The sequence below is a fragment of the Macaca nemestrina genome, chromosome X (assembly GCF_043159975.1).
Source record: "Macaca nemestrina isolate mMacNem1 chromosome X, mMacNem.hap1, whole genome shotgun sequence".
NCBI classification, from domain to species: domain Eukaryota; kingdom Metazoa; phylum Chordata; class Mammalia; order Primates; family Cercopithecidae; genus Macaca; species Macaca nemestrina.
In genome coordinates this window covers 107028524-107602236 of record NC_092145.1, presented here as the reverse complement: position 1 = coordinate 107602236, position 573713 = coordinate 107028524, and the positions used below count along the sequence as shown (strand labels likewise).

The following is a 573713-nucleotide window of genomic DNA, read 5'->3' as shown; positions in this document are numbered from 1 at the left end:
GCAGCTCTACAGAGAGAGAAAGGAGCTTACTGGTTGCCTGGGCGGGCCTGGAGGTAAAGTAATGGGGATTGACTGCTGCTAGTGGGTACCAGGGATCTTTCTGGGGTGATGGAAGTATTCTGAAACTGGATGGTGGTGAGGGCTGCAAAACTGTGTACATTTGCTCAATCTCGCCGTATTATTCCCTTTGGGTACGTGAAAGTTTGTGGCAAGCAAATTAAACCTTAGTAAAACCATTTAAAACATGTAGTGCAAACGTGACCGTAAGTCGTGGAGGAAAGGGTATGCAGTCATTTTTTCTACAACAGTAAGCAATATCCCCTTTCTTTTCCTATTCCACGTCCTGCCTACATGTCCTGCCTGGTCGCCTGGCTCCTCCACGTGCACCTGATGCTCCAGCCAGATAGACTGTGCACACCTGGGCAGAGGCAGTGCTGGTGAGTGCACGTCTACGTGTGTGTCTGTGTACGGTGTGCGCACGTTCCTGGTTCCTGCGCAGGCAGCCTGTGGGTGCGTGCACTAGTGACTGTCAATCCTCTGTCTGTGGGCAGGCTCCCATAATCCATGCTACATCCTGAATTCCACTGCCGGTTTTTCTGTTCACCAATCTCAAGGACCTGGCTTCAGTTTCCCTGGTAACCAACCTCAGCCCTTAGCTTCAACCTCTGAGCACAGGAAGACAGCCAGAGTGGGGAGGGGTGGTGTCTCACCCACAGGGCCCCTGCCGGAGCTGAGCACCCCAATGGGATGAGTGGCAGCACGGTTACCAAGACAACAGAACTCTCGACCCCTTTCCACCTGCAAGGCTCTTCTTTCTCCCTCTCCTGGGCCTGCCGAGTATCAGGTCAGAAAGGGAAAGCTGTGGCATAACCACCCTCCTAAGTCCTTGAAATTGCTCTGACGTGGCTGTAGAATAAATATGTGAAAAGATGCTCTTGAAGGCGAGGCAACCCCTACATTTTTTTCCAATTCATTAACTACAAACAAGGCTATGGAGTCCAAGGTTATATTAAAAAAAAACAGGGCAGGTGAAGGGCAGGTGAGCTTATGTCTCTCAACGTCAGCTGTGCATCAGGTCTCTCGTGGAGCATTTATCCACGAGCAGATGCCGGGCCCAATCCCCAGAGAGTCTGACTTAGCGGGTGTGGAATGTGGCCCCAGCGTGACTATCATTTTGTAACTCCTCTTATGAAAGCCGAGGTGGCAGCTGCAGAAACGGAACCATCCTCATAGGAAGTAAAGCATATCTGAAACACAAGGTCCCTCGTCAAAGGGAAAGCAGGATGTCTTTGTTCCCTGCTATGCTGGCAGTTTCTAGGGCTAATAGATTTCCCGGGCTAAGGAAAGGTCAAACACATTCAAAGTAGCTTGAGTGCTTGTTTTACAGCTGACACTGTGCTCGCTTTCCTCTATAGTCCTGAAATCAAAATTTTCATGTTAACATGCTGCATTTGCCAATGAAATATATTGTTGTTTCTGGTGAGGGTCTCCTATGCTCGAGTTATTTTTTTTTTAACTTTCCACACATCCTCTTTATTATTATTATTATTGTTATTATTATGTGTGTGTGTGATAAGAACACTTAGCCAAAGATCTACTCTTTTAGTAAATTTGAAGTATACAGTAGTGTATTTAGCTGTAGGCATTATGCTATATAGTAGATCTCTAAAACTTCTTTATCTTGCATAACTGAAACTTTGCAACTTTGACCATCAACCCTCCACTCCCTGCCCCAACCAGCCCCTGGCAACCACCATTCTACTCTCTGTTTATATAAGTTTAATTATTTTAGATTCCACATATAAGTGAGGTCGCACAGTATGTGTCTGGCATATTCACTTAGCATAATGTTCTCAAGGTCCATCCACGTTGTCACAAATGTCAGAATTTCCTTCTTTTTAAGGCTGAATAATATTCCATTGTATGTATATACCACATTTTCTTTATTCATCCATCAATGACCACTTAGGTTGTTTTTATATCCTGGTTATTACGAATAGTGCTGCAAAGAACATGGGGGAGTATCTGGACTATAAATACCCAGAGTGAGATTACTAGATCATATGGTAGTTATTTTCAAGGTGAGTAAAACACTGCATAGATACGTTCACGAGACGTTGCACAATCATTCCTTGAATCTGGAGATGGCTCAGATTTGTATTAGCTGATGTGGATGAATCAGCTCCCAGGCTTACTTATTAAGTGTGTTGAGATGCATTTTCACATTTTATTATAATTAGTGATATCAGATGAATCCTTCTGCTTAAAGGGCCATATACCACTAGGAAATGTACGATGAAAAATACAATTCAGCAGTCCCTTGTTTCATGTGCACCCGTGGAGACCCACCTCCGCAAACTTCTGGTTTTTTTCTTCAGCTATTTCTTCTGAATATTCACCTCTGTGTCTCTAAATGATGGGCTCCTACTGCTATGTCTCGATTTAGGGATTTGGAGGTTATCTGTTGAGTTCTCAGAGGAAATGAGCATTTCGGTCTCTGAGATACCTTACAGGGCCTGGGTCTGCTCTTTGGCCTTCCCTGTGGGGGCCACCCAAGCCCGGGCCTGGGCCTCCGCTCGGATGCCTGTAGAGAGTCTCTGCCAATAAGAAGCCTTCATGGGACACTCTTTGCTCATCTGTGGCAATGTGGAGGTCCTGGTTGGCTTTTTCCAGAGCCTTGCAGCAGAGTCACAGGGTGATCCTCAGCCAACCTGGCATTATTCCTAGGTTCTGGTGTTCAGGAACCGAGTGGATGGTGGTGCCAACCCGTGAGACACGAGACACAGTTGGGGGTTCACCCGCTGATTTCTTGGGCTTGTGGGATATCTGAGTGGACATGCTCCTTAAACCATGCCCTGTGGGGGCTCTGGGGCTCAGCTGGGGTTTTCCTGGTGGAGTTCGTGATGCAGGAATCCATCAGCACACAAGCGGAGAAGGACGGAACCAAGTCTGGGTGGCCACGTGGGCACCCAGGGTCACCTACAGAATGAGGAGTGTCCAGGGCAAAGGTCGCAAGCCAGGAAATAACATTTTTGAGATGCTCGAAGTAAAAGGACCAACGAGGAGACTCAGAAGTAATGGCCTCGGGGTAGGAGGAAAGCCAGGGGCGGCTTCACAGAATCTGAGAAGCAGAGTGTATTGGAAAAAGGAACGTGAACTGTGGCCAGGACAGCACTGGGTGCTTTGATTTAGCATTGCAGAACTAGTTGGAGATTTCAGCTGGGGAACGTTGCATGGCTGTGGGGCTCACTGAGGAGGAAGCAGGAAGAGGTAACCAGTAACTCTGCTGCTGTGGTCGACGGGTTCAAGAAGCTTGGCTTGAAAAGATTCAGTGACCTGGGCTAGGAGAAGCAGAGGGCTGAGGACTTGCCAGGATGTGCTATCTTCTCCTTCCCAAACACGTGAGAGGAAAATCGTGAGGTGCAGGTGCCAGAAATCCGTGACAAGAGTCTCGAGGCCCGGTAACAGATGGCCCAGGCAGACAGAGGTATATGAGCCTCGTGGTGTTTCTCTGAAGTTGAGGATAGAGGAGCAGCGGTTTCAAAGCAGCGGTGGGGTTGCAGGAAGGCTTCCACCACCACTCTCCTTCCTCCTCTTTCTTACCGCCGTGACCCATGGTGGTATGGCCCGTGAGATACCTCATCTTCCATGAAAACGGCCTAAATGGATGGTGTCCACAGAGATTGTAAGAGTACTTAAGTCGGTAGAGTGTGCAATCGGGCGGGCAGGCGTTGGGAATATGTGGAAGGTGGCATCAGAGGGAGGAGGAGTCCCGCTGGGGGAACACAGAGCAGTCTTGCGATGAGAGTGGTGGACCTATGGGGCTTGGAGTTGGGGTGATGGAAGGGGCTGGGTACATGGGGGCACTTGGTCTGGAGGTTCACACCAAATGCCTGGTGTGAGGAGGTTTCTTTGCTTGGGACCATAGAAGCATGAGGAGCCATCAGAAGCCAGAAGACGTTGTTTGTGTCTGTGGCCCTGGCTAGGATGGATTTCCAGCCTCTGTAAACCTAAGCCCTATCGTGAGAGTGGCTTCAAAGTGTTACGCCTCGTGGTGAGGAGGCTGTGCTTTTGGGCCCTTCCAGGGAGGATCAGAGAGACTTAGCCACAGGGTGACACAACAGAACTCCCCTGGGAGTTCTCCATGGGAACTGCGAGGGGCCCCGTGTTCCGGGATTTTTTGCAAACGCAAGGAGAGCCCCGAGTCTGGAGGTTTAGGTATCTCGCAGCGAGCTACCTGTACCAGGCCGCCATAAATAATGGTGGGGTATGTTCCCCAGTGAAGGAGCAGTGTGCAATCCAAGAAAGATTCCAGCCATCGCTACCTGGCCACAGCCTAGGTGCCATCGAGAACTGAAGATCTTTGTCAAGGACACCCGTCATTGCTCCCTAAACTCTCTTTGGGTGGTGGGGGGGTCTCCGGGTGTCTACCTGGGTGGTACCCCCTATAAGAAAAGGGGACCACATGGGGCGTGAATGTGACAAGAGGAGAAGCAAGCCCTTCCTCCAAATTGACCCCTTTAGAGATCCCAGGATGAGACACAAGGGCCCTGGGAGCCTCTCTGGGTCTGGTTCCTGGTGTGCATTTGCCAGACTCTTCGGCCTCAGAGCGCTGCTGGGGCGTGAAGAAGTGCTGTAGAACTCACGATTTTCTTAGCGTCAAGAGCCCAATCAGGATCTGGAAGTGGTGGCGTGGCCTCGGAGTTCCAGGTACTTGAGAGGCTGAGGTGGGAGGATGGCTTGAGCCGAGGAGTTCAAGGCTGTAGTGATCTATGTTTGCACCACTGCACTCCAGCCTGGGTGACAGAGCAAGACCTTATCTCAAAAAAACAAAAAGAACCGAATCAGGCAATGCGTATATAAATGTTTTGTAAATATTACAGCTCCATGTGAAGTAAGAGTGTTATTACTGATTTTGTTTTTGCTGCCTAACTGTGGTGGCTGCTTCTATTAGTAACCGAGTTCTGTTATTAAATGAAAACACTCAAAGGGGCCCAAGACAGCTGACTCACCCCGGGGTGGAGAAGCGAGACCTGCCGAAAGGGCCGTGCCAGTGCACGAGGGTGCGTGGCGTCTGTGAAAACTCAGGAGGTTCCGCCTTGGAGAATGAGTTTCTGCCAGGATACAACGATAGGAGACAATTCTTGGTCTGTCAGGAGCCACTGAAATTCTCCCCTGTACCTGTCAACTCTTGGGAGGAAACTGGCATGTACATTTGAAAGAAATAAGAAGGAAAAAAGCCCTCCTTCTTTTAATAAGAAATTTTGGCTTGCTACATCTCCTCCAGACGTCATTCTCTGGCTGTAGAAACATTTTTTCACTCCACCCTCCAGGGCTCAGGCCCTGGGAAGTGGGGTCTATCTTAATAAAGAACACTGGAGCCCGGCATGGCTGGGGATGTCAGTGATGGCCCCCAAGGAGGTCCTGCTCACCTCGGTGACACTCATTGGCTGTTCCACTGTATGTGTCTGTCTGGTTTTCTCCTCTTTCTGTACTCTGTTTGGGGAGGGTCTATTTATGGGGAGTTAATATCACCCCAGATGATTAAAGAAGAGGTGGCAGCCATGCACACTGGTGCACACCTGTAATCCCAATCATTTGGGAGGCTGAGGCTGGAGGATGCTTGAGCCCAGCAGTTTGAGACCAGCCTGGGCAACATAATGAGACCTCATCTCTACAAAGAATAAACACATTAGCCGGCTATGGTCGTGCAAGGTTGTACTCGCAGCTACTGGGGTGGTTGAGGTGGGAGGATCTCTTGAGCCCAGGAGTTTGAAGCTTCAGTGAGCTACTGTCGTGCTACTAGACTCCATCCTAGGTGACAGAAAAAAAAGACAAAGAAAAGAGAAAGAAAGAAAGAGAAGGGGGGGAAAAAAACCCTTCTTTTTATAAGAATCTTTGGCTTACTGCTTTTCCTCTAGGCGTCCTTTCCTGGCTCTGGAGAGTTTTTGACTCCAAGCTCCATGGCCCAGGCCCTGGGAAATGGGGTCTGTCCTAATAAAGGATAGTAGAGCCTGGCCTTGCATGGGGAGGGGAACGACAGCTTCTCTATTCTGTGTGTCTGTCAGATTCTCTGCTCTTTCTGTGTCCTGTTTAGGGAGTCTGCTTATGAGGGGTTAAAATTGTCCTGGGTTACAGTATGGAAGACAAGTACGTCCCATTCCCTTGCTACTGTGGACTGATAAGACGGTGTGCAGAGGAGGAGTCGGAGGGAATGGTATGCAGAGAGCACGAACTCACTCAAGTCCCTCACACCCCACAAGCACATTGGCTGATTTATTCTCTCTGACTGATGTGACGTTTATCTTGCTTGTCCACCCTCTGGACTGGATAGTAAGGGGAAACAAACCCACTGGATTTTCATCTAATCTGGTATCATCTGATGCTGTCATGTCACCGGTCCATTTGTATAAATGCTCAATCTGTTTTGGTGAAAAATGATCAGTCTCTTGGATTGCCACCCCACCTCCCTACTCCTGTCCAAGATGGGGAAGGGACATATATGGCTTTTGAGTCTCCATGGTGATGTGGGAAGGGGCCTTTGACACTGGATGTTGACTGCAGTGTCTTCGGTCGTTTTTGAGGGAGGGCTCACTCTTGTCCCCAAGTCCTGCTGGCGATGCTGCCCTGCTCATCCATGTGTGAGGCTGGTGTAGCTTGCATTTTTGTCTCTCTCATCTTGATCAGGACCTTGTGCTCCTTGGCTGACTTGACCTCAGCCCACCTGTGCTGGCATCTGCAGACCCTTCTGAGTCTGGGCCTCATCCTCTCCCTGACCCCTGGCCAGTGCTGTCCACTCCACAGCCTCAGCTGCAGGGTCTCCTAGCTCCTATCTGGCTTATGCTTGCTTCATGGTAACACCGCCGGGTTTTGAATCAGCCAGTTCCACATTCCCCTGTCAGAGAATGTCGAGCGCTGAGGTCTCCCAAAACAGCAGGAACCCAGATCAGCTCTACAAAGTGAAATTCCTGAACTCCAGACATCCCTCTGCCCGAAGAGGCTACTGGGCCATTCTGCAAAATGAGCCCCAAATTTGCATGAGGTAAAACCCTCTTTTACTCGAAGCTTCACTCCACTCCCTTGTCACACCTTCCTCCTCTGAGATGTCTGACTCTGTCACTGCCTCTGGGGACCTCCTACCGCCCCTGTGACCAGAACAGGACACGTTCTTTGGCTTGTCTTTCATGTTCACCTCAGGCTTGCCCTATTATATCCAGGTCAAGAAGGTCACACAGTTGGGAATTTGTCCTTTTTCAGAACAACAATAGAATGTGTTTCCAAGGGCCTGAGCCACGGAGCTTGGATTCAAAAAATGTGTCCAGAGCCAGGAAAGGACACCTAGGGAAAAAGCAGTAAGCCAAAGGTTTACTGCTTCTTTCTTATAAGAAGAAGGGGAGATTTTTCCCTCTTGTTTCTCTTTTCTCTTTTTTTTCCGAGACACCATCTCGCTCTGTCACCAAGGCTGGACTATAGTGGCACGATCATAGCTCACTGCAGCCTCAAAATCCTAGTTTCAAGAGATCCTTCCACCTCAGCCACCCCAAAATACAGATTAGGGACAAAGGCCCTATTGATGGGAGTTGAGGAGGCCGTGGCCTCTGAACTCCAGGCGGTTTTTGTTGAAGGGCAGCACATGCTGTGCCAGCAGCTGCTGAAGGACATGTGGGGAGAGGGTGGGTTTTTCCTCCTTTGCTTGTAGAGTGCTCCAACGTAGAGGGGGCAGTTGATGACTTCGAAGAGAGGAGGGATCACTGCAGGAGCAAAGCCCCTGAGAAGGTGGGAGGTATGGCATCCTGAGCTGAGGTGAGGGCTGGCTTGTTAGGAGCACTGTATGCTCAAGGGCGGCAGAGAATGCCAGGGCAGGCACGGGTAGAGCGGGCTTGGGAAGCTCTTAAGAGTTGCCAGTGGGTTGCTTCTGTCTTCTCAGTGAATCCTTAGGATAAGCCACTGAAATGGAAGAGGGTTCCTAGCATACTTGGGGAGTATGTTAGCATTAGAGGGAGGATGACAGTGAAAGTGAGAAGCAATCTCTCTTGGTCATGGAGAAAGGTACAGGAATTCATAAGGCGTTAAGGTTTTTCTCATCAGTGCTCAGCTCCTGTGAGGCAGGGCGCCCATCCTTAACTGCACATCATGGAGGGGCACAGTCTCTCCTGAGGACAAGGGCATGAAGGTGGGCAGGAGGAGACCCCTGAGGACGGATAGGTTCTGGCAGTGGCCTGGTCAGCCCCTGGGGTCGCTGAGATGGCTAGGGAGGATCGGTGGAGTAAGGGCTGCGGGGGTACAGGGGGTGTGTCACGTGGGAAGTGTGTGCAAAGGCTGGCTTGGGCACTTTGGGAGGCCGAGGCGGGAGGATCACAAGGTCAGGAGTTTCAGACCAGCCTGGCCAATATGGTGAAACCCCGCCTCTACTAAAAACAAAAACCGGGCGTGGTGGCGGGCGCCTGTAGTCCCAGCTACGCATGAGACTGAGGCAAGAGAATTGCTTGAACCCGGGAGGCGGAGGTTGCAGTGAGCCGAGATCGCGCCACTGCACACCAGCCTGGGCGATAGAGCGAGACTCCCTCTCAAAAAAAAAAAATAAAAGCCTGGCTTGGTTGGAGGAGAATGGCCCAGGGATTGACACAGATCTCGAATGTGGCGCTACTGGGGCAGTCACGTCCATCAACCGTCATCTCCCAACAGCAGGGAAGGCAGCCTGCGGCGAATCCCGTGAAGAAGACTGGAGCCGACCTCCCCGGGCTCCGATGTGCAGGCTCAGAGCCCATCAATCTTACGCCAGCAACGCCCCACGGGTTGCGTTTTCGGGCGCTACAGGAATTTTCTGCGCGGTTGCTGTGGTTGCGAGGGCGTGACAAGTGGGGGTTACCGACGCCGCGAGGACTTCCTGTTCGGCTGCTATGGTTGCGGGGGCGGGACTCGTGGGGCTTGTTGGGCGCCGCAGGAACTGCCAGCGCAGTTGCTATGGTTGCGAGGGCGTGACTGGGAGGGGGTTCCGGCGCCGCAGGAACCTCCTGCGCGGTTGCTGTGATTGCGAGGGCGGGGTTAGGGGAGGCTTTTGTGCAGGGGTGGGTCCCTCTTCCCTATTCGCCGGAGCAGTTGCGACCCTACTTGTGTCGTCGTTCTCCTTCCGCTTGCCTGCCCCAGCCAGGCTCGAGGCCGACAAGCAGAGGAGAAGATGGAATTTCATCTGCAGTTGGCGTTCGGTTTCTGCGGCCGGCAGGTGGCAAAGGTGCGCCATGGAGCAGCCCTGCTCGCCTCCCGCCCCGCCCTTCGTGAGCGAAAAGAGGCTGCCGAACCTTTTTCGAGAGAAGAGGCTTTTTTTTTGCCCCCACCCCGCCTTTCCTGGGGTCTGCGCCTGTAGATCCCGGAGGCTGAGATGCCGCCTTCTCGGGGACCCCTCGCTAAAACTCAGAGCTTGTGGACAAAGCCCTTTTGCTTTTCAAATCGGCCTGTCTCCCGCGAGGCTGCCCGCTTCCTTTAGCAACCCTCATTCTGCTGTGCTGAATGGTTTCGTCCTTCTTTTCCCCTACGCCGTCGTGGCGCCTGGTGGACCTTCATCAATGTTTGGTTTTTGTTTGTTTTTTTTTTTGAGACCCCAGGTTGGGGTGCAGTGTTGGCGAGGCTCACTGCAACCTCCGCCTCCTGGGTTCAAGTCATTCTCCTGCCTCAGCCTCTTCAGTAGCTGGAATTACAGGCATGTGCCACCACATCCGGCTAATTTTTGTATTTTTAGTACAGACGAGGTTTCACCATGTTGGCCAGGCCGGTTTTGAACTCCTGACCTCAGGTGATCCACCCACCTCAGCCTCCCACAGTGCTGGAGTTACAGGCGTGAGCCACCGCGACCGGCCCATCAATGTATTCTTTCATTAGGGACGGCGTTCAGCCTTATTGGAGAACACTGGGAGGCGAGATAATGCAGAATAAAGAAAACGGATATTAGCCACTGTCGCATCACACAAGGGTGACCATTCATTATGCTTTGTGATATTTCCTTAGAGGGTTTTTCATCCATAAAGGTGCATTTTCCACATACTGAGATTCCTACTTGCGTCGCGACTTCAACATCCTTTTTAAACTCGGTTTCACATTTTTGAAAAATTCTTTTTGTAACTTTCATGGTTTTAATTTAAATAATAATGCAAACGTTTTCTGGAATGTTGAAAGCTCCTGTAAAACTCGAGTGCACAATTCATTAACTCAATACCCAAAGACAGCTGTCACCGTGTTACGAGGGCAGGAGCTGTGGTATATGTGTGTTCCAGTCTTTTGTCCTCAGCATCTGGAAGACTACTTAGAACTTACTGGGTGCCTAATAAACATTGTGAATTAAACTTAGATTTACATTTCCCATCAGTTTTCCTTATACATGTAGAGTCAATCTTTCCATAGCCCTGCATTATAATATAGCACCGATTTTCTACATGATTTTTTCGTTTCACACTTTGTAGTGAGCATTTGCTTTTGTCATTAACATTTCTTAAATGTCTAATTGTCTTGCATCGGTCAGGTCAATTCACTTACAGAAGGTAATTTTACTTGTTTATGATATTCAGGAAAGAATTCAGGGCTTTGCATGTAAAACACTCTCCTTAATTCCATGAAAATCTCACTGAAACCGGCCAGCGCAGGGGCTCAGGCCTGTAATCCCAGCACTTTGGGAGGCTGAGGCGGGCAGATCACCTGAGGTCGAGAGTTTGAGACCAGCCTAACATGTTGAAAACCCATCTCTACTAAAAATACAAAATTAGCTTGGCATGGAGGTGCGCACCTATAATCCCAGCTACTCGGGAGGCTGAGGCAGGAGAATCACTTGAACCCAGGAGGTGGAGGTTGCCGTGAGCCAAGATCACACTACTGCACTCCTGCCTGGGCAACAGAGTGAGACTCCGTCTCCAAAAATAATAATAATCTCACTGAAGCTTAATTGAGTAAGTTGTAGCCTAGAATTGCCTTGATAGAGATGGATCTTTTATTCTGTATTTTAATTAGCTTTCAATATATTGGCTGTCTTCCACAGGACACTGCCCTAAATCAAGTCAATTCATAGAACTGAGATTCTGGATGGCATGCTAAGGTTATCTGGCCAAGTGGTAAGAAGCTGCAGTCAGCCTAGCTTGCTGCATTGATACAGTCATGTAATGACATACTGGGGGCATAAAGAAAAATACATTAAATATGAACTTAGGGGCCTAATTCCCAACGTGTCATTGGAGTCAGGGACACCATCACTTGACTGGAAGCACCATATGCGAGCCAAGGCTCATCTGACTGCAGTGGTCTTTCTCCGTGTCTAGCTAATACTTCTGAAGCTACTTTAGGCATGCCTCACATAACTGAAAAAAATCACATACTTCTTTCCAAAAAGCGGGAGGGGGCTCACTGTAAACACTACTGTACACAAATCAGAGTTAATTTATGCAGACAGCTTCTTTACCATAAAGCTGCGATTTGATTTGGACAAGCAGTTCTTCACTAATATTAACTTCCTCTCACAGGGCCTCATGCAGGGCCCTGGGCCAGGCCTCAAGAGAACTTCCTTTCTATTAATAGTTCCTGCCCTGCCAGCCTTACCTATTTGAGTCACTTTGCTTCTCTGGGCCTGCAGCAGCATCCAGGGAGGGGTGTGGTGAGAGTGCCCCTGTTCCCAGCATAACAGCTCCTCTTTTTTCTTTTATGCATTGGATTTTTTTTTTCAAGAAACATGCTTTTACTTTAACAAAAACTTTGAAATCCACTGGTCTACGTGATTTCTAAGATTTCCTCTGTGCTCAGTCACCCACACATGAAAGGAAGGAAGACTGGAGAGAAATGAAGTTATGAAAATGAGTAAGTACAGCCATCCATAGGAGTAGCAGCCACTACCAAGTAATCACTCTGCTTAGGTCTCCAGCACTGTCAAGTTACTGTACTGGCCTTTGGCTTAATCAAAAGACTCTTTGAAGATAAACTTCTATCTTTTGTTAAAGCTAGTATATTTTTGCTGCCTCATTAAATAGATTAGCCTGTGTCTTAACTAAATAGTTATATAAGGGCCGAGCACGGTGGCTCACGCCTGTAATCCTAGCACTTTGGGAGGCCGAAGCAGGTGGACCACATGGTCAGGAGTTCAAGACCAGCCTGGCCAAGATGGTGAAACCCCGTCTCAACTAAAACTACAAATAATTAGCTGGGCGCTGTGGCAGGCACCTGTAATCCCAGCTACTTGGGAGGCTGAGGCAGGAGAATCGCTTGAACTCGGGTGGCAGAGGTTGCAGTGAGCTGAGATCGCACCACTGCACTCCAGCCTGGGCGACAGAGACTCTGTCTCAAAAAATAATAATAATAATAGGTATATAAGTGCATAGACTGCAGCATCACTGAAAACCAAACTCGATAGAAATTTGAATCCGTTTTTTCAATTTAGTGAGTTTTTCAATATCTTTTCCAAATAGCAAAACACAGTTTGTCCTATATTTGTTTCCCAGTGGCATCTTAGGTTGTATTATTTTGGCACAGATACCCTTTGTTTGTATTTTAAAGATGTAGGGACCCCGTCTCTACAAAAAATTTTTTTTAATTAGCCAGGTGTGGTTCCAGCTACTCAAGAGGCTGAAGTGGGAGGATTGCTTGAACCCAGTAGTTTGAGGCTACAGTGAGCTGTGATCACACCATGGCACTCTAGCTTGGGCAACAGAGTGAGACCTTATCTCGAAAAAAAAAAGAAAAAAGATGTAAAGAAAGTCTTTATTCTCCCTAAAATTATGATTCCAGAGACTGTATTCTTATCTATTTCAAATCATGTGGATAAGATTTATTGAGCATATACTATGCGTTGGGTACTATGCTGAGTCCTTTACGTGTACTATTAGTCTCATTGATCCTCTGGAGTTGGTTACTGGTTAATATAATTATTCCTGTCTAACAGATGAGAAAACTGCTACTTAAAGAGACATCAATGCTCAGGTGTGTGATGCTAAAGATATTTGTATAATGTGAACCCTATGATGACTTAAGGGACAGATTTCCTCTTTTTTTTTTTTTTTTTTTTTTTGAGACAGAGTCTCACTCTGTCACCCAGGCTGGAGTGCAGTGGCGCGATCTCAGCTCACTGCAACCTCCGCCTCCTGGGTTCAAGCATTTCTCCTGCCTCAACCTCTCGAGTAGCTGGGATTACAGGCACACGCTACCACGCCCGGCTAATCTTTTGTATTTTAGTAGAGACGGGGTTTCACCATGTGGCCCAGGCTGGTCTCAAATGCCTGAGCTCAGGCAGTCCACCCACCTCGGCCTCCCAAAGTGCTAGGATTACAGGCATGAGCCACGGTATCTGGCCTTTTTTTTTTTTTTTTTTTTTTTTTTTTTTTTTTTTTGAGACAGGGTCTCTATCACCTAGGCTGGAGTGCAGTGGTGCAATCATGGCTCACTGCAGCCTCGATCTCCTGGGCTGAAGAGCTCCTCCCACCTCAGCCTCCCAAGTAGCTGGAATCATACCTGGCTTTTTTTTCTTTTTTTCTTTTTTTTTTTTTTTGAGACAGAGTCTTGGTCTGTCACCAGGCTGCAGTGCAGTGACAAGATCTCAGCTCACTGCAACCTCTGCCTCCCAGGTTCAAGCAATTCTACTCCGTCAGCCTCCCGAGTAGCTGGGATTACAGGTGCATGCCACCACACCTAGCTCATTTTTTTGTTTTTTTAGTAGAGACGGGTTTTTACCATATTGGCCAGGATAGTCTCCATCACCTAACCTCATAATCCGCCTGCCTCAGCCTCCCAAAGTGCTGGGATTACAGGCGAGAGCCACCACGCCCAGCCATACCTGGCTAATTTTTAAAAATTAAAAACAAATCCCAGCACTTTGGGAGGCCAAGGTGGGAGGATCACTTGAGGTCAAGAGTTTGAGACCAGCTGGGCCAACATGGTGAAACCCCATATCTACTACAAATACAAAAATTGGCCAGGTGTGGTGGCACGTGACTGTAGTCCCAGCTACTTGGGAGGCTGAGGCACGAGAATCACTTGAACCCAGGAGGCAGAGGTTGTAGTGAGCCGAGATTGCACCACTGCACTCCAGCCTGGGCAACAGAGTGAGACCCTAACTCAAAATAAATTAGTTTTCCAGTCTCTCCTCTTAGACAAGATGAATTCCTTTCATTGCCAGCATATTCTTTTTTGGAGAGAAAATTATAAAGATATATAATATTCAGGAATCAAGCCAAGAAGGCCTCCATAGTAGATCTGAGGAGCAGTTTGTTATTTGGTCTTCTGTTTCTTAGTCGTAGCATGGATCATCCATTTGGACAGGAGAATGCTGCTGGTCTTAACTAGATGTGATTGGATAGACTTCATGAGGAGTATTCCTATGAGAATAAAAAAAAAAATTATCAGTATTTCTTGGAAAAGCAGTGCATCCCCAGGACTGTATCCCTGTTGGGAATTCAAGGGAAAAAGTCATATTCTCAGCCACTCAATGATAACCCAGAGGTCCCAGAGATCAGGACTAGGTGGCGATTCATCAAAAAGACATCAGAAGGGTGTTGGGGGATATATGTACAGCAGTCGTCATTGACAACTGCACAAGTACATCCATCTCCTAGATCTGCCGGGATGAGGGCTAATGCTAGCTGATGATGGAAAACAGCCTCTGGAGTTCTGGTATTTCTTGAGTGATTGTGTTAATATTTTTCGTGACATCACTGGTGACTTGGTTGGCTTCGTGAATGAGAGCATGGAAAACTCAGGCATTGGGTTGAGCTTCTTCAGTAACCCACAGAGCTGCTTGGCCAGAAAAGCCTGCAAACTGAGACCTGTCCCTGTTGGGGGAGAATACATCTAAAATCATTCCAAGTCTTTTAGCTTCTTCAGACAGTTCCTGTTCATCTCCTGGAGAGAATGGCTGTTTTACAGAGGGATGTTCTCACTCCTGACAATGGACTGTTCTGTCCAGGAGTGAGAGTTTTACTCTACTTCTAAAATGGTGATAAGTTGTCAAAACTCTATCCAAATGTATAATCAGAAAGGGAGAAAGAGATGGATAAGATAACATGACTATTCAATTGGCTGGTTAAAAAATAAAAAAAATAAAATTAAAAAGCCAGTGAACCCACAACAAAGTATGAATCGCTTGGGTATTCTCCGGTTGGGGGGGGGGGGTGGGAAACAATTGTCACAATTTGTCATGTAGCTTTCCTGGGTGCAGCTGGTGTTGGGGCTAAACCCAAGATACCCACCACCTTCATTTGGGCTAAAACCTAGCCGGTTTCCTTTGCAGTAGCTTAGGCCCACAAATTTATGATTACAAACAAATACTTCCTTTGGATAAAAACAAGTTCATCTCCTTTGGTGCGTATCCTGGGTAGGGTGTGTTCATTTTGGAGAGTTGTCAGAGGTCCAGTTTGTATGGGAATGTGCCTCAAATGGCAGCAGTACTGGTGGAGAGATTTCTTCCAGGGTAGGAAATGGAGGAGTTGTAAAATACAATTGTCAGGAAAAGGTGAGCAGAGCCAATAGGTGACATTAGCTTCACAAGCCTGAGCAAGAAAATGAGAAAGATTTGGGGTATTGAGTAACGGCATAGGAGAAAGGGAGCAGGAAATGGGGAGAACAAGGAGAGAAAACAGAAATAGCAGAGTGAGGATACAAGTTGGTAGTGATAGTATAATTTTTGGCTAACAGGAAACACCTTACAAAGTTTCTTAATTATAATTTCAGTAAAATGAGTAAGTAGAGATTCTCCAGATAGGAAGTATAAATTCTAATTTTCTTAAAAGTCATAGCAAGAGCTGTTGCCTTAGAGCAAGGGAATTCAGGAGATTAAATGTGTTGTGATGCAGGGAGTTGTATGAAGTCCATCTGTAAATCTTCAAAAGGTCCCTGGAGCTGTGATTCCTGTCCATGTCCCACATTTACAGTTTGTCCAGGATTACAAAGTGTTGCAGGTGGAACATACCCTGGGGACGTCATCTGCTACTCAAATAAAATTCCCCACCAGTGTTGGCCCAGAGGAGTTTTCAAGTTTGTTTACTATAATGGATCATAGCCTACACGTTTTTCATCAAGCTCCAATTCAGACTGGAGAGGCCAAACAGCAGTCTTGGTATCTCCATTGCCCATCTGATAGGAGGGAACATTGGGTTTCTTCCAATATCTTATTTTACTGTAGTAAAATATACATAACATAAAATTTACTATTTTAACCATTTTTAAGTGTACAGTTCAGTTCTATTGAGTACATTAACATTGTTCTGCAGGCACCACCACCATCCATCTCCAGAACTCTTTTCATCTTGCAAAACTGAAACTCTGTCCCCACTGTACCATAGCTCCATATTCCCCCCTCCTTCCAGCCCCTGGCAACCACTGTTCTACTCCCTGTCTGTATGAATGTGACTACTCTAAATACCTCATATAAGTGAAATTATATAATGTTTGTCTTTGTGACTGCCTTATTTCACTTAGTATGACTTCAAGGTTTTTTAATGTTGTAGCATGTGTCAGAATGCCATTCCTTTTTAAGGCTGAATAATACTCCATTGTATTTATATACTACATTTTGTGTATCTATTCATCTGTCAATGGACACTTGGGTTGCTTCCACATTTTGGCTATTGAGAATAATGCTGCTATGAAAATGGGTGTACAAATATCTGGTCATGTCCCTGACTGCAGTTCTTTTGGGTATATACCAAGAAGTGGGATTGCTGGATTATATTGTAATTCTATGTTTAATTTTTTGAGGAACTGCCATTCTCCCTTATCTCTTTTATAGAATCGAATGCTTGTGACCGCAGTTTTCCCAAGATTTCATAGAAGTGGTCTGGAGGCTCTTCAAGGAGAACTACGAACCACTGCTCAAGGAAATAAGAGAGGACACAAACAAATGGAAAAAAATTCCATGCTCATGGATAGGAAGAATCAATACCGTGAAAATGGCCATACTGCCCAAAGTAATTTATATTCAATGCTATCGTCATCAAGCTACCACTGACTTTCTTCACAGAATTGGAAAAAAACTACTTTCAACTTCATATGGAATCAAAACAGAGCCTGCATAGCCAAGACAATCCTGGGCAAGAAGAACAAAGCTGGAGGCATCACGCTACCTGACTTCAAACTTTACTACAAGGCCACAATAACCAAAACAGCATGATACTGGTACCAGAACAGATATATAGACCAATGGAATAGAACGGAGGCCTCCCTTAGAAATAACACCACACATCTACCACCATTTGATCTTTGACAAACCTGACACAAGCAATGGGGAAAACATTCCCTCTTTAATAAATGACGTTGGGAAAACTGGCTAGCCATATGCAGAAAACTGAAACTGGATCCCTTCTTTACACCTTATACAAAAATTAACTCAAGATGGATCAAAGACTTAAACGTAAGAGCTAGGAGCATAAAAATCCTAGAAGAAAACCTGGGCAATACCATTCAGGATGTAGGCATGGGCAAAGGCATGATGTTTCATGTCTAAAACATCAAAAGCAATGGCAACAAAAGCCAAAATTGACAAATGAGATCTAATTAAACTAAAATGGCCATACTGCCCAAAGTAATTTATATTCAATGCTATCGTCATCAAAAGAAACTATCATCAGAGTGAACAGGCAACCTACAGAATGGGAGAAAATTTTTGCAATCTACTCATCTGACAAAGGGCTAATATCTAGAATCTACAAAGAACTCAAACAAATTTACAAGAAAAAAGCAACCCCATAAAAAAATGGGCAAAGGATATGAACAGACACTTCTCAAAAGAAGACATTTATGCAGCCAACAGACATATGAAAAAATGCTCATCATCACTGGTCATTAGAGAAATGCAAATCAAAACCACAATGAGACACCATTTCACACAAGTTAGAATGGCAATCATTAAAAAGTCAGGAAACAGATGCTGGAGAGGATGTGGAGAAATAGGAATGCTTTTACACTGTTGGTGGGACTGGAAACTAGTTCAACCATTGTGGAAGACAGTGTGGCGATTCCTCAAGGATCTAGAACTAGAAATACCATATGACCCAGTAATCCCATTACTGGGCATATACCCAAAGGATTATAAATCATTCTATGATAAAGACACATGCACACATATGTTTATTGTGGCACTATTCACAATAGCAAAGACTTGGAACCTACCCAAATGCCCATCAATGATAGACTGGATAAAGAAAATGTGGCACATATGGAATACTATGCAGCCATAAAAAAGGATGAGTTCCTGTCCTTTGCAGGGACATGGATGAAGCTGAAAACCATCATTCTCAGCAAACTATCACAAGATCAGGAAACCAAACACCGCATATTCTCACTCATAAGTGGGAGTTGAACAATGAGAACACATGGACACAGGGTGGGGAACATCACGCACCGGGGCCTGTCGGGGGGCAGGGGGCTGGGGGAGGGAGAGCATTAGGAGAAATACCTAATGTAGGTGATGGGTTGGTGGGTGCAGCAAACCACCATGGCACGTGTATACCTATGTAATAAAACTGCACATTCTACACATGTAACCCAGAACTTAAATTATAAATAAATAAATAAATAAGTGGTCTGGAGGAACCAGACCATCACTAGTTTGCTGAATTTGAATGAGAACAAATTGTTTAGCATACCAGCCAAGGACTTTCCTTTTGTTTCACAGGTTTATTTCCTAGTAGGAGCTTTGACTACACTTACAGCCAATTCCTGGAGCAAGGTTTCTAGTAAAGCTCAATCTTGCTCACCACACTTAATACCAGTACCAGCAGCAGGTATGAAACCCTGTTGTTTCCATAGAATACCGAAATTTTAAACCACAGCATTGGCACACATGCTTGTCTAGCTGTGTTGTATTTGTAGAGGCCCTTGTGTTTCCCTCAGGTGAAGTTGAGGACCATAAGACTGTGCGTGCAGTTTTCTCCTCATTTATCATACTTTCTTCAAAATACTGAGCTGAGTGTTGTAACTCATGGATGGGTATGACCTGCCCACCTATTTTCTGCTTCTGAACAGCAGCTGATATTTCAGGCTTAGGGCCATTAACAAAAAAGGTGGAGAACTCCCTGGCGGTATCAGCATTAATGCCCAACCTCTAGCATTCCTGATGGTAGTATCTAATTGGTCTCTATAGTTAGAGACAGGTTCATCCTGCCTTTGTCAACAGGATTGGGTTCTTCTCTAGTAATTGTAAGGGGGTAAACTTCAGGGATAGCCTTTAAAAGACACTATCCTATTTCTGGGACTTTTACATATCCTGAGCAGGTGTTATTTCTAGGAGCATTACCTAAATCCTCATTTATGGTGGCCTTGTCAAACCAGGCTCAGGGATCTCCTGGTCCTACCAAAAGGTGTGCTAAATGATACAGGTCAAGGAGCTCAGGGTGACCAGGTGCAGTGGCTCACGTCTGTAATCCCAGCACTTAGGGAGGCCGAGGCAGGTGGATCCACCTGAGGTCAGGAGTTCAAGACCAGCCTGGCCAACATGGTAAAACCCTGTCTCTACTAAAAATACAAAAATTAGCTGGGCGTGGTGGTGGGCACCTGTAATCCCAGGTACTCGGGAGGCTGCAGAGGAGAACTGCTTGAACCCAGGAGGCGGAGGTTGCAGTGAGCCGAGATTGCGCCATTGCACTCCAGCCTGGGTGACAAGAGTGAAACTCCATAAATAAAAATCAGAGATAGTGAAAAATAGATATGTACAAAAATATTCTTTACATTTTATGGAGGGAATGTCTTTGAGGAATGTATCAATATGCTTTCCTCCTACACATTTCCTTGCATGAATTTCCCTAGTGATTACTAGAGTGCATTTTCTACCAGAAGGCAAAAATGGGAAATGAAAGAACGCATAGCAGCTATAACTAAATTTCAAGACTAGATTTTACTACATGCACTCTAAAAAAAATCTGGCTTAAAAATCCGGTTGGGCGCTGTGGTTCATGCCTATAATCCCAACACTTTGGGAGGTTGAGGCAGGTGGATCATTTGACGCCAGGAGTTCGAGACAAGCCTGGCCAACATTGCAAAACCCTGTCTCTACTAAAAAGACAAAAATCAGCCACGCGTGGTAGCACACACCTGTAATCCCAGCTACTCGGGAGGGTAAGGCATGAGAATCGCTTGAACCTGGGAGGCAGAGGTTGCAGTGAGCCGAGATTGTGCCACTGCACCCCAGCCTGAGCGACAGAGGGAGACTCTGTCTCAAAAAAAAAAAAAAAAAAAAAAAAAAAAAAAAAAAAAAAACTTATTACATATGTAATAGAAAATATTAGAGATAACAACAGTAGTATGACATCTACAACTGCCAGGACCCAAGCCAAGAACCTGTTGGGCTATTTATGATGAACATCACCCCCTGAAGCAAATGCTGTTACCACCCTTAATCTACTCTTGTGGAAACAGGCACACAGAGGTGGAGTCTGTTGTCCCTGGTCTATCAGACTCTAGATTACACACTGGCTTGCAGAATGCTTTCCTGTCCCCAGTATAAGAATAAAAGACACACTGGGGAAGTGTGTAAAAGAGCCAGCAAAACATTTTTTAAAAATCATGGCAGTCACTGCTCACAGAAATAATGCAAAATGGAAAGAAAAAATAAACCATGTAGGAAATTGTTCAAAGAGTAGGATCTAAATATTATGAAATGATACCTTTTTTTTTTTTTTTTTTTGAGACAGGGTCTCTGTTCTGTCGCCCAGGTTGGAGTTCAGTGGTGCAATCAAGGCTCACTGCAGCCTTGACCTCCTGGGCTTAAACGACCCTCCCACTTCAGCCCCCTGTGGCTCCCAAAAGCTAGGACTATAGGTACACGCCACCACAGCCTGCCAATTTTATCGTTTATGTTTTGTGGAGACAGGGTTGCACTATGTTGCCCAGGCTGGCCTCCAACTCCTGGGATCAAGCAATCCTCCTGCCTTGGCCTCCCAAAGCGCTGGGATTACAGGCCTGAGCCACAACTCCTGGCCTATTTTTTTTTTTTTAAATCACCTGGAAGAAATTAGGCACTTGTCAACAGACACATGCAAAAATGCTCATCATCACTGGCCATCAGAGAAGTGCAAATCAAAACCACAATGAGATACCATCTCATGCCGGTTAGAATGGCGATCATTAAAAAGGAAACAACAGGTGCTGGAGAGGATGTGGAGAAATAGGAACACTTTTACACTGTTGGTGGGACTGTAAACTAGTTCAACCGCTGTGGAAGACAGTGTGGTGATTCCTCAAGGATCTAGAACTAGAAATACCATTTGACCCAGCCATCCCAATACTGAGTATATACCCAAAGGATTATAAATCATGCTGCTATAAAGACACATACACACGTATGTTTATTGTGACACTATTCACAATAGCAAAGACTTGGAACCAACCCACCAATGATAGACTGGATTAAGAAAATATGGCACATATACACCATGGAATACTATGCAGCCATAAAAAAAAGCATGAGTTCATGTCCTTTGTAGGGACACGGATGAAGCTGGAAACCATCATTCTCAGCAAACTATCGCAAGGAAAGAAAACCAAACACCACATGTTCACATTCATAGGTGAGAACTGAACAATGAGAACACTTGGACACAGGAAGGGGAACATCACACACTGGGGCCTGTCATGGGGTGGGAGGAGGGGGGAGGGATAGCATTAGGAGATATACCTAATGTAAATGATGAGTTAATGGGTGCAGCACACCAACATGGCACATGTATACATATGTAACAAACCTGCACGTTGTGCACATGTACCCTAGAACTTAAAAGTATAATAATAATAAAAAAACTAAAAAAAAAAAAGAAACTAGGCACTTGTATTTGTATTCAACAAATGTCTATATTGACAAGACAAAGCTAGACCTGTTCTGGTAATGTGCTGAAAATAAATTGGTGAGCAAAAACAAAGCAAAACAAATATAGTTCCTGTCCTTATAATGATCACGTTCTGATATTAACCTTTGAAATAGGGGGTCAGGGTTATTTCTGTTGTCCAGCTTAATTGTTAATTTTTTTTTGTTCTTCTTCTATAGTACACATTGTATTAGCAAAAGACATGAATAAAAAATTTTCAAGTATTTTTGAAATAATTTGTGGGACACCTTAATTCTAAATAGAATAGTTTAAACTGTTTTGAAAGAAATGATGCAAACATCAATCTCAGTATGTTTAAAATGTACCTTTATAGATGAAAAGCCGCTAAGGAAATAAAAAAATATGATTAGTGATGATGGCATGTTGATGGAACTGTGGATAGTTTTCTTCACTATATTTTATCTCTCCTCTACTGCTATGAAAAGATTGTTTCTACATGTATGAAGAAAAATGACGGGAAATATAAATATTATTTTATTTCACAATGTTTATTAGGCACCCAGTAATTTCTAAGTGCCCTTGCAAGTACTGAGGACAAAAGACTGGAACACACACAGACCACAGCTCCTGCCCTCATAAGAGAACACGGTGACAGCAGTCTTTGGATCACGAGTTAATGAATTGTGCACTGCAGTTTCACAGGAAAACTGAACATTCCAGAAAACGTTTGCATTATTTCAATCAAAAAGACGAAAATCACAAAAACCATTTTTCAAAAATGTGAAACCGAGTTATAAAATAAGGATGTTGAAGTCGTGACGTAAGTAGGAATGTCAGTATGTGGAAAATGTACCTTTATGGATGAAAAACCCTCTAAGGAAATTTCACAAAGCATAATGAATGGCCACCGCTCAGTGATAGGACGGTGGCTAAGATTTGTTCTCTTTATTCTGCGTTATCTCGCCTCGCATGTTCTCCAGCAAGGCTGAACACCCTCCCTAATGAAAGAATACATTGATGAAAGTCCACGTTTTCCAGAACGACGTGGGGGAAAGAATGACGAGACCATTCAGAGCAGCAGAATAAAGGTTGCTAAGGGACGCGGGCAGGCCCGCGGGAGACAGGCCGATTTGAAAAGCAAAAGGGCTTTGTTCACCAGTACTGAGTTTCAGCGAGGGACCCCCCCAGAAGGCAGCAACTCAGGCTCCAGGACCAGTGGGTTCAGACGCCAGGGAACCGAAAAAAAAAAAAAACAAAAAAGACCTCTTCCCTCGGAAAAAGCTGCGCAACGTTTTTTCGCTCGCGAAGGGCGGGGCAGAAGGCGAGCACAGCCACTCCACAGTGCAACACTGCCACCTGCCGGCCAAAGAAACCGAACGCCGCCAACCGGAGAGGAAATTTCATCATCTTCGCTGCTTTTCGGCACCAACCCGGGAGAGCTCCACGTGGGCGGAAAAGCAGGAGGAGACCGACGACCAGAGAGGGTACTGGAACGGGCCGCAATGGCTCCGGCGAACAAGGAAAAGGGACTCAACCCTGCACAAAAGCCTCCCCGACACCCGCCCTCGCAACCATAGCAACTGCCCAGTAACTTCCAGCGGCGACAAACACCACCCCACTAGTCCCGCCCTCGGAACCATAGCAACCGCGCAGAAAGTTCCTGCGCCGCCAGAAAAACGCAGTGCGGAGGGCGGGGCTGGCCTAGGATTGACGAGCTCTGCGCCTCCGCGTCGGAAGAGGGGGAGGTCGGCTCCAGTCTCCTCGGGTTTAGCCGCAGGCTTCCTTCGCTGCTGTTGGGAGCTGACGGCTGAGGGACACGACTGCGCAGCCGCCCCGCGTTCGAGACGTGTGACAGTCCCAGGCCCATTCTCCTCCCACCCAGCCAACATTTGAAAACGCTTCCCACGTGACACACCCCCTGTCCTCCCCGCAGCCCTTACTCCACCGATCCTCCCTAGCCATCTCAGCGACCCCAGGGGCTGACCAGGCCACTGCCAGAACCTATCCGTCCTCAGGGGTCTCCTCCTGCCCACCTTCATGCCCTTGTCCTCAGGAGAGACTGCGCCCCTCCATGATGTGCAGTAAAGGATGGGCGCCCTGCCTCACAGGAGCTGAGCACTGATGAGAAAAACCTTAACGCCTTACGAATTCCTGTACCTTTCTCCATGACCAAGAGAGATTGCTTCTCACTTTCACTGTCATCCTCCCTCTAATGCTAACATACTCCCCAAGTATGCTAGGAACCCTCTTCCATTTCAGTGGCTTATCCTAAGGATTCACTGAGAAGACAGAAGCAACCCACTGGCAACTCTTAGAGCTTCCCAAGCCCGCTCTACCCGTGCCTGCCCTGGCATTCTCTGCCGCCCTTGAGCATACAGTGCTCCTAACAAGCCAGCCCTCACCTCAGCTCAGGATGCCATACCTCCCACCTTCTCAGGGGCTTTGCTCCTGCAGTGATCCCTCCTCTCTTCGAAGTCATCAACTGCCCCCTCTACGTTGGAGCACTCTACAAGCAAAGGAGGAAAAACCCACCCTCTCCCCACATGTCCTTCAGCAGCTGCTGGCACAGCATGTGCTGCCCTTCAACAAAAACCGCCTGGAGTTCAGAGGCCACGGCCTCCTCAACTCCCATCAATAGGGCCTTTGTCCCTAATCTGTATTTTGGGGTGGCTGAGGTGGAAGGATCTCTTGAAACTAGGATTTTGAGGCTGCAGTGAGCTATGATCGTGCCACTATAGTCCAGCCTTGGTGACAGAGCGAGATGGTGTCTCGGAAAAAAAAGAGAAAAGAGAAACAAGAGGGAAAAATCTCCCCTTCTTCTTATAAGAAAGAAGCAGTAAACCTTTGGCTTACTGCTTTTTCCCTAGGTGTCCTTTCCTGGCTCTGGACACATTTTTTGAATCCAAGCTCCGTGGCTCAGGCCCTTGGAAACACATTCTATTGTTGTTCTGAAAAAGGACAAATTCCCAACTGTGTGACCTTCTTGACCTGGATATAATAGGGCAAGCCTGAGGTGAACATGAAAGACAAGCCAAAGAACGTGTCCTGTTCTGGTCACAGGGGCGGTAGGAGGTCCCCAGAGGCAGTGACAGAGTCAGACATCTCAGAGGAGGAAGGTGTGACAAGGGAGTGGAGTGAAGCTTCGAGTAAAAGAGGGTTTTACCTCATGCAAATTTGGGGCTCATTTTGCAGAATGGCCCAGTAGCCTCTTCGGGCAGAGGGATGTCTGGAGTTCAGGAATTTCACTTTGTAGAGCTGATCTGGGTTCCTGCTGTTTTGGGAGACCTCAGCGCTCGACATTCTCTGACAGGGGAATGTGGAACTGGCTGATTCAAAACCCGGCGGTGTTACCATGAAGCAAGCATAAGCCAGATAGGAGCTAGGAGACCCTGCAGCTGAGGCTGTGGAGTGGACAGCACTGGCCAGGGGTCAAGGAGAGGATGAGGCCCAGACTCAGAAGGGTCTGCAGATGCCAGCACGGGTGGGCTGAGGTCAAGTCAGCCAAGGAGCACAAGGTCCTGATCAAGATGAGAGAGACAAAAATGCAAGCTACACCAGCCTCACACATGGATGAGCAGGGCAGCATCGCCAGCAGGACTTGGGGACAAGAGTGAGCCCTCCCTCAAAAACGACCGAAGACACTGCAGTCAACCTCCAGTGTCAAAGGCCCCTTCCCACATCACCATGGAGACTCAAAAGCCATATATGCCCCTTCCCCATCTTGGACAGGAGTAGGGAGGTGGGGTGGCAATCCAAGAGACTGATCATTTTTCACCAAAACAGATTGAGCATTTATACAAATGGACCGGTGACATGACAGCATCAGATGATACCAGATTAGATGAAAATCCAGTGGGTTTGTTTCCCCTTACTATCCAGTCCAGAGGGTGGACAAGCAAGATAAACGTCACATCAGTCAGAGAGAATAAATCAGCCAATGTGCTTGTGGGGTGTGAGGGACTTGAGTGAGTTCGTGCTCTCTGCATACCGTTCCCTCCGACTCCTCCTCTGCACACCGTCTTATCAGTCCACAGTAGCAAGGGAATGGGACGTACTTGTCTTCCATACTGTAACCCAGGACAATTTTAACCCCTCATAAGCAGACTCCCTAAACAGGACACAGAAAGAGCAGAGAATCTGACAGACACACAGAATAGAGAAGCTGTCGTTCCCCTCCCCATGCAAGGCCAGGCTCTACTATCCTTTATTAGGACAGACCCCATTTCCCAGGGCCTGGGCCATGGAGCTTGGAGTCAAAAACTCTCCAGAGCCAGGAAAGGACGCCTAGAGGAAAAGCAGTAAGCCAAAGATTCTTATAAAAAGAAGGGTTTTTCCCCCCCTTCTCTTTCTTTCTTTCTCTTTTCTTTGTCTTTTTTTTCTGTCACCTAGGATGGAGTCTAGTAGCACGACAGTAGCTCACTGAAGCTTCAAACTCCTGGGCTCAAGAGATCCTCCCACCTCAACCACCCCAGTAGCTGCGAGTACAACCTTGCACGACCATAGCCGGCTAATGTGTTTATTCTTTGTAGAGATGAGGTCTCATTATGTTGCCCAGGCTGGTCGCAAACTGCTGGGCTCAAGCATCCTCCAGCCTCAACCTCCCAAATGATTGGGATTACAGGTGTGCACCAGTGTGCATGGCTGCCACCTCTTCTTTAATCATCTGGGGTGATATTAACTCCCCATAAATAGACCCTCCCCAAACAGAGTACAGAAAGAGGAGAAAACCAGACAGACACATACAGTGGAACAGCCAATGAGTGTCACCGAGGTGAGCAGGACCTCCTTGGGGGCCATCACTGACATCCCCAGCCATGCCGGGCTCCAGTGTTCTTTATTAAGATAGACCCCACTTCCCAGGGCCTGAGCCCTGGAGGGTGGAGTGAAAAAATGTTTCTACAGCCAGAGAATGACGTCTGGAGGAGATGTAGCAAGCCAAAATTTCTTATTAAAAGAAGGAGGGCTTTTTTCCTTCTTATTTCTTTCAAATGTACATGCCAGTTTCCTCCCAAGAGTTGACAGGTACAGGGGAGAATTTCAGTGGCTCCTGACAGACCAAGAATTGTCTCCTATCGTTGTATCCTGGCAGAAACTCATTCTGCAAGGCGGAACCTCCTGAGTTTTCACAGACGCCACGCACCCTCGTGCACTGGCACGGCCCTTTCGGCAGGTCTCGCTTCTCCACCCCGGGGTGAGTCAGCTGTCTTGGGCCCCTTTGAGTGTTTTCATTTAATAACAGAACTCGGTTACTAATAGAAGCAGCCACCACAGTTAGGCAGCAAAAACAAAATCAGTAATAACACTCTTACTTCACATGGAGCTGTAATATTTACAAAACATTTATATACGCATTGCCTGATTTGGTTCTTTTTGTTTTTTTGAGATAAGGTCTTGCTCTGTCACCCAGGCTGGAGTGCAGTGGTGCAAACATAGATCACTACAGCCTTGAACTCCTCGGCTCAAGCCATCCTCCCACCTCAGCCTCTCAAGTACCTGGAACTCCGAGGCCACGCCACCACTTCCAGATCCTGATTGGGCTCTTGACGCTAAGAAAATCGTGAGTTCTACAGCACTTCTTCTTCACGCCCCAGCAGCGCTCTGAGGCCGAAGAGTCTGGCAAATGCACACCAGGAACCAGACCCAGAGAGGCTCCCAGGGCCCTTGTGTCTCATCCTGGGATCTCTAAAGGGGTCAATTTGGAGGAAGGGCTTGCTTCTCCTCTTGTCACATTCACGCCCCATGTGGTCCCCTTTTCTTATAGGGGGTACCACCCAGGTAGACACCCGGAGACCCCCCCACCACCCAAAGAGAGTTTAGGGAGCAATGACGGGTGTCCTTGACAAAGATCTTCAGTTCTCGATGGCACCTAGGCTGTGGCCAGGTAGCGATGGCTGGAATCTTTCTTGGATTGCACACTGCTCCTTCACTGGGGAACATACCCCACCATTATTTATGGCGGCCTGGTACAGGTAGCTCGCTGCGAGATACCTAAACCTCCAGACTCGGGGCTCTCCTTGCGTTTGCAAAAAATCCCGGAACACGGGGCCCCTCGCAGTTCCCACGGAGAACTCCCAGGGGAGTTCTGTTGTGTCACCCTGTGGCTAAGTCTCTCTGATCCTCCCTGGAAGGGCCCAAAAGCACAGCCTCCTCACCACGAGGCGTAACACTTTGAAGCCACTCTCACGATAGGGCTTAGGTTTACAGAGGCTGGAAATCCATCCTAGCCAGGGCCACAGACACAAACAACGTCTTCTGGCTTCTGATGGCTCCTCATGCTTCTATGGTCCCAAGCAAAGAAACCTCCTCACACCAGGCATTTGGTGTGAACCTCCAGACCAAGTGCCCCCATGTACCCAGCCCCTTCCATCACCCCAACTCCAAGCCCCATAGGTCCACCACTCTCATCGCAAGACTGCTCTGTGTTCCCCCAGCGGGACTCCTCCTCCCTCTGATGCCACCTTCCACATATTCCCAACGCCTGCCCGCCCGATTGCACACTCTACCGACTTAAGTACTCTTACAATCTCTGTGGACACCATCCATTTAGGCCGTTTTCATGGAAGATGAGGTATCTCACGGGCCATACCACCATGGGTCACGGCGGTAAGAAAGAGGAGGAAGGAGAGTGGTGGTGGAAGCCTTCCTGCAACCCCACCGCTGCTTTGAAACCGCTGCTCCTCTATCCTCAACTTCAGAGAAACACCACGAGGCTCATATACCTGTCTGCCTGGGCCATCTGTTACCGGGCCTCGAGACTCTTGTCACGGATTTCTGGCACCTGCACCTCACGATTTTCCTCTCACGTGTTTGGGAAGGAGAAGATAGCACACCCTGGCAAGTCCTCAGCCCTCTGCTTCTCCTAGCCCGGGTCACTGAATCTTTTCAAGCCAAGCTTCTTGAACCCGTCGACCACAGCAGCAGAGTTGCTGGTTACCTCTTCCTGCTTCCTCCTCAGTGAGCCCCACAGCCACGCAACGTTCCCCAGCTGAAATCTCCAACTAGTTCTGCAATGCTAAATCAAAGCACCCAGTGCTGTCCTGGCCACAGTTCACGTTCCTTTTTCCAATACACTCTGCTTCTCAGATTCTGTGAAGCCGCCCCTGGCTTTCCTCCTACCCCGAGGCCATTACTTCTGAGTCTCCTCGTTGGTCCTTTTACTTCGAGCATCTCAAAAATGTTATTTCCTGGCTTGCGACCTTTGCCCTGGACACTCCTCATTCTGTAGGTGACCCTGGGTGCCCACGTGGCCACCCAGACTTGGTTCCGTCCTTCTCCGCTTGTGTGCTGATGGATTCCTGCATCACGAACTCCACCAGGAAAACCCCAGCTGAGCCCCAGAGCCCCCACAGGGCATGGTTTAAGGAGCATGTCCACTCAGATATCCCACAAGCCCAACAAATCAGCGGGTGAACCCCCAACTGTGTCTCGTGTCTCACGGGTTGGCACCACCATCCACTCGGTTCCTGAACACCAGAACCTAGGAATAATGCCAGGTTGGCTGAGGATCACCCTGTGACTCTGCTGCAAGGCTCTGGAAAAAGCCAACCAGGACCTCCACATTGCCACAGATGAGCAAAGAGTGTCCCATGAAGGCTTCTTATTGGCAGAGACTCTCTACAGGCATCCGAGCGGAGGCCCAGGCCCGGGCTTGGGTGGCCCCCACAGGGAAGGCCAAAGAGCAGACCCAGGCCCTGTAAGGTATCTCAGAGACCGAAATGCTCATTTCCTCTGAGAACTCAACAGATAACCTCCAAATCCCTAAATCGAGACACAGCAGTAGGAGCCCATCATTTAGAGACACAGAGGTGAATATTCAGAAGAAATAGCTGAAGAAAAAACCCAGAAGTTTGTGGAGGTGGGTCTCCACGGGTGCACATGAAACAAGGGACTGCTGAATTGTATTTTTCATCGTACATTTCCTAGTGGTATATGGCCCTTTAAGCAGAAGGATTCATCTGATATCACTAATTATAATAAAATGTGAAAATGCATCTCAACACACTTAATAAGTAAGCCTGGGAGCTGATTCATCCACATCAGCTAATACAAATCTGAGCCATCTCCAGATTCAAGGAATGATTGTGCAACGTCTCGTGAACGTATCTATGCAGTGTTTTACTCACCTTGAAAATAACTACCATATGATCTAGTAATCTCACTCTGGGTATTTATAGTCCAGATACTCCCCCATGTTCTTTGCAGCACTGTTCGTAATAACCAGGATATAAAAACAACCTAAGTGGTCATTGATGGATGAATAAAGAAAATGTGGTATATACATACAATGGAATATTATTCAGCCTTAAAAAGAAGGAAATTCTGACATTTGTGACAACGTGGATGGACCTTGAGAACATTATGCTAAGTGAATATGCCAGACACATACTGTGTGACCTCACTTATATGTGGAATCTAAAATAATTAAACTTATATAAACAGAGAGTAGAATGGTGGTTGCCAGGGGCTGGTTGGGGCAGGGAGTGGAGGGTTGATGGTCAAAGTTGCAAAGTTTCAGTTAGGCAAGATAAAGAAGTTTTAGAGATCTACTATATAGCATAATGCCTACAGCTAAATACACTACTGTATACTTCAAATTTACTAAAAGAGTAGATCTTTGGCTAAGTGTTCTTATCACACACACACATAATAATAACAATAATAATAAAGAGGATGTGTGGAAAGTTAAAAAAAAAATAACTCGAGCATAGGAGACCCTCACCAGAAACAACAATATATTTCATTGGCAAATGCAGCATGTTAACATGAAAATTTTGATTTCAGGACTATAGAGGAAAGCGAGCACAGTGTCAGCTGTAAAACAAGCACTCAAGCTACTTTGAATGTTTTTGACCTTTCCTTAGCCCAGGAAATCTATTAGCCCTAGAAACTGCCAGCATAGCAGGGAACAAAGACGTCCTGCTTTCCCTTTGACGAGGGACCTTGTGTTTCAGATATGCTTTACTTCCTATGAGGATGGTTCCGTTTCTGCAGCTGCCACCTCGGCTTTCATAAGAGGAGTTACAAAATGATAGTCACGCTGGGGCCACATTCCACACCCGCTAAGTCAGACTCTCTGGGGATTGGGCCCGGCATCCGCTCGTGGACAAATGCTCCACGAGAGACCTGATGCACAGCTGACGTTGAGAGACATAAGCTCACCTGCCCTTCACCTGCCCTGTTTTTTTTAATATAACCTTGGACTCCATAGCCTTGTTTATAGTTAATGAATTGGAAAAAAAATGTAGGAGTTGCCTCGCCTTCAAGAGCATCTTTTCACATATTTATTCTACAGCCACGTCAGACCAATTTCAAGGACTTAGGAGGGTGGTTATGCCACAGCTTTCCCTTTCTGACCTGATACTCGGCAGGCCCAGGAGAGGGAGAAAGAAGAGCCTTGCAGGTGGAAAGGGGTCGAGAGTTCTGTTGTCTTGGTAACCGTGCTGCCACTCATCCCATTGGGGTGCTCAGCTCCGGCAGGGGCCCTGTGGGTGAGACACCACCCCTCCCCACTCTGGCTGTCTTCCTGTGCTCAGAGGTTGAAGCTAAGGGCTGAGGTTGGTTACCAGGGAAACTGAAGCCAGGTCCTTGAGATTGGTGAACAGAAAAACCGGCAGTGGAATTCAGGATGTAGCATGGATTATGGGAGCCTGCCCACAGACAGAGGATTGACAGTCACTAGTGCACGCACCCACAGGCTGCCCGCGCAGGAACCAGGAACGTGCGCACACCGTACACAGACACACACGTAGACGTGCACTCACCAGCACTGCCTCTGCCCAGGTGTGCACAGTCTATCTGGCTGGAGCATCAGGTGCACGTGGAGGAGCCAGGCGACCAGGCAGGACATGTAGGCAGGACGTGGAATAGGAAAAGAAAGGGGATATTGCTTACTGTTGTAGAAAAAATGACTGCATACCCTTTCCTCCACGACTTACGGTCACGTTTGCACTACATGTTTTAAATGGTTTTACTAAGGTTTAATTTGCTTGCCACAAACTTTCACGTACCCAAAGGGAATAATACGGCGAGATTAAGCAAATGTACACAGTTTTGCAGCCCTCACCACCATCCAGTTTCAGAATACTTCCATCACCCCAGAAAGATCCCTGGTACCCACTAGCAGCAGTCAATCCCCATTACTTTACCTCCAGGCCCGCCCAGGCAACCAGTAAGCTCCTTTCTCTCTCTGTAGAGCTGCCTCTCTGGGCATTTCCTATAAACTGACTTGTGCAGTAAGTGGTCTTCTGTGTCTGACATTTGTCAGTTAGCATAATGTCTTGGAGGCACAAACACGCTGTAGCGTGCATCAGTAGCGTGTTCCTTGTCATGGCTCAGTAACGTTCGGCTGTATGGATATACCACTTCTTTATCCCTTTACTGATTGGTAGACGTTTGGCTTGTTTCCACTCTGGGGCCTTCCTGCAAAATGCTGCAGTGAACATCTGAGCATGTATCTTTGTGCAGACATGGTTTTATCAGATGCTGTCAAATATTTTTCTCTGTCTATGAAGATGATGATATAGTTCCTGTCCTCTATTATATTAACAGGGTGGATTACCTTAACTGAAATTTGAATGCATTCCTAGAATAAATGTCACTTGGTCATGTTGTGTAACCCACTGTATGTGTCGCTGGATTGGGGTTTGCTAATATTTTCTTGGGGATTTTCGCATGCATATTCATGATGGATATTGGTTTACGGTATTCTTCTGCTGTCTCTGTCTGGCATTGCTATTATTATTATTATTATTATTATTATTATTGCTTTTGAGAGAAATCTCGCCTGTTGCCCAAGCTGGAGTGCAGTGGTGCGATCTGGGCTCACTGCAACCTGTGCCTCCCAGGTTCAAGCAATTCTCCTGCCTCTGCCTCTGCCTCTGCCTCCCGAGTAGCTGGGAATACAGGTGCCCACCACTATACTCGGCTAATTTTTGTATTTTTAGTAGAGTCGGGGTTTCACCATGTTGGCCAGGCTGGTCACAAACTCCTGACCTCGGGTGGTCCGCCCGCCTCGGATTCCCAACATCTTGGGGTTACATGCGTGAGCCACCACGCCCAGCCTCTGTCTGCCTTTAGTTGCAGGGTAATACAATTTTCAGAGGATGAGTTGGGAAATGTTCCCTCCTCCTCTACATTCTGAAAGAATCTGTGAAGGGCTGGTATTATGTATTTTGTAAATGTTGGATAGACTTCACCAACGAGGCACTGGAGCCTAGACTGTCCCTAGTGGGAAAATTTTTAATGTAGTCTTTCTATTTCCTTACATTCTCTGGGTCTACTCCGATGTCCCACGTGATCACTGCATTTGCACCTTTCCCTGTCCCAATCTTTCTCGCCTGCTGGTGCTTTTGGTGTGGTCTCTACTCTGAAATGTCGCATGCTGGACACCTGTGGACATCACAGGACTGCAGATCCTAGTCTGTAACTTGGGATAGTATGGTGTCTCAGACATGACCCCCAAGTCCCATCCACCCCCAACACGCAGGTACAGGGACAAAGACCTGGAAGTGAGGATGTGGAGGGTGTGCCGAGTGCCTCAGTTACCGCCACCCACCCATTTTCCATGCCTGTTCCTGGAGACCCTGTGGCACTGTGCATCTGTGACCTCCCTGAGCAAGCCCCTGATGTCTGGTTTTTCCAACTCAGATCCTTCTCACTCCTTTCATCTCCTGGGACTGGGACCGCACAGGATCAAACACCCGTTCTCTGACACAACAATGCGTGCCTGCTAGCGTTTCAATATTTGTGTTCCCTCCAAAACTCACAGTGAAATTAATCCCCACTGCAACAGTGTTGGGAGGTGTGGAATAACAGCAGGTGTTTAGGCCATCACGGCAGAGCCCTCGTGAGTGAATGAATGCTGCTATGAAAAGAGCTTGCGGAAGTCGGCTTGCTCTCTCTTTTCCTCGTCTGCTATGTGAGGACATAACATTCTTCCCGGCTTGTCCTTCCACCTTTTGCCACGTGAGGAAATACCAAGAAGACTCTCACCAGATACCAGATACCGGTACCTTCGTTTTGGACTTCCCAGCATCCAGGGTCATGAGAAATAAATTTGTTTCCATTACAAATTGCCAGCTGTCTTGGTTCATTTTGCTTTGCTATAACAGAATACCTGAGACTGGCTCATTTCTAAAGAAAACCGGAAGCCAGGCACGGTGGCTCGTGCCTGTTAATCCCAGGACTCTGAGAGGCCAAGGTGGGAGGATCGCTTCAGGCCTGAAGTTCGAGATCTGCCTGGGCAACACGGCCAGACGCTATCTCTACAGAACATTTAAAGATTAGCCTGGCATGGCAGTACATCCTTGAGCTACTTGGCTCAGGTGGGAGCATCCCACCTGAGTTCAAGGCTGTAGTGAGCCATGATCGTGCCACTCCACTCTCGTCGGCAACAGAGCATCACCCTGTCTCTAAAAACAATTCATATAAATACACCTTTTAAATTAAAAGAAACAATTGGTTTATCTGGCTCACAATTCTGCTGGCTGAAACATTCATTTTTGGGCAACTGCATCTGGTGAGGGCCTCGGGCTGCTTCAACTCATGGTGGAAAGTGGAAGAGGAGCTGGCGTGTGCAACGAGATCACTTGGAAAGAAGGAAGGGAGAGAGAATCCAGGGAGGCCAGAATCTTGTGAACAATCCACTCTCCTGCGAACTAATTCATACCTGTGAGAGTAAGAACTCAGCCCAGCACGATGGCATCACAGGACACGGAATCATTCATGAGGGATCCCTGCCATGACCCAAACACCTCCCACTAGGACCCACCTCCCAACACTGCAGCACTGGGGATTCAACTTCAACCTGACTCTTGGTGGGGATAAACACACCATATCCAATCCAGAGCACCCAGCCCGTTGTATTTCATGATATAGCGGAAGGACACAGACTAAGATGGGGTCAGCTCTCTCTCCCTGATGAATCGCTCAATCCCCCGGAGCAGGGCTACCTCTGCAACTCCTCCTCACCTCCCCACCACGACAGTCGACGTAGCCCAGAAGGGAGAGAGGCAAGGTGAGAAAATGGAAACCCTGATGATTGCTGAAATGATGACTGTCACTGGCAGCACGGACCTGGCGTGCTTACTGGGCTGACTGAGAAGGTCCGCAGAGAGCATCTGAGTGGCTGGGGAGTCAGACAAATGCATGCATCTCTGGCCACCACCTTAGGACCTGCACAAACTCTCCGCAAGGTGGGGATGATTGTACCTGGCCCACGGCACTGTGTGGAGGATTCAGCAATGGATCTCACCAAGACCTGGTGCTACCAGCTATGAAATGAGCACCAAAGCCCGGCTCTAGGCACTTCACCCACAGCCTTCACAGAGGTGAACTGCTGAAGGGGGCCAGCTCCGATCCCAGCCTGCCTAGGTTCGGGTGCTGGTTCGGATGCTTGTTCTACCTCTTACTGCCTGTGCCACCGTGGGCTAGTTCCCTAACTTCTCTGGTGTTCTGCTTTCCAAATTCATAAAGCGGAACTGAAAATGTTGCTAGAGGATGGGTGTGTGGGAGTGGAGGAAGGCAGCTGACATACAGAAATGGGGAAAATACCGTCAGAACCCTAGGAAACATCAGCCAAAGGGCAACACCTTGAACCCCTTTGAAACCCGAACCCCTCTGAAGCCCTCCGAGATTTACCGGTCTGCATTTAGGCCTTTGTGTTTCAAGAAGGAATAGCCCTGCTGTTTTTTCCCTTCTCCCCTGGAGCTAGGTCAGTTCAACTGTCAACTCTCTCATGAGATCTCAGCATCAGAACCTAAGACACTTACCTGTTTTCAAGCCACTTCTGTCGGCAGGAGACGCATAGACTTTTGCAGCAAGACAGCTCTGGGGACTACCTAAAACAGACTGACACAAAGCAGAATTTGTTTTCAGTTCAGAGGAGTCACACGGGTACTGGCTGGGTTCACATCTCAGGATTCTGCAGAGGTTAAAAAAAAAGAGAGAGATTTAATCATTTGTGCCTCCTGAAATTAAAAGACACACATGTCTAAATCGCAATAAGATGTTGGAAGAACCCAAGGATGCTCTGGTTCTGACAAAGCAGGTGCAAACTGTTGCTCAGGTTCAGCCACCTGGGCCCACCACACAACAAGCAATGGCGCCGCAGCCCCTAAGCCAGGGCACCAGCACCAACATGCAGGGCTCTCACCGTGGGTGGTGGACTCTGCTTCCACGTCTCCTGTGCACAGGAAGCCTCTCTTCGAAGTCATGGCCCTGCCTCGCCGGTCTGGATGCTGGTCCCGCTGCAGGGCTCAAACAGTGACTGGGCTGTGTTCTCTGGTGCCCTCCCTCCCCCGTTCCCAGTCTCCACAGCGTAGAGCTTCCCTCAATAAACCCGGATCCCCTGCTTGGGGAGATTTCAAGGTAGTCAGCTCAGATCTAATGAGAAACCAACCAATAGTGAGGAACAAACCTGAATTCTACACCCATTTTCCATTCCTACATATATTTATTTGGTACTGATGATGAAGAACCCCGTCAGAAATTCCTGCAAGGGAGACTACTACTCGGCTGTTAGGGGTATTGCAATATTTACATACATGTAGCTTACCACATACATAAATGATTACACAAACAGTACAGCGGTGAACCACCAAGTTCTCATTCCACATCCCTTTCCCACACGGCGTTTAGCTGCCCATTCTTGAAACGGGATCTCAGGGCAGCACATGGCAATTCAACAGGCCTAGTGCTGCTTCTCAGAGGCAGTCAACTCAATGGTGCAAAAGCACAGGACAGCGACAAGGCATTCACACTACACAGACATGTGATCTCTCACTGACAGCAGGAAGGGAAGAGAGATGGAGATCCCGGGTGGGAAAGCAACAACATGCATCACGGGAGCCACGTGAGATGCGGCGAGGACCGCTGGTATGCAGCGTCCCTTGCCAAGGAATGCCTCACAGCCATCCGAGAATGACAGGCACGAAAGATGAGGACCTTCCTGGGGTCGGTCAAGCATCATGCTGGGAGGATTCCCACGTGTCCCGGCACACAGGTCCTGGCACTCATCCGACCACAGCTTGGTGTTTGGTCCCCAAAATGGGCCCACACCCAGGCGCTGCCAACACGGCAGTCCCTTTGGGTCTCCATCCCATGTGGGTGCACGTCTCAGTTTTCCTCTAACCACTGCTTCAGCAGCCTCTGAAACATTATTTTGCTCTCCTGCTGCCTCTCTCGCTGGCGCTTCTCCTCTGTCTCCTGTGGTTGGAGTGCTGCTTCGGGCAGAGGCCCGGGCTGGTTGGTGCCTAGGCTGAGGGTCAAGCCACTGAGGCCCTGCACCAGCGTCTCCCAGGAGGAGGGTTGTGGGGCCCTGTTACTCTCCCCAGGGATCCCAGAAAGATTTGGCCTGTGGCTCTGGCAGTATCGACATTCACATCGGAATCGATTCTGACCTCGGTCACCTAACGGGGAGACTCTGGCTTCCCTCCCAACAGCATAGGGGGCCATGTGATCACGGTGTCTCCTCCTCACGTGCCGCAGGAACGCTTTCTTCCTCTGAAGGAACTCCAGCCTCTCCCACTGCCGCTCTTCCAGCGTCTTCTCCTCTCTGTACCGCTGATGGAGCAGCCCCTCTGGGAGAGGCACGGCCTGGCTGGGGCCAGGACCGGGGCTCAGGTTACTGAGGCCCATCATCGGCTGTTCTGAGTAAGAAGGCTGAGAGGACGCTGGATCTTCCTGGGAAGTCTCTGCAGCTGTCATCAGGGAAGATTTGGAAGGTGATGCTGGATTCCGTTTCTGGAGTGGATCCATGGAGGTCTGGTCCCAGCTGGAAGCCCCGCCAGGCCCTTGGGTCCAGAAAAGGAGGTGAAGCTGGAGATTCTCAGACACGAAGAAGGTAGCGAGGAATGTGTGCGGGCAGAACCCAGACTGCAACACAAAGTGATAAGACCAGAAGAAAACACATGATTATTCATCTTACTCAACCTCTCTGTCCCTCCACTTCCTGTGTGTAGAATGGAGATTATACAGAGACCCTGTCCTAGGCTTCTTCTGAGGATGACGTGAGATCATACATGTCACCAGCTTAGAATATTAATGCCATCTAATAAAGGATTTAGAAATGATACCAACTAATGCATCCACGTGACACGGAGTGCAAAAGGCTGCGATGCAGTTCGACGATGTCAATTCCCTGCTGACACTCTCCAACCCCTTCCCAAGCATCATTTGTAGAATCATCAAGGCGTGACTCACAGATGCTCTGCCCATGAGCGTTCATTTTTCATCCATTCACAAGGGAGACTTTTACTCAACTGTAAGCGTTTGCACCATGGGGACACACCCTTTTGTATGTTCACCTTCCCGACCACTGGGTTTGCATCTAGTCAAAAGGGCTGCTCATGCCTATGGAAATCGTTTCCAAATTCCGAGTGTGGATAAGAATTTATTTTACTAAATAACAGAAGCAAAAACCCCCAGGAGACTTCAAAGAGAAAAACACATAGATGAATTCAACTAATCCAAAAGCTGGTTCTTTGAAGTGATCAATGAAATTGATACACCCGTGGCAGGACGGGCTGGGAAAAAAGAGGGCAAAGAAACAAGTTACCAGTTATCAGGAATGCAAGAAGAGACTGCACTCCAGACCCAGAAAACATAAAAGGGTCAATATGGTAAGAACACACACGACTCTACAGATTCATATTCCACAGGTCAGAGGAAATGTAGCACATACTTGAAAACCACAAGCTATGGAAACTCACACAGGATGGATTTCAAACACTGAACTGTGTCACAGTCCTGTATGTTTTAAAGAAGTCGAATTCACAGGCAAACACATTTGCAAAAAGATCTCCGGGCCGCAACAGTTTCACTGGCCAATTCTACCAAACGTTTAATGAACAAATATCACCAACTTACCCAACTTCTTCTAGGAAACAAAGCAGAGGCAATGTGCCCCGCTGATTTTATGAGGCCAGCACCGCAGGGATACCAAGAAAAGGACAGACCGGTATTCTTTCCTAATACAGGCACCAAAGTATTCAACAAAACTTAGTAATTGGAATTCAGCAGTATGTGAGAAGAAGAATAAGCCACCATCAAGTGGGTTTTATAGCAGGAATGCAAGGGTTGTTCTTCCCGCACCTGAAAATCAATCAATGTAATCCACAGATTGAGAGATCAGATGAAGAACAAAAATGACAGGATCACATCAAGCTACGCAGAAAAACCATTCAATAAGATTCCAAGTCCGCTGGTGATATAAAAGCTGTAGCACACTAGGAACACAAGACAACTTCTTCAACCTGAAAAAGGGCGTGTACAGTCAAACCTACAACTAACAAGCCACTTAATGGTCAACGACTGGATGCTTTCTGCCTAAGGATGCGAACCAGGCAAGGACGTCCACTCTCACCACAGCTATTCAACATCACGCTGGAGGCCTAGTCAGTGCTATAATGCCAGGAGAGTCATGGCACACGTCGGAGAAAGCAAGAAACCAAAGTACTCCTTTTCATATATCCTGTGATCGTCTACAAGAAACAACCAATGAATCTCCTCCAGACTCTCAGAGCTAATAAGAGCTTAGTGCTCATTAATGAGAGCTTAGCAGCGATACAGGAGAGAAACTCAACACACAGAAAACAATCCTATGAGTAACTGGAAACCTAAATTTAAGAAATAATACTGTTTTACAAAAGCTACAAACACAATGAAATGGCTATGTATAGAGCGAAAATACATGGAAGGGGTCTGCATGCCCAAAACTATTATATGGTGATGAAGAAATCAAAGAAGATTTAGTTAAATGGAGAGAAACAATGTGTTCCCATATTTAAAGACCCCAAAAGGTTAAAAGTCCATTGTCCCCAATTTGATCTGGAGAATGAATGCAGTCCCTGCCTATCAGAATCCTTGAGGGACATCTGCATATATAAACAAGCAGATTCTACAATTCACGTAGAATATTTGATGTCTCAAAAAGCAGAAGGGATTTAGAGAGATCATATTATCAGATTTTCAGATTTGCTCTAAAGCTGTAATAATCGAGATTGCTGGCTTACAGGGGTAGACGAGTAGATCCATGGAATAAAATAGAGTCCATGAATCAATCCATCCATAGAAATGTGTCCAATAAGTTTTGACATGGGTGTGAGAGGGAATCCAATGGAGAAGGGATAAGCTTTTCAATGCATCAGGTGGCCTATCCTTATGCAAAGAGAAGCACCTCAACCTCAACCTTTACATGCAATTAAGGAAAAAGGGTTCAGAGACCTACAAACCGAAGTTCAATACTAAGACTTTTGGGAGAAACCGTAGGAAGACATCTTTGTGAGGGGAGGCTAGGACATGACCTGAGATGCATGATCCATGGAAAGGAAAGACGGATGAATAGGAGTTTGGCAAAATTTAAAACTCTGGCTCTGGCCGGGCGCGGTGGCTCCCGCCTGTAATCCCAACACTTCGGGAGGCCAAGGTGGGCAGGTCACTTGAGTTCAGTTGTTCGAGGCCAGCCTGGCCAACATGGTGAAACCCCGTCTCTACCAAAAAATACAAAAATTAGCTGGCGTGGTGGCACATGCCTGTAGTCCCCAGCTACTGGGGAGGCTGAGGCAGGAGAATTGCTCGACCCAGGAGGCAGAGTTTGCAGTGAGCCGAGATCGAGCCACTGCCCTCCAGTCTGGGCGACATAGCGAGCCCCTGTCTCTAGATAAATAGAATAGAATAGAATAGAATAGAATAGAATAGAATAGAATAGAACAGAACAGAATAGAATAGAACACAACACAACACAACACAACACAACACAACACAACACAACACAACACAACTTTGGTTGTATAAGAGCCAGTGTGTTCAGAGAATGAAAATCGAAGTTGCACCACTAGGAGGAAATGTTTGAGAATCACCGACCTGACAGATCTTATATCCAAAATACATGGCGCATTTTCAAAACTCCACAATAAGAAAATCAACACCCCACTAGAAAATGGGGGAAAAACTTGAACGGGAGCACAAGAAACCATATTTAACATCATTCAGCATTAGGGGAATGCAAATTAACACCGTGAAGACTGGCAAGGCCAAGCAAGGAGAACATGTTGGGCGACTGGAACTCTCACACTTTGCAATTGGGAAGGCGAAATGGCATAGCAGCTTTGAGAAGGAGTTTGGCAGTTTCTTGTAAGTCAAACAGATGTTGACCATAGGACCCAGCCATCCCACTCCTTGGTATCTACCCTAGAGAAATGAAAACTTAGGTTCACAGAAAAGCCTGCACTGAATTGTAAAAGCAGCTCGACGCAAAACTGCCCCACACTGGAGTGAGGAAAATGTCATTCAGTAGAAGGATGGCTGAACACCTGTGGTCTTCCACACAGCGAAACTGCTTTCGTGAAAAAAGAACAGCCTAGGACAGAGGCATCTGACACTCATCCAAGTGTTCGTCGGGCCAAAAGAAGGAAGCCCGCCTCACAAGGCCACAAACTGTTTGGTGTCATTGACGTAACACTCTCCCCAAGGCAAACCTAGAGGGAAGGAAATAGATCACTTTACACCAGGGATGATGGATGAAGAAGGGGTAACCGCAGTGGGGCAGTTCCTGGGAGCACCCTGGGGTGATGGGACTGTTCTGGATCCTGACTGTGGTGGTGGCGGCGACAAGAATGTACGCCTGTGTCAAAGCTCACAGAACTGTACTCCTGAGGGAAAAAAGTCAATCTTGCTGTAGGTTAAGTGAAAAAACCCAATGGCATATTTTGCAGTAAGGGCATCTCTCTGTATTGTTTTGATAAATACATCTTGGATGAATGCAACCTAAAATTGACATTAAATGCTAAATGGAAACTTTAGATCAGCCTTCCAGGCTCTATTCTTTTGACAAACGTGGAAACCAAGAATTCACCAGTTTTCTTCAGAGGATACTGGTCCTCTGAATGTTTATTTACCAAATCGTGGCTCTCAGCACACACTGGGGTAAGAAAGACAGAACCATATCAGAAACAGTTCGAATATGTACTGAACACACACACACATACTCACAAACACACCCCTCTCAGTTTGGTATTGTTAGTATGAAAAATAAAAACCCACTTCACAGGTGAGGATGACAATTTTCTCAAGGTTATATGATTGCCATGGAGAGAACTGGGTTGGAAGCCTGCCTAGAATCAGAGCCAGTGTCCCTAACCACTACACTCTATTGGGCCCTCAAAAAACATTCCCACAACGTCACCAGATCAAGACGTCTCTTTCAGCTGTGAGTAAAGAAAAATCCCTCATCAGTCAGGCCTGATCAGAAAGGCAACTCACCACCTCAGCAGGTAGAATGGGATGACGATGGACAGTTGGGGACTGCAATGGCTCCTGGCAAGACTCTGACCTCTAATTCACCCTGCAGGACCCAGCTGAGATAGCATCTCCCCCAGGAGGCCTTCTTCAAGCTCCTAAAATGCCCTGTATTTCCCCTGTCCCAGCCCCAATCCCACTCAGCTGTCAACAGATGGTCATTTCTCTGTCAACCCACTAGCCCAGGGGCTGAGAGAAGCCGGGGACTTTGTCTTGTTCACCCATCATAGAGCCTTGAGCCCAGTGGACATTTACAAATATCAAATGCAACAAGGAGGATGTGGGGCATTTACTTCAGTTTAAAGACACAGATTTCATTTAATAATCCCAATTAAACATGGAATTTTTTCTAGAAGTGGCAAAATCCTACAGCAAAATGAGTAAGATCCGTGCAAGGTCGCTGGGTGCTGAAAACTGTGCTCCTAGTCTTGCGCCATGTCATGGCAAAGGAATCTAACTCCTAGCCACGCAACGCCACACAGATTGAGGAAAGAGTCTGTCCCACACACAACTTGCAGACGTTCTATATTTTTTATGTCTACACAGATTATCTCTATCCTACTGGGTCTGGAGTGGAGGAGATACAATTCTTAGCAGCTTTGTAAAAAAAAGAACAGGTAGTCAGTAAAGCCAGCAATGCCCATTTTTAAGAAACAAAGAAGAAAATGAAGACAGCAGTGAAGCGTGGTGCTGGTATCAGGGGTCTCCCAGCAGCTGAGTATATAGAGAAGCAGCGGGAGTACAACCAGGAGTCCAGGGAGGGGCACAGGGGAGGGACCAAGAGGAGTGGCCAGAGCAGCAAGAGGAAGACAAGGAGCAAGGTGGCTCTGGCGAGAATGGAGCTTACCTAGACTCACCCAAGGCAGTCAGGTCGCTGGGTTCACAAGGTCGATACTGTGGGTGTAGGCCGAGTGACTGTTACACCTTTCACCTAAAAAGAAAATAACCTCACTGGCCAGGTCACATTCCTCCAGGTATTTACTGAGGGTCCACTCCATTCAGTGGTGCCTTCAGTGAATTATCAAATGCAGCCCCATCCCAAGGACACATCTCAATCTGAGGAATAAAATATTGATCAAGGAGCCAGGAATGGTGGCTCACGCCTCTAATCCAAGCACTTTGGGAGGCTGAGGTGGGAGGACTGCTTCAGCCCAGGAGTTTGAGGTCAGCCTGAGCAACAGGGCGAGACCACCATCTCCACAAAAGTATTCTAAAAATTAGCCAGGCATGATGCTGCACACCTATGGTCCCAGCTACCAGGAAGGCTGAGGTGGGACGATCACTTGAACTCAGGAGGTTGAGGCCAATGCAGTCCAGCCAGGGTGACAGAGTAAGACCATCTGCAATCACAAAACAAAACAAAAAGACAACTATGGCAGGCATGAGACAGGGGTACTTCTGACACAGAGGAAGTCAAAACCACCATAGCCCAGGTGGTCAGGAACAGCTTCTCCCAGGGCATGCTATGATATATATTATCATCTCCAGTAGCAGATGAGGTAACAGGATCAGAGAGGTTAAGCAACTCACTCAAGGTCACACATCTAGGGAGTGGTGGTGACCATTTCTCACTGAGGTCTGCTGAAATACAAAAGTCACTTCACTATTTGTGACACCAATCTCTCTTTATATTGTCACCCATTTTAATTCGCATTAACTGACATCTACTTACCTGCGGCTCTCCTTAGTTTCATATTCTCATAAGTGGCTAAACACGGTATAGATTTCATTTTAGCACATCAGGCCCCTCCCTTAAAGAACCTAAGTTTCCCCTGCCAGGCACGAATGCCCAGCCCAGAACTGAACACTTATCTCAAATTAATCTTCCAACCACACACTAAGGAAAGGAAATGGATTACTGCCATGGAGAGATTTAATTTGGGTATTTCACAAATTCTGAACTACGATTTGAAATGTAACCACTGTCCAACCAGAAACAGTAAAAACAGTGCTTCCCTATGAAAAGTATTCACGGGAAATTTTATTAAATGCCAAAGCATTCCAGGTTAAGACACACTGCCCGTTTTACAGGGAGTTGTTGACATTCTGCTCCTAAGAATACAGTAGTCCTTTCCCTCTCCACTGCTAGTGCCCTGATAAGCTCAGCCAGCAAGGCCATTCGCTTTTCCTTTTGCGAGCAAACACACCAAACTACCCTCACACCCACGCACAAATCCAACGCACCCAACAGGGATACGTCAGCAGAGGGAAATGGTATTGGAGATGCAGATGGAAATCTGTGGCTACTCAGAGCACCACATTTCTGATGGCGCAGAGGGTTACCGCCCAGGGTCGCCTGTACTCCAGCAAGGTGGACGGCGGAGAGGCCCTCCTTCTCCAAACATGAGACCCTGCAGCTTGTGCGGCTACTGGACACAAATGGCCTGGACCATTCATTGCGCACGAATGCAGCAATCACAGCGCCCATTAAACGCATGTCTAGTCATATTTCACGTTACAACCGTCCCTCTGTCACACGTCGGAGAAAGGGTTTGTCGGACGGTGTGTTTCAATAGGGGCAATACAGTCCTCCTTGAAAACCCTCCAGTCTCCGTCTCCTGCTGTGCGGTGGGAGAGGAGGTGGGGAGGGAGGTGATGCCAAGGACACGGTGATTTCTGAACCCGCTGAACACTGATCCTAGCCCAAGTGTAGTCCCGCCGGCTACGAATGCCCGCGGCATCCTCTTTCTCCGCTGAAAAACGCCACCCCGAAGCTGGGAAAGAGAACGACGCCCCCCCCAGAGTGCACGACCGCCATTCCCACACCGGGGAGATATGGACGACGGGGAAAATCACCCGCTTCCTTCGAAATCCCCGCTCCCGGCCGGCCCAACCCAGGGATTCGAATCCCAAGACATCCTGGCCTGTGCTAGGGACAGTCTCAGTCTCGGCCTCTCGCTCTGTCTCTCTGGAAGTCTCTCTCCCACCCCACGCCCTCAGTTTCTCCCGCGCGCTCGCTCGCTCTCTGTCTCTCTCGGGCTCTCTCACGCGCGTTCTCGCTCCGGAGCCGCTTCCCGCCGTCCAGGCGCCAGCGCGGCGCCTCGTTTCCTCTACCCTGGAAACGCAGCGCCGCCCGCTAGTAATTGAAGGGTTAAGACCATCGAGAGGAGCCGCCCTCCGGCGGGCTAGAGGTGCCGCAACGCGGAAGGGGGCGTTGGAGAGGATGTGCTAACGTCACAAGGATGCGACGCCGCTGAGAAACTGGACCTTTGATTGGCTGCCGCGGACCGCCGGGGAGCCGGGAGAGGGAGCGAGTGGGTGTCTGCGCGAGAGCGGTTGGGTGGCTTCTTGCCACCCACGCCGCTCGGGTGGGCTGCGGGGGAGAAGGCGGGAATAGGTCATCCCTTCCGGAGGTGCGCGGCGGCGTTCCCGGAGCGGCCCTCTCTGAAGCGTGGCTCGTGGACGGGCCGAATGCTTCCGGAGGCCATGGGAAGAGACTCCCTGTAGCGGACGTGACTTCAAAGGCGAGGAACATGGGAACTGGGCTGGAGGGTTGGGAGGAGGCCGACTTCTCCTGTGATTGGCTGGGAGTTTTGAGCTAGGGCGAGCCCCTGAGAACCGACACCTGCTGTTTCTTTCCTTTTTTTTTTTTTTTACTGTTTTTGCATGAATGATACATGCACCTTGGTAAAGACAGAAACCAAACAATACAAGACATTGAAATTATTCAGGCTAGTGCCTTAGGGAGAGCGCCCCAGAAGTGGAAATCTCACTGTCGGGGTAACCGGGGCGGGGGGGGGGGGTCTTTTACTTTCATAGGAAGGAGTAGACCTGTTTTCGTGGGAATATTTATGGGGCAGGGTTTTTGTTGTAATCAGCAGAAGTCTCAGCCAGCTTAACAGGGAATGTTTCTCTATGTGCCTAGCTACTTCTAGGAGGACAGACTTCCCGTCCAAGTGAATTATTCATGAGACAAAAGAACAAGGACTGGTAGGGTCTGCTCTCTGAGAGTCATGGCACAGAGTGGACAGACAGCATCCCTTATCTAAGTCTCATGGAGAATAATTGGCCCTGTGTGGTCAATGACTTCCCAGAACACGAAAGTGTACAGAGATTTCTTTACCGTGGCGTACTTCAGGAGTCAAGTGACACGCAACAGTGTCTGTCCTAGCAGATACATGGATAGTAGATTCCTTTTTGACCCTGGAAGAAGCCACCTCGTGAACAGCTGTTTATGAAGGAAGGAAACATGAATCATTATCCCAGAATATTATTTCATTTTACAGATGAAGTAACTGAGCCACAAAGAGGTTAAGCAACCTCCCCAAAGTCGTACAAGAAATAAATGGTGGAGTCTCGATTTAAATCCAGGTGTCTGTGACTTCATCCTCTTCGTGCTGTGCAGCCATACACTGTCATTTCCAAATCCGCACGTGTGGCTCGATTCTCTCCCTGAATCTACAGATTTCTTCCGCCAACTGACAACCCCACAGGCCCGTTGGACTCACCTCCTCCCATCCAGTATCCTCAGCAGTTGGAGATGGCTCCCCAGAGAAGAGAGTGTTAGAGATCCTGGGTCCCAAAGGCTCTACCCAGCCCCTGGAGGGAGAGGTGGGCTTCAAGAGGAAGTTTAGAAGATTTGAAGGGAGAGTTTATTTGTCTGAGGGACAGGCTGATGGCCTATTACAGCACACACATGATAATAGACACCTGTTACTTTGAATTTATGTATTTACTTTTTTTTAGTATTGGCAATACATGCTGAATGGTGATGATGCCCAAAGCAGACAGGTAAGATCAAGCAGCCACTGTATGGGCAAGTTGAGACGTTCCCATTTTACTTGGGAAGACCTGACAAGAAAATACCACTCTGCAGTATAAAAGGAGAACCGTCTCCTAGACTCAACAAATGAAACAAATTAGTCATTCTTTTCTAGTTATTCTCCTATTACAGATGAGGCACGGTAAGCACAGGGAGGTTAGGTCAGCTCTGCGAAGTCATTCAAGTCATAAGTCGTTGAGTCCCATAGCAAGTAATACTCAGCATGTCCCAAAGTGAACCCACCCATCCCCACTCTCCTGTGCTGCCTGACTCAGTGACAGGCACCACCCTCTACCCAGCAGCTTGGGCCAAAGACCTTGAAAGCCATCTTTGATTGCTGCCTCTCACCACCCCCACAGTTGACCAAGCCTAGCCAGTTCGACCTCCCAAGTTTTTCTAAGTGAGATCTTGACACTGACTCCTCTCCATCACCACAGTAAGTTCCCTAGTTCAGTCACCCTCATCTCCCTCCTTGAGGACCACCAACAATTCATAGCTCATCTTGCTGCTAGTCTTGACCCCTTCCCACCCATTCTCTGTCCCAGTGAGTGGGGCACCTTTCTTAACTGCTATCTGGTCATGTCAAACCTTTTCAAATTCTATTAGGGCTGCCTGCTGCCCTTAGGATAAAGTCCAGCCTCCTGGATTAGGGATATCAGGCCCCGGCTACCACCAGGCCTCTCTCTTTCTAGCATGCATGCTCACTTTCTCGCTGTCTCTCTCTCATGTCCGCCGCCTCACACCCGCCCTTCCCTCTGTCTGGCCTGCACTTGCTCCATCACCCACTGCCTGATTCCTCCTTACCTTCAGCTCTCAAGTGAAGGAGAGCAAACTATATTTTGCCTAAGGAGCACGTAATCAAAAGGCATGCTTAGTGGGTTTGATATTTTTACTCAATAGCACATGATGGGGATTCATGAAAATTCCCCCAATGGGCCAACCAGTTAGAATGTCACCTGAGAGTAGGGTTTTTGGGAAAAGTTTACTTGCAAAGACTAGGATGCAGGAAGATAACTGAGGACGGTGACAGGTTCATTTGCCTGACTATAGCAGTTATTTCACTGTGTGTGTATAACAACATGTTGTATAAATACACATATAAATATATTGTATATATACAATAAAAACATAAAAAATAATAAAGATACACAACATAGATCTCTCCTTCATTCTTATAGACTCATCATGTGTGAATGTGGAGTTTGGAATTGTAGTCCCAGGTTCAGTACCATGAAGTGATGTGGGCTGAGGACCTGCCTCACAGCTAGTTCTTCCAGCCATAGAGTGAACTGTGAGGCTTAGCTTCGTTCACTACAGCCTGTTATTTCAGCTCCTAGCATTGCACACCTGAATATGAAGAGAAGTGTCTGCTTTGGACATGTGGACAATGAAAGAGAAAAGATGGAAATGGCCCTGGTCCTGCCACTATCAGCCCAAGCCCCAAGCCTGGCTGGAGGGTAGACTGGACTCCCACTGTCCCAGCACGCTGGCCTGCACACTGATGTACCCCTAACATGGCACAGTGTGAATGGCTCTTCCTGGAGCCTGGCTGTTGAGGACCTACTGTGTGCTACTCACGTACAGTGTTGATTTCCCAAAGACCCAGAGAGGTAAGTATTAAACTCCCATCTACAGATAAGGAACCAAGCTGAAAGAGGTCAGGGCACTGAGGCAGAAAAGGCTGGATCTGGGACTCACATGCGGGCTCTGTCAGACTCCAAAGCCAGGCATCTTTAAACTCACGACAACGTACTTTGCTTATGCTCCCCTTGCTGAGCTGCAGATATTATTCCGTGATGGGACAGTCAGCCTGGTCCCAACACCATGTCCACCTGTGAGATCCAGGCCCATGGCAGGGCAAAGCCACCCTGAAAAGTTCTAACACAGTCCACAGGACCTGCCCTGGAGTCCCTTGCCTCACAGCTACCAGTCAAGTTTAGCTTCTAGCTCTCACCCAGGAGGCGCTTTGCCCTATCACAGAGACACTTGGAATCCACCCCTGCCCTAAATTACATCTCCATCAGCCTCACTTTATTTAACAGATAAGAAGAATCTAGAGGCAAACAGAGCAGAGGCAGCGTTAGTGGCTGCAGCACAGCTGTGGAGTTGATCAGACTCCAAATGTGGTGTGGAAATCAACAGGCTGAGAATGGGAATCTGGGTCCTCCTGTTCTTCGGCTTTCTGGACTGTAAGCTGTGCAGAATCAAAGTGCCTGCCGCAAAACCTTCCCTCTTCTGAAGAGTCTGTCCTGACCCAACCCTTGCGCACACACATCCCTCAGGTGAGGGTAGCACACAGGTGTGCTCCTAGGAGACTGTGGGTTGAATTCTGCCATGACTCTCCTTACCATCCCCACCCCAGTGTGGGGGTCATCTGCCAGCAAGGATACAGTGGAAAGCATCCCCCTGTCCCCAGAGTGTCCGGTCAGCACTCAGAACAAGTTTATTCGGTTAATAAAGGAATTTCACCCAGAGTACTTGGTCAGTAATGGTTATGATTGTAGCAGCTCTGTGTGCATTAGAAATGCTCCAGGAGAATCGAGTGAACAGAGGACATCTGTGCAATGAGATTCTCTTCCCCTGGAGTCAGGGAGGAGGGTTGTAACTTTCCTCTCTTCCCTAATTCCAGAACTCCTAATAAAAGAGGCTACAAAATTATTTATTTATTTATTTGAGACAGAGACTCACTCTATTGCCCAGGCTGGAGTGCAGTGGCACAATCTCAGCTCACTGCAATCTCCACCTCCTGGGTTCAAGCGATTCTCCTGCCTCAGCCACCCAAGTAGCTGGGATTACAGGAACACGCCACTGCACCCGGAAAATTTTTTTGTATTTTTTGTAGAGACAGTGTTTCACCATGTTGGTCAGGCTGTTCTCGAACTCCTGACCTCAAGTGATCTGCCTGCCTCACCTTCCCAAACTGCTGGGATTGCAGGCGTGAGCCACTGCACCCTGCCAGAATTTTTAAATATGTCTCGGCCAGTATGTTACTCCATCAGGCTCAGTTGTGGCCTCCCAGTGGGACAGCAGCGATGGGTTCACCAAACTCTCAGAGTACCCTAGGGCAAGTGCATGTGGGCCTCCCCCAGGGTCTGTAGGGAAAGAGGATTGTTGACTGGGTTCAAGCCTCCTAATCGAGGATATGGTTCTGTTGCTACAACACAGATGTCCACGGCAACAAGGACATGAACACCCAGATTAGCACGTCAAGTCGGGGTGGGCTGCGCCAGCCCCCTTGCCTGTCCTAGCTCATTGCCCAAGTCATCCTGGTTCTGACTGCTCCTGCCCAGGTCCCTCTGTCGCCTGAACTCTACAGGCTGCACAGATACGCTTTTGGCATCTGTGGCCCTTCGTTGTCCCTTTCCATGTCACTGGCAGAGCAGAAGCATACCTGGCCCAACAGGATCAAGTCCCTGTCACCGTGGCACCTCCAGCCTTCTGTTCAGCTTCCTGCCGGTGCGCAGGTGTCCTTGTGGCATCTGTGCCGTGTCAGACCGATTCAGCCTCTGACTTTTTTCCAACTGTTCCTTCTGTCTGGAAGGCCTTCACCACAGATATCTACTTGACTGACTCCTCCCCCTTCACATCTTTGTCAAACTGTCACCTTCTCAACCCAGCCTACCGTGGTCACTCTGTGTTATAATTAACCTACAGCCCACCCAGTTCCTTCCCCTATTCCCAGTCCCTGTTCCATGATCTGTATATTTTTTTCCTTTTAACACAGCCCCCGTCACTTTTGTAAACTAAAAATAAAATTCTAAGCCCCACTCCCCAATCATCTGAATGGACCCTCTCAGCCAAAGCTACTCCAAAGCTAGCCTGAAAAAGTAGTTCAGGCCATGATGGGAAGGGTGGGTCAGACATGCGTCATTACACGCTTCTCCCTATGGAATTCAGGCACAACTGACCAGCATTTATGTTAAGGCAGAGATCTTAAGACTGTGGCAATAAGACACCAAGTTCCAGCCTGACTAGTATAGCATCACATGACAAATAGGCCCTGAAAGAAGTCAAAGTATTTCACCCAACAATATATTTCTTGGACACATTTTGAAATAGGCCTACAAAACCATCTCTTGTGAGGAAGCCTACATTCTGTAGAGAATCCCTTTCCCTTTCCAAGTCTTTTTCCTGGTCTAGGAGAGAATTAGCTAAGAGTCCAGCAACTTTTAAGGTCTGATAAGAAACATTTACAGTCTATTCCCTCTGAAGCCTGCTACCTCGGGACTTCATTGGCATAATAAGAACCTTGGTCTCCAAAACCCCTGATCTTAACCCAGACATTCCCTCCTATGGATTGGAGGTCTTTAGATAAACTCAAGCAATTGCCAATCAGAAAATCTTTGAATCCACTTATGACCTGTAAGACCCCACCCCCCCACGCCCACCAACTTGTAGTTGTCCCGCCTTTTCAGAATGAACCAGTGTACGCCGTACATGCATTGATTGATGTCTTATGTCTCCCTAAAGTGTATAAACCGAAGCTGTACCCTGACGACCTTGGGGATGTTTCATCAGGACCTCCTGAGGCTGTGTCAGGGGCACGTCCTTAACCTTAGCAAAATAAACTTCTAAATTGATTGAGACCTGTCTTGGGTTGGGTACGTTTTGGTTCATAACTTGTAACATTTCCTAGATTCCCTTGTGGAGGGTTTGCTGTCTGCCACCTACCACGTCTTCTTTGGGGAATGTCAGATCCAGGGCAGGGATTTCTGTTGATTTGATTCCCTGAGGTATCCCCACACCTCAAGAAGTACCTGGCACGTAGAAAACCTTCTTACATATTTATTGCCTGAAGGAACACATCTGCCTCCCCCACTAGACTGTGAGACCATTCAGGGTCTCATTCTTCCCCGTGTGACGGAGCCCTCTATGCATCCTTGCGTCATGGTGCAAAGAGCCTCACAAAATAACAGAATTAAACCATGCATGTCTTAGAGACAGAGGGGACATTCTGGGGGTAGTTTCTACTTTCTTCAGCACAACACACATTTCTCTTGAATGGTCTGTGCCCATTACTCCTACATTCCAGCTGAGACGGTCTCAGGCCCACGCCTCCTCCTGGCCACAGATGGCCTCTACCAGCATCCCCTCCCTTCCCTAGCCCCGAATTCTGCATTCAGAAGCTCTGTGTGTTTGCAGGAAAGGGCTGAGATGCCACTCTGTAGATCCTCATCATGTAAAGGTGAAGTTAAGCTCTGGAAAAAAGATCCAAACAGCTAGAGGCTCTTGCAATCCCACCAGGGCACAGCGGATCTCGGGTTTGACGCATGTGTTCTGGAGAGCTGCAAGAGGGACATTGTGTCCAGGTTATTTTCTGGGTGTCAGTGACATCTAGCAGGAGACAGACTACATGACCCAGGAACACATGGGCAGGTCCTGTTCATCCCCGAGAGAGAGGGTCCCTGCTCTGTGTCTTTTGTCAGAGACACAGAAGAAACTCCTCCCCACAGTGAGATCTCCACAAGTGGTGCTGATGGGGACCTGTGACTCTCAAAGCAGTTGCATGACTCCAACCCAGGGGTGGCTGTGAAGGAAGCTGGCCGTGTAAACTCAGGGGTCTAGATAAGTAAGCCTGGCTGTGGCAGGCTGGAGTGGACGAGTCTGAGAAAGTCAACTCGAGACAACCTCTCACTGACTGTACAGGGTGAGACCCAAATATCAGGAGAAGGCCACGAACATCTCATGTCTGAACTTTGCTGTGTGACAGTGTCTCTCATGCTGGAGATGATCTCCCAAACAGCTTAGACGTTTCAATCCCTGGAACACAGAACCAAAGACAGACCAGGCCTCCCTCCAAAACATACATCTCCTACCAGCTCTGAAACATCCTACCCTGGACACACTCAGATACCCAGGGGCCTCACAGGGTGGGTCACAAAGCCCAAGAGACCCCAACGACATAGAAAACCCAGATAACAACCCAGGATCGAGCAGCTCAGAGACCTCAACCCTGGACACACAACACTGAACAGTTCGCAGAACTCAGACCCCTCCGAGAACTCAGTGAAGGAGGACACAGACACTCAACCTGCTCAGAGATGTCAGATTCTAAAATTCATACCCACGTGCATGTGAGCAACTTTAGAACCTGTGATGTAGAAACCCGATTATCTCACGGATCTCACACCCTGGACCCAGAAGCCCACAAAACCATAGTGCGCACACCCTGAGATGCGGACACAGAAACAGTTGAGGGGACCAAGACAGGGAACACAGAGGCCTTGGGCACAATGTTCCCTGCAACAAACACCTAGGAGACCTCAGAGTGTGCACTCCCGCAGGACCACAGGACTCCAATGTCGCATCTCCAGCATTTCCTCCAGCACTCTGAACACAGTCCGGGTTTAATCAGTGCCTGGTGGGATGCTCTCTGACTGAAGAACCCAGCTCCTTAGCTACGCTCACCCAAACACCTGTCCCTGCTTAATGCCTAAAATCCCATATTTAGGCTGGGCACAATGGCTTACTCCTGTAATCCCAGCTTCTCAAAGGCTGAAGTGGGAGGATCAGTTGAGGCCAGGAGTTCAAGACCAGCCTGGGCGACATAGTGAGACCCTGTCTCCAGAAAAGAAAAGAAATAATAGTAAAACCACAACGAGTTATCATCTCACACAGTTCCAATACCTGTTATCAAAAAGACAAAACAAACAAACAAATAAATGCTGGTAATCTCACCCAGCTAGAATGCCTATTCTCAAAAAGACAGAAAATAACAAACACTGGCAAGAATGCAGAGAAAAAGGAACTGTCATACCCTATTGGTGAGAATTTAAACTAGTAGAGACACCATGGAGAACAAAAGGGAGGTTCCTCCAAAAACTACAATAGAACCACCATATGATCCAGCAATCCCACTACTGGGCATTTATTCAAGGGAAAGGAAATCAGCATATCAAACAGACGTCTGCACTCCCATATTGATTACAGCACTATGCACAATAGCCACACTATGGAATCAATCTAGATGAATGGATGAAGAAAATGTGGTACACATACACAATGCAATACTTTTCAGCCCTAAAAAAGAATAAAATTCCGTCATTCTCAGCAATCCTGGGTGGAAGTGGAGGACTTCATGTTAAGTGAAATAAGCCAGGAACAGACCTGAGCGTCAGCTCTTGGTCTCTGCCACGGAGCCTCAGCACAGCACAACCAGCTGCTTCAGCCTCCAATTTAGCTGCCTCTGCTTCACTCCCTTTCAAAGGATCTTAAACACCACATGCTGTCACTCATATGTGGAAGCTAAAAAATGCTAATCTCATAGCAATAAAAAGTAGAACAGAGGATACTAGAGGCTGGAAAGGGTAAGGGGTGGTGGGGATAGGGAGAGATTTGTTAAAGGATACAAAATTACAGCTTGATAGGAGAAGTAAGTTACAGTGTTCCACAGCATTGTAGGATGACTATAATTAACAACAATATATTATATAGGCCGGGCGTGGTGGCTCACACCTGTAATCCCCGCACTTTGGGAGTCTGAGGTGGGCGGATCATCTGAGGTCAGGAGTTTGAGACCAGCCTGGTCAACATGGCGAAACACCGTCTCTACTAAAAATACAAAAATTAGCCAGGCATGGTGGCGGTTGCCTGTGATCCCAGCTACTCAGGAGTCTGAGACAGGAGAATCGCTAGAGCCTGGGAAGTGGAGGTTGCAGTGAACTGAGATTGCGCCACTGCACTCCAACCTGGGTGACAGAGCAACACTGTCTAGAAAAGTTAAACAAATAATATATTGTATAGTTTCAAATAGCTAGGAGGACATTGAATATTCCCAACACAAAGAAATGATGAACGTTTGAGACAATCCATATGCTACTCTGCTTTGATCACTATACATTATACGTATGAAAATATCACTACTTATATATGTATATATATATGTACAATTATGCCAATTTATAAAACAAAAACAAAGAAGAAATACAATTGATTTTTGCATGCTGGTATCTTGTACCCTGAATCTGAAGTATTGTGTTATATTGAAAAGAACTACAGCAACAACACAACTGAAGGCCAGTTCAGCTACTGAAAAGATTGATTCAAACCCCAACACCAATGCCCTGGCAGAAAAAGAAAAGAAAAGAAGACACACTACATACAGAGGAACAAATTTAAAGTCATCCATTAGACTTCTCATCGAATCTGTGCGACCCAGAACTTTCTTTTTTTTTTTTTTTTTTTTTTTTTTTTTTTTTTTTTTTGAGATGGAGTCTCGCTCTGCCGCCCAGGCTGGAGTGCAGTGGCCGGATCTCAGCTCACTGCAAGCTCCGCCTCCCGGGTTCACGCCATTCTCCTGCCTCAGCCTCCCGAGTAGCTGGAACTACAGGCGCCCGCCACCGCGCCCGGCTAGTTTTTTGTATTTTTTAGTAGAGACGGGGTTTCACCGTGTTAGCCAGGATGGTCTCAATCTCCTGACCTCGTGATCCACCTGTCTCGGCCTCCCAGAGTATTGGGATTACAGGCTTGAGCCACCGCGCCCGGCCAACCCAGAACTTTCTAATCAGCACAAACAATTTTTTTAAATGAAGGTGACATAAACATGTTTACACAAACAGGTAAACAAACAAAAATGGGGGGAAAAGTCATTGTCAACAGATTTGTCCTACAAAACATGTTAAAGGAAGTTCTTGGGTCAGAAGGAAAATAGAAGGAAAGTTGGATCTATACACAGAACTTCACAGTGCTGGACATGGAACAATTGTGGGAAAGTACGAGATTTTTTTTTTTTCTTTTTTTTTTTGGAGATGGAGTTTCCCTCTGTCGCCCAGGCCAGAGTGCAGTGGCACGATCTCGGCTCACTGCAACCTCTGCCTTCCAGGTTCAAGGGATTCTCCTGCCTCAGCCTGCTGAGTAGCTGTTGACTACAGGCGCACGCCACCAAGCCTGGCTAATTTTTTTTGTATTTTAGTAGAGACGGGGTTTCACTATGTAACCCAGCCTGGTCATGAACTCCTTAGCTCAGGCAATCCACCTGCCTTGGCCTCCCAAAGTGCTGGGATTATAGGCGCGAGTGGCCGATTTTTTAAAAATGTTTTTAATTTTCTTATTTAGAAAAAAGGTCTCCCTATGTTGCCCAGGCTTCTCTCAAACCTCTGGGCTCAAGCAATCCTCCTGCCTCAGCCTCCCAAAGTGCCAGGATTAGCGCCATAAGCCACCATGCTCAGTCAAGATTTTTTTCTTGTAGCTAATCTCTTTAAAAGAAAATTGGCCGGGCGCGGTGGCTCAAGCCTGTAATCCCAGCACTTTGGGAGGCCGAGACGGGCGGATCACGAGGCCAGGAGATCGAGACCATCCTGGCTAACACGGTGAAACCCCGTCTCTACTAAAAAATACAAAAAACTAGCCGGGCGCGGTGGCAGGCGCCTGTAGTCCCAACTACTCGGGAGGCTGAGGCAGGAGAATGGCATGAACCCGGGAGGCGGAGCTTGCAGTGAGCTGAGATCCGGCCACTGCACTCCAGCCTGGGCGGCAGAGCGAGACTCCGTCTCAAAAAAAATAATAAAATAAAATAAAAGAAAATTGACTGTCAGATAGTAACAATGTATTATGGGGTTCTGACATAGGTAGAAATATAATGTAAGACAACAATAGCAGAAAGCTGGCGAGAAAGGAAATGGAAGTATACAGCTGTAAGAGTCTTACAGTGTACATGAAGTGGTAGGATATTACTTGAAGTCTGGCAGGAATTTTTGCATTTTATGTGTGGGATCAGTAGATTGACCATTATCCTACAATTTGACATAAACTCCACAAGGGCAGGGATGTGTCTTTTTTTATCGTATGCCCCAGACACTCAGCACAGTACCTAGAACATAGTTGGGGTTTGGTAAATGACTGTTCAACAAATTAAGTCTTTTTTTTTTTTTTTTTGAGACAGGGTCTCACTATATGGCCCAGGCTGGAGTGCAGTGCCCTGATCATGGCTCACTGCAACCTCCGCCTCCTGGGCAGAGGAAAGCAACTTTATTTCAGAGAGCCAGCAAGCTGAGACGATGATGGACTAATGTCCTGTGGAGCCATCTTAAGGGGCGTGAATTTCAGGCTTCTTTTTACATTGGGCAAGGGAGAATCAGGAAAGCATGAGGTCAGGAGAATGGTGACCACAGACATCTAGGTGTCAACGGGAGCCTGGGGAGGTTGCAAAACATCTTTGTCCTTGGTCAGGTCACAGTGCTCCCATAAACCTTTCACACAACATTGCCGCTTGCGTGTACACCCTTCTCATCTCCTCAGGGCTAGATTCTGAAAGGGACTATTATCCTTGCTTTGAGGTTAAACCCTACACTAAATTCCTCCCATAGCTAGCTTGGCCTACGTGCGGGAATGAGCAAAGGCAGTTACGTGCGGGAATGAGCAAAGGCAGTTACGTGGGGGAATGAGCAAAGGCAGTTACGTGGGGGAATGAGCAAAGGCAGTTACGTGGGGGAATGAGCAAAGGCAGTTAGCTTCTCAGGTCAGAAGCAAGACAGAGCAAGCTCTGGTCAATTTCTCTCACTGTTTCAGGTGCACCCTTCCTGTCTGCTAAACACACACACACACACACACACACACACACATATTCCCCTGGCACTGATTCAGATCAGTGGGCAGCTTCTGGGCAGCCACCCTGACCTGCATTAGGAGGCTGAAAGGCATGGGAACTTTAGCTCGAGGGTGGCCTCAAAGCTTCCTGAAGGTGCCACAGCATGACGCACAGCTGGGCTGAAGAGCTTTCTGGGTCTGTGGTTTGTAAGAGCCAGGGCCTTTGCCCCCTTGTCACAGCTTTTGGCGGATCTTCAGAATGCTCATCCATAGGTGCAGTCATTCCCGCAAACACCTCAGGCCAGGAAGGCTTCTCACCACAGTAATGGAGCACACCATCGTCTTAGCAGAAGAACAAACCTACGAAATAGAAGCTTACCCACTTGTGCAGTAGTAATGTAATAGATCACATTGGCATTCACTCCCGCAATTCTTTCAGGGAATGACCCAACCCGGCCCTGCTCATCCCAAACTAATAATCATAACAACCTATACGTGCCTCTCGCTTTGCACTGATGGCGTCATTGGGGGAGCATTGAGTCTAACTATTGCACTATGTGTTTTCTCCGTTTCCCTGATCTGAAACTGTAGGCTTCCGGATACCAAGACAGATGCCCCAGGCCACTCTCTGAAGTGATAATGCTGCAGGTGGGCCAGGCCTTGACCTCAGTACAGCTCACCAGCAGCAGCACCTTGCCAGGGCCAAGAGCCACCCAATTGTGTTGCTGGAGCTGAAGGAGAGGAAAGGTCTAAAGAGACGTCATAAAGATCTCCGTCTCGATAGCACAGCAGCCTCCTCTTACAGACATGCGGGTGTTTTGGTTTCTTTCAACATATACCAACTGTGGCATTTTTCAGGATGCCTGGGGTCTTCAGCTAACCTTCCACCCACACCACCCTGCCTCCCCCACTGCCCCTCTCTACCCTACCCCAAACCTTCCTTCTGTTTTAAATGCTGCCCCCGAGGATCACTGACTGGTTTTCCTCCTGATAAGGATATCAAAACACCTTTTACCCCTAATCCTCAAGATACTTAAAAGAATGAATCTTTGGAACATCTATTTTAAAAATTATTGGCCAGGCACGGTGGCTCATGCCTGTAATCCCAACACTTTGGGAGGCCGAGTCAGGTGGATCACAAGGTCAGGAGTTCAAGACCAGCCTGGCCAACATGGTGAAACCCAGTTTCTACTAAAAATACAAAAATTAGCCAGGCATAGTGGCACATACCTGTAATGCCAGCTACTCGGGAGGCTGAGGCAGGAAAACTGCTTGAACCCAGGAAGCAGAGGTTACAGTGAGCCAAGATCATGCCACTGCACTCCAGCCTGGGTGACAGATCAAGACTCCATCTCAAAAAGAAATTATTAGAGAAACAGTGGCTGAGTGATAATAAGGAGGAAAACACAAGTAAAACAGTGAAAGGAATGTTATTTCAAAATGATCGCGTTTCCCACTTAGAGAACAACACTTCATATGTGGTGCATTCCCTTACAGGCTTTTTTCTATGCATGTTTTTTAAAATTATGAGATTGGAGAACAAGTAGTGTGTTTATAATACTGCATCTGTTGTTTTATTTAATATTACACCAATGCTATTTCCCATAATGACAGTGACAAGGATGTTGCTGCTAACACCCATGGTAGCAAACACGTACAGAAAGCTTGATATGGAACAGAGGCCATCTTTGTGCTTTCCTGGTATTGACTCATCACCCTGTAATATCAAAATATGACTATATTTTTAAATTATATAAATAGGTATATATAATAACAGTCACTTAATGTGTTGTTAATGTTATCGTCCCTTATTACAGAATAGGAAACTGAAACACATAGGTTAAGAGACTAAGAAACTTGCCCAAAGTCACATTGCCTGCAAGGGCAGGGACAGTAGAGTTTTCCCAATGCCTGTGGCACTATGTGTATATATACACACATATGTATATATGTATATATATACACGATATATATGTACATATATGTATATATGTACATATGTGTATACGTATATGTATATATGATATGTATATATATATAAATGAAGAGAGAGAGTGCACTAAAAACATCTGCCCAGAGTAAGTATCCACAAGTATGAGTTTTTATTCTCACATCTCTGAACTTCTGCTTTCTGCTCTTCCCCATTATTCCTCGCCCCTGTCTGCCCCAGACCTCTCTCCCTGCTCCGCACACCTTCACCTCCCCTCCACACTGCACTCTCTTTCCCCATTTCCCATTTCCTCTGACTCTGGATCTGAATAAATTGACAACATCTTCTCATGATTTAGCTCAGAAAATATTAGTACCATCAGTCTTTCATTAGATCAAAAATGAATTTACCTTTTTGAGACAGGGTCTCACTCCCATTGCCCAGGTCAGAGTGTAGTGGTGTGATCATAGCTCACTGCAGCCTTGACTTCCTGGGCTCAAGTAATCCTCCCATCTCAGACCCCTGAGCAGCTGGGAATATAGGCATGAGCCACCATGCCCAGCTTATTTTTTTATTCTTGTAGAGACAAGGTCTCACCATATTGCTCAGGATGATCTCGAACTCCTGGGCCCAAGCAATCCTCCTGCCTCGGCCTCCCAAGATTCTGGGATTATAGGCGTGAGCCATCATGCCTAGCCAACAATAAACGGTAATGGTAGAAGTAATCAACACAAGATACAACAGACAAGGTGAATTCTATACAAAGAATAAAATGCCACTAATGAAAATTCAACTGCTAACAGCTTCGTATCTCCATCAGATTCAAATCTTCACAATTTGATGGAGGAGAGTTGGACTTAATAGAACTGATAGCAATAGAATAATCCATATAATAATTTTTGGCCTTTAAATTTTACCTTTAAAATATTTATAAAAGTTTATATGCTTTTGTGCTATCATTATCCAGTGACCACTTACTTGTCCAAGCATTATACAAGTTACATGAAGAGGCCACTAGAGTTCTAATTTCCTAGAGAAATTTCCATTCAAATTTTCCATACAAGCTCATGATGATGAAACTCCAGTATTGCATTTAGGCTCCACGATACCCTGTAAGGAGAGCTGAATATTCATTATGCTAATAAAATATGCCCTCCCCCTGCCCCACAGACTCAGACCTTGAGTCCCTGAAGAGCTGAAGAGATAATCTAAACATCATCCAAGGGGTCAAAGGTAGACTTGACATCTGTCTGTCCAGAACATGTCCCAGGGAAATGCGGGAACAGCGACAGCTTAGAATTGACTGGAAACTGACCGTATGCCAGGGACTGTCCAGATAACTGTACATGTCTTCACACAGTCAGAGCTCTAAACTGCCCCAAGAAGTAGATGACGTTACTAGTAGTATTTCCATGGTACTAATGGCGAAAGGAAGCACAGAGATGTTAAGGAACTTCCTCAGTGTCACCCAGCAGTGATTGGTGGAGCCAAGAGCCACAGGCATCGCGAAAACTCTGCTGTGCTGCATATTAGTGCAATCAAGAGTAAGATCCAAAGGCTACTGCAAAATATTTAGAATTTTATAGCATGGGACTGCACAGGCAATAGACATTTGATTTCTTCAGAAATCTTTAAGAGATGGAGACTTGAAAGGATTGGTCTGGGTATCATTTGGAAACGGTGCCCTGAGTATGTCATTACCATAACAGGCAGCATGTCAGTGTCGGTCTCCTCACCTGAAGGTCTTGGGTTTCTGCGTCAGAGAACACACCAAACTTATCCCTTCTATACCTTCACAAAGAAGAAAGAAGCTGTGTCACTGGGAAAGGAGACTATTCCCCTGCTCTAGTGTTGCTCAGACATGTTTCCATGAAAGTTAGAACCTAGGATCTTTTAAAAGTGCAGATTCCAGGAATCACACCCAGTGAGTCTCATGTAGTGTGGCCACAGTTGTGTCCTAGGAACTGGAAATTTGCTGCCCAGCCTAGGGAACTTTCAGAAACCTTATTAAATCCCTTTGGTAGCAAGACTGTCTGCAATATACCCAGAAAAATATTCCCAGGACAGGCATGAGGTTGAGAAGAGCAACCTCAGAGCAAAGAGTAACACAGGACAAGATGAGCGCAGGGAGAGATTCACAAGGGTAGGGCAGAAAGACTCTGAGAAGGCCTCACAACTCCTACTGGCCTTTCTCCTTGAAGGCCTCAGTTTATCTCAAATCCCTTCTCTCCATGGGCAGTGAATGAAGGGGTGCCAGGAAATGACCTTTTAGATCCCAAAATGGCATGGGCTCCTCTCAGGGACCACTGAACACATAGGATGGGAGGAGATGCAAGCTATTGTTCCCCTCCCACCAGCCTTGGTTTCCTTCTTGCACCATCATTTCCTTCCACGGGAGCCTAGAGCAATGTCAGGACTTAGGGCCAATGTCTTCCCTTCACCAACAGACACCTGCCCCTCACCTAAGGAGTTCGTCTCCCCTCTCCTCCCTTCAGCTGTCCTTCTCCTTCTCCCACAACACACACCTGTCCCTGGCAGCCTGACAACCCAGCCTGGCCTGTTCCTCCTATGTCACAGCGTGGAGAGGGCTGCCCTCACTGAGAAGAAGGACACCAGTCCCAGGATCCCAGAGCCATGACTACCACAGAACCATCCTGAGCATCAATGTCCCATGACAGTGGTTGACCTATGAAATGAAGCTTCACCATCCACCCCAGCTGGCCTTGAAACACTTTCTTATCACAAGAAAGCAACACAGAGGAACAAGGTTCCCGCAACCCCTCCCGGGGAACATTGTGTCCTTCTCCATGTTACTGTGCTCTTTCCTATGTACCGACTGCAACATTCCTATACTTTTGATGTTATTAAGAAGTTCTAGGATTCTTCTTTTAAATCCTAAACTTGTGGTTTGTAGTCAGAATATCATCGCCCATTTTGGGGCATTTTGGAAATTTCCAAGGGCAGCTTTGGGTGTTCAAATGATTGGAAGCGGCTACTGGCATTTGTGGGGTGAAGGTTACAGGGAGGCAAACAACTTTTTTCAGAGTCTTAAATAAACTGGATTTTTTTTCCATATATATCACTTCCCTGTAAACTGGGTGGCGGGAGCGGGGGGGTGCTTGTATGTTGCTTCACCTGGAAACTTACAAAGACTTATTGACTGCTTGAGAAATCACACCACTGCAGGGCATTCCATTCTTGGATTCCACTCTGACACAACATACCAATATGAATTTGCTTTGTAGTGCTGCATGCCTGGGGGAAACAATGAAGGGAATCCAACTTACCTACTAAAACGATTGTTTCCAGGATGAGCTGTTCGTTGATGGGGAAAATCAAGCGGGCGATGTTGGTAGTGTGATCTCTCATGAGTTGGTGAACACACTGGCTATGCCCGTTGCTGTTACTGCACTGAAGTTCTCTTTGCAGGTGTATCTCCCTCACCAGGCTCCGTGGTCTCTCCTGGAAGGTTGGAAACATACCCAGTAGATCCCTGTGTCCTCAGGATGGGATAGAGGACCTCACAGGCAGAAGGAGGGCAGGGAACATTTAGTGATCTCTACATGGTTGGATGACCATTAGGGCTCGTGTGTGTGTGTGGAGAGAGAGAGAGAGAGAGGCAGGCTGTGGGGGCTGGCAAGTCTAGATTGTGCAAAGCAGAATGTCAGACTGGAGACCCAGGGAAGAGGTGATGTAGCTCGAATCCAAGGGCAGTCTGGAGGCAGAATTTTTTCTTCACGGGGGGATCCCAGTCTTATTTTTTTTTCTTTAAGTCTTTCAAGTAATTGAATCAGGCCCAGCCACATCACAGTGTATAATTTGCATTACTCAAAGTCTACTGATTTTAATGTTAGTCTCATCTTATAAAACACCTTCACAGAGACACCTAGTCTGGTGTTTGAACAAATACCTGTGTATTGTGGCTGAGCCAAGTTGACACATCAAGTTTACCATCACAGCCGACTAATACAAATCCCAGTAACCATGAAGGTCTGTCTTAGAAAGGCAGCTGACTTCCTAACTAAGACTGTGTATGAACCTTTTTTTGTCCAGCCCAAGTCTCCATTTCAGGCTCAGCACCAATCTGGCCAGGAAGCTAAAGCTGACATGAATGACTTCCAGGGATGAGGCAGTGACGGAATAGTCAGGGCGCACATGCAAGTACAATCCCAGAAGGCACACGTGGTACCCCTGGACACCAAGACTTTACCCTTGTTAGGGCACTCCCAGCAGGACATACATTAGGCAGGAGCTGGCCAAGGCCCCCAGTGTGGCCTCCCACTGTGGGACCTTTCCCTCTAGGGTTCCTCATCCAGTCCGAACAACTCATTTGTGTCCTTGGTTTCTGAGGGACTGACAGAAGGCAGTCAGTCCAAGTTCTGTTAACCATTGACATCAGTTCCTCCTCTTCACAAGCATGGATGACATCTGTAGATGTTCTGCATGGGATGCTCAGGAGCTGGGTTGCCCTACTGTCCCCTAGTTGCAGCTCTGTCAGGTGCAGTTGTGCACTCAACAGTCAGTATGATTTCAACATACTCACAGGAATTTGGGAAGGCTGAATGGGGAGCATTTTTTTCAGGAAAAGGGGAAGGTTTTCATGAACCATTTGAAAACCAGAGATCACTAATGTTCCCTCTCTCTGGCTTGACTCTTTCCAGGTGTCAGGTTGTGTTTTCTTCATTGTTAGAAAACCAGTGTGTACTAATCTGAAATCAAAACTTTCCACTTCTTGCAAATCAAAACCACAATGAGATATCATCTCAGTGGATCATGCCTGTAATCCTAGCACTTTGGGAGGCCTAGGCAGAAGGATTGCTTGAGGCCAAGAGTTCAAGACCAACCTGGCCAACATAGCAAGACCCTATCTCAAAAAATAAATAAAAATTTTTAAAACTTATAAATATATTTTTTAAAAGGCTGGGCGTGGTGGCTCATGCCTGTAATCTCAGCACTTTGGAAGGCCGAGGTGGGTGGATCACTTGATGTCAGGAGTTCGAGACCAGCCTGGCCAACATGGTGAAACCCCATCTCTACTAAAAATTCAAAAAGTAGCTGGGCATGGTGGTGGGCACCTGTAATCCCAGCTACTCGAGAGGCTGAGGTGGGAGAATTGCTTGAGTCTGGGAGGCAGAGGTTATAGTGAGCCAAGATCAAGCCACTGCACTCTAGCCTGGGTGATAGAGTGAGACTCCATCTCAAAAATAAATAATTTTTTAAAAAGAAAGTCAATTAATGTAAGTAACGATATATTAATCAGTTAAAGGAAAAAATAATAATCTCAATAGGTATTATAAAGACACTCAATGAAATTTGATATATGCTTTAAATAAAACCAAGGATCTCTTTTAAAAAAAAAGAGCTTTCCATTTATTTAATGATCATCTACCGTCCTCTAGCTCTTTTCTCTGAAATGGTCATATGGTCATATGCAAGAGGGAAAAAAGAATTTTCAGAGAAAAAATTTTAATAAATCAACCAATAACACACATCATGTTCAGAAACTGATCAGGATGAAATTCCAGATTTAAAAACAAATTTAAATATGTTTGCATAACTTCTTATCCCTTTTGTCTCTATCATTTATTTAGCAAGCAGGCTGGAAAAGTTCAATGCTTTGCTGGTGACAGCTCTGCAATGAATGGTCAAAGTGCCTTACCAAGGTGTGTGCACCAGGAGAAAAGTTAGGGAAGCAAAGCCAGGCTTATTAGTCCTTTGTGGTGTAGGAGCCAAGGGCCTTGGCCCTTTACAGGTTCACTGGAAATGACTAACATAAGGCAGATTGAGCCCAGGAATTCAAGACCAGCCTAGACAACACAGGGAAACTCCATCTCTACAAAAAGATAAGAAAATTAGCCTGGCATCCTGGCACACGCCTGTGATCTCAGATACTCGTGAGGCTGAGATGGGAGGACTGCTTGAGCCCAGAAGGTCGAGGCTGCAGTGAGCCATGATCGCACCACTGCGCTGCAGCCTAGGCAACAGAGTGAGCCCCTGTCTCAAAATAAAAGAGAAAAAATATTTCCTCTTCAGCCAGAAGGGGATGGTCCCTCTAGCATTTACAACATTATAAGTATATAGCATTTCACATCAATTTTATCATACATCCAGATGCAGCAGCCATAAAACAAAAACGCCATTTTTAATTCCTTTTTTTTGGCTTTCATTGCAATTATAGGGTTAACATCATAGCTGCCAGGGGAGAGTCTGTCTGGAAGGCTGGGAGGGGCTGCAGGAGCAGCAGCAAAGCTGAAGAAAAGGCTGGAGGAATTTTTCTTTTTTGTTCCCTTTGGTTTATCTAAGCTTTGCTCCAGCTCAGGGAACTGATTTAATTTTTTCCTTCCCACTAGGAGGAGAGAGAAGCCCACATTTTTAACATTTTTCGTCCACCCCAACATTACTTTTGTGAATTCCCAGGCCCTTTCTTCTGTTTGAAAGAGAGGACAAAAACCAAAAACGACCTGGCTGTGCTCCCACCCGCCAATCTCTGGCATGGCAAAAGACGCCAAGGAATGCAGTGATCCAAGTCTCCCAGAGTTGGATGTGTTCTTTTTAAACTCTGTATGCAACATTTACATCTCACAAGAGACAACAGCTAGCTGCTGTTTCACAGCATGTGTGAGGCCATAATCACCTGAGCACAAAAGATTCATCACCCATTACTCCTTCATCCTTTCTTTACTCAAACAAGGCTGTCACCATATTTTAGCGAGTCAGGCTCATTCTGGCAAATCCCACCACTGTCACAACTGTGTCAAGGGTCCCCAAGACTACTCCCATTTTTCATTATTTGCTGGGAGGACTCACAGGACTCACAGTCAGCATATAGCTGGACTCATGTTGGTGAAGATTCATAACAATGAAAGTATACAGCAATATCAGCACACACAAAAAAAATGTATGGGCAATGTCCTGAGGAAACCAGCCCAAGTTTCCATGAGTCCTTTTTTAGGAAAGTCACAGAATTCATTCCTCCAGAAATCAATTGTGACATGTGTGATGTGACATATTTTCTACCAGAGCAGCTCACTAGAGATTCAGTGTCGAAGACTTTTACTGGGGGCTGGTCACACAAGCACCCTCTGCCTAGCATGTGCCAAGATTCCAGACTTCCAGAATGAAAGCACCTATGCAGGATAAACTATATTTTGTACAAACAGTTTAGGCAGAGTAAGGGAATTACGGGAATCCTGCCTCGGCTTCCCAAAGTTCAAAGTTATTTTGACTGTTGTAGCTCCTTTACCTTTCCATATAAATTTTAGAATCAGTCTGTATCTATAAAAGATCCTGCTGGGAATTTGATTGGAATTGCATGAAATCTGTACATCAATTTGGGGGCATCATTCCTATAATGAGTCTATTAATCCATGAGTACAGTACATCCCTCTCTTTATTTAGTTGTTCCTTTATTTCTTTCATTAGCTTCTGATGGTTTTCAGCATATGACTCCTGCACGTTTTGTTAGGTTTTGAGGGGCAGCTATTGTATTGTAAATGGTATTGTATAGTTTTAAAAATGTTTGTTCCAAGCAGTTCATTGCTAGTCTATAGAAGTGCTTTGCTTTTTGTTGTTGTTGAACATATATCCTATAATGTTGCTTAACTCCCTTGTTCATTTGAGAAGTATTTTTTATAAATTTGACAAGATTTTCTATGTAGATTATAATAACGTCTGTGAGTTGGAGTAGTTGTAGTCCCTCCTTTCCAATCTGTAAGCCATTTATTTCTTTTTCTTTCCTTTTTAAACTGGTTGGAACTTTCAGTACAATACTGAATAACAGGAGTGAGAGTGAGCAACCTTGTTTGGTTCCTGATGCTATGGAGAAAGCAATTAGTCTTTCTCTGTTAAGTATAATATAAGGTGTAGGATTTTTTTTTAGTTGCTCCATATCAAGTTAAGTAAGCTTCCTTCTACTTCTGGTTTGCTGTTTTTTTGTTTTTTTTTTTTAAATTATGAGTGACTGTTGAATTTTGTCAAAGGCTTTATCTGTATCAATTGTTGTTACCATGTGGTTGAAGTTTGCAGTTTTTTTTGGTACATTAATATGGTAGATTGCATTGACACATTTTTGAATATCGAACTAGCTTTGCATTCCCAAGATAAATCCCACTTGCTCTTGGTGCATTATCCTTTTTATATATTATTGGATTTAATATTAACCAAATATTTTCTTGATAATATTTTGTTGAGAATTTTCTGAATCTATGTTCATGAGGGAGATTACACTATAGTTGGTTTTTTCTCAATGCTGTCTTTGTCTGATTTTGGTGTCAGTGTAATGCTGATCTTATAACATGATTTGGTAAATATTTCAACCATCAATTCCATCTTTTAATAGGTATACATCTATATAGATGATCGGTTTATTTTATTTTTATTTTTATTTTTTTTTTTTTAGTAGAGATGGAGTTTTGCCATGTTGGACAGGCTGGTCTTGAACTCCTGACCTCACGTGATCCACCCACTTCGGCTTCCCAAGGTGCTGGGATTACAGGCATGAGCCACCATAGCTGGCCAGCGATCTACTTTTGAGTAAGTTTTGGTGGTTTTTGTCCTTCAAACAATTGTTCCATTTTCATCTAAGTTGCTGAATGTATATGCATTCATATACTTATGAATTAGTATTCATTAGTTATTCATAGTATCCTTTTCATTTTTGTGGGGTCTCTAACTTGTATTAAAGTTTTCAAAGAACGAGCTTTTGGGCCATTTTCTCTGTTCTTTTTGTTTGTTTGTTTTCAGTCTTATCGATTTCAGCTCCAATATTTATTCTGCTTTTTCCCTCATTCTGCTTACTTTGGGTTATTTTAATTTTCTTTTTCTAGTTTCTTAAGGTGAAAAGTTTCATAATGGATTTGGGTCCTTTATTTTTTCCAATATGAACATGTAATGGTATAAATTTACTTCCTAGCACTGATTTAGCTGCATCCTACACATTTTAATATGTTGTATTTTCATCTTCATTCAGTTTAAAATATTTTCTAATTTCTCTTATATTGCTCCTTGACCCGTGGATTATTTACAAGTGTATGGATGGCTTAATTTCTAAGTTTGGAGAGTTTCTTGTTTACTTTCTCTTATTCCTTGGTGTTTTTTTATTTTTCCTATTTTGGTCAGAGAACATGCTCTGTAGGATTTTAATTATTTTACATTTGGTAAGATTTATTTTGTGACCCAAGGTATGGGCTATTTTGGTGAAGTGTCCATATGTACTAGAAAAGAATGTATATCCTGATGTTGTTATGTAGATGATTCTATAAATGTAAATACGATTCAGTGGGTAAATGGTGTCATTCAGTTCTTCTATATCCTTGCTAATTTTCTTTCAACTATTTCTATATATTACTGAGAGAGTGTTGAAATCTCCAACTATAATTATAAATTTGCTCATCTTTTCCTCTATGTGTGATTTTGCTTTTGTGGTTTTTGTTTGGTTTTTGTTTTTTTGTTTTTTGAGACAGAGTCTCCCTCTGTCACCCAGGCTGGAGTGCAGTGACACGGTCTCAGCTCACTGCAACTTCTGCCTCCCAGGGTCAAGCGATTCTTCTGCCTCAGCCTCCTGAGTAGCTGGGATTATAGGCGTGTGCCACCACACCCAGCTAATTTTTGTATTTTTTAGTACAGACAGGGTTTCACCATGTTGGCCAGGCTGGTCTTGGGCTCCTGACCTCAGGTGATCTGCCTGCCTCGGCCTCCCAAAGTTCTGGGATTACAGGCGTGAACCACTGTGCCCAGCCTGCTGTTTATGGCAGCTCTGTTCACAATTACACCAAATTAGAAATAACCCAAATGTCCTTCAATGGGTGAATGGATAAAGAAAATCTGCTACACTCATACAATAGAATATTATTCTGAAAAAAAGAAAGAACTATTGATATATTCAACAACTTGAATGAAACTCAAAGGCACTATGCTGAGTGAAGAAGCCAGTCTCAAAAGATTACAGGCTGTATTATTCCATTTCTATGATACCCTGGAAAAGACAATAGTAGAGTGATAGAGAAGAGATCAGTGGGTGCCAGGGCTTAGGGGTGGGGGAAGGAAGTAACTATACAAGGGCAGCACAAAGAACCCAGGAAGTTCTTTGGGGTGATGCATATGTTCTGGATACTGACTGTGATGGTGGTTATATCAATCCATACATGTGTTCAGATTCATATAACTATACCTCAAGTGTCCATTTTACTGTATAATTTCAAAAATTAAGAAAATTTGCCCACCAGGCAAGTTAGAATCCTTGCTGTCTATAAAATTGTTATAATATAGGCATATGTATGCCTAAACACTATTGTTATTTGCTTTTGAGCCACGTAGAAAGGGAATCACATAGCATATCCTCTTTTGTATCTGGCTTCGTTCACCTAATGTTATGTCTCTGTATAGTCTAGGTCATTCCTTCTCATAGCTGTGCAGTAATTCATAGTGTGAATCTGGCAGAATGTATTTATGCAACTTCTTATTGGTGTGTAGTTGGGTTGTTTCCAGTTTTTAGCTATTACAAATAGGGTTACTCTATGAACATCACTGCATGTACAAGAATGCTCATCACAGGTCAGGATGGTCAAAAAGTAAATCAAACACTAACCAACCATCCATTAGGAGAATGACTGAATAAACTATGGCTACAATAAATGATGGCATATCATCCAAATCACATCAGAACAGGTGAGTCATTATTTGGATAAATTACCCAAGTGCTAACCTAGTGGCTGTTGTGATGACGCACGGCTCTAATGACTGCATGTGGGTCGCAGTAACTCACAGTGAGCTCACTGGGCTCATCTTGGGGCTCCCGTGGGCAGAGATGACGACAAACAGGAAGGAGCAGTGACAAAGCGGGTGGCCACCCAGAACACTATAGAGACAACCTCACCTGCTCCCCAGACCTTGGCTCTGCTCACAGCCTCAGAACTTCCCTTTTGCCTGATTGTCCTGAGAACTTCCAGGAAGACAGCCCCTGGCTGTCCCTGAGGTGGCCGCATCCATCCTTCCCCACCAATCCTGACCCACTCCTCCTCCTCCTCTTGGGCCAAATCTGCTTTCTCAATGCCTCAGCTCCCCTCTATTCATGAGCATCCCCTGCATGTTGGGGGTATGATGATGCTCACTGCGCAGGTGAGGAGACTGAGGCCCGTAGAGGGCAGCAGCTGGGCCTGCAGCTGCACAGCAGGTCAGTGGATCTGTGCTGGGTGGGCCGTGCCTCACCCCACAGCTGTGCACCCCCTCAAGCCGTGCGGAGATTGTCTGCTGCCTCCTCTTCTGAGGGATCCTCCTGGCCCCTGTCTCCCCCAGACCACCAGGCCTGGAGCTTCTAGCCCTGGAGTTCAGGCCCTGGGAGAGGACTGGGGGGAGGCACAGTCCGCAGCTGGCCAGGATCTGGCTGGGGGGTTGGTGGCCTTTTCCTGAGCCCCAGACTCTGTTGGGGCCTGCCCCCGGTGTCTTCAGGATCCAGGCCTGTGCCCTCAGGACTAGCCAACCTATAGCCTGACCTGCCTCAGAGCCAGTGCATCTTGTAAAAGAAAGCATATAATGCAATCATTAAATAAGAAAAGGAAGATAAAATTATATGAGAATTTTCCTTTAGCCATGAAAATGAGCTTCTGGCACAAGGAAAAGAAGTAGGAAGGAGTGAAAAGCCATCAGCAGATGACCCCAAACAGCACTAAAACCTGACCCTCGGCTGTCCCTACCTGTCCACATGCAGAGAGGGAGGCTCCAAGGGACACCTAGCCTGGAGCTCATGCACCCTGACGCCTGTGACCCCACCAGGAGTGAATGTTTAAGACTGTTCCTCTGTCTTCTCTGAGGCTTTCCCGGTCTTGGAGATGAGATGCTCCCTGCTGGCAAAGATGTGTATCACTGCAACGTGGCTGCACTGTGCCTGGAGACACCAAGACCTCACTGTGTGACCACAGGCTTCAGTCAGACTTCCTTGACTAAAAGGAAAAGGTCACTTTGACTTAGCAAGAAGCTCAGGTTTGGACTTGGTCCCACCCTGGACAATAAACACCGAGAAGAGGAAGTGGAGGGGTTGTAGGATGTGGGCAGGTGACAGCAAGACTGAGGGCTGAGGACAGTTTAAGCAGGGGCCACTGTGAGACTAAGATGCTAGCTCTGGCCAGGCATGGTGGCGGTGGCTCATGCCTGTAATCCCAACATTTTGGGAGGCCAAGGCGGGTGGATCACTTGAGGTCAGGAGTTCAAGACCAGCCCGGCCATCATGGCAAAACCCCATCTCTACTAAAAATTCAAAAATTAGCCAGGCATGGTGGTGTGCACCTGTAATCCCAGCTACTCTAGAGACTGAGGCAGGAGAATCGCTTGAACCTGGGAGATGCAGGTTGCAGTGAGCCCAGATCGCACCACTGCACTCCAGAGTGGGCGACAGAGTGAGACTGTCTCATAAAGAAAGAAAGAAAGATGCTGGCCCTGGTCAGAAGGAGGAGGAAGAGGAGGACCAGGAAGGCCTCTGCAAACGACTGTGCTCGGAGCTGGGGCTGATGAGAATACAGAAGGCCCTCACCTGTGAGTGGGTGATAGAAGTAGAGTTGACAGTCGCGGAGTTGGGTGAGAAAAGCATGATTCACATTAGGTGGTCAGCCAGTGTCTGGTACAGAATCACGGTGAGGGGAATGCTGATAGTATTGGTATGGATGGTTGTATTAGTCAGGGTTCTCCCAAGAAACAGAACCAAAGAGGGGACTTGTTATGGGAATTGGCTCACGTGACTGTAGAAGCTGAGAAGTCCCGCCATCTCCGTCTGCAAGCTGGAGAGCCAGGGAGGTGGGTGGTGTGATTCAGTCTGAGCCTAAAGGCCCGAGAACCAGCAGAGCCAGAGGCATAAGTCATGGAGTCTGAAGGCTTGAAAACTTGGAGTTCTGATGTCCAAAGGCAGAAGACAGGGTGTCCCAACTCCAGAAGACAGCAAATTCCCCTTTCCTCCGCCTTCTGGTTGTACCTGTGCCCTCGAGGGATCGGACAATGCCCACCCATGCCGATCTTCCTCCCTCGGTTCACTGATTCAAAGGCCAGCCTCTTCCGGAAACACCCTCACAGACACCACCAGACATAATGGTTTGCCAGCTATTTGGGTTTTTCTTAACCCCGTCAAGCAGACACCTAAAGCTAACAATCACAATAGTGATATAAAAGGCATCACTCTGTGAACTGCCTGCAACATGCCGTTCTCCTCTACAGGGTGGGCACTCACTCTCTTGGAGGCTAAAGTCCATCTGTCTACCTCTGTGGCCCCAGTATGGGGACAATGACAGTTACCATCAAGGCCTGCCAAGGAAGAGGGTATGTGGTAGGCAGAATAGTGGCCCCCCCAAACACATCCATGTCACTATCACTGGAACTTATTCCAGCCAGGGGGATGACAGTGGGCCTCTACTCAGCCTTGCCCTGTGCCCGGCACTGCTCTCGGTGACTGACCAGTCATCTCACCTCTCCTTCACAGAACCCTGTGAGGAGGGAAAGTTAGTACCCTGATGACAGACCAGCAAAGGGAGGCAGAGAGAAATGAAGCCACTTGCCCACCGTGTGACCCAGGGCAATTTAGTCCCTGCCAGTGTCACTTTAGCCCCTGCTCCTACCCTGCCTCGACTACTAGACCCGTCTAACATGGGCTCGGGAGGAGGGTAGTACACATGTTTTCCCCAAAACCCACACCTACCCTGCTTGGCGGGCATTGGTCTCCTTTATGAATGGGGGACCGAGGTTGGTCAAGGACATGTGACTTGCCCAAGGTCACACCATCAGGGCTTGGGGTTCCAGACTTTCATGAAGCCTGTCAGGCCCCAAAGCCCATGTGCCCTGGGCTATTGTGGGTGTGAATGAGGCCTGAGGGGAGATGGATCCCAACATCTAAGGACAAAATAGGCAGGTCCTGTCCATTCCCTGAGAGGCCCCGCTCTATGGCTGGTGTCAACAGCACAGGATAGAGGATTTTTCACCAGACAATCTCCGCAAACAGGCCTGAGGGAGCCTCTGGAGCCTGCAGGATAGAAGGCAAGACCTGGAGCCCAGGGGAGGTTCTGCAGGAAGGAGGCCGCCTACACTGCGTGGTCCACACCAGGAGGCCGGGGCGCTGCGAGCCTGTGTGCGGGAGTCGCAGACACTCACGCTACTCCCACTTCCCACTGCACTCTGCTTCACTTGTGAGGGTTTTTGTGTGTGTCTGTGTCTGAGAGTGTATAAAACATAAGTCTGTGTTTTAATGACAATAAGCTGTACATTCATGTAACAACTACACAGTTCAAGGTTGATCACCATCCCAGAAGTCGCCAGGGTCCCTTCTCAATCACTGTGTTTTTCCTCACTGTCCCCCACCTTCCCCTTCTGCCTCTCTCTTCCACCCCAGTTCCTTTCTCATTCCTAAAGTCCTGCCTTCCCATTGGAAGTAGAAATGTCATGCTGGTCGTGGTTTCCGTATTATCATTAATAATTTCTACTGGCTGGCTGGCTGACATTCAGTGTGGATGGCACCTTCCCTCTAGCTGTGGGCTCAAGCCCTGTGTCTCCCGTGGTGCAATAGAAACTCATCCCTCTTTTAGGAATTTCAAGAGTGCCCTGGGCCTGCTCAGGGCACTTCTCTGAGCCTCAGGTCCTTCATCTGTGACATGGGAGAACCCCACCTCCCTCTCAGGTTGTGGGAGAAATAGAGATGGGGACACCAGGCACCTGTCAATGAGTGCCGCATGTCAAAACCTGGGATGAGCCTTTCTTTACCATTACACATCCTTGAGATCCCGGACCCACCAGGTGCTTCCCCTGCTCCAGGGCAGTTGCACTTGCTGTTCCTTCTGCCCGGAATGCTCTTCCCTCAGGTAATCACAAGGCCTGCTTCTTACTGCTTCTAGGTCTCTGCTCAGTCATCACCTATGCAGGGATGCCTTCCCCGCACACCCTGAATAAAATAATATCCTGCCCACTTACCCATTTCCCTGACCCTGTCTTAACTTTCTTTTTTTCTTTCTTTCTTTTTTTTTTTTTTTTTTTTTTTTTTTGAGACAGAATCGCACTCTGTCACCCAGGCTGGAGTACAGTGGCGCGATTTCGGATCACTGCAACCTCCGCCTCCCAGGTTCAAGCAATTCTCATGCTTCACCCTCCCAAGTAGCTGGGATTACAGGTGCCTGCCACCATGTCTGGCTAATTTTTGTATTTTTAGTAGAGACGGGGTTTCATCATGTTGGCCAGGCTGGTCTCGAACTCCCAACCCCAGGTGATCTGCCCGCCTCGGCCTACCAAAGTGCTGGGATTACAGGCATGAGCCACTGTGCCCAGCCACTGTCTTAACTTTCTAGGTAGCACTTACTACCCTGTGATGTGCTACATATTTATTGACCAACTCTATGAAATCAGGGATGTTGTTGATTTTGGTCTCTGTTGTATCCACAGAACCTAGAACAGTACTCAGACATACAGCAGATGCTCAGGAAATTCTTGTTGAAGGATGGCTGGAGTGGGGCCCTTTACACACATCACTAAGATGCACAGATGCCCTCCAAGATGGATATTGGCCCCATTTTATTGATTATGATACATACTGAGATTCGAGGAGACAAGTGACTCGCCCAATGTCACACAATCAGGACTTGGGGGCTCCAGGCTTTGAAATCATGTCTGCCAGCCTCCAAAACCCACAGTTCCTGGACAGAGACCTCACAGCCAAAAAGGTAAGAAATTTCACTCCTGAGACACAGACTCCCAAACAGCTCAGATACTCAAAGACACCAAAAACAGCTCACTAATCTCACAACCTGAAACAGACTCCAAAATCCCTGCACAGAGACCCCACAACTTGACACAGACCCCCAAACAGAACAGAGACTACACATGCTGTGACAAAGACCCCCATGCACAACAGACCAAATTTCTCACTCCTGGGAAACAAATTAAAACCATTCAGATATCTCACACCCTAGAGAGAGCCCCCCCCCCAAAACCACTCAGACACTTCCTAACCTAATACAAAACAGAAACAGAAGTTCAAATAGCTCAGAAACATCACATAATCTTACGATAAAGTCCCCAAACAAATCAGATAACCTAATTCTGGGCGGAGACCTCTCCCTCCCCTAAACAGCTCGTATACTTTACATCTTAAGCAAAATTGTCCTAACCAACACCAGCTGGGAAACATCACAACTTGGGACCCAGAATTGCAAACAGCTCAGAGACTTTACATCCTGGGGTGCAGACACCTACATAGAGATCTCACACCCAGGGACACAAATGTCCAAAAAGCTCAGAAGATGCACACCCAGGCCAGGCGTGGTGGCTCATGTCTGTAATCCCAGTACTTTGGGAGACGGAGGTGGGAGGATCACTTGAGGCCAGGAGTTGAAAACCAGTCTGATCAACATAGCGAGACCCTGTATCTACAAAATAAAAAATAAAAATCTTAGCCGGGCATGGTGGTGAGCACCTATAGTCCCAGCTACTCGGGAGGCTGAGGCGGGAGGATCGCTTGAGCCCAGGAGTATGAGGCTGCAGTGAGCCATGATCAGCCACTGCACTCCAGCCTGGGCGACAGAGCGAGACTCTGAAAACAAACAAGAGAAAAGAAGAACAGAAGGCATATCCAGACACACAGGCACACAAAACCTAAGAAACCTAATACTGTGGCACACAAAATCCACTCAGATAAAATATCCCATTCAGACACAGTCTGGACCCCAAACGGCCCAGAGTGATCAAACATACCCAAACAGCATCTGAGATGTCATGCCTAAAGATACACATCCCCAAAACTGCCTCATCGGCATTACTTCCTAGGCAAACACCAAACAAGCTCAGAGACCGCTCCCTGGACATTAATTGAGTGTAGCGGGAGGAATGATGGTGCGGTGCCAAAAGCGCCAGACTAGGCTTGTGACCGAGTTAAGGGTAAACAAGACTGAAAGAGCTCACGTGAAGCAAATGACTAGGGCGAACTTTGCCGGGGTGGCATCTCCAGCCCTTTTGGGACTGTCAGTTGGTGAGTATTCCAAAGAACTCTGATGTGTCAAAAGCCACGCACCCTTCTCGCTCCGGCTGCCTGAACTCTAGCTCCGCAATCATCGTGCCTGTCACAAACTGAAGGCCAATGGGAACCACGGACGCGAAGAGGGAGGCAGGGCCTAGCCGGCCCATCCGGAGCCACTCCGCGCCCCGGAAAAGCTTAGTCGGGGCACTCTCGCAGTAACCAATCACCGCCCGGGATGGCCCTCGACCCCGCCCTTCACATCTTGGAGCCAATCGCTTGCCCCTTTGCGGTCCCCAGCGGGATTTGACTATGCAGAAACGAAGGGGTGGAGGTGAAGTGAAAATGATGCCTCGAACGGGCTGGGAGAACGGAATGGTGCGAGTAGGACGGACCTAACGGGGCGGGAACTGTGGTGGATGCTACACGTGGGTTTAAAGAGACCCTTAGTGCTGTCGCACACAAGGGATCATTCCAAAATGGACAGGCGGAGTGGACTGTCCTTCCTCTGCGCCCCTCAATGGTACGTCCCAGGACAGAACTGTTCCACCCCGCGCGCCCCTTGGTGGTGCCGACAAGGAACAACTAGGGGATACAGAGACCGTTCCGCGCTGGTCCCCAGAGGGTGAGAGGGCAAAGTCAGGACAAAAACTGACTGCATACTCACTGCAGTCTTGAACAGGAGAAGAGTGCTCCTAAGCAGCAGACGTCCATTACCTTCCTGCAGCGTCCACCATCAAACGTTTACCACGTGCTGGGCATTGTGCTCACTTGTCCCTCCCTGGGTAATGCAGAATAGGTCTAATGGGGGGCCTGCTGGCCTGGGAACCCAGCCACAGTCCCCCAAGTGGCAGGAGGGATGGAACTCCTGACGGCTCAGAAGGCGTGATGCGGACCCGGTGTCTGTCCTTGACTGTCAGTAATGGGTGAGAGGGACAGCAGGACCTTCAAGTTCTGTTAGGGAAAGGGCCATCTCTCAGGGGCCCCCAAGGAGAATGAGTAGGTCAAATAAATCCTGTCACCCCTGAATATGTTCCCTAGCAGAATCCTCAACCTGTCTAGCTATATCTCTCACCAGAATTTTGCATTGGTTTATTCATTTGCTAATTTATTCATTCTGTCCAAAGTTATAGGTGTTAAGAATACAACTGTGTGGAAAGAGACAAAAAATCCTGCCCTCATGAAGCTTACATTCTATTGGGATCATATGGCACAAAAATGTAAGCAAGTAATTTGTCAGGTGGTGGTAATTGCTGTAATGAACATTAAGTCAGGGTAGTGAAATAATAGAGGGGAGAATCCTATCTAGAAAGAGTGGCCAAGGAAGAGCTTTCTGAGAATGTGAAATTGACATTTCAATAGGAGATGAATATCAGGGAGAAGCATTCTGGGCAGAGGTAAGAACCAGTGCAAAAGTGCTGAGGTGGAACTCTGCCTAGCATGTGTGAGGCACAGTGAGGAGTCCAGTGTTGCTGGAAGAGGTGGGAGATGAGCTCAGAAAGGTAATGAGGACCAGATTATACAGGACCTTCTGGGCCATGGCAAGGACTTTGACTTACTCTGAGTGAGCCATGGGAAAGTTTTTAGCAGAGAAGCTCCTATGCTTCTTTCAGAGGTTGAGGCCCAGGTCACTCAAAGTATAGGGAGGAGCTCCTGGTTTTGCCCAGGGACTCCTCCAGCCCCTCTGCAGCTGAATATGCCTTTCCTGGACAATCCCTTAGACTCAGAAGGTATCCTCCCAACTGCTCCCCAGAAAGATCCATGTCAGAGGATGATACTCTTGGAAGAAGCTGATCGAGGGCCCTCATAGCATGAGTGAGGTCACACCCAGCCCCATGTCTGAGACAGAAAGTAACAGACATAGAGAAGACAGAGGGAAATAAAGAGAGTATTAGAGAGACAAGGGTAGAGAGATTACTTCTGGCAGCTGGCTGTCCCTACTAAATTAGATCTGCAGCTCTGCACCCCTATGCATGCTACTAGGTGCTGTGCCTGTGTCTACAGAGGAAAGGAAGCCTCTCCCCAGATACTGTGTCTAGGGACTGACTCAGCTGCCCTTGACCTGGGCCTCAGTCATGAGGGAAGACCCGCCCCACTTCCTTGACACACATTGGGACCCTCTACCCATCAGGATAAGGACACGTTCCAGTTATGGGGAGGCTCATGCTGTATACAGAATCTCCCATACCCTCTCCAGCCCTTGACTGCCCTCCTGCTGACTCTCAGTGCTGAAAAAATTCTTTTTTTTTTTTTTTTTTCGAGACAGGGTCTCACTCTGTCACCCAGGCTGTAGTGCAGTGGCACAATCACAGCTTACTGCAGCCTCAACCTCCTGGGCTCAAGCAATCCTCCTACCTCAGCCTCCCAAGTAGCTGGGACTATAGGTGCATGCCACCATGCCCAGCTGATTTTTTGGTTTTGGTTTTGGTTTCTTTGAGACAGAGTTTCCCTCTGTCACCCAGGCTGGAGTGCAGTGGTATGATCTCGGCTCACTGCAACCTCCACCTCCTGGGCTCAAGCGATTCTCATGCCTCAGCTTCCCAAGTAGCTAGGATTACAGGCATGCGCCACCACGCGCAGCTAATTTTTGTATTTTTAGTAGAAACAGGGTTTTGCCACATTGGCCAGGCTGGTCTGAAACTCCTGGCCTCAAGTGATCTGCCTGCCTTGGCCTCTCAAAGTGCTTGGATTACAGGCATGAGCCACCATGCCCGGCCTGATTTTTTTGTATGTTTTATAAAGACAGGGTTTTGCCATGTTGCCCAAGCTGGTTTTGAACTCCTGAGCTCAAGCCATCTGCCTGCATCGGCCTCCCAAAAGTGCTGGAATTACAGGCATGAGCCACCATGCCTGGCCTGAAAAAAATTGTTTCAAGGAGGAAGAAGAAGTAGGAATCTCTACATTTGCTGGTGGACCTCATGCCAATGGATGAATCTGTGGCATTTCCCCACTCTTTATCTCACGCCACTACTTCCACAGGTAACGTGAGGATTGCATTCTGGACATCCATTACCAAGCAGGGTGTACGACAGAGAGACAGAGAGGCAACATCCCACCAGTGAGTCAGTGATGGGGCCCTTGAGGCCCTGGGCAAACCTCTCCTTTTCCCCTTTCCTTGTCATCTCCCATTGACCCCGGCTGTGCCTGAGCCTTTCCCTGACTCCTCCAGTGAGTGCAAGCTTACGGCCAGTACCTCCCTCCTCATGAGGACTGTGAGCGCAGGCCCCACCCTCACTCGGCTTCAGCCTCCTCATCTGCAAATGGTGACCTCCTCATTGGCAATTTGGCAGATTGAGTTAACATGGGTTACATGGGTTCGTCACAGCAGTCAGCCCTGAGCAAGGATGGGGTTAATGTCTGCAGACATTGTGATTAGTATTTGTACCACTGGCTCCTACATGCTACACTGAGGACTTGCCCTTCCTAAGGATAAGGATCCTATGTTTCCATCTCTCTGATACCAGGGCACCTTGTTCTACCCCTGTGAGAGAAAGGACCGTCCTGCCTTCCTCACAAAAATATCCTAATATATGAGCAGCTCGGAGACCTAACTCTCTGGACAAAGGCCTCCCACAAATGTTCAAAGACCTCATGCCTTAGGACAGTGCCCACAAGCAGTTCGGAGACCTCTCACCCTAGACACCAACCACCAAACAGCTCAAAGATGCCACACCTCAGGACACAGACTCCCAACCAGCTCAGATAATTCCTACTTCGAGGTAACAGCTCACAACAACTCAAGGACCTCACACACCAACCCACAAAGAGCTTACCGGCTACACCCTGGTACACATACCCACAAAGAATCAGCTCAGGGCTGCTGTGTGATGCTGAATCTCTGTACCATCCAACCCTGTTATGGAGAGGCCTTGGATCTTATAGTTCCCCACAGTCTGCAGTCACCACCGTTGTTGTCATGAGGAAGGCAGGTTCACACCAGGGATAGGGAAGGACCCTCTGAGACTGAGGGGTTCGGAGAGTAAGCCCTCATATCTAGGTCCCAGGAATGGCCATCGCCTGACCAACCCTCATCACCTTTGGTCCTGGTGACTTTTGTATCTTGCCCCATGGGGGCTTCAGGGTAAATCCCAGAACACAGTAGGAGACCCCTAGACCCCGTCATCTTTGCCATCTCTCAGCACCCACTGTGGGGAACTGGATCTTGGAGAGAGAGTAGAGGCCTTCCCTTCACAATGTCGATGGCAACCCCCTTTGTGGCCCTTCTGAACATCCTGGTCCTTTCTCCCAAACTTCCTCTCCAATTGACAGCTGCCACATCTCCTCTCTCTCCCCAGCTCCCCACCCTTGTGGGCCACCAGGGCTCCCCTTCCACCACGGACCTCTTTACCTCCCTACCCCAGCACTAGTCATAGGGCCTCAGTTACACCCTCTCACGCCCGCTTCGGTCCTCTCACCTGGCACCTAGGCCTACCTCAGAGGACCCCCTCAAGACCCTCCCTGCACTGCCTGAAAGTGCAGACCATTTTGCAGGACAGATATCTCTCCTGCCCCCACACAGTGTTCTGTCCAACATCCCTGTTAGGGCAGAACTGGAAATGTCTCCCAGATCCAGATGAAACTCCGGACCCAGACTGAGAGTCCAGGGCAATTCGCCTAGGTCTGGAGGAGGTGGGGTGGGATTCCTGAAGGAGGCTCTGGGGTGAGTGTCACCTCAGGAGATGGGAGGACACTGCAGAGCTGGGTCTGTGAGAACAGAGAAGGGACCCTGGGAAGGACAGGGGCAGTATGAGCGCTGGGAGTGTCCCGACTGCGGTCCTCAGGAAGTTGGCATCTGGCCCCAGCTCTGCCCCACCCTGGCTGGAGGGCCCCAGCCGGGGATCTGCCTTCTTGGCGCTTCAGTGTCCTCATCAGCGACAGAGGTGACAGGGCTTTCTTCCAAGGGTGCTAGTGGGGATTAAATGAGATGGCACATAAGAAGAAGTACTTAGGACACTGCAAGTCAGATCTGTGATGACCTAAAACTTAGAGCCCCGCACACTGAGCGCCAGATGACCCCTTGCCAGTGGCCTCACTTAAGCCCTGCCTGTGACTTGGGAAGCATCTTTAACCTCATACTGAACAGCAGTCCAAGTCTTGAAAACTGGATCCCACTGGTCATCCAGTCCTTAAAGCCCAGGCTCCGCTTTACGAACTTCCGCCCATCAGCCACTGTGCCTGACCGTTATGCGAGCGCAGGCACCCAGGGACCCGGCTTTGCGAGTGCATCCAGCTATACCCTGTAAGAGCCAGACCGGGCGGTCTCCAGGTGAGCTTCCCAGAGCGGTCCTTGATGCCTTCCTCGTCCCACAACCGATCAACTGCCCCTTTGAAGGTTCCTAGTTTATTCAGATCTGTAGAACGGAGACGGGCATGGCCAAAAATGGGACTAGAGGGGTCTCCCAGAAGTCGGAGAATGGGTGTCAGCTTGGGGCTGGGTGGAAACCAGGAGGACGGATTGCCGCCTGGGGCTCTCGCCCCTGCGCCCTCCCTACTGTCAAAAGCTGGTGCTGATTTCGTTGGTGGGTGGGGGTGGGCTTTATTGTGCCTCCACACACAGCATTTGTATTTTTACAAAATAGAACCTCCCTTCCCCCGTGGTATCTCGCATAATGGTGTGTTCATTTCCGGCACCCGCAATGGTATGTTACATCCTCCATGCCTCATCCCTCTCTGCACACTCACAGGAGGTGAGATCCAAGAAGGGCCAGCTCTTTCACACTTAGGTCCCGTGGATTACTCTGATGGTTCTCAAACCTTAGTGTGCATCAAGAATCACCTAGAGAGCTTGTTAAAACAGATTGCTGGGCCTCACCTTTCAGAGTTTCTGATTCAGTGGGTCTGAGGAGGGGCCCAAGACTTTGCATTTCTTTTTGTTTGTTTGTTTGTGTTTTTGTTTTTGAGACAGAGTCTCGCTCTGTTACCCAGGCTGCAGTGCAGCGGCTGAACTCGGCTCACTGCAACCTCCACCTCCCAGGTTCAAGTGATTCTCATGCCCCAGCCTCCCGAGTAACTGAGACTACAGGCGTACACCACCACACCCGGCTAATTTCTGTATATTTAGTATTTTTAGTAGGGACGGGGTTTTACCATGTTGGCCAGGCTGGTCTAGAACTCCTGACCTCAGGTGATCCACTCGCCTCAGCCTCCCAAAGTGCTGGGATTACAGGTGTGAGCCACTGCACTCAGCCAAGACTGCATTTCTAACTGTACCCAGCCACCCTTCCACACAGCTAAGCTGACTTTTATTCCCACCTTCCTCCACTGTATTACTAGTAGACCAGCCCTTCCCCATCTTTTTCTCCCTCTCTCCCCAACAACACACCCAGATAAAGTCTTATCACCAGACCCTGAAGATACTAAAGGGAGCAAAGGTCTAAGCATCCAGTCCACTGCCACAGAGCTCCTGCCCCATGAGTGGTGTGACTATGCCAGTCAACAAACTTTTCTTCTCCTGCACCACTGATGAATAGCATCAGAACAGCACCTATCAAAATGAAAAATCCTTAGATGTAAGCCCTTGGAATATTACATCCATGAGGGCAGGGGCATTTTTCTGTCCAGTTTCCTCAGTCTCCCTGGTGCCCACCACACAGCAGGCACTCACTGCATGATTGTTGAATGACTGAACTGTTTTTCCCTAGCAATTCCACTTAAAAGAATGTATAATGAAGAAACATACACATAGCACAGAGCTTAGTATACAAGGAAGACAGTAGCAAACAATCGGGGAAAACCTCTAAATGTCCATTAATAGTCAATGATCATTGGATGGTAAATGAACAATGAGAGATTTGTATTATATCAGGGAGTACTCACTGGCCATGGAACAGAATGAGGGGACCAGACTATACTGGTCAAAGGAATCTTCTTCAGGGCATGCTCTTAATGGGGAAATGTGGGAAAGTTCATAGTGGGACCTGGGGTGGGTGTGTGTGTGTGTGTGTGTGTGTGTAAACACAAAGAAATGTATTTGAAGGAAACAAGGAAACACCCAGATCTCAGCCCAGTGGTAAGTTGGGAAGGGAGAAAATGTGGAGGAAGGGGATGGCCTATGTAGTCCGTGTACTGATGCACTAATGGAGTCTTTTTTTCTTATTTTTTTGAGACAGGGTCTCACTCTGTGTCACCCAGGCTGAGTGCAGTGGTGTGATCACAGCTCACTGCAGCCTCAATCTCCTGGGTTCTAGAGATCCTCCCACCACAGCCTCCCAAGTAGCCGAGGCTACAGGCATGCGCCACCACACCTAGCCATTTTTTAGTTTTTTTGTAGAGATAGGGTCTCACTATGTTGCCCAAGCTGGTCTTGAACTCCTGAGCTCAACTGATCCTCCCACCTTGGCCTCCCAAAGTTCTGGGATTACAGGTATGAGCCACTGTGCCCAGCCTAATGGAGTCTTTTTCACCAGGCCCATATTCGAGTATTATTTGAGTAACTATAAAGCAAAGTCATGTGATGAAAGCAATCCCTATACCACAGAGCAGTTTTGTGTAAGGGTATCTGGAGGCTGTCCAGGAATAGGGTTATCAAAGTTACATGCCCCGGGGGTCAGACAATGTGCATAAGAGAACCCAGCTCATCTCAACATAAGGAAGATCAGCGCAATGAGTATTTTAATGTTCCCTGCCAATCAGCTTCTGGAGTGAATACTAACAGAGAAGTTGGAGCTGGTGCAGATCCCAGCTTCTCCTCCTCTTATTAGCTGTGTGACTGGGGGTCATTCCCTTGCCCTCTATGTGTCTCAGTCTTCTCCACCGTGAAACAGAGTCAATCCCCATAGGTTGTAGTGAAAGAGTAAATAAGGTGATCCCAGTAAGAGTTATCTTGGCTGTGAAGTGAGTCCTTGGTTAAAATATGCATGTATGTATACACACACACACACACACACACACACACACACACGAGTTCTCACAAGACCTGGCACAAAATAAACGTGAGATAAACATTAGCCAGTATTATTGGTTTTGTCTTTTTTTTTTTTTTCCCAAGACGGAGTCTCCCTCTATTGCTCAAGCTGGACTGCAGTGGTGTGATCTCGGCTCACTGCAACCTCTGCCTCCTGGGTTCAAGAGATTCTCCTTCTTCAGCACCCCCCACCCCCACCCTGAGTAATTGGGACCACAGGCGTCTGCCACCACACCCGGCTAATTTTTGTATTTTTAGTAGAGACAGGGTTTCACCATGTTGGCCAGGCTGGCCTTGAACTCCTGACCTCAAGTGATTTGCCAGCCTCAGCCTCCCAAAATGCCGAGATTACAGGCATAAGCCACCGCACCCAGCTGCTTTTGTCATTATTTTTTCCAGAGATGTTCTATTTTAATGGTCAGTTAACTCCTTTAATACTGACAACATCCTTGGGTGGTGGTTATTATTATTAATCACTGTTTTACAGATGAGTAAACTGAGGCACTGTTCATCAGCTGACTTATTCAAGCTTACCAGGGCCAGAGGAGAAAAGCTAGTACTTATGCCCAGGTCTGTCTGGCCCCAGAGCTCCTGCCCATATGCCTGGCTGTGCCTTATTCCATAGCAGTATCAGTGACAGTGGTAGCCACTGTCATAAAGGCCATAAAGGTAGCCAAAGCTGAGCAAAGACCCCTGAAAGAAATTTGATCCTCACAACATGCTGAAGAAAGACTAGACATTTGAAGTGCTCTCAGTCTCAGTGAGTCACTCCTCCCTGTGCATGTCCTGGGAGCTGGGAGAATCCATCCTATGGGTTCTGTCTTCAAGGGACATCCCAGCTACCTACAGGATCATGTCCAAAGCTGACCTGAGCAACACCCATCTCTTTCCGCACCGCTGGGCAGGGCGTGCTGACGGCATCTGTTCTAGGAACTTTCTACCCCTGGGCCCAGCTGACCCTTCATGACATCCTTCCTGGCACTCTCCCCTTCGAGCGGCTGCAACAGCCCACATTCACCCCTGCTTCTATTAACAGACCAGTGAATAAGGAGACCTAGATACAAAGGGGTTAGACAGCTTGCCCAGGATCCCACCAAAGCCTGGATGTACACACGGCACTTTCTGATGCTAGGTGTCCTGTCCTAAAACAACATTGTATTCTGCCTCTAGTAGCAGGTGCTTTTTAAATGATGCTTTCATGTCATATACTTTACACATGATACATCCTCATCATCATAAATGGTAACTGTCATGATAGCAACAGTTGTTAAATTTTTACACTGACAGAACATGGGGAGTTTCCTTCAACCTCTTCATCACAGGTCACACACATACATATCATATAAGAAAGATTGCCAACCCTCTGAACACAACATTCCAAGCCTAATTCAAGACTTACCTAGGAATCACTTCTGGCTTGCTACTCCATGATAAAGTAATGGGGTCTAAATTTATCTTCCTACTCTAAATAACTAAAAAAGTGGAAGAAGCAGTTTTAGGATATGGTACAACAGGCAGTGCAGGCATTGATACACAAGAGAAGGGGGGAAATGAGGTAAGTACTAAAATAGTTCCCAATTTACCGCCTGGAGAGAGCTTCCAGACATCAGGGCAGGGAAAGGGAACCCAAACAGAGGCCAGCAGTCTCTCAGAGTTGAGGAAACAGGGCTGATTACTCTTGGAGGCCAAGACAGCTAGAATTCATAGAGCAGAGGTCCTGAGAAAGAGAGCTACATGGAGAGGAGAGAGCTGCAGAGAGAGAGAGTTTTGGAAATCTGTCAAGGGTCCTGTTGAGTCTTCAGCTGAATTTTGATCAGCATAAGTGTGTGAAGAAACCACCCAAGCCTGGAAAAACAGTCACCAAAAAGGAGTGGGTGGAACAACCCCAGAACTCACAAAGGGATGGAAATAGTTTATCTCCTCACCTGCCAGAGTGGGAAAAACTTCATAACATGCAGGCTTCTGGGTAGAGTACTCAAAAAGATACTACCTCATGTGTTAAGCCATTCTTGTGTTGCTATAAAGAAATACTTGAGGCTGGGGAAAAGAGGTTTAATTGGCTCACAGTTCCACAGGCATTACAGGAAGCATTGTGATGGCATCTGTTTCTGGTGAGGCCTCAGGAAGGCTTTCAATCATGGCAGAAGGCAATGGGGAGCCAGCATGTCACATGGTAAGAGTGGGAGCAAGAGAGAGAGGGACGAGGTGCCACACACTTTTAAATGACCAGATATCTTGGGAACTAGCTGAACAAGAACTCACTTATCACCAAGGGAGTGTTGCTAAACCATTCATGAGGGATCCACCCCCATTATCTAACTACCTCCCATCAGGCTCCACTTCCAACATTGTGAATCACACGTTGACATGAGATTTGGAGGACACAAACATCCAAACCATACTATTCTGCCCCTGGCCGCCCAAATCTCATGTCTTTCTCACACTTAAAAATACAATTATGCCTTTGCAATAATTCCCTAAACTCTTAACTTGTTTCAGCACTAAATCAAGTCTCAAGTCCCATCTGAGACTCAACTCCTTCCACCTATAAACCTGTAAAATCAAGTTATTTACCTCCAAGATACAATGGTGGTACGGGAATTGGGTAAACATTCCCATTCCAAAAGGGAGAAATCAGCCAAAAGAAAAGGGCAACAGGGGCTGGGCACGGTAGTGATGCCTGTAGTCCCAGCTACTCAGGAGGCTGAGACAGGAGAATCGCTTGAGCCCAGGAGTTTGAGGCTGCAGTGAGCCTTGACTGTGCCACTATACTTCAGCCTGGGCAACAGAGTAAGATCCTGCCTTAAAAAATTAAATTAAATTAAATTAAACAGGTAGTAGGCCCCAAGCAAGTCTAAAACCCAGCAGGGCAGTCATTAATCCTTAAATCTCCAACATAATCTTTGACTCTATGTCCTGCATCCAGGCACACTGGTGTGAGGAGTGGGCTCCCAAGGCTATGGGCAGCCCTGCCCCTGTAGCTTTGCAGGATAGAGCCCCTGTGGCCGCTCTCACAGGTTGAAGTTGAGTGTCTGCAACTTTTCCAGGCTCAGGGTACAAGCTGCCCATGGCTCTGCCATTCTGGGATCTGGATGACAGTTACCCATTCTCACAGCTCCACTAGGCAGTGCCCCAGTGGAGACTCTATGTGGGGGGCCTCTATGTAGGGGAGCTCTAAACCCACATTTCCCTCTGCACTGACCTAGTAGAGGTTCTCTGTGAGGGCTCTGCCTCAGGCTTTCTTATATATCCTTTAAAATCTAGATAGAAGCTGCCAAGCCTCCTTACTCTCACATTCCATGCACCAACAGACTTAACATTATATAGAACCCACCAAGGCTTATGGCTTGCACCCTTTGAAGCAGCAACACAAGCTGCACTTGGGGCCCTTTGAGACACAGCTGGATCTGGAGCTGGAGCAGCGAGTATGCAGGGAGTAGTATCCCAAGGCTGCACAGGGCAGCAGGGCCCTGGGCCTGGCCCCCCAAACCCTTTCCTTCTAGGCCTCTGGGTCTGTGATGGGATTGGCTGCCACAAAGATCTCTGAAATGCCTTCTTTTTCCCATGGCCTTAGATATTAATACTTGGCTCCCCTTTTTTTATGCTAAATCTCTCTAGCAAATGGTTACTCCACAGCCCTCTTATAATCCTCTACTGAGAAAACTTTTTCTTTGTCTGCCACATGACTAGGCTGCAAATTTTCCAAACTTTTACACTCTGCTTCCCTTTTAAATATAAATTCCAACTTCAACCCATTCCTTTGCTCCCATATCTGATCATATGTTGTTAGAAGCAGCCAGGCTGTTTTTGAATGCTTTACTGATTAGAAATTTCTTCTGCCAGCACTTGTAGTCCCAGCTACTTGAGAGGCAGGAGAATCACCTGAACCCAGGAGGTGGAGGTTGCAGTGAGCCAAGATCGCATCACTGCACTCCAGCCTGGCGACAGAGCAAGACTCCGTCTAAAAAAAAAAAAGAAAGAAAAGAAAAGAAAAGAAATTTCTTCTGCCAGACACCCTAAGTCGTCGCTCTTAAGTTCAACCCTCCACAGATATAGGACATGGACACAATGCAGCCAAGCTCTTTGCTAGGGCATAATACAGGTGACTTTACTCCAGTTCCCAATAACAGCATTCATTTCGAACTGAAACCTCTTCAACCTGGCCTTCCTGTCTACATTTCTTTCTTTCTTTTCTTTTCTTTTCTTTCCTTCTTCCTTTCCTTTCTTCCTTTCTTTCTTTCTTTTTTTTTTTTTTTTTTTTTTTTTTTTTTTTTTTTTTGAGACAGGGTCTTGCTATGTTATCCAGGCTGCTCTTGAACTCCTGACCTCAAGCAGTCCTCCCACCTCAGCCTCCTACAGTGCTAGGGTTATAGGTATGAGCCACTGTGCCTGACCTGTCCATATTTCTGTCAGCATATTGGACATGACTACTTAAGTCTTTAAGAAGTTCCAAGCTTTCCTTCATCTTCCTGTCTTCTTCTAAGCCATCCAAACTCTTCCAACCTGTGCCTGTTACCCAGTTCCAGAGCCATTTTCACATCTTCAGGTATGTTTCTAACAATGCCCCACTCTTTGGTACCAATTTACTGTGTTAGGCCATACTTACATTGCTATAAAGAAACATCTGAGGCTGAGTGATTTACACAGAAAAGAGGTTTAACTAGCTTGTGGTTATGCCAACCATACAGGAAGTATGGTGCTGGCATCTGCTTCTGGTGAGGCCTCAGGAAGCTTACGATCATGGCAGAAGGCAACAGGTAGCCAGCATGTCATATGGTGAGAATGGGAGCAAGAGAGAGAGAGACGATGCCACACAGTTTTCGGCAACCAGCTCTTGTGTGAACTAACTGAGCAAGAACTCACTTATCACCAAGGGGATAAACCATTCATGAGGAATCTTCCCCCATGATTCAACCACCTCCCACCAGGCCCCACTTCCAACATTGGGCATCACATTTCAACATGAGATTTGAAGGGAACAAACATCCGAATCATATCACCTCAGTAGTGAGGCAAATTGTCACTAAATACTGCTCTTGTTCCATCTAACAATGCTTGAAAGCAAGGCTCAAAAGGATTAAACTGTTTCCAAGTAGTTTAACTGCATCTGAGGACAAAGCCCGAAATCATGTAAAGGAATGATTATTATTTTAAAATATTTTTTTTTCTGGAGACAGAATCTCATTCTGTCACTCAAGCTGGAGTGCAGTGGCACATGCATAGCTCACTGTAACCTTGAGCTCCTTGGGCTCTGCTTTGGCTCAAGTGGTCTTCCCACCTTAGCCTCCCAAGAAGGCCATTTGGTGGAGGCTAAAGGGGGATCTCTTTAGCCCAGAAGTTCAAAGCTGAAGTGAGCTATGGTCATGCCATTGCACTCCAGGACTACAGGCATATCCCATCATGCCCAGCTAATTTTAAAAAAAAATTTTTTTTAGAGACAGGATCTCACTATATTGTCAAGTCTGGTCTCAAACTCCTAGTCTCAAGCAATCCTCCCACCTCAACCTCCTAAAGCACTGGGATTACAGGTGTGAGCTACCATGCCCAGCCTATTATTATTATTAAATCCAAACCCAACAAGGTAAAAGTCACAATGTCTGGCATTCAATGAAAATTATTAGGCAGGCACACAAGGAGGAAAATACAGCCAATAACAAGGAGAAACATCAATCAATAGAAACAGACACAGAAATACTACAGGTGATAAAGTTAACTGACAAGGACATTAAAACAACTATTATATTATTACACATTATATTGTTGTACAATACATAGATGTATTCTATGTATTGAAGAAGATAAAGGAAACAGCATGTTAAGAAGAGACAAAATTATAAAAAAGGACCAAATTGGACTTTTAGGGATGGAAAATACACGTTCTGAAATGAAAAATACACTGGATAAGATTAACAGTAGTTTAGACATAGCAGAAGAAAAGCTTAGTGAACTTGGTGACATAATGAAAAATTTTAAATATTCTAAACGAAACTTACAAAGTGGAACAAAAGCTGATAGAAATTGAATGACGTAACAATGTGATGAACTGTAGGACAACTTCCAGCAGCCTAACATACATATTATTGAAATTGCTGAAGAGAGGTGGACACAAAAAATATTTCGGGAAATAACAGCTGAAATTTTTCCAAGTTTGAGGCAAAGCATAAACTCACATGTCCAAGAAGCTCAATGAATCCCAAGCACAAGAAACAAAGAAAAGCACCTGTTGGACATGGTGGCTCATGCCTGTAATCCCAGTACTTTGGGAGGCCAAGGTGGGAGGAATGCTTGAGGCCAGGAGTTCAAGACCAGCCTGGGCAGCATAGCAAGACCCCATCTCTATAAAAAATAAAAAAATTATCTGGGCATGGTGGAACACACCTGTACTCCTAGCTACTTGGAAGACTGAGACAGGAGGATCCTTTTAGCCCAGAAGTTCAAAGCTGAAGTGAGCTATGGTCATGCCATTGCACTCCAGCTAGGTGGCAGAGTGAGACCCTATCTCTATTTTAAAAAGAAAAGCACACCAAGTCACATTATAATCAAAATGTTTGAAAGCAGTTTATTGCAGCACTATTCACAATAGCAAAGACTTGGAATCAACCCAAATGTCCATCAGTGACAGATTGGATTAAGAAAATGTGGCACATATACACCATGGAATACTATGCAGCCATCAAAAAGGATGAGTTTGTGTCCTTTGTAGGGACATGGATGCAGCTGGAAACCATCATTCTTAGCAATCTATCACAAGAACAGAAAACCAAACACCGCATGTTCTCACTCATAGGTGGGAACTGAACAATGAGATCACTTGGACTCAGGAAGGGGAACATCACACACAGGGGCCTGTCATGGGGAGGGGGGAGGGGGGAGGGATTGCATTGGGAGTTATACCTGATGTAAATGACAAGTTGATGGGTGCAGCACACCAACATGGCACAAGTATACATATGTAACAAACCTGCACGTTATGCACATGTACCCTACAACTTAAAGTATAATAATAATAAATAAATTTAAAAAAAAAAGAGGAAATCTTAAAAGCAGCCAGATTTTTTAAAACCTCATTAAATAAAGTAGAATAAAGATAAAAATGACAGCACATGTCTCTTCAGAAACAACAGAAACCAGAAAACAGTGGAGCAACATCATTAATGTAGTGAAAGAAAAGAATTGTCAAACTAAAATTGAAAGCAGAGATAAAATAATTTTCAATAACAAAGACAAAATGGTGACTTTTTTAGAGTTATAAAGCTAAAAGAATTTATCAGCAAACCTGCACCATTAAAAAAATAGTTTGAAAAGTCTGTCAGCTAGAGGGAAAATGATATTGTATCAGATGGAAATTAGGGCATACACAAAGAAATAAAAAGTGCCAGAAATGAGGCTGGGCATGGTGGCTCATGTCTGTAATACCAGCACTTTGGGAGGCCGACGCAGGCAGATTGCTTGAGGTCAGGCATTCAAGACCAGCCTGGCCAATATGGTGAAACCCCGTCTCTACTAAAGAATACAAAAGCTAGCTGGGAGTGGTAGTGCAGCTACTTAGGAGACCAAGGCAGGAGGATTGCTTGAACCCTGGAGGTAGAGGTTGCAGTGAGCTGAGATCATGCCACTGCACTCCAGCCTGGGCAATGGAGGGAGACTCCATCTCAAAAATAAATAAATAAATAAATATATGTGTGTGTGTGTGTGTGTGTATGTGTGTGTGTGTATATATATATGAAATGATGAATATGTGTGCAAATATAAAACACCCATTTTCTTATTTTTAAAATAACTTAAAATTAATTGACATTTTGAGTCAAAAAAATAATATAGTGTGGAGTTTATAACATAAGTAAAAGTAAAATGTATTCCAACAAAGGCAAAAACTAGAAGTGAAATAAAATTATACACTTATAAATTTCTTATACTCTATTTGAAGTGGTATACTATTACTTAAGAGTGATTAATTGTAAATGTATAGTATAAACCCTGAATCAACTACTCAAACATAAAAGTACAGCAAATAAGCCAACAAATCAGCAACGGAGATAAAATAGAATCATAAAAATACTACGTTAATCCAAAACAAAGCATAAAAAGAAGATAATAGGAACAAAAAGCAGATGGAACAAATAGAAAACAAATAGCAAAATGGAATATGTAAATCAAAATATATCAATAATCACATTAAATGTAAAGGTTCTAAATGCCCCTATTAATAGACAAAGATTGTCAGATGGGTTTAAAGAGCAAAATTCTACTACCGTATATGCTGCCTAGAAGAAACCCAATTTGAATATAAAGACACATATAGGTTGGACCACTCAGGGAATTCTGCTTGCAGGATGGCAACGCAAAGAGCTCTGTGGACCTGTTCACCAGTGAAACTAGTAAAAAGTATTTTCTCTTTTTTTTTTTTCTTTTTTTTTTTTTTTGACGGAGTCTCACTCTGTCACCCAGGCTGGAGTGCAGTGGTGCGATCTCAGCTCACTGCAAGCTCTACCTCCTAGGTTCACGCCATTCTCCTGCCTCAGCCTCCCGAGTAGCTAGGACTACAGGCGCCCACCACCATGCCTGGCTAATTTTTTGTATTTTTAGTGGAGATGGGGTTTCACCGTGTTAGCCAGGATGGTCTCGATCTCCTAACCTCGTGATCCACCCACCTCGGCTTCCCAAAGTGCTGGGATTATAGGCGTGAGCTACCATGCCTGGCCTAAAAATATTTTCTTAAAAAATAAAACATTTAAAGTTTACAGAAGATGTCTTAAGAACATATAATAAATAAACATGTGTTCAAGGAAATCTACTAAATTTCAGTAAAAGTAGTGAGAGTCTGTGGCATTTAAGCCATGACCCACTCTCCCAGCTCAGCTAGATGGAAGCTCCGCTCTAGGAGGATGTGATTAAAAATATGGGGCTCCCGCTCTCTTTAACTCTCAGTCTAGAGATACAGTATCTCACTGGAAGAGACAGGACACCAGCATTTCTCATCCCACCCAAATCCAAGTTGCAGAGACTAAATTCCTTGTGAGGGTGTCTGAGGATTCAGGAGCTGCCTTCTTCCACCCAACCCCCATTCATAAAGTGGAGGGCTTACCCCAGGCATAACAGGCTGAGAATACTAGAGCACCAACAGCCTTTGCCCCAGGTCACTCAAAAGAGGTGGTTTCAGTTGAGAAAAGCAGAGGCTACTACCCCCACCCAGTGTTTGGAGCAGATAGATCAGAGATTTTGTCCAGGGAGTGAGGCAGTCCATAGGAAAATAAAACTCCAAAGTTATCTTCAAAGGAACCAACTTTATTTGAAACAGTGTGAAACTTAACTCAAACTTAAGAGAACTCTAAAAAACTATAGATTTTGCTAGTAAACAACTAAAAGGAGGATGGTAACTCTATGAGACCAACAAACAAAATTGACTGAGGGTTCTAGACAGAGCAATTAGGCAAGAAAAAAGAAATAAAAACTACCTAGATTGGAAAAGAAGAATCAAAATGACTTCTATTTGCAAATAGCATGCTCTTATAAATAGAAAGTCCTAAGGAAGCCACTTAAAAACCATTAGAGCTTACAAATGACTTCAAAAATTTGCAGGATAAAAGGTCAACATACCAAAATGAAGTGTATTTCTATATACTAACAATAAACAACCCCAAAATTAAATCAAAGAAACGATTCAATTTACAATAGCATTAAAAATACTTAGGAGTAAATTTAACAAAATAATTGCAAGACCATACACTAAAAACTACAGAATATTATTGAAAAATTTAAAGAAGACCTACATAAATGGAAAGACATTCCATGTTCATGGAACAGAAGATTTAATGCTGTTAAAATGGAAATACTCCCCAAACTGATCTATTATTTCAATGCAATCTCTTTCAAAAAATTAACTGCATTTTTTTGGTAGAAATTGTCAAACTGATTATAAAATTCATATGAAGTTGAAAGGGAACTAGAATAACCAAAACAATATTTAAAAAGGTGAACACAGTCAAAGGATTCACACTTTTTTATATCAAAACTTATTACGAAGAAACCATAATCAGGAGAGTGTGGTACTGTTAGCAGTATCTGTATACAGCAACCTCAGTTCTTGCCTCCTCAGAAGCAAGAAGTTGACCAAGGGGTATAAGGCAGAGTGAGAGACTGAAGCAAGTTTTAGAGCAGGAATTAAAGTTTATTAAAAAGTTTTAGAGCAGGAATGAAAGTAAAGTACACTTGGAAGGAGGCCAAGCAGGTGACTTGAGAAATTAAAGTGCACTGTTTGACCTTTGGCTTGGGGCTTTATATGTTGGCATGCTTCTGGGGTGGGGCAGGGGGTTGCATCCCTTCTCCCCTGATTCTTCCCTTGGAGTGGGCTGTCCACATGTGCAGTGGCCTGCCAGCACTTGGGAGGGGCCGTATGCACAGTGTGTTTACTGAAGTTGTATGCATGCTCGCTTGAGGCATTTTTTCCTTACCAGTCCAGTGGTCCTAGAGGAAGGTCATATACCAGTTAAACTCCGCCATTTTGCCTCTTAGGGCGCATGCTTGAGCCCACTCATCCAACTCCTGAGATCTCATTGGGGAGCTGCTGATCACCAGTTTCAGGTATTTTCTATCTATTGGGAGACTGCCTTTCCCTGGCACTAGCTGCAACCAATTATTATTTTAGAGAGACAGTTTAACAACTCCCTGACCAGCAGCTTGATGGTCACCTGAAAGTCCTCGCTGTGGGGGAGGGGGGGCGGTCTCCTGCTCATGTCTGCCTGACTGCCTACTGTAACAATATTGGCATAAAGATAGATATGGAATAGAACTAAAAATCCAAAAATAAACACTCACATTTATGGTCAATTGATTTTGGACAAGGAGGCCAAAACAATTCAATGGCAAAGAATACTCTTTTCAACAAATGGTACTGGGACAACTGGATATCCACATGCAAAACAACGAAGTTAGACCTCTATCTCACATCTGTGAAGGCCAAGGCCCTTGGTCCCCTAAAGGCTCACTGGAAAAAAAAAAAAAAAAAAAAAAAAAAAAAAAAAAAAAAAAAAAAACCTCTGACATGAGGCAGATCAACTAAAAGGAGAAAAGGCATACACATTTATCTAATATACAGGAGCCTTCAGAATGAAGACCCAACCTCCCAATGAGGTTCAGAAGTTTATATACCATCTTCAGGTTACAGAAAGAATGCAGGCTCAGAGCATGGCCAAAAACAGATTTTACTAGCAAAACAGGTTATGAAAGGGAGAAAGGAAGAGGCCTGGCTAGCAAAGCGAATCTTGTTATGTAAATGAAACCTCACAGTAGTCCTCAGACAGAATAGATGGTGAATGTCTCTTTTAAGACATTTAGGCCAGGCGTGGTGGCTCATGCCTGTAATCCCAGCATTTTGGGAGGCTGAAACGGGCAGATTGCTTGAGCCCAGGAGTTCAAGACCAGCCTGGGCAATATAGTGAGACCTTGTCTGTACAAAAAATACAAAAAATTAACTGGGCGTGGTGGTGCACGTCTGTAGTTCCAGTTACTCAGGAAGCTGAGGTAGGAGAACCACCTGAGCCTGGGAAGTTGAGGCTACAGTGAGACAGGATCACACTGCTGCATTCCAACCTGAGTGATGGAGTGAGACCTTGCCAAAAAAGAAAAAAAAAAAGGAAGGAAAGAAAGAGAAAGAAAGAAAGAAAGAAAGAAAGAAAGAAAGAAAGAAAGAAAGAAAGAAAGAAAGAAAGAAAGAAAGAAAGAAAGAAAGAAAGAGAGAGAGAAAGAAAGAGGGAGGGAGGGAGGGAGGGAGGGAGGAAGGGAGGAAGGAAGGAACCTTTAAATGCGTCAGACCCTCAGTTAATCTCTCCTACATCCAAGAAAAGCCTACAAAGGGAAGGCCTGGCTACATTAATGGGGATTCTCTACAGATATAAATTCCTCACACAAAAGACTGCTTTGCAAGGCCATTTCAGTCTGTGGCAGCCACTTCAAATTATGCCAAAGAAATATAATTTTGGGGTAAAATATTTTTATTTCCTTCACACCATATACAAAAATTGGCTCAAAATGGATCAAAGATTAAAGAGCTAAAACTCTTAGAAGAAAACAGAGGCATGAAACTTTGTGACCATGGCTGATCATGATGTAATTACACGTCTATAATCCCAGCTCTTTGGGAGGCCAAGGCGGGAGAATCACTTGAGGCTAGGAGTTCAAGACTAGCCTGGGCAACATAGTGAGACCTCATTTCTAAAAAAAAAAAAAAAAAAAAAAAAAAATAGCTGGGTGTGGTGGCACTCACCCATGGTCCTAGCTACTCAGGAGGCTGAAGTAGGAGGATCGCTTGAACCCAGGAATTTGAGGCTGCAGTGAACTATGATAGTGCCTCTACACTCCAGCCTGGGTGACAAAGATAGACCCTATCTCAAACAAACAAGCAAGCAAACAAACAAAAAAAACCCTTTGTGATCATGGATTAGGCAATGGTCCCTTAAATGTGACAACAAAAAAGCATAAGTAATAAAAGGAAAAAAATAGATAGATTGGATGTCATCAAAATTAAAAGGACACCATCATGAACATGAAAAAGCAACACAGAATAGGATAAATTTTTTGCAAATTGTATACAGATGCTCCTTGACTTGCAATGAGGTTACATCACAATACATCCATTAAAAGTTAAAAATATCTTAAGTTGGGAATGCATTTAATACACCTAACCTACTGAACATCATAGCTTAGCCTTGCCCACCTTAAACATGCTCAGAACACTTACATTAGCCTATAGTTGGACAAAATCATCTAACACACAAAGCCTGTTTTATCATAAAGTGTTGAATATCTCATGTAATTTATGGAATACTGCACTGAAAGTAAAAAGCAGAATGATTGTATTCTACTGAATATGTATTGATTTTCCACAACTGTAAAATCAAAAAATCATAAGTTGAACCATTTTAAGTCAGGGACTGTCTGTACCTGATATCAATATTATAGAGAAAACACAACTCAATAATAAAAAGATAAATGACCCCATTTAAAAGTGGGCAAAATATATTAATAGACATTTCTCTAAAGAAAATATACAATCACCAATATGCACATGAAAAGACGCTCAACATCAACAGTCATCAAGGAAATGCAATACAAACCACATGAGGCTGGGAGTGGTGGTTCACACCTGTAATCCCAGCACTTTGGAAGGCCGAGGCATGCAGATCACCTGAGGTCAGGAGTTCGAGACCAGCCTGGCCAACATGGCAAAACCCCGTCTCTACTAAAAATATTTTAAATATTAGCCAGGTGTGGTGGTGTGTGCCTGTAATCCCAGCTACTTGGGAGGCTGAGGCACGAGAATCACTTGAACTCGGGAGGCGGAGGTTGCGGTGAGCCAAAATTGTGCCACTGGACTCCAGCCTGGGTGACAGAGTGAGACTCTGTCTAAAAAAAAACAAAAACAAAAACAAACAAACACCACATGAATTACCACTTCATACCCACTAGAACGATGATAATCCAAAGAGAGATTAAAAACCAGCAATGGCAGGGATGTGGATAAATTGGAACACTCATATACTGCTGGTGAGAATGTAAAATGGTATAGTTGTGCTATGATATGAATGCTTGCGTCCCTCCAAAATTTATATGTTGAAAACCTAATCCCAAAGGTGATGATGCTATTGGGGGGGGGTCTTTGGGAGGTGATTAGATCCTAAGGGTGGAGCCCTCATGAATGGGATTTGTGCCCCTATAAAAGAAACTCCAGAGAGCTGTCTTCCCCCTTCCACTATGTGAGGACAAATAGAAGATACCATCTATAAACCAGAAAGTGAAACTTCATCAGACCCAAATCTGCTGGCACCTTGATCTTGGACTTCCCAGCACCTAGGGCTATGAGAAATAAATTATTTGTTTATAAGTGATAAAGTTTGGATATTTGTCCCTCCAAATCTCATATTGAAATGTAATCCCCAATGTTGGAGGTGGGGCCTGGTGGGAGGTGATTGAATCATGGGGGCAGATTTCTCAGGAATGGTTTAGCACCATCCCCGTGGTGCTCTTCTGATAATAACGAGTGAGTTTTCATGAGATCTAGTTATTTAAGAGTGTGTAGCACCTCCCCTCCTTTCTCTTTCTTGCTTCCACTCTCACCATGTGAAATGTCTGCTCCCTCTTCACCTTCCACCATGATTGTAAGCTTCCTGAGGCCTCCCCAGAAGCTGAGTAGATGCCAGCACCATGCTTCCTGTAAAGTCTGCAGAACCGTGAGCCAATTAAACCTTTTTCCTTTAAAAATTATCCAGCCTCAGGTATTTCTTTATAGCAACGCAAGAACAGTCTAATACAGTAAACTACCTAGTTTATAATATTTTGTTATAGCAGCCCAAAAAGACTAAGATGAGATGCTTTGGAAAACAGACTGGCAAGTCCTCAAATCCTAAGTAAAAAGTCACCATAAGACCCAGCAATACCCAAGAGAATTGAAAACATATGTATATGTATATATATATGTATGTGCATGTATATACATACACATGCATATATATGTATGTGTGTATATATGTGTGTGTGTGTGTATGTATATATATACTTGCTTACAAATGTTTATAGCAGCATTACTTTTATTATTTTTTTCTTTATTTAAGAGACAGGATCTCACCATGTTGCCCAGGCTGATCTCGAACTCCTGGACTCAAGAGATCCTCCCACCTCCACCTCCGAAGTAGCCAAGATTACAGGCATGTTCCACCAAACTCAGCTTAGCATTATTTTTTTTCTTTTTCTTTTTCTTTTGAGACGGAGTCTCGCTCTGGAGTGCAGTGGCGCGATCTCGGCTCACTGCAAGCTCCGCCTCCCGGGTTCACGCCATTCTCCTGCCTTAGCCTCCGGAGTAGCTGGGACTACAGGCGCCCGCCACCACTCCCGGCTAATTTTTTTTTGTATTTTTTAGTAGCGACAGGGTTTCACCGTGTTAGCCAGGATGGTCTCGATCTCCTGACCTCGTGATCTGCCCGCCTCGGCCTCCCAAAGTGCTGGGATTACAGGCGTGAGCCACCGCGCCTGGCCAGCATTATTTTTAATAGCGAAAAAGTGGAAATAACCCTAATGTTTATCAACTGATAAATGAGTAATATGTGATATATCCATTTAATAGAGTACTACTTAGCAATAAAAAGAAATGAGGTACCAATACATGCTACAACATGGAGGAACCTGAAAACATTATCCTAACTGAAATAAGTTATTCACAAAAGCAGCCAGTCAAATCAATGACCTCAGCTTCTGACATAGTAAACCAGAAAAAGAAGAGCAAATAAGATCCACAGTAAACAGAAGAAAGGAAATTATAAAAATAAGATCAGAATTCAATGAATAATGAAAAAATAATAGAGAAAAATCAATGACATCAAGAGTTGGATCCTCTAGAAGATTATTAAAATTGATAAACCCTTAGGCAGAATGATCAGGGAAAATGATCAGGGAAAAGAGAGAAGACACACATTACCAATATCAAGAACTACTACAGATGCCACAGATTTGAGAAGATAACCAGGAATATTATTGTGATACTGTGATGTATATATTTGGTTTTGTCCATGATTCCTGGCTTTCATCTTCTGAAAGCCTTATAGTATATCTTTTGTTAAAGTATTGTATTTGGTCTTTTGTCTTTGGTTCCTGAAGTAGCACCTGAACTTAAAAATGAAAGACACTTTTTTGTTATTTACAGCAAGCCCTTCAAACACACCTGGACTTATGTGAATGAGACAGTTTTTGGAAAGCCTTAGGATACCATAGGATGGGGGTGTTGGTTGCCAGGGAAACTAGCCAGGTGCTCAGAGGGTTGGAACTTTTAGTCTCATTCCCCCAGCCCTCAGGGAAGGGGCAGGGACTACGGGTTAAATTGATGCCAATGGCTAGCGGTTTAATCAGTCATGCCTATGTCATGAAGCTTCTATAAAAACCCAAAAAGGACAGGGTTCAGAGAACTTGCAGATAGACGAACACTTGGGGGCACTCCAACTCCAAAGGGACAGAAACTCCTGCACTTGGGACCCTTCCAGACCTTACCTTACGTATCTCTTCATCCGGCTGTTTGTGTCTTAAATATCCTTTGTAATATTTAAAATATTAAATATTTTAATAAATATTTTATTTAAAATAAATAATAAACATTAAAATAGCCACTGTATTCGGGTTTTTACTATTTATGGGCAGTAGCTAATAGCCTGGTCGTATGGTCAGTTAGATGGACAATGGAGAACTGGACTATTAAAAGAGTGTCTGTATGGGGCACAGCCCACCAGGAAATCACTCTGGGAATTTAAGGGGCACATTAAAGTAGGACGTGTCAATGCCTATCAGAAGAACCCTCTTTCAGGCTCAGAAGGTGATTGGAACCATAAAGTGGACTTTTTGGTGAGCTCCTTTGAGGTGGCCACCTGGGTCCATGAAATGAGTGAACATGGTGGGGGTGAGCTGCAGCAATGCATAGATGGGCTGAATCGAGACATATTGTCTTATACCCTCAGGTACACAAAATGCCAATAAGAACTGTTCTGTCTGTCAACAAGAGAACAGAGACTGCTAATAGCGATGGGGAAGATCCCTCGGGGGGAAGGTCCTGCACACAGTTGGCAAATGGATTATACTGGACCAATACTGTTGGCCCTGGGGGGCTAAAAATGGGTCCTGACAGGAACAGATAATTACTCTAGACTAGGCTTTGCATACCCAGTGGAAGATGCTCAAAACACTATTATGGGATTGTAACAGAAGATACTGTACCATTTTGGGCCTCCAAGTTACATTTCTTCAGACCAAGGGACATTCTTTATAGCCCATAGTGGCCAAGAGTGGACAAAGAAATACCGTATCAAATGAACATATCATGTTACATAGCATCCTTAGAGTAACACTTTAAGGGAGAATTGGAATGGGCAATTGAAACAGTCACTGTCTAAAACACGGGGAGTTAAAGGCATGAGGGCCTAACTTAAATGCCTGCATATGTGCTCACACTGAACATGAGGGGGCTAAGGGAGAGTTCCCGCTAGATAGATTCCTCCACTTTTCTTGGAGATCTGAGAAAGATGGGGTTAGGGAGGATGCTGGTGTGACTATATAATTACTCCACACATCACCTCAACTTTCTTCCTTTTTTTTTTTTTTTTTTTTTTGAGACAGAGTATTGCTCTGTTGCCCAGGCTGGACTGCAGTGGCGTGATCTTTACTCACTGCAACCCCCACCTTCTGGGTTCAAGTGATTCTCCTGCCTCCACTTCCCGAGTAGCTGGGATTATAGGCGTGCACCACCAAGCCCAGCTAATTTTTGTATTTTTAGTAGAGACAAGGTTTCACCATGTTGGCCAGGCTGATCTCAAACTCCTGGCCTCAAGTGATCTGCCCCCTTTGGCCTCCCAAAGTGCTGGAATTACAGGTGTGAGCCACCGTGCCTGGCCTCACCTTTCTTTTTTCCTGCGTGATATAGTGGTTCCAGGAGCAGGGATGCAACTGCAGGTGTCAGAAGCAGGAATAATTCCTAAGCAAGAAACTGTGGCTATATCTCTAAACCTTTAAGTTAGAACTCCTAAGGGCCTGATAGGGTGGGTTATACTTTCACCCCACACAGCAAAGTTAAGGCTAATAGTATGTGCCATTATGTTGCCCAGTGGTTGAGGTAGCCCACTAGTTCTGTACCTATGTAATCCTACCTTATGTGAATGGGAACAGACTGAGTGGGAGGGATTAGTTAGACTGGTATTGCTGCCAGCAATCTGGACCAGCACAGTGGCCAAACCTAACGTCCCTTCCAAAGGTAAAAAAAGTTTGGGTAAAAATAAATGCAAATGGATCCCAGCACTTTGGGAGGCCGGGCGGGAGGATCGCTTGAGACCAGGAGTTCTAGACCAGCCTGGGCAACATAGGAAAGACCCCATCTCTACCAAAAAAAAATTCTTTTTAATTACTCGAACATGGTGGTGCATGCCTGTAGTCCTAGCTACTCGGGAGGCTGAGGCAAGAGGATCACCTGAGCTGAGGAGTTCAAGGCTGCAGTGAACTATGATCACACCACTGCACTCTAGCCTAGATGACAAAGCAAGACTGTCTCTTAAAAATCTTTTTTTTTTTAAATGCCAAATGGAGAGAAGGAGAAATAATAGCTGAGAGTAGAAGAATGAGTAAGTGGATTATGCATTGAGGGAAATCCAACATTGTATTAATACACCAAGAGAGGTGCAGAGCAAGATAATAATGTTATCTCTTAGCACAACAATTTCCAGATGCCCAGAAATGTGAAGCTATATGTTTTCCAAGACCACCCCTGCTTTTGGAACCTGACCAGGTTGAATGGCAGCCTGCAAACTTGAGTGACAGTTTCCTGGGAGATGTTCTGGGAGATGTTGATTAACTGGACCAAATGTTAATGACTAAATGAAATACTTGTAATGTGCTGGCATCTTTTGAATTCTATTTTTCAGGCAACCCCTTCTACAAAGGATATAATTTGAGAATGAATTTCCAAGAACTGTTATCCTACTTCAAACTTTGTGGTGTACGTACGGCTTCCAGCAGACTGGTCACTGTGTACCTGTAAACCTTGATGACTGAATGTTCACAAAGGCCCTTGATTAAAAAGGACAAAGTGTAGCGTAGCCCAACATGTCACAGTGTGCTGTGCAGAAGCACAAATTGCCCTTGTTCTTATGGATGGAAAGCTAGTAAGCATAACAGGAATAAACAGTGGGATCCTGATGGCATTAAAGCTGTGGGCATCATTTGGTGGATCCAGGCTCCCTCAGGGAATGGGCCCACCCTGAGACAAAGGAGGATTTGTGAGGCCTTACAGCACACTCAAACTAAATTACATCTAGGTGTGGCTGCCACTCTTACAACCCTAGTACTGGGACCCAATATTTTTGGGTGCAAAACATGTATCCCAACTGTACTCAGGCCATTAGCACACAGTGGCAAAAACATGCATGGTGGATTAAACAACACTGGCCCACCAGACAGAAAAGGGGCAAAGGGGAGTTAGGTGCAGGTCTAGGAATCCCGGAACAAGCTGAGTTTGCGTTTAATGAAGAACAACGTTCAGAGGAAAAAGATTTATTAACTAGAATAGGCAGGTTAGACAGAATTCTCTTCTAGGAGGAAGGCCAAGGATGGGAGTTAGCCGGGAAAGATGATAAGGCTTTAGCAAAAGGAGTCAGGCAAACTCAACAAATGATGCTGTATGATGCTAAAACCCAGTGTAGGGGAAAGGGCCTGCACCCAGACCTAACAGGGCCTCTTGACAATTTTGATACAAATGGAGGCTAAAGTATCCATGAGGCAGTGACCCTCTGTCCTGGCTGCTGAGGTTCGAGGGGAACACCTATGGGAATCTTATGGCCCTCCAAACTCATGGAAGTTCTCTGGGGCACTTGTACTTTACATTGATGTAATATGACTGCCCTCTCCCCCAGAATAGGCCAAAATAAAACATTTGCTATGGTACAGTTAGTAGGAATATGAGCTATTCTAAATACCACATATGTCCTCCCTGTAGGAGGGAGGTGGGCCCTGCTATATAATAACACACAGTGGGCCGGGTGAGGTGGCTCATGCCTATAATCCCAGCACTTTGGGAGGCTGAGGTGGGAGGATGACTTGAGCCCAGGGGTTCCAGACTAGCCTGGACAACATAGCAAGACCCCATCTCTGCATTACAAAAAACAGCAGGGCATGGTGGCATGTGCCTATAGTCCCACCTACTTGGAGGTCTAAGGCAGGAGGATTGCTTGAGCCTGGGAGATTGAGGCTACAGTGAGCCATGATTGTGCTACTGCACTCCAGCCTAGGAGACAGAGCGAGACCGTGTCTTAAAAAATACCGTGTCTTAAAAAATAAAAACAACACACAGTGGAAACCAGTCAAGACTGTGAGATGAGACACGGTGATTGGCTTTGTCACCATCTAACTTGGAATTCAGAACTAACCTAGTCATGGTCCATTACGACAACACCTGTCCTTAATAATATGTGGCAAGGGTAGATTCTGTTGGGAAGACAAAGCAAATACCTCCATAAGTCTTACTGATCTGTTCTGTAATGAAACTGAATCATACCATGATCATACTGCAATATGATGAAATACGGGTGTTGTTGGTAAGATTCAACTCCCTCATGTATGTAAATAAGTCTTTTTTTTTTTTTTTTTTTTTTTAAGACAGGTTCTCACTCTGTCTCTCAGGTTGGAGTGCAGCCTTGACCTCTGGCCTGAAGCGATACTCCTACCTCAGCCTCCCAAGTGGCTGATACTGCAGGTGCATACCACCACTCTTGGTTAATTTTTTTTTTTTTTTTTTTTTTTTTTGAGACGGAGTCTGGCTCTGTCACCCAGGCTGGAGTGCAGTGGCCGGATCTCAGCTCACTGCAAGCTCCGCCTCCCGGGTTTACGCCATTCTCCTGCCTCAGCCTCCCGAGTAGCTGGGACTACAGGTGCCCGCCACGTCGCCCGGCTAGTTTTTTTTTTTTTAGTAGAGACGGGGTTTCACCGTGTTACCCAGGATGGTCTTGATCTCCTGACCTCGTGATCCGCCCGTCTCGGCCTCCCAAAGTGCTGGGATTACAGGCTTGAGCCACCGCGCCCGGCCACTCTTGGTTAATTTTTTAAAATTTTATTATTTATTTGGCCAGGTGTAGTGGCTCACGTCTGTAATCCCAGCACTTTGGGAAGCTGAGGTGGGTGGATCACTAGAGGTCAGGAGTTTGAGACCAGCCTGGCCAACATGCTGAAATCCCATGTCTACTAAAAATATAAAAATTAACCAGGTGTGGGGGCGCACGCTTATGGTCCCAGCTACTCAGGAGGCTGAGGCACGGGAATCAAACCCAGCAGGCGGAGGTTGCAGTGAGCCAAGATTGCACCACTGCACTCAAGCCTGCGCGACAGAACAAGACTCTGTTAAAAAAAAAAAAAAAAAAAAAAAAAGGCGGGGGAGGGGGGAAGATTGTTATTTCCTAAGTGATTAGAGCAATAAAAATATCTTGTGTTAAAGTATTTGGCCTTTTGTCTTTGGTTACTGAAGTAGCACCCGAACTTAAGAGTGAAAGGCAATCTTTTGTTATTTGCAGCAAGCCCTTCAAACACACCTGGGTTTATGTTAATGAGATAATTTTTGGGAAGCCTTTGGATACTGTAGGATGGGGTGGCAGGAGGTTGGTTGCCAGAAAAACCAGCCAGATGATCAGAGGGTTGGAACTTTCAGTCTCAACCCCCAACCCTCAGGGAGAGTGGAGGGGCCAAAGGTTAAGTTGATGCCAATGGCTAGCGGTTTATTCAATCATGCCTATGTCATGAAGCTTCTATAAAAATCCAAAAGGGACAGGGTTCAGAGAACTTGCAGATAGACGAACACTTTGGGGCACCCCAACTCCAAGGGGACAGAAACTCCTGCACCCAGGACCCTTCCAGACCTTGCCCTATGTATCTCTTCATCTGGCTGTTCATTTGTGTAGTAAACTGGTAAACGTAAGTAAATGTTTTTCTGAGTTCTGTGAGCAGCTCTAGCAAATTAATCAAACCCAAGGAGTGGAAACTGTGGGAACCCTGATTTATAGCCAATTGATCAGAAGCACAGGTAAAATAACCTGGGGACTCAGTTTTGTGGGATTGCATCCTCAACCTGTGTGATCTGATGCTAGCTCCAGGTAGATACTGTCAGAATGGAATTGAATTAGAGGACACCCAGCTGGTGTCCACTGCAAAACTGATTGCTTGCTTGCTAGCAGGAGAAATCCCCGTACATCTGGCATCGGAAGCCTGCTGTGAGAGTATGGTGGGAGAAACTGAGTTTGTTTTTCCTACTCAATTATGGACTGTATTATGCCTGTAAATTTGAGAACTTAGATGAAATGCACATATTCTTTGAAATATGTAAGCTACCAAAGCTCACTAAAAAAGAAAGAATCCGAACAGACATATAGCAATTAAATAAATTGAATTTGTATTTAAAACCCTCCCAAAGTGAAAACTCTAGTCCAGTTGGCTTCACTAATGAATTCTACCAAATATTTAAGGAAAAATATATATCATTTCTACATAATCTCTGAGAAAATTGAAGAGGAAAGAACATTGCAAAGCCCATTCTATGAGGCCAGAAGTAAATTAATAACAAAATCAGAAAAAGAATTTACAAGTAAAGAAAGCTATAGACCAATAGACCGATATCTGCCATGAACATATACACGAAAAGTTTTAATGATGATTTAGCAACTAAAATTCAAAAACACATAACCAGATCCTTTAAAAACAAGTGAGGTTTTACCCCAGGAGTCTAAGTTTGGTTTACTATTTCAAAATCAACGTAATTCACCATATTAACAGAATTTAAAAAGAAAATCTATATGACCACGTTAATAGAGGCAGAAAACCACTTGAAAAAAATTAAATGCCCATTTATGCTGAAAACTCACCAAACTAGGTGAAGAAAATTTTCTCAGCCGGGCGCGGTGGCTCACGCCTGTAATCCCAGCGCTTTGGGAGGCCGAGGCGGGCGGATCACAAGGTCAGGAGATCGAGACCACGGTGAAACCCCGTCTCTACTAAAAATACAAAAAATTAGCCGGGCGCGGTTGTGGGCGCCTGTAGTCCCAGCTACTCGGGAGGCTGAGGCAGGAGAATGGCGTGAACCCGGGAGGCGGAGCTTGCAGTGAGTCGAGATCGCGCCACTGCGCTCCAGACTGGGCGACAGAGCGAGACTCCGTCTCAAAAAAAAAAAAAAAAAAAAAAAAGAAAATTTTCTCAATCTGATAATGAGCTTCTATGAACAACCTACAGCTAACACTCATTGGGGAAAAGACTGAGTGCTTCTTCTTTTAAGACGAGCAACAAGGCAAGTATGTCTGATTTCTCCACCCACTTCTATTCAACATTATACTGGAGGTTCTAGCCCTTGAAATATGGTAAGAAAATGAAATGAAATGTATCCAGATTGTAAAGTAAGAAGTAAAGTTGTCTTTTTCACATATGACATTATTGTCTATAGAAAATCCTAAGAAATGGCCGGGCGTGGTGGCTCACACCTGTAATCCCAGCACTTTGGGAGGCCGAGGCAGGTGGATCACGAAGGCAAGAAATCAAGACCATCCTGGCCAACATGGCGAAATCCCATCCCTACTAAAAATACAAAAATTAGCCGGGCATGGTGGCGTGTGCCTGTAGTCCCAGCTACTCGGGAGGCTGAGGCAGGAGAATTGCTTGACTCTGGGAGGCAGAGGTTGCAATGAGCCAAAATCATGCCACTGCACTCCAGCCTGAGCGACAGAACAAGACTCCATTTAAAAAAAAAAGAAAAGAAAAAGAAAAAAAAAAGAAAATCCGAAGAAATCTACAAAAGAATCTATCAAATCAGTGTAGCAAGGTTGCAAGATAAAAGGTCAACATACAAAATCAACTGTATTATTATATACTGGCAATTATCAGAATTTGAGATTTAAAATACCATTTACAATAGCATCACAATATATAAAATAGTTAGAGATAAATTTGACAAAAGATGTGCAAGACCTGTATACTGAAAATTATGAAGCATTGTTGAGAGCAAGTAAAGAAGCTATCCTAGCTGGGCATGGTGGCTCGTGCCTGTAATCCTAACACTTTGGAAGCCAAGGTGGGTGCATCACTTGAGGCCAAGAGTTTGAGACCAGCCTGGCCAACGTGGTGAAACTCCATCACTACTAAAAACACAAAAATTAGCCGGGTGTGGTGGCACGTGCCTGTAGTCCCAGCTACTCTGGAAGCTGAGCACAAGAATCACCTGAACCTGGGAGGAGGAGGTTGCAGTGAGCCCAGATTGTGCCACTGCACTCCAGCCTGGGGAACAGAGTGAGGCTCTGTGAAAGAGAGAAAAAGAAAGAGAGAGAGAGAAGAAAGAAAGAAAGAAAGAAAGAAAGAAAGAAAGAAAGAAAGAAAGAAAGAAAGAAAGAAAGAAAGAAAGAAAGAAAGAAAGAAGGGAGGGAGGGAGGGAGGGAGGGAGGGAGGGAGGGAGGAAAGGTGGGAGGGAGGGAAGAAAGGAAGGAAGGAAGGAAGAGAGAAAGAAAGAAAGAAAGAAGGAAAAGAGGGAGGGAGGGAGGGAGGGAAGGTGGGAGGAAGGGAAGAAAGGAAAGAAGGAAGGAAGGAAGGAAGGAAGGAAGGAAGGAAGGAAGGAAGGAAGGAAGGAAGGAAGGAAGGAAGGGTCATATATTCACAGACCAGAAGAGTCAATATTGTGAAGATTCATAAATGACAAGCTGATTCTAAAATATATATGGAAATATGAAGGATCTAGAACCAAAACAATTTTGAAAAAGAGCAAAGTTAGAGACTTACACTACCCAATTTTTAGCTACAGTAATCAACATGGTGGGATGTTGGTGTAAAGATGAATGAAAAATAAGAGAGTCAAGAAATAGGCCTACACATATACGATCAATTGATTTTCAACAAAGATATAAATGCAACTCAATGGGGGAAAGAATAACCTTTTCAATAAATGGTGCTGGAACAATTGAATAGCCATATACAAAAAAGAATTGAACTTTGACAGTTACCCAGTTACCTCACAACATATATAAAAATTACTGCAAGATGAATCATAGACCTAAATGCAAAACCTAAAACTATGAAGAAAAATTACTGAAGAAAACATAGGAGGAAATCTTATTCACCTTTAGTTTGACAAAGATTTCCTAAGGGGGATACAAAAAGTATGGATATAAAAGAAACATTAGCCAGGCTCATGTCTGTAATCCCAGCGCTTTAGGAGGCTGAGATGGGAGGGTTGCTTGAGGCCAGGAGTTCCAGACCAGCCTGGGCAACATAGCAAGACCCTGTCTCTACAAAATAAAAATTTAAAACTTAGCTGGTCATGGTGATGCATCCCTGTGGTCCCAGGTACTCAGGAAGCTAAGGTGGGAGGATCTCTTGAACCCAAGAATTTGAGGCTGCAGTGAGTTATAACCATGCCACTGTACTCCAGCCTGAGCAGTAGAGCAATACTCTGTCTCAAAAAACTAATGATAAAGGCAGGGCATGGTGGCTCACGCCTGTAATCCCAGAACTTTAGGAGGCTGAGGTAGGTGGATCACGAGGTGAGGAGTTCGAGACCAGCCTGGCCAACATGATGAAACCCCGTCTCTACCAAAAATATATAAAAAATTAGCCGGGTGTGGGGGCACGCACCTGTAATCCCAGCTACTCAGGAGGCTGAAGCAGGATAATTGCTTGAACCTGGGAGACGGAGGTTGCAGTGAGCCGAGATCGTGCCACTGCACTCCAGCCTCAGCAACAGAGTGAGCCTCCATCTCAAATAATAATTAATAATAATAACAATAACAGAAAAAAAGAATAAAAATATGGCCTGAGCAACCAAAAGAATGGAGTAACCAACATGATAGAGAAAGACTGTGGGAGGAGTGAGCTTTAGGGGTAAGGCTGGAGTTCAGTTTTGGAAGTGAGATTTGAAAATGCCTATGAGACATACAAGTGGGGATGTCGAGTAGAAAGTTGGATGCGAGAGCCTGGAGATCAGAAGAGAGAACTGGGCTGGAGACACAAATTTGGGAGCCTGAGTACAAGACTTTGATTCTTAACCCCCAATATATATCACTCCTGAATGTTACTGTGGTTTCCTTACAGGTCTCCATGCTTCCTGTTTTTACCCTTCCAGTTCATCTTCCCTGCTTTCCCTGCTGGAGAGATTCTTCTGAACTGTAAAATAAGCCACATGATGCTTTAAAAATAAAAAGAAGGAAGAGGAGGGAAACAATCTCAGTAGTGCCCCAGTCTCTTAAGTGATAAAGTCCCATCTTCTTAACCCAGTACCTTAGAATTTTTTTGACATGTCCTTTGTGTCACCAACATATCCTGCAACCTCAATTCTCCCCTCCACCTCTAAATGCATCTCTCTCTGATCCAATCTTCCCAAAATGCTAGCAGTTCCTCGTGTTCTTCCTCTGCCTGGAATCTATCTTTTTCTCCCTCACCCATATCCTCCAAGAGAGATCCTATCATCTCATTCTTTAAAACTGAGCCCATGACTCCACATGTATAACTCTCATGATGAAGTTATTTTGCAACTTTCTGCCTCATCTGTCTGTCTCACCTGTGGGACTATGATCTTCAGGTTACTTTTTCCTTCTTTGGCAAGCTATGTATGTAGGACTCAGGCTCCCAACAATGCCAGTGATAATGGATACAAAATTGTGGTAAAGTCAGACAATAGAGTGCTCTTCAGCAAGAACAATGAACTACCTGTTCAGTCAACAGAGTGGATCTCACAAACATAAAATTAATCAAAAGAAGTATATACTTTTAGTTTTCCATTCATATAAAGTACAAACCCAGGCAAAACTAAATCATGCCCTTAGAAGTCAGAAAAGTGGCTACCCTGGACAGCGACTGGGAGGGGACACAGATGGGCCTTCTGGTCAGGATCTGTTTCTTTACTTGGATATGTTCAGTTTGTAAAAATTCAAGTTTTCCATAATTTTAGTGCACTTTCATGTGTGTGTGTTATACTCGAATAAAGGCAAAAGTAAACTAAGTTGATAGACCATCAAGAGAAGCAAGCAAGGAAATAAATACCATATGATTCAGGATGATGGTTACCTCTGGAGGAGAGAGAGGGAGATATGATTGACAGAAGTCAGTATGGTACTGACAGTGTTCTATTTTTTAACCTGTTTAGTCATTATACAGGTGTTTGATTTATGTTCATATTATTTAAAAGCGAATATATGGTTTATATACTTTTGTGTATGTATGTTATATTTTACCATAAAAATCTTTTTAGGGCCAGGCACGGTGGCTCACGCCTGTAATCCCAGCACCTTGGGAGGCCGAGGTGGGCGGATCACGAGGTCAGGAGTTTGAGACCAGCCTGACCAACATGGTGAAACTTCGTCTCTACTAAAAATACAAAAAAAAATTAGCCGGGCCTGGTGGTGGGTGCCTGTAATCCCAGCTACTCGGGAGGCTGAGGCAGGAGAATCGCTTGAACACAGGAGGCAGAGGTTGCAGTGAACCGAGATTGTGCCATTTCACTCCAGCCTGGGCAACAGAGTGAGACTCCATCTCAAAAATAAATAAATAAATAAATAAATAAATAAATAAACAAAAATCAGCCAGTTGTGGTCGTGGGCGCCTGTAGCCCCAGCTACTCGGGAGGTTGAGGCAGGAAAATCACTTGAACCTGAGAGGCAGAGGTTGCAGTGAGCCAACACTGCACCACTGCACTCCAGCCTGGGCAACAGAGCGAGACTTTGTCTCAAAAATAATAATGATAATAATATATATATACACACACATACACATATATATATTTAGTTATTTATTTATAAGTACATGCATTTCCAGGATACAGTTGTAAAGCAAATAGTGCAAAAGAAAAAGCAAAGTGTAATAGAATATCTCAGTATACTATCTTGTGTGAAAGAAAGAGAACCGAGAAATATATATTGTTCATTTGTGCAAAAACAAACAAACAAGCAAAAACAAGAAGGGTATACCAGAAACTAGTGAGATTTATTACCTACAGGGGATGTGTAGGAATGAAGTGAAAAGGATGAGAGGAGGGCCGGGTGTGGTGGTTCACGCCTGTAATCCTAGCACGTTGGGAGGCCGAGGCAGGTGGATCACGAGGTAAGGAGTTTGAGACCAGCCTGGCCAATATGGTGAAATCCCCTCTCTACTAAAAATACAAAAATTAGCCGAGCGTGGTGGTACGCACCTGTAGTCCCAGCTACTCATGAGGCAGGAGAATCGCTTGAAACCTGGAGGCAGAGGTTGCAGTGAGCCAAGATCGCGCCATTGACTGCAGCCTGGGCGACAGACAGAGGCTCCATCTCAAGACAGAAAGACAGAAAGACGAAAGAAGGAAAGGAAGAAAGGAAGGAAGAAAGGAAGAAAGGAAGAAAGAAAGGAAGAAGGAAAGAAAGAAAGAAAGAAAGAAAGAAAGAAAGAAAGAAAGAAAGAAAGAAAGAAAGAAAGAAAGAAAGAAAGAGAGAGAGAAAGAAAGAGAGAGAGAAAGAAAAGAGAGAGAGAGAGAGAGATGAGAGGATAGAATGGGGTACACGGGATGGGAAGTGACACTTCTCTGGGTATAATTTTTTGCAGTCTTAACTTTAAAAATCACGTTAACGTTTCACATAGTCAATCAATTAACAATGATGGTGGTGGAGGATGGAACACAAACAGCAACAGATGAGCCTATTTCAATGGAATAATGGGACTATACTAAAAGGGGGAAAACAAAAAGAACTGTAAACTAATATTAAACCTTAATCAGTAGCTTTATTTTTCACAGTGTGGGTCAACAATTCTGAAACTACTGAATGTGTATCCCAGGATTGAACAAACAAGTAAATATTGTGAATGAGGGGAAGTGAGGTTCTCACTGTTAGAGAAAGGAGTTAGAAATATGGAAAGTAGAAAGGCTGGAATAAACTCTGTATCTTGGGATTGGAATTAGAGTATCAGTATGAGTTTATGGTTTTTTCGTTTTGTTTTTTTGAGACAGCATCTCACTCTGTTCCCCAGACTGGAGTGCAGTGGCACGATCATGGCTCACTGCAGCCTTGAACTCCTAGGCTCAAGTGATTTTCCCACCTCAGCTTCCTGAGTAGCTGAGACCACAGGCATACTCCACCACGCCCAGCTAATTAGAAAAAAAATTTTTATAGAGACAAGGTCTCACTATGTTGCCCAGGCTGGTCTCAAACTCCTGAGCTAAAGCATTTCTCCCACCTTGGCCTCCCAAGGTGCTGGGAGTACAGGTATGAGCCACCATGCCTGGTCTGCTCATGGTTTTTAAGATGATACAGAGATTGATAGACAGATAAGATTAGATTAAATAAGACAGATAGATGATAGATAGATAATATAGATAGATTAGACAGACAGACAGACAGATAGATAGATAGATAGATAGATAGATAGATAGATAGATAGATAGATAGATGTATTCCTACACATATGTGTACATATGTATCCTAGCTCTGTCCACTAAGGTGGCCTAGAAACAATGATCCCCTAGTAGCAAGAACACACCTTATGCCCATAACTTGTTATCTCTATCAAAAGGAATGAAGTCTGGATTTTTGGAGACCTGGTTCCAGGGCTGTGTCAGGAAAAATACAAGATGAGCCGGGAGCATCTTGCTCTTCCAGGAAGTAAGGAAATCCTCAAAGAATGATGGAGCATGAGAAGGACACAAAAACAAGGACACAAATCAAAAGGACACAAAAAGACAAGCTCGAAAAGGCTCCCCTGTCAAATTCTGGAACAATTTGGGCATCAAAATTAATAATAAATGTGGCAGTTTATAACCCATTGAATAAACTGAGAATCCACAAAGCCATGATAAAACTAGCTAACTGAATGAATAAATAAGTGGAGGCAAAGGGGAAATTCTTCCTTATTGTAGAATGTGAACCAATAAATGCAGATGGAATTAGAAAATCACCATCTGGCAACCACCAAGGTAATAATTGTTTCAAGCAAGTGCAGTGAGACTGGGTGAGGGCGAGGGAAAATTATGGCTTTTTATTCCTTACACTCCTGTGTTGTTCAAGCGTCTCACAATGTGCATGCTCTGATGCATTACTTTTGTAATTAAAAATATGTATATTCTTTTGACTTGCTGAGGGACAAGTGCTTGTCACTGTCAGTGCTCTCTGCAAGATAGTGGAGATAAATAAATTGCACTGAGGCAGCACCCAGGAGCACTGTCTTCTGAGAGACAGAGATAAGAGCAGCAGCCCTAATTAACTGTAATGCTGAAAAATACACTGGAACATGGTGATAAGTAGGATCACTCTTGCCTGACTACCTCAGTACAGTGCTGGGAACATAATAAGTACTCAATAGATGCTTGCAGAAGGTGTAAAATAGTGAATCCGGTCTGCTACCTTTGCATGAGAAAAAAGGGAAAAGCAAAGTATAAGTATTATATACAAGTAAATATAGATGTACATATATAAGTATTATATATAGAGATACTTATATTTGCAAAAAGGAACACTAGAAGGATAAACTAAAAACTAATAAAAATAGTAACCTACAAGGGAGGGGGTGTAACAGGGTATAGGGACATGATGGAAGTGAGATTTCTCTGAATAAGCCTTGTTACAGAGTTGAGACTTTGGAAACAAAAACGTTTTACATATTCAAGATTAAAATTCAATTAAAAATTTAAAAATCAATCTCTAAAAATAGAAAACCAACTGGAATGAATAAACTTAACTATATCACATTGGTAACATAGCTTCCAAAGATAATATACTATTTCCAGCAACTTTAGAACACAGTTTTTGAATGCATATCCTTACTGGAATGTATTCCAAGAACAAATAGAACTACTAAGAAATCCTAGACTTCTTTCAGGAGTCTAATTGATGGTAGAAATATTGGTTAGATTAGTTTAATGCAGGGACACAAATACATAAATGTTGTTAGAAGCCAAGATTTTCAGTATAAAAATGCCATCTACGAAGTATAAACTTTTTTTTTTTTTTGAGATGGAGTTTTGCTTGTCACCCAGGCTGGAGTGCAATGGCGTGGTCTCAACTCACTGCAACCTCCATCTCCCGGGCTCAAGTGATTTTCCTACCTCAGCCTCCCGAGTAGCTGGGATTACAGGCATGCACCACCACGCCCGGGGTAATTTTGTATTTTTAGTAGAGACCGGGTTTCTCCATGTTGGTCAGGCTGGTCTTGAACTCCCAACCTCAGGTGATCCGCTCGCCTCGGCCTCCCAAAGTGCTGGGATTGCAGGCATGAGCCACCATGCCTGTCCTGAAGTATAAAATTTTTAAAAGTACATAAACACCTTGGAATATTAACTTTGAATTGGAAATATCAATATGATCCAACGACGTTTTTGCTTCTTTCAAAAAAAGTTTTTCCCTGCCTTGTTCATTGGAAATACCCAGAAGCAGTGACATCTAGTATCAATGAACGTGCCTAGCACCTGTATCTTGGTGTCTGAATACATCCCAACTAAAGAAATGGCTGATTCTAGGTCTGGAGCAGGAAATGTCCAACATGAGCCTGAGGCATCTTTTCCTACCAGAAACCAAGAAAACTATCAAAGACTACTTAGTGTCATGTTAAAAAGGCACAGAAACAAACTTGAAAGGGCTCCCACTGGCCAAATATGGGGTAATTTGAACATCAAACAGAATGATAATTGCAATGGATTGAAACACACTGAATATTTTTTAAAATGAGTTCATAATGGCACTAAAAACAAACAGCCGCCGGGTGCGGTAGCTCACGCCTGTAATCCCAGCACTTTGGGAGGCCGAGGCAGGCGGATCACGAGGTCAGAAGATCGAGACCATCCTGGCTAACACGGCGAAATCCCGTCTCTACTAAAAAATATCAAAAAAAAAAAATTAGCGAGGCGTGGTAGTGGGCGCCTGTAGTCCCAGCTACTCGGGAGGCTGAGGCAGGAGAATGGCGTGAACCCGGGAGGCGGAGCTTGCAGTGAGCTGAGATCGTGCCACAGCACTCCAGCCTAGGAGACAGCAAGACTCCGTCTCAAAAAAAAAAAAAAAAAAAAAGCAGCAAAAACAAAAAACATAAAAACCTCATTTGAACCACTGGAAATAACTAGGACATCAAGTCCTTCCTCTGAAAATTGGCATTTATAATGACAGAATTATATATTTATTTTGTCTTTCTTATGTAAATTCTATCTTGGGGTAACCCCAATGACCCAAGTTGATGAAGGGAAGTTTTTGTTTTTGTATTTTTCTGAGACAGAGTCTCCTTCTGTTGCTTGGGCTAGAATGCAGTGGTACGATCACAACTCATTGCAGCCTCAAATTCCTGAGCTCACACCATCCTCCAACTTCACCCTTCCCAAGTAGCTGGGATTATAGGCACATGCCACTGGGCCCCCTTAATTTTTCAATGTTTGTAGAGATAGGGTGTCACTATTTTGCCCAGGCTGGTGTCAAATTCCTGGCTTCAAGCGATCCTACCTCTTCGGCCTCCTGAAGTGTTGAGATTACAGGCATGAGCCACCATGCCTGGCCAGAAATATTTTACTTATAGAAAAAGGCTAGTTAATAAATGTAGAAAAATGACAGAATTAGAAAGATCACCACTTGCAAGTCCTAATAAAACAACTGATTCAGGCAATAATCATCAATACATGAAACCATTAGATGAAAGGTTGATGGGGAAATTTACCATGGAGAGATGAGGCTATTACCACCTTAACCCACTGATAAATCTTAACATCACTAACAGCAAGACCACCAGACATTATGTGCCGCTTGGTGTGTTGAAGTAGAAATCTCACAGCACCACCTCTAAAGTGTTGCAAATAATAATAGTTATAGTAATAATAATAATAAATAACCTGAAGACAATAGAGTCTTAAGAGCTAACTTCCAACTCCAGGAAAAAATGGAGTGGGGGGCAGATAAGGAACATGTTAAATGACACCACAAGGGAGCAAACGGAGAAATCCAAAAGATAGGTCCTTCTACAGGACAACTGCAACAAGTCAGTGGCATGAAACGAAAAGTGGGAAGGCAGGCCCTGCTCTAGGATTAAAGGACCCTCAAGAGACATGTCAAATCATTCAGTGTGTTCTGGTTTGAACAAGCTGGGTGTAAAAAGACATTTGATTATGAAGACAATTGGGTAATTGTGGACTTGCTATTATGAGACATCACCAAGGAATTGTTACCATCCTTCAGTGTAATAATGGTATAGTGGTTTTAAGATATTCCTATTTTTTAGAATTGCATACTGAAGTATATAGGGATGTGATACAATGTCTGAGATTTGATTTGAAATACTTCAACAAAAGAAAAATAGAGTAGATGAAATAAATACAGTAGAATCTTATTCATTGTCCAATCTGAGTAGCGTGTGTATGTGTATTCATGGTAGTACCCTCTGCATGTTTCGAATGTTCATAATTTTAAAAATTAAGTTTTTTGAGACAATGAAAGGGGATCCTGACTCTAAGAAAATGTTCAGAGTAAGTTGGAAAGGAGCATTTTTATTCAAGCCTTGTTTAGATTCAGTAACTAGGACAGTTTAAATGGGTGAGAAATGAATCAAACCATTCCCGGCTATTTATATACTATGTAAAAAAAATTCCTTATGATAGGAATGTGTTTTATTTTTTAAAATAAAATAATCATTAATGCTGGGGGCTTCTGAATACCATTAATATTCTATTTCTTGAGCCGAGCAGTGGTTAAGTGGATGTTTATTTTATAACGATTTCTTAATCTACAAGTCTTATGCACATTTCTATCTGTACATTATATTTCACAATTTAAAAAGTTGAATTTTTGAAAAGTAAAATTGAATAGTAGAACATGACACTTTTTCTCCCAATTCAGTGTAGCCTCACTGACTGGTTAAGGAGATCGTCGCAGCCCCATGAAGGTGCTTTGGCCCACCAGATTGTGGAGTACAGTCATTGTAGAGATAGAAACAGGAACAAATATGGAAGGAGCTTCTTAAATCTTCCAAAACGTGCTTATCTCCCTGCCTGCTCAGGGCGATAAACAGAGGGGCACAGGCAGAAAGGAATCAGGTCTCTTCCATTCCTGGAGTGTTGGAGTTAATTCAAAATGGGGGACTGTGGACCAGGTGCAGTGGTTCACACCTGTAATCTCAGCACTTTGGGAGGCCGAGGTGGACGGATCACCTAAGGTCAGGAGTTCAAGATCAGCCTGGCTAACATGGTGAAACCCCATCTCTACTAAAAATACAAAAATTAGCCGGGTGTGGTAGCAAGAACCTGTAATCCCAGCTACTGGGGAGGCTGAGGCAGGAGAATCGCTTGAACCCGGGAGGCGGAGTTTGCAGCGAGACAAGATCACGCCACTGCACTCCAGCCCAGGTGACAGAGTGAGATTATGTCTCGAAAAAAGAAAAGAAAAGGAGGGGGGACTGTGGCTACAAGTGCATGACTCAGTTTCCCCTGTTCCCCTTGTCTTCTCTCCCTACAACTCTGCCTGATGATTTCTGTGTGCCCATCTCATAAATACAGACCTTTCTGGAGAACCCTCTCCTCCCACCGCAAAGGGAGGAAAGTTGCTTCAGAGTGGATAGTGAGTGTGTGGTGGGGTTCAGTCCAACTGGCCCCTCCCACCCTCCTTGGCAAGGCATTCCTTCCCCATCACTCTTCCTCACCATCGCCAACAACAGAACAATCCTTTCTCTTGACGGCCTTGGAAGGTCATGAGTGAAGGCTAACTGGGGGCCAACTGAGATAGCAGGAGTCCAGGTCAGGATCCCTGTCTTGAGATAAAGTCTGAGATCCTCAGGCTGGCATTCAGGGTCTCATCCCTGCCTCCTGAGCGTCCCTCATCAGGCCACACCAAATTGCTTCCAGCATGCTCCAAACACACTACTCTCTGGGACCCCCTAAGCCTTTATACAGGCTGTTTCACTTACCTAGTCACCTTTTTAAATGGAATTAAGAGGCACATGGTACTGATTATGTCTTGACACTGTTCTAAACACTTCACAGATATTACTTCATTTATCCTCACAACCCTATTATAAGCACTATTATCACCCCATTTAACAGATAAGGAACTTGAGGCACAAGGAGGGTAAGAGGCACGGATTCAAACCCAAGCAGTCTGGTGCCTGAGTCAGTGCTCTTAGCCACTGCACTATGCTGCCTCTTAAACTTCTGACTCACTTCCACTTCTTCCACACTGACCTTGGGTGTCAACACCTCCCCCCACCCTGCACGTGACATTTTCAAGCTCCCACAGCTCTCAGTTCCCACCTTCGCTTCACACTGTGATGAAACAATCTGATTGCCTCTTTTACTTTTTCATTTTTAAAAACTTTGTATTGAAGTAGTATAACACATACTCATTCTCTCTCTCCTGCCACCATGTGAAGAAGGTCCTTGCTTCCCCTTCATCTTCTGCCACACTTGTAAGTTTCCTGAGGCCTCCCCAGTCATGCAGAACTTTACAGGGCTTTGACACCTGGGCACATGTATCTCATCTAAAGAAGGCACTGACTCCTGCCAGTATCTAACACCAAACTCAAGCTAACCAGAGCCTCATCTTTAGGCCCAGACAAAGTTTATATCTTCCAGGTTACAGCAGTTCCATGTAAAGATGACGATCATGTAAGGATTCCAGCCAATTCTTGTCTCAGAATCGGACTCACCTGCTGATGCACCCTGGGGACCCTTAGACCAGGCAGCCGGAGATTTCCATTCCCTGGACAGGCAAGGCCAGCACCCTTAAATCAGCAATAAGAAGATACAGATGACTGGCCTCCTCCGTCATCAACCCTTAAGAATAAGGGATGGAAATCTCTGAAGGGTGAATGAAATAGGAAGAGCAATGGGTGGTTACAGGAGGATGAAAAAACTCAAACAACAGCTAAAACAAGAGCTAGGCAAATAAACCATGGGATAACAGAAAATCCAAAATAAGGGAGAGAAAATGGCCAGAATCCCAGCTAAAGTGACATGTCCATGACTCTTCTGGGAAAACCCAAATAAGGGAGAAATGAGGTGGTAACCAGAGTGGGGGAGCTGAAATCCCCTCCTTTTCTAGAACATCTAATGATTATTCCACCCCCTAATTAAAGAAACACCCATAAAATTAGAAACCCAAACTCCCTTCTGTGCAACTCGTTCTCACAAACACACCTGCACTTCTCTCTCTTAAGTGTTTACTTTCGCCTTGTAATAAAAGCTTCTTGCCTTTCCCTTCAAAAAAGAAGAGAAAAGTACTTGAGGCCAGGTGCGGTGGCTCGTGCCTGTAATCCCAGCACTTTGGGAGGCAGGAGGACTCTGCTTGAGCCCAGGAGTTCAAGACCAGCCTGAGCAACATAGTGGGTCTCTGTCTCAATAAAAAAAAAAAAAAAGAAAAGAAAAGCACTCGAGATATAATGCACACTTTCGATGAACTGTTACTAAGCCACCTGAGTAATCAGCTCCAAAATCAAGAACCAGAACATTCTCAGCACTCTAAAAAGTCTCTTTGGCCGGGCGCGGTGGCTCACGCCTGTAATTCCAACACTTTGGAAGGCAGAGGTGGGCAGGAGTTCCTGAGGTCAGGAGTTCGAATGCAGCCTGGCCAACATGGTGAAACTCTGCCTTTACTAAAAATACAAAAATTAGCTGGGCGAGGTGGTGGGTGCCTGTAATCCCAGCTATTCGGGAGGCTGAGGTAGGAGAATCGCTTGAATCCGGGAAACAGAAGTTGCAGTGAGCCCAGATCACACCTCTGTACTCCATCCTGGGCGACAGAGTGAGAGTTCAACTCAAGAAAGAAAGAAAGAAAGAAAGAAAGAAAGAAAGAAAGAAAGAAAGAAAGAAAGAAAGAAAGAAAGAAGGAAAGAAAGAAAGAAAGAAAGAAAGAAAAGAAGGAAGGAAGGAAGGAAGGAAGGAAGGAAGGAAGGAAGGAAGGAAGGGAAAGAAAGAAAGAAAGAAAGAAAGAAAGAAAGAAAGAAAGAAAGAAAGAAAGAAAGAAAGAAAGAAAGAAAGAAAGGAAGGAAGGAAGGAAGGAAGGAAGGAAGGAAGGAAGGAAGGAAGGAAGGAAGTCTCTTTGGGCCTCCTACTCAGACCCCAGTGGTAATCACTATTCTGACTTCTATCACAATATATTGGTTTTGCCTGGTTTTGAACTTTATATGTATGGAATCATACAGTATTCTTTTGTCTGGTATATTCTGCTCAGTGTAATGTCTGTGGGATTCATCCATATTGTAGTTGTGAGTCATTTCTTCTCATTGATGTATACTATTCCAATGTGCAAATATACCACAATTTATGTATCATTCTCCTATTGATGGCATTTGGGTTGTTTCCAGTTTGCACTGTTACAAATAGTGCTTTTATGAACATTATCATACATGTCTTTTGGTAAACATATATACGCATTTCGGATGGGCACATACATAAAAGTAGAACTGCTGGGTTATGAAGTGTGCATGTGGTCACCTTAGTAGATATTGCTAAACAGTTTCCAAAGTGGCTATATCAATTTATACTCTCATCAATACCGTATGAGAGCTCTAATCACTCCACATTCTCACCAATATTCGGTATTGTCTTTTTCTTTCTAGTCAATCTAGTGAGCATGGTTTCATTTTGTATTTTTTTTTTTTGACTACCGATGAGGTTGAGCACATTTTCCTAAGTTTTTGGCCAGTTGGCTATCCTCTTTTGCAAGATCCCTGTTCAAGTGTCTTGTCTATTATTCTATTGGGTTATCTGTCTTTTTCTTATTGGTTGGTAAAAGTTATTTGTATATTCTGGATATGAGCCTTTTACTGGATATATATTTTGCAAATATTTTATCTAATTGTATGACTTATCTTTTCACTATTTTAATGGTATCCTTTGATAACCAGAAGTTTTAAATGTTAATGCTGTTCAATGTATCACTCCTTTCCTTTATGGTAATTACTTCTTGTCTTGTTCAATTCCTTCCTTACCCCAAGGTTATAAAGGTATTCTCTTATATCATATTTTAGAAGCCTTATTGTTTTGCGTTTTTTTTGTTTTGTTTTGTTTTTGAGACAGAGTCTTGCTCTGTCGCCCAGGCTGGAGTGGAGTGGCGCGATCTCGGCTTACTGCAGCCTCGACCTCCTGGGCTTAAGCAAGCCTCCTACCTCAACCTCTGGAGTAGCTGGGACCACAGGCGTGCACCACCACTCCCTGCCAATTTTTGTATTTTTAGTGGAGACGGGGTTTTGTCATGTTGGCCAGGCTTTTCTCGAACTCCTGAGCTCTAGCAATTTGCCTGCCTTGGCCTCACAAAGTGCTGGCATTACAGGCGTGAGCCCGTGCCCAGCCTGTTTTGCCTTTTTTTTTTTTTCAAGACAGAGTCTTGCTCTGTTGCCCAGGCTGGAAGTGCAGTGGTGAGAACACAGCTCACTGCAGCATCCTGGGCTGGAGTGATCCTCCCACCTCAGCCTCCCAAGTAATTGGGACTACAGGCCCACACCACCATGTCCAGATAATTTTTAAATTTTTTGTAGAGACAGGGTCTCAATATGTTGTCCTGGCTGGTCTCAAACTCCTGAACTCAAGCAATCCTCCTGCCTTGGCCTCCCAAAGTGCTGGGATTACAGGTGTGATCCGCTACACCCAGCCTCCAAAACATTTTCTAATTTTCCATGGATTTTTCTCCCTCCCCAAAGCATGTGGGCATAAAAATGACCACCGGAGGGCCTTGTCAAAATACAGATTTTGGAGCCCCATCTGAAACCTCCTAGATTAGTATTTCTGGGAGGTAGGCCTGGGTATCTACACTTTACAAGTTCTCCCAGAGATTCAGACACAAGTGGGTTCCAGGTCCACAGTCTGGTAGCAGAGCCTGCATTTCCTAAGGGCAGAGAGCACAGGTCTGAGTCACCTGGTACTATTAGTGCCCAGCACTGGGCCTAACATAAAGCCATTTGTCATAAATGAAGGAACCAATGGATGAAGGATGAAAGGAAATAAAACACAATTTCTTATATCAAGATAATTTGAATTCTTGAATGCTGTAACTTAGGGGAACCACTGAAGCATCATCTGGTCCCAGTTTAATCATATTTGAAACAAATATTTTTTTCCTTGTCTTCATATCTCTGACTACCAAACATTCTCCTCACCTCTCCTATGCTGCTGTCCTGGGACATAGCTTTAAGTATGGGTTCTGCCTATCTGCTGGCCCTAAGAAAGTGGGGATGGCATAGGAGATATCCTGAGAGGGGGCTGTTCAGAGTTGGGCAGCGCTCCTTTCACACCCCCCCACACCCCCCCCCACCCCCGCCCAGCCAACCTCCAGGCCTTGCAGGGGAAAATGCCCATAGAACCCCATTCTAAATCAGTGTATGAATCCCACCTCTCCGGGCCCTAAGCATGCCTCCCAGCCCAAAGCTTTTGAGAAACTTTCGCCGGACCTTTGTCCCGACCCAGACCCTAGCGTCCCCTACGCCCTGCCTCCTCTGCACTTGCAGCCCATGTGAGTTGCTCTCTCAGCAGCCTCTTGGCCATCTCTCACCACCTCCACTCATGCCTCTCTCGAGCATCTCAGAAAGGCCCGAACCTGACTTCCCCAGCCAGCTATTGTCCTGGCAGCACAGTTGCCACGCCAGCGTCCCCACCCAGTCAGCCAGCCAGCCGGCTGCTCCCTGGCCTCGCCAGCCCCCCCTCCCCGCCCCGCCCCAGGGAGGACCAGGCTGGCAGCTGGGAGTCTCCCTGCCTGCTCAGCCTTCCTCCTTCCCTCCCTCTCCCTCCCTGCCTCCCTCCTCCTCCGCCCGCCCCTGAGGCAGGGACCGTGCAAATCGAGGAGAGGGGGGACGGACAGGCCTGATGGGGTCCAGCTTAGGGCCCGAGATTCCCCACTGATGCTCTATCCAGGATGGGTGTCCCCAGCATCGTGGGACCTGGATTTGTGTGCACCGGGGTGGTTCCCAGGCCAAGAGGGTCCCTCCGGCAGTCCCTTAGTGCCCTCGTTTTGCATGAGGACCCCCCTCGGATGCTCTGAGCCACCCTCCTCAACCCGGATCTAAAACCCGGGACACAGCTATCAGGCCAGCCTCTCTCTCCACCCCACCCCCTCTTTCTGGCGTCCATCCCCTCCCCAACACCACCTCTGCTGCTGCCTCTGGCTGTGGACCTGCACCTCTTCCCCATCCCCGCCAGGCCCAGGGAGCGGGGTGAGCCTGGATGAGAGCCCCCCCAATCTGGGGCTCTCCCAGGCCATGGCCCGTGTGCTCCCAGGGAGGAGCCCCGGACCCTGAGCATCTGCTGGAGGCTTGGCAGAGGCCCCGCGGGGACCGTGTCTTCTGAGGACAAAAGGCGGCAGCCAGCAGGCAGACGGAGGGGGCGGTGGGGGGAGTAGGGGGACCGGCAGCCAGGCAGGCAGACGGGTAGCAGGGGCCAGCACTGGCCCCCCTCCCAGCTTGGCAGTAGCATGAAGATGGGTGTGGGAGTGTATAGTGGAGGAAGCACCTGCCGGGACCCCCACCTGCCAGCTAGTTGGGCACCCCAAGGCTGTGTGCTGCCCACCTGGTGTTCCCCAACACCCCTAGCCCTACCCAGTGCACCCCTCCGGTGCCTGCTTTCCCTGATGCCTGCGATTTAGACCAGCCCGGCTGTATCCACGGCAACAGAAGCAGGAGTGTCACTGGCTGCCAGATCACTGAGGGTCCCACAATGTGGCCCGGGCTGTGATTTACCTGGGTGAGACAGCTTGAGTCCCCATCGTGGATTCTAAGACATCCCTGCTGAGAGAGCCCAGGTAAGCAGTCAGCATCCCTCCACCAAGGATTGGGGGCTGGGACTTCTGTTCTGTCTCCCCACACATACTTCAGAGTCTCCATCACTGCCATGCTCTCCGTCTCTCTCTGACTCTGTTAGTCTCTTTCTGCTCCATCACAGGGGCTCCTTGGCACCCAAGCCTGGGGACTCCTCATCTTACCCCCATCTTCCCCAATCCCAAATGTCCCATGAAAAAGGGAACCACCACCTGTTTCCCCCACAGGGTCTGTTTTTATCATCATGGTTGCGTTTGGGCATGAGGCTGTGTTAATCTTTCCTTGTGTGCTGGCTGTGGAAGGGATGCCTGGGATCCCGGCCGTGTTCCCTTTACAATGCCTGCACCCTGGGCAGGCTCAGCCTCTTGCGGCTGCTCCTCTCCCTCTCCCTCCTCCTCCACTCTCTTCCAGGATCCTTGGCCTGCTGGCAGGGTGTGTGTGTGTGTGTGTGTGTGTGTGTGCATGTGTGCACCTGGGTAGCAAGCAGGTGGGTAGACATGACAGAGAAGCTGCTCCCAGCCCAGACCACCCCCCATTCCTTCTTTCCTCCTTTCCTTCCTTCCTTCCTCCACCACTGCACCCCCCCTCCATCTCTCCCTACAGGTATCAGAGTTTTGCTCACTCACCACTGAAGATGTTGCCGATTCCCAGCTAGAGGGAGGAAGCCACTGTAGAGCTAAAGGACGGTGAGGTGGTAGTGGGGAGCACTTCCAGGCCCTAGGCTGCCTGATGGTTCTGTGGGGGCAAAGATCAAGCCCATGACAACCTGCAGGGGCCAGGAACAACATGGTTGTCCCTACAGTGTGGGACACAGCCTCCACCACAAGGCTATCTGTCTCTGTTTCAGATGCCCATGTTGTGTCTGGGAACCCCCAGATCTTGTGGCCTTGTGTCCAGTAGCCAGAGGTCTGTATATCTGGAAGGGCAGGAAAGCCTGGTACATACAGAACATGGATCCTCCCAGGGACACTTCCCCCAACTACTAGCTCTGCAACTTTAGCGGAAGCATGCCACTTACTGAACCTCAGTTTTCCCATCTGTCAAAGAGACTGATAACCCTTCCCTGATGGGTGTGTGTAGGCATTGAATGAGTTGGTGCGTTTAAGTAAGAGATGCGCATCGAGGTGGCACTGAAGCAATGTCAGCAAAGCTCACGGTCAATATTGTTGCTGATTATTCATGATTAATAGTGTTATTGATTACTTGGAGGAGGGACAGGTCTTTCTTCTCCAGGGTCTCAGCAGAGATCTGGGGAGGGCAGCAAGTGGGCAGATGGAGAGGAGTGGAAGAGAGGCAGGAGAAGCCTTGTGTTAATACTTCTCGTTTGTAGAGAATGATAAGTGGTTATGGGCAGAGCCTCCCTCCCCCACCCCACTCCAGGCTTCTTTCCCTGCACTTGTCCCTGTTTGTGCACACACACACATGCATACACACACAGAGGCTTGAGCCCCCATGAGCCAGCAAAGGCCTGGCTTGCAGCCTGCAGCCTTCCTGGCCCTGGTGATGTATGTGTCTCCCTGTTGAGGGGAGACTTGGCAAGAGTTTGGCCTGTGGTCAGTGGTTGGCAGGGCCTGGAGATGAGGCTGAAGCTCCTGAGATCATGGGGCTTCGGGTAGAGCTGGGGTGTGGCCCATGCAGCAACCAGACCTGTGAGGGACGCCTCCCGGGGAGCTGCTCACCTAGAGCCTGGGATGGGGGAAGAAAGGGGTCTGCTGGCTGATTTTGGGGTATGGAGATGTGATGGGACACAGAGTGTGGGGTTGGTGACCAAGGGAAGAGAAGGAATGGGGAAAGACTGAGGCACAGAAGACCATCTCTGTGGGGGCAGGGAGGGGGACTTTGAGGCATAAAGTAGACTTTTCTGAAGAAGCATTTGGTGTGGGAGAGGACCTGGTCTGTGGTCTGGAGGCCTCTGGGCCCGAGCGTGGGTGTATATATGTTACTGGAAATGTGTGGCTGAGTGTGTAGTTTGTGTGTGCATGTCTCTTCATGGGCAATGTGGCTGTGTATGAACCTATGTGTGTGAGCAGGCCGTGTGATGGCATGCGTGTGAGTGTGTGGGTATCTGGGTAGGCTTGTGTGTGTACTGTGGGGTGGGCATGACTTTGCATGTCTGTCTGGGTGATCAAATGGGCATGTTTGATTTTGAGCCTGAGTGTGGGTGTGTTTTCTCTGAGCCATCAGGCCTGTTGAATGTCTGGTTGTATATGTGTGTGGCATCAGTTTTTCTTTGAGTGTATGTGTCTGGTTGTATGTGTATGAGTGTGTGGGTTTCAGAATGCCTGGGTGTGCTTGCCCAATTAGATGAATGCCTAGTTGTATCTGATTGTGCATACTGGTGTGTGCTCATGAGTGTAGGTGCATCTAAAGGGTGTGTTTTTGAGTGCAAGGGCATATATGTGCATGTCCATGCATGTATGAGAGGGTGTATATGTGTGTGTGTATATATGAGTGTGTCTGTCCTGCATTTGTGTGGGTAGTCTTTTGACTTTCTGTGAATGTCTGTATGTGGGTTCTCCAGCATTTTAAATTATATAGATGTCCATGTGTGCATGTTCCAGTGTATATCACCTATAGACAAACCTTTATGTCCACATCCGATTAGGGAAATGTTAGTGTAGGTGGGCACACTAGTATAAGGAGAACTAATTGTATGGGTAGGGGAGAGTGTGTGAATGAAAATCTATTTTGTGGGTATGCCTACGTGTGCACATTTGATTGTGTATGTGAGTATGTCTGTGTGGGGGAGTGTATGCCTGTCTGGACACAAACACACACACACACGCAAAATGCTGTGTGCATAGGTGAAATGGTGCATTGTCTATATGTCTAATTGTGTTTGTGTGTACACTGTTATGTGTGAGTAAATGTCTGATTGTGGCATGCATGAGTAGCTACTTGGATGTGCATGTCTCATTATGTGTTTTGTCTGAATTTCTGAGTGCGTGTGAATGTGTATTTGAATATGCCTGTGAGTGATTGTGAGTGTATATGTGAGTGTATATGCTAGTATGTGTGAACATCTGGCTGTGTGTGTTTCATTGAACATGTCTGTATATGCCTGCCTGTCCATACACATCCGTGTGTGTGTGTGTGTGAATATACCTGTGTGTATGCCTGTACATTCAGACAGGCATACACAGAGGTATATTCATATGTGTGAATGTGCCAGTTTGTACAGTTCTAATTATTTGCATGTATGTGTTTGCGTTAATGCATCTTTGTTCTGGAGCATATGTTGTAGAACACAATATAAGGTAATGTCCATGCATGCCACTCTCAGCCTATAAGTGTGTTTAAGTGTGTGTGTGTGAGAGAGAGAGGATGTGTGTGAGGATGTGTGTGTCTGTGATGAGTGTGGATCAGTCCTTCTTGTGTGGCTGGATGTACAGTTGTGTGTATGTGAGTGTACTTCCATGTGTGCATGTGTGTGAATATACCTTTGTGTCCAAGTCCATCTGTGAGAATGTAGGTGTAAATGATTCCTCTTTATTGTGTAGCTTCTCATATGGGTGTATGCACTTGTAGGAATGTACATGATGTACATATCTGGCTGTGATAGTGTGAGCATGTTTTGTGAGTACATTTGTATTTCCATGTCTGACTGTATGCATATGAGAATGAATTAATGAACAAGTCTATGTGCATGTGAACATGCCCACTTGTGTGTACAAGTCTGTGTTAGGAATGTCTGCGTATCTGTACTTCATGTCATTTACAAGCATGTGCATATCTAGGTGTTTAGGTGTGTGAGTACACCCACACAGGTGTGTGAGTGTGTAAATATATGTGGTCATGTCTGGGTGTGTGTGTGCACACATTTGGGAGCTTGCCTCTCTGTCTCCATGTTTGTTCATCATCTCCTTGGGTGTGATACAAAGTCTGTCTGTGGACATGTGAAGGTATGCATGTATGTACCCCTGTGTTTGTGAATGAATGTATGTCATTCGTGGGCATTATGTCATGTGAATGTATGTCATGCATGCATGCCTATGTTCAAGAGTAAACAGGCCAGGTGCGGTGGCTCACGCCTGTAATCCCAGCACTTTGGGAGGCCGAGGCAGGTGGATCACGAGGTCAGGAGATCGAGACCATCCTGGCCAACATGGTGAAATCCCGTCTCTACTACAAATACAAAAATTAGCCAGTCGTGGTGGCAGGCTCCTGTAGTCCCACCTATTCGGCAGGCTGAGGCAGGAGAATGGCGTGAACCCGGGAGGCGAGGCTTGCAGTGAGCTGAGATCGCGCCACTGCACTCCAGCCTGGGCGACAGAGCAAGACTCTGTCTCAAAAAAAAGAAAAAAAAAGGGTAAACGGATGTAGACGTGTGACTAAGTACAGTGTGAGTGAGTCCATGTGTAAGGATGAGTGTAGGTGTTTGTGCATGTGTCTGTCAGTCGATGTGAGAGAGATACTTGGCCTTGGGCCTGTGCAGATTGGGCCTTATTGGCAAGGGGATGAAAAGGGAGAATACTTACAAGTCTGTGTACCTCAGTATGTATTTATGTGTATGACTGAGAGTCACTGGTGCCCTGCGAGACTATGACTGTCTGTAAGTGTGTAGACATCCTGCAGATTGGCAAGTTATGACACCTGATGCCTGTGACCCCCATTCTGGGGCTTCTCTGGCCTTGACCATGTACTGGGCTTTTGTGGGGGTCTCAGGATAATTCCTGTCATTATTCACACTCAAGAAGTGGGCACCAATCATGGCCGATGTCCTACTGGGGAAAAGAGGCCCGTTTAGAAAAAGATTCTTTGAAACACAAAGACCTCCCTTCTCATCCCCCCAACCATCAAAGGCCCAGAGTAGAGTGGCATTGTATGGTATCTAGGGTTGGTAAATAGTTTTCACTGAGAGGACCCAAATTATGCCATCCAGGCAGAAATCTAGACAGTGAAACCCCGTCTCTACTAAAAATACAAAAACAAAATTAGCCAGGTGTGGTGGCGGGTGCCTGTAATTCCAGCTACTCGGGAGGCTGAGGCAGGAGAATGGTGTGAACCCAGAAGCCGGAGCTTGCAGTGAGCTGAGATAGCGCCACTGCACTCCAGCCTGGGTGACAGAGCGAGACTCTGTCTCAAAAACAAAAAAAAAAAAGAAAAGATCTTAGTAAAGTGTGTGTGTGTGTGTGTGTGTGTGTGTGTAGACTGGTATATCTGGTGAGAGAGAAAGGATGTGGTCTGCATGTGTGTAAGAGATAGCATGTCCCGGGTGCAGTGGCTCATGCCTGTAATCCCAGCGCTTTGGGAGGCCAAGGCCGGTGGATCACCTAAGGTCAGGAGTTTGAGACCAGCCTGATCTATATGGTGAAACCCCATCTCTATTAAAAATACAACTGGGCGTGGTGGTGCATGCCTGTAGTCCCAGCTACTCGGGAGGCTGAGACAGGAGAATTGCTTGAACCCAGGAGGTGGAGGTTGCAGTGAGCCGAGATCACACCACTGCACTCCAGCCTGGGCAACAGAGCAAGACTCCGTCTCAAACAAAAAAAAAGAGAGAGAGAGAGAGCGCATGGGTGTATGGGTGTTTCTGGGTAGGGTGTGCATGTGAGGCATTTGGGTGTGTTTGGGAGTGTGGGGTCAGTGTGGTTGTATGTAAAGTGGCCTGTGTGGGTGGAGGATGGTATAAGTGAGAGTTGGGCTGGGGATATGTGTGAGGATGTGTGTATTTGAAGGGTATGTGAGTGTGGGTTTATCTGAATGGTGAGATAGGGTGGGTGGTGTGCATGAGAAAGAGAATTTGGGCACATCTGGGTGAGGGTGGGAGTGTATATAATTGGGGGTGTCTATGGAGTGTGTGTATGGGTGGTGTGTGTGAGACAGTATGGATGTATCTGCATTGTGTGTGTACAGTGTGAGTAGATCTGGCTGATGGTGATTAAGAGAATTGGGGGTCGAGATTGTGTTTGTGTGTAAGAGAGAGTGGGGGTGTTTCTGAGTGTGGTAGAGGTGTGAGCACGCATGTCTTCTGTGGGAAGAGTGTGCGCTGGATAAGGTGTGAGAGTTTGGGTTTAACCGGGTTGGAGGCAAGTGTGGATGTAGTGGGGGGGTGTATCAGAATATAGGTGCATGTGAGGTGTGGATGTATCTGGATGGTGTGTGAAAGAGAAAGTGTGTAGGTACATTTGGGCTGTGTGTGAGACAGAGTGTGGATGTATTGGGGGTAGAGTGGGTTTGAATGTGGGTGTATCCGGATGGTAGGCGAGTGACAGCATGGGTATATTTGGGTGATGGAGTGTGCAATAAAGTATGTCTGGATGGCGTGTGATGAGAGCTTCGGTTGTATCTGGGTGGAGAATGTGGGCATATATGTACTTGGGTGTGGGTGTGAATGTGTATAACTGGATGGGTTGTGTAAAAGAGAGTTGGGGGCACAGCTGAGTGGGAAGTGTGTGTATGGAGTGTGGGTGCTTGTGGGTGGTGTGGAGGAGATGAGAGCATGGGTGGATCTGGGGAGTGGGGCATGTGCAGAGGTCCACTGGATGGCATGTGTGAGAGTTGGATATGTCCAGGTGGGTTGTGTGTGTGGATGGAGTTATACCTGGGTGGTGCATGTGGCTTTGAGTGGATCTCCATGGTCTATATGGGATAAATCTGGATGATTATGTAGGAGAGGATGGATGTGTCTGGATGGGGCTGTGAGAGTGGGGCTGTATTTGGAGTGTGTGTGTACTGTGAGAGTGGGGCTGTATTTGGAGTGTGTGTGTGTGTGTGTATGGGTATGAGAATGATGTGTGTGTCTGTGTGTGTGGATGTATTTGGCTTGGGAATTTGTGAATGTGAGTACTTGGATGGGGTGTGGGTAAGTGTAGTCTCTTTGGAAGGTATGTGTGTCATTATGGGTGTGTCTTAATACTGTGTGTGAGAGAGAGAGAGATTGTAGGTGCACCTGGTTCGGGTATGAGGGCTCTGAGTTGGGGTGGGGTACAAGTTTGAGTGTATCTGTGTGATGTGAGAGTGTGGGTGTACTGAATTGGGAGTTTGCATAAGTGTGGAGGGCCTGTGCGTGTAAGTGCATTTGAGATGTATGTATATGAGAACGGGTGTATTTAGATAGGATTTGTGTGAGAGGGTGTGGGTGTATCAGTGTTGGGTATATGTTTGAAAGTAGGTGTATTTGAGAAGAATGTGGGCACATCTGAGTTGGAGCATGTGAGAGTGTGGGGTATATCTAAGACCACAAAGACCTATAGGATGTGAGCAGGGCTCAGCCTGTGTCTGAATGTCTACATGGCTATGAATCAGGATGTGTATATATAAATAGGATGTGTCATCTCTGGGTGATGTGAGAGTGTGTGGGTGTGTGTGTGAGTGTGAGTGAATCTAGGGGGTGTGCATGTGGCTGCATCTGGCCACATGTGTGAGTATGTGGCCAGCATGTGAGTATGAGGATAGCATGTGTGAGTATTTGGGTGAGGAATATATCTGAGAATGTGACTGTATCTGTGTGTGAGTGTGCAAGTGGTTTATCTGGAGGTTTTGTGTGTTCAATAATGTGGGTGTGTCTGGGTAGGGTGTGTGATTGTGGACATGTGTATGAATGTATATATATTTCCCGGGGCATATATATCTCTGCTGGAATGTCTGTAAATGTGAACATGTCCATGTTTGTTTATGTATGTGACTAGGTGTGTGTGGCCATTTGTACCTGAGTGTATCAGCTGGATTGGGTGTGCACGTGCTTGTGCTAAAGTGGTATGTATCTGTACTTGTGCATGAGGTGAGTGTACTTCTACATATAAGTTGGATCTGCAAGGTCTCTGGAGGCAGCTTTTGTGTTCGAATCCTAGTTCTGCCATTTATTAGCTGTATGGCTTTGGGCAAGTCACCTAAGCTCAACAAAGCCCCAGTGTCTTATCTGTAAAAGTGGGAGTACTATTACCTATCTCATAGGATGAGGATTGGGTGAGTTATATGAAAAGCACTTAGAGGCTGGACGCATTGGCTCACGCCTGTAATCCCAGCACTTTGGGAGGCCGAGGCAGGCGGATCACTTGAGGTCAGGAGTTCGAGACCAGCCTGGCCAATGTGGTAAAACCCTGTCTCTACTAAAAATACAAAAATTAACTGGGTGTGGTGGCACACGCCTGTAATCCCAGCTACTCGGGAGGCTGAGGCAGGAGAATCGCTTGAACCCGGGAGGTGGAGGTTGCAGTGAGCTGAGATCATGCCATTGCACTCCAGCCTAGGCAACAAGAGTGAAACTCCATCTCGAAAGAAAGAAAGAAAGAAAGAAAGAAAGAAAGAAAGAAAGAAAGAAAGAAAGAAAGAAAGAAAGAAAGAAAGAAAGAAAGAAAGAAAGAAAGAAGAAAGAGAGAGAAAAAAAAAGTGGCTGGGCATGGTGGCTCACACCTGTAATCCCAGCACGTTGGGAGGCCAAGGTGGGTGGATCACCTGAGGTCGGGAGTTTGAGACCAGCCTGACCAACATGGAGAAACCCCATCTCTACTAAAAAAAGAAAAGAAAAGAAAAAACCACACACACACACAAAATTAGCCAGGTGTGGTGGCGCATGCCTGTAATACCAGCTATTCGGAAAGCTGAGGCAGGAGAATCACTTGAACTCAGGAGGTGGAGGTTGCAGTGAGCCAAGATCATGCCATTGCACTCCAGCCTGGGCAACAAGAGTGAAACTCCATCTCAAAAAAGAAAAAAAAAAAGAAAAGAAAAGAAAAAGAAAGAGAAGGAAAAGAAAGAAAAAAAGAAAAGAAAAGCACTTCGAACAGTGCCTGGCATGTAATGAGTCCTCTGCACCATATAAGCCATTATGTATTACTATAATTATTAGCCATGCCAGTGTGTAATAGTATGTGTCCATCTGCAAGTGTGAATGGGGTTTCTATGTGCATATTTCCCGTTATCTGTGTCTATGTGTCTGTGTGACAGAATGAGCATATCCTGTGTGTATCTGTGTTTGTACATGAAAGTGGGTTTGTACTTCTGTGTATCCCAGTGTGCATACAAAACCACGAACATGTGAGAAAGGAAGCATGTGTCCCGGGCGTGAATGGAGGGGGTTGGCCCCATGTGTGTATTTCCCAGTGCACACACATCTGGGTGTATGAGTGCACATGCCTGTATCTGTGGTAGTGTAGTGTCTGTGAGTGTGGGTGTGACCTGCACTGCTGGTGTGTCTGCACATGTGAGCATGCTTCTATCTGTGTGTGCATGCCAGCGTGTTTTTATCTGCCTATGTAAACAGGTTTGTAGGGGTCAATATGTAAATGTATGTATGTGAATCTCTGTTGCGAGTGCCTATAAATGTCAGAAGGTTGGTATCCAGGTTTATATGTGATGATCCAGGTGCGTGCATGTGTGTGTGTGTGTAAAGGGCTAGTGTGCATCTGAGAGTCTTTCTGTATTTATAAACATCAGTGGCTATGTGGATGTGTATGCTTCAGTCTGCATTGCTCTACATGCCTGCTTGCCTTTGTGTGTGTGTAGCAGTGAGGCTGAGCCATGTGCTTGTATGTGTGAGCAGGTCTGTACTCTGTGTATATGGATGTGTTCCAGGGCAGATTTGTGACAGTGGCTTTGTATAGTAATAGAGCGGGTTTTAATCTCTTAGTATAAGAACCAGTGGGGTGGCGCATGGGAGGGCCTGGATCTATAGGATATGAGCAGGACTTGACCTATGTTTTCTTATGTCTGTGCATGTAACACTGTATCTGTAAGTGTGTAGGTTCATGTAGTTTGGTTCATGTGTATGTATGTCTGTAAGTGCCTATGTAAATGGTGAACGCATTTCGCCTAGACCTGTATTCCCTTTTTTTTTTTCCGTAGAAGAAAGACTATTAAGAAGGCTTTGAAGTTAAAAAATAAAACTCTCGGCAGGGCGTGGTGGCTCACGCCTGTAATCCCAGCACTTTGGGAGGCCGAGGTGGGCGAATCACGAGGTCAGGAGATCGAGACCATCCTGGCTAACACGGTGAAACCCCCGTCTCTACTAAAAATACAAAAATTTTAGCCAGGCGTGGTGGTGGGCGCCTGTAGTCCCAGCTACTCGGGAGGCTGAGGCAGGAAAATGGTGTGAACCCGGGAGGCAGAGCTTCCAGTGAGCCAAGATCACTCCACTGCACTCCAGCCTGGGCGACAGAGTGAGACTCCATCTCAAAAAATAAAAAATAAAATAAAATAAAAATAAAACTCTCAATACAATTTTTATGTGTGACACAGGGTCTCACTCTGTCGCCCAGGCTGGAGTGCAGTGGCACGATCTCGGCTCACTGCAACCTCTGCCTCCATGCCGGCCATTTAATTTTTGTTAAATAGATTTTTTTTAACCCTTAAATCAGCTCAACAAATATATAATCAGTAATTTAGCTCTGTAAGATTAAAGCTCCATTACTTTATTTTAAATAAAATATGTTTTAGGCCAGGTGTGGTGACTCACACCTGTAATCCTAGCACTTTGGGAGGTCAAGGTGGACAGATTGCTTGAGCCCAGGAGTTTGAGACCAGCCTGGGCAATATGGCAAAACCCCATCTCTACAAAAAATAGAAAAATTAGCCAGGTGTAGTGGTGTGCACCTATAGTCCCAGCTACTCAGGAGGCTGAGGTAGGAGGATCACTTGAGCCCAGGAGTTCGAGGCTGCAGTGAGCCATGAACATGCCACTATACTCCAGCCTGGGTGACAGAGTGAGACCATGTCTCAAAAAAAAAACAAAAAAACCCAGAACCTGTCTCTACAAAAAATAGAAAAATTAGCCGGGCATGGTGGCACATGCCTGTAGTCCCAGCGACTTGGGAGGCTGAGGTGAGAGGATCCCTTGAGCCCAGGAGTTCAAGGCTGCAGTGAACCAAGATCTCGCCATCGCACTCCAGCCTGGGTGACAGAGGGAGACCCTGTCTCAAAAAAAAAATTTTTTTTAAGTATATATATATACATACACACATACACACACACACACACACGTATATAGTTCTTAAAATTTATTCCATAAAGTACATATTTCCCTGTAAACTCCCTACGTATACACAAGAGGTAAAAAGTGAAAAAAAAATTTTTTTGAGACACAACCTTGCTCTTGTCACCCAGGCTGGAGTGCAGCGGCACGATCTTACCTCACTGCAACCTCTGCCTCCCAGGTTCAAGCGATTATCGTGCCTCAACCTCCCGAGTAGCTGGGATTACTGGCATGCTCCAGCACACCCGGCTAATTTTTGTATTTTTAGTAGAGACAGGGTTTTTCCATGTTGGCCAAGCTGGTCTCGAACTCCTGGCCTCAGGTAATTCACCCACCCAGGCCTCCCAAAGTCCTGGGATTACAGGCGTGAGCCACCGCATCCAGCCAAAAAAAATTTTTTTAATAAAAAAAATGACGGCCGGTCGCGGTGGCCCAGTACTTTGGGAGGCTGAGGCAAGTGGATCACCTGAGGTCAGGAGTTTGAGACCAACCTGGCCAACATGGTGAAACCCCATCTCTACAAAAAATACAAAAATTAGCCGGGCATGGTGGTGGGTGCCTGTAATCCCAGCTACTCGGGAGGCTGAGGTAGGAAAATCACTTGAACCAGGGACGTGGAGGTTGCAGTGAGCAAAGATCGCACCATTGCACTCCAGCCTGGGCAACAAGAGCGAGACTCCGACTCAAAAAAAAAAAAAAAAAAGACAACAGAAACCACAGTGGGAAGGGGATTAATTATTAACAAAAAGTTAGAAATTTCTGATTGGGGTGCCCCTACAGCCCTTCACCCCTGCCCCGCGCCCCCTACCCATCTCTGGCTGTGCATAGCTGATGTACAAAATGGTATACGGTTAGCCTCAAAAAGGGAGTAAAAATGTCACCGTCCTCCTCTGGAAGCGTCTGTACAGTCTGAGACTGTAGGCCTGTATTTCTATAGAAAGGCAGTTATATAGTTATATCTGTGTATTGTATGTGTGTGTATCTTTGATCAATTTGCTGGTGTGGGTATCTACATGCATGCCTAGCTGTTTCTGTGCAGTTGAGGGGGCATGTTTGTGTGTCTGTGTATGAGTGTCTCATTGTGCTTATCGGCTGGTCTGAATGTGAGTGCAAATTTGAATTTCCATGTACACATGTCCCCATGTGCACATATCTGTCTCTGTATGTGCTAGTGTTTCTATGTAATGTGACTAGATGTAAATGTATTAGGGCATTCACAACCTGGCACACAGAGAAAGTGAAATATTTTATGGCACACTGGAGTAAACTGAAGAGGGTTAGGGGTACTAGAGTTGGGTGAAAAGGAATTTCTTACATTTTCCTCACATTATACAATTACAGGAAGAAAAATTAAAATGCAGAGTTTTTGGGGAGTTATTAAATATTGAATTTGTGTACAACTTTCAAATGAAATCTTTTCCGTTTTTTTTTTTATGACACCCTTGAGCTCACTTCTAGAAACACGTCTTAGTCTGTTTTGTGCTGCTCTAACAGAATACTTGAGACTGGATAATTTTTAACAAGCAGAGATTTCTTTCTTACAGTTCCGGAGGCTAGGAAGTCCAAGGTTGAGGGGCATGTATCTAGCAAGGGCCTCCTTCCTGCACCATCCCATAGTGGAGGGCAGAAAGGCAAGAGAACACGTTTTTGCATTAGAGAGAGAAGAGGAGAGGAGAGGAGAGGAGAAGAGAGGAGAAGAGAGAAGAGAGAGAAGAGGGAAGAGGGAAGAGAGAAGAGAGATGAGAGAAGAGAGAGGAGAAGGGAGCCGAACTCATCTATTTATCAGGAACCCTTCCTACGATAGAAACCCACTCCCATGAAAACAGGATTAATCTGTTTATGAGGGCAGAGCCCTCATTACCTCATCACTTCTTAAAGGTCTCACTTCTCAATACTGTTGCATTGGGGATTAGGTTTCCAACACATGAACTTCAGAGGACACATTCGAGCCATAGCATTCTTCCTTAACTCCCAAAATCCATGTCCTTCTCACGTCTAAAATAAATTCATTCCATCCCAATAGCCCCAAAGTCTTGACTCGTTCCAGCACCAACTCAGAAATCCAAAATCAAGAGTCTCATTTGAATCAGACAGGAGAGACTCCAGGTGCAATTCATCCTGAGGCAAATTTCTCTCCAGATGTTAGCCTGTGAAAATAGCGAATTACGTTCTTCCAAAATACAGTGGTGGGACAGGCATAGGATAGACATTCCCATTCCAAAAGGGAGAAATAGGCAAGAAGAAAGGGGTAACTGGTCCCAAGTAAGTCCAAAATCCAACAGAGAAAACAACATTGTCTTTTGTGTGTGTGTGTGTGAGTTAAGGTCTCCCTCTCTGTCACCCAGGCTGGAGTACAGTGATGTGATCACGGTGTCACAGCTCACTGCAGCCTCAACCTCCTGGGCTCAAGCGATCCTCTCATCTCAGCCCCCAGAGCTTTTGTAGAGATGGGATTTGGCCATGTTGCCCAGGCTGGTCTCGAACTCCTGGGCTCAAGCGATCCACCCACCTCAGCCTCTCAAACTGCTGGGATTACCATGCCCAGCCAACATTAAGTCTTGAAGCTGGAGAATGATCTTTGATTCTGCATCCTGCGTCCTGGGCACACTAGAGCTGGGCTGGGCCCCCAAGGCCTTGAGCAGCCCTGCCCCTATGGCTTTGCTGGGCTCAGTCTACCCAGCAGCTCTCATGGGTTGAAATCTCATGCCTCCAGCCTTCCCAGGCTGGAGTTGCACATTCGTGGTCCTATAGTTCTGTGGTCTTGGGACAGCCCCACTCCCACAGTTCCATTAAGTGTTGCCTTAGTGGGGGCCCTCTGCAGTGGCTCCATCCCTATGACAAGTCTCTGTGTGGTTCCCCAAGCTGTCCATGAAATTCTTGGAAATCTAGACGAAGGAAGCCATGGTTCCACAACTCTTGCATTCTGTGTGCCTACAGAATTAGCACCATGTGGACACTACCAAGGTTTACAGGTTATACTTTCTGGAGCAGCAAGTAGAGCTGCACTGAGGCCTGCTTGAGCCACAGCAGGGGCAGCCAAGGGGTGTTGCTTCAGAATTGAAGGAGCAGAGTCCCAAGGTGGCACAGGGCAGCAAATGCTGAAGTCCTAGGGATACCTCTCTAGAAACCTTGCCCTCAAGATCCTAGCTTGCCTCAAAGGCCTCTGAATAGAATCTGGCTTCCTTCTACCCATGTTAGTCTCTTTAGCAGTCTCTTGGTCACACCCTTAGTATTCTCTCCCCAACACGCTTTTGTATTTTTTACATGGTCAGGCTGAGAGTTTTCCAAATCTTTCTGTTCTGCTTCTCTTTTAATTATAAATTCTGTCTTTAAATCATTTTTCTCTCGTTTTGCTGTACATAGCCAAAAGTAGTCATGCAGCATCTCACTTTGCTGCTTAGATTTTTTTTCTGCTATATATGCTGATTTATGACTCTTAAATTCTGCCTTCCACAAAGTCCTAGGACATGAACACAATTCTGCCAAATCTTTGCACGCATATAACAAAGGTGGCTTTTATTCCAGTTTCTAATACCTTATTTCTCATTTCCATCGGAGACCTCATCAAAATGGCCTTTACTGTCCATATTTCTGATCATGGGATTAGAAATAAAGCTAAGGAGCCTAAATCTCCTTAGGGATTACTTAAATGGTCATGATCAGAACCACTTGGCGATTACATTTTTAACACATGAGCATCAGAACTGATCATGGCCACTTAAGTAATCCCTGAGGAAGTTTAGCCTTTCCCTATAGCACTTGTCTTCTTCTGAGGCCTCAACCAAAATCACCCTTAACCCCCTATTAATGGCATTACAGGCTTTTTCTAGCCTGCTCTTCCATATTCTTTCAACCTCTACCCATTACCCAGTTTCAAAGCCACTTCCACATTTTCAGACATTATAGTAGCAGCCCTATTCTTGGCACCAATCTTCTTAGTCCATTTTGCGCTACTATAACAGAATATTTGAGACTGGTAATTTGTGAAGAACAGAGATTTTAGGCCAGGCGTGGTGGCTCACGCATGTAATCCCGGCACTTTGGTAGGCTGAGGCAGGAGGATTGCTTGAGGTCAGGAGTTCAAGACTAGCCTGGCCAACATGGTGAAACTGCATCTCTACTAAAAATATAAAAATTAGCTGGGCATCCTGGTGGCAGGTGCCTGTAGTCCCAGCTACTTGGGAGGCTGAGGCACAAAACTCACCTGTACCCAGGAGGCAGAGGTTCCAGCAAGCCTAGATCACGCCACTGCACTCCAGCCTGGGTGACAGAGCGAGACTCTGTCTCAAAAAAAAAAAAAAAAAAAAAGAGAGAGAGATTTTATTTTATTTCTTATCATTCTGGAGGCTGGGCTGTCCAAGATCATGTGGCTACATCTGGTGAGAGCCTTCTTGCTACATCATCCCATGGTGGAAGGCAGAAGGGCAAGAGAGCATGTGCACATGACAAAGAGAGAAGGGAAGTGGGTAGAACTCATCCTTTTATCAGGAACCCGTTTCTGTGATAAGCAACCCACTCCTGTAATAACAGCATTCATCCATTTATGAGGGAAGAGTCCTCATAACCTCATTACCTCTTAAAAGTCCCACCTGTCAACACTGTTGCATTGGGGATTAAGTTTTTAATGCATGAACTTTAGGGGACACATTCAAACCATAGCAGACCATAACTTTTAAATTCACTAATGTGAATTTGTAGTGGTCAACATCCATGCCCACTTCTGATCAAGTCATAAGTGGTTTGATTTATTCTATGGTCCTTTGATTCATTTATGGTCATTTTAATCTTGATTTGGCAAATCCACTGATGCTGAGCATAGATCTTCTACATCAAGTTATTGTGTTTCTTGGTGAAAGCTCAAACAAAGGAAATTAAGTAAATAACAATTGGTAGTTTTGACACAGATATAAACTTCTATTGTGGCCTGCCACTTTTTGATCTTGGAAAGCATGTTGTTGAAGGTAAGACACATTCCATGGAGATTGTTCAGACACAATCCGATGTTTGACCTAATGTCCTCAGTAATTAACTTGAATGTATGAAATGTAGCTGCATCATTCTACAGGTCAGCAGAGCTGACCTCAGAAACACAAGCTTTGGGGTCATCAGATAACCCTTTGGTTTCTCAGAAGCCTCAGGTGCAGTTTCTAGTGTTGAATATGGCTGGTGCTTTCACACCATACCCACCTTTCTTAAGAAATGGAACAACTGCTTATTCGTGCCTTCCTTTTCCACCTTCCTTTTATAATTCTCTTGTTCTTGTCATGGCCAGGCAGAGACTAAGGTTTTGTGCTTGAAATAGCTACATGATCTTTTCTATCTTTTGGTAGTCACCATCAACAGGAAATTGCTGGCATAAGTAGGTTGCAGCAAATGGTCAAAGAGTATTTTTTTATTGGGTTAAAACTCGTTTCTCGACAAATAAGCAGAATTTGGATAATTTGTAATTTTTGAATGTTGTGCTTCAAAGGGAGGATTCTTTTTTAAATCTAGCATCTCTATTTTCTTTCAATCAAATATGAAATTTCATGTAACAAATGCAGGTGCGGTGGCTCATGCCTGTAATCCCAGCACTTTGGGAAGCTGAGGTGGGAGGATTGCTTGAGCCCAGGAGTTTAAGACCAATCTAGGCAACGTGACGAAACCTCATCTCTACCAAAAATACAAAAATTAGCCGGGCACGGTGGCACGTGCCTGTGATCCCAGCTACTCAGGAGGCTGAGGTGGGAGGATTGCTTGAACCTGGGAGGTTGAGGCTGCAGTGAGCCATGATCACCTCACTGCACTCCAGCCTGGGTGACAGAGTGAGACCCTGTTTCCAAAATAGATAGATAAATAAATAAATGCTCACAAATGGAATGCAACAGAAAATTTTCATTTTGTGTATCTTAAAATAATGATGGCTGGGCACAGTGGCTCAAGCCTGTAATCCCAGCACTTTGGGAGGCCGAGACGGGCGGATCACAAGGTCAGGAGATCGAGACCATCTTGGCTAGCACGGTGAAACCCCGTCTCTACTAAAAAATTAAAAAAAAAAAAAACCAGCCAGGCGAGGTGGTGGGCGCCTGTAGTCCCAGCTACTCGGGAGGCTGAGGCAGGAGAATGGCGTAAACCCGGAGGGCGGAGTTTGCAGTGAGCTGAGATCCGGCCACTGCACTCCAGCCTGGGCAACAGAGCGAGACTCCGTCTCAAAAAAAAAAAAAAAAAGTGACGAAGCTTTTCCCCTTAGTGAATGCAGACATTGCTCTACTGACCCTAACAAGTCTTCTTTTGCAACACCAAGTAAACATCACCCAGGGAACCACACTTGACTTCACATCTCCTAAGTTGAAGTTTTGCTTCGAATCCATAAACTCTGTCAGTACTCTCCACTCTATTCTTTAGTGTCTTTAACATTTTTTATGTAACTTTATTCGTGTGCAAAAAAAAGCCATTTGTTGAAGCCAGTAAACATAAAATCTGTGCCTGAGCTCAGGAGTTCGAAACCAGCCTGGGCAACATGGTGAAACCCCGTCTCTACGAAAAATACAAAAAAATTATCTGGGCATGGCAGTGTGTGCCTGTAGTCCCAGCTACTTGGGAGGCTGAGGCAGGAGAATCGCTTGAACCCTGGAGGCGGAGGTGGCAGTGAGCCGAGATTGCACTACTGCACTCCAGCCTGGGCGACAGAGCGAGGCTCCAAAAAAAAAAAAAAAAATCTGAAAAATGAGAAGCATTCACAAAGAAATGTTGCCATGTTTCTTTTACCTCACACAATCATTATTATTATTATTACCAAATCTCTACACACTTAGGTTTAAAACAACACGGAAGAATGTACTGATCCCAATTCCTTACAGAAAGCTGAAAGGCAGTTGGGAAATGTCTTGGATTTAATTACATTCATCTGGCATAATTTACTGTGGAAATGAGACCTACAGACAAACTTACAGGTGAGGGCTCCTCAGTAAATGAATCTCAGCGTTTTCCAAACAAACTGCTGTTGTGAACAGCAGCATTTGTCCACAGACTTACGCAGTTTCCACAGTATTTCAAAATATTCGTGTATCACTTTGAATATTTCAACCTTAGTTTATGTTGGTGCTTCTTGTACTTCTCTTCAAGTTTCTACCTAGTACTGTAAACTATGCAATGTCAATATCCATAGATGCATGGGTAGAAAATGAAAACCTGGCCCGGCGGGGTGGCTCAAGCCTGTAATCCCAGCACTTTGGGAGGCCGAGGCGGGTGGATCACGAGGTCAGGAAATCGAGACCATCCTGGCTAACACGGTGAAACCCCATCTCTATTAAAAAAAAAAAAAAAAAAAATAGCCGGGCGTGGTGGCGGGCGCCTGTAGTCCCCGCTGCTCGGGAGGCTGAGGCAGGAGAATGGCGTGAACCCGGGAGGCTGAGCTTGCAGTGAGCCGAGATCGAACCACTGCACTCCAGCCTGGGCGATGAGCAAGACTCCGTCTCAAAACAAGAAAAAAAAAGAAAAAAAGAAAAGGAAAATGAAAACCTTTCTGATTGAACATCTAAGTTAGTGTCATCTCAATGCCCTTTGACCTGTCACCAGTGTATCTCCTAACAGCAATAATTGAAAATGGCGGCCGGGCGCGGTGGCTCAAGCCTGTAATCCCAGCACTTTGGGAGGCCGAGGCGGGCGGATCACAAGGTCAGGAGATCGAGACCACAGTGAAATCCCGTCTCTACTAAAAATACAAAAAACTAGCCGGGCGCGGTGGCGGGCGCCTGTAGTCCCAGCTACTCAGGAGGCTGAGGCAGGAGAATGGCGGGAACCCGGGAGGCGGAGCTTGCAGTGAGCCGAGATCGCGCCACTGCACTCCAGCCTGGGCAACAGCGTGAGACTCCGTCTCAAAAAAAAAGAAAAAAGAAAAAAAAGAAAATGGCCCCTTTCCTATTCCCTTTACCTCATTGGTCTTAAAAATAGTGTAGATAATTTCCCTGCACACTGCTAACCTGTGAGATTCTACTGGGAGGGGCGTCTTAGCTTTACTTGTTAATCATGAAACCCTGTCACTAGCTGGTTGAGCTCCAGCTAAAAATATTCTAACCCATCTCATAAAGATCCCAGTTTCTCAATTTGCCCTGCGAGATGCTTTAAAAATTCCAAATCTTTCTATTGAAGGGGTCAGCAGACCTCTGTGAGTTCTGAAAACTGATTTTTCTCTGCATTCTTAAGAAAGCAACACTCTGAAACAAAGTCATAAAGCAACTCAATTAAACTATTGTTGGGCTTCATTCATTTATTGACAAATATTTTTGTGTAAAAACAAAAGATAATAAGTATGAAATCCCACCAAGAATCAGATTTGGTTAATTTTTTAGTATCAAATACCAATCACAAGTAAATCATTAAATAAACCAAGAAATGATAAAAATGATATTGTTGTAATCTTTTTAAAAGAGTCCTGACCTTTTAGGAGTAGATACTGAGATACTTAAGGATGAAATGATATAATAGATATGCTTCAGAATACTGGGAGTGAGGGAAGTGGGTAGGGTTATAGGCAGAATGAGACTAGCTATGAGTTGGTGATTGGTGAGTCTGGGCAGTGGATCCACTGAGGTTCATTACAGTATTCTCTCTACTTTTTGTTTTGTCTTGTTTTTTGTTGGGGTTTTTTTTGTTTTGTTTTGTTTTTGTTTTTGTTTTTGTTTTGAGACGGAGTCTTGCTCTGTCGCCCAGGCTGGAGTGCAGTGGCACGACCTCGGCTCACTGCAAGCTCCGCTTCTCAGGTTCACGCCATTCTCCTGCCTCAGCCTCCGGAGTAGCTGGGACTACAGGCACCCGCTGCCATGCCCGGCTAATTTTTTTTGTACTTTTAGTAGAGACAGGGTTTCACCATGTTAACCAGGATGGTCTCGATCTCCTGACCTCGTGATCCGCCCACCTAGGCTTCCCAAAGTGCTAGGATTACAGGTGTGAGCCACCGCGTCCGGCCTTCTCTCTATGTTTTAGTGTTTGAAATGTGCTATAATAAAAAGTTTTTTTATAAAGAAGTAACAATCAGAAAAATAAAATAATACTATTCTCTTTAGAAACACCTAATACTATATAATAGTCCACATAGCAACAATCATACAACACTTCTATTTTTTCTCTGTTTCTTGGTGATGAGACAGCCCTCCTATTTTTGAAGAAGAAAAAAACTTGTGGAAAAATAAGAAGAAAATCAAATTAAAAGAAAAGCAGGCGGGGTGCAATGGTTCATGCTTATAATCCCAAGACTTTGGGAGGCTGAGGCAGGAGGACTTCTTGAGCCCAAGAATTTAAGACTAGCCTGGGCAACATAGTAAGACTGCATCTCTACCAAAAAAAACTTAAAAAATTAGCCGGGCATAGTGGCACATCCCTGTAGTCCCAGCTACTCTGAGGCTGAGGTAGGAAGATTGCTTGAGCCTAGGAGGTTGAGGTTCATGCCACTGCACTCCAGCCTGGGTGACAGAGCGAGACCCTAAATAAATAAATAAATAAATAAATAAATAAATTTTCAAAAATGAAGACTAGGCGTGATGGCTCAGGCTTGTAATCCCAGCATCTTGCGGGGCTGAGCCCAGGAGTTTGAGGCTGCAGTGAGCTATGATTGCACCACCACACTCCAGCCTGGGTGACTGAGCGAGACTTTTGTCTTTTTTTTTTTTTTTTTTTGAGACAGAGTCTCACTCTGTCACCCAGGCTGGAATGCAGTGGCATGATCTCAGCTCACTGCAATCTCCACCTCCCAGGTTCAAGCGTTTCTCCTGCCTCAGCCTCTGGAGTAGCTGGAATTACAGGCGTGCACCACCACGCCCAGCTAATTTTTGTATTTTTACTAGAGACAGGGTTTCACCATGTTGGCCAGGCTGGTCTAGAACTCCTGGCCCAAGTGATCCTCCCACCTCGGCCTCCCAAAGTGTTAGGATTACAGGCGTGAGCCACCGCGCCCGACCGACCTTGACTCTTAAAAAAAATTAAAAAAAAAAAAACAGAAAGGAAAACAAAAACAAACATCGTCCACATAGGTATAGGCCAAACCCCAAAACCTCACTTATGATAAACAAATAGCAAAGTAATAATCGTACTATCTGGAATGTTTCAGTGGGAAGTGATGAAAACAGTTACCACCTCCCTTTGCACATGGTTGCTCTGGAGCCATTCTTACTCTAGCCCTTTGCTGTGGTAGGAGCCTACCAGCTGGGCAGCTCTGATTGTTTGTCCACTTATAAGTGCAAGAGTTAGCTGGTCTCTGCACATGAGCAGGTTTGGCTCTAGGGATATACCTGTTGCAGGATGTGTATATCAGTTAAGTGTATCTGTGCATGAGCAAGTTTATACGTGTACACATATTTGCCCATGTGTACTTGTCTTTGTGTGTCTGTATATGTACAATATGCAATTTTTATCCTTGTGTTTCTTTGCATATTGCTAAAGTGTATGAGTGTGCCTCTCTGTGTGTGTGTTGGAGCTGTTATAAGTCTGTTCATGGGTGGGAGTGTATATGTGAATGAGTGTGTGTGTGTACATGTACCAGGATATACATATTTGTCTTGGTGAGCACACCTGATCTATGTGAGAGAGTTTGAATCTGTCTCTTTGTGTTAGAGCGTGTGTGTGTATATGTGAGCAGTTTTTTACTTGCCTGCTTTTTTCTCAGTGCATATATATCTGTAGGTCTCTGAGGGGAATTCTATGTACTATACCTGTGTGTGTTTGTGTGTGTGTGTTTGCATACACACACGTGGTAGGGTTCAAGTGTATGTCAGCCTGCTGGCATATGTAAGTAACTTTGAATCTGAGTGTTAATATTGTGACAGTGTTTATATATGTGACAATATCAATATACAACTTTGTGTATATCTGTGTTGTGTCTGAATATGTGAGAGGATTTGAATAATCAGCTATATTGGGTCAATGAGTGTATATATGTCTGTGTTAATGAAAGTATACGTGGGTAAGTTTGCTTGTGTGTACCTATCTGTCAGTGTTTGAGATCTCGTTCATCCATGTATGTGTTAGGGGAGTTATAAAGGTGGTGTTGTGGACCATTGCACGTGTGTGTGTGTGAATGAATGGGTATCTGAGTGTGTCTGTGTATGTGAACAATTTTCAGCCGTCTCATATGCAGTGCCCTCTTCTATGTAATGGATATTTTGTAACACCCCTTTACTGTCTGGAAATGAAGTTCTCAGGTAACATAATCTCTCTGCATATGTAATTTTTTCTTTTTTGAGATGGAGTTTCACTCTTGTTGCCCAGGCTGGAGTGCAATGGCACAATCTCAGCTCACTGCAACCTCCGCCTCCCGGGTTCAAGTGATTCTCCTGCCTCAGCCTCCCGAGTAGCTGGGATTACAGGTGCATGCCACCATGCCCAGCTAATTTTGTACTTTTAGTATAGATGGAGTTTCAACATGTTGGCCAGGCTGGTCTCGAACTCCTGACCTCAGGCGATCCGCCCACCTCAGTCTCCCAAAGTGCTGGGATTACTGGTGTGAGCCACCGTGGCCGGCCCTTTGCACATGTAAATTTGAAAAGAAAATCCATATTTTATACAATATCCATTTTGTATTAACTAAAATACAAATAAGAAATAAAAGGAAAATGATTTATAAGAAAATGATTTGTATTTCAATTTATAAATGCTTGGGCATGACACTCCCCAGGAGATTCAAGGAAGTAATTAGAGGCTCCCAATGTGTGTTTTTGGTTTTTTTTTTTTGTTTGTTTGTTTTTTGTTTTGTTTTGTTTTGTTTTTTGAGACGGAGTCTTGCTCTGTCGCCCAGGCTGGGGTGCAGTGGCCGGATCTCAGCTCACTGCAAGCTCCGCCTCCCGGGTTCACGCCATTCTCCTGCCTCAGCCTCCCGAGTAGCTGGGACTACAGGCGCCCGCCACCTCGCCTGGCTAGTTTTTTGTATTTTTTAGTAGAGACGGGGTTTCACCGTGTTAGCCAGGATGGTCTCGATCTCCTGACCTCGTGATCCGCCCGTCTCGGCCTCCCAAAGTGTTTTTTGTTTTTTAAGACGGAGTTTTGCTCTTGTTGCCCAGGCTGGAGTGCAGTGGCGCAATCTCGGCTCACCACAACCTCTGCCTCCCAGGTTCAAGTGATTCTTCTGCCTCAGCCTCCCCAGTTGCTGGGATTACAGGCATGCGCCACCACATCCTGTTAATTTTCTATTTTTTATTTTTATTAGAGACGGGGTTTCTCCATGTTGGTCAGGCTGGTCTCAAACTCCTGGCCTCAGGTGATCCGCCCACCTCGGCCTCCCAGAGTGCTGGGATTACAGGCGTGAGCCACTGTGTCCGGCCCCCAATGTCTTATACTGGGTAAATATGGATTTAGGAGAAGGGGAAACATCAGAGGCAGGACGTGCAGGAAAATGACAGGCACAGGCCTTGGAGGTGAGATTTTCTAAAATAGTCAACAACTCTAAGGAAAGCTCATCCCAAACCAAAGTGCAGCCTCCTCTTTACTTACATGACAGCCACGTTCCTGGATAATTAGGGGTATGTTAAAATCAAGAGAAAAGGCCGGGCGCGGTGGCTCAGGCCTGTAATCCCAGCACTTTGGGAGGCCGAGACGGGCGGATCACGAGGTCAGGAGTTCGAGACCATCCTGGCTAACACGGTGAAACCCCGTCTCTACTAAAAAATACAAAAAAAACTAGCCGGGCGAGGTGGCGGGCGCCTGTAGTCCCGGCTACTCGGGAGGCTGAGGCAGGAGAATGGCGTAAAAACCCGGGAGGCAGAGCTTGCAGTGAGCTGAGATCCGGCCACTGCACTCCAGCCTGGGCGACACAGCGAGACTCCATCTCAAAAAAAAAAAAAAAAAAAAAAAAATCAAGAGAAAAAAATGGTGTTTATCTGTGAAATAGACTCTAGGTTCACTTACTTAAAAGTCCAAAGTCCTAGAGGATGCGGGACATGTTGGCTGCGTGGGACTGTCCCCCATATTACTGGATGGCCAACATCCTCCCCGACTCCTAAATGTCAGAAGGACACCCTACACCCCAGCATTGTGGCCATCAAAAATGCTCCTACACAAATTTCCAAAATGTCCCCTAGAGGGCAGTAACGCCTTTGTTGAGGACGAAGCGCTGGCGCTCGAAGAGGGTACATTGCGTACCTGTGTGAACGCGGCAGAGTACAAGATGTACCTCTGCCTCCGTGTGCGTGTGTGCGTATGTGTGAGTGTGTGTGTTGCATGCGTGCGCACGCGTTCCTCATGCAAGAGCGGGTTGCTGTCTGAGGGTGTCCACAGCAGTAGACTGTTTATGGGGGGAGGAGGTGTGCAGGTGTCTGGGCTCGAGCAGGTATGCGCGTGTTCTGTGTTTGCACGCGTCTTGAGCCTCAGCTGGGCCCGGGCTGCGGCTGCCAGTCTGCGGAGGAAGACCCTCTCCTCACTTGTTTGTAACATGTCCCGAGCTTTCCCAGGGTTTTGTTTGTTTGCGGCTATTGTTTCGGGGGATGTGGGAGTTTTTGTTTTATCTTTAGCTTTTGTTTTCACTGAGACTCAGGGCTACGCAGCATTATCCACCTTCTCGGTCTTAGTGTGGCTCTCCGTGTCTCCCTCTCTATCTCCGTCTTTATTTCTGTCTCTGTCTCTTATCTGTCTCCAGCGCCCCTCTCTTATCTCTGCCCCACCCCACCCCATCTCTGTTTTTCTTTCTTTCATGGCATTAGCCCTCTCCCTGCTCTCCTTTTCTCTCTCTTGCGCTCTCTCTCTCTCTCTCTCTCTCTCTCTCTGTCTCTATTTCTCTCCCTTCTCTGTCTGGCGTGCTGGTTTCTGTGTGTGTCTCTGTCTCTTTTTTCTCACTCTCATTTTCACCCTTCTTCCCCTTTCCGTCTCTCTCTTCCTCTCTGTATGTAAGGACCCTTTCTCTGTTTCTTTCTCTGTCTCTTTCTCCCTCCTATGTCTCCATCTGTCTCTGTCACACACACCTCTCTCTCCTTCTCTCTCTCTGTATCTCTCTGGCCTCTCTCTTACATTCAGTCTCTCTCTGTCTTTATCCTTTTCCCTCTGCCTCCCCTCCAGGTAAAAGAGAGAGAGAGAGTGTGTGTGTGTGTGTGTGTGTGTGTTTACATTCACCCAGCTGTGGGCTGTTCCACAGTCTGAGGGGGCTGTCAGGCCTTGAAGGGCTGAAAGGGAGCCCACCAACCCCATTTCTGCTCAGCCCCTGCCCTAGCACTTTCTAAGGGCTAGTTTGGCCTCCTGCCATGGGCTCTGAGATTTCAGGGTGCCATCAAAAAGCCTGGCTCGGGCACAGTGGCTCACGCCTGTAATCCCAACAATTTGGGAGGCCAAGGCGGGAGAATCATTTGAGGTTATGAGTTGGAGACCAGCCTGGCCAACATGACGAAACCCTGTCTCTACCAAAAATACAAAAATTAGCCAGACGTGGTGGCACGTGTGCTTGTAATTCCGGCTACTTGGGAGGCTGAGGCACGAGAATCACTTGAATCCGGGAGGCGGAAGTTGCAGTGAGCTGAGATTGTGCCACTGTACTCCAGCCTGGGCAACAGAGCAAGACTCTGTCTAAAAAAAAAAAAAAAAAAAAAGGCCAGGCCCCAGGTGGCAGGCCAGGCTGGATTGACCTGGAAAACATGCAGAGGGGAGACCTTTCCTGGGAGGGAAGGAATAGGAAGACATCCACTCAAGTTGCACCCCCTAATCCCAGCCCAGCCCCAGCCCAGCCCCAACAATCATCCTGAGCTTCCCCAGTTTCTGCCCAGTTGCCTCACTGCCTTCCCCCTGGGACCTGTGCTGTTACCTAGTCACATCCCCACACTCCCAGAGCTCTCCTCTTTCCCACAGCTCTCCTCTTTCCCACAGCTTTGCTGCGCTGCTCTCACTGCCAGGTGTACCCCGCAGGCTGCTCTTGTAGCGAATCCTGCCTGGATGTCTCCAGGGCGCCCTCTCTGACCCACAGTCCCAGTCCATTTAATCCCTCAATCAATTCATTTGATATATTGCCACTGAGAGCCTACCATGATGTGCTATGTAGTGTTCTTTCAGAGGAGAGTCAGTGAGTCTTTAACTCCTGCCTTTGTGGAGCTTTCATTCTGATAGGACAAGGCAGGCAATAAACCAAAATTTAAAAGTAAATTATATAGTGTGTTAGAAGAGAGAAATTCTAGGAAGCACAATAGGGAGAGTGGCATGGAGGGGGTATTATCTGACACCTGGATTGCTGCAGGGGCCTCTGAGTAGTCTTCCCTACTTCCATCTGCACCCCACATGACCCCTGCTCTTCACAACAGCAAGCGGGATTCTGTTCCATCCTAGATCATACCACATCTGGCCTCTGGTCAGAAGCCTCCCGTGACTCCCATCTCATTCAGAGGAAAAAGCCCTCGCCACAGCCTCCCCAATCTGACCTCACCACCTTTCTGACCTCACCTGCCACCACATTCCCCTGACTCACTGTGTTCCACCCACAGTGACTTCCTTGCTCTTCCTCAAACATGCCATGTAGAGTCCCACCTCAGGGCCTTTGCTCTGGCCGTTCCCCCTGCCTGAACTTCTCTTCCCCCAGATATCCACATGACTCACTCTCTCACCTCCCTTAGGTCTATGCTCAGATGACACCTCCTCCGTGAAGCCTCCCCTGTCCACCTCATCTAAAACTGCAGCATCTTCCCCACCCCTAGCACTTCCTATCTTCCTTCCCTCCTTTATGTTTATTCTTAGGAACTTATCATCATCTGACACACTATACTTCACCAGTGTCTCTTCTTTATTATCTAGAATGTCGGTTCCACAAGGGCCAGGATCTTTATCTGTGTTCAATACCTAGAACAGTGCCTGGTACACAGTAGATGCTTGATAAATATTTTTTCAGTGTATGAATGAATATGCACAAGCATACCTACATGTTTATAATCACACATACTTGCCTCCTGACCTAAAATAAAAACCAAAGTCCTCATCGTGGCCCACAGCCCTACACAATCTGGCCCCAAGGCACCTCTGCGACTTCACCTTCCACCACTGTCTCCCTTGTTCTCACCGTTCCTGCCGCACTCGTCTTCCTGCTGTTCCTCAAGCATACTAAACACATTCCCCATCATAAATAAAGAAATCTATTAAGTGAGTGGTACCAGCATTTTATGAACACATGAAAGAGAATAAAAATGAATGGGGTACACTGCATACAGGTTCAGTACTGTTTTATGAAACTTTTGGTTGTGTGTGTGCGTGTGTGTATGTATGTGTAGTGGGTTGTGATGTGAAATGTATTTTTTTACTATGGGTGACAGTAAAAAAAAGTCTGAACACAACCTTAGCGCTTTGCAAAGGGGGAGAAGAGCTGCACCAACATCCCTGCCCCACAGATCCACCAATGGAGGAAACAGGTAACCAAAGACATCCAGAGAAACGCAGCATCCTCACCTAACAAGGAGTGGGTAGGAGCAGGAGTGGTCTAGGGGCAGGGCCTGGCACCAGCCAGGGTATAATTGGGGAGGGCTCGTAGACACACTAACCCTGCCCTTTCTGTTTCTTCCTCATCTTTCCTTTCCATCTGTTTCTCATGGTCTCCTGTCTGTCTCTCTCTCCCCTCTCTTTCTCTCTCCTCGCTCTTTCTCATCCCCTCCATTTCTGTGTCAATCTCAATCCATTTATATCGGTGGCCACTTTTCTCTTTGTTCTATCTCTCTCTCTCTTTCCCACTTTGTCTCTGCACGCCTGTGTGTTTTTCTCCCTCTCTGTCTCTCTCTTGCCCTCATCTCTCTGTCTCTCTGTGTCTGTGTCTCCCCCGCTCATTCCCATTTGCAGGTGCAATGTAGCAGGACAACTCATGGAGCCCCCCCGGGCCCATCGAGTACCAGACTGGCTGACCCCGTAGGGTTGGCAGTAGCCCCTGACCCTCAGTATGGCCAACACCACCGGAGAGCCTGAGGAGGTGAGCGGCGCTCTGTCCCCGCCGTCTGCATCGGCTTATGTGAAGCTGGTACTGCTGGGACTGATTATGTGTGTGAGCCTGGCGGGCAACGCCATCTTGTCCCTGCTGGTGCTCAAGGAGCGTGCCCTGCACAAGGCTCCTTACTACTTCCTGCTGGACCTGTGCCTGGCCGATGGCATACGCTCTGCCGTCTGCTTCCCCTTTGTGCTGGCTTCTGTGCGCCACGGCTCTTCATGGACCTTCAGTGCACTCAGCTGCAAGATTGTGGCCTTTATGGCCGTGCTCTTTTGCTTCCATGCGGCCTTCATGCTGTTCTGCATCAGCGTCACCCGCTACATGGCCATCGCCCACCACCGCTTCTACGCCAAGCGCATGACACTCTGGACATGCGCAGCTGTCATCTGCATGGCCTGGACCCTGTCTGTGGCCATGGCCTTCCCACCTGTCTTTGACGTGGGCACCTACAAGTTTATTCGGGAGGAGGACCAGTGCATCTTTGAGCATCGCTACTTCAAGGCCAATGACACGCTGGGCTTCATGCTTATGTTGGCTGTGCTCATGGCAGCTACACATGCTGTCTATGGCAAGCTGCTCCTCTTCGAGTATCGTCACCGCAAGATGAAGCCAGTGCAGATGGTGCCAGCCATCAGCCAGAACTGGACATTCCATGGTCCTGGGGCCACCGGCCAGGCTGCTGCCAACTGGATCGCTGGCTTTGGCCGTGGGCCCATGCCGCCAACCCTGCTGGGTATCCGGCAAAATGGGCATGCAGCCAGCCGGCGGCTACTAGGCATGGACGAGGTCAAGGGTGAAAAGCAGCTGGGCCGCATGTTCTACGCGATCACACTGCTCTTTCTGCTCCTCTGGTCACCCTACATCGTGGCCTGCTACTGGCGAGTGTTTGTGAAAGCCTGTGCTGTGCCCCACCGCTACCTGGCTACTGCTGTTTGGATGAGCTTCGCCCAGGCTGCCGTCAACCCGATTGTCTGCTTCCTGCTCAACAAGGACCTCAAGAAGTGCCTGAGGACTCACGCCCCCTGCTGGGGCACAGGAGGTGCCCCGGCTCCCAGAGAACCCTACTGTGTCATGTGAAGCAGGCTGGTAGGCAGACAGGCAGAGAGAAGTTCATGGCCACCGTGATGGGGCCAATAGCAAGGGAGGGGTAGGGGCCCATACAGGAGTCCTCCTTTCTGAGCTCCAGCCCCAGCCCCTCGAACCACCTGTAATCTAGGCACCTTTTCCAACACCTCCCAAGGATGGAGGACTGGGCGAGGGACTGGGAAAGAGGCATATTTAGTTTTGTGGGGCCTATCTCCGCTGCCTCCTTCTCCACTTCTGCAATCTCATTCCCTCTCTCTCTCTCTCTCTGTCTCTCTCTCTCTCTCTCTCTCTCTCAGAAGTGACAATTCAGAAAAGAAAAGAAAACTGAGAATGCAGGTTTTTCTACTAACAGCTGAGGAGACAGGCTTTCTTACTTTAATGTCTCTCCTTCTGACACTGTCCAGAAGGGAGAAATTTGTCCTGTAAAATAGACTTCCAGAGCTCTTTTGCCCCCTCTGCTCCCACGCACCCTCCCCTTCCAAGTCCTTTAGCAAGGCCTGGATGTTTAGGGAGAAAGTGGTCCAAGGCTGCTGACAAGAGGGACCAAAGGGGGTGCTGGGTTCCCAGGGAGCAGGGATGTTTAATTACTATGTCATGTGCAATGTTGTTTTAGGCCAACCCTTGCCCCAAGCCCAGTCTCCTCTCCCTCCCCACCATGTCCAGACCTTCCAAATGGTTCTTGTGCATCTGTTGGAGAAGTCAAGGGAGTAGGGAGAAGGGCCCCAAGGATGGGCCCAGGTTAGGTGAAGAGTAGGATGTGAGCTGAACTCCTCGAATTGAAGAGACCTACACTTGGTCACATTCTCTCACGCTGCCTTCAGGATCCCCAGCCCCCAACTCTTCTTCCTGAGGATGGAAATCCACTCCAGCCCCACTAGGACTGATGTGGGTGCCATACAGACAGGAGCGGCCCACCAGGGAAGTGTAGGGAGGAAGCTGAATATCCCAGAGTAGCTGGACCACAAAGACTTGGGTCAGAGCCGATTTCAACCCCAAAATTGTCTCTTGGGTTCACCCTACTCTTCTGAAAATGAAAATTTGTTTGGGGCCTTGGTAACCGATAGTGGTACAAACTCCAAGGCACTGTGGACTTGAGTCCATTCCTATCTGACCTCTTTTTGTCCCCCTCAAGCCTCAAGGGCCTCAAGCCCCTCCTTAGTAGCCCTTGGCCGACCGGGCCCTGAGCCCCAAACATCCTTTTTCCCAACGACCCTCCTTCCACTTCCTTCCCCCACCCTTACCTACACCCAAAGTGGAGCAGACTGCAGCCAGATTCTCCAGGTGGGAGATCCAAGCCTCCCTCCCGGGGGTGGAGTCCACTCTGGGCTTACTTCGAGGCCTGTTCTGTGGATTGGTGAGCCAAGCTGGCACTCCTTGCCCTGGTCTTACCTAGGTTCTCTGTCCCCCTCTCACTTCCTGTGGGGCCGGAATCTGTATTTATCCATCCCCCTTTCCCTTCTTTATAGAAGTCCCTGTCCTAAACTCCCTCCCTACCCCAAGAGAGCCCCAGAACTGGGGAAGCCTGACCCATACAGAATGGGGAGGGCACTCTAGGCAGGAGAGACATTAATGAGCCTGGCTGCGGAGTGGCCCTGGAAAGGCAGGCCAGAATGGCTGAGAGGCCGGGAGTGGGGGAGCCTGTTCTCTCAGCAATAGTGATGGGGGTGCCTTTCCGAGGGGGTGGGGTGGGAAGACCAAGGGGGTGGGGGGTAGATAGGGTGCATTCAGGAGGGTTTTCCTCCATTTCTTTTTTCTAACTGCCTGGATTCACCATTGGATTTTGTAAATGGAAAAACTGAAATGAACAATGCTATATTGGATGTTTTCTCTTTCTGACTGTGTGTGTGTGTGTGTGTGTGTGTGTGTGTGCATGTGCATGTGTCCTGTCTGTGTGACCACATGTGGAGAGACATGATTGAGTGATAGTGTGTGTCTGTGTGACTTTGTGTGGGGAGGCACTCCTGAGGAAAACTTGCCCGGTGCACACACGTAAGCAAATGCCTGTATATGGGGACATATACAGCATGTGCATGCATGCACACACACAAACACACACACACACACACACCACAGTTGAGAGGAGACAAACTAGAGTATGTGCCCATGGTAGGAAATAGAGTGGTCAATAGATGGATCTTGGAAACTGTACATAGGTAGGTAGCAAGAGGGTAGATTCCCATCTCACAAGATGGGTCTCCCTTGGCCCAGGCCCTGAGCACTGGAGGGCTGGGGCCGCCAGAGTACTTGAGAACCTCATCTCCTCACAAAGCCTGTAGCTCCATCTCAACCCCGTCTCAGTCTCCTTTCCAAACTCAAACAAGGTGTTCCTAAAATTGGACCACCATGGAGAATGGGGACTGGGAATTGAGGATCAAATACGAGTGAAACTGATGGGATTAGGAAATGCCCCTCACAAAGTAATGGCTTCTGGAAGGACCGCTCAGTCTGGGATGGGAGCCCTTCCTAGGGGCCACTGTATGCAGCTGGGACTTTGGTCAGCTTTGACCAAATTTAGAGGGAGGGATGTCATGGGGAAAAAAAAAACCCAAGCCCAGGAGTCTACCCAGCCAGCCTGCTCCCTAGACAGTGAATTACTATCTATTTATTCTCTCAGGTGCACAGAATTGAGTTGACCATACTCCTCAGTTCTTGGCACACTGTATCATCATTGGTCCATGTGAGGCCCTTTTATTTTTTTGTCTTCAGTTTTGTCCCCTTCATCACCCATTCCTGATTCCATCCTCCCCACCCGCTACATAGGCACCCACTCTCGTGTATTTAACGTATGTCCTTCCAATCCACCGTTCATGTGTTCATTTACATATATGTGTATCTGTGAAAAATGTATGGTATTGCTGTGTGTTTTAATTTACATAAACAGTATTGTACTATAAATCTTGTTCTGTTTCTTTTTTCACTCAACATTCTGTCTTTGAGAGATCCAACCATGGATGCCGTTGCAGCCATGTTGCCGTATATAGATCTAATTCATTGTAGTGGTCCATCTTAAACATATATCACGTTTTTCTTATCCACTCCCCTGATGATGAATCCCTAGGTCTCCTCTCTGCTCCGCGACAAGGTTGCAATGGGCAGTTACCTACACCTCTCTTTAGGGATGCCTAATTTAGGGGAGAGAAAACTGAAGCTCAGAGAAGGGCAGTGATTTGGTTAAGGTTACAAAATGAGGGGCACACCCATGATGTGAATCCCAGCACCAAAGCCAGCCCTCCACCACCATGCCTCACAAAAGACCATCCATCTCTGGTTTAAAAAGAAAAATCTTAAAATACAGCATACACTGAGGAAAGGGAGAGGAAAGGATGGAAAGGGGGAGAAGAGACAGAAAGTGCTAGAAAATTCTAGCAAAAGAGCTGAATCACAATCATTTTTATGACGCAGAGGAAGTTACTTGTGTGTGTGATTATTATTTGTAGGGCCATTTTGCGGAGATGGAAAACGCCACGTCAAAATCTGGCCCCCAAACCAAACACCCTGGGTGTCTAAATTGCAGGCGCAGGCGGTAGGGCAGCCCGAGCCCCCGAGGAGCGACGGCAGAGTTCATCCAGGGGGCAAACGTGGGGGGTGGGGGAAGGGGCAGAAGTGGAAGGTGGGGGAAGAGGCAGAAGCGGTGGGGGGTTGAGGGAAGGGGCAGAAGCGGGGGATGGAAGGGGCAGAAGCAGGGGTGTGGGGGGTGAGGGAAGGGGCAGAAGTGGGGTGATGGGGGAAGGGCAGAAGCGGAGAGTGGGAGGGTGAAGGAAGGGGCAGAAGCGGGGGATGGGGGCAAGGAAAGGGGCAGAAGCGGGGGGTGGGAGTGAAGGGGCAGAAATGGGATAGGGGAAGGAGCAGAGGTGGAGGGAGGGAGGGTGAGGGAAGGGGCAGAAGCGGGGGGTGGGGGTTGAGGGAAAGGGCAGAAGTAGGGGGTGAGGGAAGGGACAGAGTTGGGGGATGGGGGGTCAGAAATAGGGAATGCGGGAAGGGGCAGAAGCGGGGGGTGAGGGAAGAGGCAGAAGCGGGGGCGGGGGGAAGGGGCCGAAGCGGGAGATGGGGGAAGGGGCAGAAATGGGGGGTGGGGGAAGGGGGAGAAACGGGGGGTGGAGGAGTGGAGGAAGGGGCAGAAGCGGGGATGGAAGAAGGGGCAGCAGTGGGGGATGGGAGAAGGAGCAGAAGCGGGGGTGGGGGAAGGGGCAGGAGCCGGGATGGGGGAAGGGGCAGAAGCGGGGGTGGTGGAAGGAGTTGAAGGAAATGGGGGAAGGGGCAGATTTTAAAAGTGCGTAGTTGCTGAGGGGAGGGGGGCGGGGGGAACGATAACGAGGCTCTCCCAATTTCATGTGAGCACATCCTGCTCAGCGCCTGCGTTTGTTTTTCGTCTCGTTTTTTGCTCTTCAGAACCACTGGTACTTTTCCCATTGGATAAAACGCTGAGAGGGTGAGGGAGAGGGGCTTCTTCCCCAGCTTTCCTCGCAGCCAATCGCCCTGCAGTTTCCCTCCCGTCGCTGGGGGAGTCAGCCCGTTGATTGGCGGGCCCGAGGGGAGCCAATCGGAAACTGATGATGTGTGGTGTTGGCAAGCAGATTGCGTGAGAGCGGGCAGGGGTCGCGGGAGCGCGAGCGCCGCCGCGGCGGCCGGCAGCCAATGGCCAGGCCGAGCGGATCCCTGCGTCAGCAGCGGGCGGGGCCTCGGCGATTGGCGCGGAGGGAGTAGAGCGGGCGCTGTGGGAGGGAACGCCAGAGCGAGGTGGTGAGGAGAGCTGGTTGCGTGAGTCTCCGCAGCTCCGCTTCCCGGTGCGACTAGCGGCAGCGACGCAGCTAAAAGCGAAGGGGCGAGTGCGAGTCCCTTGAGCTGTACGAGCGCGGTCGCCATGGACCGCCCAGATGAGGGGCCTCCGGCCAAGACCCGCCGCCTGAGCAGCTCCGAGTCTTCACAGCGCGACCCGCCCCCGCCGCCGCCGCCGCCGCCGCTCCTCCGACTGCCGCTGCCTCCACCCCAGCAGCGCCCGAGGCTCCAGGAGGAAACGGAGGCGGCACAGGTGCTGGCCGATATGAGGGGGGTGGGACTGGGCCCCGCGCTGCCCCCGCCGCCTCCCTATGTCATTCTCGAGGAGGGGGGGGTCCGCGCATACTTCACGCTCGGTGCTGAGTGTCCCGGCTGGGATTCTACCATCGAGTCGGGGTATGGGGAGGCGCCCCCGCCCACGGAGAGCCTAGAAGCACTCCCCACTCCTGAGGTCTCCGGGGGGAGCCTGGAAATCGATTTTGAGGTTGTGCAGTCCGGCAGTTTTGGTGGAGAGGGGGCCCTAGAAACCTGTAGCGCAGTGGGGTGGGGGCCCCAGAGATTAATTGACCCAAAGAGCAAGGAAGAGGCGATCATCATAGTGGAGGATGAGGATGAGGATGAGCAGGAGAGTATGAGGAGCAGCAGGAGGAGGCGGCGGCGGAGGAGGAGGAAGCAGAGGAAGGTGAAGAGGGAAAGCAGACAGAGAAATGCCGAGAGGATGGAGAGCATCCTGCAGGCACTGGAGGATATTCAGCTGGATCTGGAGGCGGTGAACATCAAGGCAGGCAAGGCCTTCCTGCGTCTCAAGCGCAAGTTCATCCAGATGCGAAGACCCTTCCTGGAGCGCAGAGACCTTATCATCCAGCATATCCCAGGCTTCTGGGTCAAAGCAGTATCCTTCTAATCGATACTCCATGGATCAGAAGCCCGTGACAAGAAAGGGGGAGGTGGGGGAGGGACAGAAAAGGTAAAGGGGGTGGAGGAGAGCCAGAGGTGGGCGTGAGCCCCCTATCGGAAGACGGATTAGACTGGGTGGAAGAGGGATGGAAGGAGGAGGGCAGAACAGCAGAGAAGCTGGACTGGAGATGATGAAGGGACGGGGAGGGGGGGACGCAGGGGACGGGGGGGGGGGGGTACAGGGGGGTATAAAAACTGGACCACAGATGGGAAAGGGGGAAGAGAAGGAACATAGCATTAAAAAAAGGATAACATGATAAAAAGGAGGAGGGCGGTAAAGGGGCACACAGCAAAAAAATTGGACTAGAGATGGTGAAAGGAGGAGGGGAGGGGCACGTAGAAGATCAACTGACTCAGAGACCTTGAAGAGGGAGGGGAATGGCACACAGCAGAGAAACTACGCAGAAAGGGTGCCTGAGCCATACAGGGCTCTGTAAATCTAGATCTCTGCTTAAGATACTAGGAGACCCCAATCCTGGCTGGAGTGCCTTGCATTGGAGGGAAACGGGCTAGAGAGGGGCTGGAGCCCCTGAAAGGTCAAGAGAGGGAGTGTCTAGGTATAGAGAAAAAGGAGTTAAATGAAGGAAAGGGGAGAGTAGATGGACACCTACACATACATGTAACAGGAACATAAATGTAACATTCTAATAGAATTATGTGGATACAGACCCTTAGCGCCCTCATACAAAACAGCACATGGTAAGAGGCCCTTAGCACCCAGGCATACAATGTCATTTAGACATAGGACCTCAGCTCCTAGACACAGTATTATGTGACCACAGGTCCTCAGCATGTAGACACATGGCATCACTTGACCACAAGCCATCAGAGCCATTCACACATCATGTAGACATGGACCTTCAACACCCATACATACAACATCATGTGACCACAGGCCCTCAGCAGTCAGATACAGCATCACTTGGACGTGGGCCTTCAGCCCCCAGACGTGCATTTTGTGAACACAAGCCTTCAGCACCCAGAGACATATACCACATGCACATAGATTTTCAATACCCTGCAGGGCCACCTAACATAGAGGTTTATCATGGGAATAAGTATGGGTTATGTCCCATGACTCACTTGCTTCATACATACAACATAAACACAGAAGGAATCCTCCTGCTCCAGCCTCTCTTACTGTGCCCTCCCTGGCCTTCCCTCCCTCCCTTTCACGGAATAGTCAATCCTTGACCTAAACTGCTCCACTCATCAGTTCCTCAACCACCCCAGAATTTCAATTTTGATCAACCGTCGTGATGAAGACATTTTCCGCTACTTGACCAATCTGCAGGTCAGGCCAGAGAGACATTTTTTAGTAGGATCGGGTAACAAATCTGGTTATTGGAGGTGAGGGGAGGTGGGTGGGAAGGGCCATGGTGTGTGGGGGGGGAGACAGATTCCACCATCACCCCCACCTGGAGCAGGTACAGGATCTCAGACATATCTCCATGGGCTACAAAATGAAGCTGTACTTCCAAACAAACCCCTACTTTACAAACATGGTGATTGTCAAGGAGTTCCAGCGCAACCGCTCGGGTAAGAGGCAGTCCCAGAGTAAATCCATGTCCCCCCCAATCTGTCCTTGTTTTGTCCCATCTCCATAGCCTTCTTTGTCCCTAGGCCGGCTGGTGTCTCACTCAACTCCAATCCGCTGGCACCGGGGCCAGGAACCCCAGGCCCGCCGTCATGGGAACCAGGATGCGAGCCACAGCTTCTTCAGCTGGTTCTCAAACCATAGCCTCCCAGAGGCTGACAGGATTGCTGAGGTGGGGCCCTTCCTGGCATCACCAGAGAAGGCCTTGCTAGGCTTGTTCCTGGGTGCGTGGGGAATTAAGAGTAGGATCTGGAGCTTGTACTAATGGCTGTCTTATCTCTTCTCCCCTTTTTCAACAGATTATCAAGAATGATCTGTGGGTTAATCCTCTACGCTACTACCTGAGAGAAAGGGGCTCCAGGATAAAGAGAAAGAAGCAAGAAATGAAGAAACGGTAATGAGGGGTTTGGTGGCTGAGAGGTGGTTTGTTGGGGATGGGGCAAAAACTAGTGTAACACAGGATTTATGGAGCCAAAGGGACCTTTGAGATAATCCCAGTGGAATATGTTTTACAAGTGGGAAATCATGTCCAGAAATGGCTTGAGGTTACACAGTCAGGGGCAGAAGTGGGACTTTACCCACCCTAGCCCCATCCCTGGGATCCCTTATAGCCTACTGCTTCCCCTAGTTACTCTCCACCTTTGAGTGCTATGGGTACTCCTCCTCCCACCAACCCCATACTCAGCTACAGCCTTTCCTACAGTAAAACCAGGGGCAGATGTGAGGTGGTGATCATGGAAGATGCCCCTGACTATTATGCAGTGGAAGACATTTTCAGCGAGATCTCAGACATTGATGAGACAATTCATGACATCAAGATCTCTGACTTCATGGAGACCACTGACTACTTCGAGACCACTGACAATGAGATAACTGACATCAATGAGAACATCTGCGACAGCGAGAGCCCTGACCACGATGAGGTCCGCAACGAGACCACTGATAACAACGAGAGTGCTGATGACAACGAAACCACTGACAACAATGAGAGTGCAGATGACAACAATGAGAACCCTGAAGACAACAACAAGAACGCTGATAACAACAAAGAGAACCCTGACAACAACAAGCACACTTACGGCAACAACTTCTTCAACGGCGGCTTCTGGGGCAGCCATGGCAACAACCAGGACAGCAGCGACAGTGACAATGAAGCAGATGAGGCCAGTGATGATGAAGATAATGATGGCAATGAAGGTGACAATGAGGGCAGTGATGATGATGGCAATGAAGGTGACAATGAAGGCAGCGATGATGACGACAGAGACATTGAGTACTATGAGAAAGTTATTGAAGATCCCTTTGACAGGGATCAGGATGACTACGAGGATGTGATAGAGATCATCTCAGACGAATCAGTGGAAGAAGAGGAGGGCATTGTGGAAGGTGAGCTAACCCCTGCCCCCAACCCTTGTCTTCCGTCTTCTTTTCTTTCAGAGCAAGCCTGGCCAAGGACAGGGTATCAAGGCATGAACACAATCTGCTTTCATGGAGGAAAGAAAAAGCATTCTGAGCAACTTTTTAAACAAAGGAAGTCCAGTGAACATTTAACTTAAAAATGTAACAAAACCCTAAAAAATCATTTTAGTTCCAGGTGATGGGTAGATGGTTGTAACATCGAAAGATGAAGAGTACACAGAGATAGGAGACAGTGGGTGGAAAACTAAAAAGGACACTTCACATCGAGGTGGGGGAGTGGCAAAACACAGTGCATTTCAGCACAGTCTGTACCCAGCCTTGGCCTTTGGCGAATTCCCAGGCTTGTGCTGGGAGCAGAGCATGAAGTGAACAGTGTGCTCTCTGAGCCCAGAAAAGGGTGCAGCCAGTTCTACCTCAAGAGTTGGGGGAGGGGGGCGGGGTAGAGCTAGAGGAAGAAGGTGACATCTGAATTGGAGGCTGCATTCACACTGAGGCGCATTATGGAGCATTCTCAGTGGAGTGGATCATGTGAACAAGGACTTGGAAGGGTGAAAATGCATGGTATGTTGGGCAGGGTTTCCAAAATTACGTCCTGAGGATCATTCACCAGATCCGAAAGCTGCTTCCCACAAAAGGTTTCAGTGGTCGTATATGTTGGACAAGTACTACATACAATAATGCCCTCTTGTAGAGTCACATTAGCACCTTAAAGGCTCTGAGAACAACATCAGAATTATAAAGATGCTGAGAAGTACTCAGATGGGAGGTGGAAGGGGCAGGAAAATCAACCACTCTTGGGTTTTTTTTTTTTGGCCACGGGGTCCCTGGCAAACTTCCACTGAGGGCAAGGCCAGGGCACTAAGGGAAGAGGTATTAAATGAATGTGGAGCCTCAATCTAGTCGTGTTCAGGTAGGAGAGGGAAACGGATTCTCAGTTCTCTTCGCCTCCCACCTGATGGCATCTCTCCTCTCAGAGAAGGGGAGGCAGAGCTGTCTGCCCAGCCCTAAGGGTGGGAGTGGGGGTGGGGAATTGGGTTGAAGAACACAGACTGGGGCCTGTTTGGATCAGGACTGGGGGAAAGGAGCAAGGAAGCTGCCTGGAGATGAATAGGTTTATTCAGCTGAGGTCGGAGCTCAGGAAGAGACACACATTGATGAGTACAAGGGGGAGAAAAAGCTACTATCAGAGATGTATCAGTTTTGACTGGACGGAAGCAGGGAGCCCACACTGCCTACCTGCCTCCCTCCAACTCCCTCATTCTGTGGGCTTATGAATATACCCACACACACTTTTGGCTGTTTGTTCCAAGCAGAGGCACTCGGCAAGTTGTCCCAGGCCCTACAAGCCCTGGCTATGGGCTCTGTTCCCTTTTAGAGTGGCACCTATCTGCTCATCTAACTGCCTTCTTCCATTTCTCCTTCCTTCTCCCCTATGCAGGCATCGAGCAAGATGAAGACGTCTATCAGGAGGAAGGAAACTATGAGGGGGAAGGAAATGAAGATGTCTGGGAAGAAGGGGAAGATTCAGACGACTCTGACCTGGAGGATGTGCTTCAGGTCCCAAACGGTTGGGCCAACCCGGGGAAGAGGGGGAAAACCGGATAAGGGTCTTGCCCTTTTGGGGATTATCTCTCTGTATCCCCCACCCCCTATCCCATTTGCCCTCTTCCTCAGCTAGGGCCACGCGGCCCCACATTGCACTTCTGGGGGGTGACCGACTTCGTACACGGGTTTAAAGTTTATTTTTATGGTTTAGTCATTGCAGAGTTCTTATTTTGGGGGGAGGGAAAGGGGGCTAGTCCCCTTCTTTTGGCCCTCCGCCCCCGCAGGCTTCTGTGTGCTGCTAACTGTATTTATTGTGATGCCTTGGTCAGGGCCCCTCTACCCACTTTCTCCCAGTCAGTTGTGGCCCCAGCCCCTCTCCTTGTGCTGTGTGGAGTGGACACCCTGACCCCCGAAGCGGGGAGGGTTGCTGTGGCCTTCGTCACAGCCGCGCAGTGCCCTTGTAGGCGCTGCTGCCACCCTCCTCTCCCAAGTTTTCTCCGTCCCTCTCCTCTTTGCGCCGCGCCGCTAGCCCGCCTCGGTGTCTATGCAAGGCCGCTTCGCCATTGCGGTATTCTTTGCGGTATTCTTGTCCCCCCTCCCCCAGAAGGCTTGCCTCTCCCCGTGGACCCTGTTAATCCCAATAAAATTCTGAGCAAGTTCAGAGTGCCCCTTCGAGTCTTTTGTTTCGCCTGGTGCCCCGGCCCCAGTGGTCAGTTTCCCCCAGGCCGACACGTAGCCGCCTGGCCTACGCAGTAGCCTGCAACATGTTAGTTGCGGGGGTTTGGTGGGTGGGGGGGCGAGCTCAGCCAGGCCGCAGAGGCGTTGCGTCAGACCAATGCGGATCATCCTGGCCAATGGCAGGGCGAAGCTGAGGAAGCCCCTCCTCCTCCTGGCGTCCGCAGCAGACCCAGCCAGGTAGCAAAGGGCTTCCCACGCCTTCCACTGTGGCGCATGCGCATAGAGAAATCCTGCGCCCTAGAACATCGATTTATCAGTGATTCATCTTTTAATTTATAGTGCGTCAAACCTTTCCTCGGGCCTAGAGTGAGCGGGGCCTGGGGGAGCCAAAGGAATTCATTTTCCTCATTCGCATTTAGTAAAAATAAAACAAAAAACGACTTCGGTCCGGATATCACAACCCAATTATACAGGAGCGCTCTCTTGCCTTTGGGAGGGGGTGCAGAGTCCCTGGAGCTGGGCTTGGGGAAGACGGCAGGAGAAGATAGCTCAGGCAGAGAAGTATCCGTAGAGATAAAGGAAAAACAAAGGGAAATTAACTATGTAACTGTGCGAAGGGATGGAAACGTAGGGAGTTGGACATCTGAAAAACGGGCTTTATCTGGGAGACCTTGGAAAGGCTGAGTTATATTAAATTTAGATACATAAATTTTATCTCGGTGGGCGCCAGAAGTATTTCCCAGATTTGTTCTGGATCACAATAACTTTTATTCAGACATCCGAGTCGGTCTTTTATAACATATCTCCCGAACTTTCCATCCAACGCCTTTATTTTGCTGGAAGGCTTCAGAGATGGTTAGATTTGCGTTTTAGAGAATGCCCTCTGCTGGCTGCCAGGAGAACGGACTGGAAGAAAGGAGAGCAGTAAGGAAATAGACGCTAGACCTCAGGTGGGACTGGCAAGATGGGGGCGGATTTGAGAGGTTTTTAAAATAAACTTAATTTCAGAATAGTTTTAAATTTACAGATTTATTGTGAAGATAACAGAGAAGTCCCGTATGCCCCACAGCCAGTTTTCCTTAACAGTTTACATTAGTGTGATATATTCGTCGCAATTAATGAACCAATATCAGTACATTATTATTAACTAAAGTCCATACTTTATTCCAATTTCCTTAGTTTTAACTTAATGGCCTTTTTCTGTTCCAGGATTCCATCCAGACTAGCACACTACATTTAGTCATCTTGTCTCCTTAAGCTCCTCTTGGCTATGACACTCTCTCAGGCTTTCCTTGTTTTTGATGATCTGGAGTCATTTGAGGAGTACTGGTCAGGTATTTTATAGAATGTCCCTTAATCAGGATTTGTCTGATGTTTTCTCTCATGATTAAACTGAGGATATGAGTTTGGGGAAGGAAGACCACAGAAGTCAAATGTCATTCTCACTAGATCCTATCAAGGGCATGTACTATCAATATGATTTACCACTGTTGATGTTAACTTTGATCACCTGGCTGAGGTAGTGTCCGTCAGGTTTCTCCACTGTAAAGCTACTCCTCTTTCTCTTTTTCCATGCTGTACTCTTTGGAAAGAAGCCAAGTAAGTGCAGCCCGTGCTTAGGGAATGAGGAGTTATGCTCCATTTCTATGCTCCATTTCCTTGAGAGGGAAGTATGTACATAAATTAATTGGAATTATTCTGCAAGAGCAATTTGTCTGTTCTATGAGAGCTTTTAAGATGTTGGACTCGACAGGCTTTAGATATGGAAGGAGAGGGATTGAGAGGAGTCAAGATGACTGCCACGTTGGTGTGAGACCTTTGGCAAGGCCCCTTCCCTCTCTGGGCCTCCTCTGTGAGATGGTTGGAATACCAGATCCTTGACTTGTCTCTCCAATGATTCTGATAAATGTTTTGAGGGGGACAGGATGGAGGCTTTGATGTGCTGTCAGAGGTGGGTAGGGAGGACTGAGGCTCAGAAAATAGAATGTCTTGCCTAAAGTAACGCAATACCTCAAGGCCAGAGCTAAGAGTGCAGGATCCTAGAGAAAACAGACATCTACATGCAATATCTGGAGCCAACCCCAATAAGTATGTGGTGAAGAGGAGGGGAGGGGAAAGCAGCAGGGGCAAAGGCAATGGAGTAGGCCAGGAAGAGGTCAGCCTGCCAAAGGATCCCAGCTAATCAGAGCCAGAGTCACCAGCCTGGTTACTCTTGCCTCAGTCTGACTTACCTCACAACATGACTCTCCTTGTCCTCTCTAGAGGGCCACAGTTTTCCCATCTATAAACTGAGGCTTATCGTGCTGGGGGATCAGTCCAGGAGAAGCGACCTGCCTAAGATCTCAAGACAGAGTCTAGCCTTGAAGCCGGTCTCTGAAGTCTGGCCTTCATTGTGCTCTTCCCTGATTCTTCTCTGTCCCCCAAATCAAATCCCCAGCCCCTCATCCTGGCATTTCGGACTCTTCTTCACCCACCCTATTATAGGGCCTCTGGTCTTCATCTTCAGGGATGCTCTTAATAGTCAATCATAGGATTCTAATATAGTTGGCCAGGGTGCTCATGTCCTTGGCTGAGCCATGTGAGGACAGGATGTTCTTTGCCCAGAGTAACATCTTGTTCCCTGTGCCCTCACTCTTCAGTCTGGACCTCCGAAAGGGAGGGCTGTTCTAGGTCTTTAAGGTCACATCTAGCTCCAAGATATTGTCTTCGCCGAAGGCCAGAGAAGACAGGCCCCATTGGCTGAGACCTTAAACAGAAACCAGGAGGATGAAGAGTCATGGGCCCAATGTGCCCTAGGGACTGTTCCCATGTTGAAACTACTTGTCTTCATATGCTTCCTAGCTTGCCCTCACTCCTTTGCAGCAGAGGGCCCTGCTCCTGGGTGGGAGGTTCCTGGGATTTCCTGGGACCAGACCTTTAAAGTGCCACCTACTTCTGTGAGCAGAATCAGATTGGCAGGGACAAAACTAGATTCAAGAATGTCCCTCCTTCTTAGGTGACCCAAAGGGCCGGCACTGGCTCCCCCAATTGGGGGTGTGCAGGATGGTTGGGAAGGAATTCTATTATTCATTCAGTAAACACTTACAAGTACCTACTGTGTGCCTGAAGTACTGAACTGGGTGACAGGAATACAGCAGGGAAACAAGATAGAGCAAGTCTTTTTGTTGTTGTTGCCCAGCCTGGAGTGCAGTGGCACAATCTCCGCTCACTGCAAGCTCTGCCTCCCGGATTCACGCCATTCTCCTGCCTCAGCCTCCCGAGTAGCTGGGACTACAGGCGCCCGCCACCACGCCTGGCTAATTTTTTGTATTTTTAGTAGAGACAGGGTTTCACCGTGTTAGCCAGGATGGTCTCGATCTCCTGACCTCGCGATCAGCCTGCCTCGGCCTCCCAAAGTGTTGGGATTACAGGCGTGAGCCACTGCGCCCAGGCTGATAGAGCAAGTCTTTTTCCTCCTGAAGCCTAGAGTTCAAGACAAATATTCTTAATATTTTTTGTGCCATGGACCCCTTTGGTAATCTAGTGAAGCCTATGGATCTTTTTCTTTTTCTTCTTTCTTTTTTTTTTTTTTTAGATGGAGTCTCACTCTTGTTGCTCAGGCTGGAGTTCTATGGCATGATCTTGGCTCACTGCAACCTCCACCTCCTGGGTTCAAGCAATTCTCCTGCCTCAGCCTCCCGAGTAGCTGGGATTATAGGCGCCCGCCACCACCCCCAGCTAATTTTTGTATTTTTAGTAGAGACAGGATTTCACCATGTTGGCCAGGCTGGTCTGGAACTCCTGACCTTAGGTGATTCACCCGCCTCCGGCCTCCCAAAGTTCTGGGATTACAGGCCTGAGCCACTACGCCCCACTGGACCTTTTCTCAGAAAAAAAAAACAAAAATCGCTTAAATTCATAAAATAAAATATCTAGAATTACAAAAGAAATTGATTACATTGAAATATAGTTATTAAAATATGGAAAAAGCAAATATGTGCTATAGTATAATCATATATGTACTCCCCATTAATCCATTAAATCATAAGATTTAATGGAGGGTCTAATGACTATCATGATTTCAAAATAATGATTGAAATTATATGATTTTCAAGAGATCGGCAACATCTATAATGTGATATGAAAATCTCTGATTTCTATTGGTGACAATCAGTACTGCTACTACTGCTGCTACTATGCCTAGTTACATTCTTTATTGAAAAATGCTAAATTTCAGTTAGAGGAGAGGGAAAATAAAGACGTAAATTTTTTTTTTTTTTTTTTTTTTTTTTTTTTTTTTTTTTTTTGAGACGGAGTTTCACCCTTATTGCCCAGGCTGGAGTGCAATGGTGCGATCTCGGCTCACCGCAACCTCCGCCTCCCAGGTTCAAGCGATTCTCCTGCCTCAGTCTCCCTAGTAGCTGGGATTACAGGCATGTGCCACCACGCCCAGCTAATTTTGTATTTTTAGTAGAGATGGGGTTTCTCCGTGTTGGTCAGGCTGGTCTCAAACTCCGACCTCAGGTGATCCGCCCGCCTCGGCCTCCCAAAGTGCTGGGATTACAGGCGTGAGCCATTGCGCCCGGCCATAAAGATGTAAATTTGTTTCCATCCAAATTCATGGGCTTCTCCAAACCCTGTCACCAGCCTCGATTAGAGGTCTGTAGAATACAAATTAAGAATTCTTGCAAATCGGAGGGTCCTTCCCATCTCTCCTTCCTTCTTAAACAACTTTCCTTTGGAAGACGAAAGTCTGGGTTTTATTCTGGGTCTTATTGCGCCGACTGCCGGCGGTCTACGGTGAGAAGCCGCAAAGACGGGACGGTGGTGGGGAGTGGTAGCGGGAAGAGGCCGGGCCGGAGCGCGCGAGGGGTGGGGCCTGGCTGTGTGACTTCAAGCCAGTCAGTTTGCCTCTCTGGGCCATAAGTTCTGCCCGCCTGAACACTGGGAAAGAATTGGGAGGAGAGAACTTAAATGTTTATGCCCCAGGCAACTGATTTATATATGTCCTCTCATTTAATCCTCACACATTGTGAGGAAAATTTTAAAACATCTTTCCATTACCAGATGGTTAAACTGAGGCTCCTAGCGAGGTTGTCACTTGACCAATGTCTCGGTAGGTATCAGGGACTGGTGGGTAACTCGCCACGTCCCCATAACCACCTCATCCTCCATGCATGGAATTAGGAACTCTGCTCACTTTGAGTGAGAGAAACCTGGCTTAGGAATCTCTGCAGGTGGGTGTGGAGCTGTGAGAAACTAGGGGCAGAATTGCGTCTCTTAGCAGAGCGGTGGCAGTGCAAGGTGGCTTATGGAGAGTAAAACGTCAAAGAAGCCAGGCAACTCGATTGTTCAATGACTTGGCGCCTGGCTGGGCTTCCGGCTTCGCGCCTGCGTATTGCCAATTAGCCCCCAGAAGCCCTGTCGAATAGACCAGCAAAGGACAATGACGAGCACTCCTTTCCTGGCCAATCCTATTAAAGGGTGGGCTTGGCTCCTTAACCAATCAAGGTCCCCCGAAGGGGCGGAGTTTTCCTCGGATTGGCTCTAAGCCTCGGGGGTAAAAATAAAGTGTTTCCATCCCCAGCCAATCCCTGGAAAGGCAGAAGGGTACTCCTCCAATGGGAGCCGGGGAGCCGTCTGTAGCGGCGTAGGCCCGTGCCCCTGCTCGCGCTGCAGCCCGTGGAAGGGTTGCGTCCAGTGTATCCTCCAGATCTTGCGGTAGTCCTCTCGTATCTGTGCGCGCGCGGGAGGGACAGCGGCGGCGACGGCCGGAGGTGTACGGTGAGAAGCCATAAAGACTGGGCTGTGGGGGGAGTGGCAGCGGGAAGAGGCCGGCCGGAGCTCGCCAGGGGTGGGGCCTGCGCGAGCTTTTACTTGGGCGGCCTCTCAATCCTAGGTCAGCGGGTTGCGGAGGATCGTGCGGGTAGCAAAGGGAGGCCGAGTGCGCCTGCGGCTCCCAGACGGCAAACGAGTGAGTACTCTGCGGAGCAGTCGGTGCCTGTTGCTGGCCTCCGTAGCCCCACTTCCCACCCTCAGTGTCTTTCGAAACGGTTCCATGCAGGTCTGCCGCTCACGTGATCATCTGCGTGCGTGTCTGTCTCTGCACCCCCTCTCCCATCTCTATCTCTTTCTGACTGTCCCACTTTTTGAGACGTAGTAGACATAAGATGCTGAATCCTGACCTGACCAGTTTAAACTAGCTATGAGACCTTGAGCTGTCTCCTTCACCAACCTGGGCCTCAGTTTCCTCATCTGTCAATTGGGGGTCTGATAATCTGTACCTGAGACAATTGCATGTGCGTTACTTTGCCCTGCACCCAGTCTTTAGAAAATTTTCAATAAATAATGACTATCTTGATTGAAAAGAATATTGTCTCTCTTGGTTTCTGTCTTTTCTCTGTCTCAGACCCTTCCTCCATTGGATCTTTCTGAATGCTTCTCCCTTTCTCTGTTACTGTTTTTCCTCTTTTTACCCGTCTCTTTCTCAACCCTAAGAGGTTAGAGGTGCATAGTTCATAGCAATTGGTTTACCCCCGAGGACATGAGCTTAGCCTGGGGCTCCGACCTGTTTTGTGGGTTAAAAAATGGAACCTGGCTTTGGGTTGCTTCTGGTCTCATTGAAGAGAGAACTATTTGCTCCCCAGCCTACTCTGTTAAACAAGTAGAGACACCCAAAGTGGGGAGCAACTTAGATTAAAAACCACTTTTTAATAACCCCTTATCCTATATGTTAGTCACCAGAAGAAGCCCACAGATCTCCTGGTTACATCTCCATACAGCCCTGGACATCCTATTTTCTATTTTCATCCTGAAATCCTTTGACCAGGCCTTAAGGAACTCACCTTCAGTTATCAGCAAAATTCCCTCCATTCTCATCCTGGCTTCTGAATACTCCCTTTATTTTCTTGCCATGCTTTGGTCGTTCTCCTACTTGTTGGACCCAACATTGCTTTTTTTTAAATAAGGTATATTTTGAAATGCTTCACTTTTCTAAAATGAAATGGATAGAAAATAGAATCTGTCTACACACATAATTCCCTGAAAACCAATATAATGCCTTAATTGTAATATAGAGAGTAGTAAAGGAAGAGTAATGTATATTACATTATACATATATATGCAAAGACTGGGATATGACTCCACTAGAAGACATAATGAAATGGTCTTACACTTAATGATAGTGACAGCTACGAGTGTGTTGATGGGTGATTCAGAAGCCACAGGTAGAGTGATACAGTTTTCCTAAACAATTAACAGTTCTTCACAAAGTTCTAAACAAAATAATGTGGAATAGTTTCTTAGTTTATATGGTTGTTAAATTTCTGGAAAAATCAATATATATGCATATCCATGATCAGACCCTCTTAATCTCCCTGACCTTATCTCCCACCGCTCTCCCTGCCTTGCTCACTCTATCCACCCATGCTGGCCGCCTTACTATTACTTGAACGCCTTACGCATACTTCCACCTCAGGGGTTTTGCATTCCGTGTATCAGGAATGCTTTTTCCTCAAATACCCACGAGACTGAGGCCCTTGCTTCCTTCAGGCCTCTACTCAGCTGTCACTTTCTCAGAGGGCCCCCCGACCATCCTGTTTAAATTGCAGCTCTCCCCTAATATGCCCCTGCTCTGTCTGTTACATGGTATTCTACACCTTTTTCACAGTGCAGCATTAACTGCTTAGTATGTTTGCTGTTTTTTGTCTGACTCTCCCACTCAGTTATAAGCTCCAGAAGGGCAGGGATTTTTGTCTTTTTTGTTCTATGATATATTCCTATTACCTAAAATAGTGCTTGACACCTAGTAGACTTTCTCAATGAATGTTTGTTGAATGAATAAAAGAACAAATGAACAGATTTTTCACCTACATGACTGGTGAGATATTCTAAAGTTGTATGGGATGTGGTATGAGTCTTCGTGGTGTGGAGCTGTCCTGTACACTGCAGAGGGCTGAGCATCCCTAGTCCATAGCCGGGGTTGTCACTGATGATCTCCAATTATTGTCACAGTCAAAAATGCCCCCAAACAGGGCTGGGTGTGATGGCTCACGCCTGTAATCCCAGCACTTTGGGAAGCCAAGGTGGGCAGATCACTTGAGTCCAGGAGTTCGAGACCAGCCTGGCCAACATGATGAAACTCCGTCTCTACAAAAAATACAGAAATTAGCCAGGTGTTGTGGTGCACGCCTGTAGTCCCAGCTACTCGGGAGGCTGAGATGGGAGGATTGCTTGAGCCCAGAAGGCGGAGGTTACAGTGGGCCAGGATTGCACCACTGCACTCCAGCCTGGGTGACAGCAAGACCCTGTCTCAAAAAAAAAAAAACAAAAAAAAAAACAAAAAAAAAACAATAAAAAATGGGTCGGGCACATGGCTCAAACAATAAAAAATGGGTCGGGCACTGTGGCTCACACCTGTAATCCCAGCACTTTGGGAGGCCGAGGTGGGTGGATCACCTGAGGTCAGGAGTTCGAGACTGGCCTGGCGAACATGGTAAAACCCCATCTCTACTAATAATACAAAAATTAGCCAGGCTGACGTGATGGCGCATGCCTGTAATCCCAGCTCCTGGGAAGACTGAGGTAGGAGAATAGCTTGAACCCAGGAGGTGGAGGTTGCAGTGAGCCAGCCTGGGCAACAAGAGTGAAACTTCGTCTCAAGAAAAAGAAAAAAAGAAAGAATGAATGTCCCAAAACACCCTTTAATTGTCCAGCCCCCACCTTTCAGTGAGAACCACTGCTTAAGTAACAGCCTGGCTTTCCCCTGAACACTCTCTCCTCCCGGCAGCCCTCTCATACCCCTCTTACTGGGAGACTGGGTGGTGAGGGTGAGGGTGGGTGTGCTTGCTCCTAGTTACCCTTTCCAGACATTCTCCCTCCTTAAACAACTCTTTTTTCATTTAAGTTTTTTTTTTTTTAGACGGAATCTGACTCTGTCACTCAGGCTAGAGTGCAATGGCACAATCTTGGCTCACTGCAGCCTCCGCCTCCTGGGTTCAAGTGATTCTCCTGCCTCAGCCTCCCAAGTAGCTGGGACTACAGGCATGCACCACCACGCCTGGCTAATTTTTGTAGTTTTAGTAGAGACAGGGTTTCACCATGTTGGCCAGGCTGGTCTTGAACTCCTAACCTCAAGTGATCCACCCACCTCGGCTTCCCAAAGTGCTGGGATTACAGGTGTGAGCCACCGGGCCCGACCAAGAATTCTTAAACCTAAAATAATTTCAAACTTAAAAAGCTTCAAAAATTTTACAAGAATTCTCATATATTCTTCACTTAGATTCCCCACATGTTAAGAAATTATATAATTACAGCCTGGGCGCGGTGGCTCACGCCTGTAATCCCAGCACTTTGGGAGGCCGAGGTGGGTGGATCACCTGAGGTCGGGAGTTTGAGACCAGCCTGGGCAACACAGTGAAACCCCGTCTCTACTAAAAATACAAAAATTAGTAGGGTGTGGTGGCGCACACCTGTAGTCCCAGCTACTTGGGAGGCTGAGGCAGGAGAATTGCTTGAACACAGGAGGCGGAGGTTGCAGTGAGCCGATATCATACCACCGCACTCCATCCTGGGTGAGTTGCAGTGAGCCGAGATCGTACCCCTGCACTCCATCCTGGGTGACAGAGCGAGACTCTCTCAAAAAAAAAAAAAAGAAAAGAAAAGAAATAAATTATATAATTACAGTTTAACTATCAAAACTAGAAAATTAACATTGGTACATACAGGCATATCACAGGTTCAGTTCCAGACCAACACAATAAAGCAAGTCAGATGAAGTTTTTGGTTTCCCAGTGCATATAAAAGTTGTGTTTACACTGTACCATAGTCTATTAAGTGTACAATAGCATTGTATCAAAAAAAGTATTTACCTTAATTTAAAAATACTATATTGCTAAAAAATGCTAAAGATCATCCCAACTTTCAGCAAGTTGTAATTTTTTGCTGGTGGAGGGTCTTACCTCGATGTTCATGGTTGCTGACTGAGCAGGGTGGTGGTTGCTGGTTGGGGTGGCTGTGGCAAATTCTTAAAATAAGATATCAATGAAGTTTGGCACGTTGACTCTTCCTTTCACAAAAGGTTTCTCTGTAGCGTGTGATGCTGTTTAATAGCATTTTACCCGCAGTAGAACGTCTTTCAAAACTGGAGTCAGTTCTCTCAAACCCTGCTACTACTTCGTTAACTAAGTTTATGTAAAATATTCTAAATCCTTTGTTGTCATTTCCACAGTGTTCACAGCATCTTCACCAGGAGTAGATTCCATCCCAGGAAATCACTATTTTGCTCATCCATAAGAAGCAACTCCTCATCCACTAACTTTTTTCTTTTTTTTTTCTGAGACAGGATCTTGCTCTGTCACCCAGGCCAGAGCGTAGTGGTGCGATCACAGCTCACTGCAGCCTCGACCTCCCAGGCTCAAGTAATCCTCCCACCTCAGCCTCCCAGGTAGTTAGTTGGGACTATAGGTTCATGCCACCACGCCCAGCCAGTTTTTGAAATTTTGCAAAGGTGGGGTCTTGTTGTGTTGTCCAGGCTAGTCTCGAACTCCTGGCCTCAAGCAGTCCTCCTGCCTCAGCCTCCAGAGTAGTGGGGACCACAGGTATGTGCCACCATGCCCAGCTATTTATTTTTTTTTAATTTTTGTGGAGACAGGGTCTCACTTTGTTGCCCAGGCTCCATTAAAGTTTCATCATGGTCCTGGCGCGGTGGCTCATACCTGTAATCCCAGCACTTTGGGAGGCCAAGTCTGGTGAATTGCCTGAGGTCAGGAGTTGGAGACAAGCCTGGCCAGCACGGTGAAACCTTGTCTCTACTAAATATACAAAAAAATTAGCCAGGCATGGTGGCGGGCACCTGTAGTCCCAGCTCTTCAGGAGACTGAGGCAGGAGAATCCCTTGAACCTGGGAGGCGGAGGTTGCAGTGAGCTGAGGTTGCGCCACTGCACTCCAGCCTGGGCAACAGAGCGAGACTCCATCTCAAAAAAAAAAGTTTGATCATTAGATGGCAGCAATTCAGTCATTTCTTCAGCCTCCACTTCTAATTCTGATTCTCTTGTTATTTCTACCATCTCTGCAGTTGCTTCCTCTACTGAAGTCTTGAAACCCCTGAAAGTCATCCCTGAGGGTTGGAGTTAACTTCTTCTACACTCCTGTTAATGTTGATATTTTGGCCTCCTCCCATGAATCACAAATGTTCTTAATGGCATCTAGAATGGTGAGTCCTTTCCAAAAGATTTTCAATTTACTTTTCCTGGATCCATCAGAGGAATCACTGTCTATCTATGGCAGCTATAGACTTATGAAATGTATTTCCTAAATAATAAGACCTGAAAGTCAATATTACTCCTTGATCCATGGGCTGCAGAATGGATGTTGTGTTAGCAGGCATGAAAACAGCATGAATCTCCTTGTACATCTCCATCAGAGCTCTTAGGTGATCAGGTACATTTTTCAATGAGCAGTAATATTTTGAATGGAATCTTTTTATCTGAGTAGCAGGTCTCAACAGTAGGTTTAAAATATTTAATAAACTAGGCTATAAACAGATTTGCTATCATCCAGGCTTTGTTGCTCTGTTTATAGAGCACAGAGTATATTTAGCATAGTTCTTAAGGATCCTAGGATTTTCAGAATGGTAAAATGAACACTGGCTTCAAGTTAAAAGTCACCAGTTTCGTGAGCCTCTAACAAGAGAGTCATCCTGTCTTTTGATGCTTTGAAGCCAGGTATTGACTTCTTTCTAGCTATAAAAGTACTAGATGGCATATTCTCCCCGTATAAGACTGTTTCAGCTACACTGAAAATCTGTTGGCCAGGTGCAATGGCTCGCGCCTGTAATCCCAGCACTTTGGGAGGCTGAGACGGGCGGATCACCTGAGGTTGGCAGTTCGGGACTAGCCTAACCAACATGGAGAAACCCCGCCTCTACTAAAAATACAAAATTAGCTGGGCATAGTGGCGCATGCCTATAACCCCAGCTACTCGAGAGGCTGAGGCAGGAGAATCACTTGAACCCAGGAGGCAGAGGTTGCGATGAGCTGAGATCATGCCATTGCACTCCAGCCTGGGTGACAGAGCAAGACTCCGTCTCAAAAAAAAAAAGAAAAGAAAGAAAAGGAAAATCTGTTGACCAGGTATGGTGGCTCACGCCTGTAATTCCAGCGCTTTGGGAGGCAAAGGTGGGCGGATCATGAGGTCAGGAGTTCAAGACCAGCCTGGCCAACATAGTGAAACCCCGTCTCTACTAAAAATACAAAAATTAGCCAGGTGTGGTGGCGGGCACCTGTAATCCCAGCTACTCGAGAGGCTGAGGCAGGAGAATCAGTTGAAACCCAAAGGCAGAGACTGCAGTGAGCTGAGATCGCGCCACTGCATTCCAGCCTGGGCAACAAGAGCGAAACTCTGTCTCAAAAAAAAAGAAAAAGAAAATCTGTTGTTCACCAACTATCTTAGGTAGATTTTTCTAGATAACTTCCTGCAGCTTCTGCATCAGCACTTGCAGCTTCACCTTGCACTTTTATGTTACGGAGATGGCTTCTCTCCTTAAACCTCATGAACTGACTTTTGCTAGCTTCCAACTTTTCTTCCATAGTTTCCTCACCTTTCTCAGCCTTCATAGAATTGAAAAGAGTTAGGGCCTTGCTCTGAATTAGGCTTTGGCTTAAGGAAATGTTGTGGCTGATTTGATTGTCTAGCCAGACCACCCAAACTTTCTCAATATCCATAATAACATGGTTTCACTGTCTTATCACTCATGTGTTCACTGGAGTAGCACTTTTTATTTCCTTCAAAAACTTCTCCTTTGCATTCACAACTTGGCTAACTGTTCAGCACAAGAAGCCTAGACTTCGGCCTTTCTCAGCTTTCAACATGCCTTCCTCACAAAGCTTAATTATTTCTAGCCTTTGATTTAAAGTGAGAGCTATTGAAGGCTGGGCGCAGTGGCTCACGGCTGTAATCCCAGCACTTTGGGAGGCTGAGGCGGGAGGATTGTGTGAGCTGAGGAGTTCGAGACCAGCCTGGGCAACATGGCAAGACACTGTCTCTAAAAAAATAAAAAATAAAGTGAGAGACGTTGAGACACTTCCTTTCACTTGAATACTTAGAAGGCATTGTGGGGTTATTAATTGACCTAATTTCAATATTGTTGTGTCTCAGACAGGGAGGCCTGAGGAGAGGGAGAGAGATGGAGGAATAGCCAGTCATTGGAGCAGCCAGGACATACGTATTTGTCAGTTCAGGTTGCCATCTTACATGGGTACAGTTCATGGTACCCTAAAACACTTACAAATAGTTACACCAAAGATCACTGATCTAGGCAGGGTGCAGTAGCTCACGCCTGTAATCCCAGCACTTTGTGAGGCCAAGGCAAGTGGATTGCTTGACCTCAGGAGTTGAAGACCAGCGTAGGCAAGATGGTGAAACTCCATCTCTACAAAAGATACAAAAATTAAGCTGGGCCCCATGGCATGTGCCGCTAGTCCCAGCTACTCAGGGAGGCTGAAGCAGGAGAATCGCTTAAGCCCAGGAGGCAAAGGCTGCAGTGAACTGAGATAACACCACTGCACTCCAGCCTGGGTGACAGGAGTGAAACCCTGTCTCAAAAAAAAAAAAAAAAAAAAAATCACTGATCACAGATCACCATAACAGATAAAAGAAAAGATTTGAAATGTGAAAATCACCAAAATGTAAGACAGAGACACTAAGTGAGCACATGCTGTTGGAAAAATGGCATTAATAGATTTACTCAATACAACTTTGCCACAAACCTTCAATTGGTAAACCACACAGTATCTGTGAAGTGCAATAAAGTGCAGCACAATAAAATGAGGTATTGCCTGTACTCTTAACGAAACTACAGAGTTTCTTTAGATTACATCAGTTTTTCACTAGTGCCACTTTTCAAGGATTCAGTTCAGGCTCCCACATTACCTTTAGTTATCATGCCTCCTTAGGCTCTTCCAATATGGAACAGTTCTTGAGTCTTTGTCTTTTATGATTTTGATCATTTGGAAGACTCCTGGACAGTTATTTCATAGAATTGGGGTTTGTTTCTAGTTTCACTGTGATTATATTCAAGTTATGTAATTCTGGTGAGAATACCGCAGAAGTTATGTCTTCAGTGCTTCCTATCAGGAGGCATGTGATGTCATTTTGTCCTGATACTGGTTTTGTTCACTTTGAGTCCTTGTTTAAGGTGTTTAAGGTGGTGTCTGTCAGGTTTTTCCACTATAGTTCCCCTTTTTTCCTTCATAATTAATAAGTGATTTAATATGTTGGGATTATATAAATATCAACAACCCTGTTGTAAATCTCATATCATCAGAATATACCATCAACTACCACTTTGTATCATCATATACAGACATACACACATATCTGCCCCTGTCATTACCATTTCTAGATGAGTTTAGCTAAGATCTCACTGTCATTCTCTTTAACACTGGTCCAATCCTAATTCTTGGTGACTTTAATATCTTTGTAGCTGATCCTTCTAATATTTTCATCTGTTAGTTCTGTGATTTGCCACCCTACAATGATCCTGCCTTTTAACCCCACCTCAGCTACCTACTCCAATAGTCTGACCCTTGTTTTTTCTTTGAGATGGAGTCACCAGGCTGGAGTGCAGTAGTGCGATCTCAGCTCACTGCAGCCTCCGCCTCCTGGGTTCAAGTGATTTTCCTGCCTCAGCCTCCAGAGTAGCTGAGATTACAGGTGCCTGCCACCACGGTCAGCTAAATTTTGTGAGACGGCATTTCACCATGTTGGCCAGGCTGGTCTCGAACTCCTGACCTCAAGTGATCTACCCGCCTGGGCCTCCCAAAGTGCTGGGATTACAGGTGTGACCCACTGCGCCAAGCCTGACCCTTGTTCTTGTCAGTACCTGTGACTGCATTGTTTCCATATGCTCAGTTTCAGGCATCCTCTTCTCTAGCCAGTGCCTCCTATTTTTCTAGCTCACACCTACTAGTACTCCAACTCCAGCAATCCCTCAATCCCACTGGCACTGAACACTTTCACTCCCCTTCACTTCCTCCATGCTCCCATGTCCCTCCTTTAATCAGCTTAGATTCCATGGCCCACCGTTACAGTCATTCCTGGGTGGACAGTTTCACTTCCCTCCACCTTCTGTCACTTCAGCGTACTTACCATCCACTTTACCAGGCACAGCCTCAGCCCTGGTTAAATCCAGCTCTCTACCTGCTCCATTGCATTTCCTCTCCTACCCTCCTAGATGATGATTGTTTTGTACCTTCTCTGCTGAAATCCTCAACATTTCCTTTCCTGTCCTTACACTCAGGCTTCCTACTTGACTGAAAACATGAAAACCATTGGAATAAAACATCTGCATATTCCCACCACTACATCCAACTACCACATAGCATCTGTATCCACATACTCTGCCTTCTCTCTGTTCTGGATAAGGTGCTCCTACTGTCATCAAAATCCAGTCTCTCCACTTTGGCACTCAGTCCCATCCTCTCTCACCTACTTGAGGGCATGGTTCCTCCAGTTTTCCCCTTTCTCTACAAGATCATTCTCATTAGCACCCAGACATTCTATTACTTATCCATCTTTTCGTTGCAACTTCATTGAGATACATGTCACATACCATCTAATTCACCTTTTATTTATTTATTTTTGAGACAGGATCTTACTATATTGCCCAGGCTGGACTTGAACTCCTGGGCTCATGTGATCCTCTGGCCTCAACCTCCAGAGTAAAATTCACCCTTTTAAAGGGTACTGTTAAAATAATAATAAATAATATTATAAATAAATAAAAGTATACCATTCAGTAGTTTTATTTATTTTTATTTTTTGAGACACACTCTCGCTCTGTCACCCAAGCTGGAGTGCAGTGGTACAATCTCAGCTCACTGCAGCTTCTGTTTGCTGGGTTCAAGTGATTTTCCTGCCTCAGCCTCCCAAGTAACTGGGATTACAGGTGTACACCACTATGCCTGGCTAATTTTTGTATTTTTAGTAGAGACGGGGTTTTACCATGTTGGCCAGGGTGGTCTCAAACTCCTGACCTCAAGTGATCTACCCGCCTCAACCTCCCAATCGTGATCAATTTTAGAACATTTTCAACCCCGCACCCCCACCAAAGACGCTTCATACTCATTAGCAGTCACTTCCCATTAGTCTTCTCCCCAGTCCTAGCCACCTACTGTCTAGAGATTTGTCTCTTCTAGATATTCCATATAAATGAGATCATACAAGATACTGGTCTTGATGGCTGGCTTCTTTTGCTTAGCATAATGTTTTGAGGTCCATCCATGCTGTTGCATGTATCATTCCTTCCTATTGTCATAATATTCTGTTGTATGGATCTACCTCCACTCCCCAGTTGGTCAGTTCAGTTGCTTTCATGTTGGCTAATATGACTAATGTTTCTCTGAATGTGGAATGGAATTACTGTCATATGGTGGCTCTATGTTTAACTTTTTTTTTTCTTTTTGAGACAAGGTCTCACTCTGTCGCCCAGATTGGAATACAGTGTCCCAATCTTGGCTCGCTGCATTGCAACCTCTGCCTCCTGGGCTCAAGTGGTCCTCCCACTTCAGCCTCCTGAGTGGCTGGGACCATGGGCACATGCCACCACACGTGGCTAATTTTTGTATTTTTTGTAGCGATGGGGTTTTGCCACATTGCCCAGGCTGGTCTTGAACTCCTGGGCTCAAATGATCTGCCTTCCTCGGCCTCCCAAAGTGCTGGGATTATAGGTATGAGCCGTGGTGCCCCGCCTTATGTTTAACTTTTTGAGGAGCTATCAAACTGTTTGCACAAGTGGCTATGCCATTTTACAGTCCTATCAGCAATGTATGAAGGTTCTAACTTCTCCATATCCTCATCAGCACTTTTCGTTTGTCTTTTTTATTATAGCCATCCTAGTGGGTATGAAAGTGGTGTCTCATTATAGTTTTGATTTTCATTTCCCTAATAACTCATGATACTGAATGTCCTTTTATATGCTTGTATATCTTTGGAGAAATGTCTGTTCAAATTCTTAGCCTATTTTTAATTGGATTATGTGTCTTTTTATTATTGAGTTGCAGGACTTCTTTTTTTTGGAGACGGAGTCTCACTCTGTCACCCAGGCTGGAATGCAGTGGCGTGATCTCGGCTTACTGCAACCTCCGCCTCCTGGGTTCAAGCAGTTCTCCTGCCTCAGCCTCCCCCAGCTGGGACTACTGTAGTCCTCAGCTGGGACTACAGGCACACAATGCCACACCCGGCTAATTTTTTTTTTTCTTTTGTATTTTCATAGAGATGGGGTTTCACTGTGTTGCCCAGACTGGTCTCGAACTCCTAAACTCAGGCAGTCCGCCTGCCTTGGCCTCCCAAAGTGCTAGGATTACAGGCATGAGCCACCACGCCTGGCCAGGACTTCTTTATGTATCTGGATATAAGTCCTTTGTCAGATAATATGAATTGTAAATATTTTCTCCCATTCTGTGGGTTCTTTTCATTTTATTGATAGTATCTTTTGATGTACAGTAGGTTTTAATTTCAGTGATGTCCAGCTTACCTATTTTGTTGTCACTTGGGCATTTGGTGTTATATCCAATAAATCATCCCCTAACTCAGGGTGACGAAGATTTATTCCTATGTTTTCTTCTAGGAATTTTATCGTTTTAGCTCTTACATTTAGGACAGTGATCCATTTTGAGTTATTTTTGTTTCAAGACAGGGTCTCATTCTGTCACCCAGGCTAGAATGCAGTAGCACGATCACAGCTCACTGCAGCCTTGACCTCTTAGGCTCAAGTGATACCCCCACCTCAGCCTCCTGAGTAGCTGACACTGCAGGTGTGAGCCATCACACACAGCTAATTTTTGTATTTTTTGTAGAGATGAGGTCTCCCTATCTGCCCATGCTGGTCTCGAGCTCCTGGGCTCAAGTGATTCTCTTACCTTAGCCTCCCAAAGTGCTGGGATTACAGACATACTGTACCCAGCCCATTGCGAGTTAATATTTGTGTATAGTGTGAGAGTAGGGGTACAGGTTTATTCTTCTGACATGGATATCTAGTTTTCTCAGCACCTTTTGTTGAAAAATATTCTTTTTACCGTTGGATTGTCTTGGCAACCTTGTCAAAAATCAGTTGACCATAGACTGAGTATGGTGACACCCATCTGTAGTCCCAGATACTAGAGAGGCTGAAGCAGGAGGATCACTTTAGCCCAGGAGTTCAGGGCCAGCCTGGGCAATATAGTGACACCCCATCTCTGAAAAAAATAAAGAATTGACCATAAAACATAAACATAAAGGTTAACTTCTGGACTCTTAATTCTGTTTCATTGATTTGCATGTCTGTCACTATGCTAGACCACACTGTCTTAATTACTGTAGTTGTAGCAAGTTTTGAAATCAAGAAGTGAGAGTCTTCCAACTTTGTTCTTTTTCAAGATTGTTTTGGCTATCCTTGCATTTTCATACGAATTTTAGGATCAGCTTTCCAATTTCTTTCTTTTTTTTTTTCTTTTACAGATAGGATCTTTCTCTGTTGCCCAGGCTGGAGTGCAATGGTGTGATTATACTTCACTGCAGCCTTGAACTCCTGGGCTCAAGTGATCCTCTTTTCTTTTTTTTTTTTTTTTTTTTTTTTTTTTTTGAGACGGAGTCTCGCTCTGTCGCCCAGGCTGGAGTGCAGTGGCGCAATCTCGGTTCACTGCAAGCTCCGCCTCCTGGGTTCACGCCATTCTCCTGCCTCAGCCTCCTGAGTAGCTGGGACTACAGGCGCCCGCCACCGCGCCCGGCTAATTTTTTGTATTTTTAGTAGAGACGGGGTTTCACTGTGGTCTCGATCTCCTGACCTTGTGATCCGCCCACCTCGGCCTCCCAAAGTGCTGGGATTACAGGCTTGAGCCACCGCGCCCGGCCTTTTTTTTTTCTTTGTAGAGACAGAGTCTTGCTTTGTAGCTCAGGCTGATACCAAACTTCTTTCAGGAGTGTTTTATAGTTTTCAGTGTACAAGTCTTACAGTTCCTTTGTTAAATTTATTCCTAGGCATTTTATTCTTTTTCATACTACTTTAAAATGGGATATTTTTTAATTAAAAAAAATTTTTAATCTCCTCATGCTTTTATCTCAGAGTCAGGGGTTTGTTTTTTAGAGACAAAGTCTTGCTCTGTTGCTCAAACTAGAGTGCAGTGGCTCCATCATAGCCCACTACAGCCTTGAACTCATGGGATTACAGGTGTGAACCACTGCACCTAGCTGGACTTTTTCTTTTTTTCTTTTTTTTGAGACGGAGTCACTCTGTCGCCCAGGCTGGGAGTGCAGTGGTGTGCTCTCGGCTCATTGCAACCTCCGCCTTCCGGGTTCAAGTGATTCTCCTGCCTCAGCCTCTGGAGTATCTGGGATTACAGACACCCAGTACTACACCCAGCTAATTTTTTGTATTTTTAGTAGAGATGGGGTTGCACCATGTTGGCCAGGCTGGTCTCAAACTCCTGATCTGCCCGCCTCGGCCTCCCAAAGTGCTAGGATTACAGGCATGAGCCACTGCGCCCGGCTATTCCTAAGTATTTTACCTTTTTTTCTGTAGCTATTATAAATGGAATTGCTTTCTTGATTTCTTTTTCAGATAGTTGGTTGTTAGTGTATAGAAATGCTACTGATTTTTGTATGTTGATTTTGTATCCTGCAACTTCACTGAATTTATTTGTTCTAACGGTTTTCTTTTTCTTTTCTTTTTTCTTTTTTTTTTTTTTGAAACAGAGTCTCACTGTATCACCCAAGCTGGAGTGCAGCGGCATGTTCTCAGCTCACTGCACCCCTGTCTCCTGGGTTCAAGCAGTCCTCATGCCTCAGCCTCCTGAGTAGCTGGGACTATAGGCATGTGCCACCATGGCTGGCTAAGTTTTATATTTTAGTAGAGACAGGGTTTCACCATGTTGGCCAGGATAGTCTCGAACTCCTGACCTCAAGCCATCTGCCTGCCTCGGCCTCCCAAAGTGCTGGGATTACAGGCATGAGCCACTGCACCCGGGCTTGTTCTAACAGTTTTTTGCTGGAGTCTTTAGCGTTTTCTATATTTAAGATTGTGTCATCTGCAAATGGGAACAATTTTACTTCTTCCTGTCCAATTTGGGTGCCTTTTATTTCTTTCTCTTGACTTATTCCTCTGGCTGGAACTTCTAGTATCCTGTAGAATAGAAGTGACAGGAGTTCCTCATCTTAAAGGAAAGGCTTTCAACTTTTCACCATTGAGTATGATGGTAGCTGTGGGTTTGTTATATATGGTATTTATTATGTTGAGGTACATTTCTCCTATATCTAGTTTTTTGAGTTTCTGTCATGCAGGGATGTTGAATTTTGCCAAATGCTTTTTCTGCATCTATTGACGTACGATTTTTATCCTTCATTCTGCTAATTCGCATGGTTGAACCAACCTTGCATCCTTGTGATAAATCCTACTTGATCATAGTAAATGATCCATTTAACATACTGTTAAATATGGTTTCCAGTACTTTGTTGAGGATTTTTGCTTCTGTGTTCATCAGGGATATTGGCCTGTAATTTTCTTTTCCTCTAGTGTCATTGTCTGGCTTTGGTATCGGGGTAATGCTGGCCTAATAAAAAGAGTTTGGGGTCAGGCGCAGTTGCTCACACCTGTAATCCCAGCACTTTGGGAGGCCGAGGCGGGTGGATCACAAGGTCAGAAGTTTGAGACCAGCCTGACCAACATGGTGAAACCCCGTCTCTACTAAAAATACAAAAATTAGCCGGGCGTGGTGGCATGCGCCTGTAATCCCAGCTACTCAGGAGGCTGAGGCAGGAGAATTGCTTGCATCCGGGAGGTGAAGGTTGCAGTGAGCCAAGATTGCGCCACTGCACTCCAACCTGAGTGACAGAGCAAGACTCTGTCTCAAAAAAAAAAAAAAAAAAAAAAGAGTTTGGAAGTATGCCTTCTTCAGTTTTTTGGAAGAGTTTGAGAATGACTGATATTACTTCTTTATTTTATACATTTTATTTATTTATTTTTGAGACAGAGTCTTGCTCTGTCACCCAGGCTGGAATGCAGTGGTGCAATCACAGCCCACCGCCTCAACCTTCTGGGCTTAAGCAGTCCTCCTGCCTCAGCCTCCTGAAGAGCTGCAACTAGAGGCATGCAACAACCTCACCCGGCTAAGTTAAAATTTTTTTTTTTTAGAGATGGGGTCTTGCTATGTTGCCCAGGCTGGTCTCAAACTCCTGGCTTGAACTCAAGCAGTCCTCCTGCCTTGGCCTCCTAAAGTGCTAGGAGTACAGGCCTGAGTCACGACACCCGGCCTAAAACATCTTGTAACTGGCTATTTTAAGCTGTTAAGAACTTAACTTTGAGTGCATTAAAAAACTCTACACTTTCACTCCACCCCCTCACCACATTTTATGGTTTTGATGGTATAATTTATTTCTTTTTATAATGTGTATCTGTTAACAAATTATTGTAGATATTATTTTAATAATTTTACCTCTTAACCTGTATACTACATGTATAAGCAATCTACACACCACCATTACAGTATTACAGTGTTCCGAATTTGACTGTATACTTACTTTTACCAGGAAGTTTTATACTTTCATATGTTTTCATGTTACTAATTAGCATTCTTTTCTTGCAGCTTGAAAAACTCTCTTTAGCACAGAGGTGTCCAAGGGAACAAATACAGTCGTGAGTTCTTAGTTTCTGTTTCTAGTTGAGCCAGTAAAGCCCCTTCCTCATCCCTTTTTTCTGCTTATCACTAGACACAGAAACTAAAAACCATGGCTTCAGGCTGCTAAAAACTTAAAACAAAACAGAACAACAACAACAAAATAAGGCGAGTTAGACAAGCTAACTTTAGCATTTCTTGTAAGACAGATCTGGTGGCGATGAACTCCCTCAGCTTTTGTTTGTCTTGGAAAGTCTCTTGTCTCTCCTTTCATTTCTTGCTTTTTAATTATTATTTTTTAAATTTCAGTTGGTTTTTGGGGAACAGGTGGTGATTGCCTACATGGGTAAATTCTTTAGTGGTGATTTCTGAGATTTTGGTGTACCCATCACCCAAGCAGTATACACTATACCCAATGTGTAGTCTTTTATCCCTCACCCCCTCCCACCCTTTCCCCCGAGTGCCCAAAGCCCATTGTGTCATTCTTATGCCTTTCCATCCTCATAGCTTAGCTCCCACTTGTGATTGAGAACATATAATGTTTGGTTTTCCATTCCTGAGTTACTTCACTTAAAATAATGGTCTCCGATTCCATCCAGGTTGCTGCAAATGCCATTATTTCATTCCTTTTTATGGCTGAGTAGTATTCCATGGTATATATATTACCACAGTTTCCTTATCCACTTGTTAGCTGATGGGCATTTGGGCTGGTGCCATGTTTTTGCAGTTGTGAATTGTGCTGCTATAAACATGCGTGTGCAAGTGTCTTTTTCATATAATGACTTTTCCTCTCCTTCATTTCTGAAGGGCGGCTTTGCTGGTGCAGTCTTTTTGGTTGAAAGGTTTTTTTCCTTCAGCACACTGAATAGATTATTTCACTTTTTCATGGCCTATAAAGTGTCCACTGAGAAATCTGCTGCTAGCCTTATTAGAACTCCTGTACCTATTATTTGCTGCTTTTCTCTTGCTACTTTCAAGGATCCTCTGCTTGTCCTTGATTTTTGACAGTTTGATTATATGTTTTTGTATAGTCTTGTTTGAATTTAATTTGATTGGAGAACTTTGACCTATGCCTGGATATTTTGTATCTTTCTCCAAACTTGGAAAACTTTCTGCTATTACTTTTTAAAGTAAGCTTTCTGTTCATTTGTCTTTTTCTTCTCCTTCATGAACTCTATAATTCAAAAATTTGAAGCTGTCCTATAAATCCCGTAAGCTGTCTTATTTCTTTTTCATTTTTCCCCCTATGACTGTATGTTTTCAAATAATGTGTCTTCAGGTTCACAGATTCTTTTTTCTGCTTTATCAGTTCTGAGTGGGATATCCCACTCAGGGGATATCAACAGAGTACCTTGTGAGCATGAGATGATTATAACTATGAACTTTAACAAGACTTTATCTTTGACCTTTTGGCAATCTTCTTCTTGCCCATGGGCAGCTGTCATTTGCAGGGATAGCAATCAATTCCAGCCACCAGAGCATGGCTGTAGGGGTGCCCTTATCAACGTTCTTCATGGTGACAGCTTTGTGTCCAGAGTAGCATTCAGCCAGGACCAGTACCACTTTCCCACATTTCATGAACTTGCCCATTTCAACAGCAACCAACCAAGCCTATAGCAGAAAACACACAAAAAAACAAAAAAAAACCCTAATTTTTAAAATAATTTCAGTCTCTCTGTTAAATGTTTCATTTTATTCATTTTTTCATGATACCATTGAATTGTCCCTGCATATTTTCTTGAAGTTTTGAGCTTCCTTTATATAATTACTTTGAATTCTTTGTAAGCCATTTCATAAGTCTCCTCTTTTTAGGGTCAGTTACTGGTGCTTTCTTTTGTTCCTTTGGTGGTGGTGTGTTTCCCTTTCCCTGATTGTTCTTTTTTTTTTTTTTTTTTTTTTTTGAAGCAGAGTCTTGCTCTGTCACCCACCCACTCCAGGCTGGAGTGCAGTGGCGCGATCTCAGCTCACTGCAACCTCTGGCTCCCTGGTTCAAGCTATTCTTATGCCTCAGCCTCCCGAGTAGCTGGGATTACAGGCATGTGCCACCATGCCCATCTAATTTTTGTATTTTTAGTAGAGATGGGATTTCACCATGTTAGCCAGGCTGGTCTCGAACTCCTGACCTCAAGGGATCTGCCCGCCTCAGCCTCCCAAAGTGCTGGGATTACAGGTGTGAGCCACTGCACCCAGTTGATTGTTCTTTTTAAAAACAAAACAAAACAAGATTTATTTTGAGACAGAGTCTCACTCTGTCACCCAGGCTGGAGTGCAGTGGCACGATCTCGGCTCACTGCAACCTCTGCCTCCCAGTCTCAAGTGACCCTCCTGCCTCAGCCTTCCAAGTAACTGGGACCACAGACATGCGCCACTACATCCAGCTAATTTTTTTGTATTTTTTGTACAGACGGGGTTTCGCCACGTTGCCCAGGCTGGTCTCGAACTCCTGAGCTCAAGCAATCCACCTGCCTCGGCCTCCCAAGGTGTTGGGATTACAGGCGTTGAGCCACCACGCCAGGTTAAAAAATTTTTTTCCTTAAAAAATAGAGACAGGGTCTGGCTATGTTGCCCAGGCTGGTCTCAAACTCCTCGGCTCAAGCAGTCTGCCTGCCTCGGCCTCCCAGAGTGCTTGGGATTATAGACCTGAGCCACCGTGCTTGGCCTCCCTGATTGTTCTTGATCCCTGTGGTTGTGCATTGGTGTCTGCACATCTGAAGAAGTGAAAACTCATTCAAGTCTTTGCAGACTGGCTTTGTCTGGGAAAACCCCTCACCAGTCAGCCTGTCCAGAGGTTCTGGACTGGCCATCTGGCATGTTCTGCTGGTGGGCTTGCTGCTGGAGTCCTCACGCAGGCTGGTCTGGTGTCTGGGTTAGCAGGTGGGTGGACCCGATGTCTGGGTCCATGGGGTTTGGCCTGGAGCCTGGATCCAAACAGATGGGCCTGTTGATTGGGTATGTGGCGGTGGGCCTGGAGCCTGGGTCCACAAGGGCACAGCTGGTTCCTGGATCTATGGGAGCCAACTTCATGTCTGGGTCCACAGGGGCTGACATGGTGCTGAGGTGGATCTGGAGCCTAAATCTGCAGTGTCAAGCCTGGGTTCTGGGTCCATGGGGGCTGGCCTGGATCCTGGGTCTGCAAGGGTGGTCCTAAAGTCTCAGTCCACGAGAGTTGGTTTGGCACCAGAGCTTACTAGGGTGGGCCTGAACCCTGGGTCAGCTAGAGCCTTTGACCATGAGGACCAGCCTGGAGCCTGGGAACTGTGTGGTGCTGGGGCAGGTGTGGAGCCTGGATTCGCTAGACCCAGCCCAGTACTGGGATCTACTGGGATAGGTCTGGACCCTGGGTCTGTTGGAGCGTGGGGCTGCAGGGACCAGCCTGAAGGGTGGGGCCACAGAGATCAGCCCACCACTGGGCAGGCCTAGAGTCTGTGTCTGTGCGTGCCAGCCTGGTACTTGAATCTAGAAGTGCTCTCCTGGTGCTGGGGCAGGCCTGCAGCCTAGGGCTATGTAGGTCGACCTGGTTCTGGGCTGGGCTGGAACCTAAGGTGGGCCTGGAGCCTGAGACCACATGGCCTGGCCTGGCACTGGGTGGGCCTGGAGCCTGTGTCCACAAGGTCTTGTTGGATGCTGAGTCTGCAGGTGCTGGCCTGATGACTAGTGCTGTGGGGGCTGGCCTGGTGCTGGGGTGTGCCTGAAACCTGGGGCCATGGGGACCAGCCCCATGCTGGGGGTGGTCTGGGACCCATGGCCACCTGGGCTGGCCTGGCCCTGGAATATGCCTGGTACCTGAGTCTGTGGGGGCTGTCCTGGCACTGGAGTGAGTCTGGAGACAGACTGCCAGGCAGGCCTGGAGTGTGAGGCAGTGGAATCTGGTCTGGTGCTGGGGCAGGCCTGGAGGCTCGGTCTACAGGTACCAGCCTAGAGGCTTGGGCTGTGGTTGCCTGCCCGGTGCTGGATTTGACTGGGGCAGGCCTGGTGTTGGAGTCCAAGGGAAAGCCCAGTGCTTACTTCCTTTCTCTTCCGGCGAAAAAAAGTGTCTTCTTTCCCACTGCACTGCCTGGGGTTGGGGGAGGGGTGGCATGGATAATGTGTAACTGTTTTTCCTACCCTCTTCAATGTGTCTTTTCTTATTTCTGTGCTACACCCAGGTGCTGTCAACTCTCACCTGGTTTCCTTAGCTCTGGTGAAGTATTTTCGTGTATGGATTGTTTTTCAAATTGATGTTTCTGTTGGGGGATGAGCACTGGAAAGTCCTGCTCTGCCATCTTGCTGCCATCTGGACTCCCAAGGTTTGTTGTTGATCTGTTTTTGTTTTTGTTGCTGTCGTAGTTCTTTTTCTTGTTGCTGTTTGTTTGTTCAGTGACTTCTCTGAACTCATTTTGTGGATTCGGTCTCCCCCTGCATTATGTGGCCTCTGAGTTGCCTGCCAGCAGCCTTTTTTCCTTTCAGTTCTTGTTTTTCTTTTTAAGCCTGGATTCCTAGGGGTCACACCTGGTGAATAAATATAATTTGGTGGTCAGCTAGTGATTGGTCAGAATATATCCTTAAATGCCTTGCCTGTACATCTTCCAACCCTTGCCAAGAGGATCTGTGTTAAGAAAGCATTGCCTTCAAAGTCCAGCCAGTGTACAAGACAGCCTTCGCTTTCACTTTCTACTTGCACAGGGCCTCGCAGTCAGCCAGAAGTGAGTGGGTTGGGTCCTCTCCTATCCCAGCTCTTTCCTTGGCATGCATATAGCCTTGAGTATATGCACAGCCCTTTAGATCCCTAGGAGTATGTCAGAGCTCTTCAAAGTTTCCTATGGTTGTCTCATTCTCTAGGATTTCCTGTAAAATTCTCTAAGTGGTCAGATTTCTCCGACGTCTGGAATTTGGTCAGCTTTTGGATCCTGTACCACTGAGCTAGGGAGGGTTGGGGAGGGAGGATGGGGATCACCACAAGTGAAGTGTTGTAGACCTCACTGTCTTGCCAAGATTCTGTAGCTTCTTTGGATGATGATTTTCACTTTATTCTGTGGCTTTGGTTAATTGCCAGAGTTCTAAAATGGTTGATTTGAATTGATTTGACCATCTTTTCATTGTTTTAGAGGGAAAGTGAGTTCATCGAAGTCCTCGCTCTGCCACTCCTATCTTTAAAAAAAACTTTAAATCCTCTTCATCTCACATGCCCTTGCAGTTATGACTTCATTTCTCATTTCCCCTAACGGCAAAACTCTTCAAAGAGTTTTCCTTCCTCACTTTCTCTACCCTTCTCCTATATGCTGTTCATATAACATGTATTAGATATATGATAAAAGAATAGGCAGGGCGCGGTGGCTCACACCTGTAATCCCAGCACTTTGGGAAGCTGAGGCGGGTGATTCACTTGAGGTCAGGAGTTGAAGACCAACCTGGCCAACATGGTGAAATCCCGTCTCTGCTAAAAATATAAAAATTAGCTGGGTGTGGTGGCAGTCACCTGTAATCCTGGCTACTTGGAAGCCTGAGGCAGGAGAATCGCTTGAACCCAAGAGGAGGAGGTTGCAGGGAGCCAGGGTCACGCCACTGTACTCCAGCTTGGGGGACAGAGTGAGATTCCATCTCAAAAAAAAAAAGAAACAGAATATATACATTATATACACAAGTTATAAATATAATAATATGAAAACCCAAGAACTCACAACCCTACCCAAAAACATTAATGATATCATCTACCCATGTGTCATTTTCTGTTCGATTCCTCACCTTCCCCACCACTCCACTCCTGAAATTCCTACTCTGCTAAGCCTTGTGCTTAACATTCACTTACCCTTTTTCATATATGGGATTTTTTTTTCATATTTGTGGGGATGCTTAACCAATACATTATTTATTTGACTCGGTTATGAGCCTTGTAAAAATAGTATCATACTGTGTGCGGGGTTTTTTGTTGTTGTTTTGTTTTGTTTTGTTTTGTTTTGTTTTGTTTTGTTTTTGAGATGGAGTTTCACTTGTCTCCCAGGCAGGAGTACAGTGGTGTGATCTGGGCTCACTGTAACCTCTGCCTCATGGGTTCAAGCGATTCTTCTGCCTCAGCCTCCCGAGTGGCTGGGATTACAGGTTTGCACCACCACACCCAGCTAATTTTGTATTTTTAGTAGAGTTGGGGTTTCACCATGTTGGCCAGGCTGGTCTTGAACTCCTGATCTCAGGTGATCCACCCGCCTCGGCCTCCCAAAGTGCTGGGATTACAGGTGTGAGCCGCCACGCCTGGCCCTGTGTGGTCTTCTGAGACTTAACTTTTTTCACTCAATATTATGTTTCTAAGATTCACCTATGTTGTTGCATGTAGCTAGAGTTTGTTTACAGTATTCCTTTGGGTGATCATAAGACACATTATCCATTCATCCATTGTTGGACATTTGGGTCATTTCCAGCTTTTTGCTCTTATGGACAGTGCTACCATGAGCATTCTTAGGTGTATGTCCTGGGACACATGCGCACCCATTCTTCTAAGGTATATAGACCTAAGAATGCGATTGTTGGTTAATAGGTCATCCAAAAGTTCGGCTTGACAGGATTATGCCAAACTGGTGGTACCAATTTACACTACTTTCAGAAATGTATAAGAGGTCCCATTGATCTACATCCTCAGACACTTGATATTGTCCTCCTTCTTATTTTTTGTTATTATACTGAGTGTAAAATGGTATTTCACTGGGGACATATTAGCATTTTCTTAGTCATTAATGTGATCGAGCATCTTTTAATGGTCCTTAGCCACACATTTCCTCTTCTGTGAAAGGACTGTTAATATCTTTAGCCCATTAAAATTTTTCTGGGTACAATGGCTCATGCCTGTAATCCCAGCACTTAGGGAGGCCGAGGCAGGCAGATCACTTGAGCCCAGGAGTTCGAGACCAGACTGGGCAACATGGCGAAAACCCAACTATACAAAAAATACAAAAATTATCTGGGTGTGGTGTGCATGCCTGTGGTCCCAGCTACTTGGGAAGCTGAGGTGGGAGGATGGCTTGAGCCCAGAAGGTGGTGGCTACAGTGAGCTGAGATCACACTACTGCACTCGAGCCTAGGTGGCAGAACTAGACTCTGTCTCAAAAAAAAAAAAAAAAAACTTTTTTTTTTTTTTTAGATGGGTTCTCACTACATTGCCCAAACTGGTCTTAAACTCCTGTGCTCAAAGGATCCTCCTGCCTCCATTTCCCAAGTAGCTAGGATTATAGATGTGCATCACTGTGCCTGGCTAAATCATTTTTTATTGAATTGTGGGTGTTCTTTATGTGGATCCTCATCATTGGTCAGTTGTATGTGTTGAATAGCTTCTGTAATTTTGAAGCTTTTTTAATGGTGTCTTTACATGAGCAGAAATTCTTTTCTTTTCTTTTCTTTCTTTCTTTCTTTCTTTCTTTTCTTTCTTTTCTTTCTTTTCTTTCTTTCTTTTTTTTGAGACGGGGTCTCACTCTGTCACCCAGGCTGGAGTGCAGTGGTGGGATCACAGCTCACTGTAGCCTTGACCTCCCTGGGCTCAGGTGATCCTTCCACCTCAGCTTCCCGAGTAGCTCGGACTACAGGCATGTGCCATGCCTATAAATTAGCCATACCTGGCTAATTGTTATTTTTTATTTTTTGTAGAGACAGGGTCTCCCTGTTGCCCAGGCTAGTCTTATTTTTCAGTTGAACAAATCCATCTTTTCTGTATTATAGCCAGCAATTTTTTGTCTTGTCTTCTCTAACCTACAGTTATAAACATTTTCTTTATTTTCTTCTAATAAAAGTTTTAAAAGTTTACCTTCCACATTTAAGTCCAAATGGAATTGGTTTTTGTGTGGTATAAGGTAGGGAGCTGGTTTCATTATTTTCCATATGGATAATGTAATAATCTGAGAAGCTACCTCTGGCCTGGAGTATCAAAGTTCCATATCCATATAGATCTGTTTCTGGCCTCTCTTTGCTGTTGGCCAGCTTATTGTCCCTGAACCAGTACTGTACTGCCTTAATTACCTTGCCTTCATAATAAATCTTGATATTTGATAAAGCAAAATCTTCCCATCTTATTTTTCTTCAGAAGTATCGTGTATTCTTAGCCCTTTGTTATTTAATTAATTAATTTATTTATTTTGAGATAGGTTCTTGCTCTGTCACCCAAGCCGGAGTGCAGTGGTGTGATCTGGGCTCATAGCAGCCTCGACCTTCTGGGCTCAAGCGGTCCTCCCACCTCAGCCTCCTGGGTAGCTGAGACTACAGGTACATGCCATTATGCCCAGCTAATTTTTGTATTTTTTGTAGAGACAGGGTCACCCCATGTTAACCAGGCTGGTCTTGAACTCCTGCACTCAAGCAATCCACCCACCTTGGCCTCCCAAAGTGCTGGGATGACAGGCGTGAGCCACCTTGCCCGGCCCTCCTTTATTATTTTATTTTATTAATTTAGTTATTTGAGACAAAGTCTTGCTCTGTCACGCAGGCTGGAGTGCAGTGGTGCAGTAAGCTCACTGCAGCCTCAACCTCCAGGGCTCAAGCAGTCCTCCCACCTCAGCCTCCCAAGTAGCTGGGACTACAGGGGCATGCCACCACACCCAGCTAATTCTGGTATTTTTTTGTAGAGACAGGGTTTCCCCATGTTCCCCAGGCTGGTCTCAAACTCCTGGCCTCAAGTGATCCTCCTGCCTTGGCCTCCCAAAGTGCTGGGATTACAGGGGGGGTTACCATGCCCGGCCCCCCTTTGTTTTTTTTTTAAACACATTTCAGAATCAACTTGTCATGTTCTATAAAAATGTTGGAATTGCAATGAATCTGTAGATCATGTTGAAGAGAATTGATGTTTATGGTGTTGAGTCTTCCTCCCTAAGAGCATGACATAGCTCTCTATTGTAAATAAATTATTGAACGTCTTTTGGCAGAGCTTTATATTTTTCTGCATAAGGTCTACATATCTTGTGTTAGATTTATTTATTGGTGCTTTATGGGTTTGCTGCTATTATAAGTGGGATCTTTTATTGTATTTTTTATCTCTTTTGCAGGTACATAGAAATGAAGTTAGCTTTTGTATATTAGTACTATAACCATTTGCCTTATTACACTTTTCATTATTTATTTTATTTATTTATTTATGTATTTATTTATTTATTTTTGAGGTCTCATCTTGCTCGGTCATCCAGGCGGGAGTGCAGTGGCGCGATCTCAGCTCACTGCAACCTCCGCCTCCCGGGTTCAAGCGATTCTCCTACTCAGCCTCCCCAGTAGCTGGGATTACAAGCACAGGCCACCACGCTCAGCTAATTTTTTGTATATTTAGTAGAGACGGGGTTTCACCATGTTGGCCAGGCTGATCTCGAACTCCTGACCTCACATGATCCACCCGCTTAGGCCTCCCAAAATGTTGTTTTTTTTTTTGTTTGTTTGTTTTTGTTTTTTGAGATAGAGTCTCGCTCTGTCTCCTAGTCTGGAGTGCAGTGGTGTGATCTCGGCTCACTGCCACCCCCACCTCCCAGGTTCAAGCAATTCTCCTGCCTCAGCCTCCTGAGTAGTTGGGATTACAGGCTCCCACCACCATGCCCGGGTAGTTTTTGTATTTTTAGTAAAGACGGGGTTTCACCATGTTGGCCAGGCTGGTCTCAAACTCCTGACCTCAGGTGATCTGCCCGCCTCGGCCTCCCAAAGTGCTGGGATTACAGGAGTGAGCCACCACGCCTGGCCCTAAACTTATTTTTAAGTAGGTTTTTATTCTGGAATAGTTCTAGATTTACAGAAAAGTTAGTTAAGAGATAGTACAGAGAGTTTCTGTATATTCCTCACTGTAGTACATTTATCAAAAATAAGAAAACAACATTGATATATTACTACTACCTAAACATCAGACTTTACATGGCTTTATCAGTTTTTTTCACTGGGGTCCTTTTTTTGTTCTGGGATCCAATTCAAAATATCACATTGGATTTAGTTGTCATGTCTCCATAGTGTCCTCTGGTCTATGACAGTTTCTCAGTCTGTTCTTGTTGGGTTTTTTTGTTTTGTTTTGTTTTTTTCCCCCAGAAGTCCATTAAGCTGAGAATGTCCTTGTTTTCATGACCTAACAGTTTTAAGGAATACTGTTGAATGTTCCTCAGTTTGTATTTGTCTGAAGTTTTGCTTATATTTAGACTGGAGTTGTTTTTGGAAAGAACACCAGAGTTTAAATGCCTTTCTTATCAGATCGTATCAGAGGTACCTGTATCCATTGGCATCCCTGGTTTTGTGAACCTTCATCCCTTGGTTAAGGTGGTGTTTGCCGGGTTTTCCCCCTGGCAAGTTGCTGCCTTTCCCTTTTCATAGTCTGTTCTTTGGAAGAATCTAGCCCACCCGCAAGGAGGCGGGAAGAATTGAGCTACAGGTCCTGGAAGGAGGGGGTGTATCTGTGTATATCATTTGAAATTCTTCTGTAAACATTTGTCTCTCATCCCTTATTTATTTACTCTGTCACTTATATCAGTATGAACTCATGCATTTTTATTTAATAATTTGAGTTATAAATCTAATACTGTGTTCTTTGTTTTGTTGGTCAAATCAGTCCAGTTGTGGCCACTGGGGACTCTTGCCAGTTGGCTCCTGTGTCCCTTTCACATACTCCCATCCTTTGGTTTTGAGCACTGCTTTACTTGCCAGCACTTGGAAATGCTCCATACTCATCTTGTATTTTCCTCTCTCAGTCCTGGAATCAGTCATTTCTCCAAGGAGCCCTGGTTCCTTTTAAGGTGTCTGTATATTCTTTTATGTTTTCTATGGTGACAACCATATCAGCTATAAATAATGACAGTTTTGTCTTTTGCTTTCCAATCTTTATGGCTTTATTTTTCTTGTCGTACTGAGATGACCAGGACATCTAGTACAATGATGACAGCATGCATCCGTGTCCTGTTGTGTATTTTAGAGGAAACACCACTAACTTTTCCCTAGTAAGAATGATACTGTATTTGCTATAGACTTCCTACAGGTTTTATCAGGTTAAGCAAGTTCCATCCTATTACTCTATATTAAGAGGCTTTTATTTTTTTAATAATGAAAGGGTGTTGAATTTTTACCAAATGCCTTTTCTGTTTCTTATGATAATTATATTTTTTTCTCCAATAATCTGATATGTGGTAAATGACATTTATAGATTTTCCTTATGTTAGACCATCTTTGCATTTCTTGTATAAACACAGCTTGGTCATAGTCTTTCATTTTTTATACAGTGCTGGACTCAGGTTGGTAAACAAAAGTTTAGAATTTTGCAACTGTGTCCATGAATAAAATTGGTCTTTACTTTTCCTTTCTTAGGCTGTTCTTAATGGCTTTTGGCATTAAGGTTCTGCTGGTATAGAATGATTCAGAGTGTTCCCTCTTTTACAATATTCTGGAAGATGCTCTGTAACTTTGGAATGATTGGTTTGGTAGAACTCCTGCAAAACCATCTTGGTCTAGTGTTCTCCTTTTTAATACTGAGTTACTATTAAACTTCTAAATTAAAATCTTTTCAAAATTGTAAATAAGAAGGTTGAAATTTGCTGCCATGTTTATTTTATAAGCTTTATGCTTGAAATGGCTACACACAAATCCTGAGCAAGACTTTTTAATGATGCATTCTTCAAATTCTTAACAGTCGCCATCCATAAATGTCTTTCTTTGTACAAGTAGGTGATAAAATATTTGAAGCCAATTTTTAAATGTTTCAAAGATGTTTAACAATTGGAATTATATCTAACAGCTTTTCTTTTTGTTTCACTGACAAGTATATTGTTAAAACTTCTCGTGACGATGTGAGTAGATTTCAAATCCAGTTGAACGCTTTCATATTAACAATTTCAAAATAATGATGAAGCTCTTATTTGCAGAACATGCATCATTATTAGAACCATCACCCTGCAGCTAGCTTGGATACCATTAAAAGGGCTCACCAGCTGCAAACGGATAAAAGTATCTGATACTCGGGAAGACAGAGTTTCAGGGTTTCTACCTGGAGCTACACCCTCCAGAAGCCCCTCCTTGGCCTCCCTGCACCCAGCCCCATCCCAGCCAGTCACATCTTGGGCTGTACGTGGTGTTTCTTGGAAACCGGAACACAGACTCCTCCAGCAGCTCCACAGGCCCCTTGTCCTCAATGAGCAGAAGACTACAGGAGCTGGCTACTGAAGAGGCTGTCCAAGTGATAGAGCACCTTCTTGGCCCTGCTTAGCACATTTACTGCAGAGCTGGATGCTACTTATTTGTGCTCACCACCTTCAGGGACTGCAGAGGGATTTGTCAGACCCTACTTCACTAAGGGCCACCCTCTAAGGATCTCCAGAAGAGGCTGCCCATAGAGAGAAGTGGCCTGCCTAGGGTCTCCACTGCCTCAGGTCCTACCCGGACACCTCTAGGGCTGAGGGGATCGGTATCTCTTCACCTACCTGTAATCCACATACCAAGTGGAAGAATCTGCCTGCTATTTTTTGTTTGTTTTGGCGGGAAGAGTTTTAACTACTGCTGTAATTCCTTTAGTAGCTATGGAACTGTTGAGGATTTCTTTTTCTTCTTGAGTCAATTTTCGTAAGATAACAGTTTTCTAGGAGTTGGTCCATTTTGCCTGCATTTTCAAATTCATTGGCATCAAGTTTCCTTTTTATTCTCTGCTGTGTATAAACTGTAACGATGTCTCCTTTTTCATTACTGATATTGGTTATTTGTGCCTTCTCACTTTTTTTCTTGATCAATCTCACCAGAGGTTTATCTATTTTATTAGTCTTTTCAAAGAACCAACTTTTGGCTTTGTTGCTCCTCTCTATTGTATCTTTGTTTTCTATTTCTTTAATTTCCGCTCTTATCTTTTTTGATCTCCTTCCTTCCACATTTTTTGGGTTTATTCTGTTGTTCTTTTTCTAATTTCTTTAACTGGACATTGAGCTCATTAATTTTCATTCTTGCCCATTTTCTAATTTGTGCATTTAAGGATATAATTTCCCTCTAACTACTGCTTCTCCATAAGTGTAGATATGTAGTATTTTCATTATTGTTCAGTTATAAGTATTTCATTTCCATCAAGGTTACTTCTTTTACCTGTAAGTTATATAGAAATGTGTTTTTAGATTTCCAAATGTTTGGGGATTTAAAATTTTACCTCTTTGTTATTGAAAGCTGTCTTAATTGCATTATGGTCAGAGGATGTGGTTCGTGTGATAACAACTCTGAAATTTTTTAGACTTGTTTTATGGCTTAGTATGTGACCAATATTTTTGAATGCTTCCTATGTGCTAATTTATAAGAATGTGTGTTCTCTAATTGTTGAATACAGAGATCTGCATATGTCTATTATCAAGTTTGTCAACTATTGTTCAATTTTTACTTATCTATACTAAGTTTTTGGTCATGATCTACCAATAATTGAAAGAGGTGTGTTAATATTCAACTGTGATGGTGGATTTGGCAATTTCTCCTTGTAATTCTATCTCATTTCTTGCTTTATATATTTCGAGGGTGTTCATTAGGAATATTCAAATTAAGAATTGTTATATATTCCTGATAAATATGTAATGACCCTCTCTATTCCTGATAATGCATTTTTCTTTGAAACCTATTTTATCTTATATTAATGTAGTAACACAAATTTTTCTTGTTGGGATTTGTGTGGTATATAATTTTCCATCCTTTTACTTTTGAGCATTTTCATGCCATCATGCTTTAATTACATCTCTTGGAAACAACATATAACTGGACTTTTAAAAAAATCTAATCTGATGATCTCTTTTAGTTGGCAAGTTTAGTCTGTTTATATTTACTGTGATGTATTTGGGCTTATTTCTACCATCATACTTTTTTATTTCTGTTTACCACCACTACCTTTTTCTATGCTTCATTTTCTCTTTTCTTGCCTGCTTTTTTAGTTTTGAGATTTGTTTTCTTATTCAATTGCTTCCTCCCTATTTTAATTTTTTTTCTATTCTTTCTGTGGTTACCCTTATAAAGTCTAAAGTTAAACAATATTTTAGCCTCCTTCTTGAAGAATGCAGGAAGCTTAGAAACCTTCAACTCTAGTCATTCCTCTCCTGACTACATACTATTGTTTTCAAATATGTTAGTTTGTTCCTTTTTATAAACCTCACAATTATGCATCTTTATCAGTATTACTTTATATAGACAGTGTTTGTTTGGACTTACATGTATACATTCTTGTATCGCAGACCATCCTTTGGGATCATTTTCTTTCATTATGAATATAGTGTTTTAGTGGGTTGTTTTTTTTTTTTTTAAGTACAGGTCTCTTGATGTTAAATTCTTCCAGTCTTTCTTATATGTAAATGTCTTTATTTTATCCTCATTCTTAAAAGATAGTTTGTTACAGGTATTTTTACTCAACACTTAGAATATATGGTTCCATTCTCTTTTAGCTTTGAGAAGTCTTTATTGCTATTAAGAAGTCGACTATCAGACTAATTGCTGGTTTTGTGTGTGTCTGCCTGTGTGTGTAGTAGAATGTGCAGAGGGTCCTGCAGTTTTACTCTAACATGTTTACATACGTATTTTTTTTTATTTATTCTACTTTGGAAATGTCATGTTTCGTGGCTCAGTGGATTCATGCTTTTCATCATTTCTGGGAAATTCTCAGCCATTATCTCTTCAAATATTGCCTTTTGTTTTTTCTAGTTTTTCTTTCTCAGAATACAGTTAGTCATATTTTGGACCTCCTCATTCTGTCTTCCGTATCTCATAACATCTCTGAGATTTTCTATCTCCTTGTCTTCCTGCATTTCATTCTGGATAATTTCTTTAGGTGTATCTTTCAGCTTACTGATTCTCTTTTCAATTAACTTTAATCTGCCCATTGAGTTTTTTATTTCAAAAGTTATATTTTTCATTTGTACAAAGCTCATATATTTTACTTGCTAATCTGCCTAGTCATCCCTAATAGTCTCTTATTGCTTGGTCATCTTTGTGATTACATCTGTTACTACTACTTTAAAACATTTTATATACTTTTTGTGCAACCAGTAGTCACTGTTTGCATGAGTATGACATTGTAAATATTGTTCACATCAAAACTACATAGTATATTCTGATTATATATCCTTTGTTGTATACCCTTTTGTTTTCCTTGGAGCTAATAATTGTGTATTTTGTTTTCTTTTGCTTAGTGTTCTAGTACCTATTACTATTCTTCTCTGAAATTCTTTATACAGTCCAAATCAGATCATGTCCTTCCACTATTCAGAATTCTCCCATGGCTCCCACCTCCCTCAACAAAAGCCAAAGCCCTCACCATGGCCCAAAAGTCCCTGTATAATCTGGTTCCCTTTACCTCTCTTACCTTGTCTCCTATCACTCTCAGTATCACTCACTCTTCTCCAGCTACACTGGCCTCCTTGCTATTCCCCAAGCGTGCTAGATACCGTTCCTTTTCAGGGCCTTTGTACTTGTTCTTCTCACTGCCTGGAACACCCTTCCTCCCAAATAATCTGATGAGTTGCCCTAGTACTTCCAGTGTGCTCAAATGTCACCTCCCTAGAGAAGTGTTTCCTGATCAACATATCTAAAATCGCCCCATCACATGCATTTTCTATCCCTTTATCCTACTTTACGTATGTTTTTCTACAAAGCACTGATCACCACCTGGTATATTTTATATTTATCTATTGTGGTTAGTGTTTGTCTCTCTTCAGTAGACTGTAAGCTCCATAAAGCAGGGACTTCTGTTTTGTTCACTGCTGTATCCCCAGTGCCAAAAACAACAGTGCATAGTAGATACTCAATAAATATTTATGGAACAAACTGAATGAATGGATGAATGACTTAATTGTTAATGTGGAGGATAGAGAGATAAACGCCTGAGGAGTAGGCTAGGCACAAAGGCCTTTAATGCCATGCTAAGGAAGTTGGATATCATTTTTCATAAGGTTGGAGGCTGTGGAGAAGCAGTGAGGATAGCTCCTGGGTTCTTTAGGGAAGCAAGTTCTCAGTTGGTAGGGTTGTGGCAAAGCCCCATATTTTCTGACTGGCTGTACGCCCTAGGGCTCCTGAAGGCAGGCCTGCCTCTTACCCAAATAGCCCTCAAACTGCTGTGTTGTCATGCTGCCTGTTACCTGGTGAAAAGTAAAACCCCAACTCTCATCAGGCTTTCTGATCCCAGCTGTCATCCCCCTTTCTCTTGCGCTGCGAGGAACTGTTTCCTGGTCCCCAGGCCAAGCAGACCACTCTCATTATACTTCACCTGTGGTACTTGGTGGTCGGTAGGGGGGCTGCAGGGGATAGCATGGAAGCTGGTGTGATGATGAGCTCATAGTAAGTGTTGTTATAATGGGAGATACCTTAGGAGGGTAAGTTACAGCTCAAAAAGTTTTTTTTTCATTGTCGAAGTGAGAACAGGCTATGTGGGGTTTTAGTCCTGACTTTGCCCCTAACCCTACTGGGGCCTAGTCTGGCTCCAGTGTTTCTGCCTGCCCATGACTCTGGATGCTAATTCTATTGTCTAATGTGTGACCTACTCTCCTATTTCTGTCACCTACTAATTTCATCAGCATGCCATCAGAATTATACAGAATGCCATGTATAATTAGCTCCCTGTGGCATGCCAGTAGAGACCTCCCTATCCAGGCCAACATCAATTTATTAATCATTAGCACACTGAGTTTAACTAAACATCCACCTAGCTGTAAGTTCAGCTGAGCAAAATTTGACCACGTAGTATGTGTCAGGCCTCCTCCTGTACACTGAAGACACAGAGATGAACGAGATGTGTTCCCAGACACAGAACCGTAAATTCAGGGCAGTGTGGTCAGTGCAGTAACACTGGTAGGAAGAATAGACTGTGAGAGCCCCTAAGGAATACACAACCCAGCGCAGGGGACCAAGGAAGCTTTCTTGGAAGAGATGGCATATGAACTAAATATTAAAAGATTTAGTTTAACTTTCTAATGTTAAACTGCCCTTGCATTTCTGGGATTAAACTCAACATTTTTATGTTGTATTAAATCTTATTCATTCTGGATGTGGTTTGCTAATAAACTATTTAGGATTTTTGCATCTTTAGCCATCTGTATTTGTCTGGTTAAGGTTATAGTGATTTCATCCAATAAATAAATCAGTTTTCTAGGAATTGGTCCACTTCATGTAAGTTTTCAAATTAATTATGTTCTCTTATTTTTTAATTTTTACTATATCTTTTATGTCGTTCATATTATTTGTGCCTTTTCTATTTTTTCTTGTAAGTTTCTCCAAAGATTTTTTTTTAGCGATTGGCCTTGAAAAGCTTACCATACATATTTAACCTAAAGTCCAAAGTTAAACATACTCCCCACCCAAACAATTCACAGACTTTATAAATCTTTAATGTCTCCCAATTTACATGTTATATGTCTACTATTTTTGTTCCTCCCTTATTAAGGATGACACTAACAATATCATTTTATGCAAACATTGTTTGCTTAAATACTCATTTACCTTTTATTTGCCCACCTTTCTTCTTTTACCTCAGATGTCATTTTTTGGGACGATATTTTTTCTTCTTCTTTTTTTTTTTTTTTTTTTTTTTGAGATGGAGTCTCACTCTGTCGCCTAGGCTGGAGTGCAGTGGCATGATCTGGGCTCACTGCAAGCTCCGCCTCCCGGGTTCACACCATTCTCCTGCCTCAGCCTCCCGAGTAGCTGGGACTACAGGTGCCCGTCACCATGCCTGGCTAATTTTTTTTTTTTTTTTTTTTTTTTGTATTTTTAGTAGAGATGGGGTTTCACAGTGTTAGCCAGGATGGTCTCAGTCTCCTGACCTCGTGATCCACCTGCCTTGGCCTCCCAAAGTGCTGGGATTACAGGCACGAGCCACTGCGCCCAGCCTGATTTTTCTTCTTCTTGAAATACATACAGAACTTTAGAAAATCCTTTAGTGTAGATCACTTAATTGGAAACTCTTAGTCTGTGTTTATCTATAAATGCCTTTTTTCCCCTTTATTCTTCTTAAAAGATGGGTTTGCTAGGTACCTACTTCTAAATTACCTTTTTTAGAAGGATATTAAACACTGACACGAAGAGGACATTATGACACTCTCATCTGGTTTCCATTATTACCGTTGCAAAGTCTACTGTCACTCTAAGTTTTTTTTGTAGGTGTTCTTTTTCTCTGGCTGCTTTGAAGGTCCTTTGGTTATTGGTTGACTCTATAAGATCTTTTTAGTTGGTGTTGTCTTGCAAATGTTCCTTTTTATAGCTTCCTAATCTTGCCCTATGAATGCAGTGTTTTCTTGTTGCTCTGATGATATTAAATAATAATGTCTTTTTAAAAAGTGTTCTCCCTACAATTTTATGTATTTATTTATTTATTGAGACAGAGGCTCCAGACCCAGGCTGGAGTGCAGTGGCACGATCTCATCTCACTTCAACCTTCGCCTCCTGGGTTTAAGTGATTTTTCTGCCTCAGCCTCCCAAGTAAGTGGGATTACAGGTGCCCGCCATCACACCCGGCTAATTTTTAGTAGAGACAGGGTTTCACCGTGTCGGCCAGGCTGGTCTCAAACTCCGGACCTCAAGTGATCCGCACACCTTGGCCTCCCAAGGTGCTGGGATTACAGGCGTGAGCCACCGTGCCCAGCCCTACATAATTTTTGTTTCCAAACATATATATTTCGTTGTCAGCAGCAGTGAGAAACTCACTGACACCAGATTTGGCCAAAGGCACCACAGATAACACAAGCATGACATATTCTGAAGCCTTAGAAAGAATCTGTATGAATAATGGGCGGGGGGGGCTCTACTGTGTGCAAACATGGGTCAGTGCCACAGTTCTGTCACTTGCAAGTATGTTAGTGCAGTGGACTTCAGCCAGACTGCCTGGATTCAAATCCCAGAGCTGGTCAAGTCACTTGACCTCAAATTTCTGTAGTTTCTTCTGTAAAAATGGGGATAGTAGTGTTACAGGTCTTTCAGAATTTGTCTAGCAGGCATTCTGGTTTTTGCTGAAAGCCCCCTTAAAAAATAAATAAAACAAAAATGGGGATAGTAGTAATATGTACTTCATAGGATTATTGAGGGTATTAAATGGGTTAATCTACATAAAGTATTTAGAATAATGCATGGCATGTAGTAAGCACTGTATATGTGTTTGCTATTACTACCATTATTACTTTTGCGACAAGGGGATTGAAGGAAGAAGAGCTTCTATGGTGCAATGAGGAAAGGAGTATATCCTGCCCTAATATCTTGGATATAAAAGCCATCCACAAAAAAACAAGGTCAGGAATTCAAAGGGGTTATTTGGGCACCTTAGAGTGTGGGATATCAAGTAGGCAGTCAGAATGGGATAGAATTCTTCAGTGAGAAGTATTGGCTATTTCCTTTTTGGAGCAGAGCAGTACCATATGGGAGAACAGTGACAGAGGGATAATCTAGGCTCAGGGGATTTCTTAAGCAGTTAATAATGCTTTCTCTCTTAGGAACTAACCTGTCAGGTACTGAGAGGCTTTGAAGATGGCTCTTCAGGTTGGGGACACGCCTTTGTTAAGGGGCAAGACTGCTGCCTGGAGTTGATTCACATACTCAGAGGTAGGATTGACCACATAAAGAAAATGCTTTCAAGTCTTTGTTCTGAATTTTCTTCGACCCTCCGTAAGTTTGGGGAAAGTCCCACCCTCAGTAACCACCTCAGTAACCATCCCAGACACAGTGTAGAGGATATGAACAGGCAGAGTGGGGCATCTGGAAAACAGGTGCATCGTGGGGAGGCCAATCTGAGGAGCCATTAGTATTAAAATGGAAAGTTCAAGAGATACAAAAATTCTAAAAAAACTTTATCAAATCAAATCCAATAATGTATTACAAGGATAATGAATCATAACAAAATGGATTTTATCCCAGGAATGCAGGATTGGCTTGGCATTAGAAAATCAATCATGCAATTCAACATATTAACAAACCAAAAAGGAAAACCCATATGATTATTGCAATAAATGCAGAAAAAGCATTTGACAACATCTGACATCCATTCCCGAGTTTAAAAAACAAAAACTCTTGGCAAATGAGAAATAGAAGGGAACTTCTTCAATCCGATGTGGGCATCTGCAAAATAACCCACAGCTAACATTATATTTACTGGTGAAAACTGAGTGCTTTCCCCCCAAGATCAGAAACAAAACAGAGATGTCCACTCTCACCACTTCTATTCAGCATTATACTGAAGGTTCTAGGCAGTGCAGTCAGGCAAGAAAAAGAAGCAAAAGGCATCCAAATTGGAAAGGAAGAAGTAAAACTGTATTTACAGAAAATGTGATCATCTATGTAGAAAATCCAACTGAGTCCACCAAAAATAAAACCCTACTAGAACTAATAAGTGAATCCAACAAGTTGCAGGTTATAAGAGCAATATACAAAAATTAGTTGTATATCCATATACTAGCAATGAACAATTGGATACAGAAAATTTTAAAATACCATTTACAATAACATCTAAAAATGTGACTTAGGAATAAATCTCACAAAAGATGTGGGAGACCTATACACTTGTATTGCTGAGAGAAAGAGGAGCCAAATTAATGAAAAACATTCGTGGGTTGGAAAACTTAGTATTGTTATAATGTCAATTCTCCCCAAATTGATCCATAGATTAAATGTCATTCCTATAAAAATCTCAGCAGGCTTTTTGCAGAAATTGGCAACCTGATCCTAAAATTCCTATGGAAAGACACTACAGTGCCTGGTACAGTGTGTAGAAACCCTGGGTAGGGTTCAGCTTTCCCAGAGAATTAGGATTATCAGTGGAGCACATATAGAGAGGAAAAACAGTGACAGGGCCTCCAGTTGCAAACAGGTCTACAAAGGATATGAGCAAGCAATTTCCTGAAGTGGAAAACCCAAAAAGCTAACAAGCCTAATAAAAGATGTTCAAATGTATTAACAGAAAAGTCTAAAATAAAACTACAGTGAGATTTTACTTTAGATTTCACAAACAGACAAAATTTTAAAAAGCTGGATCATGCCAAGTCCTTTAGTGGGGATATGGGGGCATAGGGACCCTCTTGCATTGGGAGTGGGGACTTTGGCAGCCATCCCAGAGATGAATGTGACACTATCCCCATGGGCCCTCCAAATAAATTCTCACACAGGTCCATAAAGGGTCATGTAGAAGAATGTTCATTATGGTGTGGTTTGCAACAGTGGGAAGTCGAAGGCATGCTGGGTGTCCATCACCAGGGGCATACACAGGGAAATAGTGATGGGTGCACTCCACAGAGGACCTCTTAACCTTTACACCAGTGAGTTAGATGTACACAGGGCAACACGATGATCTTCAACACATAGCACTGAGTGAAAAAGAATGAACCGTATAACAATACTACTCAAAAGTTACAAATATATGCACATATACACCAAATACACACCTTACAGAAATGCACACAAATGGATGTAAGTTAAACACTTTTGAAAAATGCCTATGTCAGGGAGAGGGGAGGAATGGGAGCGTGGATGACAGGGAATAAATAAAACAAGAAAGCGGTGGAATTGCCAGGCACAGTGGCTCACACCCGTAATCCCAGCACTTCGAGAGGCCGAGGTGGGCAGATCGCTTGAGCCTAGGAGTTCAATTCCAGCCTGAGCAACATAGTGAGTTCTCATCTCTACAAAAAATACAAAATTAGCCAAATGTGGTGGTGCATGCCTGTGGTCCCAGCTACCAGAGGGGCTGAGGTGGGAGGATCACTTGAGCCCAGGAGTCTGAGACTGCAGTGGGCCGAGATTGCATCACTGCACTCCAGCCTGGGTGACAGAGTGAGACCCTGTCAAAAAAAAAATAAAAAAGAAAAGAAAAAAGAAAGAGGGGAGGAGAAAAAAACAAGCAGAAAGTGTCTGTTCCCTTGGCCTAGTCACCCACTCCCCATGGCATTCATCCTTTAGAGTCTACTCCACTGAGGAGGAAACAGCCACACCTACACTCTGTTAACCTGAGGTCAGAATGCCCAGGTGAGCCTGGCTCAGACGATCTGTACTCGGCTGGTTTTGAGTACGTGCTGCTGCGGCTCCTGCACACCCTCCCACCAGCACTGCAGCTGCCTGGAGCAGGTGTGGACATGCATTTCACCCCACAGAAGTTGCCTGCTGTGATCTACTATTAAGGGTGGGGGCTGGTCACAGAGTTTGGAAGTAAAGAGTTAGAGCGGCCCACTCCCCATCAAACCATATGGTAACCAGACCATATGGTAACTAATTTCTGGTCCGCACAACAGTCCTGCTAGTGCCCTGACTATGCTGAGACATGGGTGTATTTTCCTAGCCTCATTTAGAACCTTACCCTCTGACTTCCCCAGAAGCAGCTCTTGTAAACTCTTAGGGAAACTGAAGCCAGACTCACTATGACTGAGAGATTCTCTTCAGCTTATCCTCTCCTGGACTCTTCACCTAATTATACCAATACTGCCCCTTCCCACCAGCCAGATGCATGCTTGCCATTTGGTTTTCAAAACAAAACAATACCTTGTTCAGTGATACATACATGGGAGGTAAAATTTTCTCAAAAGCAGGCCAGGCACAGTGACTCATGCCTATAATCCCAGCACTTTGGGAGGCCGAGGCGGGCGGATCACCTGAGGTCAGGAGTTCGAGACCAGCCTGGGCAACATGGAGAAATCCCGTATCTACTAAAAATACAAAAATTAGCCGGACGTGGTGGCATGTGCCTGTAATGTCAGCTGCTCAGGAGGCTGAGGCAGGAGAATCACTTGAACCCAGGAGGTAGGTTTTGCAGTGAGCTGAGACCGTGTCATTGCACTCCAGCATGGGCAACAAAAGTGAAACTCTGTCTCAAAAAAAAAAAGAAAGAATTTTTTTTTTTTTTTTTTTTTTTTTTGCAAAAATTGAGGAAATGAGAACATAAAGGTCAAGGTAGTGGTTTCTTCTGGGCAGGGGAAGGAGATGAGGGATCCACAGTTGGCTTCTCACACTCTATAATGTTCTAGTTCTTAAGCCAGCTGGTGGGTAGATGGGTGTTTTCTTATATGTCTTTAAACTGAACATGGAAGTTTTCAGAACTTTTTTCTATGTTGAATACATTTAAAAGTTTGAAAGCAACACAAAGAGATTTCAAACCCGATAATATTTGCATTTATCAGAACACATAGAATCAAAGAGAATGACAATAATCACATTGGAATATCTGCCTATGAGGGGGAGGGTGTTGGAAACGGGAGTGAGGAATGAAGGTAAAGTAGAGTAAATACATGAATAAGTAAATTAAAAGATACGCATTTTACTGATCAAAGATAACAATGTAACATGACCAGTAGAGTATAGCTTCCTCCACCTTCTGCACCTGAGATTCAAAGGAAAAATAAATACTGAACATGATCAAGAGACCGGACCTAATAAATCTGATTGATCCAAAACCAACAGGTACAAACTTAAATCACCTGAGTACCCAAAAGATTATTATAATCAAGTAAATCATTGCAACAGAAAGTTTTCTGAGGTGAAGGATTTTGAAGGCTCCTTCAAAAGTTGGTCATTTCTCCAAAGTTTTGGCAGGATTGCTTCCCAACATTCCTAAAGGATTCAGATGGGGCCGTCGGTTCATTAGCCCATTTCACAGTAAAACTCAAAACCCAGTGGAGAAAGCAGGGGACTGAACTCATGTCCCTACAAGAGCAAAAGACCAAACCTTCATACCTTAGAAGTACAGCCCCATGTTGAACCATGTCTTGGAAATTGCCTCTGTAGCTTCAACACAAACAAAAACCTGGCTGTTGGAAAAATGTGTTTGATTTAACCTCAGCCATCCTTAGACTACAAAAGAATCATGGGGGTTATATTGAGTCTGCTTGGATCACCCCTAGCCACACTCTTCCTCCTTTTGTCCCCTAATCCTAGTGTCCCTATCTCCACTGATGAGCAAATGGACATTTCCCCTCAACACTGAGGTCACGTATTCTGCCTTGTCTCTGCACTCAGGTTGCCTCGCCAGATCTGCTGTGGGCTGCAGTTTTAGTTGAGATCATGTTAGTTAGTTAGTTCTTATCTTTTGAAATGGCTTTCTGTTACCATAGGATGCTTCACTGAGGTATGTGCCTTCCTGCCTAACCTTGTACGTCTACTGATGTATCAGATAGACATGTTCCTTGCAAACTAAACGTAGTAATGTGCTGCAGGCCAGTTGGAGTATCACCGGATCTCCGCATGCCATTTGTGTCACCCTGGTGTGACCCACAGTAACTATCTTTATGGGTTAAGCCCTTCCTGAAGTCCCAGCCAACTTGTGGACAGCTGACTTTAACAAGGGAGGGCAGCTGCTTAGGATGCTCCCGTTAAAATCAAAATCACACAGCACCTGTTGCCATCTTCTAGCCCTAGTGTCCACTTTCCATACTGGCAGAAGAGGAAAATGAGCCTATCATCAATGTCCTCCTCAAACTGGGTGTCTTTTTTTTTTTTTTTTTTTTTTTTTTGAGACGGAGTCTCGCTCTGTCGCCCAGGCTGGAGTGCAGTGGCCGGATCTCAGCTCACTGCAAGCTCCGCCTCCTGGGTTCACGCCATTCTCCTGCCTCAGCCTCCCGAGTAGCTGGGACTACAGGCGCCCGCCGCCTTGCCTGGCTAGTTTTTTGTATTTTTTAGTAGAGACGGGGTTTCACCGTGTTAGCCAGGATGGTCTCGATCTCCTGACCTCGTGATCCGCCCGTCTCGGCCTCCCAAAGTGCTGGGATTACAGGCTTGAGGCACCGCGCCCGGCCTAAACTGGGTGTCTTAATGCCAACCCACAGTTTATACAGCAGCCCTATCCTCCTGGTAAGAAAGTCAGCCACATTTATTTCTAAGAGCAGATGGGTCTGCCATCATGATCAGGACCCACACCACATTAGTGAACATATGTCACCCCTGTTCATCCCAGACTTCTGAATCCACCATCATCCCCTCTGTGAATCCAGTTCAGGCTTCTTTGGGGTTGACCTGACCGACACTATTTCTCTGTCTTAGGACATCCCAATTCCCCAAAACTCTGTTTTCACCCACCATCAGCAACAGATAGTTTGTTTCTTTTTGTTTGTTTGTTTGTTTATTTGAGACCGAGTCTTTGCTCTTGTCGCCCAGGCTGGAGTGCAATGGCACAATCTCAGTTCACTGCACCCTCTGCCTCCCGGGTTCAAGTGATTCTCCTGCCTCAGCCTCCCAAGTAGCTGGGACTATGGGTGTAAACTATCACGCCCGGCTGATTTTTGTATTTTTACTAGAGATGGGGTTTCACCATGTTGGCCAGGCTGGTCTTGAACTCCTCACCTCAGGTGACCCGCCTGCCTCAGCCTCCCGAAGTGCTGAGATTACGGGCGTGAACCACCGTTCCCGGCCTTGTTTTTTGTTTGTTTGGTTTTGGTTTTTTTGGGTTTTTTTGTTTGTTTGTTTCATTTTTAGGCAGGGTCTCACTCTGTCGCTCAGGCTGGAGTGCAGTGACATGATCATGGCTCACTGCAGCCTCGGACTCCTGGGCTCAAGGGATCTTCCTGCCTCAGCCTCCCAAGTAGCTGAGATTAGAGGCGAGAGCCACCACACCCAGCATATATATATAAATATATATATATATTTTTTTTTTCTTTTTTTTTTTTTGAGATGAAGTTTCGCTCTTGTTGCCCAGGCTGGAGTGCAATGGCACAATCTCGGCTCACCACAACCTCCGTCTCCTGGGTTTGAACGGTTCTCCTGCCTCAGCCTCCCGAGTAGCTAGGATTACAGGCATGTGCCACCACACCCGGCTAATTTTGTATTTTTAGTAGAACGTCTCACTATGTTGCCCAGGCTAGTCTCAAACTCCTGGGCTCCAGCAATCCTGCTATCTCAGCCTTCCAAATTGTTGGGATTATAAACATGAGCCACTGCACCTGGCCACATTAGTATACTATTGATGTTGAACCATAACATTCTCTTTTTTTATTTTTAAAGAGACAAGGTCTTGCTCTGTCACGCAGGCTAGAGCAGCTAGGACTCCAGATGCCTGCCACCTCACCTGGCTAATTTTTTATTTTTGTTTTTGTAGAGATGCGGGTTTTGCTAGGTTGCCCAGGCTGATCTTGAACTCCTGGCTTCAAGTGAAACTCCTGCATTGGCCTCCTAAAGTGCTGTGATAACTGGTGTGAGCCACAGCACATAGCCTGAACCGTAACATTCTTATATTCCTGGAGTAAACTCCACTGGGTCATAATCTGTATTTTTGAATGCAGTATTAGTGTCTGTTAGCTAACTCTTGAGGGGAGATTTTTGTTTTATAAGTGGCCCTAGGATTTTCTTTTCTTGGGTTCTCCTATCCAGTTTTATAATTTAGGTTACACTAACCCCAAAAAAAAAATAGGTTTTACTTTTGTTATTTATTATGCATATGATTGGAATTAACTATACCTTGAAAGTTTGCTACAGCTCACCTACAAAACCCACTGGGGTTTTGAGAGAGAACAGTTCTTTTGATTACCATTTTTATTTCTTTAATACTTACTGGACTATTCAAGACCTTTCTATTTGTGCCATTTTTAGCATGGTGTATTTTTCTAAGAATGTATCATTTATTTTCATCTAGGTTTTTAAATTCATTGGCATGTCATTCATAATTCTTCACTTTTAAAAATTCTATTTTTCTGGTCAGGCTCAGTGGCTCACGCCTGTAATCCCGGCACTTTGGGAAGCCAAGGCAAGCAGATCACCTGAGGTGGGGAGTTCGAGACCAGCCTGACCAACATGGAGAAAGCCCATCTCTACTAAAACACATACAAAATCAGCCGGGCGTGGTAGCACATGCCTGTAATCCCAGCTACTCCAGGAGGCTGAGGCAGGAGAATCGCTTGAACCCTGGAGGTGGAGGTTGCGGTGAGCTGAGATCGCACCATTGCACTCCAGCCTGGGCAACAAGAGAGAAACTCCGTCTCAAAAAATATATATATATATTTTTCCCTATTATTGTCCCCCTTATCATTCTATATCTTGGTGTTTGTTTGTTTGTTTTTTGACAGAGTTTCGCTCTTGTTGCCCAGGCTGGAGTGCAATGGCATGATCTTGGCTCACCGCAACCTCCGCCTCATGGGTTCAAGTGATACTCCTGCCTCGGCCTCCCGAGTAGCTGGGATTACAGGCATGCGCCACCATGCCTGGCTAATTTTTGTATTTTTGGTAGAGACGGGGTTTCTCCATGTTGGTCAGGCTGGTCTCTAACTCCCGACCTCAGGTGATCCACCCACCTCGACCTCCCAAAGTGCTGGGATTATAGGCGTGAGCCACCGTGCCTGGCCTGTATCTTGGTTTTTTAATTTTCTGTTTTTTTCTTGATCACTGGCCAGAAGCCTGTCTCTCTTATTAGTCTTTTCAAAGAATCTGCTTTGGTTTGCTTGATTTTCACTGCTGTCTTTTGTTCTCTATTTTATTTCTGCCTTATTTCTTTCTTCTTTGAATTTATTTTTATTTATTTATTTTTTTGAGACGGAGTTTCACTCTTGTTGCCCAGGCCGGAGTGCAATGGCACGATCTCGGCTAACCACAACCTCCGCCTCCTGGGTTCAAGTGATTCTCCTGCCTCAGCCTCCTGAATAGCTGGGATCCCAGCACTTTGGGAGGTCGAGGTGGGTGGATCACCTGAGGTCGGGAGTTAGAGACCAGCCTGACCAACATGGAGAAACCCCGTCTCTACCAAAAATACAAAAATTAGCCAGGCATGGTGGCGCATGCCTGTAATCCCAGCTGCTCGGGAGGCCAAGGCAGGAGTATCACTTGAACCCATAGCTGGGATGCCCAGGTAATTTTGTATTTTTAGTAGAGATGGAGTTTCTCCATGTTGGTCAGACTGGTCTTGAACTCCCGACCTCAGGTGATCTGCCCGCCTCAGCCTCCCAAAGTGCTGGGATTACAGGCGTGACTCACCCCGTCCGGCCTTTGTTTCTTTGAATTTAGAAATATAAACAATGTGTCATTGGCACAGAAACAGAAAAGTAGACCAATACAACAGCATAGATACAGACACGTGTATGTAAAAACCTAATGTATAACAAATCAAGGGAGAAAGGACAGTTGCTTAGTTAAAGGTGTTGAGAAAACTGGCTCATGACAGAGAACAATAAAACTGGATCCCTTCCTCACGACATGTACAAAAATGTATTCTAGGGGACGGGCATGGTGTTCAACGCCTGTAATCCCACCACTTTGGGAGGTCATGGTGGGCGGATCACTTGAGGTCAGGAGTTCGAGACTGGCCTGGTCAACCAGACATGGCGAAACACCATGTCTACTAAAAATACAGAAAATTAGCCGAATGTGGTGGCATGTGCCTGTAGTCCCAGCTACTCAGGAGGCTGAGGCAGAAGAAGCGCTTGAACTCAGAAGGCAGAGATTGCAGTGAGCCAGGATCGTGCCACTGTACTCCAGCCTGGGTGACAGAGCGAGACTCCATCTCAAAAAAAAAAAAAAAAAAAAAAAGGATTCTAGGTAGATTGAGGACCTCAATGTGAAAATAAAACTGTAATGTTAATAGAAATTGTAGGGAGATGTCTGTGACCTAGGGGCTTGGACAAAATTTTAAGACTATAACCCATATGCTGACGAGATGATTGGATTATAGCAAAATTAAGGATTTATGCTCAATAAAAGACACTATGGACAAAAGTAAGAGATAATATGCAGATTGGGAGAGGATATTTGCAATGTATAAACCAACAAGGGATTTGATACCTAGAATATAAAAAGATTTCCTGTGAATCAGCAAGAAGAGAGGTTGGGTGTAATGATTTACACCTATAATCCCAGTACTTTGGGAGACCGAAGCAGGAGGATTGCTTGAGGCCAGGAGTTTGAGACCGGCCAGACAATACAACATGACCCTGTCTCTAGAAAAAAAAAAAAATTTTTATTACCTGGTTGTGGTGGCACACGCCAGTCATCCTAGCTACTTGGGAGGCTGAGGCGGGAGGATCACACGAGCCCAGGAGTTTGAGGTTACAGTGAGCTGTGGTCATGCCACTGCACTCCAGCCTGGGTGACAGGCGAGACCCTGTTTTTAAAAACAAAACAAAAGAAGGAGGAGGAAGAAGGAGGAGGAGGAAGGAGAAAGGAGGAGGATGAGGAAGGGGAAGAAGGAAGGGGAAGGACAAAAGAAGAAGGAAGAAAGAAGAAGAAAGAAGGAGAAGAAGACAGCAATGCCAATAGAAAATTAGCCAAAGCACACAATAAGCAATTTGCAGAGGAAGAAATTTGAAAAGCCAGCAGTATATGATGAGGTGTTCAAGATCTTTGCAAATCTGAGGAATTAAAATAACAGTGAGGTATCACTTTATCAGCTCGACAAATTTAAGAAGCAGGGTAATGCCAAGTGGCGGTGGGGGTGTAAGGACCTACAAACCCTCCTGCACGGCTAATGGGAGTGTGGACTAGGGCAGCTATTCCGAAAAGCTGTCTGGAAGTACCTTGTCAAATTAGATATGCATTTACTGGGCCAGGTGCGGTGGCTCACGCCTGCAATCCCAGCACTTTGGGAGGCTGAGGCAAGTGGAGAGCCTGAGGTCACTCAGGAGTTCCAGACCAGCCTGGCCATCATGGCGAAACCCTGTCCCTACCAAAAATACAAAAATTAGCTGGATGTGGTGGTGCATGCCTGTAATCCCAGCTACTCAGGAGGCTGAGGCAGGAGAATCGCTTGAACCCGGGAGGCAGAGGTTGCAGTGAGCCAAGATCACACCACTGCCCTCCAGCCTGGGTAACGGAGTGAGACTCTGTCTCAAAAAAAAAAAAAAGTAAATGCATTTACTGTATGACCCAACAATTCCGTTCCTGGGTACAATAAATCCCAGGGAAGTACACAGATATATAAGGGGCCATATGCAAGGGTGTTCATCACAGCATTAAGCACAAAAAGGGCAAAAACAAAATGTATGTCCCTCCAAATTAGAAGTTTCCAAGGGCAAAAAAAGCACAAGTCTTCTCTCATTAGTTTCCTAGCCTGTGTGCCCAGGTACCCTACAGTGCTGCATTTCAGTTCCAGGGGTGAGAGTTACCAATAGTTATAATTTTTAAAATAATTATAAATGTTTTTAAAGTATCTCTACCATTTGCAACTGTGTTTTTCCAGTTTAAAATTATTTTGAAGGCCAGGTATGGTGGTTCACGCCTGTAATCCCAGCACTTTGGGAGGCTGAGGCAGGTGGATCACTCGAGGTTAGGAGTTCGAGACCAGCCTGACCAACATGATGAAGCCCCGTCTCTACTAAAAATACAAAATTAGCCAGACGTGGTGGTGCACGCCTATAATCCCAGCTACTCAGGAAGCTGAGACAGGAGAATCACTTGAACCCGGGAGCTGGAGGTTGCAGGGAGCCGAGATTGCGCCATTGCACTCTAGCCTGGGCAACAAAAGCAAATAAGTAAAATAAAATTATTTTGAAATTTTATTTGAACAGTGTGGTGTTTCACACAGTTCCCTCTTTGAACATCTTGGTCCAGTGCAAGATCTAGTGTGTGGTTCCTACTACCAGAGAGGAGCTGTGAGGGGCTGCAGTATACAGCACTTCTCTGACCTTCTGTGGGAATCATTCGACTTAACCTGATTTTTGCCTTGCTCCTGCTCATCAAGATACTTTGTTGGTGTGCGTATGTGTAGTATTTAAACACTTATTAGATTCAATCTGCTCTTTTCACAATTTTTTCTGGTAACATGGAAGCTGTATCTTTTATTATTAGAATCAGCATCTATTATTAGGCGCTGCTTTAAAGGAACATAACTGATTTCATTTTCTTAGTTGTTATTTACCCCATTCTCTTATCTTCCCTTCCTCCCTTCCTCTTTCCTTTTTTCTTTCTCTCTGTCCCTCATTCTTTCTTGCTCTCCCTCTCCCCAATTTCTCCTTCTCCCACTCTCTATTATTGGATTTTTTTTTTTTAACGGCAGCACTTTTATTTTTCCTTACACAATGACGTGTTGCTGGGGCCTAATGTTCTCACATAACAGTAGAAAACCAAAATTCGTTGTCATCTCTTTAAAGAATTGAGAATTATGTACCAAAAAACCTTACATAAATTAAAAGGATGAATATATCTACAGGTGTAAATCCAAACCGCTTCCAACTCAAGGCAAGTAACTGTTCTTGCAGGAAAACATCAGCTAAGAAAGGAAACTGGGTCCTATGGCTTGGACTTTCCAACTCGGACAGACCAGAAGGACAGAAACAACTGGTTCAGGAGCCCTTGCCAGCCTCTAGAGAAATCCCAGAACACTCAGCCCTGACACATTAATACCCTGCACATATTGGAGACTGCTGGCCACGCAGACTCACCAAGCCACAGACCTGTCTTCCACAAGCACATTCTTACCTCAGCCACAAAGTGGCCAAGCCACATGTACTAAAGGTTGAAATCAAAGACGTGTACAGGGTATTAAACACATACCAAGGGGAACAGTTAACTCGATTATAACTTGAATAGAAAGTCAAAATCAGCAACAAGTCTACAATGCAGTGCTGATATCAGATACAAGCTTCAAGGACAAATTTCTTTGTGTGTGTGTGGTTTTTTTGTTTGTTTTTGTTTTTTGTTTTTTGTTTTTTTGGTTTTTTGAGACAGAGTCTCACCCTGTTCCTGTTGCCCAGGCTGGAGTGCAGCGGTACAATCTCGGCTCACCACAACCTCCGCCTCCCAGGTTCAAGCAATTCTCCTGCCTCAGCCTCCCCAGTAGCTGGGATTATAGGCGAATGCCACCATTCCTGGCTAATTTTTGTATTTTTAGGAGAGACGGGGTTTCACCATGTTGGCCAGGCCGGTCTCGAACTCCTGACCTTGTGATCCACCCGTCTAGGCCTCCCAAAGTGCTGGGATCACAGGCATGAGCCACCACACCTGGCCACAAATTTCTTTTTGAAGGCTTATTCCAGTTTTGTGAGGCTAGCATGAGGTTTATGCATTTGCCAGGGGCAAATTTATACTCCTGAATTAACCCATGCAGCAAACGCTGAACATCTGCTTGCAGTCCATTTAGAGGCATTTGCAGTGGACGATGGAGGGGCCAGACTCGTCATACATAGCTAATTGCTAATCCACATCTGCTAGAAGGTGGACAGTGAGGCCAGGATGGAACCACCGATCTACACCGAGTACTTGTGCTGTGGGGGCATGATGATCTTGATCTTCATGGTGCTGGATGCCAGGGCGGTGATGCCAGGGTACATGGTGGTGCTGCCAGACAGCACTGTGTTGGCGTACAGGTCTTTGCGGATGTCCACGTCACACTTCATGATGGAGTTGAAGGTGGTCTTGTGGATGCTGCAGGATTCCATGCCCAAGAAGGAAGGCTGGAACAGGGCCTGCAGACACCAGAACCACTTGTTGCCGATGGTGATGACCTGACCTGGCCGTCAGGCAGCTTGTAGCTCTTCTCCAGGGAGAAGGAGGAGGATGTGGCAGTGTCCATCTCCTGCTCGAAGTCCAGGGCGATGTGGTACAGCTTCTCGTTGATGTCGCGCACAATCTCCTGCTTGGCCGTGATGGTGAAGCTCAGTGAGGATCTCCATGAAGTAGTTGGTCAGGTCCCAGCCATCCAGGTCCAGACGCAGGATGGCATGGGGGGAGGGCGTGGCCCTCGTAGATGGGCACCATGTGGGTGACCCTGTCTCCAGAGTCAATGACAATGCCGGTGATGCGCCCAGAGGCTTAGAGGGACAACACAGCCTGGATGGCCACATACGTGGCTGGGGTGTTGAAGGTCTCAAACATGATCTGAGTCATCTTGTCTCTGTTGGCCTTGGGATTTGGGGGGCCTCGGTCAGCAGCAGCGGGTGCTTCTCCAGGGCCATGCACAGCTCGTTGTAGAAGGTGTGGTGCCAGATCTTCTCCATGTCGTCCCAGATGGTGATGATGCCATGCTCGATAGGATACTTCAGGGTCAGGATGTTGGGCCTCGAGGCCCATGTAGGAGTCCTTCTGGCCCATGCTCACCATCACCCCCTGGTGCAGGGGGGTGCCTGATGATGGAGATGATGGAGGTGAACACAGCTCCGGGGCCATCCATCCCCAGCAAAACCAGCTTTGCACATGCCAGAGCCATTGTCAATGACGAGCGTGGCGATCTCTTCTTCCATTGCAACCTGTGGAGGAGCGGGGCGGCAGAGCCGTGGGAGGACATGGTGTACGGGCTGGTGGCAGCAAGTGAGTGTATTACTGGATTTTGAAGTTAACAATTAGCCAAATACTGATTTTTGATAGAAATTCATTCTGAATTATTTTCTTTTAAAAAAAATAGAAAGCATATAGCAGGAGAATTACTTAATTAAATTGATTCCTTGGCTCGGTGGCTATGCCTGTAATCTCAGCACTTTGTGAGGCCGAGGTGGGTGGATCAGTTGAGGCCAGGAGTTTGAGACCAGCCTGGGCAACATGGCGAAACCCCATTTCTATTAAAAATTCAAAAATTAGCCAAGCATGGTGGTGCGTGCCTGTAGTCCCAGCTACCCAGGAGGCTGAGGCAGGAGAATTGCTTGAGCCTAGGAGGCAGAGATTGCAGTGAGCCGAGATTGTGCCACTGCACTCCAGCCTGGGCAGCAGAACCAGACCCTGTCTCAAAAACAAAAAATCTGTCCAGGCTGGTCATGGTGGCTCATGCCTGTAATCCCAGCACTTTGGGAGGCTGAGGCAAGTGGATCACCTGAGGTCAGGAGTTTGAGACCAACCTGGCCAATGTGGTGAAACCCCATCTCTACTAAAATTACAAAAATTAGGGCCGGGCGCGGTGGCTCAAGCCTGTAATCCCAGCACTTTGGGAGGCCGAGACGGGCGGATCACGAGGTCAGGAGATCGAGACCATCCTGGCTAACACAGTGAAACCCCGTCTCTACTAAAAAATACAGGCCGGGCGCGGTGGCTCAAGCCTGTAATCCCAGCACTTTGGGAGGCCGAGGTGGGTGGATCACGAGGTCAGGAGATCGAGACCATCCTGGCTAACATGTGAAACCCCGTCTCTACTAAAAAAATACAAAAATTAGCCGGGAGCGGTGGCGGGCGCCTGTAGTCCCAGCTACTCAGGAGGCTGAGGCAGGAGAATGGCGTGAACCCGGGAGGTGGAGCTTGCAGTGAGCTGAGATCCGGCCACTGCACTCCAGCCTGGGGGACAGAGCGAGACTCCGTCTCAAAAAAAAAAAAATACAAAAAACTAGCCGGGCGAGGTGGCGGGCGCCTGTAGTCCCAGGTACTTGGGAGGCTGAGGCAGGAGAATGGCGTAGACCCGGGAGGCGGAGCTTGCAGTGAGCTGAGATCCGGCCACTGCACTCCAGCCTGGGCGACAGAGCGAGACTCCGTCTCCAAAAAAAAAAAAAAAAAAAAAATACAAAAATTAGCTGGGCATGGTGGTACATGCCTGTAATCCCACCTACTCGGTAGGCTGAGGCAGGAGAATGACTTGAACCTGGGAGGCAGAGGTTGCAGTCAGCCTAGATTGCACCACTGTACTCCAGCCTGTGTGATAGAGTGAGACTCTGTCTCAAAAGAAAAGAAAAAAAAAAAAATCCATACATGAGTGTAAGTAATACTTTGTGAATTTTTAGACTTTTTATTAACCACCGGAGAATATTTATTACACCTGGGTGTTTTTTTTAAAGAATACTGTTTTTATTCTGAAATATGTAGACCATTTTGCATATATCAGCCAGTGTCCCTTACATACTTTATTTCATGTAATTTTCATCTTTCTCATGTAAAATAGTTACTATTTAATCTTTCCCATGTAAATCTCAGTTCAGCCACTTAGTGGATCCAAGTCTCCAGGCAGCTGCCTTAGTCTTTCTGTGTCTCAAGTACTTCTAATCCATATTGTAGAGTGAGGTGAATTTATAGATTTCAAGATCTATAAGTTCTATAGATCTATAGATGAATTTATAGATTTCAGGATTATACCTGGGTTTTTAAAAATGTTTCAATGCAATTTATTTTAAAGCACTCTTAATGCATTTAAGTTTTATTTTTAAATGCATTAAAATTTAAATTAATTTTTGAACATTTAAAACATTAATTTTTAACATTTAAAATTTTTCTTTTTGGTAGATACTGGATCTCTTTATGTTGCCAGAGCTAGTCTTGAACTCCTGGCCTCAAGAAATCCTCCCGCCTCAGCCTCCCAAAGTGCTGGGATAGAGGCACAAGCCACCATGCTTGGCCAAAATTAATTTTTGAGCCCAACATGGTGGCCCACACCTGTAGTCCCAGTTACTCAGGAGGCTGAGGCAAGAGGATTGCTTGAGCCCAGGAGTTTGAGTTTGTGGCGTACAATGATTGTGCCTATGAAGGGCCATTGTACTCAAGCTCGGGCAATATAACTAGACCCCATCTCTAAATAATAGTAATTTTTTAGAACCTAACATGTAAATTTAATTTATACAAATATTTATTTTAAAATCTGTATTAGGGTTCTCCAGGGAAACAGAATCAATAGGATATATATGAGAGAGCGAGCTAGAGAGAGAGACAGACAGACAAACAAAGATTCATTGTAGGGAGTCAACTCACATGATTGTGTAGGTTGACAAGTCCCAATATCTGCAAGGTGAGTTGTCAGGAGGAAGACCCAGGAGTACCAATGGTGTAGTTCCAGTTCAAAGGCTGGCAGACTCAAGACCCAGGAAGAGCTGATGTTTCCGCTTAAGTCTGAAGGGAAGAAAACGCTGATATTCTAGTTTGAAGGCAGGCAGGAGAATTCACTCTTACTTCGCGGAGGGTAATCCTTTTTGTTCTATTCAGGCCTTCAACTGATTGGGTGAGGCCCACCCACATCAGGGAGAGCAATCTGCTTTACTCAGTCTACCAATTTAAATGTTCCTATGTTCCTATCACCCAGGAACATCCCCAAAGAAACCCCAGAATAATGTTTGACCAAATATCTGGGTACCCCAAGACCCAGTCAAGTTGACACATATAATTAACTATCACAAATCCATGCCTTGTGAACTTGGCACCCATATAACACCTCCTTAAACCATATTTAATCGTCAAATGAAGACCATAACAAGGTCATAATTCCATCTAACATGATAAAACTATTCTGCCTACAACCGAAAGCACACTAACCATTTCCCCAGCAAAAGAGGTAAAGTCCTTCACTGATGTTTACTCTTTTCTTTGATATCCTGTAACTTAAATACAATGATGTAAAGTTAACAATTCTTAAATACTATTATTTAAAGCCAATACACCTTATGTTACATGATAAGGGAATAAGAGAGGGAAGAAAACATAAGTATTTGATATATATAAACAAATATATTCATAACAAAATAAGGAGGAAATATGACAATTGCAGCCCTTGTTTCTGTAACTAGTCACATGATAACTGATATTTATAACTACCTTCTTCCGCTACCCATTCCATATTCTGTTTACCTTCAGCAAGCAACTCAGCTAGTCATAGTTCTTTACTGGTAGGGTAACCCAAACCTTCATTGCTGTAAAATCTGTTAGTAGTTCTGCCTAGATTGGGTTGTTGTCATTTTCCATTGATCTTAGTCATAAGGGATGGTAACACTAAGAGATTCTCTAGAGGATTTCCTGTATTCTAGAATACTCTTCCTTCCCTCCATTGTGGAGTAGTAGTCCAGTTTCCCCTTGGTAGACAGGATCAATCACTCCAACCAACACCAGAACTCCCTTCTTTGCCTTAAACTCTAGCTCAATGGAATCGTCGTGTCTCCTGGTGGAAGCATTCCTCCCTTTGGAACTGAAACCTCTAGGCTAGCAGACCAAAAGGTCTCTGTAACAGGAGGAGAAATTTTGCTAGTGGGTCACTAGGGTTGATGGGGACCCATTGATTTCCACCCATTGATTCATGGATCTGTGAATCCTGGCTGTGGGAGAAACAACACCATATATTAGATACAGATTCAGGGTATATAGAGACTTCTGGAGAATCTTACCCTAGCCCTGCAAGGTATTGTAACCTAGCTGGCACTGTAACTGAGTCTTCCAAAGTCCATTCCACCATTCTTTCAAGCCAGCTATTTCAGGATGGTGGGGAACATGATGAGAGCAGTGAATTCCATGAGCATGGGCCCATTGCTGCACTTCTTTGGCTGTGAAGTTAGTTCCTTATCCAGAAGCAATGCTGTATGGAATATTATGATGGTGGATAAGGAATTCTGTAAGACCATGGATGGTAGTTTAGGCAGAAGCTTTGTGTGCATGGAAGGCAAACCAGTATCTAGAGTGTCTGTTCCAGTAAGGACAAAACATTGCTTCCTTACTGATGGAAGCAATCCAGAGTAATCAACCAGATAGCTGACAGATCTCCCCAGGAATTATGCCATATTGGAAACTCAGTGATAGTCTCTGCTGGTGGTAGATTAGACACTCAGCAGTGGTCATAGGTTGGCTTTCATGAGTGGGAGTGCATGTTGCTGAGCCCATGCATAACCTCCATCCCTGGCACCATGGCCACTTTGTTCATGAACCCATTGGGCAATGAGGGGATAGCTGGGGAAAGAGGCTAACTGGTATTCACAGAAATGATTATTCTGTCCACTTGACTCTTAAAATCCTCCTCTGCTGAGGTCACCTTTGGTGAGGATTCACATGGGACATAAATATCTTCACTTTTTTTGACCCACATAAGGAAGTCTATCCATATACCTTTTCCTCAGATTTCCTTGTCACTAGTTTTCCAACATGTTCCTCCCAAGTCCCTGACCATCTAACCAGACCATTCGTCACACCCCACAAATCAGTATATGATTGCATATCTATCCCTTTCTCCTTCCAAGCAAAGAGAACAGCTAGGTGCACTGCTTGGGAGTTCTACCCACTGGGAGGATTTCCTTTCACTGTCCTTCAGGGATGTCCTAGGAAGGGGTGATAGTGCTGCAGCTGTCCACTTTGGGGTGGTGCCTACATACCATGCAGAACCATCTGTAAACCAGGCCCAAGTCTTCTCTTCCTCTGTCAGCTGACTGTTGGGAACTCCCCATGAGGCCACAGGTGCAGACTGGGAGAGAGAAGACTGTGTATCAGGAGTGGAAACCATGAGCATTTGGGCCACTTCTTCATGTAGCTTGTGCCTTCAGGGCCTGCTCAGGCCCCATCATATATTTACCACTTCTATTTGGTGATGGAGCACTGGTGTGCACACCCAACTTTATGGCTTGCTGGGTCAGATAACACCCAGATCATGATGGGCAGCTCAGGTCACATGGTAACTTGGTGGCCTATGGTCAAGTGTTGTTTCTACTAAAACCCAGTAGCAGATCAAGAGCTGTTCTCAGTAGGAGAGTGGTTATCTGCAGGAGATGGCAAGTCTTTGCTCTAAAATCCTAAGGGCCTGAGCTGTGGTTCACCTATGGGGGCCTGCCAAGAGCTCCAAACAACATCCCTAAATGCCACTGTCATTTCAAGCACCACTGTCATTGGATCTGCTGGATCATATGCCTCAAGTGGCAGAGCAGCTTGTAGAGCATCCTGGAGCTGTTGCAGAGCCTTCTCTTATTCTGGAGCCCACTCAAAACTAGCAGCTTTTCAGGTCGCTTCATAAATAGGCTAGAGAAACAAAGCCATATGAGTAATATGTTGCCTCCAAAATCCAAGGAGGTCCTACATATTAGTCTGTTTTCACACTGCTAATGAAGACATATCTGAGACTGGGTAATTTATAAAGGAAAGAGATTTAATTGACTCCCAGTTCCACATGGCTGAGGAGGCCTCACAATCGTAGTGGAAGGGGAATGAGGAGCAAAGTCACATCTTACATAGTGGCAGGCAAGAGCTTCTGCAGGGGAACTCCCATTGACAAAATCATCAGATCTCGTGAGACTTATTTGCTACCACAGAACAGTATGGGGGAAACTGCCCCATGATTCAGTTGGCTCCACCTGGCCCCACCCTTGACACGTGGGGATGATTACAATTCAAGGTGAGATTTGGTTGGGGACACAGTCAAACCATATCACCCTACTAGGTGTTGTGCCTCATTTTTTGGTTTTAGGAGGGCCCAGATGCAACAACTTACCCTTCATTTTAGTGGGAATATCTCTGGCCAGGCACAATGGTTCATGCCGGTAATCTTAGCACTTTGGGAGGCCAAGGCAGACAGATCACTTGACCTTAAGAGTTTGAGACCAGCCTGCACAACATACCGAGACTCTGTCTCAAAAAAATTAAAAAATCAGCTGGGCATGGTGGCTCATGCCTGTAATCCCAGCACTTAGGGAGGCCGAGGCAGGCAGATTGCTTGAGGTCAGGAGTTCGAGATCAGCCTGGCTAACATGGTGAAAACCCGTCTCTACTAAAAATACAAAAATTATCTGGGCATGGTGATACGCACCTGTAGTTCCAGTTACTTGGGAGGCCGAGGCAGGAGAATCACTTGAACCCGAGAGGCAGAGGTTGCAGTGAGCCTAGATTGTGCCACTGCACTCCAGCCTGGGCAACAAGAGTGAGACTCCATCTCAAAAAAAGCAAACAAAAAAAAAATCAAATAGAAGGAGTATCTCAATATGCCCGACACCACTGAAGCCCTAGGAATTTCACTGAGGTAGAAGGTCCCTGGAGTTTTTTTTTTGGATTTATTTTCCACTCTTTGTCATGCAACTATCTTACCAATGTCTAGAGTAGGTACTAGTTCTCACTAAATCCAATCACCATAATCTCATTGATATCATGGACCAGTGTGATATCTCTTGAAAGGGAAAAATGATCAAGATGCCACTGGGTGCAGTGGCTCATGCCTGTAATCCCATCACTTTGGGAGGCCAATGCAGGAGGATTGCTTGAGCCCAGGAGTTTAAGACCAGCCTGGGCAATGTATTGAGACCCTGTTTCTACAAAAAAATTTTTAAAAATTAGCCACATGTGGTGATACATGCCTGGGGTTCTAGCTACTCGGGAAGCTAAAGAGGGAAGATTGTTTGAGCTTGGGATGTCGGGGCCGCAGTGTGCTCTGATCATGCCACTGCACTTCAGCCTGGGTAAGAGAATGAGACCCTGTCTCAAAAAAAAAAAAAGATCCCTGTGAACTAAATTATGACATAGTGTTGGAGAGTTGATGTATCCCTAATGTAGGCAGTGAAGGTGTATTTCTGGCCTTTCCAAATGAAAGCAAACTGCTTCTGATGGGTTTTATGGACAGGGATGGAGAAAAGGGCATTTGCCAGATCAATAGCTGTATACCAAGTACCTGGGGATGTGTTAATTTGCTCAAGCAGTGAAACCACATCTGGCACAGTGGCTGCAATTAGAGACACCACTGGGTTAAACTTAATCTAGTGTCATCCTCCAAGATCCATCTGTCTTCCGCACAGGAGAAATAGGAGGGTTCAATGGGGATGTGGTGGGAATCACCACTGTAAGAGTTAAAGCGGAAAGAAACACAAAATGTGGCTTAACAGTTAAAGACAGATTTATTTTAAGAAAATAAACCTGAGAGGGGCTTCTGGCCAATTTCAGTCAGGAGCACTTTCTCTTACAGACTAAGAGTTATATATTGGTTTTAGGGTGAGGGGGCTTATTACAAGCTTGGAATGTTTCTGTGTGGGGGAGAAGTTTTACGGTGGAGTTAAAATGTCTCTGGGCAGAGGGGAGGTTATCTTTGGGCTGACATCTTTCCGGCCAGAAGAGATTTATCTCGAGGCTGGCATCTTCCCACCCAGAGGGGGTTTATCTGAGGGCTAGCATGTTTCTGGTTGGGGAGGAGTTCGGGGTGTTTCTGGTTGGAGATGTTGTTTGTGGTTTACGGTCGTGCTGACCTTAGCCATTACGCTGATGCCCTTTGGATTTAGGCAGTTTTTTATTAAGGTGAATTTTAAAATGACAGTGCTTGTTCAAGATGGCAGTCCTCCTGCTCTGTCAACCACACCTGTATCTTTCAAGTCCTTAATGTTGGCACTAATTTCTGCAGTCCCCTAGGAACCTGGTATTGCTTTTGATATATTATTTTCCTAGGTAGAGGCAGTTCTATTGACTTCCACTTGACCTTTCTCACCACAATAGCCCTCACCCCACAGGTCAGACAACCAGTGTGGGATTGTCAGCTGCTGAGTATATCTGTTTCAATTACACATTTTAGAACTGGGGAAATAACCACAGCACGGGATTGGGTATCCACTTGGTCCACTGTGATATGGACATGAGCTAAAATTCCGTTCATACTGTAACCTCCATAAGCCACTATTCTGACGTGATCACAGTGATATTTTGGGTCTCCTGGAGTAAATGTCAAAGCCTGTCTCCAGTAATTCCCAAAAGGTCTGATTATTTCCTTTTCCTCAATGCAGTTATCCTAGTTAAAGGCTATAGGCACCCTTTGGTGAAGGCTGAAAGATACAGCATAGATTTTAGATAGTTTTCTGGGGTTCTTAAGGAAGACTCAGTCTCCCCTTCATTCAAGGTATTCTAGGTCTCTAAGCTGGCTCAAGCCTGGAAATATTGTTTTTAATAGAACATCAAATACCAAACTAAATTTATTTTGCTAAGAGAAATTGATGAACTAAAAGAGAAATAAGTACAGTCTAAATTTTAGATATATGGGGAAAAACCCTGAGATTACTAATTGTGTATCGCAATCCTCTTATGTACATCCTGAAAATGATGGTATCAATATAATACGTACAGTGGATTTACATTTTAAACTTGATCTGTTACCTTTGAATATTTGTCTTACACTGAAAACAAATTCTGACATCTTCAGGAAACCAATATGAATAAGCTAAATATTGACTTAAAATAGTTAAACCCCTTAATAACTTCCTTCAAATAGTTTCTATTATTTCACTGCTTAAGTTCAGCGTTTGAATAACAAAGGTAACATAAGTACTTAAGATCTCAAAGGCCCATTACATTCTATTAATAACGACCAAACAACGTATTTACTGAAAATAGTATTTTTTCTTTGCCTTCCAGTTTTACACTTTTTAAAAACACAAAATTGGACAAGATCAAATAACTAGGTGGTAAAACACTGACTTTAAAAAATTACATCTTTAAACCCATGAGAATCATAATTCAAAGTATGGCCTTTGGGGGCAACCTATAAACCTTTGACCCTTTCTTAACACTGACACTATGTGACTGACTTTTCACAAAGAAAACACAAATGCCATTAAGAAAGTGTATTTTTCCTTGACACACTCTGCAGTCTTGGTTAACAGACTCTGAGGCTCCAAACATGTAAACAGTTTATCCTGTATTATGAAAGAGCAAAGTTGTGATAGCAATATAATGAACAATAAAGTATAGTTCTCCCAACAAAGAGCTAAAGATTGAGAAGTGCTGCATTCTTGAAGTCGGTTCAGTTTTACCCAAGCTTATTTTAGGTAATCAAAACCTAGAGCAATGAGCTTAGGTAAAACTTACTAAGGAATACTGAAAGCTAGATTTATTTGCTGCATTTATCTTCATTGTGGACAACACGATTAGAAATCCCAGAATCAGAGATGAAAGCATAGTTTTTCCTGAGATTCAATACTATGCCGGAACCCCACCCCCACCCCCTTGAAAACCAATATATTCCATTTCAGCCTTCACAGGTCGACTAATAAAAAAGTCTCATAATTCAGGCACACACTTTGGCCAAGTTTAGCCTTATCACATCTAAAAAAAATTCATGTATAAAACAAGTTTCAGTTCAAAAATATAGTTTACTTTTTAAGAAGAACCTGCAGGAAATATGAAAATAATTAAATCTGGTAGAAAGGAACTGTTACACCTGCCTGTAATTGAGGAGGCCGAGGCAGGCAGATCATTTGAGCTCAAGAGTTCGAGATCAGCCTGCCTAATGTACATTATAGTGTCATTAGGTACAGCCGTTCTCCAGGCAGCTTGTTTTACTGTTTAGACCGAGGTACTCAACACAGATTTCCTAATTCATGTTACTAAGAGGCACCCTTAAAGTGCTCCATTTCCATTGCTTGGTGCTCCAAAAACCATGCTGGCCCTGCTGCCCTGTCCTTTCAAAGAAGCATAATGGCCAGCTATTCTGGACAAAGAGCGAGATCTTTGGAGATTTTTTCTTCTAGAAGATTAAGAAATCTTTAAGACTTATAGGTTCAGACATACATTCATTACAACAGTCTAGATTGCTTCAAAATATGAAATGAGGCCGGACGCAGAGGCTCACGCCTGTAATCCCACCACTTTGGGAGGCCGAAGCGGGTGGATCACGAGGTCAGGAGATCGAGACCATCCTGGTTAACACAGCAAAACCCCATCTCTACTAAAAATACAAAAAATTAGCTGGGCATGGTGGCAGGCGCCTGTAGTGTCAGCTACTTGGGAGGCTGAGGCAGGAGAATGGCATGAACCCAGGGGGCGGAGCTTGCAGTGAGCCGAGATAGTGCCACTGCACTCCAGCCTGGGCGACAAAGCAAGACTCCATCTCAAAAAAAAAAAAAAAAGAAAAGAAAAAATATATATATATAATGAAGCTGAAATTAACTTTTACATTTAATTTTATACCTCAAATTTCTATATCACTAAGATGCCAATGTTTTAATGAAAAAGAAAATAGAGTATAAAATTCAGTATCACCTATTTGTCTCAACTACAAGTACAGTGAGTATTAAACAACAATGATAATATGGGAACAAAAACTTGTAGATTTGCCCAAATTAACTTTATTTCTCCAAATTTGAGGTGTATGGCAAGCTGAATGTTTGTTCTCTCTGCAATTGTTAGTTACATTATCAGCTTAACACTTTCAAACACTGCGGGAGGCATTTCTCTGTTCACACAGACTTAAGCACATATATACTGAGCTATAAATAGTTTGCCTTCCACGTTTGGTCTCTATTGGACTGAACGAAGGGGGGCGAACATGGGAATAAAATACAAGAGACAAAAGAGTATATTTGGAAGAAGGGGTCAGGGGGTACCTTGCCTCTAGTGGACAAGGGCCCTGAGCTTTACACAGCCCTCCACATTTATTAGGCAAAAGAGCGAAATAGCGGGGTGGTGGGGGTGTGATTGTCGGGTAAGTGTCAGTTGGCCGTTTGAACTACACACCTAGGGCAGTGGGGCCAGCACAAGCTGGGGCCAAAACAAGCTGCTTGGAGAACAGCAGGCTTTGAACTACATCCTTTAAATAGGCGCTAATTTTCTCCATAGGTAACTTCAAGGAGCCATCAGGGAGTGATGTCCCTCAGCAAACCTTTTGGTGGCAGGACAGTGTGAGTTTGCCCACATCCTGCATTCATGATAAACAGTTTGCTGTTTGATCATATAGCCTCCAGCGAAATGCTGAGTTGGTTACGTCCCACGGGCCTTCAGCTCCCTGCATATCCCCCTTTTTGTTTATGTGTTAATGGAAAGAATATAAGTCCAGGCTGGGCAACTCTTATTATCCAATTGGTGGTCCATCAAATTTTACAGAAAATGTAGCACTAGAGCTGTGTCGTGACTCTTATCAGCCCTCTCTCCGTCTTTGCACTCAGGCTCAGCTGGCTCATGGCTCGCACCAGAGGGACCAGGCCCATGGTTGGCCATCCTGGGTTCCTCCAGTCTCCCGTTCCATGATTGCATGCACAGTTTGTCCATCTCCTGTAAACACACAAGCATACCATCTTCCCCACATCAGTAAATCCACCAGACCTTTCCATTGTCCTTCTTTTGGGGATTTCCATAACACTTTCGGATAAACTTTCCTCTTCCTCTAACACTTGCCAGTGTCTTTTTGCTGGAGTCTTACCATTCGTACCAGGAGTCAATAAATTTACAGTAAATAAGGCTAAATGTAGTTTTGATTGAGGTGGTAGTTGGCCTCATATGCCCCCTTTTGTCTTTTCAACATGCATTATAATGTTTGATGTGCCTGCTCTATGCCTTGTCCTCTAGGATTATAAGGAATTCCTGTTCTATGGGTTATAGCCCAAAGCTGTAAGAAATTTTGAAAAGCATGACTAGTATAAGCGGGTCCACTGTTAGTTTTTAATTGTTTAGGAATTCCCATATAAGCAAATAATGACAGACAATGTTGCTGTACATGACCAGCTGTCTCACCTATTTGGCATGTAGCATGCAGCATTTGAGAATAAGTGTCTATAGTCACATGAACATAGCTAAGCTTGCCAAAGGTTGCTATGTGTGTAACATCCATTTGCCAAATTTCATCGGGAGCCAAACCTCGTGGGTTACAGCCTTCTACAGGTGTGGCTCCAGGGAGATGCTGGCAAATAGGACAGGCTTGTATTATATAGCCCTAGCTTGACTGCGAGATAAATGGAACATGCGAGTAAGGGCGGAAGTATTTTGGTGCAGAAGTGCATGAGACGCTTGAGCTTGCTGAAACACAGAACCAATTAGTTTGTCTGCTTTCTCATTACTTAGAGATAGTGGCCCAGGAAGTTGTATGTGAGAGTGAATATGAGAGGCCGGGCGCGGTGGCTCAAGCCTGTAATCCCAGCGCTTTGGGAGGCCGAGACCGGTGGATCACGAGGTCAGGAGATGGAGACCATCCTGGCTAACACGGTGAAACCCCCGTCTCTACTAAAAAAATACAAAAAAAAAAAAAACTAGCCATGCGAGGTGGCGGGCGCCTGTAGTCCCAGCTACTCGGGAGGCTGAGGCAGGAGAATGGCCTGAACCCGGGAGGCGGAGCTTGCAGTGAGCTGAGATCCGGCCACTGCACTCCAGCCTGGGCGACAGAGCGAGACTCCGTCTCAAAAAAAAAAAAAAAAAAAAGAGTGAATATGAGAAATATGAAAAGGAGCTGTACGAGAACAAATAACTTATTGAAGTCTTAAAAATAAATTAAGCAGTTCAGGGTCTAGTGTACTTCTAATTGTAGCAGTTTTTATGCAACTGGCTACATTTATAACCTAAGCTGAATCACAGACAATGTTGATAGGATCTGAAGCTGTGAGCTGTAAAACCTGAATGACTGCAATTAGCTTTGAGCGTTGAGCAGAAACCCCAGAGGTCATTATTGTTTTTGGACCTTTTTGGAACAACAAATACTGGTGAATTTTAGGGACTTTTCTATATGTTCTGCATTTAATTGCTCTTTTACCAACAGATGAAGTTGATCTAGCGTCTTATGTGTTCGGGGCCATTGATCCACCCACACAGGTTTGTCACTAAGCCATGCTAATGGTAAGGCAGTGGGCAGAGGAGAAATATCATGATCCCCGTCAGAAATCCTGACATTCTAGCCCTTTTTTATTTGTTTTTCCAGTTACTGATATTGGGTTAGGATTTCATTGTAGAAATTTTCTTAAACCTTTTTCCTTTTGATATCCCATGTCTTTCAACATTTTAAATCCTGAGTTATTAAAGTTTTCATTTGTAAGTCTCATATCCCATGCTGTAAGTAAGTCTCGACCCCATAAATTGATAGCTATATTTGCAACATAAGGCTGAAAAGTATATGACTGTCCATCTGGACCAAAACAAGATAAAATCTCAGCACTTTGTTGAACACTTTGAGCTGTTCCTATACCCACTAGGGACATAGAAGTTAATTGTAAGGGCCAGGATGGGGGCCAATTGTCTTTAAATATTACTGATACATCAGCTCCCGTATTCATAAGCCCATAAAATTTCTTTTCTTTAATTTGTACTACACAGATGGGTCTATTAGAGGCTATGGGTTAGGATAGACAGATTTCCTGTATAGTTGTGCTCCCAAATCCTTTATTTCCTCATTTCTCCTTTTGTGGAGAAGGGTGTAATTTGCAGGGAATAAGCAATAATTAGCAATATATTCTCCTGGTTCAAAACCCCAAAGATTTTGTGACATTAAAACTACTTGAATTTCTCCTTCATAATCGGAGTCCATCACTTCTGGGACTACAGTGATGCCTTGCAAGTTAAGATGGCTTTTGCCTAAAATTAGTCCCATGTATCCTGTTGGTAAAGGTCCCCAAATACCAGTGGGAACTTTGATAGGTTTGTCTCCACCAACTAATGTGATTTTTTCCTCTGGTGGGTAGATTTAATTCTACGCTTCCTGGTGTTTCTGGGGTGAGGGAATCAATGTGCCTCCGGGAACCCATTCCTGAAACGGGGTTGAGATCTGTACTGGGAATGCCCTCATTGTTTGTGGGGCCCGGGTTCAGGGCCCGGGTTCAGGCCCCTGTCTCATTTCCTGGCAGGGGGGTGCCATTTTGATGAAATTTTGAGCAGCACTGATTAGTCCAGTGATTTCCTTTGTTACAGGGAGGACAAAGTCCTCCAGTGGGGTTTTTTCCAGTGGGGTTGGGGGGTGGGGGGGAACAGCATTGTAAGGTCCTTTCTGTCCTGAAATCTGGCAACATTCCTTTTTAAAATGTCCAGTCTTTCCACAATTATAACATTTTCCCATTTTAGGGTTTCACCCTTGGCTTCTTTTAGATTTGTCAACTGCTAAATTGGCCATTGCTTGCGCTAACATTGCAGACCGATGAAGCTCAGTTCCTACATCCTGACAAACTCTGAGAAAATTTCCCAAGTTTTTTGTACACCTCCCTGGTGCCAATGCATGTTTGCATTCTCAAAAGCTAGAGTTAAGGTTAGCCACGGTATGAGGAATCTGATGCTTCACTGCCTCTTGTAATCTTGCAAGAAATTGCGCATAGGGTTCCTGTGATCCTTGCATAATATGTAAAAAGGATTGTACTGGGACTCCCTCTTCAGGAATTGTGGCCCAGGCTTATTTAGCAGCCTGTGCACACTGCTGATAAGCAGTTAACGTTCCAGGTCTGAGTAAGGGCCATTACCTAACAGCATATCCTCTGTAATGTCTCCGTGTCCAGCAACACGGTTCTGTCTAGCCTGGTTTGCACACACTTTTTGTCAATTTAAATTCCATGTCAGATATGCACTCACAGACACGCAAGTTCGCGCCAAGTGTTTCACATCAAAGGGCAAAAGACGCATAGCACCAAACACAGCTTCTAGCAATCCTAAGGTGAATGGGCTTTGTACGCCATTATTTACCACCCTCACTTTTTTTTTTTTTTTTTTTTTTTTTGAGACGGAGTCTCGCTCTGTCGCCCAGGCTGGAGTGCAGTGGCCGGATCTCAGCTCACTGCAAGCTCCGCCTCCCAGGTTCACACCATTCTCCTACCTCAGCCTCCCGAGTAGCTGGGACTACAGGTGCCTGCCACCTCGCCCGGCTAGTTTTTTGTATTTTTTAGTAGAGACGGGGTTTCATCGTGTTAGCCAGGACGGTCTCGATCTCCTGACCTCGTGATCCACCCGTCTCGGCCTCCCAAAGTGCTGGGATTACAGGCTTGAGCCACCGCGCCCGGCACCACCCTCACTTTTAATTCCTTTAACAACTTAAACTCTAGTGGAGTGTGTTCATGAATAACCTACTGTGGATTATTTGGATCAGGCCTTACAGAAATAGGAAAAGGGCAAGGTCCTAAGGGCTCTCCAGCTATGGCAGAAGACGGTAAAATTCTTTGTATTGGGCTATTTCTGCTACCAAAGGAGGCAGTACAGATGTTTCTGCAATTGGAGGAGGTGGTATAGGCCAATTTTTATCCTCCCTCTCCTGTTTTTCATTTTCAGTTGGAGCTGTAGGTGGGACAACAGATTCTTTCAGATTTTTAGACTTAGCCTGCTGTCCAGCAAAATAATAAGGAGATAATGGCAGAAGTACAGTACGAATTAAACTCCAAGGGGAGAAAACAGAAGAATCAACTTTAAGACCTTTTGGATGAGCCTGTTTTAATCCTTCTCCTGTCCTATCCCAATTTTCCACATCAAGAGTGCCTGCCTGTGGAAACCATGGGTTATGTGTAATAACCTTTTGTGGCTTCTGCAGGAGGTTAGTGTCTGCGAATTAACCTGAGCTCTAGACTGTCTCAACAGAACTTTAAGCAACTGCACATAATGTTTTTCTTTAATAGACAAATTCTTCCCCTTGTTACCCTGATTCAGAAAACTTTCCGTTCCCAGTACTTCTTTAAAGCACTGCTCCCAGTACCTCTTTATGGCACTGACCTTATATCCACTGCCGACAGACTCGTCCCGGGGTCCCCGTTTGCCTTGTCAAATTCAGTTCCTCTGCTCCAGCAGACCTTCTTCGTTCACGTCCTCGAAGTCCCTGTTCTGGGGCGCCACTATGCCGCTGACCTATTGGACTGAACAAAGCGGGGCAAACGCGGGAATAAAAGACAAGAGACAAAAGAGTATATTTGGAAGAAGGGGTCAGAGGTACCTTGCCTCTGGTGGACAAGGGCTCTGATCTTTACACAGCCCTCCGTATTTATTAGGCAAAAGAGATAGAAATGGGGGTGGGAGGGTGATTTTCAGGTAATTGTCAGTTGGCTGTTTGGTTCACAGCAGGCTTGCGAGACTGTATCCTTTGAACGGTAGGCGCTAATTTTCTCAGTAGATAACTTCAAGGAGCCTGGCATTACCAGGGAGTAATGTCCGTCAGCAAACCTTTTGGTGGCGGGGCAATGTGAGTTTGCCCACATCCTGCATTCATGATAAACTGTTTGTTTTCTGATCATATAGCCTCCAGCGGAATGCCAAGTTGGTCACGTCCCACGGGCCTTCGGCTCCCTGCAATTTTATACCTTAAATGTCTATATCACTAAGATGCCAATGTTTTAATGAAAAAGAAAATAGAGTATAAAATTCAGTATCACTTGTCTCAACTACAAGTACAGTGAGTATTAAACAACGACAATACAGTAACGAAAACAGAACTTGTAGATTTGCCCAAATTAACTCTGTTTTTCCAAATTTGAGGTGTATGGCAAGTTGAATGTTTGTTCTTTCAGCAATTGTTAGTTACATTATCGGCTTAACATTTTCAAACACTGCGGGAGGCATTTCTCTGTTCACATAGACTTAAGTACATATATACTGAGCTGTAAATAGTTTGCCTTCCATGTTTGGTCTCTAAGCACTAAATAGGTAGACTTCAAATCAGTCTATGTTACCCAGTGACCCTCTCTTCAGAGGCATCAGTAATGCATTTGGCAAATGTCTCGAAACATGAATTGTAAATTGACATAGGTACAACCTTGATAGTAAGAGTCCCAAATACGTATTTTTTTAAATGTTAACCTTAGGGGGAAAAATTGTAATGATCATCAGCTCTATTTCCTGAAAATTCATCTCTGCAAGTCACAGCTCCACATTTACATACAGTTCTGACCCTCTTTTTGGCTGGGCTATGGTCAATAGAATCTGAAGATATATCTCCAGAACCTTTCATTTGATAATCAAAAGTCAGCTCTTCTCCAGCATTTTTGGTTCTCGTGGAAAACAGTGCTATTCAGGGAAGACGAGTATTGTTGTAGGAGTTATTAAGAAATTATTTTAGGCAGATAGAGAGTAAAAGGGGTCCTTGGGAAGTTTTCGTTTTTTAAAGCATCTCCGGAAAAGTTTCTTGTAAAGCCCCGGCTCTTAGAGCCAGGCTGTAAACCCAACTCCTCCCAAAGTTGGTTCAGCCTATGCCCAGTGATTGGCAAGGACAGCTTGAGAGCTGGAAACAAAATGAAGTTGTTTGGGTCGGATCTCTTTCACTGTCTCACTCACAATTTTGCAACGACAGTTTCAAAAGCTACCTATCACTCCTTTGAAAATACCTTGTACACTGGCGGTTAAGTCATAACCTAATTAAGGCTCATTGGTTTCACCTCTGAGGTTACTCTTTGTAAAGTTCAAAAGCCAAACATCTTAACTGCTTGGCGTGGCTGAAGTCAAGTAAGTAACAAGGGATTTTAAAAGATTTTCTTAAAGAGCGCTCAGCTTAATTAAAAGTGAATATTCAAGTTTTAGGTATATTTAAAAGGCCTTTATGTTTTTCTTTTCTTGGATCTTGTTTTCTGGAAGAAGAAGGTTCTTCTCAGTCGGCTGAATTATTTTTCTCCTTTTTTTTTTTTTTTTTTTTTTTTTTTTCTGTCTTGCCATTCTTAATGCATGCATTAAAGGCCCTGAGATAACTTCTGGTAGCATGGGACTCCTTGGGAAAAACAGAGGAGGTGCCACAGACCCCGTTTTAGGGAAAACCCTGTTTTCCTCATGAAACCCCAGGAATTAAAAGCAAATAGATCCCTCTCAAAATCAAAAGCTCTGTTCTGTTTTGCATTGTGTTATCTGATGGTTTTGAGTTTTGCAGTATCAGAAATTACTCCGCATTGTAAGAGAGCTTTGGTGTATAATAACTAGGTAAAAAATACACTGTAAGGGATGGCTAATAATAGTTATAAATCAGAAAAGCATGCTCTTGGCCACCTGAAAAATAAGGAGACATCCCCACTCCCCACTGGGAGATGAGACTCCCGTCAGGGATGGGCTGATTACAAAATAAGCCAGTTGGCTTTGGGTTGCCTTGCAATGAAATGCATGGTAGAAGCACTACACTGTCTTCTCCCATAGTATCTATATGGTCTTTTCATAAACTAAGCATTGAAATAAAAGCATAGCAAGGAGGTCTTAAAACACTACTCTGCCTTTTAGTAAAAGGGTTATAAAAAGTTTGTAGAAATTTCACTTCATGGTCAAGTTGGTTAGGATTAGATAGAATGATCTATAAGGTTTTATTTAAACCAATTAGGGTTAACATTAACAAACTAATACAAGGGTAAAACTTGGCTTTAAACAGGATTTCCGTGTCATAGTAAAGGCTAATAAAATGTTTTTGCCTTTCAAGTCATCATTTTGGCAAAATAATTTATGGCAGTCTGGGAATTGTCCTTGCTAATGCCTGGCTTTTTGGATGGTTCATAGGGCCTCTGAAACATTTTTAAAAAGAGGTAAACAGCGGGAGGCTGAGGCAGGAGAATGGCGTAAACTCAGGAGGCGGAGCTTGCAGTGAGCTGAGATCCGGCCACTGCACTCCAGCCTGGGCGGCAGAGCGAGACTCCATCTCAAAAAAAAAAAAATAAAAGAGGTAATCAGGATTATTTGGCATGTTTAGTCACATGAGATTGCCAAAATGATGTCCAATCTTCTTTAAGTTATATTTTGGTGAATAATACTAATATATGTTCAAAAATTGTACGGGATTTCTAAAATTCTAATGTCTTAAGTATATGCTATCAATCATAATTAAAGGTAAAGTTATTGTAAACCATGGATATACACAAATTTCTTTTGTCAGTCATGTTTTTAATTGTAACTACCCCGGAAATGTTGCCATTCGCAGACAATTGTCTTGTTTTGTTCCTTCTTAAAAGACAGTTTATAATGAGGCTATATTAAGAACTTTAACAGGTTTTCTCAAATGCAGGTTTTTAATAGCTTTACAGATTGTAACATTGGAATAGAGAAAGAACATAGGAAACTTTTAAAGAACTGACATGGTCACAAATATCAAGCAAAACAAGAGTTAACTAAATGAGCTGCACTCAGAAAGTTAAAGCAAGCCTTTTATCTTTTGCTTGGAATACTGCTGATCCTTGTTTTGTTTTTCAGAGTCAAGGAGAAACTTATTTTAAACCATTCATGGCCTTTAATAATTGAGTAAGGTATACTCCTATGAACAAAATTTAGAGCATGTTTATTTCTCTGCCTGGTTCCTCTGGAATTTGGAAACTATCTGTGAGTACTCTTAACTTATGGCAATATAGTTGTTTGCATCGGTGCAATAAGAATCCATTTTTCTTTATCAGCGGGACACAATTGGAAAAACTGGTTATTTTACCAAGGCTTTAACTGAAAGGGTGTGTTTCTCTTTAAGGAATCAAGCTTGACATGCAGAGCCAATAAAAACCCCTTGGGGAGAACTGGCCTCATACCTTGTCTACACAGTCCCTGCACAGGGTTCCTAACCTGTGGTCAGTAAAGAATGTCACTTTCTAACAGGTCTGGAAGCTCCGAGTTTATCTTGGGACCTCAAGAGGAGAGGATCACCCAGTCCACAGGTATTTGAGGATACAAACCCATTGCTAGGCTCGGCTTTTTTAAAAGTCTTATCTGAAATTCCTTGTGAAACAGTTTCATCAAAGCCAATCCAAAAGGCCTATGTAGAAATAACCATTCTTGCTGCACTTTATGCAAATAATCAGGCCAAATATAAGACTACAGTTTATTCACAATTTGTTTTTACCAAAAATGAGGACTAGAGAGAAAAATGGTGCTCCAAAGCTTATCATACACTTGTCATTAAGTCCTAGTCTCATTAATTGTTTTCAAGCTTTTCGTCTACATTTTAGACTAACCCTGCTTATTCCTGTGAATCAAGTAGTGATCTCCTGCAGCTTGGAAGAAAAAATAAGGGATGGGTAATGTAAAAATCCGGATCAATATACTGGTTCTGGGCAATTATCCTGCAAATTCTGCCAGGTAATAAAAGTGGGTAGGGTGCCCATAACCCGGAGGTTTCTTTGTTTAGGAAAATAAAAGCAAGAAACTTCATAGACCTCCCCAAAGGGGAATTCTATATCTTGACAAGTAAAATTTTAGATGAAAATTATCTACCACACCACACTTATGGAAATTGTTATACTCACTCTATTATTTGCAAAAGGGTTATACACAGTAGCACCTTCTAACTGAAATATTAAACAGAGAGTTTCCATCGCTGTCGTATTTTGCTTAATTATTATCCTTATAGCAGAGATAATAGTTACTAACAAAAAGGAAGCATGAAAGTTTTACTATCACTGAGTCTGGTAGGACTTTTTATTGGGTTTAGTGACGCAGTTTTAAATGAAACATGCTGCTTTTGGATTTATACCTCTAGTAAAGGAAAATTTACAGGTACTTAAAAATCAAATCAAAATTATTGACAGGCTCAGGGAAAATGCCGGCTTCAGCCTCGAGTGGCTACAAACCCTCTTTAAGAAATTCCAGTCTTCTTTATGGAATTGGTTAACCCCTTTATTAAGCCCTCTCTTGCTTATATGTCTTGTATTGATATTTGGACCCTGTATACACAATACTATAACTCGAATTGTTTCTTCTCGCCTAGAAGCAATCAAACTCCAAATGGTGCTGTAAACTGAACCACACATAGACAGGCCATTCTTCCGAGGACCCTTAGATCGATCCCAGGAGGAGCCCTAGCTGCTGTTCCCCATTTGACGCCCCTTTTCAGCAGGAAGTAGCCAGAAGGAGTCGCCGCCCAAAATCCCCTAACAGCAGTTAGTGTGGTGTCTCCACAGGGAGTAATATTGTAGGAGTCATTAAGAAATTATTTTAGGCAGATAGAGAGGAAAAGGGGTCCTTGGGAAGTTTTTGTTTTTTAAAGCATCTCTGGAAAAGTTTCTTATAAAGCCCTGGCTCTTAGAGCCAGGCTGGCAACCTTTGATATGCAAATGTAAGCCATTAGAAACTGGGTCCACCCAGGCCTGGCGTGGTGGCTCACGCCTGTAATCCCAACACTTTGGGAGGCCTAGGCAGATGGATCACCTGAGGTCAGGAGTTCGAGACCAGCCTGGCCAACATGGTGAAACCCTGCCTCTATTAAAAATACAAAAAATTAGCCATGCCGGGCGCGGTGGCTCAAGCCTGTAATCCCAGCACTTTGGGAGGCCGAGACGGGCGGATCACGAGGTCAGGAGATCGAGACCATCCTGGTTAACACGGTGAAACCCCGTCTCTACTAAAAAATACAAAAAACTAGCCGGCCGAGGTGGCGGACGCCTGTAGTCCCAGCTACTCGGGAGGCGGAGGCAGGAGAATGGCGTGAACCCGGGAGGCGGAGCTTGCAGTGAGCTGAGATCCGGCCACTGCACCCCAGCCTGGGTGACAGCGCGAGACTCCGTCTCAAAAAAAAAAAAAAAAAAAAATTAGCCAGGTGTGCTGCTGCATGTCTGTAATCCCAGCTACTCAGGAGGCTGAGGCAGGACAATCACTTGAACCCAGGAGGCGGAGGTTGCAGTGAGCTAAGATCATGCCACTGCACTCCAGCCTGGGCAACAGAGCAAGACTGTCAAAAAAAAAAAAAAAAAAAAAACTAGCCAGGCGTGGTAGCACATCTATAGTCCCAGCTACTTGGGAGGCTGAGATGGGAGGATCACCCTCAACTGGGGATCGCACCACTGCACTCCAGCCTGGGTGACAGACTGAGACCCTGTCAAATAAATGATGTATGTATGTATATATGTATGTGTGTATGTTAACCTCATCCTAAAACATCCTCACACAACATCCAGAATAATGTTTGACCAAATATCTGGGCACCAATGGCACATTCGAGTTGACACATAAAATTAACCCTCACAATACCATACTGTACAACTTTTGGAGTAAAGCTGGAATGTCATCGCATTTCTAAGACTAACTCAGTGTCCACAAATGATGCTTAAGTCATGAGGATCATCTCAGATTTAGATTTGGATGCCTGACAAGCCCTCACTCTTCAGCCTAAATGTCTGATTTGCATGGAAAATTATCAAGAGACGCAACAATGCCAAGCAGACTATTCCAGGTCAAAATAGTCAAATTAATAATTCATAAATTATTGTATGTTTTGAAGGTGTCACAAAGTTAAAGAAAAGTTGCAAGAACAGTACAGATAACTTTTTTCCGGAACCATTTGAGAGTCGGTTGCAGACCTGGTGCCCCATCATTTCTGAATATTTTAGTGTGCATTTTCTACAAACGACATTTTCCAGCATAACCACAATGCACCCATCAATGTCATGAAATTAATGTTGGTACATTACTACCACCTAGTCCTCAGACCCTATTCAAATTACACCAGTTATAATAATTTCTCATAATTTATAGCAAAATGATCCAAACTAGGAGCATGCATTGCATTTTTATGAATGTTTTAAAACAATTAAGTCTGTGTCGTGAGTGAAGCCACAGTGATAGGAAGACGTAAAGGCTTTGCATCTAGAATTTGCTCTGAAAACCCTGAGATTCAAGTAATACATTATTTCATTTACTGTTTTACACAGAGAAGCCCTCATTTGTAAGAGTTTGCCTTTCTATCTGATTTCCACAGGAAATGATACTATCAATATCATACTCAGAATCTAATTACATACAAGGCACTAACCTCTCACCTGTTTTCAGTTTTGTGTAAAGACAAGGGATCAAAACATCCCTCTCTGCTATTTCATACTTAAGTGTGGGAGCTGATCCAAAGGAAGAACAGTTTCAAAAGTTTGTGAGCAAAAAAATTTAAAAGGTGAAGATTTTTTCCTTGAATGATTCTCACCTGGCAGATCTATGGAAAGATTAGCTGACTTTTTGGATCCCTGAATATAGTTAATAGAAATTTGGAAGGACCATGTCAAAATTAACTAATGTGAACTGACAAAGATTTGGGGTTCAAAGCAAAAATTAAACTTTGGAAAAGTGGGCAAGTACTTAATCAGAAACAAAAAAAAAGGAAAGGTTAGGTGAAAATGGTTTCCAGGTGCTGTTGCTGTTATAGTTTGAATCATAAAGAAAAGTTATTAAAAGTCTGCTGTAACAAACCATCATAGACTGGGTGACTTATAAAAGAACAAAAATGTATTTCTCACAGTTTCAGAGGCTGGGAAGTCTAAGATTAAGGCATCGGCAGATTCAGTGTCTGGTGAGGGCCCACTTTCTGGTTCACAGATGGCACCTTCTCACTGTCTCCCCATGTGGTGGAAGGGGCAAGGGGTCTGTCTCTCTTGGTACTCTTTTATTAAGGGCACTAATCCCATCCATGGGGCTCCACCTTCATGACCTATTCACCTCCCAAAGGACCTACCTGCAGATACCATCGTATGGGGGATTTGATTTCAACCTGTGAATTTCGGGGAAGAGGGACAAACATTCGTTTTGTAGCAAAAGGAGTAGAGTAACATCTGCAAATAACTGGAGGAAAGAATTGTTCTTTTAAAACTATTAAATTGTTCAACGGGACTGAAATGATTTCAGGAATGAAATGGAAATTCTGGTAATGGGTGGAAACATAGGTAAATTCTCCTTTTCCATTTACCACCACCTGTCTGAACAGCAGTCATTTCTCATTAAGAGTCTAGAATTTGAAGAGATCATGAATAAAAAGTCTTAATCAGAAATTGTGTATAGCTGCTTCCAGCATAAAACCTTATATAAAATGCATATTCACAGAAAGTGCTCAAGTATGTCATGAAAAATATGAAGTTTATTTAAATATTTATACAAATTAAAGATTTACTGTGTTCTCTAACAGTGCATATTTTCTTTTTTGAAATAACTAGATTAAATAAATACAAAGTAACACATTTTTACCAAGCCCCCTTCCCATCCTTCTCATCACCCTCAAACTCCCTCCAAATAGAGTCAGAGAAACAGCCAGAGGGATGTCTCCACTGACACACAGGGAGGACTTGCACCCAGGCAGTTCAGCAGTTCCTGGGCGGGTGGCCCTCCCCATCTGAGTACCCCTCAATGTGCCTGCTCCTCCTGGGATCCTTTCTGCTCCCTTGGGCCTCTGCTTTTGGTCTGCAATGGTTGGTTATGTAGAGGGATCGGTATCGGGGTTGTCCCAAGCCAGGCTACAGGTTGAGCAGGTAGCCACATAGGCCACATAGCAGGACAGGCCCAGCTGGGGACTCTAATGTCTGCAGTTAGGGGTGGCAGGAAGTAATGGATGCATAGGCGCTGACTCGGCCTGATCTTAAGCCTTAGTCTAGGGGAAAGGTCTGGCTGTTTGCCTGCCTTCCTATTTGGAGCTGATCCCAGGACCAAACATGATGCCATCGTGCAAGGGCAGGGAGATGAAGGGAGGCCCTCAGAAGAGAATGAGGCCTGAATGCCAGGTAAAGGGCAGGAAGGGGCTCAATCCCAGCAGCACCTCCTGGTGGTAGTTGGGGAAATAAAATGGCCAGAGAGGAGACTGGCCCTGAAGGCATCTCCAGAGCTTGAGTCCCTCCGCAGCCAACCTGATCTCCTAAACCCCTTTGAACTAGGTCCCCTTCTCCACTTAACCTGCCTCCTCAAGAAAGATAGGATGGGGCTGGGCACAGTGTGGCTCACGGCTGTAATCCTAGCACTTTAGGAGGCCGAGGTAGGTGGATCACCGGAGGTCAGGAGTTTGAGACCAGTCTGGCCAACATGGTGAAACCCCGTCTCTACTAAAAATATAAAATTAGCTGGGCGTGATGGTGTGCACCTATAATCCCAGCTACTCGGGAGGCTGAGAGAAAAGAATCACTTGAACCCGGGAGGCAGAGGTTGCAGTGAGCCAGGATCGAGCCATTGCACTCCAACCCGGGTGACAAGAGTGAAACTTCATCTCAAAAAAAAAGCCAAACAAACAAACAAACATAAAACCACCCTGGGCAACATGGCGAAGCCCTGTCTCTGCAAAAAATACAAAAATTAGCCAGGTATGGTGGTGCACGCCTATAGTCCCAACTACTTGGGAAGCTGTGGCAGGAGGATCACTTGAGCCTGGGAGGCGGAGGTTGTAGTGAGCTAAGATCGCACTATTGCACTCTAACTAGGTGACAGAGTAAGACTCTATCTCAAAAAAAAAAAAAAAAAAGAAAAGAAAAAAACAAGATGTAAATAACTCCCGTAATCCCAGCACTTTGGGAGGCCAACGCAGGAGGATCACTTGAGCCCAGGAGTTCAACATTAGCCTGGGCAACATAGTGAGACCTTGTCTCTACAAAAAAATTTTTTTAATTAGCCGGGTGTGGTGTTACGAGCCCATAGTCCCACTTGGGAGGCTGAGGTGGGATCACTTGAGCCTGGGAGGTCAAGGCTGCAGTGAGCCGTGATCACGCCACTGCACTCCAGCCTGGGTGACAGAGTGAGACTGTCTCAAAAAAAAAAAAAGATGTAAATAAATGGAGTGAGACACCATATTCACATGCATAAGCTGCTGAACTCAATATTACAAGAATGCCAGTTCTCCCCAAGTTGATCTACAGATTCAATGTGATTCCAATTAAACCCTTATGGGTGGGTTGATTTGTTTTGTTTGTTTCTTTTGGTGGAACTTGACTGATTCTAAAATGTACATATTAATAGAAATGAAAAAGGTTAAGAATAGCCATGACTCCTGAAGAAGAACTATGATGGAGGACTTGATCTCTCAGACGTTAAGGGTTTTTTAAAAAAACAAAGCTGTAGTAACTAAGAGTGTAGTACTAGCAGCCGGGCACTGTGGCTCATGCCTGTAATCCCAGCACTTTAGGAGGCCAAGGCAGGAGGATCACCTGAGGTCAGGAGTTCGAGACCAGCCTGGCAAACATGGCGAAACCCCGTCTCTACTAAAAATACAAAATTAGCTGGGCGTGGTGGCACACGCCTGTAATCCCAGCTACTCGGGAGGCTGAGGCAGTAGAATCACTTGAACCTGGGAGGCGGAGATTGCAGTGAGCCGAGAACGCGCCATTGCACTCCAGCCTGGGCAACAAGAGTAAAACTCCATCTCAGGAAAAAAAAAAAAAAAAGTGTAGTATTGGCACAAGGATAGAAAAACGAATCTGGCCGGGCGCAGTGGCTCATGCCTGTAATCCCAGCACTTTGGGAGGCCGAGGCGGGTGGATTACCTGAGGTCAGGAACTCAAGACCAGCCTGGCCAACATGGTGAAACTCCGACTCTACTAAAACTACAAAAATTAGCCAGGTGTGATGGCAGGTGCCTGTAATCCCAGCTACTTGGGAGGCTGAGGCAGGAGAATTGCTTGAACCCGGGAAGCAGAGGTTGCCATGAGCTGAGATTGTGCCACTGCACTCCAGCCTGGGTGACAGAGCGAGACTCCGTCACAAAAAAGAAAAAAGAAAAGAAGGATGAATCCGTGCATATTCGCACACTTGATTTATCAAAAATGTGTCTCTGTAGAGCCATGGGAGCAGGGCAGTCTTTCCAACAAATGGTGCTGGGACAATTGGGTGCCCAGTTAAAAAAACTAAAAATAAATTGGGTATTTACTTCACATTATGTTTTTTTTTTTTTTTTTTTTTTGAGACGGAGTCTCGCTCTGTCGCCCAGGCTGGAGTGCAGTGGCGCTATCTCGGCTCACTGCAAGCTCCGCCTCCCAGGTTTACGCCATTCTCCTGCCTCAGCCTCCCGAGTAGCTGGGACTACAGGCGCCCGCCACCTCGCCCGGCTAATTTTTTTGTATTTTTAGTAGAGACGGGGTTTCATTGTGTTAGCCAGGATGGTCTCGATCTCCTGACCTCGTGATCCGCCCGTCTCGGCCTCCCAAAGTGCTGGGATTACAGGCTTGAGCCACCGTGCCCGGCCATGTATTTTTTTAAAATCAAATAATTCCCAGGTAGATTATAGACCTAAGTGTGAAAAGCAAAGAAAGTAACAAAGAAGTATATTCTTGACATTAGAATAGTAAAAGATTTCTTTTTTAAAAAATAGAGATGGGGGGTCTTGCTACATTGCCCAGGCTGGTCTCAAACTCCTGGCCTCAATCCTCCCACCTTGGCTTCCTAAAGTCCTGGGATTACAGGCATGAGCCACCACGCTGGGCCTGGGATGGTAAAAGACTTATTAAACAAAACACCAAAAGTACAAAGCATGAAAGGGAAGGACTGGTAAAATTGACTCCATCAAAAATAATAACTTCTTCACCCAGAGACACCATAAACAGTACAAAGGAAAACCACAAAATGGGAAAATATGTTTGCCTCACTTAAAATCAGATTCCATATCCAGATTGTAAGATGAAGTTCTACAATTCAACAAGAGAAAGATAGATAATCAATAGAAAAATATGCAAAAGAGTCGAACAGTTTTACAAGAGAGTACTTGAATGACCAGTAAAAAATATGAAAAGGTAGGCCTGGTGTGCTGGCTCATGCCTGCAATCCCAGCAACTTGGGAAGCCCAAGTGGGAGGATCAGTTGAGACCAGGAGTTGAAGACCAGCCTGGGCAACATAGTGAGACCATCTCTACAAAAAAAATTTTTTAATATCCAGGCGTGATGGTGGCATGCCTGTAGTCCCAGCTGCTTAGGAGCCTGAGGCAGGAGGACTACTTGAGCCCAGCCCTGTAGTTCGAGGCTGCAGTGAGCTATGATCGTGGCACTGCACTCTAGCCTGGGCAACAGAGCAAGACCCTGTCTCTAAAAAGAAAAAAATATTAAAGGTGCTCAACTTCATTAATTATCAGGAAAATGCCTATTTTAACCCACATGAGATACCATTTTGCAATTCTCAGCTTGGCAAAAATTTAAAATTGACTGTTCCAAGGGTTGGGAAGTATGTGGAATAATAGGACCTTTCATACTCTGCTGGTTGGGAGTATACATTAGTAAAACTACTTCAGGAAAGTTTGACACTAGCTAGAAAAGTTAAAGATGTGTATACCTTTTGTCCCAATAAGTCATACACCCTACAGAAATGTACGCTTAGGGCCGGGCGCAGTGGCTCACGCCTGTAATCCCAACACTTTGGGAGGCCGAGGCAGGTGAATCACCTGAGGTCAGGAGTTTGAGACCAGCCTGGTCAACATGGTGAAACCCCATCTCTACTAAAAATACAAAAATTAGCTGGGTGTGGTGGTGCATACCTGTAGTCCCAGCTACTCGGGAGGCTGAGGCAGGAGAATCACTTGAACCTGGGAGATGGAGGTTGCAGTGAGCCGAGATCACACCACTGCGCTCCAACCTGGGCGACAGAGCAAGACTCTGTCTCAAAAAAAAAAAAAAAAAAAGTCTGCTTATGTGTACCAGGAAATATGTACAAAAATGTTCTTGCAGCATTGTTTATACAGTTAAAAATCAGAATGTTCCAAATGCCTTTCAAAAGTAGAGTTGATAGATTATGGCAGATTCATACAATGAAATACTGTTGCCAAACACCAGGGGTTCGGCCTAGGTCTGGTTTCTTGCTGCACAGAAAGCCAATCACTGAGATGAATATTGCCAGGGAAGAACAGCTTTAATGCCAGTAATGTCAGCCAGGAGATGGGAGACCAGTCTCAAATCCATCTCTCCAACTGACTAAAGTTAGGGGTTTTTATAGTAGGCAAGGAATGTAAAACAAGAATTAGGGAGAGGTAAGGAAGAGGAGGAGTTGGTCAACAGGCAGCAGGTGGTTGGATGAGGGGTCTGGTGTCTCACCGTAACCATATGCAGGAAAACAGAAATTCGGGAGGTATAAAGAAGAGGAGTTTGTCAACAGGCAGCAGGTGTGTCTCATTGTCTAGATGTGGTGATATGGGAGGTTTCAGATCCTCGATTCTCTCTGGGAGGCCTGATGATTGGTTTCCTGAGAAAGGAACTCAGATAAAAACAAATATAAGTTTCTCAATTTTCGGTTTAGTGTGAAAACTGGGTTGATTTCAATACTATACAGGCAAGAAGATAAAGCACAGCTATATGTTAAAACATGGATCAATCTTAAAAGCATAATGTTGAATGAAAGAAACCAAACACAAAAGAATACATACTGTTATGACTCTATGATGTTAATAAAAACAGGCAAAACTAAACTACACAAATAGGAAGTCATGCTTAAGTGGTAAAATGTTAAAGAAAAGTAAGGAAGTGGTGACCATAAAAGTCAATGTTTGGATCCTGAATCAATCTAACTATTAAAAGATACATTTTGGTCGGGTGTGGTGGCTCACACCTGTAATCCCAGCACTTTGGGAAGCAAAGATGGAAGGATCACTTGAGGCTGGAAGTTGGAGACCAGACTGGACAACATAGCAAGACTCTATCTCTTACAAAAAAATTCAAATTAGGTGCACTTGGTTTCTCAAGTCACCCACTTGGCCCTCTTCCAAGGTGTACTTTCCTTCTTTTCTTTCCTTTCCTTACTGTTCTAAAGCTTTTAAATAAACTTTCACTCCTGCTCTGAAAAAAATAAAAATTAACCAGGTATGGTGGTGTATGCCTGTAGGCCCAGCTACTCAGGAGGCTGAAGCTGAAGGATCAGTGGAGCCCAGAAGTTTGAGGTTACAGTGAGCTATGATTGTGCTGCACTCCAGCCTGGGTGACAGAACAAGACCCTGCATTTAAAAAAAAGTTTTATTTGTAAATAATTTTTCAAAATATGTTTTTAGTTAAATTGGGAACATTTGAATATAGTGACGTTCATTTGACTATGATGACAGTAAGGAAGGATTGTGAATTGTGTTAGGTGTACTAATGATTTTGTAATTACATAAGGAAATGTCTTCGTATCATGTTTCACAGTTTTAAAAGGCAAATAAAACAGGAAACAATTTTTGCATGAATGCCCTCTAATTGTAACAGGAATGATCTTTCAGGTAAATAACGTCCTTGCATCTGTGAAACTTCTATCTATAGACACTAAGAAACAACAGATTCCTGTTTGGAGCAATAATCAGTTATTATGTCATTTGGCTTAAACTGACTCAGCTTAATGTTTAATAAGTAAATTGTTAAATGTTTGAGAAGGAAATAGATGTACTTGTACACATCTTTCTGGTCTGTTCTAATGTACTCTTTGCTTTAGCTCGGATCAAAATGTTTGAAGAAAAACAACCTTTTTTTTTTTCAAGGTTTCACTCTGTCACCAAGGCTGGAGTGCAATGGCGTGATCACGGCTCACTGCAGCCTCCACCTCCCGAGCTCAAGCAATCCTCCCACCTCAGCCTCCAGAGTAGCTGGGACTATAGGTGCATGCTACTATGCTCAGCCAATATTTTATTTTTTGTTGACCCAGGGTCTCACTATGTTGCCCAGGCTGGTCTTGAACTCCCGAACTCAAGCGATCCTCCTGCCTCAGCCTCCCAAAGTGTTGGAATTATACACCTAAGCCACCATGCCTGGCCAGAAAAAAACTTTATTCTTGCTATTTCAGTGCATTTTTTAAATGCCTGAAATGTGTTCAATATGTTCTGTATCTTAGAACCTCTGCAACTCAATGTTTCCTGCTTTCAAAGCAAAGTATGGAGAACATTTGCTTGTATTGGACATGAGGGTATATGTGTATATATGGGTGTTTTAAAGTATACACACGACTGGCCTTTTCATTCTTTGTCTCTATGTGATGCTGTATTTGAGAAGCTATACTTTGTTTTAGTCTAATAGGTAGTATCTTTTGACCATTTATGAACAACAATAAATACATATTGCTGACATAATTAAGAAAAAACTCTTTAAAGGCAAGATCATGGTTGTAAACTTTTAGTTCAAGGCATGGTCAGACACTGGAGAGCTTCTTTCACTGCCCTCAAAAAAGAAATCTCCTTTACACCCTTCAAAAAATTAACTCAAAATGGATCATACACCTAAATGTAAAATGCAAAACTGTAAAACCCCTAGAAGATAACATAGGAGAACATGTTAGTGCCCTTGGGTATGGCAGTAAGTTTTTAGGTACAACACCAAAGGCATGATCCATGAAAGAAATGATTGATAAGCTGGACTTCATTCAGATTAAAAACTTCTGCTCTGCAAAAGACACTGTCCAGGCGTGATGGCTCACGCCTGTAATCCCAACACTTTGGGTGGCCGAGGTGAGTGGATCACCTGAGGTCAGGAGTTTGAGACCAGCCTGGCCAACATGGTGAAACCCCGTCTCTACTAAAAACACAAAAATTAAACCCGGGTGTGGTGGCGCACACCTGTAATCCCAACACTGTGGGTGGCCGAAGCGGGTGGATGACGTGAGGTCAGGAATTCAAGACCAGCCTGGCCAACACGGTGAAACCTCGTCTCTACCAAAAACACAAAAATTAGCCAGGCATGGTGGCAGGTGCCTATAGTCCCATCTACTTGGGAGGCTGAGGCAGGAGAATCGCTTGAATCCGAGAGGCGGAGGTTGCAGTGAGCAAAGATCGTGCCATTGCACTCCAGCCTGGGTGACACGAGCAAAACTCATCTCAAAAGAAAAATTCAAAATTAGCTGGGCATGGTGGCAAGCGCCTAATCTCAGCTACTTGGGAAGCTGAGGCAGGAGAATGGCTTGAACCCTAGAGGCAGAGGTTGCAGTGAGCCAAGATTGTGCCATTGCACTCCAGCCTAGGTGACAGAGCGAGACTCCCTCTCCAAAAAAAAAAAACAAACAAACAAAACAAACAAACAAAAAAAAAAAAACAAGACACTGTCAAGAGAATGAGAAAACAAACTATAGATTGGTATAAAGTATTTGCAAAAGACATATCTGATTCTTTATCTAAGACACATAAATAACTCTTAAAACTCAACAATAAGAAAAGGAACATCCCGATTTTAAAACAGGCAAAAGAAGCCTGGCACGGTGGCACACGCATGTAGTCCCAGCTACTTGGGAGGCTGAGGCAGGAGGATCATTTGACTGAGGAGATGGAGATGAGCCTGGGCAACACAGCAATACCCCACCTCAGAAAAAGAAAAAGGGCAAAAGACCTGAACAGGCACCTCACCAAAAAAGATATACAGATGGCAAATAAGCATGTTAAAAGATGCTCCACATCATATGTCATTAGGGTTTGCAAATTAATACAGGGAGATACCACCACATACCTCTTAGTATGGCCAAAATCCAGGACACCGACAATACCAAATGCTGATGAGGATGTGGAGCAACAGGAACTCTCATTCATTGCTGGTGGGAATGCAAAACGGTTCAGCCACTTTGGAAGACAGTTTGGCAGGTTCTTACAAAACTAAACATATTCTTACCTTACCATTCAGCAATCACACTCTTTTATATTTGAAAAGTGATTTGAAAACTTACAACTACGGCCGGGCGCGGTGGCTCAAGCCTGTAATCCCAGCACTTTGGGAGGCCGAGACGGGTGGATCACGAGGTCAGGAGATCGAGACCATCCTGGCTAACACGGTGAAACCCCATCTCTACTAAAAAATACAAAAAACTAGCCGGGCGAAGTGGCGGGCGCCTGTGGTCCCAGCTACTCGGGAGGCTGAGGCAGGAGAATGGCGTAAACCCGGGAGGCGGAGCTTGCAGTGAGCTGAGATCTGGCCACTGCACTCCAGCCTGGGCGACAGAGCCAGACTCAGTCTCAAAAAAAAAAAAAAAAAAAGAAAACTTACAACTACATAAAAACCTGCAATGGATATTTATAGCCGATTTATTCACAACTGCACAAACTTGGAAGAAACCAAGATGCCCTTCAGTAAGTAAGTGGATAAACTGTGGTACATCCAGACAACAGAATGTTATTCAGCAATAAAGATAAATAAGCTATCAAGCCACCAAGAGACATGGAAGAATCTTAAATGCATATTAATACATGAAAGAAGGCAATCTGAAAAGGCCATATACTATATGATTCCTAAATAATAACATTCTGGAATAGGTAAAACTATGGAGACAGTAAAAAAAAAATCAGAAGTTGCTAGGAGTTATGGGAGGGAAGTATGAATAGGTGGAACACAGAGGATTTTCAGGGCAATGAAACTACTCTGTATGATACTATAATGGTGCATACATATAATTATACATTTTTCAAAACCCATAGAGTGTACAACACCAAGAGTGAACCTTAATGTAAGCTATGTACTTGACTAATTATGTGCCAATGTATTGACTATAACGAATGTACCACTCTGCTGGGGATGTTGATAGTGGGGGAAGCTGTGTCTGTGTAGGAGCAGTGGGTATATGGGATACATACTTTCCACTCAATTTTGCTGTGGACTTAAAACTGCTCAAAGAAATAGAGTCTCACTCTGTCACCCAGGCTTAAGGGCAGTAGCATGATTTCGGCTCACTGCAACCTCTGCCTCCCAGGTTCAAGCGATTCTCTTGCCTCAGCCACCCGAGTAGCTGGGATTACAGGTGCCCACCACCACATCCGGCTAATTTTTATATTTTTAGTAAAGGAGGGGTTTCACCATGTGGGCCAGGCTGGTGTTGAACTCCTGGCCTCAAGTGATCTACCCTCCTTGGCCTTCCAAAGTGCTGGTGCTGGGATTAGAGGTGTGAGCCACCGTGCCCAGCACATATATATATATATATATATTTTTTTAAAGTAATCTTTTTATCTCTTCCAGGTGCAGGACTGATGCAGCCTGAAATCAGACATAAAACCAAATCCTGCAGGTTGCTGAATTACAATGCAGGTTGAATTCATAAGATCTCCAGGTCTCATATGCAAAAACATGGCCACTGATTAGGGAAAAATGGGACCTTGAGAATAGGACTAGGAACATCAGGATTGATTTGGATAGATCTGAGCACCCTAAACCCCAACCCTCACTGAGTCTCCCTTGGCAGCAGAAGCAGCCCTTCTTCCCCAGTCTATGGGGCTGGTCCTGCCTGACTTGGGGACCCTCTCACTGTTAGGCTAATCTTTTCAATATCCACCCGTATCATCTCTCGTTGCCTCCAGACCCATTACTGAATTCAGATTCCTGTACGTCCCAGGAAGTAAAGTCAAACCTATGAGGAGAAAGCACACACACACACACAAATGATAAGATGTAGCTAGTTTATACTGGCAGAAACCTCCATAATATGGGTGACAGAGTGAGACCATGTCTCAAAAAAAAAAAAGAAAAAAAGAAACCTCCATAATATGTGAGAATTGATTCTATGGATGATAGATCAGGGAAAAAGAAGTGTAATTTTTGATAGGGCCAAAATTTTTTGTTTTGTTTTGTTTTTGTTTGAGACGGAGTCTCACTCTGTCTTTGAGGCTGGAGTGCAGTGGTGTGATCTCAGCTCATTGCAAGCTCCACCTCCCGGGTTCACGCCATTCTTCTGCCTCAGCCTCCCGAGTAGCTGGGACTACAGGCACCCGCCACCACGCCTGGCTAATTTTTTGTATTTTTAGTAGAGACAGGGTTTCACTGTGTTAGCCAGGATGATCTTGATCTCCTGACCTCGTGATTCGCCCGCCTCGGCCTCCCAAAGTGCTGAGATTACAGATGTGAGCCACCTTTTTTTTTTTTTTGATACGGAGTTTTGTTTCCCAGGCTGGAGTGCAATGGCTTGATCTTGGCTCACCGCAACCTCCGCCTCCTGGTTTCAAATGATTCTCCTGCCTCAGCCTCCTGAGTAGCTGGGATTACAGGCATCCGCCACCAGGCCGGGCTAATTTTGTATTTTTAGTAGAGATGGGTTTCTCCATGTTGGTCAGGCTGGTCTTGAACTCCCGACCTCAGGTGATCCACCCACCTCAGCCTCCCAAAGTGCTGGGATTACAGGTGTGAGCCACCGCGCTGGCTGGGCCAAACTTTTTTATTGTGGTAAACTATATATAACATAAAAATTTCTGGAAGGGCGTGGTGGCTCATGCCTGTAATCCCAGCACTTTGGGAGGCCGAGGCGGGCAGATCACCTGAGGTCAGGAGTTCGACACCAGCCTGGCCAACATGGTGAAAGCCCATCTCTACTAAAAATACAAAAATTAGCCAGGCATGGTGGTGGGCACCTGTAATCCCAGCTACTCGGGAGGCTGTGAGGCAAGAGAATTGCTTGGACCCAGGAGATGGAGGCTGCAGTGAGCCGAGATCTCAGCACTGCACTTCAGTCTGGGCGATAGAGTTGAGACTCCACCTCAAAAAAACAAAACAAAACAAAAATCCATTTTAACCATTTTTGAGTGTACAATTAGATGGCATTAATTACATTCACAATGTTCGGTAACCATCACCACTACAGTATCTAGTTCCAAAACTTTTTCATCACCCCAAACAGAAACTCTATACCCATTAAGCAATCATTTCCCTATTACCTGCAGCCTCTGGTAATCTCTAACCTACTTTCTGTCTCTATGAATTTGCCTAGTCTAGATAATTTCATTTAAGTGGAGTCATACAATATTTGTCCTTTCGTGTCTGGATTATTTCACTTAGAATAATATTTTCTTTGAGACAGGGTCTCACTCTGTCATCCAGGCTGGGGTGCCGTGAGCAATCACGGCTCACTGCAGCCTCGACCTCCCCAGCTGGGCTCAGGTGATCCTCCCACCTCAGCCTCCTGAGTAGGTGGGACTACAGGAGTGAGCCACCACACCCAGCTAGAATAATGTTTTCAAGGTTCATCCATGTTGTAGCATGTGTCCAACCTTTATTCTTTTTGTGGCTGAATAATATTCCAGTATTTGTATATACTGCATTTTGTTTATACAGTTATCTGTTGATGGGTACTTGGGGTTTATTTACCTTTTGGTTATTGTGAATAATGATGCAAAGAATGCTGGTTCAGAAATATGTTTTGACTCCTTGTTTTCAGTTCGTTTGGATATATTCTTAGGAGTGGAATTGCTGGGTCATATGATAATTCTCTGTACCAGGACTCCAGTTTCTCCCCATCTTCTCCAATACTTATTATTTTATTATTATTATTATTATTATTATAGCCATACTAGTGGGTATGAAGTGGTAACTGATCTAATGATGTCGAGCATCTTTTCATGTGCTCTTGGCCATTTTTATATCTTGGGAGAAATATCTATTCAAGTCCTTTGCCCATTTTTTTTTCTTCCTAATCACAAAGACATGATCCTTTGTTTTTTTTGTTTTTTTGGTTTTTTGGTTTTTTTTTTTTTTTTTTTTTTTTTGAGACGGAGTCTTGCTGTGTCACCCAGGCTGGAGTGCAATGGCCAGATCTCGGCTCACTGCAAGCTCCGCCTCCCGGGTTCACGCCATTCTCCTGCCTCAGCCTCCCGAGTAGCTGGGACTACAGGCACCCGCCACCTCGCACGGCTAGTTTTTTTTTTGTATTTTTTTATTAGAGACAGGGTTTCACCGTGTTAGCCAGGATGGTCTCGATCTCCTGACCTCGTGATCCGCCCGTCTCGGCCTCCCAAAGTGCTGGGATTACAGGCTTGAGCCACCGCGCCCGGCCGGTTTTTTGGGTTTTTTTGAGACAGTCTTGCTCTGTTGCCCAGCCTGGAGTGCAGTGGCATGATCATGGCTCACTGTAGCTGCCACCTCCCAGGTTCAAGTGATTCTCCTGCCTCAGCCTCCCAAGTAGCTGGGATTACAGGCACATGCCACCACGCCCAGCTAATTTTTGTATTTTTAGTAGAGATGGGTTTCACCATGTTGGCCAGGCTGGCCTTGAACTCCTGACCTCTGGTGATCTGCCCACCTCTGCCTCCCAAAGTGCTGGGATTACAGGCGTGAGCCACCGCGCCTGGCCTCCTTTGCCCATTTTTAAATTGAATTGCTTGTCTTTTTGTTGTTGAGTTGTAGGAGTTATTTGTATATTCTGGATAGCAAATCCTTATCAGATATATGATTGCAAATATGTTATCTCATTCTGTAGGCTGTCTTTTCACTTTCTTGATGTCCTTTGATGCACAAAATTTTTAATTCTGATGAAGTCCGATTTATCTGTTTTTTCTGTTGTTGCTCATGCTTGTGGTGACTGTTGCTACATCCAAGGTCATGAACATTAACTCCTATGTTTTCTTCCAGTTTTATGGTTTTAGGACTTAAATTTAGGTCATTAATCCATTTTGAGTTAATGGTATATGGTGTGAAGTAGGCATCCAACTTCATACTTTTGCATGTGAAAATCCAGTTGTCCCAGCACCATTTGTTGAAGAGACCAATCTCTCCCCCCATTGAATGGACTTGGCACTCTTGTAAAAAATCAATTGGTGGCTGGGCACAGTGGCTCACACTGTGCAAGACTTGGAAGACTTAATACTGATAAGATGTTAATACTAGCCAAAGTGATCTACAGATTAAACACAGTCCTTATGAAAATTCCAACAGCCTTTTTGCAGAAATGAAAAAGCTAACCGGGTGTGGTGGCTCACGCCTGTAATCCCAACACTTTGGGAGGCTGAGGTGGGAGGACTGCTTGAGCCCAGGAGTTTGAGGCCAGTCTGGGCAAGAGTGAGACCCTGTCTCTACAAAAAAAAAAAAAAAGGCCGGGCGCGGTGGCTCAAGCCTGTAATCCCAGCACTTTGGGAGGCCGAGGTGGGTGGATCACGAGGTCAGGAGATCGAGACCATCCTGGCTAACACGTGAAACCCCGTCTCTACTAAAAAAATACAAAAATTAGCCGGGAGCGGTGGTGGGCGCCTGTAGTCCCAGCTACTCGGGAGGCTGAGGCAGAATGGCGTGAACCCGGGAGGTGGAGCTTGCAGTGAGCTGAGATCCGGCCACTGCACTCCAGCCTGGGGGACAGAGCGAGACTCCGTCTCAAAAAAAAAAAAAAAAAGTAGCTGGGTGTAGTGGCACATGCCTTTTAAATCCCACCTACTTGGGATGCTGAGGTAGGAGGATCGCTTGAGCCCAGGAGTTTGAGGCTGCAGTGAGCTTCAAACTGCAGTGAGCCAAGATTACACCACTGCACTCCAGCCTGGGCAACACAGCAAGACTGTGTCTTAAAAAAAAAAAAAAAAAAAAATTGGCCGTTTGACTTTGTTCTTTTTTTTCTAAGACTGTTTTGGCTATTCACGGCCCCTTGTAATTCCGTATGAATTTGAGGATCAGCTTTTTCATTTCTTTTTTTTTTTTTTTCTTGAGACGGAGTCCCGCTCTGTCGCCCAGGCTGGAGTGCAGTGGCGTGATCTCAGCTCACTGCAACCTCCGCCGCCCAGGATCAAGTAATTCTCCTGCCTCAGCCTCCCGAGTAGCTGGGATTACAGGCACAGATTACCATGCCCGGATAGTTTTTTTAAATGATTTTTAGTAGATATGGGGTTCCACCATGTTGGCCAGGCTGGCCTCAAACTCCTGACCTTGTGGTCTGCCCTCCTCAGCCTCCCAAAGTGCTGGGATTACAGGCATGAGATACCACACCTGGCTAGCTTTTTCATTTCTGCAAAAAGCCTGTTGGAATTTTCATAAGGACTGTGTTGAATCTGTAGATCACTTTGGCTAGTATTAACATCTTACCAGTATTGTCTTCCAGTCTATGAACATGAGATGCCTTCCCATTTCTTTAGATCTTTAATTTCTTTCACCAATGTTTCATGGTTTTTAATGTACAAGTCTTTCTCTTCCTTGATTAAATTTATTCCTAGATATTTTATTCTTTTAGATGCTATTGTAAATTGAATTGTGGCCGGGCGCGGTGGCTCAAGCCTGTAATCCCAGCACTTTGGGAGGCCGAGACGGGCGGATCACAAGGTCAGGAGATCGAGACCATCCTGGCTAACACGGTGAAACCCCGTCTCTACTAAAAAATACAAAAAAAAAAAACTAGCCGGGCGAGGTGGCGGGCGCCTGTAGTCCCAGCTACTCAGGAGGCTGAGACAGGAGAATGGCGTAAACCCGGGAGGTGGAGCTTGCAGTGAGCTGAGATCCGGCCACTGCACTCCAGCCTGGGCGACAGAGCGAGACTCCGTCTCAAAAAAAAAAAAATAAATAAATAAATTGAATTGTTTTCTTAACTTCATTTTGAATTGCTCATTGCTAGTGTATAAAAGCACAACTACTTTTTATGTGTTGATCTTGCACCTTGCAACTTTGCTGAATTTATTAGCTCTATGCCTTTTTGATTTTTTTTTAAGAGAGACGAGGTCTCATTTTATCACCTAGGCTGGAGTGCAGGGGCACGATCAAAGCTCACTACAGCCTCAAACTCCTGGACTCAAGGGAGCCTCCCACCTAAGCCTCCCTTGTAGCTGGGAGTACAGGCACACATCACCATGCCCAGCTAATTTTTAAAATTTTTTTGTAGAGATGGGGTCTTGCTATGTTGCCTAAGCTGGTCTCGAACTCCTGGCTTCAAGCAGTCCTCCCACCTCAGCCTCCCAAAGTGCTGGGATTGTAAGTGTTGGCTACCACACCCAGCCTGAAATGCCTTTTCTGCATCAAATGAGATGACCATGTGTTTCTTTTCCTTTGTTCTATTAATGTGATGTTATTACATTGATTGATTTTCTTATGTTGAACCATTCCTGCATTCCTAAGATAAATCCCACTTGGCCAAGACGTATCCTACTTTTAGTATGCTGTTGGATTTAGTTTGCTAGTATTTTGCTGGGGATTTTGCATCTATATTCATAAAGGATATTTGTCTGTAATTTTATTTTCTCGTGATGTCTTTATCTGGTTTGGGTAGGGCCAAACTTTTCAGTATGGGTACACTCATCAGCAATCTTGGATGTACTTTGTTAGCTGAAGCAGCTGGGAGTATTTCTAAGAGTTGTTCCATTGATTGTCCAAAACCTCTACTCAATAGTAGCTTGTGTTAAATGAGGTTAAGATGCCAGAAATTCCATGGTACAGTGTAGGCAGGGGAATCCATTGTTTAGGGCAATAAGAATGTTGGAATCGATTAGTCATGTGTAACACATTCAACTCACCCTTTTGACTATGTGGACATTGACATTCCTTTCACAGAACTTTGAGAAATACACTGTGGTAGGGACTACCTAAGTGGTCATTAAACTTGTTTCCTCTTCCTCCTAGGGACAGATTTAGACTACATTTGTCAGTGTCCCTTACAATTGGGTATGCCCATTATCTGAGTTCTAGCTAATGGAATATGAGAAGTGATGTGTGCTACATCCGGCTCATAGTAACCTCCCACATGGTCTTTTCCTCTTCTGGCTATTTAGGATGGAGATGACAATAAATACAATGATGACCATGTTTTGAAGACGGCAGACCTTCTAGACAGAAAGTGCCTAGGCCTCTGAATCATCACTTAGAAGAGGGAAACTCAATTATTAACACCTGTTTTGGAATACTACAGAAGCAAGAAGTAAACTTGTCTTAAATCCCAGAAAATTTTTTTCTGTCTCAGGAGCTAGATTTACCTTAACTAGTATATGAATGAGTACCAGTATTATAAAGCATTGAAATGATTTATTTCTGCAGATGAGGGTCATGGTGAGAAATCATGAATGGGCTCCCTGATTTCAATGGAGGTGATAGGTTCATCTCCAAAGAGAAGTTGGGTCTCATTCTTATAATGGATAGCAGAGCCATAGCAATAATCAGGTTTGACCTCTGGAGGTTTGTAACAGTCGATAATTAAGGATAGTTTCCCTAGGACCAAAATAGGTAGCCTGATAAAGTCCTAGTTGTTATATAACCCCAATAATCTTCTACTCTGGAAAATGGAGGCCTGATCTTGTCCTCAAAAATGTGGCATCCCAGCCTCTTCCCCAGTTCATAGACCAGAGCCCCTTGAATGAAGGGGAGGGTCCATCTGAAGAAGGACCTTGCTACACTTTTCACAAGTGTGTATGGCAAAATCTCCCTCCTTGCTTTCCTCACAGATACCTGCAGCCACAGTCACTGTACACTGGGGACAGGGAAATATCCAGGCCTTTTGAAATAGACTGGATATTGGTTCTGAATTAATGTTAATCTCTGGTGATCCAGATTGCCGCTGAGGCCCATCAGTCAGAGTGGGATGGGGTTATACATGAAGTTTTGATCTGAGTCTTTCTTACACTGGGCCCAGAAGAAATCCTGTGGTGATTTCTCCAGTTCTTGGATATACTATTAGAATCTACACAGTATAGATGGCATAAAGGGGAGGAGAACTACAGCTGAAGAGCAAGTTAAAGACTCAAGAAATGGGGGATAAAATTGGAGGTGGCAATATCGTGGTAACAGAAGTCCCAGGAGCAGAGAAAAATAAAAATGGAAAAGTGGCTCTATTTTGTGAATTAATGGCTGAGCACAGGACTCCAAGTGACCCAGGCAAGCTGAGCTCCCCATGGTGAGTTGTGTGTTAACTGTCTCATCAAGCCATGAAGTTATCTATGTGCAGTAGCACTCCACCAAATAGAATATAGAGTTATACAAGCAGGCCTAGAAGATGAATAAGCTGCCTGAGCAAGTGAGTCATACTCCAATCTGCTGTACTGCCATCCCTCTCTCACCCACACCTGAAGCCTCATGGGGAATTCCCTGTGACCAGGTGACTAAGGGATACAATATTCTATTCCAGCTTGGTTTATACATGGCCCTGCACGATATGCTGGCCCTGCTGAAGTAGCTAGCTGTAGCGTTACAGCCCTACTTAGGGTTGATCCTGGACAGTGAGAAGGGAAATTCTCCCAGTAGAACAACTGCCAGGTCACATAGCTGGTCAGAGGTATAGATAGGTTTCCACTGTTTCATGAGTAATTGTTAATGATTCGGCTAAATAGTGAAGGACTTGGAAATAACAGGACTGAAATATTATTGACAAGGTCTGAGGAAGAGCATATGACTGTCTCTCTTGGAATGGGGCGAGATATTCATGTCCCACATAAATGAGCACCAGAGAGAGTCCACTGCAGAAAAGGAGCTCAATCAAGTAGACAGGTAGGTGTCCTGTTCTGTGATGTCAGTCAGCCTCTTATCTGTCACCCTTTTCTTTGCCCAATGGATTCCTGAACAAAATGGCCATAGTGGCAGGCATGGAGGTTATGCACGGGCTCCAAAATATGGACCTCCACCAAGACCAATCTGGCTATAAGCCACTGCTGAGTGCCCAACCTGCCAACAGAACAGTAACCCAAGCCCCCCTATGGAACTATTTCTTGGTGGCAGCTGGTTACAGACAGGACAAAATGAAAAAACCCACTGGACTCCCAAAATTCTACTGGCAGGAAGCAAACTGGGGAAACTGTTCAGCTGCAAACGTGCTGCCTTTCATGAAAAAGGAAGGCACGGAGGGTAAAACCAAGAGGTCAGAGGGCAGAGCCTTAGAATATTATTCCCAGGCCTTGACATCTAATCAAGAAACTTCCATTTTCCCAGCTGGATTTCAGAATTGCTTTAGACCAGTAACTCCTTTATGTCTCCCATTTCCCCTCTTTTTGAACTAGAATGTCTGTAGTAGTCGTTCTATGGCTATTCCACCATTGTACGTTGGGTGTGCTGGGGACAGATAACTTGCCTCTTAAGTCTCATAAATCAGCTGGGCACGGTGGCTCATGCCTGTAATCCCAGCACTTTGGGAGGCCAAGGTGGAAGGATTGAGCCCAGGAGTTTGAGAACAGCCTGGACAATATAGTAAGATCTCGTCTCTATAACAACATAAAAATAAAAAATAATTTTTTTTTTAAATTTTTTTTTTTGAGATGGAGTCTCCCTCTGTAGCCCAGGCTGGAGTGCAGTGGCATGATCTTGGCTCACTGTCAGCTCCGTCTCCTGGGTTCAAGTGATTCTCCTGCTTCAGCCTCCAGATGCCTGCCACCACACCCGGCTTATTTTTTGTATTTTTAGTATAGACGGGGTTTCACCATGTTGGCCAGGATGGTCTCGATCTCCTGACCTCGTGATTCGCCTGCCTCAGCCTCCCAAAGTGCTGGGATTACAGGCGTGAGCCACCGCGCCCGGCCAAAAAATAATTTTTTACAAAAAAAAAAAAAAAATTGTCTCACAAATCTAAAGATGGAGACAAATAGTAGTTAAGAAGCCATACTCAAAGAGCCTCTTTCATATATGGGCCTGATTTAGATGTTCTGGATTTTGGGGCAATGCTGTGATTGGATGAGACTTTTAGAGACTCTGGGAAGTGGTGAATGTATTTTGCATGTGGAAGTAACATGAATCACCAGGACCAGTGGAAAAACTATAGTAGTCAGTCTCCAAGATGACCCCCAATGACCCCCCCTCCCCCGCCTCCTGGTATTCACACCTTTGTGTAATCCCCTCCCATTGAGTGTGGCCTGGACCTAGTAACTGACCTACTTTTTTGTTTTTGTTCTTGTTCCCCCGCCTCCCCCAGAGTTTTCACTTGTTGCCCAGGCTGGAGTGCAATGGCACGATCTCGGGTCACCACAACCTCTGCCTCCGGGGTTCAAGCAATTCTCCTGCCTCAGCCTCCTGAGTAGCTAGAATTACAGGCATGCGCGACAACACCCAGCTAATTTTGTATTTTTAGTAGAGATGGGGTTTCTCCATGTTGGTCAGGTTGGTCTGGAACTCCCGACCTCAGGTGATCCGCCCGTCTCGGCCTCCCAAAGTGCTGGGATTACAGGTGTGAGCCACGGTGCCCGGCAGTAACTGACTTACTTCTAACGAATAGAATATTGCAAAAGTGATGGGATGTCACATCTGAGATTAGGTTATAAAGACTATGAGTTCTGTCTGGCATGTGGGCACTCTCCTTCTATCTCTAGCTCATCTTACTTGATTGCTGTGATGAAGCAAGCTGCCATATTGTGAGCCACCCTATGATAAGGTGCACGTGGCAAGGAACCTGAGAGTGACCCCCAGCCAACAGCCAGCAAGACTGAATATGCCAACAGCCACATGAGTCAGCGTGAAAGCAGATCCTTCCCCAGCCAAGCCTTGAGATGACTGTAGCCCCAACTCACACTCTGCTGGCTGTGAGACCCTGAAATAGAAACTCAGCTAAGTTGTGCCCAGATTCCTAACCACAGGACTGTGAAATAAAATGTTGTTTTAAGCCACTGTTTTTGAGGTAATTTGTTATGTAGCAAACATATAACCAATAGAGATAAGCGTGGAGGTTATGCACCTTGGCAATATGAACTTCTAACCTACCAAGGCCACTGTGGCCCTAGCACTGCTGAATTCCCAACCTACCAACAGCAGAGATCAACACTGAGCTCCCACTGTGAACTATTTCCTGATGGCAGGCTGATTACTTTGGACCCCTTCTGTCTAGCACAGGCCTTAGGGTCACAGAGATTTGGTGAAAATCCCAGCTCTGCCAGGCTGATACGCCTAGGTGAGGCCTGTTTTCCTAGGGGTCTGTTTCCTGTGTCTGCTGGGGACTTTGTGAAATATCTCAAATGGAGCTGAGCACCCAGGTGGAGGTTCACAAGGGGCTGTTCCCCTCCCTTTCATGTGAGTGCCCCAGGGGCAAGAACCCTGTTCCTCTGCTTCCTAACTCCTCTTCTCCCATCACAATTTCAGGTCTTCTGGGAAGCATGGCTAGTTAGCATCTGCCCCTTCAAGGACCCACTGACCATGTACCTCAGACCCCGGGCGCCACTCCCAAGGGGTGGTATCCTGTACCACTGGACTCTGCAACGGAAAGGAAACAGAGTTCACATGCACAGTGTGAGGCTCCAACTGATGCTCCTACCTCCTTCTTTCTAAAACTAGACTGTGGGCCCTTGGCCTGGAAATGGAAACAGACTGAGGCCTAGGCCTTGCCTTCCCTCCAGAAGCTCCAGAGCTTGGGGGTGGGAGGAGAGACAGACCTATTAATCTTAGTGTTTCAGACACCATGTAAGGCACAGGTGGAGGCACTAAGGAGAAGGGGAAGAAGGGTTCAGTTGGGCCTGAAGGAAGAGTTTGGATAAAGTCCTTAATAGAAGTGATGTCTCTTCCCATCCCCTTGTCACCTGCAGATTCAGGAGCCATCCTGAGGGATGTGGCAACATTTGGGAGGACTCGGCAGCTAGGTGATATCTCTATAATAGAAAATGACTTTGAGGTGAGAAGATACCCACTGCTTCCCTGACCTCCTTCTCCCCAGCTCCTTATCTGAGGTGAAGGGGGTCCCCTGAGCCAGTCCCCCTCCCTTTCTAGGGGAGTGTCTGGGAAAGAGGGCAGATTTGGAACCAGAGAAAGCTCTCTGGAAGGGGTTAGATTTGATCTGGGTCTTGCAGGATGATGGCTAGGGCCTCTCCTGCAGAGTTCATGGAATGCGTGTCTGCTGTGAAGGAGACAGTGTGTGAGGGATGCGACAGGGATGTGCCAACATGGTAAAGGTGGTCTGAAAACTGGTGAAGGATGGGCCTATACCTGGGAGGCCCCCAGCCAAGCAGTTCTCTAACCTGGGAGTTGCTTCAGGTTGTAGGCACCATCTCTTCCTCTCCTGTCTGGCCACTTCCTGTGGCTGACTGCCTTGGGAGTGGTACAGTGCTGAGGCTGAGCCCTTTCCTGCCCATCCCAGCTCTCACACTCACCTCTCCTGTCAGCTCCTCCAACCCCCTTTTCATGATCAATTCCAGCCAAAAGGTCAGCCTTTTCCCCTGGACTGAGACCTGGAGTCAAACTGGACCCGACAGGGTTGTCCACGGACTCCCGTCTCTCTCCTTACTTATATAGCCTAGGGTCCCAACTGGGAGACTAGATGAAAGCAGGGCTGAGCCAGACCCTCCCACCAATCAAAGCTGCCAGAAGAGGGCGGGCTTTCTTATTTACCACTAGGTTCCTATCAACTGCAAATATTGGGAAGGGGGAATGAAACCCATGAACGTTCAAATGAGAAAGCAAAATAAGAGTGGCAGTGTGCTAAGCTCCTGGGCTAGGAATCAGGACCCAGCCTTTAGCCTTCAGCCTCCTCACAGCCCCTTGAGAGGAGGGAAAGCCCTTGAGGCAGGCATGATGGGAAGCTGACTGGCTTAGCAGGGCTTCCATGCTCTTGCTTCCTCCTTTGTATCCTCATATCATGGGGCAGACTCCAAACACACAACACTCAAGACCACAAAGAATGGTTCTTAGCCTTTGGAGGGTCAAGGATCCCTTTATAAATCTGATACAAGCTGGTTAGTCTTCTTGTCAGAAAAACACATGCATGCAAACACCCACAAAAACATGTAAACAATCTGTTGATGGTCCCTGATTTAGTCCAGCACCCTCATCTTAAAGACTTTGGGACTCAGAAGGGAGATCTTTCCAACCACTATGGGACCATTAATGGGCTTGAAACCACTATGTTAAGTGAAAGAAGCTAGACACAAAGGATCACATATTATACGATTCCATTTATGTAAAATGTCCCGAATAGGCAAATGGGATGAGGGGTAAAGGATGCCTAAGGGATATGGAGTTTCTTTCTGCAGTGATGAAAATGTTCTAAAATTTTTTTTTTTTTTTTGGCAATGATGGCTGCACAACTCTGAATATACTAAAAGCTATTTAATTGTATACTTTTAAGTGGGTGAACTGTATGGTATGTACATTGTATCTCAATAAGCTGTCTTTAAAAAGTGAACTCAGGGGTTGCAAATGACCACACATCTGAGCTTTAGTCCCCATTCATCAGGGGCATAACCTGTGGAGAAAAATCAGGGAATTATGCAGTATATGGGTTAGACAGGAAAACATTCTAGAAAGAACGAGAGTCTATGTATAATCTTAAGGGCAATAAAGCATCATGGAAGGTTTTAAGCAGTATATAATCAGATCTACACTTTAGAAATCCCCCAAATCACTGAATTGTACATTTCAAACAAGTGAATTTTATGGTATGTAAATTATATCTCAATAAAGCCATTGAAAAAAAAATCCCTTTGGGAGCTTGAGGAGGATAAACTGGAGGGCATCAACTGGGGGAGGCTGTGGTGTAGGAGTCTGGGTGAGCGGGCCAAGCCCATCTGCTTGGACTTGAGGGAAAATGGCTTGGGGTTAGTCAGGGGAGGATCAGAACGTCTTGCCCAAGGTTAAGAAGCTGGTGGAACTTGATTTCAGAACCCAGAGCTCCCTGGCTTCAGCCCTACTGCTCCCGCCAGCACTACAGCTGCTCCACTGACTGGTGATGGAAGCACTGTCCTCCCCGTCTAAGAGAAATGCACTTCAGAAACATGTTTCCAAAAAATGTTTCTAAGGGTTTTATTTCTAACAAGAGGAAAATAATAAAATAAAATTAAAATAGGCTTCAGTTGGAACCAAGTTTCTTGTTTTGCTTTTTTTTTTCCTTTTGAACAAATTAATTACACACCAACAATCTTTTTTTATTACAACATGAACCCAGGAGGAGGAAAGGAGACAGGGGAGGACAGGGAGGGAGGATTGAGGTGGTTGTGAGGACAAGCACCAAAAGCTTTCTTCAGATCACAGGGAGCCCTGTTCAGCTCCCCAGCCAAATTCCTTTAAAATAAAAAACTGTGAGCACGGCTATGTGAAGTTTCCTCCTCCTGGGTGGAACAGTCAGGGGAAGGGAGAGGGAGAAGTGGGTAGGAAGGAAGGAAAAGAGGGGAGGAGAGTGGGGGCAGGGGTTAGTGTAGCATGGCCTGGCCAGGACCAGAACTGGGGAGAGAAGGGAGAGGAGAGTCCCCCAGTTTGCATATACACTGGCCTTGTCTCTGGAATGGTGATGGCCCAGCCCCAGCCACCCCCCTGCCCACCAGCCCATCCATCTATCTGCCTCAGGTGTCTGGGAATGCTGGTTAGAGGCTACCAGGGAGGGAAGACTCCAGGGGCTGGCCCCCAGGAGCTGAGGTCTGAACAATACCTTGGAGTCAGAATACAAAAGTCAAGGGACTCAGGAGTGGGCGGGTAGGGGGGATGGCCACCCCCCTACCTGCCCACCCCCTAAGAAGCAGGCTTGATGGTCAGAAAGAGGATCCTTGAGGCCGGGGTGGGGGGGGGGTTCTGTCAGGGTCTGTGCTAGGCTCAGCCACTGTCACAACTGTTGCTGAGGCGGCTGCTGTGGGCAGGGCAGATGCAGCCGGGGAGTCAGAGTGGAGAAAGGGGCCAAGGGGCCTGAAGTGGTCCCTTCCGCCGGTTCCAAGCCATTCTGGTTCTCCTGGGTGCTGGGGCTGCCAGTGGTGGGGATGGGTGCAGGGGGGCCCTCACCCCCAGTCTCCTCCTCCAGCTCTTCCTCCTCCTGGACCTCCTCAGCCTCTGGCCCTGAGCTCCGTACCCTCTTTGGCTCTAGCTCCTCTCGGGCTGGGTCATCGCCCTCCCCACCCCGATCCACCTTCCGCCGCCGCCGCCTCTCCAGGGCCCGGCCCCGAGCCCGACTCCCGTGACGCTCTGCCTTCTCCAGCTGTGATTACAGATAGGCAGAAAGACAGGTTGTGGGCCAGTGGTCAGGCCTGGGTTCCCTACTCGGTCTGACCTCCTGGCCCGGCCCATGACCCCTCTCCTCACCTCCAGAAGTGTGCGGATCCTCTCCAAGTCTGGGGGCTGTCCAGCCTGCAGCAGCTGCCAGATGCTGTGGTTCTCATCCAGGGTCACCTCGAGCAGGTCCCCCTCCATCATGAGCTCCTCCAAGGGGGCCCGGGTGGCCTCAGGCAGTTCCAACACAGGGCCAGTCAACTGTGGCAACAGCGAGGACAGCAGCTCCAGATCTAGGAGGTTGCAGAAACAAGCTGTGTTAAGAGGCTGCCCTTGGTCTTATCCCCACCACTACAACAGAGCTGAGGACTACATGGGTCACTCTGGTGATGTGCAGTCAACAGCCTACCCATACCACACCTAGACCTACCTCTCTTACCTGAGCCCTCCTCCAGGGCTACCTTCTCAGGACTGGTCACACTGTCTCCATTCTCCAGTAAGCCTTCGACCTGCGAAGGAGAGCAAGAATAGGTAGGGGTGACTGAACTGAAGAACCAGGCCCTATTCTTCCTCCGCCAACCCCAAACTTGAGACCCTCCGCCTTCTGGAGGAGGAGGGAAGACAGGCTGCCAGCAGGGAGCAGAGTCTAGGAATCTGGACAGATGCAGAATGGAGTAGGAAGGCTGGTCCAAAGAAAACTGAAAATTGGAGAACAAGGGGCAGGGCCAAGCCTAAACCGGGGTAAGGGCTAGGAGACAAGAATCTGAGGACAAGAGCTGGGCTGAGTAGCTCACCTTAGGCATATCCTTGCCACTGCCCTCTCTGAGGGGGTCAGAAGCAGGGGCTGCAGGGTAGTTAGGAGGCTCCTCAGGTCTGGGTTCAGCCTGTAGCTGTTGGCGGAGCTCCGTCAGCCGTCCCAACAGAGCAGTCACATCTTCAGAAGCCAGAGCCTGCCTGGCGCGGCCTTGCCAGCTGATGGCCCTCTCTGTGAGGCACTGCAGGGCCTCGCCCTCGGGAAGCCGCACAGGCAGTCTCTGCAGGGCTACCAGCAGTGCCAGGATGGTCTCCAGGCGTGGGCGCCTTGAGCGCATACACAGTGGACACAGGAATTTGGTGTCCCATTCCCACCAGGCCAGCAGTAGGGATGAGGTGGGATTGGGCCTCGGAGAGCTGAGGAGGCGAGGCACTGACACACACCGCCCATGGAACCAGTCCTGACACAGGTCACACTGCAGAGCTCCCGCCCCAGCCGGCACCTGCCCACACACACAGATAGAGGTTGTAGAGGAAGCTGTGGTCGATGATGCCAGTGGACTGGGCTTGGCCGAATTGGTGCGACGCAGCTGCAGGATACCCTCCTTCTCCTTCTGTTCCCCCTCCTTGAAGGCCACGATCTGCCATACCCAGGACAGGAACAAAGTGGGTCAGCAGCCTATCCCTTCCCTTCTCTGCCCCCGCCCCCCCTTAACACCCCTACTCCCAAACCAGGAGAACTGAGGCTCAGTGGACAAGCGGTCTATGCATGGCCACCTAGCTCAGACTCCATAGAATCACCAAGCCCTTCTCCCCATCTGTGTCTAAGCTCCTTACCACAGAGCCTGGGTCCCTGAGGTCCTGCGCAGACAGCCCCAGCAACTCTGTGTCAGATTTGTACAACCCCAGCTCCTTCTCCATCCACCGGCTGCGCTTGGTGCTATCTGAGCCAGCGTCTGCACACGGGCAGAGAACCTGAGACAGGCAGACAGAGAGGGAATGACTGGGCTTCCCTTGCATCCCCTGCCCTCTCCTTCCCTCCCTGGTGCCCCCACAAAACCCATGTTATCTCATGAGCCATCTCATAGAAGCCAGGGCAGGCGTTAAGAAACGCTATAGGTCAAGGTCCCAGGCCTCACCTCCAGCAGCGTGTAGCAAGAATTTTTCTTGAGGAAGGTCTTGGAGGCCTTCTCCCTCCAGGAGTGCGCTGTCAGTACCTGTAGCTCTAGCTGTCTCAGCTCCTCCAGCCCCACAGGTAGGTCCCGGCCCACAGCTACTAGGCCCTCCAAGTCATCCAGGCACGGGTAGTGGTCACCATTCTAGTGACAAGGGCGAGAGACAGCTCAGTTCAACTTGCCAGTGCTATTGATGCTTACTCTGTGCCTGGCCCTGAGCTGGAAAGATGAACTGGGCTGTCTTGAGGGAGAAAAAAAACAGGTGTCATCCTAAGGAACACCCACTTGGCTCTCTCCCACACCACCAGCATCTACTGACTGGCTCAGCCCCAAGTATCTCGTCAGCCTTCTGTTGTAGTTTGCCTCTTCTCCTCTCCTCCATGCCCCTGCCCTGCTCAGTCCCATACTACCTGCCTTCCTGGCCCACCAATCTCATCCTAACCAGTGCCCTCTCTTCCTTCAGGCCAGCCTCACACTCTTCCTCTCACCTTGCTCATCAGGCACATTTTGCCTCCTGACTACATGCCATGCCCCCTTCCTCTCTCCAGCCAACCCAACCCATCCCAGCAACCCAGCACATCCCACTGTATATGCTATCTCTTCCCAGCTGGACTGAAGGCCTGGGATGGCAGGGTCCTCACTTGGATCTCATCAACATCAGCAATCCAGGCCCGGGCCTTAGCAAGAGCCTCCTTGAGAGCCTGGATGTTGGGCAGGTGAACAGGGATGTTTTCCGCTTCACGGATTATGGCCTCAAGTGTGGCTGGTGGATGTTTCTGCCTAAAGGTAGGGGAAAAAAAGAACACTCAGTCTGATGTGGTCTGCCTGACCAGAAGCCCAGCCTGACCACCAGATATATCTGCATGGGCCCCTTGGGCGTCTGTTATTCCTGCTGCCGCTTGGGCCTACTTGCTTGCATTCTGCCTAAGGGTAGCTGCCAGTCCCTGCTTCCCCAAGACCGCATGCACCCAACTTCATCCTTCTGCCATAGCTCTTGCGCCTCTGTTTGTCTGCCAGTCTCCTGGCCTGCTGGCAATGCCTACATACACAACCTGTATTATATAATCTGTTGCTGCAGTTTGTCAACTGCCCTATGTGGGGTCTTTCTACCAACATCTGCCCATCTGCCTGTCACTTGGGCTTCTGGGTATGCGCACATTAGCCTGTAGCGCTAGTCTTCTAGATAATCTCTATCTGTGCATTTCTGCTTCTCCATCAGCCTCTCTCTGCCTTTAAGTATACAGTTTAAAAAAACAAAACAAAACAAAACAAAACGACAAGATAGGGAACAAAACAGGGGAGAGTCAATACAGTAACACAGGAGTGTGATACCTAAGGCCACCCATGGGAATCATCCTCTGGGTCTCCATTCAACTTGGATGTTTGGAATAGGGCAGGGAAGAGAAGCAGCAGCTGGACCTACCTGGCCTCCAGGCAGAGGTGGGCTTTCTCCTCCCAGCGTTCAGCAATGGTGAGCAGCTCCTGCAGCTCGGCCTGGGCTTTATCCACAGCAGGGCTAGGGGCTACACTGGCACCCGCGACCAACAGTCCTCGCATGACAGCCAAGGTGCCCCTTCGGGCTGAGGGGGCCAGTGTGCGTTTCACCTCATCCAGCCATCGCGCCTGTTCCACCTGCCGCTGGAGCTGCTGGGCCTCAGGCACCTCCACCCCCAGCTGCCGCCCCCTCTCCAACAGGGACTGCAGTAGCCCTGGACTGGAGGGCAGTGAGGCCAGGGCCTCACGAGCCTCAGCCTGGAAGGCCTCCACCTGTTCCAGAATACCCTACCAGGACACAGGATGAAGAACAAACTCCTCAGCTGGGCCCACTGAGGAGTTCCACCACCAGATGGAACCTTGTCCCACCTACCTTCTTACCCTCTAAGCTTTTGGGGCAAAGGAGCCTAACATGGGCTGGGCTCTCCTTCTCCAAGCTCTAAGACAGTGGGGGTTCCTAACACTGACTGCTCATTAGAATGCCCTGGGGAATTTGTTAAGAATGCAGATTCCTGGGCCCCACCCTTAGAGATTAATTAACTAATAATTATTAAACTATGCTTTATTTAACTTTTCAGCGTGCTCTGTTCTCAGGGCAGCAAGAAACCTCCCTGCCCTAAAAATTGCTATGCTTAGTCCTCACATAAACCCTCGTGCTCACCACCGTGGGGTCTGTTGCCCTCTCCATCTCACTCCTCCTCCACTTTCATGAATTCCCCTCCACTTTCCAAGCCCAAAAAGCACCCTGTTACCTCCTCCTCCTCTACCCCTCCTCCAGGAAACCTTACCTGGACTCTGTATCCTGTACTCACACCCTTGCCACCTGACCCTTAAGGCCCATTTCTAACAGGCAGTCACTAGACCCTTGCCTCACCCCTCCCACCTGTTCTTTTCTCACATGTGCGTCCAGTCTCGCCTGAACACTTTAAGCTTTTGTAAGGACCTGCTGCTCAGGTCCCCCAGTCCCCTTGATCCCTCAGCAGCACTCCAAGCATCCTCACCTTGACATCCCCAATCTGGTGCATGGCACAAGGCAGGTTATTCATCTGGTCCAGAAAGGCCCGGAGCTCAGCCAGGGTCATCTGCAGACCCGCCACCCTGTGGGGGCTATGGAGTATCACATGTGAGGTTTCAGGTCTAAACCCAGTGCCCTCCCCTCCATGTCTATGCTAAGACCCAACACCTTTCTTCACCACACCTGTCCACCTTGATCTCGCATATTTCAAATTTGCCCCAATTGCCCAGGTTAGAGGGAAGGTTTTAAATTATAGAGCATGTTCATATTATGAGGGGAAAGAATTAGAAACTAATGGGTTGTAACAAGAGCTACACTTTGCAATCCATCCTCTACTGTGAATTCTAAAGCTGTGTAGCAGGGATCAGGTTTATACATCTGTGTCCTGTTCTTACCCGTAAGCCTCCCACAAAACCCCTCAGCCTCTCTCTCAGGCTACTTCCAGGTACTGATAAAAAATAAACACTTCTAGCTTTCTTATCACGGAGGCTCTCCTGTCCTTTCTAAGTGGCCTGGTCTCCTTGCCCTCCCCAACACCTTCCAGGCCATCTCACACTCTTGTGCCTGGCAGCTTCCTGATGATGTCCATTCTGCCAAATGGTATTCACAGTCTACCCCTTGCAGCACTTTTCCTAGGTGTTGGATCCTCAGCACCTTATGTGCGCCCTGACTCCTCATGCTGTCATACCCAGCTTCCTGGCCGCTGACCAGTCCCAGAGCTCGGGACACGCAAGCCTCTGCCTCACTCAGGCAGTTCTTTAGTTGCTGCAGCAGCTCACTATTAGGAAACCTCCGCTCACGGGCTTCAGACTCTAGTGCCCTCAGTTCTTCAAGGCCTGGAAGAAGAATGAGGGCAGCAAGGAGTAGGCAGTATTGAATAAAGGCAGAGGAAGGTGGTCAGAGTACAGAAGAAAGGGAATAGAACTTGCCTGTGGAGTCCCTCCATCCCCCCATCACTCACTGCGCTTCCGCCCATCCTCCACCTCCAGGGCCACTCGCACTTTGTTGGCCCAGGTGTCAAAGGACTCAGCCCGAACCTTCAGCTTATGCAGCATGGCAGGAAGCTCATCCAACGTATACCGATACCTGGAGGAAGAGGGCAGGCAAGAGCATGTCTGGCCCAGCTCTGCATCCTCCTTCTTGCCCCACTTCCTCCAGAAAGGCCCACGCTCACCGCAGGTACTGCCGGCTACTGGAGCACTTGCAGAGATCATTGATGTGGGAAAGGCAGACAAGGCCGTCTGGGCAGTCGTAGCAGGCCAGGGCTGACAGGAAACACGTAGTCTTGCACTTGATACACTGGCGCTCATCATCTGGGAGCAGCTCGAAAGCCTCTCGCTCAGCCTCTGTGATGCCCTAAGGGCATTTAACCCATGTGTTATATATAACCAGAATCAGGTAGCAGAATCCTCCATCTCAGCCACCACCGACCCCTACTTTAGACTCAAATCTATGCTGAGGGTCATGGGGTTTAAGAGGCCAAACCCCAGGAGCATACCTGCCCTTTGTAAAGTCGAGACTCTCAAAGCTGGGGGAATCAGATAAACCAGGGCAAGATCAATGTGAGCTGAGTCGGATAATTTTATAGAGGAAGAAAAATCAAGTAAGATCCAGATCAGCAGAAAGGGCCTTGTGGGTGAGAAGTGAGGAAAGTGGTGGACCAAGATACCAGAGAGGTGGCAATGTGTGGAAGTGGCCAAGGGACAGGCCTGGCTAGTTATGTGTACTGGGGAACAATATCAGCTTCCAGTTACTCAGCGCTCACTGGGTTCCAGGCACCACGCTGGCCACTTAGTAGGCAGGAGATACTTGTGCACATATATAACTTAGAGAAATTCAACTGTATGTGCTTGTTTTCAGGGTTTAAAGAGATATAATAATTTTCTCCCAACAATATGGCTTCCAAACCTAATCCAATGACTTCATCTGTTGCTCAGATAAAGAAAACGCACTCCATTTCAAAAATGAAAAAAAAAGCTGGCTATGTTGGAGTAATCGAGAGACAACCCAGTGCATATATCTAATGGGCAATTTTAGGGATTTTAATGGGAAATGTTGACTCTAACAGTTTTTGCCTTACACACCAACTTTAACACCTAACCTCTGCATAAGTTATGAGCCCAAATCCCACTCTGCCACTTATATGCTATGTGATCATGAGTAAATCATTTAACGTCTCTGGGTCTGTTTCATTATCTAGTAAGATGGAGACAAACAGTATCATCCTTGTTGGGTTGTTATGAGGATTAATAATAACAAAGCAGCTATGGAATCAGACAAGTATCTCGGCAATTAGATTCGGTGTTCATCAAATACTTACTGTTATTAGCTCTAATTTTCAGATAAGAATATATATTCCACAGGTCTATCTCATTTTGCTAAGGCAGAAACTAAGTCTTAGGGTAACTTGCCAAACTGAGTTAATTTTGACTCTAAAGTCAGAGAATATTCTAAGGATGAAGTCTCTAGGGGTTTTTTTGACTATGGACTCTTGAGAATTGGATATAAACTATGAGTCCTCTTCCCAGAAACATACTTAAATACACATACAATCTCTTACAGGATTCCAAGACTATGGTGTCCAGAATGCTTCTCTGAGGTAAGGGCCAAGTGTGAAGAATTCTGAATGTCAAGATGAGAAAGTCTATTCTCCCCACCTTGCTTCGGCTCCTTCCCACAGCTTGGCACAGCCACACGGCCATCATTTAATAACAGTACTGAACAGAGTGCGAAAATGATGCCTGGAAAAGCCCAGGGACTCAACAACTAACATCACGACTGAGAGGCCCCAGACTTCCAACGCTACTGTAGCTATAGCTCTCCCTATAGCCCACACTCACAGGAAAGCTATAAATGAGCTTTAAAATAAGAAAGTATTACCCTAAATAGGCAGCAAGGGATCCCACAGAACCAGCACTCCTTTGTAATCTTATGAAAGACTCTCACAAAGTCAATTCCCTAACTGGGCAAGTGTGAAATTTGAAGATGATGGCTGAAACTACACGAGTGGACTTTAGAGCTCTGTAGCAGCTTCCACTCAGCTACACACACAACTGACACAAGCTTACAAGAAATCAATTAAAGCAGGACCACCTTCTACTTGATAATATTATTGCCCTAGCTTGAGTTACTGAATCATCTGCATGTAATAAAATAGCAATTCCTGAGAAACATTCCATATTTCAATCAGTTTCTTCATGTATTAACATTATCAATAATAGCAGCTGCAACATTGCAAAGGCAATGTTAGAGAGATGGTTTTCACATAAATCACCTTACTCTACATCTTGCAAGTTAGATATTTATTCCCATTTTAGAGTGGGAAAGTGAGATATGAAAGATCAAGTAACTTGATACAGTTACCTACATAATCAGCAGTGAGGTTTCATATGCCAGTCTATTTTCCTGGGTCATTTAAATAATGATAAATAGCTGCTATACCAGTACCTGCCATGGGTCAGTCACTAAGCAAACATTATCTTTAATCCAATCAACTATCCAAAAAGATGAGCATTATCATAATCCCATTTTTCAGATGGGAAAACTGACAATGAAGTAAATCGACTTAAGCAAGGTTGCTGGTAAAGGGTATAGCAGAGAATGGTATGTGGTTTTCAATCAAGATGCGTCTAGTTCTTTTCACTACACTCCAAGAGTAGAGGCTACACCTTCTTGGTGCTGCTGCCTCTGCCTCCCCGAACTTCCATCAGAATAGGGTGCTTGATCTGGGGTACTCTCCCCACCTTCTCCAGCAGGGCCTTTCGTAGACGCCGCTCTTCTTGCACCATGATGAACATCTCCTTATGCACAGCTGCCGCCAGGTTCAGGTCTAGCTTCTCTGGGCAGGCAGCCATCTTGCAGATAAGCTCCTCATGGGAGAAGACGCAGTATCTCCGGAGCCGGCGGTAGTGTTCAATGCACTGGCGCCCAGCAGGCAACTGTGGGCAGGTTCAAGGTTGAGTGTGGCCAAGTCTGGCGGCCATGATGCCCCAGCTTCTCCACAACCCTCCTGCTTCTCCCCCCAATCCCACCACATTCTAGACTCACCCAGTCGGCAGTGCAAAAGTTGACGGCCTCGGCAAAGTTGTAGCCTTGGTTGAAGCCGCTGTGGTAAGCACGGGGGAAGGTGATGACAAATTCTCCTGCACACTGGTTTGTGCGGACAACCTGAGGAACAAGAAAGGCCATGGCTGTTGAGACAGAGATTTTCCTGTATGCAGACCTGACTTAAGTGCAAGGTCATTAAGGAGACAAAAGCCTCAGGGAACACAGTCTGACAACAGAATCCCAGACTCTCCAACTCTTGAAAGGAAGGACCACTGGTCTCTGCTCTCAAGGTTTTGATGTGTGTTGAGATGACAGGGAGATTTGAGATTTAAAAATATATGTCAAAATACTCCAACTTCCTTTAGTAATTTTTGCAAAAATTATAAATATCACTTTTAATTAAGCTGGACAAGCTTTCTTATTTACTTTCATCAGTTATATATGCAGTTTCAAGAGTCAAATGGCTCTATAAAGATCTGTTATAAAATCTGCCAGCCTTGATATTCTCCCTTCCCCAGACCCAATCACTTCCACCTCTTCTGATTATTTTGGCGTTGATTATAACTACCTTAAATAACATGCTTCTAGACTATGTTAAAAATAGCCTCCTGTTTCTCAATTTGCTTAGTTTTTTATGCATATATCCCTAACTTTCTGACCAATATTCAAATCTCTTTTCCTATCAATTTTCATCTTTCTGTAACAGTCTCTCATGCAACCTCCTGATCTGTTCCAATCTGGACCAGCTGTCCTCCCTGGATCATCACTCTCTTGTGACAGATCTCCTATTTCCTAGATCCCATGTCTTCCTCGTTCTTGGTTTATTCCTTTGCTATGCTTAAGAACATCCTCCAACAGTTTCCTGAGAAATGGTGTGAAGAACCTACTTTTCTTTTTTTAAAAAAAGTCTCTATTCTTACTCTCACACTTGACTGTATATAGAATTCTAAGATGAAAATCCTTTTTTTTAAACTCCCATAGTTGTTGACTCAGAAAATAATTTTAAAGGCACACTGCTCAGATCTTCTAGTGTTACTGTTGAAAATTTTGAAGCCATTCTGATTTCTAATGCTTTGATAAGCATTTGAAACCTGTTTCTCTCTCTCGAGCTTATAGGATTCTTCTGGTCTCAGTGTTTGACATGGAAATTTACAAGATATATCTTGGTATGAATTTATTTTCACTCATGTACTGGGTAGGCCCATTGGCTCTGGAAAATCGATTCTCCAGTTCAGGGAAATTTTCTTGAATGATTTCATTAATGATTTCATCCTCTCAGTTTTCATCTATTTTCTTTTTATAACTCCTATTTGAATACTGAACCTCCTAGAAAAATTCCCTAATTTTTTCTACCCTTTTCCATCTTTTTACTCTATTTTTTGGAAGATTTCCTCAACTATCTATCTTTCAAAAGTGGAAAACATACACTTTTTACATTTTTCATTTTTGCTACCATAATTTTGTTTGCATATGCTATTTTTTAAACAGTATTCTGGCCTTCCAAGTAGCTGGGATTACAGGCATACGCCACCATGTCGTATTTTTAGTAGAGATGGGGTTTTGTCATGTTGGCCAGGCTGGTCTCAAACTCCAGACCTCAGGAGATCCACCCGCCTTGGCCTCCCAAATTGCTGGGATTACAGGCGTGAGCCATCGTGCCAGCCTCTCAGTTGTTTTCTGTGGCTGCCTGCTTATATTTAAGAGGAAGAGATTAAAAAGCTGAATGGAAGCTCTGAGTACACAGATGAAGCTTGTCAACTGTAAGCTTCACTGTAGGGTGATCTAGCTAAGTCATTTAGTTTGGGAAACTCCAGGTCTTTCCTCGCAGGCCAGTCAGATTCCCCAGAGAAAACCCTTTTTTTTTTTTTTGGCCTCTAGGAAAAAAGGCCTGGCAACCAGTGTTCTAACAGCCAAGTGGAGAATGATGGCTGGGAACCTCAGCATCCAGTATGATAAATCCTAATTACATTCCCTGTAACTCCACCCTCAATTGTACCTAGAAGACTTAATCCAGAGACTGTTTTAACCTCTTCAGAAATAAATCTTCAGTCTTTTACTAGAGTGACTAGACATTTCTAGCTGCCCAGCATGGGAGATCTCACAGCCTTTTTTTTTTTTTTTTTTTTGATATGCAGTCTCACTCTGTTGCCCAGGCTGGAGTGCAGTGGGGTGATCTCAGCTCATTGCAAGCTCTGCCTCCCGGGTTCACGCCATTCTCCTGCCTCAGCCTCCTGAGTAGCTGGGACTATAGGCGTGCGTCACCACGCCCGGCTAATTTTTTGTAATTTTAGTAAAGACAGGGTTTCACTGTGTTAGCCAGGATGGTCTCGATCTCCTGACCTTGTGATTCACCCACCTCGGCCTCCCAAAGTGCTAGGATTACAGGCGTGAGTCACCGCACCTGGCCCTCACAGCTTCTTATATAGACATGAACCAATCCTTACTTTCACCCCATCCATCTTTACCCCTAGAATGCCTGGTGCCACCAATAACAAATCTTTGGGGGATTCTGAGGTATGAATTGGGTTGGTTCTCAAGATGTCCTCAGTATTGGCTTATGTTTCAGTTTTCTCATCTATCTGTTTTCCAGTTTCAAGAATTTTATCATTGTCTCCTCTCTCATATTCTCCATCTCTGTAATTTTCTTCACCTTAAAAAATCCCTTTATGTAATTTTTGTGGAGTCTCAGTACAGAATGGAAGTAGCCATGTGTATGCTTAATCTGTCATCTTTACTGAGAAGCCTCACAAGGCTTTTTAAGGTAAACATTCAATTTTGTTGAAGACACAGTGAAGTAGGTACAGTGCCAGTAAGGGAATCAATACGTTATACTCTCTGGAAAACAAATTTGTTAATGTATATCAAGAACCCTTCAACCCAATGATTCCTCTGCCAGGAGTCTAAATTAATTTGGGGAGAATTAACATCTTAACAATATTAAATCTTCCCATTCATAAACATATCTCCCCATTTATTTGGACCATGCATCAAGCTTGCACCTCCATCATATTTTCTTCTCAAATCTACCTCTACTTAGAGGCAACATCAGCATTTCTTTCTTACCTGTATTATTGCATTGGCCTCAATTACTAAATGCCAGAACTATCTTCCAAAAAATGCAAATCTGACCATTTTGGAACTATCTTCCAAAAAATGCAAATCAGCCTCAGCTGAGAGTCCCTCACTGGAATCCCCATGCCCACATGATTAAGTCACAGTTCTGACAGGTAAACTCTTACTCTTCTTTCAGGGAACACTGCTCCTGCAAAACCTTTCCTGATAACCCCCGCTTCCTAAATGACCTCGTTTGTTGCTCTTTTTTAGCACCTTTAATGCTTTATTCCACTTATTCACTCCTCTGTCCAGCACTCAGCTATGCATACACAAATGCAGGCACTGGCTTATTTGCCTTCAGAGTGTTGACCAGAGAGGCCTTGCACAAAGAATGAGCTCTAGCAACATTTACTGAATGATCTAGTACCAGGCTTAATTTTATTTGTTATTAATTAATTAGAAGGGGTCTTACTATGCCAGCCTTAATTTTGTAGACATGAAAACTAAGTCTCAGGTAAGCCTCAGGTAGCAGAGCCAGGAGTAGAACTTGATGCTCATAACTCTGTCTCACCCTGCACCCTGATTCTGGCAATGTCACTTTACTATTTCCTATGTGGTTATTTAGAAAAGTTCTCCTCACATTCTGCAGCTGTTAAAAATGACAACTGCGAATAGCCAAAAAGTAAAAACAACTCAAAAGGTTCATCAACTGGTGAATATTACTGGGTCATCAAAGGAATCAAGTTCTGACACATGCTGCAATGTGGATGAACCCCAAAAACATGCTAAGTGAGAGAAGAAACAAATGACCACATATTATTCCTTTTTTTTTTTTTTTTTTTTTTTTTTTGAGGCGGAGTCTCGCTCTGTAGCCCTGGCTGGAGTGCAGTGGCCGGATCTCAGCTCACTGCAAGCTCCGCCTCCCAGGTTTACGCCATTCTCCTGCCTCAGCCTCCCGAGTAGCTGGGACTACAGGCGCCCGCCACCTCGCCCGGCTAGTTTTTTGTATTTTTTAGTAGAGACGGGGTTTCACGGTGTTCGCCAGGATGGTCTCGATCTCCTGACCTCGTGATCCACCCGTCTCGGCCTCCCAAAGTGCTGGGATTACAGGCTTGAGCCACCGCGCCCGGCCTATTCCATTTTTATGAACTGTCCAGAAAAGACAAATCTATAGACAGAAAACAGATGAATGGTTGACTGGGACTAAGGGCTGGAAAGGGGAGTGACTGTAAATGGGTATAAGGGATCTTTTTGGGGTGGTAGAAATGTTATACGACTGGATTGTAGAAATGGTAGCACAACTCCATAAACTTACTGGATTGTGTACTTAAAATGGGTGAATTTTACGGTATGTAGCAAATCATACTGCAATGAAACTTTTAAAAATGGTTATAATTCATATAGCAACAAAGCGAAAATCATTCTAGACCAGTGCTGTCCAAGAGAAATATGCTCGGTACATAGGTACTTTTAAATTCTTTTGCTGGGTGCGGTGTCTCATGCTTATAATCTCAGCAGTTTGGGAGACCAAGGCAGGCAGATCACTTGAAATCAGGAGTTCAAGATCAGCCTGGCCAACATGGTACAACCCTGTCTCTACTAAAAATACAAAATTAGCCAGATGTGGTGGCGCACGCCTGTAATCTCAGCTACTCAGGAGGCTGAGGCGGGAGAATCGCTTGAACTCAGGAGATGGAGGTTGCAGTGAGCCCGAGAGCACACCACTGCACTCCAACCCAGGCAACAGAGTGAGATTCCTTCACAAAAAAAAAAAAAAAAAAAAAACTGGCGCAGTAGCTCACGCCTGTAATCCCAGCACTTTGGGAGGTCGAGGCGGGAGGATCAACTGAGGTCAGGAGTTCAAGACCAGCCTGGCCAACATGGTGAAACCTCATCTCTACTAAAAATACACAAAAATTAGCCAGGCAGAGTGGCTCAGGCCTGTAGTTCCAGCTACTTGGGAGACTGAGACAGGAGAATCGCTTGAACCTGGGAGGCGGAGGTTGCAGTCAGCCGAGATCATGTCACTTGCACTCCAGCCTGGGTGACAAGAGTAAGACTCCTTCTCCAAAAAAAAAAGAAAAAAAAATTTTTTTAGTAGCCACATTAAAAAGGTAAAAAGAAACAGGTAAAATTAAGTTAAATATATTTTATTTAACTTAATATATCCACAATATTATTATTTCTAGGTATAATTGGTACACAAAAGTATTAAGTGAGATACTTGGCATTCTTTGTTTCGTACTAAGTCTTGAAAGCTAACATGCATTTTATACTTTTGGCACATTTCAGTGAGGACTAGCCACATCTCAAGTGCTCAGTAGCCACGTGTAGCTAGCGGCTACCAAATTGGACAGTGCAGTTCTACAACAATAAACTTACTAAATTGATTATAAAAACCATACACTGATTATTGCTATGTCTAATTTTACATAAAAAATAACAGTTGGAAACATAACAATGTTTAGATGTTTAGGGTGGAGAGAATAGGGGCAAACTTTCTGTTTTCCATTTTCTGGGAAGAGGGCATGTTTATTTTATAATGAAAATAGGCCAGGCACGGTGGCTCACGCCTGTAATCCCAGCACTTTGGGGAGGCCAAGGTGGGTGGATCACCTGAGGTCAGGAGTTCGAGACCATCCTGGCCAACATGGTGAAACCCCGTCTCTACTAACAATACAAAAATTAGCTGGGCATGGTAGCAGGCACCTGTAATCCCAGCTACTCAGGAGGCTGAGGCAGGGTAATCACTTGAACCCGGGAGGAGGAGGTTGCAGTGAGCTGAGATCGTGAGCCGAGATCGTGCCACTGCACTCCAGCCTAAAGCCTGGGTGACAAAGTGAGACTCCGTCTCAAAAAAGAAAAGAAAATAATACTTACATTACATATCTATAAAAAGAAATGGCCTTCTCCCACCAAAGGGGAAGGCAGGGTGGTGGGGGCAGGGAGCTAAAGATACCTCTGGGGGAGCTCCAGCTGGCTAAACTGCAGCCTGCCAGCATGAGAACATAAACATCACAGATGCTTCAATTAAGGGGATACTGCCAAGTCCAAAGGGCCTGGAGATGCTGGGAACTACCTATAGGAAGGGCAGGGCAGACAGAGGGCTGGGTGGCAAAGTAGTAGCTGGCCAGAGAAGACGGTGAGTCACGAGCAGCAGAAATGCTGTGGAGGTGTAAAAAAAAGCACATATTTCAGTCTGTGATAAAGTTTTTTAAAAAGAGGTAAGGATTAAACAGCTCCATGACCTTCTGCATATACATATATATATATGTATACACACACACACACACACATATATATATGCCTCTTAGCTACCCAAATCCTTCAGAGAATCCTTTTTTTTTTGAGATGGAGTCTCGCACCTGTTGCCCAGGCTGGAATGCAACGGCATGATCTCGGCTCACTGTAACCTCCGCCCCCTGGGTTCAAGCGATTCTCCTGCCTCAGCCTCCCCAGTAGCTGGGACTACAAGCATGCGCCACCACGTCCGGCTAATTTTGTATTTTTATTAGAGACCAAGGTTTCGCCATGTTGGCCAGGCTGGTCTCGAACTCCCGACTTCAGGTGATCCGGCCGCCTCAGCCTCCCAAAGCGCTGGGATTACAGGCATAAGCCATTGTGCCCGGCTCTTTTTTTTTTTTTTTTTTTTAAAGACAGAGTCTCACTATGTTGCCCAGGCTGGAGTGCAGTGGTACAGAGTCTCACTATGTTGCCCAGGCTGGAGTGCAGTGGTACAATCTCAGCTCACTACAACCTCTGCCTCCCGGGTTAAAGCGATTCTCCTGCCTCTGGCTCCTGAGTAGCTAGGATTACAGGCATGCACCACCATACCCGGCTAACTTTTATATTTTTAGTAGAGACTGGGGTTTCACCATGTTGGCCAGGCTGGTTTCAAACTCCTGACCTCAAGTGATCTGCCTGCCTCGGCCTCCCAAAGTGCTCAGATTACAGGTGTAAGCCACTGCGCCCGGCCAAGAGAATCCCCTTTTACAGTTTTCCATGGCATTATAGACAAGGACTGATGCTGTGCTATGGGTCAGGAAGACAGAAGTCTGAGGAAAGTCAGACCCCATGTCTATTTTTGAAGCAGAACTCAAGCCCTTGATCATCGAGTCCGGTAATCCTTAAATGGGGTGAGGTAGAGAGAGAAAAGGACAACTCCCTGAGTGGAGGAAGACTGCCTAAACTGTTATAGGACACCTCCTTCTGTCCAATTCCCTAGATATCCCAAGTCCTTGGTTAAATATCACTAAATTTTATAATAAAAAAATATTACTCATGGGACATATAGTATACCAAAACAAGGTGAACGTAAAAAGAAACGCAGGTGAGAACCGCTGACTTAGTCCAAAGCCCTACTGTACAGATATCTAGGAATATTTGAAGGAGACATTAATTCAATATTTATTGACTACCTCATGCATTAGAGTAAGTGGTAATGTGTCCAAGGCCAAAGAGCGTGGAAGGGAGTAGGGAAGAGTAGCAGCCCCAGATAACACTTAAAGCAGAGATACAGGATCTACTAATTCCTGTTCTTACAGGACTAGTGATCAGGCTGTTTTAAGATCCACACCAGAAAACTGGCTGATGCTAATCAATGCTAGAAATTCCCAGGAGTATAAAGTCTCTCACAGGGAAGCCACGTTGTATACCCAGCAAAACGTCTTAAAGGGTAAGAGAGAAGTACACAGAGGATAGCCCAGAACTCTGGGTTCAACTTTTGACCTGTTAATAAAAAGACCTACCCATTGCTCTGAGAAGGGTAAGAGTATACAAAGTATGGCAGAGGCTGCTAGTTGTACCCTGATATTCATTCTTGTCTTCTGCCATAACAACATGACCTCCAGTTTATAAGCGGTACTTGACCATCCAAAATAAGAATTACATTTCCCAGTTTTCCCTGCAGCTAGATGTGGTCATATGACCAAGTTTTTACTAACAGAAGATGAATGGAAATGATGTGTGCCCTTGAAAGATTTGTCTAGCCCTGCCCTTTCCAATTTCCCTCTTCCACTGGCTGGAATGTAGATGTGATAATAAGCCGCCCCTTAGGTGTTACCCTCTATCACATGGCCCAGAGGGTATACCATCATATGGTACATCTAATCACTATTATTTTGGGTCTCTACTAGAGTAGTCAAACCTGTAGCCCAATTAAGAACAGCAACGAAGAAAGGACAGGGGCAGAATCTAGATGACAACCACCACCACCACCATCACAAAGGACATCACTAAATCATTCCTGCTGCTTGTCCCTGTTGCCTGGGTACTCACTGGCACGCCATGGGACATGAGGGTGTTGGGATTCATGAGGGTGACAAGTTGGTGCAGGAGGTCAGGCTGGCTATCAAATAATTCAGGTGTCAGCTTCTTCATCACCTCTTCCAAATGTTCTGCTGCAAGTGAGGGCACCCCATACCAGGTCTTCGGCTCACCCCTGCACAAGTGGAAAAGGGATACACACAGTAAATCACACCTTGGTCATGCAGGGAGCCCACACTGACTTGATTCCCTGGCTCCCCAGGGCCCCACTCACCAGTGGAGGTAGTTAATGGAGTAACTCCAGTGATCCTCAATATGCCAGCAAAAGGCTGAGAAGACCATGCCCACGTAGAGCCAGGGCACCTTCATGCCAGAGATATCTGCATTGATGTGGCACAGTACAGACTGTTCCAACACCGGCATCACATTTAGGTTCCAACCACTGGTAGCATACTCCTGCCAGGTCAGGTATTTGTAAAAAGGGCATGAGGGTTATGCTAAGGAACTGAGATCTTAAGTCATTTTCTTTAGCCTAGGGAACCTTAATTTTGAGGTCAGAGACTTTTTTGAAACATCTTAAGAAACATATAGGTTTTCTCCCTACCTCTCCACCAAAAAGCATACATACAAAATTTCAATTCTATTCACTTCAATTTCTGCAAAGTTTACAGATATATCCATCTACCAAAATACCTGCAAGTTAAAAAAAGTCCTGCTCTGGATCAAAATGTACCCTTTCTTGGAAGCACAACTAAGCCCTCATTTTCTCCTGTGCATACAAACCCCACTCCCTGAACACTTCTTATGGATGAGCCAGGATCTCATATACCTTCTCATTTAATTTTTATAACAAATTTGCAAGGTAGATATTATCCCCATTTTAGAGATAAGGAAATGGGCTCACAGAGGTGAAAGAACCCATCTCATGTTTGTACATGCCAGGTACCAGACTGTTTTCTTTCATCTCATCTGAATTTCACGGCTACATAAGATGGGCATAATTATCCTCATCTTACAGAGATATTGAGGTTTTCAGATATTAAATGATTTGCCTAAGTTCACACAGCTGACATGTAACCATGATCATCCACTCACCTCCTCTTCAGGGGTTAGGTGCCGTTTACTGTCACTGACAGGGAAACCGCTGCCAAATTCTTTGGAATGGATGTCAGCTCCATACTCAACAGTCACATCTTCCTCAATGCTATTTACCAGCCTCCAGAACTCCTTCTCCACAAGTTCTGTGGGCACCATCTAGGGGAAGAAAGGTAGCAGCTGACCATGGCCCATCACACCCTGGACCCATTGACCCAGGTGAGCTGAGACCATCTGGCACCAACACCTATGATCCTAGCCCAACACTACCTCAGCCCTCCATCACCTACATGCACGGGCATGTTGAAGTAGTCAGCTTTAAAGGAGTCAGCCATCTCGCCAAAGCTCTGCAGAGTGTATTCCCGGGTAGCCTGCTCAAAGCCAAAGGCTTCTGGGGGCCGCTTACACTCCTAAAACCCAAAGGAGAACATGTCACCAAAACAGAGGCAAGGAGGTGAAGAATCCTCACAAGTGGAACTGGAATATAAGGGGTAGGGAGGGAGAAGAGCCCTAGGTCTGCACTCAAGGCCCCTGAGGCAGGCCTTACTTTATAGCTGTACCTTTTGCTCTTACCACACTTCGGCTTAGTCTTTTCATTCCCCATCATGCTTTTTTCGCTCAGTTCCTCCCTACTGAAATGTCCTTTTCCACTTTCTTTCATTGGTTCTTCAAAACTCAATTCCAGTCTCACAACTTCCAGGGAGTCATCTCATGCTCTTTTCTTCCTTTAGGACTTTATCTAAATGGCTCTGACTTTAATATGCTATCCGGTGTTCTTCTGCCACCATTTTTCCTCTCTCACTAAAATGTGATTCTTTTTTTTTTTTTTTTTTTTTGAGACAGAGTCTTGCTCTGTCGCCCAGACTGGAGTGCAGTGGCACAATCTCAGCTCACTGCAACCTCTGCCTCCCAGGTTCAAGCGATTCTCCTGCCTCAGCCTCCCGAGTAGCTGGGATTACAGGTGCCCGCCACCAAGCCTGGCTAATTTTTGTATTTTCAGTAGAGATGGGGTTTCACCATGTTGGCCAGGCTGGTCTCAAACTCCTGACCCTGTGATCCGCCCGCCTTGGCCTCCCAAGTGCTGGAATTACAAGCATGAGCCACCATGCCCGGCCTCTAAAATGTGATTCTATGCAGGATGCTTAGGGAAGTTTTTTTATGCCCAGACTAGAACTATACGGCTGGGAAAATGGCAATGAATATCCTAGCACCTTGAAAGATGGAAAATGGGGCTGGGCATGGTGGCTCATGCCTGTAATCCCAGCACTTTGGGAGGCTGAGGCGGGCAGATCACCTGAGGTCAGGAGTTCCGAGACCAGCCTGGCCACCACAGTGAAACTCTGTCTCTACTAAAAATACAAAAACTAGCCAGGCGTGGTGGCAGGCACCTGTAATCCCAGCTACTCAGGAGGCTGAGGCAGGAGAATCACTTGAACCTGGGAGGCAGAGGTTGCAGTGAGCACAGATGGCATCACTGCACTCCAGCCTGGGTGACAGAGCAAGATTCTGTCGCAAGAAAAAAAAAGGAAAAAGAAAGATGGAAAATGAAGACACTGGCTTTTACAGTATAAACCCTCCACTACTTCTGTTCTTGAGACTGTCTCAGAAGACAGGATGTGGGTCTACCTCATTTGTACCTATGTTCATTATTTTAGATGAGAACGATAAGTACCCCAAAATCAGACACACACCATGCTTATGTTTGAAAAATAAATGTCAGTCTGATCCACTGACTTATAACCACTTAGAGAGTCAAGTAGAGTCGACAGTCTTGATACTGTTGGTATCCAAACTCCTCCCCAGCTGGAATCTCCACCACTACCAAGGCCAATATGCACTGCCCTGATTTTTCCTCATCTGTGTATGTCTGTGTGTGTGTATGTATGCATGTGCACACCTGGTCTCTACAACCACAGTTGAGTCCCTAAGATAAGGCGAATGTCTGCTCTCCAGAAGTCCAGAGGGAAATGTAGAAGATAAGCACCAAGAATTTGGGTGAAGGTAGGAAGTTCATGAAATGTACCTGCCCAACTTCCTGGCCACTTGGCCCTTACTGCTGCTTCAGCTGCTCTCCTTACTGCTCCTATACCCATAGTAGGCATGCTCTCCTACTATACCTCTGTTCCTGCTAGTCCTCCACCTCCCAGTCCTGAACAGCCACCCACCTCTCTAGTTAAAGCCTGTATCACTGCCTCAGTCTAAATATAACAAGAGGAAAACAACTAAATAAATATTATACCCATGATATACCATCCAAAAAAAATTCCAGACCTTGATTAAACTTAATAACACAGAGAAATGGTTATAAAGTAACAAATGAAAATATATAACATGATCTCAAACTTGTTATAGTTACATATAAGTAACAGCAAAAAGATGAGAAAAAAATATACCAAACTATTAACAATGGCTATCACTGGGTAGTGGGAAGGCAAGTAATTGGTCTATTTTCCAAAACGTCTTTTCTTCTTTTTTTCAGACAGGGTCTCATTCTGTTGCCCAGGCTGGGGTGCAGTGGCATGGTTTCGGCACACTGCAACCTCTGCCTCCTGGGCTCAAGTGATCCTCCCACCTCAGCCTCCCAAGTAGCTGGGACAACAGGCGTGCGCCACCATGCCTGGCTAATTTTTGTATCTTTTTTGGTAGAGACGGGGTTTCGCCATGTTGCCCAGGCTGGTCTCAAACTTCTGGGCTCAAACGATCCGCCCACCTTGGCCTCCCAAAGTGCTACGATTATAGGCATGAGCCACCATGCCCAGCCTCAAACTTTCTAAAAAAGAAAAAAAAAGAACAAAAACTCAGAATTTGAAAGAACATTTTTTTCTTAATATTCCTATCCTTCGGCTGGGCACGGTGGCTCTTGACTGTAATCCCAGCACTCTGGGAGGCCGAGGCGGGTAGATCACGAGGTCAGGAGATCAAGACCATTCTGGCTAACAAGGTGAAACCCTGTCTCTACTAAAAATACAAAAAATTAGCCAGGCGTGGTGGTGGGCGCCTGTAATCCCAGCTACTCGGGAGGCTGAGGCGGGAGAAAGGCGTGAACCCGGGAAGCGGAACTTGCAGTGAGCTGAGATCACACCATTGCACTCCAGCCTGGGTGACAGAGCGAGACTCCGTCTCAAAAAAAAAAAAAAAAATTCCTATCCTTCAAGTGTCATTTCTGACATTTTCCCTGATTATTACCCTTAGCCATTTTCCTCTCCTCTGAACTTGTTTATCTCAGAGCTCCTAACACACAATTTAGCCTCTGTTTATATGTCACCACATACAGTCTAATTGTGATGCTTACCTCTCCAGGTGGTCTGGCAGCTCTTAGAGGACAAAAGCAAAGGCCGAATCTCCTGCTCCTTTCTCCCAAAGCTCTGCCCAGCCTAATCCCACCACAGAGACCCAAAACCTAAGACTATGGCTGAGCTAAGAAGCTGCCCTCAATAAGGCCAGATGAAGGAAGGCAAGAAAGCCCTATGACGCAGATGTGGAGTGGGGAGGCCTTACCGCCATGACACACTTTGGGCACCGCCAGACACCCTTGGGGATCTCAGGCAGAGGAGGCAGCAGGCAGAAGATGTGGTAGTTGTCATCACAGCCATCACACAGCAGGAGCTTGTCATCCTCATCCCCTCGAGAACACATCCGGCAGACATATGACTCAATCTGCCAGGGGAGAAGAGCAAAAGTTCTCCATTGGAAATCCACTGTGTTTGCTGGCTGAATGATTTACAGTCCTGTACAAGCTAGCCATGCTAGGTCTGGAGCTCAACTGCATGTATGTACCCTCCCCAAATAAGCAGGTAGAGCTGCGAGACCAGTCTTTCATCATCCAGTCTTGAATCCTCCCATTTTTATTCATTCAATAAACACTTACTAAACCCATGTTCAGAACTACGCTGGACTCTAGCACAAAAACAAGACATGGTATCCCTCCAAATATATACAGTACTCTAGAGACATGTGTTCATAAAAATTAAAAATTGCCAATAGCGGTCCATAAAGGGCACTGTGGAGCCTAGAGAAGGAAGCACTCAAAGCAGCTGGAGATAAGGGGGGATAGCCTTGAGAAAGGACTTCATTGAAAAGGTGACACCTGAAACTGGCTGAAACCTGAAGGCAAAACAAAACTTGGCAACAGGGCAGAGAACAGGGGGAATCTCTTCCAGGCTGAAGAAACAACATGTGCAAAGGATAGGGATGAAAAAGCATAGTGCATCTTACGGGGAAAAATGAACATACCTACAAGGAGTTCAGTGTGGCTATAGCAGAGGAGTGAGGTGGGCAGTGCTGGGGGATGAGGCTAGAGGTCAGCAGGGACTGGATCATGCATGGCAATGAGGAGCTTAGCCTTTATCCTGAAGCAATGGTGAGGCTCCTTCTCTGGACCCTTCCAGCACTTCATGTTGACAGCACTTGATCACCCTTTCTTGCTCTTTGTTCCATGTGAGTTGGCTTTGTTTCCCCAATTAAGGAAGCTAACTGAGGGCAGGGCCCATGGAGGCCCGCTTTTGTGGTTAATGCGACCTGGTCCAGTGCCATGCAGGGGAATGCTTATTGAAGGGACGAGAAGCAGAGCATTAAGAAGTCAGGGCTGGGTCCTTACAAACTGGGCATTGCTGTGGTTCCTCCGCAGCCTCATGGTCATCTTGGTGCAGGGTTCAGGGCTGTGACTCAGCTCCTCCTTGCTCTCCAGGAAGGTCTTAGGCGAAGTTGACTCCACCTTCACATCCCCACCTAACTCCTCCTTCACCACTACTGTGGGGGGACACTCGGGCCCCTCCTTATCTGGGAGAGAGAAAAATGGCTGTAAACAGAGGTCTAGGACACTTAGGGCCCTGACTTTTCTCCTCAGGTGAGGCCACCCCAGCCTGTTAGGACTTACCTTTCTTCCGCAGAGTCTTGTCCTTGGCCATGAGGCCCAGGCCCATCATCTTGGGGCCTGCCCCATAGATCTGTAGCTTTTTCAGCTCTGGATTCTTTTCAATGTCTTCCTCTGTGGGTTCCGGCTGGAAGGAAAGAAGGAAATGAATCAAGACTGCTATCTGGGGCAGACTGTCCCATCCTAAAAGAACAATAACTCAGACTACATATCACCTGATATGCTGGGGGCTGAGGCACAGATGGGCTAAGCCAAGAACTCAGTGTTGCTTTTTGGAGACTGAGGGTAGGTGAGCTGCCTCCTCGGCCCTCTCTCGGAAAGGAATAAAAGACAGGATATCTCAGTTTTCCCAACTGTAAAATGAGAATATTACCTCCTCCCTTATAGTTATGAGGGGGGTTAGGGATAATATATATGAAAAAGCTAGCAGTGTTTGGCATTACCAACAAATGGCAGTGACTAATAGGATCTGCTAAATTACATGCTTCATTGAGCCCAGGGAGTGTCCATCTTGTTCTCTGTTGTATTCCCAGTGCCAAGAAGAATGCCTCGCACATAAGCTTCTGCTTGAAGACATAGCCATAAGGAGCTGGGAACAGTGGTACACACCTGTGGTCCTAGCTACTCAAGAGGCTGAGGCGAGAGGATCACTCAAGCCTAGGAGTTCAAGATTATAGTGCACTATGATCAAGCCTGTGAATAGCCACTGTACTCCAGTCTGGGCAACATAGCAAGACCCTATGTCTCAAAACAAAACAAAAGACACAGGTATAAGGAGAAAGAAGAGTTCTACTTCTATGAGCAGAGTAAGTCTGGAAAGGAACAAAACAGGCAAGAAGAGCAGACATACAAAAGAAGCTGTACAAACAGATCAAGACCCAGCTCAGCAGCTCAGCTGAGAGGGGAGAAAAAAGCAAAAGTGAAGCCAGAGAGAGGCACACACTAACGCTCAGAAGAACTCAGAGAACAAAAGAAGGGATAGTGGAACAGGGAACACAGCCTTAGCCAAAGGGAAGGAAAGGACTCCCTCCACCTCAAAGCTCTAAGTTCGAAGAAGGGGAGTACTCACATCAGGCTGCAGTCTCTTGGCCCGCCGGCCATAGCTGTTGAACTTGGAAGGCTGCACAGACTGTCGTAGGGGGATGCTGTGGGGTTTGTATTCCTTGTCCTTCTCCTCATTATCAAATGGACGTGTGTTACACTGCTGGGGACAGGTGAGGGGTAAGGGTCAGGACATGGGACTCCAGCCCGCAAAAGCAAGAACTTCCCTCTACCCTCACCCAGTGGCATCCAAAGTTGTGGTCCACTCACCTGACCCAAGCACACACTTTGGGAATTCTCAGTGCCTTTGCTTGTATCACTCCTCCCTTCCAGTCACTTCCTCCACCAACCAACCATCTCCCCAACTAAATCAGACGCCATCTCTTCCCACACCTTCTAGCCCAAGCTCTCCCTTATCTGATTTCTCTATCAGTTAAAACTTTGTCACATAACAAATAAGCTAGCTGTACAGATAACTCCAGGACCTCTGACCCTGAGCAGTGCAGAAAGAGAACAAGCATCACTAGGAAAGAGCAGAGTCCAACTCCCAGATCTTCAGTCCGCTAAACCAGTTTCATTAAGAGCAAGTGTGGAAATCTGTGCTGAAGGGTAAAGCCACGCCCTGCCCCACTTTGACATCCTTACCACAAGGTTGGCTCCAGATTGGTACATTTCATAGGGATAAACAATGCGTTCGTAGTGGGAGCGTAGCAAGGAGCCAATATTTTTGCCTGGTGGGTAGTTGAGGCGCTGGGCTACCCGAGCCCACCGACGGTCCTTGCAGATAGCTTCATAACCACCTTCCTCCACCACAATCTGAAAAAACAAGCAGGAAAAGACATGGATATGCCATGTGTATTTTTGTGAGGGAGTAGGCCTGTAGAAAGGGCAAAAGGACAATGAGGGCAACTCTAGTCCCTCACTTCACAGGAGGCTATCCCCTTATCCCAATCTCAAATTGCAGCAAAAGATTCCAAGATGTTCTCATGACAGCTTGTGTGCTACCAAGCTGTGCCCCTTCCATTGCAGCCTAAAGATCTAATATTCAAACTAAGGGGGCCCCCACAGTACCAAGGATATTGGGGTGAGGTGGGGGGTGCTTGACAAAAACCTGTTCTTACTTTGCTGAGACTGTAGAGGTCCAAGATCCGCCGTTCTACATTGGGAATCTTTAAGGAGGAGCCCTGGATTTCCCAGAATTTGGCAATCTGGTCCAAGTAGTTCAGTTTCACTCTCGTCTGGGCCTGAAGAAAAAATGGCTCAAAGAGGCTGGCCACCCCCTCCCACTGACCACTATCTTTGGGTCCAATCTTAGGGGAGAACAGAGGAATACAGCAGTCCACACTTTCACTACCCAGGGCTTCTCCCAATGAACCGGATCCCAGACTCTAGGCAGTGCTTAGCCCCACCTCGTTCTCACTTCTTGTTTTTTTTTTTTTTTTTGAGATGGTCTTGCTCTGTCGCCCAAGCTGGAATGGAGTGGTGCAATCACGGCTGACTGTAGACTTGACCTCCTGGGCTCAAGTGATTCTCCTGCCTCAGCCTCCTGAGTAGCTGGAACTACAGGCGCACGCCACCACGACCAGCTAATTTTTGTATTCTTTGTAGCAATGAGGTTTCACCATGTTGCCCAGGCTCGTCTCAAACTCCTAGGCTCAAGCAATCCATCCACTTTGGCCTCCCAAAGAGCTGGGATCACAGGCGCAAGCCACTGCACCCAGCCACTTCTCTCTCATTTGTCACCTTCTAGTCAATCAGAGAAGCCCAAGTCCCAATAGAGAGGGTCACAACTGCCAAAAGCTTTAGATATGTCCTCTGTCAATCTCCCTGACAGGGTCATGTGAGTATTATCATTTCCTCTACAGATGAGGAAACAGAGGCTCAGAGGAGTTAGGTCACACAGCAAGCATCAAGATATTTTGGTGCCACATAACTTGAGCTTTGGCTCTCCCTCTGCTACTTATTTGTTATATTGTCTTGAGCAAATCAGTTTCACTGTGGACTCCTTTTTTCTTTTATTAATAATTATAAATGGAAAATAACTGCACAGTCCACTTACCCCAGAGGGATAGACTTAATGAGGGGAACAGTGAAGATCCTCTGCAAATTTCAGAATTATATCTAAGCTCTAGGCATGTTTCAGAGAAAGCAAGCTCCAAAAAGGCACACGCACCTCCTTATGTACCACCAAACTTGTTCCATGGTGGCTGAAGGGTGAAAGTGCATGCTATAATTATAGACAGAATGGCCTAGAACTAAGAGATGGTATATCAGAGTAGCACTAGCACCTGGCCAACCCAGGACCCAATGTGGGCCAAAGAGACTAGGAACAAGATATGTATCATGCTTCCCTGAAATCTCAGTAACCAAGAAGGACTCCCATAGGCCCCAAGTCTATAACCTCCTCACTCCAGTCAGAGGGCCTGGTTCTTGGAAGAACTGGATAGTCACTACCATTCACTACCTTGCCCTGATCCCATTAGGGGGAACAAAGACAGCTCTTTCCATTTCATAGCTGAGAAAAACTAAGGTCTATTTGTGCGAAGAAACAACCTACAGTTCCTCAGCTGTGAGAACCCTCAAAGGGCAAGGAAGTGCTCCCTCGACCTCAGCCCCTTAGCTTTCTGAAGTTGGCCTCATCCCTGCTCCTTCTCATTAGCCAGCACTCCCTCTATAGAAAACCTGCCCTTGTGTCATGCTAGGCAACATCTTGCCCAAGCTGTACCCCTATAAACCTGACGAGATATATTTTTCTTTTCTGAGATGGGGTCTTGCTATGTTGCCCAAACTGGTCTTGAACTCCTGGACTCAAACAATCCTCCCACCTTAGCTTCCCAAACTGTTAATAGTGCCGAGGCTGAGGAACTCTGGTCTAGAAGACAAGCGAACTTTTAGGGTGTAAGTATTCAGCTGGGCCTGGGCCTAATCCCCACCCCTTGGACATCTAGTAAGATTTGTGGGTACATAATAATGGGGGAGGCAGTGGCAGCGGCAGCATATGCCTAACCTAGAGCTTCCATGGAAAACTCCAGGATCTTACGTGGAAATGGCTTCAGTGAGCCTAATCTCACTACCCCAGGGCATTCTCAAGCAGGGAAAACCCCACCTGTCCATGAAAAGGGCCTGGACTTCCTGTACAGAACAAAAGGGAGAAGGAAAATCCTACCTGCCTGACCCCTGGCCAAGTCTCTAACCATTCCAGCCTCCACAGAGCCCAGTTCTTGTGTTGTTCTGCCCATCTACCTAAACTCCCACCTTACCAAGCACCCATGGAAGGAAAGTAGAAAGCACAGGGCTGTGGATGAATTGGATATATGAAGCCACATTCAGCTGGCCAAGGAAGAAGGGGTATCAGCCAGTTCCGTATTTCCTTTTTGTTGACTCAGCTAGGGTAGGCTAGTTCACAGGGGAGCTTCAGAAGTAACAAACCTTTGTGAGAAAGAGATATATGTCCCTAGCCTTTGGGCTATCAAATCACAAATGCTAAATGCCCCTGGCTCTTGGTTATATTCAGAGTTCTAAAGCTTCTTCCATGCCCTGGGCACACTAAAGTAATGCAATTTCACAGAAGAGAGAATAAAGGCCTAGCTAGGTAAAGTACCTCAGTCAGAGAAACTATAAGGGAAGTGGGATTAGAACTCAGGTATCCATTCTCCCAACCCCACCACCAGCTCCTAGTCTTCTCACCTCTAGCTCATTCAGCCTCTGGATTCGGGGGGTAAACCTGAAGTTGTCCACTTCCACAGCAAAGGGTGGCTGCCAGTCCTGAGAGGGTAGAGAGGGGAAAGGGACTTGAGTTATCTTAGCATAGTGTAAGACCGAACTCACCAAAAGCAGCTCGGAATCTCACTGGCACCTTCCCAGACTTCTAGCCACTCCAGACCCTTTAACCTGCAAACATCCTACCCAACCACCCACCCCTACCTCCCCCCAGAACTCACAAGAGTCTAGCAGCCCTCAAGTCCACACCCAAGGCCCCATGCACATGCCCTAGGAAACTTCTCCTGAGTCCCACCCAACAGTACAGTGCCAGGATTTCAAGAAATTAAGAGATGGAGCCTCTGTTTTGTTGACCCTAAACCTTCTCCACACCCACATTAACTCCTTATCCCCTAGGCATGTGCTGTAGGACACACAGGCCTGGGAGTACTGGAAAGCACACAGGATCTAGAGTTAGAAGACATGGGTTCACATTCTAGATCTGCTACTTACTAGCTATGACATTTTAGCTTTCTGAACTTGTTTTCTCATCTGTGAGGTGGGAATATGAACTCTAGCCCTGGCTTCCACACAAGACCAATAAGAAAAATTAAAACTAGTTTTCAAATGAAAATGTTATTCAAAGGAGTCATCGTTATGACCTGACGTGTAAGGCTGACCACACCTCACAATACACATGCAGGGTAGCTTAGCTCCGATTCTGGCAGGACGTAAAGGTTTGGCCCTTTAATGTTTGTTCTCTCAGTTTAAGGGCCTGAGATAGACACTGCAGGGAAGAGCAAGGAACAGGGAGCAAGTACGTGTATCACTCACCCAGTCTGGAAGGCTTCCTGTGGATCCTCTCTCATACACCTGCCTGGTACAGGAAGAGGCAGGGGAAGGAGCTCCAGGGGGTGGGGGTAAGAGCTGGGATGCCTGACCGTGGTGGCAAAGAATGGGAGGATTTGGGGAGGGAAGTCAGGTAAGAATCATGAAAGTGGGAGAAACTCTGCCCTGCCAATTTGGAGCTTGCTGTGTCCTGCCCAAAGGTCAGCTGTGAAGAACCCACTCTCCAACACCCCTTTCCAACCTCCTACGCAGTCCTCTCCTTCCCAGAGCCCTGGTTCCTGCTGGGTTGGCAAAATGAACCTAAAGTAACCTAAATCAATGCTCGAGGAAAGTGAGGCTCAGAGAAAAAAAAGTGAAATTTCCAAAATTACATGCTGAGTTAGTGGCGGAGCCAAGAACCCACGTCTTCTGACCTCTGATCCAAGGCCTTTGCACTACACCGGACACCAGTGTTCATACATATATGCATACACATGGGTGGGGGGGAGACAGTAAAAGAGAAGAAAATCTGCTGACCTCTTCTGCACACACACTTTTAGAAAATGGGCTAGAGGACTCATACTTGCATGCATACACAGACCACACTCCCCTTCCCCTACCAGCCAAAGCAGGTGGCAAATACCTGGGGCTCAGTAAGCAGGGACCAAAAAGCAAAAAGAAAAAAAAAAAAAAACGCAGGCCAAAATGGTATGGCTCAAATCCAGACAAGCTCCCCGTGCCCGCCTGCCTCTCATCAGGATAGGGCAGTCCCCTCAGCACAGGTAACCCAGCTAAAAAGGTGCTCAAACCCCAAACTCCGGGCACTCTTCTTTCCTGCTGAATCAAATTCTAGACAATCAGCACCTGACAGGAAATGGCAGCCCTGGAATGCTACAGCAGGAGCCATGGATGCAACAGATACCTGGGAAGGCCCTGCAAACCGCCTGCCTTCATTTCCAGACTACTGTATGCCAAATGCTCAGTATGTTGGTATTACTGGGATGTGGTGATAAAAAAGGTTGGCTACCTGATGAAGAAAGTAAGATCCCTCCAAACTCCCCTGGGTCTACTCAGGGTACCCACAACTCTCCTCCCACCCATCTTTCCCAGGCATAGCAGTCACCTGCCCAGCAATTCAGGCCCGAAACCATCCTTCCTCCAGCAAACCTCCAATTCCCAGGCACCCACCCATATACAGGTTCCCACCCTGGGCCCAAGCATCACTTGAGCAAGTACTTCAAACTTCAACCAGAAGAAGGCCAGCTGCCTAAAGGTGTCCTACGAGCAGCCATAGAGAAGGAAAACACCAAACCAAACCAGACAGCCAGGTATCCTGGATTAGAGGGAAGCACACTGTTGACCAGTGAAAAGAAGCAAAATAAAGGATGGCCTCCTGCTGGCCATGCACACCTGGGACATGTCATTCTTTCCCTTCCTGATCCCCCAAAGCAGGATAACAACACCGGCACAAGGCCAGCCTGCCTAAGTCAGTCCAAGACAGAAAAAAAAGGAATTCAGGCCTCAACTACCCCCATGTCACCTACGCCTCTCTTTCCCACAGGTTTGCCCAACTACTTCAGGGAGTGCCTCCTTGAGGCTGCCCAGGACTCCTGCCTCTCCCTTCCACTAGCCTTCCTGACCCTCTACCCACTGCCACTCCCTCACCATGGACAAGGATACCTCAGAAATCTATGGCCAGACTCCAAGAAGGAAGAAATTAGCTTACCCAACACCTCCTAGAAGATCTATCTGAAACCATCCTAGATCTGTGGCTGAGCACCAGAAAGCACCAAGTTGGATAAGAAGGCCTGTGGTGCCCTCCTCAGGTAGGAATGAAGCTTCCTATTCCATTTCAGCCAGAAGACACCCACTCAAAAACACCCTTTTTCCAGCAAAGCTCAATTTCTGCGCTTGGAATCTCAAGTGATCACTGAACATTATCATCATTTTTCCACCATACCAGCAAGGCAGCAGCTTGCCCTAGCCCTTGAGGGACTTCTAGCCTGAAGCCAGGACTAGGAGGAAAGCTATGGCCTTTGTTGCTGACCCCTGTGAATCATGTTCCAAAGGGGACAGAATTCCATGGCTCCATTCTGTTCTGGGGGCCCAAGAGTGCCCTATCCTCTGGGATCTCCTACATCCTGGACCAGAACAGAGTAGAAATCTGAGAAGGACTCACACCCCACCACCAAGCTGACTGGTCCAAACATCTCCATAGGAAGTCAAGTCTGCGGGATGATGTGCAGAAAAGGCCTTGACATTGCCTTCGATGAGGAAAATAAGAGGACAATTCCCTGAACCCACCTCAAGGGAGACAGAGCAATCCCTGTGAGACTGATTTCCTGACTGGTCCAGCAGGCCAGGATATTATCATAGATGAATTGGCCTGGCAGGGTATGAGTAAATATGAGTCAACCTACATAGGAATAACCAATGACCACATCAAACACCCTCACAGTCACAATAATTACCACTTATCTAGTGCCTACTACATACAGACGCTACCTAGTTTAATTCAATCCTCTAAATAACCATTCCTGGGACCCATTTCACAGGCTCGGAGAGATTACTTCTACTTTCCCAAGGTCACACAGCTGCTAAGCTTCAAAGTGGAGTTTTGAACTCAAGTCTGTCTCCCTTCAGGGCTGCGATCTTTCTACTAATACTATATACCATGCTGCGTGCCTTAAGGGAAGTGATGACAACAGATTGGAGAAACGCCTTATTTTTACAGCCTCGACCTACGTGGCCCGGGCTAACTAAGAGATGTGCGGGGTGCCTCTCTGTGAACTCCCTCCGGCCCACTAGGAATCCCGGTTTTAAACCAAGAGTGATTCTGAAGAGCCGGAGTGGGGGTAGATCTCTGACTCCAGGTCACCCGTGGGCCTCACACAACGAGAGGACCCCTGGCCCAACACCCTTTTTCCGATCCGCGCCGCATCCACAACGGTCCCAGCCACCCACTCTCCCCACCTCGAGCTGCCCTCCGCCCCAGACTTCGCCGCTGGCTATCCTACTGCTTCATTCCCCGTCTCGCCGCCGGCGAAAACCGGCCCCGGGGCTTACCGCAGGTGGGCGGATCTTGCAAATGCCCGATTTCTCTGCGATGGGCCTGATTTTCGCGATGTAGCCAAGAGGGTCTCGGAACTCGGCCCAGCTAGGCTCGAACACTGGGCACTCCGGCGGCGGTAGGAAATCGTCGGACCCCGGCTCCATGGTGGGCCCTAGGTCTGGGCCAGGGATCAGGAGGGCTTGGACCGCCCTTAAGGACTCATGGCGCCGCCGCTGTTTGAAGCCGAGGCAATGCTCGGAGGCTAGGCCCTAAGCGGGGCAGCCGCCGCCCGCCGAGGGCCTAGGGGGGCGTGTGGCCGTCGTGCTCTGAGAGTCTCAAGCTGACGCTACTGCTACCGCCTCTTCGTCCTGCTCCGTTTCTTCCAAACTGTGTCGTTGCCTCCCCACTACCGCAGCCTTCGCCACCACAGTTACCTCCCAAACACCGCGGCCTTCATCGCCGCCGCCACCGCCATCTTGGTTTGTCAGCGTCTCCCCCTCCCCACACCACAACAAACCGGATCCTTCCGCGCGGTGTCCTTCCGAGCCTCGTATACCTTGCGTCACACCAAGCCCTAGGAAATCTTCATATAGTGGAGACCGAGCTAAATAGGCTGCTATGGGTTCTATTTGGAAGGGGTTACTCAAAAGTACCACCCCCGATTGAGAGAAAATAGTTCATTGCAACGGCGGAGGAACAAGATTGTAATTAGTTTGCCGGATCCTCTTTCCGGATGGACCGGCGGTGCACGTTTAAAGGCCAGTGATGCGCATGCGCATTATGGAGACCGGAAGAGGAGCTCGTGTCCGTGGGTGGTGGAGCCAAACCGGCACTCCCTCGCAGACCTCAACCGGGTCGCTATGCCGGCACCAGCGTTCTGTGTCCCTTCTCCCTGGTCTTACCGGTGTGGGCTGCGGAAGGCGGCTTTGGGAGCCTGATTGCAAAGGACCCCTTCTGCTGGCCCGCGGGGTGGGGGGAGATGTACTAGGCTCCAGCTCTAGACACTGACACCTCTGGGGCTTTGAAATAAGGAAGGCAGGAAGCTGCTTACTCCCCGGGGATTATGGATTTTTAGACTCCTGAGTCCCAAGTAAAGGAGGAAATCTTTATTTCATCCAAGTTACAGGTAGAGCGATGGGGTTTCGATTCTTACCCCCCAAAAGTCACTGGGAGTCAGCATTTTAATGAATGCTTTCAACTCTTCTGTATTCACTTTTACCGTGTACACATTTGTTGCATACACTCCGACAAAATAAGCCTGTTTAACTATTGGATATTTAGCAACGGCGTATTTATTCAGTGTCTACTGTGTAAAACACCTGTTTGCCCATTTGTGAGCCTGCAGTGTACTTTCCAAACATCCGTGTACTTTGATTGTATTTATTGTGTATAGCCCCTGTGCATTTGGTACCAACTGTATGTACATTTACTCCTATTGTGTGCATGTTCCTTGAGCAGTTTCTGAATAGGTTCATTGCAACTACAGTACTTTGAATGAGTATCAAACCAGTACTTTGTACACAGACATCAGACATCTACTGATTGGAGGATCATCTATGTCATTCATCAGCTGTGGACCTACTGCATGTAGTTTGAACACCTACTGTGCAAATATTTGAGTACTTGTGTACATGCTGATTAAGTAATTTTGTTTTCCCCCATCAGACTATGAATTCCTCAAGGGCAGGGACCATGTGGCCTTATACCTCCTTAGCACTTGGTGTGTTAAGCAGTAAATTAATGTTGAGTAAACAAAAGAAAAATGAATAAATGTCCTTAGCATATATTGACTGAAAAATATGTATACTTTTTGCAAACATTTCCTGTTTAACATATTAAACATCCACTGTAAGCTTAAGGCAGGTAGGGAGTGTCATACCTTCGTGCAGTTAACTGTTCCTAATCAGATACTGTGCCAATTAGGTCCATCCTGCCTACTTCAGGACTGAGCTAAAGACATCCTAGCTGAGGGAACCGGGCACACAGGTAGGAGCTCATGCCCTGGGCTCAAAGAGTCATGCCTTACAGTCCCACCAGCTCTGCCATTTTCTAGTTTGTAACCTTGAACAAGTCCCAACTTCTGTAACTGAAATGGGGATACTACATACCTTGCAGAATTGTCGTGTACTTGGCACATAGCAGGCCCTCAGTATCTGGTAGCTGTTATTTTTATTTCTGAGAGTCAACAACCAATATGCCAAAACTCATTAAGAATCTCCTTTGTGTCAGACACTGTGCTAGTGCTTTTATATTTTTTTTATCACCTGAATCCTTATATTACCTTCAGTGTTCAAGATCTTTATCCCCACTTGGCTCGTGTGGAGACTTGTCCCAAGTAACAAAGATATTAAGTGACATCTTTCTAGTTTTCTAGGTGTCAGGGGAAACCTCAGCCCCTCTCCACCAGAAACACAGGTGGATGGTCCAACTGAACAGCTGTCTGGACAGGAAGCAGGAAAGCTAGGCAAAGTGATGCTAATCACAGTAATACCACTAGCCTCTCACATGGATAAGCATCTAATTGCCTACATGGCTAGTTCATGCCAATTATTTCCCTTAGTCTTTGCAACAGTCTTCGGAAAGATGTAGGTGAATTTACCCAGTCTGTAGATGAGGAACCAAGTTTCAGAAAGATTAAACAACTTGCCCAATGTTACACAGGAAGTTGCTGACTCTGGTCAAATGCTCTTCCTGTCGTTTGCCCTCACCAGGAATAGAGGAGGTGAGGGAAAAGGGAGCTGCTGGGGTGAGAGGTAGGGTGGTGGGGCAGGGCCCAGTCCTTGGCAATATGGGGCATGCAGGGTCTGGAGCTTGGACTGCCCATCGGGCAGCACCCCCAGGCCACCGTGGCTGTGACTGTGATGGTGGTGGTGGTGTGTGAAAGAAGCAGATGAAAAGGAGGCAGAGGCCTGGCCAGAGAAGGATGAGGAGAATCTAGAAGGTGGGAGAATACGGTAGATCCTAGGCTGAAGGAAGTTCAGCCTTTCCATCCAGAGGCAGTTCAGGGAAGGACAAAGAGCATGAATCAGGAATCAGGAGGCCAGATTTTGGGTCTCAGCTCTGCACAGTCTTCCTACAGGCTTCTTTGAGGTACTTTAGCCCAGACACATCCCTGTCCTGGAAAATTAAATAGAAATCACTAGTCTTTGAAGCCAATGAGATAGAATTTATTCGTTTACAAATATTTATTAAATTTCTATTATGCACCAGAAAATTTTCTGGGCACTGAGAATATAATGGTGACCAAGACAGACGTAGTCTCTACTTTCCTGGAGCTGACATGCACCCACTGAGATCTGCCAACTACCTCACCTTCCTGAGCCTTTTCTCCTTTATATAACGAAGCTAAATAATCCCTTCCTCACAGTGTTGTTAGGAGGATTAGAGATAATGATGACTGCCATTCATCAAGGGCCAGGTGCTATGAAGTAGGTATTGTTATCCCCATCCTACAGATGAGGAAATTGAAGCTCAGGGAAGTGTAAACATATTCACCTCACATGGCTAGTAAGTGCAGGACCAGAACTCAAACTCAGGTCTGTCTGACTGTTGTACAACTCTACCTGTAAAAGTCTCAGATGGTGCTCCCAATGTAGTAAGGCATTCAGGAAATGGGTTTGTTCCCCAAGCCATGGGTCTTGCTGGGGGCCAACCAGAGTCTAGGCGCTGCGGACTTAAGAACTGGGATGCATCAAGGAGCTCACCCCAGGCTGGGGGCTGGCTTGGCCTCACCTATCCACCTGGGAGACAGGGTCTGACATGGAGTTGGTGCAGAGCAGTGACTGGAAGGCTCATCTGGGCTCAAAACCACACTCACCCCATTCGTGTTTTGTGTATCAACTGGGCGACACTGACTTTGTGTCTCACTTTTTTGGTTTGTAAAATATGGTCTCTTCCAGTTCTGAAGTAGGTTTGAGCTGTTGGTTCTGATTCCTAAATAGCTCTAGAATCCATCCCCTCCTCCTCGCCATCTTCCACTCCTCTTGTGAGCCTTTTACTATCTCTAGCCTTTACTCTTAAAAGAGCCTCCTCAAGGTATCTGTGTGAACTCATGGTTTATTAGACAGAGGCAGAGAGAGAAATATCGATGTCTGGTATAGAAATATAGATGTATAGTATGTGCTTAATACATATACATAACAACAAAATGATTTATCCAAAATAATGTTAATTCAAAATGAATTATGACAGTAGTGGATTACAACTCACTGGTTAAAATAAAAATCCATGACTCCACATTGATATAAGTAAATAAAGTGAGAGAAAAGGGAAAGTAGAATTCTAAATTATATAGAAGGAATGATGGAGCTAGAAAATCATCAATGGATGCTCAAACCTTTACAAAATAAAAGAGCAAGCTCTTCAAATATTGCTGTAACACCTAGTGCCCAAATCTTGGTTTCTAAATGTCATTCTCTACTAAAAAAAAAAAACCAGGGCTCCTTGGAAGGGCTCATAAAAAGATGGAGATGTGCCACAGGACACAGGGGCTTAGAGGGCTTCTTACTGGCCAAATCTGGGGTTGTGAATATCAAAATAAAGAATGATGTTAATGGGTTATATATAAACCATTGAGTGAAATAAACAATCATTAAGTCCATAAGGATATAAATAAATACATGTAGAAGGGAAAGCCCTCCCTTATAGTGGAAAGCCAACTAAGACATGCCCAGGCCGGGTGCAGTGGCTCATGCCTATAGTCCCAGCACTTTGGGAGGACTGCTTGAGGCCAGGAGTTTGAGACCAGCCTGGGTAACCTAGCAAGACCTCCATCTCTATAAAAAAATTTTTTAATTAGCTGGGCGTGGTGGTGTGTGGCTGTGGTCCCAGCTACATGGAAGGTTGAGGTGGGAGGATCACTTGAACCCAGGAGTTCGAAGCTGCAGTGAGCTATGATCGCACCACTGCACTGGGCAATGGGATGAGACCCTGCCTCAAAAAAGAAAAAAAAAATACATACTGAAAGAATGATGGCATTTGAAAATCACCATTTGACAACCCCAGCCATAATAATTGTTCCAGTGAACGCTAAAACTAGTGAGTGGAAGTTTGAGAGTAACAACATTTCCATTCATCTCTCCACAAGATACTCATCCACTACAATGGGGAAAGTGGTAACTTTACAGTGGAGATATTAGATAGCCCAATTTGTTACCTGGTCTTACTTTAGCTGCTGCTGAGGCCAGCGTGAGAAACCTGTTGGCAACAGAGTAACAGGGAGCAGCTGGGGAGACCTGCCTGTCTCCACGCTGCACCATGTGCTGTGCCCACCACTGGAGCTCCAGTTCCCATTCCTTTCTTACTGTGCTACTAACACATTGCATTCGCTCACACCTCCAGGCCTTTTCATGCGCTGCTCCCTCTAACAAATGCCCTTCTCTGTCAGGCTAAGTCCTACTCACCCTTCAGGACTACTCCACTAAAAGGGGGGGCTCCAGAAAACGATGCCTGACCCCACCCACACAGCCCAAGTTGGGTTTTCCCCTCCTCTGTGTTCCCACACACCCAGGGCTTCCTTCTGGGCGTGTACTTACTTTATCATCTTCACATTATCCCCACCAGGCTGTCTGTCCACTCCTGAAACTCTTGTCCTACACTGTCTGACGTGGTAGCCACTTACCCACATGTGCTTATTTATTTACATTTAAATTTAATAAAATGAAAAGTGCAGTTCCTCAGTTGCACTAGCCACGTTTTGAGTGCTCAGTAGCCACATGTGGCTAGTGGTTACCATATTGAACAGCACAGGTATGGGACATTTTGCTTATCACAGACAGACCTTACTGGACAGCACTGGAGAACAAACATAAGAACTCTGAGATTCTAGGACCTTTGTCCTTTGTGTTTGTTTGTTTGTTGGTTGGTTTGTTTTTGAGACAGAGTCTCCCTCTGTCACCCAGGCTGGAGTGCATTGGCGTGATCTCGCTCGGCTCACTGCAACCTCCGCCTCGCGGGTTCAAGCAATTCTGTTCTTTGTTGTGTGTTGTCTCTCCCCATCTGTATCCCCAGAGAGATTGGCAGCAGCACCTTTGATATAAGAATAGTCAATGGGCTTGCTGTCTTCAGGTCCTCAGAGAAATGGGGAAGTGAGGAGATTAACTACCCCTCCACAGTCTGGACAGTGCATTTCTGGAGGGGTGGAGGGGGTGAGGAGCACAGACAGCCCAGCGCTGGGACTGCAGTGAGGACTGGAGGAGGAGAATTTAGGAAACAGTTGAAGGAAGCATGAGGAGCTCCCAGAGGGGCCCGGAAACTTGGTACACAGGTTGCATCAATCAGTAAATCAACCAATGCAAAGATATCTAACTCTGAGACTTAGAAAGAACCGTTCGTTCATTCATTCGATCAACAAAATTTTAGTACCATCTGTGCTGTGCCAGGCACTATATGGGGCAATGCTCTGGATGGGGATGATTCAGACCAGTGTCACTCCCACGCCACTTAAGGTATGGTGGGGAAGGATCTCAGAGAATGTGATGAAGGGCACATTTTGTGAAGGATGGGATCCTCAAGCCCATCTTGCAAGGGTTGGGAAAACCTTCATCAGGGATGTTGGGGGGAGTATCGTGGCAGGGGGGAAAGGCACAAGTAAAATGCTGAGTTTGGAAAGTACACAGAGGCATTTTTGGGGAACAGTAAGTGGATGGCCAATGTGTGGGTGAGGAATGAGAGTTAGGACCACAGAGATTGGCTGGGCCACCTTGTGGAACACCTCCCATGTAAAGATAAGTGGTCTCTGTAGGTGGCTTACTGTGTGTCTGGCCATGAGGTAGGCACTTCACATGCATCTGTTAACTGTCCTGCAAGGTTATTATCCCCATCTTACAGGTGGAAAGCCAGGCTCTGAAGGGTTAGGTGACTTGCCAAATGCAGCACAGGCAAGTCACTGAGCCAGGATTTGAGTGCTAAAAGCTGAGCTTTGGAAAAATGCGACCAGAATCAAGCTGAAGGTAGGGAAACGATCGTGCAGCTTGGTCCAGCAGGGAAGAAAACTAAAAAATGTTGATTGGACTTGATTCAGGACCTTGTGGGTCTAAGCTCTTCAAACCCTCACGTCTGGTCCATAAGGCAGCATCAAATGTGTAGGTGGCCCCAGCTGCTGCTTTTGCTAGTTGTCTTCCCTGGGACACCTTTAAACATGCATACAAGGAAGAAAACAAATAATTGGTCCGAGCTGCTAAGAGCGAGGCCATCCAAACCATTCCCTTTTAGAGGCCATTCCAGATTCTAGGAAGGCAGCAAAAATAGTGACTGAATGCTGCTTCTGGGGAGCCTGCTGACTTTAACCAAGAACCATGGCTCAACCCCACTTCTCCTGCGCTAGGCTAAGATCCAGGACATAATCAGTGATGCTAGAAACACGTCCGTTTCAGAGGGAAGAGGTTTGGGAGGACTGGAAAGGGCCCTGGGGCTAGAAGTCAGGAAACCCCATCCTGACTTGCTGAGTGGCCTTGGGAGAGACTCTTCCCTTCTCTCAGCCTGTCCCCTTCTCTGTACATGAAAGGGAGTCCAGCTATTTGTTATCTAACATCCCAAGTATATATGCAGAGCTCTTAAAATGTATCTAGCCCTGTGCCTTCCAAATCACTCTCCCACCCTCAAGGATAGAAATGTGGCCAGCCATTGTGGGGATGAGGGAGAAGCTCCCAAGCCAGGCCAGGCCAGCCACATCCAGGGTGAGAGGAGATGCCCCAAGAGTGGAAGGAAGCATCCATCCTATGAAAGGAAGAGAAGGGAACTAACTTGCTCAGCTCTATCCTGGCTCCTTGGCATCCATTACTCCTGGGAATCATCATCATCTCCATGTGGCAACGGCTTATCAGCCCAAGTTTTACACTGAGGAAACGGAGACTCAGAGAGGGTGACTCTCCCGAATTCACATGCCTAGGAATGAAAACCCCAGGATGTGAACTGGATCAACTCCAAAGCCCATACTCTTGCCACTCTGTCACGCAAACTGTGCATGAAATGAGATAGAAAAACCTCCCTCACTCCCACCTCCCTCCAAGCAAAGCATCTCATCCACCCAGGTGCCCGAATTTCTAACATTAGCGCATCACCTCCCTGGGCTAAGGCCTCTCTCCACGGGCTCCACAGTGGGGAAGGGGCGCAGAAGTAGGAGGCAGAGGCAGGAGGTGAGCACAAGGTCTTTTATGAGGCATCAAATATACATTCTTATATACAAGGAGGAAAAAAGACAATGCCTGAACCCCAGCTCCTCTCCATACAGCCCCTTCCACTGTCACCCTCCCCCGCCCCCAAGCCCCAGTGGCCCTGGCCCTTCGTACAGCCAGGGTCCCTCTGTCTGTCTGTACTGTAGCCCATGGTGGAGAGGGGAGAGGGAGACAGGAGCTGAGTGAGGAGCTGGATATGCGGGGCAAGAAGAGGAGCTGGGGCTTGTAAAAAATATATTTATAATAAATAAACAGGGCTGCAAAAGGGCTGGAGAGGCAGCGGAGATTCTGATGGACAGAAGGACTCAGGCATTCTGGCTCCCAACCCCAGCTCTGATGGCTTCAATCTCTGCCTCAGGAAGGACATCTTGGGCTCATGGTGGCCCTTTGGGAGCCTCTCTCCCCAGGGCTGATGCTGGGTGCCCTGCCCCAGCGCGGTGTGTGTGGGCGATATCTGTAAAGTGCATTGTCTTCAGTTGTAGGTGGGGTAGGTGTAAGGGAATGGGGGGGGCATGCAATATGGGTGAGGGAGGGCAGTGCCCTTCTCATCCCAGACCTGAGCCCCCCCAAAACCTGTCTGGACTTTGATCAGGATAAGAACGTTGCAGGGCGAGGCAAGTTCCTGAAGCCGAAGAGGTCTGGGCTGGGGCCTACTGGAGAAAGGGCATAGACTGGCTCGAGAGAGGAAGCACTGCCCCACGTGGGGCCAACATAAGCAGGGTCCCACCCACCGAGTGCATCGACAGTCCGTGTCCTCCAGCAGGCAAAAAGACACATGGAAGTGTGTGGCCAGGCCCTGAGGTCAGAGAGAGGGCCAAGCCAGCTGAGGTTTGACCACAACTCTACAGAGCACTCTCCTAGCCCCACACGGCCAGAGGAGCCCCGAGGAAGCCTTCACCTCGACAGCTTTGGACACCTGCCCTTCTCCGCCGGCCAGAGCTGACAGGGAGCTCACACAGGCCCAGAGGTCTGAGGCCACAGAGCTAGACCTCCAGGGAAAAGTGGGGAAGAAGAAGACAGGAGAAAGAGAACGAGGATCTCTGGAAGGCCCTCACCACTCCCCAGCGCTGGAGCACCCTGAGTCCAGGCTTCAAGTGGCAAGGATCCTCGAATCTGGAAGGAAACCCCATGGCAACTGCTGGGGGTGAGGGGACGGGTCCCAAGGCAGGGAGGACATGGGGAGGAGGACATTGCTATGTGTATATATATTTTTGAAAAAACCGAGGAAGCAAAGAGGGTGTAAGGTCCCTCTCCTGTGGTTCCCCAGACTTTCCTGTTCCCCAGCTCACTCTCTCCATTCATCAGACCACGGTGCTGATCCGGCTTGGCTTGGCCTTGGGGTTTGCACTGGGGGGGTTGGCTGTGCCAGGGGGCCCAGAGGCGTGCAGCGGGCCATGGGGGGAGGTGGGCGGAAGGGGTGAGTGCGGGGTGTGGGGGGAGGGTGGGGGAAGGGGTGGGTAGGAGGGGTGGGGCGGGATGGGTGAGTGCGGTGACAATGGTGACTGGGGGTGGTGGGGGTGGGAGTAGGAGCCCCCTGGTGGCCGGGATCCAGGGCCCCCAGCGGCGCCTGCTGCTGGCATCATCTGTGGGTGGTGGCTGAAGATGAAGTGCTTAGGGCCCTGTTTGTGGGCTGGAGGGTGCTGGGGAGCAGGACTGTACAGGGGCAGTGGGGATGTGGGCTGGTGCAGGGGGTGGCGGCCATGTGGAGCAAACTGAGGGTGTCCTCCAGCTCCCCGTCTGGGTGCCCTGCCTGGCCGGCCCAAGGTATAGTGTTGGGGCCCCGGGACTGGGCCATGGGCGTGGAAGTGGCGATGTGGCCCCACAGGTGGGGCTGAGGCGGGAGGCGGTGGAATGGAGCCTAGCTGGGGCAAGGGTGGGGGCTGCTGGGGAGGTGGGGGAAGAGAGGGCTGCTGGGGTGGGAGGTAGGGTGGCGGGGCAGGGCCTGGTCCTTGGCAATACTGGGCATGCAGGGCCTGGAGCTTGGACTGCCCATCAGGCAGCACCCCCAGGCCACCGTGGCTATGGCCGTGGTGATGGTGGTGGTGGTGGTGGTGCGTGGAAGAAGCAGATGAAGAGGAGGCAGAGGCCTGGCCTGTTGGCGGTGGTGGCATCTGGAAGGGCCCCTTGCCCCGCTTGCTTCCAAATAGGGAGCCCAGGAAGGATGAGGAGTTGGAGACGGGCCTCTGGCTCTTGTACTCCTCTGGCGGCGGGGGTGGGGGCGGAGGTGGCATCCTCTGGTGAGGGCGTGGACTGCTAATAACAGACCCCTGGAAGGGGGGAGGGGGGAAGTCAGGCCAGGCTAGATGCCCTAAACCCCCAGCCCTAAATTCCACCCCTGTCCCTGAGGGCTGGAGCTGGGGAGATAGCGAACCCCAAGTTGTAATAAAAACCAAATCACAGTCCTGTACTCATATGTGGAGCTCCCCAGCTTGCAAAGCTCGGCTGTCACATCCACTATCTCATCTGAGCCTCAGCTGGGAGAGGAGAAATTAGCAGTACCTCCTCCTCATCCCCATTTTGCAGGCAGGGAAAAGGTTAGGCCCAGAGAGGCAGAGTGACTCGCCCAGGGTCAAAGAGCAGGACTTGGAGGTAAGAGCTTCTCGTGGCCCAACTCCAAGGGCATCCCTACTCGCCGTCGGCCCTGGGGTTGAGAGGGGGCACGGGAGAGTGGAAGACAGGCTGAGAGACAGGCAGAATGAGGACAGACAGAGTTGAGGACAGATGGAGAGAGTGGTTGGCTGGGAGAGGCAGCCGCACGGTTCTCAGCAGGGAAGGGGGGAGCAACAGGTCCCCTCCTCCTCTGGGTCTCCATGGCCGGGGCAGGGCTCATGCAGAGGACGAGTGGGGCAGGAGCTGGCACTTACTTCGATGGTGCTGTCCAGCGATCCCACGCTGTTACGCCGCCCCCGCTTCCCTGCACCCACAAGCAAGGAGCCCAGCGTCAGAGCAGCAACCCCCCCTCCCTACCCTGCTGGGCTCCAGAGCTGGGCACCAGGCCTGGGCCCCTCCCGGGGACAGACACCCCATTATCCCTTTCCCCCATTGAAGAGGGGGAGGTGGGGAGGAGGAGAGGTGGAGAAGGAGGAGAGAGAGGAGGAAAAGATGGAGAAGGAGGAGTGGAGGTACAGGAGAGACAGAAGAGGGAGAAGAGGAGGAGAGGTGGAGCAGCAAGAGAGAGGCACCAAGACTGTGGCCCCACTTCACATTCCCTGGCCCAAACGCTGGGCTCCCCCTGCTCTGACCTGGCTCCCAGGCCCCCTGTGGCGCAGCGCCCAGGACTCTGGGTGAAGGCAGGGTGCGTGTGTGTGTGGCAGGTGGAGGGAAGGCTGGTGGCCAGTGACAGGAGGCAAAGAGGACACCTGGTCCCGTGTCTCCCCAGCCAGGGCAGGGGCCCAGAGGGCTTACCTGCATCAGAGAGGTCTCGCAGGGAACTGCTGAGTGCGCCCCGTTTGAGCCCATCGCCTGCCCCGTAAGTGTCCTCCAGGCTACTGCGGGCCATCGTCCCATTCACTGAGTCCTTGGCCCCTCCAGGCTGTGAGGCGTTAGGCCGCATCATACCTTTCTGCTTCTCCAGCTCCGCTGGGTGGCAGTCGGGGAGACAGGGAGCAAAGGTCAGGAACAGGAGTGAGAGCCCATCTGACTGACCCTAGCCCTCCGTCCTCCTTCCTCCTCCCTCCTCCCTCCCTCTGTCCCCAGGCTTCCTGTTTTGCCCCTTGGACGACCAGCCCTTGTCTCCCCCAAAACTGCAGCTCCATCACCGAAGTACCCTTAGTGCCCAGCTCCCGTCTTGCACCCTCCCTTCCTGCTCAGCCTTCCCTTCATCCCTCTTGGTGCCTGCTCTCCCTGTTCCATTTCCCTTCCTTTCACTCTTATGACTTCTCCCCTCCCATGCCCTCTTGCAGTCAGGTCTCTGAAAGCACCCCTGCCCTTCAAAAAAGAGCTTCATGGCAGATGGTTCACAGTAAGGACGGGAAGGCCCTTCTAGCCTATGGCAAAGGGCAATCTTTCCAGAGTTCAGTCAGTTCTCAGATACCTTGCTCCAGAGCAGAGGGGCTCCCGGAAGGGCAGGAGCAGGAAACTGACAGGAATCAAATCCTCTATTAAGTGCCAGGCAGTATGCTGGGTGCTACACATACTTGATCTCTCTCAATCCTCACAACAGTTCTGAGGTCAGTATTAGCATCCACATTGTGCAGAGGAGGAAACTGAGAATCCGAGAAGTCTTAGAGCTTGCCCAGGGTCATACAGCTGGAAATGGCGGAGCCGACATTCTGGAAGCAGGTCTGCCTGATTCCAGAGCTTGGGTGCTTCCGGCCTCCTTACAGCCCCACCTCCCCACAGAGCTCACAGAAACATGTGTCTACTGGCCTCCCCTCGTCTTGGGCTGCTAATCCCTCTCTCGGGATTTTCCCAGGGTCTCAAAGGATCTGGTGAACTGAAACTTCTATCCCTGCCTCGCTGAGGAGTAGAGTGGCCCTGGAGCTGTGAAGGCCTCACCAAGGAGCTGTCCGCCGCCTCGTCTCTCTTTTTCTGTCTGCCTGCCTCTTTCTCCTTAACACCATGTTACTTAACTGTGACTGCTTAGCCTGGAGAAGAGAAAACTTGGAGGGCATCGGGAGGAATGAGATGTAATCACTATTTTCCATTATATATATATGATCAAAATGACTTGGTGTGACCCCTGGAGAGGATAGGCCACTGGGACTCAGCTCAGGAATTGATATGTGGGCAGAGGAGGAGAGAGAGTGGGACAGGGAATACAGACTTTTTGAATGCCTAAGATGTGTTGGCACATTTCGGCTACCTTGTCTCATTTCATCTCCTTGACTCCGTGAAGGAGACTTCATTACCCCAAATTCGTGTAGGAAGAAACTGGGGCTAGGCGGGTTAGGCAATTAGCTCCAGTTCACCCAGATAACGAATAGCATACCTGGGACCTAAAACTACAGTCCTACCTCTAATACTCTGATTCTTCTCCCTGATACCTTTCACTAGAAGGAATAGTTGGCTCATAATTAGAGTTTGGGATAATAATGGGGCTGGGAGGTAATGAGCCCCTTGTCACTGAAGGTATTCAAGCAGAGGCTGAAGAATTCTTGAAATGAGCATGGGAAGGTTGGACAAGCTAACCCTCAACTCTGAGATTCTCAGAGGATAGGATTCTTGGTTTCTGCAGGGTACTGTTTCAGGAGATGGGGGAGGAGACGTGGCTGGGCTACTCACACTCCACACGGTATTTCTCCATCTCCTGCACCTCCGCAATGGATTCGCGCAGGTCGGATGTAAAGCGCAGCCGGTCCTGGAGGCTGGGGGCATTGAAGATGATGAGGACTTTTCGCTCCCCACCAGGTACTGCAGACAGCAACTTGATCCCAAACTGGTAATCTGTGGAGAAAGGGGAGACTGGGCACCTCTGTTGGGATTGGTGGAGGTGGCTCATACCTAAAATAATTTTTCTTTTCTGTTCTTTTTTTCCTGAGATAACATCTCTCTGTCACCCAGGCTGGAGTGCACTGGTGTCATTATGGCTCACTGCGGCCTTGAACTCCCGGGCTCAAGTGATCCTTCTGCCTCAAGCCTCCTGAGTAGCTGGGACCATGGGCACGCACCATATGTGCAGATAATTTTTTTTATTTTCAGTAGAGATGGGGTCTTACTATATTGCCCAGGTTGGTCTCGAATTCCTGGGCTCAAGCAATCCTCCTGCCTTGGCCTCCCAAAGTGCTGGGATTACAGGTGTGAGCCGCCATACCTAGCCCATGAAATAATTTTTCTGCTGTCTAACTCTGATCATGCCTCTTCTCCATTTGAGCATATTTAGCAGCTCCCCTTTGCCCCAAAGCCCTCAAACTCCTGGTAGCTGTGGCCCCCTTACTTCCTGTACTGCAGGATGTAAAGGCATACAACTCTGCACTGCTGTCTTGAAACTCTTTCCTTCTCACCTCTACCTCAACTCACATTGCTACTGCTGCCCAGAGTACCATGAAACAAAGCTCCTCCTGGTTCATCCTTCAGAGCACAGCGTGATCACCATCTCTTTGGCCCACCAGAGAACACATGCACTGGGGTTCTCTGCAAGACTATGAGCTAACCAGGGGCTAGACCCGAGTCATACTCCACCCTGGCCTGCCCCTCATCCTGGGACCAAGTAGGTGCTTCGGAGACCCTTAGCCTGGTTGTAAGGGACTCCAAAAACTGGAGCTGGTAGAGATGACGGGTGAGCATGGGGGCCATGACATAGACTCTTGGGAGCTGGGATCCAAGAAGGGACTCACATGAATTCTGGAAGAGCTGCATGTGCATTTCCACGAGGGGGAAAGACTGACGGAAACTGTACGTCACCAAGATCTTCTTCTTCTGGAAAATTTTGGTGACCTTTGGCAGGGGTGGGAAAAAGACAAGAGGCAGCGTTTTGGGTGGGGAATTTCCACGTGGCACCTATTTCTGGTAACCACCCTCCCCTCCCACCCCATTAACAGACATACACACACAAATACACATGCCCACAAGCTGGGGAGAATGGAAGCTTGAGGGACAGAATGGGAGACATGGAAGAAAACGCAAGTTCCTGATGTAATGACCACGCACCACAGACATTTACCACATTTCCAGGAACTAACTGAATCCTGCTCCCTCCAGGAAGCCTGCTCCAACATCCCACAGAGATTTGTAAACCCCTTTTCTGAGCTCCAGAATGATGATTCAGTACCTTTCCCTTGTCAGGCGCTATGCTAGTCCTCTGAGTGTGTGATCACCCCCTGCTGGACTGGAAGGCAGGAGTCTGGTTGTCGGGTTCTGTCACCGGGCCTCACCAGAGCCTGCACTTAATGGCAATCTCTGCTGAACCCATGTAGAGAGTTAACAAGTCTTCCTCTCAACAACCCAACGTCTTTGTCGAGTACTTGGGCACTCTGGACTCAACTAACACAGGTTGCAAACACCTCAGGCGGTCTGCAAGTGGCTCATAAAAGGAAATGTTTTGATTTCAGGATGGCATAATGACGCAAAGCACTTTTTTAGGTCCTTTGGGCTGTGAGCTCCCTGAGAACAGGGACTAATTCTGATTCATCCTGGCATACCCAGTGCCTGGCATACAGCTGGACGCACACCAGTTTCAGTACCTGAGGGATGTCTACACATTGACTGTGTGGGCCAGGTACTCCTTGGGGTAAGGCAGATTCCACATATAACCTCTTATTTCATTTCATCCTCATAACAACCCTGTGAGGTAGGGGTTAGCTCCATTTCACAGAGGAGGAAACTAAGGCTCAGAGGGAGCATGAAAATACTTCAGCTAAAGCAGCAATCCTCAACTGGGGGTGATATTGCCCCCAGAGGACATGGAGCAATATCTGGAGACATTTTTGGTCGAAGGGTTGCTACTAGCACCTAATAGGTAGAGACCAGGGTGCTGCTAAACATCCTACAGTGCACAGGACAGTCCCTGCAAAGAATTATCCAGCCTCAAATATCAACAGTGATGAGACTGAGAAACCCTGCTCTAAAGGAGAGACCACAGTGGGAACAGGATCACTGTCCTCCAAACCCTGGCGAGTTGTCTTGGAGCAGAAGGACAATACTTGTTCTTTGTGATGCCAAAGGTTAAGTGCAGATGGTTGGAAGAAACCCACAGGGAGACAGATTCTAGCAGTCAGAGCTGCCTAACAAGGCAACTGGCTGCCTTAGAGGAAGGCGGCTTTCTGTCCGTCCCCACAGTCATACATCCAGTGGGCCATCTAGGAAGCTGGACTCTGAAAGTCCCTTCCAACCAGCAAAGTCCTAAGAGTCCCATCCCTAAAAGACAAACATCTCTATTTGTAATGAGCTCAGTTTTAAGAATCACTTCAAGCATCTTTTTTTTTTTTTTTTCTTTTTTTTTAGACAGAGTTTCACTTGTCGCCCAGGCTGGAGTGCAATGGAGAGATCTCAGCTCACTGCAACTTCCGCCTCCTGGGTTCAAGCGATTCTCCTGCCTCAGCCTCCCCAGTGGCTGGGACTACAGGCACGAACCACTATGCCCAGCTAATTTTTTATATTTTTAGTAGAGACGAGGTTTCTCCATGTTGGCCAGGCTGGTCTCGAACTCCTGACCTCAGGTGATCCACCCGCCTCGGCCTCCTAAAGCGTTGGGATTACAGGCATGAGCCACCGTGCCTGGCCCAAGCATCTTTTTCAAATTTTGTTTTTATTATTTGTGTATTTATTTATTTATTTATTTGATTTTTTGAGACAGGATCTGGCTCTGTTGCCCAGGTTGGAATGCAGTGGTACAATCACAGCACACTGCAACCTCTGCCTCCCGGGCTCAAGTGATCCTCCTGACTCAGCCTCCCAAGTAGCTGGGACTACACACAACAGGTACACACCACCATGCCTGGCTAATTTTCGTATTTTTTGTGGAGACAGGGTTTCGACATGTTGCCCAAGCGGGTCTCAAAACTCCTGGGCTCAAGTGATTCAAACTGCCTTGGCCTCCCAAAGCTCTGGGACTGTAGGCGTGAGCCATGGTGCCCGGCCCACTACAAGCATCTTGATTACTGAAGATTTCTAGACTGACCTGGGGGGTCACAGGTTCACCCCTCTTCACACAACCCTATGGGCTACTGAGGTGGACAAGGATATTTCCTACCACTTCCCAGGTTGTAAGCCTGTCATCCCTTTGGTCCTCATATATTCTGTCCCTGTGCGTCCGTTACTATCTCCAAATGAATCTGTGAGGAAAAGGAGGGGCAGAGAAGGCCTGGGCCTTGCCTGAGACCATGCGGATGGCATGGCAGAACACCTCGCCTGCGACACTCCACACACCACACCACACACCAACATCAACATGGCTCACACCAGACTCAGGTGTCAACCTCACTATCCCCCTTCCATCTCCTCCCCCACAGTGCTCATACCACAAGGAGATCATTGAAGAGGAAGACCTCTCGCTGATGCAACCCTAGCCTCTGGGGGCGGTTTGGATCTGGCACCTCGTAGAGCTGGCAGCAGCAAACCAGTCGACGGTGAGGGAGAGACAGGACCTAGACAGGCATGGAGAAACAGGTGTCAGCAAGGCCAGCCCGCAGCTTCAGGCCTCCTGGCACCTTAAGTTTCAACCGCAAAAAGTTTACCTCTCATACATGTGTATCACTCTGACACAAGGGGTATCAGCGACTAAGGCCTAAACTTTTCTTCTACCTTGCCTTTGTCCCTCTGTCTGGAATATCTTTCTTGTCCAGCTCTGCATGGTCATATTTCAACTCCCCTTCAAATTTCCATCCCAGCCAGGCATGATGGCTCACGCCTGTAATCCCAGCACTTTGGGAGGCCGAGGTGAGAGGATCACCTGAGGTCAGGGGTTCGAGACCAGCCTGGCCAACATGATGAAACCCCGTCTCTACTAAAAACACAAAAATTAGCTGGGTATGATGGTTGGCGCCTGCGATCCCAGATACTCAGTAGGCTGAGGCAAGAGAATCGTTTGAACCCAGGTGGTGGAGGTTGCAATGAGCCAAGATCATGCCACTGCACTCCTGCCTGAGTGACAGAGTGAAACTCCATCTCAAAAAAAAAAAAAAATTCAATCCCCAAATTATCTCTTCCAAGAAGCCTTCCCTGATTTCTCCAGGCTGAAAATGGCCTCTTTCTCCTTTCTCCTCTCCTAAACTGGACCATAAGGCAGAAGTATTATATGTGTCTTTGTCTCACACCCCAACTGGTCTGTGAGTGCCCCCAAGGACAGAGACCACGGTCTGATTCATATATATGAATGCCCAGCACCAACTCTGGTGCCCAGTAAAATGCTGGGCTCAGTGGAAAGGCATCCACAAATGTTTGTTGGCTAAAGCCTGTTCTTTTTTTTTTTTTTTTTCTTTTTTTCAGATGGAGCCTTGCTCTGTCACCCAGGCTGGAGTGCGTTGGCACGATCTCAGCTCACTGCAACCTCCACCTCCTGGGATCAAGCGATTCTCCTGCCTCAGCCTCCTGAGTAACTGGAACTCCAGGCACGCACCACGACGCCTGGCTAATTTTTATATTTTTAGTACAGACAGGTTTTGCGATGATAGCCAGGCTGGTCTGGAACTCCTGACCTGAGGTGATCCGCCCACCTCGGCCTCCCAAAGTGCTGGGATTACAGGCACAAGCCATTGCACCTGGCCTAAAGTGTGTTCTTGCTTTGGTTTTCTGATAACCATTAGCTTGGCCCTTCACTTAGGATGGACAGGCAAAGCCAGAGGCGAAAACGATGTTAATATTTATACAATACCCACTATGGGCCTTGGAATGTGCTCGATGCATTCACTCTGCATCACAGCCTTCTGAGGAATGCATTATCACCCACTCCGTATTGCAGGTAAAGGGCACCTGGGGCTCAGGGAGGTGCAGTGACTCAGGAGGTGCACTTAGTGGCAGAGGCAGACCTGAACCCTGGCCCCTCTGCAGCCTTCCAAGGCACTTACTGGTTTCTTTCCAACAATCATGCGCTCCACAGCCTGCACCTGGGACACATGGTCATCGTTGGTCCGCAGTTCACGCCCCTGGATGCGCTGGTAGATGCCCACCAGGAGGTCTCGGGGGATGTCTTCACCATTGTCAACCCCTGGGGGAGGGAGTAACACAGGGATATGTCACATAATTATGGGCACTGGGTGGTAGGGATGCTCCACAACTCCCACACCCAGGCACGGGCCATGACAGTCAGGACTGAGGGTCAGTGGGTATCCTCAGCCCCTTAGCCAGGATTGGGGCAGGGAGGATGTCCTTCAACACAACAGCCAGTTGCTGTCTTCCCCGGGGTGGGGAATTTTCTCTCAACAACTCAGAATACACTGTAATTAAAACAATCAGATACTATTGTTTGCCTTTCTAATTAGCAAAAATAATTTTAAATGAAATCCAGTGCTAGGAAGAGTGCAGGGAAGTGGGCATATATGGTAACATAACTCTTTTGGAAGGTAATTTGGCAAGAATCTAAATGTTTGTACACAGTGATTCTTCTTCTAGGAATCTACCTTAAGGAACTACTCAGAAATATGTGCAAGATGTATGTGCAAGAATGCTAGTGCAGGCCGGGCATGGTGGCTCATACCTGTAATCCCAGCACTTTGGGAGGCCGAGGCGGGCAGATCATGAGGTCAGGAGATCAAGACCATCCTGGCCAACATTGTGAAACCTCATCTCTGCTAAAAATACAAAAAATTAGCCAGGCGTGGCAGCGTGTGCCTGTAGTGCCAGTTATTCGGGAGGCTGAGGCAGAATTGCTTGAACCCTGGAGGCAGAGGCTGTAGTGAGCCAAGATCGGGCCACTGCACTCCAGCCTGAGCAACAAGATTGAGACTCTGTCTAAAAAAAAAAAAAAAAAAGAAAAAAAAAGATTGCTAGGACAGGCGTAGTGTAATCCCAGCACTTTGGGAGGCTGAGGCAGGTGGATCGCTCGAGCCCAGGAATTCGAGAGCCAACCTGGGCAACATGGCAAAATCCCATCTCTACAAAAAATACAAAAATTAGCTGGGTGTGGTGGCACACACCCGTGGTCCCAGCTACTTGGGAGGCTGAAGTGGGATACTAGCTTGAGCCTGGGAGGAGGAGGTTGCAGTCAACCATGACTGCACCACTGCACTCCAGCCTGGGCAACAGAGCAAGACCCTGTCTCAAAAAAAATAAATAAATAAAAAGAATACTCACCAAGTGTTACTTATGGGGACAATTTGAAACAACCTAAATTTTAACAATAGAGGAACAGTCAAGTAAAGGATAGTATATCCATTTAATAAAATAGTGCACAGCTATTAAAAACTTGACATTTACAAAAACATTTTGATAGCTTGAGAAAATTACAGTAGCAAATTATGTGAAAAGAGTAAGACAAATTGCATGTATGGTATGATCTGAACTATATAAAAAGTTACATATGCATGGGGGAAAAGATTAGAACGCACCAAAACATTAACTATGATTGCCTCTAGGGGGCAAATTTTGGGTGATAAAAAGAAATGTTCTAATTTTCTGAATCTTCCAACATTTCTGAAACAAGTATGTATTACCTTCATTTATTTGCTTCTTTATTTAATAATTAGAGGGGAGGCCGGGCGCGGTGGCTCAAGCCTGTAATCCCAGCACTTTGGGAGGCCGAGACGGGCGGATCACGAGGTCAGGAGATCGAGACCATCCTGGCTAACACAGTGAAACCCCGTCTCTACTAAAAAACACAAAAAACTAGCTGGGCGAGGTGGTGGGTGCCTGTGGTCCCAGCTACTCAGGAGGCTGAGGCAGGAGAATGGCGTAAACCCAGGAGGCGGAGCTTGCAGTGAGCTGAGATCCGGCCACTGCACTCCAGCCTGGGCGACAGAGCGAGCCTCTGTCTCAAAAAAAAAAAAAAAAAAAGAAATAAAATAAAATAATAGTAATAATAATTAGAGGGGAAAAGATACACACACACACACACACACAGACATATTGAGAGACAGAGGGAAAAAGAATGGATGAATGAATGATGGCAAAATTATAGGAGACAACTCCAAATGGCCTCTGATCTAACTCCCTCCTCCCATCTTCACCATCCTTCTCCATTTCTGATTGCTGAGTGAAACCTACTCACTCTTCTCTCTAAATCCTCTGCTAGAGAAAATGTTTTCTGGGCAGGACGTGGAGGCTCACACCTGTAATTCCAGCACTTTGGGAGGCCGAGTTGAGGCAAGGAGTTTGAGACCAGCCTGGGCAACATAGCAAGACCCCGTCTCTACAAAAAATTTAAAAATTAGTTGGGCATGGTGGCCCGCGCCTATATTCCCAGCTACTCAGGAGGCTGAGGTGGGAGGATCGCTTGAGCCCAGTTCAAGGCTGTAGTGAGCTCTGCTAGCACCACAGCACTCCAGCCTGGGTGAGAGAGTGAGACCCTGTCTCTGAAAATAAAAAACAAAAAAACAGAAAACAAAAAGGAGAAAATGTTTTCTTCCTTGGAAATGCCACATCTCCTCCTTGGACAGGTGCTAAAGGAACATTCTATATCACACTGACTTTCTTACCAGAGCAGCCACAGCTGCACAAACCCAATGGGCAGCCAATTTGTCTTGTTTTCAGTTTGCTTTTTTTCTTTGACTCTATTTCCCTCTTTCTTTTCTGCTTAAATAATCTTAACATCTGTACCATTTTTAGTAGGCTGCTCTTTGGTGATAGGGAGGGCTCGACATCAGTAGAATAAGCAAAAAGAGCAAGGTGACACCTTTCATCTGGCATTCAAGGCCCTCATATATTAGTTCCATATATTGGAACCTCATATATTGGGACCTTCCCAACTCATCAATGACCTCATCTCAATTGTTCTTCTTTTTTTTTTCTGAAGACAGAGTCTTGCTCTGTCACTCAGGCTGGAGTGCAGTGGTGCAATCTTAGCTCACTGCAACCTCTGCCTCCCGGGTTCAAGTAATTCTCCTACCTCAGCCTCCTGAGTGGCTGGGATTACAGGCATGCACCAACGTGCCTGCTAATTTTTGTATTTTTAGTAGCGATGGGGTTTCCTCATGTTGGCCAGGCTGGTCTGGAACTCCTGGCCTCATGTGATCCACCTGCCTCAGCCTCACAAAGTGCTGGGATTACAGGCGTGAGCGACCGTACCCAGCCCTCAGTTGTTCCCTAAAGAAAATAAATGTTCCTGCCTCTGCGTCTTTGGTATTCTCACTGGTAGGTAAGCCCTCCTCTATCTCTATTGTGTCACCTTCTCCATGCCTTCAAGACCCACCTTAAAATAAAAATACTGCCTCCTCCGGGAAGCTAGCTAGAGGTGGGCTCTTCCTCCTTTGAGCTCTGACTGCACTTTTGGCCTCTCTGATGTCACTGTTCACTTTCTGTCTTATGTTAGTTATCTGGGTGCTACAAGTCAGCCTCTCCCACACACGGGGAGCTCTCTCAGAACAGGGAGTATGGCAGATTCCTCTCCATTGTCCTTGGCACCCATCATGGGGCTTGGCACACACTAAGTGCTAAGTGTTGACTGGCTGGCTGGTTGTTTGGTCGAGTGATAAATGAACGCATGAATAGAGGAAAAGATACGCAAAATAATTAAATGAGTCCTCATGGGCATAAATAAGAGAGGGAAAGAGGGAGTGAGGAAAAGAGAAGTGAATGACTGAATGAATGAATCAGAATAAAGCCTTGTAAGAGTCAGGACTTTAATCTATCATGTTCACTGCTTGAACCCCAGGACCTAGAAACCTGGTGCACAGCAGAAGCTCAGTACAATGGGCAAATGACGATTTGAGTGAATTAATAAGTGAATATCCTGGGAACATCCAGCTAGGGCAGAAAGTGACAGCATCACAAATTAATTTCCAAGGAACAGATGGCATCTCCTGCATCCTTCCCCACCTTAACCCCCACTTTCCCTTCCCAGGCGAAGGGCAGGAAAGGCTGATAAGGAAGTCACCTCTCAGGTTCTTGATGAAGTCATCTAGTTTCATCTTTCGTTCAGCCTTGACGCTGGGACTGTACATGTCGGTATTGAGGAGGATGATGGCAAAAGCAAGGATGAAGATGGTGTCTGGGTTCCGGAACTGGCGCACAAGGGCTGGGTTACAGACACAGTACCGCTGGCTGCAGGGCAGGAGGGGTCAAAGCCAGACTCAGGAAGCAGCCATCTCTGCCTACCCACCACCCACCCAGTCTGATACCAGCAACCCTTTCCTGCAAGAAATACTTTCTTGATCTCTGGGTCTGTCCTCTTCAGAGCTTCCCCTAGACCAGCATGTAAAAATTACAATCGCTACCTTTTACAGAGCTCTTCCAGGGGATTTACATACATTGTTTCATGTAATCCTATCATAATCCTGCAAGGTAACTATTGGCAGTCCCATTTTAAAGATGAAGCGACTGAGACTCAAAGTGACAAGGTAACTCGCCCAAGGTAACAGAGCTGGTAAATGGTGAAGCCAGGATGAAAACCCAGATATTTCTAACTGCAAAGCAAATCCTTCCCCCATTGTGGGAAACAAGTTCTCAGCAACTCCTGTTTCTCTTCTAAATACCCTAAAGTGGCAGAGCCAGGATTTAGACCCCAGCCTACCTGATCTCCAAAGCATTTATAGTAGAGTAAAATGGTTAAGGGCATGGATGGATCATGGACTTAGACACATACAAGTTCAAATCCTGGTTCTACCACTTACTCACTGTATGACCCTGGGCAAGTTACTTAACCTCTCTAAACTTCTGATTTCTCCTCTATAAAATGGGAATAATAATAGAAGTGCCTACTTTATGGGGTGGTTGTGATTATTCGGTGAAATAATCGTGTAAAGTGCTCAGCTCAGCACCTGATACCTAATAAGTGCTCCGTGAATGTTAGCTGTTATTGCTGATGTTGTTGTCACTTATCGAATGCCCATGTCCCAGAGGCTGAGCTAGATACTTTACATGCACTACCTCTGATCCTCACAATTGCCTTGCAAGATAGGATTTATCATTTCTGTTTTATGGTGAAGAGAGTATGAGGCTCAGAGAAGCGACTTGTAAACACATACTACGTCGATGCCCACAGGAGGGAGGGGCAGCTTCACAAGTGGGAGACAGGCACACCTGAAGGCTTCGATGAGTCGCTCCACTTTCTGGGCCTCACCCTGAACCCGGATATGGGACTGGAACTTCCGCAGTGCATCATCCAGATCCATTGAGGAGAAGTCCATCTCATCCACCACACAGCTAAGGAGCAAAGAAGGGGGTGTGGTGCTTTCAATTCCTCTGCAGAAAACCTCTGACCCACCTGGACCTGCTCAAATGGACCAACACCCCCACTGATACACTCCCAAATTCAGGACCCATGGCCCGAGCAAGTACACATGAGGACAGAATGTTTGAAATCAAATCCATCTCAGAAAATTGAGGCAAGGCATGTGGTCACTAAAGGCCCTTTCCATCGAGCCACTCATTTCAGAGACGGGAAAACTGAGGCCCAAAACAGGCCACAGGATGAGCACGTCTTGCCCAGGGCCACATAGAAGACTTTAGGAATAGAGCCAAACAAGATCAGACCCCTTTGGGGCAGAAGGGTACGGGGGCAGGAAGGTCTATTCATCCTGTTTTGAAAAGCTTATTTGAGCTAAAGGGACACAGGCTGCCCCCTTCCTCCCTCTTGCTGTCCTTTTCCAGGAATCCCTGGCCCAGCCTGCCCCATCCTGGGGTCCTCACTCCAACACGTCTCTGTTGAACTGCTTCTGCCGGTTCCCTAGGAATTCCCCTATCATCTGCCGGCTGAGGCCTTTCCGCTCCAGGATGAAGTGAGCCACTCCCACCGGTGTGTCTGACAGGAAGCCCCGCTCGATCAGATACTGGATACCCTTCTCTGGCTTCCTGCAGAAAGAGGGGAGGTAGATGAGATGACTGTCCTCCTGGTACTGTGCTCTCTGTCTCATTTGTTGAACTCATTTTGGGCCCAACTAAGTCCGGCCTCAGAGGACCAACGAAGTCAAATACATAATTTGATCTAATCCCATCATGGCTCAAATGAGAAAACTGAGGCCTAGAGAGAAGAAGCCACTTGCCCATTTCGAGGAGCTTCAAAATCCCAAGGTATCTTGAACCCAACATCCCCCTTCACTGGAGCTACACCACAATAGAAAGAAAATCAGTATGTAATGAGAGCCCGCTCTACGCCAGGAGCTCTGACCTTCCCAGCAAGAACCAAGGAGCAAGGTTGAGCACCTTCCCTGTGAGTCACAGACCCACAGAGTAGGGAAGAAGTGAAGAGGTTACTTTGTTCCATATCCCACATCCCACACAGGCAGGTCTCACCAACTTCCTCTGAGTGTTTCTATAGACAAGGCGCTCCCTAGATTTCCAGGGAGCTGGGCCAAAATCTGGGTCACAGTTATCCCATATTCAGAACCCCAGAACCTTAGGACCCCACAAGGTTAAAATTTAGAAGGGACTGGTGCCATAGGAGTCTCAGATCCGTCACTTCCCAGTTGTATGACTTTGGACAATTCCTTTTACTTCTCCAAGCCTTGGTTCCTTATCTACAAAACAGGAACACTACTGCCTGCCTTGCTGAGTTATTGTAAGAATGAAATATAGGTGGCAGTGTTTAATAAGCTATAAAGATGTAAGGCATTCAAGTAATGGCTTATATTACATTTAATGTTTTCTAATTACATCTCATGTTTTCCAATTATGTTCTAATCAAATGTCACACTCCCACCTCACTCCTAAACACCTGACAGAAGACCAGGCACCTAGGAAGAGCTTAGTCACAGTCACTGAAGGGTCTAGCACACCACCCTGCCCCCAACATCTCTCACATACACATTCTGCTAGTGGTAGGTGGAAAAATAGAAGCCCAGGGGAGGAATGCACCTTGCCCAGGGCTATGCAGCGAGTCTGGCCAAAGGCCCACTCGGGGGCCAGATCTCCTGTTTCCCAGGCTAGGGCTCTTTCTACACCATATCACCTCCCCTCTAAAAAGGGAAGGTGGGGAGGACAAGTTTCAGAATCCATTTAGTGGGGTCATCTCACCCAAGATCGCACAGTCAGCCAGAGGCAGTACTAGGACTGCCCAGGTGTGTTAAGGGACTCTCTACTCTTTCACCCTGTTGCCAATCCTCTTCCCTGAATGTCTGGGGAGAAATACCGTTCCACAAAATGAAAGGATGGCAGAACCGGGATCACCGCGTGGAGTTCTGTCCCAGGAACCCAAGTACCCGTGGCAGGGTAGGAAAGGGCGAGCAGGCTAGAACGGGCAGCACGCACTTGTTGAAAAGGTTGAGGCCGATTCGGTAGTGCCGCCTCTGGACCACATCATTGTTGAAAGCTGGCGAGTCCCAGCTGTGCCTTGTCTCCCGCTGGTAAGTCTGCTTGCACAGGCCGGTGGCCGGAGGCTCCCTTAGACTGTCCCGAGAAGAGGAGCCGGAGCTGCAGTTGATGGTCTCATTGGAATTGCTGGAGCTCTCGAGGCTCTCATTATCTCCACCATCAGAGTTCTCGCCTGCTGCCTCGCACTTCCCCAACCTCCGACCCCCAGCCACACCACTGGGCCCAGTGCCACTGTTGGGGGCTGGTGGCAGGGGCCCTGGTGGGGCTGGGGCTGGGCCCTCAGGGGCTGGGTAGTGGCGGTGTGGGATCGGGGCCCTGCCTGGTGGCCCCTTGTGCTTCAGGGTCCCATGGGGGCTGCAGCCATCAGCCTCATACACCAGCTGGCGGTGGACAGAGCCGCGATCTGAGCGGTCACTCAGGTCCACGGAGCTGTCACTAGGAGGCTCAATGGTAAGCAGGGGAAGGTGGGCGGCCCGCAGCCGGAAATCCCGGCACTCCAAGCACCCGGGACCCCTGCGAGTGCCTTCCTCACGGCTACCGTCTTCCCGGGTTCCTGATGGCACTGGTGGAGGAACTGGCGGGAGAGGGGCTGGCGCCCAGAACTCGGGCCGGCCCTGGGGTGGGGGTTCTGTGCTGGGCAGTCGCTCAGGGGATTGTTGGGGAACTGTGTCATCCAGGTAGAGGGGAAGGTCACTGAAGGATGTGGCCGAGCTGTCCTCTTGCTGTTCCTTTGACTCCCGCTTCTCCAGCTGGGCTGAACCTGGCTCCTCAGACATGGGCCCTGACGGGTGGCAGTTCAGGGCTTCGTCGATGGATTCAGCCAGAGACTTTACCTGTGCAGGCGGGGGAGGAGAGGAGGGAAAGGGAGAGAAAAGAAAGAAAGATAAAGGGAAGAATGGTGGAAGGTGGGAATGAGGGAGGGGGGTAAGGGAAAAGGGGGAGTCTTCCTGGTAGGTCAGCAAGGAGGGTGGATTCCCCTCCCCCAGCCCTGACAAACTCCCTGTGGTCTATAAAATGACTCCCAGGGAACCATTGTGAGCTCACAGGAGCTGGGACTAATGCCCACGAGTTCCCCCACTCAGCTCATACCCCAATACCTCCTTTGTGTCCATTTAGACTCAAGCCAAATGTTACCTCCTCCCTGATTCAAGCCACATTCTTGCCTCTGCCATCCCCGAGGGTAAACCAAAATCCCAGCTTCCTCTGTGGGAATTCTCTTAGGAAATCCATAACATTTGACCTTGAGCGTCTGGACCACAGCTGGTAATGCTCTTTCCCTGTGGTATCCAGACTCTAAACTGACCGCTCATGATCCCTGCCTCCTGGTATTCACACCCTAGGGTACCACATTGTACCAGAGTTAGTCTGTGTGACAAACAGCATATGGCAGAAGTGAATGTATGTCACTTCTGAAATTAGGTTTTAAAAGACTGCAGAGGCTGGGCATGGTGGCTCATGCCTGTAATCCCAGCACTTTGGGAGGCCAAGATGGGAGGATCCCTTGAGCCCAGGAGTTCAAGAAAAGCCTGGGCAACATGGCGAGACTCTACCTCTACAAAAAATAAAAACATTAGCTGGGTGTGGTGGTATACACCTGTAGTCCCAGTTACTCAGGAGAGTGAGGCAGGAGGATCACTTGAGCCCAGGAGTTTGAGACTGCAGTGAGTTACGATCACGCCACTGCACTCCAGCCTGGCAACACAGCAAGATCCTGTCTCTAAAATTTTTATTTGTTTTTTTGAGACAGAGTCTCGCTCTTGCCCAGGGTGGAGTGCAGTGGCACGATCTCAGCTCACTGCAACCTCCAACTCCCAGGTTCAAGCGATTCTCCTCCCTCAGCCTCCCCAGTAGCAGGGATTACAGGCGCGCACCACCATGTTTGGCTAATTTTTATATTTTTAGTAGAGACGGGGTTTCGCCATGATGGACAGGCTGGTCTCAAACCCCTGACCTCAGGCGATCCGCCTGCCTTGGCCTCCCGAAGTGCTGAGATTACAGGTGTGAGCTACTATGCCCGGCCAAAAAAAACTTATTTAAATTTAAAAAAAAAAAAGACTGCAAAAAAATTTTTTTTAATTTACAAAATTAAAAAAAAAAATTTAAATGACTGCAGCTTCCATCTTGAGCACTCTTGGTCGCTTGTCACTTGGACTCTTTCTCTCAGACCCCCCAACCTGGGGAAAGCCCATCACGAACAGTCCTATAGAGAGGCCCACAGGGTGAGGCATTGAATCCTCCTGCCAACAGCCAAGTGAGTGAGCTTGAAAGCAGACTGCCAGCCCCAGTCTAGTCTTCAGATATTGCAGGCTCTCCCTACAGCTTGACTGCAACCTCATGAAAGGCCCTGAACCAAAACCACTCAGCCATGCCATTCCCAGCTTCCTGGCCCCCAGAAACTGTATGAGATAATAAATGTTTATGGTTTAGGCTCAGTCTCTTGGGTCAGTTTTAAGCTACCAAATTTGGGGGTAATTTGTTACACAGCTAACAGATAACGGATATACTTCCCCATCAGACTTCAATAGCACTCAGAGCTGGGATCAGACCTGGTTCCCAGACTGATCTCCTATTCCCCATTCCTCCCTTGAGGGATGGATCCAGGCCTGGTTTCTCTTTCTAGCTCAGCTCAACACATTGCTTGACACAGAAGAGATGTTCAATTAAATCTTTGTGGTATGAATGAACAGATAAATGATATAGATCTTCCCTTCAATATTCCTGTCCTTCCCTCCACCTCTTCACCAGGTCCAAGGAGGCATGCCCAGGCTGATGGCAAGGCCAGATCATAGAGGTTAGAGCAGAGTGACTTTTTCGCTTATAAAGCTTCATCCATTCATTCAACAATCTCTACCAAGTACCTTCTTGGTTTTAGGAAGAAAACTAACATGTACTTAGCAGCTACTATGTACTAGGCGTTTTCATATATATTACCTGTACAGTTGCACTGAGTCTTCCAAATAGCTCTAAAAGGGTTTTCTCTCCATTTTATTTTCTCTCCATTTTATTGATCATGTTTCAGTGTGGTTAAACAGTTTGCCAAGGCCACACAGTTGGGAAATGGCAGAACTGGGATTCACACCTGGGCAAGTATGTTGACACACCCCAACCCTAGAACGATCTCCCACTACCTTTACTGCGTTACAATCCCACCCCTCCAAGCTTTTGCTGATGCAACGCCTATGTAAGCAACACCCTTCCAAGTATTTCTAACTTGCTAAATCTTTTCTGTCTGGCAAGGCCCATCTCCAGTGCTGTTTTCTCAAGTGGGTTTTCTGTGGTTCTCCCAGAAGAAAGTTACCTCCCCTTCCTCTGGGTTCCCAAGGTACCATACATTGTACTATATAGCCTTTCTCATGGCTCAGAGCACACTCTACTTCAGGAGACAGTAATGCACACATGTCTGCCATTTCCTACTGCACTGGGATCCTTGAGGACAAGGACCAATCTCAGTCTCCTCCTCTATTAAATGGGAATAATAATCCCTGTCTCACAGGTCTGGTGTGAGGCATACACAGCACTGGCACACAGTAGGAGCTCATTACCTGTGAGTTAAGCTTTATTTTATAGTAGATCAAGTTCCAAGTAGTGAGAACTTTTTTCTTATTTGTTCTATACACCCATATATATTTTTTCCCACAAGAAGGGAACAGCATGGAACACCCATATTTGTAACTTGCTTGTTTTAACAATGTAATTTCTGGCTGGACGCAGTGACTCACGCCTGTAATCTCAGCACTTTGGGAGGTCGAGGCAGGTGGATCACCTGAGGTCACGAGTTTGAGACCAGCCTGGCCAACATGGTGAAACCCTGTCTCTACTAAAATACAAAATGAGCTGGGCGTGGTGGCACATGCCTGCAATCCCAGCTACTCCGGAAAGTGAGGCAGGAGAATCACTTGAACCCAGGAGGCGGAGGTTACAGTGAGCCAGGATCGTGCCATTGCACTCCAGTCTGGGTGTCAAGAGCGAAACTCTGTCTCAAAAAAAAAAAAAAAAGCAATTTCTATCTTGCCAGTTCTTTCTCATTATTCTCACAGTCCCAACTCAAATGGTAGCTATTTGCTGTTATTAAACGCCTGTCACGCAACTTCTTTCAGTTTGCAATCTAGGTAAAAAGTAGCAGGAGTAGCCAGAGCATGGGGATGGAGAAGAAAGGCCCTTTTCAGGGATCCTGACCTGTTTGGAGAAGGAATCCTCTAGTTCTGTGATGTCATTAGAAAACTCCCCAGATGTGGTGACGGAGCTTCCACCACCATCGATGCCCCCACCACAGGAGCCCCCATATGGGAGCCCCCGTTCAAGCCGGTGGCTCCGGGCACCAGCCATGGCACCCTCGTCCAGCGAGGCAGGCTTGCCCTCGAAGTACGCGGGGTTCTGTGCCTTCTCATACTCCTCAAAGGAGAACTGCATCCGCATGTTGGAAAGGATGATGCGGCGGGACATGCGGCTCTCTGAGGCTGAGCTGCGTAGCCGCTCAAAGTTCTTGTTCATGCGGTACTGGCGGAAGGCTGTCTGGATGGTCCTGGCAGCTCTGCGGCTCAGGAAGGAGCCCCCATACTTCCTCTCCAGCATTTCCACCTGGCAGAGAAGGGTCGAGGGGAACAAGGTCAGAAAGTCATGGCAGCCTCATCTCCCTAGGCACTAAACCACACCACCCCCACTGGAGTCACCGCTGACTGCTTACAGCCACCAAAAGCGCCAGGCTAGGTGCTCAGTGTTGTCTCCTCACTTGAATTTCAGATAACACTGGTCAAATGGGATTGGATTATGTTTTGTTTTCTTATTTGCAAGAAGAACATATTGATCATTTGAAAACAGGAAACAAACAGAGAAGCCGATAAAAAGAAAGCAAGGTAAAAATACACGGAGAGCAAGAAGGAAAGACAGGAGGAAGAGAGGGAATGAGAAAGGAGAAAGAGAGAGGGAGAGAGAAAGGAAGAGAAGGAAGGAAGGGGAGGAGGGAGGAGGAAAGGGAAGGAGGGAGGGAGGAAGGGAGGGAGGGAGGAAGGGAGGGAGGGAGGAAGGGAGGGAGGGAGGGAGGGAGGGAGGAAGGAAGGAAGGAAGGAAGGAAGGAAGGAAGGAAGGAAGGAAGGAAGGAAGGAAGGAGGGAAGGAATTACCTCCATTCCAAACACCTAACTAGAATATGTCCTTTGGTTTAGGGTATATGTTTTCGTATATGTCCTTCCAGTTTTTTCCTATATGTAGTATTTTGTTTTCCCTCCACCTTTTTTTTAGCTAAATAATCTATTGTATGGCACTCTTCTGAAAAGGTCAACTGATATGTGTGCTTCCCGTTAGACTGAGTTTTTTGGGGACCAGATCCAGGACTCATTCATCTTTACATCTCCAAGACCTGGGCAGGGAGCTCAGTAAATGTTTCTTGAGTGAATATAAGCCTCAGTGGATGGGTGGTGAATGAGTGCATCCCCAGTGGGGTGAAGGGTCCTGGGCCAGTCTTCTCCAATTCCAGCCTCATTATCCCTCCCTGATTCCACCCCTAAGAGCCACATCCCAAACCCTCCCCTGGCGCTCTCTTGCATCCCGACTCCCATTCCCAACCAGACTGCCTCTTCTGCACCTTCTTGTCCTGCAGGTCTGTGGAGAGTTCATAGCTGTCCGATAGGGCCTTGGAGCGCTTTATCTCCTCCTCCTCCTGCTTCCTCAGGGCGACACTGGCTGGCTGGAGGCGTGCCCGTTGAGCCCAGGGAAGGCCCACTCCAGCAGGGGGGCCCCCCATGTGGCTGCTGGAGGGGGGCAGCTGGCTCAGCCGGTAGGGGGGTTGGCTCCCAGGACTATCAACCGCTGTGCTCAGGTCACTGCCTGGGGCATCACCCTCCACACTGTGGGGATGAGATAAGATGAGCCAGGATGTTGGGACAGGAGAGGGGCCTACTGGGCCAGACTGAGAGTGGGTGAGCCAGATCCCTGCCCCCCATCCCATCCACCCCAGCTTCCTCACAGATATAGGGACCCAACACTTACAGGCCAGGGTGAGTCCTAGCTCTTGGACTGTCTCCCCACTCCCACCCAAGTCCCTTCCCTTCCAGCCCCCTTGCCTTCACAGCAAGATCCTCTTAGACTCCTTTCCCTCAAGGATCTGTTTGGTCCCGTCCTCCTCACCCCTCACAGCCTTCTCCCCGAGACCACTCCCCTCCCAGTCTTGTCTCTTCATGCCCTTTTTTCTGTCCCCTCACAGCTCCACCCCTCCCCACAGACCTCTTCCCCTTACAGCTCCATCCCCTCCTGGCCTTGTCCCCAACACAGTGTGCTGTGATTTCCCTCCCAGTCCGAGTCCCAGCACCACCCCAGATTAGCTCCTTCGAAGCGCCACCCCCTCCCAGCCCTGTCCCAGCTGTGTGAGGCCCACCCCTGCACCCTGCCCACCCAGACTCTCCCCTCACCTGCCCAGCCCTGCCCCCTGCAGCCTGGCCCCTGCCCCCTGGTGCCTGAACTCCAGGCCAGGCCAAGCCAGTTCCCAGGGTTCCCTGGCTGCGAGGGCAGGGCCAGCAGCAGGGCAGGGCGAGCAGCGACAGTGGGAGGCGCCTCCCATCCAGCATCCTCACAGGTAAAGAGCAGCCCTGCGGGGCAGCTTCCTTTTTCTCCTCATGGCCTCCTCTGCTCAGCTGGGGGAAGGGGGCAGGGGGGTCTCCACGCGTGGCAGGAGCTGGGCCCCGGGATTGCCCGCCCTGGTTTCCCAGAGCTGTTGTTCCACCAGAACTGCTCCCATGGTGCCATGGCAACCAGGCTGCCAGGGAACCCAGGTGGCGACAGAGCCCAGGCGCCTTGAGCCGAGCCTGCATGGTGAAGAGCTACAGAGGTGGGGAAGACAGGGAAGGAGTCGGGCGGGAAGGAACACGAAGGTGAGGCATGGAGGAGGCTGTGGGGGGAATAGGTGTGGCTGGGACCCAGAGAATGGTCTCATTATGGGGGGCACAAGGTTGGAGGCTCTTGGCTGGTAAACAGGCAAAGGGGTACTCCCCAGCCCCTATTTGGCAGAGGGGAAGGCAAAGGGCAGAAATGGGCTGGGGTGGGTACTGGGGGGGGACCCTACCAGTGCAGGAGCTTGAGCTGCAACAGGCCTGCCAGCCTCGCAGCAGAGCGCTTTGCACTGGGGGCTGGATGTGGCGTGAAGGCTGCGCCCACGAGGCCCGGTCGCGGGCTGCAGCACCCTGGAGCTCAGCTCCGCCCTGGGGGGAGCTCCCACCCACTGCTCACCCTCCACCCCAAATTCTCTTCCCTCCGGGGCCTGGGACGGTGGCCCTGACATCACCGCCGCTCCAGGGTTCAGCCCCAGCTCAGCCCACCCCCGGCATCCAAGATGTTCCTCTCCTCCCTGCCAGAACTGCAGGATCATGCCCACTAATCTCTCAAACCTCCCCTCCCAGCACACGGCTCAAGCCCAGTTTTGATCAACTGTCTCCTGTATGCATGAACCATCATCTATAACTTCCACTGCTCAGAAGAGATAGCCCAAGTCCCTTATTCTGGCATTTGAGGCTTCTCCAAGATACAACAGCTAATATTTATAGACCATTTAGTACATTTAGGTACCATTGTTACCACTTCACACTGAATAACCTGTTTACTCTTCAAGACAACCATATGAGATAGGTACTGTAATTTATCTTCATTTTACACGTAAAGAAACTGAGGCCCAGAGAGGTTAAGTAACATATCTATGGTCACACAGCCACTCATGATAGAGCCCGGATTCAAATCCAGGCAGTCTGACTCCAGAGCCCACACTCTTAAACATTAAGCCATACTTCAGGGTTGGCTGCCAGCCCCCTACTCCATCCACCTGTCATTCCAGCCTGGCCCAGATCCTGCTTTTCCCAAATGCTCCACTGCTTTCTATCTCCAAAACTGCTCATACAGTACCTACCACTTGAAATGCAATCCCCATCGTCTCCGCCATCTGCAATCTGAGAAATTCCCCCACATCCTAGTTCCGTCAAGATTCAGGTCATATGCCACCACTAAGAAGCCCTCCTGAATCCCGCCTCCAGCCAGAAATTATTGCTGATCCTGTTCAGAGCTCCCACACACAGCACATGTCTGTCCTGCTTTTTATGGCACAGGTTAGCTTTGGCAAAGCGTGACAGCTATTTGTGTTCATGACTCCCAGAATCCCAGCTCAGGAAGAGAGTTTGATAATCTCCCAGCTAACACAGAGCACACGGCCTGGAACACAGTAGGTGCTCAATAAAAGCTGCCGTCCAGAGGGAGTCAATGAATGTGCTCAGGAGGCTGCTCTAAGAAATACTTTCTCCTGAACTTTTACCATAGCCTCCAATCTCCTCTTCCAACCCATTCTTCACCCTGTGGCCAGTAACAGCTTTCAAAAGTACAAATCTGGGCCAGGCGTGGTGGCTCACTCCTATAATCCCAGCACTTTGGGAGGCTGAGGCGAGCATGAGGCCAGGAGTTCAAAACCAACCTGGGCAACATGGCGAAAACCCGTCTCTACTGAAAATACACAAATTAGCCGGGCGTGGTGGTGGGAGCCTGTAATCTCCTGCTGAGGCAGAAGAATCGCTTGAATCCAGGAGGCAGAGGTTGCAGTGAGCCAAGATCGCGCCACTGCACTCCAGCCTGGGAGACAGAGCAAGACTCTGTCTTAAAAAAACAAACAAACAAAAAACAAACAAACAAAAAAAACCCAACAACAACCAAAAGTACAAATCTAGGCCAGGCACCATAGCTCATGCCTGTAATCCCAGCACTTTGGGAGGCCAAGGCACGTGGATCACCTGAGGTCAGGAGTTCAAGACCAGCCTGGCCAACATGATGAAACCACATCTCTACTAAAACTACAAAAATTAACTGAGCATGGTGGGCCTGTAATCCTAGCTACTTGGGAGGCTGAGGCAGGAGAATCACTTGAACCCAGGAGACGGAGGTTACAGTGAGCTGACATCGCACCACTGCACTCTAGCCTGGGAGATAGAGTGAGACTGTCTCCAAAAAACAAAAAAAGTACAAATCTAGTTGGGCACAGTGGCTCACACTTGTAATCCCAGCTACTCCAGAGGCTGACATGGAAGGATCACTTAAGGCCAGGAGTTGAAGACCAGCCTGGGCAACATGGCAAAACCTCATCTCTACCAAAAATACGAAAAAATTATTCGGGTGTGGTGGCGGGCCCCTGTAGTCCCAGCTACTCAGGAGGCTGAGGCACAAGAATCGCTTGAACCCGGGAGGTGGAGGTTGCAGTGAGCCAAGATTGTGCCACTGCACTCCAGCCTGAGTGACAGAGCGACACTCCATCTCAAAAAAATAAAAGAAAAAGAAAAAATTAGCCAGGCGTGGTGGCACGTGCCTTTGGTCCTAGCTACTAGGGAGGCTGAGGCAGAAAAATCGCTTGAGCCCAGGAGGTCAAGGCTGCAGTAAGCCGTGATGGTGCCACTTCACTCCAGCCTGGGCAACAGAGTGAAACCCTGTCTCAAAAACAAAAACAAACAAAAACAAACAAAAACAAAAAAAACCCATACTAACCTAAATTCTCTCACTAAAACCCTTCCACAGTGCCAGATAACTCACTCAACAAACAACAACTGAGCACCTTCTGTATGCCAGGCACAGTGCTGGGTGCTGGAAATATACTAGTGAGCAAAATGCACAGGAACATTCTCAGGGAGGTGATGTTCTAGCGAGGGAATGGGTGTGGCTGTGACCCAGAGAATGGTCTCATTATAGGGGGCACAAGGTTGGAGGCTTAGAGAAGAAAGAAACAAGTAAATATATCCTGCCATTTCAGGTAGCGGTGAAGTGCTAGGAAGGAAAATAAAGCAGATTGCAAAAAGGTGCTGTTTGAGATGTGCTCAGGGAAGGCCTTTCTGGAGCAATGGCATATAAGCAGAGTGCTGACGGAAGTGAGAGTAAGTTGCATGGCAAAGGCAGTAGCAGTCCAGAGAGAGGGTACAGCCAGTGCAAAGGCCCGGAGGTAGAACAGAGTGAATGAGAGGAGATAGGAGATAAGATCAGAGAGGTCATGGGGGCCAAATCGGAAAGGGCATGAGCCTACAATAAAGACTTTGGTGTTTGCTCTGATTGAGGTGAGCAGAGGAGGGACATGATCTAACTTGGGTGTTCCAGGAACCAGCAGCCATGGGATAACCTTCAACTTCCTCGATGTGGCCATGGATGGCTCTCCTGACTTGTCCCCCCACCTCATATATTCTCTGCCCCATTGCCCCAACCTGGCTACCTCCTGCTCAGCCTTCAACACTCAGCTCAGGTGTGCCTTTCCATGCCTGCCTGCCTGCTCCACACAGGCTGCCTTACACCAGCTCCTCTCGGGCTGCTGTAGGGCCCTGTTGTCACCTCTAATTCCTAGGACAAAGGCACTACTTAGCTCATTGAATTCTTGAAACTTATCAAGGCAAGCACCATTAGCCTCATTTTATAGATGAAGACACTGAGGCTCAGAGAGGTGATATAAACTTGCTCAAGGTCACATAGTTATTAAGTAAAAAAGCTAGGATTCAAACCCAGGGCCCAGGCTTTTCATGACATCTTGCTGCCTCTCCTCACTCCCAGCTCTGTGCTGCCCCTGGCTCTGCACTCTTTGGCAATTCCTCCCTTGAGAGCTCACCCCCTGTTTTGGTTGCAAAGGGAATAGCGGCAGGGAGGTCGGGCTGTCAGCACAGCCTCCCACAAGGGAGCCTGGCAAAAAAAAAAGGAGGGTGCTTGAGGGTGTTGCTTCTGATATCACACATACTGCTGAAGAAACAGCACTGGGGATGTGGAATCCCTCAAGTCAGAGCCCCCAGAACAACACTCGGGAACATGCTGATCACATGGAAAATCTCTCTTCTTCTTTTTCTCCCGCACACATACACACACATGCGCACACAGAGACAGAGAGCGAGCCTGTTGTAGAGTAAGATGCTGGGCAGGCCGAGGCTCAGGTCCTGACTGCCACTGACCAGCTGTGTAAGCCCAGGCATGTCACTTTTCCTCTCTGCACCTCAGTTTCTCATCTGTGCAGGGTCAAGCAAAACCAATTCCTTCTTTGGATTCCTGGACTTCAGAAAGGGTCTGGGAGCCGCCCCCCACCCCCCCCCCGGACTCTTCCCAGCCAGGAGCAAAACATCTGCATGTGCACACACACACACACACACACACACACTCACACACATGCACGCAGAGGTACAATAACACAGACACATCCAAAGGCAGACAAACCTAGAAACAAAAACACATCCACAGACACATGAAAATAGACACAAACACATGTAGACATGCACATATACGGACACGATCACACACACACACACATGCCCGTGTGCACTGTCTGCTGGGCTACTCTGTGGGGGAAATTGGAGAGCATCCTCTGCAGAGGGGGAAATAAGCTATGTTACACAAATAACCACAGTACAAAGCAGAAAGTTATCAGGGCTGGGGAACAGAGGAAGTGCTGGGGGAGTGCAGGAGAGAGATCCCTTCTGTTTGGGGGTGGTTGAGCAGAATAAAAATAAACTCACACTTACTGCGCACCTTCCCTGTGTCAGGCATTTTCCACACATTATTTAATCTGCATGGCAAACGTGAGGGAAGAATTAGGATTCCTATTTTGCAGATGAAGAAAAAAACTCCAAGAGGGGAAATGACTGCCAAAGGTCTCAGAGCTAGCAAGTGGCAGGACAGGGATTCAAACCCCAAAGCTTGTGCTAGTTCCTCTGCTGCCTGGAAGGCTTCCTTGGGGAGGAAGCTTGTGGACTGGGTCTTGCCTGGAAGGAGTTGGTAGAGATGAAGAGTGAGGGAACATTGTGTGCCAAAGCACTAAGATGGGGAGAAGCAGTGTAGGATGTTCCACAGGGATCTGGGGTTGGCCTGCCCGTGGCAGGGGCACTAACTCTCCTCGAATGCTGCTCCTAATGGGAGGTCTTCTCTCCCTCCTTCCCTTTATTGGCACTGCCCGGAACCAGGCAGCCAGCCAGGGATGGGATCAGGATGCAGTTGCCATGGAAACGAATGGGGGCTGTTGCCATGGATATCATAAGATGAGGGCAAGAGGAAGCTAGGGATGGTGAGGACTATCCCCATGACAACTTAGGTGGCAGTGGGGGGAATGGGATGGACCGGAAGTAGAGACAAGAAGACAAGACGAGGAGGTCATTGCACCTGGATGGGGCCAGGGGCTTTGGGTTCTGGAAGGAGCAGACTGGGCCAGAAGACTGGACCCAGTGGCAGGGGAGAAAGGAGGCAGGGGGACTGCAGCCACCTCTCCCTCCAATATTTCTTCGGCAAGCTAGTTCTGCTGCCCAATCCCAGTGTCACAGGGATTCTAAGCCCGAGTCCAGCCTCGCTTCGCACAGGAACTGACAGGGGAGAAAGAAGCCTTTGAAGGAGCTGAGCTGACTGGGTATGCAGTGGGCATACACAGGCTTTGGGAGCGCACAGACCTGGGTTTGAATCCCAGCTTTGCTGCTGTGCAGCCCTAAAAATAATAGTTGTCATTTATTGAGTTGTCATTTTGCTAGGCTGAGCAACTTTGCAAGGTCTGGGTTGTTCTCTCTGAGGAGGACAGCACAGATGATGAAACCTGCCCAAAGCCTTGAAGCTCGGCACTGGTGGAGCCAAGATTCAAACAAAAATGTATCTGAACACAAAGCTCGTGCTCTTAGCACCACCCCACCCTCTGTTGCAGGCACTACTGAGCAGTCCCTCCAAGGTACAGTCCTTGCATTCTTCATCTCCCCGTGCCTTCCCACAGTGGCACACAAGGGATTGGATGCTGGGTAAATATTTGTGGAGTGGGTGAATGAGGAAGCAACCCAGGAAGAAGCAGGAAGGACTGAGTTTAGATGGAAGAAGCTCCTGACTTCAAGAGCAATGACTCATGAATGTGGCTGGCCAAGGGTGGCAGAAGATGCACAGAGCTGGGATGGACTGGACGGACTAGGCTTTATGAACTATCCAATCCCACAGACCCAAATGGAGGTCTAGAGAGTCAAAGTGACTTGCCCAGGGTTGCACAGGACAAGAATCCCCCTCACTTCTGGCCAGCATCCCACTCTTAGCTTCAGAAGCCCCTCTGAATCGGACCTGTCTCCCCACCTCTCACCTCCCACCCTGCCCTGTAAGTTCCTCAATGTCATAGGCAACAGCAGGCTACTTGCAATTCCTATACTACAGCAAGCTGATCCACATCACCAAGCCCATGCTCATACTCTTCCTTTGTTTCTTCTGCCCAGAATGTCCTCTGTCTCCCCTTCACCCCTGGACTTGTTCGGTCTGGGTGAGCTCATCTTCATCTTGCAGTACCCTGAGCAGGTTGGTCCTTCTGGGAAGTCAATGCTGACTCACTCCTGCCCCTCGCAGAACATGACAGGGTCAGTGACTCCCTCCCCTGTGTCTTGTGCATACCCATATATCACAGTCAGTCTTTCTCCCTGGCTAACTTGTGGTTCTCTCTTAAAGTGTCCGTCTCCTACCCCACACCCCCGTCCTGTTTCCCAAGGGCAGCGACCCGGTGCGATTCACCTTTTCGAACCTATGGCGCTCATGCCAGAGCTAAGCACACAGCAGTTACTCAGCAGCCACCCTGGGTCCTCGAAGACCACAGGTAGAAATCACGTGTGTCTGTGTGTGTGTGACCATCCTGCCTGACAACTGTCACCCTAAAGGCCACAGCCTCACATGCTTAAAAGCCACCCACACCCAGCCTTGTGATTACATCCACCAGACACACACATCAAGGCTGCCAGGTACATAAAGTCACCACTTCACACAATCAACCTCACACTCAGAATTCCTCACACCCGGTCTCACATCATCACATTTCCTCAGCCCTGCAGCAGTGTGCACAGTCTCGCGACCGTGAGACCTGCAGAGCCTCGTGCAAAGACATGTGTGAGGATGCCCGGGCACATGGAGACCATGCGTGCACACATATTTGTCTCACGGCTGATCAAAACCCTGCCCCCTTCCCACAGCACAAGGCCTCTGCCCGATTCAGTCAATTCAGTTGCCCATAGGTCGGGAGGGCCATCTGACCCTGACTTGCCTCCTCCCTCCATGTAGTTGAACTCCCGTCCTCACCCCCACACTTGCTTCTCTCTCCATTCAGTGGAAGGGTGGAATGGTCTCCTCGTCCCCCGTCCCAGGTCTCCTACATTCACACACCCTGGAGAGCGGAATGAACAGAGTAATGTACCCACCATTCCCCTGCATGACCCTGGAGTTCTCCCCTAGGTTTTTGTCTATGTGGTCCCTGTCTCCTGTAATGCCTTCTCACCCCTTGCCACCTCTTCAAACCCTTACCAGCCTTCAAGGCTCAACTCTTGCACCGCTTCCTCCAGCAAGCCCTCCTGGACACCACATCTCCCCACCCACCTTGACATCTCCTTCCTTTCTGGGCCAGGAACAGAATGTGCTCGTTACTGAAGCCATTCCTGTCCAGTCATTTTAACCCTTTGCATCCTTCCTACTTTCCCAAAGGATTTCTCATCTCCCATCTCCCCCGGGAGATGGAGAACTCGTAGAGGACATAGCCACTGTCATGTTTTCAAAAAAAAAAATCTTTTTGTAGAGATGAGGTCTCACTATGTTGCCCAGGCTGGTCTGAAACTCCTGGCCTCAAGCCATCCGCCTGTCTCAGCCTCCCAAAGGGCTGGGATTACAGGTGTGAGCCACCACACCTGGCCTCTGTCTTACTTTGGATCTCTCACAGTATTTAGCGTCAGGTCTTGTACCCAGTAAGGGCTCAAACAATGCTTTGTTGGGTAGAATGAGGAAGAGTAAATAAGAGAGACAGGCAGGGAGGGAGGGGAGAAATAAATGAGACTTTGAATGGGTGAATGAGTAGATGAGTTGAGCAAGTAAGGCAATAAGTGAGGGAAGGAGGTGAGGTTCTAGGAAACCTAGAGGTTCAATGTGATAGGGATGCTGAAGGGAGGGAGGAAAGAAAAGACAGGAGAAAACTCTCACTTGGGCCTTAATCAAAATAAGAACCACCAATCACAGCACACTTGCCCAACAGTGCACAAGCCCCTATGCTGGACTCGTGTTCTTTCTTGTTAATCTTCATGACAACCCAGAGAGGTAGATATATTCTCACTGTACTCAGGAGGAAAACAAAGCTCAAGGAGAAGAAAAAACTTGCTCAAGGTTATACAGATGTAAGTGGCAGAACCAGAAGGTAAACTCAGATTTGTCTAATACCAAAGGCTCAGAGAGGAAAAGTCAGGGGTATGAGCCCACTTTGGGGTCTCCCGGTTGTGCTCCTAACACAGACACATCATGGAAAGTGTGAGTCCTACAAACCCGTAAAGGACATCTTCCACCCTCCAGTTGACAGCCTCCAGGGAGTCTTAGAACCAGCCTCTGGCCAAGTGCAGGGAATATTTAGGGTTGCTGCATAGGGAAGAAATGGCTTCCTCTCAGATTCAGAGATCCCTAAAGTTGTAGAATCAGAACCTTAAAAGTAAACGATCAAAGAATCTAAACATTGCAGAATATTAAAATTGCATCTTCAGAATTTGTTCAAATGGTAGAATTATGCAATCTTAAAACCACAGGATTGGAGAATCCCAAAATCACTGCATTGTAGAAATAGAAATCATACAATTGCAGTGGAATGTGTCACTGAATCATTGTCTATTAAATTCACATAATCATAGCTTCTTAAAACTGTAGCATCTCAGATTCACAAAATGTCACAGCTGGAAGAGCCATTGGAGACCCTCTAATCCAACCCTTCTCCTTTCTACAGATGGGAAAACTACATGTCAGAGAGGTCACGTGACACGTCCAAGGTTAGCCTGCCCGTGTTGGGAGTCATTCACGCATTTATTGAGTGCCTCCTGGGTGTTGACGAAACCACGAGTCAAACCCTACTCTCTTTCCCGGCCCCTATTCCCAGTCCTGAATAGGAAAGAGGGCAAGGCCCTGGTGGGGATGGGAAGAGGGAAGTAGGGGTGGGTGGAATATACATCAGACAGAGAGAAGAGATCAGCTTTTATTGATGGAAATTCCTTTGTACACAGCAACACGTACTCTGAGAGGCCTTTTCCTCCTGATCATATTTACAGAGCACTATGGGAGTGGCAGAGGGCGTGGGGTGAGGCCTTCAAGCAGTGGAGGAGATGGCAGCAATGGCCACAGCAAGGGAACAAATGACAGGGAACTAGACAGGCTGGGTCCTGCCCCCGTCTGGTCCTCTGAGCCCTAGGCACCCTGCATCTCTGTTTGTGCTCACAGAGGACAGAGGTAGGTCCTTGGGATGTCATTTGGAGACCTCTCCAGTAGTGGCAGGCTCCAGGGTGCCTGGGAAGTGGGAGTGCGGGTACAGGAGGGTCCAGGTTCCAAGCTCCAAGCTCCAAGTTCTGCTTCTCCCACATTTTAGTCGGACCTAGGGCTCCAGCTCTCTTTAATTCAGGGGCTGGAGTCCAGAGGAGACAGCAGTGGGGATGGGAATTCCAAGAAGGAGGTGGGGGGAGAAAGGGGTATGATGCTTGCCCATCTGGCTCCTGAAGCAGGGGACAGGGTCCCATGGGGGATCTGTGTGGGCATGGGCAGGGGGAAGGAGGGGCTGGTTAAGGCTTTTGCTTCTGCATAGAAAATGGCCCTTGTCCTCTCAGTTACCGAGAGGAGGGACTACTGCACTCGGAGGCCGGACAGCAGAACTGGTGAGCGTCTTCCTCTTCCTCTTCCTCAGTCTCCTCCTCCTCCTCCTCTTCCCTGGGGCCAGGAAGGGCGGGGTAGAGGCCACAGGCGGCGGGTGACAGAGAGAGGCAGAGGCATTAGTTTGCAGAGCAGGGGAGATACGCGAAGGGCCAGGACCGGAACCAGAAGTTGGGACGAGAATGGGGGTCAGGGTCGGGAGGCCAGTGTGATGGATTATCCAGGGCCACACCCAACTCAGTGTGCTGGGACAGCCCTCCCCCACACCCAGCCTGGGCTCAGTCTTAAGGTCACCCTCAGCGTATATCAACTCCCTTTCTAACCCTGCCAGGTGCCTGACCCTCATTTTAATATAATAACAGCAACCTGCTCTCATTTTGCACGCATCATCTCACTTAGCCCCTACAACAGCTCTGCAGAGCAAAATTTTAGAGATGAGGAAATTAAAGCTCAGAGAGGTTAGATAACTTGCTCCAGGTCACACAGCTGGGTAAGTGGTAGAGTCAGGATTTGAACCCAGAGTTCTTAGAGCTCCAAGTCTCAGACTCATCCCACTAGGTCCTTTGGGTGAACTTGGCACTATCTCTAGAAACCCACCCCGTTCTTGAAGGACGAGGATTTGTATTTCCTGAAGGTTCGGGCTCAGGAAAATGGGAGATACTTGGAAATGGAGTATGGGAAGCCCACAGCTTTGGAGGAAACAGACCTGGGTTCAAATCCCAGCTCTACAAGTGGTTCCAGGCTATATGCCCTCTAGCGCATTACTGTCACTCTTGGAGCCTCAGTTTCCTCGTCTGTAAAAATGGGGCTCGTGATGTGAACCTCCCAGGACTGTTGCAAGAACTAGAACATATATCAAGTGTCTGGCAAACAACAGCAATGGGAACATGGTGGTAATTATTGTTAACTACTCGTAAGCCAAATCTAATTCCCAAAGTGGCCGTCTGCCCACACAGAAGCAGCCATAGCAGTGGGAGAAGAGTCACTGAAGGAACAAGCACCTATCCCTAGGGTGATGCTGAGCAGTACCAGGGGCCAGGCTGCACGTGGCATTCACTGGTGCTGGGCTACAGTTTCATATGGTGGATGGACAGACAGTTGGGATGGGAGGGGACTAGGTGGCTTGGGAGTGACAAGGCTGACCTTCTGGGGACAGGCAAGGAAACAGTTACCTTCATTCCCAGACCCCTTGGCTCAGGGGATGCAGGAATTATGGAATCCAGGAAACTGGAAGAATGGGAAGAAGTGGGAAGGAATGCAGACAGGGAAGGGAAGGGAAAGGAAGGGAAGGCACTGCTGTCCATCTGATGGACAGACAAGCACACACACGCACGCACACGCCTTTCTCAGACTCAGAGCTCCCTCTGACACATTGTTCCACGGACTTCCTGAATCAGCAAAATCACATGAAGCAGTTCTGGGCAAGTAGCCCTCCCTTTCTGAGTGTCCCATTCCTCATCTATAAAAAGAGAAGATCCACACCTCTCGAGGCTGTCATGAGGAACAAATAATATTCCATTCCCACCCCTCACTCCCCTCTTTTCCAGGCCAGGCCACTGCTTCCTCTCCCCCTAACACTGCAGTCACCTCCTGATTTCTTCTCCCTCCATTCTTGAACCACATTAGCCTTCCTAAAGCCCACCTTCAAGCATGCATCTCTTCTACTCAGACACCCACTGCCTCCTGGATAAAGTTCAGGGTCCTCAAGTTGGCATTCAAGGCTCTCCCATCATATGGCCTTACCAGGCCTTTCCTGTTAGATGGCAAAAGCGCAGGCTATGGAGTCAGATGGACCTGAGTTTCAATACCAGCCCCATCATTTACTAGCCGGATGACCTTGGGTTCATTTCTTCACCATTCCAGGACTCACTTTCCTTACCTGCAAACTGAGGAAATACCTATTCTGCAGGGTCCGGTGGGACTAAAGGAATTCAAATATGTACTAAGCAAGGCTGGTGCTTAGTGCATGGTAACTATTATTATAACAACCATTATAGTGGTATCCATGTTCCTTACTCACTCATGCCCAGCCTTCATCAAGCTAGCTTGTTCATTATTCCATCAGCATGCCCGGCCTTTTCACATCTCTATGTGTGTGCTGATTCTGTTTCTTCCACTTAGAATACTCTTCCCTCTGCACAGGTCTTTGCCTATTACCATCCTTTCTGAATTTCCTGACCCAGCTCAAGTGCCACTTCCTAAGGAAGTCCTAGCCAGAAGTATTCTCTGCTTCCTCCCAGCTCCAGCATCCATTCCCTTGGCCAGGGCTCTCCATTTGTTGCTTTGAACTTTCCTGAAGCATTTTTTCCCTAACCCCCCAATACCCTTGTATCCCCACCACTACCACCGCTTTGCTCCTCTGTAAGAAAGAGGGGGCCCCTCTAGCATTTAAGGCCAGTCTCTTCACCTGGACTCTGAAGCCCATCCCCATTACCTCCTCCACAATAATCATCCCCTCTCCCTCCTGCGTTTTCAACCTCTCCCCTTCTGTTGCCTCCTTCCTATCAACATTTATAGAAGCTCAAGTCTCTCCCATCTGGGAATAAAAACCCTCTATCTGCCCCCACATCCCCCTGTGTCCCTCTCTCCTCTTCACAGCTAAGCTTCTTCTTAAGAAACCCGTCTACACTGGCCATCTCTGTTTCACTTCAGTACCTCCCACGAGCTCTTCGACCCACTGCAATCTGCCTCATGCGCCCACCACTCCACGGAAGCTGTTCTGAGGAAGGTCGCCCAGGCCCTCCTGATGGTTAAAGCCAATAGACTCTCTTCCGCCCTCAGCTTACTCCCCACAGGCTGCAACATTTGACACTCTTAACAAGGCCCTCCTCTGCTAGGCCCTTTCCTTCCTCTGCTTCTGTGAGCCCACCCCCACTGCTTTTCCTCCTACTGCTCTGACCCCGCCCCCATTTCTTCCTGGGCTCCTTCCCTACATGTTGGTTTCCCCGTCCCAGTTCTGCTCTGGTCCTCTTCTCTTTCACTCCACACTTTTTCAGTGATCTCATTCCATTTCATAACTTCAGGTGTGGATCCCTCTCCCGGGTCCCGGACCCGTCGAGCCCAGAGCTTGCTGGACAGCTCTACCAGGACGGCCCTTTGGGCCTTCAGTTCTCATAGGGATCTCTGACTTAGCATCTCACCATTGTCCTTAAGGCACCACCATTCATCCAGTCACCTGAGCCCAAAACATACCTTGGAGTCACCCTAGATTCTTCCTGCCCCCTTAGCAAGTCTGTCACCAATTATTGTGGACTCTACCTCCTAAATAGCTCCAAAACATAGACTGTGATGTCGTCCCTACCATCTCATCTTCTACTCCTCTCGCTCCTTCTTCAGCCTTTTTCCCATCACACTGGTCTCCCTGCTGCTCCTCAAACAGACCAAACACACTCTTGCCTTGGGGCCTTTACACCTGAGGTTCCTTCTATCTGGAACATCGTCCCCGAGAGGTACAAGGCTCACTCTTTTACCTCCTTCAAGCCTCTGCCCAAATATTTTCTCATCAGAGAGGCCCTCCCTCTCACAAGGCACCCCAACATTCTCTACCTTATCACCCCAGCTTTATTTTTCTTCATAGCACTTACTGACATCAGATACACTCTAGACATTTAGTTGTTTATTTATTTATCTGTCTCAGTCACTGTAAGATCCATCAGGAAAGGCATCTGTTCTGTTCAGTGCTAAATCCCTAGTGCCTAACACAGTGCCTGGTATTCAATAAATATTTGGTGAATGAATGAATCCAACGCCAGGCATGAACATTCTAACTTACTGCGAACTCCAGCCTCGGTCATCTCCACCTCCTCCTCTCTCCCCAGTTACCTCTTCAGTCTCTGACTCCAGTCCTCTCTTCCTCCTGATCACCTCTCAAATCCATCTCCTCGGCTCTATGCCCACGACCTTGGCTTCTCTCTCCCTTGAATTACTGCAATAGCCTCCTCCCTCATTTCCCTGCTAAAATGCTAATTTGATCATGTCACTTTTCCTCTTTTCCTACTCAAGAACTGTTCATGGCTCTCCAGCTGCCTACCAAAAAAATAAAATAAAAAGCCTGTACTCTTCAGACAGCTGCTTGAGGTAAGCCTGACCTCTGCACCCTCCAATGTCTGATTTCACCTTGCTCACCTCCAGGCCTTTGCAGACACTGTCAGCACCTCCTCCCCCATCTCTAACTCTCAGAATCCTCACGGACCTTGAATGACTGGCTTAAACACAGCTTTCTTCAGGAAACTTGACCTGACTCACAAAGCAAAAGTAATTCCTCTGCAAAATCCGCAGGGAAATGAGTATTGCCAGTGTCATTTGGGATCTCTGAGAACCAGGGGTAGGATGAAAGTTAGTAAATATGTCTGAGACCAAGGACTCTGGATGCTGGGTGAGCATTAATAGAGGTTCCCTTTTCCCCTTGCACTATTACCCTGGCATGGACTCACGTCCCTCTGGCCCTCTGCTAACTTTGACTCATCCTCGCCTCTTCCCTTTCCCTCACCTTACACATCCACAACAGTTTATATCATCTGACACTTCTATTGAGTCTATCTCATTAATAACTCTCAAAGGATTTGGATTCTATAATTTGAAATTAAAATGCTTCTCAACAAATGGTGCTCACTGGAGTCGTGCAACACAGTAGCCCTGCTCAAATCCATTTCTTCTCTGCCAATACCCCAGTTTAGGCCTTCCAGCTGGTCTCCCTGCACACAACCCATTTTTCATACTGACTGCTAATGTGATGTTTCTAAAACACAAATTTTGCCAAATTACTCTCCTATTTAGAATCCATTCAACTGACACTTTGTCACCAACAATATTGGTTCTCAACCTTTTTGGGGGGAACGCAAACCCCTTTACCAATTTAATGAAAGCCATGGACCATCTCTTCCACCAAAAAATGCACATAGGTATATGCATGCAACATTTTGCATTCAATTTCCGGAGGTTCGTGGGTTTCCTGAAGCCCATCTGAGACCCATGCACCCCAGGTAAAGAACCTCCGGACCTTCCCAATAACATCCCGTTTCTTTTCCATATGCTATATGCTATTCCTTCTGCCTGGAGTGCTCTTCCACACTTCACCCTTCTGTCCCTGGCTCTTACTTAACCTTTAAGACCTAACTCTTAGGCTGAGTTGACTTGTACCAGCCCCAGACAGGGCCAAATTCCTTCCTCTGGGCTTCCATACCCTTCAGTGTTCTCCTCTGTCAGAGCCCTTCTCAATCTCCCTGAGTGACTGGGAACTCATGGAGGGCAAGAACTGTTACCCAACAGAGACCCTGGTCACAGCAGTACTCCAAAAGTATCTACTGAAATGAACACTAACAATAGCTACTCTTTCCTGAGTACCCATTATGTGCCAGCCACTCAAATTCTGAATGCATTCATCTGAATGAGCTCAGTTCATTCAGTAAATGAACCCCATGATGTTGGTGGTATTGAGTCCTGTTTAACAGATAAGGAACTAGGCTCAGAAGCGTGAAGTGAGTTGGTGAAGGTCAGCCAGCTAGTGAGTGACAAAGTTGGGATTGAGATTGCCATGAATGCCATGGCAAGTAGTGGTCCACCATGCCTCACTGCCCTGGACTGTGAGGTTGATTAAGAGATGGTATCAGTAGAAGAGGACCAAGAACCAGGGCCAGAACTCCCTACTTGGAATCCCTTTCCCAGGAACGCCTACGCTTATTTTCCCTCCTGCATCACCTTTATATAAGCCAAGACCAGGCACCTGGTTCTCTCTTCTTATGATGCAACCTGTGTACCCTGTACTCCTCTCAGCCTTCTCATCCCAAAGCCCTGCTATGGTCAGGCCCATTTTTTGCTCCAGAACCATCTCCAGATACACACAGCTTTGAGATTGAATCCAATCCAATGCTACACAGTTGGCTATGAGGAAAGCAAGACACAAGTAGTCCCCCCTCTTCTAGAGCTGACAGTCACCCAGGAGCCTTCCATGCATTATCTCCAATACTAAAGACAGCCCTAAGAGGTAAGTTGGCATTAGCCCCATTACATAGATGAGGAAATAGAGGCTCAGAGGATAAATGACTTGCCCAGAGTCACCGAGTTGGTAAATGGCAGAACTCGGGCTTGAATAAAGGTACTGACTCAACTATTTTTCCCGTATGAAGTCATCCTGCTTGGAAGGGCCAAAGAGTGAACAAGACCATTTTTGGTGGAGGAAGGGGATGAAGGAAAGCTAGCACTCTTCCAAGACTCAGTACAAACGTCCCCTCCAGTAGGAAGCCTTCCCAGATGGGGTTAATTGCCCCTCATCTGGCAGCCTTCTGGGCCTACTTCTGTCCCATCCCAAATCACACTATGGTGTCATTGTCTACGTGCCTTTCTCCCTTCTAGACTTCAGCTCCGGGACAGCAGGATCAAATACAATTCATTCCGGTATTCCACCAAGGGTCAGCACAAGGCCTTATCTAAAGCAGGCAAGACAGAATACTTGCTGAATGAATGAGGTGGTATCTGAGCTAATTATTAAAAGGATCTAAACAAAATCTGAACAGCTGGATACAGGGAGAAGATATAAAGGAGGAGGGAAATGAATTAATAAAAAGCAAGGAAATTAGACCAAGGAAAAAGGCCAGTAATTTTGAAATTATGACAGGGTGTTCGTAACATGTTTTCATTGTTGTTATGGGGGCTATCTTTTCCTTACAAAAATGGGATCATACTATAAACCCTGTTCTTCTTTTTTTTTTTTTTTTTTTTTTTTTGGGATGGAGTCTTGCTCTGTCGCCCAGGCTGGAGTGCAGTGGCGTGATCTCAGCTCACTGCAAGCTCCGCCTCTGGGGTTCACGCTGTTCTCCTGCCTCAGCCTCCTGAGTAGCTGGGACTACAGGTGCCCGCCACCACGCCCGGCATTTTTTTTGTATTTTTAGTAGAGACGGGGTTTCACTATGTTAACCAGGATGGTCTCGATCTCCTGACCTCGTGATCCGCCCGCCTCGGCCTCCCAAAGTGCTGGGATTACAGGCGTGAGCCACCGCACCTGGCCTATAAACCCTGTTCTACAACTTGCTTTCTCCATGTAACAGTAAGTCTTGTAGATCTTGCTGTGCGAGTATACAGAGATCTACCTTTTTTCTTTGGATCTGCTACAGAGTAATCCATAATATGGGTATATCATGGACTAAGATCTATTCTCTACTAATGGACATTTAGGTTGTTTTAATTTTTCAGTATCACAAGCAATGCTGCACTGAACATCTCTGCATATGTCTCGAAGTATTCTTGAGGGTTAGATTCTCAAAAGTTGAACTGCTGGGTCAAAGGGATGCACATTTTGTTTAAAGTACACATAAAAGTTATTTCCGTTACTTTGACATGTTTGCAGACTGGCTACAAAGAAAGATTATTCCTACTCACATAATCTTGTCTTTCTTTTGAGAAGCATATATCATGCACCTTTTAGTTAAGAGTTGGTTGAGAATGATATCCTACAAGGGCATGTGATAAAGAGTTGCACAGTCTGGCTTATGTTTGTAGTTTAGATTGCGGTGTTTTAGAAAAGGCCTCTGGCTGGCCAAGTTGGGGTCCTTCTGGAAGCAGTATCTTGGAGAAATCCAGCTCCAAGATATGGTTCTCAGCATGGAAGAATTTAGGATTCTGGTGGTAACTGACAAACCAGCCTCATAAAAAATGTTACCAATTTGCACAAGGTATCTGAGAGGTTCTGTTTCTCCAAAACCCTTCCGATATTTTTAATTTGGATACCTAAAAATGGCACTTCATTGCTTTAGTTACATTTCTTTAACTATTAGTAAGCTTGGGCATCTTTTCTCATTTATTAGCTAATTGTCTATTTCTTCCCTGAATTGCTATATCATGTTATCTCTCCATTTTGAATGGGTTTTGTATCTTTTCCTTTCTAGTTTCCAGAAGGTGATATAGATATAGGCAGAGATATTAACCTTTTGCCTGATATCTGTGTAGCAAATACTTTCTCCTAGCCTGTTGTTTATGTTTTAATTTTGTGTATAGTATCTTTCTCCACACAGTTTTAAATTTCAATGTAGCCAAAATTATTACTCTTTATGTTATAGCTTAAGGGTTTTTTTGTTTGTTTGTTTGTTTGTTTGTTTGTTTGTTTTTGGAGATGGAGTCTCGCTCTGTTGCCCAGGCTGGAGTGCAGTGGCCGGATCTCAGCTCACTGCAAGCTCCGCCTCCCGGGTCTACGCCATTCTCCTGTCTCAGCCTCCCGAGTAGCTGGGACTACAGGCACCCGCCACCTCGCCCGGCTAGTTTTTTGTATTTTTTAGTAGAGACGGGGTTTCACTGTGTTAGCCAGGATGGTCTCGATCTCCTGACCTCGTGATCCGCCTGTCTCGGCCTCCCAAAGTGCTGGGATTACAGGCTTGAGCCACCGCACCCGGCCAGCTTAAGGGTTTTTAAGTCATGCTCAGGAAGGCTTTCTCCACCCTAATATTATTAAAATATTCCAGATATTTTTCTGGTACTTTTCTGGCTTTTTTTTTTTTTTTTTTTTTTTTTTGACAGAGTCTCCCTCTGTTGCCTAGGCTGCAGGGCTGGAGTGCAGTGGCGAGATCTCGGCTCACTGCAACCTCCACCTCCTGGGTTCAAGCGATTCTCCTGCCTCATCCTGCCGAGTAGCTGGGATTACAGGCATGTGCCACCAGGTCCGGCTAATTTTTGTATTTTTGGTGTTTTGCCATGTTTCCCAGTCTGCTCTTGAACTCCTGAGCTCAAGCAACACCCGCCTCAGCCTCCCAAAGTGCTGGGGTTACAGGCATGAGCCACTGCACCTGGCCTGTATTTGTTTTCATATGAGACAGGGATTTCACTTAAATTCTTTTCCCAAATGGGTAACCAATAGTCCCATCTCATTTATTGACTCCCCACTGATCTGAGATGTCTTTTGTCATAAATTAAATTCCCATATGAACATGAGTTTGTTTCTAAACTCTCTATTTTGTTTCATGTCTGTAGTCCTCTATTTCTGTGATGACAGAACATTTGAAATTATTGCAGCTTTATGGTAAGTTTATATCTAACAGAACAAGTTGCCCTCATTCTTTTGTTTTTTTTTTTTGAGACTGAGATCTCGGCTGACTGCAACTTTGCCCCCCAGGTTCACACCATTCTCCCACCTCAGCCTCCCGAGTAGCTGGGACTACAGGCGCCCGCCACCACGCCTGGCCAATTTTTTTTTTTTTTTTTTTTTTGTATTTTTACTAGAGACGGGGTTTCACCGTGTTAGCCAGGATAGTCTCGATCTCCTGACCTCGTGATCCGCCCACCTGGGCCTCCCAAAGTGCTGGGATTACAGGCGTGAGCCACTGCACCCGGCCACCCTAATTCTTTTTCAAAATTTTCTTAGTGATTAATGAACATTTACTCTTCCAAATGAACTTTAAACTCCAATCACTCAAAGAAAATACCACTGAAATTTTAATAAGGAATGCAATGAATGTTTTGACCAAATTGGGAACAAAACGTCATTTTTACCACAGTGACTCTCATCCAGGAACAAGATATAACTTTGTTTTACTCAAGTCTTCTTACAGCCATTGATGAAATTTTATAGTTTTCTACAGAGAAGTATTTCACATTTCTTGTAAATTCATAGTGGTTTTATAGAATTATTTTTTCTATTGTGAATGGGATCTTTTCTATTATGTGTTCTAATTAGTTATTGCTGGTACTCAGAGAAGTTAATGGTTTGTGTGTATATTTGTCTGTGTCTACTCAGTGCACTGACTTTTCTTCTTAGTTCTACTAATTTTTTATTATATTCTCTTCGATTATCTAAGTAGACAGTCATATTATCCTTAAATAATGCTAATTCTAACTCTGTCTTTCTAACATTTATATCATATATTTCTTTTGTTAATCCCACCGGTTAAAACTTCCAGAAAAATATTGGTTAATAACAGTGATAGCAGCCATCCTTATTTTGTTCCTGAATTCAATGGAAATGTATCTAGTGCCTCACTGTTACATTTGATGATTCTCTTTGGTTTCTGATAAAAATCTTTACCAAGTTAACGAAGTTTTCATGATTCCTAGCTTACTATATTAGTCATCTATTGCTGTGTAACAAACTACCCCAATACAGCAGAATAGATGTATAATTTAATCAGATCACTTTTCAGCATTTATGGAGATGATTATATGATATTTTCTCTTTAATATCTTAATACAATAAATTACAATAACATGTCCTAATGTTGAACAATCCCTGCACTCTTGGGGCAAGCTTTCATTTGTCACAATACATTCTTCTCTTACTACACTGATGGATTCCATTTGATAATCTTCTATTGAAAATATTTGTTGCTCTATTAATATGTGGTATTAGGCTATAGTTCTTTTTGTTTGTTTGTTTAAACCTGTCCAGTTATACTAGCCTTATAGAATGAACTGGGAAGCTATCTATCTTTTCCTATTATCTGATCTTTCAAGATTTGCTAGAATGTCCATCATACCAGAACTTCCAGAATACCAACTGGACCTGGTACCATTTCTGGGGAGAAAACTTTGAGCCTCTTTTTTTTTTTTTTTTGAGACGGAGTCTCACACTGTTGCCCTGGCTGGAGTGCATGGAGTGCAGTGGCGCAATCTCGGCTCACTGCAACCTCCGCCTCCCAGGTTCAAGCGATTCTCCTGCCTCAGCCTCTCAAGCAGCTGGAATTACAGGCGCCTGCCACCACATCCTGCTAATTATTTTTTACTTTTTACTTTTAGTAGAGACGGGGTTTCACTATGTTGACCAGGCTGGTCTCGAATGCCTGACCTCGTGATCCACCCGCCTCAGCCTCCCAAAGTGGTGGGATTACAGGCGTGAGCCACCGCGCCCAGCCACTTTGACCATTTAAGTTTCTTCCACACTTTTCCATTTTATTCAGGTTTCCTGTCCCTCCTTAAGTCACTCTGGTAATTTACATTTTCCTAGAAAACCACCCAATTAATCTATATTTTCACACTTACTGATATAGAAGTGTATACAATTTTTATTTTATTTTATTTTATTTTATTTATTTTACTTTGAGATGGAATCTCACTCTGTCACCCAGGCTGGAGTGCAGTGGTGCGATCTTGACTCACTGCAACCTCTGCCTCCCGGGTTCAAGTGATTCTCCTGCTTCAGCCTCCCTAGTAGCTGGGATTATAGGCGCACTCCACAATGCCCGGCTAATTTTTGTATTTTCAGTAGAGGCGGGGTTTCGCCATGTTGGCCAGGCTGGTCTTGAACTCCTGACCTCAGGTGATCTGCCCACCTTGGCCTCCCAAAGTCCTGGGATTACAGGCATGAGCCACTGCAGCCAACCAATATTGTCTTTTTTTCTTTTCTTTTCTTTTCTTTTTTTTTTTTTTCTTTTTGAGACAGAGTCTCACTCTGTCACCCAGGCTGGAGTGCAGTGGTGCAATCTCGGCTCACTGCAAGCTCCGCCTCCCGGGTTCACGCCATTCTTCTGCCTCAGCCTCCTGAGTAGCTGGGACTACAGGCGCCCGCCACCACGCCCGGCTAATTTTTTGTATTTTTAGTACAGACTGGGTTTCACCGTGTTAGCCAGGACGGTCTCGATCTCCTGACCTCGTGATCTGCCTGCCTCGGCCTCCCAAAGTGCTAGGATTACAGGCGTGAGCCACTGCGCCAGGACCCAATATTTTCTTATAATAACTTTTTTTTCGTCTCCTTAGAATCTATGGTTAAATCCCCTTCCTTATTTTTTATTGTATTTATTTATTTAGCCTTTTTCTTAGTCATATCTGCCAAAGAATTTCTACCAAACTAGGTAGAGCTGGTCTTTCCAAAAGTCATATTTACTTATTAATACTTTATCAAATCTTTTGTTTTCCATTTCATTAATTTCTGGTTTTATTTGTAGTAATGATTCTGCTTTGTTTGGGTTATTTCTAGCTTCTTGAGTGGAATAATTAGTCCATTTAATTTAAACCATCTTGTTATTTAATAAAAGAAATTAAGATTATAAATCTTCCTCTGGGAATCCCTGTGCCCATATTTTATAGGTTTTAATTTGTAGTATTTGTTTGTTTGTTTGTTTTTGTTTTTGTTTTTTGAAATGGAGTCTCGCTCTGTCGCCCAGGCTGGAGTGCAGTGGCGCCATCTCAGCTCACTGCAAGCTCCGCCTCCTGGGTTCACGCCATTCTCCCGCCTCAGCCTCCTGAGCAGCTGGGATTACAGGCGCCCACCACACGCCCGGCTAATTTTTTGTATTTTTAGTAGAGACAGGGTTTCACCGTGTTAGCCAGGATGGTCTCGATCTCCTGACCTCGTGATCTGCCCGCCTTGGCCTCCCAAAGTGCTGGGATTACAGACGTGAGCCACCGCGCCCGGCCAATTTGTAGTATTCTCACTGACATTTATTCTAAAGAGTCTATAAATTCCACTCTTATTTCCTCTTTAGCACAAGTATTTTTAAACTTCCAAATGGGGAGGAGGGCCTAGCCTTTTTGCTGTTGCTGTTAATATTTCCTTTTATTGAGTTGTAATTAGAAAACATAAAATAGGTTTTCTAATTAACTTAGAAATAATGTTCTCCAGCCAGGCGTGGTGGCTCATGCCTGTAATCCCAACACTTTGGGAGGCCGAGGCGGGTGGATCACGAGGTCAGGAGTTCGAGACCAACTCTGGCCAACATGCTGACACCCCATCTCTACTAAAAGAAAAATATAAAAATTAGTTGGGTATGGTGGCACATGCCTGTTATCCCAGCTACTCGGGAGGCTGAAGCAGGAGAATTGCTTGAACCCAGGAGGCAGAGACTGTAGTGAACTGAGATCACGCCACAGCACTCTAGTCTGGGCGACAGAGCAAGACTCCATCATGGGGAAAAAAAAAAAAAAGAAATAACGTTCTCCAAAGATATGGGCAGATTGTTCCCTCTGCCTAACCGCCCTTCCTCAGTCTATCCAACTGGCGAACTCCTATTCATCCTTTAAAAAAGCTGGAATTTCACATAGTCTAGGACCAACCACTCAGGCCTCTTGGGGTAGGTCTCTAGGGAAGGATTGTTTTAAGGAAGGACAAACTACAGATAGATCCTGAATGTCCTCTTTGGTCTCCTGACCTGATCTCCCAGGCACTCTCCTCATACACTCTGACACCCATTCCACAGGCACAGCGGGGGCTCAGGGAGGTGGGAGGGGCTGGCAATGACACTGTATATTTGCCTGGAAGGAGGAGGAATTGGGGGAGGGATGGGTCTAGCTCTTACCTGCTCTCTGCCAGCCTGCCTGAGGGGGTAAGCTTCATGGAGTCAAGGACCTGAGTAGGACAGCAATACTGGTGTAGAGTATGAGACGCTGTGGACCTGAGAGACAGCAAGAGACAGAGAGAGAGACAGAGAGAGAGACAGGGAGGGAGGGAGGTGGCAGGGTGGGCGATGGGGGCAAGAAGGTGAGAGAGTGAGTGCGGGAGGGGAAAAGGGAAGGCTGGGAGGAATGGAGGATGGGAAATGGAAGGGGAGGGGTGGGAGGCAGGGAGGAAGGAAAGGAAGGAAGATAAGAAGGGAGAAAGGAAAAGAGGAAGGGAGAGAGGGAGGAAGATAGGGAGAGAGGAAGGAAGGAAGGAAGGAGGGAGGGAAGGAAGGGAGGGAGGGAGAGAGGGAGGGAGAGAGGAAGGAAAGAAGGAAGGAAGGAAGGGAAGGAAGGAAGGAAGGGAAGGAAGGAAGAGGAAGGAAGGAAAGAAAGAAAGGAAGGAAGGAAGGAAGGAGGAAGGAAGGAAGGAAGGAGGAAGGAAGGAAGGAGGAAGGAAGGAAGGAAGGAAGGAAGAAAGGAAGGAAGGAAGGAAGGAAGGAAGGAAGGAAGGAAGGAAGGAAGGAAGAAAAAAAGAAAAAAACCACAAAGTCAAGAAAGAGAGGACGGCACTCGAACCACATACAGAACACAATGACAACAGGGGGCAGTGAAGACGAAAGAGCCGGGCTGGGCCTCCTGTGTTCCAGGTGACTCCGTGGGGACCTCAGCCACAGAGACGCTGGGACACCACAGCAGGGAAGGGGGAAGGCAGCCCTCCTCACACCAGACGCCACAGGGGTAGGGAGGACGGCAGGGGAAGGGGGGATGAAAGAGAGGGGGGAAAGATGCATGGGGGCTCCCCTGAGAGAAGACCGCTCACAGAAAGGGAGGAAGGGATGGAGGAAGGAGAGGCTCTGGGCCCAAAGAAGGGGGAGAACCCAGGTGGGTGGGTAGGGGGAACACTGAAGGAAGAGAGAGAGAGAGACAGAGAGAAACCGAAAGAGACAGAAAAGGAGAAAGACAGAGAAAGAGGAAGACAGAGAAAGGGCGAGACAAAAGACACAGAGAGAAGCTAGAGAGAGGCAGAGAGCACCAGAGCAGAGGAGGGTGAGGACGGAGGAGGCTGACAAGGTCTCAGTGGTCTTGGTGACAGGATGGGACTCAGGGCTGAGTGGGTGAGGCAGAGGATGGGGTGGTTCCAGATAGGAGTCTTTTTGCTTTGAAGGCCAGTGCTTTACCCCCCCACCCCAAGGCAGGGCCCACACTCCACCCCTGATGCTGCGCCCCCACCACCCCTAGTGCAGGGTCCAAAGACCCCTCCACCTTGTGCCTCCTGCAATTAAAGTCCAGAGAATGGCCAAGGGGAGGAGGAGGCACAGCAGGGCAGGGAGGCTGAGGGCCTGGTCCCTGCCCTACCCAGTGCAGTGCAGATGCCAGAGGTGTGCCAGTCAGCCGGAGCCAGAGCACGCTGGGAGTGCAGCCGACCTCTCCAGGTCAGCCAGCCCCTGTCCCCCACAAGCCCATAGAGGCAGACTGGGGTCAGGGCCTGGCCATTCAAAAGCCCATGTAAAAGCCAGGAGACGTGGCCAGGCCAGCTGTGAATTCCAGGATGTCCAAATCTGAGAACCTTACAGAGAATCTTTGAATCTGAGACTCTTCTTATGGAAGGTTCTGAATTAATCATCATCAGGGCGACGGCTTCTCAGGTGCCAGTCTCCAACCCAAGTCCTTGACTCATTATCTCTTTTGAATCGGAGACTCAGAGACCCTTAGGCTGCTGGAATGTTGGTGTTAGAATCTCAGAGGCCTCAAGCCTGGAGCCCTGCAGTGCCTCGCACACAAGGTTAGTAGAGCAGGGTAGGAGCCAAGCTCACTCCTCACAGGCCACAAGCTGTGCTGCTCAGGGTTCCAGGGTTCTTCCAGAGCTGGGCACCTGGATGCCCATGGGCTCTCCCACTTGAACTGGCTCCCTCCCCCAGGCCAAAGGCCTCTCAGAGTCCAAGAAGGGAGCCAGGAACCAGGAAGCCAGGAGGCTGCTGAATCAGCAGCCCAGGGACTGGGTCCAGGTCTGGGCAGGAAGGGAGGGGGCCAGGCTGCGGGGCCCAGGTTCCTACCTGCTGCTCCTCCCGGGGTGCTCCATGGGTCTGGACCTGTCCCAAGGGCAGGCCCCCTGGCCTACCCGGTGTCTCCACCGTGTCACCACCCCCTCCTCCCCAGCCCTTCCCTAGAAGGAGGAACCAAGAAGGCGGGGCCAGGCCAGCTGGGCTGCCGGCCAGATTGCAACTGGAAACTTTGCTCCTTCCCCTACTCCTCCAGGAGGGCTGGGAACCCCATGGAGGAGGAAGCGGCCTGGAGAGCTCTCAGTCCCTCCTCTGGGCCAAACCCCAGGCTGGGCTCCCTCAGTGCACCTCTGCTAGAATCTCCCCACGCACCCCATCAAGTTTGTATCGCTGGCTCTATTCTCCTGAACAGAAAATTGAGATGGAGAGAGGTGAAGTAATACTGCTAGTAAGTGGCAGAACTCCAATATCAAGACCCGGTTTGGCTATTCCCAAACCTGGAATCTGCCCCTTCAGCCATATTGCTACCTTGTGAATACAGAAACCTTTCCATAGACGCTTTTCACAAATATCCTTATTTTCAGCTCAGTTAAAGAGACTATGTTTAGGAGTTGTTCTGGGACTCTGCGTATTAAGTAAAATTCAAATCACCCATTCTGGGGTATCAAGATGGGGCCCCAGTCAATATTCTTTCCCACTGCAATAAGCTCTCACTCTTCTGTGTTGTTTTCTAGACTGGCTGAGAGAAATGCTTCCTGAAGAGAAGACAGAAAATCAAAAGAAATGCCAAGAGGCTGTTCTTCCAAGGAAACTGCCCAGCCTGACTTTACGGATGGGGAAATTGAGGCCTGGAGAGAAGGGTCTTACTAAAGTTCATGCAGCAAGTCAGAGTAGACTCCAGGTGCCCTGGCTCCCTGCCTGCCTATTACAGCAACCTCTCTGTCCTCCACACGGGCGGGACTGGAGAAAGGAGAGAGTTTTTCGGCTTTGAAGGATGTAGGGCTCCTGAGAATATCACAGTGGTCCAGCTCAAAGTGCTCCTGTCCTTTCACGGCCCTGGAGCCCAGGCCCCTGGCTGTTCTGAGCAGAAGGCGGCCCTGGGAGGGGCCAGGGGGCCAGTGATCTAGAAGAAATAGAAGCTGACAGGCAACAGGCCAGCCTTCCTGCCTCCCTGCTGGGGCAGCTGGTTCCTCTCAAGAAAGCCAAAGCTACTGAGAGAGAGAGGCCCTCCGGACCACCACAAGGTTGGCATCTGTGGGTCCTTGGTGGCCTCCTCTCCCTCTGCCCACCCCTCAAAGCCCTGGTCCTCAGGGCTCTGGCCTTAGCCCCTGCCTTTTTTTTTTTTTTTTTAACTCTCCTTGAGGAACTCTCCTAGCTCCTGCAGCAGCTTCACCTTGTGCCCATTTGTACTTATTGCCCTAAGAGCTGAACCCTCTTGACCTGGCAGGAGCCGAGAGACATTAAGTGTAGTGCTGGGCCGGGTGCAGTGGCTCATGCCTGTAATCCCAGCACTTTGGGAGGCCGGGGGCAGTGGGACAGGTGGGGAGCGGTGGATCACCTGAGCTCGGGAGTTTGATACCAGCCTGGGAAACATGGCAAAACCCTGTCTTTACTAAAAATACAAAAATTAGCCAGGCGTGGTGACGCACACCTGCAGTCCCAGCTACTTGGGAGGCTCGCTTGAGCCCCAGAGGTGGAGGTTGCAGTGAGCTGAGATCACGCTGCTGCACTCCAGCCTGGGTGACAGAGCAAGACCCTGTCCAAAGAAAAAAAGAAAAGAAAAGAAAAAAAAGAAAGTGTAGTGGTAGCTTTAAGGGATGATGCTGTGTGACTTTGGGTAAGCCCCTTTACCTCTCTGGTGAGACAAAGAACCTATACTTTGGTGCCTGGTAAAGCTGGGTACAAGTCCTCGCCCTATCACTTTTTAGCTGGGTAAGCCCTCTGAAGCTCAGTTTGCTCATCTATAGGAGAGGAGTGGCAATTCCTACCTCACAGTTCTTGTAGGGATTTGGTAGGTAGACAAAGTGTGCACATGGTGAAGAGTCTCAGCCTGAACCTGAGAGAGTCTGACCCTTCTCCCAGAGAGGCAGAGGAGACCCATGGGAAGCCTGCTTGTTTCAGGGATAGTGAGGAAGATTTCTAAGAAAATATCCCTGAACCTGGGACCACTTTTGGAATTCAGTCATAGCTGAGCATGCTGAACAGACTCAGATGATGACCCACCAGGGCCTGAAGGGAGGAAGGAATGAAGGGTGAGGAGCCTGACCCAGCCACAGGGCACTGGTAGGGCCTTCACGTGCTTATTCGACAGATACTGTGGCCCAGGCACTATCCCCCAGTGCTGGATACAGCAGTGGCTAAGGGTAGACAATGTCCAGCTCTCACGGAGCTTATATCCAAGTGAGAGGAGACAGACATTCATCAACTAATGCAATTCAACTGAGCAAAATGTAGAGACGGCAGGAGGAAAGCATTCCAGGCAGAGGAAACAACCCGGACAAAGGACCTGAGGTGGTAATTCCAGCAAGCACCAAGAGGCTGACGTGGTGGGGTGGGAAAAGTGCAGGGGAGAAAGGTGAGACTGGAGATGGAGGTGGGGGCCCAGCATGCAGAGCCTTGGAGGCCTCGGTGCGGGTTTCCGTATCTATAGGAAGAGCAGTTTGGAAGCCTGTGGTTTGTGGACAGGCATGTGGGGTGGGGAGTATCTTTGAAGCCCCTAAAGTTGTATGAAAAGCTTTAATTTCCGGGGAGAACACCTCTAGCTTTGATCAGATCCTCGCGTGGGTCTGTGATCCCAAAGGGTAGGGAAGCTTCTTACATGATTCCATTCGCTAAGTGCCCATGATGAGCGGGTGGCAGGCATCCTAGAATCTTCCGTGAGCTAGCCCCTATCCCACACCTCCAGCTAGTCTCAGCCTTCTCCCCACCTTCAACCTGCACCCCACCCAGACAGAAGCACCCGCAACTCAGCTACACTCTGCTGCTCCAAGCCTTATTAAAGAGAATTTGTGTCAAATGCTCTGTAATCGTACCTCTGTTGTCCCACTGTGCCCCCGCTGTCATCTCCCCACCTGGCTGGCTCCCCATTGTTCTTCAAAAGTCAGCTGGATGTTGTGCTCTCTGGGAACCTGCCTTGACCCCACCCAAGCAGGTTGGGTCACCTCCCTTGTGTCCTTCCGCCCTGCTCTTCTCTCAGCTGGCTTCTCTCAACACTGTGTTCAGATGCCTGCTGCCCCTTCTCTGTCAGGAGCTCTGTGAGAGCTCTGTGTCTTGTTCATCCCAGTGTCCCCAGCACTCAGCACAGGGCACCTGGTCGCACATGGTGGGGGAAAATGGACAGAGGTGGAGGCTGCAAGGTGGGCCCGTGGACACTAGAGGGCACTGTGGCCACTAGAATCCCAGCCTGCTACTGGCCAGGCAGCCCCAGGAGGCTCCCAGGCCCACGATTGTCACATGGAAACTGTTGCTGGGTCCTGCAGCTCCTCAGCTCTGGACCTAAGCAACCAGGGCCACAGTTCCAGCCTCCCGATAAACCTTCTGCTCCCTTTCCAGACCAGGCCATTTCTCATGACAGTGCCATCTCACTGCAGATACTCCTTTAGTTCTTCACAAATGTGGGTGCCAAACACTCTTCTCGCAGTTCTGGCCTGCAACACTCTGCACTTCTCCTTGCCCCAGCCAACCCCTCCCCTGGCTAACTTCTACTCATGCTCCAAGCTTCCACTTAGATGTCGGCTTGGAGAAGCCTCCCTGGCCCTCAGGCTGGGTTGGGTATATTTCCATGGTGCTCCCACAGCAGCCTGCACTTCCCCTATAATCGTCTGTAATTGTCTGTCTCCTTGTCTATTTCCTGACCAGACAGTGGGCTTCATCACAGCAGGGCTGTTACTCACCACCCTATCAGTCACATTTAGCAGCGTCTGGCACATTGTAGGCACTCGATAAATCCTTGAATGAAGGAATAAATGAATGGATATGTGGATGGACAACTTGAGGCAAGTCATTTTACCTCTCTAGGTTTCAGTTTCCCCACCTGTAAGTCACCCCTACTTAGCAGGGTGGCCACAAGGATTAAAGATAATGTGTCTCCAGTGCTCTGTAATAGTACCTGATATTTAGCAGACATTTTCTGACTCAAAGCAATTATTACTATTTGGAACAGTGAGAAAAGGGCAAGGGGAGGAGTTGAAGGAGACTGCCCAGAACCTGGGATAATGTCTCCCACTTAGGTTTACCATTTAGATATGGAAGATGGCTTTAACAGCAATAATAAAACTACCAATTTTATTAAAAGTAACAGCACCTACTGTGTGCCAGGCCAGAATCAGGAGGCCTCTGAGGAGGTGGTGGGAAGCCCCTAGTCTCAGCCAGAGGATGCAAGGCCAGGGCTAAGGCCAGAGCTGTGGACATTGCTCCTGTGTCTGGAGAACAGTCATTACTGGCACGGCTGGTTCCAGACTCTTTATTCATAGGTGAAAACTTGTCTAAAGGGTCATTAATTCCCTCTGTAATTAATGTAAAACCTGCAGGGTTTGTATTAATGGAAAAGTAAGCTCCAGTGTCAAGCTGATAACATTGATAATGTGTACTTGTAATTATACACTGGAGATAACTATAAATTCAGTCACTGAACTCATAAAATATCAAAATTCTTGAGGCCACCAAGAGCTGGGTAGCAGCTGTCCCATCAGTAGCTTTATACCAGTTGTTCTGAGGTGATGAAAAATTACCACAAGCTGGTAGCAATGGTAATATTCATTGTACATTTAAAAGCTTTTTCAGCATAAAATAAGAGGGCACTTTTAGACAAAACAGCATGTTTTGATGCAAGGATATGGAACTTGAAAGCACAGTGAGCAAAGGTCATCTTGCTATAAAATAGGAACCAAAAACAATCTTACAAGCGTTTGCCTCTGAGCCGACCAGGCTCTGACCTCACTTGGGTACACATAAAAACTGTGTTTACTGCAGAAGAAACACGAAATACCAAGTGTTTTCTCTCTCTCTCCTCTCATCCAATTCTAAGGGAATCAATTATCTCACATGGCCCCTTGCCGCCTTGTGTTACCAACAGGCTGGAGGATCACTGCAATCCAATGGCAGGAGGGGCGGATCCTGAAGCTGGAAAAGGTCATATAGCTTCCAAGTTGATGGCCATGTCAGGCCATGGGCAAGCAGAGGAGGCTGGTCCAGAGAGAGAAGTCCATGAAAAAGAGATGATAGGCTGGGCGCAGTGGTTCACGCCTATAATCCCAGCACTTTGGGAGGCTGAGGCGGGCAGATCACGAGGTCAAGAGATCGAGACCATCCTTGCCAACGTGGTGAAACCCTGTCTCTACTAAAAATACAAAAATTAGCTGGGCATGATGGCACATGCCTGTAGTCCCAGCTACTTGGAAGGCTGAGGCAGGAGAATTGCTTGAACCCGGGAGGTGGAGGTTGCAGTGAGCCAAGATCATGGCATTGCACTCCAGCCTGGGCGACAGAGCAAGAATCCGTCTCAAAAAAAAAGAAAAAAGAAAAAGAAAAAGAAAAAGAGATGATAGGGACCAGGCAAGCCATGAGAAATGGAGAAAGATGAGACATGGGCCCAGGAGATGCAGAGAGCGAGACAGCAACCTTGGTCCTCGACTTCCTGGTCCCACTTCCAGTTGGTGTGAGGCCTGGTAGTATTTCATTAACTGTTCTTAGATTCTGTGAAATGCAGCCTCACAATAGTCCCCCTCATTAGCCCTTTATTCTTGAGCTAGCTTGAGTGGGCTTCCATTCCTCACAATAAAGTGTACCCAGACTAAGACAAGTGAAAATTGGGAATGTAAGTGCAGGGCTTGTGTAAGCAAAATCGCATAAAGAACGCCTAGGTAGAGAGGGGTGAATGCAATTGTCCAGCATTTGTGTTTGTTCATCCGGAAGCTCCCTTGTTCCCTGACACTTACAACCACAGCCACACGCTCCACACATTCACACACGCTGACATTCAATGGTACACAGAAACAAACGCAGCAGCAACCAGATATGGTTCTCTGCAGACCCCCTGACATGCAGGGCCACATGCCAGCATGCAGTGTTGCACTTTGCTCTTCACAGCCACACTGCCATGCAGCAGTGCACACCCACATGCATGAACACAGAGGTGCTGCCCATAAGGCTCAGGGCAGGAGTCGAAGCTTCACTGAGCTCCATGCAGCCTCCCTCCCCAGCTGCCAAGTGACTCATCCCCAGGGCTGCTAATTAAAGCCAGGACAGAGGGGACAGAGGCAAGGGGAGGGGAAGAGAGAGAAGGCAAGTGTATTTCGGTGCCAACCAGGCACTCAGCCAGTTTAGGGGTCACCCACTTCCTGGGGCTGGGCCAGGCGGTGGCAGAACACAGAGAGGAAGGGAAGGAGAAGAGAAATCTCTTACCCTTTCTTGCCCTTCTTTAGCTTTCTGGAAAGGTACCTCCTCCTCTGTCCCACTGTCAGAATCCAGTTCTGACTCCTCCAGACTTCTGTCCTTACAAAATGACTGTCTACCCCATCATCACGCTCCCATTTGGGCTGACCCGAGCTGGCTCATCTGTGTCTGCAGCAACCCCAAACTGGGAAGCAGTAAGTGGCAAGATTCCAGGCAAAGGAAGTGGTAGGAACAGGGCAAGGTGGGCAACCAGGCTGAGCCAAACGGGAGGCATCATGGGAGGTGACGCAGCTGGATGGCTCTGGGGATGGGTAGTGTCTTGGACATGTGGATGGGAGAGCCACGGATCGTTCATGAGGTCTTGGCCATTCCAGATTGCCAAGAGGTCAAAACAAGAGATTATCTAATCCAAACTCCTGTAGGACAGATTAGGGCACTGAGGCCCAGAGTGGGAGGCTCCTCCTCCCACTTCTCCTCCAACTGCAGTGGTTCCCGTTGCCATAGGGACGTCCCTGTCTCTGCGGGTGTCAGCAGCTCCCCCACCCCCTCCCTCCTTCCCTAGCAACAGGCCACCTCCTCCCGCTTTCATCCTTGCGTGTCTAGCAACCCCAGCCCGGTCCCCAGAGCCAACAAGTTCAGGTTGACCCTCACTGCAGCAGTGCCTCTAGGCCTGGGCCCCCTCATCTTCTGGTGAGGGCCTCATCAGGCCCCTCCTGCCCTCTCTGTTTTCAAGTTCTACACCTCTTCACATTCTTCCAGCCTGACTATATAGCGTATGACAACGGATTGGGTTAGGGGAAAGCGGAGGACACTAGTTTGTTGCGCCACTATTTCACACTGAGCGTTGCTTTACTTTAAGTTCTCTCATCAACCCAGAAAAGTCGAGACTGTTGTTTCCATTTTACTCATGAGAAACTAAGAACCAGAGAAGTTAAGTGATTTTGCAAAGAGCACACAGCTAGGAAGCAGGCTCTGCTGCTAGCTAGCTTTGTGACCTCGAGCCTCGGCCAATCCCTCTCTGGACTTTGGCTTAAGGTGCCTTTAGGTCAGATCTGTGACAACTTCTCAGGGATCCACAAGAAGTCCAGGCACCTTTCTCTGCCCATGCCTACCCCCCACCCCCATCACCAGCTGTTCTGCTCTAATTAGACACCACACTTCCTCTGGCACCCCATACTTAGAAGCCCTCAGGCCTGGGTCATGCCAAGGGTGGCTTGCAATCTACCGACTCTGCTCTCTCCTTGTTATTCAGTTCCCATAAAAGCCCAGGCCTAGCGCCTCTCCTGGGTGTTTCTTCTACCCCCCAGCCCTTCCCCTTCCACAAACGCATGCACGCACACATGACGTTTATTAGATGAGGAAACTGGGATTCCAAGAGATGAACAGATTGTCCAGTCACACAACTAGAAAGCAACCTACCCCCAAATGGAGGCCTGTGCTTGGATCCAATGTTTCTGCCCTTCCTATGCCACAGAGCCTCGCCTCTCTCCTCCAACTTTCCCCAGCTCCCAACTGATGACAGAAGGTCGCTATGACCCAGCCCTGACCCGCATTCTGACCTTACTGCTCTTTTCCTGCCTAAATCTTCTATTTTAGCCCCACGGATCGCTCCCTGTCTCTAAACCCACCCGCCTCGCTTTCCTCCACAAGCTGATCCCACCTCCAGGGACACCCTCCTTATGCAAATCTGCACGGCAGTCCCTGACAGCCCTGCTCAGACACTGCCTGCTCCGGGAAGCTCTCCTTCACCTTAACTGGAGCGGATTCAAAAATTTACAAGTGGGTCCCTACCCAGCCCTGGTTGCAAGTTCAAATTGCCTTCCCACCATGTTGTCAAGATCTTGCCCCACACACGCCACGCTTTAGCCCCTTCCCATAGCCTGAGTTTGACCCTCGCTTCCCAGATGCTGACTCCTCTAGGCCCCTATAGCCTCCTTGACTGTGGGCCCAGGACGGATGTCAGGAAGCGTGTCTGAATAAATTAAATGCTGGCTTTGGAACCAGACAGCCCAAGACACTGACTCTCTCAGAACCTCTTCCCCTGATCTGTAAATCAGGGATTGTAATCCATGCCTATTAGGGCTGTTGTGAGCATTATATTCCAAGTTGTTAGTATGTGAGGAACAAATGATGATTGCTATAATTGCTACTATCAGGATGAGGATGAGGATGATGATTATTATCTGCCAGGCTGCCGAGAGCTCCCGTGGTGATGGTATGGGTAGCACTCTAGGTTGGCGCCAGGCAGACTTGGGTTTGAATCCTGGCTCAGGATCCATATATTAGCTGAATCCACATATTAGCTGCCTGGCTGCAGGCAAAACCCATAACCACTCTGAGCCTCAGTTTCCTCAGCTGTAAAACAATGATGATAAGGCCAGCCCAGGTTCTACCTACAGTGTCACTGGGAGGATCAAACAAAAGAAAGTTCCTGACAACTTCTGTAAGTTGTAAAGGCCCAAAGGTATATCATCACACGACTTATGATTATGCTCATTATTAAATGTCCTGAGCTCTATGTCCCAGGAACTTCCTTGCCGGGAAAAGCTGATAACTAGAGATGTTTTCAATCTTCTTCTTCAACAAGTAGCAGGTACATCACTGGGGATGCTTGCAGGAGCCCTGTGCTCGGGGTCAGCTCAGGTGGCCTCTCTCCAAACCCACGGTGGGACACTGAGATCTATTCCCTTTGCTAGACAGGTGCCTTCCTAAGTGCTAGGACAAGCTGTGCCCGTGACATGCTCCTTGGCTGCATGCTGGGTCTAATTATGTCTTGTCACAAACCCCTTTCCTGGACACTGGGACTGATTACATTAAGGCTGGCCTGTGTGTGCTCATCCCACAGCCCCAATCTTGGCTCTGGGTATCCGTGTGTTTACCCCAGATCCCCTGTCTGGGGTGCTAGAACAGAGGGTGTCTCATTAGACACTTTTGTCTGTATGCTGGCATCCTCTGTCCCCAGCCCACAGCCCCTGCCTGAATGACAGGACCAGGGCTGCTGCATATAGTCGGGCAAGTTGTGCCTTGCACAAAAGGTCACAGCCAAAAGGATACGAACAGGGGCTGATATCCAACCCGTGCTATGCTCAATGGAGCCACTCAGAGGGGGTGCCCTTGAATGGGACATCTTTTTCTATTCTTCACAAAGGTGCCAATTATGTTACTGTCAGCTGTAGCTGGGAAGGACTGTACCCATCTGTGCCTCTGCTGCCTGGGCTCAGCTCAGCTCAGTGGCCTATCCCATAGCCCCCAGCCTGGATGTTAAGGCTGAGTGGGTCCTATCCTGAGCACCCTCATCATTCCTATATAATCCCTATACTTGACACCTCTGCCTTCATGAAGCTTCTGATGGGGTAGGGCCTGGGAAATGCACGAAGGTCCCTTGTCTTTACCTTTACCCAAGTTTTACTCCTGCCTCCCCAACTGGCAGATTGAACACATCTTTAAAGCTTACTATGTCTACCAATGGGTCAGTAATAACAATAACAACAACGACAACAAAAAAACACGAAAACAAAAACAAACACAAAAAAAACAGAAAATAAAATAAAATAAAACGTACCAAAGCTTGTAAACTTTTTTTTTTTACCAAGCACACACACAAAAAATTTTCCTTGTCACCATAATGTATAGTTCTAATGTCTAGAATGTGTTACATCCAGAGTCCATTCAAATCCCACTACTCGGGGCTGGCACAGATTCAGGGTGGAATGTGAACGCTAGACCAGGGAAGCTCAGCATCAATCATGCCCTCTTCCCCCGGGAGGAGAAGGTGGAAAAGGTCCTGGGTCCAGAGCTGACCTCTCAGCTTTCACATCTGGGCAGCTCCTATGAGCCCCTATGGTGTTCAGCCAAGCCCCCAAGTCAACTAGTGTCAGAAAGACTAAGGAACAGTCTTGAACCCCCTCCCCACAGCTGTCACATCCCCCAACTGCCCTCCCACTCCACTCCATAGCCACCCTTAATACCAACAGGGAAGACACCCTTGAGTTGGCCCCTCCCCCTGCCCATGGATCCTACAGTTACAAACCAGAGGCCCCCACCCCAGGCCCTGCCCCATCTCCCAACTAGTACTAAAGAAAGGAGGTACTGACCTGACTGTTCTGGAATTCTCACCATCAGATCTGAAAGGGAAACAGAGAAAAAAAACCAAAACAGTCAGTATATGCTCTCTGCTTTTCTCCCTCTGTCCTAGGTAGAGTGGCTTTGGGAGCCTTGAGGCCTAATGCACATCACAAAAATGAGGGGAAGGGTATTTCATGCAGAGAGAAGAGAATAGCAAGTGCAAGGCTGAGAGACAGTAGAGTGCCTCGCCAGTTGAAGGGATGGAGAGGAAGACGGTGGTGCTGGGGTGCAGTGAGCAAGGGGAAGAGTGGTCAGAAGTGAGGTCAAAGAGGCACCAGGAACCAACCATGTGGGGCCTAGTGGATCACAGTGAGGAGCGTGGCTTTCCTCGAGGCAGCCAGTAGCCATGGGCAGGGGCAAAGCCCAAGCTTGAAACACAGAAAGACCTAGGTTCAGATACTGGTTCTGCCACTTACCAGCCCCATGACCTGGGCAAGTCACTTCACCTCTCTGAGTCTGAGCCTCAGTCTCCCCATTTGTGACATGAGGCCGATCCTCACGGGGCTGTTGGGATAATTAAACCCTTTGGAACCCGGTAGGCAAATGCCAGGTGTTATTAACACCATAGAAGAGGCTTTGCCAACTGCCTGGTCCAACCTGCTTATTTTCCAGATGAAGGGAACGAGGTTGAGGGGATAAATGAGTCAGCCGCTGGGCTCCTTTCTACTACACTGGTCTGCCGTTTTCATTGTGAGGCCTCTTTAGAGGCAAAAGAAGGGCAAGAGAAGAGAATGGAGTTGGGACATCACTGAGGGAACCAGGGAATGAGTGAAATCTGAACCATACCCTTCCCCTCCCACTACGCCTTCCCAAGAAGAGTGTGAGAGTGTATACGCAAGTGCACACACATGTGTACACGTGTGTGTGCACACGTGTGTATGTAGGGGAGGGCGGATCAGGACAGTGGGGCTGGTGTCCACTGCGTGCAGGGAAGGGGCGGAGGAGGACCATGGAAGTTGAAAGTGGAAGCGTGTGGGACACGGACTTCCCCTTCATCATCTTCCTCCATCTTCACCTCAGGCCTCCCACCCTCGCTCATGCTGCAAAGGAGACAGAGATGAATACAGCACACTGTCCTCAGCTGAGAGAGCCAAGACATGGCTTTAGTGAGGGGAGTGTCCACCTATGCTAAGCGCCAAATGACATAGGTACACACAGGGAGAGGAGCAGGTGGGCCTCAGAAGGGAGCATTTGTTGAAAGAATGAAAGGAGGCCCCGCTGGCGAGGTGGGGCAGGCAAGCAACAGGGTGCTGCAACCACAGCACTCCCGGTTCCACTACTCACAAGCCATGGAATCCTAGGGAAGATACTTCACTATGTTGAGTGTCAGTGCTTTGCCTTATAAAATGGGGCTTTGGGGGTGGGCTGCGGTGACAGTCACTCCCTTTATGGGGTGTGGCTGTGAGGCTCAGCCTGGCACAGTGCCCAGCACATGGTACATGCTCAGCAGATGCCAGTAGCACCAACCCTTAGCCTTCTCAGCGCCCTGAAGGAACAGAGGACCAGGGCCACAGCGTGCCTTATCACATTTATTAAAATGTTCCATCTCCCTCTGCAGCAACAAGATTGCTTCTGAGGCCTGGCCCAATTATTCTCAGGTACCAGGCCTGAGGCGCCTGACTTCAGTGACTCCCCAGATGCCTACAGAACTGAGGCCAAGCCCCTCAGCCTCTCTTCCTAACACTAACCCTCTGCTCCAGGCAGGCCGATCTCTTCACCACCCACCTACCCCCAAACCCAGCACACATGTGTTCAGTCTGCTGTCTACCAGGCCCTGCCCTGGGAATACAACCTCTCAAGGAGCTCATGGACTGGCCACTTACCCCAATCTACCCAAGGGTTTAAACAACACTTCTAATCACCCCCACCACCACTGTGAACAAACTATGAGTACCTACTGTGTACCAGGCAATAGTGTCAGCCTCTTTTTGTACATTATCTCCTTTGATCCTGCAAAGTGGAGGTTATTCATCCAACTTTAAGATGATGAAACTGAGACTTAGAGAGGTCAAAATGACTTGTTCAAGGTCACGCAAGTGGAGGAGCTCAGAGTGAACCCCAAAGTTCATGTTCTTACCACCACGCTCCACTATACCAGAAGCTCAGTGCCGGGCACATACGCACTATGAGGGTGAGTTCCCTTATCTTCATTCCTCAATATCAAGCCAGAGAGGCACCAACAGACCTTTCCTCTCCAGTGCTCTTTCATCTGAGAGATTATGAGAAACGCACCTCTGCTCCAGAAGTATTTCTATTTGATATGTGACAATCCTCAAGAAGGCAGCAAAGGGGAGCAAAAGAGCTCCAAATCATGATGCAGTGGGGAATTCGCCAATTCTCGCTATGGACTGATTCTTACTAGCTTGAGGGTGCACAGCATCATATGACTCTCAATGTGGGAGTGCAGCTCACCCCAGGGTTCATCACCCTTTATGCATTTAGCATATTATTCATTATGTATAGAACAACCATCAGTGCTATCCTACACCTCCTCAGAGGCTCATGTCCTGCCCAGTGGTCATGAAGCTGGGCCACCATTCTTTTGGGAGGCAGTATAGACTGGTAGAAAGAATGCTAGGTCCTTTTATGGCTCATTCCCTAATTGGCAGTATGAACTTGGACAAATCTCATTTCCCTCTGGACCTTGGTTCTTCACCTGTAAAGTGATGGGGCTGTGTTAGTTGAGTTCCAAGCAATCTTTAGGTCTTAAAATATTCTATTTCTTCAGAATCCCAAAGTTTATCTCTTTTATCAACTAGATTCTGCTGTCTGCAAGGAGAAGCAATAGACCCAAGGACTAGATCCCTCTTCATCAATCCATGTCAGTAAAGGAGACCGCTTTCTCCTGCTATTCTCCACAGCCATTTATTTATTTATTTAGAGACAGAGCCTCGCTCTGTCGCCCAGGCTGGAGTGCAATGGCACTATCTTGGCTCACTGCAACCTCCGCCTCCCAGGTTCAAGTGATTCTCTTGCCTCAGCCTCCTGAGTAGCTGGGATTACAGGTGCCCACCACCACGCTCTGCTAATTTTTGTATTTTTAGTAGAGACAGGGTTTCGCCATGTTGGCCAGGCTGGTCTCGAACTCCTGACTTCAAGTGATCCACCTGCCTCGGCCTCCCAAAGTGCTGGGATTACAGGCGTGAACCACTGCGCCTGGCCAGACTTCTCTTAATGAAAGGCAGCTTAGGCCCCAGGGTTCTCAAGAGATTTGGATATGCCAACTCCCATCCTCAGTAGTGACAGCCAATAAACAGTAACTTGTTGGAGCTTTGAGGATAGTAACCATATTTTCTGAATCAAAAACAGGCATGTAATCTGACCAGGGACTTTAATGTTGCTTCTTCCAGGTATAAGAAGCAATTTGGAAGATGGGAGAATAAACGGCAGAATATTGAAAGTTCCTGAGCCTTTTGGGGACTTACGGGGAAGACAGAGCAGAATGGCTGAAAAGAACGGAGGCCCTGGAGCTGCTGTGTTGGAGTTTCTGCCCTTGCCTCTTGACTAGATTGCCTGCCATGCTCCAAGCCATCCATAAGCAGTAACTGGGGAACAATATGGTGCCTCTTCCCAGGAACCTGAAATTAGATCAAGAAGGTTGTCCCTGAAAGCAAAACTAATTAAATAAATACAAAATGCATCAGAAATGAGATATGTGGAGTAACTTCAATGATCACAGACTGGTCCTCAAGGAGAGTCTGAATAACATGCCTAAAAGATCATGTCTCCCACAGAAAGGAGACTGGACATCAACAGAAGTAGATTTTTTTTGTTTTGTTTTGTTTTGTTTTTTTTGAGACAGACTCTCGCTCTGTCACCAGGTTGGAGTGCAGTGGTGCAATCTCGGCTCACTGCAACCTCTGCCTCCTGGGTTCAAGCGATTCTCCTGCCTCAGCCTCCTGAGTAGCTGGGATTACAGGCACCTGCCATCATGCCCAGCTAATTTTGTATTTTTAGCAGAGACGGGGTTTCACCATGTTGGTCAGGCTGGTCTCGAACTCCCGACCTCAGGCGATCTGCCCACCTCAGCTTCCCAAAATGCTGGGATTACAGGCATGAGCCACCATGCCTGGCCCAGAAGTAGATTTTTTTAAGAATGAAACTTGAAGGGCAACTATGAACAGGGCTCCTCCCAGGAGTGTCCTTAGGAAAAAGAGACAGGTGCCCTGGCCCAGAAATCATGCGGGTCTCTCCAAAAGCTGAGAACCAGCCCCAAAGCAGCCTTGCACTTTCTCTCCTGAATATCACCTTACACCTAACTGCAAATGTCTTTGTGGGCAGCTCCTTTCTCACACTGACTGCTAAAGGAACTTTTTTTTTTTTTTTTTTTTTTTTTTTTTTGAGATAGAGCCTCATTCTGTTGCCCAGGCTGGAGTGCAATGGCATGATCTTGGCTCACTGCAACCTCTGCCTCCTGGGTTCAAGCCATTCTCCTGCCTCAGCCTCCTGAGTAGCTGGGATTACAGGCATGTGCCACTGTGCCCAGCTAATTTTTGTATCTTTTTGTAAAGACAGGGCTTCCCCATGTTGGCCAGGCTGGTCTCGAACTCCTGACCTCAAGTGATCTGCCCACTTCAGCCTCCCAAAGTGCTGGGATTACAGGAATGAGCCACCGCACCCAACCATGTTTATTTATTTTTTTTTAAATAGATACGGGGTCTCACTATATTGGCCAAGGTGGCCACAAACTCCTGGGCTCAAGCAATCCTGCCTCAGCCTCCCAAAGTGCTGGGATTACTGGCGTGAGCCACTGTACCCAGCCTAAATGCTGTTTTGACACACATGACTGTACAGTGACCACTTCCATTCACTCCAACTGTCCTGCAACTGAATAACTGTGCCCTCCTCTCATTCTACCATCAGAGTTATATCACAAAGTTTGGGTTAAATCAACATTGGTGGTCTACATTTTTTTTTTTTTTTGAGACAGGGTCTGGCTCTGTCACCCAGGATGGAGTGCGGTGGCACGATCTCGGCTCACTGCAACCTCTGCCTCCTGGGGTCAAGCAGTATCTCCCACCTCAGCCTCCCGATTAGCCGGTATTACAGGCACGCACCATCATGCCTGGCTAATTTTTGTATTTTTTGTAGAGATGGGGTTTCATCATGTTGCCTAGGCTGGTGGTCTACATTATGATGACTGCATGGATACTAATAATGGATTAATCATATGACATACTATGATTACATTTCCTTTCCCGTACAACTTTTTATTTTCCCTGCTATTGATTACTGTCTGTATTTTTTCTTTTTTGAGACAGGTACTCATCATGTTGCCCAGGCTGGAGTGCAGTAACATGATCACAGCTCACTGCAGCCTCAACTTCCTGGGCTCAAGTGACCCTCCCACCTCAGTCTCCCGAGTAGATGGGACTACAGGCATGCATCACCACACCTGGAGAATTTTTGTATTTTTTGTAGAGATGGGGTTTCGCTATGTTGCCCAGACTGGTCTCGAACTCCTGGGCTCAAGAGATTCACCTACCTCAGCCTCCCAAAGTGCTGGGATTATAGGCATGAGCCACCGTGCCCAGCCTGATTACTGTCCATTATTTTTTTGTCAGCTTAGTTCTCTTCATACAAATGATCAATTCTCCCCAAACTGTCAGAAGCGCAATTCTCCTCTCAATATGCTTTGACATATCAGGTAATCCATCCTACTCCTTGTTTCCCTTAAAAACACCCACCTTCCTCCTGCAATCTAGGCTGGCTTCTCTCTAGGCCTGCCCAGATGTTGCCCTAAGAACCTCTCTCTCAGGCCAGGCGTGGTAGCTCACGCCTGTAATCCCAACACTTTGGGAGGCCGAGGTGGGCAGATCACCCGAGGTCAGGGATTCGAGATTAGCCTGGCCAACATGGTGAAACCCTGTCTCTACTAAAAATACAAAAATTAGCCAGACGCAGCGGCGAATGCCTGTAATCCCAGCTACTCGGGAGGCTGAAGCTGAAGAATAGCTTGAACTTGGGAGGCGGAGGTTGCAGTGAGCCGAGATTGCGCCACTGTACTCCAGACCAGATGACAGAGCGTGACTCCATCTCGAAAAAAAAAAAAAAAAAAAAAGACCCTCTCTCTTTTCCATCATCTAGGAATTCCCTTCACCTCTCCTTTGCATTGAACTTTCTGTTTCCTAGATTCCGTGGGTTTTTTTTTTTTTTTTTTTTTTTTTTTTTTTTAGAGTTTATGCCCATATTTTGCTGGAGCACATTCCCCAGGACTTCCTGAGAAAGGATGCATAGGACTTAAAACCTTTAGATCTGGGCCGGGCGCGGTGGCTCAAGCCTGTAATCCCAGCACTTTGGGAGGCCGAGACGGGCGGATCACGAGGTCAGGAGATCAAGACCATCCTGGCTAACACGGTGAAACCCCGTCTCTACTAAAAAATACAAAAAACTAGCCGGGCGAGGTGGCGGGCGCCTGTAGTCCCAGCTACTCGGGAGGCTGAGGCAGGAGAATAGCGTGAACCCGGGAGGCGGAGCTTGCAGTGAGCCGAGATCGCGCCACTGCACTCCAGCCTGGGCGACAGAGCAAGACTCCGTCTCAAAAAAAAAAAAAAAAAAAAAAAAAACCTTTAGATCTTACATACCCTCATACTTGATTGATCATTCAACTGAGTATAGACTTCTAGGTTGGAAATTCTTTTCCCTCAGAATACTGAGCACACTGCTCCATCATATCCTAGCTTCCAGTGTTGCTGTTGATAAGTCCAACGTAATTCCTTTTCTTGATTCTTTGTATATGATGTTTTTTCTCTGGAAGCTTTTAGGATCTTCCTTTTAATCCCTGGTATTCTGAAATGTCACAGTGGCATATCTTGGCATGGGTCTTTTTATCATTTATCTTGCTGGGTACTCAGCAGGAGTTTTCATTCCTTCAGTTCTAGGAAATGTTCTTGTATTATGTCTTTGAGAATTTCCTTCCTGCTGTTCCCTCCATTCTCTATTTCTGGAACTCCTATCGTTGGCTGTTGGAGTTCCTCAATTGATCCTTCAATTTTCTCATCTTTTCTCTTCTGTTGTCCCTTTGTCTTGTTATTCTGCTTCCTAGGATATCTCCTCACCTTTTATTTTCTAATCCTTCTGCTGAAATTTTTATTTTAGCTCTCACTATTTTTAATGTCCCAGGTTTCTTCTCCTCCCTTCATTACCTTCCAAGTTCCTTTTTTATGTTTGTTTGTTTGCTTTTTCAATCTGTCTTCCAAGTTGATGGTTTTCCTCAAATAGCCTTGGACTATCTGATCATCTCTGGCTACCAAGAGCTTGGGGTTTTTAAAAACATATGCTGAGGTTTTTTCTTTTTTTTTTTTTTTCTTTTTGGTTTAGAGACAAGAAGGCCTTGCTATGTTGCCCAGGCTGGTCTCAGACTCCTGGGCTTAAGTGATCCTCCCACCTCAGCCCTCTCAAAGTGCTGGGATTACAGACACAAGCCACCATGCCTGGCCCAGTGTACTGAGGTTTAGTTTACATTAAAATAAAATATACCTATCTTAAGGGTCCTTGGCTGGTGATCCTTGATTAGTTCCCATGACACTACGAAGCTGCTTGGAAGCTCTGTGTGCAGGTGGGGCTTGCCAGGTGGTGGGCTTCACTGTCAAATTACTGGGCTGAAAGCCTGTTCTTTTGTTAGAAGACTTCCAAGTGTCAGCTTTTGGAGGCCTTTTTTTCTGGGGCCTTTCAGTTTTCCCAGAGAACAATCCTTTGATCTCATCTGTGTACCTGACTTTGGTGTCCTAGAAGTGGGGGAGTGGAAGGAGGTTGGAGTCCCACTGTTTTAAGTGGAAGGAAGTTGGGGTTCCACTGTTTTAGGTTGCAGATTCCTTTGCCTGCAGGCCTGTTTCACCCCATCCTCCACTGTACTTGGTGACTTCAAGTCAAAGCCTCTTAACTTCAGTTTCTCCAAAGAAGCAACCTCCATCGGCAGGGATGCAGCTGGGAGTGGGGGACTCACTGTCTGCATGGGGTTGGGGAAGGACCAAAAAAACAAGACTTTTTTTTTTTTTTTTTTTTTTTTTGAGACGGAGTCTCGCTGTGTCACCCAGGCTGGAGTGCAGTGGCTGGATCTCAGCTCACTGCAAGCTCCGCCTCCCGGGTTTTTACGCCATTCTCCTGCCTCAGCCTCCCGAGTAGCCGGGACTACAGGCGCCCGCCACCTCGCCCGGCTAGTTTTTTGTATTTTTTAGTAGAGACGGGGTTTCACCGTGTTAGCCAGGATGGTCTCGAACTCCTGACCTCGTGATCCGCCCGTCTCGGCCTCCCAAAGTGCTGGGATTACAGGCTTGAGCCACCGCGCCCGGCCGACTTTTTTTTTTTTAAGACAAGGTCTCTCTCTGTTGCCCAGACTAGGTGCAGTGGTGTGAGCATAGCTCACAGCCTTGACCTCCTGGGCTCAGGCGATCCTCCCACCTCAGCCTCCTGAGTAGCTAGAACCACAGGTACATGCCACCACACCCAGCCAATCTTTGGTTTGTTTGTTTGCTTGTTTGTTTGTTTGTTTGTTTGTTTGTTTGAGACAGGGTTTTACTATGTTGCCCAGGCTGGTCTCAAACTCCTGAGCTCAAGCAATCCTCCCACCTCGGCCTCCCAAAGTGGTGGGGGAATTACAGGCACGAACCACTGTGCCCAGACAGAAAAGATTTTCAACATTCCCATTCTCAGGTCCATATTTCATCCTGCCTTCCGAGGATGTACCTTCAGTACCTCTCAATCCTGAGCACTGCTGGGATTAGAATAGTTTACTTCTGGTCAGCATCCCGGACCTTATGTGTTTCTACCTTTTTTATTCCTTTTTTCATATTTTAATGAGATTTGGGAAAGCAACAGAGAGAAATAAGTTTATCCAACTCATTGTGTTTAACAGGAAGCTCCCTTTCTTATTCCGGCCAACTCCTATTCATCCTCCATGACTCATTTAGGCACCACCTCCTCCAGGAAGCGTATATTAACATCCCTAGACTGGGTTAAGAGCCCCACCTCTGTTCTCCCACAGTATCCTTTTCTTGCCTCCATCACAGCCCTGATCAAACTATTCTGAAATTGTCTATTTCCATGGCTAACTCTCCCAGCGACTGGGAGCTCCTGGTAGTCAGGAGCTCCGCCTCATTCCTGCTTGGACCCGCATATCTCAGAGTCTGGTTTCCAGGTGTATGGAGTAAATATGTGGTGATGAAATTAATGAATAAATGAATGACTAAAAAAATGAATTGGACCTAGCTAGAGGGACCATCTAGAAAGGGAAATAAGCTGAATACAATTGTCCCTATATAAGATCAGTTCCCTAAAAGATATAAGTTCCTTTGATGCTGTGTGTGCAAGGAAGCCTATCGCAGCATGATTTAAATCAGTGAAAAAAATGGGCACAGCTTCTACACCCTACATTTTTATTTTTTTATTTTTTTATTTTTATTTTTTGAGAGGGAGTCTCGCTTTGTCCCTCAGGCTAGAGTGCAGTGGCACGATCTCGGCTCATTGCAAGCTCCGCCTCCCGGGTTCACGCCATTCTCCTGCCTCAGCCTCCTGAGTAGCTGGGACTACAGGCGCCCGCCACCGCGCCCGGCTAATTTTTGGTATTTTTAGTAGAGACGGGGTTTCACTGTGGTCTCGATCTCCTGACCTTGTGATCCACCCACCTCGGCCTCCCAAAGTGCTGGGATTACAGGCGTGAGCCACCGCGCCCGGCAACACCCTACATTAAGAGGATGATGAAGTCCATTGTGGTATATCAGTTGCCACTAAAAATGATGGTTATGAAGAATATGCAATGACATGGGGAAATGCTCAAATGGAAAAATCAAGAAAAAAAACTGTATGTGTAAAATCATTTCAACTACATGAAAAAAATGCAGAGAACAAGGGCAATACACCAGATGCTCAGAGTGGTTGCCTCTGGGTGCTGTAATTATGTGTAATGTTTTTCTCCTCTACTTTTCCTAGTTTTTCTAAATTTCCTAATTTAAAAATGCATTGAAAGTATAATGTTCAAAAAGCTACTAAGAAATTAAATTGGTTAAGTAGCCTGAGAGTACTGGGAACAAAATACTGTGAAGTGGGGGGCGTAAGAATCAGTGCACATGTCCACCAGGGCTTGCTGGGAGAGCTCCATTCTTCACCAGCCAGAGCCTCTGAAGGCCCAGGCCCGCAGAACACCCCTTGTTCCCTTCCCTGCAAAGTAGGACCTAGCTTAGGAAGTCAAAGGAGGAGGATCTTGGAGGCCAGCCTATTACGAATCACAATCTCATGGGTTGTACTGATAAACAGAAGGCCCTACACTGGGGCCCACACTTTAGGGGCCACTCTCCATCAGGCAAAATGTCTGTAATGCCATCAGGACCCATCAGGATCTTTGGCCCTGTCCCTTCTAGGCTGCACTTCAAGCACCAAGGACCTCAGAATTTCTTGCCTAAATTTCTTGGGCTTACTTTCGGGAATTGCATGGTCTTATTACCCAGGTCCATCTGTTAGGCCCAAGGAGTGGCCTAAGGGGAAGGGGAGACAGACAGGGCTTGGACATGTTGGCTGGGGTATCTACATATCTCAAGGCTCCATATGAACTATGGGAGGGAAGAGAAGCGTGGAGGGTCAAGGGCTTCTACTGATAACTTGCTTGGGCCCTAGAAATGTGGAAGCAGGTAAGTCTATAGAGCCTTAGGCCTCAGGGTTTGTAGAAGGCCCTAGCCTTCACGGATCTGGGTTCAAATCCATTCATTTGCTGTGCAACCCATGGATGAATCCATTCTCCTCTCTGAACTCAGTTTCCCCAATTATAAAATAGGCATAATAATTCTGACTTCAGAGAATTGTGTTGAGGTTTGTAGAATGACAGTAGTTATGAGTCCAGGCTTTAGGTCAGACAGGCCTGGATTTGGGTCTCAGCTCTGCCTCTCCTAGCTATGCAATTTACGACCCTAAGTTTCAGTTGCTTCATCAATGTAATGGAGATAATAATAGCACTAATATGATAGGGCCGTTGGGAGGATTATGGTTATAAAGAATATGTGATAACATTGGAAAATGCTTAAATGAGAAAATGCTGCTTAATAATGGTTGTGCAAACACTGGCTGTGGTGGAGCTGACTGGGCCTTCTGCACTCCCCAGGCTCGTGCAGCTTTATTTTTCCCCATAGCACTTACCACTACTTGACATATTATGTGTCTTCTGGTTTATTTGTTTCTTTTCCACGCCCATCCCAGACATCCATACACTAGAATCTCAGCTCCACAGAGCAGAAGTTTTGTCTATTTTGCTCACTGTTTCCAAGTGCCTGGAACAGTGTGAGGTACTTAGATGTCCTTCAAATTTGAATAGTTAGCCAGGTGTGGTAGCAACAGAGAGAAATAAGTTTCTAGGCCTTCCTCAGGCTGAGGCAGGAGGATCACTTGAGCCCAGGAATTTGAGGCTTCAGCGAGCTATGATCACGCCACTGCACTCCAGCCTGGGCAACAGAGCACAACCCTGTGTCAAAAAAAAAAAAAAAAAAAAAGAAGAAGAAGAAGAAGAACCAGTTAACTAGTTATCTGCCATGAAGACAAGGGTAAAAAGGCATTTGGGGCCAGGCATGGTGGCTCATGTCTGTAATCCCAGCACTTTAGGAGGCCAAGGCAGGAGGACTGCTTGAGCCCAGGAGTTTAAGACCAGCTTGGGGATCACAGGGAGACTCCGTCTCTACAATGAAATAAGAATTAGCCAGGCATATTAGTGTGTGCCTATAGTCCCAGCTACTCGAGAGGTTAAAGTGAGAGGATTGCCTGAGCCCAGGTTGAGACCAGCCTGGGCAACATAGCAAAACTCTGTCTCTACAAAAATACAAACATTAGGCGGGCATGATGGTGTATACCTATAGTCTCAGCTACTCAGGAGGCTGAGGCGGGAAGACTGCCTCAGCCCAAGAGTTTGAGACAAGCCTGGACAACATAGGGAGACCCTGTCCCTACAAACAACCAAAAAATTAGCCAGGTGTGGTGGCCCATGCCTGTGGTCCCAGCTACTCGGGAGGCTGGAGTGGGAGGATCACTTGAGCCCAGGAGGTAGAGGCTGCAGTGAGCCATGATCACACCATTGCACTCCAGCCTGGGCAACACAGTGAGACTCTGTCAAAAAAAAAAAAAAAGGCATTCAGCCATAGGAACAGTCAGAATAAAGGCATGGAAGCATAAAGAAGCCTGACATGCTTAGGAAACTCTACATAGTTCAGTACAACTTGAGTGTAGGGTTAGGAAGGAAACAGAGTGGCTTGAGGAATGAGTGGAGCTGTAGCCTTACCCAAAGGAGCATGCAAGCACTTCCCTAAACCACAAGTGGCACAAAGACCTACTTGTGACAGCGAGGAAGGAGAAAAGCACTAGGGGGAGGTAAAGATGATTCCCAAGTTCAGGTGACACCTAAATCATGACAATGTAAAAAGTGAAAGTAGGCCGGGCACAGTGGTTCACGCCTGTAATCCTAGCTCTTTGGGAGGCCGAGGCGGGTGAATTGCCTGAGGTCAGGGGTTGGAGACCAGCCTGGCCAACATGGTGAAACCCCATCTCTACTACAAATACAAAAATTAGCCAGGCATGATGGTGGGCGCCTATAATCCCAGCTACTCAGGAGGCTGAGGCAGGAGAATCACTTGAACCTGGGGGGCAGAGGTTGCAGTGAGCCCAGATCGTGCCACTTGACTCCGGCCTGGGTGAAAGAGCGAAACTCCGTCTAAACAAAAAAAAAGTGAAAGTGAAAACCTTTTGAAAGATGATTCAGGTAGCCAATTCAGGTAGCCAGGCGCAGTGGTTCACGCCTGTAATCCCAGCACTTTGGGAGGCCGAGGCGGGTGGATCACAAGGTCAGGAGTTGAAGACCAGCCTGACCAAGATGGTGAAACCCCATCTCTACTAAAAATACAAAAAAAAATAGCTGGGCATGATGGCAGATGCTTGTAGTCCCAGCTACTTGGGAGGCTAAGGCAGAGAACTGCTTGAATCTGGGAGGCGGAGGTTGCAGTGAGCCGAGATTGCACCACTGCACTCCACCAGGCAACAGAGTGAGACTCCGTCTCCAAAAAAAAAAAAGAAAGATGATTCAGGTAGAGAGGAAAACTCCTTTCTAAGGAAGTCAAGAATCAGACCCAGAAATGACAAAAAATATAGAGAACAGGTGGATGAGATAATGACAAAAAGTATAGAGAACAGGTGGATGAGGTAATGGTGTTACGCAAGAAAGTCTCATGAAGATTATTTAAAAAGAAGAAATAGAACCATAGGACAAATCAGAAAGCTTGTCAGATACTGGAATCACTTTTAGTAATGGAGACAAACAATCTTGAAAGCAAAGATGGAGGTAAACGGCAAAATGAAGGCCATGGTGGTTTCAGTGGCTGGCTATCCTTTTGCGGGTGATTTTTGTTCCTATAGTCCTTGTTTAACACAACTCACTGTACAGGTTCTGGGATGATAAAAATGATGTTGATGATGATGACAATGATGAGGAAGATTGCTATATACTTCAAATGAAATATTTGTCTATCACTTTTAAAATGTCTTTTTCAGGAAATAAAGAGACAAGTATCACTTCACATTTACATTTTGAAGAGAAGAAAGGCAGAGATTACAACCAAGAGAGCCTCGAATACCAGGCAGCACAGCGTGAGCCTCATTCTGTAGTTGCCAGGGAGCCCCTGGGAGGCTTGATCCAAGGAGTGGTGAGGTCAAAAGCTGCCTTCTTAGAGAATACCTTCTCTAACCTCATGCTCCTTTCAATCATAAGCAAATACTATATGTTATATAATCATAATAAAGTAACAAGCAGACTTTATTTGGGCCTTAGCATATTCTGCCTTATAATAATCCAAATAAAGTTACTATTTATTTATTTTTCTCATTTTTTATTTTTTGAGACAGAGTCTCACTCTGTCACCCAGGCTGGAGTACAGTGGCGCAATCTTGGCTCACTGCAACCTCTGTCTCCCAGGTTCAAGTGATTCTCGTGCCCCAGCCTCCCAAGTAGCTGGGATTACAGGTGTGCACCACCACGTCTAGCTAATTTTTGTATTTTTAGTAGAGATGGAGAATCACCATATTGGCCAGGCTGGTCTCGAACTCCTGGCCTCAAGTGATCCACCTGCCTCAGCCTCCCAAAGTGCTAGGATTACAAGGATGACCCACCCTATTTATTTTTTTAGACAGGGTCTCATTCTGTCACCCAGGCTGGAGTGCCATGGCATGATCATAGTTCACTACATCCTTGAACTTCTGGGCTCAAACAATCTTCTGCTCTCAGTCTCCTGAGTAGCTAAGACTATAGGCATGCCGGGCGCGGTGGCTCAAGCCTGTAATCCCAGCACTTTGGGAGGCCGAGACGGGTGGATCACGAGGTCAGGAGATCGAGACCATCCTGGCTAGCACGGTGAAATCCAGTCTCTACTAAAAAATACAAAAAACTAGCCGGGCGAGGTGGCGGGCGCCTGTAGTCCCAGCTACTCGGGAGGCTGAGGCAGGAGAATGGTCTAAACCCGGGAGGCGGAGTTTGCAGTGAGCTGAGATCCGGCCACTGCACCCCAGCCTGGGCGACAGAGCAAGACTCTGTCTCAAAAAAAAAAAAAAAAAAAAAAAAAAAAAGACTATAGGCATATACCACCATGCCCAGTTAATTTTTTCATTTTTTGTAGAGATGGGGTCTTGCTATGCTGCCCAGGCTGGTCTTAAACTCCTGGCCTCAAGCAATCCTGCCTCAGCCTCCCAAAGTGCCGGGAGTACAGACATAAGCCACCATGCCCAGCCATAAAGTTACTATCTAGTTGCACCTACAATGGTCCACAGTTGTACCTACTACTTTGCACAATCTTCATAACTGTTGTGCAAAGTAGTTCTTCCCATTGTATGGATGCAGTCACTGAGGTACGGAGGAGCAATGTGACTTACCCAGACTCACACAGCTAATAAGTAGTGGAGCCGAGATTCAAGTCTAGGTTTGTCTGATTCCAAAACCAATGCTTTTAACTGCTACAGCTGCTGCTTCCTTCTGTCATCTCAGAGCCAAGTGGCACTTCATCTCCCATCCCAGCCTACAAGCTTGGCCCCTCTCCCTCATCTGTCTCCTGTCTCCCCACCACACAGTGCAGCCCAAGCCCCCACCCTACGAACACTCAAGTAGCGCTTCTAGAAGAGACAATCATTCAAGGACGGAAAAGGGGAACACCAAAAAAGGAAGGTGGGGTTAGGCACAGGCATTGTAGCACAGATTAGCTCGGTACTACAATGAGAGAGACAGAGAAGAAGCAAAGGAAAACAGAACTAGCTCTCTAGCCTTACCTTCTTTCCTCCCTCTGCTGGAGGCAGAGGGATAGAGGGTCAGCCATGATGGGAAAGAGTGGGCAGAAGGGGGAGCAGCTAGCACAGCCCGCTGTTGCAGAAGCCTCAGTTCAGCCTCCAAGCCCCCTCCTGAGCGCTTGGGGCCCATCTCTGGCCCACTTGCTCCCATCGCCTGGACAAAGAGGCTGGGCTGCCCTCCAGGCACCCAGCCAATCCCGGCAAAGCCCAGCTCATAGCAGACGGAGAGCCTCTCAAGCCACAGAGAGGGCACCCAGAGAGGTGGAGGGGCTGGCCCAGGGGTCCAGAGGGAGGCAGGGGCAGGATTGGGATCAGAACCCAGGTGTCCGGTTCCTCGACTGAGGGCTCGCTTGACTCCATGGTCTAGGCAGGAGAGGTTGAGGGAAGGGGTGCTCTGGAGGCCACTGGAGGAATGCTTATGATAAGGGCTGGGGCCAGAAGCAACACAGGCCCAAATGAGGTCATCCAGACTTGGCTATGTGGGGGGCCTACTAACAGTTTCCCGTTTCAGTCTGGGTTGAAAAAGCAAAACAATCATTTTTTAAAGTAGCTTTCGCCTTAGTTTCCACCTCAAGGGCATAAATGTTTATCTCCTTTCTCTCCCAGGATCCCACCATAATGAAAATGAAGGAATAAAATAAAGTATGAACTCGTAACAGGGAGGAGGATGGGAGAGGGTGAGATCAGTGGGTGAGAGATTCCAACAAATTTCTGGAAGCAAAAAACAAACAGCAGGGTGTTCACAGTTGAGGGAGATCCAGGAACACCACTTAGGGGCTTGCAGCTGAGGAGGGAGACAGTCAGGCCAGCAGAGGCCCAGAGAGACTCCAGACTTGGAGATGCTAGCTGCAAGAGAGGGTAGGAGGAACCAGGGCACTGGACACAGGGATAAATGGAAGGTAAGTATACGACATCCTTCCTTCCCTGCCACCCCAACCCTGAGACCTAGAACACAGGCCGCCTGGCATTCACCCCTAGGCAAAGTATCAGAGGGCTGCTTGCTAAAGGAATTAAACTATCTGGGATGAGTCAAGACACCTAGTGGCATGTTGGTGCCCCCAAAATAAAGTGCTATTCATTCTGGTCTTTGGGCATTATAACAACCAACTCCCTGCCAGCTCACCAAAATGAAGCCAGTGAGTAGACAAGCAAGCCTGGATACGCAGGCAGCTCACCGCTCAGTCAGATTTTCTTTCTTTCTTTCTTTCTTTTTTTTTTTTTTTTTTTTTTTGTAGAGACAGGGTTTCATCATGTCATCATATTGCCCAGGCTGGTCTCGAACTTCTGGGCTCAAGTGATCCTCCTGCCTCAGCCTCCCAAAGTGTTGGGATTACAGGCATGAGCCACCATGCCTGGCTCAGTCAGACTTTCTATTAACTTATTCACATACCATAAAATAGAAAGTATGAGAGAAAAGGTAAGCAGCTTACCGGATCAACAGCCTACAGAAAGTTCAACACCCAACTAACGGACATTCCCAAACAAGAAAACAGAGCAAATTAAGGGAAGGGAATGATCAAAGAAATAACATAAGGAGAGGGCCAGGTATGGTGGCTCACGCCTGTAATCCCAGCACTTTGGGAGGCCAAGGTGGGCAGGTCACTTGAGGTCTGGGGTTCCAGACTAACCTGGCCAACATGGTGAAACCCCATCTCTACTAAAAATACAAATTAGCTGGGTGTGGTAGCACACACCTGTAATTCCAGCTACTCAGGAGGCTGAGGCAGGAGAATCACTTGAATCCAGCAGGTGGAGGTTGAGCCACTGCACTCGAACCTGTGCAACGGAGTGAGGCCCTGTCTTTAAAAAAAAAAAAAAAAAAAAAAAAAAAAAAAGCCAGGCACGGTGGCTCGCGCTTATAATCCCAGCACTTTGGGAGGCCGAGGTGGGTGGATCACCTGAAGTCAGGAGTTCGAAACTTCACCTCTACTAAAAATACAAAAATTAGCCAGGCATAGTGGTGGGCACCTGTAGTCCCAGCTACTAGAGAGGCTGAAATGGGAGAATCACTTGAACCCGGGAGGCAGAGGTTGCAGTGAGCCAAGATCATGCCACCGCCCTCCAGCCTGGGCGACAGAGCGAGACTCCATCTCAAAAAAAAAAAAGATACTTAGTCCTTCAAACTGAAAGAGCTGCCTGAGTACCACTCAGGGTGAATAAAAAACAGACCTTGCTCGGAATGCTGGTTACCTAGGGGTTTGGTTTATAAAAAACCAAGTGATATGGTCATATCACTTCTGATATGAGCACTTTTCTGTATTCACATTATATTTTGGCATGAAGTTTTGAAACAGTCCTGGGAGTACAAAGGTTGTGTAACTGTGAGTGATGAGGTATAATTACAGTACACTATTTGGCCCTGTGATGACTGATAGTGACATAGTCATAATCACATAAACAGTGTACTGCCAGGTAATTTTTATAATCAATCTCTCTGGATAAAGCATTGAAGATATAATTATTTTTAGAGAATAGAATGCAAATGTAATCTACCTTGCTAGATACACAAGTACAGAACATAGAGACTGGAAGGTGGAAGAGGGGAAGGAGAGATGGAGGGAAGGATGGCACTAATAACTATGTCTTACAAAATATATGGTCAAGAGATGCTGTGGAAAACCGATGAAATAAGAAGTCACAGTTTAAAATAGTTTTAATAATAACTAATAGAGGAGCCCAAACAGTAATAAAACTCTCAAAATCTGGGAGGGGGCAGGCGCAGTGGCTCACCCCTGCAATCCCAGCACTTTGGAAGGCCGAGGGATGAGGATCACTTGAGCCTAGGAGTTCGAGACCTAACTGGGCAACATAGCGAGAACCCGTCTCTAAAAAAAAAAAAAAAAAAAAAAAAAATTAAAACTTCGTCAGGTGTAGTGGCATGCACCTGTGGTCCTAACTACTCAGGAGGCTGAGGCAGGAAGATTGCCTGAGTTCAGGAGTTTGAGGTCATAGTGAGCTATGATCACACCACTGTACTCCAGCCTGGCCCACTGAGTGAGACCCTGTCTCAAAAAAAAAAACAAAAAAACAAAAAAAAAAAACAAAAAAAACCAACTGGAAGGGAGTGCTGAGAAAGAGTCAGCTGTTGTAAATAAGCTAAATTATTTTGTCATAGTAGGAAAAAGTCAAGATAATGTTTAAAGTTGATAAATAGGAAATACCCATTCAAGCATGTTATTTAGAGATAGGAAGTTACCATCAGAAGAACTAAATGGGAAAAGTGGTTGCATCTGGGGCTGAGAAGCAGGGGATAGGAAGACATCAGCTTTTTACTACATGAGTCCTTATGTACTATTTTGCCTTTCAAAAACTGTGTATGTGCATTGCTTTGATTTAATTTGTCTAAACAAGCCCTTCTCTTTCTTTAGAACTCTGGCTTCCACACTGTAAATATGAAATGGGGAGGCTGATGATTCTGGGTGACATGAGGTCCTGTTCTCCAATCTATGCTTCTTTTGAGAACAGGAGGTAAGAGAGGCGGGTGAAGGGCTGGCCCCTCCTAACTGACCCCTTGGCTCCTCACAACCATCCATGCAGATACTGTCTCGGCTGCCCCAGCCTGCTCCACCCTCTGGTCCTCTTCAAATCCCACCATCGCCAGTCCAGCCTCTTCAGCCTTACATTCATTCAACTATTTACACCCATTAGTTACTTATACCTGCTCGAGTCACAAAGATTTGAGGGTGCTTACTCCAATTACACAGAATAGAAATTGAACTCGAAAATAAGAACTCCGAAAAAGAAATCAACAAAGATGCTAGAGCTATGCTTCAAATTAACTGGTGGCTGAGGCAAAAAGGAAGAGACAATGAGCTACGACAGCTTCACATTGGGAAGGAAGAAATATACCAGTTTTCAGGGGAAGCAAAGCTTTGATTCGTTAAGTCATTGTCCATGGGAGATTTCATGAAAGAGAAGAAAAATGACTATTTATGGAGCACCTACAGTATCAGCGAATGCCATCCAAATTATCTTGGCTAACCTTGAGAAATATGCCAGGCACGGTGGCTCATGCTTATAATCCCTACACTTTAGGAGGCCGAAGTGGGAGGATTGCTTGAGCCTAAGAGTTCAAGACCAGCCCAGGCAACATGGGGAGACTCTGTCTCTACAAAAAAAATAGTTGGTCATGGTAGTGCATGTCTGTGGTCCAAGCTACTTGGGAGGCTGAGGTAGGAGGATCACTTGAACCCAGGATGTCGAGGTTGCAGTGAGCTGTGATCGCACCACTGTTCTCCAGCCTGGCTGATAGAAAGAGACCCTGTTTCAAAACAAACAAACAAACAAAAAACTTGAGAAATAGGCATTGTTATCCCATTTTACAGAAAAACTAAAATTCAGAAAAGGTAAAATGACCTAGCTGAGGCCATCCCACGTGTTGGGGTGGAACATAGATTCAAACCCAGGTCTGTCTGTCTCCAAAGCTCATTCTTTGTGAATCAGTATCATCGGGCCTCAAAACAAAGACACCTGGGGTAGAGCTGCCCCGCCCAAGGTAATGGGGATATACTAAAGACAGACACAGGTCCACTCTCTTCCATAAAAACAGAAAAACAGGGATGACAGACCTGGCTGTCAGGCCAGAAACTGCCTCTGAGCTGCCTCAGTTATAGCAAATGAAACCATGTAAGACAAAAAACAGCAGAAAGAAGGCTGGGCCTGAGCCAGGGGGAGAAAGAGAACCTTGGGTTCATTCCCCAGCCATGATTCTAGATTTGATTTCAGAGAGGCTGGAACAGAGCAGCGGGTCTGTCTGCCATCAAAGCAAGAGTCCTTTAGGTGATGCCCCTTCATCACTTTCTCCCCAACAAGTTGCCTAGCTTCCTTTTGACCGCAGTTTTCTCATCTGTGGGACATAAGTATGATAATCCCTGCAACTTTCATGGGATTTCAAGGCAGAAAACAGCGCATTTTATTTTATTTTGTATTTTATTTTATCTTATTTTATTTTATTTTATTTTATTTTATCTTATTTTATCTTATCTTATCTTATTTTATTTTATTTTATTTTATTTTATTTTGAGACAGGGTCTCACACTGTCACCCGGGCTGGAATGTAGTGGTGAGATTTCGGCTCACTGCAACCTCCGCCTCCCGGGTTCAAGCGATTCTCCTGCCTCAGCCTCCCAAGTAGCTGGGATACAGGTGCCCCCTACTACACCCAGCTAATTTTTTATATTTTTAGTACAGACAGGGTTTCACTGCGTTGGCCAGGCTGGTCTCGAAATCCTGACCTTATGATTCACCTGCCTCAGCCTCCCAAAGTGCTGGGATTACAGGTGTGAGCCACCGCACCTGGCCGAAACAGCACATTTAAGAAAAGATGCACGGGGCGCAGTGACTCATGCCTGTAATCCCAACATTTTGGGAGGCCGAGGTGGGCAGATCACCTGAGGTCGGGAGTTCAAGACTAGCCTGACCAACATGGAGAAACCCTGTCTCTACTAAAAATACAAAATTAGCTGGGTGTGGTGGTGCACCCCTGTAATCCCAGCTACTCGGGAGGCTGAGGCAGGAGAATCCCTTGAACCCAGGAGGGGGAGGTTGCAGTGAGCCGAGATCACACCATTGCACTCCAGCCTGGGTGACAGAACGAGAGACTCTATCTCAAAAAAAAAAAAAAAAAGAAAGAAAGAAAAGATGCTCTGAATGCTGGCATTCATACTAGGGTGACTCTTCTAATCAGCGTTCTCTTTTCTGCTCACACCCTGACTGGCCTTATACAAGTCCTTTCTCTCTCTGGGCCTCAGTCTTCTCATCTGTAAAATGAACAGCTTCGGTTGGATGATTTGTCAGAGTCCTTCCAACTTGTAGTTTCTTGATTTCTATGCTGGTATTACTAAAACCCTACTGGTCATGAACGCTGCCACTCCTCTGAGCTTCCATAGCAGGCTGCGCTCCCCCACTATCATCATCTTTCTCCCCACATAGATTATCTCTACTCCCACTGCCCAAGCGCAGGCCTGATCATCTCTCATCTAGACTGCTGCACCAGCCTCCTCCCTGGATACCCTCCAATCTACCTTCCAAACTGTCCTCTAGAGGGATCTCTCCAAAATGTGGCTCTTGACATGTTCTCCCACACCACACAATAGGCACCTCTCCCCCAGTTTAAAATGTTACTTGGCCAGGCATGGTGGCTCATGCCTGTAACCCTAGTACTTTGGGAGGCCGAGGCGGGTGGCTCACCTGAGGTTATGAGTTTGAGACCAGCCTGGCCAACATGGCAAAACCCTGTCTCTACTAAAAATACAAAAATTAGCCAGGCGTGGTGGCGCACGCCTGTAGTCCCAGGTACTCGGGAGGCTGAGGCAGGAGAATCGCTTGAACCTGGGGTGGGGAAGAGGTTGCAGTGAGCTGAGATGGCGCCACTTCACTCCAGTCTGGGCGAAAGAGCAAAACTCTATCTCAAAAAAAACAAAAATAAAAACAAAACAAAAACAAAAACAAAACAGCAGAAAGCTCTTGACGCTGCTAGTGAAGTGTCCTCATGATGTGAGCTGACCAACCCTCCAGACTCCCCTCTGAGCCTCCCTGTTTGTGCTCTAGTTTGTATTGAACTCATACAAAAAAAAAAAGAAAAAGAAAAAACCTCCCCATACATATATCCTGCTGGGCCCATACCTCTGTGTGTTTGCTCATGCTGGCCCCTCTGCCTTCACCTCCCTTTTGCCCCCAATTCCCACCAACCCACATGCTGTCCTTCTTCACCTACCTAACTCCAACTCATCCTCCAAGCCTCAGCTCAGGTATCACCTCCTCCAGTAAGCCTTCCCTGACAGTCCGGGGTGATGTCCCTCCTTTGAGCACCTGTGGCCCCCTGTGCTCCCCTCTGGCATAACACACTGGATAGCACACTGCAATCATCTATTTCCACCACCACCTTCTCCACCCAATTATGAGCACCTCGAAACCAGGAACTATATGATACTAATCATGGAATTCTCTGCCTGTGATGGCACAAGGCATGGCACATCCTGGCATGCAATATTCACTGGACTGACCTCTCTCTCTGAAATGTGGTGAGCTGCCACATGGCTTCTCCTCCTGTCCTCCCACAGCACAGAGCTTTACAGAGTTACTATTAATAATAATGACTATCGCTGAGTAAACACATACTGTGTGCTCAGTGCTTCACCTACGTCATCTTATTTAATTTTCACAACAATCACAATGAGATGGGTTGTTTATGAATTGGCTGGCATATCAGATATACAGTTGTGTGAGATGCCTCCCAGATTTATAAGAAAATGTGGGGGAAGGGCCAAGTCAGGTCCTTTTCATTACAGATCTAATGACAATAATTCTAAAGTGGTTATATGAAGGAAAATGTCAGTTTTATTCAGGTGAATGCAGTATGCTGTATCCTGGAATCCAGTAGGAAATCACAGGGCCTGGATATGCAGTCATATCACTCCTTTAAAAAGGTATAAAAATCACATCGCTCCAAAGAAAGGCACTAGTGAAACACTAGTGAAACGGTACCTATCAGGTGATGACAGTGATACATTTACATCTAAAATGTTAGAGGAATAATCCTGATCAGCCGTGTAGCTCTGGCTTGTCATCTCTGTTTTGAAAGGGATGCGATGCATCGGTCTTTGCACTGTTGTGTGTTTGCCACATTCCGCCTCTAGGGGGCAGGGCAGTCTCATGTATTATTTTCCATTCTCAGCTTCCCAGCCTGATCAGGACCTTGATGTACGGTATGCCAGACAGCCAGGAAATTTTCTGATACAATTTTTTGAGGGGGGTAGGGGGCTGGCAACATGAATCTCATGCATCAGAAAATACAGTTTTATTCCTATGTACTACTTGAGAAAACTGAAGCTCTGAAAGTGATTTGCCTAGAGTCACACAAAGTCCTTCCATGGCACCATGCTTTCTCTGAATGCTAAGGTCCCAGAGAGCTTCAACTACTAAGCACTGGGGAATGGGCTTCCCCGTGTAAATGCTTCCAACAGGCAGGCTTGGAGAGAAACCAAATACCATGAGGAAGCTGTAGTAACTGGCAAATTATGTTGCCCTAAACGAGCTTCCCCAAAAGAGGAAGTAAGTCACTTACTAAGCATTCTTCCCCATGACCAATGTTTATGATCCTGCCAGGGAACACCGCAGTGAGTGAGGCAGAGGGGCCAAGTCTTACGTCAACCCTGAGATACCATGTCCAGCTCAGGGTCTGAGCTCAAGAAAGGTCTGATGGATAAATAAGCAACTTCCCACTGGGCTGAGTGAACTGCACACAGGTCCTGTGCAGGCCTCTTTGCTCCTTTCAGAACAGAAGACTTGGCATCGAGGGTCAGGACCACAGCCTGACATGACAGGGAGAGATAATGAACAGCAGATTGGTCTAAATGTCTCCAAAGTCTCATCCAAGTCTGCTATCTTGACATTCTATGAATCGGAAGGCTGGTGAGCATGAGAAGAGACAGCAAAGGCCAAAATGGCTCCAGGGAGCATGAGAAAAAAGCCAAAGAAAAGCCAAAAGAATTTCTTTTTCCTTAGAGACGGGATCTCGATTTGTTGCCCAGGCTGGTGTGCAGTGGCACAATCATAGTTCACTGTAACCTCAACCTCCCCGGCACAAGTGATCCTCCCGCCTTGACCTCCCAAAGTGCTGGGAGCTACTGTGCCTACCCCAAGAGAATTCTGAAGTTGTCATTTCCTACTACAGGAGTCCTGGAAGGAAGAAAATATTAGGTACCTTTGACCATTAGTTCAGCAGGACTCAATCAGACATTCATTTGTCTACTCAGTATTTATTAAGCAGCTACTATGTGCTGTGCTACGTGTTTCCAAGCTTATAGCTCCTTCACGCATGCCCGCAGCATGTAACACAGAACCTGACACACCAAATGCACTCAATGTATGTCAGTTAAATGTAAATCTGAAGGGGCTCTCGGTCTAACAGAGGGGACATGAGACGTAAACCACCATGAAGGAATAAAAAGGGGCAGAGTGTTCACTGAGAGGGTCAAGGATAGACCAACCATCAGAGACACCAGCAAACAGACAGAAGAGGTAACAGCTGAGTCCAGCCTGGGAACTGGGTACAACAGCCCAAGAGAAGGGAACAACGTGAGCAAAGACTTAGAGGCTAGCAGAAGGCCTGAGTGGGCTAACCAGGGGGGACACACGGGTCAGCCTGGCTGAAGCACAGTCTGTAAAAAGATGAGAGGAAAAAGGCAGACTGGGGACAGATCCTAAGAAGACATTGCAGGGCAGGCAGAGGAGTTTTCGGGCCAAAGAGAGCGTGAAACTACTAGAGCTGGACCGCAGAACATGGTCTGGCTGCATCTCATCAGAGGCTTGATGGAGTGAGAGCAGCAGGGGCAATCTACTAGGAGACCACGGCCAAAATTCAGGGGGTGATGGTGAGAGGGAGCCTGCCTAGAGCAGCGGTCCTGGGAGCTCTGCTGGAGGAAGCTAGAGCCACACACCTGGAGCAGCTCTGGTGCCTTTAAAGCCTGCCTGCGGGAGGCAGTGGTGTACCATAGACTTGGAAGCCAGACAGTTCTGGGCTCCATCTGCCTGAATAACCTTGGGCAGGTCACTGTACCTCTCTGATCCTTGTTTCCTTGTCTGAAAAAATGAAGATAATAGGCCGGGCGCGGTGGTTCATGCCTGTAATCCCAGCACTTTGGGAGGCAGAGGCGGATCACCTGAGGTCAGGAATTCAAGACCAGCCTGACCAACATGGTGAAACCCCATCTCTACTAAAAATATAAAAATTAGTCGGGGGTGGTGGCACGTGCTTGTAGTCCCAGCTACTCGGGAAGCTGAGGCACTAGAATTGCTTGAGCCCGGGAGGCGGAGGTTGCAGTGAGCCGAGAGCATGCCACTGCACTTCAGCCTGGGCGACAGGAGCGAAACTCCATAAAACAAACAATCGAACAAACACACCCATCTGGCAGGGGCTCTGTGCAAATGAGACAAGAAGTAGTGCTCCATGGTGGGTTAGAACACTGCAGACCCTGCAGCCCAACTCCCTGGGCTCCTCCAGCTCCTTCACAGTTCTGCCATTTATTCATTGAGTGATCCTGGGTATGCTATCCAACCTTTCTGGACCTCAGTTTCCTCATCTGTAAAATGGAGTTAATAACAATATCTACATGAGAGGATTCATGTGGAGACTGAATGAATTAATACACGGAGAGCGCTTAGAACAAATAGTGCTTAGCACACAGTAAGAGCAGTGAAAAAATGTTAGCTATTATTACATAAAGCCACATAGCGTGGGGCCTGGCAGAAGGCTGAGACTCACTCGGTACACGTGTGGCCTCTTCCCCATGCTCCAGGCCTTTATTCTGCTCCCAGCAAATTCAGAGACCACAGTAGGCAGGGGTGGGACAGATGAGGAAAGGGCAGGCAGCAAGTCTGGTCTGACGTCTTCCTCCTGGCAGCCACCTCCACGAAGGGACCACTCACATTCCTTCCATACCCCTCATCCCTCACCTGCCACCCAGGTACTCAACCAGCAGCCTGGCCTGCCCTGATCCCTCCTTCCTCTGAGAACTTCCACTCCTCACCACCGTTGCCACTCATTTTGTCCCGAGCACTGTCTCTATGGCATGGTTAGGCCTGCAACCCTGTCTCCCTGGACGGAGGGGAGCAGGGGTTCTGCAAGCACTAAGAGCACGGTGTTTGCTCAGCCTGGTGGCCCCTCCTGCACTGTGCACACAGCCAAGAAATGTTTGCAGATGATAACAACCCCATTCTTGCCCCAGATCTAGATAGAGAAGCAAGACTCTCATTCTCATTAAATTCAACATTACCATTTCCTCCCACATGAAGATAATGCTCACAACACAGTGGGAGGGAAGATAAATGGTTTTCCCTCCTGGGAAGGAGAGACACCCCCCGGGAAAAGTACCCAAGACCCCAAAGGAGAGACTTCCCCTGAGCCTCTCCCTGGGCTCGCTGTCTCATGTGCTGTCTCTCAGTGGCCTTAGCCCCGCGGGGAGCATGTTGACATCCCACTGCAAGCAGAGGACAGCATGTGGTAGACCATACATTGCCCTAGCTGTCAAGAATACCACGTTGGGCCGGGCTTGGTGGCTCAGCGCTTTGGGATGCCAAGGAGGGAGGATCACTTGAGCCCAGGAGTTTGAGAACAGTCTGGGCAACACAGAGAGACCCCGTCTCTGCTTGAAAAATTTGGGGGGATAGCAACCAGAAGGGCCAGCCTGGTGTTCTTTTTTGCAATAATTGCTCACTGCAGCCTCGAACTCCTGAGCTCACTTAAGTGAGCTATGTTTGCAACACTGCACTCCAGCCTGAGTGACAGAGCAAGACCCTGTCCCAAAAACAAACCAAAACCAAAAACCAAAAAAAAAAAACAAACAAAAAACACCACCAGGCCAGCCCCTCTAGTTGCTATCTCCAAATGTAAGCCAACTTGCGGGGTGGGTGGGGGTGGGGGTAAAGGAAGGAGAGTTGCCACCATACCAGCTTCAGCCCACCACCACCTACAGCAGAGCCTGAGCTGGGCCCATGCGAAAAGCGTGGGAAATGCAGCTCTTCAGTGTGGAGCAACTCAGCAGGGGCCCCTAGCACTCCTATAAATCATTCTAGGTGGCAGAACTGCAAGGGGGCCAAACCAAGATCAAGAACAAAAGCAGAGCTATTCTCCAATCAACCAGGCTTCGGGCGGGTGGGGGGGGGGGTATGTGGACAATTCCAGGTAAAAAGACCTGAGCATTAGTCAGGACCAACGACTACTAAAAAGCAAGCAAACAAAACCTTCGCATACAGAGGACCCAGGACCAAAAGGAGGTAGGGACGCATCTCACTCTATCTGCACTGGAAAGGCCACACCCTGAGCATAGCAAAAGGGATACTGGCATCCTGAAACCTGTCCAGAGGGGACGGTGCAGGAGGATATGGGAATCCTGGGTGGATGACATGGATGGGGGTGTACATGACAGCTGATGTCCAATGCAGTAGAGGGAAAGTTCACAGGATTGGGAGTCTGTCTTATTAGTAATGTAACCTCTGGTGGGCTTCACTTCTCTGATCCCCCAGTTTCTTCTGCTGTAAAATGTGGATCGTGGTGACAGAAGCACGGGATCATTGGGAGGACTAAAGAAAGTCCCTAGGCACAGCGGAGCCCCCCAACAAGCTGCAGCTCGGCCCAGGCACCACTCTCCCCTCTTCCTCCACCAGGGGGAGCCTGGGGACCAAGAGAGCCCAGCCTATACCCGCTCCACCTAGCCTCCCCCAATGCTGCAGCCTCTGCTGCTAAACTCCCACCCTGCCTGCCCTCGCTTCCAGCGGCTTCTCACCCACTCCTTACAAACCCAGAACAGACCTAGCAGGGGAGTCGCTTGCAGCAGCAGCAGTGACAGCAATGGCTACTGCATCAACAGGCCCTCCTGATGCCAGGCCAGGAGGGAGAGTGGAAAGGAGGGAGACAGAGCCTTCTTCCCTGCTGCTGTCAACTCCCCACTCATCCCAGACTCATCTCCTCCTGCTCAAATCCTCTAGAGACCTAAGGCTCTCCTGGCCTCTCCCAGCTCAGTGCCAGTCCAGGTCCTGAGGCTAAGAGACTCCTGTGGGTTGGAGAGCTCTAGAGAAAAAATACCAGGCCTTGGAGACAGGAAGACTTGGGTTCTACTCTCAGCTCCATTAGCAACTAGTAGGGTAACCTTGAGTGAGGTCCCTTCATCTAGGAGCCTCAGTTTCCCCATCTCTAAAATGCAGTTGCCAACACTCACTGCAGAAGGCTTGTTGTGAAGTCCAAAAGAGGTAATAATGGGTGTGCAAACAGTTAATATATGGTCAGGAGAGAAACTTAAAGTACTATCTAAACCCCTTTATTAATCCAGTAGGAAATGCAAAGCAAGGAAACGCAACAAGCGACCTGGGGGTTCACAAAAAGAGGGAAGGACCAAGAGGTAGGCCTGCACGGATAGCAGAAACATGGAGCTCAGGAGCAAACAGGAAACCAGTCAGCCAAGAGATTCAGACCAATGTCTGCAGGGTGGAGAGCCAGAGTCATGGAATCCCATAACTGGGGACCACCAGATCATTTCATTGGGCTTTCTACCTGATTCAGGAATCATGCTTCCTCCAGTTCTCCCAGACTCCCACCCGAGCTCGGCTGAGAGCTCCAGGTCCAGCCAGCTCCCACCTCCATCTCTCGAGGCAGTCCACTGCACCACCAGAAGGCCAGGTTGGAAAGTTCTTCCTAATCTATCTCAAATGTTCTCACTGTTACGGGTTCTGCCCACTGAAGCCACACATAATGAATCCGCTCCCTCTGTCACAGGCCTGACCCCTCTAGAAAAGTCTTCTGCAGCCAGGCTCAAAGACCACCATACCCCATGCAGTCTTCCTCTTCCCCCAGCCCACCACGGCCCTCTCCTGAATGGACCTTGGTCTACCTCTGTCCCTCTTCCAGTGTGGCACCCCAAGGCACACAGTCAGTCCTCCCGGACTGAGCTCGCAGCAGCCCTGCCTGGGCAGGAAAACCCATTTCCTTTGCCCCCAGACTCCTCAGGGGCAGTCCACACTAAAACTCAGCTTAGGGTGTGCTGCAGTGGAGCCCAGCCGAGCCCTCAAGCTCCAGCTGCTGCTCCTGGGGCCCAGCCATCTCAACCCAGCACCCCAGCCTGCTGCCTCACCACGGGGGAGTTGCAGAGCGCTGTCTCTCGGCAGATTTCCTGAGGCAGAAGGTTTCCCCACCCCCAGCCCAGCCTCCAAGAGACACTCCACTGGTTGTGGCACATGGTAGGACCAGCTGAGCAGTGAGAGGAGGGGGAAGCCTGTCCATTTGCTACAGGACGTCAGACTTGCTCTGTAGTGTGGCTGGATTAAACACAGAACCATCAAATCTGAGCTGGAGGGGTACTTCAAGAGTATCCAAGGCAGACCTTGCCATTTAAAAAGACACGGGGGAACTGATGGCCTAAGAGAGAAAGAGACTCAGTCAAGGTCACAAAGCCAATCTGCAACAGAGCTGAAAGGGGAACTCAGGTCTCCCAACTCCCAGCTCAGTGTTCCTTCGAATACAGCAGAAAAGAAAAAAGGGAGCCTTTAGGGCAGCCTTGGGAGCCTGCACGCCCTTGACTCTCTCAGCCTGATACATGTATCCCAATCAGCTCACCGTGGTATCTACACAGAAAAAGTGGACCCAGCCCATGTCCCACCAACCCAAGAGACAGTGCCAAGGTGTCCCAAATAGACACACAGACCCCAGTGCAGGAACTGGAACCGATTCAGCAGAGGGGCAATCTAGACTTCCCTTCCCGGTAGGGCTCTTTAAATGGGTGTTGTTTTCCTTGAAGGGTGGAGAGGGGGTGGACTTTGAGGAACTAGCCAAGGGCTTGGCCTCCATCTTTGCTCCCCCATCTTTGCTCCCCTCGGCCAGAATGTGCTGCAGTTCCCCTCAGAGGGATGTCTCAGCCTCCAGCAGCCATTCTGGTCCCCACCTGCCTCTCTGGTAAGGGATGGAGCTGAGGCAGCCAGAGGAGAAAAGATCAGGCAAAAAGAAAACGAAAAAAAAAAAAAAAAAAAAAAGGCGGGGGTGGGGGGTCTTTCTCTCCCCTGGGGCTCTGAGTAGACACCCTCGCCGACCATAAAAATTCCAATCAGCATATCCAAAATAAATAAATAAATGAAAACCCATCTTCTGGCAAGGATGCAGCTAGGGGTTGAAGAAGTGGAGGCGGGGGAGGCGACGATGACTGCTCTAGTCCCTCGCTGGCCGTGGTACCGGGAAAGAAGAGACGCCTGCACTCATCTGGCCAACCCCGTCTGGGGTGGCCAGGGAAGGGGTGTCGGCTGGATAAGGGGGACCGGGCTTCTCCTCTCCTGGCGGGTTGGGACAGGAGAGGAAGACACGGAACCAGACACTGGCTTCTTACTCTATCAGCTGGACAAGTTGGAGAGGGATCTAGAGGGAAGAGCCAGGGGTACAAACACACATTCCTTACTTTCTCTGGAGGGTCGTGGCCGGGCTGGTGCTGGTACTAGTGCTGTGGCCTCCGCCGGCGCCGGGACTGGAGCTCCTGGATGCGCCACGGCTCAGCTGGCCCCGCTCCCGCGGTGGCCGCGGCCCCACGCCCACCGCCGCCGAATAGCCCGCTTCCTTCTCGCGGCCCGGGTGCGCCGACCCGGCCTCCCGCCCGCCACGCTCGCGACCCAGGGCTGGGTTCTCGTGGTGCAGGTGGCACTGGGCCACGTCACGCTCGCGGGCTGTGTAACCGGTAGTGTCCTGGAGCGGGTAGGAGGCGTCCCGCTCCTTGTCCCGATACACAGCCTCCCGATTCTGGTAGGCGCCTTCGCGGTTCGGGTAGCCCACGTCCCGGGCCGCCTGGTGGAACTGGCTCTCCCGCAGCTCGCGGTGGTGGAACTGGGTCTCGCGCAGGTTCTGGTACTGGCTCTCGCGGCCCGGGCTATCCCGCGCGCCGTGGGGGTCCCGGTGCAGCTCCCCGCGGTGCAGCTGGCTCTCCTCTCGCAGGTCGCGGTTCTCCTGGGTGAGCTGGTCCAGCTGGCCCTCCAGCTCCTCGATGCGCCGCCGCTGGGTCTCCAGCAGCTGCTGCTGGCTCTCGATAATGTTGTTCAGCTCCAGCAGGTACTCCACGGCCCGATTTGGGCTCTCGGATCCCGGGCCGCCCGGGGGCCCCGACCCCGCCTCCATCCTGGCGGCCCAGGGGCAGGGGAACGGGCAGGAGAGCCCGGTCCCCGCTCTCTCACGGCGCCACCCTCCCCCGGGCCCAGCCGGGGGAGGGGGCCGGCGGGACGCGAGGGCGCGCACCGGGCTTGAGGGCCCGGGGGCCCTAGGGGGCCCGGGAGACAGCGCTGGGGCCGGCGGCTCGGGGAGCAGGAGCTGAGGCTGCCGCCGCTGCCGCCGCCACCACCACCACCACAGCCACTGCTCGGGAGGACGCGGCCCACGGCGCTCCGCCCGCTGCGGAGTCACTGCGCAGCGCGGCCGCGCGGGACCGCCCCGGCCGCCGGCCCGCCCCCCGCCCCTGCCCCCATCCGGCTCGCCCGGCCCGCCCCCGCGCGCCCCACCTGCGGCTGCCACCCGCACCCGCAGCTGGACTGGCCCCAAGGCACCGGCGCCCGGCCAGGGCCAGCCCCATCACAGCCCGCAAGAGATCTCTCCATTCCACCCGTCCCAGGGTCCTCACTTAACGAAGCCTAAAGAAGAGCTCCTTACCAGAGTCCGCCAGTCCCTCGGGCTAGGGATCTTCATCCAAAGCCATCCCGGGAGGAACCCCCATCCCAGGCAGTCCCCGGGTCCAGACGACCCGTGGACTCCCCATCCCCTAGGTCTGCCAGTCCCAACCAGTGTCAGATTCCCCTTCCTAGCCAACCCCTGTGTCTCCTACCTCAGGCGACCTCCCTCCAGCCCCCATCATGGGCAGTCGTCCCTGAGTCTCCCATCCTAGCCAGTCCCTTGACTGTCTGCAGCTGCCCTCATCCCAGGCATCCCTTGGGACTCCCAGAGGATGCACACACACACTCATGCACAACATCGCAGGCATCTCCCACTCCAGCCAGCCCTTACACTCTCCATTCAAACCAGTGCCCAGATCTCCTACCCCACCCAACCCCAGAATTCCCCATCTCAGCCAGTCCTCGGGTCCTCTAACCAAGGCAGTCCAGGATCTCTCAACTCAACAAGCCCTGGGACTCCACATCACAGCCAGTCTTGGGATCAAGGCTCCATTCATTCAACCAACCCTCATTTCCTGCTCTCCTTTAGAAATGCTCTCCCCATTCACTCCATCATCCCCATACACTGAAACTGTACCCGTCCTTCAAGACTTAACTCAAATGCCACCTTACTGAAGCCAACCCTGATTTCCTCAGCCAACAGTGCGAGGGTGCTTCTCTCTCTCTCTCTCTCTCTCTCTCTCCTCTTGACCTCCTGCTGCACTCCCTATCTTGTGGCATTTGTGGAACAAGTGGAACTTGCTTTACAGCACATTCGTTTGTGTTCTTGTTTTTATGCCCTCTGCCAGACGGAGCTCCTTAAAGACAGAAACGTGTCTTAATTTATCTTTGTGAGCAGGTTGGGTTAGAGGAGAAAACATGAGTTTTACAGTCAGACAAAACTGAGTTTAAATTCCATCTTCTCCTCTCTTAATTTCAATTTCCCTATCAATAACAGCTACCTGACAGGGTGCTCTTGGATAAAAGCATGCAAAAACACCTTGCACAGAAAAGACAACCCACAGAATGAGAGAAAGTATTTGCAAATCATGTATCTGATAAGGGACTTGTACGTAGAATATATAAAGAACTCTTACAGCAAAAAAAAAAAAAGATAACTAATTTTTTTTTTAAATGGGCAAGGAATTTGAATAAACATTTCTCCAAAGAAGATATACAAATGGTCAATAAGCACATGAAAAGATGCTCAACATCATTAGCCATCAGGGAGATGCAAATCAAAACCACAATGAGCTCTCAGTGCTACCCATCAGGCATTTCCTGCCTTCTCCCATAACCTAAAGGGAAACTTTCACAGTGTCTGGAGACCTTAATGTCCTGCAGATGAAGGAAGACGATATCCTCAAATTCCTTGCAGCAGCACCCCACTTGAATGGCACCAACCTTGACTTCCAAATGGAACACTACATCTACAAAAGGAAAAGTGATGGCATCTACATCATAAATCTGAAGAGGACCTGGAAGAAGCTTCTGCCATTGTTGCCATTGAAAACCAGACTGATGTTAGTGTTATATCTTCCAGGAATACTGGCCAGTGGGTTGTGCTAAAGTTTGCTGTTTCCACTGGGGCCACTCTTATTGCTGGGCGCTTCACTCCCGGAACTTTCACTAACCAGATCCAGGCAGCCTTCCAGGAGCCACGTCTGCTGGTGGTTACTGATCCCAGGGCTGACCACTAACCTCTCACAGAGGCATCTTATATTAACTTGCCTACCATTGCTCTGGGTCACACAGAGTCTCCCCTGCACTGTGTGGACACTGCCATCCCATGCAACAACACGGGAGTTCCCTCAGGGGGTCTAGTGTAATGGATGCTCGCCCAGGAGGTTCTGCACGTGCATTGTACCACCTCCCATGAACACCCATGGGAGTTATGCCTGATCTCTATTTCTGCAGAGATCCTGAAAAGATTGAAAAGGAAGAGCAGGCTGCTGCAGAAAAGGCTGTGACCAAGGAGGAACTTCAGGGTGACTGGATTGCGCCAGCTCCTGAGTCTACTGCTATTCAACCTGAGGGTGCAGATTGGTCTGAAGGTGTGCAGGTGCTCTTTGTACCTATTCAATAATTCTCTGCTCAACTTTGGAGCACTCAGCCTGCCACTGGAGGCTGGTCTGTAGCAGTTACTCTCAGATAGCTGAATGGATAGGAATAACCACTGAGTGGTCTTAAGCTGTTCTTCCACAGGCTCTTGAACAGAAAACGGAAATCAAGTTGATGGAAAATAAACATCAGTTTCTTAAACACACACACACACACACAGAGGGGGAGGGGGAGATAGAGAGAGAGAGAGATACTACTTCACATCCACTATGATCGCTAAAATCCACAGAACAGACAATGAGAAGTGTTAGCGAGCATGTGGAGAAATTGGAACCCTCATTCATTGCGGATGGGAATGTAACATGGTGCAGTCACTTTGGAAAACAGTCTGGCAGTTCCTCAAAATGTTAAACATAGAGTTACCATATGATCCAGGGATTCCACTCCTAGGTATATATCCAAGAGAGATGAAAACATACATCTACACAAAAACTTGTACATGAATGTTCACAGCAGCATTATTTGTAATAGCCTGAAAGTGGAAGCAACCAAATGCTCATCAGTTGATGAATGGATACACAAAATGTGGTATGACCACACAATGGAATAGCATTCAGTCATTAAAAAGGAATCAAGAACTAATACATACTAAAACGTGGATGAACCTTGAAAACATTATGCTAATGAGAGAAACCAGTCACAAAAGACCACATATTGTATGATTCCTTTTATATGAAATTTTAGAATAGGCACATCTATAGAGACAGAAATTAGAGTAATGGTTGCCGGGGGCTGGAGTGTGAGTGGCAAAATGGGGAAAGATTGCTAACGGGTATGGGGCTTTTTTGGAGGGCGATAAAAATGTTCTAAAATGAGGCTGGTCCAAAGGCAGTGAGTTATCTCAAATGGTTGTTCACAGTCAATTACAGATCGAACTCCTTGTTCTACTCTTTTCCCATCTCTCACTACTGCACTTGACTAGTCTTAAAAAAAAAAAAAAAAAAAAAAAAGAAGGCCGGGCGCGGTGGCTCAAGCCTGTAATCCCAGCACTTTGGGAGGCCGAGACGGGTGGATCACGAGGTCAGGAGTTCAAGACCATCCTGGCTAACACGGTGAAACCTTGTCTCTACTAAAAAATACAAAAAACTAGCCAGGCGAGGTGGTGGGCGCCTGTAGTCCCAGCTACTCGGGAGGCTGAGGCAGGAGAATGGCGTAAACCCGGGAGGCGGAGCTTGCAGTGAGCTGAGATCCGGCCACTGCACTCCAGCCTGGGTGACAGAGCCAGACTCCGTCTCAAAAAAAAGAAAAAGAAAAAGAAAATGTTCTAAAATTAAACTGTGATGATGGCTGCACAATGCTAAAAACCACTGAATTGTACCCTTTACAAGGGTGAATGTTATGTTATATTAATTATATCTCAATAAAGCTTTATTAAAAAACAACACCTTGCACAGAGCTATCACATAACAACAAATACAATGGTAATAGTTAACATGTCTCTGGCGCTTACTGTGTGCCAGGCACTGTGCTACACGCTTTACAAATAAGGACTCACTTAACCCTCATGACAATCCTATGAGGTAGGTACTGTTATTACCTCCCAGCTTACAGATGAGGGAAGTGAAACAGAGAGGTTGAGTGACTTGCCCAGGGTCACACAGAGGCAGAGTGAGGATACTCAGATGATTCATTCTCACTTCTCACTTTATATTTTCCCTCAGTACCTTGTACAAAATAAGTGCTCCATAAATGTTAAAGTAATACAGTATATCCACCAAATATGTCCATTCATCCAACAAACACTTGCAGAACATTATGTTCTAGGTAATATGTATGTTCCCATCCTTATCTTGCTGCTTCTATTGTTCAGATGTCCTGTGGAGTTGAAAGCAGATGGGTATTTAGATTCATTTACAAACCATTTTGAGTGTCTACAATGAGTAAAGCACTGCTGTCGACCACTGAAGATATAGCAATGAACAAAAAAGAACAACGATCCTTAACCTCATAGTGCTAACATTCTAGTGGGAGAGAGAGACAAGAAGCAAATGGAATATGTAGGGCACATTGGATGGCAAATGAGGTTGAATAATGTCCCCCCAAAATTCATGTCCACACAGAAACTGAATGTGACCTTATTTGAAATAAGGGTCTTTGCAGACATAATCAACTTAAGATGAGATCACACTGGATGAGTACAGGCCTTAATGCAGTGACTAGTGTCCTTAAAAGAAGAAGGAAAATTAGATGCAGAAACACACATACGTGAGGAGAACGCTGCATGAATCTAGCCATAGAGATTGGAAAGATGAATCTATAAGCTGAGGAATGCCAAGGACTGCCACAGTCACTAGATGCTGTAAACCACAAGGAAGGATTCTCTCCTAGAGCCTTCAGGGGGAGTATGGCCGCGTTGACACCTGGATTTTGGACTCTCACCCTCCAGGGCTGTGAGGGAAACCACTTCTGTTGTTGTAAGCACCCTGTCTGTGATATTTTGTTATGGCAGCCCTGGGACACTAATACAGACGGTGATGGGTGCTCTGGAGAAAGACAAGGCAGCAAAAGATGATAGAGAGGCTTTGGTGAATCAGATACAGCCTCTGCCCTCAGGGAGCTCCCAATCTACTCAGAGAGTCACAACCATAAGTCACAAACATGACTAATGAGACAGAATGTACAAAACGCTAGAGCTGAGGCACAAGGATGGCGGGGAAGGGTTGGGAGGTCTTTATGGATGTGAAGGTCTTTGAGCTAAGCTAGGATTTCAACAGGTAGAAGGTACTAGAACTGGGCAAGACCTGCTAATAGGAACCCTGTGCCTGTGAGGAAAGGAACAGGGTCAGGAAAACAGTGTCTGTTTAGGAAACCACGTGTAGTTTGGTTGAAGACAGCACAAGAGACATATGTGGTGTGTGTATGTATGTGTGTAGCAAGGGATGGGAGATGGGAAGACAGAGCTTGATTCAGCTTAGAGAAGACTCCATTGCCAAACTGAAGGATCTGGATCTTCCCTTAGAGGCAATGAAAAGCCATGAAAGGTTTTTGAGCAGGAGAGTCACATGGTAGGAAGAGTGACATGGTGGGAGGGGAGGGACCCACGTGGATATTGCACGCACCGAGTATCACACACTACAAGGTGAGTTTAGCATTGGTTCATTGTTGTTGTTCATCAAAAACTGTGGTACTACCTTCTTTACCCACCTGCTGCCTCCCAGAGTCATTTCCCAGAAGCCTCAGTCCCTGGGACCAGCTTTGCCAAGGAACGTGGAGCTAGAGCAGGAAAGAGCCTTAAAAACCACATCTCACCACTGCCAGGATCCAGTCAACAGGAACCCGTCAGAATACTGAGAACCATGAAGCATTTGCCTCAGATCCAAAGGTGGCATCTGTTCAAATTGGTTTTTCCTACTGGATCCTCACAGCTCTCTCCCTTCCGTGAGCAGACCTTTTCTCCCAAACCTGTTAGCTGCCAAGCACGAGGTGGGAAAATCAAAATGAAAAAAACACTGGTCTGGCTGGGCACGGTGGCTCACACCTGTAGTCCCAGTACTTTGGGAGCCGGAGGTGGGAGGATCGCTTGAAGCCAGGAGTTTGAGACCAGCCTGGCCATCATGGTTAAACTCTGTCTCTACAAAAATTAGCCAAGCGTGGTGGCGCACGCCTGTAATCCCAGCTACTGGGGAGGTTGAGGCAGGAGAATCGCTTGAACCCAAGTGGCGGAGGTTGCAGTGAGCTGAGATCGTGCCGCTGCACTCCAGCCTGGGTGATAAAGCGAGACTCTGTCTCAAAAAAAAAAAAAAAATTGGTCTTTCTCTCAGACTTTACAGTCCAGAATATCAGAGCTGAAAGGAAGGAACTTACAGGTGAATTCCTTCTCCAGATAAGAACACTGAGGACCAGAGACAAGTGATTTGCGCACAATTGCTATGATCAGTCACCACTAGGCTATGACCCTTTTCTTAGGCTATTTCCACACAATTGCTATGATCAGTCACCACTAGGCTATGACCCTTTTCTTAGGCTATTTCCCGCAGTCTGGTGTTCCAAAGAGTCTTAAGATTGCAGACTTTAGAGGGCAGAAAGGTAGGAAAGTAGCCATCTGTGAGGAACATAGAAGAAAAAAGAAAGGGAAAAGGAAGATTCTCTTCTCTGTGGGGATCCCTATAGAGATAGCAGTGCTTAAAACTGAGACTGCATTTGGCTAATTAATTAATTATCCTTCCAGCCCCCTTTCCCCTAGTGGGGGAAGGGGTGAGACGAAACCAAAATACCTATCGGTCTCAAACAGCTGCACAGAAAGCAAGTCTAATAGGCAAGTCTGGGGTTTCGTTTTAGGAAAATTTTCTCTCTGAAGATGATTTGTAAGCTTGATCCTGTCAGAACATAAAACCACATAACCCAATGTGTTTCCAATTTTGTCCTAGCTGCCATAAAACTTTGAGCCAAATTCAGAGTCCAATTATAATCCAGTTCATTTTAGGTACCTGGCAACATCTATTCGTGCTTCCTTTACATGGTCTCTGGTCTGTTTTCTTCCACATTTTTATCCCTAATTGTCTTTCTTTCATGTTATAAACTGATGAGTCGCCTAATATCCTCTTTAAAGTAGGCGGGATATAAATCTTACATAAACTAAACTATATTTACAGATGCTAAGGGGATTTGAAACAATGAAGAACATTTGAAGGAACAGATGATATTTGGCCTAGAGGAGAGCAGGCTTATGAGGACATGATTACTGTCTTCAAATATCCAATAGGCTGTCAGGGGGGCAATGTAGTGGAATTATTCTGCTTGGCTCCAAAGGGCACAGCCAGAAGCAATGGGTGAAAATTACTAGGAGATGATCCCAGAGGGAAGAAAGCTCTCACAGGCGATGCTTGGCGAAGATGGCGAGTTCACTGTCATTGGAGGTCTTCAAGTAGTGGCTGGACAGCCTCATCAGGAGGGTCTGTTGCCTAGGGAATGGAAACACTAAATGGAGGAGTTGAATAAGATAATTTTGGCCAGGCACAGTGGCTCACGCCTGTAATCCCAGTACTTTCAGAAGCTAAGGTGGGAGGATCACTTAAGCTCAGGAGTTCGAGACCAGCATGGGCAATGTAGTGAGACCCTGTCTCTACCGAAAAAAAAAAAAAATTAGCTGAATGTGGTGGCATGCATCTGTGGTCCCAGCTACTTAGGAGACTGAGGCAGGAGGATTGCTTGAGGCCAGGAGGTTGAGGCTGCAGTGAACTATAATTGTGCCATTGCACTTCATCCTGGGAGACAGGGCAAGACCTTGTCTCTAAAAAAGAAAAAAAAAAAAAAGATAATTTTAAAGGCTCCTTCCAGCCCTGATTTGCACTACACAGTCCTAGATGTAGAAAAGAAGTCTGGCCGGGAGGTAAGGAGGGGGGACAGGAAAAAAAGAAACAAAGGTCCTTTGAATACTGGAACATTCCAGCCAGAAGCAATGAACCCTGACAGCCCCTGAGACACTCCTAAAAGGAAGAATGGTCCATACACAGAACTCAAGCCTGCATTTCCCCAGTCCTACTGCATGTAACTCCTACAGGGCAGGAGAAATCGAAAAATCTGTTCCATTGCTCTCCACTGACATCTAACTGGCTATTATTCAAGGAAGAACAGGTCAACACTGCTGGAGCGGAAAGAACCTTAGAGATCATGTAATCCAAACCCCTCATTTTATAACCGGATGAAAAGAGGCTCAGACAGTGAAAAGGACTTGTCTCCTTGTTCACTACTCCACCAGGGCTGTGGTGGAGTTCACTGTCATTGGAGGTCTTCAAATAGTGGCTGGACAACCTCAGCAGGAGGGTCTGTTGCCTAAGGAATGGAAACACTAAATGGAGGAGTTGAATAAGATAATTTTGGCCAGGCACAGTGGCTCACGCCTGTAATCCCAGCACTTTGAGAAGCTAAGGTGGGAGGATCACTTAGGCACAGGAGTTCAAGACCAGTGTGGGCAATATAGTGAGGCCCTATCTCACTGAAAAAAAAAATTGGCTGGATGTGGTGGCATGCATCTGTGGTCCCAGCTACTTAGGAGACTGAGGCAGGAGGACTGCTTGAGGAGGGCAGAGACAGTTTTGTTGACCTTTCAAGACCCCAACCAGGCTTGGCCGTGGGTTCTTGCCCACTGTAGGTGAACAGTAAGCAGTTGGAAAATGGAACTGAATTGCCCAGAGGCGCTGCAAGCAGAAGCTAGGCCTTTCAACCCCCAACCTATGATGCTTTCCATAACAAAATCTCATTCAATTCAGTTCAACAAACATTTATTGGTTTCTCTATGTGCCAGACCTGGAGCTACAGTAAAAGATAAACCAGAGGCAAGCTGTGCCCTCAAGAAGCAAACGTTCCTCCAGGGAGCTAGGCTCTTCCCACTTCAGGCCCTGCACACCTGCTGTTCCTTTGGTGAGGAAAGTTCTCTTTGCTGCCTTTGCCCACTTAACTGCCTATTCATCCTTCAAATCTCAGATCAAATGATGGCTCATCAGTCGCCCTTTCTCTCACTCCCAAACTGGGCAGATCCCTCTGATACATTCTCTCAGTGAGTCCTTTTCGTTCCTGAACTTAGCAAGTTTGTAATTCTATATTGATTCGTGCAGTTCTTGGTTTGCTAATCTCCTACCTCCTCATTAGACTGTTAGCTCTACAAGGGCAGATACTGTGTTTTGCTCCCCACTGTGTACCATAAGCCTGGCCAAAACCCAGGACAAGCAGTCCGTGTTTGTTGAATGCATGAATTGACAACCTAATCGGGTATGTAGACAGATAAATCATAACTATAATCCAATGTGATAAGAAGTATAAGGTAATAGAGAAATCATTTCTTTCTTTCTTTTTCTTTTCTTTCTTTTTTTTTTTTTTTTTGAGACAGAGTTTCACTCTTGTTGCCCAGGCTGGAGTGCAATGGCGCGATCTCGGCTCACTGCAACCTCCACCTCCCAGGTTCAAGCGATTCTCCTGCCTCAGCCTCCCCAGTAGCTGGGATTACAGGTGTGTGCTACCACACCCGGCTAATTTTGTTTTTTTGTAGAGACGGGGTTTCTCCATGTTGGTAAGTCTGGTTTCGTACTACCGACCTCAGGTGATCTGCGTGCCTTGGCCTCCCAAATTGTTGGGATTACAGGTGTGAGCCACCGCACCTGGCCGAAATCATTTCTTTAGAAAGGAGGAGGCCAGCTCCTGCATCTATGGAGCTGGCCTTGGCTAGCCTTGCAGAATGCATATACGGCCAGACAATCAAAGCATGGCGCAAACGGTATAGCCTCATGAAAGCGCCCGTTGTGTTCAGACAAACCAAAGCTACTTGTCAACATCTCTCCATTTCCCCAGTCCCCTAGGAAGCAGGCATTTCTGCCACAGTGGGACAGCCTGGCCACCACCTGCTGATCTGGATTTGGGCACAATCGGCAGTGAGACCACAGGGCAGAACTGAAAGGAAACTCCTGGAATTCGGAGTTCACAAATCTCTCTCTTTCTCAGGATTCTGCTCTCCAGGAGAAAGAATGAGAGATCTGATTGGGGCCGGGTGCGGTGGCTCACGCCTGTAATCCCAGCACTTTGGGAGGCCAAGCCAAGTGGATCACCTAAGGTCAGGAGTTGGAGACCATCCTGGCCAACATGGTAAAACCCCGTCTCCACTAAAATACAAAAAATTAGCTGGGCGTGTTGGTGCGCGCCTATAGTCCCAGCTACTCGGGAGACTGAGGCAGGGGAATCGCTTGAACCCGGGAGGCAGAGGTTGCAGCAAGCTGAGATCGCGCCACTGCACTCCAGCCTGGCAACAGAGCGAGATTCTGTCTCAAAAAAAAAAGAAAAAAAAAAAGAGAGAGATCTGATTGGTCCTGGAATGAGGGATCAGTTCTGCACCTTTCCGGTGGGGTAAGACCTACTCCCAGGCATAAGAGAGTATTGCCCTCTAGTGGTAATAATAATGATAATGATGATGATAATGATAATGATAATGATAACAACAACTAGTGGATGTGGTCCTTGCTTGAGAGATCAACCATACCCGTTTGCCCAAGATTGTTTTATCACTTGAAGGACCCACATCTCAAGAAACCTCTGAGTCTCAGGCAAGCCTACTCCTTGATGGTGTTCAATGCACTCGTATACACATGATCTCATTACACGGCTCCAAACCCTCGATGCCAGGAATCAGGATTCAGTCTCCACAGATCTGTAGAGCTTTAGAGATCCAGCCCATTTTCCAGATGAGGAAACAAAGCCCAAAAGAAGGGAAAGAATTTCCTTCTTCAGCATTACGTTACAAATTAATGGCAGAACGAGAATCAGCATCTAGGTGTCCAGGCCCACAGCCCCGGGCACTGTTGCCCCTGGCTGGCATGCCCTCAGCTACTTTGTCAGTTTGTCTGGGTCCCATGTCCTCCAGACTCGCTAAAGTACTCACCCCTTAATCCTTTCAGAAAACTTCCTCCTCTGAAAGCCTGAAACATTCATTTGACACCTAGCATGTGCTATAGGTACCGTTTTTTATCCCTTAAATGTATAGCTCAAAAAAGGAAAGCTCCTCGGCTCCCCGCAAGCCCAACCCCCAGAGATACTAACAAGGAGAGTGGCCTCTGGTCAGAAGAGTCTCAGGAGTGGCCCTAGTTGGTCCAGGGCCCTAAGGAAAGTGTATTTGGCACTGTAGAGCAAGAAAGGAAGCAGAGGGAGGCTTTTGCAATCACCAGGTGGGATGGATTTGAGAGCCAAGAGCTGAGGAGAGGTGAGAAGGCATCCCTGCAGCCTCAAGACAAAAGGAGAAAGTGAGAGCCTTTTTCGCCCCAGGGATGCCGCCAGGGAATGGGTCCTGCTTTTTCTGCTGCCAAAATTGCAGTGCCCTTCTCCGTTCCCCTGGTCCCTGACAAGGACCCCCAAAATCAGCTCTTGCCTTTCCCCTCCACTGAGACAAATTTGCAAACTCCCACATCTCTGTGGAAACGGCAGAGAGCAGGAGAGAAGAAAAAAGGAGAAAAAATCCACCCACATGCCAACAAACTGGAAAAAAAATAACCCAGGCCTTGTCGCACTCAGCTGTTGGCTTGCTGCTCCCTCCCACTGTGGCGGCTGCTCCTGCCTCCTGGACAGGGACCCGATGCTGTGCAGTTCCCCTTCCCATCTGGAGCTGGCTTTTGTCAATGCCCCTTGTCCCTACCCCCACCCCAGCTCTGGGAGAGAGACAGTCCTGGAGTCCAGGAGGAGGAAAGCTGGAAGGGAGGACTGGCAGAGCCACCCAGGACTGTGGCTGACCACAGACTCTGCCCATCACCGTCTCCCAAACTATGGAGGGGACCTTCCTCCCCTCCCAGGGAAATAAGGAGATCGGGCACTGCCCACAAGCTGGCTCTACCAGGCCACTTCTGTCTCAGAGGCTGTCCCCTGCCTCTTCTGTCCTCCCTCCCCCAAGCCCTTCCCCTTGGCTGCCTCTCTCTACCATTTTCAAGCTCTGTTTTCAGTCTAACTCCTTCTATTTTCATCTTTTTGTGCCCTCGCCTTTCTTCACCTTCTGCTCCAGTTCTGGGCACCATATTTAAACAAAGCAAAACAAAACAAAATGGAGTATGTTGCTAGGAAAGGAGGGATGTAGAAATCATCGCTATTAGGGAAACGGAGATGCCTTGCCTGTAGGAAGGAGGATATGGACTCAGAGGAGCATGGAAGCATAGAAACACAAGGAGCTTTTTGGATAACCTTATTTTACAGATGAGGTGATCGAGGCCCAGAGAGGGAAGAAGACCTGGGGCTACCATGCAGAAGAGGGGACAGCTTTGTTCTGTGGGCCTCCAGAAAAAAGAAGGACCAGTGAGTACGATTTATGAAAAGGCAGATTTATGTATTTATTTATGTATTTTGAGACAGAGTCTCACTCTCATTGCCCAGGCCGGAGTGCAGTGCCGTGATCTCAGCTCACTGCAGCTTCTGCCTCCAAGTTCAAGCAATTCTCCTGCCCTGGCCACCCGAGTAGCTGGGATTACAGGCACACACCACCACGCCTGGCTAATTTTTGTATTTTTAGTAGAGACAGGGTTTCACCATGTTGGCCAGGCTGGTCTTGAACTCCTGACCTCAAGTGATCTGTCCGCCTCAGCCTCCCAAAGTGCTGGTGTAACAAGCGTGAGCCGCCCAAGAAGGCAGATTTAAATGACAGTTTTGTTTCTTCCTTCTAAATTCGTATTCCTTTTGTTTTGTTTCTTTGCCTTGTTGTGCAGGATCTCCAGTTCAATTCTGACCAAAAGGGATGATAATGGGCATCCTTGTGCTGTTACTTATGTTAAAGGGGAAAGGTGTCAATGTTTCATCATCAGACATGGTCTTCACTGTAGTATTCGGAGGATTTTGGAGGATACTCTTTACTGTTTATCAGGTTGGGGAAGTTTCCTCTCATTCCTTTTTTTTGTTTTTTTTTTTTAAGATAGGATCTTGCTCTGTTGCCCAGGCTGGAGTGCAGTGGCGCCATCACAGTTCACTGCAGCTTTGACCTCCCAGGCTCAAGCGATTCTCCCACCTCAGCCCCCCTAAGTAGCTGGGACCAGAGGTGTGTGCCACCACACCTGGCTATTTTTTGTAGAGATGAGGTTTCACCATGTTGCCCAGGCTGGTCTGGAACTCGGCTCAAGCGATCTTCCCATCTAAGCTTCCCAAAGTGCTGGGATTACAGGTGTCAGCCACCGTGCCTGGCTTGCTAAGAACCTCTTTTGTTATGAACAGGAGTTAAGTTTTATCAAATGCTTCCTCAGCATCTTTTCTAATGATCATACATTTTTCTCTTCTAATCTGTTTATATGGTCAAGAATGCAGCATTTAGTTCAAGAAGAGAGGTGAAATTTCTAACATACAAAACTATCCAAAGAAGCACTAGCCACCCCACGGACCAAAGTAGTCAATTCCAAGTCACTGGAAATGTTCAAGTAGAAGTGCAGCCACTCAGTAAATATCTGGGTGTCAGGCACTGTTCTAGGTTCTGGCTACTTAGTGGTGAAGAAGATCCCTGCTCTCCTAGAGCTCACATTTTAGAGAAAGGATAACAGACACAAACAACCAAACAAATATATGAACAAGAACATTTCAAAAAGTCAAAAGTGTTATGAAAACAAATGAAAAAAACAAAAAACAGTACAAAGGTAGTATGATAGGGTAAGGATGGAGAACAAGATGAAATAGGTTAGTTGGGGAAGGATTCTCCATGGAGGTGAGAATTGAGGTGAGCCTGAATGACAAGAAGTCATCAGTCATTTCATGAGGACCCAAAGGCGTGGGATCCCAGGGTGAGAGATGAGCTTGGTGTATTCAAGGGAATTCAGAAAGAAGTCCAACTGGAAGCAGCAAGAGGAAAGACTGGTACTAGATGAGGTAGGAAAGAAGTTCTGGAGTAAGATGGTGTAGGGCCATGCCAGCCATGGAAGACATTTAGTTTTTATTTCAGATACAATGAAAAGCCACTGGAGGATTTTGAGCTGGAAGTGACATGATCTGAATTTTGTCTTTTAAAGCTTACTCTGTCTGATGTGTGGAGAATGGGTTACAGTGGAGGCAAAACCAGAAACAAGAAGGTCAGCTAAGAGGCTAGTTATGAAGCCAGTTAGACAGTCCAGGCAAGAGACCATGATAGCTTGGGCTAGGATAGTGATTGTGGAGAAAGATATGTGGACAGATTTGAAATAGATTTTTACCTGGGTAGCACTATCAATCAATATGATCTAATTGAAATTTATAGATACTTCATCCAATAACAGCAGAATACACATTCTTCTCAAGCTGACATGGAACATGCACCAAGATAGACTGTATTCTGGGCCATATAACACACCTTAACAAATTCAAAAGGCTGAGTGTGGCGATCACACTGGTAATCCCAGAACTTTCGGGAGGTCAAGGCAGGAGGATTGTTTGAGGCCGGGTGTTCAAGACTAGCCTGGGCAATATAGCGAGACCCTTTCTCAACCAAAAAATTAAAAATAAAAAAATAGCTGGGCATTGTGGTGTGTACCTGTAGTTCCAGCTACTCAGGAGGCTGAGGCAGGAAGACCTCACAAGCCCAAGATTTCGAGGTTGCAGTGTGCTATGATTGCATCACTGCATTCCAGCATGAGTGACAGATTGACACCCTGTCTCTCTAAAAAAAAAAAGAAAAGAAAAAAAACCCCCACAAATTTAAAATAATAGAAATCATACAAAGCATGCTCTCAAATCACAAAAGAAATAAAATGGAACCGGGCGCGGTGGCTCATGCCTGTAATCCCAGCCCTTTGGGAGGCCGAGGTGGGCCGATCACGAGGTCAGGACATCGAGACCATCCTGGCTAACACGGTGAAACTCTGTCTCTATAAAAATACAAAAAAATTAGCCGGGCGTGGTGGTGGGCACCTATAGTCCCAGCTACTCGGGAGGCTGAGGCAGGAGAATGGCATGAACCCGGAAGCCGGAACTTGCAGTGAGCCGAGATTGCGCCACTGCACTCCAACCTGGGGGACAGAGCGAGACTCTGTCTCAAAAAAAAAAAAAAAGAAAGAAAATAGAAATCGTCCAGGTGCGGTGGCTCATGCCTGTAATCCTAGCACTTTAGGAGGCTGAGGTGGGCAGGTTACCTGAGGTCAGGAGTTCAAGACCAGCTTGGCTAACATGGTGAAACCTCATCTCTATTAAAATACAACAATTAGCCGGGCATGATGGCGAGTGCCTGTAATCCCAGATACTCGGGAGGCTGAAGCAGGAGAATCGCTTGAACCGGGAGATGGTGGTTGCAGTGAGCCGAGATCGTGCCACTGCACTCCAGCCTGGGTGGGTAAGCCAGACTCCTTCTCGAAAAAAAAAAAAGAAATAAAATAGAAACCAGTAACTGAAAGATGGCTAGGAAATCGCCAAATATTTGGAAATTAAACAACAAATTTCTTTTTTTTTTTTTTTTTTGAGACGGAGTCTGGCTCTGTCACCCAGGCTGGAGTGCAGTGGCCGGATCTCAGCTCACTGCAAGCTCCGCCTCCCGGGTTTACGCCATTCTCCTGCCTCAGCCTCCCGAGTAGTTGGGACTACAGGCGCCCGCCACCTCGCCCGGCTAGTTTTTGTATTTTTTAGTAGAGACGGGGTTTCACCGTGTTAGCCAGGATGGTCTTGATCTCCTGACCTCGTGATCCGCCCATCTCGGCTTCCCAAAGTGCTGGGATTACAGGTTTGAGCCACCGTGCCCGGCCTAAACAACAAATTTCTTTTTTTTTTTTTTTTTTTTTTTTTTTGAGACGGAGTCTCGCTCTGTCGCCCAGGCTGGAGTGCAGTGGCGCGATCTCGGCTCACTGCAAGCTCCGCCTCCCGGGTTCACGCCATTCTCCTGCCTCAGCCTCCCGAGTAGCTGGGACTACAGGCGCCCACAACCGCGCCCGGCTAATTTTTTTTTTGTATTTTTAGTAGAGACGGGGTTTCACCGTGGTCTCGATCTCCTGACCTTGTGATCCGCCCGCCTCGGCCTCCCAAAGTGCTGGGATTACAGGCGTGAGCCACCGCGCCCGGCTAAACAACAAATTTCTAAATAACATAGAGGTCAAAGAAGAAGTCTCAAGATAAATTTTAAAATATTTCAAATTAAGTGAAAATAAAAATGCAACTTATTAAAATGTGTGAGATAGTAGAAAATCCCAAACAATCTATAGGGGGCACCACTCCTGGAACTAATGAAAATATATATAGCAAGGTCACAGGGTACAAGGTCAATACACAAAAAAATCAATTGCTTTCCTATATACCAGCAATGAACAATTAGAATTTGAAATTTTAGGAAAGCAATACTGTTTTCTTTCTTTCTCTCTTTCTTTCTTTCTTTCTTTCTTTCTTTCTTTCTTTCTTTCTTTCTTTCTTTCTTTCTTTCTTTCTTTCTTTCTTTCTTTCAGACAGAGTCTTGCTCTGTTGCCCAGGCTGGAGTGCAGTGGCATAATCTCAGCTCACTGCAACATCTGCCTCCCAGGTTCAAGCAATTCTCCTGCCTCAGCCTCCCAAGTAGCTGGGATTACAGGTGCACGCCACAACACCCGGCTATTATTTTTTTGTATTTTTAGTAGAGACAGGGTTTCACCATGTTGGCCAGGCTGGTTTCGAACTCCTGACCTCAAGTGATCCGCCCACCTCGGCCTCCCAAAATGCTAGGATTACAGGCATGAGCCACCACGCCCGGCCACAATACTGTTTTCAATAGCAGTAAAACAATGAAATACTTAGGAATAAATATAACAAAATATGTACTGGACCCAAATCTACAAAACTACAAAACATGAATGAAAGAAATCTAAATAAAGGGAGAGCTATTCCACGTTCATGAAAAAGAGGACTCAATATTTTTAGGATGTCATTTCTTTCCGACTTAATGTATATATTCAGTATCGTTTCAGTCAAAATCTCAGCAAGCTATATTATAGCAATACTGAAAAACAAAGTTGGAGGATTCGCACTATCTAATGTCAAGATACCACAGTACTATAAAGCTATGGTACACAAGACAGTGTGGTTGAGTGTGGAAAAAAACAAACTGTTTTTGCTCTGCTCTCACAGAACAATCAATACAGATTTCTGTGACCAGATGTGTGGGAGTACACACACTAAATGAGCAATCAGTTTTGTTGTGGACACCGGATGAATGTCCTCTAATTTCGTGTAATTTTGATACTAACTACCCGGAGATGGCGTCAGATCTCACAGGTTGAGAGCTGTCTCCAAGAATGCCATGTTCCCCTCGCTCATTCTCACCTCCGCCTTCAGATGTGACTCCTGGTTGTTTTACCAGTGTTTTTGACGGACTGGCTATAAACTAAGTTTCCACAACCCCCTCATTGAGTTCCATGAATTTGTTAGAGTAGCTCACAGAAAAGTTTCTATTCCAGATACAATGAAAAGGGGAAGTTGTCAAAGTTTCATTATTTCACCATTAGACATGGTCTTCACAGAACTCAAGGAAACACTTACATACATACATTTATTTATGTTTGTTTGTTTGTTTGTTTGTTTCAGTCTCGCTCTGTCCCCAGGCTGGAGTGCAGTGGCTCAATCTCGGCTCACTGCAACCTCCACCTCCCAGGTTCAAGTGATTCTCCTGCCTCAGCCTCCCAAGTAGTTGGGACTGCAGGCATACACCACCAGGCCCAGCTATTTTTTTTTTTTTTTATTTTTAGTAGAGACAGGGTTTCACCATGTTGGCCAGAATTGTCTCGATCTCCTGACTTCATGATCCACCCGCCTCAGCTCCCCAAAGAGCTGGGATTACAGGCGTAAGCCACCATGCCCGGCACTTACTTATATTTATTAGAATTTTGGGTTTTTTTAGTTAAATAATCATTTTATTGCTTGAGCACATAGACAATTTATGTGACCAGGGCAGAGGCTGTGGATGACTCATATTTCCAATCAAGAGGGAGGACTCGCTTAGTGTTATAATATCGGGCCAAATGATGAATCCGGCTATCAGAATCAGATAGCATTTAACATCCTTATCTGATTCGTGAGGGAGTCAGGCCCTTGGCCAGTTTGTCAATCTGCTCCTTCACGTCATCGGAAGTCAATGTCAGCCACCGGGAGCACGCATGCGACCCATGATGGCAGCAATCAGGCAGCAAAAGGATAATGGATTATTATAAGGAATATTACAAGGAACATAGATGAAAAGATGCATGGGGCAAGGCCTGTGGGAAGGGGCACAGTGCTTCACGCCTTCTTCGAGTATGCCACCCTCCAGGAGCCTCCACGTGTTTTGCTGTCCGGAATCTCCCCAAGCTCTGGCCTTTTGGGTTGTTATGGAGGCTTTATTATGCAGGCATGATTGATTAAATCATTGACATTGTGATCAGCTGAAGCTTCTGGGCCCCTTCCCCCTCCCCCGAGGTGGGGAAATGGGGCAGAAAGTCCCAACTCTCTAATCCTGCCTTGGTCTTTTTGGGGACCAATCCCCAGTCCTGAAGCTACCTAGGGGCTGTTGGCTATCAGCCAACTCATTAACATATAAAAAGCCATCACTTTGGAGATTTTAAAGGATTTTAGGAGTTGTATATCAGGAAAGGGGGGGGGACCAAATATACACTTTATAATAATCACCGCGGTGTTAAAGAAAGAATGCACACAGAGATCAATAGAACAGAGTGGAATATATTTTGAGGTAAAGCCAACAGATCTTCTTGTAAATATGAATTGAGGAAAAAGAAGGAATTGAGGACCATCTGTAAGAGATGGGGGAAAGATCAGGTTAGAGAATGTAAAATGTCTTCCCAACTTTAAGTTTTAATCAAGGATTTTCGGGTCTATGATTCTTTGAGCTGCCCCCCATATTCCTCCTAACACTATAGCTATTCTTGGGGCTGAGGTCTCCCTAATTACTGGCCCCACACCTCCAAGCTCAGCCCCCCTCCCACTTCCCTTTCCTCTTCTATGGAGGGGTGTTGAGGGCTCTGCCAGTGGGAGCCAATGAGCAGGGTGAATGCTGCCTCTAGTCTTGGTCTGAAGAGGCTTCAAGCTATGTGTGTCAAAGATCCCAGTGCCCTACAATCAGTGTGTTAATGAAGCAAGAGACAAGCTGGGGAAGGGAAAGAGAATGAGTGAACGAGAAAAGAAGATGAAGAAAGAGATGGGGGAGAAGGGGAAAGGAAAAAAGAGTAAGTGATCTGTGGGCATGTGGGGAGGGGAGCAGGCCACATTGGCACACCTGGGGCCCAGAGCATCCAGCACTGCTGGCCTCTGTCCATGGCCACAGCAAGATCCCCCCATTTGCAGCTGTAAGAGAGCAAAGAGGCTGTTATTGGGAGACACAGTCCTCTGTAGTGACTACATCTGGTCGGGTGGGAGGATGGATGACAAGGAATGGGTGCATTTAGAGAAGTGGTTCTAAACCTTTTGTTCAGTAACAGACCTGTCTGAGAATGTGATGAAAGTGATGGCCTGCACACTCTCCCCAGAAAAATGCCACTAGACATCATCATACCAAATTTTGTCTACAATTCAGCACGTTCATGGATGCTCTGGAATCCTCCAGGATCCATGAGCCTATGTGTCAAATCTCCGACTTATAGAATATTAGGAGATAAAAATCAACATGATTAGTGATGGATTGTATGTGATGGCTGATAGAGTGGGTCGGAAAGGAAGCCTGGGTTTAATGGCTGAGGTAGCTGAGTGGATGATGGAACCATTCACTGAGACAGAGAACACCCAAAGGGGAACAGGTTTCTGGGGAAAATATTGACTTCAGTTTTGGACCTGCCAAATTTTAAGTGTCTGGAATGTCCAAGGGGAGATTTCCAGGAGGTAGTTGGACATATGAATATGAAGTGCAGGAAAGAAATATAGGCTGGAGCGAAAAAGTTGGGAACCATCAACACGTAGATGGTTATTAAAGCTATAGGAATGGGTGAGGTCATCTACCAAGACTGCACAGAATGAGAGCCTGAACGTACAAATAGACAATGGCCAGACCGTATATAAAAACAGAACTCTGACCTACAACCTGCAGTAACCTGCCCAGGAAGCCCACTTCTTATGTATAATAAATAGCCCAGGAAGCCAGCCTGCCTTAAGTCAGACTTGCAGGAAACCAGCTTGCCACCTCTAGTGACAATCCAGGAAGCTAAGCAAATATTTCTCTAACAATTGGCCCTGGCCGGGCGTGGTGGCTCACGCCTGTAATCTCAGAACTTTGGGAGGCCAAGGTGGGCGGATCACCTGAGGTCAGGAGTTCGAGACCAGCCTGGTCAACATGGTGAAACCTCATCTCTACTAATAATACAACAATTAGCTGGGTGTGGTGGAATGTGCCTGTAATCCCAGATCCTCCAGAGGCTGATGCAGGAGAATCACTTGAACCTGGGAGGCGAAGACTGCAGGGAGCCAAGATCATACCACTGCACTCCAGCCTGGGTGACAGAGTGAAACTGTGTCTGAAAAAAAAAAAAAAAAAAATTGGCCCAAATGGCCAGGACTTGATGAATAACTAACAGCTTCCCTAATTTTTGTCCCTGCTTCCAACTTAGTACTAACCAGAGAAAGACAAATATGTATCCCCAACCAACCACAAAGGCCACCCCGCTTCTAGCTAGCCGCCTCCAGCTTCCCCCACCAATAGCCTCCAGTCAGGGCACACCTGAAGCCTTCCCTTTTCTCCATGCTAAAGCTTTCCCACTGCTCTGCCTGCCTTTGAGTCTTTGCCAATAGGAAAGTGATGGTGGCCGACTCCCTTGCTATAGCAAGCGCTGAAAAAATAGGCTTTGCTTTTCTTATTTGGTGAGTCTTCATTTATTTCCACAAAAATGAGAAAAAGGCTGGGACATAGCCTTATGGAACACCAGATTCTAAGGAAAGGGCAGAGGAAGAGGGGCCCACAAAAGGAACTGAGAAGTAGTGGCCAAACAGTAAAGAGTAAAGCCAGGAGAGTGCAGTGTCACAGAAACCAAGGGCCAATCTTCCAAATGGAGGGGAGAGCTCAACAGTGCCAAATGTTACTCAGACAACAACTGAGTAACAACAGTGCCAAATATTACTGGCACTGGCTGCATGGCCTGTGGACTATGGGACAGTCCCTGTTCCATGGCTGTGTGCTGCTGGTCATCAATACACTGGGCTGTGGTATGCTTATGGTGGCCCGGGACATTGCGTGACAGTCCTGGGAGGTCTACACCCAGCTGACCAGATGTTCCACAGGTGGCACTCAGTGAGCATGTTTGCAGTGGATGGCAACGTGGATCCTTTCCCGCACTACTGGTACCTCTGTCTGGACTGCCTACTCCCTGTGTCTGGCCTCTGTGGCCTCCCAAGTGCCCTCAGGAAGGTCCTCATGGATCAGCTGGTAGCCTCTCCCATGCCGAGCATATGATACTTCTTGGGCCTTGGCTGCCTGGAAGGCCAGACGCTGGGAGAGAGCTGCCAGGAGCTGCAGGACAAGTTCTGGGAATTCTACAAGGCTGACTGGTGCATGTGGCCGGCTGCACGCTGGTGAACTTTCCCTTTGTGTACACCCCACTCCCAGTTCCGAGTCACCTACATCAATGGCCTGACATTGGGCTGGGACACATATCTGTCCTACCTGAAGTACCCGTTCCTCTGACACCCCAGGCTATATGGCCTGGGCACCTGAGCAGACTAAGCTGCCCCCCCCTCCCCAGGGGCAAGATGCAAGACTGACTCCCAGAAGGGGAACAGGGTTGAGCGTGGTGGGTCATGCATGTAATCCCAGCACTTTGGGAGGCCAGAAGTTTGAGACTAGCCTGGGCAACATGGCAAAACCCTGTCTCTACAGAAAATACAAAAATTAGGCTGGGCGCCCGGCCTTATTTATTTATTTATTTCATACACCTGGAATTTATTTTGGCGTAAGGAATTAGATAGAGATCCAATTTCATTTTCACCAAAATCACAAGCCAGTTATCCCGACACCATTTATTATACAATCTATATTTTCACCAATGAATTAAAATATCTGTCAATTACTAAACTGTCCATAGGCAAAGTTTTTTTTCTGAACTTTCTATTGTGTTCCACTGATCTACTCAGTTTTGTACTGGTATCACTGTTTAATTCCTATAGCCTCACAATGTCTTTCAATAAGTGCTAAGAATAGTTGGTACGCATTAATCATTTTCAGAATTTTCTTGATTATTTCTAGATGTTTACTCTTCTAAAGGGATACAGTTTAGAAATGTAATATCAACTAAAAATTATTTGGGTTGCATTAAATTTATAAATTAATTTGGAGAGTATTAACATTTTAATAAATGAGTTTGCCCATCCAGGAACCAGGTATGTCTCCCTGTTTATTCAAATATGTTATATCCAGCCAGGTGCGGTAGATCACACCTGCAGTCCCAGCTACTCCAGAGGCTGAGGCGGAAGGATTGCTTGAGCCCCAAAGTTGGAGACTGCAGTGAGAAATGATCGCACTGCTGCACTCCAGCCTGGGTGACAGACTGAGACCCCATTCTAAAAAACACAAAACCTGGCCGGGGGCAGTGGCTCATGCCTGTAATCCCAGCACTTTGGGAGGCCGAGACGGGTGGATCACCTGAGGTCAGGAGTTTGAGACCAGCCTGGCCAACATGGCGAAACCCTGTCTCTACTGAAAATACAAAAATTCCCCAGGCATGGTGGAGGCCACCTGTAATCCCAGCTACTTGGGAAGCGGAGGCAAGATAATCGCTTAAACTGGGAGGCAGAGGTTGCAGTGAGCCGAGATCGTACCACTGCACTCCAGCCTGGGCGACAGAGGGAGATTCCATCTCAAAAAACAAAACAAAACAAAACAAAAACCCCCCACAAAACACAAAAACCCCAAATATATCCTATAGGGGAGCTTTTTTTTTTTTTTTTTGAGACGGAGTCTAGCTCTGTCACCCAGGCGGGAGTGCAGTGGCTCAATCTCGGCTCACTGCAACCTCCGCCTCCCAGGTTCAAGCGATTCTCCTGCCTCAGCCTTCTGAGTAGCGCCCACCACCACACCTGGCTAATCTTTGTATTTTTAGTAAAGACGGGGTTTCACCATGTTGGTCAGGCTGGTCTCGAACTCCTGACCTTGTGATCCACCCACCTCGGCCTCCCAAAGTGCTGGGATTACAGGCATGAACCACCACGCCCGGCCAAGGGGAGCTTCTTAACTATAGAGTGAGATTTCCAGAAGCTACAGTAGAAAGGTTTTGAAGGAAGCAAAGCAGTTCAAGATTGGCTCAAGGGAGGGAAAATGCAGAGTGTAAGAAATACAGGTGAGGCCAGGCGCAGGGGCTCACACCTGCAATCCCAGCACTCTGGGAGGCTGGGATGGGAGGACTGCTTGAGTCCAGGAGTTCCAGACCAGCCTGAGCAACATAACAAGACCTTGTCACTACAAAAATAAATAAATAAATAAAATAAAAATAAAAATAAAAATTAGCCAGTTGTGTCAGTGCATGCTTGTAGTCCCAGCTACCCAGGAGTCTGAAGTGGGAAGATCTCTTGAGCCCTGGAGTTTGAGGCTGCAGTGAGCTATGATAGTGCCACTGCATTCCAAACTGGGTGACATGGCAAGACCCTGCCTCAAAAAATAAAAAGAAATACGGGAGCGAGCAGATGATAAAAGGAGTTTATATAAAAGATGGTTACTGTATTAGTTATCTATTGCTGAGTAACAAATGGCCACAAATTTTGTGGCTTAAAACAACATTTCGGCCGGGCGCAGTGGCACATGCCTGTAATCCCAGCACTTTGGGAGGCTGAGGCAGGTGAATCATCTGAGGTCAGGAGCTCGAGACCAGCCTGACTAACATGATGAAACCCCATCTCTACTAAATACAAAAAAGAATTAGCCAGCGTGATGGTGCATGCCTGTAATCCCAGCTATTTGGGAGGTTGAGGCAGAAGAGTCACTTGAACTGTGAAGGCGGAGGTTGCAGTGAGCCAAGATCACACCACTGCACACCAGTTTGGGCAACAAGAGTGAAAGCCCATCTCAAAAAAAGAAAAGAAAATAGAAAAAAGAAAAAAAGAAAGCCACAACATTTATTCATCTAATAGTTTCTGCAGATTAGGAATCTACACATAGCTTAACTAGGTCCTCTGCTTCAGGGTCCCTCACAAGACTGTAATCAGGGTGTCATCCAGGGCTGGAGTCTCATCTGAAGGCTTGACAGAGGAAGGAGCCACCTCCAAGATCACCTGGTTATTGGCAGATTTTCAATTCGTCAAAGACTGTTAGACTGACAGCCTCAGTTTCTGGCTGGATGCTGCTCTTCAGTTCCTTGCCACATGGACCTCCCCAACATGGCAGCTTGCTTCATCAAAGCCAACAAAAGAGATAATCATAGTCTAGCAAGCTACAAAGCATAGTTTTATAGTTTTTTGTTGTTATTGTTTTTGTTTTTTGAGACAGGACCTTGTTCTGTCGCCCAGGCTATAGTGCAGTGATGTGATCACAGGTCACTGCAGCCTCAACCTTCTGGGCTCAAGTGATTCTCCCACCTCAACCTCTTGGGTAGCTGGGACTACAGGTGTATGCCACCACGCCTTGCTAATTTTCTTTTCTTTTCTTCTCTTATTCTTTTTTTTTTTTTTTTTTTTTTTTTTTGTAGAGATAGGATCTCACTAAGATGCCCAGCCTGGTTTCAAACTCCTGTGCTCAAGCGATCATCCTGCCTCAGCCTCCCAAAGTGCTGGGATTACAGGTGTGAGCCACCACACCCGGTCAGAAGTCACAGTCTTTTTTTTTTTTTTTTGAGACAGAGTCTTGCTCTGTCACCCAGGCTGGAGAGAAATGACACGATCTTGGCTCACTTGGTTCACACTATTCACCCAGGAGGCAGAGGTTGCTGTGAGCCGAGATCGCGCCATTGTGCTCCAGCCTGAGCAACAACAGCGAAACTTTGTCTCAAAAAACAAAACAAAACAAAACAAACAAACAAACAAAAAATAACAAAGGGGTGAATACCAAGAGTCTGGATCATTGGGGATCATCTTAGAGGTTACCTGCCACAGTTACTAAGAAGTATAAGTGATGGTAGGTTTGGTAGCATTAACTAACTCAAAATTTGCTGAAGGAGTGTCCCTGAAATTCACTGGCACATGAGGTAAAGAAGGGACACAGATCACTGGGGTTCTCCTGTAACCTAGATCAATTATATTTTCTTTTCTTTCTGTTTTTTTTTTTTTTTAGACGGAGTCTCGCTCTGTCACCCAGGCTGGAGTGCAGTGGCTGGATCTCAGCTCACTGCAAGCTCCGCCTTCCGGGTTTACGCCACTCTCCTGCCTCAGCCTCCTGAGTAGCTGGGACTACAGGTGCCCGCCACCTAGTTTTTTGCATTTTTTTAGTAGAGACGGGGTTTCACCGTGTTCGCCAGGATGGTCTCAATCTCCTGACCTCGTGATCCGCCCGTCTCGGCCTCCCCAAGTGCTGGGATTACAGGCTTGAGCCACCGCGCCCAGCCTTTTTTTCTTTTTTTTGTTTTTGAGACGGAGTCTCACTCTGTCACCCAAGGTGGAGTGTAGTGGTATGATCTCGGCTCACTGCATCCTCCACCTCCCAGGTTCAAGCGATTCTCCTGCCTCAGCCTCCCAAGTAGCTGGGACTACAAGCACCCACCACTATGCCCAGCTAATTTTTGTATTTTTAGTAGAGACAGGGTTTCACCATGTTGGCCAGGCTGGTCTCGAACTTCTGACCTCAAATGATCTGCCCGCCTCAGCCTCCCAAAGTGCTGGGATTACAGGCGTGAGCCACCATGCCCGGTGATCAATTATATTTTCAAGAGAATTATGGTCTCTGATGGAAGAGGAAACCCCTAGGCTCATAAGGCTAAGTAGATTATAACCATTTCCAGCTGGGTGAGGTGGCTCATGCTTATAATCCTAGTACTTTGGGAGGCTGAGGCAGGAGGATGGCTTGAGCCCAGGAGTTTGAGACCAGCCTGGGCAATAAAGCAAGATCCTGTCCCTACCAAAAAAAAGAAAAAAAAAATTATCTCGGCATGGTGGCATGCACCTGTAGCCCCAGCTACTTGGGAGGTGAAAGTGGAGGATTGCTTGAGCCCAGGAATTCAAGGCTGCAGTGAGCTGTGATCACACTACTGCACTCCAGCCTGGGGGACAGAGTGAGACCCTGTCTCTAAAAAACAAAATAAATAAATAAATAAATAAATAAATAAATAAATAAATAAATAGTAACCACCTCCATTTGTGTAGCACTTTATGGTTTACAAATCTGCTTTTGGAGTCATTATTTAATTTGATTCTCTTAACAACTCTGTGAGGTAGCCAGGCAAGAGAACAAAAGTTCAAAGAGGCTACGTGGCTACCCCTGATCTCACAATCAGTTGGTAGCAGAGCTGGGACTAGAGCCTCAGTCTTCAAATTCCTAACCTATTACACTGGAGTGATTTATCCAAAATCCAGAGATATGCCATTTTCCCCCTTCAATGGCTTCTCCCACCATTTTCTTCCCCCTCTGGGTTCTTTTTGTTTGTTTGTTTTTGAGATGGAGTGTTGCTCTGTCACCCAGGCTGGAGTACAGTAGCACAATCTTGGCTCACTGCAACCTCCAACTCCCGGGTTCAAGTGATTCTCCTGCCTCAGCCTCCTGAGGAGCTGGGATTACAGGCGCGAGCCACCACACCTGGCTAATTTTTGTATTTTTAGTAGAGATGGGGTTTCACCATGTTGGTCAGGCTGGTCTCGAACTCCTGACCTCGTGATCCGCACGCCTCGGCCTCCCAAAGTGCTGGGATTACAGGCGTGAGCCACCGTGCCCGGCCCCTCTCTGGGTTCTTATCCTGGCTCAGTTATTACTAGCCAGTAAGTCAACCTTACTTCACCTCCTAGAATTATTGTAGGGATCAGAGAAAATATTTGTGAAACTCCCAGCACACTGCCTGGCACACAGTAAGTGCTCACTAAATGCAAATTATAAGCTATTATTATCCTTTCAACTGTTCCAGCCCACCCTCATTGCTAGTCACCTCTACTTCTGCTCCTTCCCCCGAATCTCTGTGGTACCACATCCCAAGGTACAACTTGCTTTCAGAAGACACCAACACCCAACAACTTTTACAGGCCTATTTCCCAACACTTCCAACAAAGAGCATTTGATTGTCAGTAACGTGGCTTCAGCTTTTTTTTTTTTTTTTTCAAACAAGAAAGAAAACTCTTAAAATATAGTTATAGGCCGGGTGCGGTGGCTCAAGCCTGTAATCCCAGCACTTTGGGAGGCCGAGGCGGGTGGATCACGAGGTCAGGAGATCGAGACTATCCTGGCTAACATGGTGAAACCCCGTCTCTACTAAAAATACAAAAAACTAGCCGGGCGTGGTGGCGGGCGCCTGTAGTCTCAGCTACTTGGGAGGCTGAGGCGGGAGAATGGCGTGAACCCGGGAGGCGGAGCTTGCAGTGAGCCGAGATCACGCCACTGCACTCCAGCCTGGGAGACACAGCGAGACTCCGTCTCAAAAAAAAAAAAAAAAAAAACAAAACAAAACAAAAAAAAATATATATATATATAGTTATAACACCTAGTGCCCAAATCTAGGTTACTAAATGCCATTCTCTAGTAAAAAGAGACAGGGCTCCTTGGGAAAATGGCTGGTTCCAGGGCTGCGGCAGGGAAAGTATAAGATGGGCCTGCAGCATCTTGTGGTGCCAGAAAACAAGGAATTGTTCAAAGAGAGATGAAGATGTGTCCAAGGACACAGGAGATTAGAGATGTCCTACTGGTCAAATATGGGACATTTAAACATCAAAATAAAGAATAGTTTAATGTGTTATAACCCACTGAGTAAAGGAGACGACCATAGTCCATGAGGATATAAATAAATAAACGTAGGAGAAAGAAAAGTGCTCCCTTATACTGGAAAGCCAACCAAGACACGTCAAAAGAAAGATGGCATTTGAAAATCAACATTTGTCGACCTCGGCCATAATAATTGTTCCAGGTGAGAATCGTCAGTGAACGGTAAAACTAGTGGGTGAAAGTTTGAGTAACAGTATATTTACGTAAGCCCAATGCATCTCCCCACAAGATACTACAGTAACTTTACAGCAGAGAAACCCAATGGACACTACCTTAACCAAGTGATGCAAGTTTGCATTGCCATTAATGGGACAATCAGACACCATGTGCATCCTGATATGATGCACTGAAAGAGATACAGCATCACTTCTGTGAGATTCCTACCAAAATGCATAACCTGAGTCTTATTATGAGGAAGCATCAGACAAACTCGAATTGAGGGACTGTCCAAAAATAACTAGCCTGCACTCTCCAAAAATGTCAGTGTCATGAAACACAGAGAAAGACTGAGGGACTCTTCCATATGGAAGGAGACTACAGAGCTATAACAACCAAATGCACATTATTCAGAGGATTTTTTTTTTTTTTGCTACAAAGACTATTGTTGAGGAAATTTGTGAGTTCTAAATAAGGTCTGTAGATTCTATATATAATAGTATTGTTATCGATGTGAATTTCCTGATTTTTAATAATTATTCAGTGTTTATATAACACAATTCCTTATTTTAGGAAATACTCATTGAAGTATTTAGGAATAAAAAGGCATCATGTCTGCAACTGACTATCAATTGGTTCAGGGGAAAATATAAATATATATAAAGAATATACATAAAGAATACACATATAAATATATAGATAGATAGATACATAAACAGATCAATAGATCAATGGAACAGAATACATCTGTGAGACAGAGGAAGAAACAGAGTAGGCTAAACAAATGCGGTAAAATGTGAACATTTAACAAATCTAGGTGAAGAGTATACAGCAATTCTTTGTACTATTCTTGAAACTTTTCTGTAAGTCTGAAATTGTCAAAATAAAAATTCAAAAAAATCCTAATGGAAAAAAACATAGCTAAAAAACATCTACAGCTGGGCACGGTGGCTCATGCCTGTAATCCCAACACTTTGGGAGACCAAGGCGGGTGGATCTCTTGAGGTCAGGAGTTTGAGACCAGCCTGGCCAACATGGTGAAACCCTGTCTCTACTAAAAATACAAAAATTAGCCAGGCGTGGTGGTGGGCACCTGTAATTCCAGCTACTCAGGAGGTTGAGACAGGAGAATCACTTGAACCAGGGAGGCGGAGATTGCAGTGAGCCACAATACACCACTGCACTCCAGCCTTGGCGACAGAGCAAGAATCTGTCTCAAAAAAACAAAAATCCCAGCACTTTAGAAGGCCAAGGTGGACTAATTGCTTGAGCCCAGGAGTTTGAGACCAGCCTGGGCAATGTGGCAAAACCTAGTCTCTACAAAAATTAGCCAGGGTGTTGGCATGCACCTGTGGTCCCAGCTACTCAGGAGGCTGAAGTGGGAGCAGTGCTTGAGCCTGGCAGGTTGAGGCTGCAGTAAGCCATAATTGCACCACTGCACTCTAGCTTGGGCAACAGAGCGAGACTCTACCTCAAAATAAACAAACAAAAAAAAGGCCAGGTGTGATGGCTCATGCCTGTAATCCCAGCACTTTGGGAGGCCAAGTTGGGTGGATCACCTGAGGTCAGGAGTTCAAGACTAGCCTGACCAATATGGTGAAACCCTGTCTCTACTAAAAACACAAAATTGGCTGGGTGTGGTGGCGCATGCCTGTAATCCCAGTTGCTTGGGAGGCTGAGGCAGGAGAATCTCTTGAACCCAGGAAGCAGAGGCTGCAGTGAGCTGAGATTGTGCCATTGCACTCCAGCCTACGCAACAAGAGTGCAACTCTGTCTCAAAAAAAAAAAAAAGAAAAAAAATCTACAAAAAACCTATAGCTAGTGCCATATTTACTGGTGAGAAACTAGAAGCTTTCTCCCCAAGGTCAGGAACAAGCCATGGATGTCTGCTCTCACTCCTCCTATTTAATATCATACTAGAAGTCCTAGCTAATGCAATATGACAAGAAAAGGTACACAGATTAGGATGGAATAAATAAAATAATCTCTCTTTGCAGATGACATGACTGTTATGTTTAAAATCCCAAGGAATCAACAACCAAAAAAAAACCTCCTGGAACTAATAAGCAATTATAGCAAGGTTGCAGGATACAAGGTTAATATATAAAAGTCAAGTGCCTTCTTCTTTTTTTTTTTTTTTTTTAAATAGAGACAGGGTCTCACTATGTTACCCAGGCTGGTCTTGAACTCCTGGGCTCAAGTGATCCTCCTGCCTTGGCCTCTCAAAGTGCTAAGATTACAGGTGTGTCCAGCCTCAAGTGCTTTCTTTTTTTTTTTTTTTGAGATGGAGTCTCGCTCTGTCGCCCAAGCTGGAGTGCAGTGGCCAGATCTCAGCTCACTGCAAGCTCCGCCGCCCGAGTTTACGCCATTCTCCTGCCTCAGCCTCCCGAGTAGCTAGGACTACAGGCGCCTGCCACCTCGCCCGGCTAGTTTTTTGTATTTTTTAGTAGAGACGGGGTTTCACCGTGTTAGCCAGGATGGTCTTGATCTCCTGACCTCGTGATCCGCCCGTCTCGGCCTCCCAAAGTGCTGGGATTACAGGCTTGAGCCACCGCGCCCGGCCAAGTGCTTTCTTATATACCAGTAATGAATAGTTGGAATTTAAAATAAAAAACACAGTATCACATTAGCACCAAGAAAACGAAATATTTAGGAATAAATCTAACAAAATATATACAAGATCTACATGAGGAAAACTATAAAACTCTGAAATAAATCAAAGAAAATATAAATAAATGGAGAGCTATTTATTGTATATAGATAGGAGGACTCAATATTATCAAGACATTAGCTCTTGCCAACTTGATCTATAGATTCAGCACAATTCCAAACAAAATCCCACTAAGTTATTTGTTGGGTATCAACAAATTAATTCTATTTTTTTTTTTCCGAGATGGAGTCTTGCTCTGTCACCCAGGCTGGGAGTGCAGTAATGCGATCTCGGCTCACTGCAACCTCCACTTCCCGGGTTCAAGCAATTTTCCTGCCTCAGCCTCCCCAGTAGCTGGGATTACAGGCTCCCGCCACTGAGCCCAGCTAATTTTTGTATTTTTAGTAGAGATGGGGTTTCACCATGTTGGCCAGGCTGCTCTCGAACTCCTGACCTAGCAATCCACCCGCCTCATCCCCCCAAAGTGCTGGGATTACAGGCATAAGCCACCACGCCCGGCCACTAATTCTAAATTTTATCTGGAAAGGCAAAGGAGCCAGAATAACCAACACAATATTGAAGGAGAAAAACAAAGTCAGAAGACTGACACTACCTGACTTCAAGACTTACTATATAAAGCTACAGTTATCAAGATAGTGTGGTATTGATAAAAGAATAGACAAATAGATCAATGGAACAGAATAGACAGCCCAGAAACAGACACACACAAATATAACCGACTTTTGACAAAGGAGCGAAGGCAATTCAATGGAAGAAGGATAACCTTTTCGACAAAATGGTGCTGGAACAACTGGACATCTACATGCAAAAACATTCATCTAGACACAGACCATACACCTTTCGCAAATATTAACTCAAAATGGATCATAGGCCTAAGTATAATATGCAAAAATACAAAATTCCTAGAAGGTGACATAAGAGAAAATCCAGGTGACTTTGGCTTTAGCAATGACTTTTAATTTTTTTTTTTTTTTTTTTTTTTTGACACAGGGTCTCACTCCGTCACCCAGGCTGGAGTGCATGGCACAATCCAGGCTCACTGCAACCTCTGCCCCCCAGGCTCAAGTGAGCCTCCCACCTCAGCCTCCCAAGTATCTGGGATCACAGGTGCACACCACCATGCCCAAATAATTTTCTGTATTTTTAGTAGAGACGCGGTCTCGCCATGTTGCCCAGGCTGGCAATAACTTTTTAGATACAACACCAAATGCCTAATGCATAAAAGAAAAAAACACCAAATGCACAATGCATAAAAGAAAAAACTGATAAATTTGGTTTCATTAAAATTAAAAACCTGTGCTCTACTGAAGATACGTTTAAAAGAATGAAAAGGCCGGGCGCGGTGGCTCAAGCCTGTAATCCCAGCACTTTGGGAGGCCGAGGCGGGCGGATCACAAGGTCAGGAGATCGAGACCACAGTGAAACCCCGTCTCTACTAAAAATACAAAAAATTAGCTGGGCGCGGTGGCGGGCGCCTGTAGTCCCAGCTACTCAGGAGGCTGAGGCAGGAGAATGGCGGGAACCCGGGAGGCGGAGCTTGCAGTGAGCCGAGATCGCGCCACTGCACTCCAGCCTGGGCAACAGCGTGAGACTCCGTCTCAAAAAAAAAAAAAAAAAAAAAAAAGAATGAAAAGACAAGCCACAGAATGGGGAAAATATCTGCAAAACACATATCTAATAAAGAACTGGTATCTAAAAGATACAATTACCTCTTAAAACTCAACAATAAGGCTAGACACGGTGGCTAATGCCTGTAATCCCAGCACGTTGGGAGGCCAAGGTGAGTAGATTGCTTGAGTCCAGGAGTGCAAGACCAGCCTGGGCAACATGGCAAAATGCCATCCCTATAAGAGAAAACAATAATAATTTTTTTTTTTTTTTTTTTTTTGAGATGAAGTCTTGCACTCTCTCCTGGGCTGGAGTGTAGTGGCGTGATCTTGGCTCACTGCAACCTCCGCCTCCTAGGTTCAAGTGATTCTACTGCCTCAGCCTCCCAAGTAGCTGGGATTACAGGCGCCCACCACTACGCCCAGCTAATTTTTTGTATTTTTAGTAGAGACAAGGTTTCACCATGTTGGCCAGGCTGGTCTTGAACTCCTGACCTCGTGATTCACCCACCTCAGCCCCCCAAAGTGCTGGGATTACACACGTGAACCACCACGCCCGGCCAGTAGTTCTTTTTTAAAAAGAAAAAAACCCTCAACGATAAGAATGTAAACAATCCAATTTAAAAGTGGGCAAAAGATCTGAACAGACACCTCAGCAAAGAAGATATACAGATGATGGCAAAGAAGCATATGAAAAGATGCTCAACATCATGTATCACTAGGGAATTGAGAATTAAAATAACAATAAGATATCACCACATCCCTATTAGAATGGTTAAAATCCAAAACACTGGCAGCATCAAATGCTGACAAGGAATGTAGAGCAACAGGAATCCTCATTGCAAAGTGGGAATGTAAAATAGTACAGCCACGTTGGATTAGCTCCTTACAAAGATAAACATACTCTTACCATATAATCCAGCAATCGTGCTTCTTGATATTTACCCAAAATGACCTGAAAATTTATGTCCACATAAAAATCTGCACATGAATGTTTATAGTAGTTGTTTTCAAAGTTACTAAAACTTGGAAGCAACCAAGGTGACTGAGAAAACACACTGTGGTACATCCATTCAATGGAATACTATTTGGCAATAAAAAATGAGCTATCAAGCCATGAAAAGACATGGAGGAAACTTAAATGCATATTGCTAAGTGGAGGACACCAATCCTTCCTTCATACTGTAGGCTACATACTATATGATTCCAACTATATGACATTCGGGAAAAGCCAACTATGGAAAAGTAAAAGGTCAGTCAATAGTTGCCAGGGGTTTGAGGGAAGGAGAAAGGTGAATAGGTAGAGAGCACAGAGGAATTTTTTTTTTTTTTTTTTTTTTGAGACAGAGTCTTGCTCTGTTGCCATGTTGAAGTGCAGTGGCGCGATCTCGGCTTACTGCAACCTCCACCTCCCAGTTCAAGCAATTCTCCTGCCTCAGTCTCCCACACCCAGCTATTTTTTGTATTTTTAGTAGAGACAGGGTTTCACCATATTGGCCAGGATGGTCTCAATCTCTTGACCTCGTGATCCACCAGCCTTGGCCTCCCAAAGTACTGGGATTATAGGCAGGAGCCACCACGCTCAGTCAAGCACAGAGGATTTTTTAGGGCAATGGAACTACTCTGTATGATATTGTAATGGTGGATACATGACATTAGACATTTGTCAAAACCCACAGAATGTACAACCCCAAGAGTGAACCCTAAAGCAAACTATGAACTTTTGTTAATAATAATGTACAAGGCTGGGCACGGTGGCTCACGCCTGTAATCCCAGCACTTTGGGAGGCCAAGGCAGGTGGATCACAAGGTCAGGAGTTCAAAACCAGCCTGGCCAACATGGTGAAACCCCATCTCTGCTAAATATACAAAAATTAGCCTGGTGTGGTGGTGCGCACCTGTAATCCCAGCTATTCAGGCGGCTGAGGCAGGAGAATCACTTGAACCCAGGAGGCGGAGGTTGCAGTGAGCCAAGATCGCACCACTGCACTCCAGCCTGGGCAACAGAGTGAGACTCTGTCTCAAATAATAATAATAATAATAACGTACCAATATTGGCTCATCAGTTTTAGCAAATGTATCACATGTTAATAATAGAGGAAACTGTAGTAGGGTGAGGGTGTTTATGGAAACTCTGTGCACTTTCCACCCAATTTTTGTGTAAACCTAAAACAGTTCAAAAAAATAAAGTCTAGGGTTGGACATGGTGGCTCATGCCTGTAATCCCATCACTTTGGGAGGCCAAGATGGGAGGATCACTTGAGCCTAGGAGTTTGAGACCAGTCTAGGCAACATAGGGAGATCCCGTCTCTACAGAGAATTTAAAAATTAGCTGGGTGTGGTGGTGCATGGCTGTGGTCCCAGCTACTCGGGGAGCTGAGGTGGGAGGTCAAGGCTGTAGTGAGCCATGATCACACCACTGCACTCCAACGTGGGCAACAGGGAGAGATCCTGTCTCATAAAATAAACAGACAAAAAATAAAAATAAAGTCTCTCTATGTTTTTATTAAAGAAATGGAAATACCGATATATGCTACATCATGTATGAACCTTGAAAACATCATGCTAGTGAGAAGTCAATCACAGAAGGCCACATTTTGTATGATTCCTTTTATATGAAATGTTCAGAACAGGAAAATCTACAGAGACAGAAAGTAGATTAGTGGTTGTTTGGTGATGGGGAATGGGGACACTGGGGGGTTATGGCTAAGGGGTATAGGGTTTCTTTTTGGAGTTGATATGATTTGGCTCTGTGTCCCCACCCAAATCTCATCTTGAATTGTAATCCCCACATGTCGAGGGAGGGACCTAGTGGAAGGTGATTGGATCATGGGGGCAGTTTATCCCATGCTGTTTTCATGATAGTGAGAGAATCCTCACGAGGTCTGATGGTTTTATAAGTGTTTGACAGTTCCTTCTTCACACGCACTCTCTCTCTCCTGCCATCATGTAAGACGTGCCGGCTTCCCCTGCCACCATGTAAGTTTCCTGAGGCCCCTACAGCTATGCAAAACTGTGAGTCAATTAAACTTATTTTCTTTATAAATTACCCAGATTCTGGCAGTTCTTTATAGCAGTGTGAAAACGGACAGGAGCAATGAAAAATATTCTAAAATTGATTGTGGTGATGATTGAACACTATGGGTATACTAAAAGCCATTGAATTCTATACTCTAAAGGGGTGAATTGTATGGTAAATGAATTATATCTCAATAAAGCTGTTTAAAATGACAAAAAAATAGACCCCCCCCCCCCATACATACACTTGTGTAGCCTTAGAATGTTCACACAAAGGTCCTACAAAAAACTGGTAACAGTGGAGAGCCCCAGTGGAGATCTGGGGAACTGAGGATAAGCAGTGAGAAAGAGACAGTTTTCACTGTATAACCTCTTGTGTCACTTGAAGGTTTTATCCTATGCATGCATTACATACTTCAAAATTCTCCTCAAATACTATCACTTCCCAAAAGCCTACCCTGCTGTCCCTTACTTCTCTCAAACAACAATCTCTCTATGCTATCTCCCAAAATAAGACACAGAGAAAATCAAACCTAAAACCTGGCCAAACAAATCTAAAGAAAGCAAGAAAAAAAAATAAAATAAATGCCAAAACCCACACAGAAAGGAATTCCGTAAGTATATCCACTCAATGGAATATTTTGTGGCCATTTAAATGATGTTTATAAAAATTTTAATGGGAAATGTTTATGTGAAAATGGCAGTATGTAATTGAACATACAGCATGATCCCAAATATGGTTTTTCTAGGCCTAGATAAAAGCCTAAATACACCAAGATGCTAACACTGGTTGTATTTAGACGGTAGGAAGTTTTTCTTTCCCTAAATTTTCATCAATGAACACATTACTTCCGGTGGGACAGAAGTCATCATTAGTTTGTTCAAGGCTCCTCTCTTGATTCCTTTCGCTTGTTAATTCTATTTTTTCTCCTGTATTTCTACTCCCTTTACACCCAAAGACAAACATTTCAATGTATTTAATGAATTTTACTTCTAACATCAGAAACATTTGCACATGTGTATATATTTTAAGGAGTTCCTAAGAATTTTTTGAGACAGGGTCTTGCTCTGTCACCCAGGCTGGAGTGCAGTAGTGTGATCTCGGCTCACTGCAGCCTCCACCTCCCAGGCTCAAGTGGTCCTCCCACCTTGGCCTCCCAAGTAGTTGGGACTACAGGCGTGTGCCACCACACCTGGATAATTTTTGTTGTTACTATACAGACGGGGTCACAATATATTGTCCAGGCTGGTCTCAAGCTTTTGTCTTCAAGTAATCCACCCGCCTAGGCCTCCCAAAGCACTGGGATTACAGGTGTGAGCCACCGGGCCCAGGCTCTTTTTTTTTTTTTTTTTTTTTTAAATATGTAAAAAGTGCCCCGTCTGGCCTGGCATTCTAGCTCTGGGCCATCCACTGCACAATGTCACAGTAGGTGTTCAAAATATAATTTCTTCTCTCTCTTCTACCTTGACAGTTATTTCTGTAAGACCCAGGTTCCAGGCACGACTTCGCCATTAACTACCCTGTTGTCCAAAGGGAATGCTGAGAGGACGGGACAATGTGAAAAGTGACGGAGTTGATCAGAGTTGGGCGTCCACCACATCGGTACTTAGCTGTGTAGCTTTGGCGAGTCACCTAAGTCTCCCTGTGCCTGAGTTTTCTTACCTATCAGGGGGAGGGGAAATAATATCACATACTTCATAAGGCTCTCACTTTCTACCCGCACTTCTACCATGCCTCCCTGCTGAAGACCTATCTGGTTTGGGCTGCTCGGCCACCTTACCCTGCGTCAGCTGACACAAGCCACGCCCCCATAAGCCAAGACCCGGGGCGCAGGGAAAACTGTTGCTAGGCAAGAAGTGACGTCACGCAGGCCCTCGGGCTAGAGTGCGCAATCACAGAGCAGAAAAGAAATTTCATTCGTCATCCAGCCATTCATGCTCCTGGATTCCTTCAATGAATATTCGCCGACCCTTCCTTTTGGGACCATCCAGGTGCTGGGCTTTGCTGGAGACAGAATTCCTGCCCTCAGGGAGCTTCCTGTCTGAAAGGAGAGAGCCCCAGACAACAATTCTGCACGGTACAGGAGCAGAGGGGCGCTCTGGGAGCCCAGATGACGGGATGCCATCCAACTTGGGAACAAACATAGGCTGCATGAATAAAGTGACACTTGAACAGCTGAGTTAATGGGGTTTGGGTATCAGTGTGAAAGGCCTTCCGTGCAGAAGACATTGCAAAGACACCTAGGGAAAAACAAAACAAAACAAAACTCGTGCAGTCTAGGAAACACTTGTAGTTAGTTGCACTTATAGTTATGTGCTCAGTGGTCAGAGCACAGGGTATGAGGCCAAGAGTGGCAGGTGATGAGACTCAAGAGGTCTGGCAAGGGCCAGAACTTATGTGACCTTAATTACCAATCAAGCAGCTAGACTTTACCCTGTGGGGTATGGAGTGTCATAGAAGGAAAGGTTGTGTTGACTCGCATCAATGCCCTCTCACTGGTGGTGCGCCGAATATTAGGTTGAAAATGGCCAGTCTGGAAGCTAGGGAGTAGATTTGGGGTCATTCATGTGAGGGATGTTGAGACTGGAACAGGATAGTGGCAGATGATGAGGAAAGAAGGTAGATTTGACGTACAAAAAGGAGAGACTCAACTGGACTTGGTGAGGAATCAGCTATGAGGAGACAGGAGAATTTTAGGCTGCACATAAGGCAGAGAACACAGAGGAAATTGCACAAGTTTAAGGGGGTGATTAAGACAAAGATGAGTGCCAGAGGAACTCTGAGCGCTGAGAAATCAGTGTGGGATAGAATGGGCAGAAACATGTAAAATGAGGAGGATCATTATGAGGAGGAGGGATTCGGGCTAAGACTCACTGTGTGACTTTGGGCCAGTCACTATTTTTCTCTGGTCCTTTAGGTTTCCACCTGCTAAACTGGGAGATGGAGAATGATAATTGGGAGGAATGAATTACATAAGAGAATGTTCAAGAAATGCCTAGCCCTGTAGGCAATATGGATGGGAAGCATGTGACAGGTGTGTTTGGTCCAGGGTGGGGTGGCGCTGGGTTGCCATTTGGGCAACAGCAATGCCACAGGCAGGAGGACACACATACATGCAGAAAAAAGAGGGCGCAGGGGAGGGGAAATGTGACCTGGACACATGTGTGTTGGATTTGAGGAGCTCAAAGGCCAAAGCAGTCAAATCAATGTTACCCTGGGAGGCCCTGTCTTGGCAGTCAGCAGAGAGGGGCTTCTCTGGACCATGACTCCTAGACTGCCACTTCCTCAGGAAATACCCAGGTCTGTGAGGCCCGAGTCCTCTGGGTTTTGATCCCAAGTCACTGCCAGAATTGCTGTGTGAAGCTGAGTCTGTTCTGAACCACGCTGGGTCCAGGTTCTTCATATGAACAACACAAAAAGGCATGTGTGTGTTGGTGGGGAGGTGGACGAAACATTTCCAAAGGTCCCCTCCTGGTTTGTTATGCTTCAGTTCCATGGCCCTAAGTCCTTTTTAGAAAAGTCTAGTCCTGTCTCTGACTTGCTGTGTGGTGTTGAGCCAGCTGCTGGACCTCTCTGGCCCTCTTTTCATATCTGAAATATCAGGAGATTGGGGAGGAGAGTCTCCAACGTCCAATGATTCTCCCTAGAGGACGGTCACTCTCATCTCCAGCTGAAAGCTTCAGACAAATCAGAGGAAAGTGAGGCGCTGGTCACAGACCACCCCCCTTCCAAATCTTCTGTCTTCTCCCACCGCCCTCCCCTCCGCACTGTCAGGAGCTTGCAGCACTGGCTTGCTTGCCAAACTTGTTGCCATGACAACGGGTTACAAATAACTCAGATGCAGACGAAGATTTTAACCCAAGAGCTGCTGGGCCAAGGGCTTCTTGCTCCCTCCTCAGACCAGACTGAGGGAACAATCTCATAGATTCTCACAAGATGGTCAAGGTTTCTCAATGTCACAAGAAGAAGTCCTGGCATTCCAGGCCCTCCAAAACCCTGATTCAAATCTTTCCAATCACATTTGCCGCTTGCTTCCATTAAAAAGCGATCACTCCAAAAAAATTAGCCGGGCATGGTGGCACGCGCCTGTAGTCCCAGCTACTCAGGAGGCTGAGGCAGGAGAATCGCTTGAACCCGGGAGGCAGAGGTACAGGGAGCTGAGATCGTGCCATTGCACTACAGCCTGGGTAACAGAGTGAGACTCCATCTCAAAAAAAAAAGTGATCACTCCTATTTTTTTTGACACCTACTGTATACCAAGCCCTGTGTTGGATGCTTTACATACAGTATCTAAGGAAATCTCCCCAGAACCCTATCAGGTAGACATGACTATTCTACCTGGGACTATATTTTACCTGGAACATTATTTTATAGAGAAGAAAATTGAGGCCCATGGATATGAATTGAGCAAGGAGGTCCAAAGAGTCAGAATTCGAACGGGTGCAGTGGTTCACACCTGTAATCCCAGCACTTTGGGAGGCCGAGGCAGGTGGATCACCTGAGGTCAGGAGTTCGAGGCCAGCCTGGCCAACATGGTGAAACCCCATCTCTACTAAAGATACAAAAAATATTAGTTGGGCGCAGTGGTGGTTGCCTGTAATCCCAGTTACTTGGGAGGCTGAGGCAGGAGAATCGCTTGAACCTGGGAGGCGGAGGTTGCAGTGAGCCGAGATCACGCCATTGCACTCTAGCCTGGGCAACAAGAGCAAAACTCCATCTCAAAAAAAAAAAAAAAAAGGAGTCAGAATTCAAACCCAAACCCGTCAGATTCCCAAACCCAGGCTTTTTCTATTGCCAGTGGTTCGCAAATGTTGGTCTACAGACTTGGTGTTTCCAGAAAATCTGGAGCAGTTGAAATTCAGATAGTACTGCCATTCAAGAAGGTGGAATGCATTTGTCTCCTCTAATTCCTAAGACTCCACAAAATAAAAGGATCAAGGGTATAAACTCACAACTCCAAAGAAAACGGGAGGAGCTCCTATCAATGGGAGAGAGATTTCAACAACTTTCTGGCAAGCAGAAAGGGGGTGGGAGGGATGGTAACTGAGAAAGCAGGGCAGGGAAAGGCATGAGCAGAGTCCACATGTGGGAAGAGATCCACTGGGAGAGAGCTCATCTACCCTGCCAAATCCTGGAGAGGTGCAGTAAAGGTATCCTGATGGTGGGAGCAAGACATAAAGCCTCAAACATAATTGAAAGTGTGTGAAAGTGTCTGTTGGAACAGTTAATCTCCCCCAACTCATGTTGGAACAGTTAATTTCCCCCTTATCTCCCCCATGCTCATGGGTAGAAATCACACCAGCCAACAAGTATCTACACTCCAGCAAAATATCAGCGGGTTCTCCAAAGAAACCAAACAGTCCCAAAGCAAAGGCCTCTATTTTCCATACTTAGGGGTCCTCCAGCAGATTGTACAGGTCCTTACTCAGTCACTTTAAAGGGACTTGACAAACACCTGCCCTTACACAGGGCTCCAAATTAATCAACTTTTTATTTTTAAAATAGAGACCAGGTTTCTCCGTATTGCCCAGGCTGGTCTCAAACTCCTGGGCTCAAGCGATTCTCCCACCTTGGCCTCCAAAAGTGCAATGATTACAGGTGTGAGCCACCATGTCCGGCTCAACTTTTTATTGTGTTCTTCTTAAATCAATGGGCCAGGCTGGGCGCGGTGGCTCACGCCTATAATACCAGCACTTTGGGAGGGCGAGACAGGTGAATCACCTGAGGTCAGGAGTTTGAGAGCAGCCTGGCCAACATTGTGAAACCATGTCTCTACCAAAAATACAAAAATTAGCTGGGCATGGTGGCAGGCACCTGTAATCCCAGCTACTTGGGGGAGGCTAGGGCATGAGAATCGCTTGAACCCAGGAGGTGGAGGTTGCAGTGAGCCAAGAGTGCGCCACTACACTCCAGTCTGGGGGATAGGGCAAGACTCTGTCTTAAAAAAAAAAAAAAAAATCAATGGATTGATAGGTTTGAACATTTGTGAAGAAAAAAGATTTATGAACAAACTGATGAAACAAATGGGAAAAACTAAGACTAGGCACATTTCAAGTGTGGGAAAAGACCAAGCAATTATTAAAATCAGGAATATAAAAAAATGAAAAAGTAATTATAGTATACTTCTTGGCTCTGTAGTGACTACTGATTTACTAGAAGTTGGGATATAAACATATTGGAAGAATGAAGGGAGGGAAAGTAGGTGTGTGTGTGGAAGAGATAGAAAAGAGGTAAATCCTGTTCTACCATAAGATGTCAAGAGATAATGTCTCAAATTGCTAAATTAGGAAATAATGGTGGCCAGGCTCGGTGGCTCATGCCTGTAATCCCAGAACTTTGGGAGGCTGAGGTGGGCGGATCACTTGAGGTCAGGAGTTTGAGACTAGCTTGGCCAACATGGTGAAACCCTGTGTCTACTAAAAATACAAAAATTAGTTGGGTGTGGTGGCAGGCACCTGTAATCCCAGCTGCTCGGGAGGCTGAGGCGGGAGAAATGCTTGAACCTGGGAGGCGGAGGTTGCAGTGAGCCGAGATCGCGCCATTGCACTCCAGCCTGGGTGTCGCAGTGAGACAAGGAAGGAAGGAAGGAAGGAAGAAAGGGAGGGAGGGAGGGAGTGAGGGAGGGTATGATGAGGAACCATGGTGGTCCATCAGTTAAAAATCCTTTCAGCTACAAGTAACAAAAAACTCAACTGATAGTGGCTTAAACACATATGGCTTTATTTATTTTTTCAGTTAACAGGAACTGTGGCACGGGTTCAGCTGCTCAATGATGCCATCAAGAAATTGGGCTCAGGCCGGGCGCGGTGGCTCAAGCCTGTAATCCCAGCACTTTGGGAGGCCGAGACGGGCGGATCACGAGGTCAGGAGATCGAGACCATCCTGGCTAACACCGTGAAACCCCGTCTCTACTAAAAATACAAAAAACTAGCCGGGCGAGGTGGCGGGCGCCTGTAGTCCCAGCTACTCCGGAGGCTGAGGCAGGAGAATGGCGTAAACCCGGGAGGCGGAGCTTGCAGTGAGCTGAGATCCGGCCACTGCACTCCAGCCCGGGCTACAGAGCAAGACTCCGTCTCAAAAAAAAAAAAAAAAAAAAAAAAAGAAATTGGGCTCTTTCTGACTTGCTCCCTTCACATGTTGTCTTCTTCCTCGTGCTCATCCCCACGTGGTCACAAGATGGCTATCACAGCTCCAGACGGCATGACTATATTCAAAGCAGAAAGAAAGAAGCAGACAACATCAGCTATGTGTGCCTCTGCTCAGGAAAGCAAATACTTTTTCAGAAGGCCCTCAGCCAAATATCTCACTGGCCAAAGCCAGGTCACGTAGTCATCCTTAGCTGCAAGGGAGGCTAAGAAAGTATCTGGCTCTTCAGCCTCTGAGTGGGAGGTGGCAAGGAACAAGGGATTTGGAAGTAGTTGCCTCTAGGGAGCAGGACCAGCAGTGGGAAGGAGTAGGACAGGATATTGCTGGGTTTTATTAGGTATATCTTAGCACTGTTTTATTTTTTTAAGTATGTATATGTATTCCTCTGATAAAAATTAAAAATTAGGCCGGGTATGGTGGCTCACACCTGTAATCCCAGCACTTTGGGAGGCCGAGGTGAGCGGATCACCTGAGGTCAGGAGTTTGAGACCAGCCTGGCTAACATGGTGAAACCCTGTCTGTATTAAAAATACAAAAATTAGCCAGGCATGGTGACACACGCCTGTAATCCCAGCTACTCCAAAGACTGAGGCAGGAGAATCGCTTGAACCCAGGAGGCCAAGGTTGCAGTGAGCCAAGATTGCGCCACTGCACTCTAGCTGGGCGACAGAACAAGACTTGTCTCAAAAATAATAAATAAAATTAAATTAAAATTAAAAAATAAAATGTTATGGTTTCTATGAAAAAAGAAATCTTAAAAATAAATGCTGGTAATAGTTTTCTATTTCCAGAGCAAAGGATAGCAATTCACCTTTGAAGCAAACTTACCAGAATACGCTCTTTACTTAGACTGAGGTATCTCAGGTATACACCTACTGATCTTAGAGAAAATTGTGCTATCACTATTAACCTGAATGTGGCCGATGGAAACCAGGACAGCTCTGTGTAGCAGTTAACACTGGTTGACTGTGGTTAGACAGTCCTGGTGCAATTTCCTGTCTGCCATTTATTAGCTCTGTGACCCTGGGCAAATGACACCCGGGAGCTTCATTTTCCTTGTTTATGAAATGAAAGTAACTCAAGTGCCTGCCACAGAGTAAGCACTCAGCAGATATCCACCATGATTAGAATGTTAAATGTTCTGTGTACTGATATTATCTGGGTGTCCTTTATAGTACTATGCTTCCACTGAGTTAATTTTTTATCCTAAACATGAATTGGGACTAGATTCATGTTTAGTCCCAATTCATGGTGGGACTAAAATGCCCAACTGAAAATTGTTTGTTTTTGAGAGATATGTGTGCATATTTTTTCTCAGGCCTTTGCTCACAGAAGATACCCCATTGGGACCACATCAGGAGACATGCAGATTTGAATTGCTATTGACTCCTGTTGGAGGAAGCACTGGAAAAAGGAATAAGGCTGGATTGTTGGCCCTACTACATACATGGTTATTTAACTTTAAAACAACCTACTCTGTGACATGTGCTGCTGAGTACTGTGATGGCCTCTTATGGGCTACGGAGCCCAGATCACCACTGTGAGGCAGGTGTGTTAGAATCCCAGAAAGAAAATTGATATGGCGAGTGTTACATGGGAGCAGGAAATGCAGTTGGCCTGGGAGTAGAGAATGCGAAAATGGCCTCCTCTCTTTGATGCCACGGTGAGAGCTGGAGACCTGGATTGCCGGCAGGGAGCACATGGCGAGAGCCATATGGTGGTGGAAGACAATCTTGCCCACACATGGTATGAAACTGGGAGGTTATGGAGAGGGACAGCCAGTAGGCAGTGTTCCTCAGAAAGGCATAAGTGACCTTCTCCTGGAGAGGTTATATCTGGTATCCTTTGAAATGTTTCCTGTCTGGCCTGATAATTATCTTCTGTTATCTGTAACATGCCAGCAAAGTTCTATTAAGTACACATACATAGACGATACTTCATCCATTAAAAAAAAGAAGAAAAGGATGCTATGAAAGGGCATCTTTGGAGAATAAGAATGCTGAGAAATGAAAAATGACTGCCAAAATAAAGGTGTCCAGCAGAAGATAAAGTCAAAACAAGGTCCCATAATATAGAATTTAAAAAAACAAAAGACATGGAAAATACATATGTGAGAAGATAATCATCCAGGAGATCCAATATCCAACTGACAGGAGTTCTAAAAAGAACGGAGAAAGTAAGCAAAGAAATAAAACAGCAACTTCTCAGAGCAGGGGGACACAAGTCTTCAGATTGAAAGGGCCCACCCACCAGGTGCCCAGCAAAGTAGATGAGGGAAAACCCCACTGCTGGGCACATCATTGTGACATTTCAAAACACTAAGTATGAAGAAAAAAAATTAAGCTTCCAGATGTAGAGAAAACAGGTTGCCAGCAAAGGAATGACAATAATATTAGCATGTGACTTTTAATCAGCGACACTACAGTCTAAAGCAGTATCTTCAAAATTCAGAGGAAAAACTGTTTCTAACATAGAATTCTAAAGCCAAACTATCATTGAAATATGAAGGTAAAATAATGACTACATATTCAGATATGTAAAGACCCCAAAATTTACCTTTCTTAAGAAGTTACTCGAGGATGTTCTCCAACAAAATGTACGATGTGGCCAGGTGCAGTGGCTCACACCTGTAATCCCAGCACTTTGGGAGGCTGAGGCAGGCGGATCAGGAGGTCAAGAGATGGAGACCATCCTGGACAACATGGTGAAACCCCATCTCTACTAAAAATACAAAAATTAGCCAGGCGTGGTGGTGTGCACCTGTAGTCCCAGCTACTCAGGAGGCTGAAGCAGGAGAATCGCTTGAACCCTGGAGGCGGAGGTTGCAGTGAGCCAAGATCACATCACTGTACTCCAGCCTGGGCGACAGAGTGAGACTCCATCTCAAAATGGTGTGATCTCAGCTCACTGCAACCTCTGCCTCCTGGGTTCAAACGATTCTCCTGCCTGAGCCTCCCGAGTACCTGGGATTATAGGCATGTGCCACCACGCCTGGCTAATTTTTTGTATTTTTAGTACAGACAGGGTTTCTCAGTGTTGGTCAGGCTGGTCTCGAACTCCCGACCTCAGGTGATCTGCCCGCCTGGGCCTCCCAAAGTGCTGGGATTACAGGTGTGAGCCACTGCGCCCAGCCTAGAAAAGAGATTTATTGTGAAGTTATCAGGTAGCTCATAGAAGTCTGGAGAATCAGGCTGAGAACATGGAGTGGGAGCGAGGAAGGCAGGCAGCAGGAACCACAGCTAAGGGTCCACTGTAGAAACAGGCTGGTTAGAAAGCTGCTGTTGGCACTGCTCCCCACACCGCTCCTACCAGTGGACCTTATCCTACTGGCACATGCCCCTGCAAAGGAGCTCCAACCATCCTCACATGTGTTGTTTTGGTTTATTTGTTGTGGACTTCAGAGTTTAGTTAATCATAATCTGCAATTCATGGCACATTATCACCAGTTCACTGAAGGCTGCTCTTTTACTTTATTTGTTCTATTCTTCTTCTTCCCCATCAGTCCCTATCCTCACTCTCATTCTCCTGCCCAACTTAGTGAGCCTCTCCAGTGTAATTAATGTATGTATACTTTCAATCCATCTTCCATATGTTTATTTATATGCATATCCATGAAAATACACAGTGTTGTTTTACATTTCTGTAAATGGAATTGTGCTATAAATACTATTCTGTTTCTTACTTTTTTCTCTCAATGCTGGGGATTTTAGAGATCTATCCATGTGGCTATATGTAAATCTAGTTTATTACTTTTGTTTTATAGTTTTCCATCCTATGAATATTCAGTTTGTTTATCCTGTCCTATGGTGGTGAACACCTGATTGCTTCTGATTCCTCACTACCACAAACAGTGCTGCCATGAACAACCTCAACTATATTTTCTTAAGACCTGTGTGAGAATTTCTCTGGAATATATGCCCAGAAGCAGGACTGCTGGGTTGTAGGGTATTCACATACTTAATTTCATGGGTGCTGCCAAACTCTCTCTGGAATACCCGTGCCAGTTTACATTCCAACTCACGGTTGCCCTTTTCCTCACATCCTCATCAGCCCTTGATAACATCTGGCTTTCTACATGTTACCATTGCTGTAGTGACTTCTCACCATTATTTTAATTTCATTTCTCTAATTATTGGCAGAGTTGAAAAAGCTCTTAATATATTCAAGTTTCCCCTTGCATAAACTCAAGTTTCCCCTTCTATAAATTACTCTTCATATCCTATGCCCATTTTCCTATTGGGTTTACTATCTTCCTTATATATTCTCCTAATCTATCATCCTTTTGTTAATTTTGTATATTCCTGCCTTCTTTTTGTTGCTGGTTCCAGATTCAAGGCCATGAACAGAGTATTCAGCCCTTGTTGCCTGGCGGGCTGGGAAAGAAAATACCTGACCACCATCAGTTTCCATAGTGGGAAATAGGGCCATGCCTCCCAATTTGGGAGGGATTCCCCCAAAAAACAGAATGGGAAATTAGATGCTAGAGAACAGTAGAGTTCACTCCTTTGGTCATCCAACATCCACACATAGCCTTCCTCCCGTACTTATGCTTTTAAAAAAAGCTTCCACCTAATACAGTGCAAATATACCTCATATAAACCAAACATGCACCCATCCCCTTTCCAGAGTGAAAAAACTGAAAACATAAATTAGAATGCTCTCAGGGGCAAGCAATAGAAAACCCAACTCAAGCTGTCTTGAATAGTAAATGCAATTCATTGGCTCACTTAACTGAAGAGTCCACGGGCAGGGAGACTTCAGGCATGGCATGATCCGGAATATGGTTCCATTTCTGTGATTCTCTTGGCTCCGCCTCCTCCATTTTTCAGCTCCATCCTCAGGTAGGCCTTCCGCATGTTCACAAGATGGCTAACAGCAGCAACCAGGTTACATGCTTCTTTGTTCTTATCCAAGGGAAGATAGGTCATCTCCTCCCTCAAAAGCTGAATAAAAGTCCTAAGCCTCATTGTGATTGGGTCATCCCTGAACCAGTCATCACTGTGGCTAGGAGGGTGAAATTACTCAGATCAGTTTATACCAATAAAGGCCTACACCTAGAGCTGGTGGTGGGGTGAATCCCACTCACATCCCATAGTTGTTACACAGCGGGAGAGGAGTGGAATGGATGCTGCAGAACAACTACAATGTCCACTACAAGGGAGTAAACTAAGAAAGAGGAAGATATGGGGTCCAAGAAAGATTGGGTCCAACCCAGAATAATGAAGGGACGTCCCAGGATGACAGCTGCACCGCAGGCCTACAGAGCAATCAGTCCAAATTGGAACAGGAAGACGGAGGACTCCAGGAAGAAGGTATCTGGGAAAAAAGGGGATTCAAATGATTTTATACTTTCCTTGAGAATTTGGAATAACTTAAGAAGGTGATAAAGTCAGACAATGCAAGGAAAAAAAGAAAGACAATTAGAAACTCTAAGGAAAAAAAGCTGTATAAGAAAAGCAATGTAATCCTAATATACTAATTGGATCTTTCTGGAACAATATTTACATCATCATCATAATGTAAACAATTTATTGCCCTTAAACTTTTAGAATGACCTACTGGCAAAGTATGGATGACTTAATTATGGTTATAGAACAGAGTATAAATATTATTAACCTTGTTAATATAAAAGTAAAAGTGCAGATGACAAGTTACAAGAGAGAAAAAGGAGAGTAAGTCTATTAGTTAAAGGTAGAAAGATAAGGAATAGAGGATATATAATTAGTGACATGGCTATATTGGAGGCATGGGAAAGGCATTTGTGTGGTATAAATAGCAGGAAGTTAATAGAGAATGACTAAAATTGAACAATAAAAGTTGATAAATAGAAAAATCTGTACATTGGCTGAGCACGGTAGCTCACGCCTGTAATCCCAGCACTTTGGGAGGCCAAGACGGGCGGATCACCAGAGGTCAAGAGTTCAAGACCAGCCTGGCCAACATGGCGAAACCCCATCTCTACTAAAAATACAAAAATTAGCTGAGTGTGGTGGTGCATGCCTGTAATCCCAGCTACTCGGGAGGCTGAGGCAGGAGAATCACTTGAATCTAGGAGGCAGAGGTTGTAGTGAGCCAAGATCATGCCACTGAACTCCAGCCTGGGTGACAGAGCAACACTCCGTTTCAAAAATAAAAAAGAAGAAAAATCTGTATATTATTCAGAGATAAAAAGATAATTACTGGAAAAAACAAACAAACAAAAAAAAAAACAAAAAAAAAAAACAAACAAAAAAAACCCCAAACAGTTAAAAGTAGACTAGTAGATTTCCAGGTCAAGATGATAGACTTACCATGTGTTTTTCTCCACTTCCTCCTGAGACCCTGCTAAAATCATTGTAAAGGATTAAAAAGGGTATAAATACACAATGATGAAGAGAGTGGGAACAGGTCCATCAGCAAAAGAGACATTTCAACAAATTTCTGGAAGATAGGAAGTAAATGGAGGAATGGTGACTGATGGAGCATGGTGGAGGAAGCCACAGCCTGGAGTATGCATGGAGGTGATGCTTCAGAGGAAGAAGTTGCTCTTTCTCTGCAGAAGCCTGGAGTGTCTTGGTCTTGACAATGCCAGGTATGATGAAGGATGGGAGTCAAATGTGGGGCTGAAAATAGGGAGTTTAATGGGAAGGCTGCATATCAAACCATGAATCCTCCTTCCCCTCCCTTGTGCACAATTCACAGCAGCCAGGTATCTACCCATTAGGCAAAAACCAAAGGGTTCTTCGCTAAGGCAATTGAACAACCTCAGAGAAAAGACGTTAGCATTCTGGCATTCAGGGACTCTGCAGCATAGCAAGTTAGCTCTCTAGTCATCCTAAAGGAAGGCCACCAGTTGCCTAACCCTGCCCCCATACACAGAGCTTCTGATCAGATTTTTATTGCTACATTCTTAAATATCAGCAAACAACTATGGATCACTAGGCATTTGAGAAAAGACTGCAACTTGAAAGAGACCAAAATAAGTAAACAAGGGAAAAAATAATCCAAATGAAATAGATATCTCAAAGGACAGAAAGAAATATAAAAATACCCTCTCTATCATTTTCAGATTCAAGATGATAGTACATCCATAAAACAAGAACAGCATGCAATAAGAAAGGAAAAGAGAACAAGAGTGAATACTAAGAAATTTAAAATGTGATTGCCACATGAAAAGACATGCAATAGAAGGGTTGAAAGATATAGTTAAGTCTTCTCTCAAAAAGTAAACAAAAACGAAAGGAAGAGAGGGACAAAGCTAGGGAGGGAGGGAGGGAAAGAGGAAGGGAGCGAGAGATGGAAAATAGGAGAGTGGATAAAAAATTACAAAAGATAAATTCAGGAGATCTAACATCGAACATTAAGGATTTCCAAAAGAGAGAATAAAGGAAATGGAGAAAAGGAATATGTCTTTAATTACAAAGACATACTATGTGAGAATTTCCCAGAGTTAAAAGACTTCTAAATGAAGGGATGTAACAAATGACCAGCACAATGAATGACAAAAGATCTGAAACCTAAACACATAATTATTAAGTTTCAGAATACCAAGAATACAATTCTGAAAAAATAACAGGAGGCCAGTCGCGGTGGCTCACGCCTGTAATCCCAGCACTTCGGGAGGCCGAGGCGGGTGGATCACCTCAGGTCAGGAGTGCAAGACCAGCCTGGGCTACATGGTGAAACCTCATCTCTACTAAAAATACAAAAATTAGCTGGGTGTGGTGGCAGGCGCCTGTAATCCCAGCTACTCGGGAGGCTGAGGCAGGAGAATCGCTTGAACCCGGGAGGTGGAGGTTGCAGTGAGCCGAGATCACACCATTACACTCCAGCCTGGGGAACAAGAGCGAGACTTCGTCTCAAAACAAACAAACAAACAAACAAACAAAAACAAAAACAATAAAACAGGAGAAGGGATGGATGGAGTAGAAGTACTTTTCCCTATGCTTCCCACCAAATACAGCTAAAATTGAACTTGGACATTATGTATAAACACAAAAATCTGAAAGGTGGACAGAAGGCAACAAACCGGGTAGGGAACTTGGTAGCAGAGAAGTGACATACTGGTGAGTTCCCTGAGTTTGTTTTTTGTCTCATATATCCCAGACTTAGGGCTAGAGAAGCCAACAATTAGATAATAACTGCTCTAACACCACAGAAGAAAGCTGTAGTCCCACTCCTATCCACCAGCAAAGGCCAAGAGGGAAGCTTAGACTTCCACCCTTGCTAGCTGTAACTGGTTGTCCCCTCCCTTTCTGCTGGGGTGGTGTCAGAGAAGGTTGCACAGGCAGCTGGAACTCCCACTCCCACCTAGCAGTAACTAGGAAACCCTCCCCGTGAGGTATCAATAGAGAGTGAGTGGGGAATCTGGACTTCTACTCCCACCTGGCAGTAATGAGGCAATGTGCCCTCTCCATTGCCAGAGTGGTATCTGAGGAAGCAAGCTAAAATCGAGTATTTAAATAGCTCCAACATCTCACAACGCAATACCAAAAATGCCCAGTTTCAATCCAAAATCACTCATCAAACCAAGAACCAGGAAAATCTCAACTTGAATGAGAAAAGATGCTCAATAAACACCAACATTGAGATGACAGAAATGTTAAAATTATCTGACAAGAGCTTTTAAGGAACTATCATAAAAATGCCTCAACAATTTGCTTAAACATGCTTAAAACAAGTAGGAACTGTCAGCAAAAAAATAGACGACATGAAGAAGAACCAAAAGGGAATTTTAGAACTGACAAATACAAAAAAATCAAAAACCTCAACAGATAGGCTAACAGCAAAATGGAGAGGACAGAGGAAAAAAATCAACGATCTTGAAGATAGAACAATACGAATTACTCAATCTAGAAAACAAACCGGGGGTTGGGGGGTGGGAATGAACAGAGCCTCAGGGACCTGTGAGGCTACTATAAAAGATCTAACATTTGTGTCACTGAGGTCCCAAAAAGAAGAGAAAAAGTGATGGGGAAAGTTAATTATAAAGCAATGAGACTCAGACTGCTATCACGCATCTTATCATCAAAACTGAATGCTAGAAGAAAGTGAAACAATACCTTCAAAGTTCTGAGGGAAAATGACATTGCTCTTCAAACTTTATAGCCAAGTGTGAGGATGGAATAAAAATATTTTCACCATCCTGGCTAACACAGTGAAACCCTGTCTCTACTAAAAATACAAAAAATTAGCCAGGCGTGGTGGTACACGCCTGTAGTCCCAGCTACTCAGGAGGCTGAGGCAGGAGAATCGCTTGAACCTGGGAGTCGGAGATTGCAGTGAGCCGAGATCGCACCACTGCACTCCGGCCTGGGTGACAGAGCGAGTCTTTGTCTCAAACAAACAAACAAAAAATATTTTCAGACATGCAAAGACTCAGGAAGTCTACTTCCTATACAACCTTTCTGAGAAACTTACTTGATGATGTGCTCCATCGAAACAATGGAACAAGCAAACAAACAAAACGAAAACCTTGGGAATGAGCAAACAGTGGATATAACCACAGAAAGCAGTGAAGAGAAGCCACAAGATGACAGCTATGCATCAGACCTTAGAAAGCAACTAGTTAAGATTTGAAAAGGAGATTGAGGGCTCTGGGAAGGTCTCCTGAGGGGCAAAAAGTAGACTTGATTGAATTCCTAATGGAGATTTTGAGGGGAAAAAAAAAAAGGAATATATGATAAAGAGGAAAAACAGAATTAGAAACTTCAGAAAAAACAGAAAGCTGCTACAAGGAAAAAGTATAAAAAAGTACATTGCTTTGCTCTGCAATGAAGAATACATAGTCATATTAACAGCTGTTTATTGCTTTTCAACTTTTAGAACCCAACTATAGACAAACATAAAAAAACTCAATTATGATTATGGAACAGAATTTAACGTTATGTTTTGACAATATAAAAGACCAGATGACAGAAGCTGGGAGGTTAATGGTGAGAAAGGGGGCTATAGGAAAGGATATTCTCTCATCTAACAAAGTTCTAGTTTAGAAGTATTGTCTGTAGTTCATGGAACAGGAAATAAAGGCATTATTCAATAACCCACAGAAAAACTAAACTATACTAGAAGCAGGAAGGAGTTGAACTTGATATAAATTATCTAAATCCTCATCTCTCAGCCCGAGCGCAGTGGCTCACGCTTGTAATCCCAGCACTTTGGGAGGCCGAGGCAGGAGGATCACGAGGTCAGGAGTTTGAGACCAGCCTGGCCAACATCATCAAACCCCGTCTCTACTAAAGATTCAAAAATTAGCTAGGCTTGGTATCGCACACCATTAGTCCCAGCTACTGGGGAGGCTGAGGCAGGAGAATCACTTGAACCCAGGAGGCAGAGATTGCAGTGAGCCAAGATCGAGCCATTGCACTCCAGCCTGGGCAACAAGAGTGGAACTCTTGTCTCAAAAACACACACACACACACACACACACACAAAAAAAAAAAAAAAAGAAAGAAAGAAATCCTCATCTCTCATAGCAGGACATCAACGGGTAATGTCTGAAAGTAATGATTTTTTAAATGCCCACATATTATGGAGGTATGGAGATAAAAATCAGAATAAATAACTAAAAGTGGTTGCGAAAAGTGAGAGTGGGGGTGGGGATGTGTGGGGCAGTAGACTTTTGCTTTTCACGAGTCCGTCTGTAGTGATTTGACTTTACTGATTTGAGTTTTCTAAATAAGGTACATGGATTACTTCTATTTTAAAACGAGAAAAAAATTTTAAAAAGGATACTCCTGCCCACAACCCTCCTCCCCCCAAATTCCCTTATCCCTCCAGACCTACTGTAGCAGAATATAATAAAGTTTGGGAAACCTTGCAGTCTCTCTTCCTGCTTCTCCCTTAGGTGAAGCCTCTTTGCTTTAGTCAAAATGGAGTATTTGTTAGCCCAAACAGGGAATATTTATTCCCACCTTCTTACTTTTATGTCTCCCAGGCCTGGAAAGCCTTTCTTCCTTATCTCCACCAGTTGGAATCCTCCCTTTTAAGGCTCAGCTCAAATTCCACCTCCTCCAAAAGTCTTCCTTGTCCCCTGGTAGAACTCTCTCTCTCCCCTTGGGGGTTCCTACGAGTCTTCATTTATGCCTCTGATTATGACACTTAAATGTACTTTTTTCTTTTTTTTTTTTTTTTCTGAGACGGAGCCTTGCTCTGTCGCCTAGGCTGGAGTGCAGTGGCGTGATCTTGGCTCACGGCAACCTCTGCACCCTGAGCTCAAGCAAGTCTCCTGCCTCAGCCTCCCTAGTAGCTGGAATTACAGGCATGTGGTACCACGCCTGGCTAATTTTTGTATTTTTAGTAGAGACAGAGTTTCACCATGTTGGCCAGGCTGGTCTCGAACTCCTGACCTCAGGTGATCCACCCGCCCTGGCCTCCCAAAGTGCTGGGATTATAGGGGTGACCCACCGCACCTGGCAAATGTACTTTTTGCAAGTACCTTTTTTTTTTTTTTTAGACTTACTCTGTTGCCCAGGCTGGAGTGCTGGGTTCAAGCAATTCTCCCACCTCAGCCTCCTGAGTAGCTAGGATTACAGGCACATGCCACCACACCCGGCTTTTTTTTTTTTTTTTTTTTTTTTTTTTGAGACGAAGTCTCGCTCTTGTCCCTCAGGCTGGAGTGCAATGGCGCAATCTTGGCTCACTGCAAGCTCTGCCTCTCGGGTTCAAGCGACTCTCCTGCCTCAGCCTCCCAAGTAGCTGGGATTACAGGCACCTGCCACCATGCCTCGCTAATTTTTGTATTTTTAGTAGAGATGGGGTTTCACCATGTTGGCCAGGCTGGTCTCGAACTCCAGACGTTAGATGATCCGCCCGCCTCAGCCTCCGAAAGTGCTGGGATTACAGGCATGAGCCACCGCGCCTGGCCTAATTTTTGTATTTTTAGTAGAGATGGGGTTTCAGTATGTTGGCCAGACTGGTCTCAAACTCCTGACCTCAGGTGATCCTCCCACCGTGGCCTTCCAAAGTGTTGGGATTACAGGCGTGAGCCACCGCGCCCAGCCTGAAGTACATTCTTTAGGTGTTTCATGCTCCCAACCTTCTTTCACTCCAGCTACTAGAGTGGTCCTCCTAAATACCAATCTGGCCCGGTTACTCCCTTGCTTCAAACCCTTCTACAGCTTCCCATTGCTCAAAGCTAAGCTTGACTGCTTGGATTCCACCACTTCTCCCACTGCATGGGGTGATGCCCCGTTCCCCCCTGAAATCCATGCACTTTCACACTCTTAACTGTGCTTAGGCAGCTCCTCTGCTTGGAATGTTTTTTACTCCCTTTCCATGTGGTAAGCACTAATTCCTCTTTCAAGACTCAGTTCAAGTGTCCCATCCTCTATAAAGGCTTTCCCACTCCGGGGAGAACCATCTAATACTTCCTATATGCTCACTTTGCCTCACCTAGACTTCCATTATATCATCTTCCACACTTAGTGCACTTAACTGCTTACTTATCTGAGTTCCCAGTTAATCCAAGAATTCCTGGAGGGCATGTATATCTTATTCCCAGAACCTAGCACAGGGCCTGACACATGACAGGAATTCGACATATCCTGCTGAACAAATGGATGGAAAAATGATGCATGAGTGAATACAAGAAAAAGCAAATGAACTGGTAAATGCTTACATTAATGCATGAATGAATAAGTGAGTCAAGTTGTGAGCTAGTGCATATATAAGTGAATGAATAAATGAGTGGATGAATGAATGATAAAAATAAGCCAAGTAAGTGAATGAAAGGTGCCTGTGCCCGTGCCAGTGAGGCAGGAAAGGATGAGTGAATTCCCACCTCTGTGTCTTGCTTCAAACCCACCAGGAAGACTTCCTGCCCTGCTTTCCACCCATCTAAACTGCACACCACAGTGTCAACCTCTTTTAGATTCCAAGGAACAAAGACACATTCAGGTTAGTGATGGGGATTTATTAAAGCATTCACAGGGAAATAAGGAAGACGACAGCTACACAGGCAGCCTCATGGAAGAACAGAAACTTGAAAATGGTTCATGATCCAAAGCAGCTCTAGAGCCTGGCTTATCTTGTCACCCCCTCAGCTGCAGGCATCTGTTGCTCCCTTCTCTAGTGCTTCCCAAATTGGTGACTCAACTCCTTTCTGGCTGTATTTATACTCCTCCTACTGCTACTGACTAACTTCTTTCTGCCCCCCTCGATGCTAGCCCATGGCTTTTCCTGCCTCATGGGTCCTGAAGCTTCACGGCTCCCGGGGCTTCGGTTCCTATTAATCCATGGCTTTTCTGCATTGTAGCTCCTGCTGCCTCTTCCATTCCTATTGTCATGTTGCCACATGGTTCTGGCTACCTTATGGTTCTTGCAGTCTCATTGCTTCTACTGTCTCATGATCTTATCTCTTCAAGCCTTCTGCTGCTTTGTGGATCTCATAGTCAGTTTTGTCTCATGGTTTCTGTTCCTCGTGGCTCCTATTGCTTCATGGCTTCTGCGTCCTTTTAGCCCATTGTTGCCTTGCTGTTTCATGGCTTCTGCCACCCTGTGGCCCCGTGATCTCATTATACAGATGTCTCATGACCTCTGCTTACTTATGGTTTCTGCAGCTTTCTCTTTGCTTTTGCTGTTTAGTTTCTGGCCACCCCTCATCCACCACTAATGCCTCATTAAATTCTAATTAACTGTTCACTACTTCTGACTATCTCACATTCTGCCTCCCTGAAAGATCTGGTTGTTTCATGCGTTTGCCATTTGATACATGCCATCCCTGTAAGGTGGAGTCCTTATGCCAGTCCAGCTAATAGGCCGCTGGCCAACATAGAGATTGGTTGCCCTTGAATCAGACACTATCCACATCTAGCTATCTGTGGCCAGGATTGTGAGGTCACATGGTACAGAGCATGGCAACTTATGCTAAAGAAACCCCTTAGAAGGGACTGCAAGCATGGCAGGTTTGCTAAGCGTTTCCACAAGGGGGCAGTGTAATTGGCAAGCATCTTGTTTGACCTGTCCAATATATCGACCTTCAAGGTTCAACCTAAGTCCCACCTTCTCCCTGACCACCTCTGCCTGTCCTGATCTACAATGGGGTATATCGAGATCAAGACTCTAGAGATGACATAGAAAGGAAACCTAGGTTCCATTTCTGGCTCTGACACTTCCTAGCAGTGGGACCTTAGGAGGTTAATTCCCCTCTGAGGACCTCAGAAGGGGTTTGGGCAGTCTTCCCTTACAGGTCTGACATTCTGGGTATTTTACTGTAAGTTATTGTATAAGGGATGTGACTCTTACCTGGGAAAGCCCTCAAAAACATCTCTTGAGGTAGGAAAGAGGGAGTCAGAGTCCTGGCTTGGAAGAGCCTTACTGCACACTGGAGGTGCTTAGCCAAGATTTATTGAACTGGATGAATGAATCAATGGCTTGTGGAGGGGTGCGGGGGGGCAGGGAGGGCAGTGAGAGACCACACAGCACACAGAATGTCTGTCTAACTTGAGGAATTCCAATTGCTGAGGAGGATGTAAGGAGATTCTGTTTCAGAGATGGATAAGGAAAGAGATGACTGGGATAGGGTAGGAATCCTGGCTATTCATGGGTACTCATTCTATCCTCTCAGTCACCCTCCACATCCAATAATCAGTCATTAAGTTCAGTTTATCATCTTCCCTTAATAGTTCACACCTTAACACCTCCAATCTATTCCCACTGGCCTTTGCCCTAGTGCAGGCCTCCTGGTCTTTTTCCAGGTTCCTAACTAATCGCCCTGTCTCCATTCGCTCTCTCACAAATGGATTCACTCATGCATTCATTCATTAAAAAACTTCACTGGGTGCCTGTTTTGTGTCAGGCACTGTGCTTTTTGCAGGGGCTATACTGGTAAGCAAAATATCTCCAGGCCCACCCTTGTGGTGCCTAAAGCTTATTCAGAGACAAAATGAGCAAATATAGTAGTGTAAGAAGCTTATTAACAGGGAAACTACAGCACGGGCACATATAGCATGAACATCTAACCTAATCTGTTTTCCATGCTGCTTGGCTAGCCAGCCAGAAACAGGTTAAGTTCACATCTGATCTGGAGTCCCCCTATTAAAAACCATTTCATGGCTCCCTCACTGCCTTCAAGCTATGCTTTCCAAATCTGGCTGTACCCTAGTCATGTGGTAACCTTTATAAGCATTCAGGATTCCAAATCCTCACCCCAGACTTACTGAACTTTTAGAGGTTGGGGCTCAGAATGCCCCACCTGTTTGTGGTATATAGCCAGTTTGGGAACCACACAGTCCTACAAGACAAATCTGAATTCTGTAGCCATGCATTTACGACCCTCTTCCAATCTGGTTCCTCTCTACCTTTTCCCCCACCCCAGGAATCTTCATGCTTCAGTATTTGTTTTGCTGTTTCTTGCCTTCATGTCTTCATGCGTACTGTTTCCGATATCTGGAAATTCTTTATACTTCCTCAACTGGCTAATTCCTACCAGCCCCTAAGACTCAGTTCAGGTGTCACCACCTAGACTAGAGGATGCCTTCTCTGAATCGTCACATAAGCTAGATGTTTCTCCTGTGCTCCTGTCACAGTGTTGATCACACTGTATGGTTAATGGCTGTTTTACAAATTGTTTCCCCAACTAGACAGTGAGCTCCTCAAAGGCAGGATCAAGATTTGACTCATCTTTGTGTTCCTGGTGCACAACACTGTGATTTCCAGAGGGAAGTGCCCAATTAAACTTAGACACTGTTGTGGAGTACTCAACTCCCTATAGCAAGGCTACTGCGTCCACAGTATAAGGGAGTCAAACTAGTTCCTCCAACAAGCCCTAGAGAATCTACTCGGATCCAGCCTGCTCTTGGAAACACTGTGGTGCCTGGCCTCCCGCGAGCACAGCCTTCACTGACAAGGGTTGCACTGTGATGCCAGGAGGTGGTGGGGCACGACAGGAGAGAGCAGGGGGCAAGCACTAAATAGATCCAAGTGGAAGTCTAGGCCCTGCCACTAAACCAGTGGAATCTCGGACAAGTCACCTCACCTCCTGGATCCTCAGGACTTAAGTCCCCAAAGCTCCTTTGTAGCACGTGTGTGCCAGGGCCTTAGCCTAAGGCAGCTCATGTAATACTTTTTATCCTGTGAGGTAGGGGTTATCTGGGTTATTATCCACGCCTACTGAATCAGATGTCCAGAGGCGGGACCAGAGCATTTATTTTTATTTATTTATTTATTTTTTGAGGTGGAGTCTCGCTCTGTCGCCCAGGCTGGAGTGCAGTGGCCAGATGTCAGCTCACTGCAAGCTCCGCCTCCCGGGTTCACGCCATTCTCCTGGCTCAGCCTCCCAAGTAGCTGGGACTACAGGCGCCCGCCACCTCGCCCGGCTAGTTTTTTGTATTTTTTAGTAGAGACGGGGTTTCACCGTGTTAGCCAGGATGGTCTCGATCTGCTGACCTCGTGATCCACCCGTCTCGGCCTCCCAAAGTGCTGGGATTACAGGCTTGAGCCACCACGCCCGGCCCAGAGCATTTATTTTTAAAGAGTTCCACATCCTTTGGATGTGGGGGTGCAAGCAGGGAACTGCTGCTTCTCATTATAAGCCCTTCTGTACTATTTTATTTTTTACCTGTGTATATATTGCTTTACTTTTTAAAAAGGAAAAAGAAAAAGCTTTACAAACGATTCTGATGTGCAGCCAAGGTTGATAACCACCTGTACAGTGGAGAAAGCACTTGAATGACTCGGAAGACCTGGGTTCAAATCTTTTTGGGCCTCAGTTTCCTTATCTGTAAAGTGGGGAGAATAGCAAAAGTGACGTTTAAAGGGCTGTGAATGATCTAGATACCAGTCAAATTGCTTCATATATATTTAATTTTCTCTTTGCTTCACTACTGCAAGGTAGGTGTTTATTATCTCCTTTTACAGATGTGGAAACTTAGGCTCAGAGGTGAAGTAACTTGCCCAAGTTTCTACAGCTAGAATTTGAACCAGGTCTGACCCCCGAATTGTGGCTCTTCCATAAAGGCCATCATTTGCCAAATTATGGCACACAGTACCACCAGTGGTACGTGACTTCTTTGGTTGAAAACAGACAAATTTATTTTGTTTTGATAGTTATGTCTTTTAATATGTATTAGAAAAATACATAATTAGCACACATCAAACCTGTGATTTCACAGATATCACTACTTGGGATGAAAATGATATAGGATAACAATGTTAGACCTCAGATCAACCTCAAGAAAAATACTAAGTAAATAGTACAGGAGGGCAATTTGGAAGTATTATTAAAAACCAATATATAAATATCCTATGACTTTGCAATTCCACTTCTAGGAATCAACCCTAGGTAAACTTTCACACATACACTTTCACACAGGCATAGGGATGCTCCTGTGTAGTATTTTGTAATAGCAAAACCTGAAAACAGTCTTAATGTCCATAATAAGAGAAATGCGTAAGTAAAATGTGGTAATCATATGATGGCAATCTATACAGCAATTACAGAAGATGTATTGAGCTACATTAAGTAACATGCACAGATCTCAAAAACATCGTTAAGCAAAGAAAACAAATTGCTAAACAATTCAATATACCACTTGTATTAAACACACAATATTTCCAATGGGTTCATATTATGTACGTACAAGCATTAAAACAAAGTCTAAATGGAAGTACAACAAACAACAGCCACTAAGAGGGAAAAGATCAAGAGGGGGAGTGGTTGATAGCTGAATGAGACTATCTTTAACAATCTATTTTCTCAAAAGGAGAATGAATTCATGCATTATTTGGGTAATTAAAATGGACTTAACTTTTAAAAAGCAAAAAAGCAATACACAGATTAGAAGTGAAGTGTGATGGTGTACGTGAATGAGTAAAGGCTGAGCTCATCGCACCCGGCTTTGCTGCCTCTGCATGATCCTTATAGCTAATGAGGTTAGTTCCTAAAATGAACCTCACACATGTTAGGCTGGGATGTGGCCCAGGCTACCTCTCCCCTATTTCCTCACAACCCAGATTGGGGCTCAGGCACCCGGTTACCATACATGATTGAAGCTACAGGTTTCCTCAGGCCCTCCACTTACCAGGTAGACCCCATCAGTGCCCTGAAACTTTCCCAGTCAGCAGGGTATTCAGCACCTTCCAGATTTGAAGGCTTCTTCTGTCCCTAATAGCTGGGATCAGAAGCTCTCAGGGGTCCAGGCATGAGGGTTATATTCTGAGGGGTCGGCACCTAGTGGGCTCCACGAAGGGATAAGGCCTCCAGTGAGGAGCTTGACATCATTAAATCCTATGAGGTAGGTAATATTGTTAGCCCCATTTTACAGTTGAGGAAACTGAGGCACAGAAGGTCAAATGACTTGCCCAAGGTCAAACAACTAGTAAGCAATAAAAAGTGGGACCAGAACCCATAACTGTCTGTCCCCAGAACTCATGCTCTGCTCCTAGTGCCTGACCAAATCCTACCAATTTGTCAAGGTCTAGCTTAAATGTGACCTCCAGGAAGCCTAGAGGGGATCACCCTCTTCTCAAATTCAAAGTACATATGACATTCAGCTAACCATAGTCATTCATGAACCCATTGTATCTCCTTACTAGGAGGGTAGAGATCATGTCTGATTCAACTCTGTATTATAAGCACAGAGCCTGGCAAATAGAGGGTGTTCGGTATGTGTCTGATGAATACATAAATGAATGAATACACAAATGAGTGAATGAAGGCAGTTTCAGGTAACTGCCTAAGACTCCTATGAGGTCCTGAGTACCTTTGCCCAGCTCAGGGGTGCTGTCATCCTAAGCTCTCTTGGAATCAAATTCAGCCTAGGCTCCTTCTAAAACAAGTCTCCAATATCCTTTATTATTTTGCAAACATACTCACATGCACACATGCGGATACATACATACACACATACATACCCACACACACAGTGGGCAAGAGGCCCAAGGGGCCCACGATTATGGGTGATGAGGGGGAGGAAGGGGGTGTGTGTGATGAACAGATGGCCCTGTTCAGCTCAGCACCTCCTTCCAGAGGCCAGAATACTCCCTGTCGTTCAGGAATTTTTGCTCCAGACCTAACATCACCTCTGTTCCTCTTCATGCTTGATTAGCAGTGCCTAAATCCCATGACTACACCAAAAAGGGCCAGGATGTAGGGGGAAGGTTGGGAGTCAAATATCCAGAGATTGGGAGAGGGACAGCTTAGGGATCCAGACAGGGTGGGAGGGCAGAACTACTGCTACTGCTCATTGGGGTTGGGGTTGGCATCTGGGTACTTGGTGAGGTCGAAGGTCAGGACTTTGCTGATCACACAGTCCCCTTGCTGAAGGAGGAGGGAGAAAAAGAAAAATAAAATTGTAAGGAGAGAATTAAGAGGGGTCTAGTGCCCCAGGATCAGGGGCCTCAAACCCTCCTCCCTACATACCTGCCCAAAACCCAGTCAATGGTTCTCTCTGGGTGTGAGAGGATATGCTCAGTCCCATGTGCCTTCTCTCCCTGCCTACTTCTGTACTCTCCTCCTTTCTCCAGTCTGGCTGCCTCTGCCTACCTTTCCACCTGTCCCCAAATGCAATGGCCCTGCCTGGCTGGGCTGGGTAAGCCTCCAGAGGCAGGGCTCCAACAAGCCCAACTGGCCATTCAGGACCTGATTCCCTATGCTCCCCCACCTCCTTTCCCCTCCTCTGCAGCCTTCCTTTCCTGCCCTGGGAAATCAGGCAGGGAGTAGGGCTGGCTCCTGAGCCAGGCCCACCCTACCTCAGGATAGACTCCAATAAGGCTCTCGGCCTTGGTGTAGAACTCCTCCTTGAGAGAGATGACGATGGCCTGGAAGTTGCAAGTCGACTGCTCCTTGATGTAATTTGCCACCTGTGGGAAAGGCCGCCAGGCACTTAGCAAGGCTCAAACCTTAACAGTCCCCTGTATTTTCCAGCCACAACCAGAAGGCAGAAGAGGCAGGGTAGGGAGAGGAAGGTGGGGAAAAGAGAGGTTGAGAGAAGGAGACTACTGACTACGACAGCATGGATGACTCTGGGCCCAGCCTCCCAGGCACAGAGAGCAGGCAGCAGGAACGGCTAGGGCACACTCAGGAGTTGTTCCCTGAAACCCAGCCCCGACCTGGGGGCATCCCTCCCAGGCCCCACTTTCTTTGCACCCACCTTGCCAATGTTGGTGTTATCCAAGGCAGCATCGATCTCATCCAGGACGAAGAAGGGGGCTGGCTTGTAGCTGGGAGGGAACCAGTAGGTGAGCTGACACTGAGGTGGGGAGGGGGTGGCAAGGCGGGGTGGGACAGCCCCAGGACCCATCAAACAGGCCAGCTTCCCACTCCACTTCTTCAGAGACTAAAAAACCCAGGTCTCAAAGCTGCCTGAGCCCCTACAAGCCAACACATCAACAAAGCCCTCCCCTCTGCACTCAGCCCTGTGTTTCAGGTTCCTACAGAATCACAAGAAGACATGGTTCCCTCAGGAGCTTCCAGGCTGGCTGGGGAGCTAAAGCTGTCCAAGGTTTTAGTCGTAATGATCGAGCTACCTAGAGGTCCACCCCATTCCAAACACACGCCATCACAGCATGCTCTGTCATGCCTCCTTGCCTCTGCACATGCTGCATTCTCAGCCTAGAATGCCTGCTGGTCTCCCTGGCAAACTTCTACTCATCCTTTACATCTCCTGCTCAAGTGGCACCTGTCCTTAAAAGTCTTCTCTGGCTTACCCACACCCTCCCCACAGACTGGGTTAAGTGTACCTCCTCTGTGTATCCATCGCACCCATGCTCACCCGGTTACAACACTTAGCACATGTCTGTTTATGCGTCTGGCTTCTGCTAGACTGTGAGCTCCTCGAGGCCGGAGACCCTGTCTGATACATCTGTGTACCTAATCCCTCCGCAGGGTCTGGTACAGAGCAGCACTCAAGAAATTGATGCTGTACAATCAGGCAATATAAGCTGCAGGAGTCAGACTCAAGTACTGGCATTCAGGAGGGGAAGGTCAGGGTATGACACAGTGATCAAGGAGGGCTTCCTAAAGGAAGGGGAGGAGAATGAGAAAGGGTGAAGGGGTGAAAGGTGATGATCAACCTAGATTTACATGGAAAGGGATTATTAGCCAGCAACCTTGTGAGCAAAAGCCTGGAGGTGGGACTGAATACATGCAGAGGCCGGTGAGGGCATGCTGAGCGGATGAGGGTGGATGGGGAAGACAGGTCCAGAAAAACCAAAGCCAGATACGCTGCAGTAGATAGTGAAACAGGGATGCAATCCAGATTCCACCAAACTATCTTCACCTTTGCAGATCTCTGTGTATCCTTGGGCCCCAGAGCCTCTGGTGGCCTCAGTTCAGTCTTCGTCAACTGACCTAGGGGATCAGCCTTACCTGTGGATGGCAAAGAGCAGGGCCAGAGCTGCCACTGTCTTCTCCCCGCCTGATAAGTTGTCCATAGGCCGGAAGCGTTTCCCAGGAGCCACACAGTTGTAGTTGATGCCATCCAAGTAGGGCTCTTCAGGGTTCTCAGGGCCCAGGAATGCCTAGGGAAAGGCAGATGGGTCAGGATCTGTATCTGAGTCTGGATGGAGATAGGGACAGGAAGCCTAGAGGGAAAGATAACTGAGGATGGTAGCAGCTGGTTGGGTAAGGGGCTCCAGCCTACCTGGGCACTGCTATTGCGGGACAGGGCTTTATAGATCTCATCAATGTTGGTGGCCACAGATTCAAAACAAGCATTGAAGCGGTCAAAGCGCTCCTTCTTGATCTGTTCGAATGCCTGCTTGGCCTTCTTTGCTCGCTTTCGGGCTGCTTCAAACTCTGCCAGAAAGAAAGACAGGTGACCCCTCGGTGCCCTGGCAAGAAGGACCTGCAAATGACAATCCAGAGCAGGGACATCCCACCGAGAGAGAGAGGAATGCCTGAGGAGGGTCCCAGAAGGATCTGTATCCAGTGGACTGGCCACTGGATACAATGCAGAGGAAGAAACAGGGGCCTGCAGCCACACAAATATGGATTCCTCCCTGTGTTCTACCAGCAACCAGCTACGTGACCTTGAACAGGTCATTTACCCTCTGGGAACCTCAGCAATTTTCTGTTCTATAAAGCAGGTGTAATAACCCCTACTGTTTAGGGCTCCTGGGAGTTTTAAGTAAGAAAGCATGTCAGAACAGGAACTGCTGTGATGTACAGCAGGCCCGTGGCATACCTTTAGCCTCTTGTCCTTATCATAGGCCCAAGTAGAAGGGTAAATCTTACCATCTGAGGTCTCCTGGAACTTGTCTCGGACACTTTCCAGCTTTTCCATGGCCTTCATGTTGGGGGCGGCAATACGCTGAAGCACACTCTGCTGCTCATTCAGCTTCTGCTGCAGTGTGTTCATCTCTTGCTTGATCTCTTCCTCAGCCTGGGCATCCTGTAAGCCCCAGGCCCAGCAACATCAAGAAGGGCCTGGCCCCTGTGCCCAGGCCCCCACCGAGAGATGACTGAGTGTGGCCTGGGTGCCTGCTCCTATATGGAGGGCAGGTTCTTCTTCTCCAGCTTGGTTCCTTCCATCAGATCCTACCCATAGTAACCATTTCCACCATCTCTGGAAATTATAGGCTGAAGCTGCTTTCTAATCTCTAGCCCTTCCCCCAGGCCCTGCCGACCTCTTTGTCTCTCAGGAGGAGCAGTTGGTGGTGCCCCTCTCTGGCTCTCAGCCCAAGCCATGAGCCAGTACCACCCCAGGGTGACCTGGAGGCTCCCACGCTGGCTGCTCTGGACTCCACTTACAGCTCCACAATAAGTAAGGCAATTCACGTTTTCTGCTTAGATCACTACATTTGAGCAAATTCCATTTGAGTTTAGTTTTAGTTCTTATGGATATTGCAATGCATGTCTGGGCTTGTGCCTTTCTGCCACTTTCAGTCAATAAATATTTACTGATTGCCTACCAAGTGCCAGGCACTGGGGCCATCCTGTCCTGTGAGCCCTGGTTTCTGCGCTCACAGAGCTCAGGGGTCTAACAGAGGAATGCAGATAAGTAAACAACCAGAATACTGTAGGATGAATGTGAAAACAATGATAAGCAGGCAATGTTGAATCAGCTCACAAGAAAGACACCTAACTCAGAGATCAGGAGATTGATAGTTCTTGAGTGGTGAATGTTAGTACTATTATGTTTAGTGAGCCTAGGGTATTTTAGGTATAAATAAGTATAATAAGTAGAGGGAAGGATCCCACTAGTATATAGAATAAGAAATATGTGACCTGCATTGAGGCGTTCTGGTTGGTTACCTCATCGGGTGATAAAAATTAAGGTAGGCTTCCAGGAATATGTTTAAGCTAAGGACTACAGGATGAACAAGTGAAGACAGAGAAAAGGAATACACTTTATTTTTTTTTTGGAGACAGAGTCTCGCTCTATTACCCAGGCTGGAGTGCAATGGCATGATCTCTGGTCATTGCAAGCTCTACCTCCCAGGCTCAAGTGATCCTCCCAAGTAGCTGGGACTACGGACACACACCACCATGCCTGGCTAACTTTTGTATTTTTTGTAGAGACAGAGTTTCGCCATGTTGCCCAGGTTGGTCTCAAATTCCTGGGCTCAACTGATCCACCCATCTCAGCCTCCCTAAGTGCTGGGATTACAGGTGTGAACCACCATGCCCGGCCAGGAACAGACTTCTATGCAGTTGGGAGCATCACAAAAAGTGGCCAGGGGAGGTTGCTCATGGTCCATTCATCGAATTGAAAAGAATTCAAAAGAGAAATCAAGCCAGGAATGGTGGCTCACGTCTTTAATCCCAGCATTTTGGGAGGCTGTCAGGAAAATCGCTTGAGAATAGGAATTTGAGACCAGCCTGGGCAAAACAGGGAGACTCTGTCTCTACAAAAATAAAAAAAATTAGCCAGACATGGTGGCACATGCCTGTGGTCCCAGCTCCTTGGGAGGCTAAGGTGAGAGGACTGCTTGGGCCCAGGAGATCGAGACTACAGTGAACCATGATGGTGCCACTGCACTCCAACCTGGATAACAGTGTGAGACCTTGTCTTAAAAAAAAAAAACAAAAACAAAAAACAATATGGCAGTAGTAGCAATTGTGTGTGTATGTGCATGCGTGTGCATTGATGCATGTGTACAAGTGTGTTGGGGGAGGGCACAGAAAGAAAAGATGCTAGATAGACAAGTAAAAGCCAGATTACGAAGGGCCTTATAAGGTTTAGACTTTATCCTGAGAAAGGTGAGGTACCAGTGAATGATTTCAAGAATAAAAAGGACATAAACATAGGTATATTTTAAAAAGTCCTTATGAAGAACTCTATACACTACTTCGGAGTGGTCTCCAGGATAGGTTTTTTTTTTTTTTTTTTTTTTTTGAGACAGAGTCTCACTCTGTCGCCCAGGCTGGAGTGCAGTGGCGCGATCTCAGCTCATTGCAAGCTCCGCCTCCCAGGTTCACGCCACTCTCCTGCCTCAGCCTCCCAAGTAGCTGGGACCACAGGTGCCCGCCACCACGCCTGGCTAATTTTTTTTTGTATTTTTAGTAGAGACAGGGTTTCACCATGTTAGCCAGGATGGTCTCAACCTCCTGACCTCGTGATCTGCCCGCCTCGGCCTCCCAAAGTGCTTGGGATTACCGGCATGGGCCACCGTGCCCGGCCCCAGGATAGGTTTTTAAGTCAAATATGAAAGCTACACAATAGTGTACGCTATCTCTTATTTAAGTGAAGGTAGAGGGAATACAAATATATTTGTATTTTAAACATATAACAACAACAAAAAGAATAATCCAAAAACTAATTAAAGGGTTATCTATCGAGAAAGAGAGGTGAAAGGGACAGGAATGGAAGCAAGAATTCTCTTCATGTACCTTGTTTTATACTTTTGGTTTTAGAAACACATAAAGATGTTATATATAACTATTAAAACAAATTTAATCAAAATGTGAAAACCACTGGGTAAAAAATTTTTGGGGAACAAGATATTCACAAAATGCCAAAGCATCACTCTAAAGATTACTAATGACAAAGGCAAAAGTGTACATTTAGCGTTGAAAAACCTAGCAACTGACACTTTAACTGAGGGATCAAACTCAGTATCACTAATAGTGGGCACATCCTGACATGATGTACCTCCTGGAGGGATGCCACATAAAGTTCACTAATGAAATGTTCTTGCCAAAAAGTACTTAACATGAATCCATTGAGCCTCCAGACTGGATGAAATTTCCAATTTACAGGGGATACAAGGGTTGGAAGAACAGGTTAAATAATATTGTAAAAAAAAAAAAAAAAAAAAAAAAAAGAACATATTCATAACGTGGGACATTTTCCACAAAAACTCTCATACACTCTTTAAAAGATCAATGCCGGCTGGGCGTGGTGGCTCACGCCTGTAATCCCAGCACTTTGGGAGGCTGAGGCGGGCAGATCACAAGGTCTGGAGATCGAGACCATCCTGGCTAACACTGTGAAACCCCGTCGCTACTAAAAACACAAAAAAATTAGCCAGGCGTGGTGGCGGGCGCCTGGTCCCAGCTACTTGGGAGGCTGAGGCAGGAGAATGGCGTGAACCCGGGAGGCGGAGCATGCAGCGAGCCGCGATCATGCCACTGCACTCCAGCCTGGGCGACAGAGCGAGACTCCATCTCAAAAAAAAAATAAAAATAAAAATAAAAATAAATTAAAAAAAAAAGATCAATGCCATGAATAAAAGGTCATATTAAAAGAAACTGAAAAGACATAATAAATAAAAGAAATTCACAAATTTTGATTGGATACTAGTTCCAAAAAGAAAAAAAAAAAACTACAAAAGACACTTTTAGAACATCTAGGGAAATTCAAATATGGGTTGAAGATTAAATATTAAGAAACCTAATTATTCATTTTCTTAGGTATAATATGAAATTATGGTTAGGTAGGACAATTCCTTGCTCTTAGCATGCTGAAGTATTTAGGGCTGAAGTATCATGGCCACACTTCCTTCAAAAGGTTCAGCAAAAACAAAACAACTGCATGTAATGGGAGGCAAAAGGGAAGGAGGGGAAAGATGAGAGAAAAAGCAAATGTGGTAAAATATTCACTGGTGAATCTAAGGTGAAAGGCATATGAGTGTTCACTGTTCTAGTCTTTCAAGTTTTTCATAGGTTTGAAACATTTCGAAATTAAAGCTGGAAAAAAAAATCAAAATGCTAAAAAGAGTAACCCCTAAAAATGAAAAACAAACTAAAGCAAAGAAACTTAACTATATATTAAGCTGGTTAAACACTCAGATAATCCTTTCAAATTACTTTAAAACATAGGAACATGACTATACATGCCCAATGAGGCTTTCCTTAGCTTAATAATAAAAAGAATCTCGGAAAATCTTAAACTATTTAAAATTACATTCAATAATCAAATTGTTACTAATAAAATCTTTTTTGTTTGTTTTTTTGAGACGGAGTCTTGTTCTGTGGCCCAGGTTGGAGTGCAGCGGCATGATCTCAGCTCACTGCAACCTCCACCTCCCAGGTTCACACCATTCTCCTGCCTCAGCCTCCTGAGTAGCTAGGACTACAGGCGCCCGCCACCACGCCCAGCTAATTTTTTGTATTTTTAGTAGAGATGGCGTTTCACCATATTAGCCAGGATGGTCTCGATCTCCTGACCTTGTGATCCGCCCGCCTTGGCCTCCCAAAGTGCTGGGATTACAGGCGTGAGCCACTGCACCCGGCCCTTTTACTAATAATATCTTATTGTGATTTTTCAAACTATTATATACATAGTAGGATAAAGTAAATGTGTTATTATGTTAGTGTTGCTAGGAACTGAGATTTTCAGCAACAACAACTGGGAGACTCAAAAATAAAATCAATGATGTTAAACTAAAAATTACAATTTCAATTCAAAGTATCAATATGAATTCATGATGCATTTTTCCTTCAAAATAATAATAAAAAAACAACACATTTAATAGCCCAATCTATTGAGAAGTTCTGGAAGCACTAACAAACCCAGCAATCATGAATACTCCAATATCCAGATGGTAGTTGCTAAATAATAGTATTTCCCACTAAAGGAAGTCAGAGCTTCCTGGAGAAATAGCTGATTCCAGGTCTGGGTGGAAAATAGGGAGGATGAGCCTGGACATATTGGAAAGCAAGGGAGATATCAAAGACTACCAGGGTTGTGTTGAAATAATTCAGAAGCCAAACTGAATGAGTTACCATTGCCAAAGATGGGACAACCTGAGCACCAAGAAGGATAATAACCAAAACAGACTGAAAGACACGAAATATATTTAAATTCATAATGATATGAGAACTCAGTGGACAAATCTTGAGAAAGCCAAGGAAGCAATTCCTTATTTTATAAACTGATGGAGGGGGGGAATCAAGCATATATATCCTGCCTTTCCTATACAAACTGTATCTCAGAATAACCAAATAAATGGTGAGAGGAAATATCTATAATACTACAGCTAGTAAACACAGAAATGATTGAGTAAGGTCACCATTTTGCAACCCCTGAGTAATTAATGGATCTATGCAATAAGAAGCATGGCTGCAAACCATACTAAAAGAGCCACTAATGGACATTATGTACCTTCTGATGGAAGTACCACCACCACCTGTGGAGTTGTAGCTACAACAAACAAGCGAACCCCAAAATTTGAATCTAACCAAGCCTCTGTGCTGTCCAATCTGGTTGCCAGTAGTCACATGTGGCTACTTAGCATGTGATATTTGGCTAGTGCAACTGAGGAGATAAAATCTTAATGTTATGAAACTTTAGTTCATTTAAACTGAAAACCTGATATTCAATTCAGTTACTGGAAAACTTTGATGTATATTTGGAACAACTTGGGTATGTGGGTCTCCTTTTTCAATTGTAAATTTTAGGAAATCTAAATACAGATCAAGTATTTCTGAGGAAATTTTAGCATCTGAATTGAGACGTGCTGTAAGTGTAAAATACATAGTAGATTTTGCAGACAGTACAAAAAAGGATCATCAAATATCTCATCAATAATTTTTATATAGTTCACACATTGAAATGATACTCCTGAGGATACCAGGCTAAACATAATATAGTATTAAAATTAATTTCACCTTTGTCTTTTTATTTTTAAAATGTGGCTACTAGAAAATAGATAATTGGCTGGGCGCAGTGACTCATGCCTGTAATCCCAGCACTTTGGGAGACCAAGGTGGGTGGATCACAAGGTCAAGAGGTCGAGACCATCCTGGCTAAAAAGATGAAACCCGTCTCTACTAGAAATACAAAAAAAAAAATTGGACGGGTGTGGTGGTGGGAGCCTGTAGTCCCAGCTACTCGGGAGGCTGAGGCAAGAGAATGGCGTGAACCCGGGAGGCGGAGGTTGCAGTGAGCCGAGATCGTGCCACTGCACTCCAGCCTGGGCAACAAAGCAAGATTCCGTCACTAGTCCCAGCTACTCGGGAGGCTGAGGCAGGAGAATGGTGTAAACCCGGGAGGCGGAGCTTGCAGTGAGCTGAGATCCGGCCACTGCACTCCAGCCGGGGCGACAGAGCCAGACTCCGTCCCAAAGAAAAAAAAAAAGAAAATCGAAAATTACACATGTAGATCACATTTTATCTCTATTGAACAGCACTGATCTACATCTAACTACTCACTTACAAGAACTACAGAGGATAGCAGAACCATTTTTGGGTTTTTTTTTGGAGGGGGGGTGGGGTGAAGGGAACATTTTAAACACCACAGGACATAATAGCAAAGTATAGAATGTGAACAATCCTTCAGAAGAAATAAGTCAATTTCTACAACAACAAAAAAATTGTGCAAAGAAAAATAAAAACAGGTGGAGGGGGATCCTATAAATTAAATGAGATTCAAGTGACATATCAACTAATGGCTTTATCAATCATCCAATAACGATCAATCATCTTATTTGACTTCCAATTCAAGCAGGTAGTGTGTGTGTTTGCGTGTGACCATCATGGATGTGTAACACTAATTACTGTATTAAGAAATTACTGCCAGGTGCAGTGGCTCACGCCTGTAATCCCAACACTTTGGGAGGCCAAGGCGGGTGGATCACGAAGTCAGGAGTTCAAGACCAGCCTGGCCAACATAGTGAAACCCCATCTCTACTAAAAGTACAAAAAATTAGCTGGGCGTGGTGGCAGGCGCCTGTAATCCTAGCCACTCAGGAGGCTGAGGCAGGAGAATCTCTTGAACCCGGGAGGCGGAGGTTGCAGAAAGCCGAGATTGTGCCACTGTACACCAGCCCCTGTGATAGTTCAAGACTCTGGCTCAAAAAAAGAAAAATTATTTTTAGGTATGTAATGGTTCTAATTATTTTTAAGAATTCCTATCTCTTTCAGAGATGTATCCTGCAATATTTGCAAATGAAATGATGTCCACAATTTCTTTTTTTTTTTTTTTTTGAGACGGAGTCTTGCTCTGTCGCCCAGGCTGGAGTACAATGGCATGATCTTTGCTCGCTGCAACCTCTGACTCCTGAGTTCAAGTGATTCTCCTGCCTCAGTCTCTTGAGGAGCTGGGACTACAGGCAGGTGCCACCACGCTCGGCTAATTTTTTGTATTTTTAGTAGAGATGGGGTTTCACTGTGTTAGCCAGGATCAATCTCCTGACCTCATGATCCGCCTGCCTCGGCCTCCCAAAGTGCTGGGATTACAGGCATGAGCCACCGTGCCCGGCCCAGAATTTAATTTTAAAATAACCTAGGGGTAGGGAGGGATAATAAAGTGTGTGGGGGGCCGAGCCCAGGGGCTTACACCTGTAATCCCAGCACTTTGGGAGGCCAAGGTGGGCAGATCACGAGGTCAGGAGTTCGAGACCAGCTTGGCCAACACAGTGAACTACTGTCTCTACTAAAAACACAAAAAAATTAGCCAGGAGAGATGGTGGGCGCCTGTACTCCCAGCTACTCAGGAGGCTGAGGCGGGAGAATGGCGGAAACCCGGGAGGCGGAGCTTGCAGTGAGCCAAGATCACGTCACTGCACTCCAGCCTGGGCAACAGAGCCAGACTCTGTCTCAAAAAAAAAAAAAAAAAAAAAAAAGAAGAAAAATGGGGCTGGGTGTGGCGTCTCATGCCTGTAAGCCTAGCATTTTAGGAGGCCAAGGCAGGGGGATCACCTGAGGTCAGGAGTTCAAGACCAGCCTGCCCAATGTGGCAGAACCCCATCTCTACTAAAAATTTAAAAAATGTTCTGGGCATGGTGGTGCATGCCTGTAATCCCAGCTACTCAGGATGCTGAGATAGGAGAATCACTTGAACCCAGGAGGCAGAGGCTGCAGTGAGCTGAGATCGTGCCACTACACTCCAGCCTGGGTGACAGAGTGAGACTCTGTCTCAAACAAAAACAAAGAAAAATGGGCCAGGTGCAGAGGCTCACACCTGTAATCCCAACACTTCAAGAGGCTGAAACAGGAGGATCACTTGAGGCCAGAAGTTTGAGACCAGCCTAGGCAACATAGTGAGACCCTGTCTCTACATTAAAAAAAAAAAGAGAGAGAGAGAGAGAAGAAGAAGAAGAAGAAAAATGACTCCAACAAATTGAAACATAAAAGACATCTGAACATTGAAGTTTCTTTTTTGAGACAGCATCTCCCTGTCACCCAGGCTATAGCACACTGGTGTGATCTAGGTTCAGTGCAGCCTCAACCTCCCAGGATCAAGTGATCTTCCTGCCTCAGCCTCCTGAGTAGCTGAGACTACAGGTACATGCCATCATGCCCAGCTAATTTTTAAAAATTAGCTCTTGGGCTCAAGCAATCCTCCTGCCTCGGACTCCCAAAGTGCTGGGATTACAGGCATGAGTCACCACACCTGGCCGACATTTATTTATTTTTTATTTTTTGAGAGAGGGTCTTGAACTATTGACATTTTGGGTCAGGCAGTTTGTTGCTGTAGGGATTGTCCTGTGCACAGTAGGATGTTTAGCAGCATCCCTGGTGTCTACCCACTAGATGCCAGTAGTAACCCCTCTACTCCAGTTATGACAAGTAGGCATGACAAGAGTATCTCCAGACATTGTCATATGTTCCCTGGGGGAACAAAATATCTACCCTCTCAATGAGAATCACTCCTATAAAAGATAAGGACTTAAAAAAAATAGTAATACCACTATTACACTTAAAAATTTTAACAATTCCCGCGGCCGGGCACAGTGGCTCACGCCTGTAATCCCAGCACTTTGGGAGGCCAAGGTGGGAGGATCACGAAGTTAGGAGATCGAGACCATCTTGGCTAATGCATTGAAACCCCGTCTCTACTAAAAATACAAAAAACTAGCCAGGCATGGTGGCACGTGCCTGTGGTCCCAGCTACTCAGGAGGCTGAGGCAGAAGAATCGCTTGAACCCAGGAGTTAGAGGGAGGTTGCAGTGAGTTGAGATCATGCCACTGCACTCCAGCCTGGGTGACAGAGCAAGACTCCGTCTCAAAAAATAAAAAAATAAATAAAAATAAAAATTCAAATACCTAGTTAGTGTTCAAATTCCTCTGTTTTATACCTTTTTTTTCTTACGGGTTTTTCAAAGTAGGTTCCAAATAAGGTGCACACATTGCAATGAGCTGATATGTCTCTTAAGTCTCATTTACTTTTATAAGGTCCCTCTCCCTTTCTTTTCTATGTAATGTATTCAAGTGAGGTCCCACACATTTCATTTGGTTGATTTGTCTCTTTTAGTCTGCAACAGCTCCCCCCTCTCTATTTTACTCTCCCCATTTATTTACAAAAGACATCAGGTCTTCTGTCCTTTAGAATTTCCCAGTCTCAGGCCAGACGCGGTGGCTCCCGCCTGTAATCCCAGCACTTTGGGAGGCCAAGGCGGGCGGATCATGAGGTCAGAAGATAGAGACCATCCTGACTAACACAGTGAAACCCCATCTCTACTAAAAATACAAAAAAAATTAGCCGGGTGTGGTGGTGGGCGCCTGTAGTCCCAGCTACTTGGGGAGGCTGAGGCAGGAGAAACACGTGAACCCGGGAGGTGGAGCTTGCAGTGAGCTGAGACCACGCCACGGCACTCCAGCATGAGTGACAGGGCAAGACTGTCTCAAAAAAAAAAAAAAAAAAAAAAAAAAAAAAGATTTTCCCAATCTGGATTTGGCTAACCACATCCCTGTGCATTTCTTTGAGACGGAGTTTCGCTCTGGTCACCCAGGTTGGAGTGCAATGGCACAATCTCAGCTCACTGCAACCTCCGCCTCCAGGGTTCAGGCAATTCTGCCTCAGCCTCCCAAGTAGCTGGGATTACAGGTGTGCACCACCATGCCTGGCTAATTTTTGTATTTTTAGTAGAGATGGGATTTCACCATGTTGGCCAGGCTAGTCTCGAACTCCTGACCTCAGGTGATCCACGTGCCTTGGCCTCCCAAAGTGCTGGGATTACAGGCATGAGCCACCACGCCCATCCCTCATGTGCTTTTTTAACATTCCCCTGGCACCAGTGTTTCTGATAGTTGATGGATACGGAAGCTTGATCAGATCCACGTTTGTTTTTTGGCAAGAATACCATAGCTAATGTTGAACACTGGTCAATTTTAACATTACAAAGAAAGTGAGAACCAACATCAGGTGTCTACTGATGTGATGCAGAAGGAAGTTCACAAGTACATAGTACCACCTATGATATATTCTTGCCAAAAAAAGAACTTGAATCCAATCAAACCCTAGATTTACCTACCAGTTTATAGGAAATACAAGGAATGGAAAAACATGTTCAGTAACATCACGAGGACATAATCAGCCAAATCCAGAATGCAGACAATTCTATACTACCAAGACCCAGTTCCTTCCACAGATAAACAGGAAGGAAAAAATAAAATAAAAACAAAGAAGAAAATGTTATAGACTAGCAGAGACCAATTTTAACATAGGGGCCTTACTGGAATATTGATCTAAACACATAAACTGCAAAAAAAAAAAAAAAAAAGTTATGGGACTTTCATGGAAATCTAAACATTTACTGATTAGACGATATTGTGGAGTTATTGTTAAATATTTTCCAGTATAACATTGTGGTTGTTTTTCTTAAAAGTTCTCATATTCTAGAGATACATGCTGGGATAATTATGAATGGAGTAATGTTTAGAGTTTTCTTTAAAATAGTCCAATGGGGGGTATAAAAAACAAGATTGCTTAACTGTTGAAGCTGAGTGCCTGAGGTTCATTATCATCATTCTCTTTACTTCCATATGCTTGAAATTTTCCGTAAGTTAAAAAAATCAAATTCTCCTGAATATAATGATTGAAACACATCATAAACTATTTAGGAGGCTCCTGTAGGTGGCTATGTGAGATGAAAGTGGCCTGCATTAGAGACAGTGGAAACAAAAACCAGAATTCAATAGATATTTAGGGCCGGGCACATTGGCTCACGCCTGTAACCTCAGCACTTTGGGAGGCCAAGGCGGGCGGATCACCTGAGGTCAGGAGTCCAAGACCGGCCTGACCAACATGGTGAAACCCCGTCTCCACTAACAATTAGCAGGGCATGGTGGTGGGTGCCTGTAATCTCGGCTACTCGGGAGGCTGAGGCAGGAGAATCGCTTGAACCTGGGAGGCAGAGGTTGTAGCAGTAAGCCGAGATCACGCCACTGCACTCCAGCCTGGGCGACAAGAGCGAAACTCCGTCTCAAAAAAAAAAAAGCCGGGCGCGGTGGCTCACGCCTGTAATCCCAGCACTTTGGGAGGCCGAGACGGGCGGATCACGAGGTCAGGAGATCGAGACCATCCTGGCTAACACGGTGAAACCCCGTCTCTACTAAAAAATACAAAAAACTAGCCGGGCGAGGCGGCGGGCGCCTGTAGTCCCAGCTACTCGGGAGGCTGAGGCAGGAGAATGGCGTGAACCCGGGAGGCGGAGCTTGCAGTGAGCCGAGATCCGGCCACTGCACCCCAGCCTGGGTGACAGAGCGAGACTCCGTCTCAAAAAAAAAAAAAAAAAAGAAAGCTATTTAAGAAGCAGAATCCACAGGGCTTGGTAATTAATTGATTATGTAAAGTGAAAGAGGGAGAAGTCAAGGATGAGGCTCAGATTTCTGGCTGAGCATGTGAATGGGACTGAGATGGGTAAATATGGGGAGGAAGGCTAGGGTTTGAGGTACCTGTGGGACCTAGCATAGAGATTGCAGTGGAAGCCATGGAAGTGAAGTGATACCCAGGATGAAAGAATGCCAAGTGAGGAGGAAAGAGCCCTAAGGAACACCTGAGGTCAATCTGTTCACTGTACTGAAGTCTCTTCTCTGTGTGTACCTAGGCTTAGCTTAGTTATATACACACAGGTAAGGGGAAGACTGATAGCAGGAAAGGGCAGGAGTAACTCGGGGTGTGGGGTAGGGAATGTGCATATGTCTGTGTGTATATGAGGGGGAGATCCTGCCTCACAACTCAATACTCCCTCCCTTGCCAGCTTTCCCCGATGGGCTAACCCCCTCTCTGGACAGCTAGGAAGATGGTCCCACTCCCACCCAACTCCCACCTCCACATACCCCTGTGGCTGATCCTCACCTTCAGATCCTCACACAGATCACCGTAGTCAATCTCAATGAGGGCCTCTCGTGCATAGATACTGGAAATTCTCTGTGAACCACTCACTGAGTCCTCCCCCTGGGAGCTACCCTGCAATGGCAACAGAGAGTCAAGTGGAGCAGACTGGCCATGAGAGTGCACCTCTATAGGGAGCTCCTTTGCAGCCTTCAATCTTTGAGAAAGCACCTTGCTAGAAAGCACCATGGCAGAAGGAACAGAGGCTTTGCAGGCAGAATGACTCAAGTTCAAAATTGAGCTCTATGGCCAGGCGCAGTGGGTTGCACCTATAATCCCAGCACTTTGGGAGGCCAAGGCAGGTGAATCACTTGAGGTCAGGAGTTTGAGACCAGCCTGGCCAACATGGTGAAACCCTGTCTGTACTAAAAATACAAAAATTAGCCAGGAGTGGTGGTGCATGCCTGTAATCCCAGCTACGTGGGAGACTGAGGCACAAGAATCACCTGAACCTGGGAGGCGGAGGCTGCAGTGAGCCAAGATCACGGCACTGCACTTCAGGCTGGGTGACAAAGCAAGACTCTATCTCAAAAAGAAAAAAAAATTGAGGTCTACCACTTACTAACATTGTGATTTTGGGCAAGTCACATTCTCAGATCCTCAGTCCCTTCACCTGTAATGTGGGGATAATGCCTGTCTGGCAGGCCTGTGGTTAGGATTGGGGTAATTATGTCACATGCTACCATGATGCCCAGAACATTTCTGGTATTCAAAATATTTTACTGAATTAAACTGAAATGCCATTTGGAAAGTGAGGAGGGAGAAAGACACATGGGACTGAGATATATGACTAGGTCTAAGACAAGATATTAATATATGCAAATCCCCTCTCAGTTAACATTTCCCATCCCCTTGCTACAAATCTTTGCTTCCACTGCTCCTCTTTGACTAGTATCTCTGGTTTTCCTGTAACTAAACCTCCTCACCTCTGCATTGCTGATGTCCCTTACCCAACCCTCTCCTGGCCAATCTCCCTCACTGCAGCTAAGCTATCATCCTCAGGTCCCCCAGCTTTCTGTCTTCCTTTGCTCTTGGCTAATGTCCCTCAATTCCCACTCCTACCAATTTATGTCACCTGCTGGAGCTAATATAGCTCAGGTCCCTAGGGTTAATGAATTACTTCATTCTTTCCTGGCTCAACTCTTTCACCACCCACTCACTGGCTTGCAGCTCTACTCCCAATTCAACTTCTCTCTCACACCAAAGCTATTATTACCTTCCGCCTCACCTGCGTTCACCACTGCACCTTGCCTCATCAGTCCTGCATCCCTTTTCATGTCCCTTCACCATCTGCCCACGTTTCTCTCTCTCATTGCCCTTCCTGATCACTTTCACTCCCCATCCCTGGTTAATGATGTTCATAGCCCACTCCCACCACCAGCCACAATACTCACCTCTTCCTGACTAATATCATCCATGGTGCCTTTTGACAGTGGCAACTTAATGTCCTGCATCTTACAGGCCTGTAGCAAGTTGTGACGGTCACTGCGCTTCTGTTCAAGCTTAGTCTCAATGGCTGTCACCTCCTTCTGTAAATGGGTCATTTCCCTAAAAAAGGTCCAGGGGCTAGGTGAGACCCAAATCTGGCAGGCTGCCTGCTCTATCTATGTCCTCCCACCCCAGGCCTGAACCCACTCACTTGTTGGCGCCCCCCAGTTTCTTACGAATCTCCTCCATCTCGTGATTCTTGTCATTCACTTCCGACTTCTTGGCCAGATGCTGATTCTTCAGGTCTTGTAGCTGAGCCATGGTCTCATCTATGATCTTCATGTGTCTTTGTTCCTCCTGGTCCCAGCAGTGGGAACAGGACAATAGGTGAAGACTTTCCCCATCTTACCCTGGGATATTCTCCTGCTCCCACCCTTCCTACTAGGCAGTTTATTGGAGTCACTCATCAATGAGCTTTGCTTTCACACCCCCATCACCCCTCAGCCTCCTATCTTTTTAAAATTTGGTTGTCCTCTCCCACACACCCCAATTTTACAAGTGATCTAGTGTATGTACGAAAGTTAAAAGTATAGAGAAAGTAAGCCGGGCACGGTGGCTCAAGCCTGTAATCCCAGCACTTTGGGAGGCTGAGACGGGCGGATCACAAGGTCAGGAGATCGAGACCATCCTGGCTAACACGGTGAAACCCCGTCTCTACTAAAAAATACAAAAAACTAGCCGGGCGAGGTGGCGGGCGCCTGTGGTCCCAGCTACTCCGGAGGCTGAGGCAGGAGAATGGCGTAAACCCGGGAGGCGGAGCTTGCAGTGAGCTGAGATCCGGCCACTGCACTCCAGCCTGGGCGACAGAGCCAGACTCAGTCTCAAAAAAAAAAAAAAAAAAAAAAAAAGTATAGAGAAAGTATTAAGAGGGGAATCACTCACAATCTCATCAGTTAGATAATCAATTAACATTCTAGCACATTTTCTCTCAGCATTATTTACAGACAGCTTTACATAGTTGGGACTAGATTGTAATTAAAACTCTGTATTCTGACTAAATGTTATATTTAAGCATTTTTTTCTACATCAAAACTTTCTGTCATGTGCAGTATAGTAACATTATTTTTAAAAAAAAAAAAAACCCACACAAACAATACTGTGCACTTTCTATGAATACACATATGTAAATGTACAAGTATTTAAGTAAATCCTTAAAGGGTCTGGAAGAATCACCTCTGGTAAGAGGAAGGGGACTAGGATCAGCCAAAGGGGACCGTAGCCTTATGTATAATGTTCTGATTTTTAAAAAGGAAAATTTTTGTTTTCATTTTGATCTTAAGTCACATAAAGGGGGCCTGGTGGAGTGGCTTACACTTGTGATTCCAGCACTTTGGGAAGCCAAGGTAGGCAGACTGCTTGAGCCCAGGAGTTCGAGACCAGCCTGGACAACAAGGCAAAACCCCGCCTCTACAAAAAATACAAAAATTAGCTGGGTGTGGTGGTGCACGCCTGTGGTCCCAGCTACTTGAGAGGCTGAGGTGGGAGGATCACTTGAGCTCGGGAGGCGGGGGTTGCAGTGAGCTGAGATTGTCCCACTGCACTCCAAACTGGACGACAGGGTGAGACCCTGTCTCAAAAAAAAAAAAATAATAATAATCACATAAAGGAGATATATCTGCAATTTACTCCCAAATGGCTCATAAAAAATAATAAGCATATATATAGAGCAAGAGAATGCAAAAGATAATGTGGCAACATGTTGATGATCGATGAATCTTGGTGATGGGTAGATAGGAGTTCTTTGTACTATTCCTTGCAATTTTTTGCAAAGTTGAAAATTATTTCAAAATAAAAAGTAAAAAAATTGCGTATATGTAATATCCCAAATCATCTAGGTATCTAACTTGTCTTGCCTCAGGATTTTACTGCCCAAGCTACAACTGCATTTAAGATTTCAGACACCAGGTTGGGCGCGGTGGCTCACACCTGTAATCCCAGCACTTTGGGAGGCCGAGGCGAGTGGATCACTTGAGGCCAGGAGTTCGGGACCAGCCTGGCGAACATCGTGAAACCCCATCTCTATTAAAATTACAAAAAATTAGCCGGGCGGGGTGGCGGGCGCCTGTAATCCCAGCTACTCGGGAGGCAGAGGCAGGAGTCTTGCTTGAACCCGGAAAGCAGAGGTTGCAGTGAGCCGAATGCTATTGCACTCCAGCCTAGGCAACAAGATCGAAACTGCGTCTCAAAAAAAAAAAAAAATTTCAGACACCAAAGAGTACTACTTTAATCATCAGGGGTTAATGAAGAAAACACACAAACAAGCAACAAACATAGGCAGACGAAAGTCAAACAGTAAGTTCAAACCAAGTGAAGGCCAAATCACCTCAGGAGGGAATGATGTAAGGAACAAAGGCTTCATAGTAGTTTAAAGAGAAAGAGTGTGAGAAAATTGAGTCATCACACAATACATGGTGGCACAGGCATGCTAAGCTCAAAAGAACTGAGCTGTACCAGTCAGTAGCACAGTCACACTGTGAAGTGACTAGGTTTCAGCAAAACACCATCATTTGTTGCACTGAATTTACATGGTCAATCTAAATTTTGCTCATTTTGCTAGTATTTAATTTTTAACTTAGTCTTAGCATTTGGTTAAGTGTTCCAAGTATATATATTTGTATATACGTAAGTAACATCACGGATTTAAGGCAACAATGGCAATCTTAGGGACTACTTTTCCTTTAAAAAGGGTCTGTGTATTACTAAAGTTTGAAGACACTACATAAATAATTTTACAAATGTTGCATGATTTGCTAAATTCCCACTTTCCAAGGGGCACTGAGTAGTTTCCAATTTGGAACTATAAATAATGCTTGTTAAAAACATCAAAGTGTTCACATAAAGCCTTGCCAGCATTTTGGATGATCTCCTCAGGTATTACTGAGTTATAGGGTATAAATGCATTGTGAAGCTTCTTGAAGGATGGTGCCACATTACATTAAAAATACTGGTCTCCTGGCCAGGCACGGTGGCTCATGCTTGTAATCCCAGCACTTTGAGAGGCCGAGGCGGGTGGATCACGAGGTCAGGAGTTCGAGACCAGCCTGGCCAATATGGTGAAACCCCGTCTCTACTAAAAATACAAAAATTAACTGGGCTTGGTGGCACGCACCTGTAGTCCCAAATGCTCGGGAGGCTGAGGCAGGAGAATTGGCTGAACCCGGGAGGCGGAGGTTGCAGTAGCTGAGATGGTGCCACTGCACTCCAGCCTGGGCAACATAGCAAGACCCCATCTCAAAAAAAAAAAAAAAAAAAAGAATACTGGTCTCCTATACTATGGCTGGTATTCAAGCATTGTGTCCTTTGTTTTTACATTTTCCATGATGTACTAGAAAATACACTGCATCTGACTGTTGCTTTAATTTGCATTTCTTTAGTAAGACTAAATTATTTGTATGGGTTTAGGGACTATTTGAAAGTCTTCTTGAACTGTCTGTGACACTTATCCATTTTTCCTGTTTAGGTCTTGATATTTTTCTTACTGGTTTAGATGAGAAATTTCTAAGTTGTGGACATTATCTTTCTGTCATATTTCTTCCCATTTTTTCCTCCCAGTTGTTAGTCTGTCTTTTAATTCTTTCCTTCCTTACCTTTTTGAGCTTTTCTATCTCATTTTCATCTTTTTTCACTGTCTGCTCCCACATGTGTACTTTATCCTGGTCCTCCTTCAGTTGGTTCTTTTCAAAATCCAACTGAATGCCCAAGCGAGTCTTCTGATTCTCAAACTCCAAACTGTGTATAAAAGTGGGGGGAGAATCACTCATAATCTCATCAGAGATAACCAATGCACAAAATCCGGCTATGGGAAGAAAGGGAAACTAGACCCAGGGCTCAGGGACCAAGAGTTACTGATTTTCAGTCACAACCTGCTTCATCCATCCATATGCACATAAAACGGTCCCCTGAAGCTGAAGAAATAAGTTCCTCAGCCTAGCCCTGTAGACATGGTATAAGGCAGGGAAGATTCGGCCAAACCTTATTTATTCCCCTTTAAACACTGGAGACCCTAGCGCCCTCCAAGTTCCTACAAGGAGGCATAAGAGTCCATCTGAAGCCACCAGCTATGGTAATTCCTATTTATTAAGCTTCTATGTACTTTACATATATTATCTCTAATCCTCTAATCAACAGCTCTGCAAGTAGGCATTATTATCCTAATTTTACAAATGAGGAAAACTTAGGCCAAGAGGTAAAAGACCTTGCCTAAGGCCACACAGCTAGTAAATGGCACATGTGAGACTGAAACCCAGATTTAACACCAAAACTCGGGCTCTTTCTAGTATACCACCACTGCAATATAATGTAGTGGATTAATAAGACTGGCATCTCAACTCTGCCACTTACTAGTAGTGTGATTCAGGCAAGTTGGTTATACTCTCCAGGCCTGTTTCCCCATCTGCAAAATGGACATAATAATAGTACTTACCTTAGGGTTATTGGGAGATTTTTAAATGAGTTAATATGTATAAAGTCCTTAGAACCACACCGGGTCCACGATAACTACTCAATTAATTTTAGTTGCTATTATCACCAGGTATATTGACTGTACTCAGCTTACTTTTGTCCAAGGGCTTCAATTACAGCATCCCAACTTCTGCCCCCAAAAGCTCTTAAAGGGCAGAACTTGGGTAGTACAAAAACATGGAGAAAATACTGGATTCCTGCTATTGTCCTCCTCTCCATCTCTTCAGAAACTCAGAGTATGCAACCAGCATACACAGGCACTGGCAGGCCAGGCAGGACTAACTTCCAATTGCCCTCTCCAGCTCCCAATATGGTGTGACAGATGCTGCCAGATGTCATGCTAGCAGCTTAAACCTATTAGCCACTATAATCCAAATGAAATGTAACTATAATTTTGAGCTATGCAATTTTATGTCCAATCTCCTAAGTATGACTCATAAAGGCCTCTGTGTTCCGGCCCCTGCTGACCTCTCCACCACTCCCCGCCTTCTTCCTGACCCTGCTTTTATGCTCCAGACATTAAAAACTACTTAGTATCCAGAACAAGGCATGCTCTCTCATACCTCCAAGCATGCTGTTCTCTCTGCCTGGAATTCCCTTTTTCTGTTGCTGCCTGGCTGGCTAAATCCTACTCACTCTTCAGTCTCCAGTCATCACTCCCTGTTTTGTAAAACCTTTCCTGAGCAGGTTCCTAGTTTCTATTACACTTTGTTGGGTTCCTCCGTTTTTAGACTTCAGGTGCAGAAGCGAGTTAATCATATCCCACAGTTCATAACACACTTATCATCACTGCCTGGGCAAGACTCTTCCCTTGTCCTTTGTTTCAATCCCCAATTTCCATTCCCATTACCTTCCCTACTGTGAACATACACCACAAGTGACATACACACATGCATTCCTTAAAAATGCATATCCTTGTAAAATATCTTAGACCTAAAATTTACACAAATCTACTGTGTTACAAACTTTATTCTTTTTTCTGGTCAATATCCGGTTTATAAGTTATCCACTACTGCCCACAAATCTAGTTCTTGCTGTGAACTCCTACATGGTACTCCAGTCTATATATTCATTTGACTTATGCTTCCCCCAGTAATGGCCGTCTACATTGCCACCAATGTCCCACTACTACAAGTTATGCCAAGATGAATAACACTGAATGTGTGTCTCTTTGGGACCCTATGGCAAGACTCTCTGTGGGATATATACCCATAGGTATATATATATATAGATATATAGATATATATTTTTTTTCCACATAGTACACAGGACATCTATAGATTTCCACCAAATACTGTTAGACTTTTTAATTTGCATTTCTGATTAAGAGGTTAGACCTCAATTCCTATGGTCATTAGCCACTTGAACTTCTCTTTCCATGAAAGCCTATCTATATTCTTTGCCACTTTTGTTTTTTTAACTTTTTTCATTGCATTAGATATCATAAGTACTTTGCCACATTTCTACTGGGTTTCTTGTCATTGATTTTATTTTTCCTGTTGTTGATTTGCAGTTCCTTGAAAATTTCTTCAGCATTTTGTATCTACCATAATTACACCATTGATCACACTGTCCTCAAATTGATGTTTCCCCCAGTACTCTATAGTTTCCTGAGGAAAGAAACAAGAGTCTGATTCAATTCTGTATCCCTTGAGACTGGCTTAAGGTAGGACAGCAATGAATATTTACTGTATGGGCAAAGCGCTAAACTGCTAACTGAAGCCCAGGTTACAAGGGATGACGTCCTTCAGCAAAGACTGTGTTGTGTTCATCTGTCTTACCTCCATCTCCCTCGTCTCCCTTCCAATACCTAGCACAAGACAACCTGGCACAAGGCAGGTACTCAACAAAGGTTTGTTGAATGAATCAATCAACTAAAGTGAGGAAAAACGAGAAGATTATTTTCTTCTGGCTATTGTTTCAACCAAGAATTTAATCTCCCGCCTCCCTCCACCTCACATTGCCCATTATAATAACAACAAAAGCTAGTATTTCTTGTTCTTAGTAGATGCTATGTGAGCTGCTAAATACCTTTTAAAAAGGTTAAAAAAAAAAAAAAAAAAAAAAAAAAGGCCAGGCGGGGGTTGGGGCCAGGTGTGGTGGCTCATGCCTGTAATCCCAGCACTTTGGGAAGCCAAGGTGGGCGGATCACAACGTCAGGAGTTCGAGACCAGTCTGGCCAGCATGGTGAAACCCCATCTCTACTAAAAATACAAAAAATTAGCCGGGCATGGTGGAGTACACCTGTAGTCCCAGCTACTCGGGAGGCTGAGGCAGAAGAATTGCGTGAACCTGGGAGGCGGAGATTGCAGTGAGCCGAGATCATGCCACTGTACTCCAACCTGGGCGACAGAGCAAGACTCCATCTTGAGGAAAAAAAAAAAGGCTGGCACTATGGCTCACACCTGTAATCCAAGCACTTTGGGAGGCTGAGGCAGGAGGATCACTTGAGCCCGAGTTCCAGACCAGTCTGGGCAACATGGCAAAACCCCACTTCTACAACAACAACAACAAAAAAAACCCAGAAAAACAAAAATTAGCCGGGTGTGGTGGCAAACATCTGTAGTCCCAGCTACTCAGGAGGCTGAGGTGGGAGGACCACCTGAGCCTGGGAAGGTCAAGGTTGCCACTGCACTCCAGTCTCAGCAACAGGGTGAGACCCTGTCTCAGGGAAAAAAAAAAAAAAGGAAAACAGGTAATCTTAAAAAAAGAAATTATTTCACCTGATCCTCCCAACAATGCCATGAGATAGGTATCATTATACCATTCTGCAGATACTGCAGCTTACAGAAGTCAAGTCACTGCCAAAGATAACGAGTTGTGGAGCTGGGGCTGTAATCCAAGAATCCAGGAAATCAAGTTTAGAGTTAGCACTCTTAACCACTATAACTATGCCATACTGCCCCTCCTGATTTCTGTTCTTTAAGGCCTACCTACATAAACTCACACAGTTCTAAGAGCTGACCCTTGCCTATGACAGCATCTGGTTTTCCAAGGATGTCAGGTTAGAGCCTCAAGGGCATCCCAATATCTTCTACCAATCCTCCCACCTACCGCTTCTTGGCGATTTCATTCTGCCGTTTCACCTTCTCTTCCTCAAACTCCCGGATGTTGCGCACACCGATCTCCCGACAAAACTCTTCAAACACCTCATCCTCTACCTGAGAAGAGAAGCCAGGGAGGGCATCGGCCCTTTTAGTCTGTCCTGCTTCCAGTCCCAGTCCTGCCCTGACGCACACGCTGGCATGGCCCACACCCTACCAACCTGGTTCATCTTCTCCTTCAAGTCTTTCATCTCCCTCTCTCGGCTCTGAATGATCCTCTTGATATCATTAATGCGAGGCCCAAAGTTGGCTAGCTCACTCTCCAGCTTGGATTTTTCCTACAGGCAATGGGTTGAGAGGACAAAACAGACCAGGGTCCTTGGAGGAAAAGCTACCTTGACTGCATTGGTCCCACAGTCAGGAAGGGCTAGCTCTCCACATCTGAGAGAACCTGGCTTAGCACTACTGCCCTAGTCAAGTCTCCATGATGTTGCACAGAAGCCATCACATGGCTTCTTCCCTGGCATCCAGTTCAGCCAGCTTCAATCCACAGGGCTGGGCACACAGTAAACATCATTAGGTACAGGTCCCAATCTTTGATCTATAACCCCTGGGGGCAGAGTTGTTTCAGAATTCAGTTTAGGGTTTTTGAGTTTAGAAAAAGATAGATAAATACACACACTACACATAAGACCTCCAGGGTGGTCTGGGGAAGTACCCGATAATAATAATAAAAAAAAAACATTAATATACCTAGAACAGTACTGCCCCCCACCCCACCACTACCACAAGCAGGGACTGAAATGCCCACAGCTCACTTTCAAAAATTCAAATTGCTGAATGAACAAATTATGCTAACAATAGCACCTAACATAAACTGAACACATAGCAGTCTTAGGCACTTTACATGTTAACTCATTCAATAATGACCCTATAAAGTAGGTATCATTTATTTATTTATTTTGAGACAGAGTCTCTGTCACCCAGGCTGGAGTAAAATGGCGCGATCTTGGCTCACTGCAACCTCCACCTCCCAGGTTAAAGCAATTCTCCTGCCCTCAGCATCCCAAGTAGCTGGGATTACAGGCGCCTGCCACCATGCTCGGCTAATTTTTTATATTTGTAGTAGAGACAGGGTTTCATCATGTTGGCCAGGCTGGTCTCCAACTCCTGATCTCAGGTGATCCACCGTGTCCGGCCGAGTAGGTATTATCTTAACTTGCATTTCACAGATTAAGATGTGAAGGTTGACACTGAGAGGTGAAATTACTTGCCTAATGTCATACTCAACGCAGAGCCAAGCTCTGAATCCCTGGCTGTCTGACTCTATGCTATACTTGGCTTCCTGCGGCAGGCTGGGAGGAGACAGGGAAGTGAAACAAGTTCCCCACCCTCAGAGAAACCTAGGCCAGGAATGTGTGGATGGCCTTTGGAGAACAGGGCTGAAGGCCAGGCCCCACCTGCAGATTCAGGGCTAGATGTCGTGTCTTGGTCTGTTCTAGGTCACTCTGGGAGTACTTGAGCCGCATCTGCAGTCCATGGGCCTGAGACTGCACCTGACGCAGCTCTGCCTCTTTCCGTTTTGCCTTCATCTGCTCCTGAAGGGAACAAGAAAGAAGGGCTAGGTGGTAAGGTGGTGGTTGACCTAGGCTTAGGACTCCCACTGCTAAAAACAGCACTGCCTGTGGCTTACTTTCAGCTCCTCTGTCAAGCGCTCCTTCTTCTCTTTCAACTTGTCTACTGCTTTCTCATCCCAGCGCCGCGCCTTGGCCTTCAGGTCACTGGCCCCACCAGAGATCACTCCTGACTTCTGGAATAGGGTTCCATCCAGTGCCACAGTCTACACACAGCAGGGGGAAAAGAGAAGAGGGGAAGAAGCTGAACAAATGAATCTCCAGTACTGAGCCTGTCCAGCTTCAACCTGGGCAAGAGAATCCACACCTTGTGGCGCTGGTGGCCTCCAAAGGCAATGCGGCGGGCATCCTCCACGTTGTCACAGACAAGGGCATTGCCACAAGCATACTGCAGGGCCTTTTTGATGTGAGGTGGCTCATAGCGAATCACATCAATCACTAGCTTGGCCCCCTTCAGCTCCCGGAGTTTTTCATCTGTAGGCTTCACCTGTGGGGAGAAGCTCAGTCAGTGGCAGAACACAAACAGGGAGTACTAGAAGAGGGGCCCTTGAACACTGGCCTGACCCAATCCCCAAGAAGCCTCACCTCCAGGTAGTCAAGAGGCAAGAAGGTCTCAGGCTCCCCACGCTGTTCCTTGATATACTGAATACAGTCCCGGCCTGTCTTCTCCGAGTCCACAATAATGGCATCCATGTTCTTGCCCAAAACCTTGGTTACAGCAATCTGATACTTCTTTTGTGTGGGCTGGCACAGGTCAATGAGGCGGCCATACTGAGTAAAGTAGGAAGGGAAAACTGAAGTATGAAGCTTTTGGGAGCTGGCTCAGGAATCCTAATTCCCAGTGTGGAAAGGGGGACAGACTAGAATCTATATCAGGAAGTGAACGCAACTGTATTGCCTAGTGGTTAAGATAACCCAATACCAAGCATGGTGGTGTGTGCTTGTAATCCTAGCTACTTGGGAGGTTGCAGTGGGAGGATCGCTTAAGTCCAGGAGTTCAAGACCAGCCTGGGTAACATAATAAGACCCTGTCTCAAAACAAACAAAAAAGACAGCCCACTAGTTCTGTACCCAAGTAACCCTACCTTAACTGAATGGAACTGTATGGACTGAGGAGGAGGCAATTGTAGACTGGCTTGCTGTGTGCACTCTAGATCAGCACAGTGGCCAATCCTAATGTCCCTTCCAAAGGTGGAAAAGTTTGGGCAACAGAAGGGAGGTAAAGAAATGAATAAATGAGTTATGTAATGAGGGAAACTCAGTATTATATTAACACCTCAAAACAGGTTCAGAGCATGAGATATTGTCTCTTAGCACAATTATCCCAGATGCCTGAAAGTGTGAAGCTATGTTTGCTGAGAACATTCCTCATTTTGGAACCTAACAAGATTGAATAAAAGCCTGCAAACCTGAATGGTCTCACCCTAGGAAACATTTTCATGACATGATCATGGACTAAACTAATTATTAATTAATGACTAAATGGGATTCTAGTAATGTACCAGTTATTTTTCTACTTTTTTTTGGAGACGAAGTCTCACTCTGCAGCCCACGCTGGAGTGCAGGGGCGTAATACCAGCTCACTGCAACCTCCACCTCCCAGGTTCAAGTGATTCTCCTGCCTTAGCCTCCTGAGTAGCTGGGATTACAGGTGCCCACCATCATGCCCAGCTAATTTTTGTACTTTTAGTAGATGGGGTTTCACCATGTTGGCCAGGCTGGTCCCGAACTCCTGACCTCCAGTGATCCGCTGGCCCCCAGCCTCTTTCTATTACATGATTGTTCTGATGTAAGGGATCTGCGTTTGAAGATCAAAGTGGACTGTGGTGTTTTATGAAATATATATTTAGTCTTCTACACGGGAGTTCCCGACACACAACCCCTAAAACCCTTAGAATCTCAGGAATGAGCATTTTGTATGTTAATGAGATGATTATGGCTAGAGGCCCATAGATAGCTTCTGGATAGGGGCTGGTTACCAGAAAGACCAAGGCAGGATGAGATTTGCGACTCTTAGCTCCACCCCCACAACCTTCAGAAGGGGAGAGTGGCTGAAGTTTGAACTGATCACCGATGGCTGATGATTTGATCAATCAGGCCTATGTAATGAAGCCCCTGTGTGGGGGTACCTGGAGGGTGGCTTGCCCAGATTGGGCATGGAAGCTTCACACCTCTTCCCCCATACCCTGCCTTATGCATCCATCTGGCTATTCTCTGCATCCTTTGTAATATCCTTCATAATAAATGGGTAAACATAAGTAAAACATTTTCCTGAGTTCTGTGAGCTGCACTAGTAAATTAATCGAACCCAGGGAGGAATTCTCAGGAACTGTAATTTACAGCAGGTCAGTCAGAACCACAAGTCACAACCTGAGACTTGCAATTGGCATCTGAAGTCTTAGACTGAGCCCCTAACCCATGGGATCTGATGCTATCTCCAGATAAATAGTGTCAGAGTTGAAGTGAATTATAGGTCACCCAGCTGGTGTCTGCTGGAGAATTGCTTGGTGTGTGAGGAAAAACCCCAAAACTTCTGGTGTCAGAAGTGAAGTGTTGTGCTGGTTGTGTGAGAGTAGAAAAAACACTTCGGTTTTTTCCTATCTCACAGAAGAACACAGCCCCCATGCTATAAAGAAAAAGACTATTATGGCTCCCAAGCAATGACTTCAAGCAGTCGTGTCTGAATCCAGGATCATCTTTCTAAACCTCATTTACCATTTTACAGACCACCGCCACCCAGGCACTATGCCAAATATCTTACATATATTATTTCAAATTTTCACAAGTACTTAGTGAAATAAATCTGGCTGGGCATGGTGGCTCACGCCTGTAATCCTACCACTTTGGGAGGCTGAGGCGGGCAGATCACTTGAGGTCAGGAGTTTAAAACCAGCCTGGCCAACATGGTGAAACCCTGTCTCTACTAAAAATACAAAAAAATTAGCTGGGCATGGTGGTGGGCACCTGTAATCCCAGCTACTTGGGAGGCTAAGGCAGGAGAATCGCTTGAGCCTAGGAGGCGGAGATTGCAGTGAGCCGAGGTTGTGCCACTGCACTCCAGCCTGGGCGAAAGAGCAAGACTCTATCTCAAAATCAATCAATCAATCAATCAATCAATCAATCAATCCATCTCTTTTACCAGTTCCCTTCCCGCAGTCTCCAAAACCAAGCCTGGTTCCCTAAGAACTATCAGATTAAGAGAGCAGGGACTGACTCTAATCATACCTACCTCCCCAGCAGAGCCTCTAGAGAAGTGACAGGGAAATATTAGTGGAACCAAACTAAGTTGAACCCAGGTATGGGATAATATTCAAGGAACCTGGGAACTCAGGATTGGGTGAAAGAGGTCAAAAGATCAAGAGGTCTGATAAAGCTCAGGGTGTCCCTAAAAGCTACTGGGCCAGTTAATACATGCCAAGAGAGCCCATATAGAAGACTGCACAGAGCTACTTCCTGGGAGAGTAATTCCAGCCCCATGGTCCCACCTGCCTCCAAAATCTTTCCTGGTTTTCCAATTCCCCTCCCAGAGGCATGGACACAGCAAGACAAACCCTTCAGAAAAACGTAATTGTTATGATGAAAAGAACATGATTGCCTAGTATGACAGGTTGAAAAATTAAAAAAAAAAAAAAAAAAAAAAAAGAACATGAGATTAGGAGAACAAGTTGGGTTTGAACTGCAGTTCTTCCACTTAGAAGCGGTGCTTTTTTAAACCTCTCCGAGCCTCATTTCCCCTGACAATAAAAATGGGATTGGCAACCTGGTCCTCACAGGGCTGCTGGGAAAATCGTGTGACAGTGAGTGTAAGTACTCAGGAAATGAGTTCCCCCTCTGCTCTTACCACAGAGCCAGGGTAAAGGCGCTTGATGCTTTCCATTATCTCTGCCTTTCGCTGCTGGCGGCTGCTCTCCTGACGGTCAATGCGGGCATCCCCTAGCTGCTCCATCACCTGATTCAGCTCCTTATTGATTTCATCAATACGCCGCTTGGCCATCTCCACCTCCTCTGTCAGCTCCCCCTCTAGCTTCTTCTGCTCTTCTAGGGACTGCCTACAAAGTGAGGGCACACAGGAGTTACTCCTGCTGGTGAGAAAAATACTCCTGGCTCAGAGAGGCTCTGGGGGTCCTGCATGAAGATGGGCAGGTAGGTAGGGTCACAAGAACAGGCCTGGAAGTAAGGGGGACAGTTGCAGAGCTACATACTTGCTAGTGGTGATGTATTCCTCCAGTTTCTCAATCCGCTTCTGATTCTCTTCAATTTCTCGCAGCTTTTGCTTGATCTTGGCCTGGGAAACAAACGTATTCTATCACCAAGGGCTGCACAAGTTTACGCCAAGACCACGGGAGCCCTAGATAACACCCCTTATGTGCCCACTCATCCAAGAGCCCAACAGTCCAGGATAATCTGTCACTAATATAGGAGGCCTACTAAAAAGCAGACATAGATGGTGTTCCGTTGGATCTACTAACTGATGATGGGGGCCTCCCAGATCTCCAGAACCTCTCACAGGTGTTCTACTCAGCCAAGGCATCTTCTTCACCAACCATGGAGGCTCAAATCAAGATAAAAGCTTCACAGGCCTTTCTGTACCTGTTTCCTCATCTGCAAAATGTGGGTAATCTCCACTGCATAGAATACACATTAAGTGCTTAATAATAGGGTTGCTACTAATATTAATGACTATCACATTCCTCTTTTAAAACATTTTATTATTTTTTAAAGTTTGAGACAGGGTCTCACTGTTACTCAGGCTGATCTCAAACTCCTGGCCTCAAGTGATCCACCAGGCCTGGCCAACATTCTTTTAAATATTTAAAAGTGCTTAGCAGAATGCCTGGAACACTGTACACTCCTAGGACACTATGACAACTGTCTATCATTGTTGTTATTACAATATTGATATCAGGTAGGCAGTAAGTGAAGTATATTTGGTAAGAGTGTGGGCTTTAGAGCTACACTGCCCAGGGTCTGGTTCTGACACTTAATAGTTATGTGAGTGGCCGGGCACAGTGGCTCACGCCTGTAATCCCAACACTTTGGGAGGCCGAGGCAGGCTGATCACAGAGGCAGGCAGGAGTTTAAGACCAGCCTGGGCAACCAGCAGAAACCCTGACTCTACAAAAATAAAAAAATTAGGAGGCCGAGGCGGGCGGATCACTTGAGTTCAGGAGTTCAAGATAAGCCTGGTCAACATGGCGAAATCCCATCTATACTAAACATACAAAAAATTTAGCTAGGTGTGGTGGCACCCACCTGTCATCCCATCTACTCGGGTGGCTGAGACACAAGAATCACTTGAACCGGGCCAGGTGCGTTGGCTCACACCTGTAATCCCAGCACTTTGGGAGGCCAAGGCGGGTGGATCACCTGAGGTCAGGAGTTCGAGACCAGCCTGACCAACAAGGTCAAACCCTGTCTCTACTAAAAATATAAAAATTGGCCGGGCACGGTGGCTCAAGCCTGTAATCTCAGCACTTTGGGAGGCCGAAACGGGCGGATCACTAGGTCAGGAGATCGAGACCATCCTGGCTAACACGGTGAAACCCCGTCTCTACTAAAAAATACAACAACTTAGCCGGGCAAGGTGGCGGGTGCCTGTAGTCCCAGCTACTCGGGAGGCTGAGGCAGGAGAATGGTGTAAACCCGGGAGGCGGAGCTTGCAGTGAGCTGAGATCACGCCACTGCACTCCAGCCTGGGCGACAGAGCCAGACTCCGTCTCAAAAAAAAAAAAAAACAATTAGCTGGGCATGGTGGCTGGTGCCTGTAATTTCAGCTACTCGGGAGGCTGAGGCAGGAGAATTGCTTGAACCTAGGAGGCAGAGGTTGCAGTGAGCCGAGATGGCGCCACCGCACTCCAGCCTGGGCAACAAGAGAGAAACTGCATCTCAAAAAACAATAAAAATTAAAAAAAAGAATCAGTTGAATCCGACAGGCAGAGGCTGCAGTGAGCTGAGATCATGCCACTGTACTCCAGCCTGGGCAACAGAATGAGACTTTGTCTCTCAAAAAAAAAAAAAAAAAAAAAAAGCAGCCAGGCATGGTGGCAAGCATCAGTAGTGCTGGATACTCGGGAGGCTCTGGTTGGAAGATTGCTTAAGCCTGGGAAGTCAAGGCTGCAGTGAGCCATGGTTGCACTATTGCACCTCAGCCTGCGTGACAGAGAGAGACCCTGTCTCAAAAATAACAATAATCTTGTGACCTTAGGCAAATTACTCTGTGTTGTAATTTCCTCATTTGTAAAATAGGGTAACAGTAGCCATTCCATAAAGGTAATCATAAATGAAGAATTAAATGACTGAATACATGTAAAGAACACTGCCTATCATACAGTTAAGTGCTCAACAGATGTGAGCTATTGTCATTATCATTAAGATTATCATGGCTAGGTGCAGTGGCTCACGCCTGTAATCTCAACACTTTGGGAGGCCAAGGTGGGCGGATCACAAGGTCAGGATTTCAAGACCAGCCTGGCCAACATAGTGAAACCCCATCTCTACTAAAAATACAAAAACTAGCTGGATACGGTGGCACGCGCCTATAGTCCCAGCTACTCGGGAGGCTGAGGCAGGAGAATTGCTTAAACCCGAGAGGCGAAAGTTGTGGTGAGCCAAGATCGCACCACTGCATTCCAGCCTGGGCAGGAGCGAGACTCTGTCTCAAAAAAAAAAAAAAAAAAAAAAAAAAGACTATCATTACAGCTTGGGTAACTCTAATCCAACATGCTTGAGACCAGAAACGTTTCAGATTTTGGATTATTTTGGATTAGGAATGCTCAACCTGTATCCTTTTCTGTGTATCATCCCTAATCTTATAACTATAGCCCACCTCTGTCTCTACTTTCTTCCGTTCTTCCAGATCCAGACGGTCCTGGTCAGCTTTCTGATCTCGATTGAATTTCTCTAGCTCCTGGGCCAGGGTAGCTGCTCTCTTGCTGGCTTCTTCTTTCAACCGGTGGTATTTCTTCACCTGTATTAGGGACAGAGAAGGAGAACAGGGATGACCAAGTCAGCAGATGTCAGCCCAGGGATCTCCTCCCTGCCAACCCGTTCCAGAGCTTACCTGATTCTCCTCCAAGGTCAAATCTCTGCCCTGACTCTGACTCTCTTCTTCCATCCGTTCTTCAAACTCCTGCCGGGCCTTCTCCACTGACAGCATCTCCTTCTCCAGCTCATCCATGTCACCTTTACGCTTCTTATAGTGCTTCTGAGCATTCTGCAGAGACTTCTTGGCTGCTTCCAGCTTCTTGATTTTGTGGGAGGTGTTCTCCTTGGCTTTGATGTACTGAGGCCGCTTCTGGTTCAATTCTGAGTCCTTCTCCCTTTTGCCAGAGGGGTGGGGGAAACCAGTGAGCACTATGGAAGAAGGGAGGGTTCCCAAGCTTTTCACCCAAAGGGGAGCTTGAGCCCCTGAGCCAACCTCAGGGAATTACCTAAAAGAACAAGGGTGTGATGCCCCACAGATCCTGAAAAAAAGGGGCAGTCTGACTACTCCCTGAAAGGTATGACTTTCAGGATCTATGAGCCAGCCACTCCATAAGGCAAAGCTACCAACTCTGCCTCAACCCTGGCCAGGACGCTCATTAACAACTCCCAAGAACATCCTGTATTTACTTAGTTGGCCCCTCAAATTCCTATCCTTTAAACTTCTAGCTTCAGTTTTCCTCTTCTAGGAAGGCCTTCTCAGCCACTCCACTGGCTAGGCCTCACACTGGTTCCTCCTTCTTGGCAAGGCCACCACCCCTTTTGAGTTCTCCCTCATCTGAGCACCTGTCTACCCAGGGCCTGAGTGCTTAAATATTCTATTTGTCTAAACTGCAAGTCAAGAAATGTGTCTGGTTCTTACAAAAGCAAGTCAGGAGAATAACAGAGAAATGAGTATGGGTACTGAACTCCGGGCTCGGAGGAACCCTAATAAACAGCACGGCCTCTTGGTTTCCCGTAAGTCGCAGGCCCAGGTCTGCCTCTTACTTGATCTCCTTCTCAATCTGCTGCTGCTCCCGCATCATTTTGCCCAGCTCCTTCTTCTTCTCCTTCAGCTCATCCTCCACCTTGTCCATACGCTTCTTGTCCTTCTCGATCTCCTTGTTCTTAGAGGCCAGTTCCTTGTTGAGCTTCTCAATTTCCACTTCATTATGGTAAAGCTTAAAGAGCTGCAGCTGTACCTGAGCTCGTACTACCTCATCCTTCAGGCGCTGGTAGCGGTCAGCCTGTGCAAACAGGGGAATGGTGGCAGGGGTGCATCAATAAGGCACTGGCTCCATCCTGGTCCCTCAGAGCCAAGAGGTAGCTTGGCCACCTACCTCTTCTTTCTCCTGCTTTGCTTCCTTGCGTTCAGCCGCAATATTTTTCTTGCGATGGTAATTAAACTGTGTGTCCTCTTCAGCCTTCACCATTTCCTTCTTTCGCTTGTCATACTCCTGTGCCAGCTCCCCAGAACGACTAATCTCTTCAAACAGAGCTGTCCTCTCTTTGGGGTTCTTCATGGCAATAGATTCCACAGCACCCTAGTAAAGGTTGAAACACTCTTCCACTTCAGACCCCAGCCAGCCCAGTTCACCTTACCCATTTCCACTCCTTCATCCAGAAAAAGTTACCAACTTTCTCTCCCACGCCCCTGGTGCCACATTTCACACTGGGCTTTAAGGACAAATTCCTTGCCCTCTGAGGAGCACAGGGAGCCAAAGGGACAAAGACAAGAAAGTGTTACGTGCAGTAACAGAAGCAGCACAGGAAAAGGATAAAATGAAGCTTGGGGGTAGGAGACTGATAGGGATATCTATCTCAGAAGGCTTCCCAAAGATGACATCTGTGCTGAGTTTGGAAGATGGAGGGAAACTAACCAAGAAAATAAAAGAGAAAAGGTGGCCAGGTGCAGTGGCTCACACCTGTAATCCCAGCACTTTGGGAGGTTGAGGCAGGCAGATCACCTGAGATCAGGAGTTCAAGACCAGCCTAGCCAAAAGGGTAAAACCCCCATCTCTACCAAAAATATAAAAATCAGCCAGGCGTGGTGGCGGGCGCCTGTAGTCCCAGCTATTTGGGAGGCTGAGGCAGGAGAATCGCTTGAACCCTGGAGGTGGAGGTTGCAGTGAGCCGAGATCGTGCCACTGCACTCCAGCCTGGGCGACAAGCCAAACTCCGTCTCAAAAAAAAAATAAATAAATAAAGAGAAAAAGTTATTCTATGTAGAGGAAAATTAATATGCAAAGACCTGTAGGCCAAAGCAAGCAGGTGAATTTGCAGAACCATAAATGGTTTAAGTAGGCTGGAGTGCCAGGCTGGAGGAGAAGAACATGCAGATGGTATTTGGATTTTGATGATGGTGTTTCCCGAATGACAGGCTTAGGCGTTTGGATCTCATCCTAAGGCAATAGTTCTCAAATTTCAGCCATCATCATAATAACCTGGATAGCTTGATAAAACACAAATTGCTGTGCCCCACCCCACAGTTTCTTCCAAGTCGGGAAGTCTAGGATAGGGCCTGAGAACGTGCATTTTCTAACATGTTACCAGGTAATGTTGATACTGCTGGTCTGGAGACTACAGTTTAAGAACCACCATTTTAAGGCAATAAGGAATCACTGAAATGCTTTAAGGAAAAAAGGGAGGGGAAACAAAATAAATGTGTGTCCTCATAAGATGAACCTGGCTTAGGGGCCAGACTTAAGTTGGGAAGCTCAGTGAACAAGGTGCTACATTAGTTCAAGGGAGAGATGATAAAGCCTGAGATGGAGCAGGCACAGTGGGGATGGGACATGGTCTGGCAAAAACGGGATAGCCAATAACTGTTAAAAACGCCCACCTGGAAAACGAGGAAGTTACGAGCTTTGATGAGAATGCCCAACTTCTCTAATTCCTCACTGTACTCATGTAGTTGGACCACTTTGTTGTTGATCTTGTACTCAGAGGAACCCCCTACAAGACAATGCATGAGTTGGCAAGGGTCAGGCCCCCTTCCTGTTCCAGTCCACTAGTCTAGCCACCTCCCAGGACCCAAGGAGAGCCTTCTGGCTGGCCTCACCCACCTACAATGACACGGGCAAAGGTACGGTCCTCAGCACCCTCCTCAGAGTAAACCATGCTGACAAAGGCCCGGTTGGCAGCTGGCTTGCCCACAGGAGCTCCATGGATCAGGTCCCGCAGGGTCTTTACCCGCAGGTTGCTGGTTTTTTCACCTAGCACAAAGCTGATGGCATCCATGAGATTTGACTTACCTAAGGGAAGAGGGACAAGGCAGTAGAGGGAAAGTCAGGATGAAGAGGAGAGGAAAAGGAATAAAGATATTGAGACAAACAAGAATGTCCCCTAATCACTCAGTACTCAGACTAATGGGAAGAGAGACTACTTCTCTGTCCCCACAAACACTGAGCACAACCAAAGCTCTGGGTCAAAGGCTTAGGAAAAACAGTCCTCTTGCAGTTACTATATAGCAGCCAGAAGCTAGAACCCAGGACAAGCGTAGTGACTCACACCTGTAATCCCAGCACTTTGGGAGGCTGAGGCAGGAAGATCACTTGAGGCCAGGAGTTTGAAACCAGCTTGGACAACAAGGCAAAACCCAGTCTCTACAAAAACTTTAAAAATTAGCTGGGCATGGTGGCATGCGCCTGTAGTCCCAGCTACTCAGCTGAGGAGGGAAGATCGCTTGAGCTCAGGAGTTCAGGGCTGCAGTGAGCTATGATGATACCACTGCCCTCCAGCCTGGGTGACATAGCAAGACTCTCTTTAAAAAAAAAAAGTGAAAAAAAAAAAAAAAAGGAAAGAATAATTTAAAAAAAGAAGCTAGAACCCAATCTAAAGAAATAGTATATTCACAGAATGGATAGTTCTACAACCTTTAATGACATGGACAAAAGCCTACAATAGGTGAAACAAACAAGACACAAAACTCAATAATGTTAAAATAATATAAAGTGGGCCGGGCACAGTGGCTCATGCCTGTAATCCCAGCACTTTGGGAGGCCGAGGTGGGTGGATCACCTGAGGTCAGGAGTTCGAGACCAGCCTGACCAATATGGTGAAACCCTGTCTCTACTAAAAAAATACAAAACTTAGCTGGGCGTGGTGGCGGGCGCCTGTAATCCCAGCTACTTTGGAAGGCTGAGGCAGGAGAATCGCTTGAACCTGGGAGGTGGAGGTTGCAGTGAGCCAAGATTGTGCCATTGCATTCCAGCCAGGGCAACAGAGTGAGACTCAATTCAAAATAATAATAATAGTAATATAAAGTAAAATTTAAAAATAGGCTGGGAGGAGGGGAAAATGGGAGTCTTTTTTTTTCTTTTGAGATAGAGTCTTGCTCTGTTGCCAGGCTGGAGTGCAGGGGCATGATCTCAGCTCACTGCAACCTCCAACTCCCCGGTTCAAGGGATTCTCCCGCCTCAGCCTCCCAAATAGCTGGGATTACAGGCACACGCCACCATGCCCAGCTAATTTTTTGTATTTTTAGTAGAGACGGGGTTTCACCATGTTGGCCTGGATGGTCTCAATCTTCTGACCTTGCGATTCGCCCACCTCGGCCTCCCAAAGTGCTGGGATTACAGGCATGAGCCATCACGCCTGGCCTGGGGGTTTTTAATGGGTATAGATTTTCAGTTTTGCAAGATGAAAAAGTTCTAGAGATTGTATTGCACAAAAACGTGAATATATTTAACACTACTGAACTGTACACTTAAAAATAGTTAATTTAGGAAATTTTATGTGTATTTTACCACCATCTAAAAAAAGAGCATAGTCCTGTTTTGATATAATATGAAGCACACAGCATCATTTATGATGTATCTTGCCAAAAATATTTAACCTGAATCTATTTTTTCTTTTTTAATTTTGTTATAATAAGGACATGGTCTTGCTATGTTACCCAGGTTAGTCTCTAACTCCTGGCCTCAAGTGATCCTCCTGCTGTGGCCTCCCAAAGAGCTGGGATTACAGGCATGAGCCACCATAACCAGCCTAATTTGAATCTAAACAAGCCTTTAGACTTATCTTCCAGTTTCTAGGAAATACAGCAATACAATATAGAGGAACATACTAAGGTTTCCATGAGGAAATCTTAACACAAACACAGAATGTGGGATGTTCTCAAAGACAAATGGCCTGGTCTTTTCAAAAAATCAGTGTCTAAAAAGAAAGGTTGAGCTGGGCACAGTGGCTTGGCTGAGGCAGGCGGATCACCTGAGGTTGGGAGTTCCAGACCAGTCTAACATGGAGAAACCCCGTCTCTACTAAAAATACAAAATTAGCTGGGCATGGTGGCACATGCCTGTAATCCCAGCTACTCAGGAGGCTGAGGCAGGAGGCTCACTTGAACCCGGGAGGCTGCAGTGAGCCAAGATCGTGCCATTGCACTCCAGCCTGGGCAACAAGAGCAAAACTCTGTCCCCCCCCCCCCCCAAAAAAAAGGTTGAGAAAACCATTCCAAAACATGAGAGATTTCTGAGACATAGGCAAACAGTGCACAAACTTTGACTGGACTCTGGTTCCAAAATAACAAAAAGACATTTGGGGAGCAAGTCAAGGAAGCTTAAATATAAACTGCATAATTGATGACGTGAGGAAATTTTCTTAGTTGTGATCACTGAATAGTGGTAGTACAGGAGAATGATGATTTTAAGAGGTGAATGCTGAAGCACTTAGGGGTGAAATGTAATTGAGTCTGTAATTTACTTCCAAATGACTAAGTAATGCACATATATGCTTGCAAATTTTCTTAACAAAACTTGGGAGAAGAGAAGGCATAGGAAACAAATATATGAAGATGTAAACAGTACAGTAGTGATTGCCTCTGAAAAGGAAACTAAGCAGCTAGGGTCAAGGGAGTCTTCTTTTTACTACTGTATATCCTTAAGGATTTTAAAAATTGTATACCATGTGCATGTATCAGCTATTCAAATAAATAAGGTTTTCAACATTAACAGTGGCTATCTTTTCAGTAGTGGAGTTACAGCTTTTATTTTCTTCATTTTAGAATCTGAAAACAAAAAAGATTTTATTTATTTTGAATCTGAAAACAAAAAAAGTTTTATTTATTTTATTTATTTTTTGAGATGGAGTCTTGCTCTATTGCCCATGCTAGAGTGCAGTGGTGCAATCTGGGCTCACTTGCAGTGAGCCGAGATCGCATCTACCAAGTTCAAGTGATTCTCCTGCCTCAACCTCCTGAATAACTGGGACTACAAGCGTGTGCCACCACACCTAGTTAATTTTTGTATTTTTAGTAGAGATGGGGTTTCATCATGTTAGCCAGGCTGGTCTCGAATTCCTGACCTCAAGTGATCCACCCACCTCGGTCTCTTAAAGTGCTGGGATTACAGACGTAAGCTACCACGCCCAGACCTTATTTATTTATTGAGACAGGGTCTGATTGTCGCCCAGGCTGGAGTGCAGTAGCACTATCACAGCTCACTGCAGTCTGGACCTCCTTGGTTCAAGTGATCCTCCTGTCTCAGCCTCCCAAGTAGCTGGAACCATGGGCATGAGCCACCATGCCCAGCTAGTTTTTGGATTTTTGTAGAAGCAGGGTCTCCCTATGTTGCCTAGGCTGGTCTCAAACTCCTGAGCTCCAGAGATCCTCCACCTTGGACTCCCAAAGTGCTGGGGTTACAGGCATGAGCCACCATTCCAGGCCAGAAAAATAGATATTGTTTTAAAAGTTGAGGCCGGGTACAGTGGCTCATGCCTGTAATCCCAGCACTTTGAAAGGCCAAGGTAGGTGGATCACCTGAGGTCAGGAGTTTGAGACCAGCCTGGCCAACATGGTGAAACCCCGTCTCTACTAAAAATACAAAAATTAGCCAGGCATGGTTGTGTGCCTGTAATCCCAGCTACTCAGGAGGCTGAGGCACGAGAATTGCTTAAACCCAGGAGATGGAGGTTACAGTGAGCCGAGATGGCACCACTGCACTCTAACCTGGGCGACAGAGAGAGACTCTGTCTCAAAAAAAAAAAAAAGAAAAGAAAAGTTTAGTCGGGCTGGTGCATAAGGAGGAACAGTTTAGTCTCTATAATTTCTATCTCAAGACTGTCCCTAAACAACTTATATATGACTTTGAACTGAAGATCTGATTTCCAACACCTTTCTACTCAGCCATAAAAATAGCAGCCCAAGTCCTTCCATGGAGACGGTATAAGACTATGATTAGGTTGGGCATGGCGTCTCACGCCTGTAATCCCAGCACTTTGGGAAGCAGACGTGGGTGGATCACTTGACCTCAGGAGTCTGAGACCAGCCTGGACAACATGGCAAAATCCCGTCTCTACAAAAAATACAAAAATTAGCTGGGCATGGTGGCACACTCCAGGTGTCCTGGCTACTGGGGAGGCTGAGATGGGAAGGTTGCTTGAGCCCAGAAAGTTGAGGCTGCAGTGAGCCATGACTGTGCCACTGTATGCCAGCCTTAGTGACAGAGCAAGACCTTGACTCCGCGGGAAAAAAAAAAAAAAAGAAGGCCAGGCGTGGTGGCTCACACCTGTAATTGCAGCACTTTGGGAGGCCCAGGTGGGCAGATCACAGGGTCAGGAGTTTGAGACCAGCCTGACCAACGTGGTGAAACCCCATCTCTACTAACAATACAAAAATTGGCCAGGCATGGTGGTGCAAGCCTGTAATCCCAGCTCCTCAGGAGGCTGAGGCAGGAGAATCGCTTGAACCCAGGAGACAGAGGTTGCAGTGAGCTGAGATGGTACCACTGCACTCCAGCCTGGGTGACAGAGCGAGACTCCATCTCAAAAAAAAAAAAAAAAGGAAACACTTGAACCCAGCAGGCAGAGGTTACAGTGAGCCAAGGTCACGCCACCGCACTCTAGCGTGGGTGACAGAGTGAGACTCAGTCTCAAAAAAAAAAGCTTGAAAGCTTCGGCTTAGAACCAACAGACCAGGATCTAATCTTACTTTCACTACACTTTCACTACTTCTTAGGTGACCTTCCATTCCCTCACCTGGAAAAAGATGAAAAAATCACAACTCACAGGTCTAAAAATATGTGTGGCACATACTTCTCTATTGGAGTGGCAGGAGCACAGGCATGGGTTCTGAGAACCACGGACAAGTCATCACACCTCTGTGCCTTAGTCTCCTCATGTATAAAAAGAAGCTATTGGCCAGGCGCGGTGGCTCAAGCCTGTAATCTCAGCACTTTGGGAGGCCAAGACAGGCGGATCATGAGGTCAGGAGGTCGAGACCATCCTGGCTAACACGATGAAATCCTGTTTCTACTGAAAAACACAAAAAAACTAGCCGGGCGAGGTGGTGGGCGCCTGTAGTCCCAGCTACTCGGGAGGCTGAGGCAGGAGAATGGTGTAAACCCGGGAGGCGGAGCTTGCAGTGAGCTGAGATCTGGCCACTGCACTCCAGCCTGGGCGACAGAGCCAGACTCAGTCTCAAAAAAAAAAAAAAAAAAAGGAAGCGATTGGCATTTCCTTCCTAGGGTCATTTTGAGAATTTAAATGTAAAGGGTCCCTTGGCTGGGTGCAGTGGCTCATGCCTGTAATCCCAGCACTTTGGGAGGCTGAGGCAGGTAGATCACTTGAGTCCAGGAGTTTGAGACCAGCCTGGCCAACAGGGCAAAACACCATCTCTACTAAAAATACAAAAACTAGCCAGATGGGGTGGCGCATGCCTGTAGTCCCAGCTACTTGGGAGGCTGAGGCACAAGAATCACTTGAACCCAAGAGGCAGAGGTTGCAGTGAGCCAAGATCACACCACTGCACTCCAGCCTGGACAACAGAGCAAGACTGTCTCAAAAAAAAAAGAAAAAAGAAAAAGAAAAAATAGGGTCCCAATAAATAAAGTACTTGACACACAGAGTAGGTACTCAATTAATTAGTCCTATCTTAAGTCTGGACTCAACTCTTGTCTCCCTCATCACAGCAGGACTAGCACATCACGCAGACCAGGAGTCAGCCTTTTAGGAAGAACCAATATCCAACCTTTGGGCTTCTCCCATCATTTCCAGGGATGACAACAACATCTCACAACCACAGGCCTCTCTAATCACGATCAATATGGTAAACATTTTTGTAATATATATTATGGACTGAACACCAGTATGTTTCAAGGAATGTCTGCTTTAGGGTACTCACAGGCCAATGAAGATACAAAAACATGCACCATCAATATAAGACTTAATAAACATTAATGTGTACCAAGTGTCTACAGTATGCCACAGAGGAAGAGTAATTCACCAAAGGGACTAAAAGAATGGCTTGTAGAGGTGGGCCTTGAAGAACGAGGGCAAGTGGGGGAGTGCCATGGCCCTTTTCAGAACAGCTGGGAATACAAATCTACTAATGCTGAGGGGACTGAATGCCAAGAGGTACATCCTAGCTCTTTCAACAGGGGCCACTATACTAAAACCCTAGGAAACCGGGTGGACACCAAGCATTAGCCCTCCAGGCCAGTGGTTCTCACAACAAGTTGGGTGTTTGGGGGAGTCACACCCACCCCCTGTGACATCTGGCAATGTCTGGAGACAGTTTTGATTGTCATGCCTGGGGAGTAGGGGTGCTACTGTCATCTAGCAGGTAGACGCCAAGGATGATGTTAAACATCCTACAATGAATGCACAGGGCACATCCCACAGCAAAGGATTATCTCGCTGGAAACGTCAATAGTGCCATTGTTGAGACACTCGGTCTCCAGGAAAGGCACTCCGTATGTGCTACTTCAGCAAGGGCAGCCTCTTAGGCTAGGATATGATTCAGTTAGAACATCTCTGGGGTGGAAGAATACAGCAGAATTCCAAATGAACCACATCTGAGGTGAGAGGAATCCACGGTATATCGTTTAGAGTTGGGAAGTTAAGATATAAAATAGAGGCTTTACCTGACCACCCTTTCTAAAGACACCACCCAAGTCACTTTATCACATCCACCGGTCTCATTTCCTGTATAGCACTTATGACAGCCTAAAACCATCTTATTTTCTCCTTATCTTCTTTCCCCTCTGGAATATAAGTTCCCTGTGAGCATGGAGTTGGTTTATTCTATCCTCCGCTGTTTCCACAACTTGCAATGGAATAACTCCTGATAAACAATAAGCATTCAACAAATTTGGTAAATCAATTTCGGCTTCTGACGGTTTCGGTGGTAGGAAAGGGGCGAGTTCAAGGCAACTACCTCTGACATAGCGGTTGGGGGTGGGGATCGAGACCTCAAGCACTCTAAAGTCTGGAAGGCTGGGTCTGAAATACAAAACTGCCGCCTCCGGAGAAGAGTAGAAAGGAAAGAGTTGGAGTGTACCAATGCGAGGCGAGAGGAGACGCTGGGCTGAAACAGAAGTGCACCGTTTGGGACCGAAGGCTACGGGAGAGCTACCAGCGTCCCCACATTTTCCGGAGAGGGTCAAATAAGTCTGGGAAGTCGGCTCGGGCGGCGCGGCGGGGAGCCGCGAGGCGGGGGACTGGCAGCTGGCGGGAAGCTGGCTCCAGACGCGCCTACTTTGGCGGGAGGGGGAAGTAGGCGGGGTAACTGGCAGCTCGGCCCGTACCACTCGGCCGGGGCGGGGGCCGCGCAGGAAGAGGCAAGTGACACCTGGAAGGGGTTCGAGTTAGAGCAGCCGCGTGGGGAGAGTGGGTTCGAGCAGAACCCCCTCTGGAGGGGCAAGGAACCCGTAAGGGTCCGCGACGTTTCAGGTTACATGGGCTGGGTTGTACTACTCCGGAACCGGATAAGGGGTCCAGGCCGGGACGTGAGCAGGGCCGCAGCCAGGTTTATCTCACCAGAGCCATTGGGTCCAATGATAGCGGTGAACCTCTGAAATGGTCCGATAATCTGTCGACCCTTGTACGACTTAAAGTTCTCGATCTCAATCAGTTTCAGGAACCCCATGACGGCCGCGGCGCCGGCGGCGGTAGGACAGGCCGCGCCGTACGCCCGGGAACCGAGGTAGCCCGCGCGGGAAACGCCGCAGTGCAAGCCGGGCGGCCGGCAAATGTCGCGAGAATACCTCCAGGCCTAACGGGATTTTCGGCTTCCGGCAGGAGTGGGACCAGGGGCGGGGATTGATGTTGCGTATACGAGGAGCGAGCTGACGACTGGCGTGGTGCCTCCGCCCCCCTTTCTTGTTGCATGGCAACAACAAACACTTGCTCCTGTGGACCAGGTCCTCGGAGGAGTTGGTGCTGGGCGGAGTCAGAGCAGCTCTTGAGGTTCAAGGAGGCGGGGGAGACCTGAGCTCACGCTTGCTGAGACAGAAGTCACAGCAGGATTATGCCCCTCAGGGCAAGAGGAAGGTGGGAGCTCGGCTGTGGCTTTAGCCTGGCCAGCCTTCACGGCTAGGACAAGGACAGGGGCGGGAATTGGAAGGACCCGGGGGGAGCGGAGGGCTGGACGAGAAGGAGGGGCCAACGGGAGGATTCAGTGTTAGGTGAGCTCAGACTTTGCTAATGGTGGGGTGGGATTGGAGGTGGGACGGGATGCCAAGGCGGATGGGGTGTGAATGGGGCTGGGGCTATTCCCAGGCAACAGGGATACAGGCTGGGGAAGGCTACGGCCTGAGATACTACCCCTATCCGCTACCTCCCTCCTGTTCTACCAAGCAGAGTTCAGAAACTGCCGCCGTAACCCAAGAACAAAGTTGCATGCAGAGCCAACCTAAGAGCTTCAAAATCGGGATTCCTTACTGAGAAAGGTATTTTGTGTGAACCCCCAGGAGTCAGGGTCCCTAAGCCGGTGCTCTCCACCTCCACCTACCTCTCCCTCCATGCCTCTCCCCCATCCCATTCCCACAGCTCTATACCACGATGCCACCTTACCTCTCTTCCCTCTCTGCTCTCTATCATTAATAAGGCAGGGGCCTTAGCAATCCAAGAAGCTTAAAATGTCTGCTGAATCTTCCCCTTCAGTGACCTTATACTGTGGTGGCAGGTGGAAACAGTAGGTAAGTTGGTGCCATTCTCAGACTTAAACACGGAAAGGATCTGGTGGTTGCCATAATTATTCCTTTAACTATTTATTAAATTATGTACGAAGGCTAGAAAGAGTCCTAAAGACTTAGGACAAGTCCAAGAAAGTGAGGAAGTGGCTGGGTATGGTGGCTGACACCTGTAATCCCATCGTGAGGGAGGCAGGCCAAGGCAGGAGGATCACTTGAGACCAGCAGTTCAAGACCAGCCTGGGCAACATAGTGAGACCCTATCTCTACTAAAAATTTAAAAATTAGCTGGGTGTGGCAGCTCTCACCTGTGGTCTACCCAGAAGGCCAAAGCAGGAGGATCACTTGAGCCTGGAAGGCTGAGGCTGTAGTGAGTGGTGTCTGCACCACTTCACTCCAGCCTAGGTGACAGAGCAATACCCTGTCTCAAAAATAAATAAAGGGAGGAAGCTTGGTAGATGGAATCTAGTAGGGGAGCCATAAATGAAGTTCAGTTGGGAGAAACAATCAGGCTGAGGGGATAAAATGGCTAAAGGAAAGCAATCTCATGTAATCCATGGGGAAATACTGTTCCCTTTTAAAAGATGAGATGGTGAGCCCTGGGTAACATAGCAAAACCCCATCTCTACAAAAAAATTTTAAAAATTAGCCAGGCATGGTGGCACACACCTGTAGTCCAGCCACTCAGGAGGCTGGGGCAGGAAGATCCTTTGAGCCCAGGAGTTCGAGGCTGCAGTGAGCCATGATTGCACCACTACACTCCATCCTGGGCAACAGAGAGAGACCCCATCTAAAACCAAAATAAAATACATTTTATTCTCTGCCTCAACCTCCCAGGTAGCTAAGATTACAGGCGCCTGCCACCACGCCAGCTAATTTTTTTGTATTTTTAGTATAGACAGGGTTTCACCATGTTGGCCAGGCTGGTCTTGAACTCCTGACCTCATGATCCACCTGCCTTGGCCTCCCAAAGTGCTGAGGCGTGAGCCACCGTGCCTGGCCAAAAATAAAATACATTTTTAAATTAAAAAAAGATGAGATGGCACTTGGGAAAATTAAATTGGATTCTTATCTCACACCATACACAAAATGCTATTCCAAGTGGATTAAAAACCTAAATGAGGCCGGGCACAGTGGCTCATGCCTGTAATACCAGCACTTTGGGAGGTCGAGGCAGGAGAATTTCTTGAGTTCAAGAATAGCTTGGGCAATATAGTGAGACCCCATCTATATTAAAAAAAATTAAATGGGACCTGGCACGGTGGCTCACGCCTGTAATCCCAGCACTTTGGGAGGCCGAGGCGGGCGGATCACGATGTCAGGAGACCGAGATTATCCTGGCTAACATGGTGAAACCCCGTCTCTACTAAAAATACAAAAAATTAGCCGGGCATAGTGGCGGGTGCCTGTAGTCCCAGCTACTCGGGAGGCTGAGGCAGGAGAATGGTGTGAACCTGGGAGGTGGAGCTTGCAGTGAGCGGAGATCACACCATTGCACTCCAGCCTGGGCGACAGAGCGAGACTCTGCCTAAAAAATAAAAAATTAAATAAGGCTGGGCGTGGTGGCTCATGCCTATAATCCCAGCACTTTGGGAGGCCAAGGCGGGCGGGTCAGGAGTTTGAGACCAGGCTGGCCAACATGGTGAAACCCCATCTCTACTAAAAGTATAAAAATTAGCCGGGCGTGGTGGTGGGTGCCTGTAGTCCCAGCTACTTGGGAGGCTGAGGCAGGAGAATCGCTTGAACCCGGGAGGCGGAGGTTGCAGTGAGCTGAAATTGCGCCACTGCACTCCAGCCTGGGTGACAGAGTGAGACTCCATCTCAAAAAAAAAAAAAAAAAAAAAAAAAAAAAATTAAATGAGAAAGGCAAAACTTTAGAAATATAGGAGAATATCTTTATGACCTCCGGATAGGGAGGGATTTCTTAATACTACTATGCTCAAAGGAAAGATGGGTAAGTATGACTACATTCGAATTCACCATAAAGAAAGTGAAAAGATGTGGTAAGTGCATACAGAAAGCTTCTAAAATATTGATAATGTTCTATTTTCCAAGATTTGTGTAGAGTCCACAGGTGTTCATTTTGTTAATGTGCTTCAGAACCTACATGTATATTAACCACATTGCTTTGTATGTATCAATTATTACCTTAAAAATCAAGTGAAAGCCAGGGCGGTGGCTCACACCTATAATCCCACACTTTGGGAGGCTGAGGCAGGCAGATCACTTGAGGTCAGGAGTTCGAAACCAGCCTGACCAACATGGTGAAACTCCATCTCTACTAAAAATACAAAAATTAGCTGGGTGTGGTGGTGTGCGCCTGTAGTCCCAGCTACTCAGGAGGCTGAGGCAGGAGAATCACTTGAACCCAAGAGGCAGAGGCTGCAGTGAGCCGAAATTGCACCACTGCGACCTGGACAACAGAGCAAGACTCTGTCTCAAAAAAAAAAAAAATCAAGTGAAAAAACAAGTCACAAATTTGGAGAAGATATTTCCCACTTTTAAACAAAGAAATTATTAATGTGTAGAATATTAAAGGAACTCCCACAATTAATTTTAAAAGGAAAACCTGGCTGGGCATGGTGGTCACACCTGTAATCTCAACAACTGGGGAGGCTGAGATGGGAGGATTGTTTGAGCCCAGGAGTTCAAGACCAGCCTGGGTAATATAGAGAAACCCTGTCTCTACAAAAAATACAAAAATTAGTCACACCTGTAGTCCCAGCTACTCGGGAGGGTGAGGTGGGAGGATCACTTGAGCCCAGGAGGCGGAGATTGCAGCGAGCTAAGATCATGCCACTGCATTCCAGCCTGAGCAACAGAGTGAGACACTCTCAAAAAAAAAAAGGACAACCTGATTTTTTTTTTAAATGAACAGATATGAATGGGCACTCCAAAGAGAAGTAAATAAAAATGGTCAAAAAAAAAACACATGAAAAGAACTTTATTAAGGAAAATTCCAATTAAAACAAGTAATTATAATTTTGTACCCACAAATTGGCAAAAATGTAAAAGTCTGGTATACCAAGTGTTGGTGACAATGTGTAATGACTAGAATTTTTGTACACTATTGTGAAAGTGTAAATTACAATCTCCTTGAAAAACAACTTTAGCAGTATCTTGTAAAGTTAAATATGCATATACCCTATGATCCAGCACTTCCACTCCTAGGTATATACTAGAGAAACTTCCACCCTGTATATATAAATCTTAAAATTTATAGGTCCTTCTGTCTTTTTCTCTTGGGAAAAAAAAATTAGCTGAGTTGTTTGTCCTGCAGTCCTAGTCTCTCTTGAGCCCACCTCAATCAGAGTTTCATCCCCAGAACTCCATCAAAAATGTTCTTGTCAGGCCGGGCATTACAGGTGGCTCACACCTGTAATCTCAGCAGTTTAGGATGCTGAAGCAGGAGGAACACTTGAGCCCAGGAGTTCAAGACCAGCCCGGGCAACACAGTGAGAGAGAGAGGGAATGGTAACACATTTTGGATAGTATATGGAATGCTCTTGGAGTAAGGATGAGTGGGAAGAGACTCAGGACACTTCAGTGGTATCAATAATGTTCTGTTTCTTATCTGGGGAGTTAGTTCATGGATTTCTATGTTATCATGCATCCTAACTTACATATATGGGTTATATATGTTCTCCTGTATGTATCAACTACTTCACAGTTACAAAATGGAACACACACACACACACACACACACACGCACACCCCAAAAAGATCCAAATAGCTATAGGAGGAATTAAAGAATCATGCTCCAAACAAAGGAACAGCACATACAAAGGCCCTGGGGTGGGAACAGTTACTGTGTTGGAGGACTTGATCAGTGTGCCTGGAGCACTGTAAGCAAGGGAGATGGTGGTTTGAGACAAATTGGAGAGGTGTGCAGGAACTAGATCTTGAAAGCCCACCGTAAGGAGTTTGGATCTGATTCTAAGTACAGTGGGAAGCTAGTGGAGGATTTAAGCAGGTGAGAGACATGATCAGATTTATGTTTGCTAAAGTTTTTTTGACTGCAGCTTTGGCTGGGTTACATGCCAAAAGTGAGCTTCCCAAAATATGAAAGAACACAGGCAAATTTAAGCTTTCTAGCCGTTCATTTGACCAGAAAATAAGTAATAAAAGTAATAAAAAAAAAAAAAAGAGGGGGACATATATTTCAGAAAAGAAAGCTGCTTCTGGTTTCTGTGATTGGGCTATAGGAGTCAATAGAGGAAGCTGGAATACCAACATGGAGACAGTTGTGGTTATTCAAGAAGGTGGCGATGGTGGCTTGGACCAGGGTTATTTTGAAAGAAGAGGAAGTGAGGGAAAGGAAGGATTAAAGGATCTCTCCTAGATTTGGCCTGAGCAACTTGGTGAATGGTGGTGCCACTTAACTGAAATAAGGAAAACTGAGTACAGTATAATGAAAAAGGAGTGTTGTAGATGTGTTTGAGGCTTAGAAAGGTGAGCAGGGGTCAGATTATGAAGAACCTTATAAATCTGGCAAAGGGGTTGGGCCTTATAAGCACTGGGGAGCCATTTGCTTTAAAGGTGCTTTCAAAAGCTTTATGCTGAGGAGTGCCATGGTCAGATTTGCTTCCCAAAGATCACTCTGGTAGCCAGTGTAGAGAAATCCAGTGCAGAGAGGGTGACGTTGGAGCAAGAGAGCCCAGTGAGGCTCCTAAGATATTTCCTGACACCAGATTGTGAGGCCTGAATTAAGCTGGTGACAGCAGAGATAGGGGGCACAGATATGAAATATATCAGGAAGTAAAATCAGTAGGAATCAATAACTGCTGAAATATTATAGGGAGAAAGGAATGGGGGTGGCGTGTAGTCAAAGATGGTGGTTGGCACTGATGGGCCATTCTACCTCCCTTTTGCTCCAGATGTATAACATAAACCAGTCAACAGATACCAAGGAAGCAGCAGCCATCGAGGCCAGAAGAAATCGAGAAAAAGAGCGACAAAACCGATTCTTCAATGTGCGGAACCGAGTCATGGGGGTGAGTGGGTAGTAGGGACTGTTGCTCGGGATCAGGGCCACCTCACTCTTACACCTGGAGAGGAATGTGTAGCAGTGCCCATGATAGCCCTTCCCCTGATTCAAGCAGGCCCCTAGGGTGGGAAAGGAAGGAAAGGGAGAGAAGGCACCCACCCCTACAGGCCTGGAAAGAGCTTGGGAAGAAGGATGGGTCAGTGCAAGGGAAGAGACTAGGGGAGACGGCTGACCCTTCTCCAGTCAGCTCTGGGCCATGTGACCTGGTTCTTGAGACAGGCAACATGGAGCTAAAAGAGGCCTAAAGAATATTTGGAGTCCGGGTGCAGTGGCTCACACCTGTAATCCCAGCACTTTGGGAGGCTGAGGCGAGCAGATCACATGAGGTCAGGAGTTTGAGACCAGCCTGGCCAACATGGTGAAACCCTGTATCTACTGAAAATACAAAAATTAGCTGGGCGTGGTGGTGCATGCCTGTAATCCCAGCTACTTGGGAGGCTGAGGCACAAGAATCACTTGAATCCAGGAGGAGGAGGTTGCAGTGAGCCGAGATCACAACGTTGTACTCCAGCCTGAGCAACAGAGTGAGACCCTGTCTCAAAATTACTGCATATACCTAAACTATCTCTGCAAGGCTATGTTAAGAAACTGTTAACCAGGCTGAGAGACAGAGATGGAAGGGACACTTACTCCTCACTAAACTGTATTCCTTTTTGTATGATTTTGAAATGTGATAAATGAATTATAATCAAAATAAAGAGAAAATATTGATAGTTTAAGAAACAAAAGATAGTTAGGTGAGTGGATAGAGGGGGGATGCAGCATGGTATTCTGGAAAAGACCCCGTAACTATTTAAGGCCAGGTCTGCTGACTGTTGTGTGTGCAGCTTTGGATAAATCACCTATCTTCTCTGAGCCCCAGGCTCCTTTTCTGTAAAATGAGGCTGAAGGAAGTCAGGTGGGTATTAACACACAGTGGCAGCTTTGAAAACCAGTTCATAGTGCCTGCCTTAAGAAGTTGGCTACAGTATTAGCGGTCTGATTGAGATCCAGCTGACAAGCTGATAAGCATTTCCTCGGGGCCTGTTCTGTGCCTAGCACTGTGTTGGGCAGTGGGGATACAGAAATGGCTAAGGCCCTGAAAGGGCTCACAGTCTGGTGGAGGAGAGAATACAGAGAGGCGAACTTCAATATAATGTAGACAGTGGGTTCTAGATTCTATGGGAGTAGAACCTGCCTGAGGGGTCAGGAAGGTGAAGGCTGAGCTGGTCTCGAAGGATGAATTGGGATTTGTGTAAAGAGGGGAGGAAAATGTTTCAAGTGGAGGGAGCAGCTTGAGCAAACGCTATTGGTTCAAAACAGCCTAAGATATTCAGGGAACTGTAAGCACAGCTCAGAAGGGTAAGGTGGGACAGGGGAAGAGGGTACTAAGAGATGAGGCCAGAGAAGGAAGCAGAGGCTAGACCATGGAGAGGCTTACAAACCATGCTCAGGAGCTAGAACTTTATCCAGTAGGTACTGGGGAGCTACAGGAGGATTCTGAAACAGGTAAGTTCTAAGAAGTTTGTGGTAGGACATTGAAGGCCCCCTGCTGGGCCCCTACTCTGATTGTGCTCCTTTCTTTGGGATCAGGTGGATGTCCAGGCCCTGAACAACCAGGTGGGAGACCGAAAGCGTCGGGAAGCAGCAGAAAGAAGCAAGGAGGCAGCTTATGGTAAAAGCCCAAAGCCAGGGGCCAGACAAGGGTGTAAAGAAAGAGCTCGACTGGGCTGAGGTAGGGCAGTTCTGCCTCTGAGTGTGGCCTGAGGCCCTGGGGTGGTGGGACAAACCGGATGGACCTTGAGAGTAGAGGCCATGCTAAGTGGACTCTGTCCCTCCTGGGGTATCTTCTCCATATCCTTGCTCACCACCCCCAGGTACCAGCCAGGTGCAGTATGATGTGGTAGTCCAGATGTTAGAGAAGGAAGAGGCAGATCGAACACGTCGGCTGGCCAAGAAAGTCCAGGAGTTTCGGGAGCAGAAGCAGCAGCTCAAGAACGGGCGTGAATTTAGTCTTTGGGATCCAGACCAAGTCTGGAAGGGGCTTCCAACCTATCTTAGTTACAGTAATACCTATCCTGGTCCAGCCAGCCTGCAGTACTTCTCTGGGGAAGACCTAGACAGGGCCACACGGCTGAGAATGCAGCAAGGGCAGTTCAGGTACAACTTGGAAAGGCAGCAGCAGGAGCAACAGCAAGCCAAGGTTGATGAGAATTGTGCAGGTAAGCAGCCCGACCCTCCAGACTCCGAGACCTGAGGCCTAGTGGGGATCTGTCCTAAGCTGAGTACAGCACCCAGGGGACCAGAACTGTGTGGGGAGGTCCAATTATCCATAGGGTTGGTGCTGAAATGTTAGGTTGTGCAGACCCCAACCTCCCTGACTTCCTTCAGTAACTGACAGTGTAGCATTGTTCTTGATTAGTTTGGCACTCTATTACCTGGAGGCAGCACAGTGCAGACAGATCTAATGGCTCTGCCGCTTACTAGCTGGTTTGGGCAAATGAATTTTCCCTTCTGTGCTTCAGTTTCTTCATCTTTAAAATGAGAATAATAATCTATAACACATAGAGTAGCTACTATTATGATATTATCTGTGGCCACATCCTTTTCTTCCATTAGAAGAAGCCCTTCAAGGGCAAGGACCATGTCTTAATCTGCTTGCACTGTTCACCCTTCACATCAACCCTGTTACAGCACTCTGTTCTGTTGGACTACTTATTTTAGTTGTAGCTAATTGTTAAAGTATTTGTTTAATATCTGTCTTCTCCCTAAAATGTCAGACTACTGAAGATGAACCATCTCTTTCATGTCTACCCATCTCCCATACAGTGTCTGACAGGTCTTAGGAACAGCAAGGAGCTCAGTGTGGCTGAAGCAGAAACAAATTGTCAGTACCTTTGCTCATGCCATGCCCTCAGCCTGGAATGCCCTTTGCTCTTTTAGCCTGTATACAAAATGTATTTCAAGGATCACCTCTTCCTGGAAACCTTCCTCTTTTCCACCACCCAAAATCCTCTTAATACCCTGTGTACATCCCTGCCATTGCTTTTGCCAGATTGTGGTCTATCTAGTTTGATCAGGGAGTTATCTGAGGATAGGATTTAATTCAATGGTATCATTAGAACCCAACACATGGCCCTTAGACTGAGATTCAGAGATATGAAATGATTTACCCAAAATCACACAGCTCAGAAGCAACAGAGCTGACATTGGGACCCAGGTCCATTGGAGGCATCTTTTAGTTATGCACTTGAGAAATCCTTGTTGCTGCACCTTGGCTGTTCCTAGCCAAGGGATGTGGAAGTAGTTCCTTCCACATCCCTACAACTCAGACACTACCCCCCTCCTAAACATTCGTACACACACAAACACAAAACTTGCTGAACAAATGGCTGGATGAGTGAAACAGGAATGGAGCAAGCCAGTACAGTACCCCGGCCATATTTCTCTGTGTAGATGCGCTCAGTAACCAGCTGCGCCTCGCCATGGACGCGCAGGCCACCCATCTGGCCAGGCTGGAGGAGTCCTGTCGTGCGGCCATGATGTGTGCCATGGCCAATGCCAACAAAGCGCAGGTATGGCCTGAGCCATCCAGTACCCTGGGCTCTCCCCAACTGCTGAACAAAGTCCTGGGGAACCTTAGCCACATTCTTCCTCTTACATCCCCTCTTCAATCAGCATCAGCCCTCTCATCTGAGTACTCCCCTTTCACCAAAGGCCCCTCTTAGGGTACAAGTCACCTCTCCCCACCTCCAGAAGCAGGATGACTTGAGAACAGAACATTGCCCTCTCATCCTCCGCTTCTCATCTAAAGGTTTCCTGAAGGCAGAGAAGTTCCCTGCCCATTATCCCCAACACATACGTTAGGGGCATTGAAAGGCCATGTAGTATGTGTTCTTTCTTTCCTTGAGATGGAGGAGTAGGGCCATGTTCCCCCCTCCCCTGTGACAGAGTTCCCTGAGGTTGGGCACCCAAATGTTTGCATTTGGGGGCTCCACCAGGCAGCTGTGCAGGCTGGGCGTCAGCGCTGTGAGCGTCAGCGTGAACAGAAGGCCAACCTTGCGGAGATCCGGCACCAGAGCACAAGTGACCTACTAACTGAAAACCCCCAGGTCGCCCAACACCGTACGGCTCCCCACCGGGTCCTGCCCTATTGCTGGAAGGGCATGACTCCAGAGCAGCGAGCTGCCATCAGGAAAGAGCAGGAAGTACAACGCTCTAAGAAGGAAGCTCACCGTCAGGCTGAGAAAACACTGGATACTGAATGGAAAAGCCAGACCATGAGTTCAGCCCAGGCATTGCTGGAGCTAGAAGAGCAGGAGAGGGAATTGTGTGCTGTATTTCAAAGAGGTCTAGGCTCCTTCAACCAGCAGCTGGCTAATGAGCAAAAAGCCCAGTGAGTTCTAGGTGGTGGTGGTGGAGATAAATGCCAAGGGAGGGAGAAGAGGGATGGTGAGGAACCAGGGAGAGAGGGAAAGCATGTCAGCTGAGACCTCTGGACTTCTTTCACAGGCAGGATTACCTGAATTCAGTAATCTATACCAATCAACCTACAGCCCAGTATCACCGGCAGTTTAACACCAGCAGCCGCTAAGTTCAGGATGTTTATCTCTTCCTTCTCCATCAAGCTCACAGGCGGTTAGGAGTCAAAGAGAAAAATGCTGCATACTCCCACCTTCTAACCTAGGTAATAAAGTTCTTCACTCAAAATCAAGTCCACGTGTTGTAATGGGACACAAAAAGTATTATGAAGGTATTGCCTTTCCCACCCCACCCTGGAGCTCTGAGCATCCAACCCTGTCACAGCCTTCACATTTCTTCCCCATGCCAGGCCCCCTAGCACACAACACTGCCTACACTCTATGAGAAAAAGAGACTTTATTAGGCACAGAGGACAACTGGTAGGCAGTTACAAAATGGCTACTGGGCTTCCTCCCAAGCTGGAGAGTAGTACCCCAGGGGAAGGAAGGGCAGAGGAGCGTGTGTTTTCTCTGCCTTCTCCCTTCAAGGCTGCATACGAATGGCCCCATCCAGCCGGATGACCTCTCCATTGAGGAATGGGTTCTCGATGATGGCCTGTACCAGGTGAGCATACTCAGCAGGGTCACCCAGTCGGCTAGGGAAGGGCACTTGGCTGGCCAAGAAGTTGCGCACTTTCTCTGGGAGGCTGGTCAGCAGTGGGGTCCCAAACAGACCTAAACAATATAGCCAAATTCAGAGACTCACCCTTGCTTTCATATTTACCTCGTTCTTCCTCACTTTAGCCCTACTTCTTGGTGCTTCCCTGGGGCCCAAAGATAAAAGGCTGCTGTTGCTTAGGTGGTGAATACCTTCTCCTCTCAACTGTCCATGGATCCCACCCAATCCCAGGTGTGACGGAGAGAGGGGATATGTCTACCTGGAGCAATGGTCATCACCCGGATGCCTATGGGAGCCAGATCCCGAGCAATGGGCAGTGTCATGCCCACTATTCCCCCCTTGGAAGCAGAGTACGCAGCTTGTCCAACCTGGAGAAAGAGTAGAGGTCATAGGTGGGAGGGCCCCAACAAGTCACTTAGGAGGCATAAGTCTTGCCCCTGCCCACACACCTGACCCTCGAAGGCAGCCACACTGGCGGTGTTGATGATGACCCCACGTTGGCCTCCCTGGTCTGGTTCATTCTGGCCCATCTCACCAGCCACCAGGCGGATCACATTGAAGGTGCCCGTGAGATTCACCTGTAGGACAGGTAGAGACATAGTATAGGACCTGAGGCAGAAGAAGCCTTTGTCCCCTAAAAACTTTGGGGTCCTCCACAGCCAGACACCTCTTACTCCCACTATCCCTGGAGAACTTCCAAGGCCTTACATTAAGAACTCGCTGGAAGTCTTCCAAGGTATGGGCCTGGCTCTTCTTTAAGTTGTATGTCTTGATAGCCACCGCGATGCCTGCACAGTTGACAGCTACATCCACACGGCCAAACTTTTCTTTTGCTAGAGCCAGAGCTGTTTGCACATCCTTCTCAGAGGTCACCTTCAAAGGGAGAAGTGGAGAAGGTATTCATCTCCCAGCACACACTCTCACCACTAAACTTGAGGGAGGGCAGGGCAGGGCAGGGCATGCCCAGTACTTGGGTGAGAAGAGATTTGTGAGAAGGGATAGGCCAAGAGAAAAGGTTGTAAAACTTGAGAGATAGGCTGGGTGCAGTGGCTCATGCCTGTAATCTCAGCACTGGGAGGCCAAGGCGGGTGGATCACTTGAGATCAGGAGTTTGAGACCAGCCTGGCCAATGTGGTGAAACCCCGTCTCTACTAAAAATACAAAATTAGCCGGCATAGTGACACATGCCTGTAATCCCAGCTACTTGGAAGGCTGAGGCAGAAGAATTGCTTGAACCCAGGAGGCAGAGGTTGCAGTGAGCCGAGATCGTGCCATTGCACTCCAGCCTGGGCAACAGTGAGACTCTGTCTCAAAAAAAAAAAAAAAAAAAAAAAAAATTGAGAGAGTAGGTCAAAGGTGAAAATGTTAGGTAATGTAGAGCAATGTTGCAAAACATTTTTCAAATCAATACCCTCTTGATAAATTCACATGCTCCTGAAGATTCTTAATTGCTGTGGATCTGAGCACTAATACAACTCTGTTGTGAGGCCGTGTGCAGTGGCTCACACCTGTAATCCCAGTACTTTGGGATGCCAAGGCAGGCAGATCACCTGAGATCAGCAGTTCAAGACCAGCCTGGCCAACATGGTGAAACCCCATCTCTTCTAAAAATACAAAAAAACTTAGCTGGGCATGGTGGCGGGTGCCTGTAATACCAGCTACTTGGGAGGTTGAGGCAGGAAAATCGCTTGAACTCAGAAGGTGGAGGTTGCAAGGAGCTGAGATTGTGCCACTGCATTCTAGCCTGGGCGACAGAGCGAGACTCCATCTCAAAAATAAAAATAAAAAATAACCCTGTTGTGAGAATTATTGATAGGAAGATAAACTAGCTTTTTTGTATCCTTACCTGCTAAGATGATTCATCAAGTTTTACTTTCTGTAGTATGTTTCATGAAAACAAGTTTTTTGACTTTGTAAATATAAAATTACAAGGCACAATATGCATTTTCAAATCATACATAACTCCTCCAGGAGATTGTTATGTCCAATCCCCATCCCATTGTTGTGAATCCCAGCTTTAGAGAATCCTTATCACAGGTGGTCTCACAGTGCTTGAAGGCTCAGGCCAAAAGAGACAAGGAGATGGGTCCACCGGCCCCATAGAGGAGACCCTTATGGGAGGGACCCCCACAGGTTCCCAGGCCGGTATTGGTGACCTCATGCACACCCTGGGAGAGGAGAGGTGACCCCACTTACGTCGGCTGGGGCGAAAACGCAGTTGTTTCCTAACTTCTTGGCCTGGGCCTCCCCACCCGAGTTGGGCAGGTCCAGAAGCACAGCGGAGGCTCCCTGCCCCACCAGTCGCTCCGCCGTGACCAGGCCCAGGCCCGAGGCTCCTCCGGTTATTACCGCCACCAGGCCCTGTCAAAAGCGACACGGTCAGGGTCAGCTGTTACATTGACCAGACCATCCCCACGCTGTCACCTGCCTGTTCTCCAGCCTTCTGAGGAGAAGGGGGGAGGGGAGCGGTAGTGGTCACCCCTGCGGGTAAACCAGGTGTGCCGCTTCTCCTCACCGTTGGGACCTCGGGGGCAGGGGGAATCTCATCCCCAGACAGCCCGTCCCGTGACCCTAAATAGATAGATAGATAGATAGATAGATAGATAGATAGATAGATAGATAGACAGACAGACAGATAGACAGACAGATGCGCCGCGGAGTGTTTACTTTCACCTCCTGAGCCCAACGGCCACAATACCAGGCCTACATAAGCATGACCCTTTCCCCCGAAACCGATCTCTTTCTCCTAGTTTCACGGCCGCGCTGACCCGGCCCGTAAAGGAGGGCAAGCAACAGAGGCAAAGAACCTACCTTCACGCTCCGACACGCTGCTGCCATCTTGTCGCCGGCCACTCCACCGGATGGGGGCGCAGGCGCTCGCTGATTGGCCGAGGCGAAGCGGCGGAAGGGGCGGTTGCGACGGAGCGGGGCGTCTGCCGCTGCCGCGTGAGACGTGGGGGCGTGGCCTGGTACCTTAGTACCTTGGTCAGAGGGCGAATTCCTCCTGCTAAGGTATCCCCAGAGAGTTATTTCAGCTGGGGAAAGAGACCAATAGCAGCAGTACAATACCACAACACCCCTCGCCCTACTCTCTAGGTGACCTTTTGGCAAGTGGCCCGCTCCGCGTGGGAGAAGAGGGGTGGATATTGAGAACGGGTGCCTTTCTCCTCTGAAAAAGCCTTCCTTCGAGTATGAATGTATTTGAGACTCCTATATGCTAGACTGTGTGCGGGGCACCTGAGATACCCAGCGGAATAATAAAAGATTCATGCCTTCCAGGAGGGCACAGTCCAGTTGGAGAAAGAGAATTACAGTACAGACACAGACGAATGGACGGAACCAGATTCTGGGACATTCAGACAAGGAGATCCAAAGATGAGGAATCTGAGTTACAGAGAGAGAGCCATGTAAAGAGAAATATGTTGAGGCCGAGATAGATAGGAAGAGAGATGCCAGATAGGATCACAGAGAGATGAATGTGGAGAGCCGCTAAGAGAGACGCTTGGAGACAGACATTCTAGGACAGCTGCTGAGAAGCACAAACCTAAAGAGGCAAAAACATCTTTCATCAGTTCAGGCGTTGCTACTGTCCTCTATCTTTGTCTAATTTATTTTAAGTCCAAAAGCCCAGATCACACACTGCAGATTGGACTTCAACCGGAGACTATTATTTAAGACCCAGGTCTTGGTCATCCTAGAACATCTTTCAGCCAGCTACCAGAAGCTATGTCATTAGAGTCTTGAGCCCCAGATATCTAATCTGTCTTCCTTCTGTACTTTTCCTCAAACCAAGGTCTTGAGGCCATAAATCTTAGCCTACCATTTCAGCCTCATAACTGCTTTATGTCTTCTCTATCTGAAATATCTCCCCCCACCTGCTTTCTCACCCAGGAAGATTCCCCTCCAGGCCTTCTAGTTGTTGACAGCCACCACACTCATAATCACTGCACAGTATTTACCAAAGGGTTTGGCACACCAGACTCACAATTTTCCTATCTACATGAAGTACTTCCATCAATTTATAGCACTCTTCATCCAGCCTAATATGCTGTAGCCACAGTGGCCTCCTTTGTGTTCATCTTTGCATTAGCTGCTCCCTCTGCTTGGAATGCTCTCCCCTGATCTTTGTATGACTGCCTTTATTTTTTTTTTTTCATTCAGAACTAAGCTTAAATATCACCTTCCCAGAGGGGTCCTCCCTAAATATTCAAACTGTAGCCACCTAGACACTATCCCATTGCATATTTGAATTCTCTTCATAGCACTTGCATATCCATAATCCATTTTCCAGCCTTAGGGCCAGATGTGCTGTGGAATTCAGAGTTTTTTTCAGTTTGAGAAAGGAAGACATGTAACTGATATTACATAACTCTTTAAAAAAACTAGTCAAACATAACTCTTTATATGGTCTATATTATATATTTATTGAGAAAGGCCTGGAGCATGGTAATGAAACATTAATATTTCTGAAGTGAAAGATATGAAAATTCACACCAAGTGTGAATAAAGACTATAAATAGCCTCACACTACTGCAGGTCAGGTTTTGTCACCTATTGAGTTTGGGCTCCAAAGTATGAAAAAACAACCTTATGCTTTCAGAACTTTTGGCATTGCAGGATTGTGCCTACAGGCTTGTGAGCCTGCACGCTCCTCTAACCTGGCCTTGTTTGTGTAGTTCTCCCCCTGCTGGAAGGTAAGCCCCATGGCACCAGGGGCTTGTTCAGCTGGTTCACCCAATGCCAAGAACACTGCTTGGCGTGTAGAAGACACTTAAAACAAATGTGTTAGATAAATGAATTAATGAATTAAACTTGGAAGAATTTCCAGGCCCAGTTTCATGATTCTTTCACCTGCCCAACTCCGGAAGCCTTCACCTCCTCTCTAACCACACGTCCAGGCCACATTATTGCACTTGTCATTCCCTGGAATAACCTCCTGCCCTCCCCAGCATCTACAAACCATCTTTTCTCTCTCTGACCATGTTCTCAAGTTGTCTTGGATTTCTTCCCCTCTACCACTTTTATTTATTTATTTATTTATTTATTTACTTATTTATTTGAGATGTAGTCTCACTCTGCTGCCCAGGCTGGAGTGCAGTGGCGCATCTTGGCTCACTGCAACCTCCACCTCCCGGGTTCAAGCGATTCTCCTGCCTCAGCCTCCAGAGTAGCTGAGATTACAGGCATGGACCACCACCCCCGGCTAATTTTTGTATTTTTAATAGAGACGGTATTTTACCATGTTGGCCAGTCTGGTCTCGAACTCCTGACCTCAGGTGATCCGCCCTGCCTCGGCCTCCCAAAGTGCTGGGATTACAGGCATGAGCCATCGCACCCAGCCTCAGCTCTATTATTTACTAGCCGAACGACCCTGGATAAGTTACTTAACAGATGTGCCTCAGTTTCCTCTTCTGTAAAATGAGTATAATCAAATGACTATTCGTAGAGTTGTTAGGAATAAATGAGTTAACAACTATATATTTAAAAAGGTATTGGAACAGTGCTTGGTCTTTAGCAAGAGCTATATAAATGTTAGCTATGGTTACTCTTCAGAGCAGTGTTTCTCATCCTTTTCTGTGCTATGGACACCTGTGGCAGTTTGGCGAAGTCTGAGGAATCCCTTCCCAGAATAATGCATGAGTCTTATAAGTAGGATTACAAAAGAAACCAATCATATTGGGGTACAATTTTCAAAATAATAAGAAACACATCTGTAATGTAGTTAATATATGTGCTTCTTTATTAACACATTAAATAGCAAGCTCTATCAACAGGTCTAGTGACGACCATGATTTTTGAAATAGTGATGTTATTTTGAGAGATATGCAACAACCATAATAATGAAAATCTGATCTCTCTTAGTGTCAAAGTCACAGATGCTAGTATTACTGCAGTTTGTTACCCACATCCCCTAGAAAGATATGCTATATTTCTGTTAGCAATAGTGAAAATAATGATGCAATTTCCCCTCTATCCAAGTCCATGGGCTCTTTGAATTCTATTCACTGACTCCTCAGGGGTCTTTGGGTTGTGGGTTAAGAACTGTGTTTAGAGAAAGCTGTCTGAACTTCTTTTGGTTCTGAGGGCTGCACAATTAAAATAACTGTTTTTAGAGCAAATGGAAGCCATTAGTGAATACTTCTCTCTTGCCACCTCCAAAATTGTCTCCCACCCACACCATCCTTTCCTCGGGTCTCAGAGAAGTCCTGTTTAGGGCTCACCCTTCCACTGGGTTTTGTGTCCCAGCCCCTCCCACTTTCTTGGGGATTTCTGCCATTGAGCATCCTCTCTCTTGATTGCATGCACCTCTGTCTCAAAACCATTAGAAAATAGGGAATAGGGGCTGAGTGCAGTGGTTTACACCTGTAATCCTAACATTTTGGGAGGCTGAAGCAGGAGGATGTCTTGAGCCCAGGAGTTTGAGACCAGCCTGGGCAACATAGCAAGACCCTGTCTCCACACACACACACACACACACACACACAAATAGGGAATAAAGTGATGTCAACCTTTACATGCACATACTCAACAGTTTGGATGCATATCTCATGCGAACCTGAGGGCCAGAGGTGCGCAAAGGGGCCCAACAAGGACACCAGAACAAGCAACACGCAGCATTGTGTCAAATTAGCCCTCCCAGGGAACAGAGAAAAACAAAGGTGGTCTTTACTCCTGGGTGGTCTTCACTCCTGGGAGATAAAAACCACACGATAACCCATTTAACTCTTGTGGACACCTGCTGTTACCTCTGCAAAGACAGAGCTGCACTGGTTCCAGCTGGCTCTGAGGTGACATTGACAAATATAAAGAATCTCAATTACATCGTCATTTATGTGAGGGGAAAAAAAGAACCCCAAGTGATGATTATACAGAGCCTGTCATTTCTGAGTGAACAGGGGCACAATCTGAATGATTAGTTTAAACGCTGAAGGACTGCAGGGAACATGAAAATTACTGTGGCGAGCGTTTGAGAGGATGCTGAGGACGCATGTTGGCTGAGTGTTTGCTACTTGAATAAATGGGGCTGATGTCTGAATGAGCCTGAAGGATGACAGCCTCAGGTTATGATGACTTTACTGTTGCCTAAATCAACTGCCACTTTTCAGGCCTTGTGTAATCAGACCTTTCTAGCTGCATTTGACATATTCATCACTCGCTCTTCCTGGAAACTCCCACTTGGCTTCCAGGAAGCCTGACTCTCCTGGTTTCTCATACTCCCCTGATGCATGAGTCTTATAAGTAGGATTACAAAAGAAACCAATTATATTGGGGTACAATTTTCAAAATAATAAGAAACGCATTTGTAATGTAGTTAATATATGTGCTTCTTTATTGACACATTAAATAGCAAGCTCTATCAACAGGTCTAGTGATGACCATGATTTTTGAAATAGTGATGTTATTTTGAGAGATATGCAACAACCATAATAATGAAAATCTGATCTCTCTTAGTGTCAAAGTCTTTTGTCTCCTCCCTGGGTTCTTTTTCTTCTGCCCCCTCTCTGGGGAGCTTATCCATCTCCTGGTTTCAATACTCCCTCTCTGCTGAGGACTTCCCAGTCTCTACTTTGAGCTCATCTTCTCCACTGAACTTCAGAATCATATAGCAAATAATTTGCTGGCCCTCTACACCAGATGTCCTAAATTAAACTTAATCATTGCCCCCTAAAACTGCTGTATCTCAATTGGTTGCCATACTAACTTCCTAGATACCCAAGCCAGATCCTGGGACTCACGCCCTCTTCACCCCATCTAAGCAACTGCCAAGTCCTGCTGATTTAACTCCTATATACTTTTTGAATCTGGCACCTCCTCCCTCCTACTTTCCTATTATCACCATCCAAAATCTCTTGCCTGTACAATTGCAACTGGTCAGACTCCACTGTTGTTGCTCTTAAAAGGATCATCCAAGAAACCAGCAGAAGCCTCTTCCTAAAACCCAATTTTTATTGTTATCGCTTGCTTTCAAACTCCTTTAGTGCCCCCTCTTCACTTTTTTTTTTTTTTTTTTTTTTTTTTTTTTTTTTTTTTTTGCGAGAGGGGAGTCTTCCTCTGTCGTCCAGGCTGGAGTGCAGTGGCAAAATCTCCACTCACTGCAGCCTCCACCTCCAGGGTTCAAGCGATTCTCATACCTCAGCCTCTGGAGTAGCTGGGACTACAGGCGCCCACGACCACACCCGGCTAATTTTTGTAAATTTAGTAGAGACAGGGTTTCACCATGTTGGCCAGGCTGGTTTCGAACTCCTGACCTCAAGTGATCTGCCCACCTCGGCCTCCCAAAGTGCTGAAATTACAGGCGTGAGCCACCATGCCCGGCCCCCACCTCCTCACTTTTAAGGCTTTCCATAATCCAATGGCTGCTGGCTAACTTTGGCCTCTATAACATGATACTTTCCAGTAACAACACACTACTTGATACCCCCACAGTAGTGTTGCCAGATGAGGTATAGGATGCTCAGTAATTAAATTTGAATTTCAGATAAACGATGAATTTTATTTTATTTATTTATTTTTTTTTTTTTTTTTGAGACAGAATCCCGCTCTGTCACTCAGGCTGGAGTGCAGTGGCATGATCTCAGCTCACTGCAACCTTCTCCTCCTGGATTCAAGCAATTCTCCTGCCTCAGCCTTTCTAGTAGCTGGGACTACAGGTGCCCACCACCACACTCGGCTAATTTTTGTATTTTTAGTAGAAACAGAGTTTCATCATGTTGGTCAGGCTGGTCTCGAACTGTTGACCTCAGATGATTCACCCACCTCGGCCTCCCAAAGTACTGGGATTACAGGTATGAGCCACTGCGCCCGGCCGAATAATTTTTTCGTGTAAGTAATCCCATGCAATCTTTGGGACATGCTTATATTGTAAAACTATTTGTTATTTATCTGAAATTCAGACTTGTGGGCACCCTGTATTTTTATTTGCTAAATGTGGCAATCCTACCCCACAGATAACCCCCAGGATGGTGAGATGCCCCTTCTGAGGGTCCCACAGCTCTGAACCAACACTTACCCACCTGAGAGACTGGGGATCTATTCTGATCTCTGTATCCTTGCTATGCAACACAGAGAGGCTGGCATAGAACAGATGGCAGTGTTTGCTGAGTGAATGAATGCATATGTGTGACACAGCAATAAACCTGTATCTTCCGGTGGAATCAGTAAGTGTTGTGATCAGTATACAGTGTCAGTTCCGCTTGTATCCACCTTCCCTTCACAGTCTTGGAAAAATCACCTCATGGTTTACACATCCCCCCAGGCAGGTGAGCTAGAAAGCCAGGAGTCATCTGTAGACTTAGGGAAGCCAGTATAGGACCACTTGGGTTTTCTGTTTTTTATTCGGAGTGGGGAGAAACGGGAGGGAGACGACCATCTTCTGGCGATGTGAAAGTCGAGAAAGGCAAACAGGAGGGGAGCAAGAGAGGAAAAGAAGAGGATGTGAAAAGCCCGAAGGAAGGCAGGAGAGCAAGCAGGTAGGAATGAAGGCGAGGAAGCGGGAGCCAGCTGGCACCACAGCAAGGAGTGACAGCCGCCGCCAGCAGGGGCTGGGTACTGGGAGGAGGGAGGCTCAGGCAAGCCGCGCTGAGCCATTCTTCTCCTTCCCAGACTCCTCACCATCCATCCTGCTAACCGAGGGCCTCCACCCTGCTCGTCGTCAGAGGCAGACACCCAGGGCTTGGCCCTCTTGGGCTTCCTAGCTCTCCAGCCCAGGAGTTAGACTAGTTTTCCAACTCCCCCAGCCCCAAATCGGGAGGACAATAATCCCTTCCGCTCCGCGCCTGCCAAGGTCGAGTTAGGAAAGACTTGGAACAGAATTAAATGGCATTGGGGAAGATGAGTCAGCCGGGCGGGGCTGCAGCTGCCAGTGAAACCCCTGCCAGTGTGATTGGGCAACAACCAGAAGTAGGGGACCCGCGGGGTGGTGGTGCCATCCCTTAAAGGCAGTTTATGTGATAAGTCTTGATCGCGCACCCACTAAAGGGGCAGCTTTGGGGTCAGCCTCAATTTCCTCCACTGTGAAGTGGGAATATGAATACTTGACTTATCCGAAACGAATCATGTCTCCAAGGTGCCTGGGCTATAAAAAGCGGTCAGTCAGTAGTCACGGTCGTGCTTAGTGCCGTGCCCTCCACCCTAGGCCACTTTCGCCATGTGAGACTGTCCCAAAGGCGTGGGTGTGGGGTGCAGTGGGGAGCCCCTGATCGGGCACGGGCAGAAGACAAGTTCTTTTTTTTCCGCCACTTCCAGGTGAGGAAGAGAAGACGCCTGCTCCGGAACCAAGGGTAGGGTGGCGATGTACTGGCCTCACCCGCTTTAAGCAAAGTCACCTTAGATTTACCATGTTTGCTATTCACTCATTCATTTTCTATATTAGAGGGACTGCTGATTAAACGGAAGGACTTAACACTAAGACTCCAGTACCAGGCTACACTATAGACCTGACCGAGTGAGCGTAAGAAGATGAGACCCGGGAGAAGAAGGAGGGCGACAGCGGGCACCGAGATCCACAGGTCCAGAGTCTAGCTGCCACCCATACCCAGTGTTTTGGGAGCGGTGCGCGGCATCTGCGCATGCGCTCCCCACCCCTGCCAGGTCCCCAGCGGGGTCAGACGGCTCGCCAGTGGAGGTACTGCCCGCGCATGCGTGTCTTGCTCACACGGCGCTCCCAGTGCGACTGGAGTGTCTCCAGTGGAGCTGGCAGTTGGGAGGCCGGAGGCCCGGCCCGTAGCGGGTGGCTGTTAGGAGCTAGGACGAAGGACTAGCTTTGGATGAAGGACTTGTGTATGTTGGTGCCCGCTGTCGCCCTCCTTCTCCCGAGGTCTCGTCTTCTCACACTCACTCGGTGTGTGACAGCGACAGGTCACAGAGGGCGGTAACGTGCGGCGCCCCTGGGGCGGTTTCGTTTGGCGCGGAGTAGAGGTGGCCCGGCAGTTGTGGTTGCTGCTTTCGCCTGGACTCACCTGTGTGGTCCCCTGGCGAGGACTAAAAACCAGAAGACGGAGGGGAGTGAATGTGTTTGGCTCGGAGGAAACCCCTCTTGAGCCTGCCCTCACATCCTTACAAGGGACCCAGTCTGAGGTCCAGTCGTCCCCAAACCATCCACTCCCCCACCACCCCGTTCCCTGACTAAAGGCTAAATTTGGACGGTAACCACGCCCTACCCCATCCCCTTGGAGTCCTTCAGTCAGCTCCAAAGGCCCACCCCACATTCTGGGGGCCTCTGAGTCGAAAAGGAGGGCCCATTGGGCAGGGTGGAGTTGAGGGACCTGCTGTGGAGATGTCTCTGGCCTGGGGAAACCACTGCTTCCTCATCTACCACTGAGACTGAGGAAGACCCGCAGATGGGCCATGGCAAGCACCCAGAAGAATAACTCCAGACCACCATTCAGGAAGTTAAGACAGTGGGAGATTGAGTTAATGACCTTGACCCCAGACCCATGTAAGGAAAGGAAAGGGAGCCTCTGGCTGCTCCTTCTGCAGATGTGAAGTTGAAGAGGCTTCAAGGACCTTAAAACCTAATGGTTCTTATGAATGAGAAACATTCATACCCAGTGGTACTGTTTAACTCACATACCATGTCTCAGGATCTGTTGTGAGCATATTAACTCTTATTTACTTATTTATTTATTAATTTATTATTTTATTTTATTTTATTTTTTTGAGACAGAGTCTCACTCTGTCACCCAGGCTGGAGTGCAGTGGCACGATCTCAGTTCACTGCAACCTCTGCTTCCTGGGTTCAAGCAATTCTCCTGCCTCAGCCTCCCAAGTAGCTGGAGTTGCAGGTGCGTGCCACCAAACCTGGCTAATTTTTTTTTTTTTTTTTTGTATTTTTTTTAGTAGAGATGGGGTTTCGCCATGTTGACCAAGCTGGTCTCGGACTCCTGACCTCAGGTGATCCACCCCTCTCGGCCTCCCAAAGTGCTGGGATTATAGGTGTGAGCCACTGTGCCTAGTCAATTTTTGTATTTTTAGTAGAGGCAGGGTTTCACCATGTTGGCCAGGCTGGTCTCAAACTCCTGACCTCAGGTGATTCACCCTCCTCGGCCTCCCAAAGTGCTGGGATTACAGGCATGAGGCACTGCACCCGGCCCATATTAACTCTTTTTTGTTTTGTTTTGTTTTTTGAGACGGAGTCCCGCTCTGTTGCCAGGCTGGAGTGTAGTGGCACGATCTCAGCTCACTGCAACCTCCGGCTCCCGGATTCAAGCGATTCTCCTGCCTTAGCCTCCCGAGTAGCTGGGATTACAGGCATGTGCCACTACACCTGGCTAGTTTTTGTATTTTTAGTAGAGACGGGGTTTCACCATGTTGGCCAGTATGGTCTCGATCTCCTGACCTTCTGAGTCTCCCACCTTGGCCTCCGAAAGTGCTGGGATCAGAGGGCTGAGCCGCCGCGCCCGGCCATATTTACTCTTTCTTTTTTTTTTTTTTTTTTTGAGACGGAGTCTCACGCTGTTGCCCAGGCTGGAGTGCAGTGGCGCGATCTCGGCTCACTGCAAGCTCCACCTCCTGGGTTCACGCCATTCTCCTGCCTCAGCCTCCTGAGTAGCTAGGACTACAGGCGCCTGCCACCGCGCCCAGCTAATTTTTTGTATTTTTAGTAGAGACGGGGTTTCACTGTGGTCTCGATCTCCTGACCTTGTGATCCGCCCGCCTCGGCCTTCCAAAGTGCTGGGATTACAGGCTTGAGCCACCGCGCCCGGCCTTATATTTACTCTTAATCCTCACAACAACCCTATGAGGTAGGCTTTACCATCTTCCTCGTTTTACAGATGAAGAAAGTGAGTACTGAAAAGTTAAGCCACTTCCCGAGGTCTCACAACTAGTCAGAAGCAAAGCAGGACTTCAAACTCAGGCAGTCTGGCTCCAGAGTCTGCACTGTTTTGAACACAAGTGAAACTGCTCTGAGGAAGAGAACAGATAAGAGAGACCCAGTAGAGGTCAAGATTGAAACTCATTTCCTAAGCACCTGCTCTCACACTATTTCAGTCTTCCAAATGATCCTGTGAGGGAGGAATCTGAGGCAAAGAAAGGTTACATATTTTTAAAGAAATATGTTATTCATGACACTTGTTAAAGATGGTAGAGCCAGGCTTTATTCAAGGCCATGGTGACAGGTATGCAGACCACTGCAATGGGGTCTTGCAGTGGGAGAAAGATTGGACTCAACTGTAAGTCCAACAATGACAAGTGGAGATTTCTAACCAAGGAGCAGGGTGGGGTCAGTGGATGGGAAATTACTAAGAGGAAACATCTAGGACAAGGGGTTTCTGGCTAAACTGACTTGATAGGATTATTGTTGAAGGCAGGCCAGGATGATAAGAATCCAGGGTAGTCAGACACCAAGGGTGGGAAATTTCCCCTAAATTGACCTAGCAATCTTGCTCAAACTAGATTCAATAAGGATAGAGAGAGTCCTTGTAAGGACTCTTACAGGGACAGGTCAGGCCTAGTCAAGCAGAGTACATGAAGGAGCCTGACTAAGGTTTTGGTCAAAGGAGACAGTCTTTGTCAAATATCTTGCCCAGCCGGGCAAGGTGGCACATGCCTGTAATCCCAACACTTAGGGAGGCCAAGGTGGGAGGATCGCTTGAAACCAGGAGTTCAAGACCAGCCTGGGTGACATAGCGAGACCCCATCTCTACCCCAAAAAATGTTTTGGGTTTTTCTGAGACAGGGTCTTGATCTGTTGCCCAGGCTGGAGTACTGTAGCACAATTTTGCCTCACTTGCAGCCTTGACCTCCTAGGTTCAAGTGATCCTCCTGCCTCAGCTTCCAGAGGAGCTGTGCCACCACGCCTGGCTAATATTTTTTTTTTTTTTGGTAAAGAAGGGGTCTCACCATGTATTCCAGACTAGTCTTGAACTCCTAGGCTCAAGCAATCCACCCACCTAGGCCTCCCAAAGTGCTGGGATTACAGGAGTGAGCCACTGCATCCGGCTACAATTTTTTTTTTTTTTTTAAATCTTGCCCTAGGTCACACAAGTAGTAGTTGGACCAAGTTGATGAAGCAGCCTGACTCAGGCAACACATTAGTTAACCAAGACAAAAGGTGAGACTAAGATCCAAGGTCTCTTCCAGCCTTGGGGCCTTTCACTACATGCATTTTTTTTTTTTTTTTTCTGAGACGGAGTTGCGCTCTGTCGCCCAGATTGGAGTGCAGTGGCGCCATCTCAGCTCACTGCAACCTTTGTCTCCCGGGTTCCAGCAATTTTACTGCCTCAGCCTCCCGAGTAGCTGGGATTACAGGCGTGGGTCACCACACCCAGCTAACTTTTTTTTTTTTTATTTTTAGTAGAGACGAGGTTTCACCATGTTGGCCAAGCTGGTCTTGAACTCCTGACCTCAGGTGATCCACCTGCCTCGGCCTCCCAAAGTACTGGGGTTACAGGCGTGAGCCGCTGCGCCTGGCCCACTACATGCATTTTAACAAACATTTATTTGATAATTCAGATGTTTATTATGCTGAGTGTTCTTGGAGGCACTGAGGACTCAGCAGTGAACAAAACAGACGTGGTCCCTTTCCGCAACTCTTGGAAGGAGAGTGAAGGTAAAGAAACACAGCCAACATTAGTTAGTGGTAAAAACCGATTTTATTCAGTAACTACTGACAGTAGAGGAAAGAGCTGAGCTTCATTCTTATTTGCACAGAGGTGACTAGGAGTTTTGTTTTGTTTTGTTTTGTTTTGTTTTTTGAGATGGAGTCTCACTGTTGCCCAGGCTGCAGTGCAGTGACACGATATCGGCTCACTGCATCCTCCCAGGTTCAAGTGATTCTCCTGCATCAGCCTCCCAGGTAGCTGGGATTACAGGCATGCGCAACCACACACGGCTCATTTTTGTATTTTTAGTAGAGATGGGGTTTCACCATGTTGGCCAGGCTGGTCTTGAACTCCTGACCTCAGGTGATCTGCCCACTTCGGCCTCCCAAAATGCTGGGATTACAGGTGTGAGCCATTGCACCCAGTCCATGACTAGGAGTTTTATTTCTTATTTTTGTTTTTTGAGATCTCGCTCTGTCGCCCAGGCTGGAGTGCCGTGGCGCGATCTTGGCTCACTGCAAACTCCGCCTCCGGGCTCACTCCATTCTCCTGCCTCAGCCTCCCGAGTAGCTGGGATTACAGGTGCCCGCCACACGCCCAGCTAATTTTTTTTGTATTTTTAGTAGAGACAGGATTTCACTGTATTAGCCAGGATGGTCTTCATCTCCTGACCTTGTGATCCGCCCCCCTCAGCCTCCCAAAGTGCTGGGATTACAGGCGTGAGCCGCCCCGGCCTCATAATGGTAAACTTTTCTTAGAGCTAAGGAAGAAGGTGGTCAGGACCCATCCTTGTCCGGTGTTGGCTAGGACAAATGATAACACTCTTTTGACAGCCCTGAGCTTTTTCAGACTGGAACTCAAAAGGGAGTTGGGCTGCCCCCAACGGTAGCCTTAGGCTACTAGAAGCTATGACAAAGTTTAGTCGAGTGTCTTAGTGCAGGGGTTTGAATGCAGTGTTCCTGCATAGAGTTTGCGCAGTTTGAGGGGGAGTGTGGAACCAACAATAAACATGTAAATGACTTTCAGGTAGTGATATTTGAAGACAAGGGAGGTTGGGAGAAGGAATTGATTATTTTGGTGAACTGAGAATCCAGAAATACAAAGGCCTGGATTCTTTGAAAAGCCCTGAGGCAGGAGTAGGCCTGTCTTTTGCCAGGGCAGGAGGGAAGGCCCGTTTTCCTGGAGCACGGGTAGCACTCAATGAAAGCAGTGAACAGGGTGAGACGAAGGCAGGGGATGGTGAGACAATTGAAGTCTGAGATCTTAGAGATACTCAGAGGCCAGATCACAAGGACTATGTGCCAGCAGGCCCACCCCATAAACTCGTGTAAATTTGCACTGTATAAGGGCAGCTTGTGCTGAAGGGATGAGGACAGGGACCTAAAATTGCACCTGTACTATGTTCACCAAGTTGTACAGTGCATCCCGGTACAGGGCTATGTCAGTCAGCAGAAAAGGGTGCCTTTTCCCAATAACCACAAGGTAGGCAAACTGTGAGCCAGAGGGGCTGCATCTGCCCAGAGGGGCACTGCTGTGGTCTGAATGTTTGTGCCCCCTCCCCACCAAATTCATAAGTTGAAATCCTAACCCCCAAGGTGATGTTATTGGGAGATGGGACCCCTTGGGAGCTGGGCTCCACCTTCATGAGTGGGATTAGTGCTCTTATAAAACAGGCCCAAAGGAGCTCAATTGCCCCTTGCACCAGGAGAGGACACAGAAAGAAGGTCTCATCTATGAACTAGGAAGTGGGTCCTCACCAGATACTGAATCTGCCAGTGCCTTGATCTTGGACTTTACAGCCTCCAGAGCTGTGAGAAATGAATTTCGGTTGTTTATAAACTACCCAGCTTATGTTTTTTTTCTGTTGTTGTTGTTGTTGTTATAGAAGCCCAAATAGACTAAGACAGGCATTTTTGTCTAAATAGCATGAAAGGGGCTGGACACGGTGGCTCACGCCTGTAATCCCAGCACTTTGGGAGGCCGAGGAGGGAGGATCATCTGAGGTCAAGGGTTCAAGACCAGCCTGGCCAACACGGTGAAACCCTGCCTCTACTAAAAATACAAAAATTAGACGGGTGTGGTATGTGCGCCTATAATCCCAGCTACTCTGGGGGCTGAGGCAGGAGAATTACTCGAACTCGGGAGGCAGAAGTTGCAGTGAGCCAAGATCTTGCCACTGCACTTTGGCCTGGGTGACAGAGTGAGACTCTGTCTCAAAAAAAACCCCGATAATAATAATAAATAGCATGAAGGTGTTCTATGGGTTAGCTGTGGCTTGTGGGCCAGGCACTGAGCTAGCAGTTGCCAGGGTAGCAGACCAGTTATGAGGTTATTGAAAAAGCTGAGGCAGCTGTCTTAAGAAAAGAAAGCCATGAAAAATGAGTTTATTTTACCTTATTACAATGGCTCATAGTGGCTGTTCAGTGGGCATGTTCAGCACCTCCATGGAGAAACTGCAGTGACAGCTGTACAAGGGAAAGAATGATATGTTCAGGTACTCATTGATATTTGAGAGTGACTTCATCCAGATAATTGAACCCCTATTTCCCCTCTTCCTCCTGCATTCCCTTCTCTCTCCCCACTCAAGTCCTTCCTCAGTCTCTCTCACATTCCTTTTTCTTTTCTTTTTCTTTTTCTTTTTTTTTTTTGAGACAGTCTTGCTCTGTCACCCAGGCTGGAGTGCAATGGTGTGATCTCGGCTCACTGCAAACCTCTGCCTCCTGGGTCCAAGCAATTCTCATGCCTCAGCCTCCCAAATAGCTGGGATTACAGGCATGCACACCATGCCCAGCTAGATTTTGTATTTTTAGTAGAGATGGGGTTTCACCATGTTGGCCAGGCTGGTCTCGAACTCCTGAGCTCAAGTGATCCGCCCACCTCAGACTCTCAAAGTGCTAGGATTACAAGCGTGAGCCGCCATGCCTGGCCTCCTTTTATTTCTTCAACAGAGCATTTATTAAGCACTAATATGTGCAGCACATGCAAAAATGTCCTCAGTGATGTCTCCAAAATCAGGTAGAGGAAACAGACAAGTTTTTGAAAAAATTCATTGAGTTATCAATTTATGCATCTCTATCTTACAAAGAGGATTTGGAGCAGCTGTCAATTCCAAGATTTATCTTTTCCTGCCACTATACCAGGATGGACAGCAGAACTAAGCTAGGGCAAGATGATAAGAATCCTTTTATTTATTTTGCTTTAAAAATATTTATATTATAGGCCAGGCATGGTGGCTCACACCTGTAATCTCAGCACTTTGGGAGGCTGAGGTAGGTGGATTGCTTGAGCTCAGAAGTTTGAGACCAGCCTAGACAACATGGCAAAACATCGTCTCTACGAAAAATACAAAAATTAGCCAGGCATGATGGTGCGTGCCTGTAATCTCACCTACTTGGGAGACTGAGGCAGGAGAATCAATTGAACCCGGGAGGCAGAAGTTGCAGTGAGCTGAGATCGTGCTACCACACTCCAGCCTGGGTGACAGAGCAAGACCCCATCTCAAAAAAAAAAAGTTTATATTATTATATTTATATTGTATCTATTTTATCTTCTTTTCAAGTGTGCAGAAGGGAATGATAGAAAATAAAACACTCCCAGTTATCTCAGATCTTCACGTTTTGCCATGTTTACTTTGGATTTAATTTTTTTGTTGTTTTTGACACGGAGTTTTACTCTTGTTGCCCAGGCGGGAGTGCAATGGCATGATCTCGGCTCCCTGCAACCTCCACCTCCCGGGTTCAAGCAATTCTCCTGCCTCAGCCTCCCAAGTAGCTGGGATTACAGGTTCCTGCCACCACGCCTGGCTAATTTTTGTAATTTTAGTAGAGACGGGGTTTCACCATGTTGGACAGGTTAGTCTCAAACTCCTGACCTCAGGTGATGTACCCACCTCGGCCTCCCAAAGTGCTGGGATTATAGGTGTGAACCACCACGCCTGGCCTATATTTAATTTTTTAAAAATAAAGCATGAAAGATCCAGTTGACTCTCCCTCAGTTCCCTTCCCCAGGTCCCCAAGGTGCATCCCCTGTGAGCCCTCAGTTTCCCTTGTCCTGAATTTGGAGTTTTTCATTCCCATGCATGTTTTGTCCTCAATTTTATATGAATGTATTCATAAATGTTTTCCAGTAATTTGAAGAACATGATATGGTTTGTTTTGTGTGTCTTGAAACCTTAGACCCGTATTGACACTGTGGGGCCCCTCCTGCAGGTTGCTTTTTATCATTCAACGTTGCCTATATTTGTACACACAGCTCTATATATCTCTTAATTGACATGGTGCTCTCCAGCATTCAAGGACTTCAGGGTCCATTGTTTTCTATGATCCTCACAACAAATGTCATGACCCCCTCGGGACTTAAGAAGAATCTGAGACCCAGAGAGTGAAGTGAAGACCACAAAGGGGCAGAGCCCCAGGCTTCTGACTCCTCACTCACTGTGGCTTCCTCTGCTTGGGTGCCATCTGGATAATACCATGAGTCGCATCATTAAGACAAGAAGTGTGAGTAACCAGAGGGCAGGCAAGTGGGAGGGAGAGGAAAGGAGCACGGAGAAGAGGGTAGAAAGCAAGGGTAGACAAGGGAAGGAAGAAAAGGGGGCAGAACCAGCTGAAGGAGCTGTATAGCTTTAAATCTATCAGTGATTCTCATGCTCAACCTTGGCCACTCATTGGGATCACCTGGGGAGCTTCGCCAACTCATGATGCCTGGCATCCACCCCCAGAAATTCTAATATAATTGGCCTAGAGGGAGGACTGAATAGGAGGATGTTTAAAAGCTCCCCAGCTGGTTTGAATATATAGGTGGGGTTGCAAGTCATTGACTAAGCAAAGCAATTTGTCAGGCAGTAAATTGGCTGAGGGGGCGGAACTCAAAAGCTGGCTTGTTAACATTAATAAGATCTTACACCTTGAAGGCTGGCTTGATAATACGATGTAAATAAGGTATTGAGATCTTAGGCCTAGATTCTATCAACAGAAATGGGCTAAAATGAAGGAGGTGATAATCCGTTTTCCTTAGTGTTGTTCATACTAGTCTTACACTATTGTGTTCAGTCATTGGGGCTTTGACTTGAAGGAGAGACCAACAATTTTCACAATGAATACCAGTAAACCCCTACAGAGTAACGGAATTCAGCAAACACTCTAAGTACTTCCTTATGCTGTGCCTGTGCTATAGGGAAGGAAGACAGAGATGAGAAAATCATAATCCTTGCCCTCAAGAAGCTCAGACAAACAGGCAACCTGGACATATGTACAGACAATTAACTCAATGGGCTAAATGCTAGAGATAAGTCCAAGGAACAGAAAGCAGAGAACACCTAACTCTACCTTGGAAAGACTGGCAGAGGGGCTCAGGGTAGGCTTCACAGGAGGGCTGCATGAATGAACCAAGTCTCGAAGGTTGAGTAGGAGTTGGTTAAGGGCATGGTTGAGGCTGGGAGTTAGGAAGAACATGTGCAAAGGTTTAGGGTGGTAGAAGCACATGGAACACATATGTGGCAGGGGAGAAGCTGGTGATGAGGCTGGAAAGATGGGGGCCTTGTGTGCCATACCCAGAAGTCCTGGCTCGACTCTGTAGGCAGCCAGGCATCATCAAAGCGAGGAATATAGGGAGAGCAGGGAGAGCCTTATGGAGAGGAGGCATCTAAGCTGAGTCTTGGAGCATGAGTAGAATTTCAACAGGCAGGGATGTGGGATGGAGAAGAAGGCTTCCCAAGAAGGGGCAGGAGCAGAAAGAAAAGTGTGAGCAAAGATGTGGAGGCAGGATAAGTTTGACATGTGTCAGACACAGTGAAGGAATCGATCCTCTAGTAGGAGTGATCACAGTCATCTGGGGCACTTTTTTTTTTTTGAGACTGAGTCTTGCTCTGTCGCCCAGGCTGGAGTGCAGTGGCACCATCTCGGCTCACTGCAAGCTCAGCCTCCCGGGTTCACGCCATTCTCCTGCTTTAGCCTCCTGAGTAGCTGGGACCACAGGCGCCCGCCACCACGCCCGGCTAATTTTTTTGTATTTTTAGTGGAGACGAGGTTTCACCGTGTTAGCCAAGACGGTCTCGATCTCCTGACCTCCTGATCCACCCGCCTCGGCCTCCCAAAGTGCTGGGATTACAGGCGTGAGCCACCACACCCAGCCTATCTGGGGCACTTTTTAAAAAAATCTTTTTTTTTTTTTTTTTTTTGAGACAGAGTCTGGCTCTGTCACCCGGGCTGGAGTGCAGTGGTGTGATCTCGGCTCACTGCAACCTCCACCTACTGGGTTGAATTGATTCTCCTGCCTCAGCCTCCCGAGTAACTGGGACTACAGGCATGTGCCACCACACCTGGCTAATTTTTGTATTTTTAGTAGAAATGAGGTTTTGCCATATTGGCCAGGCTGGTCTTGAACTCCTGGTCTCAAATGATCCACCTGCCTCGACCTCCCAGAGTGCTGGGATTACAAGCATGAGCCACTGTGCCTGGGCAAAATATCTTTTTTTTATTTCTTTACTTTCTTAATACACTTACTTTTTTTTTTTTTTTTTTTTTTGAGACGGAGTCTCGCTCTGCCGCCCAGGCTGGAGTACAGTGGCCTGATCTCAGCTCACTGCAAGCTTCCGCCTCCTGGGTTTACGCCATTCTCCTGCCTCAGCCTCCCGAGTAGCTGGGACTACAGGCGCCCGCCACCTCGCCCGGCTAGTTTTTTGTGTTTTTAGTAGAGACGGGGTTTCACCGTGTTAGCCAGGATAGATACACTTACTTTAAATTAAGAAAAAAAAAAAAAAAAAAAAAAGCCTGGCACGGTGGCTTATGCCTGTAATCCCAGCACTTTGTGGAGGCCGAGGCAGGAGGATTGCCTGAGCTCAGGAGTTCAAGACCAGCCTGGGCAATACGGTGAGACCCTGTCTCAATAAATAAATAAATACATTTTAAAAAGAAAAAAGGATTAGGCCGGGCGCGGTGGCTCAAGCCTGTAATCCCAGCACTTTGGGAGGCCGAGACGGGCGGATCACGAGGTCAGGAGATCGAGACCATCCTGGGTAACACAGTGAAACCCCGTCTCTACTAAAAATACAAAAAAAAAAAAAAAAAAAAAACTTAGCCGGGCGAGGTGGCAGGCGCCTGTAGTCCCAGCTACTCGGGAGGCTGAGGCAGGAGAATGGCGTGAACCCGGGAGGCGGAGCTTGCAGTGAGCTGAGATCCGGCCACTGCACTCCAGCCTGGGTGACAGAGCGAGACTCCGTCTCAAAAAAAAAAAAAAAAAAAAAAAAAAAAAAAAAGAAAAAAGGATTAAATATCAATCCCTGGCCTCTACTCCCCTCCCATCCTCCAAGATGATTCTAATTTATATGGTCTGGTAGTGGAATCCTGGTATCAGTATATTTTAAAAGTCCCCCAGGTAATCATAATCTGCAGCTGGGCTTGAGAGCCACAGCTGTAGGGGAGCTGTTGAGGACATGGATGGAAAGGTTGACTAGAGCCAGATACCAGTGACTATAAATTATTAATGTTTATTAGCTAATGTTTTCTTCAGACGTGGTCTCTGTTGCCCAGGCTAGAGTGCACTGGTGCAATCACAGCTCACTGCAACCTTGACCTGCTGGGCTTAAGTGAGCCTCCCACCTCAGCCTCCTGAGTAGCTGGGACCATAGGCATGTGCCACCATGCCCAGCTAATTTTTAAAAATTTTTTTGTAGAGATAGAGTCTTACTATGTTGCCTAGGCTGGTCTGGAACTCCTGAGCTCAAATGATCCTCCTGCCTCAGTCTCCCAAAGTGCTAGGATTATAGGCATGAGCTACCTCGCCTGGCGTATTGAATGTTAACTGTGTACTATTCACTTAATATAGATTAATCCATTTAATCCTCACAACTCTATGAGGATGGGTACTATCATCATCCTTGTGTTGGAGCTGTGGAAATATAATTTGTGCAATGTCATATGCCGAAGTGGCAGTCTGACTTTCAAGGCATATCCTAGAAGGGCTTGTATTCCAGACCAAGATGTTGGCTTTTCTTCTGTAATCACCTTTGTTAGTTCAATGTGTATTCATCCAGAATTTTTCTTTATGCATCTGAAAGCAAGTACCCATACACATTTCCCCCTTTCTTACACAAAAGGTAGCATACTCTTCTTCTTCCTTTTTTTTTTTTTTTTTTTTTTGAGATGGAGTCTCACTCTGTCACCCAGGCTGGAGTGGAGTGGCATGATTTGGCTCACTGCAACCTCTGCCCACTGAGTTCAAGCAATTCTTCTGCCTCAGATTACAGGCATGTGCTAAAAAGGTAGCATACTCTTTACACCTTCTGTCCCTTGCTTTTATGAACAATGTATCCTGAAAATCATTACAAATCAGTACATAGAGAGCTTCCCCATTTTTTTAACAGCTTATTAGCATTTCTTTGTGTGCATGTACCCTACTTGATTTCATCTTGGATTGGTTTCAGTTTCTGGCTATCAAAATGCTGTAATGAATAATCTTGTTTATGTGCCATTTTGCATATTCCCAGAAATGAAATTGCTGGGTTAAGGGGTAGGTAGATGTGCATTTGTAATTTAAATAGGTGTTGCCAAATTGTCCTCTGTAGATGTACTGTTTTGCATTCCTACCTGCAGCATATGACAGTATGTTGGCACTTAAAATTTTTTAGATTCAGGGGGTATATGTACAGGTTTGTTACATATGTATATTGCATGATGCTGAGGTTTGGGCTTCTATTGTACCTGTTACCTGAATAATGAATATAGCACCCAATAGGTAGTTTTTCTTTTTTCCTTTTTCTTTTCTTTCTTTTTTTTTTTTTTTTATTTTTTTTATTTTGACAGGGCCTTGCTCTGTTGCCCAGGCTGGAGTGCAGTGGCGTGATCTCAGCTCACTGTTACCTCCACCTGCTGGGTTCAAGGGATTCTCCTGCCTTAACCTCCCAAGTAGCTGGGACTACAGGCATGTGCCACCACCCCTGGTTAATTTTTGTATTTTCAGTAGAGACGGGGTTTCGCCTGTTGCCCAGGCTGGTCTCGAACTCCTGACCTCAGGTGATCCACCCGCTTTGGCATCCCAAAGTTCTGGGATTTCAGGCATGAGCCACCGCACCTAGCCACAATAGGTAATTTTTCAACCTTTGCCCCCTTCCCTCACTCTCTCCTTTTGGAGACCCCAGTGTCTATTGTTCCCATCTTTATGTCTGTGTGTATCCAATGTTTAGCTCCCACTTATAAGTGAGAACATGTAGTATTTGTTTCTTTTTTCCCAATTAGATACTGATATTTTAGGGTCAGGTGTGGTGGCTCATGCTTGTAATCCCAGCACTTTGGGAGACCAAGGCAGGTGGATTGCTTGAGCTCAGGAGTTTGAGACCAGCCTTGGCAACAAGTCGAAACCCCATTCCACAAAAAGTATTAGCCAGGCGTGGTGGCATGCGCCTGTAGTCCCAGCTACTCAGGAGGATGAGGTGGGAGGATTGCTTGAGCCCAAGAGGTGAAGGTTGCAGTGAGCTGAGATCACACCACTGCACTCCAGCCTAGGTGTGCAGTGAGACACAGTGAGACTCTGTCTCAAAAAAAAAAAAAAAAAAAAAAAAAAAATCCTGATATTTAAATGTGGATTTTTTTCCAACTTTTATTATAGATCAAAGGGTATATGTGCAGATTTGTTACATGGGTAAATTGCATGACACTGAGGCTTGGGGTCCCAATCATCATATCGCCCAGGCAGTAAGCATAGTACCCAACAGGCGGTTTTTCAGCCCACACCCTTCTCTCTCCCTCTCCCATCTAATGGTTCCCAGTGTCTATTTTTCCCAACTTTTTTTGTTTGTTTTAGTTTTCAAGATAATTTTTATTTTTACTTCTTTTAAAAAATGGACATTAATATTCAGTATATATGTGTACCTTAAAACTTCACCCAGGTTTACAAAAATTAGTCGGACGTGGTGGCACATGCCTGTAATCCCAGCTACTTGGGAGGCTGAGGCAGGAGAATCACTTGAACCCGGGAGGCAGAGGTTGCAGTGAGCTGAGATCGCGCCACTGCACCCCAGCCTGGGCGACAGAGCAAGACTCCATCTCATACAAAAAACAAAAACAAAAACAAAACTACAAAAAAAATTCACCCAGCCTACTCTGGGCACACTGTCCATGGGTTAGTCCTGCTCTGTAAGGAGCAGTAAAAAACAAAATCTCCCAATTTAGTGAAAACAAGGCATTCAATGGCAGACCAGCAGCAGAAACTGCTTATTACCTAATAATCATTTATGAAGTCATATCTATATAAAAACAAACACTAAAGAGAATAGACAACCAAAGTGACAGGCATAATTATAAATAAATACCAGATTACCAGATTTTAAATATTAATCTGTAAAAGTTTTACTACCTAAGGATTTTCACTCAAAGGAGAAAAAATACATAGTAACACCAAGCTTGCAGAATGGGGAGTTAACAGATACATTTTCTCTTAATGGAAACCCATCTAGCTTCAGTAACATTTCTGGATGAAGCATCAAGTTACTGTTGCACTTTTTTTTTTTTTTTTTTTTTTGAGACGGAGTCTCTGTAGCCAGGCTGGAGTGCAGTGGTGTGATCTCAGCTCACTGCAACCTCCGCCTCCTGGGTTCAAGCCATTCTCCTGCCTCAGCCTCCCGAGTAGCTGGGACTACAGGCGCGTGCCATCACGCCCAGCTAATTTTTGTATTTTTAGTAGAGACGGGATTTCACCATATTGGCCAGGATGGTCTCAATCTCTTGACCTCGTGATCCGCCTGCCTCGGCCTCCCAAAGTGCTGGGATTACAGGCGTGAGTCACTGCACCCAGCCTTTTTTTTTTTTTTTGAGATGGAGTTTCACTCTTGTTGCCTAGGCTGGAGTGCAATGGTGCGATCTTGGCTCACAGCAACCTCTGCCTCCCAGGTTCAAGCTATTCTCCTGCTTCAGCCTCCTGAGTGGCTAGGATTATAGGCATGTGCCACCACGCCCAGCTAATTTTGTATTTTTAGTAGAGACGAGGTTTCTCCATGTTGGTCAGGCTGGTCTGGAGCTCCCGACCTCAGGTGATCTGTCCACCTCAGCCTCCCACAGCGCTGGGATTAAAGGCTTGAGCCACCATGCCTGGCCACTGTTGCACATTTTTAAAAGACTGGTCCAGCTGTGTTTCCTCTCATTTTAAATCCTTCTCTTCATTTAAAGTATTGGCAGGAGCATCATTACATAGATTGTCTAGAATGTCTTTGTTTAATCCATTTGACTCCTCCTTTTGATCTTCATCAGTATTAACCTGTTCAATTGTCTGTACCCTGGGTGTATTCATTAACATTATCATTTCCTAGGGACTATTACTCAGCAGCTTTGCCTGCCTTCTTTCCGAGGTCGGTTGTTTATTTCTCTCAATCCTTTGTTGTTGCTCTTTTGTTAGGCTTCTACTTGACTCAGAAGCAAACATCTCACTTTCAGATGAGTTTGTCAGAAAGGGATCTAATACAGCAGCAGTTACACAATGTCCATTATTTTCCCCAACTTCATCATTATTGCTAACAACATATTCATGTAAAATAGGGAGATCAAGTCAAATTCATTTTAAACAGGTCTGAATTTCCTTTTTATTTCTCAGGTATTCAACTCTGTCAATAAAATCCTCAAACTGCAGTTTAGGGAATTGCCTATGTGCCCAGTGTTCCATGTGTCTGATTGGCATCTTTAAGTCTTCAGCCTCATGACTTTTACCTTTGAATTTTGCCCTATCAAATACATGCCTTAAGGCTGGAAGCCCTCTCTCTGAAATTAATCTGTGAGCATCCAGCTTGGATATATTTATTTTAACTGCTCTCTTTGAAGGCACAGGAACAAGTGCTCCACTTGCTGATTCTTTATCAGGTTCAGCTCCTTCACCATCTTGTCTCTCTGGAGATGCTGGAGGTAGGAAAGGAGGAAAAGTTTCATCTTCTACATGCTCGTAATCTAGAAGGTCAATCATGCCATTCTCCTATGGTTCTAGCATCTTTTCCTCTGGCTTTCCTCCCTTTCTGGACGCTCCTTCTGGATTTTCTTTCCAGGTTCATCTAGCCTCACGCAGACAGCAGAGGCCACAGCGCAGAGCTCGGTGTGCAAAGTAAGCATGCTTCTCCTATTTTTCCCATCTTTACGTTCATGTGTATCCAGTGTTTACCTTCCACTTATAAGTGAGAACATGTAGTTTTTTTTTTTTTTTCTGTTCCTGTATTAATCTGCTTAGGATAATGGCCTCCAGCTGCATCCATGTTGCTGCAAAGGACATGATTATGTTCTTTTTCATGACTGTGTAGTATTTCATGGTGTATATCTGACACATTTTCTTTTTTTTTTTTTTTTTTTTTTTGAGACGGAGTCTCGCTCTGTCGCCCAGCCCAGGCTGGAGTGCAGTGGCGCGATCTCGGCTCACTGCAAGCTCCGCCTCCTGGGTTCACGCCATTCTCCTGCCTCAGCCTCCCGAGTAGCTGGGACTACAGGCGCCCACAACCGCGCCCGGCTAATTTTTTGTATTTTTAGTAGAGACGGGGTTTCACCGTGGTCTCGATCTCCTGACCTTGTGATCCGCCCGCCTCGGCCTCCCAAAGTGCTGGGATTACAGGCGTGAGCCACCGCGCCCGGCCTGACACATTTTCTTTATCCAATCTGCTGTTGTTGGGCATCTAGGCTGATTCCATGTGTTTGCTATCGTGACTAGTGCTGCAATGTGTCTTTTTGGTAGAATGATTTCTTTTCCTTTGGGTATATACCCAGTATGTGGGCACATTTTTAAAGAATTACTTAATTTTTGAATATGTGATATGCATGTGCTTCAGAAGCAAAGGTGAAAAGGAGTGCAGTGAGCCAGGCACAGTGGCTCACACCTGTAATCCCAGCACTTTGGGAGGCTAAGGTGGGAGGATTGCTTGAGCCCAGGAGTTGCCAGGTGTGGTGGCCCATGCCTGTGGTCCCAGCTACCTGGGAGGCTAAGGCAGGACAATAGCTTGAGCCCAGGAGGTCGAGGCTGCAGTGAGCTGTGATCACGCCACTGCATTCCATCCTGGGTGATAGAGTGAAACACTGTCTCAAAAAAAAAAAAAAAAAGAGAGAGAGAGAGAAATGAAAAAGAAAGATAATTCTCTCACACAGTCTATCACAGGCAGGTGAGCATCTTATTTCCAAGACCCTCCACTCAGGATGTTAAGACAGAAGTGAGGTTCATAGCTCATCTTCAAAGGCTATTTGCACATTTTGGTCCAAAACATACTTCCTCAATCCTAAATATGATTTCTGTTTTCCTTTCTTCTTCCTTTCTTCCTTCCTTCCTTCCTTCCTTCCTTCCTTTCTTCCTTTCCTCCTTTCCTCCTTTCCTCCTTTCCTCCTTTCCTCCTTTCCTCCTTTCCTCCTTTCCTCCTTTCCTCCTTTCCTCCTTCCCTTCCTTCCTTCCTTCCTTCCTTCCTTCCTTCCTTCCTTCCTTCCTTTCTCTTTTCTTTTTTTGAGACAGAGCCTTGCTGTGTCGCCCAGGCTGGAGTGGAGTGGCATGATCTCCACTCACTGCAACCTCCGCTTCCCAGGTTCAAGCAATTCTCCTGCCTCAGCCTCCTGAATAGCTTGGATTACAGGCGCCCGCCACCTTGCCCAGCTAATTTTTGTATTTTTAGTAGAGACAGGGTTTCACCACATTGGGCAGGCTGGTCTCGAACTCCTCACCTCAGGTGATCTGCCTGCCCCAGCCTCCTGGAGTGCTGGGATTACAGGCGTGAGCCACCGCGCCCGGCTTTCTGTTTTTCTTTTCCTGGAAGTAGCGTGGCATGGGAGGAGGGTGCGAAATAAAATCCTATCAACATTGTCTAGGAAAATTCCCAGTACTTGACTTGCTGTAAGTCAGTTGGAGAGTTTCCTTTTTCACTACTATGCAACAGTTTATATCATGTTGATAAATTGACACAAAATGATAAAGCATATTATCTAGAGCTGCACTGTCCAGTATAGTAGCCACTAGCTACATGTGGCTATTTACACTTAAATTAATTAAAATTATGGTCAAGTACAGTGTCTCATGCCTGTAATCTCAGCACTTTGAGAGGCTTAGGCAAGAGGATTGCTTAAGACCAGGAGGTCAAGACCAGCCTGAGCAACAAAATGAGACTCTGTCTTCACAAAAAATAAAATTAGCGGGGCACGCCTGTAGTCTTAGCTACTCAGGAGGCTGAGGCAGGAGGATTGCTTGAGCCCAGGAGTTTGAGTCTGCAGTGAGCTATGATCATGCCACTGCACTCCAGCCTGGGTGATAGAGTGGGACCCCGTCTCTATTTTAAAATAATAATTAGATTAAGTTAAGTATTTAACACAAGCTACAACATGGATGAAGCTTGAGGACCTTATGCTAAGTGAAATAAGCCAATCACAAAGTGATTTCACTTACATGAGCTACTTAGTCAAATTCCTAAAGACAGAGAGTAGAGTGGTCGTTGCCAGGGACTGGGAGAAGGAGGGAATGGGGAGTTATGGCTGAACAGGTATGAGTTTCAGGTTGGGTAGAAGAAAAGGTTCTGGAGATATGTGGTGGTGATGGTTGCACAAAAATGCAAATGTTCGGCCACGCGCGGTGGCTCACGCCTGTAATCCCAGCACTTTGGGAGGCCGAGGCGGGCGGATCACAAGGTCAGGAGATCGAGACCACGGTGAAACCCCGTCTCTACTAAAAATACAAAAAAAATTAGCCGGGCGCGGTGGCGGGCGCCTGTAGTCCCAGCTACTCAGGAGGCTGAGGCAGGAGAATGGCGTAAACCCAGGAGGCGGAGCTTGCAGTGAGCCGAGATCGCGCCACTGCACTCCAGCCTGGGCGACAGAGCGAGACTCCGTCTCAAAAAAAAAAAAAAAAAAAAAAAAAAAAAAAGAGATCGAGACCATCCTGGCCAACATGGGAAAACCCTGTCTCTACTAAAAATACAAAAAATTAGCCGGGAGTGTTGGCACATGCCTGTAGTCCCAGCTACTCAGGAGGCTGAGGGATGAGAATTGCTTGAACCTGGGAGGTGGAGGTTGCAGTGAGCCAAGACCACACCACTGCACTCTAGTCTGGGAGACAGAGTCTCACTCTGTCTCAAAAAACAAACAAAGGCCGGGCATGGTGGCTCAAGCCTGTAATCCCAGCACTTTGGGAGGCCGAGACAGGTGGATCATGAGGTCAGGAGATCGAGACCATCCTGGCTAACACGGTGAAACCCCGTCTCTACTAAAAAATACAAAAAACTAGCCGGGCGAGGTGGCGGGCGCCTGTAGTCCCAGCTACTTGGGAGGCTGAGGCAGGAGAATGGTGTGAACCCGGGAGGTGGAGCTTGTAGTGAGCTGAGATCTGGCCACTGCACTCCAGCCTGGGCGACAGAGCGAGACTCCGTCTCAAAAAAACAAACAAACAAACAAACAAACAAACAAAAGCAAATGTTCTTTTTTGTTGTTGAAACGGAGTCTTGCTCTGTCGCCCAGGGGCTGCAGTATAGTGGCATGATCTCGGCTCACTGCAACCTCTGTCTCCTGGGTTCAAGCGATTCTCCTGCCTCAGCCTCCCACGTAGCTGGGGCTACAGGCAGGAGCCACTACGCCTGGCTAATTTTTTCTTAATTTAATTTTTATTTATTTTTATTTTTTTGAGACAGAGTTTCATTCTTGTTGTCCAGGCTGGAGTGCAATGGCGTGGTCTCGGCTCACTGCAACTTCTGCCCCCTGGGTTCAAGTGATTCTCCTGCCTCAGCCTCCCAAGTAACTGGGATTACAGGCGCCTGCCACCATGCTTGGCTAATTTTTTTTTGTATTTTTAGTAGAGACAAGGTTTCATCATGTTTGCCAGGCTGGTGTCGAACTTCTGACCTCAGGTGATCCGCCCGCCTCGGCCTCCCAAAGTGCTGGGATTACAGGTGTCAGCCACTGCACCCGGCCCATTTGCCACATTTAAAATACTCAATAGCCATATGTGGCTAGTGGCTACCATACTGTACAGTGTAGACAGAGAACATTTCCATCATTGCTGAATGTTTTATTGAACAGTGCTGGTCTAGAGTTATGACAGAAAGCTCTGGAAGAACTAAAATCAGAAAGAGGTTGAATAGGTAGTAATGGTTGTCTCTGGGGCTGGAACTGGGGTTTGAGAAGGGCAGGCAGAAACTTTGCTTTTTATGAAAATCCCCTCAGGACATGGGGCTTATTCCCATGCTCATGAATTACTGTGATAATCTGAAAGAAAACCCACTCACCCAGGCTCCACAAGGGAGTTAGATCCTTTTCTTCTTTTTTTAAAAAATCGGGGTGAAATCCCACATAAGATTGACCATTGCAAAGTGAACAATTTAGTGGCAATTTGTGCATTCACAATGTTGTGCAACCACTACTTCTATCTCGTTACGAAACATTTTCATCGCCCCAAAGAAAAACCCTATACTCACTAAGCAGTTGCTCTCCATTTCTTGCACCACCTACCTGAGACCAGCCCCACTCAGCCCCCTGGCAATCATTCATCTGTGTTCAGTCTTTATGGATTTACCTATTCAGGGATCATACGATATGTGACTTTTTTTTTCTTTTTTTTTCTTTTTTTTTTTGAGACAGAGTCTTGCCCTTGTCACCCAAGCTAGAGTGCAGTGGCATGATCTCAGCTCACTGCAACTTCTGCCTCCTGGGTTCAAGCGATTTTCCTGCCTCAGCCTCCTGAGTAGCTGGAATTACAAGTGTGCACTAACATGCCCGGCTAATTTTTGTATTTTTAGAGAGACAGGGTTTTGCCATGTTGACCAGGCTGGTCTCAAACTCCTGGCCTCAAGCAATCTGCCCATCTTGGCCTCCCAAAGTGCTGAGATTACAAGCGTGAGCCACCGTGCTGGGCCAGGTTTCACCACTGTTAACTAATATCTGGCTTTGTTGATCTTTGGCATCACGTAGCATACACCTCATTCCTTTTTCGTGGCTGAATAATATTCCATTGTATGTGTATACAAGTTGAGCATCCCTTATCTGAAAATTCAAAATCCAAAATGTTTTCAGATCCAAAATGATGCCACACCGGAAAATTCCACAAATAAGTACTTAAGACAAACTTTGTTTCATGCACAGAATTATTTAAAATATTGTATAAAATTGGCCAGGCGTGGTGGCTCATGCCTGTAATTCCAGCACTTTTTTTTTTTTTTTTTTTTTTTGAGACATATTCTTGCTGTCACCCAGGCTGGAGTGCCCAATCTTGGCTCACGGCAACCTCTGCCTCCCAGGTTCAAGCAATTCTCCTGCCTCAGCCTCCCAAGTAGCTGGGATCACAGGCATGCGCCACCACATCTGGCAAATTTTTGTATTTTTAGTAGAGACAGGGTTTCACCATGTTGGCCAGACTGGTCTCAAACTCCTGACCTCAGGTGATCCACCTGCCTCAGCTTCCCAAAGTGCTGGAATTACAGGCATGAGCCACTGCACCTGGCCCAACACTTTGGGAGGCCAAGGTGAGTGGATCACTTGAGCTCAGGAGTTGAAGACCAGCCTGGGCAACATGGCAAACCCTGTCTCTATAAAAAATACAAAAATTAGCTGAGTGTGGTGGTGCATGCCTGCTGTCCCAGATACTTGGGAGGCTGAGGTGGGAGGATTGCTGGAGCCCAGGAAGTTGAGGCTGCAGTGAGCTGAGAACATGTTACTGCACACCAGCCTGGGTGACAGAGCAAGACCATGTCTCAAAAAAAAAAAAAAAAAAAAATACATACACACACACACACACACGCACACATATATATAGTATAAAATTACCTTCAGGCTATGTGTATAAGGTGAATGTGAAACATAAATGAATTTCACATTTAGACTTGGGTTCCACCCCAAGATATCTCATTATGTATGTATAAATATTCCAAAATCCAAAAAAATCCAAAATGTAAAACACTTCTGGTCCCAAGCATTTTGGATAAGGGATACTCTAACTGTACCACAATTTGTTTAGCCATTCATCTGTTGATGGACATTTGGACTGGTTCCACCTTTTGGCTGTTGTGAATGCCGCTGCTATGAACATGTGTTAGATGTACTTGAGTATCAGTTTTCAGTTTTTTTTTTTTTTTTTTTTGAGACGGAGTCTCGCTCTGTCGCCCAGGCTGGGGTGCAGTGGCCGGATCTCAGCTCACTGCAAGCTCCACCTCCCGGGTTTACGCCATTCTCCTGCCTCAGCCTCCTGAGTAGCTGGGACTACAGGCGCCCGCCACCTCGCCTGGCTAGTTTTTTGTATTTTTTAGTAGAGATGGGGTTTCACCGTGTTAGCCAGGATGGTCTCTATCTCCTGACCTCGTGATCCACCCGTCTCGGCCTCCCAAAGTGCTGGGATTACAGGCTTGAGCCACCGCGCCCGGCCCAGTTTTCAGTTATTATGGGTATATACTTAGGAGTGGAATTGCTAGATCATATGATGATTCTCTTTATCTTTTTTTTTTTTTTTTTTTTTTTTGAGACGGAGTCTTGCTCTGTCGCCCAGACTGAAGTGCAGTGGTGCAATCTCAGCTCACTGCAACCTCCACCTCCCAGGTTCAAGCGATTCTCCTGCCTCAGCCTCCCAAGTAGCTGGGACTACAGGCACATGCCACCACACCCGGCTAATTTTTTGTATTTTTAGTAGAGATGGGGTTTCACCATGTTAGCCAGGATAGTCTCGATCTCCTGACCTCGTGATCCACCCGCCTCGGCCTCCCAAAGTGCTGGGATTATAGGCGTGAGCCACCACACCCGGCCTCTATCGTTACCTTTTAGAGGAATTGCCCAACTATTTCCACAGTGGCTGAACCATTTTGTATTCCGACCAGCAATGTGTGAGGGTCCCAGTTTCTGTTTTTTTTTTTTTTTTTTTTTGAGACGGAGTCTCGCTCTGTCACCCAGGCTGGAGTGCTGTGGCCGGATCTCAGCTCACTGCAAGCTCCGCCTCCCGGGTTCCCGCCATTCTCCTGCCTCAGCCTCCCGAGTAGCCGGGACTACAGGTGCCCGCCACCTCGCCCGGCTAGTTTTTTTTTTGTATTTTTTAGTAGAGACGGGGTTTCACCGTGTTAGCCAGGATGGTCTCGATCTCCTGACCTCGTCATCCGCCCGTCTCGGCCTCCCAAAGTGCTGGGATTACAGGCTTGAGCCACCGCGCCCGGCGAGGGTCCCAGTTTCTAAACATCCTTGCCAACACTTATTTTCTGTTTTGCTGATTATAGCCATCCAAGTGGTGATGAAGTGGTATCTCATTGTGGTTTTGATTTGCATTGCCCTAATGACTAGTGATGTTGAGCATCTTTTCATGTGCTTCTTAGCCATTTGTATATCTTCTTTGGACAAATATCCATTCAATCCTTTGCTCATTTAAAAAATCAGGTTGTTTTTGTTTTTGTCATTGAGTTGTAAGAGTTCCTTATATATTCTGGATACATGACCCTTGTCAGATATATGATTTATAAATGCTTCCTCCTATTCTATAGGTTGTCTTTTCAGTTTCTTAATACTGTCCTCTGATACACAAAAGTTTTCAATTTTGATGAAGTCCAATTTATCTGTTTTTTGTTGTTGTTGTTGTCTGTACTTTTGGTGTCATAGCTAGGAATCCATTGTCCAATCCAAGAGCATGAAAATTTACTAGAGCCTTTTCTTGGGGTGGGGTTCAGTTCATGGCTCTCAGTAGCTTGGAAAATTTTTGCTCCACTTTCAGATGGACATTGCCACCGGTCATCTTCACTTCCTGATCTCCAGCCCCACCCTGGCTCTAGGCCACCCTGCTGTCCAGGATCCACCCCTGGATGCTCAATCGCCAATAGACCAAGTCAACTATGCTGCCTCTGGCTGCCAAACAGCTGCAGTGAATTAACGTAGACTTGGTTGAATGTGTTTAGGACTACCTGGGAAAGAAACCCAAAATGTGAAAAGGAAACTCAACGTTTCCTCAAATCCTCAAGAATTCAGCACATTGATTTTGTAGCAAGTCAGCTTTTATCATTTGGATTCTGGGATATCTGATGATTTGGTGAATTGGTCATTTAGTCAATTGGGTTTTAAAAAGAAAGTACTAGGGCAGATCACGTGGTCAGGAGTTCGAGGCCAGTCTGGCCAACATGGTGAAGCCCCATCTCTACTAAAAAATACAAAATTTAGCCAGGTGTGGTAGTGGGTGCCTGTAATCCCAGTTACTCGGGAGGCTGAGGCAGGAGAATCGCTTGAACCCGGGAGGCGGAGGTTGCAGGCTGAAGCAGGAGGATTGTTTGAGACCAGGAGTTCGAGACGAGCCTGGGCAAATATAGAGAAACCTCGTCTCTACAAAAAAAAAAAAAAAAAAAGAAAATTAAAAATTAGCCTGGATGGTGGTGCACACCTCATAGTCCCAGCTACTTGCAAGGTTGAGGTGGGAGGATTGCTTGAGCCCAGGAGGTTGAGGCTGTAGTGAGCCATGATCACACCACTCCACTCAGCCAGGGCGACAGAGTGAGATCCCGTGAGAAGACAAGAGAAGAGAAGAGATGAGGAAAGAGAAAGTCTGTGGTAGTGAAGAAGAAATAAGAATATAAACATATATCTGCTTATTTTTGCAAAAAGAAACACAGGAAGGATAAACCATAAGTGAATATGATTGTTTACCCCAGGGTCATGGTGGGCATCTGAAAACTCTGGTGGAAGTCCCTCCATTCCTGCCCCTTTCAGGGTCTGTGTTGGGTGGGGGAAGCAGGAGAACCCTCTCTGGAGGAACTGTGGTTCTGGTTCTGGTCCTCACCCCAGGCCAGCAAAGGCCTCCTCTCAGCTAAATAGCGTCTCCATATTGCTGACCTGAGCAGGCATAGTTAGGGCAACATCCCTAACCAGCCCCTCTCTGCCCCGTGTCAGGTTCCTAGGATCTGGGGGTGGTCGCAGGGAGGGTGCCTGGTGTGGGAACTGCCAGGTGCAGGCTGGCTCGGTGCCCTTGACCTCACCGGTCCTGTGACTTCACCTTCAGTCCAGTCCATCCTACTTTCCTTGGAGCTATGGATGGCGAGATCAACAGCCGGGGATGAGGGGAGATTGAGTCTGCATCTAATACTGGGAGATCTTTTAACTCATCCAACCAATTCCTTATTGAGTGTCCTGTCCTGGATTCTGGGGACACCACGGTGAATAGAACAGACATAAATCTCTGCTCTCAGAGAGCTGTCATTCTGGTGGGGGCAGCAGTGACAATGTCAGGTAGTGAGTAATGCCCTGAAGAAAATGAAGCAGGGAGGTGAGGTGGAGCAGACTGAAGTGGGTGGGCACTCACCAGTGGTGAACAGGGAAGGCCTCACGGAGGTGACACATGGCCTGAGACTGGAACCTTAAGCTGAAGGAGCCAGCTGTGCATCAGTCTGGGGGATGGGTGTTCTAGGCAGGGACAGTGAAAAGGTCCTGAGATGGGAATGAACTTGGCAGTAACAAAGTTCCAATAAGGGCAAAAATACTTGGGGCTCAGATTTTGCCAGGCACACACTTCAGTTTGGCCCAATCTGGTTGTGCTGGGGGAGCAGGGTGAAGGGGAAAGGAGGGAGGCGAGAGGCTCTCCTGAAGTGGGGCAGGTGCAGGTGACAGCAGGAAAGGCCTTGAGCACAGGAGGTAGGTATGGGTTTATGGCACTTGGGTGATTCTGCTGGAGTGGGGCCACTATAGAGTTATGCCTTGAGGGCTGGGAAAGTCAGGGTTGGAACTGGAGAGGGGATCGTGGACAGGTAAAGTCTTCCTGAACCCTTGGGAGAGCCCCAAGAGGCCACCCACTTCTCTCTCTCCCTCCTTCCTCCTTCCTTCCTTCCCTCCCTCTCTGGAAGCCCTGCTTTTGAGGAGAGCCATGGGTGCAGGTGGCAGGTGCCTCTCACCCAGTGGGTCACTCCTGTGGCACATGCCTGAGGCTGCAAGATGGCAGTCTTGGCTTGTGGGAGTAGGTGGGGAGAAGATTCTAGATCAAGGTGTTCTTGCCAGCTCTCTCTCTGTCTCTTCACTCAGAGGCACAGATGCATAGACAGAAGCCAGCACAGGCACAGCCTCTGAGTCACCCAGATACCTACGTAGAGTGACCATACAATACCCCCCCCAACACACATACACACACACAAACCCACAGCACACAAGCAGACACAAACACACACACACTTTGACATATGTCAGCAGCAAACGGAGACATATACAGGCACAGTCACTCAGAGATACCCAGTATAGTAACCATCAGTCACTCACAAAGAGACACAAGTCACACTGAGACCCACCTGCCATGTAGAGACACGCAGCCCATTAGCATAGACACAGGCAGAGCCATACACAGACTGACATACAGTGATATCAAACACAGACCTGTGCAGATGCAGCCACATAGATACACACACACAAGCAGAGGTACTGAAAAGCAAAGGGGCATGCAGGCAGGGCTTACACCCACCCAGACATGGCTAAATAAGTTATCCCAAAACACACTGTACTGTAGAAGGGAATACAGTCATGCACATCAGTGATACACAATGTTCCTTTTGGGGCTGTGGCAACCATTGGTGATCACTGCTACATCCAGGGTTTCTTTAGAAACTAAATTGGAAGCTGGGCACAGTGGCTCATGCCTGTAATCCCAGCATGTTGGGAGGCCAGGGCAGGAGGATCACTTGAGGCCAGGACTTCAAGACCATCTTGGGCATCATGGTGAGACCCTGTCTCTAATATATATATATATACACATATATATGTTAGCAGGGCGTGGTGGTGCATGCCTGTAGTCTCAGCTACTTGGGAGGCTGAGGTGGAGGATCACTTGAGAACAGGAGTTCAAGGTTGTGGTGAGCCATGATTGCACCACTGCACTCCAGAAAAAGAAGCTAAGCTGTAGTTTTGCCTGTTGGGTTAAATGAAGTAAGAGAGGAACAATAAAAAAAGAGGAACTACAATTATGGACTCTAGAATTTAAGCTGGGTAAGGAGGGAAGTGAGGACATGAGAGAGGTGTGAAACACTGAAAAGGTAGTAGGATCAATAAATTGTAGGTCCTAATGGGGTCAAAGGGTGTGATGGTTAATTTTAGTTGTCAATTTGACTGGGCCACAAGGTGCTTCTTGTTCTTTTTTTTTTTTTTTTTTTGAGACGGAGTCTCGCTGTGTCTCCCAGGCTGGAGTGCAGTGGCGTGATCTCGGCTCACTGCAAGCTCCGCCTCCCGGGTTCACGCCATTCTCCCGCCTCAGCCTCCCAAGTGGCTGAGACTACAGGCGCCCGCCACCACGCCCGGCTAGTTTTTTTTTTTTTTTTTTTTTTTGTATTTTTAGTAGAGACGGGGTTTCACCATGTTAGCCAGGATAGTCTCGATCTCCTGACCTCGTGATCCACCCGCCTCGGCCTCCCAAAGTGCTGGGATTACAGGCTTGAGCCACCGCGCCCGGCCTCTTGTTCTTATGAATTCATCCTCTGCTGGCCTAGAGGTGGTAATCCCAGAGGAGGGAAGGCTTCCACCGGGAGACACAACAATGATTCCATTGAACTAGAAGTTCAGTCTGTGGCTACTTTGGGCTCCTTGTGTCTTTGTTTTTTCTTTTCTTTCTTTTTTTTTTCTTTTCTTTTCTTTTCTTTTTTTTTTTTTTTTTTTTTTTTGAGACAGAGTCTCGCTCTGTTGCCCAGGCTGCAGTGCAGGGGCACAATCTCGGCTCACTACAACCTCCGCCTCCCAGGTTCAAGTAATTCTCCTGCCTTAGCCTCCCAAGTAGCTGGCACTACAGGCATGCACCACCATGCCCGGCTAATTTTTATATTTTTAGTTGAGACGGAGTTTCGCCATGTTGGCCAGGCTGATCTCGAACTCCTGACCTCAGGTGATCTGCCCACCTCAGCCTCCCAAAGTGTTGGGATTTTAGGTGTGAGCCACTACACCCGGTCTCTTTGTGTCTTTGAATCAACAGGCAAAGAAGGGAGTTATGCTGGCTGGGGTGATCCATCCTGCCTACCAAGGGGACATTGGACTACTACTCCATAATGGAAGGAAGGAAGAGTATTCTGGAATGCAGGCGATCCCTTAGGGCATCTCTAAATATTACCATTCCCTGTGATTAAGGTCAATGAAAAACTACAACCCAATTCAGGCAGGACTACAAATGGCCCAGACCCTTCAGGAATGAAGGTTTGGGTCACCCCACCAGGCAAGAACCATAACCAGCTGAGGTGCTTGCTGAAGGCAAAGGGAGTATGGACTGGCTAGTGGAAGAAGGTAGTTATGAACACCAGCTATGACCACATGACTGGTTACAGACATGAGGATGGTAATTGGCATGAGTATTTCTTCCTTACTAAAAAATTATTTTTGGCTGGGCGCAGTGGCTCATGCCTGTAATCCCAGCACTTAGGGAGACTGAGACAGGTGGATCACTTGAGGTCAGGAGTTCAAGACCAGCCTGGCAAATATGGTGAAACACTGTCTCTACTAAAAATACAAAATTAGCCAGGCGTGGTGGTGGGTGCCTGTAATCCCAGGTACTCGGGAGGCTGAGGCAGGAGAATCGCTTGAACCCAGGAGGCGGGTTGACCTCAGGTGATCTACCTGCCTGGGCCTCTCAAAGTGCTGGGATTACAGGTGTGAGCCACTGCGCCCGGCCCGCTCTCTTATTCTTATATCATGTAATATAAGATGTATTAACTTTACATCATAGTATTTAAGTTATACAATATCAAGGAAAAGAATAAATGTTGCTCAAGGACTTCACATCTTTTGGAGAAGGGGTTAATACATTTTTCAATTGTGCACAGGACAGTTGTATCATGTCAGGTGGAATTATGACCTTGCTATTGTCTTTATTGGAGATTAAGTATGGTTTAAGGGGATGCGTGTAGGTGTCTCATTGCAAGAGATGGATTTGTGATGGTTAATTCTGTGTGTCGACTTGTCTAGGCCACAGGATGCCTAGATACTTGGTCAGACGTGATTCAGAATGTGTCTGTGAGGATGTTTTTGGATGAGATTAACAGTTAAATCAGTAGACTGAGTAAAGCTCTAATGTGGGGTAGCAACATCCAATCAGCTGAAGGCCTGAATATAACAAAAAGGCTGACCACCCCTCACCTCCCCCAGCCCCCCACCCCCACCCAGAGAAAGACAGAATTCTGCCTGACTGTTTTCTAATTGGGACATTGGCTTTTTCCTGCCTTTGGACTCAAACTGAAACATTGACTCTTCCTGGGTCTCAAGCCTGCTGGCCTTTAAGCTGGAACTACACCATTGATTCTCCTGGGTTTCAGACCTTCAGACTTGGACTGAATACACCATCAGCTCTCTTGGGTTTCCAGTTTGCCAACTCACCCTGTAGATCCTAGGACTTGTCAGCCTTGATGATTGTATGAACCACTTGCTTATAATAGATCTCCCCCCATACATGGACATGTATATATCTTTACAAGTTATTATTTCTGTTTCTGGAGAATCCTAACTAATACAATGGGGAGGTGAACTGCAAGTTGAAGAGGTAGTGGTCAACAAGTGAAAACGTTGAAATTGAGGTTATGGAGAGGCTGCAGCTATCATTAACCACAAGGTCAATGGTACAACAGTGGTGTGCGTGGCTGAAGTGGAGTGGGCACAGTATCAGTGGAGAAGAGCTCACAGAACAAAGAGTCCAGGGTTGGACTCTTAATTTTTTTTTTTTTTTTTTTTTTTTTTTTGAGACTGAGTCTGTCTCTGTTGCCCAGGCTGGAGTGCAGTGGTGCGATCTCAGCTCGCTGCAACTTTCACCTCCTGGATTCAAATGATTCTCATGCCTCAGCCTCCTGAGTAGCCAGGATTACAGGTGCATACCACGACGCCTGGCTACTTTTTGTATTTTTAGTACAGATGGGGTTTTGCCATGTTTCCCAGGCTGGTCTCAAACTCCTGGGCTCAAGTGATCCACCTGCCTCAGCCTCCCAAAGTACTGGGATTATAGGCGTGAACCACCACGCCTGCCAGACTGTGGATTTTTAATCCCCTAACTTTTTTTTTTTTTTTAAACTGCTCCTTGTGAAGCAGGGCTACCCCACAGACAGTGTGCCCAGAGTAGTCTTTATGTTTTATTTTTTTAAAAAATAGAGACAAGGTCTTGCTATGTTGCCCAGGCTGGTCTTGAACTCCTGGACTCAAGCCATCCTCTTGCCTTAGCCTCCCAAAGTGCTGGGATTACAGGTGTGAGCCACCGTGCCTGGCCTTAATCCACTATCAATGTGTATTTTGAAATCACCAAGAGTTCTGGACAAGAGAGGTATTGGAGAGCATGACAGTGAGCCAGGGATAAACCAAAGGGGAGTGATGAAGGGCTTGGTAGATGACTGTGATGAAGATGAGTAGAAGGCTGTGGAGTCTAATGCTTGTGCCTCAGAGGAGCTGGAGGTGGTGGTGGGGTTCCTGAGGAGAGAGGGACCATGGTCTGGGAGGAGTGCATGAAGTGCATGGAGGACACCTATGCCTCTGGAATCACTGTGATGAGAGCTGTGGAAGAGAAAACTGGCCACTGCTTGAGAGTGCTGCAGTATTGTCAAGGAAGACCCACTCATGTTCCCATTGGAGCAAGAAGGCAAGCTCAACCTTCAGAGAAGAATTCTTCAGCTCTAGACTAATGGATTCTGCTGATGACTGAGTGTGAGTTCTGGAAGGCAAAGTCTAAGGATATGGGTCAGAAGAGGGCATTTGAAGACTTGTATTTCCAACCATGATGGAGTAACAGGAACTGGATTTACTCCCCTGCCTTAAACATCTAAGAAACCAGGTAAAATAGGACGTAATTTGTTGTCTAATGTCAACATGAAACAAATAATGAACAAATAATGAAACAAAGGTTTCCAGACATTAGAAAACAGGAAGCATGGGACCATGATCCCATGAGAGAAGAGAAACAACTGAGTGAACCATATGATGGCCTGGAGAGAGTTTCCAGGCATATGTTGGTTGGCGGGGCAGTGAGGAGGACTAAAAAAGAGACTTGTGGCCTCTCTGAATTTAGATGACATAGTTAAATGAGTTTCTGGCAGCGACAGCAGCCAGAATTCAGAGGCCAGCACAGAGTACCATAGAGGAGCGAGCTGCACACAGAGAGAAAGCTCTGGAGATCTATAGGGGGTTCCTTTCAAGTCTTCAGCTGAATTCTGATCAGCAAACATATATGAGGAAACTATCTGAAATCCAGGTGTTACCAGTGGAGGGTCTTGGCATTTTGAAGAAAGAATTGGGCATTTTGAACAAAGTGGAGTCAACCAGGTTCTTGGCATTTTGCACAAAGAATTGGACAAAACGCACAAAGCAACGAAAGAATGAAGCCACAAAAGAATGAAGCAGGCTGGGTGTGGTGGCTCACACCTGTAAACTCAACACTTTGGGAGGTCAAGGTGGGTGGACCACGAGGTCAGGAGTTCGAGACCAGTTTGGCCAACATGGTGAAATTCCATCTCTACTAAAAATAGAAAAATTAGCCAGGCGTGGTGGTGGGCACCTGTAATCCCAGCTACTTGGGAGGCTGAGGCAGAAGAATTGCTTGAACCTGGGAAGCGGAGGTTGCCAGATCGCACCACTGCATTCCAGCCTGTGTGACAGAGCAAGACTCTGTCTCAGGAAAAAAAAGAAAAGAAAAGAAAAAAAAGAATGAAGACACAAAAGCAAAGATTTATTGAAACGAAAGTACACTCCACAGAGTGGGAGTATGCTTGAGCAGGCAGCTCAAGAGCCACTGGTTACAGAATTTTCGGGGGTTTAAATACCCTCTAGAGGTTTCCCATTGGTTACTTGGTTTACACTATGTAAATGGAGTAGTGGCCCACGATCAGTCTGATTGGTCATGGAAGGTGACCAATCAGAAGCTGAAGTGAAGTTACAAAGTTATACCCTCTGCAAACGTCTGGTTGATTATAGGAGGGGCCCAATCAGAGGCTGAAGTGAAGTTACAAAGTTACACCCCTATGCAAATGAAGACTAGGCCCACAACCAGTCTGACTGGTTATGGGAGGGGACCAATCAAAGGTACTTTCCATTTCTCATCTGTGATGCAGAAGAAGAGGGTGGGTTGCAAAGGGAGTAGCCTCTGATCTTTTTGTTATTTGGGCCTGGAAAGTTGGGGTTTTCCTTTTGATTTAGTTCTAGGAAGTCAGTGTGAATTGGCCTTAGGCTCCCTGCTTCCAGACCCTATTCTCCTGCCTCGCAGGGAAAGGCCATTGCAAAGGATCAGGAGGAATAATAATCCTCAGAGCCAGGAATACTTTATCTCCACACTAACCTGAGTGGAGAAACCTCCTAACACATAAGACATTGAGTAGAAAGCTCAGGATGGTATTGTCTCAGTACCAAACTAGCTTTAGACTAAAGGCTGTGCAGGTCCTGCCTAAAAAAAAACTTAAAAGCAGACCAAGTGTGATGGCTCATGCCTGTAATCCCAGTATTTTGGGAGGCCAAGTCAGGTGGATCACTTGAGCCCAGGAGTTTGAGCCCTGGGCAACATAGTGAAACCCTGTCTGTACAAAATTATGAAAATTAGCCAGGTGTGGTAGCACACGCCTGTAGTCCCAGCTACTAAGCTCACAGGGGGCTGAGGTGGAAGGATCGCTTGAGCCCAGGAGGTTAAGGCTGCAGTGAGCCATGATCACACCACTGCACTCCAGCGTGGGTGACAGAGTGAGACCCTGTCTCAAAGAAAAAAACAAACAAACAACAAAAAAGACCTTAAAAACAAGCCTCCAAAAGATCAAACTGATTAATTATGTCTTGGACCAAAACAAATTTTCTTTTTTTTTAGATAGGGTCTCACTCTGTTGCCCAGGCTGGAGTGGCATGATCTCGGCTCACTGCAACCACTGCCTCCCAGGTTCAAGCTATTCTCCTGCCTCAGCCTCCTTAGTAGCCTCCCAAAGTGCAGGGATTACAGGCATGAGCCACTGTGCCCAGCCAAAAACAAAACAAAAAAATGTTTAAGTTCGAAAAAGTCAGCACCCAATAAGGTAATATTGATATGGGAGTGGGGCAGGGAAGTGCTGAGTAGAGGAGAGTGGGTCCCTGGCTAGGGGTCCACCCTGGGGTTGTGCCCACGGATCAAGGTAAGAACAGGCATTTCTGTTTTTATGCCCAAATGTTGCATTTCCCAAAACCACCCTGGACTGCCACGCCCCCATCCTGTGCCTATAAAAACCCCGAGACCCTAGGGGGCACAGACACAAAGAGCTGGACATCAAGAAGAGCACACTGGCAGAAGAGCACAGCAACAGGCACCGTCAGATGCTGGCGGGCCATTGACTGGTGGAATGACATGGAGTTTGGCAGGGGGTTGGAGGAGAGTCTGGCCGCTGGGCGGCCCAACTCCAGGAGAAAACCACCTTCCCACTCCATCCCCCTTCTGGCCTCCCCATCTACCTTGCTGAGAGCTACCACCACTCAATAAAAAACCTTGCATTCATTCTCCAAGCCCACATGTGATCCGATTCTTCCAGTACACCAAGGCAAGAACGCCGGGATATAGAAAGCCCTCTGTCCTTGGGATAAGGCAAAGGGTCTAATTGAACTGATTAACACAAACTGCCTACAGACAGCAAAACTAAAAGAGCACATCGTAACACATGCCCACTGGGGCTTCAGCTGTAAACATTGACTCCTAGACACTGCCGTGGGGCCGGATCCCCACAACCTGCCCATCTGCATGCTCCCCCTAGAGATTTGAGCAGTGGTGCACCAAAGAAGCGAGCCACACCCTCCTCTCACACCCTGCTAGGGGGATAGGGAACTTTTCCCGTTTCAACATTTACATCTGGCACACAATAAAAAATTATCAAGCGTGCAAAGAAACAGGAAAATACAACCCATAATGGGGGGAAAAATAATCCATAGAACATGAACCAGAAATGACCCAGATGATAGAGTAAGTGGACAAAGGACATGAAAACAGCTGTTATAAATATATTCCATACATTCAAGAAAGTATAGGAGTGGGGAATGGTGGCACGTGCCTGTAGTCCTAGCTACTCAGGAGGCTGAGGCAGGAGGATCATGTGATCCCAGGAGTTTGAGGCTGCAGTGAGCTGTTATCACAGCTCTGCTGTACTCCAGCCTGGGTGACAGAGTAAGACCCTGTCTCTCTCTCTCTGGGGAAAAAAAAAAAAAAAAAAAAGGCATAGGAAAGCATGAGTGTGACTGAAATCGAGCACCCAAGGAAGACCCTTCCCTGTTGTCCCTATACCCACCTTAGTTCAGGGTTGAGATCAGTCCTTGTTGGAGAGAATATGGCTGTGACTCATTGAATGGCAGAATTTGCTGGAAATCTGCTTGCTGGAACTTGCCAGAAATCCACCAGCTAGAGTGCCAGTGAAAGCTGTTCATGGGGAGGTGTCTCGTTGGAGGCACTCTGCCACAAAACTACCTGAGGGAGAGTGCCAGGGGATGTTGCTGGCTACTGGGTGCTGTTGGCTGCCCTGCACTACAAAAGCTGGAAAATGGAGAAGCTGTGAGTGCTTCAGGAGCCAGAGGCAAACTGCTACTAACCCATCTGATGGGGAATTCCAGCGGGAGGCTGCTGGCTACTGGGTGCTGCTGGTCACCACGCACTGCAGGAGTCAGGCACTGGAGAAGTTGTAGGACCCTGTTGCTATCGAAAGCTGCAGACACTGCAGTAACCTGCAAAGTGGGCACTCCAGCATTGGGAAGCAAAACCTTTTTCTTTCTTGAAATGTCTCTCCAGTGCCCTCTACTGGCAAAGCATCAGTGCCAGGTGGCAAAGGAAACATGTAAAGGGACCAGATCTGTTTTCACAGAGCAGGCATGAAGAGTGAATTTGAAGCTGAGAGGTAAAAATTGGTAAGTGGTACAGTCCACCCCTTTGACTTCTTGGATTTCATGTGCACATATTTGAATTCTTGTACAACAAAACAACTTGGGCAAGGTGGGAGGATCATTGAAGGCTAGGAGTTTGAGGTTATAGTGAGCTATGATCCCGCCATTGCACTCTGGCCTGGGTGACAGCACAAGACTCTGTCTCAGAAAAAAGAGAATAAAACAACTTTACTCCTACCCAACAAGATATAGCTATCCTTCTTACAAGAGAAGTTGTTACCCTTTCACCCAAATGAGAAGACACATCACTGTCTGTATTAATTACTCTTCAAATTTAGCCATGGCCCCACTGATACCCTAGTACCTAAAGAGTAAATTGTAAAATTAACTTCCAACTTCTTGTATATAAAATAAAAATGGGAAAAAGAAAAAAAGAACATGGCTAGATTATGCAAATAAACACATACATACAACAAGCAGAAAGCAAATGAAGAAAGGTAATATAGTACTCATTTCTGTAATCAATCTCAAGGTTATAATTGACATCTATGGCTTCCTTCTTCTGTTATTATCCATCTGTATTTCCTCTACCTTCATTCAGAACCTCAGATGCTCTTTTCTACCTGAAGGAGTCACCCAAACTTTCATTCTGGAAGGGTCTCAGTCCTTGATCATCCTGCCTGTTTTGAGTTACTGGAGTTTAACCTTTTAATGGAGTTTAACCATTAATCTTTACTATGGGGGCCAGCACTTTGGGAGGCCAAGGCAGGCAGATCACCTAAGGTCAAGAGTTTGAGACCAACACGGCAAAACCCCATTTCTACTAAAAATACAAAAATTAGCCAGTCGTGGTGGCATGCGCCTGTAGTCCCAGCTACTCAGGAACCTGAGGCAGGATAATTGCTTGAACCCAGGAGATGGAGGTTGCAGTGAGCCAAGATCGTGCCACTGTACTCCAGTCTGGGTGACAGAGTAAGACTCCTTCTCAAAACAAAAAACAGAACAAACAACAACAACAAAACTTTACTATTAGGCATGGAAGTACTAAGAGGCACCCCAGATAATTCTCTGGGTTGCAGACATGGTCCTCTTTGCCTCCCTTGTGTAGCAAAAACTCAACTTCCACTTAGTAATTAGGATCAGTCACTCGAGCCAGTAAATTAAGTCTTACCTCACCCCCTTTTTTTGGTTTGTGGTTTCATTGGCATAAGGGGCCCAAAATGTCCCACATTTTTCACTTTCCAATTCACTGGAATTACTGTTGTGTCCCCTGGAAGAAACAGTCTCCCTTTGAGGACTAAGATCTCCAAACTAGCAAAGCTCCAAATTGCTGAGACAGGAAGCAAAAATTCTGAATAGGTTATTAGTTGTAATAATGAGAAGAGCTACTCCTACTTCTACCCCTTGGTTTCAGGACCCATTTATTCTGGCTATGGGAGAGAGAGTGCTGTATAATAGTCTCTAGCTCAAAGTATATATTACATTCCAAAAAATAGTATCCCATCATTTCAAGATGTTATTTCCCAACTGGCATCAAAACCAAGTTTCAGTAAGCCATTTCACCCTTCAATTAGGCCAGCTGCTTTAACATGATGTGGTATGTGGTAAGACCAGTTAATTCCATACGCATGAGCCCATTGCTGCGCTTGCTTTGCTGTGAACCAGAAGCAAAGCTGTGCAGAAGAGTCTACAGATGGTAGTGCTGGCACAAGGATTATGGGCAGAGTAGGGAAAACTATATCCAGAAAATACATCTGTTTCTGTGAGACTGAATCTCTGTGCCCCTCCATGATGGAAGACATCCAATGTAATCAACCTGTCACCAGGTGGTTGGCTGGTCCCCACAGGGAATAGTGCCATATCAGGGACTCAATTTTGGTCGGTCATGTTGGCAGATTAGGCACTCAGCAACCATGCAACCCTTGGTAAGGGGAAGTCCATGTTGTTGAGCCCAGGCATAGCCTCCGTCCCTACCACCATGGCCTATTTCTTTGTGGGCCCATTGAGCAAATACTGGGGTGGCTGGTGAAAGAGGCTGATGCGTATCAACAGACCACATCATTTCGTCCTCTGGATTCATAAGAGTCTCCTATGCAATGTATGCCTTTTGGTGGGCATTCACATAGGACTCAAATATCTTCACAGTCTGTCCCCATTCAGAGAAGGCTGGTCACATTTCTCTTCCCCAGACTTCCTTGTCGCCAATCTTTCAATCTTGTTCTTTTCAAGTCCCTAACCACATGTCAGTGTAGATCTATACTTCTGACCATCTCTTACTTGACACATAGTGGACAATTAAACATACTGTTCAATGTTCTGCCCACTGGAGAGGATTTTCCTTCACCATTGTCATGCAATCACCCCTGAATACAGCTGTAGTGCTGCATCTGTCTACTTTTGGATGGTAGCAGTATAACATGCAGACCCATATATAAGTTAGGCTTCAGTTTTCCCTCCTCAGTCCACTGGTCATAGGAACACTCCGTAATATCATAGGCATGGATTGAAGGAGAGGAAGCAAAGCAACAGGAGTTGGTGTCAAAAGAGTCTAAATTACCTGCTCATGCAACTTACTTGTACCTTCTGGACCTGCTCAACTTCATCTTTTATGTACCATTTTCATCCAATAATAGATTGCTGCTATGCATGCCTAAGCTTATGGCTATGTGAGTCAAAGAAGATACCAGTTCATGATGAGAGTCTCAGGCTGTATGGTCATCTAACCATCTATCTCATGGTTAGGTGTTTCAATCTCTGCAAAGGCCCAGCAGTAAGCCAGAGCTGTTTCTTGAAAGGAGAATAGTCTTCTGTGAAAGAAAGCACATGCTTGCTCTAAAGTCCTAGAGGCTTACCCTGTGATTCTCTCATTGGTGCTTGCTACAAACTCCATACAATATTCTTATTGGTCACAGACACTTCAAGTATCATGGGATCTGCTGGATCAAGTGGAAGAGCAGCTTGTAGTGCAGTCTGAATTGCAGAGCTTTCTCTTGTCTGGTTCTATTCAAAACTGGGAAGCTTGGGTGATTCTATAGATGGGTTTGAAGTAGCACACTCAGGCTGGGCATGGTTGCTCAAACCTGTAATTCCAGCACTTTGGGAGGCTGAGGTGGGTGGATCACTTGAGGTCAGGAGTTCAAGACTAGCCTAGCCAACATGGTGAAACCCCATCTCTACTAAAATACAAAAATTAGCCAGGTATGGTGGTGGGTCCCTGTAATCCCAGCTACTCGGGAGGCTGAGGCAGGAGAATCGCTTGAACCCAGGAGGCGGAGGTTGCAGTGAGCCAAGATCGCACCATCACACTCCAGCCTGGGCAACAGAGCAAGACTTCATCTCAAAAAAAAAAAAAAAAAAAAATGAAGTAGCACACTCAAATGTTGCCTCCAAGGCTGGGTGTGGTAGCTTATGCCTGCAATTACAGCAGTTTGGGAAGCTGAGGTCGGCAGATCTCTTGAACCCAGCAGTTCAAGACCAGCCTGGGAAACATGGCAAAACCCCATCTCTACAAAAAATAAAAAATAAAAAAGTTAGCCAGGCGTGGTGGCGTGCACCTGTAGTTCCAGCTGCTTGGGAGGCTGAGGCAGGAGGATTGCTTAAGCCCAGGTGACGGAGTTTGCAGTGAGCCGTGATCATGCCACTGCACTCCAGCCTGTGTGACAGAGTGGGATCCTGTCTCCAAACAAAAAAAAAAAGGTTGCCTCCAAAATACAAAGGCCTACGAAGGGTTGTAACTTTTTGTTTGTGGTAGGAGGTGTGAGGTATGCAACTTGTCTTTCACCTCGGAGGAAATCTTTTGACATGCTCCAGACTATTTAACTCCTAGAAACTTCATTGAGGTGGCAGGCCCCTGAATTTTTGTGAGGTTTATACCCAACTGTATCAGGCAGGGTTCTTCAGAGAAACAGAACCAATAGAATGTGTATATATTTAGAGAGGGATTTATTTTAAGGAATTGGCTCATGTGATTATGGAGGCTGGCATTTTTTCAAGTCTGAATTCTACAGGGTAGGCTGGCAGCCTCGAGTCCCAGGGAAGAGCTGATGATACAGTTTAAGTTCAAAGGCCTTCTGCTGGCAGAATTCCTTCTTGCTTGGTGGAGGTCAGTCTTTGTTCTATTATGGCCTTCAACTGATTGGATGTGGCTCACCCAAATTATAGAGGGCAATCTATTTCACTCAAAGTCCACCAATTTACATATATATATTTTTTGAAACAAAGTCTTGCTCTGTCGCCCAGGATGGAGTGGAGTGGTATGATCACAGCTTACTGCAGCCTCCATCTCCTGGGCTCAAGCGGTCTTCCCACCTCAGCCTCCTGAGTAGCTGGGGCTACAAGCATGTGCACTATGCCTGACTAATTTTTTTGGTTTTTTGTTTTGTTTTGTTTTCATTTTTTTGAGACGGAGTCTCACTCTGTTGCCCAGGCTAGAGTGCAGCGGCGCGATCTCAGCTCACTGCAAGCTCCGCCTCCCGGGTTTACGCCATTCTCCTGCCTCAGCCTCCTGAGTAGCTGGGACTACAGGTGCCCGCCACCACACCTGGCTAATTTTTTGTATTTTTAGTAGAAACGGGGTTTCACTGTGTTAACCAGGATGGTCTCGATCTCCTGACCTTGTGATCCGCTCATCTTGGCCTCCCAAAGTGCTGGGATTACAGGCTTGAGCCACCACTCCCGGCCTTGTTTTTGTTTTTTGTAGAGACAAGGTCTCACTATGTTGCCCAGACTGGTCTCGAAGCCCTGGACTCAAGCAATCCTCCCACCTCGACCTCCCAAAGTGCTGGGATTACAGGTATGAGCTACTGTGCCCAGCCCTTTCATTCTATTTATTTATTTATTTATTTATTTTTGCTTCTTCACCCAGGCTGGAGTGCAGTGGCTTGATCTCGGCTCACAGCAACCTCTGCCTCCAGGGTTCAAGCAATTCTCCTGCCTCAGTATCCCCAGTAGCTGAGATTACAGGCGCGAGCCACCACGCCCGGCTAATTTTTGTATTTTTAGTAGAAATGGAGTTTCACCATACTGGCCAGGCTGGTCTAAAATTCCTGACCTCAAGTGATCCGCCTCGGCCTCCCAAAGTGCTGGGATTACAGGCATGAGCCACTGCACCTGGCCCCCTTTCATTCTTAATAAGACATCTAAACTATTTGCTCCTTTCTGCTCACCAGATCCAATCTACATGTCATCAGTGTAGTGGCCCAGTGTGATGTTTAATTGAGTATCAAGATGAGCAATATCTCTGCTGACTATATCATTGCAGAGAGCGGAATTGACACAGCCCTGAGGCAACACCATAAAATTATGCTCTTGTTCTTGCCAGGTAAAAGCAAATGGTTTCTGGTAGTCTTTGAAAATTGGTGCAGAGAAAAGGTCATCAGCCAGGCCAGTACCTGCATACCAAGTGCCAGGGGGTGTGTTGAGTTGTTCCAGTAAATATACTATATTGGGGACAGGAGCTACAAGTGGAGTCACCATCTAATTACGTTTATGCTAGTCTGCAGTCATTCTCCAAGATTCATCCAACTTTTGCACAGGTCACACTGGTGAGTTAAATGGAGATGTGATGGGTGTCATCACCCCTACTTCTTTCAAGTCTTTTCTGGTGCCATGAATCTCTGCATTCCCCTCGGTATGCATTATTGCTTCTGGTTTACTAGCTTTCAAAAGAGTGGATGTTCCAGAGGCTTTGGTTTAGCCGTTCTTACTGTAATGGCCCTCACCCCATGGATCAGCAAGCTGAGGCGGGGGGGGTGGGGGTGGGGGCGGGAGTTATGCCAGTTTCTTTTTTGGGGGGCGGAGGGACAGAGTCTCTCTCTATTGCCCAGGCTAGAGTGCAGTGGCACAACTGCAGCTCACTGCAGCCTCAACCTCCTGGGCTCAGGTGACCCTCCCACCTCAGCCTCCTGAGTAGCTGGAATCACAGGCATGTGCCACCACACTCAGCTAATTTTTACAATTTTTGTAGAGATGGGGTCTTGCTATGTTACCCACGCTGGTCTTGAACTCCTGGGCTCAAGCTATCTTCCCACTTCAGCTTCCCAAAGTGCTGAGATTATAGGTGTGAACCACCACACTCAGCCAGTTATGCCAGTTTCTAAGTATGTTTATTCCAATGATAAATTCAGGAAGTGGGAAAATAACTATAAGGTGGGCCACTGGACCAACTGGGCCCAATGTGAATCAAACCTGAGCTAAGAATATTACCTGACCACCCTAAAGCCCCTGCTTTGATGGACCACAATGGCATTGTGGGTCCCCAGGAATTAGTGTCAATTCAGAAACAGTATCCAGTAATTCTCAAAAGGTCTAGGTACTTCCTTTTCCCCAATGTAGTCACTCTAGTAAATGGCCACAGGTCCCTTTGAGGAAGGCTTGGAGGAAGATTTACAGTATGTATGCGTGGCTATGGTTCAGGCTTCTCCCTCAAGAGGACCTGGCTTCCCCTTCAATAAAGGGGCTCTAGACCAGTCTCAGTGGCTCACACCTGTAATCCCAGCACTTTGGGAGGCTGAGGCAGGAGAATCGCTTAAGTCCAGGAGTTTGGGACCAGCCTGGGCAACACAGTGAGACCCCATCTCTAAAAACTATAAAATAAAATAATTTTTTTAAAAGAGGGGTTCTGGATCTGTGAATTAACTTCAGTCTGGACACTGAGTGACAGGCTGACTCTCCACTGTGGTGACTTGAGTCAGATTTTTGGCTATTAGATCTAGAACTTTTTCTATCATATAGACCGAACAATATTCTAGTAGGGTATCCATCTGTTTCATGCCCAGGGAAACGGTGGTCAATGTGCCTGAACATCCATGGTGCTGTATTTGGCAGTTAAATGTTGCCACTTGACCTCTGCTACTTTGGTATTCCATGAACCCCATTGAAACCAGGGAGCCCATCCCTTACAGTCATAACTTGCCTACAAAGAAGAGCAACCACAGAGCTTTCCAAGGATGCAGGTGTTTTTCTCAGTAATGGATTTCTCAATGCCTTGGTGAAGGGAGTATCTTCCAAGTGTTTTCATGTAACATAGTTAGGAGTTGTGGGCAAGTCGAACATAATAAATCTTCTCCAACATTCCTATCCCCTTAAGCCTTTGGATTCCCTTTCCCATATCATACCAGGGCAGCTCAGGCTTCTCAACTTAATTAACTGTAGGGCCATAATTGAGTCCAAGCTTCAGGCAATCAACCAAATAAGCTCTTAAAGCTACCTCCAGCTGCATAAGCTGACACTTTAAATACAGAGTCTCTAGTAAGTGTACTCATCTCAATGAATTCTGCCCAATCTAGTATTATATTTTGCTATCCTTTGTCTAATAACCTTGGAAATCACTTCTGCATATATTCCCTATATTTCTGTCAATACATATTAGCAATCTTGCAATGCTTTTGGTGTATAAGCTGCTTCCTCCTTGTTCATAGTGTGCACTTGTTCCCCTGGACCATGCTGAGATTTGACCTTAATTATCAGTCTTGTGGCAATCGGGGGTGGTTGTGGCAGGAAGAGGGGAGAATGGGCATTCCCTTTCAAGGCATCCTCCCCAGGTCAGTTTATCTCAGTGTTTTCAAGGAGAAAAAGGCTAGTCTCAGACATCGAAACATTTCCATTAGTACGGGAGGCTCAGAGTGACTTGGTAGTTCAAGATTGTCAGTTTCATCTGAAACCAAACAGATGCCCCTCCAGATCCAAGTTTCAGGATCCCATTCTTTATCTTTCACATGAGAGACTTGTCTAGACTGTGAAAACTTGCACTGCACAATTAGATGTTGTGTTTGATTGTCAGTAGTATCAACCCATTAGGCATCATGAAAGTTCTCTGGTTCTCAGACTGTGACTTCAGCTGAGAAGTCAATGGACCAGCTTGTTCTTTTTTTTTGAGACAGAGTCTGACTCTATCGCTCAGGCTGGAGTGCAGTGGTGCGATCTCGGCTCACTGCAACCTCTGCCGCCCGAATTCAAGTGATTCTCCTGCCTGAGCCTCCCAAGTAGCTGGGATTACAGGTGCCTGCCACCACGCCAGGCTAATTTTTGTATTTTTAGTAGATACAGGGTTTCACCATCTTGTCCAGGCTAGTCTTGAACTCCTGACCTCGTGATCCATCCACCTCGGCCTCCCAAAGTGTTGGTATCACAGGCGTGAGCCACCGTGCCTGGCCATCATTTTCTCTTTGTTTTGTTTTGTTTTGTTTTGTTTTTGAGATGGAGTCTTGCTCTGTCACCCAGGCTGCAGTGCAGTGGGCGGGATCTCCACTCACTGCAAGCTCCACCTCCCGGGTTCAAGCGGTTCTCCCGCCTCAGCCTCCTGAGTAGCTGGGACTACAGGCGCCCATCACCACGCCCGGCTAATTTTTTGTATCTTTAGTAGAGACGGGGTTTCACCAAGTTAACCAGGATGGTCTTGATCTCCTGACCTCATGATCCACCCACCTCGGCCTCCCAAAGTGCTGGGATTACAGGCATGAGTCACTGCACCCGGCCCATCATTTTCTCTTTGTAAATGCTCGAGTGCATTCAAAACAATCCATCCCACAACACAGTCCTTATAGTCACGATTACTGTCATGATGGTCAAGTGCGGCAGCCATTTGGGCTCCCAAGGCATGTGCTTCAGTTGGCACTTCATCACAATCAACCCTAGGTTTATTAATTGTGATGCCTCTACATGCCAGGGATTATTAGCATCCATTTCTCATTGGCAAAGAGTTCAGCACTATGCTCAAGCCCAGAACATGAACAAACCAATCCCCAAGTGCAATCTCTGCAGGTACATTTCCTGGGACCATTCCTGGCAACAATTCTGTATCAGTCTTAGTCCAGTTAGGAGACAGAATGACACAGGAATTTGAGCAGAGAAAGTTTAATATAAGAATTTACCCCTGGGCTAGGTATGGTGGCTCACACTGGTAATCCCAGCACTTTGAGAGACTGAGGCAGGTGGATCGCTTGAGCTCAGGAGTTTGAAACCAGCCTGGGCAACAGGGCGAAACCCCATCTCTACAAAAAATAAACAACAATGGCTGGGCGTGGTGATGCATGACTATAGTTCCAGCTACTCGGGAGGCTGAGGCAGGAGGATCACTTGAGTTCAGGAGGTTGAGGCTGTAGTGAGCTATGATCGTACCACTGCACTCCAGCCTGTGTGACAGACCGAGACCCTGTTAAAAAAAAAAAAAAAAAAAAAACTTTAAAGAAAAATTACCTCTGTTCTGGTGTAGTTGGGTGGGGAAAAAAACCCACAACCTATAACAGGGATTTAGAATAACAAGGGATTGGCTACTAAGATGTGAGAAGATCTCTAAAGAATACAGGAATAACAGATACAAGGCATAGTCACCATCCCTAGGCTGAGACAGAACACCAATGAGGTTGAGATCCAGAGCTTATTGGAAAAAGCATGGCTGTAGTTACTGAATGGCAGAGAAGTTCACTGTGGTGCTGCACTGATGGAAGCTGTTGGAAATCTACCCTCTGGAAATCTGTTAGCTATGGTGCTAGGGAAAGCTGTTCACTGCTGAGTGCTGCTGGCCTCTGTCTACTGCAGGAGCCCGACACTGGGGAAGCTGTGAGCACTGTGGGATCCAGAGGCACTCTGCTACAAAACTCCTGAGAGTGAGTGCTGGAGGAAGGGGAAAGCTGCTGGCCACTGGGTGCTATTGGCCACCACGCACTGCAGGAACCAGGCACTGGAAAGGCTGTGAGCACTGGAGGAGTCTGATGTTAGAAAAAGCCAGGCAGCAGGAGCCTGCCAAGTGAGCACAGGAATCAGGAAGGAAGCCCCTTTTCCTATTGCAATATCTTTCCAGCACCCTCTGAGAAAGCTTCAGTGGCAGCTGGCCAAGGAAAAAATAGTTAAAATATGCTCCATTTTCACAGAGCAGACAGAAAGTTGAATTTGAAGTTGAGAGGCAATAAATCAATAACCAGCATATCATAGGTCAAAGAAGAAATCAGAAAGTATTTTGAACTGTATTAAAATGAAAACACAACATATCAAAATTTATGGAATGAAGGAAAAACAAAGTTGGAGTGCTTAGAAAAGAATTTATAGCATTAAATTATGATTATTATTTTTTGAGACAGAGTCTCACTCTGTTGCCCAGGCTGGAGTGCAGTGGCGAGATCACAGCTCACTGTAGCCTCGACTTCCTGGGCTCAAGCGATCCTCCCACCTCAGCCTCCCAAGTAACTGGAACCACAGGCATCCGCCATGACACCCGGCTAATTTTTTTTTATTTTTGTAGAGATGGGTTCTATGTTGCCAGGCTAATCTTAAACTCCCGGGGTCAAGCCATCTTCCCACCTTGGCCTCCCAAAAATGCTGGGATTACAGGTGTGAGCCACTGTGCCCAGCCTAAATTCTTTTATTAGAAAAGAGTGGTCTCAAATCAATGACCTCAGCTTGTACACTAAGAAACTATGATACAAAGAGGAAATTAAACCCAAAGTAAACAGATAAAAGGGAATAATAAAGATAAAGGCAACTGGGCGCGGTGGCTTATGCCTGTAACCCCAGCACTTCAGGAGGCTGAGGCGGGCAGATCACTTGAGGTCAGGAGTTCAAGACCAGACTGGCCAACATGGCAAAACCCCATCTCTACTAAAAATATAAAAATTAGTCGGGCGTAGTGGCGGGCGCCTGTAATCCCAGCTACTTGGGAGGCTGAGGCAGGAGAATCCCAAAACAAGAGACTTATGTTCATAAATTTGACATTGAAGATGAAGTGGATACATTCCTTAAAAGATACAAGCTACCAAAGCTCACTCCAGACAAAAGACAACCTGAATAGCCCTGTCTTTAAATAAATTTATTTCGTAGTAAAAAACTTTCCCACAAAGAAACCCCTTTCCCTGGCTAGGTGCAGTGGCTCACGCCTATAATCCCAGCACTTTGGGAAGCTGAGGTGGGAGGATCGCTTGAGGCTGGGAGTTCAAGACCAGCCTAGGCAACCAAGCGAGATCCCTGTCTCTACAAAAAGTTTAAAAATTAGCCAGGGCCGGGCACAGTGGCTCATGCCTATAATCCCAGCACTTTGGAAGGCCGAGGCGGGCAGATTATAAGGTCAGGAGTTCGAGACCAGCCTGGCCAGCATAGTGAAACCCCGTCTCTACTAAAAATGCAAATAAAAACAACAACAAAAAAAAATTAACCGGGTGTGGTGGCAGGTGCCTGTAATCACAGCTACTCCAGAGGCTGAGGCAGGAGAATCGCTTGAACCTGGGAGGCGGAGGTTGCAGTGAGCTGAGATCACGCCATTGCACTCCAGCCCGGTTGACAGTGCAAGACTCCATCTAAAAAAAAAAAAAAAAAAAAAAAAAGTTAGCCAGATATGGTGTGGTGGTGTGTGCCTGTGGTCCCAGTTACTTGGGAGGCTGAGGCGGGAGGATCACTTGAGCCCAGGAGTTCAAGGTTATAATGAGCTATGAGCATGCCACTGCACTCCAGCCTGGGTGACAGAACAAGACCCTGTTTCAAACAAAAAAACAAACAAAAGAAAACCCCATGCCCAGATGGCCTCATTGGTGAATTTGATCAAGCAGGAAGAAATAATAGCAGTTGTACACAAACTCTTCCAGAAAATAAAAGAGGAGCATATTAATTTTCTGTTGCTGCATAACACATTAAATCAATACACATTTATTATCTCAGCTTCCATAGGTTAGTAAGTCCCAAACAACAGTTTTTGTTGTTGTTGTTGTTCAGAGTACCGCAAGGCTGAATCAAGGTGTTAGCCAGGCTGAGCTCTTGTTTGCAGGCTCTGAGGAAAAACACACTTCCAAGCTCATTCTTGTTGTTGGTAAAATTCAGTTATTTGCAGTTGTACAAATGAGGATCCTGTTTCTTTGCTGGCTGTCAGCCAAGGCTGCTCTCATCTCCCAGAGGACACTCACATTTTTTGCCACGTGGCCTCCTATGTCTTCAGGCCAGAAACAATGTGTGAAATACATTTCATTCTTCTCTCTTTTAGACACAAATTTAAAGGGCTCATGTGATTAGGTCAGGCCCACCCAAATAATCTCTCTATTTTAAGATCAACTGATTTGGGACTTTAGTTACATCTGCAAAATCCCTTAGCAGCAGTAGCTAGATTCGTGTTTAATTAAATAACTAGAGGTGTGCACGTGCACCAGTGGCTGGGAATCTTAGAATTCTGTCTACTACAAGGAGGAAATACTTCCCAATATGTTCTATGAATTCGGCATTACCTTGATCCTGATATCAAAACCAAAGACACCACAAGAAAAAAAAATGACAGACCAAATATCTCCCACAAACATAGATATGCAAATTTTTAACAAAATTCTAGTAAATCAAATCCAACACAATTCACAAAAAAGATAATATATGGCCAGGTGCAGTGGCTCATGCCTGTAATCCCAACACTTTGGGAGAACGAGGCAGGCAGATCGCCTGAGACCAGGAGTTCGAGACCAGCCTGGCCAGCATGGTGAAACCCCATTTCTACTAAAAATACAAAAAATTAGCCACCCGTGATGGTGCGCGCCTGTAATCCCAGCTACTTGGGAGGCTGAGGCATGAGAATCGCTTGATCCTGGGAGACGGAGGTTGCAGTGAGCCGAGATCGCGCCATTGCACTCCAGCTTGGGCAACAAGAGGGAAACTCCGTTTCAAAAAAAAAGATAATATATTACAACCAACTGGGGCTTACCCAGGAACGTGAGGTTGGTTTGATACATTGACAATCAATCATGCCAGGCATGGTGGCTCATCCCGGTACTTCCAGCACTTTGGGAGGCTGAGGTGGGTTGGTCACTTGAGTCCAGGAGTTCCAGACCAGCCTGGCCAACTTGCAAAACCCCATCTCTAGAAAAAATACAAAAAGTTAGCTGGGCCTGGGAGCATGCACTTGTAGTCACAGCTACTTGGGAGGCCGAGGTAAAAGAATCACCTGAGCCCGTGAGGTCAAGGCTGCAGTGAGCCGAGATCACACCACTGCACTCCAGCCTGGGCAACAGAGTGAGACCCTGTCTCTAAATAAATAAATAAATAAATAATTGAAAAAAATTAAAGAAAATCAATCAATGTAATTCACCATATTAACAGACTAAGGAAAAAATATGATCATAATTGATGTTACTAAAGTATTTGACAAAAGTCAACATCCATTCCTGACTCAATGAAACATAATAAAACTGAGCAAAACCAAACTCTTAAAAAATTAGGAATAGAAGAGACCTACCTCAACCTCTGAAAGGGCACTTACATAGAAACTACAGTCAATCTCATTCTTAAGGATAAAAGACATTGTGTTCATCCTAACATCAGAAAAAGATAATAAAAGGATCATTTTTGTTTAACATTGGTCTAGCCAAGGCACTAAGGCAAGAAAAAGAAATAAGGCAGATTTATTGGAAAGGAAGGAGTCAACTTTATTTGCATGTGACATGATTGTCTCTCTACTAAAGAATAAAAAAATAAAAAATTAACTGCTTTCATGAGACACAGGGCCAGAATTTAAAACTATTCAATCCCACTGGGACCATCTGTTTTCTGTCGTCAACGCACTGCAGCTAAAGCTATACAATGTTAAACACCCTCCATCTAGGCCCAGGGACTATCACAGAAGAGATGGGCATGTGAGATTATAAGGGCTGGTTTTGAGGGATGCAATTAGTTCAGACCCTCCAAATCAAGAAAAGACACACAGATGCTTAAACAGCTGACAAACTGAGGAACTTTGCCTCTCTAAATTTCTTAACTCAAATGAGTTTAACAAAATATTAATGTTTTATATATCTAATTACTACAAGTCAGTAGCTAAGACCAGGATTCAATTCTATAAAATTACCTTTTTTTTTTTTCTTTTTTTTTTTTTTTCTGGACAGGGGCAGGATCTTGGCTTATGGCTCACTGCAGCCTCAACTTCTTGGGCTCAAGCCATCCTCTCGCCTCAGCCTCCCAAGTAACTGGGACTACAGGTGTTTACCACCACACCCAGCTAATTTTTGTATTTTTTGTAGAGACAAGGTTTTACCATGTTGCCACGCTGGTCTGGAACTCCTGAGCTCAAGTGATCTGCCCGCTTTGGTCTCCCAAAGTGCTGGGGTT

At 46.5% G+C, this 573713-nt stretch overlaps 10 protein-coding genes, 2 long non-coding RNA genes, 1 other non-coding gene and 4 pseudogenes across 91 annotated transcripts in view; 9 read left to right on the top strand and 8 right to left on the bottom strand.

Annotated features, from left to right (window-relative positions):
* Positions 1 to 5431, top strand: part of LOC105472451 (protein FAM156A/FAM156B) — an 18875-nt gene extending 13444 nt beyond the window's left edge. The window contains exons 4-5 of one of the 4 annotated variants that reach the window (XR_011618475.1): positions 400 to 437; positions 552 to 5431. The gene's annotated coding sequence lies outside the window, so the exon portion shown is untranslated. The other 3 variants (XR_011618473.1, XR_011618474.1, XR_011618472.1) reach the window with 3 other exon arrangements.
* An 8636-nt stretch (positions 5432 to 14067) lies between these two features.
* On the bottom strand, positions 14068 to 45174 carry LOC105493795 (protein FAM156A/FAM156B). Of its 15 annotated transcripts, none has more exons than XR_011618470.1 (5): positions 43313 to 45053; positions 42919 to 43002; positions 35546 to 37649; positions 31538 to 31575; positions 14068 to 14339 (listed from the first exon to the last, which is right to left on the bottom strand). XR_011618470.1 is itself a non-coding variant. In XM_071089298.1 (4 exons), exon 4 carries the CDS (start codon positions 37530 to 37532, stop codon positions 36891 to 36893), a length of 642 nt encoding a protein of 213 aa, XP_070945399.1. In that variant the 5' UTR covers positions 37533 to 37649; positions 42919 to 43002; positions 43313 to 43411; positions 45060 to 45155; the 3' UTR covers positions 26549 to 36890. The 15 variants fall into 15 exon arrangements, 8 of the variants coding, with proteins under 8 accessions (XP_070945399.1, XP_070945402.1, XP_070945397.1 ...); XR_011618469.1 differs by lacking the exon at positions 14068 to 14339 and adding an exon at positions 26549 to 31423; XR_011618466.1 differs by having other exon boundaries at positions 31538 to 37649.
* A 13541-nt stretch (positions 45175 to 58715) lies between these two features.
* On the bottom strand, positions 58716 to 76382 carry LOC139360899 (uncharacterized). Of its 3 annotated transcripts, none has more exons than XR_011618477.1 (4): positions 70978 to 76382; positions 62575 to 65281; positions 59698 to 61078; positions 58716 to 59074 (listed from the first exon to the last, which is right to left on the bottom strand). It is a non-coding gene; the product is annotated as an uncharacterized lncRNA (long non-coding RNA). The 3 variants fall into 3 exon arrangements; XR_011618478.1 differs by lacking the exon at positions 58716 to 59074 and having other exon boundaries at positions 59081 to 59979; positions 60266 to 61078; XR_011618476.1 differs by lacking the exon at positions 58716 to 59074 and having other exon boundaries at positions 59081 to 61078.
* A 47076-nt stretch (positions 76383 to 123458) lies between these two features.
* Positions 123459 to 156206, top strand: LOC105493794 (G protein-coupled receptor 173). 3 transcript variants are annotated; one of them, XM_011761729.3, is made up of 3 exons: positions 123459 to 124397; positions 125017 to 125099; positions 152084 to 154997. In XM_011761729.3, the coding sequence occupies exon 3, from the start codon at positions 152181 to 152183 to the stop codon at positions 153300 to 153302; it is 1122 nt and encodes a 373-aa protein (XP_011760031.1). In that variant the 5' UTR covers positions 123459 to 124397; positions 125017 to 125099; positions 152084 to 152180; the 3' UTR covers positions 153303 to 154997. The 3 variants fall into 3 exon arrangements, with proteins under 3 accessions (XP_011760031.1, XP_070945073.1, XP_011760032.1); XM_071088972.1 differs by having other exon boundaries at positions 151567 to 154997; XM_011761730.3 differs by lacking the exon at positions 125017 to 125099 and having other exon boundaries at positions 152084 to 156206.
* Positions 156207 to 157972: 1766 nt separating this feature from the next.
* LOC105493793 (TSPY like 2) lies at positions 157973 to 164266 on the top strand. Of its 2 annotated transcripts, XM_011761728.3 has the most exons (7): positions 157987 to 158979; positions 160261 to 160338; positions 160472 to 160583; positions 160668 to 160813; positions 160941 to 161035; positions 161345 to 162027; positions 163499 to 164266. In XM_011761728.3, exons 1-7 carry the CDS (start codon positions 158173 to 158175, stop codon positions 163663 to 163665), a joined length of 2088 nt encoding a protein of 695 aa, XP_011760030.1. In that variant the 5' UTR covers positions 157987 to 158172; the 3' UTR covers positions 163666 to 164266. The 2 variants fall into 2 exon arrangements, with proteins under 2 accessions (XP_011760029.1, XP_011760030.1); XM_011761727.3 differs by lacking the exon at positions 163499 to 164266 and having other exon boundaries at positions 157973 to 158979; positions 161345 to 163489.
* A 5584-nt stretch (positions 164267 to 169850) lies between these two features.
* On the top strand, positions 169851 to 288515 carry LOC105493789 (KANTR integral membrane protein). 23 transcript variants are annotated; one of them, XR_011618156.1, is made up of 8 exons: positions 169857 to 170046; positions 170162 to 170236; positions 174605 to 174706; positions 175338 to 175475; positions 204189 to 204285; positions 205290 to 205398; positions 260616 to 260730; positions 262142 to 266473. XR_011618156.1 is itself a non-coding variant. In XM_071088474.1 (4 exons), exon 4 carries the CDS (start codon positions 198529 to 198531, stop codon positions 198757 to 198759), a length of 231 nt encoding a protein of 76 aa, XP_070944575.1. In that variant the 5' UTR covers positions 169861 to 170046; positions 170162 to 170236; positions 175338 to 175475; positions 197733 to 198528; the 3' UTR covers positions 198760 to 202887. The 23 variants fall into 23 exon arrangements, 1 of the variants encoding a protein (XP_070944575.1); XR_011618146.1 differs by lacking the exon at positions 174605 to 174706 and adding an exon at positions 190053 to 190193 and having other exon boundaries at positions 169859 to 170046; XR_011618147.1 differs by lacking the exon at positions 174605 to 174706 and adding an exon at positions 190053 to 190193 and having other exon boundaries at positions 169859 to 170046; positions 204185 to 204285.
* LOC112428888 (U7 small nuclear RNA) lies at positions 204764 to 204824 on the top strand. Its single transcript, XR_003020948.1, has one exon. It is a non-coding gene; the product is annotated as a U7 small nuclear RNA (small nuclear RNA).
* Positions 217483 to 219643, bottom strand: LOC105493790 (actin, cytoplasmic 2-like; annotated as a pseudogene).
* LOC105493792 (lysine demethylase 5C) lies at positions 236607 to 299180 on the bottom strand. Of its 15 annotated transcripts, none has more exons than XR_011618138.1 (27): positions 298523 to 299176; positions 294617 to 294694; positions 292051 to 292173; positions 291575 to 291745; positions 290958 to 291092; positions 289892 to 290015; positions 289613 to 289794; positions 288514 to 288672; positions 285306 to 285425; positions 285016 to 285174; positions 284195 to 284376; positions 283933 to 284095; positions 275602 to 275721; positions 275298 to 275492; positions 272729 to 272910; positions 272516 to 272640; positions 272243 to 272390; positions 271541 to 271646; positions 270469 to 270827; positions 269687 to 269825; positions 269010 to 269189; positions 268708 to 268845; positions 267912 to 268511; positions 267548 to 267626; positions 267211 to 267410; positions 247696 to 251134; positions 236607 to 247260 (listed from the first exon to the last, which is right to left on the bottom strand). XR_011618138.1 is itself a non-coding variant. In XM_011761726.3 (26 exons), exons 1-26 carry the CDS (start codon positions 298670 to 298672, stop codon positions 251129 to 251131), a joined length of 4323 nt encoding a protein of 1440 aa, XP_011760028.1. In that variant the 5' UTR covers positions 298673 to 299176; the 3' UTR covers positions 247495 to 251128. The 15 variants fall into 15 exon arrangements, 10 of the variants coding, with proteins under 10 accessions (XP_011760028.1, XP_011760020.1, XP_024652328.1 ...); XR_011618141.1 differs by lacking the exon at positions 236607 to 247260 and having other exon boundaries at positions 247495 to 247843; positions 251053 to 251134; positions 267557 to 267626; positions 290958 to 291089; positions 298523 to 299178; XR_011618140.1 differs by lacking the exon at positions 236607 to 247260 and having other exon boundaries at positions 247495 to 247855; positions 251053 to 251134.
* Positions 299181 to 306644: 7464 nt separating this feature from the next.
* Positions 306645 to 398075, bottom strand: LOC105493788 (IQ motif and Sec7 domain ArfGEF 2). 12 transcript variants are annotated; one of them, XM_071088464.1, is made up of 16 exons: positions 397133 to 398018; positions 366872 to 366901; positions 354303 to 354398; positions 330041 to 330302; positions 328637 to 329038; positions 324398 to 325293; positions 322841 to 323002; positions 322232 to 322354; positions 321087 to 321253; positions 317125 to 317264; positions 315580 to 315705; positions 312958 to 313057; positions 311906 to 312067; positions 310088 to 310261; positions 309547 to 309596; positions 306645 to 308949 (listed from the first exon to the last, which is right to left on the bottom strand). In XM_071088464.1, the coding sequence occupies exons 1-16, from the start codon at positions 397837 to 397839 to the stop codon at positions 307984 to 307986; spliced, it is 4563 nt and encodes a 1520-aa protein (XP_070944565.1). In that variant the 5' UTR covers positions 397840 to 398018; the 3' UTR covers positions 306645 to 307983. The 12 variants fall into 12 exon arrangements, 11 of the variants coding, with proteins under 11 accessions (XP_070944565.1, XP_011760017.2, XP_070944566.1 ...); XM_011761715.2 differs by lacking the exon at positions 354303 to 354398 and having other exon boundaries at positions 397133 to 398075; XM_071088465.1 differs by lacking the exons at positions 366872 to 366901; positions 397133 to 398018 and adding an exon at positions 356439 to 356558.
* On the top strand, positions 356081 to 357272 carry LOC139360641 (uncharacterized). The gene is made up of 2 exons (XR_011618167.1): positions 356081 to 356167; positions 357119 to 357272. It is a non-coding gene; the product is annotated as an uncharacterized lncRNA (long non-coding RNA).
* Positions 398076 to 399412: 1337 nt separating the features above from the next.
* On the top strand, positions 399413 to 400553 carry LOC105493803 (small ribosomal subunit protein uS2 pseudogene; annotated as a pseudogene).
* An 18341-nt stretch (positions 400554 to 418894) lies between these two features.
* LOC139360684 (mpv17-like protein 2) lies at positions 418895 to 419502 on the top strand (annotated as a pseudogene).
* Positions 419503 to 439848: 20346 nt separating this feature from the next.
* Positions 439849 to 503244, bottom strand: LOC105493785 (structural maintenance of chromosomes 1A). Of its 3 annotated transcripts, XM_011761706.3 has the most exons (25): positions 503060 to 503243; positions 495370 to 495558; positions 495147 to 495259; positions 493645 to 493848; positions 493313 to 493551; positions 492405 to 492663; positions 492171 to 492311; positions 489547 to 489629; positions 489186 to 489393; positions 485930 to 486115; positions 485652 to 485831; positions 485404 to 485550; positions 485171 to 485308; positions 483932 to 484048; positions 483721 to 483827; positions 479793 to 479934; positions 476357 to 476502; positions 476112 to 476265; positions 474682 to 474792; positions 462450 to 462606; positions 461857 to 462011; positions 461583 to 461734; positions 460366 to 460435; positions 459965 to 460075; positions 453174 to 459533 (listed from the first exon to the last, which is right to left on the bottom strand). In XM_011761706.3, exons 1-25 carry the CDS (start codon positions 503166 to 503168, stop codon positions 459450 to 459452), a joined length of 3702 nt encoding a protein of 1233 aa, XP_011760008.1. In that variant the 5' UTR covers positions 503169 to 503243; the 3' UTR covers positions 453174 to 459449. The 3 variants fall into 3 exon arrangements, 1 of the variants encoding a protein (XP_011760008.1); XR_011618197.1 differs by lacking the exons at positions 453174 to 459533; positions 459965 to 460075; positions 460366 to 460435 and adding exons at positions 439849 to 440354; positions 442853 to 445612 and having other exon boundaries at positions 503060 to 503244; XR_011618198.1 differs by lacking the exons at positions 453174 to 459533; positions 459965 to 460075; positions 460366 to 460435 and adding exons at positions 439849 to 440354; positions 445024 to 445612 and having other exon boundaries at positions 503060 to 503244.
* On the top strand, positions 502013 to 513953 carry LOC105493786 (RIB43A domain with coiled-coils 1). 8 transcript variants are annotated; one of them, XM_011761712.3, is made up of 10 exons: positions 502015 to 502100; positions 503154 to 503225; positions 503882 to 503970; positions 504129 to 504219; positions 509091 to 509207; positions 510833 to 510914; positions 511117 to 511461; positions 512696 to 512814; positions 513241 to 513635; positions 513752 to 513953. In XM_011761712.3, the coding sequence occupies exons 5-10, from the start codon at positions 509091 to 509093 to the stop codon at positions 513831 to 513833; spliced, it is 1140 nt and encodes a 379-aa protein (XP_011760014.2). In that variant the 5' UTR covers positions 502015 to 502100; positions 503154 to 503225; positions 503882 to 503970; positions 504129 to 504219; the 3' UTR covers positions 513834 to 513953. The 8 variants fall into 8 exon arrangements, with proteins under 8 accessions (XP_070944672.1, XP_011760014.2, XP_070944671.1 ...); XM_071088571.1 differs by lacking the exon at positions 504129 to 504219 and having other exon boundaries at positions 502013 to 502100; XM_071088570.1 differs by lacking the exons at positions 502015 to 502100; positions 503154 to 503225 and adding an exon at positions 503305 to 503442.
* Positions 513954 to 514098: 145 nt separating this feature from the next.
* LOC105493784 (hydroxysteroid 17-beta dehydrogenase 10) lies at positions 514099 to 517311 on the bottom strand. Its single transcript, XM_011761705.3, has 6 exons — positions 517190 to 517311; positions 516575 to 516739; positions 515087 to 515251; positions 514828 to 514956; positions 514638 to 514746; positions 514099 to 514434 (listed from the first exon to the last, which is right to left on the bottom strand). Exons 1-6 carry the CDS (start codon positions 517214 to 517216, stop codon positions 514244 to 514246), a joined length of 786 nt encoding a protein of 261 aa, XP_011760007.1. The 5' UTR covers positions 517217 to 517311; the 3' UTR covers positions 514099 to 514243.
* A 7900-nt stretch (positions 517312 to 525211) lies between these two features.
* LOC105493801 (TIMELESS-interacting protein-like) lies at positions 525212 to 540888 on the bottom strand (annotated as a pseudogene).
* Between the last annotated feature and the right edge of the window lie 32825 nt (positions 540889 to 573713).

Excerpts from the sequence above, each read along its gene's own strand:
- LOC105493785 (XM_011761706.3), bottom strand. The coding sequence starts at position 503,168 with ATGGGGTTCCTGAAACTGATTGAGATCGAGAACTTTAAGTCGTACAAG. Across the intron at positions 492,312-492,404 it reads TGACCTTGGAGGAGAATCAG|GTGAAGAAATACCACCGGTT; the intron begins GTAAGCTCTGGA and ends TCCCTAATACAG. Across the intron at positions 486,116-489,185 it reads GCCTTTACCCTGGCTCTGTG|TATGGCCGCCTCATTGACCT; the intron begins GTAAGAGCAGAG and ends TACTTTACTCAG.
- LOC105493788 (XM_071088464.1), bottom strand. The coding sequence starts at position 397,839 with ATGGAGGCGGGGTCGGGGCCCCCGGGCGGCCCGGGATCCGAGAGCCCA. Across the intron at positions 322,355-322,840 it reads TTCAACAGAGACGTGTTGGA|CTGTGTGGTGGATGAGATGG; the intron begins GTGAGGACCCCA and ends TTTGCTCCTTAG. Across the intron at positions 312,068-312,957 it reads GCAGCTCTTCCAGAATTCAT|ATTACCAGTTTGGGATCAAG; the intron begins GTGAGTCCCTTC and ends CTTTCTCCACAG.
- LOC105493792 (XM_011761717.3), bottom strand. The coding sequence starts at position 298,672 with ATGGAGCCGGGGTCCGACGATTTCCTACCGCCGCCGGAGTGCCCAGTG. Across the intron at positions 291,746-292,050 it reads ACCTCTACAGTCTCAGCAAA|ATTGTGGTGGAGGAAGGTGG; the intron begins GTAAGAACAGGT and ends TTGTTTTTTCAG. Across the intron at positions 288,673-289,612 it reads ACCACAGCAATGCCCAGTTT|ATTGAGTCATATGTCTGCCG; the intron begins GTAAGGACCCAG and ends CTCCCCTGGCAG.
- LOC105493786 (XM_071088571.1), top strand. The coding sequence starts at position 509,091 with ATGTATAACATAAACCAGTCAACAGATACCAAGGAAGCAGCAGCCATC. Across the intron at positions 510,915-511,116 it reads AAGCAAGGAGGCAGCTTATG|GTACCAGCCAGGTGCAGTAT; the intron begins GTAAAAGCCCAA and ends CACCACCCCCAG. Across the intron at positions 512,815-513,240 it reads CCAATGCCAACAAAGCGCAG|GCAGCTGTGCAGGCTGGGCG; the intron begins GTATGGCCTGAG and ends GGGCTCCACCAG.
- LOC105493793 (XM_011761727.3), top strand. The coding sequence starts at position 158,173 with ATGGACCGCCCAGATGAGGGGCCTCCGGCCAAGACCCGCCGCCTGAGC. Across the intron at positions 158,980-160,260 it reads CAGGCTTCTGGGTCAAAGCA|TTCCTCAACCACCCCAGAAT; the intron begins GTATCCTTCTAA and ends TCCACTCATCAG. Across the intron at positions 160,339-160,471 it reads GCTACTTGACCAATCTGCAG|GTACAGGATCTCAGACATAT; the intron begins GTCAGGCCAGAG and ends CACCTGGAGCAG.
- LOC105493784 (XM_011761705.3), bottom strand. The coding sequence starts at position 517,216 with ATGGCAGCAGCGTGTCGGAGCGTGAAG. Across the intron at positions 514,747-514,827 it reads TGGCTGCCTTCGAGGGTCAG|GTTGGACAAGCTGCGTACTC; the intron begins GTGTGTGGGCAG and ends CTCTTTCTCCAG. Across the intron at positions 514,435-514,637 it reads GGTGATGACCATTGCTCCAG|GTCTGTTTGGGACCCCACTG; the intron begins GTAGACATATCC and ends TATATTGTTTAG.
- LOC105493794 (XM_011761730.3), top strand. The coding sequence starts at position 152,181 with ATGGCCAACACCACCGGAGAGCCTGAGGAGGTGAGCGGCGCTCTGTCC.
- LOC105493789 (XM_071088474.1), top strand. The coding sequence starts at position 198,529 with ATGTCTCCTTTTTCATTACTGATATTGGTTATTTGTGCCTTCTCACTT.
- LOC105493795 (XM_071089304.1), bottom strand. The coding sequence starts at position 37,532 with ATGGATCCACTCCAGAAACGGAATCCAGCATCACCTTCCAAATCTTCC.